Source organism: Myotis nattereri, assembly GCF_964212035.1.
Source record: "Myotis nattereri genome assembly, chromosome: 6".
NCBI lineage: Eukaryota > Metazoa > Chordata > Mammalia > Chiroptera > Vespertilionidae > Myotis > Myotis nattereri.
The window spans coordinates 10915904-11370622 of NC_138081.1; the positions used below are offsets into that span (position 1 = coordinate 10915904).

The following is a 454719-nucleotide window of genomic DNA, read 5'->3' on the forward strand; positions in this document are numbered from 1 at the left end:
TTCTAATCTCAGAAACAGAACAGAAAAAGCACTGAGAATACGGAAAACAAGTGTGTGTAGATGGCTGTGTTACACGACTGCACCTGCTTCGAGCTGGCAGCTTGAACAGCACCTTGACCAGGGGTGCCCCCCCGCCCCCGCCCCAGGCCCTGCCAGGCACAGGCCCCCGGCACAGGCTCCCAGCGTGCTCACTGCTGCCCATGGCCTCAGAGGTGCCTGTGAAGGCTCCCTCCCACAGCCCTGCTGCAAGTGGCCTTTCACTCCCATGGTGCCCGCCCTTGACTGGGGGCGGGGAGAAGGGGGTGGTTACAGAGCTGCTGTTTTCGTTTGTAATTGACAAGGGTCACAGTAACGGGCCAGAGGCCACAAACACCCGTCCACCTCCACTGAGGGCCCAGCCTCACCTGACCTTTACTGAACCCGGACACCACCCAGGGCCGTGTCCTCATAGAGGCGAGGGAGCCGGGTCCCACACCAGCCCTGCCCTGCCACGGCCCGGCCCGGGCTCCTTCCTCGAACCGGGTGTCCAGGAACCCGTCCAGCTGAGTGCTGCCCAGCTTGCACCCGCACCCAGGAGGCTCCCTTGGTCTCTTCCTGTTTGGGGGCCGTTTTGGTCCAGGTGGCCGCAGGGGAGACGTCCCCCGCAGGCTGGAGAAGAGCAGTGGGGCAGGCGTCTGGTGACTCGCCCTCGCCCCCCTGGAGGTGCAGGCCTCGGTCTGGCGTGTGCGCTGTGACAGGCCTCCAGGGGGGTCTCCAGCCCCTGCAGCCCCCTGCTCCCCAGTCAGGAGGCCATCAGGAGGGCAGACCCCTGCCTGGTCCAGGGGGCAGCTGTGCAGCGTTTGCTGAGCTCCTCTGGGCACAGAGCAGTGTCCATGCCCATGAGGCCTCCAGACACGTGTGGGCGAGGCCAGCTGTCTCCCTGCCACCATGTCGTCAGACTGCCTCGGTTTCCCCTTCCTTCCCTTCATCCGATAGTAGGAGCCGCTGAAGTGCCAGAGGCGGGGGACTGATTCCATTATCTCAAGACAGACCTAGAGCAGAAGTCACTCTCCAAGGTGCACACTCCAAGGGGGTCTCCAGGACACAGCAGGGAGGAGGGGGGCCTGGCGGGGAGGGGGGAGGGGGGCCTGGCGGGGAGGGGGGAGGAGGGGGGCCTGGCGGGGAGGGGGCAGGGGGGCCTGGCGGGGAGGGGGGGCAGGGGGGCCTGGCGGGGAGGGGGGGCAGGGGGGCCTGGCGGGGAGGGGGAGGAGGGGGGCCTGGCGGGGAGGGGGAGGGGGGCCTGGCGGGGAGGGGGCAGGGGGGCCTGGCGGGGAGGGGGGAGGAGGGGGGCCTGGCGGGGAGGGGGGGCAGGGGGGCCTGGCGGGGAGGGGGAGGAGGGGGGCCTGGCGGGGAGGGGGGGCAGGGGGGCCTGGCGGGGAGGGGGAGGAGGGGGGCCTGGCGGGGGGGGGCAGGGGGGCCTGGCGGGGAGGGGGAGGAGGGGGGCCTGGTGGGTAGGGAGGCCTGGCGGGGAGGGGGGGGCAGGGGGGCCTGGCGGGGAGGGGGAGGAGGGGGGCCTGGCGGGGAGGGGGGGCAGGGGGGCCTGGCGGGGAGGGGGAGGAGGGGGGCCTGGCGGGGAGGGGGAGGAGGGGGGCCTGGCAGGGGGGGGGCAGGGGGGCCTGGCGGGGAGGGGGGAGGGGGGCCTGGTGGGTAGGGAGGCCTGGCGGGGAGGGGGGCAGGGGGGCCTGGCGGGGAGGGGGAGGAGGGGGGCCTGGCAGGGGGGGGGCAGGGGGGCCTGGCAGGGGGGGGGCAGGGGGGCCTGGCGGGGAGGGGGAGGAGGGGGGCCTGGTGGGTAGGGAGGCCTGGCGGGGAGGGGGGGCAGGGGGGCCTGGCGGGGAGGGGGGAGGGGGGCCTGGCGGGGAGGGACCGCTGAGTCCAAGGCTCTGACACCGTCTGCGCCCCTTCAGGGGGAAGCAGATGGGGCCTGGCTGGGGTGTGCTGTGTGGGCAGCGGGGCCACCCCATGTCCCCGGGTCCTCGCTGTGAGCTTCCTCCCTGGACAGGTGACGTCAGAGTTTACCAAGAGGCCCTTCGACAGGTGAGCCTTTGAAAGCGTCTGCACTCACCTGCTGCCCATGTGTGGGGTGCTGGGTGGGCAGGAATGCGCTCACAGGGCCCGGGGCTGGATGCGAACAGCACCAGCTCACCCCAGGCTGGGGAGGAGGGCAGATAGGAGCGCGAGGAGCAGGGAGACTGGGGGCCGTTCCTCCCGCTCCTCCCAGCGTGCTCCACAGTCCCCCAGCTACCCCACTGTCCCCTCAGTCACTCGGACCTGACCCTGCTCTTTGTACAGCCAAACCACCGTGTCTTTAAGACGCCAGAGAAAGGACCCCTGTAAGCGCCCCCCTGCGGCCACAGGGTGTGCAGGACTCTGCGTGTGGGGGAGCTTCAGGGGAGCGGGCAGCCAGCCAAGGGAGAGCTGCAGAGAGGAAACAGCGACAGGAATCTGATCGAGTTACAAGGGAACCCAATGGAGATGACAGACACAGCAGCCCGGCTGAGCGAGCCGCGAACGGATGGCGCAGTGAGGAGGAAAGTGTCTCGGAACTGGAGGATGGAGGATGACCAGGGCCGCGCCAGCCCCAGGCCTGCATTCCTGCCCGTCCTGCTCGCGGCCCCACTGGCGACTGGCAGACAGGCTCACCCAGCTGGAGGTGCGCAGGCTCCACAGGCATCTGAGCACGTCGTCAGCAGGCGCACAGGATGCTCCTGCCCCTCCCGAGGCAGACGCACCACAGACAGACAGGTCCGTGACCCGGCAGCCCAGTGAGTGCCCGCTGCTCAGTGCCTGTGTTTTGCTGAACTTCCTCGGAGGAGTCCCTGTCAGCCCTGGGGAGGTGGCACGTGCTTCTCGCTGCGCCCCACGCTTAACCGCTCAAAACTAAGGAAGGACAATTAGTGTCAAAGGGGTTAAAACAAGCGCCGTTTGAGCATTTCAAAAAGACCCGAACACCTATGATTCCGCAGACAGGGAGTAACTAAAAGAAATAAAAAGCCATTCAGTTGCCAGGGTGACGTGTTCAGGAGGAGACATGAAGGAAACCCATTTCTCAAAGGGCGCCCCAGGTCCGAGAGGCCGGCCTGCCCCCTGCCCGCCCACTCGCGCCTGCTCTGGGCCTGGTGAGACTGGAGAGGTAGGGTGTGAACGCCGGACTGATGAAGGCTGAAGGCCGTTGTCTCCCCCTGGAGACCAGCCTGATTGGAACGAACTGAGGAGAACAAAGCGGCCCCTTCCCGTCCTGGGAGCAAACCTGCTCCGTGTCTGTCTCTGCAGCCGGGTCTGCTCCCCGCAGGAAGGGGCGGGGCAGTGACAAAGCCCTGCTGGGGACACGGTGCCCGAGTCACTGCCCACCAGAGCCCCGTTACTGGTGCTGCCGGCCGGATGAGCGAGAGGCCGGGCTGGAGGGCAGGGAGCTGCCGCCGGGGGCCTGCAGGGCGCGGGGCTCAAGCGGCTGACTGGCCGGGCTGGTGTCCCCTGTCCCCGGCTCCTCGCTGGTTTCCTCCTTCAGGCTGCTCTGCTGCTCCGGACACTCGAAGTGGACACAGTGGAACACCTGGTGGGAGAAGGCAAACGCCGTGAGTGACGGTCAGTGTCCACCCTGGGGCTGCCACCGGGAGCGGGAGGACGTCCTGCTCGCCTGCCCCGTGCAGACGCCCAGCAGCAGCAGGAAGGCTGGGACGCAGTCAGGCTAAAAGCAGATGAACCATGCAGTTGGGCACCAGGCCTGGATTCCTCTGAAGTTGGTTGCTTTTGTCTCTGGAGCTCTTCTTTTTAACTCATTAATTACTTCCTGCTTTGGGCAGTTGGGTTAAGTCTAGGGGGCAACGTGGACTATGGAGCTGGTGGTGAAGATGCTAAACACTTTCAATAGGTGACTTGTATGGTATGTGAACTATTCAATAAAGTTGCTACTTACAAAAAAGCCACAGGGTATCACCCCAGGGGAGGACTAGGGTGCAAACCAGCCCCTCCCTCTCTAGCCTCCTCTGGGAGCCTAATTATATGCTGGGAGGGGACTTCACCTGCCATGCCTGGGCCAACCTGCAGCCAATGCCTCACCGAAGGAACCCCCCACCCCCCCCCCCCCGCCCCCACCCCAACCAGGTCCAGGGGCAGTTTGCCTACACGTCACCGTGGAAGCAGTTCTGGGCTCTGTGCGAGTCCTGTCTTCCACCTTCTGTTTATTTTTTTCTATCTCATATTAACAAAAATAACTATTTAAACTTAAGAACTATTTTACTTATCAACCTTAGTAAAATGTTCAAAGGATTCCATGTTTTCCCACAGCCCCGTTTCAGGAGATGCACTCGAGGCCTCCAGGCAGGGCCTGAGGGAAGGGCAGTGACAGGCGGGGACCTGGGGAGGAACGGGGCCTGAGCAGATGTGAGCAGCAAACGGAGGGGAGAAGGGCTGTCGGCCAGCGAGGCTTTGGCTCAGGGACCCCCCCTGGCCCGCTCACCCCATGAAGACCAGGGGCCCGGCCTGTGCATCGTCCCCCACGGAGATCGTGCGGCGGGAGTGTATGTGCTGGGACGGGGCCAGGACACTGGGGAGGACACTGCGGAGGGACATCAGCTCCCTCAACCAGTGGTGGGAGCTTCGCGCGCGAGGCCGCAGAGGCCGAGAGGAGGCGCTGTGTTCCGTGACGCGCTTTAGAGAGAAGGGCCACACCTTGGTCACATGTTAGAGGTGAGGTCTAGATGGTGGGACCCACCCGGAAGGTCCTGACCTGCTGAGGGCACTGGCACAGCTCCCTGGGGAGGCCGAGGGGTGAGCAGGGGTGAGGAGAGTCCAGCGGAGGCAGAGGTGAAGGTCAGTGGGGGCAGCAGGGCGCAGACGCAGCCTCGACTGGAATGGGATTGAAGGTGAGTTCCAGCTCCTGAGGGTCCCGAGGGCCCGAGAGCGCCTTAAAGACACTGGCGAGCTGAGCCAGACATGTGACAGGAACTGAGCCTGGGGGGCCGGGGGCAGAGGAAGCTCCAGAACCAAAGCATCTGGACCAACTCCGGGCAGGGCCTGCTCTCCCGCTCCGCACCCTGAGGCTTCCTGCCCTTGGCCCCAGGCTCCTCCCACACGACCAAAGGCCATGGGCAATAAGACGTGCAACCTGTTGTAAAGCTGTCCTTGAACCTGCGAATGCTAGGACCCGATCCTCAGTGAGTGACTGGTTTCTACAGATACGCCTGCAAAGGGCTGGTGGCTGCCTGAAGCCGGTGGGGACAGCAAAGGAGACCCACAGGCTGGCCCTCCCCTGGCCACCCCGTGAGCACAGAGAATGCTGACCTCATGCTTCCTTGGGGAGGGGCCCCCCTTCCCTCCCCAGGGGCCTGCTGGACACCCGCCACTCTCCCCGAGGGAGGACCAGGCAGAGGAGACTGTAGGGGGCTCAGGAGGTAGAGCTGGGGGTCGAGGGACTTCGTCCACAGCTTGAGCAGGGCCACACATGCGCACTGTGCACATCCCCCCCCCCATCTACTGTAGAATCAAGTTCACAGAGAAGACAAATGTAATATCAACTGTGAAATTATATTTAAAATAGAAATCCCGTGCTTTCCTTCCTGCATCACTATTTTTTCCATATTTCCACTTCAATTCATTTATCTACCACTGTTTCACATTTCAAACTCTAATTCTGAGACTAAGTGAGGCATTCATCTCCGGTCTGCTCTCCTCATTTGCACAGACTGTTTCCTCAGAGTGAGCTGATTCTCCCCGAAAGCTCAGGCCTTTGCTGTCCTCGCCATGGCACTTCCTGCGGGCTCCACGTGGCAGCTGCTCGCACTGGCCCGGTCTCTCCTTCCTTTCTTTTCTTGTTCTCTTCCTTCTATATCAAAACTCTCTCTTTGGGCCCAAAGCCTCTGCAGGCTCTGACCTGGCCTTTAACACCATGGGAGCCCTGCGCTCTGACCTGCCTGGCGCAGGTGAACTTGAAAATCTTCTCCTAAGTGGCAACATTCATCTGGTCTCCTCCATCGGCTTCCCCCTCGTGAAGCATTTGGAGGGACAAGACCATCTCTGCCGGGTTATCGACAGTCTCTCTTGCTTTATGAACACTCCTCTTTCCAAGCACGCCACAGGCTGGCCACGGCAACCCTCCAAACACAGCTCTGCTTCTTCATGTACCGGACACTTTCTGCCCCCAGAGCTGCCTGAGAGTGAGCACACGGCCCGCCCTCTGCCCGGGAAGCATGTGCAGTCTCTCTGAACAAGGTCCATCCCCTTCCTGACCCCGCCTCCCTATCCTGCCCCATCTTGCTCTTTACCGGCCACTTGTGTGATCCCCACTCCACCTGTCAGTACTCTCTGAGGATCCTCCCTGCACTGAGTTGCATCTGTCCTCATTGCCTCCCTCGAGCGCTCCCCTCTTGTGTGGAATGGGTTTTCCGTCCTGTGCTCTTGTGAGCTCTTCGGCCTCCAGATTTCCTGGTGAGCTCTGCGCAGCCCTCCTTCCAGGCTCCTGCCCCAGGGCCCGGCCCGCCTGCCTCTGTCTGCTGGTGTGTGGGTGCCCCTCTGACTCAAGGACCACGCATGCCATCCTTTCTCCCGCTCAGGGCCTTGCACAAGAATAAACAAATCAATAAAAATCCAGGATTGAAAAATAAAGCTATAAAAGATCTCAGTGTGGCGAGGCTCTGACTAATGGCTGGTTCACCGAAGAAAGGTCCCCATCAGCGAGGCTGTCCGAGGGGCAGGTGGCTTGCCGCCCCCACCGAGCGGGAAGAAAGCCTGGAAGACACTGTCTGCCCAGAGCACTGAGGAACTGTGTCCACGGCCTGACTCCTGCTGCCTGGTTCCCGCCTCAGACCCACTCCTCCAGCCGGTGATGGCACGCCTTCAGCGCCTGTAACCAACCGTTTTAAAATAATAATCGATAGACTCACCTTTCCCTGGAATGTGATTACTAAACCCACCCGTCCCTGGAATGGCGATGACTGACTGTAAACGTGATATGGCCCCAACCCAGAAGGAACACCCTGTACGGACATATACATGGACTAACCAACCAGCTCTCGCCAAGTACCCCAAGCCTTCGTGCCTTCCTCATTCTCCTTAAAAGAGTTGTAACCGCTGCACGGGCTGCTGCTCTCCCTTGTGAGACAGCCCGGCAGGTCTTTCCTCTAATAAAGCCTGTGTCACCTGGTTTTCGGCCTCCGACTGATCTTTCAATAATGTAAATGGCCGCTTTCCCCAACACACCTAGCAATACCAACGGCAAATCTCGCTGGCTGTTTCGGTTTTCTCCTCTGCATATTTCTCCAGAATCATAACCATTTTTCCGACACTGCCGGGCTCAGGCAGACCTTCCATCTAAGTTGGGGAAACTGGAGGCGCTTGGGAGTCCCACTGCTACCTGCCTGCTGAGCTCCCCGGGCGCTGGGAGGCGCTGTGACCAGAAAGCAAGGCCAGACAGGAGGACCCAGGCGGCTTGGAGCCGCGCTCGGTCAGAGACCCCCTGAGCCCCAAGAGTGTCACTAAAGGCCCAGCTAACTTTCGTGTGGTCCCCTGGCACTTCTGGAGGGCAAGCAGGCTCTGAGATTCAAAGGCAACACGCAGGAAAGCTACCTTTATTAAGTCACACAACTGAGGGGTGAAGATTCTATGTGAGAGAGGGTGCTTGCGAATGGAAAGATGGGTGAGGCCTGGAGTCAGTGGAGAGGTGGGGAGTGTAGTGGGCGTCAGAGTGAGCAGGCTGAGGACAGGCAGCGCCAGGAAAGGGCACAGAGGGCAGGAGAGACTTCCTTTAGAATATTAGGAAAGGAATGCATGCATATGGTGGAAAATAATATGCATCTAAAGAAAGCAGATGACTACAAATACTTAAACCTTGTGTAAAAAAATCATAACATCAGCGGAGCCACTTTAAAATGGAGCAGAGCTGCCATCCAGGAGGCACTGCCTGGCAGTCCTGGGCCACAGATGCTCGGACGTGAAAACGGGGCGAAATAACCTCTGCCCTGCACCTCCCGCCACGCTGTGCCCCAAGACTGTCTGCAAGGATAAGAAGGAAGCAGATACTGTGCCCACCCACTGAGGACTGTGGGGCCGAGCATTTTGAACTGTTTAGCGTTGGCATCACTATGTTCTGTTATCAGCACCAATAGGACACCTTCCTTCCACGGATGTGACTGTCCCCTTCCCTTCCCGTAAGCCCCGGGCCTTTGTCTCCCGATTGGGACATTGCTGGGCTTCGCCTGAAGATGCTTCCTGAGTAGCTATTCTTTGATCTCAAATAAATGCCTGTTGCCTCTCACTGGGAAAGGCCTTTTATTTTCAGGAGAACACTTGAAATCCCAAGGCAGAATTTAACCATTTGGGATAAACGGAAAAGGGTCATTTTTAAATGAAGAATAACAGAACTTGGTAACAGAGCCAGTAAGACTGACAGGAAGAAAAGGGGCCCTGTGATTCCGGGTTCTCTGGGAGGAGACTGGCAGGCGGCAGTGCCACCCTCTGGGGGTGAGAGCAGTGAGGCCCCAGGGGGCTCCAGCTCAGCCAACCACCCAGGACCTGTACTCATCTGAGATCCTTCACTGGTTTTGTTTTTGAAACGTTGACCATCTTATTGAGCAAGAATATTGACTAGGGTGTACACTGCCCAGCCCAGGAGGGGAGAGGGCGGGGCAGAGGCGCCCATGGTCACACCCACGGGGGAGAGGGGAGGATTCAACCTCAAGGCCCAGCAGCTCCAAAGCCTGTGCTCTCTCAGTACCAGGATGCCTGCCTCATACAGAAAACTGTAACAGCACGTGATCGGTGACCAGAAATTAATTTTGCCTGGAAGGGGAGGTCAGGGAAGGTCCGAGAGGAAGAGACGCCTTAAAGAATTGGGAGGCACAGGGAGGGGAGTGGCTTCCCAGAGAGAAGGGACAAAGGGAGAACTTCCAGATGAAGGTCTGGGCCCAGCACCTGGTCACACTGGCAGGCTGCTTGGCCCGCCGCGGAAGTGCGCTGGCTCCGTCCTCTCAGCTGCTCTCCAGCCCAACAGCCTCACACCCAACAGGGCACCAGGACAGAGCCAGCACCTGCCAGGCCCCAGAGTGAGCATCCTGGGGCTTGTGCCTCACCATCACCATTGCACCAGGCTGGGCTCCTGCCCTCTGAGCCGGGCACCTGTGGACACACACCTGTTGCTAATGGGCACCCAGAGAGGCCAGTGGCGGGTCCTGACAATGCTCCCGGGAGCAGAGGTGGGAAGTACGGCTGCCCAGGGGGAGGCTCCTTCGCTGGTGGCCACGTGGTGAGAGGTGCGACCTCTGCTCTTTTCACAGGAAGCTGGAGGAAGGTGTTGGAGGAGTCCTCACTGCCACTGGGGGCGCCATCTGGAAACGTGTGGCCCGTCCCCCCAGGTCCGCTAGCTCCCCTCCCACGCGCACCTGTGGGCCTCCCTGCAGGTGGAACAGGCAAGTCCTGACTTTCTCTTTGCTCAGAAGCTTGTGGGACTCAATTTCTTTCCTCCGAACCTTCCCTGCAGCCCCCCTCGGAAAGGATATGTCCGAGAGGGAATGAGGCGTGCAGGAAAGAGTCGCAGTGCTGATTTATGCAGAACCGCTCCACAGTCCCCCATCGTCTTCCCTCCTCCTTTCCGGCAATCATGTATCCCATTAGCCTGTTTGATTGCAGCTGCTCACAAAGGGGCACCTTCGCTGAACCGGCTTCAATGGCTTCTGGATCTGTCCCCCGGGAGGAGCCTGCTAATTTAGAATGTAGTCCCGGGGATGAATCGCACAGCCCGAGTCACTAGTGTCCTTCCTCGTAGCTGCTGTTTAGTGTCGCTTCGCTGCTCCTCTCCAGGAGCCATGACTTGGACACGGGTGTCTTTCCTCCGTGAGTCCTGGGAAGCGGGTCCACAGCGTGGCGGCCCCTTCTCCGAAGCAGACTGACTCCGCTGCGGTGCCTTTCATTGCAGGGCTCCCCAAGCGCTGTTTGTCCATGTTCCTTCCTGGGCTTTAAAAGCAGAGGCGCCTCTGCTCATTGTCCCAAGTCGGCTTAAGCATCGGCGAACTGCAGCAGAAATTGGGGAAACTTAATAAATGGTGATCAGTGGCTCTACCTGGCTTTTCTGGTTTCTCCTGAGTAACTGTCACAGGCTGCTTTCACTGCAACCAACACAACTAGGATTTCTGACCCAAGCTTTCAACTTCCATTTACTGAGTGGCGTGTTTTTATAGTAGGGACCTAGCGCTAACGATGCCTGCCGGCAAGTCAGATGCGAAGACAGGGCTCCTGAGGTGGCCACCGAGGGCTTCCCGTGTTCCCTCCACACGTGGCGTGGCAGCAGCGCACACCCCTCAGATGCAGGAACTGTCACTGATCCCGAGATGTGATTGAACATCTTTCTTACTCCCCTCTCGGGAGAAGGGTCCCTCTGCAGGATGTTTCATTTTTGTTTCTGTAACACCTTAAGCGCCATGTCAGTCACTGTCCAGACCGGTCAGTCACTGGTGTGCCAGCGTATCGGTGAACTCGGATATCGTGAGCTAAACGGAAAGGAAGACAAGACAGGCTTGGCGCTTAACCTGTTAAAAACGAAGACCAAGCCCTGGCTGGTTTGGCTCACTGGATAGAGCGTCGGCCTGTGGCCTGAAGGGTCCCAGGTTCGATTCCAGTCAAGAGCACATGCCTGGGTTGCGGGCTTGATACCCAGTAGGGGTCGTGCAGGAGGCAGCCGATCAATGATCCTCTGTCATCATTGATGTTTCTCTCTCTCTCTCCCTCTCCCTTCCTCCCTGAAATCAGTAAAAATATATATTTAAAAAAATAAACAAATAAAAACGAAGACCAAATGTTTCCGACAAAACACTCCTTTTTATAAACCAAAGTGTTACAGATGGACTTCTGAACAGCCCTAACCACTGCTTCCCGGGGAGACGTTTCCGGACTGTGAGCCACACTCATCAGAATTGCTCAGGGCGACAGGACACCCAAATAGTTTTGCACAAATATTCATTCCTAGTGGTTTCTTAGTGACACTGCTTATATGTGGCAGCAGTTTCCTAACTCTCCAATGTCACTTCCTCATAGTCACATAGGCCAGGGCACCCACAAATAGCTAGCACGCCACTGCCTGGAAGGTCCTGGAAAAGGAGCCTTTCCCACACCATCCCCTCGGGCTGCCTGGGGAGTCCTGCTTCCCTTTCTCACGTTTGGACGCTCCGGAGTTCCAGGGAGAGCAGTTCGCTCACTCAGCGCATTAGGCCCTGACGTGTAGGAGGTATCCTTTCATTTTGGAAAAACAAAAATACAAAAAAGGGAAATGTTCTCATTTCAGGCAGCATGGGCAGGGGTGGCCTTACTAAGGCCCTTCTCTGAGACGGGCACCACGAGAGCCTGGCTGTGGCCCACGCCCTGGGAGGGCAGGTGGGAAGTTCTTCACTTCCCAGGGGGCATGGGCGGCTTGTCTGCAAGAGCTCCAGCCACAAGGCCATTTCAGGCCCAACTCCTACCTGCTGGCTCAGCACGGGGACACGGGTTGGCTTATCCTCCCAAGTGATGTCTCCATTCCTCTCACTGCTCAGCGGCTCCCGGCGCCCACCTGCTCGGGCTCTGGGCACCTTCTCCCAGCCAGCTGTTTGGTGCAGAATTACTGCTGCTCCAATCCCAGAGGCACAGGACTTGGAGTGTCGGAACAAGGACATATACTCGCTGTTCTGTCATTTCCCTCTTTTCCCAGTAAAATCTTTCATGATAGACATTTAAGTATAAAGATGCCTATAGAGGATCTTTTATAATTATGCTACAAATGAAATATTTTTCTGCCTTTTTTTAGTCTCACTGGGCAAGAACCATTAAGATCTAGTTCACTCTCCTTATTTCAGAGACAAGGGTCCTGAGAGCCAGGGAGGTGAAATGACCTGCTGGGGGGTCACACAGCAGGTTGGGGTGAGGCTGGCCCCAGTGCCGAGGTCTCCACACTCTTCTCCATCACCCTCCACTCCTTCCCCACCTCTCTGCCCCGTTCATATGGCCGTTTCTCAGGCTTACTTAATCTAGACCCTTCTTCTTAGCCTGACTCTTCGAGGCCCCTGACCTTGACCATTATCTGCAGGTGCAGTCCTTACATCCCTATTTTGGTTTGCATGGCTCAACTTTACCCCTCACCCTTTATTTTCTTGCAATAAAGGCGTCCAGACTTCCTCGTAGCCAGCACAGCCCCACTGTTCTCCAAGGTCACGGGGATTGCAGCCTCGGGGCGATCTCCTGTTCTCCCTCATTCCTCAGATCCAGGCCGTCACCAGTGAGCCCTGAGAGCTGATTTCCCTCAGAACCCCGCACCAGAGCTCTGGCCCGTCTGATTTATGGAGGGGCTGCTGGGCGCTGGGGCACGGAGGGGCCACGGCATGGGCTCTGCCCTCAAGAAGTGCAGGTGAGGCCCCTGCTAGGACGGCTATGCACACTCACAGGTGCAGGCCCTGCGGTTCCAGTGCTCACCCTCTCTCTGGCCCACACACAGCCCGGCCCTACAAATGCCACTTCTGTCTCTGGTACACAGCACAGGGCACCCAGGCGCCTCTCAATCCCGGCTGTTTCCGTGACTCCTGTTCCCGAGCAGGTTTTATTTGGGAGCATCCCTTCCGCATCACTGCGGGCTGGGCCCTCTGTCCGGGCAGAAGGGGTTTGAGGCTGGCACTGGCTCTCCGTGGGTCAAGAACACACAGAGGGGGGGCTCCGCATCTTTGGAGGCTGCCACTGGGATGTCTGTGTCGGTTCCGGTGCTGACCCCCTAGGAATTCTGCCTTAGGAGGCAGCACATGGCCAGCTGCGCCTGAAGGTGCTCGGAGAACCTCCTCTAGAGGAAGCTGCGGGGGGGTCCTGGGGAGCCAGAGGGTGTGACAGGACCTGGGGCTGGGAAATGACGATCACCAGGCCAGGACGGAGGTCTGATGGTGGTTGCTTTAAACAGAGTCTGTTTTGCTGTATTTTCTTCACCAGAGCCGCCTGTTGCTATGGGAACGAGGACAGCACTGGAGCCCACAGCCCGCACGGGCCTGACATAAGCGTGTGAATCACGGCCTCACTCAGGCTCTGCTCAGTGGTCTCGGAGGGCAGCTCGGCAGCCGCGCGCAGACATTCTGTCCAGCTGGTGCCTCTGGTTCCTGGGGGGGACCCTGCCGAGGGCCAGCGGGCATCTCCGAGCGGGTGGAGGGTCTGCCGCCCCCCCAGCCCCCCAAACCCTCCCAGCCCCCCCAAACCCTCCCACGCCCTCTCACTCACCTCCACCCAATTCCCACGGGCCTGCTCCCTGGACCCCTTTCTTAGGTGAGCCCCTCCCCTCAGATTTCACATCTGAGGGCTACAGAGTGTAATAAATACAAGGGATTGGAATAGGGCCTGGCACATAATAAGTGCTCAGTAAATAACAGTTGTAACTTATTATTATAATTTATTATTATTATCCTGAATGAGGAGATGCCGAGGTATTTGGCATACGTATTTTTCCACGGACAAAAGTTTCTGGTTTAAGACACTCCACTGACAACAGAAACTCAGCCTTGAATGCCACAGTCTCTCGACAAGCTGAATTACTACGTCTTCCCTTTATTTGGCTGAGTGGTGGGGGTGGGAGAGATGGACGGACAGACAGAGTGATTCACTCACTCACTCAGCCAGCAGGTGCTCTACACACACGCGCGCCAGGCCCATGCGAGGTGCCGGGGATATAAAGATAAATACGACCCGCTTCTCTCCTCAGCCACATAAATTCGGTAAGTACATGGAGCCCTGAGCGCCGCCTGACTGTCAGTACCATCTCCAGTTGTGTTACTGACTCGGCAAAGGCTCTCAGGTGGGTTCTCGTGAGCAGGAACTGTCCACACTGCAGAGTGAGTGTTTCCTACCGTCCCTGTTAGCCCTGGGGCTGCTGTGCCCAGGAGCCCAATGCCCGATATAAAAAATCACACCAAAACCTGCTCTCAAACTCAGGTTTTCATAAGGGCCACAGAAAGAAACAGGCTTCTCTTCTATCTCTTTTGATACAATGATTTTCATGGGTGCAGACCGTCCTTGACTGGGGCCCGCCTGCTCTCTAAGGGGAGCTTTCACTTGCTACGGGAATTCAGGAGATGAAGTGAAGGGGCGTGGCTGCTCCGTGACAGGCACTGCAGCTGAAGCTTCGGGTCCCTTGACATGAGTGGTGTTGTCGACAAAGCCCAGTTTCTAACCTCCTCCGGAAAGGGGAGGGGGGGAGGGATGTCTGCCTCCTGAGCAGCTCAGTCGATCAGCAGTCCAGGCCGGTGGGCCCAGTGACCACACGACTGCGGAGTTGGTGACAGACTTCCATGAGAGCACATGAGGAAACAGCCAAGAAGCACCGTTTTGGCCCAGGTGCTGGGAAGAAGCACTTGAATGAAAACAGCTGAAGGCGACCAGGACGAGGTGGACGCGCTGGAAGACAAACTGACGTGTCTGCCATCTAGTGCTAAGTGTGAGAGGATGACAAAGGAAGCCCTGCGGATGGGCACAGACGATGTGCAAAGAGGCACCCAAGGGTAGAAGAGAGAAACATGAGACGTGAGAAGGATGCCAAGCACAGGGGGAGAGGAGCAGAGCATGACACACACACGTGCGCACACGCACACACACACATGCACACGTACACACACAGAGGAATGAAAGGAAAATGTTCTAAGAAGTTAGGTTTAATGACAAGGATGGCACAGAGCACACGGGGCAGGAGGTCACTGGAGGAAGTGGTGCAGTCTTTGAGAGGTAAGCATTGAGGGACTTATTGACAGAAGTCATAAACGTAGCTAAAACATTAAAGGAATTCATTGCTGCGGTGCTCACAAAGGAAGATGAGGCAGAAGCCCGAAGCAGACATACACTTCCCGGAGGAGAGGGATGAAATGTGCAGGAAATCAGAAGCGTGCCCGAACAGGTGATCGGGAAATCTGAACCTCCGCAGACTGCCCAGGCTGGGCCCCATGGAGAGAAGTGAGGGAAATTAACATGCAGCAGACAGAGGCTGAGCCCTGCTGCAGGAAGGCCTGGCCGACTGGAGCATGACAGACGCACAGCGATATCGGGCATGAAATCCCTATCTGGTTTAGCGCGGGAGGCTCTGCTATCCCAATAGCACCCGGTGTTTGGAGGTCAGAGCAGATTCCATGCCACCGCCGCACAGCTGCCGGCCGCCGTGGCCACGCAGGCACTGTGCAGGCCACTTGTCCACCTTTTGCCAGAACAGCCCAAACCCCATCTCTTCTGAACGCTCTTTAACTCACAGGAGCCTCCACGCTGCACATTCCTCACCATCCCCGACTGGGACCCTGCCTCTCTGGATGGGACAGCACCTGCAGAAACAGCCTTACCTGGGAGACGTGGCAGGTGATACCCCCACATTTCTGTCTGTTACTGCACAGACAAGTTGATCTTTCCATGCGAAAAACCACGCCCACCCATGCTTCTGAAATCTGCACAGAGTCTTCAGACGGGCAGACACTGGGTGTCTACATGGACACGAGCTCGGGCTCTGACGAAACGGAGGCCACTGATGTTGGCTGGCACACAGCAGTGACACACTGAGGACCCTGCCTCCCCTCGACACTGCCCTCCACTGGGCCACGGGGGCCCTTGACCCCATGGGGCATGATGGCATGGTTCTCACTCTCAGCTTTCTGGCCCCCTGATTCTGCCCCAGCCCCCTTTCCCAGCTGTCGTCTGCCAGGAGTCCTTTCAACCAGCCCGAGTCACCCCCTTCCCTTAGTCCCTGTCCCTCATGGCTCTTTGCCACACTTGCACACATTCCTGCTGTGCCTAAGACAGGTGACTGCTTCTTCCGTATGTTGTCCCAGAACCCAGTTATGTGCAGCAAACAACACTCCTCTTTGCGGGTTTGCTATGTGCTTGATGCCCAGTTAAATTCAACGTTTTTATGCCTCTTGTACACTCTGAGAATGACACAATTTATGGATCTTGCCTATGATCCGGTCACTATTTATTTAATGGTTTAAGATGTTTCGTCGTTGGCAATACTACATTGAAGCTCTTTTTCCTGATCAATAACTGACTCAGTGAGGCAGCTGAGTGAGTTGCTCATGGCCAAATGTGACAGATCACAGTGACCTCCCAGCCGACCCATTCACACTGGCTGGTCCAGAGGGGCTGGCTCCATATAGATGGCCCTGGGACACTCCGGGGAGACAGGATCTCGCGCTCCAACTTGAGAGCTGTGTGATGAAGGGATTCTTCATCTGGTGCCGAGGTGAGGGGTTCGGGCCCTGCTCAGACTCTCTCCAGTGCTTCTCAGCCCTCTCCCACTGAAGAATTCCTTTTGTTATAATCCGTAATTGCAGAACCTCAATATTTCATTTTAGCTAACAAATTTCAGTGGTAAGAAAAATTGGGATTTATGCACAAAACTTAAAAAATATGGGGTCATATATGTATTAAAATGTAGCCCTTTATAAACTGACTTTCATTACATGACCAAAAAAGGGCTTTTATGACCTGATGTTTAGAATTCTTTGTTTCGTGGTTTAAAAATTATCCATTGGCTTACTTTTATAATGTTCAAGTTTGTGTTTTGAAATAAAGAGATAAAAGGTGTCTGAGGCCCAGAACTATTTACAAGTTCTCTGTAAGAAACATATTGTGGGTGTGCACCGATTTTATTCTAAATAAATAGTCAAATGAATATAAATCTGCACAATATTTTCACTTTTAAAAATGCTTTTGTGAACCAGAAACACCTGGAAATGCTCTGGAGAATCTGATCTGACAAACACAATGTCCGATCCCAGCCCAGCCACGCACTGTATGGAAACCTCTGCTCAAAAGGCGGGAAAAGCTTTTCCCGGTCTCTCTCTTCACCTGTCACGGGGCACTCTCTTGGCACTGGGGACTCTAGGCCATATGCTCACACTACACACCCATCTGTGCAAGAGTAGGTGGGGGATGGGCAGACTCAGTCCACAGACTCAGTCCATCGGCCACACACGGACCCTCACCCCTGGTGCTTACGCAACGCCCACCCGAAGAACAGAAAGGTCAGCAATTAACTATTATTTTAAACTCAGAATGGAAGCAGATGCCGACACTCAATGCCACTGTGCGTGAACCCTGACGTTCCTGTGCGCCTGAGGACACTCCATACCGTGGAGGGGACACAGCGCAGGCATGCCCGCTCAGCCCCGATGGCACTCGCTCTCCTTCTGCCCTCACCCCAGGTGCCCCAGTACTGCAGTCCCTGTAGGCACTGCCTTCTCTTTCCTGGCCCAGAGGAACCCAGCGCCCTTTCCCCAAGTCACTTCCATTCCAGACAAAACAGCACGATGATGCCTGAGGCCCAGGCACCTCACCCGACTGCCGCCTGACCACGGGTGCCAAAATGGGGAAGAACCCGCCCGCTCTGTCTTCAGTAAATCCCAAGGTGAAGGCACATCCACAGACAGCATGGTCCATGGGAACGAGTGTCTGTCCCCGGGAGCCAGGCCTGGGCCAGGGAGGGGCAGGCCCGGAAGGCGGCTCGGCCATAAACACGGCTATGCAGCCGGCACAGGACCCCGCAGGCAGACAGGAACCCAGCGACTGCGCCACGGCTGCCCCGTGGGGCTGGGTTCCTTCACCACCACGCTCTGAGCCACGGGCCTCTGGGAGGCAGAGGACTCTGCGGGCAGGGCATTGACCTCTCAAGGTCCCTGTGGTTGCGATCCGCAGGGGCTGGAGGAGTAAGCAAAGCCACAGGATTGGCTTTCAGTAGCTGATGGAGAGACACTCAGAAACGGTAACGATACCCCCACTGTGCAGGAGCTGTCGACAACAAGCCATTAGCGGGCCTAACAAACGGTTCCACTCACCTCGGTGTAGCATTACCTGTACATCAGGAACTATCACAGCGTCTTTCAGAAGGAGACCCTTACCTCATTTGCTGTGTTGTGTGTTCCAACGATTCGGATGAAGGAGGCAGGCTGTCTTTCAAAAGTTACCGACTGCCAGGACCTAAAGGAGGAAGCACAACCATCTGCCTGGTTAGACGGCACAGCTGACCGAGCACACGGAGAGGGAAGGCCGCCTGTCTGTTCCCGGGAGACCTGTGCTGGAGGAGGGATGGGACAGGGACAGGGCTGCACGGAACATGTGGCTGAGGAAGGCAACGGTACCCAATGTTCCCATCAGAGCCTATAGTCTCATTGGGGAAGGTGCTCTACCCTTCTGTGAAGGTGACGTGGCTTCTTATAAAGCTCTCCACAAACGAGTGCCAACTGCACACCAAGCTCACATTGTGACAACAGTGTGGCCAAATAGACATGACCCAGGTCAGCGGGAGTTCGTGTAACAGATCTCCGCTGTGAGATGGGCCTGGCTCTGGGGCCACCGGCTGCATGGCCGCATCCGAGTGGGCACAGTGACTTCCCTGGGGGGCTCTGGGAAGAGGAGAATCAGGGCAGGACTGTGGGTGGGGCAAGTTCCTTGTGAAGTCCCAGCACCATGGTTAGAGAAGTGGGGGTCACTCACTGAGGGATGAGCCCAGTTCTCCTGTCTGATGACCCCCCACCATGCAAGTGATGGCACCTGGGGAGGAAGAGGCAATTTCCCACAGGCCTCCACCCTCCCTTTCAGCTTCCAAATGTACCCCCAAAGGTTTATTCTAAGGACTGCCTGGGCTCTGGTGGGCCCCAAAGCAGCCCTGGTAGTCAGAGGCAGCTCCTCACGGAGCAGCAGGGTAAGCCAGCTCATTTGAAGCCCCCAGAGCCAGGCTTGAGCCCTGAGAGGAGGAGCTCCCGCGTGGTTTTCACTCACAGCTCATCAGAAAGCCCGGGAGGAATGCACGGCACCCACGACTGTAAACGCCAATAATATTTTCTGTAATAAATGTGCGGAGTTCACCATTGTTGCCATCCCTCCTCCACTGCACAGTGGAGACGCCAGCTGCTGGGAGCTGCTTCCTGTAATTGTCTAATTACCAAGGAACACACCAAAGAGAATGATGCATTTTCGGCTTGTTTTCCCCTCTGGTTTCAGGTGTTCCATCTTCTCTCTGCTATGGCCTCCCACTGAGACTGATTCACTGCTGCCTGGACACCAGGCCCCTTAAGGTCATTAAAAAGTCGTTATCATCCTGTGTGCAAAGTCTGTGCCTCAGAAAGCAGTTTTCTGGAAACAGCACAAGAAAAATCACTCTCCTCGTACAAACGCTATCATTCATACGTGAAGGTGAGGCCGGCGGACCATCCCAGAGCTGGCGCTCCTGGCCCTTTCTCTACGGGGACTGTTTGGCTCCCAGACCCACCCAGCTCTTGGAGAGTCTGCTGGGCGGGTTGTGGCCTGGGGGCCAGCGGGCCCTGTGGGGCTTCCACCCTGGGCCTGGGCTCTCACAGGTCTGTCTGGCTGTCACTTCCCAGCTAAGCCGTGGAACTCATAACAGACATGTGTCCTTCTGGCAGGCCTGTGGAAGCGGGGGCCCTGCGGGGGCCTGCTTCTCAGACCACCATCCAGGAAAGGGAAACAGGCCCAGGATAAGTGACAACAGCCAGTGACAACTACCAGGCTCAAGTCAGCTTCCCAGAAAGGATTGGGGTGGAGAGGGGTGGGAGTGGGGGAGGTAAAGATTTTGTCCTTAGCTTTCTAGCCCTAGGCCTCTCAAAAAAATCTTCAAGTGCTTCTGGATGTGAAGGTGACACTTGACCCTTGTAGGCTCAGGGTCCCCAGTACACAATCATGGTCCCAAGAGTGCAGGCAGGTCTGAACCAGCCTCCCGTGGCCCAGCCCCTGCTCCTCCACCAGGAAGACTGGAGGCCCAGGGAAGGAACGAGGTCGCGTTGGGGTCACCCTCCTCTCACTGCTGCTGCTCTGACCATCTCCCTCTGCCCTTCTCCCCCAACACCACTGCCCTCGCTTTGCTTGGGGAGGCAGGGCTGGCAGGGCAGCAGCCTGAGCAGGAAGGAGCATTTGTGGAGTAATAAGATCCAAAGGCCTCAATTTAATACCAATCCTCCATGCCATTACATTAATATCTAATCACATTAGAGTTCATTTTCACTAACACAGCCTGAGGTTGAATAGACGATTTCATTTTCAGCAAAACTGGATACACCCTAATACCAAGGTATCAGTAGGAAGGAAGATGGTTAGGATGAGGTAATGAGCATCACTCCCTCCCCAAGTTTCAGATTCCATTTCCCCCCAACTGCTTCCAAACAGCCTTGATGCTGCTGGAAGGGAAGGTGGCATTGGAACAGTCCTCACGGCTGAGCCACATTTGCAATCATATGCAACCTCCACGGAGGCTGCGCAGCCGAGATCCACAGCGCCAGGAAACACCACTGTACTAGTCCACTCAAAAGCTCAACTGCTGTTTTTGTTGAGAGCTGTAGAAATATTCCTACTTGTCAATTACCCTGAATCTCTCTCTCTCTCTTTTTAAATGTATTGACTTGAGAAAAAGAGAAACATCGATTGGTAGTTCCACTTATTTATGCATTCATTTGGTTTCTTGTATGTTTCTTGTATGTGCTCTGACCAGGATGGAACCCGCAATCGTGGCGTATTGGGATAACCCTCGAACCAACTGAGTTGCCTGGCCAGGTCACCATGAGTCTCTTTTCTGGTAGGCAACACTCACAGAAAACAGGGAACAACAGGGGCTTGACACTGATGCAGGTCAGAGGCAGGGCTGAACCTGAGTAACAGGTGTCAAAAAACACACATGGACTTTGCTTTGAGCACATGGACTTACCCCGAAACCACAAAACCCCCTGCACTCGCTGGCTCTCCACTGGACAAGTCCGTCCCCTTCCTGAGCTGCAATCTCCTCATGTGTCCAATGCTGACAGACAGAACACCCCCCACCCCCAACCCCCCCACCTCCCCCTGCTACAGAATGAGGTCCCAATTACATTACACTGTCATTATACTATCTGCACACATATGAATTCAAAGGTGTCTATAACAATGTCTGCCAAAATGCTGATCAAACTTTTAGTTTGGGATAGAAGAATTTCAAGAGACATTTACTATAGTTTGGTAGAGTATATGTAATCATTTTTTAAAAGTACCTATCTTAATCTACTGCCTAAGGCTCTCCTACCGGTCACGTGACATGAAGTCAGCGAAAAGGCCAGCCTGTGTTATGATGCAGGGTACTTCCGTTGAGAGGGTCTCTGGTGGCAGTCCAGACCGCAGGCCTTAATCCTGGTCCTTCATGGACTGGAGGAAGGATGGCCCCAAGGTTGATGGCATGGGTTCTGGAGCCAGGCTACCCGAGTCTGAATTTCACTTTCTTACTCTCATCAGCTGTGACCTTGGGAAAACTGCTCAACCTTGGTGGGCTTCAGTCTCTTCATCTAATCTACATATATCAAAGGCTAATATGCTAAGTGTCTGTCTAGGTAATGACATCACATAGCAATGTCCAGCAGCTTCCCCTCCCTAGTGATTAGCCTCCTTGCAGTTTCTTCAGCCCAGGAACATGACTTGCTTTATAGCCAGGTGGAAACATTTTACACTTTAACCAAATGTCTGTGAAGCATTTTCCTGTGCCTCATCTCATTTGATCCTCACAGAAGTCCTGAGGTAGGTAGATAGACTCGGTGGAATCCTATTTTCTTTTCATTAGCTGGAAAATGGAGATGTAGAAAGCTTAAAAACTTGACCCAACTGAAAAGAAGTAAAAAATGGTGGACCTTGAAAATGACTTCAGGTTTTCTCACTGCACAGAATATAGTCAAATACTGCTGCAGTTAAATATTTTACCCTTTGTTCTCCCTGTGTGATCTACAATAATAATCTGCTTCGTGTTGATATTTACTGCTGTGTTGCTGACAATTACCTGAAAGAGAAGTTGGGGTGCTTCACTGGGCTGGAAAAAGTTTAGCTACATCAGAAAGCAGGTCTAATTAAGCAAGTTTATTCTATATATATAAAAGGCTAAGTTGACTCGCACATGCACTATACATGCAAAGCTCTCACTGGCGCAATGTGTGTTTTGATCGGTCATTGTCGATTGTGAATTTGGTTGACACTTTTATTATAAAGAAAGGGCAAATAGTGATATTAAAACATTTCTTCTAATTAATTTCCTTTCAATGTTTATGAATTTGTGTACTGGGCCACCAGTAATAACAATAACTATCAAAAAATTTTGGTGAATATTAAACTAACAAATGTAAAAGATCTAGAATAGTGCTGGTGTGTACTAGGTGGTAGAAACAACAGCTGACATGGTTATTACTCCTGTAATTACCATGCAGCCCAATGACCCCGGAAGGACACAGTGCCTCCCTGGCCTCATCTGTGAGTCTCCAAGGGGGATAGTGTATGATTCAATGACTACTGCAGAGGATGCCAGGGGACCCACGCACCTCATCAGCATCCATGTCTTGGAGGCAGAGAGGTAGCCAGGCTTTGGAGGAATCAACAAGTGTTTGTTGAATACACTTGTGAGCTTGGCACTTGCTGGTATTATGGGGCATCCACACAAGATGTAGTGGCTGCCCTTAAGAAGTTTATCATCTCTGTGGGGAGATCAGCTATCCCTCTGTGAACTAATTAGAAAACAATGCAAACAGTATAGTAGTCCCAACTCACAAACTGGTGGTGTTCCAAAACTTCCCTTGTAATTAGTTGTTTGATGCTAAGAAGCATTTTTTTCCAGAGAAATAAAGCTATAAATCTTGATTGGCTTCCTAGGCCCACCGATAAAACTTAATTTAACCCACAATGAGGCTGAAATATATGAAGCTAATAAAAAAAGATGTTGTTGCCATAGTAGTAATTAAACAAGCCAAAAAAACAAGAGATTTAAAACAATCTCTCTAGGGCTGCTGCTTGCGGAATGAGGATTAAACACTGGAATGAGTGTAAAATTGTGGGGATGTGGCTGGAGGATGGTGGGCGGGTGCTGATAAGGTCATGGGGCTTCGGCCTGTCCTCCCTCAGCCTCCCCCCTGCAGATCACGGTGAGGTTTCCCAAGTGCTTCTCGATCGTGATCGACCTCATGTGGTTCCCACAGTCTGCTCCACAGGTGGGCAGCCAACTGAGTCCCACCTCAGAGGCAGGCAGCGAGGCAGGGGTTACCTGTCAGTGTCCGAGAGCCACAGGTGCCACTGACCACAGAAGCCGAGTCAATGGCTACTTGCGTGTGCTCAGAGCCAGCAACTTTCCAACAACCAAGAGGCTGGCACTGGCTGCTCACTGTCACCAGAACATGACGAACACCTCGCGTACGTGCTGGTGTCCTGACGCCAGGACAGGACACCACACACACAGGGATTGCAAGCTGACCTCAGGCAAATGAGAGCCCCTAAAGCCTCAGTTTCCCGTGTGAAAATGGGGTAACGGCACTAACCGTTTAGGGGTGTGAGAATTCAAGAGGAAACTGAGTGCCTCGCATGTGGTAAAGGCATCGTACCTGCTGGTTGCTCCTGTTAAATCTTTATATTCACCCACTGGAGACCTGGAGAAGGCAGGGGGCTCCTTCCCTCCACACAGATCACTGTGGAGGGATCCGAAAGATCTGAAGCACAGGCTTGCCACACGCAAGTTAGAGGACGCTACCCAGAGCGTGGGACCACGCACAAAACTGCACAGAGGTTACTCATTAAAACATACATGCTTGTAAAACATTTTCTAAATATTCTGGAAGGACATATGCTGAACCCATGGCAGTGGCTGTCTCTGAGGAGAGGGTAGGGATGGGATTGCTTTGGGGGAACAAAGGAGACTTCAACATTAACTGGAAGATTTTATTTCTTTGATTAAAATAAAAAAGACTTGAGTATATATGAAAAATATTAACTAGTCAATTCTGGGGATAAGTATGTGAGAGAATGTTATATTACTTTTTAATCTCTTCTGTATTTTAAACAGTTCTTTAAATAAATAAAAAGAAAGAGGAAGAAGAAAGGGATTAAACCACATCTGCATTTATGTGAGAGTTTGCCAGAGGTGGAATTAACTAAAGTGCAAATATAAAAACCAGGGAGAAAGGTGGAGCTATTGCCCGGGGGTGGGGGGTGGGGGGAGACTGTCACCATCTGTCAATGAGGGTGTGTGCCAGGACTCTGGGGGCCACAGGAGGAAGGACCGAGGAGAAGGGCTTTCCAGCCTATGCCCTGCCCGCCTTCCCCGGGACCCGAGGGTCCCAAGCCCAGGGTGCCTGGTCTTTCCGCTCTGCAAACACACGACTCTGCTGCCTACACTGGAGAGAGTGTGAATGCCAGAACTTTCTGTAGGAGACCTGCTGAGCAGGGGGACGGGGACAAGAAAGCACCTGGCCAGGGCCAGACTGGCAGTGAGACACCGCAAACTAACCCCCTGGGTCCGTGGCCGGCAAACTGCGGCTCGCGAGCCACATGCGGCTCTTTGGCCCCCCCTTGAGTGTGGCTCTTCCACAAAATACCACAAAATACCACGTGCCGGCGCGCACGTACAGTGCGATTGAAACTTCGTGGCCCATGCGCAGAAGTCGGTATTTTGTGGAAGAGCCACACTCAAGGGGCCAAAGAACCACATGTGGCTTGCGAACTGCAGTTTGCCGACCAATGCCCTGGGTTAATCTTTGCTTCCTCCACTAAAAACACCGCTTGGGAATTTAATAAAGGTTTCATATTTAATATGTGTATTCTCTCTCTCTCTCTCTCTCTCTCTCTCTCTCTCTCTCTCTCTCTCTCTCTCACACACACACACACACACACACAACAGAGAAAGATTAAGGAGATGTTACCATCTCTGTGTCAACACCTCAGAGCGAAGACACTAGGAAGCAGGCGGACTGACCCTGCAGAAGCCTAAAAAGGCTCATGTGCTTGAGTCACCAGTGCCTCTGATGGTGACGGTGTGTAGAGGCCGAACCAAGAGCACTAGTTGAAAGCAGGTAAAGGAGCAGGGGGACACCCCCAACTCTCCTGTCCTCCTCCCTAAACAGTGGGGACGGGCCCCCTCCATCTTGGCAGGAGACGGGGATTTCACTCTGGAGTCCTTGAACATAGAGGGTCTGGACCCTGCGGGCATTGGGCATAGAAGGTGGGGTTCTGCAGGGGCTAAGAGGAAGGGGTCACATGGAAGTGAGTAGCCCAGAAGGAGACTTCTGGGCACTCAGGCCTAACCCCCAGGCAGGAGACTGACCAGCACAAGAGGAAAGACCACAAGATACTGATCTACTTTCCTTGTCTCTGTCCCTCCATGCTTCTCCCCATAAATATTTATCAAGTGCTTTCCCTGGAACAGGCCTTGTTTTAGACTCTGCCCTCAAGAAGCTTCCATTCTAGTGGAAGAGAGAGACAAACAATTTGATCTGAGTAAAAGAAGGGCCATGGGGGAAACAAGCAGTTATGTAGACAGAGCGGGGAGCACCGCTTTGGGTAATGTATTAAGGAAGTTCCCTCTGGCACAGGGACAAATGGCTAAGACTAACACGAAAGGAGGAAAGGCCACGCCGAACTGGGAGAGGGCTCCTGGGTTGGGTCTGTGTGGGGACAGGGTCTCCAGGGAACACCCAATCCCCTCTGCTGGCCTCTAGTGAGGTCCACCAGACAGCCACATGCAGATGCTACGAGACAGCTTTCTCAATGCCAAACTTTTACAAGGAAACAGCCAGCCAAGGATCAAAGACTCTAACATGAAAGATAGAGACCAAAAGCAAACAGAAACGAAAAATAACTCAGAGGATATAGATATAATTCAGCAAGCAGAATAAAACTTCAGAAAAAAACCTATAATCCCTCTAGAAAGGTAAGAGAAAGTATTATTACATGTTTGAAATAGAATAAAATAATATGAAAAGGAATATCTGGAGAACAAGGAAATGCTCTCATAAATTAAACTGAGTTGAAATACATAACTTAACAAAATCGAAACTTAAGTTGAGGAAAGTTTTCAGAATGTCAAATAAAGTGACAGAAGTAGAAAACAGAAGAAAAAGGATAAGAGGAAGAGAGAGAAAAGGGTAAGAGAAGGAGAGAATCAAACTAAGAGGCCCACCACCCAGAGAGCTGATCCAGAGCGCGTGGAGAAGTGGGCTAGAAAATCGCGCAAGTAGCAGGAGACACCTTCCCAGGCCCGAGGACTTGAGTGTCCAAGTTAAAGAGGCCACCACAGTCCATGAGAAAACACCAGCCCCAGCATGTTCCCGAGACACCAGAGGATCTAAAAGCTCTGGAGGAAAGCAGGGCAACAGGAAGAGGTGGGGGCCAGACCAATGAGCTGCTTGAACAGCAGCAACATGGGAGCTGGAGGGTAAGGGAGCCCTTCAGTCCAAACGCTGAGGGAGAACTTAGTTCCCAGCCAGAGGACTGTTTCCAGCCAAACTATCGTCAAGTATTAGATAGAACAAGGAAACTTTCATTTAGGCATCAATCTCAAAAATTTACTTCCAGTGCATTCACAAGAAACTAATGGAAAATGAACTCCACCAAACAAAATGTTAAAGGAAGGCAAAGAAAGTTGTGGAATCCAGGAAACAGGAACAGGGGCCTGGGAATGCCCAGATGGTGGGGGCAACCAGAGGGAGAGGGAAGGTGGGGCTCCCAGGGGACCTTCTCAGGAGAAAAACCCACACTGACTTAACAGAGACGTTAGAGCAGGTTGAGGGAATTTGTATCCCTCTTCAAAAGATAGGGGGAAGAGTTGGTGGTCATAGAAAATTAATGAAATGTGTAAAATACAAAGTAATTTTTAACTCCAGGAAAAACAGACGAATGAAAAAAAGTGATCATAACACGTTACATGGACAGCTCTGAACAACAGTTACATAGTCATGCTAGTGGCGACCATAAATGATACACAAAGAAAAGCAGTAACTGGAGAGGGAGGGGGGGAGAGGAGGTGGGGGAAGGGCAAGAAGGCCTAAACCATTTCCAAAGTAGGAAGACAACAGATAATTTTGATAACAGAATTAAGAAACAGAATAAGCATGTTGTTTAGAAACATGAAGGTATAGACCAAGAGAGAGATCTGAAACAAATGAACGTGTCTGCCCCCAATCTGAGTCTGATGGCATGCTGGGCTGGACAAGTAGAGTCCAGGGGACTCTCACACCGGGAAGAAGTGCAAACTGACACATCCGCAACCAGCAGCATTTGAAATGTCCACAGGCCTGGCGCAACTCCTCCTCTATCGCTGCTTATGGTCTGCTCTATGCTGGCCCCGCTGGGACCGGGACAGCAGCATAGGACAGCCTGGCGGAACGGTGCGGACAGGAGAATAGAAATGACCTAAATGCCCATCCCTGCGGGCTGGCTAAGAAAATGTTGGTACATCTCTCTCCCTACTAGGAAAGACTAGCAGGAAAGAAAAAAAGAAAGACTAGCAGCTGGACAGCTGGATGGAAGTGTGTGTGTGCGAGGTGGGGGGAGTAAGTGGAGAGTCAGCCACGGGTGGGGGCACGACTCTAGAGATCTCCACGGTATAGAAAAACAGGGAAAAGGCACATCTGTTTATGCGTAAACCATCCTCTCTGGAGGAGGGCATGTCACTGTCCCTATAGTTTTTAGCTTTTAAACCATATTAAATGTATTTTCTTTGAATATACAATATTTCCAAAATATTAACTTTTTTTTTTAAGGAAAAAAGGAAAGAAGTTGCCTGTGGGAGAGGAACGTGGGGTGGGAAGGGTAAAGCAAGGGACTGCTGCTCTTTGTTACAGCCTGTGGTTCTACTTGGTTTTTACAACTATGTACATGTGTAACTTTGATAAAAAATGAAAAAATTCAAAAGTTAAATCAAGAAAAGCAGTGAAGAAAGGGAGCAGAGCCGGCGGTGAGGAGGAGCAGAAAGGGTGCGGGGAACAGCTGTGCCCACGCCCTCGGGAGCAGGGCCTGCAGGCTAACAGGAACCTTGTGGGAGATTCCCACGTGGGAGAAAACTAAGACTCTCCCCACCAGCGAGCCCTGGGCCCTGAGACTTGCTGTGTCCCAGGCCTTGAGAGCTCGGCTGGGTGAAGCCGGCTGACAGCCCTTTAGGAGCGCCTCGCCCTCGGCAGCTGACCCGCCGCTGCCTGCCATCCCTCCGAGCAAGCTGTTCTTACTGTCTTCCTCGCCCTTGCGATGGCCAAGGCCACAGCCATCTCTTTCATCATTCCTAAAGGTGCGCCCTGGACTGGGCATGTGAGGAGAGCGTGTCCTCCAGCACTGCGTGAGGGGGCTTCTCCAGCTGTCACCCTCAGACTGGGCCCTGGGGGCCTCTCCCTGGTAGCTCCCAGCCAGCCTGGATGGTCCTGGGGTCCCCTCCTTTGCTCCAGAGAGAGGGTGTCTATGCAGCAGATGTTACAGCTGCCTCACTGGCCTGATTCACAGGGAACTCGGACCTGCTTATTCACCCTGTCCGTCCATCCGTTCCACAGCCATTTGTTGAGAGCCCTGCATGCACCAGGCTCAGGTACACAGGGGCCAAGTCTGCCTAACCTGACTGCAGACCTGATGGCAGGAAAACAGCTCGTTAGGAGCCACCAGGATCATGATCACTTGGTCACATGCTGATCGGCCAAATGCTTCCTGAGAGCAAAGGTCACACATGGGAGGCTCACAGACATATTTTGCTGGTTTGCTGAGTAATTTTTAAAATTGGAGTTAGCTGCCACTTAAAAAATGGGAGATGACAAATAAAAGTACAAATTTTTGGTTTCTCTTGAAAACGAGAAGATCTGGCATCCCTGGGCCCTCTTGGAGCCGAGGTGAACAGGCCAGGCCAGGCCTGAGCTTCTGGCGGTCTCCACCATGCCTGGGTCTGCCCTGGGCTACTGTGCTGGCCTGCATCACCCACCTGGCCAAGCAGGCGGCCAGGTTTCTTTTCCAGCCTTAGACAGAGCTCAGGTGGTGGTGAAATGGAAGGAATTAAATTTCTAATTCTTGTGCAGGACTCCCACCACCTCAAAATTCTTTGGGGATCCAGCACCAGAACTGATACACAAATTATGTTTTAGTTTAAAACCCCACAAACCTATCTTCTGTGCTGTTCTCATCTTAGCCTCAAGACCAGGACAAGGAGGCTCTTGGAAGGAGGAAGCGCTGACAGTCTTCAGTTGCTCCGGTGGAGCTTCTAAAATTCCAACTCCAAGTTGCACCTCAGACCAATTAAAACTCAGAGCCTCTGGGGCGGGCCCTGCCTGAGCTCCTCAGGTGACTTCAATGCACAGCCAAGGGCGCGCCCTTCCTCCTGCACTGACGGAGGGTGCGGAGCAGCCTCCTGGAACAGAACGTGTCATTTTCTGTCCCAATTACAGTGCACCTGGGATTTCTGGGCCTTTACTGCTCTCACTGAGCCGGTCTTAGGTTTTGCCTTCCCTGTTCAAAGCATAATTTTCCTTTTTAGAGTTTCCTCTCAAAGAAAAGGCCCTGACCCTGGCCAGCTCCTTGGGAGTGGAGCTTCTAACCCTGTGGCAGCTACAGGAAGGTCTGTGTCCTGGGGACACTGGGAGTGTTTCAGTGTGGGGGGGGGGTCGTAAAAAGGGGGGGCTGTTTTCATACTCCACATCTCGCTCAGTCCCCATCCCCAAGCTCCAGCGCTCCTCAGTGCCCCTAAGGGGGTGCAGTAATTGATGATTAGCATTCCACAGCTTGGCTTACATCCTGCTAGCCTGTCATATTTAATTACATTTTAACTATATTCGTCTTCAATAATAGCACGAACATAATTTAGATAATTATCTCTCTCTTATTCTCTGAGTCTGTCTCACTTAGAGCTCCTTGCAACGAAGATCGCTTTCTCGGTGCAAACACATAAACAGACTCTGGGCCAAGTGCTTCTCTCTCTTGCAGCAGCTGTGCTACAAACCCAGTGGTTTTGAGTGTCATGCAGACAAAAAGGAAATTCCTGTTTCTTCCTGTCTCTGTATTCATGTTTGTACACAACCAGGGGTGGGAGCTGGTGTGTTTGGGTGTGTGCACACCCCACACCCGCACGCTTCCCAGCACCTGGACAGAGCTCTGCATGGTGTAGCAACAGGGGCGGCCTAGTCAATCAAATTAGCACCTATAATACACCCTCTCAGTCTGGCATTTCTTACCAGGTTTAATGGTTCCCTCGCAAACAAACTGTTGAAACAGTTCTAAATGTCTGGTTAGTCTTCTGAAGAGAAGTTCTTTCTAATAGGGTTTCTGTCACACATGCATCTTATCATTCATGACCTTCAGCTTTGCCTGTCGTTAGCCTCCTCTGAGAGACCGCCAGGCCCGAGAGACCTGGGACCCTTCCCAGAGGGAGTGTCTTCAGCCCACTGCTCCAGGGTCAGGAGTCCCTACACCCCACCCAACACCAGTGAGGTCACAGGCCACCCGAGATCCTCAGCTCCCACCTCGTCCTCACTCAGGGCAAAAGGTTCCTTTCTCAGGAGCCTGTCCACTGGCTTCTCTGGTGAAGCCGGCCAACACAGCGGAGCTTTTTAGTTACCAAGATTTTATGTTGCAAGTTCCCACATCTAAGAAGATTTCTGAACAAAAAAGTGAATAAAAAATGGGTTCCAAAACAGCTACTACCAAAGGCAAACTTGCCCAAAGTTTAGAAATCTGGAGCAAGAAAGAACTTGAACAAATTCACAAGATACAGTATGGATGGGGATAGGAGGTCTTCAGCCCCAAATTATCCAGGTTCTGTCCATTTCCTTGGAATTCCCAAAGGCTCCAATGAATATGGATTTTGTATAAATATTCACTTTCGCTTAACCTTGTCTGATATTGAAGGGATATCTATTTGCTTAAGATCAGTTACTCGTCTTTTCAGACAAATTCACTGCTCATATGGTTCTCCGTCCACATCAGAGCCAAGTACCCCTTTGACCCTCTGAAAACAAATACCAGCAAGTAGTCCCCGCAGGGTTAAGGGGCAGGCAGATAAGGTTACAGGGGTGTCTGTGTAGTTCACCTTGGCAGATTTGGCTCAGTGGTTGGCCCGAAGACCAAAGGGTCTTGGGTTTGATTCCAGGTCAAGGTCATATTCCTTGGTTGCAGGTCTGGTCGGGGTGCGAGTGGGAGGCAACCAATTGATGTGTCTCTCTCACATCGATATTTTCTCTCTCTCCCCCTCCTCCTTCCCTTCCACCCTGTCTAAAGATCAATGGGGGGGGGGGGGGGGAGGAAATATCCTCGGGTGAGGCTAAATAAATAAATACATAAATAAATGGACTCTTGCTGCCACTTGTTTGGGAGGCCAAAATTCATGGCTCTGGAAATAAATATTCACAAAGAATTCAGGAGCCAAAGAGTTGTCTAGACCAACAATGGCCATCACTACGTGGAGTCCACCAAGTGGCCCTTCTGATGTGATCGGACACACTACTAGCTGATGTGCAAGAGGGAAATTAGTAACCTGCTGATTCTGGCAAGTGAGTAGTAACTCTTGGCTCAGAAGAGAAATTCAAAACCACTTACCGTGGTGACCAGGAAGGGTTGTGGAGGCCTGTCCCGGGTGACGTTGGGGGAGTACGGGTACGGCCCTCCCTAGCGGGTGAGGAGAGTGGGAGAGCTCTCTTTCAGAGCCAGGGCTCCCCATCCATGGCACAGATTCTGGGTTTGCTGTTCACCTCCCTCCAATGACAGCTGGGTGAATCCATCCCTGCCTGGCTGTGGTGTCACAGGCTGCGATGTTCCTATAGGTACAGCCTGGGCTACTGTAGGCCAGGCCTGTGGTAGGGGTGAGGGGACTTGAACAGGTGAAAGAAGACTCACTTCTCCTCCCCCATAGCCCTGCAACCACTAAATACCTCGATTTGCTCCGTGTTGTTCATGAGGGATGTTTTGGTCCCTCAGTGGAATTCCCCACTTGGGAATTTTGCTGAAATCTGCCTGAAGGGTAAGAACTACCAAATGAATGGAAGAGCCGGCAGCCTGGCCCACTTTGTGGCAGCAGACAGTTCTAGAGGCTGGTGGGGAGGGCAGATTTGGTCTGCTGTTCCTGAGGATTCCCTGTCCCCGGCAAGCTGCATGCCCAACAGAATGACTGATTTAAGGACGTGAGTGGCTCCTTTCAGCCAGTGAGGACCCACACTGACTCGGAAGAGGCTGCCGCCGCCAAGGGAGCGCCACCTCCTCCTTGGCTCTGCGTGACTGCCCAATGCCATGTCTCCCAGAAGCACACTCTCAACGAAATGCACACTGGAAATATGAGGAGTAGGCATGGGCAGGAGCCAATTTTCAAATGTTAAGAATCTGGCAATTTCATTTCCTAGTGTTTTAAATACCGAATGCATTTAGAACACAATGAGGTCTAAATGCCCCCTGAATTTCAAGTTTAAAAAAAGGACTGCTTTTATAGAAGTTCATGCCAAAAGCCTGTGCAGAACAGCACCTGGCCCCGACCTCAGAGCCACTACAGTGCACAGCCCGGCAAGCAGCTGCCTCAGGAAGGGCAGGCGGGCAGCCTCCGAATCAAACCTGACCAATTTCATACCTAAAAATCACACTGAGTCCCCGCAAGTATTCCAAACCCGATGACATGCCAAAGCCGTTCAGCGCCCAGCACCGGGATAGATTCAGTACAAACTTAAAAATAGACTCTCTCTCTCTCCAGCCATTAAGGGCCTGATATTTGCAGCTGAACGGATAAGAAATTGGGGGCACTGGGGAGAGCTTTAAAAATCTCCCGAGTACAAAAAGAATGTTTCTCTATGATGAAAAGTTTGGCTCTTAGCACGGAGCCCTCGAGATTAGCCTGGAGCCATTCAGTGCAGGAACCTCTGCATGTGAGTTCTGTAATAGAAAGGTGACAAGTGTTCTGACAGCCCCATAAAGGCCTTTTCCAGAATTTGCATAAACTGCCACATTCAACACAATTAAAGCAAGACAGTGAATGGCCTGCTAGCTGATATAAGGCAGTGCTGTGAGGGCAACAACCTTTCTTCTGGGACCTTTCTGACAGAAAGAAAGTTGACTTTTAAAAAATCATTTCTTCCTCGTTTCAAACACTTTCTTAATAATAGTAATAAAAAAATCACCACCCCTCAACTTGGTGTGGTGACTTTCTGGGTCCTCTATTTGTTGGCCTAGCCCTCTGAAGGCTGTGTTCTGTTGTAAGCCCCTGGCTCCCCTAGTGCTGGGTCCAAGCCACCCTCTGGCCCCTCTGCCCCACGTCCAGTCCTCGCTTGCACAGGCCTAGGCTCAGGCAAGAAGAAACTTGACCTGCGACCCTGCTCTGCCCCTCTCCGAACCTTGGGCCAGGCTGCCTCACGGTGTCCTCGTGTAGGCAGCCAGAAGCAGCCTGAGCTCCCTGTGAACGCACAAAGCTTGGTGGACAATGGGACAGGTCAGCTGACAACAGGGCATGTGTTAAGCACATGAATTAAGTTGAATGATTTAGATAACTTATGACATAACCAGAAGCCAAGACAGGTAGGAGGCCGTAGCTGGGCAAGGAGAGAGGCTGGGGGCATGGCAGGCCAGGGCTGTCATCAGATCACTTGAATTAGTCACAGGGAGAAAATCAGGGAGAAAGAAGTTGCACAGGTGGCACCTCACTCTGAGGAATCCTGTTCTCCCCAGGCCAGCAACCTCAGAGATTCCCTGCCCGCATTTCCTGAACCGAGGCCACGAGTGTGCCCATGAGTGTGTGTGTGCCCCATGCCCAAGATTTGAGCCTTGTATTTCTTAACACCTGCTTTGACCTCTGTTCATGCCCCCAAGGCTAAGACACCACACAATGGCTTGTTTACTATGAAGTAGTGAAGTAGTAAACTACGGCTTCCCTTCAGGCAGTGTCTCAACATGCTCTAGTTATTCACAGCCCAGGCCCTGCCTGAGGGTCTGCAGAGTTAAAGGCTGCCTGTCAAGAAGTCAAATTGCATTCAGCAAGGTTAACAGCTATCCTTGGCACATAGAAATCTCTTACAGTAAAGACTGGCTCAGTGGATAGAGCGTCGGCCTGCAAACTGAAAGGTCTTCGGTTCAATTCCGGTCAAGGACACGTGCCCAGGTTGTGGGCTCGATCCTCAGTGGGGGGCTTGCAGGAGGCAGCCAATCAATGATTCTCTCTCATCATTGATGTTTCTATCTCTCTCTCCCTCTTCCTCGCTCTCTGAAATCAATAAAAATATATTTAAAAAAAGAGAGAGAGACTTGCTGAAGCCAAATCTGCTTATTTCTCTGTATTACGTCTTGGGGAGGAAAGTTGCTGGGCAAAGGAAATGGATGGGAAACCTGACCAGTAACTCTTACTTTTTTAAAAATTTAAATTCTTTATTGTTGAAAGTATTACACGTCTCCCTTTCCCCACATTGACCTCTCCCCGGCTGCTCCCACCCCCAGCACAGGCCCTCACCTCCCTATTGTCTGTGTCCATTGGTAGTAACTCTTTCTGATTCCATTGTCAGCCTTTAAAATCAGATAGATAAGCTATTAATCTCAGAAAGCCAGCAGTGAATGTGTGCAATAAATTTGTCATCATTTTATGAATAAGTTCTCGGTCATGAGGCCTTACTGTCTGGCAACTCACCTTTTCCATGATATTTTCTATCACTGGTATTTGGGAGCAGCTTAGAAAGAATATTATTTGTGTTCCTGTAGATCGGAACATAAAAAACCCTCAGAATGATGGAGATGTACGGGCTTCACACCTGCCCCGGGCTCGCTAGACAAACAGCTTACCAAGGCTCAATGGACAGCCCTGGGGGACAGGACTCACTCTTCTGGTCCAGAGGCGCACTCATCCCTCAGAGCTGCTGACAGAGGCCCTGTTACTGCTGGTGACGTTGCAAATGCCCATTGGCTTTCTGTCAGACTGTCAAACAGAGCTGTTGGCAATCCTAACCAGCAAGATGTTCAGTCAATATTTTTGAAAAATTCAACCAAGTGTGTGAAAGTATGAAGTAGATTTCCCTCCAGTTGCTGGATAATTTGCTCATCTCCCTGCTTTGTGGTGGCTCTGTCCTGTAACAATCATGCCAGTATCCTGCTGGGCAGTCCCAAAGGGCTGTGGGTTTGAGATGTAGAAATGGATGAAACTTCAGCTGTTCTGTCATTCAGCTGATTGTTTTCCCCCCATCGAGTCGGCAGCACTCCAGATCTGAAATTCTGTACTGAGGAGCCTTTAAACCAGAGATTAACAACCCAAAACCCTCCTTACACCACTGACCCTAATAACATGGTCTTGCCTAACCACTGCCCCAGGGAGAAGGCCCCTCAGTTCCCATTTGGAGGCTTTGCAGAGCATATATTTCTGCCTTCACGCCTTGAGAAGGGTCACTGCTCGGACCTAAAGATGACACTCCTTTTGGAGTCACTTCTGGATATGACAAAACAGCATGAAAGGGAGCCACACTGTTGGGCTTTGGGGAACAGCAGACTGGTGCAGGTCTGAACACTTCTGAGAGTCCTTGGCCAGGACCCCTTCTGTAGTGAGCAAGTAGTCGGACGCGCAGAGTGCATGCTACAGAAATGCAGCATTTGGGAAACACAGGCTCCCTCTGAGGATCTTAGCTGTTGGGACTCCCAAGCCTGGGTCCCTGGATGAATGGCTTTTCTGCATGCATGGCAGGAAGTGTATGCCCTCCATTCCTCTACTCTGTTATGCCCCCCAGTATTGCTCAGCAGCTCTGACAGCATCTGAAGAATTTGCCTGCAAGTGAATTCCCAATGGTCTTCATAACAGAACCCCTCCACAGTGACCTGTGCTGTAGCTGTCACTCACACCTGCCGTAAGTGAAGACAGCAACTGCCTTTAGAGAACACGACACTGTGGTCCAGGGTTGCCCATGGGTGGGAAGTAGCTGTGCCTGCACTGGGGTTCTGATGTGCATTCTCATGCGCTGGTCCAGGGGCTCTCACATTGGAGCTCACCAGCACAGCTGCAGGGTGTGCTACACACAGACGGGGGTAGGGGGTGGGGTGGGGTGTGGGGTCGGTCCCTGAGATGGAACCTAGAGCTTCTGATGCCATAGGTCTAGGGTGGGACCTGAGGATCCTGCCTTGTGTGCGGGTCTTCAGAAGTGGCTCTCATCTCATTCCTGGCAATTCAACAAGCATGTCAGACCCCTGGTTACAGCAATTATTCTAATTCAAGTCTATGGCTACCCCCAGGGTCAGCAAACGTTACTGTAAAGGGCCAGGTAGTAAATAGTTTAGGCCATACACCCCCATCACATATACTTCTTTATTTTTTACACTTTAAAAACACAAAAACCATTCTAAGCTTAGAGGTCAGACAAAACCAGGCTATGGGACGAATTTGGCCCTGATCCCTGCTCTCCCCAATCCCCTTGACACCCTAAGGTCCTGCCATAACCCGTTTGGCTTCCCTGGGGCTATAGTCTGTTTCTGACCCCGGGTTCCCAGGCTGGGTCCCTGCTGCCCCCTGGACCTGCCAGACTTCCCCGAGGACTGCTTACCCTAACTTTTACCCTCCTACAGAGAAGAACTTCTGAGATATTTTCTCACACAACAGTAGGCAAGACCCATGTCCAGATCCCACCTTCATGGGTCTGGAATGTCCACCGCCAGCTGCCTGTGTTCCCTCAGGCTGAGTGTGGGGGCACAGGCGGAAGCTCCCAAGGACAAACAAACTGGAGCTATGATTAGGCAACTTCACAAAGGAAACACTGTCATCTTAATTTTCTTTATTCTCAAATCCCAATGATCAACAGATTGTATATTTCTCAGACACAAAAATTGAATGACTAGTTAAATGACATTTAATTTCTCTATATAGGAAATTTAATTTCTAATTACAAATGACCTTTTACCCGATGGGAGAAGTAATCCCTGTGTTGAGCGTGACTTTCTGGATATACCCCTCTCCTGCACAGTTCTGCGGTGCCCACCAGGCCTGCACGGGCCTGGGACACTGACAGCTATGATGACTGACTAGCTCTTGGTGCAGGTCGAGTGAGAAGCAACACACACGAGCGCTGCTGTCTGCTCCTGCAGAAGGAGGACGAGGACACTGATCCATCACTTCCTCTTCTGCGGACCAGACATGCTCTCCTCACAAAGTAGCACCTGAACCCAGCTTCTTGACTTTCATCTTTCTGATAAATTCTCTGCTTTGAAACTGCTCCCATTCTGCCATGCAATCTGGGAGCTTGTCACGCATCTCACGTGTGATCTGACCGTGGGACAACATGCCCCTAAAGTTCTGCCACTCTCCAGGAAAGATAAGGCCAGGTCCTCTTGAGAGGGTGAGTGTTCCTATGGTAAAATTAACTCAGCAGCCACCAAAGATAGGAAAGCAAATAATGGTGGCCATTTTTGCCATATTTTTAATATGGTATATCAATGGTATTTAACACTGTTTTAACATGGTAATACAGGATGTCAGATTCAAGAGCTGACATGGCTGTCTGTGCTTACAATACTGAAATAAACAAGCATGGAAGTGAATTTGTTAAACACCAAGATAATGAAGAAGCCATGCACTCCTTAGTGTCTGTCGCTCTGGGCTGGGGGCAGTGGCAGCAGGAGCAGGTGAGCAAGAAGCCCGGCTGGAGTGGTGCGCGAGGTGAGGAAAGTGTCCCAGAGGGTGAGCGTGCCATCGGGTGGCCCCGCCTTCTTCAGAGATGTGGTTCGGGGACACTGACCTTTGCCAGCCCCTGAGGAGCCAGCTGTGCTCTTGCAGCAGAGCTGAGTGGAAAGACCCTTTGATGGGAGTTTCCTCCTGGCTTTCTTTGAACAAGCTACTGTGGCAGTGAGAAAGCTTCTTAACCCCAAAGGAGCTTATACTGGAAACTGCTTGTGGAAAGGGGAACAAGCCGCCAGTGTTCTCCCCGGGATGGATCTGAAGCTGTCCTTTCTGCACGGTGGGACGATATACACTTGTACTGGCCAACAGGGATCTTTTACTCACTCTCTTAAAGGTTTACAGAGTGTGATTCATTTCAGAAATGAGACTTGGTAATGCAGATGTATCACAATGAGAAGCCTGCCTTTAAAATGTGACTTAGTGATGCCTATACTTATTCACTGACACCTTTATAAAACTGTTAGTGTGGAAATGTATTTGTCTTTTCAAAAGTAATTCTTCCTTTTACAAGTGTCAAGCAACACAAGAGCCGTACATTAAAAACACAGCAGGAAGAGTAGCCGTGGTCTAATTACATTATGTGGAGGCACCGTAACACCGAGCTCGTCCTTTTTAGATTCCAGCCACACCACCACTAGGCATGGCCAACGTCTCCTTTCCAGCAACCTCCACCCAAGCCTCTGAGTCCTCCGCTCAGGGCTGCTACTGTAACCAGAGAGCAGAGAAAGGCTCTCCAAGGTCACACAGATGCAACAATGCAGTAAATAAACAGCCAACTGATGATGATTTAATGCTGCTTTTCTTCCTACCTTAACTTGGTTTATGAGCAGATATTGATGATTTAACCTTTTAGCCAATTAGAACAGAAGGTTTGATTGACAGCAAATGAATAAATACCGTTTTAGTGCAGGAGATAGAGTCATCCTCCCCAATTAATCAGCACTCTGCCCCAGTGCAGGAAACATGATATCCATCACGCCGCTCCGTTACAGTCCCTTGGGGTGTCATTTCATGGCCTACCAGTAAAAACTGCACATTTACAGCAACTGCCCCTCGATTACTGTCGATAACATCTAATTGATATGTCAAACCTCCAAGGAATGCAGTAAATTGAAACACTGCCTCCCCAAAGAAAATCAACTGGCAAACAGGTAAATCAGCACCTGCCTTCCTGTAATCCCTTAGCCACCTCTCGACCAAAAGACTCCCCCTAGAAAGCCAATGCCACCATCTTCACTTCAGTCTCAGACATCCACTAAATTCCTGCCCACAGGATGTCACCGTGAACTCTGAGTACAGCCCAAGACAAGCCACCGAGCTTCAATCATTCTGCCAATGAAAGCCTAGCTCAGCCGTGGGTGCCACAAGCATGGCATTACATGGGGTGCAATTCGTTAGAGAACAATAACGACTGGATAATAATACTGCAGGTTGTCTCTGAAGATCAGGCAGTGCTGTCAGAAATACGATCTCATTTACCTTCCAAATATCCCTGCAGTGCAGGGCGGAGCTGGAGTAATTATTCACAGCTCTGAAGATAAAATGAAGCCCAGAGAAGGTAAGAGACTAGCTTAATCACTTATCATGAACTGGATACATTTGACACTGACATAAAAGATTTGTCTTTAAAAAAAACCAAAAAACAAAAAACAGGACTTAGCCCAGCCGGTGAGGCTCAGTGGTTGAGTGTTGACCCATGAACCAGGAGGTCATGGTTCGATCCCCGGGCAGGGCACATGCCCCGGTTTCAGGCTCAATTCCCTGGGGGGGAGGGGGAGGTGCACAGGGGGCAGCAAATCAATGATTCTCTCTCATCATTGATGTTTCTATCTCTCCCTCTTCCTTCCTCTCTCTGAAAGAAAAACATATTTAACAACAATAACAAAAGGATTCTTAGCCATTCAAATACAACACTTAAAAGTATTATTAAAAGTCACATTGATGAAGGGAGAAAGAACTAGAGTAACACTGATAATTCATTCAGTTTATTTACTTAACAAAAGAACCCTGATTTTAATAATGGACAAAAGAGATGTAGCAGATGCGTAAAGATTCTAGTGGAAGAATATATAACATTCATCTGTCTCTAAAAAACAGGAACACCCATATATAGCAAATGTAAAGTAGACAAGACAGACATATAAAATATACATTTATAGTAGGTGTACACACACAGGCAGGTGTGTGGCCACACATGTTCCTTCTGGCATCCCATGCTAGTTTCTCTCCCACTGCTTCCTTTACTTATTCTTTTGCTATTTAAAACAAAACAAAAATATATCTCACTAGAGGTCAGGTGCATGACATTCGTGCACTGGGGGCAGGGGTTCCTCAGCCTGGCCTGTGCTCTCTCACAGTCCGGGACTCCTTGGGGAGTGGGGCTAAGCTGGAGGTCAGACATCCCCTGAGAGGCTCCCGCCACCGCTGATGCACTCACCAGCCATAAGCCTGGTTTCTGGCTGAGTGGTGCTCCTCCTGTATTGAGTGTCTGCCCCCTAGTGGTCAGTGCACATCATAGCGACCAGTTGTTCTGCCATTTGGTATATTTGCATATTAGGGTTTTATTCTATAGGATTGCTTCCTTTGGTTTATTATATAGGACTAGAGGCCCCATGCATGAAATTCGGGGGGTAGGGGGGTGTCCCTCAGCCTGGCCTGCACCCTCTCCAATCTGGGACCCCTCGGGGGATGTCCGACTGCCATTTAGGCCCGATCCCACCTAAACCGACAGTCGGACATCCCTCTCACAATCCAGGACCGCTGGCTCCTAACCACTCGCCTGACTGCCTGCCTGATTGCCCCTAACTGCTTCTGCCTGCCAGCCTGATTGCTCCCTAACCGCTCCCCTGCTGGCCTGATTGATGCCTAACTGCTCCCCTGCCGGCGTGATCGCCCCCAACAGCCCTCCCCTGCTGGTCTGGTCACCTCAGCTGCTCTCCCCTGCAAGGCCGGTTGCCTCTAACTGCCCTCCCCTGTAGGCCTGGTCGCACCCAACTGCCCTCCCCTGCAGGTCTGGTCGCCCCCAACTGCCCTCCCCTGCAGGCCTGGTCGTCCCCAACTGCCCTCCCCTAAGGACCTGGTTGCCCCCAACTGCCCTCCCCTGCCGGTCTGATGGCCCCCAGCCCTCCCCTGCTGGCCTGGTCGCCCCCAACTGCCCTCCCCTGCAGGCCTGGTCGTCCCCAACTGCCCTCCCCTAAGGACCTGGTTGCCCCCAACTGCCCTCCCCTGCCGGTCTGATGGCCCCCAGCCCTCCCCTGCTGGCCTGGTCGCCCCCAACTGCCCTCCCCTGCAGGCCTGTTTGCCCCCAACTGTGCTTCCCTGCCGGCCATCTTGTGGTAGTCATCTTGTGACAGCCATCTTATGGTGGCCATCTTGTGATGGCCATCTTGTCATGACATGAGGGTGGCCAGCTTGTGGCAGCCATCTTGGGGTGGCCATCTTGTGATGATGTCACACGAGGGCGTGCCACCACCTAGGTTTTTATTTTATTCCTTTACTTATTCTTTCATTATTTAAAATAAAATAAAAACCTATCTGATGTGGGCAAGTCAGCAGGAATGAAGTTCCAATCCTGAGTTTTGGGGAAAATTTGTAGATTATCACAACAAATAATTTGAAAACATTCTAACAACTGATCCCACTAAACTATCATGCCAAATAATTACTCTTTAAAACACATAAGGTATTCTTGCACAGGGATTCTTAATTTAGATATTTCATGACCATGATCTTCCTTCCTACCCAATTCCTCCCCCATCCACAGGTTTGCCTGCGTCCTGTCACATTAATCCTGCTCAATTCCATCTAAACATTTGTTTATTCCCTTTGTTCCTGTTATTTTCCTTTCTTTTTAAAAAATTTACATTGGTTACACCCAGCCCTAAATGTCTTCCCCAAACTTTCCCATTTCTCATCTTGCTTTGGAAATTCCTAATTTGGTCTTCTTCCTACAATCTTTTGGAGTGGCTGGGAATTCTGCACAATACTGAGGTACAAATAATTCAGTACCAAGATTTTTTTTGACTCTCCTGGCCTGCACAAAATACTTTTCTATGTTGTCATTCCTCTTCTTAGATTTATCTGTCTGCCTGGCTCAGTTGGCAAGCCCCTGGCCTTCTGAGCAATAGTCCTAATTTTGGATATGGCCATGAGCATAATTCTGGATGAGGGCCATCTCATAATGATAAGAAAGAAAAGGATTGTCAAAATCCAGTGCCACTGCCTGGGGGGATCAGATCCTCAGGGCAAAACCAATGTTGGGCGAAATATACTTAAAAGCCCCACACAAAGGCTTGTATAGATTACCAGCCCCCTTACACACAAGTTAAGCAGGAGTAAGGGAGCGCCATGAAAGAAAGGTAAAAACATAACAGAACAAGCTTGTGCAAGACCAAGATCTGCAGGGGAGAGAAAGAGCTATTACTGAGCCAAAGACCAGTGTAACTGGTTCAAGCACAGAACTGACTTACCCCCAGGGTTTTTATATTTAACCAGAGTTATCCAAATATCACCCATTACAAACTTGCAGCTTAACATGGAGCTTGTTTCAGAGCATGTGTGGCAGGTGGTGCTGAAATTGCTTACAAGTCCTGGTCATTCAGAGTGAAATTCTAATTTCAAGGTAATGATGAAGGGTGATGCTACAATTCCACAACTGAATTAGGGTAAATCCATAAACGTGGGTCCGAAAGTCAGTTGAAGGTAACTAACTTCTGATGGAATTCTTGCTGGTATGTGGTGACTGTATGTCTTTCTGAGCTCCCTACGAGGAGGGCACGTATTGTCACCATGGGCAGGAAGGTCTGAAAGAGCATGCCTTCTCTGAGGGCGCACCCCAGGGTAGCCCCGGCATTCGTCCTATATGCTTGGTCAGAAGTTCACTTACCCCCTCTGAATCTGGAGCCCCAAAGCCTCCCAGCCCTCTTCCTCCTACAACACCCTGGGCAAATGGAACAAGGACAAGTCAACTAAGGCAGCTGCTACCTCTATCCCAGTAATGTGTTCTCGAGGCTCTGAGATTTATTTGAATCAAGTCACCAGCAGTAAAATTTAATGGTAATGGGAAGAGGCGGAATGTTCCAGGTACCTTAGGAACATTCAGGACCTGAAAGTAAAAGCCAAGAATGTCCCCAACTGGTAAGATTCTCTGTCCGTAATGTCCTCTTGGGAACCACTCTTTTAGTACCTCAAAAATATTATCTGGGTACTAGGAATGTAGATAGGAACAAAGCAGACAGGGCCCCTACTTTCATGGAACTTAAAGCCTAATGGAAAAGACATACTTTAATAGGTAAATACCAGATAACATAAAATTATAAATTGTGACAGGTGTCATGAAGGGAAAAACAGTGCTATGAGAGAGCAACAGAGGAGGCCAACTCTAGATTGGCTGCAAATGGTTATTTAACCAGCCAGGCAAAGAGCAAAGAGATTAGGGACCACCTTTGAGAGTGCAAGGAAGCACCCTGGGCAACCCTGGACTTCAAAGAGCTTATGTTTAGTTAAAGAGACCTAATGATACCTTATATTTGTATAGTGTTTTACCACTTAGAGATGACTTCTGTGTACACCAATATATCTGAGGCAGATATGACACCTACATAAAGAGAAGTCTAACAATACTAGTGCTCAATGAGTAAGCACAGTCCATTGGCTTGGATGGAGTCTGAGGCGAAAGGCCAGAGTAGATTAGCTTCTCTATTTCCCAGGCGTCCCAAATCCTAAAGCACACTAGACTGTCTTGCCCTAAAGTACTTAGCTATTCCTGTGCCCACCTATTTCTTTATAAAACACCTGCCCTAACCTGCCCTCTCTGGGTCTCCTTGCTCTATCCATATGTATGTGAATTAGGCTTGTTCAGGTTACTAGGAATAGGTCAGCTCAGGCTTCCGAGTTGGAGTATAAACCCTCTCTCCTGTGGAGAAACGATAAGATACTGATCCCTGCTTATGTGGTTGGACTGCATGAGTCAAAGAACGGCAAGTAGGCATCAGGACATACCTATGGTCACCCAGGCTGGCACTTCCGAGATAAGGGGGGGGGGGCCCTGCTGCTGCCACTACAACCCCACAAAAGGAAAGCCAGAAGTGGGACTTGGTTGGCACACAGCATCCAGTGAGAAGGGGAAGTTCAGAACAGATCTGTGATGGATTAGACGCCGCCTATCACAGTAACTCTGACTGGGCAGCTTCAAATGATCTCAGAACATCACACACAAGAAAAGAGTGTAAGAGGAAAAAGGCTAAGAATCTAGAGGTGATGCCAAGACTTTTGACTTTGGAAAAAGAAGTATTAAAAACTCAAGGCTGAAGCCCAAGTGCCCATCAGTAGATGAGTGGATAAAAAAGCTGTGGTACATTTACACCACAGAATATTATGCAGCGGTGAAAAAAAAAAAGCTCTCTTACCTTTGAGACTGCATGAAGGGACCAGGAGCGTATTATGTTAAGTGAAATGAGCTCGTCAGAGAAAGACAAGTCTCGCATAATCTCACTCATATGTGAAATCCAATGAACAAAATAAACTATTGAACAAAACAGATCCAGAGACATAAAAGCATGGCATAGGTTATGGAATCTCAGAGGAAAGGTGGGGTGGGTGGGTGGGAAGAGATCAACCAAAGAACTTGTATGCACATATGCATACCCATGCACACAGACAATAGGGTGGTGAAGGCCTAGGGTTGGGGGCTGGGGCAGGCAATCAGGGGTCAATGGGAGAAAAAAAGGGGGACATATGTAATACTTTCAACAATAAAGATTTTAAAAATGACAAACAAACAAAACAAAAACAAACTCAAGTCTGAGACCTGGGTTGGGACACATATCTCACGGTGCTTGCTCAGGCATGAGGGCACACGTGTACACGCGCGCACACAGTTACCTCCCCGACACTGGAGGCTTCTAAAGCATCTGCAGTACCACGGGGATCCAATTAACTCCGGTCTCTCACAAACATTAGAAACTAGTTAGACGTGAAAACACTGCTGTGGCCCATCAAAGGCAAGCCCACAGCTGACAGCAGCCCTGAGTAAAGCAAAGACCTAGAGGCGCAGGGTTGCTTTGGAAGCAATCGACTTTATCACCACAACTTGCCCCAGGGTTTTACAGCTGAGCCAGCAGACGTTGGGCGGTGTGCGGGTTACCACTTAACAAGTGTGTCCTGGAGTGGCCCTCTCATCCAGCCTCGTCTCAAGTCTCCCCCAGTGCAAAGTCACTTAACAGCGAAACCAAACTCTCCACTGCAAGGACACATGAAACATCAGCTAGAGAAGTGCCACCTAGTTCCTGTCTTTGAGTTTCCAGAGAATTCAGGGATCCTGATTTCTTTCCAAATGAGATCACTTCTGGGATTTGTGCTTTGAAGCCTTGGCTGTAGTCATTAGTGCTGCCACTGCATGTTGTTTTAAGGGCACACACATTTATTATGTTGTTCGCAGTATTTCCTGGCTTCAAATTCCTCAGATTTCTAATCCAAAGATTCTTGAAGGCCTAAACAATGAGCCTCTCAACAAGGGCTGGAGAATAAAGAGCCACACAATGAGGCTTGGCTGAATGCTGCAGAGCCTCAGACACACAGCCCGTCCCTTGCCCCTCTGGGTGGATGGGTAGGAGGCAAGGCAAGGGGCCCAATGGGCAGGAGGCGGTGGAGACAGCAGGGCTGGCAGCCCAGCGCAGGCTGAGGTAGCTGGTCAGGGGTAGGTCCAAGACTGCTTCAGAAGAGGCCATAAAGCCGTCTGCTGAAGGTCAGCGCCCCATGTCTATGAAAAAACGAGGGATCACTCCTTTGTGCTTAAGCCCTCCTGCGACGGAACTCTGAGAGAGGGTAACGGGAAAAGGCGCCGCCAGCAGCCTCTCCATGCTGATAGGCGGACAGGCTGAGAACAGTGGCTCTATTGCAAGGGCGCTTCTGGAACAGTGTGGGTACTTCCTCAGATGGACTGCAGCCTCTGCCTGGTGTGCCCTCGGCAGTGCAGCTGCTGACTGGTTGCCCAAGTATGCCCCCCCACCACTAGGGCACACAGTTAAAGGGTTTTTCAGGCCTTCCCTAAAGGGGACACCCACTTCAGTTTCTCACCTGGAGAACTTTCTGTCCCAACTGAGAGTTCTCTAGCTTAGCCTGTCATTACCAATCATCTCTAACTGCTGCTCCCCGGTTTTCTTGTCTCCAGGCCCTCTTACCACAAACTCATTTTATTGTTGTAGAACAATGTACCCAATCAAAGGCACAGCTTTCTCACTACCCTCTTCTGCCTAAGAGTAAGTTACTCCCTTGTTACTCCTAGCTCCTTCCTGTTGGCTCTTCAGGGGCTGCCCAGGGCACACTGTAGGAGACATCCTCCTCATCCCCCAGAACAGTCCCTGCACCTCCCACCTGCTCTCTGGTCCTGCCAATCATGCTTAGTCACCTGATATGCACCAAGTCCCTCTGCCCATGCCTCCGCCCGTGCTGCTCCTCCCTCAAGGCTCGGGAGAAGTGGTACCTCCACCGAGACACCTCCCTCAAACCTTCGCAGGTAGAGTGGTCCTTCCTTCCCCTGTGTCCCCACTTACTTGATGCATACCTGTGCCACCTGGAATATTTTATTATTATTATTTTACTTATTAATTTATATATCTATCTCTCTGAATCATAAGTGGGTGCCATAAGTTCAGGGACTTTTTAAAAAAGTAACTGGCACCGAGCAGATGCTCATTAAATGTGTGTTGAGGGTAGGAATAAAAATTTATTTAGTGTCAACCTCTAGGGTTACCAGAATTAGGGTCTCTTTTCCACAAGAGGGCTCTGTACATATTTAAAGATGATCTTCAAGACCCCAGAACTCCTGTGGTCTTGTCTTACCTGAGTCTTCTTTTATCCCTAGTTCCTTCAGTTGATCCCCCATGAAACAGCTTCTGGAACTCACATCATCTGGTCACCTTCACTGCCCCTCTTTAGCAGGCCATCTGTGTCCTGACCAGCAAAGAGCTCAAAAGGAAGGTCGCATGGGCGTGTGGACCCCAGGCAGCCAGTGCTGACTAACACCGCCCAAGGTCTGTTCTATTACCTCACACTGCGTTTGTGGCCAGCTGAAACCACAGCTCTTTTTTCACGTAAACTTCTCTCAAGCTTGACTACCCCTACTGTATTTATAAAATTAATTTTCTGAACCAAAATGGAGGCATAACATTTATCCTTATTAAATCCCATCCTGTGGGGTTGGTCCCACACGAGAGGCTGGAGATTTAGAATTTCATGCTGTCAGGTATCACAGCAGTCACCCCTCCTAGATCCCACCTAGGACACCCAAGAATCATGCCCCTGTCTTCTTTCAGAACACTCATAAAAACCTCGAAATGGTGAAATGTCCAGGACCAAGGACAGAGCCAGAGGTACATCAAGACCTCTTTCTCTCCTGTTCCCCGTCCCAATCTGGGCCTCCGGTACAGTCCATAGCAATAGGTTTTCCACAGCCAACCACTTCTCCCCATTTCCAGTGTCACTACCCTCATCCAAGACCCTGCCATCTCATCTGGGTTATAGCACAGCCTCCTTGCTGGTTTCCCAGTTCAGTATTTACTTTCCCACAATTCATTCTCCACATAGCAACCGGAGTGATTTTTAAAAAGCAGACATCAGTTCATACCACTCCCTTGCTTAAAACCCTCCAATAACTCCCCACTGCTCACAGAATAAAATTCACACCCCTTACCAAGACCGAAAGGTCAAATATGACCTGCGATCTGCTGGCCTTTCCACCTCACCTCGCACCACCCACTCTCCGACTCTGTCCCCAGGCTTCAGCAGCACTAGCTGTCTTTCTGTTCTGCGAACACGCCAAGTTCAGCCCTCTTCATGGCCTTAGCTCTTCCTGAAATTCTCTCTCCCCAAGCTTTTGTAAGGCTGGCTTCTATATCACTTGTCAGCTCAAATGTTACTTCCTCAGACAGGCCTTTCTTAACTCAAGAAACTGCTTCTTGCCCACCACGGCCTTGTAACTAACTACCTTCTACTTTTTTTTCATTTTCTTCACAGCATTTGTCAGTATTTGAGACTTTCTTATTTATCTGTTATTGCCTGTTTTTCCCTAATAAGAAGTAAAGTTAATGAAAACAGGGATCTTGTCAGCCTTGTTCGGTGCCTAACACTTAGTAGGTGCCCAGTTTGTTTATTTCTTGAATGAATGCATAGTGAGAATTACGGAATCAGAAGAGATCAAATAGATTTGCTCTGTCTTCACTTGCATTAATAAAAATGGCTCTTGGTTCCATTCTCATAGCATTATTATTATCAACTTTGTTATCAATATTTTATAATGCCATCAAAGAATCAAATTGAATTACCAGCACTGAGTTAGGTCAGACAATAATTGGTAGTAAAAATGCATTATGTGGGATAACACAGATGTGCTACTAGAAACCATGCCCTATGAGAGCTCAATGGTGTCCGTGCAGAATTACTATCTCGTAAGTAACTGTCAAAGGATAGCACTGCTTTCATATCAAGAGGACTATCACTCAATCAGGTCAAGTTCATGCAAATGTTTCTAACTCCTGCACTTATATGTGCTTATTCCTGTGAGACATTAGGGGAAGAATCATTCTGATTTCAGAATTTGAATTTTACTGACTTAAAGTCCCATTACAATGCCAGGGTAAGACTATTTACAGCAGGAATTCATACTGTTGACTTGTGGACAACACATAAAGCGGGCTGTAAAAGGGACTGCAGTGATCAAGAGCATGGCAGCTTATCAACCCCAAGGCCATTGAGTTAACGCCCCCCCCCCCCCCCCCCCCGAAGATACACTGGCTCCTGGGGCCCAGTCATATGTAATGAAGACAGGACCATTCTGTTTACTATGGCAGCAGGGCCATATGGTCTGTATTTTGCATTCCTCTCCCCGCGAAGCCCCAGAATGAAATCTCTGGGTCTCAATAATAAATTTAAAATGCATTAAAGTGTCAATCCAGGTTCTGCCACACACATGTGGAAAGAGCCGTAAGAAATAAGGAAGAGGTGGGGCAGGGCAGGAAGCAAGAGAGAAGGGAACAGTGAATGTGACCCTCTCTTCTCATCTTCCTTCTCAAGGAACCGCAAGGAAAAGGCAGAGAAAAGCAGTGTTGAGAAAAGGTTTGCGTCTCTGATGCAGTTTTAGTTCAGCCTCCTTCAACAGCAAGAACCCATTAACATGGGGCTTCTGTGAGATGAACACTGCAGGGGGTCTGTGATCTAGACTGTTCACATTAACAAAACTAGACAAACAAGGGCCTTGCTACTGCACAGCGCGGAGGCAGGTCCCCGACCAGGACAGTCCTTATAAGGGTACTTTCAGCCCTGGTCTAGAAATGTCCCACAGACTCTTCTCTTTGTGAAAAAATAACAGCTTTATTGTGATACCAATGGCTCGGTGCATGGGTCTGTGTACATTGAAAGGAAATTAATTAGAAGAAATATTTTAATATCGCTATTTGCCCTTTATAACAGAAATGTCAGAGATGAAAGAAAATTAGTAAAATATATATGAAAGTAATATATAAATTAATAAATAAACAATAACAACATGGTATAACAAGATACATGATATAAAATCAACAAAAACATGATATAAAAACATTGATAAAACAATGACTGATAAATTGATTAAACTTATTCTAATATCTCCCTGTATACCACATTAAGAGTAAAAACACTTTCAGAGTGCCTAATTTCCCTTGTGATGAAGTATTTACAACTTTAACTTTAATGTCACACGCTCTTTGAACTCGAGAGAAAGGAACATATAACGGACCATGTCTGAAAACCGGTTCAGGTAGGAATATTCCTACTCTGTCTAGAGTTTGTCCTTGTGATTTATTAATAGTCATCAAAAATGCTGGCATCACGGGAAACTGTCTTCAAATTAATTTAAATGGGAGGCCAGTGTCAGTCAGGAACAAATCAATTCTTGGAATCAGAACAACCTCTCCTTCCACAGATCCTGTTAATACTTCAGCTTCAAGAAACACACGAGTGCGATTGGTGCCAGCCAGAGCTTTATATGTATCGTGCATCCATGAGTCAAAGTTTATTTTTAAATTGCCAGTGTGCAGCATATGTACTGGCCGGCTGGCCGGTTGGTCGGTCGGCATACGGTCAGTCACTTAACCTTTTATAGGTAATTCACACACTATAAAATTCACCCCTTTAGAATGTACAATTCAATAGTTTTTAGTATATTCACAGAATTGTGTAACCATCACCACAGACAATTTTAGAAAACTTTCTTCCCCCCAAAAGAAGTCCCTTACTAGGTCGTAGTCATTCCTCACTCCCCAACGTAATCAGTCTCTAGAAACCAATAATCAGCTTTCTGTCTCAATGGATGTGCTTGTTCTGGACACTGCACAGACATGGTCATACAATATCTAGTCTTTTGTGACTGGCTTCTTTCACTAAGCTTGTTTCCAAAGTTTATCCACAATGTGGCAGTATCAGCACCATTCACTTTTATTGCCAAATGATATTCCATAGATGTACCACATTTTGTTTATCTATTCATCAGTTAACAGACACTTGAACGGTTTCCAATTCTGAGCTATTGTGACTAATGCTACTGTTAGCACCCATGTACAACTTTTTGTGTGGACATATATTTTAATTTCTCTTGCGTATATACCTGGGAGTAAAGAGTCTGAGTGCCCTGTTTCTCTTTAATTATTATGTTATCCATACGTTCATCAACTTCCAGCAGTAACTTTAAGTCCTAGATTAGTATACAGATCTCCAGGATCATTCAGGCAAATTAACACATGCCGAGCTTCTACCAAATGGCAGGAATATAGCAGTGAACAAACCAGACTCAGTTCCTCCCTCATCACCAGAGGAGGTGTGAACTAAAAGTGGTTTCAGCATTTCATTGGGCCTGAAGTGCTCCCTTCCCTTGCTAAGTCTGTGAGTCCCATTGCAGAACTGATCAAGGACAGCAGAGGTCTTTGCCACATTTCGCCTGAGTTGGGGATTATAGCTATTCCAAGTTTAGACTGGAGGGGTCAGAATTCATAAAGGAGGTGACACTGAGCTGGGCATAAATGATGACCTGGAAATCACCAGCCAGAGAAGGGGACAGGGATGGACTTGCAAGCGCCTTTCATTTGAAGAGGCCTTTTAAAATGAGTGCCTCTGAATCATGGCTTAGTGTCACAGACAGAGGCCAGACTTCTAAAGCCCAGGCTGAGCCCCCCCCCCCCGCCCCCCCCCCTCCCCGCCGGCAAGCCCTTCCTGGAAGGGGCTCTGGGGAACCATCCACTTTCTGAACCCACCCTCTGAGGAGCTGGGCCACCTGGGTTTTTAATTCACATTTTAGACAGGGTGGTCATACTTCCTTGTCGGAAGACCTCTGTAGACCTGTGGGAGGGCTCAAGGTTTTGATCTCCAGGATAAGAGCAAAAAATTGGTTTGAATTAGTTTAAATGTTATTTCCTACTTTTCCATAGTAATAATCTTTATCTAAGTCACTATTAAGTCTGATAAATCTGTTATAATTATTTTTTTAAAAATTGCCCCCCCCCCCCAAATAACTACTTGTTCATTCATAAGTTCACTCATTTTTTTGTTCACAAATCATTTCCAAGCTCCTACCATGTCAGGTTCTGTGCTGAGTTCTGGTGATTCGAAGATAAATAAGACTTAGTCCCTGACCCTCGAGGGGATATCAGACAACCCTATAAATACTTCAGACAGAGTCTTTGCAGCACATATTTAATTTCCCTGACCACAGTCTCCAGATCCTCCACACCAGCTGTCGGGTATTCTGGGAAGAGTACACCCCTCCCCCCACTACCCCATTCTGCTGCATCCAGCCCAAGACTGGGCAGAGAACAAGGGCTCGACAAGGGGGTTCCACAGGCTGCCCGAACACAGCCACTGCACCATTAATGTGGCCTCTCTGTGCCTGCTGGAAGCTTTCAATTCTCACCTTTGGCAGGTAGAGTTTAACATGAACCAATAGCCCTGCTACTAAATGACAGACCCGCACAATCTGAGGGTCGGTGACCTTTGCATTCATTAAACAACTCAACCTTTCTCAAGCAGAACAGTCACCCACCTCCACTCATGAACCCGACTTCGGCTGCCACATTTGCATGCATAATGTATTGAAAAGCCTTCTGTATAATGTTTACTTCTATGTTCCTTCCAAATGAAATCACTGAAGGGCAAATTTGATTTTCAAATCAGTTTAAAAACATCTGCCTTCTAAAAAAGTAAGAGTAAAGAGATAAGGCTTTTAGATTACAGGCAAGGGCTAATTATTTTCACTGATACTGGTGAGTCCATGCTAAAAATACAAATGTGAAGACATTTTTAATGCGCACTCAACATCTAATGGATATTAATATTTCATTAGTAAAAGGCTTCCAGTCATGAGGTATGTACTTAATGATTGTAGAAGAAAAAGGCTAACTTCCTGACCCTTCTTTCAACACAAACTCATCTAACCATGACCTATTTGTGGTTCTATATGACTATATCTTTCAAATATAATTTAACTATATATGTTATAACAGCATGCATCTCCAAGAAGGTCAAGGTATTGAATACATTTTAGATTGCTGTTTTTGTTTTTATTTTTTTCACTTCCCAACAAGAATGACCAAGGTTGGAAGCTTTTCTCTAGAGATGGAGGTTTGCTGTCTGGGCCCAGGGACACGACAGTCAGTCATAGTTTCCAGGGCCCAAGGGATGGAGAGAAGCAGCTGCAGAGGTTGGTTTTACCTCATATGTAAGAGTTAAAAACTTACCCATATGTATTTTGTACATATAGCATACAGGTATGTCAGTGTCTGTCCAGTCAACACAATATCCTAGGACTGCAGAACCATGCTACGTTAGAAGGTACCTTTGAGGTAAATCCATTGTACTTTATATTTTACATAACTACTATACGTTTTTATTGGTAACATAACACTGTACTATTCCAATAAGGCAGCCCCTGGAGTCCAGCTGTGAGCCTCATTTAGGAAGGTTTTTACAGATGTGGGGACAGTACAGGGAGAGGAAAGACTTGCCCAAGGACGCTCAGCCAGTCAGTGGCAGAACCACGACTGAGGCAGGCCTCCTGATTCTAGTCCAGGGACGTTTATTTTGCCTGTTTTCATTCATGTGCAGTTAATGTCATACTGCACACTTTTCTTTCTGGTGGTGAGATATTTATGTTTTTCAAGAACATAATTACTAACATAAAGGCTCAGATTTAAACAATTTTACATTTAACACAAATGTAGATTTTCACTTTCATTCATGCTGACATTATTTCATCCTCTACTCTGTACCTTCCTGGGGGCAGGGCTCTGAACCCTCCACCGGCCACTGTCTGGGACACGCCGAGCATTGGGATGTGCTGCTCACCCACAGGACCCTGCACTCCCAGCAGTCACCTCGGGCAGCCAAGGTGCCAGCTTCAGCCCACTCCCATGGGTTCTTGAATTCTCTGGGCAGGTGGGCTTTTGCCTGGCATAGTACCGATATCATAGCAAGTACTTCATAGAAATGGGCTTCCTGTTGGTAAAGGGGGAGTACTGAGAGAAGTAGGCAGTCAGGAGGGTTAGAGCAAGGGCTAAAGCTCCCCGAGTCCCGATCTTTTAGATCAAACCTCAGGACTGATATGCAAATGCAGCTGCAAAACCAGAAATGATTTTGAGATCTGAGCCTGGAGAGGAGGGCTTGATTTTCACGGTGAACTTCATCTGGCTACCAGCACCACTCATATTTCAAGGCTTAAGGTGGAGAGGTCAGTGATAAAGATGAGCCTGACATGCTCAGCCTAGTGGCAAATGGCCCCAGACCTAGGGAGCGCACCAGATGGACAAGGTCACAGGAGGTCAACTAGAAATGAGGTAAAGGAATACCAGTAACAAAGATGTCAGTAACTGACACTTCCTGTGTTTATCGAAGTGTCTGCTTTATTGAGGGTTCTCATATGACCCTTACGTCTTCCCTCTTTGCGGTGTGGATCTCTCTGGCAGTCCCCTTCTCAGAATGCTTTCAAATGCATGAAACAAAATGTGCAGGGAAACAATGATACAGAAATACAGTGCTGCCACAGATCACTTGGGCAGAAGGACCCTGACAGAGCCCTGGCCACAGACAGAAAGGACAGGCCTCAGCACCCGGCAGAACTGAGCTACATGGAGAAGCTTCAGAGCCAGGAACCTCGTTTCTCAAGGAAGCACGAGTCAGAAGTTCTCATTGCGAGGAAGGAGCACCTCAGTTTAGAAATAATAACGACGATAACAGCTCTCACACTGCTTCCCCACACCCTTTCCCCAGAGCCTCTCTGTATGCTTTTCCTCCTCAGGCTCCCTTTCCAAAGAGAATGGAGACCAGGAACTGGCAACACTGGTACAAATTTTAGGCCCCCTCTTTGAATACAATCCTGAGTTTTCCATGGCTTTCCCCCACCTTCCCTTACTTTTCATTTGTAGTAAAATTTACAAATAATTTGACCTAGATATTTCTAGAGGAGAACACTGGTCTGTGGCATCATTTCAAACAATTTGGAAAGCTCCTCCCAAACCTGAAACCCAAATACACAACAGCCCAACAAAACCTAAACAATAACACCCAGATCAAATGTCGGAAACCACTTCTACTCTCAAGGAACGACCTTCATTTTGATCACAAGTGTCTGCCAACACGCAATGTTCTATATCTGTAGTTGGGGGTGGATATCTTCATGTAAAATTCCTAAGTAAAAGGATCCCAAGAACCATAAATTCTAATTAAGTCGATCTAAATAAACCCCAAAAGATAATATGTTGGGCCAAAAATCAAACCCCAGTAAACAACTAAAAGTGTTGTAGCGGTGAGGCTAGGCCTCCTGAGACTTTGGTAGAAAATGGGTCGTTCTACTGGTGTTTGATTAGAAATCTGCTTTCACCTGGGCCAGTGCATTTCCTGTGAATGCTGTTTGGGTTCCACACTCACAGGAGCCTTTTCCAGCTAGGCGCCTCAGGGGAGAGAAACAATAGCTTCTGAAAGCCCTGCCACTGAGATGTGTGTGTGGGACACAAAGAGGCTATGAAAGTGCCAAATGGATGAGAAGCACTTTCTCCTAGCAACACCGCAGATGTGGGGCCACAGGAAGCACAACTTCTCCCGCACCTCACTCATAAGGAAGCTAACTTTATGAAGGTGGCTCATTTGCTTTTTAGATCTAATAAACTGTCTTCGTAAACTGACCACGGCTTATTCTGGTATTTGGATGAACTTTTAAGCAGACCCAAGAGGTAAACAATCATTCAACTCCAGTTTGTTTTTTAGGTGACACCAGGAAAGAGTCAGCTGATAGGAGAGTCTTTTTTGATGTGTATGCTGCTTTTGAACTAGACTACAGAGAAGTGGTCTATCTTCTCTTTTCTTCATAACCCCATACAGAGCTCTGCACAGGGAGGATCAATCTATCATTCTCATGAACAAATCCAACCTTTTGTGCCAAAAAAGGCACAATCATCTTTTAAATGTGACGTCAGCTCAAGCAACTTCTGCCTCTTAGTTGACACCATTCACTGATATCCTAGTTTTAGAAAATCAGACACATCAAAGTGCCAGGCCAGAAATCTGCAGGAAGGCCAGCCTGTGACAGATAAATGGCAGGGGCCAATGACTGTGGAAGTACCAGGACTCCCATCACCATGATTCATATGACTCCCCAACATGACAAAATCAACAGCTGCTGGGCTTGCTCAAGCCTCTGGAAGGGTAAGTGGTGACCAAGAGGCCCACAGGAAGGCATGAAGAGAGAACGCAAGCCATGTCTCAGAAAAGGAGAAGAGTCTAATGAAAAAGAAATCTTGATTACAGGAAAACACTGAATTTTATGGGTTCTGAATATTTGTCAACATAAAGTCAAGAGATAAATTTAAATAGAGGTTGAGAGGATTAAAGTGTAAAGCTTATGTTTGTTTCTTTTCTAAAAGTATTTTCCAATGATTAAAAAAAAAATCAGAGCAAGAACGCCATCCAATCTTGACAGTGTGAGGCTCAGGGAGAAGAGCACATACACAGTGGCCCTTCCTCTCTCAGGGAAGGGCATCAAGTCATCTGGGCAAGTTCACTGCATACTTAAGATACAATCTCTTACAGAAAATTTAAAACAATAACTCGAGACTTGGCAGTTTTATCATCTAAGCTATTGGGCTAAGCTTCAAGCTACTAATCCCTTGAGGAAAAGCACAGCCAGGAGACAGCTGAAACGAGCGGAAGAATGGATATAGTCATTTTATTACAAATGGCTACTTCAGAACCATTTGATTTGACTTTGACGTTTTAAAGGCAAGATTAGACATTACACATTTTGGACACACTTGGAAAACAACCTGCCGATCTATCTTGTGAAGAAAGATGCCTCTGAAAAATTCATCATCTTGGTGAAAAGCCACCCACATTTTGGCTACCACTAAATGCCAAGCAGAAATCTCCTGTTATCAAGGGTAAGTGGAAAATTACTGATTATTACATGGTATTACACAGTTTACAGAAACTGCAAGTGCTCACTACAAAGTGAGCATCACACTTACTCATTATTAGAGAGGGCAGCAGAGCACAGGCACAGCCTGCCACAAAGCCTGCTCGTCTGCAGGCTGCTGTGGCCAGGCTCTTTGTTCCCAACACAAAGGTAACAAGAAGTGGCCTGGTGAGGGCTGAGGGCCAAGGACGCAGGCTGCACTCCACTCCTGCCGTCTCTGGGAAGGTCTGTGCTCTAAGGCAGTGGTCGCCAACTGCTGCTCTAAGGCACACTTGAGCTTCCCTCCAGCAGGCTGAGGGGGGAAGGAGTGATCTCTATGCATCTACAAGCCCGAACTCTCCCTTCTGCCGTCTGTGCTTCCAGGCTCTGCATGCTGCTTGCTCTCATAAATGTTACCCTACTGATTCTCTCAGAGAAGATCAGGTCTGTCTAGGTGTGTCGGAGCCCACAAGTGCCTCTATTTGCATCTGGGTCAGGGCCTCCCAGTCCCTACTGGCCCTGAGCTGAAGGGAAAGCCCATGAGCCCATGAGCCCATGAGAGGAGGGAAGCCCCAGCACAGGGCCTGACCTAGAGCAGTGGCTCAAAATATGCCTGTTAAGGTCATGGAGGGATACAGCAAGTTTCTGAGTTAACTCGGTCTCGTGCCCCACAAATTGGAGGTTTAGCAGGGGAATCATTCAATATTAGTTGAATACTAGTCTTAGTTAAGGAAGTAACAAAAGGAGAAAACTGACTGAGAAGATCAGCTGTTCCATCCCCAAAGAGGAAGGCTTAGAAGAGTGTGTGCCGTGTTCCCTTCTCATCTCAGAAATGTGTAACAGTAATTGATACTAATGTAAGAATGTGATATTAATGCAATGTGAATGTATAAATTTGAATATCAGATTAGAAATCCAAAAATGAGTGCATTTGTAATTGGAGGCACAATAGATGCCATGTCTTACCAAAAACTTGATTACTACTTAATGTCATGTGGCTCTCCATCCTCAGGGGGCAATGTAATCACATCCTGTGCCTCTGAGGCCTTTACTGGTCTACATGAAGCAGCCACAAACAGGCAGAGCTATGATCGAGGGCTCAATGGTGCTGTGAGAATGTGATCTTAACATTAGATTAGCATAGTTCTGATTCTCATTTTAACTAGGAGAAATGAATTCAGAAGATTCAGAAATGTAAAATAAGTAAATAAGTCCTTCCATGAGCCCTTCCTTCCCCGCCCCCAAAATACCCCAGAGAAAGGACTATACATTACAAAGCTCCAGCAGTCAGAATTTCTATTAAGCCAATACATCCACTGCCAAATTCTAGAGAGAATTCAGCAACTCCCTAGAGAATTAGGAAAGAAAAAAGAACACTATACACAAGTTACTTCCATCTACGAGCAGCAGTACCAACACTGCTTCCTTGCTTCGCCTGAGCATCAGCCCGCTTAAGAAATTTATACTTAAAGGCTCAGAGAGGAGATGAGGAAGCAAGGACTATCACCCAGGCTTTGTCCCTAGAGGAAAATCAGGAGCTCTCAGACAAGTTTAATGTGCAATTCTCCTGAAGGTAGAAGGGTGGGTTTGGTGACTCCTCACCCCTCCCAGGTCAAGACTGCCAAGCCCATTACTTAAGAGTACAAGCATTCTTTTGCTGGGTAAGGTTTATTACGTGGGCTCTGGATTGTTGTATAAATCTGAATAAAGAGGTGAAAAGTGTATGAGCAGAAAACACTTGTTAACTCCCTCCAAAACAGCTGGTTAATGTGTGCAATTCCAGATGATCACCAGTCTGAAACGACACTTTAAAACTTTGCAAGAAATGTTTATTACTGATACTCAGTACATAATTTACAACACCATGGTGAAATTCACTTATATTCCACTTCAAGGGATTGTGAAAAGAAAATGTCAACTGTGGAGAAAATATGCTTTATGGATCTTGGCTTAACACAGGGGAAAAAACACATACGCAAGTCTCTTTTGATAGGAGGAAACACTCTAATAAATGGCCTAATGGACAGAGTGATGACATTTTTTAAAGTAGGCAACAGGAAGGAAAGGGAAGAAAAGCAGAGGCTAATATACTCTACAGCTTGGATAATGAAGCCCTAGGCAATCTGGACTTGACCACTGGTGTAGAGACTATACTTTAAAAACTGATTTTTAAAGTATGAATTACGATATAGTTTGTGGAGCAAGTAGTAGTGACAGCAAGGTAGGAAATCATATGCAAATGTAACAGTAATATATCTATAATCTATGGTCTTCATCAGAACGTTTGGAAGGTGAGTCTATCTGATTTGTTCCTTTATGTGATTTTTAAATCTGAACTTCACAGGTTCCTTTGGCTGGGAAATCACCAGTTTTCCTGCTACAATGTTGGCCAGTAGCAGGTGGCTGGGCTCAAAATGCTTCTTTTCAGAAGAACTATCTAACTCCATGCCATATTCTAATCACGTCCACATTCTCACAGCCCTTACCTGGTTTTATATAGCTCATGCAAAATTCTGGGAGACAGACTCAGAACCAGGACATCTGGGTTCTAATCTGGACCCTCCACCAGGAGAGAACCTGGGAAAGGCACCTGCGGCCTCTCTCAGATTCTCATTTGCACAGTGAGAGGCCTGGACTAGGATTTCCAAGGTACTCTCAGTTACCATATTTTATGCTTATCGGACCCTGGTTTGTATTTTACACTGTGTGTGTATGACATGGTTCCCAAATGTTCAGAATGTGTATATCTTGTTAAGTTTCTTCAGAGGAGAAATGCCTTCCTTCTCAGTATTCTCCCTCATGAGTGGCCTCTACCTACCAGGGTCACTTAACAGATATCAGACTGAATCAGAGTTGGTTGGGCTATGTGCCTGAATATAGCCCGACTTGCTAGAGGCTACTCTGGGGAAATCTGGCCCTGTACTTCCAAGGGGGTCAATCCAGTGCACCTTGAAAGATGGCTGGATCTTTAACAGTCAAACGTCCTTCCAGCCTAGCCCCTTACTCCTTCCTTCTCTGAAAGAGAGCCAAGAAAAAGTGATTACCACCAAGTTATATGCAAACAAATTAAGATGGTCATTCAGCTGACAGAGCAGTTACTTGTGTTTGGAAGAAGGACGATCAAGGAAGATGGCTCTGAGCACTTCTGGCTGGGTTTTGAAGGGAATAGAGGACAAGCAGAGATTTGAAGATCAACAAGTGGAAATAAAGATAATTAGCTGGTCTAAAGTATGGACTTGTTTGGCAATAGTAATTGGGCCAGACTGAAAGGAAAGTTGGATACCTTTCAGGAGAGAATTAAAGAGATAAAGGTTAGAAAGTTTGGTGAGAGAGAGACATGGTAATTTTGTATTTGAAATCTGGACATGAGATCCAACAGTGGGGCAGAATATTGAAAACAAGCTGCTTGGGGAAAGCTGGCGACAGGGAGACAGCGGATGACTCAGGAAGGGTCTGAGGCTTTTCTCAGCAGACCTCCCTGTGCCTGCAGCGGGGAGGAATACCAGCCCAGCAACAGTGTTCCAGACACAAAAACAGCACCAGGTGCACACGGAGTACACACCCAAGGAAATCCGTTAGAGGCTGCAGCAGTCCTCTGGGAGGGAGGTGTGGAGGTCTGAAACACATGCAGGCGAAGTAGAGGGTGAAAGGGCATTAAAGAGATGATGTGCTACCGGACAGGCTGTGAGGGCAAGAAGAGGAGAGTCAGAGAGGGAGAGATGCCCAGGGAAGGGCTACACCAACACAGGCGGGGACACCAAGGAGGAGGAGCTGCTGCATGGGGAACCAACAATGACCTTAGTCTCAGACAAGCTGAGTTTGAGAAGCCATTCTAGAAGGGGCCAAGGTTTAATGGAACTCACGAATGGATGAGATTACACCCGAGTCAAGGAAGAATGCCTTTTCAGCTCTAAACTCCGATTCTATGTGCATGCAGACCCCTAAATTAGAGAAACACGTTTCCCCCTTTTTCTGTTTTTTAACTTAGGAAGGAAACACAAGCCTGTTAGCGCTCTGACATACACTTGAGGCCGCATTAATCCCTGCATGATTACCCAGACAGTGCTTCTTGCTAGGACCCAGAGACAAACTGAGGCAGGTCACTTTAAGACGGTATGATCAAAACTACACTGACCTTTCTAATAGGCTTGACTTTCCTCCTTTGCAGATGTGCAGGCTGAACATTCATTTTTATTTTTATTTTTATTTTTTAATATATATTTTATTGATTTTTTACAGAGAGGAAGGGAGAGCAATAGAGAGTTAGAAACATCGATGAGAGAGAAACATCGATCAGCTGCCTCCTGCACATCTCCCACTGGGGATGTGCCTGCAACCCAGGTACATGCCCTTGACCGGAATTGAACCTGGGACCCTTGAGTCCGCAGGCCGACGCTCTATCCACTGAGCCAAACTGGTTTCGGCAACATTTTTAAAAAGGATTTCTATGACGACTGTTGTTCTGGTGTTTCTATGTGCTCAGTTTGCGTGCCTACAGTAGGGTTCTGTGACAACTACCAGAGGCCCATGGAGGAGCAGACTGCATTGCTCTGTTGGCAGAGCCTATCTTTGGAAAGGGGTTAATCCAGACTTAGTCACGGGACAGTGCTGGGGCTGAAGGGACCCAGAGCCCCAGGACGCCAGAGAGGAGTGTGCTCCGTTGGACAGATTCTACCTACCTGCAGGGCAGGTACCCAGAGTGCCTTGGCATGTGGCTTAGAGTTCCTCACCAGAGATTAAGGCCAGCTTTTTTTTTTTTTTAACCTTTCACTCTGAACATCCAGAGAAGCAATGGAAATATATTAACCTGGCAAACAGTTTTTAAAGCACTTGGCCTCTCCATAAAGAAAAACTTAACTTTCTCTAAAAGTGGTTAAAAATAAAGATAATGGTAACTGATACACAGTTACTGGAGGATCCAAGTCATTAACTTGAGGGGCAAGGACAGACGCGGAGACCAGAGAAAAATGAACCTTTGACAATGATTAAACCTGTGTTATGAATAAGGCTGTAAGTGAATCAGGATGATAGACCAATAATGGATTAATAGATAACTTGGGAAGACACATTCCTAGTCTATAAGGACTACATTATCAGGGCAAAAAGCAACTTTTATTCTCTCACAAACTCTGCCTTGCTCCACGTGCCAGCATGAGAGCTGGGATGGACAGACTTTCTAATTGAGCTCTGTGATGACAACAGTTCTAGTAGCAGGACAAATGAAACCATGTATGCATGACTGGACACCAGAGTGGTAGCACTTACCATTCATTCATTCATTCATTCATTCATTCATTCAATACAAGTGTTAAGGTCCTTGCTAGGCTATCATGGACAAGAATGGGTAAGACAGATCAAATCCCTGCTCTCATGGAGCTTCCAGTCTAGTGGGAAAGAACAACAACAGTCATACAATAACCACACTAAACAAAGGGTCATTGCAAACTGATGTGAGCTGTGAAGGAAAGTAGCTTGGTTCAACGAGAGGGAATAACAAGCGATCAGATTGAGATGGGTGGTCAGCACAGACTTTCCTAAGAAACTGGCCCTTGAGCTGAGAACAGAAGGATAACGGCATTAACCAGACAAAGGGTCGGGGTCAGGGCTCCAGACGGAGGCCATGGTGTGTGCAAAGGCTCTGGGAAGGTGCAGCATGATGTGGAGCAGGAGAGAAGAAGCCAGGCTGGCGTGAACAGGGACAGTGAATCAGGATGAGTATGGGGATACAGGATGGGGCCAGATTGTGCAGGCACTCCAGGCCACCTGAAGAATGCTGGTCTTTATCTAGAGAGCAGCGAGGAGCCAGTGAGGGGTCTTAGCAGGTATAATACAGAGCTGAGCTTGAAAAGCGACACTCTGGCCACAGCGAGCAAACTTGAGCACAGAGATGTGAGGGGCAGTTTACAGAGCGGAATAGAGAGGAGAAAGATGATGGCAGTTGGACTAGTGTGGTCTTGATTTCTTGTCATTGGAATGTAATACTAATATGAAAGCTATTTTCATAATAAAAGAAAAATCTTTCTGACCATGCGCATTTTAAGTGTGCTCACCCCACTCACTGGGAAAGTTTATTGAGGTGTGGTTCATTTTACTTATAACAGGCATCAGAGAATGAGGTGGCTCCTGGATGAAGCAGGAAGGAGAGGGGGAGCTCTGGGCCTCTCCCTCCTGATCACCTGCGCGCTGACAGGACTTCATTTCTTCCCAGCTCCTTCATCTGTCAAATGTTCTGGGTGGGAGGAACCTCTCCACTGGTGGTTGACAGAACCTGCTGATAGCTCTACGTTTACAACTCAGGTCACGTACTTAGCATCAAAATCTACTTTCCACCTGGCTTCCAATATATGGGTAAATTTCTGCATAAAAACTTTCTGCAGGACAGAAGATAAGTCCCTTGTCTAGATGTGTAGGTATGAGTGACTGACTCCCTACTGATGCCTTCTACAGGGCAAGCTCTGACATCTCATCATAACACAAGAGTCTGTCTAGTGTCCTCTGTGTGTGTGTGTGTGTGACTGTGTGTGCACGCATGCACTTTATCTAAATTCTGTTAGTTTCCCATTTTCATTTTTTGCCATTCCTCTTACAGTTACATGCTCTTTTACCGTTCAAGTTCTAAACCTTTTGACAAAATTAACAGCAATGTTTGCCCTTTGAAAATTAAACATAGGAAAGAACATGACTGGCTTTTTTCATTACTGTCAGATGCTATGTAGAAAAATGGAATTAAGTGTGAGAAGAGAAAAATAAAATCTCCCTGAACATTTGAGAAGTGACAATTACACAACCAGAGCCCATTAATTGGCTCACACTTCAAGAAGGAACAAGCTAGTACAGTCCTCCAATCACACAGGGAAGGGGACCTGAGGAGAGCAGCGTCTGTTCCCACAGCAGAGACTTGCAAGAAGCAGTAATATTTCAGTAACAGCCTACGTGACAGTCAAGAGCTCCAGTCCCATCCTGGAAACTGAAACTGACATTAAAAATGAACTTCCTCTCATCAGCAGTCTCAATGGTGAAGACATTTCCTCTTTTAAAAACCACTTTCTTTTCATTGCATCACATTAATGACCCCAAGCCCTCTGCACACAACCCGCAGGCTACACGATTAGCAGTGACCTCCTGGCACCAACCCAAGGTTTTCACTTATTAAGTCTCAGGCTAAGAAACAAAGCTGGCGGAAGAAGAGCTTCCTCAACTTTATCACTAACAATGGCAAAAAAGATGCAGGAAATCGCAGGTAAGGTAAATAGTTTAGATTTAAATGCACTGTTTTTCAATCTTGCTACACTTTGGCAGAGTTTACTGAGGCTGTAAATCTCCACTTTTAATTTATCTCATTGCCCTCAACACTGCCGCACTCAGAAAAAGAAACACAACTCCTTGTTCTAAGATTCCTAGTGAATAAACACAACCAGCTACAGAAACCAGCCCCAGAACAGAACGCTGACCTTCCCCAGGACAAAATGGCAGTAGTCAGCGAGGGGCACGCACTGCTGCTCAGATATGAGTGCCATCATGCTGAAGGCCAGTGAGCAGACGAGCTGCCCCCACAGCAGCCCCTGCAGGTGACACAGACTGTCCAAGCGCTTCTCAGGGAAGGCGCAGGGGAGTATGCTGTAGGAACTGCCTAATCCACAATGATGCTCAAGGTCTCAAGTAGGCCAGGCCCTTTGAGAGGGGGAGCCACATGGAAAGACACTGGTGAATTCCTGGGGAAAGGCGAGCAGAGGAAGCATCAGAGAACCGGCTCTAAGAGGCCCAAGGGAGAAGCACAGGAAAATGTGGCTCAGGTGTCCTTTTCAGGGAAGCACAACTTGTGCTCGGGTAAGTGGCAAGGTTCTGAAAAGCTACTAGGAGATTGCTATGAAGAGCATTTATTTAATTTATTTAATTTATTGCTGACTGTGAATAAACATGCCACTCTGCCACATATGCTGCTCTGGGAAGAACAAGTGTCTACAAAACAATCACGGCTGCAGCAAGAAAAAACTCTCTTTCAAATAAAGTTTTCTTTTTTATTTTAAAAGAAATACATATAAGTTGGCCAAAAATGTAGAAAACTAGAAATAAGTCCCATAACCCCAATACACAGAGGCAATCATTATTAACATTTTAGCCTATTTCATTCTGGTTTTCTTCTTCCATAATTTTATTTCCTACTTATGATAATACTTCCATAATTTTGTACCTTGCTTTAAAAAACCTTATTATGTAAGTATTTTCTTAAGTTATTAAAAACTCTTCACACATCTTTTTAAAAAAATATTTACTCAAGGACATGCTTCCATTGATTTTGGAGAGGAAGGGAGGGAGGGGTGAGAAAGTAAGAACAAGAGAGAGAGCAAGAGCGAGAACGAGAACGAGAGCGAGAGCGAGAGCGAGAGCGAGAGAGAGAGAGAGAGAGAGAGAGGCACAACTGGTTGTCTTCCACACACTTCCTGACCAGGGCTTGACCCTGCCACCTGGGTATGTGTCCTGAAGGGGAATCAAACCCACAACCCTTCGGTGCACGGTATGACACTACAACATATTGAGCCACACCAGACAGGGCCTTACAACATCATTTGTAATGAACACTTAAGAACTTACTTAAAAGGGAATTTGGATACTATGTCTAGCAGGAAGATAGTTTATGAAAAAATTAAGCTAAAAGCTAGAAATAGTAGGCAATTCTAATAATCACAGAATTCTCAAATGGAAAAGAAAAATTTCAGTATTACCCAATTCATTATATCTAATCACTTATATTTCCCAAAATGTTTTCCAAGGTTAGTGCTGGACAGATGATGGCTGAGGTCATTAACACTTTGGCAGACAGAATTATCAGTCAATGGGACCACAACAAAGTGAAGAAATGGTTAAAATAAACACAATGAGATGAATATGCTAAGGAGCACACTCTGGCAGGAAACCAGACAGCTGTATACATGGGAGACATGCAGCCAGACTCACGGAAGGGAAGGGAAGGGCATGGGTCAGGGAGCATCAGCAGCACTTTGGGGAATTCAGTTCAAAATGGCGGACACTGCAGGTGCATTAAACTTTCTCCCTTCCTGGGACCCAGTGAGGTGACATCAAAGAAATACAAAGAGAATACATTCATAAAGGTGTTGCAAACTAGATGGAAGGATATTAGCAAATCAAGGTTTTGGTGAATTTCTAGAAAATGGTAGGTGGATGAACTATTCATAAATCTGAGGGGAACTGGCAGATTTCCATATTGAAGCAAAGTGGGCAGGGTGACAAAAAATTACCCAATACAGCCATATCATTGTGAAATTTAAGAACTCCAAGGATGAAGAGAAGATCCTAAGGGATTCTATCAGGAAATATAAATTACTACAATGAATAAGAATCAGATTACACCAGATTTCTCCTTAGCAACATTTAATGCTAGATGGCAATATATCCAAGCTTTCAAGTTATAAAGGAAATGAATTCTATATGCAAACTATGTTTCAGCCATGTAAAATTCTGAAAATTTGCTTTCCACATACCTTTTCTGGAAAAAAAAATTACCTCCAGATTCACTCTGTTAATACCCATTAGTGGTCTTCTTAACAAAGACCTAAGAAGTCATATTTGGCTTCAGACTCACCCAGGAGAGAGAACAGGAAACACAGCATGCCACTAGAGTAGCAGCAGGCATTGTTCCTTAGGGTGGGGGAATCCCTGTAGTAGTCTACACAACTGTACAGGAGCTATTCCTGCTGGCATGCAGGTGACAGCTCAGGTGAGAATGTATAAGACTCACACTGGGCAGGTGTGGAGCCACTCTGGCTTAGAAGCCTCATATTCCAAACCATTATCTCTAATAGCTCATAAACAGATCCCAGAATTTTCACGAGGGACAAGCCAGCACACTCAGAAAAGTGAGCACACTCAGAAAATCCAAAGCTACGGTTTTTGAGAAGATATTTATAAGTCCTCCCTGGCCAGGTGCAATTTACTAATCAGGGGTAATTTTTTTTTTATCACAAGCAATAATGCCTAATTGCACAGATGACATTCTACATCTCTAAGGTTTCCAGAAGAACAATCTAGAAAGATAACCAACTGGGTCCCAGGTCAATATCTCCTACAGAGAAAAAAGGGGTTTTGCTAACCCTGTATCCACATTCCACAAAAGAAAAAAAAAAATCCGAGAAACAGTGGAACCAACTCAAATACAAAAGAAAAAGAAATTTTAGGATCACAGCTGTAGAGTAGGCTTAGGAAGCAGTCTGTTCAAAAGATTAAACAATGACCAAACAGAAGCTTCTGAAACAGAAAAAAATAAAAAAGGAAACTAGGAACTCCAGAAAAACAAAAATCTGGCTAATAGGAAGCTATTTATTATCTGTGGAATAATTCTGAGCACCTGTAAGAAAATCAACTCTACTTCATCTGAACACAGTGCAATTCTTCCAAGGCAGGTACAAGTTCAGTGACAGAGTATGTCTCTCACCACAGATCTACAGTGGACAATATAAGATCAGAATCTTTTATTGAGTTACTAGGGGCCTGGTGCACGAAATTCGTGCACTGGGTGGGGGTGGGGGGAGTGTCCCTCAGCCCAGCCTGCCCCCTCTCACATACTGGGAGCCCTCAGGCCTTAACCCCCATCACCCTCCAATTGCAGGATTGGCGTCAGGCCTGGGCAGGGGACCCTCATTTCCCCCCATCACTGGTTCTGCCCCCAACCCAGGCCTGAGGCCTCTGGCCCAGGAATCATGCCTGGGCAGGGGACCCCCATCTCCCTCTGATCGCTTGCTCCACCCCCCGCCCAAGCCTGACGCCTCTGACCCAGGCTTCAGGCCTGGGCAAGGGGACCATCATATCCCCCCAATCCCCGGCTCTGCCCCCCACCCAGGCCTGATGCCTCGGCCAGAGGAGTTGACCCTCATCACCCTCCGATCACCAATCACCGGATCGGCCCCTTGACCAGGCCTGAGGCCTCCGGCAGAGGTGTCAGGCCTGGGCAGGGGACCCCCAGCATCCCGCGGTTGCAGGCTCCGCCCCTGCCCAGGCCTAACGCCTCTGGCCTAGGCGTCCGGCCCGGGCAGCGGGGACCCACAGCTGCAGCGGCCCCACGATTGTGGGCTCCGCTTTAGGCCCAGGCAAGGGACCCCTAGCTCCCGGGACTGCCAGCTTCGACCGTGCCCAGCTCCCATCGCTGGCTCCACCCCTACTTCCTGCTATCACTGGCCAGGGAGGCAAAGGTGCCTGATTCTCCGATCATGGCTGTGGGGCAGGGCAAAGACTCACACTGGGCAGGTGTGGAGCCACTCTGCCCCCCAGCTCTTAGCTCCCCCCTGGGTTTCAGATCACTGTCAGTGGCAGGGGGCTTCTTCCTGCTTTCCCTTTCGCCTCCCTGCATTGTGCCTACATATGCAAATTAGCCGCCATCTTGTTGGCAGTTAACTGCCAATCTTAGTTGGCAGTTAACTGCCAATCATAGTTGGCAGTTAATTTGCATATAGCCCTGATTAGCCAATGAAAAGGGTATCGTCGTACGCCAATTACCATTTTTCTCTTTTATTAGTGTAGATTAGTGGTTTTTCCCTTTCAGGATAAATTTATACTTAACACATGGAAGATTTAACTATAAGTTACAGAATATAAAATAAGTGTCAGATATCTTTACTAGTATAATGTCAGGGTGGTGGGACAGCTATCAGAAAAACGGGGAGAGGCAGGAGAAATGAAGGAAAGGTTAATTTCTTTATTAACACAGTAGAGAGTCAAGAAATACTGTCCACAATTGATGGATCAAAAAAATAGAGATTTAAGTATATTGTTTAATTTAAAAAGGTAATAGCAGAACTGAAAAAAATAACTAACAAAAATAAGGAAGGTTAAGTAAGCTAAATTCCTCATTTTTATAAGCAAGATGTTAGTAAAGCTGATAAAGTTAATAAATAAATAAATGTAAAATATTATGTACAATTGAGAAGTTACAAAAACAAAGACAAAAACAGTCAAAGCCGGCTATTTCTGAGGAATGGAACAGAAGATAAAAAGGCAAAATTTAACTTTTCACATATTTTTGTTATTGTCTACACTAATTTTCAATGTGCATGTTTTACATTGATAATAAAAAGACTGATATCTGTATCATATGTACTGTATTGACATAGATTTAGGGTTCAACAATTTAGAGGACAGTAGAGAAAGGAATCAAAAATTGGAAAACGAAGATTTTTGAAATAAGGTTAAAGGGTACAGGATTAGATTATGTAAAAAAAGAGAGGGCAAAAAATAATTTTATAAAATCTGTTAATATATTTAAGACAACACAGATAAATCTTAAGTGCATTATACTAAGTAAAATAAGTCAGAGAGAGAAAAGACAAATACTGAATGATCTCACTTACATGTGTGGAATCTAAAAAAACAAACAAAAATGAACTCAAAGAAACAGGACTGATTGGTGGTTGCCAGAGGCAGTGGGGCGGGGCGGTGGTGAGGAAAATGGGTGAAGGTGGTCAAAGGTACAAACTTCCAGTTTTAAGAGAAGTAAATTCCAGTGGTGTAATGAACAACCTCATGACTACAGTTAACAATAATGATTAGTATTTGAAAGTGCTAAGAGAATAGACCTTTAAAGTTCTCATCACAAGAAAATAATTGTAGCTATGTGAGATAGTAAGATACGTTAACTAAACTTACTGTGGTAATCCTATATAATAAAAGGCTAAAATGCAAACAGACTGAACGGTGGAACAACCGGAACAACTGAACAACCGGTCACTATGACGTATGCTGGCCACCAGGGGCTTGTTCGGAACATGGCGGGCGTTGGCCAGGCGGGATGGCGATGCAGGTAAGCGGGGGCACCAGACCAAGGCAGGGCGCCAATTGCTGCCATCAAGGTGAGCCTCTGGTGGTTACTGAAAATTCTTTGCCCCTGAGTGCCACGGTCCCACTCGGCGCTCGCACCTGCTGCTGGCACCGGTCCCGCTCGCACCCGCTGCTGGCGCTGGAGCCGCCACTTACACCCACTGCTAGTGCCAGCCCAGCTCACACCCACTGCCAGTGCCTGGTGCCAGTCCTGATTGCTCAGTGCCATCAGCTGTGCGAGTGGCAGCTGCCGGCCCTGATTGCCCTTGAGAACTTCTCCACCTCCCCTGCTCCTGAGGGGTGATTGGGGCAGCAGCCGCCACTCACACTCACTGACAGCGCCGGCCCTGCTAGCACCCACTGTAGGCACCGGCCCCAATTGCTCCACGCCTTCAGCGGGTGTGAGCAGGGCCAGCGTCCTCAGCGCATGGGAGTGGCGGCAGTGGGAGCGGGACTGCCGGCAGACAAGGGACTGGGTGGCCGCTGCGGGAGGAGCTGGGCGGGGGCGCAGAGGATGGGCCGAGATATGCCCCTGTGCCTACCACAGCCTCGAGGCTCAAAATTCCTTTCAAGGTGCACGAATTTATGCACTGGGCCCCTAGTCATTTTATAATATACTAGAGGCCCAACGCAAGAAATTTGTGCAAGGGGCTTGGCCCTTGCAGCTGCGGCGGCTGCCTCGGCCTCGGCCCCCGCCTTCACGGCTTTGTCTGGAAGGTCATCTGGTCTAATTAGCATATTATGCTTTTATTATTATAGTTACATATATCAAATTATTATGTTATACATCCTAAACTTACACAATACTGTTTATTAAAAACATCACAATAAAACTGGGGATAAAACAAAAGCACTCAATACACAAACAGGGTTATCCAAGAGAGAAAATGAGCCTTTATCCTAAAAGCAAAGAACTTAAGATATCAATAAAGGAAACACCCACACACACACCCCAACCCCCAGGAGCAGAGAGACTTACAGGAGACACTGGAGAATCTCACTCCCTGGTATTTTTCAGAGGACAGTGAAAATCTACCCTCTGATTACTTTTTCACTAGGCAGAATGCTATTAAGGCAGGATCTAAGGCAGGATGTAAAGATCCTATAGAACTTGATTTATAACATGACTCACATTCTTTATTACAATAAAAAGCAGGCTACAATTCTTGAAGCTAATAGAATCCTCTTTGAGGACTGCTATGGAGTATAGTAGTCAAAAAGGAAAGGCTTTCTTCTTTTATTATCTGCATATCTTCTATTATAGTTAACACCTAACACAAAAATGGAAGACAGTACACTGTGGTTATGCCCATAACATAAAACCACAACCATTGGTTCCAATGATCCCAAGAGGGTTAACAGGCACTTGCCTTCTTGCTACTACTCTTGTTCATCTAACATATTACCTATTTAGTAATTTCTAAAACACTTCCTGCTGTAGCATCTAAGTGCTAATATACAAAGTTAAAAACATATAAATTATTTAAATCCAATAAAGTAATGGAAATGAAAAATAAACAAGAGGAAAGAAAGATGTTGATAACGTTAATACAAAGCTCCTGGGAAAGGTCCTAATAAGTGAATGGGTTTTTGAATCAAGAAAAACCCCATTTAAATAAGTATACAATTATTATGATACATCTCAATCAGTAGTTAATCAGCCAATTCTTATAGAAAACCAACATTGTATAACACCTTCAACAGGGGAACATAGAAGAAAGAGGTGAGACGCCTGGCCCAAGTGGCTCAGTTGAGCATTTGACCTATGAAACAGGAGGTCATGGTTCGATTCCTGGTCAGGGCACATGACTCTCACTGATGTTTTTCTCTCTCTCTCTCTCTCTCTCTCTCTCTCTCTCTCTCTCTCTCTCTCTCTCTCTCTCTCTCTCTCTCTCCCTTCCTCTCTGGAATCAATAAAGATATACCTTAAAATAAGAAAGAAAGAGGTGAAGAATTCAATTTGTAACACATAAAGTGACAGAAGAGATGGGTGATTGTAACCAGTAGATGTGTCAAGCTTTGAGGAAGCAGAGGATATGGCCTGTGAGCTGTACACCCAATAAGCAATGACTATGGAAAGACAAATGGGCAGCTGTTCATGGGCCTTGAAGGCCTCCCTCTTTTTTTTTATGTACTTTTTCTTGACTTCAGGGAGGAAGGGAGGAGAAAGAGAAACATCAGTGATGAGATAGAATCACTGATAGGCTGCCTCCTGCACACCTCCTACTGGAGATCAAGCCCGCAGCAACCCCGGCATATGGAATCGAACCGTGACCTCCTGATTCATAGGTTTATGCTCAACCACTAAGCCACCACTTGTATAAAAAGGCCTTCCTCTTGTATAAAAAGGGTTCTTAGAGCTTGGAAACACTCCATTTACCAGTTTTCATCATCTGTCTTGGTTTAGCTCTCTACTAATGCTAGGAGGCGATGCAGTGCAGCAGAAAGAGCTATGCCACAGGTGCTTTGTAGTCAGGACAAAATGAGATAAAATATGCAAAGTACTGAATACTAGTTATTAAATAATTGTTAGTTTTCTTATGCTATGCCAGAGATGACTTCAAGATTTGTGCTCCACTGAGAAGTCACTGCCCAGCCAGAAAGTGACCATATTTCCCAGTCCTACTAGAGTGACTGTGGCAACTGACTAGTTCTCTCTTGGGCAGGCAAGTGGAAGGGATGTTCACTATGCCCAGGCCCAGTTGTTCAGAACCAGAAATACCTTCTCTCTGTTCTTTCCCCATCTGCCAGCTAGGTGCAGGTGATGCTGACGAGGCCCTAGGTGAGGGCAGAACCACAGAAGGAAGATGGCTGGGTTCCATCATCACCTGTGGAGGCCACTTGACAGCCAGAAACACCCACATCGACGGTTACATGACTGAGAAATAAACTATTGTGTTAAGCCACTGAAATGTTGAAGCCACTATTTGTTACAGTAGCAAGTGTTGCCCTAACCAATATAAATATGCTATAAGATAATACTACAATAATGGTGAGGGTGTCAGAAATTGCATCAAATAACCATCATTAAAACTATTACCAAGTCATGGCCAAAAAGTACATGAAAAGATTTTCCACATTATTAGCCATCAAAAAAACTACAAATCAAAACCACAATGAGATGCCACTTCACTCCCACTAGGATGGCTATGAACAAAAAGACAGACAATAATGAGTACTGGGAAGAATGTGGAGAAACTGGAATCCTCATACATTGCTGGTGGGAATGCAAAATGGTGTAGCTGCTGTGGAAAAGTTGGGTAGTTCCTCAAAAACTTAAACCATATCACCCTGCAATTCTACTCCAGTTCTAGGTATACACCCAAGAGAACTGAAAGCATACATTCACACAAAGACTTATACCAGAATGTTCAAAGCAGCACTATAATAATAGTCTAAAAGTAAAACAATTCAGCCCAGCCAGGTGTGGCTTGGCAGTTGAGCATTGACCCAGGAACCAAGAGGTCACCAGTTTGATTCCCTGTCGGGGCATATGCCCGGATTGTAGGCTCAGTCCCCAGTAGGGGGTGTGAAGGAGGCAGCAGATCAATGATTCTCTCTCATCACTGATGTTTCTATCTCTCTCTCCTTCTCCGTTCCTCTCTGAAATATATATATATATTTTAAAGAGTAAAACAATTCAAATGTTCATAAAATGATGAATGGATAAACAAAATGTGATCTAGATCTCCATATGATGAAATATTATTCAGCCATTAAAAGGAATGAAGTGCTGATACATGCCATAACATGAACAAACCTTGAAAACTATACCTGAAAGAAGCCGGGAACAAAAGATCACTTACTATATGATTCTATTTATATGAACTATCCAAAATATGCAAACCCATAGAAATAGAAAGTAGAATATTAGGTGCTGGGGCTGAGGGAGCTGGAGGGAAATGGGAGTCTACTACTGGGTAGGATTCTTTTGGGTGTGATGAAAATTATCTAAAACATTAAATAGTAGTTATGGCTGCATAGTGAATATACTAAAAACCACTGAATTGTATGATTTAAAAGGGTGAATTTTATGGTATGTGAATTATTATCTCCTCAGATAATTTGGCTCTACACAGAAAAGTACTGAGCTCTTCTCAGGTAATGACTGGTAAAGGGTATGAAGGAACCATCTAGACCAGGGGTTCCCAACCTTTTTTGGACATGCCCCACCTAAGCATCTCTAAAATCCCGATGCCCTCCCCCATGACATATAATTCTTACTATTTCAAAAAGTGAACTGCTATTCAAGTGGAGGAAGCCTAAAAGGCCGTTAACTTGGTCTAAACAAACTTCCAAAGAACATGGCATCCATGAAAGAAAAAAATAAAAGAACACAAGGACAGTGAAGTACTGAGGAAGAAATCACTAAGAAATTGTTAAAATAATAATAATAATAATATGAAGTGATATGAAAAAATAGCAACTAAAGTTTTAAAACATATAATAAAGAACTGAAATGCATAAATATGTCATAATATATATTTATATACTATATATGAGGCCCTTGAACCATAAGAAATGCAAAAAAATCACTGTTAATAACTCATTCTTGAATTGCCTCCCTTAAAAATCAAATTGCCCCCCTGTGGGGTATGTGCCCCACGTTGGAACTACTGCTCTAGGTGCTCATTTCGATCTGAGTGGTAGTTACATGGGTATATACACACGTACATGTTCATTCCAGGCATGAGTCTAGGCTGGTCAGAACTAGCAGAATCCTGACTCCTAGCCTCCCCCACAGCAGGTCAGCTCAAACAGCCCCAATGCCCTATGCATGAAATGCCCCTGTTTGCCTATAAAGAATCTAAGGTACAAACTTTCCTTAGTTTGGGTAACAGCGTAGGGAACACAGAGATGAGATAAGTATTTAAAGCTAACCCTGAGAATGGTATGAGGGTGGGGAACAGGGCAGAGTCCCAGAATAATGACTGAACTGTATTGCATCAGCAAAATTCTCTAGGGAAGAAAAAGTCCTAAAGGGGTAGTGTGGGATGTGGGGGGAGGACACAAGACAGAATTGTATATGGGAAATATATTTCCCCCTGCTTATTAGTACATGCCATTTTCAAAAATCAAGTTCAAATCCCAAAATAAGGAGAGCTTGTTTGGTCATATAAAGTAAATTCTCATCTAAGTACTTAATAATCAAAACTGAAGTAAAGGATCATGAGAATGTTTCAAATTTCAAAATAAGATAATCTAGTGATTCTATGAGTCTTCATTGGAACCTTCTGAATCCACTGGGAAGACTTTTTAAATTGGAACACATCCCTCAAAGGATGTCACTTACTTGCAGGAGACTTTAGTTCTGTCGGCCACCATGGTCCACTGTTGCTGGTTGGTGGAAACCTCAATGTAGTAGCTGTAGCTCCGATCATCACAGTCCCAAAGTAATAACCTGAACAAAGGGAAAACATAAGGATGCTGTGAAGTGTCCTCAGTGGCCTGAGGGAATCCCTATCTACTCTCCCTCCCGCCTGCCTCTTTTGTCCCAATACACTTCCAGGACTGGGGAAAGAAAGGGAATCCCCAACAAAAGTTTGATGAGAGAGGGTGGAGTCAATCTGCAACAAGAGATTTGTCTCTTTAGGACTTCATTTCACTAGTCACCCAATCCCAGGCAGCCTCCGTCCCCAGTGGCAGAGCTCTTCTGCCTGGTTTACCAAGGAGATGTCACCATGTTCTCTTTCCTGTTACAACTCCCACCTCCAGTTAGCTGCACTGACCAAAGGTAATCTCCTGAGACCACTGTGCTTCCTAATTAATTGGGAGTGTTGCAATGACCCAAATTATCACCTTTTAGATTCCTTCTCATTACCAACATTCTTGTTTGCATACCATTGGTAAGATTATCTGATTTGGAGATACAGGCAATCATTCATCAGTAAAACTTTTCTATTATTTAGAAACTAGTGGCCCAATGCATAAAATTTGTGCACATTAAAAGGGAATTAATTAGAGGAAATATTTTAATATTGCTATTTGCCCTTTCTCTATAATAGAAGTGTGAGAGATGAAAGGAAATTAGTAAAATGTATATGAAAATAATATATAAATGTATTAATAAATAAACAGTAACAAAAAGGATATAACAACAACAGAGGCATGATATGAAAACAACAAAAACATGATATGAAAACAAAAACATGATATAAAAACAACAGTGATGCAAACAATGACTGATAAAGTGATTAAACTTATTCTAATATCTCCCTGTACACCACATTAAGAGTGAAAATACTTTCAGAGTGCTTGACTCATTTCCCTTACGATGAAGTATTTAGAACTTTAACGTCACATGCTCTTTGAACTCGAGAGAAAGCAACATATAACTGACCATGTGCAAAAACAGGTTCAGGTAGGAATATTCCTACTCTGTCTAGAGTTTGTCCTTGTGATTTATTAATAGTCATCACAAACGCTGGCATAATGCCAAAGGAGTAATACTATTAAGAAATTCGATGGGAAAATTTTCCTTTTCAGCATCATCTGTTGAGTCAATGGAATCATCACTCAAATATGTGTGAAAATCTCCATCGAATATATCCAAAATTTCTTCATTTAATTCTTGAGCGTGCTCATTTTTTGGACAAAGAATTGCACATTTAGATATACTTTTAATATAATCTATAGATATAGTATTTCCAAAGGTAGCTTCAATAATAGATCCATTACAAATCATTTCACAGGGGATTTCAATAATATCCATTCCTAAATGAAATCTGCTATTAAGTTTGCCATATCCAAGTTTTACAAACCATCCACTATAAGCAGAATCCTCTGATCTCATATTTGTTTAAGAGACAACTTTCTGAAACATCCCCAAACATTACAGTACTTTAAACTCATTTGTACTATGGCCGATCACCTAGCATGCGGCACAATATGGAGACACTGTCGAAAATCCCCTCTAAGAAGGAGAACTTTCCCACCAGATATAACATTCAAATTCATAATTTCTCTCAGTAACCTGTCTATGGCGTTTATAGCATAACTGGATGCCAATGACGCATTCATCAATAATGAGAAGTTGGGCCTTTTTAATAGTTTTAGCAACTTCACTGTTTATATCGAGTCTAGAAATTGAAGTTTCATTTAATGGAATCAGTAACTCATTTAATGGGAATGAAAGGTGCTTCCACTGAGACGCAATTCCTGTAGACCAGGGGTTCTCAACCTGTGGGTCGCAACCCCTTTGGGGGTCGAATGACCCTTTCACAGGGGTTGCCTAAGACCATCGGAAAACACATATATAATTACATACTGTTTTTGTGATTAATCACTATGCTTTAATTATGTTCAATTTGTAACAATGAAATTGGAGGTCACTACAACATGAGGAACTGTATTAAAGGGTCACGGCATTAGGAAAGTTGAGAACCACTGCTGTAGACGCTGCAGGCAAAACAGTACCACCACGACCTCTAATATAATGTATTAAAACTTTATAAAAATATGCTGCTACGCTCCGAGGGCCGGTTCCTGCCTCAAACCTCACCCTCATGGGAATCGGGGGAGGGCGGAGGGCGCATCTGTTGCCAAAGACGACCCCTGCAGGACTGACTGACTTCCTTCCGGTTGGTCGAGCCTTGGACGTGACGGGCGTTATACCCAGGGTTTTTATATAAATAGATTGATTATCTTGGTCCTATTCTTCTTAACCCCTTCTTTAGCCCAGATAAGAACCTGAGCTATATGATTCCATTTACATAAAGCTCAAGAGACAAAATTTGTATATGGTGACAGGGATGAGAATAGTGGTTATCTCTGAGGGTGGCAATGACTGGGAACCTTCTAGAATGCTGGTAATGTACAAATTTTGATCTGAGTGGCAGTTACATGTAAATATTCAGCTATACATAAAATATATGTACACTGTATATGTGTTATTCCTCTATTTAAAAAATAGAATAAAAAAGAACCTAAGTAGCCCTAACCGGTTTGGCTCAGTGGATTGAGCATCAGCCTGTGGACTGAAGGGTCCCAGGTTCGATTCCGGTCAAGGGCATGTACCTTGGTTGCGGGCACATCCCCAATAGGGGTTGTGCAGAAGGCAGCTGATCGATGTTTCTCTCTCATTGATGTTTCTAACTCTCTATTCCTCTCCCTTCCTCTCTGTAAAAAAATCAATAAAATATATTAAAAAAAAAAAAAAAGAACCTAAGTATTACAATATGAGACCAGACTACAGGCCAGCATTCTGCTTGACAGTGCCCCAGTAGAGAGAGATCACTGTTTTCTATCATCTCCTTGCCACACAAAATTTCTTATCTTACTTGTTTTACTACTGGTCATGCACAGCGCCTTCCTCCACCAGCTAGAAAGTTAGATAGTGAACTCCCTGAAGGTAAGACCTATGTCTCATAGGTTTTTCTTATTTATTTATTCATACATTTTTATTGATTCTATTAGGGTAACACTGGTTAATAAAATTATGTAGGTTTCAAGTGTACAATTCTATAATACCTAATCTGTATATTGTATTGCCTTCATCACCAAAAGTCAAGTATTCTTCCATCACCATTTATCCCCCTTTACCCTCTCCTACCTGCCCCCCAGACCTCTTTTCCTCTGATAATCACCATACAGTTGTACCAACCTTGCATTCCCAGAATAAATCTCACTTGATCATGGTGTATGATCTTTTCAATGTACTGCTGAATCCAGTTCACTAATATTTTGTTGGGGATTTTAGCATTTATGTTCACCAAGGGTAATGGCCTATAATTTTATTTCTTTGTAGTGTCTTTATCTGGTTTTGGAATTAGGATAATGCTGGCTTTGTAAAATGAGCTTGGGAATCTTCCCTCCTCTTGAATTTTATGGAACAGATGGACAAGGACAGGTGTTAGTTCTTCTTTGAATGTTTGGTAAAATTCTCCTATGAAGCCATCCAGTACAGGGCTTTTGTTTGTTGGGACTTTTTTGATTACTGCTTCAATTTCACTAGTTGTAATCTGTCTACTCAGATTTTCTGATTTTTCTTGATTTGGTTTTGGTACATTGTATGTTTCTAGAAATTTACCCAATTGGTCCAGACTGTCCAATTTGTTGACATACAGCTGTTCATAATATTTTCTTACAATCTGTTCTATTTCTGTGGTGCCAGTTGTTATTTCTCCTCTTTCATTTTTGCTTTTATTTATTTAGGTTCTCTCTTTTGTTTTCTTGATGAGTCTGGTTAAAGGCTTGTCAATCTTGTTTATCTTTTCAAAGAACCAGTTCTTGGTTTCATTGATCCTTTGTATTGTTTTTTTAGACTCTATTTCATTTATTTCTGTTCTGATCTTTATTATTTCTTTTCTTCTACTCACTTTGGGCTTTGCTTGTTCTTTATCTAGTTCCTTAAGTACAAAGCTAGATTGTTTATTTAAGATTTTTTTTTTCTTGAGGAAGGCCTATAATGCTATGAATTTTCCTCTTTGGACTGCTTTCACTGTATCCCATAGATTTTGGGTTATTGTGTTTTCATTTTCATTTGTTTCGAGGTATCTTTTGATATTTTCTTTGATCTTATTGCTAACCCATTCATCGTTTAATAACTTATTTAGCCTCCATGTCTTTGTGTGATTATCAGGTTTTTCCTTGTGATTGATTTCTAGTTTTATACCATTATGGTCAGAAAAGATGCTTGATATGATTTCAAACTTCTTAAATTTATTGAGACTTGTTTTGTGTCCCAACATAGGGGTCTACCCTAGAAAACATTCCAGTCCATTTGAAAAGCATGTACATTCTGTTGCTGTGTGGTGAAATGCTCTGAAGATCTCAATTAAATCCATCTGATCTAGTGTGTCATTTAAGGCTGCTGTTTCCTTACTGATTTTCTGTCTGGAAGATCTATCATTTGATATGAGTGGGGTGTTAAAATCTACTATGACTATATTAATGCAAATCTCTCCCTTTATGCCCATCAAAATTTACTTTATAAATTTAGGTGCTTCTCACCTGGCTGGTGTGGCTCAGTGGCTGAGTGTCGACCTATGAACCCAGAGGTCATTGTTCAATTCCCAGTCAGGGCACATGTCTGGGTTGTGAGCTCAATCCCAGGTATAGGGCCTTCAGGAGGCAGTCGATTAATGATTCTCTATCATCACTGATGTTTCTATCTCCCACTCCCTCTCCCTTCCTTTCTGAAATTAAAAAAATATAAAAAATAAATAAAATAAATTTAGGTATTCCTATATTGGGTGCATAAATATTTAGAAGGGTTATAGCCTCTTGTTGGATTGATCCCTTTATCATTATATTAGAGACCTGGTGCACAAAATTAGTACACCGGGGGGGGGGGTGCACGGGGCCTCAGCACAGCCTGCACCGTCTCCAGTCCCAGACCCCTTGGGGGATATCCGACTGCCGGTATGTCTAAACTGGCAGTCAGACATCCTCTCACAATCCTGGACCGCTGGCTCCTAATCGCGCACCTGCCTCCCTGCCTGGTCGCCCCTAACTGCACCACCCTGCCAGCCTGATCATCCCTTACTGCCTCTGTGTGCTGGCCAGGTCACCCCAACTGCCCACCACACCAGCCTGGTCGCCCCTACTGCCCCCCCTGCCAGCCTAATCGCCCCCAAATGCCCCCTCCGCCGGCCTGGTCATCCCTTATTGCCCCCTTGCCGGCCTGGTCACCCGCAACTGCCCCCCTCTGCTAGCCTGGTTGCCCCTAACTGCCCACCCCACCAGCCGGGTTGCCCCCAACTGCCCCCCCATGCTGGTCTGGTCACTCCCAACTGCCCCCCCCCCCACCAGCCTGGTTGCCTCTCACGGCCCCGCCGCTGGTGTGGTCGCCTCACGCAGACTGCTGTTCAGTCGTTTGGTCGTCCCTCACTAACCCCCCTGCCTGCCTGGTTGCCCCACGGAGCCTGCTGTTCAGTCGTTTGGTTGACCCTCACTAACCCCACCAGACTGGTTGCCCCACACAGCCTGCTTGTTCAGTCATTTGGTCGTCCCTCACTAACACCCCTGCTGGCCTGGTCGTAGGCAGCCATCTTGTGAGGGTGTGAGGGTTAATTTGCATATTACCTCTTTATTATATAGGACAGTGTCCTTCTTTGACTCTTATTTATTTTAAAGTCAATTTTGTCTGATATAAGTATTGCTATCCTAGCTTTTTTTTTTATTCATTTCCATTTGCCTGAAATATCTTTTTCCATCTCTTTACTTTTAGTCTGTTTGTATCTTTGATTCTGAGGTGGATCTCTTGTAGACAGCATACATACATCTCTTGTTTTCTTATGCGCTCAACTATCCCATGTCTCTTGATTGGATATTAGCAATTTATATTTAAAGAGATTACTGATGGGTACATATTTATTGGCATTTTTTTCTTTAGAACTATGTTCCTATGTTTTATTCTTCTTAAAGAAGACCCTTTAACATAATACCAGTTTGGTAGCAATGAACTCCTTCAGCTTTCTCTTATCTTGGAAGCTCTTTATTTCTCCTGCCATTTTAAATGATAGCCTTGCTGGGTAAAGTAGTCTTGGTTATAAGTCTTTGCTTTTCATCACTTTGAATATTTCATGCCAATCCCTTCCAGCCTGAAATGTTTCTATTGAGAAATAAGCTGACAGTCTTATGGGAGCTCCCTTGTAGGTAATTATCTTTCTCTTGCTACTTTTAAGATTGTCTCTTTGTCTTTAACCTTTGCTGTTTTAATTATGATGTGTTTGGTGTGGGCCTCTTTGGATATACCTTGTTTGGGACTCACTTCGCTTAGTGAACTTTTGTGTCTTTTTCTTTCACCAGGTTAGGAAAGTTTTCAGTCATTATTTGTTTTCTTTTCTTTTTTTGGTTAATTCTCACCTGAGGATATTTTTTTCCATTGATTTTTGGAGAGAGTGAAAGGGAGGGGAAGAGATAGAGAAAGAGAAGCATCGATGTGAGAGAGACATATTGATTGGCTGCCTCCTGCATGCATCCTGACTGGGCCCTGGGATCAAGCCTGCAGCCCAGACATGTGTCCTTGACCGGAATCAAACTTGGAACCCTTCAGTTCATGGGCTAACGTCAAACCAGATCCAAACCAGCTAGGGAAGTCATTATTTCTTCAAATTTGTTCTCAATCCCTTGCTCTCTCTCTTCTGCTTCTAGTATCTTTATGATGCGGATGTTGTTATACTTCATGTTATCCCAAAGGTCTCTTAAACTACCCTCATTTTTCTAAAATTCTTTTTGCTGCTCCAATTGGGTATTTTCTGCTACCTTGTCTTCCAAATTGCTGATTCAAGTCTCTGCTTCATCTAACCTACTGTTTACGCCTTTTAGTGTATTCCTTATTTCAGATATTGTATTATTCATTTCTGACTGGTCTTTTTATGGTTTCTACATCCTTTTCCATGTGGCTGAAGTTTACACTACATTCCTTGAGCATCCTTTAACCATATTTTGAACTCTTAATCTGCTAGATTGCTTGCCTCCATCTCATTTAGCTCTTTTTAAAAAAGATTTATCCTGTTCTTTCATTTGAGCATGTGACTTTATCTCCCCATTTGGCTGCCTCTTTGTGTTTGTTTCTATGTATTAGGTAGATCTACTATGACTCCCAGTCTTTGTAGGGTGGCCTTATGTAGTAGGTGTCCTGTTGGACCCAAGGGTAGTCTCCTTGACTACCTGAGCTGGGTGTTCCAGGAATGTCCCTTGTGTGGGTTATGTGAGCCCTCCTGTTATAAATGAGTCTTGATTGCTATTGGCCCATTTGTATGTGGGGTTGAACCTCAGGATGGCTGACTGTGAGCTTTTGTACAGGTACTGATCACATGAAACGGAATTCGCCTCAGCAGGGTCTGGTGCCTGTAGAGATCTCCCATTTTGGGGAGCTAATGAAGCTAGCTTGTAAAGCTAACTGGATCCTGTTCTGATGTTGCATTAAGCTGGCTACTGGATGAATTGTTTCTGGAGCCTCTTGAGAGGGACTTTGGTGCAGGTCAATGTCAGATGTTGCCTGTGACTGGCCCTGGCCAGTGATCCACAGTTTGTTGCTGCCTCTCCTCGGCCTAGGTGTGCACTGGGAGGATCAAGCTGCACAACAAAGCTGGCTTCCACCAGCACCAAGCCCAGGGGCAGTTCAGCAAAAGGCCCAAGGCACCTCGAGATCTACCTCTGCCTACTGGCTGCCTGTTAGGCTAAAGGAGTCTCTAGTAGTACTCAAGTTGCATGAGGTATGTTCTCAGTGAGTCACCAGGTAATGGTAAATGGTGTTCATCAGATTGATACAGGTTCAAACTCAGTGCCAGTGTTGGGTCTGAGGCCATTCAGCAAATGTCCCAGGGTATACCAAGATTAGCTGCCACCCCACCAGGTGCCCACAGATCTCTGTGGTGGGATGGGGTGTTAGGGAGTCATCAGAGTGAGGCCAGGAGATTTTATCAGGCCCAAACAGACCAAAATTTGTCCATGTGAATGGAGCGCTCTGCACCAGTCCAGTGTCTAAGGGAAAAATGGCCCCCATCATAAATCCACACAACTCAGTCTGTCTCAGATTCTGCCAGGACCTCCAGAAGAGCCCAAGCTCATCAGGGCAGGGCCATAGGGAGGTGGAAGGGTGGAGCTAGTGGATCTCCTGTGAGGGGAAGGTGCAGGTCAGGTTCCCAGGAAGGTGGGGAGAATGGTTCCTGCCCCACAGCCACACAATTCAGTCTGTCCTTGATTCTGTCCACACCTCCTCCTGGGGAGCTGGAGATCGTCAGGGTGGGGCCACCAGGAGTTGGGAGATTAGGGCCCCTGGGAGCCCAGAGGGTGGGGCCAGTGAAACTCCCATAAGGAGGCAGCATTGGTCAGGCTCCTGGGACTGTGGGAGGAATGGTCCTTGCCCCAGAACCACACAACTTAGTCACTGACTGTGGGGAAACATGGGACTTGGTTGGAATGTCTGTACAGAGGATTCTCTGAAAGGTCGGGGCCTCTGACGGGACCTTGCTGAAGGTGGCAGTCCCTACCTTAACTTTTCCAAACAAATCCATTCCCCCGGATGTTTTGCTAAAATCTCTATGTTTAGTCTTTTAGACCCAACCTTGTAGAAGCATGTGCTTTCTCAAGAATACTTACCTTGCTGATTATTATCTAAAGATTAAATTTAGTTCAAGCTGTTGTGACAATAAAAGCCAAAGAAGGAAGGTGAGCAAGGCTACTTGGTGGCAATAGCCAAATAGTGCCTTAGCCCTCTTTCACAAAAACATGTTAAAATAATCTGTTCATCCATCACTCGGGGTCTGCTGGTCAACCCTGGCAACTGACACCCCCTGAGTCTGCCTGGACCTCTACACCCTGGCCCAGGCAGCTGACTCCTGCAGGGTGTGAGCTTCACAGGGTGGGGCAACAGGGAGTCTGGAGAGTAGGGCTATTGCATTCCCCCAGGCTGATGCTGTGAGGAGGAAATTGTTCTACCCAATAAAGATGGCATCTGCTGTATAGGAGAAGAACTCAGCACAGGGACCCTGGCAGCTGCCCCTTCAATTCTCTTCCTAGAGCCACAACCCTAGCTCTCCTGACATGACTCTCGTCAGCTCTGCCCTCCCTCTACTAGAGCCCAGAGTGGGTGGTTCTGAATAAGATTTTGTGTGCTGGCCCTTTAAGAGCAGACTCCTGTCTCTCTCTGGCAGACAAGGTCTCATGATTTTCACAGCTAGGTATTATATGGGTACCTCTTCCTGATTCTGGTGCTCTGGGCTGGGAAATCCAGCATGAGATTGAGATCCCACACTCCTCAGGGGGAATCTTTGCAGTTGAGATATCCCTCCAGATTCTGAGCTGACACCCATAGGAGTGGGCTGACCTTTTTATGTCTCTGCCTTTCCTACCAGTTTTGATGTGGCTTCTTCTGTAAATCCTTGGTTATAAGACTTCTGTTCAGCTCGTTTTCAGTTGATTATTCAGGTTATCCTATATAATAAAAGCCTAATATGCTAAGTGTCCAATCAACCAGTCGGCTGTTAAACCAATCAAAGCGTAATATTCTAATGATATGCTAAGGCCACTCAACCACTCACTATGTCATGCACTGACCACCAGGGGGCAGACAGTTGACCAGTCGCTATGATGTGCACTGACCACCAGGGGGCAGATGCTTCAACCAGTAGGTTAGCTTGCTGCTGGGGTCTGGCCATTTGGGACTGAGCGAGATGGGCCAGACACGCCCTGGAGCCCTCCCACTGTCCCTCACCAGCTGGCCAACCTCCTCTATCCCTCCCTGGCCCTGATTGTGCACCGGTGGGGTCTTTCAGCCTGGACTTCACCCTCTCACAATCTGGGACAACCTTGGGGGATTTCAGAGAGCCAGTTTCAGTCCGATCCTGCAGACCAGGCCGAGGGACCCCACTGGTGCATGGATTCGTGCACTGGGCCTCTAGTTATTCTATAATTTAGTTGTAATTCCAGTTTGGTCCCGCGGGGAGGAGAATGTAACTTCCACCTACTTTGCGGCCATCTTGGATCCTCCCCTCTGGGTTTTCTATGCCCAGTACTTGGCATAGTATCTCACGTAGAGCCCACTCTCAATGAATGTTTGCTGAGCAGATGCATTATTTGTAACAACAGTAAAAGTAATGGTTATTATTATTATCATAACAGCCAAAAATCATGCTTTAATGCTTACTGTGGCCCTGGACCTATGTTAGTGCGCTATATAATGCATCTTATTAAATCCTTTGAAAAGTCCTCTTAGCAAGCATTATTATTCTCATCAAATTACAGATATTGAAAGTGAGGCTTAAAGTTGTAACTTGTCTAAACTCAAACAGTTAATGATGGTGGATACCAGGTTCCAACCTGGTAGCCTGACCAAAGCCTAATCCCTCTGCAAAACGTTTTCTTTACTCCCAGTGTATATCTCTGGGCCATCATTTATAACTAACTGATAACCTATCATTCTATAAAAGTAGTTCATTGCCGAAACCGGTTTGGCTCAGTGGATAGAGCGTCGGCCTGCGGACTGAAGGGTCCCGGGTTCGATTCCGGTCAAGGGCATGTACCTGGGTTGCGGGCACATCCCCAGTGGGAGATGTGCAGGAGGCAGCTGATAGATGTTTCTAACTCTCTATCTCTCTCCCTTCCTCTCTGTAAAAAATCAATAAAATATAAAAAAAAAAAAAAAAAGTAGTTCATTATTATTTCCCCTGAATCTTGCAATGAAAATCCTTTCTACAAGGTTCTGTTTAGTGTCACATGGAGGATTAGAAATGCCACCATGTTTCCTTTTCCCTTTACCCTCTGTTCCTGGTTATATATGTGTTTATATTGCTCTCACTGATTAAGTCCACAATACCTAATACTTTGGAATTCATCTTTTTAAAAAAAAATGTTTCTATTGATTTTTAGAGATAGAGGAAGAGATAGGGAGAGAGAGAGAGAAACATGGATCAGTTGCCTTCTGTACACACCCAGACTGGGGATGGAACCAGTGAACCTTTGGTACATGGGACGATGTTCAACCAACTAAGCTACCAGTATACTGGCTAGGGTGGAATTAATCTTTTAAGTAGAGGAAACTATTGAAAGGTTTTGGAAAGCATAAACAGATTACACCTACTGATTCCCTTTAATTCACCTGAATATTTAATCTCTCAAAGTACTCTAAATGAATGATACAGGATTCCACCCTCTTATTTTTTTTAAAAGTGTCCAATAGTTCTTCTACTCTTAGATTATATCAGCTTGCCTGATAGAAGAGGAAATCATTTCCCTCCATTAGCCATTTCCTCAAATATTATTCTAGTCTCTCAGCACTGTTATGCAGTTAGCCTACGTTAATTTATATTTATGCTGAGTAACTTTTAAAAGTGTAATTTTTGCTTCTATGTTTGTATGTTTCTTAAGATGATTGTAAATCTTTTAGAAAGACCATGATCTTTTTCTTTTAAAAAAAATTCTACTCCAAACATGTGCTCTGCTTATAGTGTATGTTTCATATATATTTTGGGCTGAAATTATTCATAACTCTGCCAGAATACATTAAAACTAGAAAAAAATTTCAAGTTAATTAATCATTCTATTGACTTAATAGTTCTGGTAACAGGTGTTTTGGGAGACAATGTTGAGGCTATTTCCCCAATGGATTGTTTGGATTATTCATAGAGAGCCAGGTTTATCATAATCCCTCTCCTTCTGGATAACAATGAGTTAGTGTTCCTACCAGTGTATCCAAATGAAAATAATCAGTCCCTTTTGGAACAGACTCTAACCAGATCTTGAAATATTTCATAGGAAAAGACTGTCCCAAGAATATAGGATATGAAGAAGATAAAAAGGAAGACCAAGTATGAGCATCATAAATGCTCTTGTACAGATTCTTGGAATGATAGCCTATTAAAATAATTTTTTAAGTTGTGCGCACATTGTGTTCCATAGAAGCTTATTCGATAAACTCTTCCAATTTGTTTCAAAGTAAATTATGTTAAAATAAGGATCATCTGTAATTCCCGTAATTTTGGAAACACATACAGTTCAACTTATTTGTAACTTGTTTGTTTTGCTTTATGATCTATTATGAATACCTTTTCTTATATTATCAAGTATTCTTCTTCATCATATGTACTAACTTCATAGAATTTCACTGTATGGATGATCCATAATTTATTTAATCAATCTCTTATTTTAGGGCACTTAGGTAGTTGATAATATTTCATTGTTATGAAAACTCCATGATGAACATTCTTACAAGCTAAATGTATGATTATTGCCTGTGAAAGTTTCTGTAAGTGAAACTCCTGGAACAGGGCATGTGAGGCCTTGATATGTATTGGAAAATAGCTGCATGTCTCTCCCTCCCCCTCAAACTAAAGTCTGTACCAGTTCCAACTCATACCACCAGCAGTGTCACAACCCTGTCTCTGTGTATCTCTATCAGTATTGTGCATTATCTTTAAAAATACTGCCAATGTTATAGATGGAATGTATCTCATCACGTACTTTCATTTGCAACTTTTTCCTTATCACTGAACTTGAATATTTTACCCATTTTCTATTTCTATTTATTCTTTTGTTAATGACTTATAAGATGACCTCTATATTTTTGGGGTATTAATCCACTGCCTATCATAGTCTGCATGATGAACATATTAATTTTTATTAGCCTAGTCGATCGATCTTTACCTCAATAATTTCTCCTGGCCTAAAGTCTTTTTTCTGAACAGCAGCCAAATGCACATACTGGTTGAGACATCTCCTCTCTATTCCTCTATTAAGAGTCCCTGGGGGCTGGAATTGTGGGGTCATGTGATTCCTGAGTGGAAAAGGGACACTGATGGATTGGAGGTTATGAAGCCTACGGCTCAGACTCACCTATACTTTGGAGTTTTTAAGAGAGATTCTAATTCACGTCCAGGATACGTATTTACTTGGAATTTAGGCTTAGCCAGGAATAAAAATCCCTTTATTGATTCAACTGGAAAAAGGCAAGCACAGCTTAAGAACAGTAAAGGGAAACTGGCTCAATTTATTTTTCCATGCAGAGGAATTTTGTTCTAATAAGGCAAAACAGCAAAGCCCACCAACTTCCTTCATTTATTTCCTGGCCAGCAAAGTCTGCCTGATGTCTTTCTACCTGCAACACAGAGCTACTAATCTGCTGGAATGTTTGCCCAGGGAGCTGACAGACACACTCCCTCTGACTTTAACTGAGAGCAGCTCCTTAAACATATACCCCACATCTCATCTCTCCACCAAAACATCAGAAGCCATTTTCAAATGGGGCTGAAAAAAGGGAGCTGCTGGCTAAGATCTATCCGTGCAGATCGGGTCTGTGTTTAGTTGTTGCCACAAACCCTCCACCTAATGAGCACTGCATGAAATGCCCGGTGATGTGAAACGTCTCTCCAGCCTCCCTATTCTCACTGTGGAGTGTTCCTTAAAAGCAGTAAAATGCTGGGCTTCCTAAAATTGATTAACAGATGTGATTTTGCCTACCTCTTCCATAAATGCTCTGGCTGGTTGCATACCACTCATTGATTACTAGGGTTCAGTTTACAGCAGCTAATTGCTTTCCTCGCTGGTGTTTTGATACAAAATTCAATAGTGAGTATGTTTTCAAAACTCTTGTCTTTGTGGCTTGAGTTAGAAGTGACTTGAGGCAAACCCAGTGGACCGAGTTTTCCCTTCTTTAAAATAATTGCTCTCTCATCAGTCTGTGAAGAAAGTTTCCAAATTGTAGCATTCTAATTGGAAAGTCTGCATTATGCATGCGATGACAAACTATGTTGTGCTGAATGGCGGTTTTTCTTTTTTTTTATCCCTTTCTTAAGGGATTAATTTTGTGCCAGACTGTGAACAATGGCTAAGGTTTAACAGTTGAGATCAACAGCTTTTCCACAGAATGGTGTGTCTTTTAAAACAGGAGCAAGTGTCTGTTTTGCTGTTTCTAACTGTCCACTGTTGGGGGAGATTCCACTAGAAGGCCTGGGGCCCCGACTGCTGCTGTTGCAGTGTTTTCTCATTTGGTTGAAAACACACAAGGAAAGGAAGATCAACTGCCAGGATGTTAATAATAGAATAACTTATCACCAAGTCCATTTCTAATCTCTCAGTCAAAATCAAATATGACCTCAAAAATTTGTACAGGCTATTCTTTGTTAAAGATCTTCAGAAATTAATTTCTTTGAAAATAATTGTCATCATTCAATTCAAAACGTATTTACTGAGTATTGATTAAGTGATATTAGGCAAGTCACTTAACTTCAGTTTTATCCCTTGTGAAATGAAAAGGTTAGATGTGATGGCCTCTAAGCTCTTCCAGTTCCAGCACTTTAAAATTCTCCATAGCAGCACAAACAGCAGAAGTTGCTTTTGTTTTTCTGGCATATCTGTCTATTATATAATAACTTCTTTCTCTGAGACTGTTTATGGTGGTTCATGAATTTGGTTTGTAGACCTGACTGCATTCTAGGAGAAATATGACCCATGCTGGGCCAATCTGATTTCCTCTAATAATTTTAGAATTATGTGAGATTCTAGTTTTTTAGAATTATGTGAGATTCTAGTTTTTTAGAATTATGTGAGATTCTAGTTTAATTGGCCCTGTTCACTTAAAATGAGATGTTAAAAATGCAGGATTTCTGGAGTGATCCTCTTTCATCAGAGGTACAAAAAAAAAGCAAAGGAAGTCATCTACAGTGAGAAGCAAAGCAAGATGGTGTGGCTGAGGGAGGGTCGTCTGGGCTCCTGGCAGGATTCCATCTTATTTTAGTCCCTATGAGGTTTACCAGAGTTTCTGCCCTAGGGTTCCACGAGAAATCTCCCAATCACCATAATAAGGTCACCATTATGGCTTAAGCCATCATTACCTGCTTTCTACAGCTTGGAGCCAAAAGGGGCTAAGATAAGCTCCTAGCAGAGAACATGAGACAGAAAAGACACCCAACAACGTCTAGATGCTCAGATGATGAGGATGATGAGGATGACATGCTGGCTACAGGACCAGAGAGACGGTGACGAGGAGAACAAGGATGGCGAGGAAGCTCATTCTGGATGGCAATCTTTTCATTCTAGTTTGAGAGGAGGTTCTCTGTAGAACTGGGAGTGGGAGGACTGCAGTGGTGGGTGCAAAGGAAAAACAGGCTTTGGAACAGGCTCTGTGGAGCTGCTGAGCTGCAGGGGGCGGGTGGGGGGGGCTTACAGATGAAACCACCAGCATAGTGTAGAACTCCTTCAGCAGTGGCCCCGAGGAAGCAGGAGAGAAGGGACAGGGTCCACAGTGACAAGAAGGATGCAGTGCAGGGTCAGGCAAATGAAGGCCAGTAAAAGTATTTACCAGACTAGGCTGCTGAAGAGTGAAGTGGGATTAGAGGAAGCTCACTAACTTTCAGAATAGGGAGGGGCTGGAGGTCCTGAGGGGAAAGAAGAGATGCAATGGACATGAAGTGAGGGAGAAAGGTAAGAACTTGTGGCCACAAAGGGCAATGTCAATGCTTCACGTCATTCAGAAGAGTGCGAACTGGACTCTTCTGAATAAGGAGCAGAAGGACAATCATGTTAAGGGCTCTGTTCTAATCTCTGCTCTTGAGAGGCAGGAGGGAGCCTGGAACAGCTGCTGTGAGGAACTGAGGAACGACCTGAAACTGGGATTTGCCCAAGATGAGAGGTTTTTCATTGTTGGCCGTGACAGGGTTCGATTACACAGCTTCCTCCTCTGGTAGGGAACACGGTCAAGCTGAGACTAGCTGCTGGAGGTCTGCAAGTCCAAAATGAGATTCTCAGCAGGAGCCTGGGACCAAGTAACAACGCTTTATCAAAAGTGTGCGAAGCGGATGAGGTGGCCGCCCTGCAGATTCCAGACATGAGAACTCCTGAGGAGCCACCACCATGGGGCCCCTGTCTCTATGTGGGCCACCACCTATCAGGGCAAAGTGCATACTAGTCTCCTTCCAATAGCAGGAGGAGGGAACTAAATACAGGCTGCACGCCAGATGGAATGGGATCTTGGGAAACAGGTTAGCCCAAGGACATCAGACAGTGTGCATCCTGTCTGATATCATTTACTCACTCATATCTTGGACACAGAAGGTGATTTCTCTAAGACAGAAAGAAATAATGGCTCTGGTGAAGAACAGTCTTTTGCAACCGGAAAGAGAAAAGACAAGTGCAAGCTCTGTGTGTCCAGCATGTGTAGTTTCTGTGTGTAGTCACTGAAACCCCAGGGTGACAAAGTGAGGAGATGGCAAAGTACACACTTGGGCTCCACTGCATAAGCTGTCTTGTGACAAAGGGGGAATGAAAGGCAGGGCTTTTTCTCCATCAACTCTTACATTCAATAAAGTAGGATCCAGCTAAATTATATGAAAGTAGAGAAATGTTGATGGAGAATATGCCTGCAGAATATGGCTATATGGCAGGGACAATACAACAACTTGTAACAGCTGAGACCTCATTTCACGCCTTGGAGGGGTTAAGGTTTTAATTTCAAGTTTTAGGTGATAACATAAAAGGTAACACCATAGTACTAAATAGTATGGCTGCAGCTGCAACATTCAATAAACACTGCGAGTGGACTAAATCGTGAATGACTAATCATGATCCCACCTCACATTCACACACACCTCACCAGTCTCAAAATGTTTTCGCATACATTATCACACTTGGAAAAAAAACCCAATTTATAATCAGCACATTTCCTGCTTTCAATGCAAATCTATTTTCTAAGTTGCTTCGTTAATTTTCTTACAGGGACTTAACACTGCCCGAGCAATCTTTTACAGATTATTCAATCACTTGCCAAACCCTTTAGTAATAAATAGGGTTTGGCCTAGGATTATAATCTAGATTTCATATTACACAGTCCAATTTAATGAAAATTCTTTCATTTTATGCTTTCATTGTGGATATATGAAGAAATTTTGTCCAGGCCAAACAGCTTTGAGAAAAAAAGCCATTTTCTTCTATTTTTCAAGGTGACTCTTTCCAATGCAGCCCCTTTTTAAGCAAGATGTTGGCATCAAAAATATTGGAAACTATTTCAAATGGTCTTGTTATATTTTAAAAGGTGACGTCTCATTATGTTACAGACCTTTCCGGCAGTGACACACTAAGGAGGTATGCAGCTGTTACAGCTCTTTGCCTGAGTTTAAATTTGGCATTGTCAATTTCCCTCTCTGCAGCAAGGCCATCCTCCTTGATCTCATCATGACGTGATACACAATCAGTGAAACTGGCCCAATTTGGCTCGCCAGCAAGCTTGGCAAAGGATCTGCAAGTGGCAGAAGTGCTGAGAGCCTGCCCAGACCACAGCGCTTAGCTCCCTAGGTATCAAGTCCAGCTCACTTTCAGCTTCATTTGCTGGTCAGGCTATTAGGGACTGTTGTCATTTTAAAAGGCCAGTTTCTTCTGTTAACAGCTGCAGGCAATATGCATTTCTGTTTTTCTGTTTCCTGTCCCCACATCTGTGAAATTATTAGGCTGGTGAGAAGGGACAGGCATGTTAAAGAGCTCAGAGCTCACTCATCTACTAGCTGAGTGTTAGGAATTTTTCTCCTTGGATCTTTACTTATATTTATGACTCCTATGGAGTAAAATGGCCTTCATCCAACAGGTAGAGGAGTAGAATATCACCTGGCTCCAGGTTCCCTGAATAACACCATTCAATGCCCCTTCCCAAGTCCAGTCAAGTGCACAGACTACACATGGCTATGGTCTTGGTATTCCTCATGGTCCCCAGCACATCACAAGCCCTACTGAGGTGAACTGAAAGAGACATGGGAAGCAGGACAAAACCTAGGTAGCTCATCCTGTACAGCATCTTTTAATTATGATTCAATCCACCCCGCCCCCAGCCAGTCCTCTACTCCTACACCACTTTGGAGAGTCTCACTGAGAGGTAAAGTATGTATTATATCAACTCTGACTGCTATTTTTCTCTTAAGCTTATTTTTGTGCCCCTCCTATGACCACATGCTAATATGTGCCCACATGCACAGAGCCTACAAAGCACCGAGAAACAGAGCCAAAGAGAAATTTAATGAGCTCGACAGCTCCTTTCTATTCCCTTGGGTCAAGTTTTCACAGGAATCTGTGTCTGTGGGAAAAGTCACGATTTAGCTATAGGCAGATCTTTTTATTCTTTCAACCTAGTGATAAAGGGAGAGAATGGAAGGGCAAAACAAGGTGGGAAGGCTCAGCTCTGAATATTACAGGTGAGAGGACATTCCAGCAGGATAAACTACAAGGCAAAACTCTTCCTCTTCAGTCATGTCATCTGTCTATTTTTGTTCTCACCAAATCTCTTCCCTGCTCTCTCTTAACATAGTCAGTGCTATTTCCTACATCTCTGTCTTTCTTATCAGTCTGACCTTTCCACCCAAATCAGATCTGGGTTTCAACCTTTGCTCCAGCTTTGAATCGTATTCTTTTCTCCACAGGACACAATCTACAAAGTCCTGAGCTCTTGCTGAAAATGATTTTAAAGTACTTGCCCATCCAATTCAGGCCCTCATCCTCCTTCGGCTGTACCACCTGGACTAGCTGTTGCTCATTTCTCCTCTAATGCTCTCTCTACGAAGTTACTGCCTGACTCCTGTCACATTTCTAAACCTCGCATTTACTCTCTTAGGCCATGTATGCTGACATGCTCGCCTGCACACACTCTCCCCTCATATTTTCCTTGTCTAAATTCTTCCCTTTAAGTCCCTTCTCTCATGAACTTCCTTCACAGAATTTTCCTGTGAAGATTTTCACATGAAAACAACTACTCTCTAAAACAAAAAAAAAATCTATACAATTAAACACACAGGGTAAACAGATGATTCTATTTGAAGTCGGAGGTGTCCAGCCAATCATAACCCTCTATCTGGTACGGGACTTACCATTACAATAAGGGCAAGATTGTTCAGAATAATGGTAAGATCTTCTCTACTAATATATCAAAGTAAGAATGCTAACTATGAAAAATATAAACAAAAGAGAATTAATCAATTTAATATGTAACTGTGTGATAAATCTTTTGAAGAATGGTAAGAAGAAAAAAAGCACAATTTTATGTAATTTTTGGTAACAGCTAGAGGGAAAAATGGCTAATTATGTTTTTCAATGGAATTCTTTTGATCACTGGCCACTCAGTACAGTTTTCTTGATCCAGGTCTTCAAAGCTGGGATCAAAAGTTTTAATTCAAACATTTTCAGCTGAACATTAATAACTCTAACTTTTCTAACTGCTAAACAGTTGTAATTAAATAAAACTGGTGTGGGTTACAGGACCAAAGGCTAAATGGGCAGCTGTCATCTTTTTGCTGGAATCGCCTGTACTACTTTGCCAGAGTGGGAGTCCAGGCGAAGGCTCCGAGTAGGGAGGGGCCGTGGTTCTCCCTGCTGCTCAGAGGATGAGGATGTAGTTTCTGTCTCATAAACACTCGCCAGAATTGCAGAGTAGCTCCCCTCCCTCCTACATTTGTTTGGTTGAAGGATAGGCAGGCAAGAGAAAAACACTCTCTTTAGAATGTATTCTGTGCGAGCTGCCTTTTTAGAAATAACCTTCCCCGGTGCCAACATGAATATTCACCAGAGTGCACTGGGCACAAGGGCCAGTCCCTATGCCATGTACACTAATCCTTCAAAATGTATTCCAGGCAAGCTACCAGGGTAAACTCCTGAACAGAAACTGGGCTCTCTGGTGATGGGCACTGGATGGCTGAAAGGAGAAAACCAGAGTGAAGGAGGCAAGATGAATCAATCCCCAGATCTGTCGGAGGCCCTGCTGCAGCTAGCCCTTGCCACTCTGACTCAAGCACAGCAAGAGGCTTCATTAGAATATTGCACTCTGAATTAAACTTTTTCTTTTGTTTACCTGGCTAATTCTTCCTCACCATGAAGAACAAGCACTTATCTTCCCTGTGTCCCATAACTAACCCTGTCTGTTGGACCTATTTTTACTTTCTTCTTATTTTGGCTAATAGGACCCACAGAGACATCCTGAGAACACAGTCCTGGTACCATGCAGACACACACACACACACACACACACACACACACACACACACACCCCTAATCACTGCCCTGACTCACATTCGGGAAGGCACAGACAGAACAGATGAAGACTACTCACAAGCCAGGGAAGGAATCATGCCCAAGGCAATGAGATCACATTGCTGGGGATCCTCCCCCTCTGGCACTGAATCCCCGAGAGTCAAAATCAAAATTCATGCTGAGGGAAGGGGACCTGGCTAAGGCAGCTTGCCTGCATCACACATGAGACGGTTGTAACTAACACTCCCCAGACAATCAAATTAATGTTCAGCTGTTGGGCAATGGGAGACATCGTGATGTAACCTCCAAGGAGTGGGTCCTGGGACTGTTGGAGCTGTAAGCACAGTTAGCACCCTAATAGCTTGGGGCTTTCAGGAGCTTGGGGGATCCAAGTTGTTGAGAGGAACAAAGAGCCTGAGGCAGGAGGAAGAAAATGGCTTCAATGACATGGATCAAGTTATCTTCTCAACCTATTTGAATCATGACGGGCTCTACTGGTATTCTTTATAAAGTATCTATCATAAAAAGGTATTATAATTATTGCAAAAAACTAAACCAATACTAAAAACATTCTTTAGCAGCAGACCCCCTTTCACAAACATCACTTAGAAGAATCTCAATATTCATAACAGATCAAATTATAGCTGCCAGACTTCCTCTTAGTTCTTCATCCTGGCAGCCCCTAGGGCTGCAGGGGTGGGCAAACTTTTTGACTCGAGGGCCACAATGGGTTCTTAAACAGGACCGGACGGCCGGAACAAAAGCATGGATGGGGTGTTTGTGTGAACTAATATAAATTCAAAGTAAACATCATTACATAAAAGGGTACGGTCTTTTTTTTTTTTTTTTAGTTTTATTCATTTCAAACGGGCCGATTCGGCCCGCGGGCCGTAGTTTGCCCACGGCTGCCCTAGGGCCTAGGCTCACCTCCCACAAAATACAAAAGGAAAAAATACTGGGTCAGTGTTTATCTTGTCCCCCCACCCCAAACTTAATGCTGATATTAATAGTCATATCTTTCAATCACAGGCCTATTAAGCATCATTCCGATTTTTTGAAACCACAAAAGACTGGTCCCTAATTCTTCACTTTTACCTGTATGAACCAGAGCTTTATTGAGGAAAGGAGCTGAACAGATTAAGCACTGCAGTGATAGCTCATGGCTGCCTCTTTTGTAAGTAATTTTATTGGAACATAGCCATGCCCACTTGGCAGAGTTGAGCAGTAGTGACAGAGACTATAGCATACAGTCTACTTGGCCTTTTATGGGAAAAGTTTGCCAATGCCAGGAACAGACAGAAAACTAAAGCTGTTATCATTGAGCAGTAAAGAATCATGGTACCAAGGCAGGAAATAAAAGAACAATTTAAGGTTGGGCTTAGCCTAAAAATGTCTAAAGTCTCTTTCTTCTGTTGAAAGTGTTTCAATAGATTTTCATGCAGCAAATTCCACATGAAATTTTTAAATTCTGCTATAGTACTAGTCCCATTTTTGTTACTGTGACAACACTACTGACAATTCCAAATTTCTGATATTCTCCTAAGAGAATAAGAAAAGAAATGGGATCCCCTCCCCCACCCAAAGGTTCCAAATAAAAATGAAAACCTGGAAACTTTAACACACACTCCCTATTCCCTGAACTGATTAAGTGCCCAGGAGCTACAGTCTCAAATTTAAGAGATGCAAATAGGACAGTCACTGAGCACCACCTCCAGACCCCTATAAACCATATAAAAGTAGTAGGTTAGGGTAAAGAAGTTATAGAGACATTTAAAGTCAATAAACAATCCACAAACAGAAGTTATACAGTCATTGACAAAGCAGTTAATATGACAGCTATAAAACACTGCTGTCTCAGTTATAGAGGAAAATGATTCCATAAGACTAAACCATACCAATTAGGTAGACAGTGCTGAGTTGTTTATTGGTCACCAGGAGAAAATGGATTTGTATGGATCTATCCTCTTGCTATCTCTTCAGCTCTGTCTAGTGTGATTATAAAAGGCAGCTTACAAGATAGCTGACCAGGGCAGTCTGACCACAGAACAATAAAAACCTTATAGTGCTTGGTGTTTTATCAGAACTAGTCATATGGAATCTTTAATGAAACCAACTTTAAGTGGATGACTCTAGCATGTTTTCCCAAATAGTTCCAACTAATTTCCATGAATTCTCTACTTTTTCTCTGAGTTTAACACATACAGCTAATATTTCACTATAGTGAACACAATCATGGCAAAGTCATTTACTAGTCTACCAAGAAGGTTATTATCAATGAGTTATTATTTATTTGGTTACCATCAATTCTCAAAACAGTTCTCTATAGACAATGCTTCAGCTCTCTCTAATTGGGCTCCTGTGAACTTCCTAATAAAGACACTTCAGATACTTTATTATTTTTTTTAACCTCAGGAAAGAAATGAATACAGAAGATTGGATATTAAGAAAAGAATTGACAAGGGTTTGCATTAATCGTCAGGGAATAATTAAATGATTGGTGACAAAGGATCAAGATCAATGTCCTAGACCACAAGTATCCCTCCCCACAAGGCTTTTGAGATAAGTGTATGCGAAGGAAAATCACAAGGGATAAGTAAAGGGACACTTTATTGCTAGTAGAATTTTTGAAAACTATTGCAAAAGGCATAGAACATGGAGCACTCCCTGTTCACAAGTTGGTTATTCCTGAATGGTTTCAACCAAAGCAAGCTAGGAGACCTTCTTCAGCATCGAAAACTCATTCTTGGTTTTTACCACTAAAGTTAAGGAAGGATTAACCCAGTACACATTCTAGTAGCACCAAACAGTTAAGGGAGAGGCCATTGTCTTTTGCTGCCCAGCACTGAGCTATCCCGGAGCTGAGGCAGTAACCTTGCTACCCTAACAGATAAAAGAGGAAGTAAGAATGCCCCAGGAGAGAAAAGGATGGATCTGCTTTGTGTGTGTGTGTGAGAACAGAAGCGAGGAGAGCTGGGAGAGAGGCAGGAACAAAGACTGGAATGCATGGCCTCTTAGTAGCAGCACTAGTCCTGGCCTATGCCATGCAGGCCCTACGGGAGACACAAACAGAAGTGGTTCCACTAAACTGAGGCCTACTACTCTCTGTCCTGCAAATTTACCAACCTGATCAGCACTTCCCTGGGAAAGGAACTAAATACCTTGACCATAACCACTATTTCAGAAAGGGGTGAAAATGGGGGTACGGTAAGGAGTAAAGAAATGATGGGAGGAAAAGCAGAGGGTATTTAAATTTCTTCTCCCAAGATTTAAAATCCTGGAATTGTATTTCTTGTTGAAATGTTCCAAAAACCAGAAACACTCACTGTAATCCTACAAAACAAAACACCACATTCTAAGACAGGGGTGGGCAAACTTTTTGACTCGAGGGCCACAATGGGTTCTTAAACTGGACCAGAGGGCCAGAACAAAAGCATGGATGGAGTGTTTGTGTGAACTAATATAAATTCAAAGTAAACACCATTACATAAAAGGGTACGGTCTTTTTTTTCAATAGTTTTATTCATTTCAAATGGCCGGATCCGGCCCTGGGGCCGTAGTTTGCCCATGGCTGTTCTAAGAACTTAAGGAGGAAAAGACTGAAGATGGTATGATGGTTTTTATAACCTTTGAAAGTCAAAGGTTTTTAATGTATCATTTTATTTTAGGGTGGAAGGGAATGGTTGCTTTAACTCCAAATCTTTAAGACTGATTGCTAATTTTAACAAGAATTCAGATATGTTAAAATATATCTAACTAGAGTAAAACCACACCAAATAAAACTTATTCTCCTTTTGATCAATCGGAAGGTTCTTGGGATCTTGCTTGCCCTGCTTCCCAGATTTCATTAGGTATATCCATTATCACTGTGCAGGTAAAGCAAAAAGACCAGTTACAAAAAATCAGTAAATTAAATGCTAGGTAACATTTTGTAACAAAGTTTCTTTACAAGAGGTAAATTTCATGAATAAGAAATCAAATATATGTAATAAATAATGCTTCTCATTTGGAATCAAAATTACCCAGTAGGCAGATATAGGTTTTTTATTGACAGCAATTTTTAAAACTGAGAATAATATAAAATATAATTATTATTTTTACTGTTTCTGATACATCCAGAAGTTGTGGGCTTAACAAAATAAATGGACAAGATGGCACATAGATAATGTGGTACTTGCCTCCTCCCACAACCATATCAAAATTACAATTAAACTACAGAAAAACCATCATTCAGAACCACCTGTAATCTAACTGAATGGACAACTAGAAATATAAAGAAGAAGCCACATCTGGACTGGTAGGAGAGGAGGAGACACAGAAGGGGCTGGTCCCACACCCATGTGTGATGGATAAAAATCAGTAGGGCTATCTCAGCTGCAGAGGTGCCCCCTGAGGAGCAACGGTTCCTAGCCCCACACCAGGCCTTCACAGCCCAAGGTTCTAGAGCCAGGAAAAGAAGTCCCCATAACTACTGGCTGTAAAAAACAGTGGTGGTTGAGCCTGAGGGAAGTGGAGGGCCGCCAGAGTCCCAGGCAGTTCGTCTTAAAGGGCCTGTGCATGAACTTACTTGGACTCACACTCTTTGGGCTCCAGCACTGGGTTAGCAGCTTGAAAGGAATCAGAGACATACAGAAAGGAACTGTTTTGTCTGGCATCAGAGTGAGCGGGGGGGGGGGGGGGGCAGAGGGAAGAGAGCAGTTTTCTGCCAGATAAAAGTGCTGGCAGAGGCCACTTTTCCTTTTCTGAGAACCTCCCCACTAAACACACAGACACACAGCTGGAAGGCAGCAGGCGAGTGTCATATCCGAGTCTCCATTAACCTGGCTAACACTGTTCGCCCTGCTCTGGTGATTCCCTGAGGCCCTGCCCTACTCAACTTGTAGGCCCACCCAAGCTATTTCCAGTGGCCTTTTCATAAAAATGGCTTCTCTTGCCTAATGCTTTGGACTTTACTAAATCTCTCAAAGAAGCAGCTGGCTTCTACATACCCTGTACCTCTTGTTAAGTGGCCTCAGGTCTGGCACTAATGGCAGCGGCTTTGGTTTGTAGCTTGGCCTCTCCTGGACCACAGCAAGTCCAGCACAAGTGTCATCCATCTGCAAATCACTCTGTATCCCATGCTGGGTGGCCCCAGGTAAGGCATAGGCAGTGGCTGACCTTGCACTACACAGGAGGTCCCAGAGCCAGCACACCTGGTGGACAGCTTCAGGCCATGCTAGATTACAACCTCTATGAGTGACACATTCAAGATGCAGACTAGGTGGGCCCCCAACCAAGGCCCCACTGAAGCAAGTCATGGTCCATAGGTTCAACTCCTACACAGCAGTTCCTCTTCTGTAGTCACAGTCTGGGGGAGTCAATCCCTCCCAGTGACATGCCAACAGCAATCAAGGTTCAACTACTATAGGACAGTGCAAACAGCCTACACTGGGATGTACCTTCGGTGCTCAGCTCAGGTGACTGGGGAGGCTAAGCCACTGGGCCCTTTAGGACACCTACTACACAATGCTACCCTACCAATTCCAGGAAACACAGCAGCTCTACCTAATATATAGAAACACAGGGAAGCAGCGAAAATGCAGAGATAAAGAATCATGTCACAAATGAAAGAACAGAAGGAATCCCCAAAAAAAGAATGAAATGAAATGGAAGCAAGCAAACTACTGGATACAGAGTTCAAAACAATGGTTATAAGGTTTTTCAAGGATCTTAATGAGCTTCAGGAACTTAGTGAGAATTTCAAGGACATTAGTGAGAATATGAAAGACATGAAAAAGACCAGTCAGAAATGAAGCATACACTAATTGAAGTAAAGAGTAATTTACAGGTATTCAACAGTAGAGAATCACAAGAATCAAATCAACGATTTGGAATATGAGGAAGCAAAAAACACCCCATCAAAAGAGCAAAAAGAAAAAAGAATCCAAAAATATGAAGATAGTGTAAGAAGACTCTGGGACAACTTCAAGCATACCAACGTTTACATTATGGGTTGCCAGAAGGAGAAGAGAGAGCACCAAATTGAAAACCTATTTGAAGAAATAATGACAGAAAATTTCTCCTACCTGGTGAAAGAAACAGACTTACAAGTCCAGGAAGCACAGAGAGTCCCAAACAAGAGGAACCCAAAGAGGCCCACACCAAAACACATCATAATTAAAATGCCAAGGGTTAAAGGCAAAGATAGAATCTTAAAAGCAGCAAGAGAAGAGCAGTTAGTTATCTACAAGGGAACACCCATATGACTGTCAGCTAATTTCTCAATAGAAACTTCACAGGCCAAAAGGGAGTGGCAAAAAATATTCAAAGTGATGAATAGAAAGGACCTACAACCAGGATTACTCTACCCAGCAAAGTTATCATTTAGGATTGAAAGTCAGATAAAGACCTTCACAGATAAGAAAAAGCTAAAGGAGCTCATCACCAGCAAACCAGTATTACATGAAATGTTGAAGGGTACTCTTTAAGAAGAGGAAGAGGAAGAAGAAGAAGGAGGAGGAGGAGAAAAAGATAAAATATATGAGCAATAAAATGGCAATAAATACATATCTATCAACAATTGAATCTAAAAATCAAAATAAACAAACAAGGAATCTAATGATCAAAATAAGCTGATGAATAAAATAAAACCAGAAGCATGAAACATGGAACAGTCTGAATCTCAAAGGGAAGAGGAAAGTGGGGGAAGAGATTAACCGAAGATCTTACATGCATATATGCATTGCCTATAAACATAGACAATAGAGTGGTGAAAGCCTGGGGAAGGGCGGGAACTGGTTGGAGGGGAGCAACAGAGGGGAAAATGGGGAGACATCTGTAATATTCTCAACAATAATGATTAAAATAAAAATAAATAAATAAATAAGTGGAAATACCCCTCCCCCATTGAATTTTATACTTTAAATGGGTAAATTGCATGGTGTATGAATTATATCTCAATAAAGCTGTGTTGTTGTTTTTAAAGTAAATTTTTATTGATTTCAAAGAGGAGGGAAGGGAGAGAGAGACAGAAACACCAATGATGAGAGAGAATCATTGATCGGTTGCCTCCTGCATGACCCCCACTAGGGATCAAGTCCACAACTCGGGCATGTGCCCTGACCAGGAATTGAACGGTGATCTACTGGTTCACAGGTCAACACTCAACCATCAAGCCATACCTGCTGTACTCAATAAAGCTGTTTTAAAAAAAAGTGGAATGCATGAAGTATGGAGATTTGTAAAATTCCAAAGTAGATGTGAAGTGTCAAGCAGGACGTAGGGTTTTGTGGCAGAGTTGTTGACTGGATGACCAACCATGCTCTCAGCTTTCTCTCCAATCTTGATGGAGAAGACTGCAAAATACAGTTCTACCTAATAACGAGGTGGAAGTTGGCAAGATGTGGTTTCAAATACAGCTCTGGCTTTGCTTAACAGAAGGAACAGAATTGGCTGGCAGGGTCATTCATCCTTTCACCCCCCCTTGCCCTTCTCCTGCCTAAATGCAGACAAGGTAGTTAAAGCTGTAGCAGCTGCCTTGTTTCTCTGAGGCCATAATACATGAGGAAAAGATGGAGAAAATCGAAGAGCTCACTGAAATGCAGAGCCAATACCAGCAGCCATCCCCTACCTGCAGCCTTTTTGCTGTGTGAGACCAAAGGAAACAAAATAAATTAAAAAACCCAACACTTTAAAAGTTTTTCTTAATTGGTTTCTTTATTTATAGCCAAATGGAACCCAAATGCAAGATCCTTTTGAGCAGATGAGTGCCAGGAATAAAATACAAGTTGTCATGTCTTAGCCACAACACTTAATGAAAGTTTCTGTAACTTCCACCAGAAGCCTTCTCTAATTTTCTTTTTAAGACCATGGGACATTGTGTAGGAACTTGCAACAAATTAGAATCTTCAAGATAGAGTTTTATCACCAGATGTCTCTCCATGTTCACGGTGGAGAGAAAGAGAAGGAATTCAACTGTACTTTGGTTTCATCATCTCACACGGAGACAGTGAAGCCATTAAAGCTCTAGAGCTACTCTAAGACATGGCAACTGAAAGGACCATTAGCCATTTCAAAACATTAGACTGTACAGAACATCTAAACAATTTTGACTGGTTTTCAGTTACAATAAAATGATAATGTGGCAAGGCTGGTAATGTCAGAGTCAATGAGGGACATGATTTCAGACATCAAAAGGTAAGAGGAAGGAAGAGGATCCTTACCGTTAGGACTTAGGGGAGAAACGAAAGACAATCCAGGGAGAAGGAAATGCATAGTCTGCAGTTATCCAGTAACCAACACCCCTTATACTGAATCTGATACACTATTGAAAGAGGCAACACAGCAGGAAAAAATGATTCCTCAGCTGGAGCTAGGCCCGAGTGTCCAGGAAAGTTGCTGAAAGGAGTCTTTGAGGGCACCAACCTGCCTGTCACAATCACTTTTCCCAGGAGGAGGATGTGGAATGGAGACAGATGGAGGTGGAAGAGTCTTCCTTGATCTCAGTGCTTCTCCTTGTTCTTAACTAGAGATATGAGGATGTTTTGGTCAAGTGCCCCTGTGGTTACCAGTTTACAAAGGGCTAAGCTTTAAAATAAAGTGAGATATGCTGACAGCAGGTGCTACCAAGATGCAGCAAAAGCATCTTAACAAGGTGACAAAATTGGGCCCTTGGGGAAAAAATCTCTCTGATTTAAGGATACCCAAGGAATTGAAGGTTTTCAAAGGTAGATTACCTTAAATGACTGTGACCCTTCATCTGTTTTCAGGTTAGCTTTACTTAACATTCAAAAGATATTTTCCAGGGAGGTGATGTATTCAATTTGTAGGAATTCCATTCGGTTTGCTGAGGCCTATGCTACCTTTAGCCCTCCTGAGAGGAGGCACCTTTCTGTGACCCTGTGTGCCCATCTCAGGGCAGCTGGGTGTGAAACACCTGCAACAGTACCAGCACGGAGGGAGCAGGCTGATGCTTCCCATTCATTTGATCTTCCAAGGTGAATCATTCCAGTTTTTAAAATGACTGTTAAGAGCACTACTGGTGAAGTATTTGTTTAGGGGGGATCTTAAATAACAATTCTGCATAATTACTAAACATACATTTGTGCATTAAATACTGGGTTAAAGGGGGCTGATAGACTCTGTAAAAATGTCTTCTTGATGGGTTTACCTCTCAAAGTAAAAGGATTTTTCTTGTCATGTATCCAGCTATATTTTACGATGACTAGTTGTCAAGTTCTCTAATCACTCAAGAGAGATAAATGGTTGACATGTGAGGTAAATCAAACACACACACACACACACACACACACACACACACACACACACACTTTTTTCTTTGGACCTTAACCTTTCCTGCTTTTCCAAACAACATCTGAATTCTAGTGCCCCTCCTGTATTTTTAACATGCAATTTAGTTGCCATAGCAATACTTTCTAGTCTTGAAATACTTGTAGGATGAGACTGGTGGAGGCATATTTACCATGCTCTCAACCTATCTCCTTTAGGCTCCAGGGTTTCTGGTCCCCTAAACAGTCCCACAGTTCAGACTTAAGTGTCTACTGAGAACCACAGATATCATTCGTTTTATTGTTTTTTTGTTAATCCTCACGTGAAGATATTTTTTTCCCCATTGATTTACAGAGAGAGTGGAGGGGGGAGGGAAGAGAGAGAGAGAGAGAGACATGGATGTGAGAGAGACATATTCATTGGTTGCTCCTGCACTTGCCCCCACCAGGGCTGGGGAATGAATCTGCAATCCAGGTACGTGCTCTTGGCTGGGAATCGCACCTGAGACCCTTTGGTGCTGCGGCCGATGCTCCACCACTGAGCCACACTGGCTAGGGCCACATATATTATTTTTTATTCAACAATTTTGGGGGGTGGGGACCAGAATTCTGAGTTCTGAGGGTGGTAACAGAAGACTTCTCCCAGAAGTGCAATGCAGACAGGCTAAGAGAGAAACAACACTTACTTGTTAAATAAATCACAGATCAGCAAGACAAGGAGGAATTCCTTGTTTCAGGGCTGTGACAGACGATGCTCAGCATGACTGATATGAAGCAAATTTTATAAAATATCTTTCCAATTTTGACGAGAATTATAGGCAATCTTAATCCAAGCCAGAGGAGTCATATATTTTGATGTTTGTTGTATTCGTTAGACTATAAAAAGGAAATGTCTAGCTCTCAAGGTTGCACAGGAGGCTGTGCAAATGTAAACAGATGTACTGCTTGCCCGTGCAGCACTCAGCCAGAAGTGGAAGTGGCACCGAACGTGAGGGAAGCTTCCTCACCTGTGCCAATGCCGGTGCCCAACTCCAGAGCTTCATCTCAGTCACTCGCTGGAGATGCCAGATCTTTAGCAGTTTCCTCACATACACTTAGATCAGACACGAGCAAATATGGTGTCCAATTTAGTTGATAGATAGAACTCCCTTTACTGCACGAACATACTATGTTGTCAGTTCAGTCAATGAGTATTTATTGAGTACTCACAGCACAGAGAACTGTACTAGATACTTGGAAATTGCGACAAAGACCCAAGTTCATCTCAATCCTATAAAATCACTATCTTCAACTAGAGATTATCTGTGGTCCTATGAGAGACTGAGGGCAGTACAGTGAAAGATACTCAAATAATCACAAAACATCATTCGAGTCATTAGCTTTGGTTCCTCAACCCCCACCCTTACTGACTAAGCCTTCATGGAGCGATTAAATAGGAAACAAAAGGGAAAGGTGTTTGACTCCTTTCCTTTTTCTTTTCTGAGCTTAGCCTTTGGGCAAGAAGTGGATGAGCAGCAGTTTGGCAGGGAGGTAAGCCTGGGAAGAAGAAAAAACAGTTGTCAAATAGGGGTCTCAGGAATTTGCACACTGAATAATAGCTCATCCTGAGCTGGTTGTAGCCACATCACAGTGAAAGGGCAGCTGAATCTGCACAAGCCTGACAGCTCACAGAGAAAGAAAAATATGCTGGGATGGGCAAGGATCACAGTGGCATATCTAACTTTTTTTAAATGATCAATTTGCTATTGCTTTATTTTATGTTAAATAACTACAAAACATAAACTGATTTGTGGTTCAGACATTCAGTGCCAGATTAACTTTTATAAATAGAACTGGCTTTTCCAACTGCAAAATAAAAAGGGCTTCACCTCCACAGACAAACGAGATTAGGAATGCCCATCAAGAACATACTTTGCGGTAGACCCTTCCGTCCTAACATTTTCCAATGGAGGGACTCAAAATCTTTTTGTGTCACTAACTCCTTAATCCTCAGCACCCAAGACTCCAAGTTTATTTAGTGGCACCTGACTGTACTGCTTTGTCTTTGGGCAGTCTACTTACAATTAGGTTTGTTAGTTAAAGCATTGTAGGTATTTTATTTACGGTATTGCTCATATCAATTACAAAACCATCATTTTCAAGCTAATGCAAAAATTGTTTGTGATTTCTCATACTAGCCTGGAAATACTTAAAAAAATATCAAGATTAGCAAGTGAAAGATAAATCTTAAATTAAGGCGACAGAGGAACTAAGACATTAAGTATATCGGTTAGTTATTATGACTCTACTCTGGTCTTTTCATGTGGCCAGGCCTCTGAGGATTTCCTGTTATTTAAATTTTAATGTTTTTTAAATGGCATGAAAATGATATAATTACCACTCGGTTGCCACTTTTAAGGCCCATTCCAGGCAATTTCTCCCGTTTTCTCTCAAATAAAATGCATAACTTCTGCTGTGCCTGTGAACCTAGCAACAACAAAGACACACTCCTTTATTTCCCAGGTGCCCTGCCAGCTCTGGCTCTTGGAAAGAGAAACACAAGGATGGGGAGAAAGTTTCCAGTTAGACTGCAAGGACTAGGACGCCTCCTGCTGTTCCTTCTCCAGGAGCTGGTTAGATAAAGGGCGACCAGGAGCAAGGAAGGTGCTTCTAAAGGCATGATGGCCCTAGCCTGCCTCTCTTTAGCAAGAAAGCTCCCCTCTAACTGTGCTGCTGAAACCCTGGGACCAGGTTGGTGGCAGGTGAGATGGTCAGGGAGCTGGTGACTGAAAATAGAAACAGCAGCAAAGCAACTTGGGGCTGCCACCTCTCCAGTTAACTCCCTCCATCTGCTCCAACCACAGTGGCCCCCTTGGGGCTCCTGCAGCCAGCCAGGGGTGCTACCTGCAGGTCCCCGACGGGCTTGGTCTTCTAAATCTAAAACTGTACGGTCTCCATCCGCTAGTCCTCCCTAATTGCCTCTGAGCACTTGGGAATATCTGACACCTTACATAAGATGTTTACTATTTATCTCTCCCACAGGATGTCGGTTCCATGAGAGCACCAGTGTTTGATGACCATTTTCTTTGTTCAGTGCTGTACCCCAGTGCTTAGAACAGTGCCTGACACACAGCAGAAGACTCAACACATGCTTGCTGAATGGGTAAAAGAAAACAGGGGGAGGTGGAGATGGTCAGAGACCATATTTCAAGGTCGGCTTCTCCAGACACATTAGTAGGATTATGGTCCTGCTACCTGAGGTTAGGTGTAAGCATTAGCGATCAAGAAACAAGGCTCGCCCTGGCCACTTTTGTCCAGTGCTTAGAGCATCGGCCCTCAGACTGAGGGTCTTGGGTTCAATTCCCAGTCAAGGGCACGTATCTCAGTTGCAGGTCCCCCAGCCCTGGTAAAGGGCGCAATCGGGAGGCAACCAATCAATATGTCTCTCTCACATTGCTGTCTCCCTCTCCCCCTCCTGCCTCCTTTCCACCCTCTCTAGAAATCAATAGAAAACTATCCTCAGGTGAGGGTTAAAAAAAGAAAAGAAACAAGGCTCTGCTTGCCTACCCAGCCACAGGGGAAACCTGGGGAAGGAAGAAATGGATTCTGTGGATAAAATCAGACAAACAGAGATGAAAACAAAGGGTTTTTATCCACAAACAACTATGTCCCCTCGCAGGAATAAAGAATGCAGTGATGGAGATCATTTGTGTTTGAGACTTTGGCCTTACTCATCATCTACAAAGAAATCTGAATTTGAAGCCAGGGTACCGAGTTTCAGGACTGCCAGCCCTGCTTTCAGATGGGAAAGTGTAAGTCCCTCAGCCCTGTAATGTGCGTCCTCAGGAGCTGATTCAGAATCACTGGCCTTCTGCGGATACAGTGACTAGGAAAGCAAGTCAGTCATCACAAGCAACTGTAGAAACTGCAGGTAAAATGTCACTGACTAATCAACTGTCATTGGCCAATTACCCATCCCCATGAAGAGGTGCGTGCCCCTGATCTACTTTGCCACCAATAAACATCTGTCTGGGCACATGAGCTGCTGCTAACCATGGCCTGCCAGGACACCCGGCATCGTCCACGGGCATTGGTGGTTAACAAATCCCTCTCCCTCTCCGCTTAACAATGTCACAGAAGAGGCAAATGCAGCCCCTGACAACATAATGTGAGTTTCACAGAGACGTGTCTCTCTGAGCATTCAGCCAGTTATACAGGCGTCAGCAGCATGGATTTTCTCTCCGCAGAAACAATATCTGGGCTGGAGGAAGTCGGAGGCGTCACACTGTGCTGAGATGCACAACTCTGCCTTTGGTTGTGCTCATGCACATCATCCCTCCTCTGAGTCAGGAAAAGGAAAACTGGGGGAACCATTTTATTCCACATTCAAAGAGAAACAAATGGACACTGTTCTCTCTTGCCTTAAGTCCCAATCACATCTTTTTCTGGAGTCAGATTCAACCTCTCTGACGCTTTGACCTGAGCTAGAGGTCAAGGTGGCCTTGTCACATGAAGAGCCTAATTGTCTCTAAGCTGTCACTTCAGCAAAGACCTCATGAGGCGCCCGTTGGATCTAAGATTCTAGATCTCTTACCGCGCCCACCACAATTTCCCCTCTATCTTGTCAGACTACCTCATCTGCACAAACTGTCGAGGGATGCTCATTCTGAATTGCCACAGGCTTTATGTATCAGCTGAGGCTCAGAGGAAGCAGCAAGGACACAATTCTACAAATAAGACAAATGCTCCGGTAGCAATTTGATCACTGAGATCACTGAGGAGGAATGTTTAAATTAGCCCAGGAGATGGTGAGGTTAAAGAAGCGTGCCCAAAGGAGTGGAGACTTGAAGCGAAAATAATAACCAGGCATACAGGGGTGATGAGAAGGCAGTGAGACACAAGCCATGAGGACAGCGTGTTCAAAGAGTTGAAGATGTGGGGGGAAGAGGGTGACAAGTGTAAAACTGCAAGGAGCAGGAGAGGCTGTGACAGAGTAGGTGCAGGGTGGGTGGAGAAGCAAGAGGCTGTACAGACAGAAGCCAAGTCAGATCACTCTTAGTGCCTTTCTCGGAACTTTCTTCTGAAGGCAAACAGTAGCCATGAATTCTTTTAGGAAGGGGCCTGGCTACATCCGATTTGTGGTAACACGTGGGGGATGGTTGCTGGTGGGGAAGGAAGGGAGAGATGAAAGTCTGGAAGGCCAGGCGGAGAGGAGGAACTACCAAGGTGCAACTGTGGTGACGTGGAAGGAGAAGAGGAAGGATTTGGGAGACCGTGTAGGAGCTGGTATTGGCAGAACTCCACAGCCGACTGGCTGAGGGGAGGCGGGAGGGAGAGGAAGAAATTTAGAAAGATTCCCATGTTTTTGGCTCAGTTGATGGACAGAGGGGTGGTGCCACGGAATGAAATGGGGCAGCAAGGTGTGAGGAACTTGAACATGGGAAGCAAAAGATAATAGAATCCATTTTTGACATTGGTTTGAGATGCACATGGGACATTGTTAGGTGTGTGTGTGTGTGGTGGGGGGAGGTACCAGGTAAGTAGACAGAATACAGGGAACATTAAAAGAGAGCAGGAAGAGCTACTAAGCTGCCAGTTTGCTTACCTGTTCACTGGCAAAACGATTGGTCTTCAAATTAGAAATGGCAGAACAAACATAATAAAGAGAAAATTGAAGCCCCAAATAGGTGAAGTGAAAGAAAGAGGGTATCTAGTCAATTTAAATGATTTCAAGTCTCCTGGCTCAGATGAGTTACACCACACGCCTGCTGAAAGAAATTGCAGATGTAATCTCAGAGACACGATTGGTAATCTTCAAGAAATTGTGAAGACTATAAAGAAAGCCAGTGACAAGAGAAGGACAACTGTTTCCTAGATTTTTAAAGTGAAGAGGGATAGGTTGTAATGAGAAATATTCAGATAAGTTTCACACCACCTATGACAAAAATTCACAAATGGCTTATGAAATAGATGGCTTATGAATACTTTAGTTAATGCATGCAGGTGAGGAAGAGGAAGGAGGGTGCTGTTTGCTCTGTGATGGAGGTTATTTGCACTGGTAGTTTGTTCAGACTGCCTGTGGCTTGTCTCTTCCTCTTCCTAAGCACAATGTGAGCTGTCTGTCTGCAGTATAAACCCCAGGCTTCTCTCTCTGTGATTTGTTGTCTACAGTACTCAGGCTGCACATTGCCCTGTATGAAAAGGGGCTGACAATTTAAATGAAGAAATCCACAGTTTAATTCTCCAAGAAATCTACCATCACTCATCAGGGTACCCAGAAACTGTTGTGAAAAAAATTAATATCTACCTCAAATCATTGAGGCAAGCAGCAATTACCTCTGTGGTTACTAGTCTAAACATCAATTAACTTTTGCCTATTAGACTCCTACTACCTTAATTTGTGCTATTTCTCTCTTTATACATACTGACTTTAAATTGAGAAGTGTGATGGGGGAAAGCAGCCATGTCCTGCCAACATCTCTACTCCTGCAGACTAAGATACAATGTAAAATAGCTCATCTAATGCTAAATATAAATACATATACATACAGATATATATAATATCCTACATAATAAAACCCTAATATGCAAATCGACCGAATGGCAGAAGGACAGGTCGCTATGATGCACACTGACCACCAGAGGGCAGACACTCAACACAGGAGCTGCCCCTGATTGCCGCCCCCTGCAATCTCCCCCCCCCCCCCCCCCCGCCACGAGGGAGGTGACCAGCAGCAGAGATATGGGGGCAGGGCTGACAGTGGTGATGGGGAAGGGGGGGGGGGTCTGGCCATCAGGTGGCGCCAGGCTGCCAGCCAAGGTGGGTGCCAGCGCCTCCCCCCCCCCGCCATCACCCCACCGATGGCCCTGATCGCCGGCCAGGCCTAGGGACTCTACCCTATATATTGGGAACAGTCTCTTAGATTTAAAAATTAAAACCTGGCAAGGCTACTCTAACACTGAAAAAATAGGATGATGTAGTGATGACATGCATGGACCCTGGCTTGCACATTTTGTGGTCAGCCCTGATTCGGACACTTATAACTGTGTGACAAAGCCAATTACTTACTTCTCTCTGCTCCAGTTTTCCACCCATAAGATGGGGAAAATGGCACTACTGCCTCAGAAGGATCATGTTATGTACTACTTTTTGTAATCAGGGTAAAAAAATGTAGCTGCCCATACAACAACAAGATGCCTTTCATCTGTATGAAAAGTACAGTCACTGGTGCATGCAGCATCCTGGATTGTGAGAGGGATTCCGACTGCCAGTTTAGGCCTGACATCCCCCGAGGGGTCCTGGATTGCAAGAAGATGCAGGCCGGGCTGAGTGACACCCACCCCCGCCTCGTGCACGAATTTCGTGCACCCAGGCCTCTAATATATATATAATTTGCCATTATTCTTTGAGAGTCAATCTTAAAACATTAAAAAGAAATAGGTAGCCTATTTAAGACCCAGATGGTTCTCTTGAACTAAAAGTATATTTTCTAGGCCCTAGAGTCTAGGGAATGTCACCAGTCCCTAGCCAGTTTTGCTCAGTGGTTAAATGTCAGCCTGTGGACTGAAAAGTCTCGGGTTTGAGTCTGGTGAAGAGCACGTACCTTGGTTGCAGGCTTGATCCCCAGCCCTGGTCAGAGTGCATGCGGGAGGCAACCAACTGATGTGTCTCTCTTACATCAATGTTTCTCTCTCTCTGTCTCTCCCCCGCACCCTTCCCCTCTCTCTAAAATTCAATGGAAAAAATATCCTCAGGTGAGGATTAACAACAACAACAAAATTATATGATCCTATAAATCAAGTAATATTGGGTTAAAGTTCCTTTCTTAAAGCAAAATGAAAACAACAACTAAAATCCAGACACAAAGATCATTACAAAGACTTTTTAGAAGCAGGTCTCATATACAGTTCTGTCTGCTCCCTATGCAAAGTCATTTATTAAAGCTTCAAATGATTTTTGATTCTGTGTAACTTGTGTTGACATTATCCTGCAAGTTGCTAACCAATACGAACCAGGGAGAGGCCTCTGCTCTGGTTTCCCCAGAAGTCTAACTCTTGTTGCATCTCCCCTTCCCCCGAGAATCCAACAAGCACTGTATCTCTGTGCCCCTTTCTACCCCTCCCTCCCTATCTACAGCAAAGAACAGAATAGTGTCTTCACAAAGTTGCTGGCACAACATTGTACTAAACTATAATTTGTATGTGTCTTCCATTTGAAAAGTAATGAGTGAGAAGTAGTCTTCTTACCGTATTGACCCAATCATGTATGGCTGTGCCAGCTGAACCACAATGGCCCCGCTTCCTAGCTGATGGCATGTGTAGCCAGAATCCCAATCATAATTCTTGGTGTCTCCATTCAGCAAGGCGTTTCGGCTTCGACTGACTCCTTCAATCACACTGGCACAATCAGCAATCGTTGCGACATTCTCCCTGGGAACTGTGAAGCCAACACAAGATTTAGCATCAAGAGAAGCCAAATACATCTCGATAGTGTGTTGTGAAAAAAAATTAATATCTAACTCAAATCACTGACTAAAGGTAAATTAGAACATCTTGATTATCTCAGGATATGAACACATTTTCCATGTCAAATAGCTTAAAAAAACCCACAGTTGTACCTAAGGTTGGAACAAACCAAACTACATGTAACAATTAACCTTACAGAATTTTATGGAAAAGAAACATAATACCCGATAAAATATAAAATGAGCTAACACACTGCAAAATAATACTACAGTGGGAAGCTACACAGTAATTGAGATTAATGAACCATAGCTATATGCAAGTAGATGAATAAAAACTACAATGTTAAGTTAAAAAAAGCAAGACAGAAAAACACAGAGTATGAATTCATTTATACAAAGTTTTAAAAAAGGCAAAACTAAAAATATACTTTGTTTAGGGATATATACATACATGTAAAACTAAAAATGAAGTCCAGGGAATTATTATACAAATTTGAGGATAATTTGCCTAGGAAAAGAGAGATGAAATCTTGGAGGGACCCCCACCAATGGGGTCCAAACATTAATTGACTTCATTTCCAGAATGAAATTTTGGAGGGGTTTCAAAAGTACTGGTCTTGTTCTATTCTTTAGCTAGGTGGTAGGCACATGGCACTTGTATTCTCTAAACTGCACTTATTTATTACATTTAAGAAATTTATTTGAAGAAAGATTACATATGTATATATACCTATATTACCATTTTAAAATTCATAAATAAGAAATATGTCCAGGACATGGCACCAATCCTTTTTCAGAATATACATTGCCCTCAGCCATGATTCATTTCCCTCTTTTGTTTGTTTACTATTCCATGCATTTTAATACACATGCTTTTCTCTTTGTTCACAAACCGCTGTATTTTGAAACACTAGCTTTGTTTTAATTCTGAGTTTCCCTCTATACTTCCAAGCCATATCAACCTGTTCATTTATAAAAATCAAGGGCTTCCACAAAATAATAGCTGTTCGAGGAGGGAAGATGGCGGCAATATAGGCAGACGCGTCCCAGGTCGTGTCCCGGAGCAAACGGAGTCAGCAGCTGAAACTAGTAACACCCACACCGAATTGGCGAAATTGCTCAGCTGGTGAGACGGTTTGCAGCCGGGAAGAGCAGAACTCCCCAGGAAAGAAACACATCAGGCCAGAAAAGAATGGACTGAAATTTACAAAGTGATGCAAAGCAAAGGACTGAATCCAAGAATACTCTATCCAGCAAGGCTATCATTCAAACTTGAAGGGGAAATAAGAAGCTTCACAGACAAAAAAAGGCTAAGGGAGTTTATCACCACCAAGCCAGCAATGCAAGGAATGCTAAAGGGACTGGTATAAAAATAAGAAATAAAAAGCAAAGAAAGAAAACAGCCACACAAAAACAGAAATGGCTACAAACAAGTACCTTTCAATAATAACTTTAAACGTAAACGGACTAAATGCTCCAAACAAAAGACATCGAGTGGCTGAATGGATAAAAAAACATGACCCATACATCTGCTGTCTACAAGAAACCCACCTCATTAGAAGGGACTCACACAGACTGAAAGTGAAAGGATGGAAAAATATCTTTCAGGCAAATGGAAAGGAAAAGAAAGCTGGGGTAGCAATACTTATATCGGACAAAATAGACCTCAAAGTGAAGGCCATAACAAGAGATAAGGAAGGCCACTTCATAATACTAAAGGGATCAATACAACAAGAAGATATAACTCTGGTAAACATATATGCACCCAATGCAGGAGCACCCAAATTCATAAAAAAACTCCTGGAAGATATCAAAGGAGAGATCGACAACAATACAATCATAGTAGGGGACTTTAATACACCACTGACAGCACTGGATAAGCCCTCTAGACAAACAATCAGCAAAGATACAGCAATCCTAAATGACTCACTAGATCAGATGGACTTAATAGACATCTTCAGAACACTCCACCCCAAAGCCAGGGAATATACATTCTACTCAAATGCTCATAAGACATATTCAAAAATAAACCATATATTGGGTCACAAGCAAAGTATCCCCAAATTCAAGAAGATTGAAATCATAAAAAGCATCTTCACAGACCACGATGGCATAATATTAGAAATTAACTACAATAAAAACAACCAAAAATACTCAAACACCTGGAAGCTGAATAGCATGCTATTAAATATTGATTGGGTTACCAATGAGATCAAAGAAGAAATTAAAAACATCCTGGAAACTAATGACAATGAAAACACAACAATCCAAAACCTATGGGACACAATGAAAGCAGTCTTGAGAGGGAAGTTTATAGCTCTACAGGCCTATCTCAAAAAACAAGAAAACATGGTAGTAAATCATCTAACTCTACAACTCAAAGAATTAGAAAGAGAGCAACAAGAAAACCCCAGAGTGAGCAGAAGGAAGGAAATAATAAAGATTAGAGCAGAAATAAATGACATAGAGACCAAAAAAACAATACAGAAAATCAATGAAACCAAGAGCTGGTTCTTTGAAAGGATAAACAAGATTGACAAACCTCTAGCCAGACTCACCAAGAAGCAAAGAGAGAGGACCCAAATAAACAAAATCAGAAACGATAGAGGCGAAATAACAACAGACCCCACAGAAATACAAATGATCGTTAAAAAATACTATGGACAGCTCTACTCCAACAAACTAGACAACCTGGAGGAAATGGACAAATTCCTAGAAAAATACAACATTCCAAAACTCAATCAGGAAGAATCTAAAAATCTCAACAGGCCAATAACTACGGAAGAAATTGAAGCAGTCATCAAAAAGCTTCCATCAAACAAAAGCCCAGGACCAGACGGCTTCACAGGGGAGTTTTACCAAACATTCAAGGAAGAACTAAAACCTATCCTCCTCAGACTACTACAAAAAATTCAAGAGGAAGGAACACTTCCAAGCTCATTCTATGAAGCCAGCATCACCCTAATACCAAAACCAGGTAAAGACAACACAATGAAAGAGAACTACAGGCCAATATCCCTCATGAACATAGATGCCAAAATCCTCAACAAAATCTTAGCAAATCGGATCCAGCAGTACATCAGAAAGATCATACACCATGACCAAGTAGGATTTATCCCAGGGATGCAAGGATGGTACAATATCCGCAAATCAATAAACGTGATACATCACATAAACAAATTGAAAGAAAAAAACCACATGGTCATATCAATTGATGCAGAAAAAGCATTTGACAAAATTCAACACCCATTTTTGATAAAAACTCTCAGCAAGGTGGGAGTAGAAGGATCATACCTCAACATAATAAAAGCCATATATGACAGGCCCACAGCGAACATCATACTCAATGGGCAAAAACTAACACCATTTCCCCTAAGAACAGGAACAAGACAGGGATGCCCCCTCTCACCACTCCTGTTCAACATAGTACTGGAAGTGTTAGCCATTGCAATTCGGCAAGAAGAAGAAATAAAAGGCATCCAAATTGGAAAAGAGGAAGTAAAACTGTCCTTATTTGCAGACGACATGATATTATACATACAAAACCCCAGAGACTCCATCAAAAAGCTACTAGACTTAATACATGAATTTGGCAATGTAGCAGGATACAAAATTAACCCCAAGAAATCTGAGGCATTTCTATACACCAATAGTGAACTTTCAGAAAGAGAGATTATAAAAGCAATCCCGTTTACCATTGCACCAAAAAAATTAAGCTACCTAGGAATCAACTTAACTAAAGAGGTAAAAGACCTCTACTCAGAAAACTACAGGACGTTGAAAAAAGATATAGAGGAAGACATAAACAGATGGAAGAACATACCGTGTTCCTGGATTGGTAGAATCAACATCATTAAAATGTCCATACTACCCAAAGCAATCTATAAATTCAACGCACTTCCCATTAAAATACCAACGGCATACTTCAGAGATCTAGAACGAACTCTCCAAAAATTCATCTGGAATAAAAAAAGACCCCGAATAGCTGCAGCAATCCTGAAAAAGAACAAAGTAGGTGGGATCTCAATACCAGATATCAAGTTGTATTACAAAGCCACTGTTCTCAAAACTGCCTGGTACTGGCACAAGAATAGGCATATAGATCAATGGAATAGAATAGAGAGCCCAGAAATCGGCCCGAACCAATATGCTCAATTAATATTTGACAAAGGAGGCAAGAACATACAATGGAGCCAAGATAGTCTCTTCAATAAATGGTGTTGGGAAAATTGGACAGATATATGCAAGAAAATGAAACTAGACCACCAACTTACACCGTACACAAAAATAAACTCAAAATGGATAAAGGACTTAAATGTACGACAGGAAACCATAAAAATTCTAGAAGAATCCAAAGGCAACGAAATCTCAGACATATGCCGAAGCAATTTCTTCACTGACACAGCTCCTAGGGCACTTGAAACTAAAGAGAAAATAAACAAATGGGACTACATCAAAATAAAAAGCTTCTGCACAGCAAAAGAAACCATCAACAAAACAACAAGAAAACCCACTGTGTGGGAAAACATATTTGCCAATGTCATATCTGATAAGGGCCTAATCTCCAAAATTTATAGGGAACTCATACAACTCAACAAAAGGAAGATAAACAATCCAATCAAAAAGTGGGCAAAGGACCTAAATAGACACCTTTCAAAAGAGGACATTCAGAAAGCCAAGAGACATATGAAAACATGCTCAAAGTCACTAATCATCCGAGAGATGCAAATCAAAACAACAATGAGGTACCATCTCACACCTGTCAGACTGGCTATCATCAGCAAATCAACAAACGACAAGTGCTGGAGAGGATGTGGAGAAAAAGGAACACTTGTGCACTGCTGGTGGGAATGCAGACTGGTGCAGCCACTATGGAAGACAGTATGGAGTTTCCTTAAAAAACTGAAAATGGAACTCCCATTTGACCCTGTGATACCACTTCTAGGAATATATCCCAAGAAACCAGAAACACCAATCAGAAAGGATATATGCACCGCTATGTTCATAGCAGCACAATTCACCATAGCTAAGATCTGGAAACAGTCTAAGTGCCCATCAGTAGATGAATGGATTAGAAAACTGTGGTACATCTACACGATGGAATACTATGCTGCTGTAAAAAGGAAGGAACTCTTACCATTTGCAACGGCATGGATGGAACTGGAGAGCATTATGCTAAGTGAAATAAGCCAGTCAATGAAGGAGAAATACCACATGATCTCACTCATTCATGGATAATAGAGACCATTATAAACTTTTGAACAATAATAGATACAGAGGCAGAGCAGCCTCAAACAGATTGTCAAACTGCAGCGGGAAGGCCGGGGAGGGTTGGGGGGCAGGAGATCAACTAAAGGACTTGTATGCATGCATATAAGCATAACCAATGGACATAAGACACTGGGGGATAGGGGAGGCTAGGGGACTCTCTAGGGCGGGGTGATAAAATGGACACATATGTAATACCCTTTGTAATACTTTAAGCAATAAAAAAAAAAATAAAAAAAAATAATAGCTGTTCAAAATCAATGTAGACTTTCTAAACACTAAGAAGAGAATGATAAAAGGTGAGGGTTCCCCCCCTCCTTCAGCCATTTAAGTTATTTAACCCAAATCTACAATTAACCCTAGCTACGTACATTCAAGATTTGTAACTTACTTTACATAATTTGAAAATAGTTCGGAAAAAAAGATAATTTCTCGTCAGATATATACTGTACTTTTCGGTATAACATTATACTCTGAAAAGAGGGTGAGAGGTACAACCACTGTGCCAAACATTTCTAACTTTATAATGATGCCCAGTAAACAGTGTTACATTTATCTTTATGGAATGTACTTATTTCCCAAAGTTGGGCATGCCTGTACTTGAGCCCTCATCTCACAAACCTTCCCTAATGGCTCTGCCCTTGGCAGATGAGGATAGCCATCCACAGATAAAGAAGGAAGGGAGGGGGGGCGAAGGGAGAGAGAATGGATTTTCTGGTGATGAATCTCTTGCTATGAAGCTTAACTCCAAAGCAAAAACACTGGTGAAATAACCTGCAAGGACAGTTTTCTGACAGAGAAGGGGCTTAGAGAGAAGCTCCCCTGACTTTGAAAAAAGACAGATGAAGCGCTATATTTAGAGGCGATGTTCTGGTACGAGTCTCATGGAAAAGAGGAAGTATTCTGTGATTTGGAAGAGAGAACTTAAGGAAGGGACACAAGATGCACAGTAAATTGAGCTGAGACACAACCTAATACTCTGGGGGCAGTAACAGCCTCAACTCTCCTAGCGGTTCACATAGCATACGTTTATTCTTTGCTCACCCTATGTATTCAGTGACAATCAGCCCAGGGGCTGTGCTCACTGTATCATTCAGGGACCGGGTGACAGAGGTTTTGTTTTAATATGTGCTTCCTCCATCACCGTAGCAGTGAGAAGAGAGAGAGCTGGGTACTGGCTCTTAAAACTCTTCCCCCAAAGTAACACATCAGTTGGCTCACATTTGGTTGACTTGGCAAGTCACAGGGCCTTACCTAAGTTCAAGGAGGTGGGAAAGTGCAACCCTGCTATGTGCCCCGTAGAAGAAAGGGAATGTTTGTTAACAATATGAACATTTACCACAAACACTGAACTAGGATGAAGGAACATTCAATAGATAGATAAATCTAGTTCATTCCTGTAAAGTATATAAAACATTTCAATGTGTAAAGATACAAGCATTTATATATCTAGTCTCTTGCTGAGAGGCATTTAGATTACCATTCTTGTCTTTGTGATTACAAACAAAAGTGTTTCATGGGTGTTTCTTCAAGGAAGCCATAAGATTTACATACGCGCGGAAGTGGAATTACACTAAAGGCTATGAGCTGACCTTCCATCTGCCAAATTACTCACGTAAGTGGTTGTAAGAATTTTTACTCTCAACTCATGCTCCTCCTCACCGTCTCTTGGTAATGTTAGATAGATAAGTGTGACAGGACATCTCAATGTGGTTTTAGTTTTTGTTAGAAAAACATTGTTCTCTTTCTTTCCCCTCTGGAATCATTCTCCACCTCTCTTCTGTAAATTATCTTTATCTTTTGTCTATTTGTCTATTGTCTTTCTAACTGATTTGCAGAATGCTATTTGTTGGTTAATGCACTGAATTGAAATACTTAATATTTTCCTTTATGATTTGTGCTACAGCATCTTTATTTGGCTACTATTTCCTTAATATTAGTCTACTTTGTATTTTTTCTGGCCTCTTATAAATAACATATAACTTAGAATTTTTTAAAGTCAGTATTTTTATAACTGGCAGATTTATATGACTTACATTAATTGTTATTACTCATATCTTTGGATTGACTTTACTTTCTAATTGTAAGTTTTTTCTCTGCTGTTTCCCCAACCTCTCTGTCCACTCTGTTGCTGTTTCCTAATGGACTGACAGTTTTCCTTACTTCCCTCACCAGCTATCTATTGATTTGAACGTTATATATTTCTACTCTTTACTAAATTTTAGATATGCACACCACACTTAACAATGCCTAAAATGAAAAATCACATATGCCCTTTCCCTTAACAGTTTTAATACACACCACTTGCCTTATGGCTTATTTGTCGGTGTTATGTAACATTTTAGTTCAACCTTGCTTTGTATTCTGAACATCAGTAGTCATTATTATCATTTGGCACAGTCAAAACTTACTTATTCACATTCACCAATATGTTTGCCGTTACTTTTTTTATCTAGTCCTTTCTTCTTGGCTCAATTTCCTTCTTTCTAAGGCACACTCATTAGTATTCAGCAGTCTTTGTTCAAAAGTGCATTTTGCCACTACTCTTGAAAAATAGGTTAATTGGGTATAAAACTCTATGTTAAAAGCAGTTTTTTCTCAGCCCTTTGAAGATATTATTCCATTTTTCTGGCTTCTACTGTTATGTCCGCCCAAGTGTGCTATCCCTCTGTTATACTTGTTTTTTTCTCTACAGTTAATATTGGTGTTTCACTTTGATTTTGGTGTTTTGCAATTTTACTATGTTGCACCTAGATGTAAATTAAATTTATCCTGCTCAGGACTGAATATGAACATTTATGGCTTTATTGACTTTGGGAAATTTTGGCCATTATTTGGGTATTGATTCCCCCTTATTTTCTGTTTTCTTCTTCTAGCATTCCCATTAGACCTCTGTTGGAACTTTTCATTCCATCCTCCATGCTTTTTAATCTTCCTTTCAATTTTTCCTCTTTTTTTGAAGCATTCTGGATAATTTCTTAAAATTATTATTTGTGTTCAATAATTCTCTTCAGGTGTGTCTAACCTGCCCACTGAGTTATTAAAGCTCACTACTAAACAAAAACTGCGCGGCACTAAAAATAATGAACTAGTGCTATGTGTATCAACAAAGCTCAATCTCACATAGAAAGCTGGTTTAAGAACAGCAAGTCAGAAAAACACAGAGAGTATGTTTCCATTTCTACTGTTTAGTAATATATACCTATATGGTGACCTTAGAAAGAAAAGCTAGGAAATGCAGAGGAATAGTTACCCTCTGGATAAGACAGTGGGGAAGCGCATGGGGGAGGTACACACCAAAGCTTTAAAGGTTTATCAGTGTTTCATTTCTAAAATTGGGTGGTGAGCATGAGAATGTTCCGTGTCTCCAAACTTTACACATACGTTCCTATGTTCTGTTTCACATACGGAATATTTTTTAACAGTTACACATTTTAACACTGTCTTCATGAAAACTAGAAAGCTGGCAAGCCTCTGAAAGGATACAACCTTTTATGAGGACTGTGAACGCTGATACGCTCTTTAGCACCCCTGGGTCTTACCAGTTGTCTTTGTGAACACTTCCTGAATTTGTTAATTTCCATCTACCCTAGTTACTGCTCCACAATTTTATTCCTAGATAATCTGATTTTAACTAGTGGTCAATTAGTACAGCAGCATCAGGGACTATCACAAAGTCATTCCTAATAACAGTTTCTAAGTCATTGGGAAACAAGTCTAGGGTAAGCACTGGGAACTCCTTTTATATAGACACATTTATAAATGGGTTTATTAAAGAAGGTTCTTTCCATCTCTAACATTTTCTTTAAGCAAAAATACTGTAGTAATATCACCCTCTGACCCTCTGGAATCTTGAGGTGGTCTAACATATATGCTAAATTAAAATATTTTGCCTTCTTAACAAGGAATCCTATATGTATATGCTGGAGAATAACATACCATGGTCTCTACTATGATTCTGACATAATTACTCATTAATGTTTATTAGTCAAAATCTGGATCTACGAAGGGTGGCCAACACATACACATCTCAACATATACATGTAGAGGTGGACTTTATCAGTGAAATCTACCCTAAATCCAAAATTTCCTTTCAAGAAACAGCTTTTGCTAGAACTCTACTAGCAATCTGATAAGCAACTATATCTACTTCATAAAATACAAAATAAAAAGATTACCACTTTTCTTATTTTCATGCCTATTTTTAGATAATGAGTCAAGTTAACAGTAAAATGACCAATGATGCCAGCAAGTGGAAGGGAGAGAAGGACAGGGACTTGTGCACAAACCCAAATGGATAAGGACCTTCTGTAAATAATCAGGATGAAACTATCAGTCTAGTGCTGTACCAACCAATTCTTAATAACCAAATCAGTATCTAACTCTAACTTGACAATCAGAGATTTAGAATGTGAATTTCATAAAGGCAGAAACTTTTATTTTTTTTCACAGCCGTGCTCCTAACTGCCAAAAAATAGTGCCTAGCATACAGTAAGTATTAAATACTTGCTGAATGAATTAACCAGAGCTGGAAAACGAGATGACTATGTAGGTTATGGCACTTAACCTTACTTAACATAGTTCCTTACAAAAGATAAAAAATCTAAAAGCTACTGAATAAAGCAGAAAAAAATTGCTTTCTCAGTGAAAGTTTTCTTAGAAAAGTAAAGTATAATCAATCTTTGGGTCTTGACCTAAACATCAGAACGAAAACAAATATGCCCACTGCAAAAGAGCTGCTATCTAAGCATTACATACGCGTCCGCTCTCTCCACTTAACAGTTTAGCCCACAGACAGAAAGTGTGGACACTCATGGTAGACTAAACTATTTTCTGAGGAAGAAATAATTTTGGGGATTTCAGGAAGGAGCGAAGGAATGTATGCAACACTGTGGCTTTTAATGAACATAAAAGCTCTTTTATGCCTGAGGGAGAGCTATCTGCTTTAGTCACACTAAGGGAGTTCTCACAGAAGAGGTTTGTCCTAAATGTCACTGCTGGGTTTACTGGCACACATAGGCCACTCCCTCCATTTCAGTAGTAAATAATTCTGTTATTAATTTTTCTTTCTAGAAACACAAACCTCAGCCTGCCTAGTTGGACTGCCTAATAATTACTCAATGGTCTGAATAAGTTCTGTGACTCCTTTACTGAGAAAAATTAGGGAGTGATTCTAACTGACTGCCAGGCACAGAAGGTGTCATACTGATTTTCCTCCCATAGGGGCCGGGCCACTCCCCATTTGAATGTTCATTACCGTACTTCATATGTGTCTGATAAATTTATTAAAAACACCATCTGGATGGACTCAGCTTTATATTGCATTTCCAGTCTTTCTGTTTCCTCCCTTGTCCCACTGGAATTTTTGCCCTAATTTGTGTCACTTTGTTTACAAAACCATACTGCCCAAATCCAGCATCTTGTGTCTGTCTCTTTGGTTTGCCTCTCTCTGCCATCCTTCAGTTACACACCTATTACAATAGCCTGTGCTCTGAGCAAAAGGCAAAGGGAAACTGCCTGGGCAGAAATTACTTACCCACCTCTGTGCACATAGCAATTCTGCTCAGACAAAGCAAAAGTTACATGTTAACAAAGTGCATACATTTTGCAGGTGTATGGGTATTGGGATGACTCAGACAGTGGGGAACTGCAAAAAAAGTGACCTAAAAACAATTTCACCATTCTTCCTTCTTAGATAGCACTAGGGTAGCCAAGAGCTTGCCAGTAAATTTAAGTCAGGAGTAATACATTTTTTAAAAGGTAGTATTACTTCACTAGGACATGACCTGAGGGCCACCTGTACCGGATATATCTATAATAATAAAAGTGTAATATGCAAATCGACCGAATGACTAAACAGCAGAATGACCATCTGGACGACCTTACGGACCACCACGCTAAGACACCCCTGGCGCCAGGCCAGCCAAGGCTGGTGCAATGTGATTGGCCAGGGGCCTGGCCATCACCCCATGATCACCCTGCAGAGAGAGGCCCAGGCCACCAGCTGGCAGGGTGTTCGATCAATCGGGGGGCTCCATGATCGCCCCAAAGAGGGAGGCCCAGGCTACCCCACAGCAGTGCTGCGGCGGGTGGACAGGGCCTCCCTCTGTGGGGTGATCCATTGAGGAGCCCTGGCCAGGTGGGTGAGGCCTACCTCTTTGGGGCAATCAATCATGAGGTTCCTGGACTGTGAGAGCACACAGGCCAGGTTGAGGGGACCATCCCACCAGCCCCCAGTGCACGAATTTCATGCACCAGGCCTTTAGTTTAAAGATAAGACTGACATGTTACTTAACTGTCTGCAGCGATCACCTTTGAGAGGAAGGGAAAACAAACCCATCTGACACAAATTTTAAAAAATGAAAGTACTTAGCACTTAACAGAGGACCATCATCTACAAGACTGTGCTCATGGAGAGCTTCAGTCACTGTTTCCCTGCCTGATTTCAGTACAAAATGTTTCTAACAGCACAGTGGTTCATGCCACAAATACGTGCTTAATAGCCTCAGCATAGAATCTTCACTACTGCCAAGACTTTCATAGATACAAAGTATGTCTTTCAAAAAGACAACTAAGGCTCTTAGCTGAAGGTCACACCCATGTATTCACCCCCACAGCTACACTTTTTGTTTTTAAGGGGGACTCACCCTAGGGGCCTATCACCCTAGGGGCATATACAGGTACTTGTTGCTGACAGACAAGCTTCCAACCCAACTGCAATCCACCCTCTGTCTTTAGTTCAAAGGAAAAACTACCTTTGCTAAAAGAACAATAGTGAATTAGAACACACGTTCATCTTTCTTGGAAACTATCAAAAGCAACAGAAATGTATTCCACAACACTGGCACTAAGTTACATTAATTCTTAGTTTTATCTATCAGATTAAAAAAATACCCTTTCAATCATATATTATATCACATTGCTGAAGAAAAACATTTTAAACTTTTCTTTCCTCAAATTTTCCCGGTTCCCAGCTCTGTGAGAAGGCTGCTTCCTAACACAGTTCCTAGGATTCAGTCATGACCCCTCTCCGTATTGGCAGGGGAACATGGGGAGAAAACAGGCTATGCCTTTGAGTGCTAGAGCCCTGTTCAAAGGAAGCCTCTTTTTCTTGTTTGCTTTTCCCTTTTACAATTTCAACTAGTATTCATCCTAGCGTCCAATTCTGACATCACCAAGGTTGCCCAAATCACAGCATATCTTGATATTAATTATAAGGGCTTGGACAACCATGTTGGGCTCTATTTAGCCAGGGATAGGAAGAGGTAACACTTTTCCAAACTTCACATGTGGTCCTCCCTCCATGCCAAATAAACAAACTTTATAACTTCACTAGAGGCCCAGTGCATAAATTCATGCACCAGTGGGGTCCTTTGACCTGGCCTGCAGGATCAGGCCAAAACCAGCTCTCCAACATTCCCCGAGGGGTCCTGGATTGCAAGAGGGCGCAGACCAGGCCGAGGGACCCTACTGGAGCATGCTCAGGGGCGGGGAGGGACGCAGGAGGTTGGCCAGCCGGGAAGGGACCATGGGAGGGCTCCAGGGCATGTCTGGCCTGTCTCCCTCAGTCCTGATCGGCCAGACCCCAGCAGCAAGCTAACATACCAGTTGGAGTGTCTTCCACCTGGTGGTTAGTGCATGTCATAGCGACTGGCCAACCAGTTGATTGTCTGTCCCCTGGTGGTCAGAGCATGTCATAGCAAACAGTTGAGTGACCTTAGCATGTCATTAGCATATTACACTTTGATTTGTTAAATGGCTGGCCAGACACAGCATATTAGGCGTTTATTATATAGGTTAAAGCTACCAGAGGCCCAGTGCATAAAATTTTTGCATGGGTAGGATCCCTAGTAGCTGCCAGCTGGAACCTTCCTTTGTTCCATGCTGCCCCCTGGTGGTCAGCACAAGTCATAGTGAGCAATTGAACTAGTCAGTTGAACTCCCAAGGGGACACTTTGCATATAAGGCTTTTATATATATAGATAGCTCCAAACATTTCAGAAGAAATGGTCTTTTTCTAGAAGATGAAGGTGAGAAATCAGAGGTGGTTATTCCCAGGGGCAAAAGTGAGGTGGAGTGGGGCTGGGTGATCTCAAATGTACAAATTCACCAGGACCAATGAATTCTCTCCACACACTGGGGCCTTTGAAAAAAAGCGCGGCCCAGAACTAACTCTCTTGTTTTTTTAAACCTCATCCAAGGATACATTTTTAATGATTTGAGAGAGAGAGAAAGAGAGAGAGAGAGAGAGAGATATCAGTTGCCTACTGCATTCACCCCAACCAGGAATTGAACCCTCAACCTAGGTATGTGCCCTGACTGGGAACTGAACCTGCATCCTTTTGGTGTACAGGATGACACTTCAACTAACTGAGTCACCCATCCAAAGCCAGAACTAACACTTTAGAGGTCAACTCTCTACTGTGTAGTTTAAATGCTGGAGGTTTTAGCTGTGAGAATCTTTAATTCAAAAAGATCTCACTGAGGTGGAGGTGGGCTATAAGGAATCAATGGGAGAATAAAGGGGACATATGTAATACTTTCAACAATAAAGATCTTAAAAATGAACAAACAGATAATAAAACCCAAGAAGATCTTAAAGCAGTGATTTTCAACTGGTGTACTGCAAGAATTTTTAAAACATGCAATACCTGACTATTTAGTCAGGGGCACTGACCTCTTTCCCCTTAGATTGTCAAATAAAAAAATAATAACAGCAGCTAATACAACAATAACCATATGATGTGAAGGAATCAAAATTATACCTATTTTATCAGATCAGCAAAATCTACACTAATAAAAGAGAAACATGCAAATTAACCACCACTCCGCCACTCCGCTACACCCACCAGGCAATCAGGAGCGATTATGCAAATTAACCCAACTAAGATGGCGGCAGCCACGGAGCTGGAGTGAGCAGGAGGCTTGGGTTGCCCCCCGCGATAGAGGAAGCCAAGCTTCCCGCCTGCCCTGGCCGGCCCTGGGCTCCGCTCAAGGCTACAAAGTTTCAATTATAGAAGATAAATAAATCCCAGATACCTGCTTCAAGCCTGCCCTGGCCTCTGCTCAAGAAGGTACTGAAAAGAAAAGAAAAAAAGGAGAGGCTTGGAGCTTGGGTAGCCGGGGGGGCATGGCCAGCCTAAAAATGGCCATCAGCCCCTCACCCAGGCTGGCCAGGCACCCCAATAGGGACACCCACACTGAAGGGGGTGTGGCCAGACTGAAACAGCCCTCAGCCCCTCACCCAGGCTGGCCAGGCCCCCAGTGGGGACCCCCAGCCTGAAGTGGGTGTGGTCAGCCTGAAAACAGGCCTCAGCCCCTCACCCAGGCTGGCCAGGCACACCAGCAGGACCCCCACCCTGATCTGGGACACCCTTCAGGGCAAACCAGCCGGCTCCCACCCGTGCACCAGGCCTCTATCTATACTAATAAAAGGGTAATATGCTAATTAGACTGGGAGACCTTCCAGGAGACCTTCCAGACGTTCTTCTGGACAAAGCCCTGGTGCCGGGGCCAAGATAGAGGTGGTTAGAGGCCAAGAGGGGAGGGCAGTTGTGGGTGATCAGGCCAGGATGGGACGGCAGTTGTGGGTGATCAGGCTGATGGGGGGTGGGTCCATTGGGGGTAAGCAGATCAGCAGGGGGGCCAGTTGGGGCAAGCAGGCCATCAGTGGGGGTCAGTTGGAGGTGATCAGGAAAAAGGGGGGGGTGCAATTTGGAGTAAGCAGGCCAGCAGTGGGGCAGTTGGGGGCGAGCAGGACAGTGGGAAGATAAGGTGGGGGCAAGCAGGCCAGCAGGGGGGGCAGTTGGGGGCAAGCACATTGGCATGGGGGGCAGTTGGGGGTGATCAGGCTGGCGGAGCGGGGGGGCATTTGGGGGCAAGCAGGCCGGCGGCAGGGGGCAATTGGGGGTGAGCAGGCCGGCAGACAGTGTGATTAGGGGCAATCAGGCAGGCATGCAGGCAGGTGAGTGGTTAGGAGCCAGCAGTCCCAGATTGTGAGAGGGATGTCCAACTACCGGTTTAGGTCCATTCCCTGTAAACCATCAGTAGGACATCCTTTGAAGGGTCCCAGATTGGAGAGGGTGCAGGCCAGGCTGAGGGACACCCCCCTCCCCCCATGCACAAATTTCATGCACCGGGCCACTAGTGTATATATATATTTTGGTGTGTCACAGAATTTCAGTAATTGGTTTATGTGTGCCCTGAGACGAAAAAGATTGGAAATTGCTGCCTTGAAGAATCAAGCATTAGACTTTTAATAGCAGTAATCACTGCAGTTAAACAACGAGGGATTCACTCAGTTGGTGAAGCCTTTAAATTTAGGACAAAGGCATTCCAGGTGTAAAAAAAAAAAAAGATATTCGAAACATCCAACTCTGTTTGAGTGAATAGGCAATATCTCACTGGGGTGGGTTTTTCTTTTTTCCAGATATAAACAGTGAGAAAGAGTCTACATCTGCCCCCACAGAGGGACAAGTTACTCAAGTCAACGGGGATGGGGGTCAATACCCAACATACAAAAAGTTGCTGAAATTGGTTTGCAGGTTTTAAAAACTCTATCTCAAAAAATTTGAAAAGTTACAGTATAAAGGGCATCATTTTCTGTATCATAAGAGTTTTATGTGGGTTTATTTTTTCTTATCTGCTAAAAGATGTTGAAATAACAGTTATTTTTGTTCTGCTACTGGGTGAGAGGTCTTGTCAGGCCACAACAATTTGTGACTCAAGATCAGAGATGTCACCACAGCCTGGGGGAATGTTTCTCATTCTAGTTGAACATAGAAAAAAGATGAGCAAAAGGATTGAAAAGACTCACAAAGGAAGTGATCGTTTGCGTAATATTCTTTTGCAAGGAAGTTTTTTTTTTTTTAAACTATCCCTTTCATAAAGTAGTAGCTTTTCTTTTTTATTTTCTCTTCTCTTTTTCTTTCAGCAGAAGGATGGATATAGTTTAGAAAATTTGAAGTCAGAATGATTCTGGGATAATGGGTGACTCTTCAGTCTTAAGACCTTAAATGGTATTGCTTTAAAATGCATCAGTAGCTCTAAAGTTTGGATTTTTACTAAAAGTAGCATCGGAAGTGAGGTGCTCAAACATTAAGTGGAACCCTGTGCACTGCACAGAAAAGGCCCCCATCGGATCTGTGACAGGCGTGCTCCTACCATTCCTCGTTGGCAGAGCCTTCCTGCCACAGCTTTTGGAGGCAACAAGAAAAAGGCTAGAGATGAAGCCAGATTCTCACATGTCTCAGCTCCCACAAAGCATCCAGGATTGAGGTGTGTGAGAAGGAGAGAATTTCTGAGACTCTCAAGGGAGCAAGACTAGATAAAATTTAGCAGAAACATATTGGGTGAGTCTCAACATCTGAATACTGGGCTCTCAGAACTGACACTCCATAATCAAACCACACAGGATGCTGGAGGGAAATGCTTGCCTCCCGGGCTTTCTTCCAGGGTTAGCCTGAGGGACCAGCCCAGGGCTGTGGAGAGGCTGAGCAGTCCCCTAGGTGACACTGAGGTGATGATACCTTTCTAAAGGGAGAAGTGGGGTCCCTGGGGAAATCTGGCTCCCAGCTTCAAAGACTGACAGTCAGGGTCTTCCAAGTGACCTGGAACAACTCTATTCTTACCTCTAAGTAAAGCAGTTAACAGAAAAAAACAAAACCTCAGCAGAAGCAATTTACACTACCTTCTGGAGGCCAGTTGACCTAGATGGAGGGAATAGAATCATGCTGTTTTCTAGTAGATTTATAGTATGTGACAAAGAAAGTCTTGTGTAGCCCTCTCAGTTGATAGGACATTGTCCCTTGCACCAGGAGGTCGCTGGTTTGATTTGTTCGATTCCTGGTCAGGGCACATACAATAAAAGTTAATTTTTAAAAATTCTTTTGCTACTATTTTCAATTAATTATTCTTCTAATGGCTTAACACAGTGCTTTGGGAAATGAAAAATGGGTATTTTTAAATGGGGTTTTATTACAAATATTTCAAATCTGCTGTTAAGAAGCATCTTACTCTGAGGTCTAGCACCCTCTGCAGCATGTCTACACATTTTAGCTCTGAGAGGGGAAGTGGCTGCTCTCCTGCTTGCCTTCAGCTCTAACATCCGCTGGACAAGCAACAGACTGGGAGGCAGACACCCAAAGAATGAACCTTAGCTCTGTAAACGGATTTCTAGGCAGTCCCGAGGAGGATGTTTAAACACCCTGTGACTCAGTTTCTTTACCTCTAAAGAGAATAACCCCTTCTTCTCTATATATTCCTACGAACATTGACAGAATAAATTAGATGACATTTTAAAAGCATCTTGAGATTTTCAAAGGCAAGACCCAGACTTGGTACTTCCCAGCCCCAAAGAGCCAGGTTTTTCCCCGTGTGGAATGGGCAGGCGGGACGAGTGTTTCAGGAACCTGGGCATTATACAAGTGGGGAGACATCTATTCCCATGAGCCGCCTTGTAGTTGTGAAAGGATAGGGGGCAAGGGAAAGAAGAACCAATAACAATTCTCCTGACCTGCAAAAAAACTATTAGCACCTGCTAGTGTAATATGCAGCTGGCAGCTTCAGAATCACCAAGAAAGCAGTTCCTCCGGGTCGATATTTGCTGGGGACAGCAATTCCTGACCTACTGATCAGACCAAGATGATCCGAGTCATGAGACCGAAGAAGCCTCTCTGTGCTAACAGTATGTGACTACAGGTCTCCTTTCATTAAACAAAGAGGTCTGTCTGTCCACAGCTGCCTTCCAGGACAGTCACTGCTTTGAGGTTTCATAAGCCATCATGAGTGAGAAATCAAAATACATTAAAAAAATCAGAGACACAAATGGGCTTATAATTTATCAGGGAGAGTGACAGTGGTAAATGCCATGTGGCTGCCCCACTCTTCTTAGGGGAAGGCAGGAGGGGGAGCAGGGAGAGAGGGGAAAAAGGGCTCCTTACAATATTTAGATGGTTTCAAATGCCCATAATTTCCTGAGGGTATGCTTGTTGCCAACTTGACAGATGTTGCTGGAAAAACCTGTACTATTCTGAAGAAAGGCTAACCTTTCAAGAGAGGGAGCGGGGGAGGGAGGCAGCCGTCCCTCTGGTGAGGAGATGACATTAGACTGGACAGCACACAGCCCTTCGCAGGCTGCATCTTTGAAAGGCTGTGCAATAACACTGCCAAAGAGAACTGTCCTGGGAAAAACCTCATTTACCATGGTTTTCCTTGCCATGAGTTTAAATTAGTTTTTAAAACTAAATATTAGCAAGCCCTAGACAAAGAAATGATTATTAATTATTACTTTTCTAAACCACCATGACTCTTAGCGATTAGTTGCACAACATTCCCCCAAGAGAAGCCATGGATACGCCCTGTTATGGTCTTTCCTAAGCCTCATCCACTTTCTTTTTCATTCCTTCTTCCTTGTTGTACTTTATACTTTATGCATGAAGAGAAATGGGTTCTTCAAAGCGGACGGCCAATGATCTTATCCCAGCTTCACAACGGGTACAAACTCTCCTGCCTCTTGTGCTTGCCTGGCCCTTGACATTTCCCAAAGAGAGCCTTCCAACAGAGGATTCAGAACACTAAGTGTTCATTTATGGAACAAAATGGTAGTTCTGCAAAGCTTCAGTCCTTTTCCACCAAGAAAAGGAAATAAAGCACAACAGGGCTTCCTTGCTTAAGATCGACAGCCTATACGTCAGTGAGTGCAGCAATATCAGCATTCTAGGTGGTAAGAGCTGGGGCTGGGATGGAGGGTGGAGAGCTGAGAGCAGCCAGATGTCCCTCTCAGCATGCACTCCTTTGTCCTCTTCCGGAGGACTGCATCTCCTGTTATTTCCAAGGCAGTTTTCTTGTATTCCCAACTCTAAACCTCCCTTAAAAATCCACATGCTGTTGCTCATTAATGTGGCCATTAGTCATTTCTTCCAGTGTCCTGGTTACACCCTATGTTTTTGTCAGGTCTGATAAGGAGCAACTCACCTAATGTCTTCTGTGGAAGGCAGATTAACCACCCTACCCATTTAAAGATGAACAGTAATGTGCCATAGGGAAAATTATACTCCAGCATGAAAATCTGCAATTGGGGAACCATTTTACAGGATAGCAATCATTTATATCAATTATCTTGTTTATCAAAGACAATGAAACCCAAACTGGTAGTAAAAAGGTACAGAGTGTACTGTGAGGAATAATTAGGTCTTACCATTCCAGGCCGACAGCCATTTACCACCTCACTATGGGAGGTGATGCTTACAATATCTGCTTTATAACTCTCCTCACATTAACTTTCAAATGTCAAAAGCAGGCGGTTAATTGTTTATCATACAAAATGTCACATATGTAAAATACTGAGACATAAAATTATTATAACCAATCTACCACAAGAAATCCTAGCTTTTGAATTTTATAGCTTGTTTGTCAGTCTCTGGATCGCAGCTTAACTGCCATTACATGGACTGTGTGTGCCAGGTAGTCACTGGCTGACAAACTATGTTCTCTGCGTGCTCTCTGTCCTCAGCCAAATGAGAAATAAAAACAACATGATATGAAAATGACTATTATGTTGAAACTAATATGTACTAAGAAGAATGGGAGATGTCTGAATAGCAATGTCACATGTTCTGATTTCATTTTAGCTCTGACAGTGAGATTCGAGAATCATCAAAGCAGTTTATTAAACTGCCAAGAGTGAGAGTGCGTTGCCCAACACCCTGTGTCTACCCCAGAATCTCTCCATCAGGAAACTAAGCACCAACATAATTTCTTTTGTAAAAGCCTCTGGGTGACCCTGGCAAATCCTCTCCCTCTGTTACCCACTACTCCAATCTTGCCCAAACCACCCCTTTGGGCACTCTCTGTCTTTAGGCTCAATGAACCCGATTCTCTTCTAGAGTCATGAAAATCAGCAGGCAGGAAGGAGAAGAGTGTAGTGGGAAGAAGGGAGCAAGTAGGAGTAAAAACAAGCAGTGTATTACTATGGGGAAGGAGAGTCCAGGAAATCAGCTCAGTGGGAGTGAGGCCCAATAGCCCCTTTACAATCTATTAGGCACAATTTATATACCAAAATTTATGTGGCTAAAATTTAGTAAAACAAATGAGTGGATGGAAATAGCTACCAGCTGACCATGGGACTCCTGCCTACAGCGCTCAGTGGGCTCAGACGGGAAAATACCCTTGCGCCTGTAGTTGGCGACCCTCTCTGACAGCATCAGGCCCTGGATGCGTGTGAATCGGCTTGGCTAAACCACACAGCCAATAAAGCAAAGGAAAGAAACTCACAGCAGCTCATCAAGTCATCAAATTCACTTAGAAACCTTGAGAAACACTTAGTTAAAGGAATAGATAATTTATATCTTATTACAGTGATCCAGGAAACAGAAGAAGAGGGAAGGCTGTTCAAGTCATTTTAATGTAACTTTGGTTGTAAAATGACTCAGCGGTGGGTCAAGAAAAGAAACTTATGGCCCATTTTCTTTAAGAAAACAGGTATAAAAATTATAAAACAAATATTAGCCAATCAAACTATAATTATTTATAAAATACATAATGTCCAATAGGAGTTGTCCTGGGAATGCTAGTATGGGTTACCATCAGAACATGTGTCATTTCAGTGGATTAAAGGGAAAAAAGCCTCTGGGTGATTCTGAATAAAGAAGTGTTTCCATGCGATTGCTCTGGCTGGAGTGTGGAGAACAATGAGAAGGACCAGAGCAGATGCAGGGACACCATGCGGGGACAGGCTATGGCAGCAGTGAGGAGATGGTGGTGGCCTGCACTAGGGTGGCAGCAGCAGCAGTGGAGAAACTCACTACGCATCAGAGAAATGCAAATGACCACACTGAGATACTACTTTATGGCCAAGATGAAAGAGCAGAGGTGTGGGCAAGGGCTCCCGTGCACTCCCGTGGCGGGAGTGTACACCAGCACCGCCATGCAGAAAGGCAATCCGAAGTGTAGAGCAAAATTCAAGTTGTGTGCACTCCAGGACTCAGGGATCACACTTCTGAATAGAGGTCCCAGAGAAATTCTCACACAGGTGGCAAGGAGACAGATACCAGAAAACTCACTGTAGTATTGTTTTTGAGCGCAGAAGACTGGAGGCAACCGAAGTATCCATCATCAGGGAATGAAATGAATAAGACAGATCAAAACAATAACAGTATTTACTTTACAAGACTGTTGGGAGGGTTAAAAGATTTTATGTAAAACATATAGAACACTGTCAAATAGTAAGAACTATATTAACTTTGCTAATAATAAATTTGTAATTATGTGATGGAATACTAAGCAACACTGAGAAGCAATGATGTATAGGTCTTAAAAAGCATAATATTGGATGAGAAAAGTATGAAAAGAATAAGACTTATAGCATAACAACATTGGAAAATTAAAACACATATACAAACACCCAATATTGTAGATTTTACAAATATATGTGCATATTAAGGATATAATTAAATATACCAGAGATGGTGTCATAAGGCAAGGGCAATAGGAGCGGGGTTCAGAGAAGGGAAAATACAAATAAAAAGAAGGTCTTGCTTGGGCCAATGAGGATGATGTATGATGACCTGGGGTACATGATTAACACAGTTATCTACACCCAAGGGATACTTGTTTAAAAGCAAACAAAATACCTCAGATCATTACCTTAGGGTTTTCATTTCATAGTTGAGAAATCTGAGGCTCAGAGAGATTGTATCTTATGTATTACACAGCATAGAGTGGGAATGAGAATCTGAGTTTACCTTCTGGTCCTCAGAATGCAACACATCATTCCATCCACCCATCCATCCAGTAAACTTCTACTGACCATAGGATTACATGTACTTGGAATACAGCAGTAAACAAAGCAGACACAGCCTCTTCTATTATCAAACTGTGTGAATTAATGTATAAGTTGGTTACAAATGAAACTAAGTGCTTCGCTCATATGTGGAATCTGATGAACAAAATAGTAGATCCAGAGACATAGAAGCATGGAACAGACTGTCGAATCTCAGAGGGAAGGCGGGGTGAGTGGGTGAAAGGGAAGAGATTAACTAAAGATCTTGTATGCATATATGCATAACCCATGGACACAGACAACAGTGTTGTGAAGGTCTGGGAAAAAAGTCAATGGGGAAAGAACAGGAGACATGTAATAATTTCAACAATGAAGATTTTTTTAAAAAGAAACTAAGTGCGTTGAAGGAAAATCCCCAGAACTATTAGCATGATACGAAGAAACTTTAACCAAATTTGGGGTAAGGATTAGCAAACTTTTCTTAAGAAGTGACATTTAAGCTAAAATATAGAAGATTAAGAGAAGGTTACCTAGATAAAAAGAGGTGGGTGTGATGAGGTGAGGATAAGAATGAGGACAGAGTAAGGAGCATTCCAGACAGAATGGCAGTGCAAAGGCCCCCTGGTCAGAGAGCACATGAGCATTCTGACAATGGGATGAGGCTTGAGGCCTGAATGTAGGACGTTAGATGGGGATTGGCATAAGATGAAGCAAGTATGCTGGCCAGATTATGCAGGGTCTTGAGTGTCATGGTGAAGATTTTGACCTTTATTCTCAGAGCAACAAAAAGGCCCTGCGAGATTCTGAGCAAAGGAGTGTTCCGATAGGAGTGTGCAGAACAAGAAGGACGGAAAGGGATGCAGGGACACTGCTGAGCAGACAGGCATGACAACAGTGCAGGTGGTAGCAGCAGTGGTGGCATGAGGAAAATGGATCTGACATTTGGAATATGGTATCAGTGTAAAAGTTATTTCTATAATATAAAAATATCTCACGATACATACTTTAGTGTGCTTCCACAGCTCACTGAGGTTTTACTGAGGTGTGCTTCCAATTTTTTATAACAGATGACTACTGAACATTATTTCATCAAAGGATCACTGGAAAAAAGCATGATCATGCTCCTGGGTGGCTGGGTCCTTGGTTTTGAGCAAGAAGGAAGGAAATAGGGCTCTAAGCCCTTTCTTACATTACCATTTGCCAACAAAGACCATTTCTCTGTCGAATAGCTTCTCTGGCCATTAGTAAAATGGGAGCTGCCCAGTCGGACGTGGGGTTCCATCTCCCACAGCCATGAGACCTGCCTGCACAGCTGACAGTTCTGAACTAAGAATTCAGTCAATTCATATTTAATATTTTACAGAATCATTTCCTGCAGATTCTAATTCAAACATTCTAACACCTTCTGCACTTTTACATCTCACTTGAGTCCCTCACTTTTACATTCCACTTTATTACCATTTTAGTTGATTTCATCACAGCTTCATGGAAAACAACTTCACCAACGACCATTTCCTGTCATTATGTGGGCAGAATTGAAGTAATCCCCTGCTTGAATACTAGGTAGTTTTTATGATAATTTTACCACAGGTAATGCTGTGATTTTTAAGTACATTTCTCTCTTGCACAGCACTGTACTGATTCCTATCTTTAAAAAGATAAGTATTGAATGCAGCTATAAAAGAAACATGCCCATCGTCATAATATTAACAAGCCAATAAATTCAAAAAGATTGCTGCTTCCCAGACTTGTTCACCTACCAGGCACCCACTATCATATAATCACTTAATTTTACTCAAATCTGTGACACACCCAAGCCCTGTTACACTGAATAGTGAGGCAGAAAAGGGCTGTCAGGTTCAGAGGCCCCTCCCCAAATACCTTATGCAGCAGTCTGCTCCAGCCATCTCTAAATGCTAAGGTTTCATTTGATTAACAGATGCACAGCTCTCACATCACTATTTTAACAAATACCATATTTTTCTGTGTCTAAGATGCCCCCATGTATAAGACGCCCCCCAGTTTTCTAACCCAAAATAAAGAAATCAATATTTTAAAATAAAACAGAACACATTTTTATTTAGTAATTACTGCAGGTAATGTTTACGTACCAGTACTATGATATTATGCAGCATGTCACTTTATTCGGCCTCTGTTGCATCACTGCTCCCTTCTTCATCACTATTAGTTCCAGACATATCAATTTCTTCAATTTTTATTGTATCAGTGCTGTCTTCTTAGTCACTGTCTATATAAGTGAGATCATCTTCAGTTCCGTCCATGTCCATGGCATTGCAGATCCCACATTTCTTGAAGGACTTCACAATCACCTCTTGTTTGATGCCATACCATGAGTTTAGGACCCAACTGCAGACCTCAGTAATGGTTGTTTTTTTTTTTTTTACTCTTCCTGTCAGTGTCAAGTTATCGCCTGCTTTTTGCATCCATCTACCCCATTCTTCTCTCATCAGGGCTTTAAACAGCTTGTTAATTGAAACATCTAGCGGCTGTAGCTGACCTGTAAGTCCACCAGGAATAACTGCTAGGTGTGTTTGCAAATCTTTTGTTAAACTAGAAATTCATACACCTGGCGAGGGGGTGGGGTGGGGGGGACGGACACACACGTCCCTCAGCCCAGCCTGTGCCCTCTTTCAGTCCAGGAGCCATCAGTTGGACATCCTTAGCGCTGCCGTGGAGGCGGGAGAGGCTCCCGCCATCGCTGCTGCGCTCGCCAGCCATGAGCCGGCTTCTGGCTGAGTAGCGCTCCCCTGTGGAAGCGCACTGACCACCAGGGGGCACCTCCTGCATTGAGTGTCTGCCCCCTGGTGGTCAGTGCACGTCATAGCGACTGGTCGTTCTGCCATTCGGTCGATTTGCATATTAGCCTTTTATTATATAGGATGTACATGGAACTGATCAAAGACAAGTAGAACTTGCTTCTTTAAGAGCCCCCAGGTCTTCTGGACCAAACCTTTGCAAACCAAATGGCCATAATGTCTTCATTCATACATCTTTTCTCTTGAACTTGCACAATAATGCCAGGTGGTATGGTCTCTTTAGGATACGTTTTCCTCTTAAAAATAAGCATAGGAGGCAGTTTAGTACCATCTGCACAGCATGAAAGCACAGCAGTATAGTGTGTCTTTTCATGGCCACTTGTTTTGATCGCCACTGTTTTGATTCCTTTCACATCAATAGTTCTGTTGGAAGGCACATCAAAACTGTGAGGCATCTTATCCATGTTTGCAATCTGACTTGGTTCAAATTCATATTTTTAAAAAAATATATTTTATTGTTTTTTTATAGAGAGGAAGGGAGAGGGATAGAGAGTTAGAAACATCGATGAGGGAGAAACACTGATCAGCTGCCTCCTGCACACCTCGCACTGGAAATGTGCCTGCAACCAAGGTACATGCCCTTGACCAGAATCAAACCTGGAACCTTTCAGTCTGCAGACCGATGCTCTATCCACTGAGCCAAACCAGTTAGGGCCAAAATCATATTTTTTCCGAAGTTGTGTGATATAGGAGTGAAACTGTTGGATTTTATCCTCATAAACTGGTGGCATTTTCTGAGCTAACTTTGTATTCTCATGGCCAACCCTCTCTCCTCATGAAACAAGTACCATTTTGCCTTTCCTGTAAAATCAACAATGTTCATTTCACTTGAAAACATTCTTGCCTGACATTGAATAAGCTTGGTTGACACACATAAGCCACTCTGGTGCTGTCCCATAATCCAAGTCTGAAGCCTCTGCTCCAAGTTTTGCTGATTTTCCTCTTAAGGACTTCTTTTTTGGCATCTTAAGGAGTTGTTCTTCCTGTTTTCTCCACTGTCTGATCTTACACTCAGTAGGAGGAGGTCCAAATTGTCTCTCTGCAGCTCTATTTCCATGCTCTTTTGCATAGCTGATTACATTCAACTGCTTACCAGTATTTATCTTTTTATTTTTTGACATCTTTATGGGCTCAGAAAGCTCTGATTCCTGTTGCATCTGCACATTCTCCACCTCCACCTCCAATTACAGCATCAGCTGATGTCAGTAACAATAAGGAGGAAGCCTGTTTGACAAGGTATAAGCAGCCATGCACCCACGTGGCTCCCTCCTCAGCTGACTTTGTGTATAAGATGCCTCTCGATTTTCAGTCTAACAATTTTAGAAAAATATAGCATCTTATGCATGGAAAGATACAGTAATTAATACTGTAATGCTCAAAAGGCTACTGAGATATTTCCTTCCAGTTCTCTCTTGCCATTTTAAAACATATTTCTTGAGATAAATTGACACAATAAATAGCATGTATTTAAAATGTACAATCCCATGAATTAGACATATGCCCACACCCATGAAACTATTAGCACATCAAGATAAACCTCTCCTCTGCCCTCAAATGTGTTCTCAAGACCTTTGTATGCTTCCTACAGCCCCAGAGAACTATGGGTCTGCTTCCTGTCACTATTGGATTGCATAATCCAGAATCTATATATATAAAAGCCTAAGTGACAGGCCAACTGGCCGGTAGCTATGATGTGCAATGACCACCAGGGGGCAGATGCTCAATGCAGGAGCTACCAAGCTGTGGAGACTTGGCAGCTGCGGTTCTGGGGTGGTACACCTGGAACCAGAGAGGAGGGAGCCTGATTCCAGGGTGTGTCACCCAAGAACCACCCTCTCGCAATATGGGACCACTTGGGGGATGTCGGGGAGCTGGTTTCGGCCCCAATCCCCACAGGCCAGGCCAAGGGCCTCTAGTTATTTATAAATGGAACATACAGTATATACTCTCTTTTGTCTGGCCTCTTTCAAATATATTCTCAAGAACTCTTGGCTTACTCAATAGAATCATCAGGTAAAACACTACACTTTATAAAGAAATTCCCCTACCTAACCCAGAAACAGGATGGTTCTTAATTTAGGGGCTACATGTGGGAGCATGTGGGGAGCTGAGGTGCGTGGAGGACACTAGTGCTGGCCTTGCCTACTCTGCCTTGTCCTTCACTTAAGAGAGGCAATGTGGCGACAGCTTTATTTGAAAAAGAAACATTTTTTTTCTGATTATAAAAGTAATTCATATTCAGTGAAAAAATATGTAAATGTAGAAAATACAATAATAGAATTAATATTACCAATAATCTTACCCAACCAGAAAACCTCTATGAAGATTCTGATGTCCTTCCTTATAATCTTTTTTATATACTGTTATGGACTGAAATCTGTCCCCACCAAGTTCCTATGTTCAAGCAGTAATTCCCAGTACCTTAGGATGTGACTATATTTGGAGATGGGACCTTTAAAGAGGTCATTCAGATTAAATAAGGTCATAAGGAAGGGGCCCTAATCCAATATGACTGGTGTCCTTCTAAGAGGAAGAGACTTCAGGGATGGCAGCCCATGGAGAAAAAGCCCTGTGAGGACAGGGAGAATGTGGCCATTTGCATGCCAAAGAGAAGCCTCAGGAGAAACCAAACCTGCTGACACCTTGATCTTGAACTTTCAACCTCTAGAACTGGGAAAAAATAAATGTCTGTTGTTTAAGCCTCCCAGTCTGAGAGTGTGTGTGTGTGTGTGTGTGTGTGTGTGTGTGTAGTGGGATTATTTTTTTGTTTTCTTTTTTTTTATGGCAGCCCTAGCAAATTAATACCTGCACCTATTAAAAAATACATATTATCTTTAATTTTAAAATATTGGCATCAATCTGGCTGTAAAGATGGTATCCTACTTCTGTTTATATGATATTATGGGCATTTCCCTATGTTATAAATGACTATACAGAAATGTGATGTGTGAATGTGCCATCATTCATTTCATTATGTCCGTATTGTTGGACATTTGTAGTCCTTCTCTTTTGTTGGTTATCATAAATAACACTGTGCTGAACATTCATTAGAAGAAATGCTCTCCATGAATATTTTTTAAGATAAATTATTAAGGCAGATGTAGTAGATCAAGGAATATTTTTATGACTCTTTATACATATTGCCAAATCACCTTCCAGAAAACTTACACCACACATATTTCAGCAGTAAATGACTGCCTTTCAGTGCCTCACCCATACTAAGCATTTTCACTTAAAACATCTTTGCCAACAGGATTTTAAAATGAAACTTGACAGCTGATTTTCAAGTTCACTGGAAAAGAAAATGTGAAAGAATAGCCTAAAAAATTTAGAAAAAAAAATAACTATAAGTTTGGATTTGCAGTACTACACAGCAAAATAGATTACAAAGCTGTAGTTATTTAAATGATGTGACACAATCTAGGATATACAGATCCATGATATATATGATTTTAAATCAATGAGGGAAACATAAAATATCAATAAAGAATTTCAAAACAACTGGTCACATTTTTAAAAAATAAAAGGCCAACTCCTACTCCAGACTAAACACCGAATAAAATTTAAATGGATTAAAGAGCTAATTGCTAAAAACACATACACAACAATAATAAAATAATAATTATCACTGACAACTACTACAGAGAACCTATTTTTATATTTTGGTCTAGGGAGGGAGTTTTAAAACTTTTTTCTAAAAAAAATACATTTTATTGATTTTTTACAGAGAGGAAGGGAGAGGGATAGTTAGAAATATCAATGAGAGAGAAACATCAATCAGCTGCCTCCTGCACACCTCCTATGGGGATGTGCCTGCAACCAAGGTACATGCCCTTGGCCAGAATGGAACCTGGAACCCGTCAGTCCCAGGCTGACGCTCTGTTCACTGAGCCAAACCAGTTCAGGCTGGGGGAGGGAGTTTTAAACAAGTCACAAAATCCAGAAGCAAGAAATGACTGACAGATGTAACTAAGTCAAAATAAAAAGTTTCTATACAACCAAACATAAACAAAGTTAAAAAGTAACTAACAGTCTGTGAGAAGATATTGGCAATATATACAAAAGCAAAGAATGAATATCTATAATCTACAAATTAATAATAAAAATACAAGTGAGAAAAAAAAGTTGACCAAAATTAAGAAGTCGTACGTCATAAAAAAGTAAAAATAGTCAAGAAACATGATACTCAATTTTAGTAATAACTAGGCTAGTGCAAGTTGAAACCGAAATATTTTATTTTAATGTATGTATTTCTGTATTGTTTTCTTTGTGAGAAATGATTATTATGTAAATAAAAAAGTTTTAATTAAAAATATTTACCAATAAGACAAGCCAAAAAACAGTTATCTTGTTTCAATTTGCATTTCTTTGACTATTAGTGAGGCCAAACTCTTTCAAGTTTATTGACTATTCTGTTTCTTTTTCTTTCTTTTTAAATAAATTGCTTTTTGTATACATATCTCCTAACTGGGAATTCATATTTTTTCTTAAGTATTTTATAGTACTTCACATATATTAAAGTAAATAATTCTTTGTCGTGTATGTTGTAATTATTTTTTCCCAGTTTGTCAAACACCTTTGAATTCTGTTTATGGTTTCTGTCTTTGCCTTTATGCTGAGGAAGTAGTTCCTCACCTTGAGATTAGATGAATACTTATTAATAATTCTCTACAGTTCTTTTGAAATAACATTGTAAAATCTAACTCTTAACAGGAAACGATTTTGGTTTATAGTATAAGGAAAGAACTTTATGTTAAGTGTTTTCGATATATTAGCATCATTTGCAATATTACCCTTCAGTTAGCAGCTGATGTGAAATGTCATCTTTATCCTGTGCTATATCCTTACATATCCTGGGATATATTTCAGAGTTTGGATGACTACTTATTTTATCTTCCAGTTTATTCCTGCATTAATGCCATGCTATTTTAGTATGTAGTACTAACTTTAATACATGGTGGTAGTAGACCTCTCATTTCATTAATTTTGCATCCTATTTTGGGGGGAGTTGGATTTCCATTTACGTATTCTCTTGGAAAATTTCTTAAATATCTTAGTCAAAGTTGTTTTATTTTTTTAAAGCACAAGTGAGTGTCTTAGTAAGTCCTACATTAAACTGGTAGATTAAGATGGGAAGAACCAACACATTTTCTATATTAAATTTTCTCATCCAGGAATATGTTTCCATTACTCATTGCTTCTTAAAGATTTATGGTTTCTTTACATTAGAACCTGTGGATTTATTAACTTTATTCCCAGGTAGATATTATTGTTTGTGGGGAGGGAGGAAGGTGGTTAAAAAAATTCTAGCTGACCTCCCTGGCATGCTAGCTTCATATCTACACAATTGATGAGCTCACATCATTCTTCTGCCTCCCACTTCTGACTCTTATCCCAACTCTAATGGCATAAGGTGGTTCAGGGATGGATGACACTTTGGTAATATGGACAGGGATGGTCTAGGTATAAAGAAGTACAGTTCATGGATAGTTACTAGATGTTTTACAGTTTTTATAGCTATGATGAATGAATCCATCCCACTCCCCATTATACTTTCTAACTGGTTATTGTGGGTATGTGAGGAAACCATTGATTTTTGAATATATGATTGTATCTGGCTACAGTCCTTAGAGTTCTTACTAGTAATCATAATTCTTCAGTGCATTCACCTGCAAATAATGATATTTTATCCCTTTTCCCCAATATGTATCATACTTATTTCTTATTCCTCCCTTTTCCCATCCTTGCTTCTCCCTTCCCTCCTCCTCCCCGCTTCCCTAGTCAGGGCTTCCAGACCAGTGTTAAATAGAAGTGGTAATCAGGACCAGCTTCAATGGCACACAGCCTGTGCTTTCAGACAGGCCTTACGTGCAGAAAACACTACACTTAATGTCTCTCTTAAAATTCTTTTATGTATTTATTCATTTGGGGGGTGGGGGGTGGGGGAGAGGCCAGGGGGTGGGGGAGAGGCCAGGGGGTGTAGAAACATTGATTTGTTGTTCCACTTATTTATGCATTCACTGGTTGATTCTTGTATGTGCCCTGATCAGGGACTGAACCCACAACTTAGGTATTTGCCTTAACCAGGAATCAAACTTATGACCTTTTGGTGTACAGGTTATCACTCCAAACAAATGAGCCACACCAGGCAGGGCAAAATAATTAGTTTTAGAGAGAGACTCATAGAGAGTAGGCTGACAGCTCGAGGGGACGGGTGTACTGGGGAAGGGCCATGGAGGGATTGAGCAAAAAAATACAAACTCATGGAGATGGACAATAGTGTGGTGATTGCTGGGGTAGGGAAGGGTGAAGGGTAAGGGGGGATAAATGGTGATGAACTGAGACTTGACATGGGGTGATAAACACATAATATAGTATACAGATGATGTGTCATAGAATTGTACACCTGAAACCTGTACAATACTGTTAATCATTGTCACCCCAACAAAATTCAATAAAAGTAAATAAATAAATAAATACCAAAAAAAACACCCCCACACCCAACAATTAAGGTTTGTGCAGAATTTCCATTGTTTTGGTAAGAACTAAATACACACACATATGAGCTACCAAAAGTGAATTTTGTAATTTGGTGAATCTGCATATAAGATAAAAGCTCCACATTTGCATTTAAAACTTCCACAGCACAATATAAAGATGAATGATAAAACTGTTGCTAATAATTTAAATATATTTTTTCTCTTTACTTAAAAGAAAATTAAACAAGTAAAAACACAATGCCAAATTGAAAAGACTGCAAAATCAAGAAAAAAGCTTTTCTTAAGTACTTAAAAAAACACACCTAATTTTATAGAGGAAAGAAGGGAGGGCAGGAGGGAGGGAGGCAGAGAAACATCCGCACATGTCCCAACTGGGGATCGAATACACCACCGTCTGGTGTATGGGACGATTCTCCAACCAACTGCCCACACCAGTCAGAGCTTTACTTTTAACTGCACTGTTCCCCTGTTCTTGAACAAGGAGGTCCCACATTTTCATTCTGCACTGTGCTTTGTAAATTATATAGCTGTTCCTGGGACTTACAATGGGTATTTTTGTTTGTTTGTTTTAGGCTTTATTGGAACCGTCTCTGGTTAAACCTCACTCTTTACAAAAGGGTCATCACAGAATTGTTATTGTAGAAGACTGGAAACACCTACATGTCAGTCAAAGGGGGCTGGTTAAGTAAATTATAGCACCACCAGTCAATGGACTACTGCACAAATGTAAAAAGGCATGAGAACGCTCCGTAAAAACACTGTTGACTGAAAAAGATATATGTGAATATATGCTATATATATTTTTGTTGTTGTTAATACTCACCTGAGGATATTTTTCCACTGATTTTTTTTAGAGAAAATGGAAGGAAGGGGCAGAGACACAGAGAGAGAAACATCGATGTGAGAAAGACACTGGTTGCCTCTCCCACACACCCAGACCAGGGCAGGGGATCAAGCCTGCAACCGAGGTACGTGCTCTTGACAGGAATTGAATCTGGAACCCTTCAATCCGAGGGCTAACGCTCTATCCAGTGAGCCAAACTGGCTAGGGCTATGCTATATATTTTAATAAAAAAGGGGAAATAAGAATATATATTTGTAATACTTAAAATTTAAATTAAAAATTACCTACCAGATTTTTGGGTGGAGGATTGAGGTAGTAAATTAGGGACTAGGCCCACAAAGTTAGATTTTACACTTCCTTGGCCATTAGATCATTTTTCATAGTCAGTGCCAGAGAAATACCCAGTCCATTAATAACCTGGTTATGCAGAATGTGAATTTGAAGAAGCATAATTGGTAAGAAAGTGATATTGTTGCATAATGTTGGATATATACTCCAAAATACCACATTTAAATACAACTTTGTTGCCCGGCTGGTGTGGCTCAGTGGTTGAGCGTCGACCTATGAACCAGGAGGTCACAGTTCGATTTCCGGTCAGGGTATATGCCTGGATTGCAGGCTCGGTCCCCTGGTGTGGGGTGTGCAGGAGGCAGCCAATCAATGATTCTTTCTCATCACTGATGTTTATATCTCTCTCTCTCCCTCTCCTTTCCTCTCTGAAATCAATACAAATATTTAAAAATAATAATAAAAATATAAAAACAACTGTGTTATTTCCACTTCTGGTTGTTTATCCCAAGAAATCCAAGACACTAATTCAAAAAGATAGTTGCACCTCTATGTTATTTACAATAGCCAAGATATGGAAGTAACCTAAGTGCTCATCAATAAACTAGCGAAGCCGAAACCGGTTTGGCTCAGTGGATAGAGCGTAGGCCTGCAGACTGAAAGGTCCCAGGTTCGATTCCGGTCAAGGGCATGTACCTGGGTTGCGGGCATATCCCCAGTAGGAGATGTGCAGGAGGCAGCTGATCGATGTTTCTCTCTCATCGATGTTTCTAACTCTCTATCTCTCTCCCTTCCTCTCTGTAAAAAATCAATAAAATATATTTAAAAAAAAATAAACTAGTGAATATGGGAGGTGTGGTACATATATACAGTGGAATATTACTTGGCCATAAAAAAGAATGAAATCTTACCATTTTCAACAACATTGGACGGACCTAGAATGTGTTATACAAAGTGAAATATGTCAGACAAAGACAAATACCATATAATTTCACTTATATGTGGAATCTATAAACAAACTAACAAACAAAACAGAAACAGATTCAGATACAGAGAACAAGTGATGGTTGCCAGATGGGAGAGGGGTTGGGTGAAAAAGGTGAAGGGATTCAGAAGTACAAATTGATAGTTACAAAACAGTCATGCATTGTAGAGTACAGCACAGAGAATACAGTCAATAATATTGTAATAACTATATCTGGTGTCAGGTGGGTTTAGACTTCTTAAATTACATAAATATCTAACCACTATGGTGTATACCTGATATTAATCTATAATAATAAAAGCATAATATGCTAATTAGACCAGACGTCCTTCCATCCTTCCAAATGAAGCCAGGGATGCAAGGGAAGCCCAGGTCCCAGGTCCCAGAGGGAAGCCAGTGTTGGCAACTGGGGGAAGGAAGACCTACTCTTGCACGAATTTCATGCATTGGGCCTCTAGTATAAAATAACAATGAATGGCAACTATAACTGAAAAAATTGTGTACATTTACATTTATCTGGACACACATACCCTGCTATATCCCCGCTAGACACGGGAAAATGTAAGTAGGGTCCAAAACATTTAATCCTATAAAATATGTTAATTCTGTAAAAATAAGAGCAATAAAGCCTTTCAGGCAGTCTTTATTCTCAAACAAATAAAAAATAAAAATAAAAATAAAAAACAGGTATGAAGGATAATGAAACTTAAATACACACAAAGGACTATATTAAACCAAGAATCCTAAATGATTATGGGAAATCACTGTCTAATCATCCGCCACCTCTCCCCCATGTAGGAACTGCAGCCCATTTTCATTTGAGATCACGAGTTCCTCAGAGTAACAGGCAAACAAATATATTCTGTACGCATTACTGTGGGGTACTTACTTTACCTACAGTTTTGTAGCACTCTTCAGATCTTGTGAGAAAATAATGCTTAATTTTCTCCAGAGGAAGAGTGAGAGACTACGAATAACTGCCATTCCTACTTGAACCCCCCACCGGATGCAAGATGGTCCACTGGAAGGGGCACTGGCTTTGGAGTGAGTCAGAGGTAAGTATGTCTTTCCACATGCTGACCATTTTGTATGATTCTCCCCTGACCCTCACTTTCTTCCTGTTTATGGACTGGCCCACTCATAACCCTATCATGATAACACCCCCAACTCAGCTTAGGTGCCCCTGTTCCAGTGTTCCTATGGTTTCTCCGTGCTGAAATCTCCCAGTAGATGATTTATTTTGCTATGTTGTCACCTTCTGTTTAAATGTCTTTCTCTCCCATTAGCTCATACGATTCTCCAAGGCAGAAACGACCTGTGTATTTTTCTATCCCCAGTACCTAAAATACACTTGGCAGCCTCTTAATAAATGTCTGCTTAATGCCAAGTAATTTACAGTAGATAAAGAAGTTAAGCTTCACTGACAATTAGAACCAGCCTTGATATCTGGTTAGAGAAACAGACTGGAAAGTCCAGCCTCTTGGTCTGGACCAGTCCAGCCTCAATAGTGCCATTTTAAGAAACGGTCTGCATGGAGGTCTTCAGGGCCGCTCTGCTACTCCAGCAAGCACCCTTCTATGCCACATTCTACCCCTTCAACCTCTGGTGAACTCCCGCAGGCCCAAATCTCTTGTTTCTGCTCCAGAGGACACAGTTTCAAAGACAGCTGCAAAGCACAAAAGTCATATCCCCAATTCAACAGATTTCAAAAGCCCTTCACAGCATAGATTTCCAACTCTGTTTACGTTCCCAGGAACTTTACAGAATTCTAAACACACTGTTACAATTTTAAAATACTTTTAGATGACAGTAGCAACTACAGAACACCTATTTGTTTTCTGCATCCAGCTTTTCCCAGGGGACCCAGTGGTGCCATTTTGTTGCTATATAAATTAGCACTGTGTAATGCTCTGGATTGTTTACTTAATTCTTCAAGGCCCAGCTCAAAATACCATTCTTCACGAAGTTGGGTATTTATTAAATATCAGACAACTAAATATTTAGCCTTTCTCTGCACTCAGCTTGTGCCTGTGCCGGCTGCTCTCAGCTCCACGTATTTCCATGCCTGGTCACCGTGCTTCTCCAGCTCCTTTGAATCAGAAGGCCTGTTTCCTGATGGCTGGAGCCCTTTCACAACCAGTTCTCTGTCTGTCAGCTTCCAGCTCCATTCCCTCCCTTGCTCTTGGAGGCTAAAGCTCTGAAAACAAGTTCCCAGGCTTGCCAGCTTGGTTTTTAGTGAAGTTCTGCCAATGGAAGAAACTGGTGTGAGACTGGGAGATGGGAGGAGGAAAGAAAACATTTCTGTGTGCTCTGGTGCACGGTAGGTAGCACAGTGTGGCTGAGGAATATGGGCTCCGGTTCCTGTTGAGACAGCACAGTTCCATGGTGGCAGCAGTGACTGTCCCCAGGGCTTCGGCAACACAGAGTTCCTGTGCTTAGGCTGCCTATTTTGTTGCCCTACTCAATTACTAACAAGAACCTAGAACATAAAAGCCAATGGTCTTCATGGATGCATGCCGGCAGACACAGAGCTAACACCTAATGGTCTAACTCTGGTAGTGGAAGCTGCTTCTTGTTCGATGAAAGGGTTAAACAGCCCTGAATTTTGAGCCTAGAGCTCCATGCTCTATAGTTGCTATCTCTTAAGCAGAGGTAGAGCCAAGGATAAGGATGGAGAGGGACTTACGAGAGCTTATGTTTTCTAGAAGAACTAGGACACCTAAGAAGGGAAATGAGCTCCATGTAATGCTAAATAGCACAGTCTAATATCAGTGTGAAGTGCTTACTGCTCCCCCAAGTCTTACTAACTGTATATTCTCTATTCATCTACAAGACTCATAAGAAGAGCTATTTAAAAGGAAAAAAAGAAATGCAAATGGCCCTTAAACATATGAAAAGATGTTCAATTTCTCTCATAAGAGAAATGCAGTTAAAAACTTCATGGAGATACAATTTTTCACCTATCAAACTGGCAAAAAATCTGAGGTTTGACAATATGTGCCACATACATTGCCAATGAGAATTTTAAAATGGTACAATCCTTATGGAGGTGAATTTGGAAATATCTAGCAAAATTATCCATGCATTTAACCTTTCATCATGTAATCTTCTTCTCAGGATCACAAAAATATATTAGCAAAAATAGGAAAAGACTTATGCACAAGGCAACAGCACAATTTCTAGTAACAGAAGACTGAAAACAACCCAAATGGTTCATCAATATATAACTGGTTGAATAAACTACAGTGTATATACACTAATGAATACCATGCAGCTATAAAAAGGAATCAATAATATCTTCCTATATAACTAGTGCTAGGGTAAGTGTTAAGTACAAAAAAGCAAGGTGAAGAAAGTATCTATAGCATATAGTATGCTACCAATGTTGGGAGGATAAAAAATATAAACCATATTATTTCCCATTTTTAAAAACAGGACAACCCAAAAAACTAAAGGGAAAAAGAGATTACCTACAGGAGTAGAGGAGACGGGAATATAAGCTTAATTTCTCTAAATATAGCTTTTTTGTGTATCTGATTTAGAGAACACATTTATCTCTATATATAAAAGGCTAATATGCAAAGTGTCCCCTCGGGAGTTCAACTGGGAGACCTGGAGTTCAATTGCTTGCTATGACATGTGCAGACGCCAGGGGGTGGTGCAGAATGAAGGAAGGTCCCGGCCGGCAGCAGGAGGCCCCGATTGGCCCTGATCGCCGGCCAGGCCTAGGGACGCTACCCATACACAAATTTTGTGCACCGGGCCTCTAGTATTTCACATCATTAAAAGACAAAAAGCATTTTGAATGCAATCACTAAATAAGTGAAATGAAACAAATGAATCAAACTGTATACTGAAATAGTGTCATGATCGATCACACAGAGAATTACTTTAAGTGACTTTAAAACACAGTAATTTTACTATACATCTCTAGTTAGATATACCCTAAAGGCCCAAAAGTACTTGTAACTGCAAACATCTTAAACTAATTTCAGTAATCGTATGGTCCATGGTAGTATCAGTACTGTAATTCTGAGACTATTTGGTATGTACTGGGGACAAAGAAAATGAATTATTATGCTGTATCACTGATAACCAAGATTTTCAGTATGAAAAAAAGGATATGAAAGGTCAAAGGTGAAACAGTAACTATGTGTACTGAAGTTTAATTAGAAGTGTTAGCATGCACTCATGATATATTTTACATGTTAAGTAAATATATATGCACATATTTCTGAGTTCAGTCCACGGAAAAGGCCTAGAAATAAAGACCAACCCAATTGCAAGTACTTTGACTAAGGTTTCTAAATGTCATTTCCTACTTAAAGGAACCAGGGCTTCTTACAGAAAAGGCTGATTCCAGATCAGGGGCAGGAGACATACAAGGTGAACCTGGTACATTCTTGCCTGCCAGAAATCAAGGAACTACTAAGGACTACTGAGGTTGTGTCAGAAAGACTGAAGAGCCAATCTGAAGAGGCTAAAAGATAAGGACAATTTGAATACCAATAATGAGTACAAGTGATCAAAAAATATTCAATTTGTTTAATCCCATAAACTCAAAATAATATGCACTCCCCTTCCAAAAGGAAAACCTCACAAAAAACCTCATTGATCAAGTTTGGAGGATGCTAGGTAACCACCTCTTCACTTTGAGAACTGGTAAATAAAAGGAAGCAGGTAACAGTTATCCTTTTCTTCCTGGGCAAATTGCATCTCAGAATTATCAAAAGAGTATTGAGAACATTTCTCTCTTCCTAGCTACTAAATGAAGGAATGACAGAATTAGCTGTAACTATTTTGCAGTTTTAAATAGTTGTGAATGAATATCCAAAAGAAACAACCAACAATTTTCTGTGTTTCTTGATAGACACATATACTACCACCTATAGGATATTCTTATAAAAATACAAAATAAAAATAAAACTTGAATCAGATTAAGCCTCTACCAAGTTACAAGAAACACAAGAGAGGAACATGTTGAATACTACCATGGGGATTTAATCACCAAAATGCAGGCTGTTAGAAACTCTACAAGATAAAAACCTAACTTTTTCAACAAATAAACGGGGGGGGGGGGGGGGGGGGGAGAGAGAGAGAGACTTGTAACAGCTATTTATTGAGTATGGATTTCATCTGAATTCTGATTTAAACAGCCTGTAAAAACACACAGATTCAACTCCAGACTTTCCCCTAACTAGGAACATTTGAACACTGAATATTAAATACGCATAAAGAATTAATGTTCAATTTTGGGATATATAATACTAGAGGCCTGGTGCATGAATTAGTGCAAGGGTGGGGCCCCGCCGGCCAGGGTGATGGGATGCAGGAGGCTGGCTGGCCAGCGCCACCCCCATCGGGTGGGGGACCGATCGGGGTGGGGCCAGATGGAGGGAGGAGCCGAGGGTGGTTAGCCAGCTGGCCTCGCCCCCTAATTAAAGTCCCGGTTGAGGGGACAACTTGCATATTAGCCTTTTATTGTATAGGATTATAATTATAGCTACAAAAAGGAGTCCTTACTTTTAGAGACACATTTTGAAATATTTATGGGTAAGATGAAAAAATGTCTGGGGATTGCCTTAAAAATTATCTGATGGGGAGGAAGTAGGCAGTGTATAAACTAAGTTGTCTGTGAGTTGATAGTTCTTTAAGCTGGGTGGAGAGTACTGGTCTACCTGAATAAGTAATAGGGTATTCAAGAAGTGAATTTAAATATGAGATTAAATGCAAAGAAATCTTGGCAATGATTATGAAAAAGTGGAAGGACTTGGCACAGAAAGTGTAGTGCCAAGGCAAAACAGACACATTCTTTGGGAGGCTGAATGCTTATGAAATAGCAGTCATATCTATTCTAATATTCCTTCCATGCCTCACTAGTAAGACAGGTTCACGCTCCTATATACTACTAGAAGCCCATTACAGTGCACTGGTGAGGTCTCTCGGCCTGGCCTGCAGGGATTGAGCCGAAACCAGCTCTCCGACATCCCCCGAGGGGTCCCGGATTGCGAGAGGGCAGTTCTTGGGTGATGCACCCCAGAATCAAGTGCCCTCCTCTCTGGTTCTGGGTGCACGTCTGCCCCCTGGTGGTCAGTGCACGTCATAGCTACCGGTCAGACTGTCGAACGGTTAGCCGGTTGCTTAGGCTTTTATATATATAGACTAGAGGCCTGGTGCACGACATTCGTGCACTGGGAGGGTCCCCTCAGCCCAGCCTGCACCCTCTTGCAGTCCAGGACCCTGGGGGGAGCGGGCCTACGCCAGCAGGGGGACATCCCCTGAGGGGTCCTTAGTGCTGCCTTGGAGGTGGGAGAGGCTCCTGCCACTGCTGCTGCACTCACCAGCCATAAGCCTGGCTTGGAGCTGAGCAGCACTCCCCCTGTGGGAGCACACTGACCACCAGGGGCCTGCTCCTGCATTGAGCATCTGCCCCCTGGTGGTCAGTGCGCATCATAGCGACCCATTGTTCCACCGTTCGGTCGATTTGCATATTAGCCTTTTATTGTATAGGAGGATACTCCTAATGAAAAGGAGACAGTCATCACAGGCTGACTCCTAGGCAAGAATACCTCCCAGCATGGTCCAGAAGCAGCCACCACATGAAGGAGAGGATGAGGTGGGGGCATGCTGTGAGGGGGTCTGACACTCAGATCTGGTCAGTGTGGTTAAAGCTCCCATGGATACATGAGCCCACACAACTCCCAAGCTTCCCCATGAATCTGTACAAGTGTCGCAGCGTGCAGAATGACATGCTGTCAACAAAAATGGGACAGAAACCCTTTGGTAGGAGAAAACTAAAATCTTACGGAGCTAATGTCATTTATTTTTATTTATGTTTTTCCTGGAATCATCATACATGTTAAGTAATAACATTAAAGTTTGATTTAAAAAAAATGCAAACACTACATTTTTAAAGTAATTTAAGGCGTATAAGGAGAGTACTACTCTAATTAGAGTAGCCTATACTATAATACAATGACCACGAGCTGTGAAAGAAAGAAGTTCTGAATCTTGAAACATCAAAGTAGGGTTTGATACCCTATTCACGAAGACATTATTTTAGTTTTGCTCTTTTTCCCTCATGAAAACCTGGAGCTTGTATCAGTGGTTCTTGAGGTTGGAGTGCACATTTCACAGGACGTGGGAAGGAATAAGCGGTTGTCAGCTATAATTTAAAAGTAACTCTGGGTGGTTCTGACATTCACTTTGTCCCCTTTACAGGGCCACTCCTTTCTCCCAGCCCCCAGTAGAGTGGCTGATGAAACCTGTGTGCTGCCGAAATTTACCTGAAGTTATCACATGGAAGGCTGGCAATTACTATTTCAAACACCCCTTTCAACTAAGCAGAGCTACATGTCAGACAGGTACACCCTCAGGACTCACACACCTCCCTGTCTGCACGGGGCAGCTGTGAGCTATGAAGATAGCAGGAGGAGGCCCAGATGGGATCCCATTGCAGGCCACCTGCCCATATGTGCACCCCACCCCTGCCCACCTGCACCACTGCTCCATCTGGCTGAGGGGAGATGACAGGCAGATGACTGCAGTGTTCTTTGCAGTCAGACTTGTGAGCACCAGAGAAAGGGCTCGACGAAAAGTGTTTGACCAGACACCAAAAACACTTCTTGCATCTCTGTAGTCTTCTCTCACCCCTGACACACCTGAGACTATCATGGCTTCAGACTATGCTGACTACTTCAGTGTAGACAAAACACAGACCAAGAACAGCAACCCTCACTACAAGTAATCCCGAGTTTAATTCCTGTAACAGCCTCTCATGCCAGATCAGCCTGTTTCTTCGATAATTACAGTGTCCACAAACCTGTTCTTTTTCCAATAAAAATGGGGTCCTTTTTAAAGTAGGTGGCACCTTCTATGCAGCACATTCAAAACTGCAGTGCACTGGGTGGAAATGAGTAGACAAATGCTACACATCTTAAGACTATGAAGGTGGTCTTGTTTCTAAGATTCTTCCCAGGGAGGACTGCCATAACCACACACAGTGAGGTCTGAAGTCTATGAAAGAACCTGGAGAGGACCTGAACCCTCCCTATAGCTCCATCACCAATATTCCACACAGCCCACAAAATTAAAAACCTTGATAACATTAGGTAAGACTTCAGCAGTATTAGTTTTCAAATTTCTTAAAAGTTACAAAATTATTAATATTTATATTAAAAATCATATCCATAACAAATTTAAAACCAAATTATTTATTTTAGTTGAGCTCTAAAAGTTCTCTATGTGTTGGGATAATTTCTACTCCTACTGTTTTATTAATGCTACTCTCCTATATTTCCATGATAAAGGATTACATTTAGGGCACAGCAGGTGTTAGGAAAATGTAGACGGATGACCAAAGAACTAGAAAGCATTTGCAGGTTACACTGCCATGATTTTAGGATCTCTGTCACTATGCTGTGTCCCAGCATGGACAGGACTTGAGAAGGGGAGGAGAAGTGAGTCCTTTGTGAAGGCAAAAACTTCTACTTTGCAGGGACATCTCATCCCCCTCCTGAACCCCCAGGATGCATGTTCCATGAGGCTACGGTAAAGGCACAGATTTAAGAATCTAATTAGTCAAACCATGATCCTGGTGAGAGCTGAGTAAAAACCTGTGGGCCTGGGAAAAAGGAACAAAAAGGAAAAGCTACTCGTGACATCTAGAATGCCAAGACCTGGTGGGACTGTACACAATGCCAGACCATACAGTACCTAAAACAAATACAACACACAACAGAAAGCAACCAAACAAATAACCAAAGTTTAAAATATAACTTTTGGAAAGATCAATCAGGAAGTACTTCCCCCAAGGTAACCTGTCTTTCACAATGACAATTCAGTTACTCTGGTCTTATTCAAATCCATAACAAATTTAAAACCACTTTCTTAAGGTGAACTTGGCTAAGCAGGGCAAATATGGACTGAAAAGAACATACATTCATATCGAATCAAAGCCAAAAATACGTGCATAGCCTGTTATACAGACCTCCTCCTTGATCTTACTACCATTAAGTACAGAAAAGCCTTCGGTATGAAAGGCTTTGCCTGGCTGTCATAAGCATTCGCCACATAGCACATCTGAACGAATCACTAGAACATTTTCAATTCTTAACTACTAGAAAAATACTGATATTCTTTTAAGTTTACTAGTATTATTTTGACTTCTTCTAAAAATATAAGCCCTCCCCTGTGTCACTCAGCCTTAAGGCATTCAAACCAACCAAATTTCTTAGTCAAAGCTGATTAAGAGATGAGGCAAGGGAATAAAAGAAATACTTGAAAATAAAATATCTAAGCAGATGTACAAAATGTAGCTGTAATACTTACCTATCAGGCCCTTCTCGAGAGTGAAGGTTTGGTTTGTAAACATGCATTCAAAAGCCACAATGTGAAAAATCTTGTTCACTGTGTTGTGAGTCCCAACTATTCGAATATATCTGGGGGTAAAAAGAAAAGAAAGTTTGTTGAAGAAAATGAGCTTCCGTCACAACCAATCCAAAAATAACAGTAAGACATATTACATAAACATACAGTGTACCAGGGCCTGGACTAAAGGAGATTTTGAACTTGACTTCAGACCCTGTACCTGCTCCTTAGGGCAGGCTCCAACTGAGCCTTAGAAGAATTACAACAAAATTAGGAAGATAGCACTTTCCAGAGAATTAAGCAGGACTTAAGATTTGATTTACCTAGAAAATCAAACCATGTACTATTCAGCTCAAATCCTGAACGTCAGTACAACTATACATCCATGAGACATTTACGCTGGAGAATAACGAACTGCTTCTATCTCTGTCTGTGGTTAGGAATGTGCCCGTACACAGGTGCACAAACACATAGAAAATCAAACACTTTCAAATTCAATGAAAGTTTTCATCCATTGGAGACAAATACATGAAATCAATATTGTTTTCTTGCTTAAAAGAAATATCCACAGAACCACTGGAAAACACTCACAGTTTCTTGTATTTTAGTACAGCTCCCAAATCGTTGTTGGGAAGTTACCCCCCGCCCCCGCACCGCCCTTCCCCCCTCCCCGCCCCCCGCCTTTACTGCTGGGAAGCCTTCTCCTGACCAGAGGAAGTGATCCGCAGAGGTGACCCAGCCTGCTCTGCACCTCCCTCCGGCCCACAGGGATCTGGCATCTGCACACAGTGCAGAGTTTCACAGGGCAGGTCTTGAGCATCTTGGCCTGTTCCCCCTCTGTAGCTCCCTGGAGGCTTCACCTCCAACAAACAAGCATTAACCCTGGAGTGACTTGCTCCTTTCAATCTCCAAAGGGACCTGACAGTTCACAGGTTAATGAACAGACACTCTCATTCTTCTGAGTGCCACAGGGGGAATGTACCACATTCTTACTGGAATTCAAAGGAAGAACCAGGAAAAATAACTAGATTAACTGATGACACTCTCCCAAATTATGAACTATCCACTCTGTAGGACAGGGCATATTAAACGCACAGATTTCAATTAGGAGATGACAGACCAGGCCAGGGTTCAGCAATATCCTCTCTCTACTGTGTAAAGCAACCTTCAACTTAGATGATACAATTTTACTTCTGAGTTAATCGCTGTTCACTAATTCGGTAATTTCCTTATATTGCTCATCACTCCAAGTTAACTGTGTAACATAAATGCCGATTTTAAAAATTCTCATTAAGGAGACTAGATTTGGGGGTTTTACATCATGGGCTATTTTCCCTCCTGTTTCTTCAAGCCTGAATCTCACAGCAATCCCTGTGCACCTCATTTAGCCATCTGTTCCTTGACACGAGCTGGTCACTCATCTTCATAACCAATAGAAATGCCATCTCCTGGACTGGCTGTTTAGCACGCCCACAGCCATTGCGGGAGACACTGTGCTTCCCGTGTGGAGCGCCAGGGCAACTGGTCCGTCACCAGAGCCCTCTGGTGAAGCAAAAAGCTGGTCCTGATCTATTTTCTTTGGCCCTCAAGGCAGACTGAAGGTGCTGAATTCCCTGGGTTTGGGTGCGTTCCTTTAAAAGAGATTCTATGGTGTGGGTAGAACAGATTGCATTGTTCTTTACTGTGAGCGGTGATACTGGGCTTTCTGGAAGGGAAGGGGTGTGTTAAGGCTGGCACCTGGGCCTGAATCTAATTTTGCCCATTTCCTTAAAACCACAGAAACACAACCAGCATAGCATTTTCAGCTGCTCGTGGTCGTGACGGCCTGAGTGCTGCTATCTGCAGCGTGGAGGGGATGGAGGGGATGTGGTTTGGTGCAATTTGATCAGACCACTCTTTTGCTCCATAGGTCAAGCCTCCACCAGAGGAGAGACAGCTCTCCTAATACTGTGCAAGGCAGAGGAGCCTGACAGCAACTAACAGAGCCTTTCTCCTTGGCAGTTCTCAAGGTTAACAGTCCCACTGACAAGGGGATGCGGTAGTGATCCCCCTCCCTCTCCCCTCTTTTTAAAAATGATATGGAACCAAGTTCTCCAAGTTTAAGTAATAGTCATTTCCCAAAATTTACCCTGGTGCAAATGTCAGGAATTGGAGAAAATATGCAACCTTCCTTTCCCTCGTTCCCTAATTATAAGAAACTGAAAATAAAAAACTGTACTGGAATAAATTTCACAGCCTTAATGAAAGTGTTTGTGATAACAAACAAGATAATACTTATGGCTGGAAAAGCACGAGAGATGCCTCCAGATAAAAAGTTCTATATAAATGAAGATAATGTTATCTCTGCTGCACAATCCTGAGGTCAAATTAGCAATTCACCACTGTATATTATACTTCTTGATTAGCCTGTTCTATGTAATGCTCATAACAAGTTTAATTATTCTAGTTCTACAATACTTTGTAAGTTTCCAAAAAATTATAGCATAATTTACAAAAACGGCATACAGTCCCTATTCAAATACACATTTTAAAAAATGGTAACAAAGTCAAGAAATCATGCTCCTTTTCTCCAGCAAGGAGCTGCTGGCATAGGACTCTGTCCTTCACTGAAGATCTCAACTAGAACTAGCAAATAGGCTTCAACTCATCCCCCAACTTCGCAACCGGCAAGGTGGCCTGCAGCTCTACATTGCAAACTTCGAGGTCCTGTGCAGCTCAAGTGGAGGGGGCTCCTGATCCATGAGCAGTGTCTCCAGGGGGAGGGAGGTGGCACAGATTTTCTTAATGGGACTCACAATGGAGCCTCCCGAGGCAGAAGGGAAGTTATTACCTGAGATATTGAAAAGCCAAGGGATGGGGATGAGAAAGAGTCCTCTCTCACTTTTTTATTTTTCTTGAAAAACAAAGCAAAACTTGCTCTGGTTCATAACACTTAAACCAGAGAAGTAACTACCATATTTTTTTCTGTCACAAATTTTTGAATAAGAGGCAAAGTTAATGATTAATTTTTTTCCTTTCAACATCCTCTCTCCAATGCACAGTCAGACTCTGATTTAACCTGGTAATCGGGGCAGTGACAGCTCGTGACGTCATCTGTGTTCAGAGAGAGCGCTGCTGAACAATCTAACAGCTGCCCTTTGTTCTCTCCAGGTCCTCAACAGCAGATCAGACAGTTGAAGATAATTAAACCTGTAACAGTGCTCAGGAAGGCAGATATGCAACAGATTGGCCATTTCTTGTGAGGATGAATGCTGTCCACATGATCCCTGGTGTAACAGTCTGTTTCCAAAATTCTCCTCCCTTCCCTATGTTAGTTGTCTTCTAGTTACTGACAAAGACTGGGTCCTGAACATAGTTTAGAAAAGTGTGTTTCAATGCAGAAGTTTCTAGGAGCTGTAAGAGTGTGGGTGAAAGCAGGTTCTGTCTTTTTTAATCGAATGAAATCTAAAACCTCCAAGGTTGCCACTCTAAAGTTGAAAGGCACTATGGAGTTTTGAAGAATGTGTTTTAGAGTCTAACAGAGCCAGGTTTGTGGCCCAGCCCCATCATTTAATTCGCTGTGTCACTTTGGGGGAAATGCTTTAAACCTTTTTAAGCTTTCGCTTCCCTATAAAGTGAGGTCGGTAACAGAGACCTTATAGGATATTTAAATGAGGTAAGCATGTAACATGTCTAATTCAGGGCTTGCAGAGTAGGATATCTTTAAATAGAAATTTAAAGAGTAGATCATTGGGTACAGAAGGTCTTTGTTTGAACTTTGAGAAAACTGGTTGTCTGGGCAAGAATTCTTAACTGTGGCTGCTAAAATGGTGCATCTGTAAGGAGGCAGGCCCAGGGGCAGACTTCAAGAACACAGGCGGGGTCTTGTCCTTGCTCTAGGGCCGTGGCCAGCAAACTGCAGCTTGCGAGCCACATGCGGCTCTTTGGCCCCTTGAGTGTGGCTCTTCCACAAAATACCACAAAATACCACGTGCGGGTGCGCACATACAGTGCGATTGAAACTTCGTGGCCCATGCGCAGAAGTCGGTATTTTGTAGAAGAGCCATACTCAAGGGGCCAAAGAGCCGCATGTGGCTCGCGAGCCGCAGTTTGCCGAGCCACAGTTTGCCGACCACTGCTCTAGGGCATAACAGCGAAGGCACTGAGGGCCACAGTAAGAAGATGACCTGGCTTCTACAGTATTTCCCACTTCAAGGCCCTAATCTTTAGAAAAGCCTATTTATAATACCCTTGACCTGACTCAGCTATGCATGAGGAGGCAAGGCAAGAATCCTCTGCCCATATTTGGTCCAGCAACCCACACCCACAGAAGAGTTTCCTTTTTGTGGGAACCCTAGAAGTTTAACCCCTAGAGTGCTGGGGAGCGTGATCGCGCTCCTCCTGCAGTGTCACTATTAGAAGCTAGTAGTTCACTCTTTATTGACAGATGGCACCTAAGTGCAGAAAACAAATGTAGTAAAGGTTTCCTTAAGTTTTTGAATATGTAACTTCATTTACTTGCGATTAATAATTTTTTTCCTAAACTGCTGTAAAATCAGCAAAAATGCCTTGGCAATTTTAGCATAGTTCCTAGGATATTGGTTGGCACTCAAAGGGTTAAGGAAAACAGGATTTCCTAACAGTGGGCATCATAATACTGTGGCCTACAAGGCATTTGCTTTGAAGGTTTCACTGCATTCCCTGCTTGCTCTGGGAAGGTACAAATTCCTACTCTTAACTTATCTTTCCATCATTTCTTATCAGGATGCTACCAGGTTTAATTTCTAAGTCATAAACATTAGAACTTTAACATCCTAAAGAAAACAGAAACAAACAGCAACTTGAACATTCCTACACTAAACCCTTGATATTTATTCTCTAGTCTTTGATTCTGGTGGAGCACAAGCCTATGTGTAGCAGTTTCTACAACAAGATCAAATTGAATTCCGTAAGAAATATTTAAATGAGCTCTCATGGGATCAACTAAAGCCAAAATCCATCAGAATTCTATTCTTTGGTAAACAAAGTTTTATTCTCAAAGTGAACTTCATATTCTTGGGTTAAACAAAGACTCTTGAGAAAACTAGAGTTAGCCTAAGACTCGTGCATGAGAAGGGATGCCTAACATTTTGGCTCTCTCTCTGAGGTGGCCACAGAGAACTCTAGGAAGAAAACCTGTTCTTAGCTGTGGCCAGATGCAGTGACGCAACAAAACTTTAGCTATAGCTTTTACTAGGGAGTTGGGACCATGTGGGATTTGGATTCATCATTTCTAAAATTTCCATTGGACTTTTCCTCTCAAGGACATACTAAGAATGTACATAAATAATTCTCTAACCCAAAAGCAGGTAATATCTGTGGGTTTCCCCAGTATGAAATTTTCTTCTAGTTCTGGGTACAATGTTAGTGCTCTTATAATCAAACCACACTGGAGGGGAAGTGAATTCAGGTCTTGTTGCTAAGGCAGCGAGTGGAAAACAGTTTACTGCCAGAATGACAAAAAGCTTCTAGAAAAAGCATGTTGCAACAGGAAAGATTTGTTACTCTTAGAGAGCCTTCCCTCTGGCTGATCTGTGGAGCTATAGATTCTCCTCTACTGACTTCAGCAAAGGCCCCAGCAGCGCTTGCTTATTTGGGAGAGGAAGAATTATTGAAAGGCTAAACACTGCGTCCCGAGTGAGCCTAAGCAGAGGCTACTGTCTCAGGGAGCAGTCCTGACCGTGGGACCGCTAGCCCTGCAGAGGGAGCGATCACCTTTCTCCACCTCTGCTATTCAACCTGAAGGGCAAATCAAATGAGAAGTCATCTTGTGTTTCAGAGAAAACTGATGCTATGCAGAATCAAGTATGCAGAGGGGTAAGATGGGCAAATAATTACTAACACATCAGAACCCAGTGTTTCTATAATAGATAGTCATTTCAACTTTAGAGATAAATATTTAAGTGCTGTTTTTTATTTGGAGGAAATAAATGAATTTTGAACAGTAGTAGGCTTTTTTCCCCACCTCCAAGTACATAAACCTAAAACCTGCCATAAAAATATGCCTTAAACTTATGAAATTATATTTGGAGTTAATATCACAAAAGGATGTAATTATAATATTTACATAAATCATATGAAAATGATATAATATGTAAAATTTATGTAATTCATTCAAATTCTCTGCTTATATATTTAACCTGCAGGTATATTGGGTAAGTCTGCTTTTAATCAAGATTTAATAAACACCTATAAGGTATAAGAAATTGTGTTAATCACTGTGAGGAATGGACCCAAAAGATAGAGGACATAAACCTACATTTAGAGAAGTTTACAATGCAGTTTAGAAGGAAAGACTAAAATACCTTGGTATAGTGATGAGAAAGACAAACCTATTGACACGTGGAGTCTAACCTTAAAACACCGCATTTAGCAACATGAACTTTAAAAGCCCTCCCTGTGTGGAGGGACCTAGAGATGATTATGCTAAGTGAAATAAGCCAGTCAGAGAAAGACAAATATTACATGATCTTATCTATATGTGGAATCTAATGATCACAATAAACTGATGAATAAAATTGAACCAGAGGCATGGGAATATGGAACAGACTGATGAATCTCAGACAGAAAGGGGGAGGGAAGGAGGGTGTGAGGAAAGATTAGCCAAAGAACTTATACGCATACTTGCATTGCCCATGAACACAGACATAGGGTGGTGAAGGCCGGGGGTAGAGTGGGAACTGGGTGTTGGGAGGCAAGGGAGAAATAAAAGGTGGAGGGCGCATCTGTACACTTTCAACAATAAAGATTTTTAAAAATATAAAAAAAGCCCTCCCTGTAAACTATTCTTGCTTCAAAGACCAAACCAAAACAAACGTGGCTAAAAGAGAAATACCGCCCCCCACACACAAATGATCACCGACTCAGCCAGCAAATATTAAATGTTAACTGAGCACTTACTGTGTGCCAGCTACTGTTGCTGGATGTTAGGATATGGGATTGAATAATACAGAGAAAATCTCTTCCCTATGATATTTACCTTTCAGGTCAAGAAATGACAACAAATTAAAAAGCAAATAACTACCCAGTGGATGGTAGGTGATCTGTTTAGCACAGAACTTTATAGACCATCTTGCTAAATTGGAAAGATAAGCAGTTATGAAACTTCTCTCTGCAGGAATAAAAGAGGGTCAAATGGGAGTGCACAACTAGCTGCCTGAGAACGTGGACACAGTGTAAATGAGTCTGAGGTGTAGAGATATTTAACAGGATATAGGCAAAAAGCTAATTAAGTAGGCTTCTTAGGATCTGGAAAGAGGAACTCATTTGAATTTCATGGAAAGAAATATTTATTTAATGGTTTAGTTTTCTTTTTATCTTTGCTTTTTCTCAGATTGTAATTTTCAAGGGATTATAGAGAGACAAAATGGTAAGTGGAAGATATAAAATAAAAAATGAATAGTAGAGAGAGGATGGAGAGAAGGACAGAAAAAGAGGTGCGATAAAGGTAGGGGTGGAGGGGGGAGAGGGAGAGGGAGAGGGAGAGGGAGAGGGAGAGGGAGAGGGAGAGGGAGAGGGAGAGGGAGAGGGAGAGGGAGAGGGAGAGGGAGAGGGAGAGGGAGAGGGAGAGGGAGAGGGAGAGGGAGAGGGAGAGGGAGAGGGAGAGGGAGAGGGAGAGGGAGAGGGAGAGGGAGAGGGAGAGGGAGAGGGAGAGGGAGAGGGAGAGGGAGAGGGAGAGGGAGAGAGAATGAATGGATATGAATAACCCAATCCCTTCCCTATCTCTGTTATGTGCTAATGTGAACAAATCCCCATGTGGGAATACTGTTAACCAATTTTATTACTCAATAAAACATTTTAAATCAACACAAAGTATATTTTAAGAAATAGAACTAAATTACCAAAAGTTCAACATTTGCATTTTTTCATTAACTTTTCCCCTAGCCTTAGATGCTAGGGGAGGGAGAAAAAATTTCACTAGTTTTATCTCTAAAATGGCTGCATTATCTTTTTCAGTTTATCCAATAAGCTGTGCATTTCCACGAATGTAGACAAATAAGCCTAATGGAATTGTGCACTAGAGAAAAAGCAGAAGAAAATTAAATTAGTTTTCCTTTGAATCTGTAAGAACTCATTTGTTGAATATGACCTATAACAAGCCTGTCTTAGGAACATGATGGGTAAGGAAAGTTTCTCTCTCTCTTTCTTTTTTTTTTAACCTAATATTAGGGTGGATATATGGTATTTATTTATTGTAACAAAAATTTAAGAACTTGGAGTAAAAGATTAAACAGAGAAGAAAGGCAAACAGAAGGAGAAAAAATTTGCCTCTTCTCAAAGAAAAATCTAGGAATCCAAGAACGCAAACATTTGACACACTGAGAAATAAGACAGGAATTGCCCGAGACAGTCAGAATAACAGAAGTGAAAACTGAGCACCAAAGTCAAGCGAGCACTAGAGAAGAGTAAGGAAATCACAAATCTTCATTCCAGATCCCGGAGAAACCAGCACTGGAATTAAAATGGACACTATCATCTTCCGAACACATCCCACGTGCTGGCCTTGGCATGCATTCTTTCCTTTCATGGTAACCCATTACCCACACACCCACACAATCAGGCTGCCGACTGATCTCAAAGCTCCAGAGAACAACCAGCCCTGAAAGCTTCTGTATTCTTAACACATTATGTGGTGCGGGCAACAAGAGCTCCTCAGAGAAAAAACTAAAATATATTTGGGGAAAACAAGCCCAACCCATAAAAGTCCCACACTTGCCATCTACTATCCCCAAACTGCTTCAATGCTCACAAAGAAATTCAGAGACCCTTCTTTGCCTTTGGGAAATTCTGGACCTTCACCTACAGAATGGATAAAAAAAAAAAATCTAGAGATTTACTTAGCACATAATTCAAGCATCAGTATAACTATGTACAAAGCAACCAACCAGAGGCAGAGTTGTCAAAGTGAATAGAAATAGTACTACAAAAACTTGAGGGAAGTATTTTTGTCTTGGGTGCCAGACTGGGTAAGCATGACGTACTGTCTCAGGGACTGTGAACGCTGGAAGCCCGTGGCTAATCTCAGTGGAGAAGTCTGTCCTCCAGGTTCCAATAGCATGAAGGATTACTAATTTCAGCATTAGTGCTACAAGAGATTCTGCTGCTAAAATCTGTCAATGTGTTAGAACTTTAACACAAGAAAAACAGAAAAGAAAACACAAGATGCTCCAAGTGGCACTATTAGGTCGTCTGCAGAGTCTGCAGCTTATAAAAGAACTGAGCAGACATGGGACAGTTTCAAACCTCACAGTCTGCCCAAGACACCTCCCATATTCACACCTTCTGTGTTAGGAGTCCTATGCACTGATGAAGTTTAATTTTGAAGCCTCTCCCGATCCATATTTTTGGATTAGCAAGCAGGTTGGGAGATACAGTAGTTGGCAAGAATTTTTTTCCCTTCCCAAAGCTTCTTGAGAGTTCAACCATTCATGACCTAGACTTTACTGGTACAGCATTAGTGCTAAGCCAGTGATCAGAAAGGAAATATCAAGCCTTACACTTGTTTCAGAAATTCAAGGAAAGAAAAACATATGAAATGCACATAAACTGTGGATTTTGTAAGAGAGGATTTATTTTTTAATAAACAAGAAGATTCTATGATATTGCTGATAGTCACTGCTACTGCTGTGGTGTTTGGACTCCTCATTAAAATAAAACAGACTGTGGAACCTCAGAGGGAAGAGAGGGGAGGAGATAAACCAAAAACCTTGTATGCATATATGCATAACCCATGAATACAGACAAGGTGAAGGCCTGGGGCAGGGAGCGGGCCACGGGCTAGAAACAGTCAAGGGGGGGGGGGGTGCGTAGGAGGGGGCATATGTAATATTTTCAACAATAAAGATTTAAAAAAGAAAAATAACTGGCTTGAGGAAACTCCATACTGTTTTCCAAAATGGCTGCATAAGTCTGCATTCCCACCAGCAGTTCACAAGGGTTCCTTTTGCTCCACTTCCTCAATGGTACTTGTCATTTGTTGATTTATTGATGATAACAATTCTGACAGGTGTGAGGTGATACCTCATTGCTGTTTTAGTTTGCATCTCTCTGATGATTAGTTACTTTGAGCATTTTTTCATATGTCTCTTGGCCATCTGTATGTCTACTTTGGAGAAGTGTCTATTTAGATCCTTTGCCCTATATACACCCCTATGTTCATAGCAGCACAATTTACAATGGCTAAGATCTGAAAACAACCCAACTTCCCATTAGTAGATGAGTGGATAGAAAAGCTGTGGTACATTTATACTGGAATACTACATAGCTGTAAAAAAGATGGATCTCTTACCCTTTGAGACAACATGGAGGGACCTGGATAGTATTATGCTAAGTGAAATAAGTCAGTCAGAGAAAGAGGAGTATCATATGATCTCACTCATATGTGGAATCTAAAGAACAAAAGAAACTGATACACAAAACAGATCCAGAGACATGGAAGCATAGGACTGTTGAATCTCAGAGGGAAGGTAGGGATGGGTGGGTGAGTGGGAAGAGATTAACCAAAGAACTTGTATGCATATATGCATAACTCATGGACACAGACAATAGTGTGGTGAAGGCCTGGGGCAGGGGGCAGGTGCAAGCTAGAAGGGGTCAATGGGGGAAAAGGGGAACATCAATACTTTTTATTTCAACAATAAAAGGTAAATAAATAAAACTGGCTTGACTATTTCTTTTTCTTCTTTTACATTTTAAAAGTACAGTTTTACACATACATAGTTTAAAAAGTCAAATAGCCTAGTTTTTCTTCAGAACTTTTAAGGTCTTATTCGATTGCCTGTCAAGCTGCTAGTTTTGCCAGAAGTCATTATGATACATGACCTGGCTTCTCTCTTCTTCCCCTTCTTCCTCTTCCTCCTATTCTTTTTTAAACAAAACATGTCCTGCTCTAGAAGCATATACGTTTTCTTAACATCCCTGGTATTCTGAAATTCCATGATGATGTGCCCTTGTGTGGGTTTATTTTCTCAGTGGGTTGGGCACTCAGAAGACCCTTGCAATCTGGAAACCCAGGTCCTTCAGTTTTGGTAAATTTTCTTGAATTATTGTTATGAACTTCTTCCTCTGGATTTTTCTAATCTCTCCTTATGAAACTCTTAGTTTTGAATTGGTTCTCCTTATCTTCATCTGCACTTTTATAATTTGCCACCTTTTTGTCATTTTGTTCTACTTTCTGAGAGTTACTCCACTTTATCATCTGTGCTACCAAGTTTTTCATTTCTGCTTTAATATTTTTATATTTCCAACTATCTTTCTTGTTCTCCAAATGTTCCTTTTTATGGCATCTTCTTCTTGGTCTAAGATTGCCATATTTACTCTAATCTCTCTGAAGATAGTTATTATTATTATTTCATCTCCCCATGTAGTTTATTTTTTTCCTGTTTGTTTCTTATTCGTTTCTGTAGATGTCTGGTTGTCAAGTTTTCCAGGAAGGAACCTAGATACACCATAGGAAACTGTGAAAATATAGTTGCCTGAATGGGTCAGCTGTCAGAAAAAACCCCACTTTCAGATACTTTAGCTCTTGGCTGGTCAGATTGCCTAGGAAGATGTTCTAATCCCCTGCATGGAAGATACGGGCATGACTACCAGAGTTTCAGAAGTGAAGTGGTGAAACAGGGCAGGGGTATTTGTCTGTGTGTGTATGAGGAGCGGTGAGGAGCGAGGTGTTACTGAGAGGTGGGGGGTCTCAGCACATGATCACTTAATCTTCCTATAGTATAACCTTTCTCAACTGCGCATGGTATCTTTCCAGGTTTAGAGACCCTTGTTTTACCTTCATCAATGAATAAACTTCCAAAGTCAGACAGAGAAAGACAAATACTTTAGAAACCACTACATGTGTTTTCTAAAAAAGCATAACTCATCAAAAGAGAACAGAATGGTGATTGCCAGGAGCTGGGAGGTGGGGTCAGAGAAAAGAGGAGATGTTGCTTAACAGGAACAAACTTTTGAAGACAGAGAAGGAAGTTATAAGATGAATAAGTTCTGGGAATCTGATGTACAGCATGGTGGCTTCAGTTAACAAAGCTGTATTATATACTTAAAACTTACTAAGAAAATAGACCTTAAATGTTCTCACCACACATACATAAAAAAGGTACTATGTGAGATGATAGAAGTGCTAACTAATAATCCTACTATCGTACTCAATTGACAATACAGAGATGTATCAAATCATGTCACACATCATCATGTTAAACTTACACATTATATGTCAGTATATCTCAATAAAGCTGGTGGAAAAATAGAGTAAATTTCCAGTTTTCCATCAGAGTGGGAGAGAAGCAGTCAAAGGTCTGTGAAGTGGGGAAGAGAATCTAGAGCTCTTCGATGTTGCATAAACACAATTACCAATCCTCCTCATTTCAGCCTTTTCCTACCACCTCATGCACTGCAGCTTCTAAGGTGCCTGGCACCTCAAATTCCTAAGCCTTTGCAGACTCAGTGGCTTAGGATTCAGTTTTCTTGAGCCTGTTAAATCACTTACCACTTGTTTATCTGCTTTGCAGCTTCCTCTCTTGAGTTTTTACCTCCTCTTCCCATTTTCTTTATCCTTGTAGGTTAATACCTAAAACAAATCCCTTTACTGTCATTTTAGTGGGGTTTTGTTCTGAAGGGCCTGAGACTCGTGTATTCACTCTGCCATCATTATCTGAAAGCTTAACTATTTTTCACAAGAGTATGTCCATGCCTGTGGTTATTCCTATAGGGATAAAGGTTCGATCAAGGGTCTTTTCTGTACTAACTCAGGAGTCTGAGACCTTAGGTCTTCCAATCTGCTATGGCCACAGTGTATAACCTCTAAAATTGTCTGCTCCTTAGGACAATGACACAGGAGATAATAACAATTCCTCCTCATTTCCTTCACTGCCTTCAGCCTGAGGGATACAACTCTTTATTCCTTCCTGCCTTGAAATAACATTTTCATCGTGATGCTGCTCCTTTATTCTCTTCCTTGTCCCATCCCTTCTACCAGGTCTTCAGTTGTCTCTGATTATTTAGTTATTTAATCTTCTGAACTGGTTTTTCACTAAATGTCCAAACAAGGATATGTTCAGACAGTAAACCATTCATAAATTATCACCATTCTGCAGAAAGATTCAATCATGGAGTGATTTTGTTAGCCATAGTCTCCCTCTCTCTAAAAGAAAGGGATGTCTCTTTGTATGTGTGTGTGATAATTCCCACTGAGTAGAAATGAAATAATTCAGCTCATCCTCACACTGAAACAGCTGCAGACACAGAACTGGCTACTCTGTTTACCTTGATCACTGTAGAAAAACACCATCTCCTCCCCTTCCCACTCTCTCCAGAACAATCACTGTAGCTCCACATGCAGATGCGGTGATTTAGACTCTGGAGCAGAGACAGGCTTGTCTGGTGTTCTTCCTGCACATTTGCACGGCACCCTTCCTTTGCTGCTGTTGGCAGGACCCAGTTGGTTCAGATAACAGCTGTTGCAGGAGACCTAACAGATTCAGCTGGGAGTCGCCTGGAGGCCTCTTAATGCCTTAGCTCAGCCAGCTGTCTCTAAGCAGAGCATGGGAAGCAAGTGCCAAAGCAGGAGAAAGTACATACTGTACATCCTCTGCAATCCTTGGAGCTACTGTAGCAGCAGTAAAGGACGAAGGGAGGATGAGCGTCGAAATACTTCATAGATGTGGGGAGCAGGGCGCCCCAGGGTTCTAAATCAGACAAGTGGAGAGCAAGATGCAGGTGGAATGGGAGAAAACTTTCAACAAGGGTCCATTCAATTTCACTGCTTATTCAGGGAGAAAAAGGAAACTCTCAAGTTGTTTGTTTTCTTCCAGTGAGTCAGACAGGATCTGAAGACAATAGGAAATGATTTCCAACTGATTGTGAACTTTTTGCTAAGCTAAGGAAAGTTATGCACACAGGATGACCAACCATCCAGGTTTGCCAGGGAACGAGCTGGTGTTAGTCAAAGTCTGGCAGCCCAGGAAACTGTTCAGTTTCGGGCAAACCAGGAGAGATGTTTACCCTTCACCACCAACAGCTATTTCTCTTTCTGGGTTCAAGTGAAGCTGGGCTGCATTCACATTCTGCTCAGTACCTTCCTTACTGTCCAGGGCTGCTCCTGCCACACACTCCTCAGCCTGTATCATGCACAGTCTAACAGACAAGGGGATTAAAAAGGCCATTCTGGGCTTGACTCAGTGGGAAACGAACTGTGTCATTGAGAGTTCTCCTAGCTTCCTTTTTGGAGTCCCTGTCAGAAGTACAAGCCTTCCAGCCCACACAGGTGAGTCAAAGTGATCATAGCAGAAACTGAAAACAGGGCTTGTCTCAGTGCCTGGAGAAGCAGTGCATCCCTCAATAACTTTAAAATGCTGAACCCTGAAAAGAAGAAAGCCAAAGAAAACTCAATTACGCACAGGCGGGTAATTCAGTGCGTGGATTACTCAGGCTTTTTTTCTCTGCTCTCTTCTCCCTCTGGCACCAGTCCTTAGGCCCTTTCACTGCTCATTAGCAGGGAGGAGGAGGAAGGAAAGGAGGGGAAAGTCGAATGAGCCGATTTTTCTATTTATGAGCAGATTTCCTAGGGAGGGTGTTCAAACTATTGGCTCAAGAGGTTCTTCAGCGGGGAGAGAGGACTGGGTTGTAGAATACTACCTGTTGATTTTAATCATTTGGTCTCTCTTAATCCCCAAATAAAACGAATTCCTGGTCCTCTATTTTTATTGACAAGCTATAACTATAAATGTTAGACAAAGAATAAAACCACACAAGATCCCATCTTTTAAAAACAGCCCTTTGACACACAGCAGAGACAATTGGTAATGCTGGCAATTTACAAATAAATATAATCGGATAATATATTATGCTTTAGAAATTTTACAGTAAAATTACAGACATCTCTCCAGTTTAGACTAAGTGTGATATACCAATTTGAGAAAGATATCAGAAAGAGCAAGTCAGTTTTGGTTTATTCACTTAATTTCTCAAACCCTCAAATTTCCTCACTGGAGGAAGGGGGGTATTAAATAATACACGTGGTTAAGCAGTCAGTACTTGACCAGGCACATAGAAAGTGCTCAGTAATTGGTAGCTAACATATAATAGGCACTCAAAAATGTTAAATCAATATATTTAACATGATTAATTTGGCAGATTTTTATTGAGTAATTACTATATACTGAGTACTGGTAGGTACTAGGTATGAAAATAAATAGCTAATCAATTCCTAAAAGGTCCATTGTTTTGATGCAGACAGATAATCACAATATCCTATATAATAAAACCCTAATATGCAAATCAACCAAATGGTGGAACAACAGGTCGCCATGACATGCACTGACCACCAGGGGGCAGACGCTCAATGCAGGAGCTGCCCCCTAGTGGTCAGTGCGCTTCCACAGGGGAATGCTGCTCAGCCAGAAGCTGGGCTCATGGCTGTCGAGTGCAGCAATTGTGGCGGGAGCCTCTCCAGCCTCCGTGGCAGTACTAAGGAACCCTCGGGGGATGTCTGCCTGCCAGCATAGGCCCACTCCGGGCAGGTGGACATCCCCTGAGGGGTCCAGAACTGTGAGAGGGCGCAGGCCAGGTGAGGGACACCACCCCCCACCCAGGGCACAAATGTCATGCACCAGGCCTCTAGGATATCAATAAATGTTGTTATACAAATTCTACAAAAAAATAGCACAGTAACACAAAGGAATGGCACCCAATCCAGACTGGAAAGAGCAGAGGGGGCTTCCCCAATATGATCTCTGAGTACTGAAGGATGAGTGTGGGGATATGCCAGAAAAAAGAGTGTGGGGCCCTGGCCTGAGCAGTGGTTACAGTGTCAGCCCGAGCACTGAAGGGTTGCAGGTTAGATCCCCGCCCCAGACAGGGCACATGCAGGAGGCATCCAATCCATGTGTCTCTCTCACAGCGCTCTCTCTCTCTCTCACAGCTCTCTCTCTCTCTCTCTCTCTCTCTCTCTTTCTCTCTCTCTCTCTCCTCCCCCTCCCCCATCTTCTTCCCTCCCTTCCACTCTCTCTAAAAATCAATGGAATAAATGTCCTCGGGTGACAAAAAGTGTGGGTGCAGGGAAAACCCAGATGGAAGAGTGGCATGTACAAAGTCTAGGAATGTGACACGCTCCAAGGCTGGGGAAATGTGGGCAGTGCAGTGGGAAAGGGCTGAGGGAAAATAAAACTGGAAGCACAGGGCAAGGCTATGAAGATAAGAACAGGATGGTGACTAGGGAAACTGTAGACAAGAGAGGGGTCTGGTTTATTCATTAGTAAGTGGATGTGAGCATGTTTCAATGCCGCAGGGGAAAGCTGTATAGAGGTAGATGTTGCTATTTCCTATCAGTGCAAGAGCGAGTAGGCTCTGACTTAAGGTTTCCCTTTTCCGTTATAATGAGTCGGGGTCTCCTTGGTTGTCTCCATTCACCTGTTCAAGTGTTGAGTGGGACTGGACCAGTTTCTCAACCCTGGCTGCCATCAGAATCACCTGGGGAGCTTAAAAAATATGGATTCCAACGTTAGAGATTCTAATTTAATTGGAATGAGGCAGAGATTCTAATGTACAGCTATGGGTGTGAACCAATAGTCTAAATCATAATAAATACCTATAGTCACGCATCAATAAAAACACATATTTCAAAAGCAAAGATTAATTCCTCTGAGGTAATGCTCCTCTAGATTACTGGACTGCTCCTCCTCTATGTCAGTATACTGCCAGTTATTTTTCAGGATCCATGACTAGTTACTTATATCATATGCCCTATGTTTGAATCACAGGTCACTGTTCTATGTACGTCAGGTGTCTATGACTTCCTTGGGTCGTGTCTGCTCCTGGGCATACCTTTCTCTCCTTACTCCCTTACTGAGCCCTTACTTCCCCTGTAAAGCCCAGCTCCAATGGCATGCACTTTATGTAGTCTTCACAAGTACTGATTTATCACAGACGCAGCAATTTCTCCCTCATCAGTGCTCACATCATTTCTGCTATAGGGTACCTCACGCTGCATCACAGTTAAGTGGGCGTATCTGGGCTTCTCCTACTGAACTCTGCTCTTTTGAAAACAAAGACCTTTCCTTGTTCATTTTCCTTTTTCAAAGTCTCCAGAACAGGGCCAGTAAAGTCACCAAATGCTCTCAGATGTTTGCCAAATGAATGAATCAAAGTGGATAAGCAAAAGGTAATCATTATAACAACTGCAGTTAAAAACTGAGAGTTTTAAGATTGTTAAAATTAACCAAAGCAAATCATATTTATATAAAATTACTTCCTAGAGAAGTATAAATTATTTCCAAAGAACAAAGGCCAAAGAACTTTCCATGGTGTTATACAGAATATGAAACTAGATGCCTATGTCTTGATGTGTATACAAGTCCCAGTGAGATAACATTTCTGTTTTCAAACTTCTTTTTAGAAGGCAGTCACAGACTGGTGAAACAGGCACAGTTGCAGGAATGAGGAGTCAGGATTTGAGTACAGCAGGAGAAAGGAAAACCACCAGTAAGATTTCTAAATGACAACCGTCAGCAGAGTTGAGAATTGCTTACAAATACGATAGAATTAAATAACCAGGTATGATGGCAGAGTTGCTCAAATATCATCACAGAGGAGAGATAAAAATTCCTGTCCTGAAAGATGATGATATTGAGATCTATCCTTCACTCACCACGGGAGTGTCAGGAATAGCAGAGAGCAGCCCAGAAATGACAGGACTGAATGAGAAAATGAAAGTAAAATTAAAAACATCAAAACTATCCTGACTATTGCTATGAGAAGGTAGCTATTGCTACTTCTACGACATTCATCAACATCTACTTTTTAAAAAGTTACTCTAATGTTGAAAAATCTGTGTGTAATACACTCTTTCCAATTCTATTGACAGGATTATGCTTATCATTAATACACTGGGAAAATATAAGTGGGAAGACAGAAAAGGAGGAGATAAAATTATTTATGTAATCAGAGAAGCACAAAGAGAAGAATATAAAATGGCCTCAGAGGTATTTTACTAGGAGTAATGGGAAGAAAGGAAGAAAATGGTGACATTAGGTTGCATATCAGACATTCCCTCAGCATGGTTTCTACAGCAGTGTGAAAGCATCTTCTGGGGAAAAAATATGCCAGTTTTAATGCCCTCTTAGTAAAATGACCAGGTTGCTATAAACTATTAGGCAGCAATTAAAACCTCAGGGGCGCTGCCACTCCTTCCTCAGGGCTGCTGCTTGCAGCACAGCTGTCGCCGGGAACCGGCCATGAGCCCTGGCACTCTGGGGTTACACTGGCCAGGTAAAAGATGGAAGGCCCATCACTCAAATCATTTAAAATTGGACACAACATTAGAGAAAATGCAATGGAGCTGAGAAGGATGAACTAGAGAACCTAATGTAGCATTAAAAAAAAGAAGTCACATTCATTGGTGCCAAGGGACATTTGGAGGACACTGTGTTTAAATTTTGGACTCACTTTGCAGGAATGAGTGTTAACTGTCCTTGACTCTGCACAAAGGAACTCCCTCCTAAAAATATTAAGAAAAGCAACAGCAACCTGACAGGGAACAGTTTAAATCTTCAGCTCACAAACTGATTTCCTTTCTTCCTTCTTTGGTTCAGTGATGATGATGTCATCATGCATCTGTGGTTTGTTATTTTTACATGGACACAAAAGCAGACAGAAAATATATTAAAGTGATGTGCAATTTTCCATGCAAATGATTTCAGACTAATAAGAGTTGTGCTTTATGATTAAGTGGAAATTGGTTATTTGCTTTAAATATTTATGATAAGATGTTTAGAATCAACATTGAAGCTATTCGGTCCATGAGATAAAAAAAAAACTTTGCAATATTCCTTGGCTGACCTTGGCAGCTAATGTGATAGGGTACATATGTTACCTTCCCTGTGGAAGGACTTTATGGAATAAACCACATCCACAAATAGCAGTCAGAATGGTTTTGTGCCCAATTCTCCTACCACATCTAGGTAACCTAGAGCAAATCCTTCAACCTTACTCTGTTTCAGTTCTTCTAACAGTATACGATAAAAACACTGAAATACTAATATCATAGACAGAAGAAAATAGGTTGATGAATAAGACAAGGTCCTGTGGATCTTGAGAGGTGATGAATTCTCTCTGCTCTAAGACTTCTGCCTGAGATTCCTCAAAATCATTCAGTAAGGTACCAGTTTTGTGTAAATAAATCAAGCCATAGGAAAATGTAATCCTATGACAACAGAAATTCCAAAGTACCTGAGAGAGACTGAGCAATAGCAATCCAGCCTCCACGGGTATTTGAATGCCTCATAATGCTAACATTATAATTATGGCAAAGAAAAAAATTCAGTTAACATTTATTGAGCACGGAGTCTGTGCCAGACACTATACTAAGCTCTTTACCCATTTTATCTCATCAAATCCTCATAACTTATGAGGTCAATACTATCACTATCCCAATTTTAGAGATGAGTAAACTGAGGCACATTCATAGTGTTCAGCTAACTTGCTCATGCTCACAAGCTGAGAAGTAAAGAGCTATGCTTTGAGTCAGGCTGAACATCAAGGCTATGTTTCAATCCATTATGAGTGCTTTGCCAGGCAGCATAGAATGGCAATGGCTATTGAGTCATAGTTTCCTGTTGTTTTTTAACTTAAACTTGCATTTATTTGCCCCTAAGGTCCTGCCCATGGACCTGGGAGCTAATCGGCATAGCTCTGAGAACTGAACTAAAACATGTAAAATATCCAATACACTTATAATCATGCTATATGTACTAGCAAGAGGAATAGGCTACTACAACTGATAATACAATCCCTAAGGCTAAGTCCATCTGCAAGTAACATTTTTATGTGCTCCTTAGTGAATAATTTGAAGATAAATTATTAAAAAACAATTTCTGCTTTTAAAAATGAAAGGAAAGACTGCTCACAAATTAGACAACTGCTGGTTTCCAGAAACAAGGTTCAACAGAGAACAGATATTTTTGTTTCCATGTTAACTGGATACCACTCACTCCAAAGGAAGAAATTACACATTGAGTTTTGGCTCTCATCTGGTTCTTCAGTGGTTAGGGGGAAACAATACCAGCTTTACTTCTTCAGAATTAAAAGAGAATATGGCCCTAACTGGTTTGGCTCAGTGGATAGAGCATCGGCCTGTGGACTGAAAGGTCCCAGGTTCCATTCCGGTCAAGGGCATGTACCTCGGTAGCGGGCACATCCCCAGTAGGGGGCATGCAGGAGGCAGCTGATCGATGTTTCTCTCTCATCGATGTTTCTAACGCTCTATCCCTCTCCCTTCCTCTCTGTAAAAAATCAATAAAATATATATTTTTTTTAAAAAAAGGAGAACATGGCCTGCTTCATAAGTGAATGGACTTGATTCATCAGATGTAAAGAATTTACAAGTTAAATATTTTTTTAAAACCCACCTAAGTTGATTTTCACTTGCCAAGAAAAGAGGCTCACAATTTCAATTTGCAAAATAAGTGTCCCCCCTTCCTTGCCTTCATCGTGGCAATAGTGTGTCCTTAGCATGATGTGCAGGCGCTGCTTGGCAGTCTCCTCCAGCTCCTTTCAAGGAAAATCTTTTCCTATCCACAGATCAATTCTGACAGCAATCTGGAGTTACCAAGGAACCACTCCATTTCCCCAGCACTGTGGGTGCCAGTCAGCTGACACAAAAAGCAGGGTCTGTAAAGGAAAGCTGTCCCCAAAGCATGTCATATAAAGCATGTCTGTACTGTACCCTTCATTACAGGGCAGACCACAGAGTATATACAAAACAAGGGTCTGGCTTCTCTTCACAAAACAGAATTATTGGCTTATGAATTAAGACCAAAAGATGTATTGCAAATCAAATATCTTGGAAGTTGCTGAACACTGAAATGCTCCTAAATAGTTGTAAGCACAAAATCGTGATTGATTCCATGAAAGAAAGTAGAAAAGAATGATAAATGTAATGGTGATCTATCTTACGGGGTCTTTTGGAAGAATGGGGAAAAAAGGCTTTCAGCCTTATGACCATTCACTAGGAATGGAAAGAAGAATGATATTTCCTTCCAATGACATGTGCTCAGTTTCTTCTAGCATTTCCGTACTGCTGCTGTCGCAAGGTTGCCCCATGTGGTCCTTGGTTAGGTAAGGTAAGCACACATGTGGCATGCTCTCAGTATCCTGACTGTGGAGGCCTGGGAATAGCTCCATTTTTAGAAAAGAATACAGGTTCAAAGGCAGAGTTGTTTTTCTTGAAGTGCACAAAGCATACAGTTACCCTATGAAAACCCACACCCACATATGTTTAAGAAATGGGAATACTTTAGAACAAAAGTCACTGCAGATAAACTATTTCTGATTTAATGAACCACAGTGGCCAGAAACCTGCTGATCTTGCTTTCCCCTTCCAAAACTTGCTGCTCTCAGCTCTGGCCCTAAGGGTGGCCAATAATTTATATTAAAATAAAAGAATGGAAATATTAGGGAAATTTGGTTAATTCGAACATCTTTTTTCATAAGCAATGTATAAAATGATTAAGATCAGACATACATAATATATTGCACAGTGAAGTGGCAGCCTCTAGATACTTAGTGACTTCGGTTTTCTTGAGAAGGGACTTGGAGCATGATTTCTGATGACTACACCGCAGCAACGACTTGCTCTGAAATGAACTGCTGCTTTTGTGGGGAGGCAGGGAGAGATGCTCCTCAAAGAGGGTACTGGATCCTCCCTGAATTCTGTAAAGCTACTCAACATGTAAATCTGATGTCATGCACATAGGAGGGCTCAAAGGACACTCAGTGGAGAAAATTATTAGTTATAGAAGAGGAGATAGAGAAAAGACCCAAGGGAGAATAATTCTTGGAAGCTTCTAGCATCCCCAGACCACAAATGGTGCTCTTTCTCAGTCAGAAGACAGGGTAAGTAGACATATCCATTAATGTAGAGCTGGTTTTAAACTGTCCTCCTAACTCTCTATAGTCGTAACAGTGACTATGTAACTATGTTGCACCAGAAATGGCAAAAAGACCCCTTTCTGAAAATTGCAGTTTCACCTTTTATTCTCTGTACCTTAGTAATCTTAGTTCACTGTAAAAGAACTTTTCAGAAGGTATACACTGGGTAAGTGTGGTGGTGGTGATGTGATTACAGGAAGTAGGCAAAGGTGTGGTCCAGCATTATTGCTGCCAGCAGAAACCATAGATTGTGTCCTCAGCTTTTCAACACTAATAATAAAATAGACCAGAACCCACTGCTCCTCTTACTCCACCACCAGTGTCTTACACCCTTTTTTCCATATCACTCCCCTAAGGAGCCTTTTAAGACATTTTCTTTCTAACTGCCCCCATGAAATTTTAATATCACAGATATATAGTTTATCTGTTTATGTACAGTATGTATATCTGCACTTTATACATGAAAAAATATTGCCCCCTTTCAGAATGCATGCTCTACACCAAAGTCCTTAACCATTTTTTGATTCATAAACCCCTTAGAGATCTGATTAAAACTATGAATCCTTTCCTAACCACCCTCCTCCACCAGTACATCCTATCCAATAAAGAGGGAATATGCTAACTGACCCTCACGCTATAGCAAAGATGGCGGTGCCCACAGCCAATGAAGGAATATGCTAATTGACTGCCCCACCCTCAAAGATGGCAGCACCCACAGCCAATAAAGAGGGAATATGCTAATTGACTGTCACGCCCTCAAAGATGGCATTGCCCACAGCCAATAGGGAGGGCATATGCTAATTGACTGCCATGCCCTCAAAGATGGCGGCGCCCACAGCCACAAGATGGTGGAACCTGTCCCGTCAGCCCTGCTGGGGCAGCAGGCGGGCCTGGCCGCTCCACGTGCCTGCCTCTGGAGACCCCCAGTCCCCTCAGCCCCCCAGACACCCAGGGCCAGCCCGAGGCACAGGTAACCAGGGCCAGCTGAGGCTTGTGCTGCCGGCAGTGGCAGCAGCAGAGGTGTGATGGGGCGTTGCCTTCCCCTGATCGCCAGGTCGCCTCCCACCCCTGAGGGCTCCCAGACTGTGAGAGGGGGCAGGCCGGGCTGAGGAACGCCCCCCCCCCCACTCCAGTGCATGAATTTTCATGCACTGGGCCTCTAGTATGTACATAATTTTATACACAATCAGGGCATTCATAGGAACCTCTGGAGTCCATCCATGGACCCGAGGCTGAGCATTCTGTTCTGCACGCTTTCCTGGGGTGACTGCAATATATTCTCACTAGAGGCCCAGTGCATGAAATTTGTGCACTGGGGTGGGGGTGTCCCTCAGCCCAGCCTGCACCCTCTCCAATCTGGGACCCCTTGGAGGATGTCTGACTGCCATTTTACAGGCCTAAACCTGCAGTCGGACATCCCTCTCACAATTAAGGACTGCTGGCTCCCAATCACTCACCTGCCTGCCTGCCTGCCTGACTGCCCCTAACCCAGGGGTGGGCAAACTTTTTGACTCGAGGGCCACAATGGGTTCTTAAACTGGACCAGAGGGCCGGAACAAAAGCATGGATGGAGTGTTTGTGTGAACTAATATAAATTCAAAGTAAACATCATTACATAAAAGGGTACGGTCTTTTTTTTTTTTTTTTTTTTTTAGTTTTATTCATTTCAAACGGGCCGAATCCGGCCCGCGGGCCGTAGTTTGCCCACAGCTGCCCTAACCGCTTCTGCCTGCCAGCTTGATCACCCCTAACCACTCCCCTGCCAGCCTGATCGACACCTAACTGCTCCCCTGCCAGCCCCCAACTGCCCTTCCCTGCCAGGACAGTCGCCCCCAACTGTCCTCCCTGCTGAACTGGTCGCCCCTAACTGCCCTCCCCTGCTGGCCTGATCGTCCACAACTGCCCTCCCGTGCCAGCCATCTTGTGGCTGTGGGCGCTGCCATCTTTGAGGGTGGGGCAGCCAATTAGCATATTCCCTTCTTATTAGCTGTGGGCACCACCATCTTTGCAACGGCATGAGAGTCAATTAGCATATTCCCTCTTTATTAGATAGAACTCCTCTAACTACCATCTGAGGATTCTTGAATCCCAATTCATACCCCAAGCACTGACCTCCAAGTTTCAGGTTCAGATGCTTAGGCTGCTAGAAATATCCACTTAGATGTTCCACAGATACTTTAAACTCAATTATCCAATTCTGAATTCATCATCGTCCACTCAAACCTGCCTCTGGATCCCAACTCATCCATGCCACCCTCTCTTCCCGGCTTCCTGGGTAGACATTTGGGTCCCTCTGATTCCTTTCTCCTGGCCTACAGCCATTCAATACACACGTCTTGCCCACTCTACCTCTTTCATGTTTCTCAAAGCGTCCCTCCCTTTCACTCCCTGCCTCAGCTCAGACCTTATCTCCCATCTGAGATGTCCACTCAGACAAAGTCTCTGCCTCTACTCTTGCCCTTCTCCATCCAATCCATTCTTCAAACAGCTGCCCAAGTAAGCTTCTGAGAATGCAAAATCTGTCAGGTTTTACTTAAAATTCTTCAACGATCAACTTTTCCCGCTGGGGTGGGGGGAGACAGACAAATGGCTTTCATGATAAGGCCCTAGATTCCAATCAGAGTCTCCAAATCACTTACTCCTCAAGTCTCATTCTCACACCATTCCCATGCTCCACTGGATGCTCAACTCGCGTCAACTTATCAGATCACTTGGCACATTGTGCAGCTTCATGCTCCTGTTGGGTCCTCTGCCTGAAACATCTTCTGTGTCTTTTCTCCCCTGTCTACCTTGTGAAGTAATTGCTCTCAAACTTCACAGAAGAGAGATGTGGAAGGGAGGAGAAATAACAAGAATTGTCTTTAGCCCTCATGCCCTTCTGGTGGGGGACAACCCTGTCCTTTTGGTCACAGCTCTATGGCTCCCAGAGCATGCCAGGCCAATCAGATTCTATTTCCAGGAATTTGGAAATAGGACACAGAGTTCTAGCTGGTTGGTTGGCATTTCTTGAATTGGAAAGTAATACAAATCTGAAATGAAGGCAGCCATGGCTGGCCACATTTTTCTCACTAAAGAAGAGAAAGTCAGTCTGTAGGCAGGAGCAGTGGTGAGAGACAGGACACTGTCCATCTCGGGAGGACAACCAAAATAACCCTAGCTCATGACCACTCCCTGGTTCCTTTTCTGGTCTGCAGTGAGGCCTAACCACATTCCTTCCTTAGTTCCATCAACTATCCTTGTGTCCTGATTGTGACACCCCAGTTAGTTTCAGCCAGTCTGAGTAGGTTTCTTCTCCTTGCAATATAAGGGACTTGATTATGTCAGCATTAGTAGAGAACTGACATCCAGTATGGAATCCAAATCGCCTTCGTTTGTTTCATGGCCAGTACCATTCACTCATCCTGCCTCTTTGAATATAATATATTACTTTCTGTGTAAATGGAAGGGCAATCATATTAAAAGTCATAAATGTACCTGATTTAAATAAACTAGCCAAGCTTCAATGCTCCAAAAAACATAAAACAGAATTGAAAACAAATGAATCTTTGCTTTGGCCTTTAAGGCTTATGAATTAAATCAGCTATTAATCAGACTTGGAAAAACACTGGCTTCTTTCCCATATCGCTACTATAGCATTATTATATAGAATCAATAGAACCCACTAACCTATATGAATTTCTGGTACTTTAACTCCCTAGTTTACTGCAGAACTTACTACTAATTACTATAGGTCTAAGAGAATACACACACAAGGGACAAAAGGCATAAATTATTTACAGGGTTATTCGTCTGCAATGGACATCCCATCAGATTCAACCTTGTAAGTGTCATAGAACCAGTTATTTTAAAATCAGATTGTATTTTATAGGAAATAATAAAGATGCTATAGCAGTACAATAAATTCACACTAACAGCAGATCTGCATTTCATTGCAACAAATGCCTGTACTCTATTAAGCAAGTACTGAAATCTGCCCTTACTGTGCCTCAGAGTCAAGGTTTCCCTCTCACTGTTCTGCAGACTTGTAGGTATCTGAGGTTAGGGACCTAGTGTGGGACATTTTTTAAATACCCTCCTCCCTGCCTGAGTTTCCACATGGGAAATGAGACTGCTGGATCTGACAGGATTTGCTCTAATCTAAAAGGACCTTGCTCCTGGCATTTATTTTCTCATCCGAAACATTTTTTCTTCTCTGCTGTGATCCATTTTGTCTCTGCAACAGAATCGTGTTTATCATCCAGGACGTATCGCATTGCTCTTGCTGACTGACTGAGTGGTCAGCAAAACAAACAAACAAACAAACAAAAAACAATACAAGCTGATGAGTCTGGGATATGAGTACTTGGCAGCCCCCCAACTATTTTAATGGCTCTCAACAGTATTAGTTCACCGAAAGGCGATCCAGTCCGCCTGGGACAATTTACCATTCCGTGTATTGTGCGTCCATGAGACCTTTTATTTTGTTAGAGTTTAACTTCGGTTTTCTCTTCAAAAGACAGAGAAATTTAAACTCTGAAAGAGTTCCAATAATCAGGCAGCAATGAACAAAACAGCCCAGTTGCTTGTGATGGATGCTAACACCACTCAGGATTACCCGATGAGCACTGCCAGGACTGGGGAGACTGTGGGCCCTCCTTCCCAGGATCTCTCCCAGCACGACAGACAGGCTCACTCTGCCCAGAGGTGCTTGTGAAACACAGACCTGTGCAGAAGCACGGAGTGAGATGGATGACTCCTCAAGGTCACGGCCATTGCCATGATTCATTAATGTTGGACAGGCTGCAGCTCTGAGCTGTGTGTTTTCCTAAAGCAATAGACTCTACTGTCCACCTTCTGTAAATAATAAATCTCTCAGCTTCCCAATCTTTCTGTAATCTGCACACCAGCACACTGAAAATAATGTAAACAAGGTTAGCTCACAAAATGCGGCATGCATCCACAGCAAATCCAGTAAGTATGATGTAGTTGATGTCCTTTCCTGTCTCCAAACTGTTACAGTGTCTAAGCTGTGCTTACAATGGGAAAAATTAATAGAAATTTCAAATTCTTATACCTTTTAGAGCCTCATGTTTATTTATAATTTTTATAAACTGAAGGGAAAATTTGTTCAAAGAAAACAAAAGACAATTTTATCCATAGACTATCAACAACAAATCATGACAATTTAATGTAAAAGAAGTAGGTTCCCTTAGATGTCCACCCCACTCTACTCCACCCCCAAAATCTCATGGGAAATGCAATGCACACAGTTCACCATCTCCTGGGCCATCAGTCACGTGTGTCAACAAGGAGACAAGTGTCTCCAGGCCTGGAGTGATGAAATTTTAACCATATCTTCAGCTCACTCACAACCCAAAATCTATAAAGTGATTAAAATTTAAATATACCCCAAATCACTGGGAAATTCTATCTTTGTAAAAACTGCCAGTTTATTCTCTTCCCACGTGGGGTCAGACTCATTATTAAAACACTCTAAACCTAACTACAGTATGATGAGCTACACTAATTTGTCACTTTCTCAGGCGATTTCTGCAATGGTGAGCTGGGGTTTAGTGGGTTGGTGTGGACTGACATAACCCATTTTCTAAAAAATCACACACAGTGCAATAGCAGCGAAAAGAAAATCCTACTTCATCAATCTCCAGATCCTTAAAAAAAAAAACAAAAAAAAACAGAACACTTTAAAGTATGAGGCAGAACAGGTTAAAGCCCCTTTTATTCATATTTTCAGAAAAAAACAAATAGATCATGTTCTGTTTATCTTCCCTTTTTGGAGGATACATTCTTGGCATCTCAACATTGAGCCCGTGGCCCACCCATCTGGTGCTGGGAAGTCTAGAAGGGCTGTTCTGACTCCCTGGCTTTTATTTTCTTTATAAAATTATATTGGCATACAATATTATATTAGTTTCAGATGTACAACATAGTGATTAGATATTACAATGTGATCACTCTGTTAGATAAGTCTGATCAGACTCCCTTGCCTTCCCTCCACCCTCCACTCAGATACATGAGTCTATCTGCAGTCTTCCTTCCAACCATTTTCCCAAATCTGACATGACTTCTCCCACTTTGTACCTGTGATGCATCCAAATGCCTTCCCCTCTATCAAAAGTATCTCACACTTGGCATAAAACAAGTCCATCAGAGGTCTATCAGATCCTTTGAAAACCCTAAGCTGGACTTCATCACCCACTTGTCTCTCCATGTCGCTCTCCAACACCCCCTCTAGGTTTCTGTGAGCCCTGCATATGTGTGTGTATGTGTGTGTTTGTGTGTGCATTGCTTTATCTCTCGGCAAGGGGTAGAATTAGATCCTTCTATGTTTCTGTGAGCCCTGCATGTGTGTGTGTGTGTGCATTGCTTTATCTCTCGGGAAGGGGTAGAATTAGATCCTTCTATGTTTCTGTGAGCCCTGCATGTGTGTGTGTGTGTGTGTGTGCATTGCTTTATCTCTCGGGAAGGGGTAGAATTAAATCCTTCTTTGAGCTTTTTTTTTTTTTTATGAGCTTTAGGGCCACTGGCTGTGAGGTAACTAGCATCACTAATTTAGGAGCTAGCATTGACAAGGACCACAGTGTTGGTCCTTACTGGCTACTTTCCTCAGAAGGCTACACATGCACAAGAGATTAAAGAGTGAAATGTATCATTTTGCTGTTTCCAGAGATTCCCTGGACATCATTGAAAATAATCTAGAATTCAGAACAAATTCTGACTAAGCTTTGGACTTTGCTTAGTAGGTTTTAAGTTCACTGAATACAGGAATCATGATTAAGTCGTATTTATATTTCCCACACCATTACCAAAAGAACAAAAACAAACCATATTGTGTTGCAGGAAACATTGTGATAGTTTCCTTTTTAATGAGATCACAAAATATGTACTTTAGGAAAGCATTCTGCTATATTTAGTGTTGGGAGGTACATACAAACTTGTTAATATTGGTTTAACATTCAGGTTTAAATCAAAAATGGAATAAGAATATATAGATATCAAGGTGACATTTAACTCAGCTTCCAGGCCTCACAGCTTTCTGAAAAGGAAGCTTTTTAGATCTCAACAGCCAAACTGAATAAGGGTAAGAGGGGATAGCATAGAAAAGGTGTAGTCTATAAACTTCAGACCTTCATTTATTGATACTTAGAAATGTCTATATTATTATAAATATTGCTATTTAAAAATCAAATAAATTATTTTGACTTATTGAATCCTAATAAAATAATTGTCTCCCTGAGAGTTCTCATTTTTAGCAAAATTACCAGAATGAACTAATTAATGAAATGTTTTTAAAAAAATTTGTTTTAAAGACAATTTGAAAAGTTATGTGTACATGCAGCTACAACCTCCAATACACACACACACACACACACACACACACGAGACCTACAGAGAGAACCCTACGTAGAAATCAGTATAAAATCAATACCTTTTATGTGGCTTTGAAAGCACTGATAGACCTATGGATACACCTACTGTGTCTCAGAAAAGTGTCATTGACTTTTCCCCTGAAGGTAGTGACAAGGAAAGGGACTTAGAGTTAGCAGCAACCTTTTAGTGATCTTTGGAAAACAAGGTTATAAAAAACTCAGACCATCAGTTTCTAAGAGAGCTGAGATGTGATGGCCTCACTATAGAGATTTGAGGGAAAAGAGGCTTACATAGAAAGATGTTTCTATGCTCTTGTCTTTAAGGCAGGACCACGGACTGAATAACGCCTCAATATTTTTCCCAAGTGTGGAATTCTAAGTCCCTTGATAAAACCTGCACTGAAGGAGCAGTCAGGAGGGGAGAGGTGCCAGGACTAGATGAGTAGCAGGAAAGTTAGTGGAATAAATGCTGTTGTTGAGTTGTCCACCAAGCTCTTTCTCAAAATGCCAAGCACAATCAATCTATAATAATAAAAGCGTAATATGCAAATCAACCAAACAGCTGAACAGTGGAATGACCATGCTATGACACCCACTGGTGCCAGGCCAACCAAGGCAGGTGCAATGCGATTGGTTGGGGGCTGGCCATCACCCCATGATTGCCCTGCAGAGGGAGTCCCAGGCCACCAGCCGGTGGGGCGATAGATCAATCACGGGGCTCCATAACTGCCCCAAAGAGGGAGCCCCAGGCTACCGACTGGTGGGCAGGGCCTCCCTCTTTGAGGGCAATCCATCACGGACCCCGAACAGGTGGGCAGGGCCTACCTCTTTGGGGTGATCGATCGATTGCAAGACTTCTGGACTGTGAGAGGGCACAGGCCAGGCTGAGGGAACGCCCCCCCCCCCCCCCGCGTGCACAAATTTCGTGCACCAGGCCTCTAGTATAATAAAACAAAAATTTAATTAAAATCATGTTCAACAGGAACTGTGAAAAAGGCTTATTTGAACAGAGCTGAATTACCTATCCTGCTTTTTATTAGCATCGAATATTTACTGAGCAATCATAAGATGCATAATATTGTGCCAGGTGTTGGCATTAAAAAGTTTTAGTGTAGCCCTGACTGGTTTGGCTCAGTAGATGGAGCATCGGCAAGGGTCCCAGGTTTGATTCCGGTCAAGGGCATGCACCTTGGTTGCAGGCACATCCCCAGTGGGGAGTGTGCAGGAGGCAGCTGATAGATGTTTCTCTCTCATCGATGTTTCTAACTCTCTATCCCTCTCCCTTCCTCTTTGTAAAAAATCAATAAAATATATTTTTAAAAAAAGTTTTAGTGTAGGTTAGAAAGTCTGTGCCCTGAAAGTGCTTACAATTTTCTAGACAAGTTCTAAGCTAGTCACTACGACCAGTAACTAGAGAGGATGGGAGTCAGCAAGCACCTGAAATCAGAGAGCTAAGGCTTGGAACATTGTCTTCCCGATTGTTGTCTAACTCTGCTAACCACAGCATGGCAGGTTACCAGATATTTGAACTCTGACTACAATATCAAACCTTTTCTTGCTCAGAGGAATTTAACCATTTGAATTATTGAACAGATTTCTTCAAGAAGATAAGGTCTGTGCAAAAGGGCAAGTCAGAATTGAAAAATTCAACCTTGCTTGAGTTGTTAGGATAGACACACAAACAAAAACAATAAGCAGCTCCAGGAAATAAAAGTAGTATGCTTCAAACATCAGTTTATTAGTAAAAGTGTGAATCTGGACTTAGCTGAAATTTTCCCATAGCAATTAACCTTGAGCCTACCAGAAAAACTGTGTAGGGGTAACTATGACAGGAGAATAAAGCCAAGTCTGCAATCGTGTAGGTGTCATTCAATACAACCAGAAAACATACCCACGATTTAGGGGCAGAAAACTAACTCCATATTATCCTTTGCTGCTAAGTGAGCATGGGAGGCCACAAAGGAAAGTTTCTTAAAAAAAAAAGTAAGATGGAGAGGAGTCAAGATGGCGGCCGGCAGGATGGCAGTGAGGGAGAGAGTGTGAGTGAGTAAGGGAGATAAAGGGGAGTGTGTGGATGTGTGTTTTGTGTGTATGTGTGTGTGTATGTGTGTTTCGGGGGCGAGAAGACTGGGCTCTCCGAGATAGGGAGTCCCTGCTACTGCTGCAAGCACACCTGGGATGGCCGGCTCTGGCATAGAAACCATGCCATCTTGAAGGGAGAGCTGCTGTGACTAGGAGCTCAGCCTCAGCACAACCCACACTAGCCTCAGTGTCCACATACTGGACACTACAGCCACTCTGGCCAAAGACCTGCTTACCTCAGCTGCAGACCCATGGACACTGGGGCTCAGCCTCCTTGCCCACAAGCTCTTATGAGTCCTGGAATGTATGACCCCCCCCCCCCCCAACCGCTGACCTGCCACTGTGGCCACGGGCCCCAGACATCCCAGTCCTAGGCACTCCAGTGACTCAGGGTGTGCGATTCTCCTGCCAAACCACTTCTTTGGCCAGGGAACCTGCGTGTCCCAGTGCTTGGTCTTTCCAGTGGCTGTTGGGGTGTGCAACCCTTCCACCAAGCCCTCCGCTTCAGCCACAGGCCTAAGCAACTCAGGGCTTGAACCTTTCTGTGATAGCAAAAATGGGGAGACAAAAAACCCCCAAATGAAACAAAAGGGGGAGGGGATCGCCAGAAAAGGAATTAAGTGAAACAGATGCATGCAATATGTCAGAAAAAGAATTCAGAGTAAGAGTCATACAGTTCCTAAACCATTTGGATGAGAAAATCAACAACTTATGTAAAAATCAAGAGGAAATCAAGAGTTATATAGCTACAATAAAAAACACAATGGAAGGTTTCAACAGTAGACTAGAAGAAGCAGAGGACTGAATAGGTGAATTAGAAGACAGGGCAGACAAACACACCTAATCTGAACAGCAATTGAAGAAAAAATTAGAAAGGAGAAGGAGAGCCTAAGGGAGCTTTGGGACAACATGAAATGAAGTGACATATGTATAATAGGGGTGCCAGAAGGACAAGAAGAAGAACAAGGATTAGAAAACCTATTTGAAGAAATAATGACAGAAAACAACCAAGACACGTCGTAATTACAATGGCAAACGTTAATGATAAAAAGAGAATCTTAAAGGCTGCAAGAGAGACAGAGAGTTACCTACGAAGGATCTCCCATTATATTATCAAATGATTTCTCAATAAAAACACATCAGGCCAGAAGGGAATGGAATAAAGTATACAAAGTGATGCAAAGTAAGGGACTGAATCTAAGAATATTCTATCCAGCAAGGCTATCATTCAAAATTGAAGGGGAGATCAGGAGCTTCACGCGCAAAAAAAGGCTAAGGGAGTTTATCACTACCAAGCCAGCAATGCAAGAAATGCTAAAAAATACTCTTGTAAAAAGAAGAAATAGAAAAAGAAGAAGGAACACAGGCATAAAGAATAAAAATGGCTACAAACAAGTACCTATCAATAATAACCTTAATGTAAATGAAGTAAATGCTCCAATCAAAAGACATAGAGTAGCTAAATGGATAAGCAAACATGAGCCATATATATATTGTCTACAAGATACCCACCTCAGAAAAAAGGACTCACACAGATTGAAAGTGAGGGGATAGAAAAATATTTTTCAGGCAAATGGAAATGGAAAAAAAAAAAAAAAGCTGGGGTAGCAATATTTATGTCTAAAAAATAGACCTTCAAAGTGAAAGCCATAACAAGAGAGAAGGAAGGCCACTTCATAATACTAAAGGGATCAATACAACAAGAGGATATAACTCTGGTAAACATATATGCACCCAATGCAGGAACACCCAAATACATAAAAAAAACTTCTGAAAGATATCAAGGGAGAGATCAATAGAAGCACAATCATAGTAGGGGACTTTAATACCCCATTGACATTGCTGGATAAATCCTCTAGATAAAAAAATTAGCAGAGAAACAGCAATCCTAAACAAATCCCTAGATCAGCTGGACTTAATTGACATCTTCAGAACATTTCACCCCAAAGCTACAGAATATACATTCTTTTCAAGTGCACATGGGACATTTTCAAAGACAGACCACGTATTGGGACACAAGCAAAGTCTCTTCAAATTCAAGAAGAATTAAATCATATCAAGCATCTTCTCAGATCACAATGGCATAATACTAGAAATAAACCACAATAAAAATAAAAAAAATTCAAATACTGGAAGGCTAAATAGCATGTTATTAACAAAATAACTGAGTTACCAAAGCAAAGAAGAAATAAAAAACATTCTGGAAACAAACGACAATGAAGACACAACAATCCAAAATCTATGGAATTTTCCTGAGATGGAAGTTCATAGCATTACAAGGCCTACCTCAAAAAACAAACAAACAAAAAAAAACAAAAGAAAACAACCTGATAATAAATTATCTAACTCTATAACTTAAAGAATTAGAAAGAGAGCAACAAGAAAAGCCCAGAGTGAGGAGAAAGAAGGAAATAATAAATATCAGAGAGGAAATATATGACATAGAGACTAAAAAAATAATATAAAGGATCAATAAAAGCAAGAGCTGGTACTTGAAAAGATAAACAAGATTGATAAACCTCTAGCCAGGCTCACTAAGAAACAAAGAGATAGGACCCAAATAAACAAAATCAAATGAAAGAGGAAAAATAACAACAGATCCCACAGAAATACAAAAGATTGTAAAAAAAAAAAAAATACTATGAACAACTCTATTCCAACAAACTGGTCAACCTAGAAGAAATGGATATATTCCTAGAAAAATATGACCTTCCAAAACTCAATCATGAAAAATCTAAAAATCTGAATATGCTAATAACTGTGGAGGAAATTGAAGTAGTAACCAAAAAACTTCCAGCAAACAAAAGCCCTGGGCCAGACGGCTTCACAGTAGATTTTTACCAAACATTCAAAGAAGAACTAAAACCTATCCTCCTCAGACTATTCCAAAAAAATTCAAGAGGAAGGAACACTTCCAAGCTCTTTCTATGAAGCCAGCATTACCCTAATTCTAAAACCAGATAAAAACAGTACAAAGAAAGAGAATTACAGGCCAATATCTCTGATGAACATAGATGCTAAAATCCTCAACAATATTCTAGGCAATCAGATCCAGAATTATATTAGAAAGATCATACAGCATGACCAAGTGGGATTTATTCCAGTGATGCAAGGATGGTACAATACCCACAAATCAATAGACGTGATAGATTACATAAACAAATTGAGAAATAAAAATCATATAATCATATCAACTGATGCAGAAAAAGCATTTGATAAAATCCAACACCCTTTCTTGATGATAAACTCAGCAAAGTGGGAATAGAGGGATCATACCTCAACATAATAAAAGCCTTATATGACAAACCTACAGCTGACATCATACACAATGGGCAAAAACTAAAACCATTTTCCCTAAGAACAGGAAGAAGACAGGGATGCCCATTCTCACACTCCTGTTCGATAGAGTACTGGAAGTCCTAGCCATATCGATCAGACATGAAGAAGAAATAAAAGGTATCCAAATTGAAAAAGAAGAACTAAAACTGTCATTATTCGCAGATGACCTGATACTGTACATAGAAAACCCTAAAGACTCCATCAAAAAACTACTAGATTTAATAAATGAATTCTGCAATATAGCAGGACACAAAATTAACACCCTGAAATCTATGGCTTTTTTATACAACAATAATGAATGCACAGAAAGAGAAACAAACAAAAAAATCCCGTTTACCATTGCACCAAAAAAATTAAGATCCCTAGGAATAAACTTAACTAAGGAGGTAAAAGACCTGTACTGGGAAAACTATAGGACGTTGAAAAAAGAGGTATAGGAAGACATAAACAAATGGAAGAATATACCGTGTTTATGGATTGGTAGAATCAATATTAAAATGTCCATACTACACAAAGCAATCTATAGATTTAATGCAATCCCCATTAAAATACCAACGTCATATTTCACAGACCTAGAACAAACACTCCAAAAATTCATATGGAATAAAAAAAGACCACGAATAGCCACAGCAATCTTGAGAAAGAAGTTGGAGGGATCACAATACCAGATATCAAGCTATATTACAAAGCCACTGTTCTCAAAACTGCCTGCTACTGGCACAAGAACAGACATATAGACCAATGGAACAGAACAGAGAACCCAGAAATCGACCCAAGTCATTATGCTCAATTAATATTTGACAAAGGAGGCAAGAGCATACAATGGAGTCAAGACAGTCTCTTCAATAAATGATGTTGGGCAAGTGGACAGATACATGCAAAAAAATAAAACTAGACCACCAACTTACACTATACACAAAAATAAACTCAAAATGGATAAAGGATTTAAACTTAAGATGGGAAACCATAAAAATCTTAGAAGAATCTGTAGGCAGCAAAATATCAGACATATGTCATAGCAATATCTTTACCAATACAGCTCTTAGGGCAATGGAAACTAAGGAGAAAGTAAACATATGGGACTACATCATAATAAAAAGCTTCTGCACAGCAAAAGAAACCATCAACAAAACAACAAGAGAGCCCACTGCATGGGAGAACATATTTGCCAATGTTATATCTGATAAGGGCTTAATCTCTAAAATTTATAGGGAACTCATACATCTTAACAAAAGGAAGATAAACAATCCAATCAAAAAATGGGCAAAGAACCTAAATAGACACTTCGAATGTGGACCTACAGAAGGCCAAGAGACATATGAAAACATGCTCAAAGTCACTAATCATCTGAGAGATGCAAATCAAAACAACAATGAAATACCATCTCACACCTGTCAGAATGGCTATCATCAACAAATCAATAAACAACAAGTGCTGGTGAGGATGGGGAGAAAAAGGAACCCTTGTGCACTGTTGGTAGGAATGCAGCCTGGTGCAGCCACTGTGGAAAACAGTATGAAGTTTTTTCAAAAAATTAAAAGTGGAACTCCCATTTGAGCCAATAATCCTAGTTTTAGGAATATATCCCAAGAAATCAGAAACACCAATCAGAAAGGACATATGCACTCCCATGTTCATAGCAGACTTCACCCCTATGTTCACAATTTACAATAGCTAAGATCTGGAAACAGCCTAAGTGCCCATCAGCAGATGAGTGGATTAAAAAACTGTGGTGCATCTACACAATGGAAGACTACGCTGCTGTAAAAAGGAACTCCTAACATTCGCAACAGCATAGATGGACCTGGAGAGCATTATGCTAAGCAAAATAAACCAGTCAGAGAAAGATAAGTATCACATGATCTCACTCATTTGTGGAATATAATGAAAAACATAAACTGATGAACAAAAATAGATCCAGAGACAGAGAAGCAATGAACAGACTGTCATACTTCAGAGGGAAGGCAGGGAGCAGGGAGGGGGGGTAAGAGATTAACCAAAGGAATTGTATGCATGCATATAAGCATATCCAATGGACACAGATACTAGTGGGGGGTGAGGACATGTGCTGGGGGGTGGGGGTGGCAGGGGAGAGGTCAATGGCAGAAAAAGGAGATATACATAATACTATATGAAATACTGTAAAGCAGGGGTCCTCAAACTACGGCCCGCGGGCCACATGCAAATACAAATATTGTATTTGTTCCCATTTTGGTTTTTTTACTTCAAAATAAGATATGTGCAGTGTGCACAGGAATTTGTTCACAGTTTTTTTTAAACTATAGTCTGGCCCTCCAACGGTCTGAGGGACAGTGAACTGGCCCCCTGTTTAAAAAGTTTGAGGACCCCTGCTGTAAAGAATAAAGAATTTAAAAACACTAAGATGAAATACGAAGTAAATAAAATTTAAGGAGAGCAACACATGTGAAGTAAAACTCTGACAGAATGATTCCAGCAAAAAGACTTCAGAAGTTAAATGCATATAGTTTGGCTCAGAGCTGACTAAATAGGAACCTGTCTCTATAAATAATGTTGAAGGGAATTCCAAGGATGAAGAAATTTTTGGTTATATTTATTAATGTGGAATGAAACAGGGGATTGAGGAGAAAAAGGAATGAAATTAAGGGAAGGAAAATTTATCCTCAATGCCAGCACATCCCCACAATCTATGTAATATAAACACCATCATCAGAGATAATAAAATACACACATCTCAAGTGATCAAGGTATATATACAGATAGACATTTAAGTGAAACAGACTGAAGGCTGCAACAAAATGATTCTAAATGCAGAAACCAGAGCTGTGTTAACTCTCTGATAAAAGGGAAATCATTATGCAAATCGCTAGCCACTAAGAAACCTCCTATGTACATCACTCTGCAATGTACATCAAATTTTATTGCAATTGTGTACAAAGAAAATTGAAGACAAGCTGATGTATTCTGATATCATTCATTTTACCTAGTCAATGCACCCTGGGTATCCAATAGCTTTGTATGCTTATTAGCTCATAGTTGTCCTTCTTGGAGTGGTTATAATCATAAAAAGCTATCCAGCATCCTGAATGGACTGGATAATTAGAATTACAATGACTTTCATATGAATATACAGTGTCATAATTTCTTTTAAGTGCATTATCCTACTCAGTGACTACACCCCTCCCACCTTCCCTGTACTAAAGGCTGCTCTCCAAGGCAGAGATAAGTTTCTTGAGCAAAGTTGGGCTTATCTAAACCAATTTCTTCAGTTGATGGATGAGATCTCTAATATTTCATCAGGTTCACTTACCTGAACCTACTATATTTCTTTTATAACCATCTTATTCTGTTCAGAAAGTACATAAATTTTTTGTTGAACTTATTACAAGTCTGATTTGACATGCAGATAAATGAAAAGTAAACATTTTACATAATGATTTCTTACTCCTTTGTCGAAGATGCATTTCAGTATATAACTATATACTGCTGCCTAATACATTCTTCTCAGAAGAAACCATGTCAGGCACTGCAAGAAAACTACTCTGGGGCTAGGACTAGTGTTTCCATGGGAAACAACCACCCAGAAACAGAGTGAAATCATCCTCTCTGTTTAGCAATAAGGAGACAGACATTTATTACAGCACCTTTTAAGAATATCAGAAACCAATGATAGTATACAACTGTTACAACTGAGGTCAAAGCAATCTACTGTCTAAAGATAGGAACAAGGTTAACCTCTATGTTGGGTTTCTGTTTCTCAATTTACTGTGTATTTCTTTTTCCCCCTCCTCATTCTGGAATGTAAAACTCTTTTTAATTAAAGTATAGTTGACATACAATATTATGTTAGTTTCAGGTGTACAACATAGTGATTCAACTTTCATATACCTTAAAAAGCGATCACCACAGAAGTCTGCTAACCATCTGTCATCATGCAAAGTTATTGAGATATTATTGACTGTATTCCCGATGCTGTGCTCAACGTCCCTGTGACTTACTTATGTTAATCCTTCACCTTTTGGTACAAGCCCACCACCACCCAATCCTCTGGCAATTATCAGTGTGTTCTCTGTATCTATGAATCTATTTGTTTTGTTTGTTTAGTTTTTTAGATTCAAATATAAGTGAAATGATACAGTGTTTGTCTTTCTCTGACTTATTTCACTTAGCATAATAGCCTCTAGTTCCATCTCTGTTGTCGCCAATGGCAAGATTTCATTCTTTTTTTTATGGCTGAGTAATATTCAATTATATATATATATATATATATATATATATATATATATATATATACCGATAAACACCCAGGTTGCTTCCATGTCATGGCTATTATAAATAATACTGCAACCACCATAGGATGCATTTACCTTTTTGATTTAGTGTTTTCATTTTCTTTGGATAAATGCCCAGAAGTGGAATTGCTGGGTGCTTTGTTATAGCCTTTGTTTATTTGTTTTAAAAATCCTCACCGGAAGATATTTTTCCACTGCTTTTTATAGAGTGGAAAAGAGGGAGGGAGTTAAAGGGAGGAGAGAACAGAGAGACAGAGAGACAGAGACAGAGACATCGATATGAGAGCGACATTGATTGGCTGCCTCCTACAGGGCCAGGGAACGAACCTGCAACCCTGCTGACACACTAGTGCTGACACACCAACCACTAAGCACACCGGCCAGGGCATAGCTTTGGTTTTAAAGGCTATTTTGTCTGATGTAAGTATTACTGCCCCAGCTTGTTTGTTTGCTTCCATTTTCATTAAATATCTTTTTCCCTCCCTTTACTTTCAGTCTGTGTGTCTTTCAATCTGAACTGAGTCCCTTGTAGGCAGCATATTTAAGAGTTTTGTGGGTTATCTTAATCCGTTAATCCACCACCTTATGTCTTTTGAATGGAGCACTTAGTCCATTTACATTTAAAGTGATAGGCATGTACTTATTGCCATTTTAATTGTTTTCATACTAGCTTTATTCTGTTTGCCTTTACTAGTGAGATTTGTTTTCTTTCATATATTTTTTTATTTCTAATTTTGGCCTTTTCCACTTAAAGAATTCCCTTTAACATTTCTTGTAATGCCAGTTTAGTGGTGATGAATTCCTTTAGCTTTGGCTTGTCTGGAAAACTCTTTATCTCTCGTTCAATTCTGAATGAGCCCTGGCCAGGTAGGTCAGTTGGTTAGAGCATCATCCCGATGTGCCAAAATTGCAGGTTTGATCCCTGGTCAGGGCATACACAAGAATCAACCAATGAATACATAAATAAGTAGAATAACAAATCAATATTTCTCTCTCCCTTCCTCCCTGTCTCTAAAATCAATAAATAAAATATTTTAAAAATTTTGAATAATAATCTTGCCACTCAATGTACTATATATTGATTGCATTATTAGATTCATAAAAATAAAGAGCACACACATGTGCGTGCGCACACATACTCCTATTGGATTTAGCCAGAAAAATCTCTCACTCACTTTCATTATTCTGGACTCTGCTGGGAATTTCCAATAACAATATTTGAGAAGGTTAATTATTAAGTTGTTCTCCCTCTTTTTATAATTATGTTTACCTAAAACATTATTTTTTTATATAGTACATTTTTTCATTATAATAGAATTTTACCAATTTTTGAAATCTATGAAATGTTTTAGGGTGGTGTAAGGAAGGAATATAGTAAGTTCTTTCTAAAATAGAAATCTTTAGATTCTTTCTTGAAAAAGATCTAAAAATTTTTAGATCCTTTTCTAGTAACACAGCTGACTATGTATGTAAAGAAGTTCCTCTAAATGAAGAAGTGAGAGGCAAAAACAAACAAACATAAAAAATGAATTTGGAGGAAACAGAAAATCTTAAGTAACTATTTAAGAACAAAACCGAGCTCTTGAAGTTAAAAACAGGAGAGCAGAAATTTTAAAAGTCAGAAAAAAAAATATCCCAGAATGTATAGCTTAAAGACAGAACAAACGAAAAAAATCCAAAACAACAACAACAACAAAAAAGGTAAATCGTAGCGAAAAGATAAGAAAATTGGAAGATCAGTCCAGGAAAGAAAATATTCAAATAATGTAAGTTTCAGAACAAAACATCTGAGAAAATGGGTAGGAGAAAATTCAAAAAATTAAAGGATGTGAGTTTTCATATTTAAAGGGCTGAGAATGATGATAACATTGGGACCAGCCTAGATACATGATTATGAAATTTGGCACATTACAGACAGAGAAAAGCTTACAAACGTCCAGAGAGAGAATAACAAAACAAAATAAAGCAAAAAATAAAGACACATCATATATAAAAGATCAGTTTCAGATATTTTGTATCAGAATAGTTTCAGATTTCTCAACTGAAGGCAGAAAGCAATAGGAAAATGTCTTTGAATTTCTGAAGGAAAAGAAGTTCCAAACTAGAATTCTATATGTAGCCAAACTGTCAAACAAGTGTGAGAGCAGAATAAAGACATTTTCAGACATCCAAGGTCTCAAACTTTATTTCCCATGAATTTTTCAGAAAACTACTGAAGGGTATCCTCTACAAAAATGAGTGTTTATCCTAAATCATGGAGTACAAGAAATAAAAGATCCAACAAAGAGGAGAATCAAGGGGAATCTCCAGGGTGATGGTGAAGAGCGATGACCACTGTGCTCCAGGCATAGAGGGCAACCAATCTGAACAACTGAAGTAAAGTAACTAAAACAAAACAAAACAAAAGCACATAGGAATATTGATAAGTCTCATCACCATATCCTTGGCCACTGTACTCTTTGTAATCTGACAAAACTTCTGGAGGGTTTGCTCTACTAAAAAATATCACAATAAAATATCACCTCATATCATCAAAAGATAAGGGATAGCAAGTATTAGTGAGGATGTGAAAAAAGGGGAACCCTTGTGCAATGTTGGTAGAACTCTGGAACTATAAACTGTACAGCCACTATGAAAAACAGTATAGAGGATCCTCAAAAAGTTAAAGAGAGCTACCATATGATCCAGCAATTCCACTTCTGAGAATATACCCAGAGAACACAAAAACAATAATTCTAAAAGATATCTGCACCCCCATGTTCATAGCAGCATGATTTACAATAGCCAAGAAATAGAAACAACCTAAGTGTTCATGGACTGATGAATGGATAAAAATTGTTGAGCTATACATACCAGTACACACAAAAAAACCCACAACTCAGACATCAATGGTCACACAGAGCAAAATAATGTATTTTTTTAAAAGTAGTTTTAAAAAGTCACCAAAAAGCAAACAGTAACAACCCAATAACAAGCAGCAACAATAAACTCTGGGAAGAGGAAAGAATTTGATTTTCAGAGTTGTCCCATTATAATAAGAATGTACAGTTTTCAAGAAAAAATTATAAGACATGCAAAGAAATAAGGTAATATGGTCCATTCACAGTAGAAAAAGAAATTTATAAAAACTGTCCAAGAGGAAGGCCAAGCATTGACTTACTAAAGAAAGACTTTAAAAATTGTAGGCTCTAGCCCTAGCTGGTTTGACTTGGTGGATAGAGTGTTGGCCTGCAGACTGAAGAGTCCCGGGTTCGATTCCGGTCAAGGGCACATGCCTGGGTTGCGGGCTCATCCCCAGTGTGGGGGGGAGGGGTGTGTGTGTGTGCAGGAGGTAGCCGATCAGTGATTCTCTCTCATCATTGATGTTTCCATCTCTCTCTCCCTCTCGCTTTCTCTCTGAAATCAATAAAAATATATTTTTTAAAAATTGTAGGCTCTAGCTAATGTGGTCCTTGGAAGTCTATAGTTTAAAATGCTTATACTATCAGAAAATAGAAAAGACTGAAAATTACTAAATAAGACAGTCAATCAATTTGTTGTTATTGTTGTTAAAATTGTTAGAAAGAAAAGCATAGAAAAGAGAAAGAAGAGCCTGCCAGAGTGGCTCAGTAGTTGAGTGTCAACTTATGAACCAAGAGGTCACGGTTCAATTTGCAGGTTGCAGGCTCGATCCCCAATAGGGGGTATGCAGGAGGCAGCCAATCAATGATTCTCTCTCATTGATGTTTCTATCTCTCCCTCTCTCTTCTTCTCTAAAATCAATAAAAATACATTTAGAAAAAAAGAAAATAGAAAGAAGAAATAATAAGGATAAGACCCGAAAATACAGAAACAGAAAACAGTGATACAGAGAAAAACAAATCTTTGAAAAGATTAACTGAGAAAATTCCAACAAGATGGACAAAAAATAACAGAGAAAAGGGACAAATAAATAATATTAGGCATGAGAAAGATAATATAATTACAGCTTCATAAGAGATTAAAGCCCTCGCTGGGTAGCTTAGTTTGTTAGAGCATCATCCCAAGGTTGCGGATTTGATCTCTGGTCAGGGCACATTCAAGAAGCAACCAATGAATGCATAAATAAGTGTAATAACAAATCAATGTTTCTCTCTCTCTCTCCTTTCTTCTATCTATAAAAATCAATAAAAAAGAAATTATGAATAACTTTAAGTCAATAAATTTGAAAACCTATTTGAAATGGTCAAATTTATTTAAAAAATATGAAATACTAAACTGGACTTATCAAGAAACAGAAAACCAGAGTGGCCCTACAAACATTAAAATCTATATATATAAAAGGCTAATACACTAAGTGTGCAACCGTCTGGGTAATGACATCACATAGCAACACCTGGCTTCCTCTCCCTAGTGACTAGTCTCCTTGCAGTTTCTTCAGCCCAGGAACACAACTTGCTTTATAGCCAGGTGGAAACATTTCACATTGTAACCAAATGTCTGTGAAGAGTTTTCCTGCGCTTCATCTCACTTGATCCTCACAGAGGTCTTAGAGTAGGCAGATAGGAGACTTGGTGAAATCCTATTTTCTTTTCATTGGCCGAAAAATGGAGATTTACAAAGCTTAGAAACTTGACCTGACTGAAAAGAAGAAATGGTAGACCTTGAAAATAACTTCAGGTTTTCTCACTGAGCAGAATGTAGTCAAACACTGCTGCATTTAAATATTTTACCCTTTGTTCTCCCTGCATGATCTACAGTAATAACCTGCTTCGTGTTGATATTTACTGCTGTGTTGCTGACAATCACCTGAAAGAGAAGTTGGGGCACTTCACTGGGCTGGAAAAAGTTTAGCTAAATCAGAAAGCAGATCTAATTAAGCAAGTTTATTCTATATATATATAAAAGGCTAAGTTGACTCGTGCATGCACGATACATATAAAGCTCTCGCTGGCGCCAATCGCATGTGTGTGTTTCCATCTGTCATTGTCGATCGTGAATTTGGTTGACACTTCTATTATAGAGAAAGGGCGAAAAGCGATATTAAAAGATTTCTTCTAATTAATTTCCTTTCAATGTGCACAAATTCGTGCATCAGGACAATAGTATTTAATTAATAGCCAATAGGCTTCCCACAAGGCCTAGAAGGTTTTACAGGTGAGTTCTACCAGACATTCAAAAAACAATTTTAAATATTATACAAATTTCTTTCAGGAGAAAGAAAAAGAGGCAATACAACACATTTTATGAGGCTGATAAAACTTGAAAAAATCAGACTAAGAATATACAATAAAATTCTAGTTGACCTGACTCATAAATATAAATGCAAAACTAACCAAAATTTGGCAAAACAAATTCAATATTGCATAAAACAATTCATCATGACCAAATTAAGTTAATTCCAGGAATTCCAGGTATGTGCAACATTAGAAAATCTTACAATATTATCCATCTGATTAACTTTAATTGAGGAAAAACTATGATCATCTCAATATTTCCTGAAAAAGCATTTGATAAAATTCAACCAGTTTTTAAAAAATTTAAAAATTCATAGCAAGTCAGAAATATAAAGCAATTCCCTTTACCTAACAATGGGCCTCTATCAAAATCCTATTACCAAATGCCTTTTTCAATGGTAAAATAGAAGCATGCTCTTAAAAACAAACAAATATGAGAAAAATAACCACCAACGCTCCTTCTGATCAATATTATCCTGAGATCCATGATCAGAGTAAGAGAAAGAAATTGGGGTAAGGGGGCGGGGGCAACAAATGAAATTACTGTCCATGTAAAAAACCCCAAAGAAACTGCTAGCAAGTATGGTAAGAGAGTTTAGCAAAATGAAAAGTCCAAATCCAAGAGTCAATTGCATTTCTACACATTCTGTAATAAATGTGCAGAATATAAGGAATAACGCTAGCAAATAGATATGCAATATGTGGGGAAAATTATAAATTTGTACTGAATGACAATAAAGACCAAAATAAATGGGGAGACACAAATGTTTGTAGATAGGAAGAACCAATACTGTACAGATGCCAAAGTAATGTTCCATCTCTTAAACCTAGTGATGAGGAATGGGTCTTCATTTTATTAATACTCATTATTTAAACAGTATATAAACAAGATATACATTCTTTGTACATAAGGTATAGTTCACAAAAAAATGTTATAGTCCAGGTAATATTGCTTTTAAGAAACATTTTAAAGAAATAGTCTTAAAGAGGTTTGTAAAAAATTTTTACAGGTGTATCAAATGTTTAGCAAAAAACCCCCAACTCACTCTCTCACTCTCTCTCTCTCTCTCTCTCTCTCTCTCTCTCTCTCTCTCTCTCTCTCTCAAACACACACACACACACACACACACACACACATGTGTGCACACATAACACTCAATTAATAATAGAAAAACTGGAATAAAATCAGAAGAGATAATGGAGGCAATGGCAAAGATGTTGGTGTCCAGCTTAAGGCCTGGGTTGATAACTGAGAAGATAAATAGGGCCAGGGACTTGAATGGAATTTTGCCCAAATCCAAGCATGACTAAGTGGGCTGTAGTGGAGATGCTGACCCTTTTGTACTGGTCAACAGGCAAGCTGCACTCGGCACCCCTCCTCAGTCATCCAGTATCCCCTTTTGGCAGGCTGGCTTTTTAGGGCTTAGTAGGAAAACCTTAAGCCTAACTTAAGTGGCTGACTCAGTCGGAAGGTAAGTACAAAATTAGAGTATATTCTGTCCTTAAATTTCACCTTAAAAGTTTCCTTTTCCTTTTAAGCTTGCAATTGATTCTTTCTGTAAAGTATCTTGTGATAGTGTGAATTAGGCTACATAAAAATAAAGTACACTGCATTTTATAAAGTTTTACTGCTTCTCTGCTATAACCTCAATGTGCTTGATTCTCCAAGCCTAATTTGTATATCTTTAGACTCCTGGGTAGTTTCACCTTATGAAGAATTCAATAAAATGGTATTAAAAGAGACAAAGACTGCTGTCAGATATAAAATCCTTTTTATCTCTCATCTGAACCTAGGCCTCTGACAAATGGTTCTTTTGGATATGTAAAATGCATCCCCCACCAGCAAAGGCCTGCTTAGCTAATACAGGAGTTAGATCAGTTAACATTTACAAACTGGAATAACTCATCTTAATGTTTTTAAGAATTAAAGTTGTAAAGGTCTTCACAACTAGTATTTCCTAACAGTCACATAATTGATAAGGAAAATCAGTGTTTTCAGGTCTCCAAAGACAGGGCAACAGTTTGACTGGGGTATATTCAATACCTTCTGAATTACTTCAAATGTCAGAAGAAGACAATGCTTGAATATGATGGCCAATTCAACAGAAAAACATTTCTAGGATAAAAGACCTCCAGGCTTTAAAGGAAATTTTGTCTCATCTTGCATAGCGTATACTGACAAAAATACACTGGCTTCATAGCAAATCTAAATGTTCAGGATTCTTTTAGTTTGGACTCAGCTGGCTGCTATTTGGCTTCAACCTTGCCCTTTGGAAGGGTGTTAAAAGCCCAAGATCTGCTTTAGTGTCATTTCTGGCATCCCTGAATAATGTGACATGAAGGTTCCTATAAAATCTAATTCATATAACAACCAAAGTAATGAGAACAAAGTACGCTGTTAGGATTTCCAGTTAGCATCTGATTACTCACTTTTAAACAGAATTCAGCATGCTAGATGCAACTTGGAATGAAAGTTTCTTCTGTACTTTTGGTATTAAAATTTAATCAGCTGAAGTTTGAATTTGCATTCATTATTATAAAAGTAAAATGCTAATACAGTCATGATCATGGCATTAAAATTATTAATTTTATGTACAAAATTAACTATTAAAACCCAGAATGGTCAAATAAATGAGATTGTTTAATATTGCAAGTATTAAGAAATAATAGATTTACTAGTTATCTTTAGAAAGAACATTGTCTTTTTAAATCAAAATATGCCTATAAGCCCTAGCCGGTTTGGGTCAGTGAAAAGAGTGTCCAACCTCGGTTGCAGGCTCGATCTCCAGCCCTGGTAGGGGCATGTGCGAAGGCAACTAATCGATGTGTCTCTCTCACATCAATGCTTCTCTCTCTCTTCTCTCCCTTCCACTCTCTAAAAATCAATGGAAAAATATCCTCCAGTGAAGATTAACAAAAAACAAAAACAAAAACAAACCTATCAGATTAAAACAAAATACAGGCCAACTACTATTAAATATTAGATAATATCATAATTCTAATCTAATATTATTTAGTAAATTATTATTCATAGCCTTAAGCAAAACCCTCTATTTAATTTTAGTTATTTTATTCCATTTAGAATATGAATTTCAAGAAACAAGTCCATCTGAGAAATCATGTCATGTGAGGATAAATTTAAAGTAGATGTCAACTTTGTCATGTCAAAATTTCACAAGAAGGAAAGATTCCAAAGTAACATATAATATCCATGATAAATTACCTTCAGTTTAAAGGAAGAAAAGACTACAGAATAAGAGAAAAAAGAGCTGCCCCAAAATATCTTGCTCCTCCTCAGACTTTACTTAAAAGAGCCTACAATGACCACAGGATCAATTAAACAGGTGAAGGTACTGAGAATTCTGGTTCCAACATCAGTTGGCCAAATTTTAAAATTCTAACTACTAAAAATGTAATAAAATTATAATAATATTTATATTTGGAATAAATACATTTTCAGATTTATTTTAATTTGCCAAAAGTCTACTCTGTGATATTTTTCATCTCAATTTTCCATTTTTCAAAAGTATGTATTTGAAATACCTTTAACGTGATATTCTGTATTGTGTAAAAAGAAAAGATACTTGAAGCTAGAATTAAAAATGATGTATTTAAAAGAATTTACTCTTGGACATTCACTGTACTCAAGTTAAATAAATCACATTTCTTTTTCAACCACTATTATGTTTCTGGATGAAAATCTTTATATATTTGTTTGCTGTGTGAGATTAAATTAAATTAAATCTAGAATTATAGGACAAAAGCCATAGGAAGGTATCTAATGTGCATTATTCAGAAGTTAATAACTGGTCAGAATGAAAGAAATTATGAGTAATGGCCACAAGATTTAACATATGGATTTGGGAGAAACCTTCCAAAAGTATATAATTTACTTTGTTCCACCTGTGCACAGAGGAGAAATCAGCCAAATACATAAGATATTCCACTAAATTATTGGGAAAGGACTTGCGCATATGCCAAATTCATGCAGAATCATAGAGAAGAGTGAATTCAGAGTGTGTCAGACATTTGTGGCGAAGAGACCTGAAATTCAAGAGAGAAAAATAATGGTCCGTTTCATTAGCATTCCACATTCTCAGACTAGGTGGCATCACCTTGATTTGAAATGCATGTGCTCACCTCACACCAATAGGATATTCTCCCTTCTCAGACACCCTTTCTAATCACAGCCCATAGGGCTGTCGTCTAAAGTGAAATGTAATCTCCAAGTGACAAATATACAATGATGGAAAAAGTATTTTCCTCACTCAAGTGAAATCTAGTTTTATGATGCTCTTGCTCAAGAGACATCTGTTAGCATATTTGGATTTAAATGTTCAGATGTGCACTTTGTGCCAAGAAAACTGCTCTGAAAAGAAATCTGCTTTAGTAAAACAGCTTCAAGGTTAGCAGTTTAATTGGCTGGAGCCAGACTGTGTTGGTAACTAGGGCCCCTCTCCTATTTGCCTTGTACAATGAGAGTGGCATCGGCTCTCCAACATTAAGAGCTGCTTTGTTTGACTTTTTAAGAAAAGAAAAAAGGAAGATGGTATAACTTAGTACCTATATTACTGATTAGGGTTACAGTCTACTTATCTATATACATAAAACCCTAATATGCAAATAGAACGAATGGCGCAACAAACAACCGGTCTCTATGATGTGCATTGACAACCCGGGGTTGTATTGCAGAACATGACAGGCGTCGGCAGCAGGCAGTAGGGTGCGGAACATGGCAGACATTGGCCGTGGTGGGATGGGGAAGCAGGTAAGTGGGGGTGCCAGACCGAGGCAGGGCACTGGTCGCTGTCATCAGGGAGAGCCTCTGGTGGTTACTGAAAATGCTTTGCTCCCACACACTGCGGTCCTGTCGGGTGCTCGCACCTGCTATCAGCGCCCAGTGCTTGGCACTGGCCCCAATTGCCCCTAAGGGCTTCTCCACCTCCCCCTGCTCCTGAGGGGCGATTGGGGCAGCAGCTGCCACTCGTACTGACTGACAGCGCCGGCCCTGCTTGAACCCGCTGCTGGCACCAGCCCCAATCGCTCCACGCCATCAGTGGGTGCAAGCAGCGGCGGCGGCGGGAGTGGGGCTATGGGCAGACAAGGGATGGGGGCTATGGTGGAAGGGGCCCAGCAGGGGTGTGGAGGATGGGCCAAGACCCGCCCCTGTGCCCACCACTGCCTCGCAGCCCACGATTCCTTTCAAGGTGCACCAATTTGTGCACTGGGCCGCTAGTATGTTTATAATGATTTTTTTAAGAGCTTTATGTTTTTCACTGAGGAAAAAAAGAAAAAGATGCTTTGGAATAGTGAGCTATTTGTGTGTTTTTTCTGCACACAGTGTTTTAGCTTTTTCCTATCTCTTCACTGTATTACTAGAGTTCATATTGACTAAAAGAGAATGTATCAACTGAATTTAGTGTGTTTAGAGATTTGATATGGTTCTTTTCAAATGAAGTGTGTTGAAAACAGCAGTACCCATCAATCCTTTGGCCAGTAGGATAATACAGATCCTTTGTATATATAAAAACACCTATTCTATTTCTAAACTTTAACCTTGAAGTGACCCTGTTTCTAATAAATACTAATACCAAAAACCAGAGAATCATTTAAAATGGAACTTAAACTTCATGATTTCTGAAATATTAAAATGCCATCATAAAAGCTACATTTTTAAGGGGTTACATAAATTGTGTTTTATGATGCACTGTCTTACCCTTTCTCAAGAATGAAATCTGAGTTATGTTAGGTCACAGGTTTTATATTAGCAAAAAAGATTTTTAAACAAAGGGAGAAAATGACAATAGTACAACAATAATTTATTTTTAGGACTATGAAATGTACCAAACTCTTCATTTGAATTTGAACTGTCTTTAACAGGCAGGAAACCTGTGATAATTTATAGTATAGAGATTAATAAATAGCGATGAGAATTTAATAATCCTTTAAACTTATTTTTACCACATTTTAAAGATATATATCTAGAGCCAAATTTCTTTCTGCTTACCCTTGTTGGGAAAGTTTCATTTTCTTTATCTCAATACATAAAATCTGCACCTTTGTTCACCAGAGAAATATGCTTAAGATGTGGTCTGTTTCATGGCTTGATACACCACAATATATTGTTAGTGATACATTACTGTACCAAAAAACAAGCAAATGCAATACCATGTTCTTTGTACATTTCAAATAGAGCCAGGAATTTTCAGAATACTCTCCTTTAACCCTTCAATATCAATATCGCCACCAACACACATGTATTAAAATCTGCACTACACATATAGCCCTGTGATGGATATTGCTGGGTGTTCACATTCATTCATAACTGAATGTATGTTAGAGTGACTTTACAGTAGACAGAGATTTTATGAAAAAATGCAGTAATTATTCATCACCTGTTTCAAAAACCAATCACTTGAATACAGCCTAAATTAATTATTGTCAGCTGATGTGATGAAGAAATAGCATAAAAAATCAAGAAGACTAATTCACCTGAAGAAAAAAATGAATAAAAATTAGATGCCTTAATCTATTATATGTTAGCTTTAAAATCCTGGGCACTAAGAATATTAAACTATACCAAAAGGTACATTTTACAGGTTATATTTTTCTCTGGTTCCTGGTGCCTCAAGCTTCATGTTAGTGATTTATGACTTATATTGTCAGTCAAATCTCTTAATAAAAATAGAGCTTTATATCATTCAGTTGGGACTAGAATTTTTTCCTATCTCTCTCTGTAGAGTCTTACATACATATTGAATATATTCTAGTAGTAATTATGAAATAAAAGACTTTAGGGACATCACTGATTGTCATTATATGCCACTCAAACTTCTTTCTGATGGTACAATGTGGTGAATGGAAATAGCTAACTGCTGGGGCTGTCACATATCTGAGTGTGCTGGACTTTACAAACACAGAGGCTTTCATTCTTCCTGTGTGGCAGAGACACTTCCAGACATGTTCACGGTGCCGTCACATCAGGCTCTTTGGACTTGGGAAACCTAGCCTTCCTACACAGGCTGTCTCAAACACATTAATCTCTACCATGCAGTCAAGAGAGGAGTTTCCAAAGTGGGGTGCATGCACTCCAGGGGATTGTAAGATTCTGTTCATTGATTACAAAAAGAAAATACTAGAATTTATATTACCATTACCTTTATTGTATACTTTTAAAATGTCTGTTTTATAATGTGCGTAATAGTAAGGAGTATATATTTAAGATTTATAAATGAGTAAATATACCTGTTATCAGGATTGTCCACTTGAAAATCTTTTTTGTAACAGCCTTATTAAGTTATAATTCACATATCATCAATTCAATGGGTTTCAGTATATTCACAGAGGTGTACAATCATCACCATAATCAATCATCACCTCAGAAAGCAATCCTGAATCTCTCAGCTATCAATCTCCCTACTTCTCCATTTCCCTAGCTCTAAGCAGCCAATAATTTACTTCCTATCTCTATAGATTTGCCTAATCTGGACATTTCATATAAATGGAATCATACAATGTGTGATATTTTGTGACTGAATTATTTCACTTAGGATAATGTTTTTAAGGTTTATCCATGTGTGGTATACATTAGTGCCTCATTCCTTTTAAAGGCTGAGTAATATTCCACTGCATAGCTATACCACATTTTGTTTATCCATTGATCAGTTGATAGACATTGGGTTTTTCTGTCTTTTGGCTATTGTGAATAATTCTGTTATGAACATTCATGTTCAAGTTTTCATGTGGACATATGTTTTCACATCTCTTGGGCATACACTTAAAAGCAATTGCTGGGTCAAATGGTAACTCTATTTTAACTTTTTTAGGAACTGTCAGACTGCTTTCCGAAGAGGCTGTCATTTTTATATTGCCACCAGCAGTTATAAATGTTTTAATTTCTCTACATCCTTGCCAACACCTGTTATCAAACTTTTTGATTCTGACCATCCTGCTGGGTGAGCAGTGGTGTCTCGTAGTTTTAATTGGCATTTCCTCAATGACTAATGATGTTGATGGTTTTTTAACTAATGGTTTGCATGATCAGAAAAGCTGTAAGACCACTGGTACACAGTTCTTTAGCAATTTCAGGGGCAGTTATCCAATGAAAACCCCAGGGAGCATTCCGAAGTAAAAATAATAGTTCATATTTAAGACATTTAGCAACTCGTGGACAAGAAAAAAGGAGCACCCTTAGATGACATATAAATCAAGACAAAAGCATGGGAAACTCGAGGGGGAATCAAAGATCAACCAGGGGTAGACATCTAGACACCACCTTCATATGAAGGCCTTGTACTACTCTGAGGAACATGTAGAGAACCACCTTCACTGTCATCACTTAAGCTGACATATAGCTCCACTCTTATTACAAAGGGCAGGGGCAACAATGACTTGGTTGCTTCCTGGGCACACCATGAGCAGTCCACAAAAGGAAATCTTAGGGACAACTTTGAGGGAGGCACTCTACAAGGACCTAGAAGCCACTGCCTGTGTCTGGGAGAACTCTCCTATAGAACTCAAAGAACTGTGTCAGATTTTTAAAATACAGCAAAATATAAGCAATTTAAAGAACTGCCCTTTAAAAAAATTATATATCCACTCTATATTTTGGTATATGAAACAACAGTGACACTCAGCATTTTTACTTAGCAAAGCTGCTTTTGGAAATTGCACAGGTTGGTGAAATGTGAAAGTCTAGGAACTGCTGCTTCAGTAGATGCCTTCCACTCTGGAAGGGACCTCCCTAACTTACTCCATCCATTCCTGCTGTTTCCCTATCGTCGGGACATCGAGTCTTCAAATGCTACCCATTTTTATGACTCACTTCTTATTCATTCAGTCAGTATGTCAGTCAGTTTACTCAAATATTTTGAGAGCATCTAAGCGGAAGGCACCATGCTTGACTGAAAGAATTAGAAATGTATGCACCAAGATGATCAGCTCATGAACCCTACTCTCAAGGTGTTTATATATTATGCTCTCCATCAAGTCTTCAGTGATAGACTGATTAACAATTTATGAATCATATCGTCTGTTAATGGAATGACGAAGGACCAGAATATTTAAAATCAGAGTTGCTGTGGAAAATCTAGCACATATATAGGTCACAGTACCTACCACCCGGTACAGCCTCAAAGGGAAGGGTTTTTGGAGGAGTCACAACTTTAAATAGGAAAGAGGGCAATAATAAAGGTTTGTACCTTAAGTCAGGTCTGCAAAGCAGAGCTTCCTATCTTCCTAAATCTAAGAACTAATATCAACATCTTCTGATTATTTTACCAAGAAAGAAAATGCTCTAATGATTAATTCTTCTTAAATTAATCCTTTTTATACAGATAACACCAGAGTGGTTGTTTCTGAATAAAAAGTCTCCTTTTTCTTTTTTCAGAACCATTCCCTCTCTAATCCTTACCCTGCTGAATTTAATTGCCTGGCAATGCCAAAACAATGTCTGATCCTAATAGGTCAGCATTGATCGCTCTAAACCAATTGGTTCCTTCATTAGCAAGAAAATGAAGTAAAGAGAAAAGGCAGGTGGCTCAGGAACAGGCAGCTGGGCTTTTGCTCCTCTTGCAGCGCCTCTCTCTCATTACATAGTAGCTGATCGATTGGCAAGTTGTTCAAAATCCACAAAAACTATTCATCATTTTTGACACAGGCCTGTTTTAACAGGCCATTCAACTCAAGATTTGGATACCCCAGACAGTTTATTTGTGGGGCCCATCACATTTCTTTCTAGACAGACCTCTCTGAAGACGACAAAGGAGGCCACATCACCCAAACAACCACACCCTGGCAGTGCCCAAGTAAGGCCCTGAGTGAGAAATCCCAGCTGAGTTCTGGAAGCAAAAGTTTCCCAGGCAGAGGGTCCTTCTCCCAGAGTCTGGATTTTATGGCATTGGAATGGCAGGTGTGGTGAGGAACTAGTCTCTTGGTGATACCAGCAAGTGGAAGTAAGCAGGGATCTAAAAACAGCATCACCAAAGGGAAGGAGAAAACATACACAGAAAATGCACAATACGTTCAGACTGCACCACTGTCGTTGGCAGAAGTAAACTAAGGAAGAGAGCAGACTAAGAGTTTTGTCAGATGGCCTAGGGCAGTGGTCGGCAAACTCATTAGTCAAAAGAGCCAAATATCAACAGTATAACGATTGAAATTTCTTTTGAGAGCCAAATTTCTTAAACTATATAGGTAGGTACACTGTTATTAACTTAATTAGGGTACACCTAAGGCTTAGGAAGAGCCACACTCAAGGGGCCAAAGAGCCGCATGTGGCTCATGAGCCGCAGTTTGCCGACCACGGGTAGGAAACGACCTCTCTGCCAGAATCAATGAGTCACTTACTCCTGAGGCAAGAAGACCTGATCCCCATGACACTGCTAAGCGCTGCTTCAAGCTAGGAAAGCAGACCAGGGGAGGGTGGTATGACCCAGTCTTGACTGAGCATCTACTATTCTAGGATACAACAGACACTTCACGTAGATACATTGCTGAGCCTGATGACAACCTTATGAAGGGGTCATTTCTAGCCTCATCTTCATACTAAAACAATAAAACTCAGAGACATAAAGTAACATTTAACCACACATAGCCAAAAAGAAGTGGCAGTCAGAATTTGAATGTTGTTCTGTTTAATTGCAAAGCCCTTTTAAAAACCTCTAGTAGGGAATTTGAAAACAAAAATAAAAAAAACAAATATAAAATTAATTTATAAAGTATAAAAATAAAGAAAAATATAAAACAAGACAATGATTTTTAAAAGAAACAAAAAGAGGGGAACAGGTTATCACATTCTATATACTGTGTTATTGCTTTATTCCCAGTGAGTTTTGGTAATTGACCCCTGGGTCCTGCACATTCTAAGAGGAGGGACCAGTACTGTTGACAACAAGCCTTCCTTACACTTGCTGCCTTTCTACATAGCCAGCAGGTAGCTGAAGAAAACTGGCCTTAAAAACAATCAAATGTGAAAGTAGTAGGTCAATTTTCTCCTAAATTTCAAATCCAGAAACACAAAGTTTATTTCAACTTACAGATCAGTAATTCCTTGTCTTAGCAGAATCAAGATCTAAGAAAAACTACTCACTTTTCATACAATCTGAAGCTTCACCATAGTTACTCAATAAAAAGCATTTGCCAATATGTTGAATTTATTCACCATTCACAAAACACCTTTCATGCTCAAGATACAGTCAAGCCTGAATGAACATGGCTATAAATACAAATATAAATTATCTGAAATATCATTACAACGTTGACTTAGAGGGGAATACCAGCAATGATTGAAGTAGGAAATAATCAAAAGATGAATTTTTATCAATAATCAAATTTACCACTAATGACAGACCCACTGAAATGCTGAGCTTCTCTAATTCTTTATACCATTAAAAAGAATAGGGGGAAAGATAAGGAGAAAGAAAGAGACATTCTTTTGGGGCCTGTCATCTGTGCTAGGCACTATGTTATACCCTCAGAATATGAAATGAAAAGACCAGGGCACTGCTCTCTAGGAGTTCAGAGTCTGGTAGAAGAGACAAGACATAAATCATTAATCCATCTAGTCACCCATTCTTCCTTCATCTCTCCAACCAACTATTTACTGCAATGTGTTGCCAAGCACTGTGCTGGTATTGGGGAATAAAACAATGAGCCAGAAAGAAAGGGTCTCTGCACCTATGAACTCAGAGTCTAATGGGGGAAACAGCAGCTATAATAAAGTGTGGTAAGTATTATGATAGGAGAAAGACATGGTACTCTGATAGCATGGTATAACAATGCCAATGGCGAAGGGCAAACGAGAGAAAGGCAAACAAGGAGAAGATAAACAGCAGAGAGAATTATTTTGTGGTGAGAATAAATCCAGGCATGCATGTTAGAAGGACTTAAAGAAATTCTATAGATGCACCATTCAGTGGTAGCCAGCCTCCTATATGGCTCCCAATGGTTATCTTCTGTTATTCATGCCCTTCCCTTCCAAACCAACGTATTATGGAAATGATGATGTGTGACTTCTGAGGTTAGGTTAAAAAAATATTATGGCATCTGCTCTGTTCTCTCGTGGATCACTCTGGGGGAAGACAGCCACATGCTGTGAGGTTGCTCCAGCAGCCCTCTGGAATGCAAAACTGGAAAGAAACGAAGGCCTCTGCCAACAGCCTGTGTCAACTCACCAACCATGTAAGTGGACATCTTCAAAAGTGAATCCCTCAAGGTTAGCCTAGTTTTCAGATGACTACAGCACTGACTGACATTCTTGCTACAATCCCATAAGAGACCTCAAGCTAGAACCTTACCCAGCTAAGCTAGTCTCAAATTCCTAATAAAAAACGTGAGATAATAAATGTTTATTGTTTTAGTTATTATGTTTGGGGTAATTTGTTACCCAGCAGTAGCTAAGCAATACACATCACATTTAAGATGGGAAGGAAGTAGCTGAGACCAGAAGCTAGAAGGGGCTAGTGGAACTTTGAACAAAAGGGTGTTAGGCTTGACCCTGAAAACAATGGGGTATATCATGTGTTCCTAACATCATCATCATAAAGATGGTATAAAGGATATGTTTATTCAATGGACTGTGGTTTCATAGGTATATACTTACTTACAAATTCATCAAGTTGAATATGTTAAATGTACACAGCTTTTATATCAATTACTAGAGGCCCAGTGCACGAAATTTGTGCACTGGGGGGGGGGGTTGTCCTCAGCTCAGCCTGCACTCTCTCACAGTCTGGGACCACTTGGGGGATGTCTGCCTGCTGGCTTGGGGGATCAGGCTTAAGCCGGCAGTCAGATATCCCTCTCTCAGTCCGGGACCCCTCACTCCTTACCACCCACTGCAGCAGAGCCTGGCTTCTGGCTGAGTGGCGCTCCCCCTGTGGGAGCTCCTTACCACCCACCTGCGTTCACTAGCTGTGAGTCTGGCTTCTGGCTGAGTGGCTGTGGGAGCTCACTGACCACTATGGGGCAGCTCCTGCATTGAGCATCTGCCCCCTTGTGGTCAGTGTGCGTCATAGCAACCAGTCATTCCGCAGTTTGGTCTATTTGCATATTAGGGTTTTATTATATAAGATACCTAAATAAAGTGGTTTAAAAACATGTAATAAATCATATCAAATACTGACTACATGTTGAAATTATATTTTGGATATCTTGGTTTAAATAAAATATTAATTTCACTTGTTTCTTTTTATCTTTTTTAATGTAGCTACTAGAAAATTAAAAATAACATATTTCTATTGGAAAGCACTGTTCTTCAGGACCTGAAATAATACAGTAAATAATTTAGGCAAGAAAAGGTCAGCTAGTTGTTGCAATGAAGGTATAGAAAAGAGGATGAACTGGAAAAGAGTTTCAGGAGAAAAAAACTGCCAGAGCTGAAATGACTGGATATGGAAGAGGGAGAAATGAAAGACGTGCCCAGCTTTCTGGATGGGGCAACTGGGTGTCCTTCCCTGAGGAGAGAACATGTGGGCGTGTGGCATTAGTAAGCTTGAGAAATTCTGCTGTAAATTTGAGGTGCTCTGTGTTGCTCTAAGGAAGCTACGCGGTGACCATTTCAGTGAACTGAAAGCACAGGAGACAGATCCAGGCAGGAGATGAATACCTTTGGTTGACTAATGTCATATGAGCCCATGAGATTGCCTGGGAAGAGTATACAGCGTGAGAAAAACAGAGAACACAAATAAACAAATACATTAGGGAGATTGTTCTAGCTTGTGAAGGACATTATTTCAGAAACAGAGCAGGATCAAAGGACAGTGAGTGATGGGGTAAGGTTGGGTGACTAGTTAAGTCTGGGAATAACATAGATGGAAGCAAGGAAGGCAGCTGGACAAAGGAGAAAGAGCCTTCTATATAGAAGAAACACCAAGTGCAAAAAGAGTTGTGAAGCAGCCTGACAAGTTCAGAGAAGCAACAAGTCTGGTACTATCTATAATAACAAAAGTGTAATATGCTAATTAGACCAGACATCCTTCCAGAAGTCCTTCCGGACAACCTTCCGGACGAAGCTGCAGCAGCAGGGGCCATGGCCAAGGCAGCCATAGTGGCAGTGGCAGGGGCTGAGGCAGAGGTCCCAGGCCACCGCACTGAGGCAGAAGCAGCCACCACAGCGATGGGGGCTGAGCCCCTTGCATGAATTTTGTGCACTGGGCCTCTAGTTGGAATATAAAGTATGAGGAATGAAACAAGGAGACACCAGGCACCAGGTGGGCACAGACTGGGCAGATCATGAAGGGATTTGTATTTTAAGCTAAGGACCTTGGATTTTATTCCACAGGCAAAGGGGAGTCCTGCAAAGTTTTAAGTAGAGAAGTGACATACCCTAATTTTACCTTTATAACATTCAAGGTACATGGTCCTAACTACAAGGGGCCCCCATTCACTTGACCCTGATATATCACTGGGTTCCATGGAGCTCAATTTGAAAACCACTCGACTAGATGACTTCTCTAGACCTTAAAATCTTCTCTAGACCTTAAAACAGACTATGGTTAAAGGTGAGAGGAGCATAAAAATGTACTTGTGCTAATGTACATGTCTCTCTCTTTCCTCTCTTTCTCCTTCTCTGTTCCTTCCTCTTATTCACTCTCCCTCAGGTAATAATATGCATTGGTAAGCCTGAATATTGGGAATATGTGGGCATACCAAGAGAACAATCCTCACTTTGCAGTAGTTTATCATATATTCAGGCAAAACACTCAGGAAAAAGAAGTAAATACCCTCTTGATGGTTGTCATTTAACAACTTAAATTAAAAACACACAATGAATCAGAAAGAATAATGCATCCCTGTATTCATAACAGCATTATTTACAACTAGAGGCACAGTGCATGAATTCGTGCACCAGTGGGGTCCCTTGGCCTGGCCTGTGTGGGATCAGGCTAAAACTGGCTCTCCGACATCCCCCAAGGTGTCCCAGATTGCAAGAGGGCGCAGGCCAGGCCGAGGAATCCCACCGGTGCACGATCGGGGTTGGGGAGGGATGTGGGAGGTTGGCCAGCAAGGGTGGGACTGCAGGAGGGCTCCTGGGCATGTCCAGTCCATCTTGCTCAGTCCTGATCAGCCAGAACCCAGCAGCAAGCTAACCTACCAGTTGGAGTGTCTGCCCCCTGGTGGTCAGTGCACGTCATAGCAACTGGTCAACGTGGTGATGGTGGCAGGGGCTGAGGCAGAGGTGATCAGTGCACATCATAGAGAGTGGTTGAGCAGCCTTAGCATATCATTAACATATTATGCTTTGATTGGTTGAATGGACAACCGGATGACTGGACACTTAGCATATTAGGCTTTTATTATATAGGACTAGAGGCCCGGTGCACAAAAATTTGTGCACTCGGGGGGGGAGGGGGGGTTCCTCAGCACTGCCTGTGCCCTCTCGCAGTCTGGGACCCCTCAGGAGATAACGACCTGCTGGCTTAGGCCTGCTCCCGGGTGGCAGAGGGCAGGCCCAATCCCTAGGTGCAGCCCCTGGTCAGGCTCAGGGCAGGGCCGATTGGGGAGTTGGGGCGCCGCCCCCTGTCATGCACAGAGCAGGGCGGATCTGGAGGTTGCGATGCCACCCTCAGTCATGCTCAGGGTAGGGCCGATTGGGGGGTTGGGGCACCGCCCCGTCACACTCAAAGCAGGGTCGATGGGGAGGTTGCGGCGCCACCCCGTCACGCACAGAGCAGGGCCAATCAAGGGGTTGGGGCGCTGCCCCCTGTCATGCACAAAGCAGGGCCCATCAGGGGGGTGGGGCTCTGTACCCTGTCACGCACAGAGCAGGGTCGATCAGGGGTTGGGGAGCTCACCCTGTCACGTACAGAGCAGGGCCGATCAGGGGGTTGAGGAGCTCACCCCGTCACTCACAGAGTAGGGCCGATAGGGGAGTTGGGGCACCACCCCCTGTCACACACAGAGCAGGGCGGATCAGGGGGTTGGGGCGCCGCACCCTGTCACACTCAGGGCAGGGCCGATGTGGAGGTTATGGCTCTACCCTGTCGTACACAGAGCAGGGCCCGTGGGGGGTGGTTGGGGCGCCGCCCTCTATCACCCACAGAGCAGGGCCGATCAGGGGGTTAGGGCGCCATCACTGTCACACTCAGGGCAGGGCCGATGGGGAGGTTATGGCTCTACCCCGTCACACACAGAGCAGGGCCCGTGGGGGGGGGGGTGTTGGGGCTTCACACCCTGTCACACACAGAGCCGCAGGGTGATCAGGGGGTTGGGGAGCTCCCCCCTATCAGGCACAGAGCAGGGCTGATCAGGGGGTTGGGGTGCCTTCCCCTGTCACAAACAGAGCAGGGCAGATAGGGAGGCTGTGGCCCCACCCCCTGTCACACACAGAGCCGCAGGGCGATCAGGCGGTTTGGGCGCTGCCCCCTGTCACGCTGATCCTGGTGCCGGGAGGCCTCACGGCTCTGCTGATCCCAGTGCTGGGAGGCATATTACCCTTTTACTATATAGGATAGAGGCCTGGTGCATGGGTGGGGGCAGCTGGTTTGCCCTGAAGGGTGTCCTGGATCAGGGTGGGGGTCCCCACTGGGGTGCCTGGCCAGCTTGGATGAGGGGATGATGGCTGTTTGCAGCTGGTCACACCCTCTTCAGGGTGGGGGTCCCCACTGGGGTGCCTGGCCAGTCTGGGTGAGGGGCTGAGGGCTGTTTTCAGGCTGGCGGGTGACTGAAGCTCCTAACCGCTCCTTTTTTTCTTTTTCTTTTTTATTCTGGGCCAGCTTTAGCTCTGAGGCTTGGCTCCAGCTGAAAGCAGGTATCTGGTTTGTTTGTGTTCTATAATCGAAACACTGTTTCAACTCCAGCTCTGAGATCCCGGCTGGCTGTAAGCACGTTACTGGGGTTTTGTTTAGCTTCGATATTTATAACAATGTTTCAAACTGCAAGCTCAGAGGCCGGCAGCAGCAGGCGGGGAACGTTGGATTACTCCGTCACTGAAGCAAGCAAGCCTCATGTTAGCTTCAAGCTGCCTGGTTGCCGGCCACCATCTTGGCTGGCAGTTAATTTGCATATCACCCTGATTAGCCAATGGGAAGGGTAGCGGAGTTATGGCTAATTACCATGTTTCTCTTTTATTAGATAGGATAGCTAAGATTTGGAAACAGTCATAGTGCCTATCAGTAGATGACTGGATAAAAAAAGCTGTGATACATTTACACACTGGAACACTATGTGGCTGTAAAAAAAGAAGGATCTCTTACCCTATGAGACAGCATGGAAGGACCTGGAAATTATGATGCTAAGTGAAATAAGCTGGTCAGAGAAAGCCAAATATCACATGATCTCACGTATATGTGGAACCTAATGAACAAAATAAACTGACAAATAAAATAGAACCAGAGGCATGGAATAGACTGAAGAAACTCAGAGGGAAGGTGCGGGGAGTGGTGGTGGTGGGGGGGGAGGATTGATTAACCAAAGAACTTATATACATATATGCATAACCCATGGACACAGACAATAGGGTGGTGAAGGCCTGGGGTGAGGTGGGAACTGGGTGGAGTGGGGATTGGGGGGCAGGGATAAAAGGGGAGGCATCTGTAATGCTTTCAACAATAAAGATAAATTTTAAAAAGAAAAAAAAAAAGAAAAAAAAAGATGATGCAATGAAAGTCACAGCTGCTTATCCAGCAAAGGCTTCACCCAAACCTTTCACATTTCTCCACCCACTGCTCTTCAGCACAGTGATTGCTTTGCATACTTCCCCTCCCTTCAGAAGCAAACAGTTCAGGAAAAGAAGGAAATCCCTAAACAGGTAAGTTCTGACAATGAAGAAGAAAATTAGCCGGAACCGGTTTGGCTCAGTGGATAGAGCGTCGGCCTGCGGACTGAAAGGACCCAGGTTCGATTCCGGTCAAGGGCATGTACCTGGGTTGCGGGCACATCCCCAATAGGAGGTGTGCGGGAGGCAGCTGATCGATGTTTCTCTCTCATCAATGTTTCTAACTCTCTATCTCTCTCCCTTCCTCTCTGTAAAAAAATCAATAAAATATATTTTAAAAAAAGAAAGAAAATTAAACTAATAGCTGAAACACAATTTAACATTATCTGTTTATTTCAAATGTATAATTCTAAGTACTTACAATTTTTCTCTCAATTTACTCTCATCTCTTTTCTTTTAAAATTAGTAATTTTATTTTATGGCTAGAAAAAATAACTTGCCCAGAGTCACATACTCCCTGCTCCTCAGTTAAGAACATTTTGTCATCACACTATTTTCATTCCGTCATAGGTCTTCTAAGATGAAAAATATTTCATAGCACTAAGATAGAGAAACATTTGTTTTTTAGTAGGAAAAGGTTTGTTCTTAAATAAATGGTGTTCAGGAATAGCCTTCACCAGTATTCTTTATGATACAATAGCAGGTCTTATGGTGGGATGAATTTGCAAACACTGAGAAATAACTGTGTTTCAAAACCCAAATGAGATTCTGAACAAAAACTAAATCAAATCCATTATAAAAAGCTTTTTAATGGACCACATCTTAATTCCACTGACTTCATAATCTTTCTAGACTTTAATATGATGTATATAATACTAATTAGAGTTAGACTAGATCAGCGGTTCTCAACCTATGGGTCGCGACACCTTTGGGGGTCGAACAACCCTTTCACAGGGGTTGCCTAAGGCCATCGGAAAACACATATATAATTACATATTGTTTTTGTGATTAATCACTATGCTTTAATTATGTTCAATTTGTAACAATGAAATTGGGGGTCACCACAATATGAGGAACTGTATTAAAGGGTCGCGTCATTAGGGAGGTTGAGAACCACTGGACTAGAGAGTATCTGCAACTATAAGCTCTAAATCTTAAACTTATCTATTAGTTGAACTACAAATACTATACACATATAATCACAGGGAAAGCAGTGGGGAAGATAAAATAGTGGGGTTGGGAATATGAAGACTAGTTCATGCTATGCTACCTACTCATTATGTGAATTGAAGCAATGTATTTAACATACCTTCCTGAGAGTTAGTTTACTTGTCAGTAAAATGAGGTGACTGGTGAATTATTAATAACTAGAGGCCTGATGCACGAAATTTGTGCAAGGGCCTTGGCCCTAGCTCCCGCCTGCCACTGCTGCGGTAGGGAGCCTCTGTTGTCTCTGCCCTGGCCCTTTGCAGCTTCGTCTGGAAGGAAGGACATCCGGAAGGACTTCTGGTCTAATTAGCATATTACATTTTTATTATTATAGATTTTAATTCCCTATATATGCTCACTAACCACCTTACATGGATTTGGTTTTCTGTGGCAGAGACTGTGAATTGCGTAACCCAGAATCTATTCTCCTCTTCTTACTTAGTAAAACAACCCTGATTGTTTTGTAAGCTGAGCACATGGCTGCCTGAAGTGAAAACCACACTTCCCAAACTCCTTTGTAACTATCTAGGACTACATCTGACCAAAGAGATGTAAGAAGGAAGGTAGTGGAAAACAACCAGGGAGTCTCCCTAGAGTTGCCAGCCTACTCAGCTGGGAAGTGCACTCTTTGGCACTTCTTCCCCCTTCCCTCCTGAGGACTGGAATTGTCATGATAGCTGCAGTTGCAGCAACTTTGTGGGACAACATGGCTGAGAACAGAAGCTAGGACTCCTGATGGCAGAACAGAAAGATAAAAGGAATCTAGTTCTTTATGTTTTCATGGAGACACCAGATCAGTGCTAGAATGCCTATATTTTACCTTCTTTAACATGAGGTTATACACTTGTATGCTTGAACCATTTTTACTTTGGGTTTTCTGTTCTATGAAACTGAACCTAATTCTAGATGCTACAGTATGCTTCCTATGTGGTCTCATAAAACCATATATTTCCCTCATTTTTAATATTTATCACACTTATATTGTAATTGTTTGTTTACTTGTCTGCTTCCCCAACTAGACTTTAATTTTGGTGAGGGCAGCACTGTGTCCTATGTCGGTTGCTGTTAAATCCACAGTGCCTGGCACAAAGTAAATAATAAATATGTATACAATAACTACTTTCTCTGTAAGAAAAAGGAGAAAGAGAAAAGATGAAGGTGTAGTAATCAATGAACCTAGGCATCTGTCTGTTTTATAGGGTTACTGGAGGACAGAATATGTAAAAGCACTGTGAAAATTATAAAGTCTGTTATCTAAACGTGAAATAATACCATATAAATGAGAAATAAAACATATCACCATACATCTAGCTACACCAGATTTTGCAAAGCCATTAGTGTTGCTCAATTCTTTCCTCCTGTAGGTTTCTCTTCCTTATGCAGACCATTTTAAACTGTACCTCTCTCCCAAAGCACTCTACCCAACCCCTACACCATTCACTCCCAGAGGTGATCCTGCCTCCTAGTCATGCAGAAAATGGAAACCATGAGACATGGTGTCTTCCAACTCTCCTTCTTTTCAGTATGTTCCCCCTTTCCTGTCACTCTTCCTTTTTAACGCACACCTCTCCACTTGTGCTCCTGACCCCACCCTGTCCTGCTTCTTTCACCAACTCCTTCATCCATCTGCCCATCAGTTATTCCTTCTCTCTAGTCTCTTGAGCAGCTCTCCCTCCATTAGTCACTTCCTCTCAGACCAGATCCTTAAACAACGCCTGTTTCACCCTAGTCACTTTGTAAACAATCATCCCTTCTCTACTCCCCTTTGTTATCAAATTTCTTGAACTCAGTCACACTCATTTCACTTCACTTCAGACATAGCTTCACTTCACTTCCTCCCTTGCTTTACCTAAATACTGATCTTAAAGGTCATCCAATGTCCTCCTAAAGGCCCACCCCATAACCTTTTTTCAATCTTTATCTCACATGACAGCCTTAGGAATATCTAGGATGATTAACCATCCTTTCTTCACAAAAGCCTTCCCTCGTCCACCTGTTCTAACACTCTCTCCACTCTTCTGCTGACCAGTCCTTCTCAGGGTCTTTTGCACCCTCATCCTCTTTGACTTACCCCAATGGTATTTCCCTGGATACCATCCCAGATCCACCGTTTCAACAAATACACTCTCCAAGGCTAATTAAGTCTCTTTCAGAGCTTCAACTACTTTTAAACAGTAAGGTTAACTTGGCTTTCTGATAAAAGTATTCATGCTCGTTGTAATCACCTTAAAAAAGGGTATTCTTTTTCTTTTTTAATCATCTACTTTGTGACCAGCCTAGGCTAGGAATTATCATGTGTATTATCTATTTAATCCTCAATAGAATCCTATGAGATAGATATCCACTATCCATTCTGCCTGGATGATCTTTCCCACTTTAGGTCAGGCCAATTCCTACCATCTTCAGGCAGGTTACTTCCTTCCTGACCCCCTTTCCAGATCAGAACCTCATATGATTCTCTCATAGCATCCTGTTCTTTCCCTCCACAGTATGTAAATAGATAAGGGTGTCCCAAAATTCACACAAGTAATTTTGATAGAAAACACAGGTTTATAATTAAAAATTGTAAATTTTTTATAGATTCATTAAGTATACAGTATAGGGTTATGTATGGAATAGCATATCAGGTAAATGGCTTCCATGGCTTTGCTGGCACATACGCACTCTTTTGTTGAAATTTTCCATGACCATTTTGCATAAATGTGGCTGAATTTCATTGATACAGCGCTCAATTTCCTCCTTCAAGGCGTGGGTGGTTGTAGGCTTGTTGGCATAAACCTTAGACTTCAAAAAAACCCAAAGAAAAAAGTCCAACGGCGTTAAATCGCATGATCTGGGAGGCCAATTCTGATCACTAAAACGGAAAACTACACAACCAGGAAATGACTCATGAAGTAATTGAATTGTTTCTCAGGCTGTATGGCATGTGGCACCATCTTGTTGAAACCACATGTTGTCCACATCCATATCTTGCAATTTAGGCACAAAAAACTGGATTATCATGTCGCGATAGCGAGCACCATTAACTGTTATTGCCTGAGCAGCCGCATTTTCGAAGAAGAATGGTCCGATGATGCCTTCAGCCCAAAATCCGCACCAACAGTGACATATTGTGGATATTTTGCCTGATATGCTATTCCATACATAACCCTATACTGTATACTTTATGAATCAATAAAAAATTTACAATTTTTAATTATAAACCTGTGTTTTCTATCAAAATTACTTCTTGAGTTAATTTTGGGACACCCTTTATATACTTTGTATATGCTATCTGACTCTTTCAATAGATTATAAATCCCATGAAGATCGGAAGCATATCTGTTTTATTTACCATTACACAATCAGCAATGTATTTGTTGAATATATAAAATGAATAATTTGTAGTGAGTGATGAAACAGAATATGAATCAGGTTGTCTTTCCACTGTACTATACTCTGGATTCCAAACCTTTACATCACCAACTTCGCTCTATTACCCAATGAACCCACCATCCTCTCTCACCTAACTAATCTACCTTCTAGCAAATCATCATCATTTATTCCGTCATTAAAGCTAAAAACCTCAGTCATCTTCCATTCTTTTTCATTTCCCATATATAACAGGTCTCTTGTTCTATTTTTCAAATGTCTTTCAAAGCCATATGAACATCTCATCTTTTCTACTGATTCTTAATCATCTCCTTCCTACTGAGAGAACTTCCTGACTTCAGGCTCCATAACAGCTCATACATTCTGCTGAAGGATACCTCTAAAATTAAAATTCCCCAAGAGAGAGGGAAAATCACCATTGTACAAAAGCAAAATGATCCACTCTAATAAGAGACAAGAATTAGAGACCTAAAATATATTTACATGCTACTTAATCTATTTCCTGGCTTCCAGGGTAGAACTGTTTTGAATTGTTTCTCAAAGGCAGTATGGTCAAGTAGTTAAGATGAGAGGTCTAGGGGTAAGAGATCTGGGTTCAAGTCTCACCTCTGCCACTTATTTATTAGGACTATGAACAAAGATTTTTCATTGTAAAATGGAGACAGAGGTAACCAAAATGAGAATAATTCAATATAACATATAGCTTAGTGCATAAGTGCCAATGAATGTTAGCTATTCATCATTTCATCTTCAGAAGAATCACAAAGAAAATTACAACTGTCTTTATCAACTGGTTCTGATATATTTGAAATTGTAACAAGACTATATTCTTCTTTTTTTAAATGTTTTTATTGATTCATTTTAGAGAGACAGGAAGTGAGAGGGAGAGAGAGGAAGAGACAGAGAAAAACCAATGTGAGAGAGAAATATTGATAGGCAGGCCCCTGCATGCTCCCCACTGGGTATCGAATCTACAACCAAGGCATGTGCCCTGATCAGGAACTGAACCAGTGACCTTTCCTGTGCACACGATGATGCTCAATCACTGAGCCACACCGGCCACAGCAACAATATATTCTTGAAAGTAGCTAATATAATCAATATACAAAAATTAGTTTTAGCCCTGATCGGTTTGGCTCAGTGGATAGAGCGTTGGCCTGCAGACTGAGAGGTCCCGGGTTCGATTCCGTTCAAGGGCATGTACCTTGGTTGCTGGCACATCCCCAGTGGGAGGTGTGCAGGAGGCAGCTGATCGATGTTTCTCTCTCATCGATGTTTCTAACTCTCTATCCCTCTCCCTTCCTCTCTATAAAAAAACAATAAAATATATCTAAAAAAATTAGTTTTATTTCAATATGCAAGCAATGAACAATATGAAAGCAAAATTAAGAACACAATTCCATTTATAATAGCATCAAAAAGAATAGAATAATTAGGGATAAATTTAACAAAAATGAGTCTTAAAATTCATATGGAAAGGACCTATAATAGCCAAAACAAATATCAGGAAGAAAAAAGTTGGAGGACCCACACTTTCTGATTTTAAAACTTACTACAACCACAGTAAAAAAGATAGTGCAGTACTGGCATAAGCATAGACATATAAGCTAATGGAATAGAATTGAGACTCTAGAAATAAACCCATTCATCTATGGTCAGTTGATTTTTTTACAAGGATGCCAAGACAATTCAACAGAGGAAAGGATAATCTTTTCAACAAATTGTGTTGGGCCCTAGCAGTTTTGGCTCAGTGGATAGAGCATTGGTCTCAGACTGAAGGGTCATGAGTTCAATTCCAGTCAAGGGCGCATGCCTGGATTGTGGGCTCGATTCCCAGTAGGGGGCATGCAGGAGGCAGCCAATCAATGATTCTCATCTCTCTCTCCCTTCCTCTCTAAAATCAATAAAAACATTTTTTTCTTTTAAAAATTGTGTAGGTCAACTAGATATCCACATGCGAAAGTATGAATTTAGACTCCTATATACACATCCTATCTAATAATAGACAAACATGGTAATTGACCGTATCTTCGCTACACCTCCAATTGGCTAATCGGCGTGATATGCAAATTAACCGCCAACAAAGATGGGGCTAATTTGCATACTGCAGGCAGGGTGGGCCAGTTCGAGCCGCCATCGGGGCCTCTGTGTGCTGCCTAAGCCTCGTCCCTAGCCGGGACCCACGTGAGCAGCCCTGGGCAGCAGGGCTTGGTGGCGCGAACGAGCAGCGTAAGCCCCGTGGGACCCCCATGAGCGGCCCTGGGCGGGTGGGGCTTGGCAGAGCGAACGAGACGCCTAAGCCCCGCCCCCAGCTGGGACCCCTGTGAGGGGCCCTGGGCGGGTGGGGTTTGGAGCTGCAATTGGCCCAAGGAAGCCCTATTCTTGCAGGAATCATCCTGCAATGGGCTTCTAGTCATATATAAAAATGAACTCAGAATGGATCAAAGACCTACTCATAGGAGCTATACTACAAACTCTTAGACGAAAACACAGATGTGCACCTTTATGACCTTGAGTTAGGCAATAGTTTCTTAGACATGAAAATTAAAGCACAAGCAACCAAAGAAAAAATAAACTGGACTTCATCAAAATTAAAACTTTTGTGATTCTAAAGACATTATCAAGAAAGTAAAAAGACAACTTATACAATGGGAGAAAAATATTTCTAAGTCATCCTATATAATAAAAGAGAAACATGCAAATTAACTGTCCTTCTGCTATGCTCAAGCCACGCCCACAAGCCACACCCACAAGCCAATCAGGAGCAAGTATGCAAATTAACCCAACTAAGATGGCAGCAGCTATGGAGCTGGAGTGAGCAGGAGGCTTGGGTTGCCCTCAGCGATGGAGGAAGCCAAGCTTCCTGCCTGCCCTGGCCAGACCTGGGCTCTGCTCAAAGCTACAAAGTTTCAATTATAGAAGATAAATAAATCCCAGGAAAAAAAAAGAGAGAGAGAGAAAGGAGATGCTGAAAGCTTGGGTTGCTGGGGGGCATGGCCGGCCTAAAAACGGCCATCAGTCCCTCCCCCAAACTGGCCAGGCACCCTGTAGGGATTCCCACCCTGAAGGGGGTGTGGCCAGCCTGAAAACAGCCCTCAGCCCCTCACCCAGGCTGGCCACACCCCCATGGGGTGAGGGTCCTCACTGGGGGGCTTGACCAGCCTGCAAACAGCCATCAGCCCCTCGCCCAGGCTGGCCAGGCACCCCAGCGGGACCCCCACCCTGATCTGGAACACCCTTCAAGGTAAACCAGCCGGCCCCCACCCATGCACCAGGCCTCTATCCTATATAATAAAAGGGTAATATGCAAATTGACCCTAACAGCAGAATGACTGAGAATGACTGGTCACTATGACACACACTGACCACCAGGTGGCAGACGCTCAGTGCAGGAGCTGCCCCCTGGTGGTCAGTGCACTCCCACAGGGGGAGCTCTGCTCAGCTACAAGCCAGGCTGAAGGCTGCCAACACAGTGGTGGTGGTGGGAGCCTCTCCCACCTCCTCAGCAGCGCTAAGGATGTCCGACTGCAGCTTAGGCCTGCTCCCTGCTGGCAAGTGGATATCCGCCGAGGGCTCCCAGGCTGCCAGAGGGATATCTGACTGCCAGCTTAGGCCCGCTCCCCCCAGGCCTGGACATCCCCCGAGGGGTCCCAGACTGCGAGAGGGCACAGGCCGGGCTGAGGGATGCCCCCGAGTGCACAAATTTTTGTGCACTGGGCCTCTAGTATAACTGATAAGGGTCTAGTATACAGAATATAAAGGCAACTCTTAAAGCACAACAAGAAAAAGACATATAACCCAATTACAATAGACAAATAAACAAAGATCAAATAATCAATTGAAATGGGCAAAGGATCTAATTAAAACATTTCTCCGAAGAAGATATACAATATCCAATAAGCATATGAAAAGATGTTTAACAGCGTTAGTGATCAGGCACATTGTATATCAAACCACAGTGTGATAACAGTTTACACCCACTGGGATGCCTATAATAAAAAATTCTGATAACAAGTTTTGGTTGAAGGTGTTGAAAAATCAGAACCATCACATAAAAATGGTGAGATTGTAAAATGTTGCAGTAGTAAAAACCAGTCTGGAAGTTTCTCAGAAAGTTAAACATAGAGTTAGCATATGACCCAGCAGTTTCACTCAACAGAACTGAAAACATATATCCACACAAAAAGTTGTATATAAATGTTTATAGCAGCTTTATTTATAATAGCCAAAGATGAAAACAACCCAAATATACACAAACTGATGAACAGATAAATAAAATTCTGTGTATCCATACAATGAACATTATTCAGCCACAAAAAAGAATTACTGAAACATGCTACAACATGTATAACCACACAAACATGTTAAGTGAAAGAAGCCACATACATTGTATGATTCCCTTTAATGTCCTACATAGACAAAATGTATAATTCCCTTTAAATGAAATGTCCTTAACAGACAAATCCATAAACATATACAGTAGATTAGTGGTTGTCAGGAGTTGGGGGGGTGAAAAGTAATGGGAGTGACAGCTTAGAGATACAGGGTTTGTTTAGGGGGGGCTGATGGAAATGTTATAATATATACTGTTGATAGTTGCACAACCTATGAATAAAAAACAATTTCACATTTAAATGGTGAATTTTATGGTATGTGAATTATATCTCAATATAAGGTAGCTGATATACCTCTATTCCTTTAGAGCAGCGGTTCTCAACCTGTGGGTCGCGACCCCTTTGGCGGTCAAATGACCCTTTCACAGGGGTCGCCTAAGACCATCCTGCATATCAGATATTTGCATTACGATTCATAACAGTAGCAACATTACAGTTATGAAGTAGCAACAAAAATAATTTTATGGTTGGGTCACAACATGAGGAACTGTATTTAAAGGGCCAGAAGCTTGAGAACCACTGCTTTAGAGCAATAGTCTGTTTTCTCCCCTCCACAGACTTAGAGAACTCTTCATTTACCATGGAACAATTTTTATTAGTCTTTTGTATTTTAAAACAGCAGTAGGCTCAGTTGGGTAAACTCATTAGATCTGTGGTTCTCAACCTTCTGGCCCTTTAAATACAGTTCTTCATGTTGTGACCCAACCATAAAATTATTTTTGTTGCTACTTCATAACTGTAATGTTGCTACTGTTATGAATCGTAATGCAAATATATGATATGCAGGATGGTCTTAGGTGACCCCTGTGAAAGGATTGTTCGACTGCCAAAGGGGTCGCAACCCACAGGTTGAGAACCACTGCACTAAAGGAATAGGATAGAGAAATTTGCATCTTATTCAACACAATTCTCAGAGTAGAGGACACATTCATTACTGACAGCATGGTTAGGACAACAGAAGAGTCAGGCATTTAAAAACTGAAAGCTGCAGCGGAAAGGAAGGAAGGAAGGAAGGGAGGGAGGGAGGGAGGGAGGGAGGGAGGGAGGGAGGGAGGGAGGGAGGGAGGAAGGAAGGAAGGAAGGAAGAGGGAAAGGGGGAGGAACGATGGGAGGGCAGGAGAGAGAGAGGGAGTAAAGGGGGACGGGGGGGAAGAGGAAGGAAGGAAGGAAGGAAGGAGGGGGGAGGGAGGGAGGGAAGGAAGGAAGGAAGGAAGAAAGGAAGGAAGGAAGGAAGGAAGGAAGGAAGGAAGGAAGGAAGGAAGGAAGGAAGGAAGGAAGGAAGGAAAACAAAACCCACACTATGAAACACACATCCCTGAGCCTGCCTGGCATGCATGGGATCTATTTCTACCAAAATCCAAATTGAAAACAAATACCATGATTCCAGGGTGGGCAAAGCTCAAATAAGCAAGAGCATTTATAGTTGTTATCAGCAGGTAAGGGAAAATGAACAGATGTGTTTTATTCTGGCTTTGTTATTATCAAATTGGCTGGTCAGCAAAGTGGGGGATAAAAGTGGGGCTGTTTATCTCCACATGAAAAGATGGAGCTGAGCTCCAAAGTGGCCCTCGCTTGAAGCATTCTCTACCTCAATTAATTCTCTCAGAAAAGAGGCAAATTCAGAAATCTCTTCCAATTATAGGCTGGCCCTTTTCTTTTCAGTTTTAAAAGTCATACTGGGAAGTGGCAAGGCAGGAAATATTGAGGGTTTTAGTGCTTATTGTGAATCTTACCAAGCAATCCTTGTCAGACACATACCTCTAAACCAGCTGTTCTCAACCTTTGGGTCGCGACCCTTTGGGGGTCGAACGACCCTTTCACAGTGGTCGCCTAAGACCATTGGAAAACACATATATAATTACATATTCTTTTTGTGATTAATCACTATGCTTTAATTATGTTCAATTTGTAACAATGAAATTGGGGGTCACCACAACATGAGGAACTGTATTAAAGGGTTGCGGCATTAGGAAGGTTGAGAACCACTGCTCTAAACAATCATAAGAAATCAAAGTCACACCCTAACCAGTCTGGCTTGGCAGATAGAGTGTCAGTCTGCAGACTCAAGGGTCCCAGGTTCGATTCTGGCAAGGGCATGTACCTTGGTAGCGGGCACATCCCCAGTAGGGAGTGTGCAGGAGGCAGCTGATCAATGTTTCACTCTCATCGATGTTTCTAACTCTCTATCCCTCTCCCTTCCTCTCTGTAAAAAATCAATAAAATATATTTAAAAAAAAAGAAATCAAAGTCACAATGTCAGAGTTTCAGGAACAAATACAAAATTGCCTGATGGTTGTGGCTTTGACTTGTACACTCCTAGGAATGTACTATGATCTCTGGCTTCTGTCCAGAGGGTTAAATGGAAAGTCTGTCTGGGAAGGCCTGTCCCCTCACACCTGGCCTGGGTAGGGCTGTCACTACATGTGTATCACCACTTTGAACCTTTTAAAGAAAATAGATGTCCTATAAGTGAAGATAATTTGGAAATTGGCACAACAGTTAAAAAAATAAATCCAACTGGACAGTCATTGTAGGGCTCCTGCCAACTTCTGGTTTCTTGCCATAGAGAGTAAAGATTCCTGTCAGTCACTTAGAAAAAGAAGAGCTTCTAGAAAAGCCAAATCATCTTGACCTAAAAACAGCAACCCTGCATCAGCACATGAAAACTTACAGGAAGTTGGGAGTCTGAATTCAAATTCAGAAAGTTAATCTCTGCTCCAATATTGAAGCTATAATGAGCTATAAGCTCCTACAAAAACACATATTAATCATTTTATTGGTTCAGTTGTAAAAAAGGAAAGAAAGAAAACATAGTGTTGCAGTCCCAGCACAAATGATATATTGCTTTGTGACTGTGCCTTCACATTACTTTATCCAAATTTGTTCTATAACTTCTAAAAACCAAATATCCTCAAATATCAGGGTGGTAAATACACAATACAACATACAGCTGATGTACTGTAAAATTACAAACCTGAAATCTATATAATTTTATTAAGCAACTAGAGGCCCGGTGCACAAAAATTTGTGCACTCAGTGGGGAGGGGGGTCCCTCAGCCCGGCCTGTGCCCTCTCGCAGTCTGGGACCCCTCGGGAGATAACGACCTACTGGCTTAGGCCTGCTCCCGGGTGGCAGAGGGCAGGCCCAATCCCTAGGTGCAGCACCTGGTCGGGCTCAGAGCAGGGCCGATTGAGGAGTTTGGGCGCCGCCCCCTGTCATGCACAGAGCAGGGCGGATCTGGAGGTTGCGATGCCACCCTCAGTCATGCTCAGGGTAGGGCCAATTGGGGGGTTGGGGCACCGCCCCCTGTCACACTCAAGGCAGGGTCAATGGGGAGGTTGCGGTGCCACCTCCTGTCACGCACAGAGAAGGGCAGATCAGGGGGTTGGGGTGCTGCCCCCTGTCACGAACAGAGCAGGGTCGATCAGGGGGTTGGGGAGCTCCCCCCTGTCACACACAGAGCAGGGCCCATCAGGGGGTTGAGGAGCTCCCCCCTGTCACTCACAGAGTAGGGCCGATAGGGGAGTTGGCGCACTGCCCCCGTCACACACAGAGCAGGGCGGATCAGGGGGTTGGGGCGCCACCCTCTATCACCCACAGAGCAGGGCCGATCAGGGGGTTGGGGCGCCGCACCCTGTCACACACAGAGCCACAGGGCAATCGGGGGGTTGGGGAGCTCCTCCCTATCAGGCACAGAGCAGGGCTGATCAGGGGGTTGGGGCGCCTTCTCCTGTCACGAACAGAGCAGGGCGGATAGGGAGGTTGTGGCCCCACCCCCTGTCACACACAGAGCCGCAGGGCGATCAGGCGGTTTGGGCGCTGCCCCCTGTCACGCTGATCCCGGTGCCGGAGGCCTCGCAGCTCTGCTGATCCCGGTGTTGGGAGGCATATTACCCTTTTACTATATAGGATTGAGGCCTGGTGCATGGGTGGGACTGGCTGGTTTGCCCTGGTGTCCTGGATCAGGGTGGGGGGTCCCCACTGGGGTGCCTGGCCAGCCTGGGTGAGGGGCTGACGGCTGTTTGCAGCTGGACACACCCCCTTCAGGGTGGGGGTCCCCACTGGGGTGCCTGGCCAGTCTGGGTGAGGGGCTGAGGGCTGTTTTCAGGCTGGTGGGTGACTGAAGCTCCCAACTGCTCCTTTTTTTCTTTTTTCTTTTTTATTCTGGGCCAGCTTTAGCTCTGGCTCCAGCTCTGAGGCCTCTGCTGCTGAAAGTAGGTATCTGGTTTGTTTGGGTTCTATAATCGAAACACTGTATCAACTCCAGCTCTGAGATCCCGGCTGGCTGAAAGCAGGTTTCTGGGGTTTTGTTTAGCTTCTATATTTGTAACAATGTTTCAAACTGCAAGCTCAGAGGCCAGCAAGGTAGGCGGGGAACGTTGGAGTCCTCCGTCACTGAAGTAAGCAAGCCTCATGTTAGCTTCAAGCTGCCTGGCTGCCGGCCGCCATCTTGGCTGGCAGTTAATTTGCATATCTCGCTGATTAGCCAATGGGAAGGGTAGCGGACATACGCTAATTACCATGTTTCTCTTTTATTAGATAGGATGTCACCCCAATAAATTCAATAATTAAAAAACACACACACACAAATATCCTCAAATAAATGCAAAATGTAATCAAGAGAAGTAGCTATAAAGCCTACTTGAGTTTTCATATTAATCATAAATATTACAGTAGTTTTTTAAGATGCTAAACAATTCAGCATTTAGGCTAATTTCACATGTCACATGTGTACAACAGTTACAAATTAAATTTTTAAAAAGCCTCTGGGGAAATAAGAGCTTGTGAAGATATTAGGGAGTGGTGGTGAAGTGTGGGTGTTTCAGAGCTCAATGATAGTGGTGGGAATGTCAAAGGGCTAGGGAACTCGCAGAGAGATGTATTAGTGAGCTACCCTTCAAGTGAGCTAAATTTTAGGCCTTGTAACCCAGAACCTGCCCTGAGACCCAACAGGCATTTAAACATCCTTAGGAAAAGAGTGGGGGAAGAAGGCAAGGAAACAAGTTCTTTGCAACTCCAAGGGAGGGGGATCTAGCACCTCTTACAGATCACTGGCTACAATATATAAAGGCAAAATTCTTTGCCAAGTTGTAAGTTCTGTTGAAGTTTTGATTTACAGTCTGAGAATTGAGGGTTTTTTTTTAAAAAAAAAAAATCTCCAAATTACAACTATGGGCAAGTTTAAGCAAGTCCCACATCACACTGTATTGGAATATACATACATTACCATCCATTAAATTTGTCAGCAGTGGCACTTGGAGAGGCCTCTTAGATTAGGGAATTAAATTTTCTTACAGTAAGGACTTGGCATTCTCAATTCCAGAGAGTTCAGTGGTAGTAGAAGGATTGGGGAAATAGTGTTCTGATACCCCTACCCTCAAAAACAGTGTCCGGCCAAAACCGGTTTGGCTCAGTGGATAGAGCGTCGGCCTGCGGACTCAAGGGTCCCGGGTTCGATTCCGGTCAAGGGCATGTACCTGGGTTGCGGGCACATCCCCAGTGGGAGATGTGCAGGAGGCAGCTGATCGATGTTTCTCTCTCATCGATGTTTCTAACTCTCTATCTCTCTCCCTTCCTCTCTGTAAAAAATCAATAAAATATAAAAAACAAAAAAACAAAAAAAAAACAGTGTCCGAAGATTAAAGGACTGATCCTGGATGTATGAGCTCATTATGAGAGATGATGCGTGTGTGTGTGTGTGTGTGTGTGTGTGTGTGTGTGTAGGCGGAGGGGAAGGATTAAAGTTTCTAAACCATCTGAAATCAATACTCGCGATGATGAGGGAGGTAGGACAGATAACTTGAGAACTTTGCTCAAGGAGGCTCAGTGACCAGTCTGAGGAGTCACACAAATACCAAGTGACAGAGGCAAGTCCAGAAATGAAGTCTTCAGAGTCCAATTTCTTATTCTGTTCCTGCTACCTGACTGTCTTTTGTAAATAAACAACCCAACATAATCAGGGGGATAGAGATGGGAGTGAACAGGGAAAGAACAGAATAAAAATCTATGTTGCATCTGAATAACTCTCAGATTTTGAATTTATTTTTCTACAGATCTGGAAAATTATTTGGTGACCACACTGTTTAATCTTTTGTTTTAAACTATTTTAAACCGTTTAAACTTTTGTTTTCATTTTGAATCCAACTTATTAACACATTTTTTGGTCACCTAATGAAATTGCCAGACTTTAAGCAATGAGTTTTCACTAACTTTCAATATTTATTTCCTGTCCAATTCAAATGACAGCTTTCAGAGCCCAGATTGAAAGATCATTTCTGAGCATAAAGAGAGGAAGCTCCTTCGGTGGGGGATCAATTTTGAAAGCTGGTTTGTTAAAATTTTATGTTCACGACCAATTAGTTATCAGGTGTGTTTACCCTGCCTGATGCCGTGCACATGCCTGGCTGTGCATGAATCAGGACAAGGAAGGAACCAGCCACAGCTCTTCCTTTGGCTAGGGCTTTGAAAAATTCTGGCCGTGCATTTCAAGTCATTTTCTCAATGTGCTAGACTTCAGTTCTAAATTAGAAAAAGGGAGACAGTTTGGGTAGATAAATGTGGGGAAACATGCAGGATAAAATCAGTTAAGGAACTGTTTTCAACAAAAAGCAAAAGAATATAATCACATGTAGCTTAACAATGAGGATACATTCTGAGAAATGCATCGTTAGGTGATTTCACTTACACAAACCTAGATGGTAGGAGATAACTGATTTTTACTTCAGAGGCAACCTACTACACACCGAGGCTATATGACATAGCCTGTTGTTCCTAGCCTACAAACCTGTATAACATGTTACTGTACTGAATACTGTAGGTAACTGTAACACAATGGTATTTGTGTATCTAAACACAGAAAAGATACAATAAAAATATGGTGCACCTATATAGGACACTTAACATGAATGGAGCTTGCATAACTGGAAGTTGCTCTGGGTGAGTCAGTGAGTGGTTAGTGAACATGAAGGCCTAGGTCATTACTGTAGACTACTATAGACTTTATAAACACTGAACACTCAGGCTGCACTAAATTTATAAAAAATATTTTTCTTTCTTCAAAAATAAATTAATCTTAGTGTACTATAACTTTTTACTTTATAAACTTTTAAATTTTTTACAACTTTTTGATGCTTTTGTAATAATAGTTTACAACACAAGCACGCTACATGGATGTACAAAATATTTTCTTTATATTTCATTTTGTAAGCTTTTTTCTATTTTTAAAATTTTTTAAACACAAACACACACTAACCTCGGCCTACACCAGAGGTCCTCAAACTATGGCCCATGGGCCACATGCGGCTTGCCTAAAACATTTATCCGGCCTGCCGGGCGTTTTTGCCGCCGCTGCCTGTTGCTTAGCAGCGACTAGTTTTTTTTTAAACTATAGTCCGGCCCTCCAACAGTCTAAGGGACAGAGAACTGGCCCCCTGTTTAAAAAGTTGAGGACCCCTGGCCTACACAGTGTCAGGATCATCAATATGGTGTCTTCAGGAGCAACAAGCATGGAGCTCTCATCTCCTATGATAATAAGGTCACCTTCTGGAACACCTCCTGAAGGACCTGCCTGAGGCCCTTCTTGAGGAAGTGCCACTCTTTTCAGAAATATGTCCATAGTGGTTTGCTAGGTTTGTTTCTTCTTTTCATCATAGTTTGCTTATCCTATATAATAAAAACCTAATATGCTAAGTGTCCGGTTGCCCGTTCAACCAATCGAAGCCTAATATGCTAACGATATGCTAAAGCTGCTCAACCACTCGCTATGACATGCACTGACCACCAGGGGACAAACAGTCGACCAGTCAACCACTCACTAAGATGTGTACTGACCACCAGGGGGCAGATGCTCCAACTGGTAGGTTAGCTTGCTGCTGGGGTCTGGCTGATCATGACTGAGCAAGATGGGTCAGACACGCCCTGGAGCCCTCCAGCAGTCCCTCCTCGGCTGGCCAACCTCCCACATCCCTTCCTGGCCCCGATCATGCATCTGTGGGGTCCCTCGGCCTGGCCTGTGCCCTCTCACAATCCAGGACCCCACGGGGGATGTCGGAGAGCAGGTTTTGACTCGATCCCGCAGGCCAGGCCTCTAGTAAGCAGATAATTCACCATGAACATTCTTGTCTATTAACAAAAACCTTTTGGTGTTGGGGGAGGAGGGTCCATATTTTGAAATTTTTAAAGGAGTTGCTGTGGTCTATAAAAAAGCTTCTACTAACCCTTTCCTTGTGAACTCTCTTGGAGGCTCTTCTTTTCTTCTCCTCAGTTTCCCTTTCTCTTGCCTTTTCTTTAGCTATGTGTTCCTGTTCCAGTTCCCAAACTTCCTCCATAGTCAGTTCCTCGGGAACCACCTCTAGGAGCTCCTCAGTGCCATCCTCATCCATACCTAAATTAAAGTTGCTTTCCATCTCAAGCACACCTTGTTGACTTTTGCAACCTTTACACTACTATGTTAAGATGGTTACAATGTCACTAGATAATAGAAAATTTTCATTATGATCTTATGGAACCACCATCATGCATTTGGTCTGCCATTGACTGAAATGTCATTATGCAAAACATGACTTTATTTTCCCTGGATATTTTCACAATGTTTTCCTATGTTCACAGCTATGATGGTAATTAATAGGAAAACTTGAAAAAAAACTATGCAAATGACTATCAAAACTGGATTGACTTAGAAGACTAACAAAATCCATGATTCTTGCCGAAACCGGTTTGGCTCAGTGGATAGAGCGTCGGCCTGCGGACTGAGAGGTCCCAGGTTCGATTCCGGTCAAGGGCATGTACCTGGGTTGCGGGCATATCTCCAGTAGGAGATGTGCAGGAGGCAGCTGATCGATGATTCTCTCTCCTCGATGTTTCTAACTCTCTATCTCTCTCCCTTCCTCTCTGTAAAAAATCAATAAAATATATATTTTTAAAAAATCCATGATTCTTGTCTAACTATTCAGATTGAGTCAAGAATCCTTACATTCAAGAACCCAAATGGGCCCACTCTGATGTATGCTTAGACATAGGATTTTTTAAAAAAGCTTTTTGTTGTTGGTGCTTTCTTTTAGGGAGAAAACTGATTTTTTCACTTATTTGTACTTGAAGGTCATGATTTAAAATCATGGCATCTATGCAGTGAGTGACAATGTTTCTCTGCAGTGGCCCACAGACAGGAGGAACAGCCACCTTCTGCTCTCCAGAGACTGTCCTTGCCACAGAACTCTGCTTAGTTAAAGCAGCTATGCAGTCTGAGAGACAAGACAACATTCTATATAGTCTCCAACTTTTTTTTTTTCCTGTTCTCTTATTCCTTTTGCCTACTTATTCTAATGCCCAAATGTTAACTGCATTGAAGATGAAAGAAAACACACTTTCTCTGGAGAAGCCTGCCAAATTTTGCTTTCCTTCTGGGGAGTAAATAATTGTAAGATTACTTACTACATTCACACCTTAGCCCCGTGTCAAGAGATATAATTGTGAGGGCATTATGTCTGCACTTTAGCTTAACAAAAAAAAATTCCTGAAACACCATATCACTACTCTCTAATTCTTAACTTAATATATAAGATCCCAACAAAAATACCATCAGTTGCCTCCTGGCCCCCATCCCTGGAATTTGACAAGTTGATTAAAAGCTCATTTGAAAGGGCAATCAAGCAAGAACACCAGAAAACCTTGAAAAAGAAAAGCAGATATTAAAATATAAAGCCTTTATAAATAAAATAATGAGATATCGGCATGTGTTGGCACAGCTCAATGGAATGGAGTAGAAAATCCAAAGTATAAAATCAAACTTCATATGAAAATATATGCATATTATACAACAGAGTTAACATCTCAGATCAGGGGTTGGAAAAGACTGAATTTTTAGTAAGTCGTGTTAGCTTTACCCCATATACGAGGATAAATTCCTAATGAATCAGAGATTTAAAGTATTAGGGGGAAAACAGGTAAATTCTTTTATGTTCTGGGGGTGGAGAAAGACTTTCTAAGAAATGACTCAAAAACCAGAAGCATACAGAAAGATAACTAATACATTTAACTACATAAAAAACAAAATTCCACGTGATTAAAAAAACAACACACCTCCATAAGCAAATCAAAAGTACAAATAACAAACAGAAAATATTGTCTGCAACTCTATAACACACAGAGGTGAACATTCCCAATATGGAAAGGACTCCTAAAAATGAAGGATTAAAATTCATGTTGAAAATGGGAGAGAGAACCAAGAGAGTTCACTGAAACAATTGCTAAGCATCCCCAAAGATGAAAATATGTTCAACATCCCTCCTGGCAAGAGAAATACAGATCTCTCATCAACTAGATTTCTAAAAGAAATCTAAAATCTAAAAATACTCTTTTGCAAGGTTGTGGGAAACAGATCCACAGGGATCGGGCCTAAACCGGCAGTCGGACATCCCACGAGGGGTCTCAGATTGGAGAGTGTGCAGGCTGGGCTGAGGGACAGCCCCGCCCCCCGCATGAATTTCATGCACTGGGCCTCTATTCTATATATATAGTGGCCTAAGTGACCATTACGACCAAATGACCGGAACAACTGGTCAACCAGTCACTATGATACGCACTGACCACCAGGGGGCAGACACTCAACTGCCCCCTGGTGATCAGTGCGCTCCCACAGCAAGAGTGCCGCTCTGCCTACAGACCTGTCCCAGCCACCAGTCCAGTGGCAGCCACTCACTCCCTCAGTAGTCCTGCAGGTCCAATCTCCGGAGAGTGGGCCAGGCACCAAAATGGACCAGTGACACCATCATGATCCTGACAGTGCCACCAGCCTCCTGGAAGTCAGCCTTGGGCACCTAGGCCTCTTCCCCTCCCTAGATGCTCCACAAGAAAGAAAGAATATAAAAGTGGCCTCCAGGTGGATCCCAACAACTGGTGTGAATGTCAGCAGGACGGATCCAGATCCCGAGCCAGCAAAAGGGCACCCCACCACCCACCCAAGGGCCAATCGGGTCCCGGACCCCCTCACCTCCCTCGGGACCCCACCCGTGCATGAATTCATGCACCCCACCTCTAGTCCTATCTAATAAAAGAGGAACATGAAAATTGACCATAACCCCAACACCCTTCCTATTGGCTAATCAGCAGGATATGCAAATTAACTGCCAACCAAGATGGCGGCAGGCAGCCACGCAGCTGAAGCGAACAGGAGTCTTGCTTGCTCCAGTGACGGAGGAAGCCAACGTTCCCGGCCTGCCGCTGCCGGCCTCTGAGCTGCACCCTAAGCAACTATGTTGCAATTATAGAAGCTAAACAAGCTACAGAGACCTGCTTTCAGCCAGCTTCGGCCTCAGAGCTTAGAGCTGCTGTGATGGCAACAGAGTTTCAATTATAGAAGCCAAACAGACCCAGAACCTGCTTTCAACCCTCAGAGCTGGAGCCGGCTCTCAGCTCCAGTGACAGCTATAGAAGGTAAATAAATCCCAGAATAAAAAAAAAAGAAAAAAAAAAAAGAGGCTGGGAGCTTAAGTTGCCCTCCAGCCTGAAATGGCTCTCAGGCCCTCACCCAGACTGGCCAGGCACCCCAGTGGGGACCCCCACCCTGAAGGGGGTGTGACCAGCTGCAAACAGCCTTCAGCCCGTCATCCAGGCTGGCCAGGCACCCAAGCAGGACCCCCACCCTGATCCGGGATACCATTCAGGGCAAACCAGCCGGCCCCCACCCATGCACCAGGCCTCTATCCTATACTACAGGCAGGGCGGGACAGCGTGAGCTGCCATCCGGGCCCCATGTGCAGCCCTGGGCAGTGGGGCATAAGCCCCGCCCCCAGCCGGGACCCCTGTGTGCCCCCTGAGCCACCAGCCGGGACCCCTGTGTGCCACCTGAGCCCCCAGCCGGGACCCCCATGCCACCTAAGCCCTGCACTGCTAAGCCTCGCCCCCAGCCCAGACCCTATGACTATTGGAGAGCAAGAACGTGCCGCTGGGCCCTGGGCCGCTGTGGTGATCCGGCCATTGATAAGTAGAAAAGTGCGGCCTGTAGGCAGCCCCCAGCTGCGCCTGATCCGGGAGCAGGAAAGCAAGCCTGGCCTGCGGGCAGCCCCAAACTTTGCCTGATCCCCAGTTGCCATGGTGATCCGGGAGCAAGAAAGCAAGCCCGGCCTGCGGGCAGCCCCCAGCTGCGCCTTCTCCCTGGTCGCCATGACGATCCAGGAGCAGGAAAGCAAGCCTGGCCCTGCGGGCAGCCCCAAACTTTCCCTGCTCCCCGCTTGCCATGGTCATCCGGGAGCAGGAAAGCAAGCCTGGCCTGCGGACAGCCCCAAGCTGGGCCTGATCTGGGAGCAGGAAAGCCCGGCTTGCAAGCAGCACCCCCATCCTGGCCATAGCTCAAGGGAGAGTACAACATGCAGTGGAGGCCAGGAGCCTGAGAGATCAACAAAGAGGAGCTCCTGCTCCAAGCCTCCATGGTGTGACTGGAGGCAGGCCCCCAGCAGACACACACACACACAGACACACAGTGCCTGCTCTGAGCCTCCAATGTGGCTGGGGGCAGACCCCCAGTGGGGACACACACACACACACACACACACACACACACACACACAAGGCAACTGCTTCAAGCCTACGTGGCGCGGCTGGGGGCAGGCCCTAGCAGACACACACACACACACACACACACACACACACACACACGGGACACCTGCTCCAAGCCTCTGCTGCCAGACTATGGCCATCAGTAGGACATCCACTGAGGGCTCCCAGACTGTGAGAGGGGCAGGCTGGGCTGAAGGAACCCCACCCCCCAGTGCACGAATTTTGTGCACCGGGCCTCTAGTCTATATATATATATATATATATATATATATATATATATAAAAGGCTAATATGCTAAGTGTCCCTCCTATCATCTGATCAGTCACATGACGTGCACTGACCACCAGGGGGCAGATGCTCAAAGCAGGAGCTGCCGAGATGCAGTGACTTGGCAGTGGCAGTTCTCAGGTGACACATACTGAAACCAGAGAGGATGGAGCCTGATTTCTCGGGGCGGGGGGGGGGGGGAGGCACATGATTCCACCTTTGGCCATGGGTTAGGTTGTTGCTGGGGTACTGTCGGCCCCAAATCTGGTTTACTTACACACTTGTGTTTGCGTTCCACACCCTGTAAGACAGAAATTTTGTAGAATGCCCTTTTGCCTCCAGGACCTCTCGGGGGATGTTGGAGAGCTGGTTTGGGCCCGATCCCCTCAGGCCAGGCTGAGGGACCATACCTGCCAGAGGGACCCTGCTCACTCCGCAGACGCCAGGGAGAGACCGCAGGAGGTTGGCTCCAAAATATGTCTGGCCCCATCTTGCCCAGTCCCGCCCTGCTGGCCACCTTCTAATTTCCTTTCAAATCCATGCACTGGGTCACTAGTATGCATATAAGCATTGCCCATGGACATAGCCAATAGGCCTTTGGAGGAGCAGGAACCTGGTGGAGAGGGATAATGGCGGGGGCGGGGGGGGGGGGGAGGAGGACATCTGTAATACTCTCAACAATAAAGAGGAAGGAAGGAAGGAAGGAAGGAAGGAAGGAAGGAAGGAAGGAAGGAAGGAAGGAAGGAAGGAAGGAAAGAAAGAAAGAAAGAAAGAAAGAAAGAAAGAAAGAAAGAAAGAAAGAAAGAAAGAAAGAAAGAAAGAAAGAAAGAAAGAGGGAGGGGTCCATTGAAGTTATTCAATGTATGCTTCTACTTTCAACTACCTACCCTTAAAAAATCATTTCTTCCTACCAAACTCTTAAAAATATTTTTAATCCTCACCTGAGGACATGTTTATTTTTTAAAATTGATTTGAGAGAAAGGGCGAAACAGAGAGAGAGTACGTGATGGGAGAAACATCAAACAGTTGCCTCTCCCATACACCCTGACTGGGGATCAAACTGGAAACTTGGGCATGAACCCTGACCAGGAATTGAACCCACCATCTTTTGGGGTACAGGATGATGCTCCAACCGAGCCTCACTAGCCAGGGCCCAAACCCTTAATTTGATTAGAATTAAGTTTCTTCATTCCCTCCTCAACCTTCCCTCTCACTCCTTTCCCTTTTCTTAACCATTCCCTCAGGAAGGACAGCATCCCTTTTTAAAAAGCTTCTTTCTCTAAGTTAGACTCTCCCCAACCACATGGTTTCATCTAGGAATGGCAAATTGAAATATCCACGTGGAAGGCATGGGTGGGGGTCAAAGACATACTTGGTGTAGCCAAGGGGCAAAGGGGAGCGGGTGTTGACAAAGCTTCCTGTTTTTTTAAGCACAGCTGGTAATTTGGATTTTTTAATGGGAAATTCCAAAATTTTTAAAAGCTAACATTCAATTTAGATTTCTTTATACTGTACAGGTCAAGCAAAAATGCCACTGTTTAGACCTTCAGTCTGTAAACTCTAATTTAAACCTTCTTTTCCGGAGGATTTGTTTTTTAACCAATAAATCATCTGGGTTGTTCTTCTCCAGACCAGCCAGTTACTCATCAGTTGTCAAAATACAAAGATCAAAAGGGACATAATGTTTTAAGAATGTGTTGTGATTGGTCCATAGTGTGACATTTTACTTTTACATATCTGTGTCTTTATAAGCACTCTAGGATCTCATTCTTTAAAAAAAAAAAAAAAAAAAAAAGTAGTGCACCATCCTGGGATGCATCTGCCCACCCACAGTTACAAAGCCACATTATTATTATTATTATTATTATTATTATTATTATTCAGAGTTCAGATTAGAAGCCTGCTCCTTTGATGCTTGATTCAGCCCTTCTGTTCCACTGACTTACTGTGTGACCTTTGAGAAATTCCCATCCATAAAATGAGGACAGTAAGATAGTATTTACTTGAGCTGTTGTGCAGACTGAATGATCTGGGATGTATAGTGTTTTGCACAATGCCTGACACAGAGATAAACTTACCAGACAACATGACTAATACTGTCATTACAGCAACTCTGTAGCTATGTGCACATTTAACATTCACACAATACAAAATAGCCCCAAAAGTTTCACCAGAGTTTAGGTGTTACACTTATTATCTCCTCTTTTGTTCGTGGCCTATCAGTGAAGAAGACCTTACCAACTGACAAAATTTGCTACTTGCAAAAGCACTGTCATTGTTCAGTGCTTATTACTGTTTGTCAAGGTGCCTATTTAAAGTGGGTTGTTCGATGACATGGTATAATATCTTTCTTGCTATGTGGAATGGGAAGACATCTGTAATTACTGGGGTCATGTAGGAGCTATTCTTTAGTTTTTTTTTATAGCTGTCTTTTATGCTCTGTGGCATTTTAAAAATAATAGCTAATAGTGGCTCTACCAATGAATTTTACTAATTCTTTGAATAATAGAGGATGTAAGTCACAGGGTCCTGCTAATATGAATTCATTTCCCCCCAGCCATTTACTATTAAACACACACACACACACACACACACACACACACACACAGAAACCAACAAAAACTTTTCTCAAACCTGTATCCTCCCTCTGGCTGCCCTTTCCCTTCTCTCCTTCACATCAATCTCCACTTTCTCACTTCCCATTTACTCCCCCCATGTGCTGCCATAGGTCTTCTGCCCCACCATTCCCCTGGACCCCATCAGATATTTTTCAGTCCTACTGACCACTGAACAGTTTTCTATGACATTCTTTCCTTTTATCCTCTTGCCTCCTCCTATGCTCTTTATCAGCATCTTCCTCTTCTATGCATGGTCCTCTTCCTTTATTTTTGTCCCTTAAACACAGGTGTTAGACAAGAGTCCCACCTGCCCTTCTCTTGTTTTTACTCTATATAACCATCTACAATCCCACTGGCAAACATATCTACAATTATGACTTCAGCTACTATCCTTAAACTAAGACACCCAAATTAATACCTACTAAGCCCCAGACCCACGCTTCCAATTGCCTACGGGGCATTTTCCATAGATGGTTCTACAGACAGTTTAAACCCCAAATATCTAAGATAATAACCACCAATTTAATGCTCCCACCCCAAACTTTTTTCTTTTTCCAACATAACAATGGCACCACTACCTACACAGGGAGAATAATGTCCCTCCTCCCAAAAATGTCCATGTCCTAATTCCTAGAACCTATGGACAGATTAGATTATTGATGAAAAGGGATTAAGCTTGGTAATCAACTGACCTTGAGATGGGAGCTTATTTGGATTATGTGGGTGAGACCAATGCAATCATAAGGGTATTTGAATGTGGAAGAGACTGCAGTATGAGAAAGAACCACCAGCCTTGAAGATGGACGGGGACCATATTCAAGGAATGTGGGCAGCCTTTAGCATCTGGAAAAAGGCAAAAACTTGTCCCCTAGAACCTCCAGAAGGGAATGCAACACTGGTGACACCTGACGTTTAGTCCAGTGAGACCTATTTCAGACTTCCGCCTTCCCGAACTGTACGACAATAATCTGTGCTGGTCTGAGCCACAAAATTCATGGTAACTTGCTACAGCAGCAATAGGAAACTAATCCAGTACCCAAGGCAGAGGCGGGAGAGTTAGTTAGGAGAGTTCCCCTCTGCTTCTAGTCAATTACTCTCTGTATTGCACTTATCATCTACATAACTTGCAAAGCCAATTCCTCTTCTTCATTCCCATTAACACAACCTCATCGAGTTTGGATAGACTATGATCAGGTTCCTACTGGCTATTCTGTCTTTAGTTTGGTATCACTCCTATCCATTAATATTTGTTGCCTGCCTGAGAAGAGAGAGGGGGAGGCAAGAGTTCTAGGGTACATTGTTCAGCTGCTTTCTTTGCCCATGGTAGGTCCCTCCCCTGATCATATTTCTTCAAATGGCTCCTCAATAACTTCAGGAGCAAGTCATTAAGCAAGGATATCAGAAGAGAGATTAGCTATATAGAACATTAAAACATTGTTGGGGACTACACATTGCTAGAATGTAAAGAGATGGAAGAAAACTACACTGAACAGAATTCCAAAGTACCAAACACTGTATGAGGTGGGAAGAAAACACTGAGATGTGGGGAGATAAAAGCCCCAAGGAGCCGTCTTGAATGGCAAAATGGGTGTTGAATTGGCATCTAAGAAAGATCTATGTCTTTAGCTAAGGAGCATGGCTGGGGAGGCCTGTAATCTGGGAACTGTCACTGGAGGGCTTAGCCCTTTTCCTCTATAGCCCTCAGTGTCTCTAGTACTATCAAAGAGTATTTCTAAAAAAGGTTCCAAATAACTGGTCTGTCCAAGACTCGGGAGCTATAGTCTCTCATCCCGTTATTCTGTGTGCACACTCAGGTGCTGCCCATGGGCCAAGCACCTCCATCTATCTAGGGCAGCTCCTGTGAGGCCACGGTTTAGTTAGCCCCACCTGACTCTTACACTGCCTGGTACACTCTACTGTTGTACGTATCTCACTGAGATATAAGGTTTGATTGTCTTTTAAATCTAGTTTCTCTGCCTAGAATGTAATCTCTTTGAGGGAGAGACTTTGTTTTATTCACTTCTGTAGCCCAGTACTAACACAATGTTCACAAATAACTGGTATTTAAACATTTGTTGAATAAATGTATAAGTATACAAATATAAGTTTTAGTTGTCTCTATCATTTTCCCACATTATGAGTAGCATTTGTTTTGGGTAACTGATCATCACAGCTTATTTTTCTCAAAGGGTAAGATGAACAAAAATGAAAAACCTTTTAAAAGCCATTTATCAGCTTCATACCATGGGGAAAGAAAGCAGCTGAACAATGTACCCTAGAACTCTTGCGCCTGCTATAAATGAAGAATGTTTGTTTCTATTATCATTTATGTCTTTGCTTATGGCCCATAAAGAGTCAGATTTAACTGCATTGAAAATTTAAGGGAAAAATATAAAGGATCTTGATGAAACAAAAGTGTCGGTATGAGATGAGCCTTCCAAGGGAAATAAATTATACAAAATCACTCTTTCTGACTCTAAGTATAGAAAGAAATATGTTTAGGGTTGTACAACTACCATGTAAATGTGTTAAGACCCAGTTGCAGAAATTGGCCTAATTGTATATAAGACTGCCCATTTACAAATCAGACAATCTGGACTTATCTATTCAAGTGTATTCTGGTCCTTTTCATTCATTCATTCATTCATTCATTCATCCATCTATTTAGTATGTGTGTTTGTTTCTTGGGTTATTTTGAAATCCTCACCCGAGGATATTTTCCCACTGATTTCTAGAGAGAGACTAAGGGAGGAAACAGGGGAACAGAGAGAGAGAGAGAAAAGGAGAGAGAGAAACATCAACATGAGAGAGACACATGGAATGGTTGCTTCCTACACGTGCTCCTACTGGGGCTGGGGAACCTGCAACTGAGGTATGTCTTAACCGGGAATTACATCTGAGCCAAAACTCTAACACTGAGCCAAACTGGCCAGGGCCTGGTCCTTTTCTTCATCTATACCACTGCCAACACAGACTACCCCACCTCTAAAAAGAGAGGGAGGAGGAAGTGGGGAGCAGAAGAGAGTATATGTGTCTATGAGTGGAGTGAGCGAGCTAGTGAATTTCCTGGTTACTATAGGAGATCCTTATATTTGAAAATCCTCAAATGGAGCCTGAAATTTCCCAGGTCCCTTTTGAGCCGGGATGGGGAACCGTTTTTCTGCCAAGGGCCATTTGGATATTTATAACATCATTCTTGGGCCATACAAAATTATCCGCCTAAAAATTAGCCTACTATATATTTGGTCAAACGTTTAATTAACTCACCCCTAATGCCTTGGGAGGGCCAGACCAAATTATTTCATGGCCAGATGTTCTCCACCCCTGCTCTAAAGTAATAATTTAATTCTTTATGGCAGTAATTCTCAACATGTTTTCCATTATCCTCCCCTCTAAGGAGCTTTTGGATTTGTGTGTGTGTGTGTAATTGTGCCCCGCCCCATTAAATTTTAGCAGCACACAATATATTTTGTATGTACTGTGTATGTGTGTGTGTGTGTGTGTGTGTGTGTGTATTCATGATTTATACATAAAAGAGTAAGATCTTTTTGACCCCCAAGAGCCAATTTTCACCCCTGTGGGGCAACATCCCCCTCAATGAAAATGCATGGGTTAGACTGAGGATATGAATATCATAACCACTATTCTTAAACAAAGTAGGCCAAAGATCACTAAACTCATTCTTATAAAATAGCTATGTGATTACATTTAAGGAAAATACATGAGATGATTTTCAATCATGAAACTTACCTTTACTTAAGAATACTAGTTTATTCTTTTAATTAATTGCGGTGATGGTTGCAAACTATGAATATACATTAAATTGTACACTTTAAATGGGTGAATATATACATTTGGCATATATATATGTGTGTGTGTGTGTGTGTGTGTGTGTATTGATTTTACAGAGAGGAAGGGGAGAGATATAGAGTTAGAAACATAGACTGATCAGTTGCCTCTTGCACGCCCCCTACTGGGGATCAAGCCACAAACAAGGTACATGCCTCTTGACTGGAATCAAACCCGGGACCCCTCAGTTGCCAACCAATGCTCTATCCACTGAGCCAAACCAGTTAGGGCTAGTTTACTCTTTTAACATGAATTGCATAATCTATTTAGGTGGAATTCCTATATCTTAATCTTTACTGAGAGTGTACACAGTTGCGTTCCCATGTGATCAAGTGCCATGTCCTCTATTCCCACTCCTATCATCCTGTTGGCCCAAGGGGGATTCTGTTTGGGGGAGGTTATGTTTCCAAGAGGGACTATAAAAGAGGGACACCCTTTCCATTTGCTGATTATCCTTTCTGGAGGCTGGTTATGAGCAGAACTTCCCATATCAATTCCTATTACCAATTAAGTCCCATCAGTGCTAGGGCTAGAGGTTTCAAGCTCTTGAAAAATCCTACTTTCAAATGTATAAACATAACGTGGCAGACCTATAAAATGGAATATCATGGGCTATAAAAAGAAATGGAGTACTTATCAGTATTATATGTATTAGCCATGTAGCCAACATGGATAAGCTTTGAAAACATTGTGCCAAATGAAAGAAATCAATCACAAAATACCACAATTTTAAGATGCCATTTACATGAAATATTTAGAATAGGCAAATCTAGAAAGATAGAAAGATTAGTGGTTGCCTGAGGCTAGAGGGAATGAAGAAATGGGGGGAGGGTGATAGCTAAAAGACATGGAGTTCATTTTGGGGGCAATAAAAATGTTGTAAAATTAATTGCGGTGATGGTTGCAAACTATGAATATACTTAAAACATCAAATTGTACAATTTAAATGGGTGAATTGTATGGCATTTGAATTACATCTCAGTAAAGCTGTTACAAAGAAAAGGTAGTGTTTATAATTCAGAAATGGTTCGGTATCACATTTGAGACCCTCTGATTAGTCCCTTTTACTTGGTCTGAAATTTTAAATTCATGGTGATTAAAAGAATCAGCATATGATCTAGTTCATAAACAAGAGAAAAATGCTCATTTTTGAGGACTCTAAAATACTGGCTTCGAACATTAAAAGAAAACATTTTAACAAGTTTAATGGTGCTCAAACCAAGCTTCCTCTCTAACAAACTAAATGCCCAACAACAAGGTAATATAAATAAATTACGCCAGAATTTGAAATAGTCAAAACTGATTTATCCCAAGGTACTCATAAATCTGCAGATTCTGAAAAACCGCTGACAATATCTCATTTCCCTGATAAATAAATAAAACTGGAAAAAATTTAATCCTTTTAAGCTTTCAATTATTCTATAAGTAGACGTCTATAACTACTTGTAAGACTAATGCAGCCAATTGTGTCACTAAAATGAACACTGTTCTGCATCATTACTATGGGAACAATACCCAAAACTTCTGTGCCTCTGTGAGAATAGTATTTTTCTTTAATCACTCTGTGCACACAAGGACCAGTAGAAAACAAGATGCCACTCAAAGGCTATGTTGGGCAGGGACTCTGTGCACTCACTAGCTAAGAGGCTAATTTGGCGCCTGCGGGGATAGGCAGCAGTGACCGAGACTTGCGCCTCAGTAAAATTCCTGGGTCACAGGCTTATGACTTGCTAAATCCAAGATTATCAAGAGGTCAGTGGTAGGCATTTACCAAAATGATGAAGTTACCATGCAACTATTAAAAATAGTACCTGTGACAGCTACATGGGAAAGGTTTAAAACATAATGGTACATAAGAAAAAAAGCACAAAATTTTAAATTTACCTTATAACTGCTGAATAAGGTAAAAAAATAAATGTTGCGGTTTTAAGATTGGATGAAACTTTTAAGATTCATATTTTCTTTTATGTCTTAAAAAGCATTTAACAATAAAAATGTTTTAGAAAATACAGTTTTAGAAGGCGAGATTATTTGTATGGCAAGATTGTTTTATTCATTTGAATATATATTTTGGTTTGAAATTCTAGTTTAATTTTTTAACAATTTCCTCTGTACATATATATAGGGTGTCCCAAAAAGTATACACACTTTAACAGTTGCTAGTTCAATTTTGAAAATGAAATGTATTTTAATAAACACTATCTTTATAATTATTCAAAGTATATACATTGGGGGGGGGGCACCCCTTACAGATTAGACAGCTCATCACAAAGATGGCTGCTCCTACAGGTCAGCCTCAGGATAAAGGCACATGGAGCAAAGGACTTCAGTGATCTATAGCAACACGGTCAATTTTAACAATGCTACATGTTTAACATCTGCATCCATGACCAGATAAATAATGAGAAGTAGATACCACTGAATTTTCAGATGACATCAAACAGTAAGGCATTTACTAGACCCTGGAAGTTCTGACTAAAGCTAAACTGTCAACAGAATAATTAGGTTCATTACGACAAGTACAGGGTACGTCCATAAAGCAAAAGAAACAAAGAAAGGAATGGAAATGGGGAGTACAAATATTAAAGGCGTCACCAAAAACATGCACGTTTTCCTCTGAAAATAATGATCAGTTGCTCTCAGTTTCCATTAAAGGATCAGTGATAATGGGCTAGGAAGGCAACATGAGGGACTCAGGATAACTAAGTAAGGAACAACTCTTCAATTGGCTAACCCACAAAACCAGTGCCATCAATACAATTGTAAAGCCTCCCTATCAAGTCACTGTTCTAAATCAGGGGTATTGGGTGGGGGTGGATTAATTCTAGGAGTCATTCTGGAAATCTGTGGGAGTACTTTCATCTTCCAGTCTAACCCTTTCCTTTCTTCTTTAAGCCACAGCTAGAGCATAACAATGATTTATCCAAACCCCTTTTCATTGTAATATAACCAACATACAGAAAAATATGGGTAAAGTGTAAAGGTACACCTTAGCAAATAGTTGTAAAATGAACCCCTACCGGCACCTCAAGCCCCTCATGTGCCCTTCTAGACTAAAAAAGCTAGTCTTCACGCCCTGCTCTTCTCCTTAGGTGAGCTGGTTATTTTTGACCCTTTCTACTTTTTAATAAAAGTTTAGAATCAGCCTATTAAATTCCACTAAAAAACTACTTGAGGTTATATTGATTTTTAAAAATATATTATTTTTGTGAGTAGGTTACATTTCAAGATGGTAAGGGCCTGAAATAAACTTAGGAAAAGGGAATGTTCTCAATGAAATAAGAAAGTGGCACTGTCCCCTGTTGAACAGGGATTTAATATTCTAAGACTAGATCTTCTGTGAAAAGCAAAATTCACTCAAAATGGTCACTGAGAATATCCCCATGTGAAAGCCTTCCCCAGATATCATGACTTGCCAGCTAATTATTTTACACGGGGGTTTTAGGCATAGGTATACCTTGTCCTGTAGAGGTTTAAGTGATTTCATAAAAAAACAAGGACATATACACTAATGGCAAACAGGTCATTATAAATAAACTCCTCATTTTTATTTGGCAATTAAAGCCACAAGTTAAAAAACTTGAAATCCATCAAGTCAAAGGATAAAAGTTAGTACTGGGATTCTGTAGTTAAATCATATAACAAAAAATGATAAATCAGATAACAAAATGGGTTAAAATAATGTTTTTGGAATCTTAAAAATTAATCCAGACCTGTTGGCCTATTTATCCATAATGAATAAATTATTATATTTTTAAATAGTTCATGACAGGGTCCATGCCTTGTTCAGCACTTTTACTTGCTGGCTGAGTGATGCTGGACAAATTACTTGACCTTTCAGAAACTTAGTTTCCTTATCTGTAAAATGGAAATATACTGACATTTCAACTGTTTGTATGACTTACTGGAGAAGAGCATGCAAAGCATGTAGAAGCTAGGCACCTAAAAGGAATTTAAAAAGTGACGCTATTCGTATTATTTTTATTCACTGACTGACTTGTGAATGAGTCCATGAGTTTCAGTGGATCTGTCTCAGAGGCATTTGCTACTGAGGCTTTTACTTCTAATTGGGGAATGAAAATCTTTGTCCTCTTTAAAGGAACTTCAAGCATCAGCAAACAGATGACATAGTCCATTCAAAATTCATCCCACAAGGTTGTACTGTCCATTCAGTTTATAAAGAAGAAATTCTGAAGCAGTTGAGAAATTATCTGTGATACAGAAAGAAATATAATAATGTCCCCAAACTGGCTTGATGACATGGCTCCAGCTCACTATAAATTTTCTGTCAATTATGGACCACAGGTATTAGGTAGATTTCCCACACTACTAGGCCTGAATCTGAATGAGTTATAAAAGTTTCCAAAAGTTAATCTTTCTTCAAGATATAGAGATATATTTTCTACTGGAAATATTCAGAAGAATATACTAGAAGATAGTATGAAGTGCTAGAAAAAGCAATGAACTTACGACCAAGAGAAACGGGTTTTCATTTTAGTTCTAACACTTATACATTGGTGTGACATTAGGCAGCATGTTTAATTTCTACAGGTCTCAATGACCTATAGAAATTAAACATACTGAAAATGAGAAGGGTGACTTATCTTTCAAGCTCTGAGATTCTATGTGAAAGGTATATCCACGGTAGGGGAATGGGAGAGGAAGTTTTAGGTTGCCTCTTGCAATCACATTGTATTTAATGGCAAGCCCAGCCCAAAAGCTAAATCTGATATAATTCTTGGTACCTTATTTAAGAAAGGATCAGCATGGACCTCCAGGAGGAGAGGAAGCACTGTCTAGAGCTGCTACAAGTCTATTCTGATGTGTTGCAAAATAATAAAGAATGCCTGATGTGGTACATCTGGACCAGGAGCTAGAACCGCCCAACCTTCAAACTCCCTTAAATGTCTGAAATGAAGTTTTATTCCTGGTCTCCCAAGATTCCAAGTGAAGTCTTTCTATGCTCTGTATCCTACATCTTATACTGGCATAACCTTTCTGTCCTCTACAGCAGCATCACGGTGCTCCTACTGACCACCCTGGGATACACTGATAAACACTATACCGCTGTCCCTCATGTGCAGTGATGCTCAGCCCTGGCTGCATATTAAAATTACCTGAGGAGCTTTAACACACACAAAAAACAACAACAAGAAACGAATGACAGGCCCAACCCAGACTCATTTAATCAGACTCTCCATGAGATGGGATCTAGGCACTGGAACTTTGTACAAGAACCCAAATAATTCCAATGTCCAGCTGGAGTTGAGAGAAGTCCACATCAAGGGACAAAACACATCCTTCAAGGGTTAACCAAGTGCAGAAAAGACACCTCCCTAGAAGACAGAGGAGGAAACCCTGGCACCTAGAAGTACCAGAGTTTTGTGTTTTTAATCTGTCAAAAGTATCAGTATGGTGTTTACAAGTACACAAAACTATTAAACTATACTAGCATCAAGAAAAATGTCAACAGTAAAGAGAATTATGGGTAACAGAGAACCAGCAAGAAGAAACACACAAGATCTATTCTCACATATAAGAGAAATGTTATTGCAATCTCTAGGACAGTGGTTCTCAACCTGTAGGTCGCGACCCCTTTCGGTGTCGAATGACCCTTTCACAGGGGTCACCTAAGACCATCGGAAAACACATATATTGTTTATAGTAGCAAAATTACAGTTATGAAGTAGCAACGAAAATAATTTTATGGTTGGGGGTCACCACAACATGAGGAACTGTATTAAAGGGTCGCGGCATTAGGAAGGTTGAGAACCACTGCTCTAGGACAACTAATTCTCCACTTAATAATTACAATACAGCACAATAATGGTAAGGCTGATATGGCTTCGCGTTAACTAGAATACGTTTTATTTGATTACAAGATTACACTGTTCCTGTACACTTAACCTTCATAGTTTATTACTCCAGAACAGTGTAATTTTTAAGGGAACATTGCTCCCGAGCACTACGAAGTATTAATGTTCTACATTTGCATAAGTGAAGGTACTCTTCTATATGTGCATAAAAATAGGTAACTGGGTCCCTGCAAAGGTGTGAGGAACAAAGAACAGCTGCTCCCAAGGTGAGAGGCTTTGTTGAGAGTAGTAGGGGTGAAGGTGACACACTCTCAAAAAGAAGACTGAAATACATTCCTGATATTTAAGCATCAAGAAGTGCAACAAAATATTAGCAAATTGCATCCAGCAATAATTAAAAACATCACACACCATAACCAAGTGGGATTTATTCCAGGGATGAAAGGATGGTACAATATCTGCAAATCAATAAACATGATTTAACATCACATAAACAAACTGAAAAACAAAAACCACATGATCATATCAACTGATGCAGAAAAAGCATTTGACAAAATCCAACACTCTTTCTTGATAAAAACTCTCAGCAAAGTGGGAATAAAGGGAACATAACTCAACATAATAAAAAAGCCTTATATGATAAACTTATAGCCAACATCATACTCAAGGGCAAATACTAAAACCATTTCCCCTAAGAACAGGAACAAGACAGGGATGCCCATTTTCAATACTCCTGTTCAACATAGTACTGGAAGTACTAGCCATAGTGATCAGACATGAAGAAGAAATAAAAGGTATCCAAATTGGAAAAGAAGAAGTAAAACTGTCATTATTTGCAGATGACATGATATTGTACATAGAAAACCCTAAAGACTCCATCAAAAAACTACTAGATTTAATAAAATAATTCGGCAATGTAGCAGGATACAAAATTAACACCCAGGAATCTATGGCATTTTTATACAGCAATAATGAACTCACAGAAAGATAAACTAAAGAAACACACAATTCTACTTACCACTGCAACAAAAACAAATTAAGATACCTAGGAAAAAACTTAACTAAGGAGGTAAAAGACCTATACTCAGAAAACTACAGGACATTGAAAAGAGAGAGAAAGATAGAAACAAGTGGAAGAATATAACATGTTCATTGATTGGTAGAATCAACATCATTAAAATGTCCATACCTATCCAAAGCAATCTATAGATTTAATGCAATCCCCATTAAAATACTAATGGCATATTTCACAGACCTAGCACAAACTCTTCAAAAATTTATATGGAATAAAAAGACCACGAATAGCCACAGCAATCCTGAGGAAGAATAACAAAGTTGGAGGGATCACAATACCAGATATCAAGCTATATTACAAAGCCACTGTTCTCAAAACTGCCTGGTACTGTCACAAGAACAGACATATGGACCAATGGAACAGAACAGAGAACCCAGAAATCAACCCAAGCCATTATGCTCAATTAATATTTGACAAAGGAGGCAAAAGCATACAATGGAGTCAAGACAGTCTCTTCAATAAATGGTACTGGGAAAACTGAATGGATACATGCAAAAAAATGAAACCAGACCAATTTACACCATATACAAAAATAAATTCAAAATGGATAAAGGTCTTAAATGTAAGATGGGAAACCATAAAAATCTTAGAAGAATCCATAGGCAGCAAAATATCAGATATATCGCATAGCAATATCTTTACCGACACATCTCTTAGGACAATGGAAACAAAGGAGAAAATAAAAATATGGGACTACATAAAAATAAAAAACTTCTGCACAGCAAAAGAAACCATCAACAAAACAAGAGAGCCCACTGCATAGGAGAACATGTTTGCCAATGTTAAACCTAATAAGGGGTTAATATCCAAAATGTATAGGGAACTCATACAACTTAACAAAAGGAAGATAAACAATCCAATCAAAAAATGAGCAAAGGACCTAAATAGACATTTTTCGAAAGTGGACATACAGGCCATGCTCAAAGTCACTAATCATCCGAGAGATGTAAATCGAAACAACAATGAGGTATCATCTCATACCTGTCAGAATGGCTATCATCAACAAATTAACAAACAAGTGCTGGTGAGGATGGGGAGAAAAAGGAACCCTCGTACACTGCTGGCAGGAATATAGACTGGTGCAGCCATTATGGAAAACAGTATAGAGTTTCCTCAAAAAAATAAATACGAACTGCCATTTGACTCAGTAATCCCATTTCTAGGAATATATCCCAAGAAATCTGAAACACCAATCAGAAAGAATATATGCACCCCTATGTTCATAGCACCACAATTTACAACAGCTAAGATCTGGAAACAACCTAAGTGCCCATCAGCAGATGAGTGGATTAAAAAACAGGTACATTTACACAATGGAATACTACACTGCTGTAAAAAAGAAGTAACTCTTACCATTTGCAACAGCATGGATGGACATGGACACCATTATGCTGAGCAAAATAAGCCAGTCAGAGAAAGGTAAGTATCACATGATCTCACCCTTTTGTGGAATATAATAAACAACATAAACTGATGAATAAAAACAGATCCCAAGACACAGAAGCATCAAACAGACTGTCAAATCTCAGACGGAAGGCAGGAGACGTTGGGAGCGAGGGGAAGGAGGAGGGGGGAAGAGATCAACCGAAGCACTTGTATGCATGCATATAACATAACCAATGGACACAGACAATATGGGGGCGAGGGCATGTACTACGGGGCGGGAGCGGCTGGGGAGAGGTCAATGGGGGGAAAAGAAGACATATGTAAGACTTTCAACAATAAAGAATTTCAATTTTTAAAAAAGTGCATCATAGAGGACTTTTTAAAAGGGGGCAAAGTGAGACTCCTCTGCAGGAGTTGGGTGCTTGGGAGGAAAAGGAGCACAGCCAGGAACAGCACAGGTTAAGATGACTGCTCCCCTCCTTAGGCCCTAAATGCCCTTTGTACACACCTCTATGTTAAAAACTGCCCTATGAAGACATTCTTTTAGCATACTATATGGTGCATGAAGGCAGGGCCATGATTCATTCATCTTTGTTTTCCCTTGTATTCCCAATAACAAGAACAGTATCTGACACAAAACTAATCATAAATATCAATAAATGAGTTAATGAATGGTTCCCAAATGACTGTTAAGTAATACATCTTATCCAGTCATTAAGATAATTTTATTCATTTGACTGTCATCTACTGCATTAGTTCTCTCCCTGTGCCTATTATGTTTTCCTCTAGATTCCTGAAGACCACTGGTCAGGATAGTGCCAAAAACAAAATCCTGTGATACTCCACTAGAAACCTTATTGGGGTCACTGATTCAAGAACCATCATATAATTTCACCATCTTATCAAGTGCCTTGCTCATCCTTATCTGAAGACATCTTGAGAAATTCCATGAGACACTTTGCTGAAATCAAGATACACTATCTGCAGCACTGCCCTGATTTTCCAACAAAACTCTAAAAAAATCCATTTATTTGGGAATGACTTATTTTTAGACAACTCAAATTGGTTACTGGAACAATGCATTTTCCTAAATGCTCATCCATAAGCCATAAGATTAACTGCTAGTTCTAGAATTTTGCCAGGGATAAAAACCAGGCCTATTGTTATTTGTATATAGAATTTCTCAATTTGGGGGAAAAAAAATCACCTGTAGTATTAGCCGTCTAGTTATTTTCTTCTAGAACTCATCATATCAGAAACTGCCATATTTATTTAATTGTTTATTATATTTCTTTCTCCCACCATAAACTATAAGATCCCCAACAACAGAGCCATATATGTTGGGTTCAGTGCTGTAAATCCTCAGTGACTGGAGTAGTGAGTGCTGTGCATTCGATCAATATTTGCTGTATGAGTGCTTCCAAATTCAAAGAGCTTTCTCTTATGCTCCCCCTCCCAATTATAGCCTGCACTTAGAAAGTTTGTGATTACACATTAAATTTTGTTTTTGTTATTCCATGTATGTGTGTACACATATATAGATATAGAGATACACAGATATAGATAACATTTCGATATCCACAGATATCAATATGTCAATAGAGAAAAGGATACAGATATATAGATATAGATAAGGATATAGGGGTAGTATCTATATCTCTCCTCACAGAAACTTTTAGAGAATAGGAAATATGTTTTTATTCAAAATATATTTAATGCTTAATACAGGCTTGATTTGTTTTGTTCCTTTGGCTCACTGTTAGCCATCAGAAACCTACCACCTCACGTTGTACACACAATTTTCCTCTCAGCCTTTTACAAGCACAAGACACAAAAAACTATTAAATATGATCTTAGAGAAAAAAATGATTAAAGATTTGTTCTTTAAAAAAATCTAGAACATACTAAAAAACAAAAACAACTGTCTTTCTACTACTACACTGAGGCACAAGAGTATTCTGGTATAACCACACATCTAAGGGAATACTCAATATTAATATTCTGAATATAAAGTTAACATTTTGGGCAAAATCATTAAATACCATAAATCTCTTAAGTTTCTTGAAACTGAAAGTTGTGCAGAATCTCCACGTAGTACTGATAAGTAGATAACTAGGGCATACCACTTTATTAGAGACTAGAAGCTCAAAGGGTGCACAAATTTCTGTCCCTCAGCCTGGCCTGCACCCTCTCACAGTCTGGGAGCCCTTGGGGGATGTCTGACTGACGGCTTAGGCCCACTGTGGAGGATGTCAGTCAGACATCCTTAGCGCTACCACAGAGGCAGGAGAGGCTCCCACCACCGCTGCTGCACTTGCCAGCCATGGGCCAGCTTCTGGCTGAGTGGTGCTCCCTCTATGGGAGCACACTGACCACCAAGGGGCAGCTCCTGCATTGAGCGTCTTTCCCGTGGTGGTCAGTGCGTGTCATAGCAACTGGTCATTCCACTATTAGATCGATTTGCATATTACCCTTTTATTGTATAGGATAAGAAGTGAGACTCAGAGTGAAAGATGCCTGCCACAGCTAAAGAAGTGGCAGAGTAGGAGCACTCCAATTTCCCATCTTAAATCCCAATCTCCCACTCACTTCCCCTCAACCAATACTTTATTGTCTAACATTGCAAAGAAAGCTCAGAAATCTTCTACAATGAAACTAATGAAGCAATAATAGCCATCTAAACTCTAATTTGGATATATGTTAATACCAGCATTCTTATTTTTTGAATTTTTCATTAAAAATAAAGGAAGTTTGCATGCCTTGCTCCCTCGCCTTGCATTTTTCCTTGGCAAGAGCCAGAATCCCTATCTGTCTGAGTCATCTGTTGGCATGATTCAGTCAGAGTTAGCCCTTCTCAGTATCTGTAAACAGAAGTATTATAAATTACAAGTCTACAATGATGATAGATGTAGTCATAGGACTAGGTATGCGTGTACCACTCTTTGAGCACCCAGCTTTTCCCCTGACTTCCTGTGATACCAAAAGCAAGCCAGTTTCTTCTATCCTCCTAAGGATGCAGAATCAAACATGGTATCAAGAAGGGCTAAGTTGGTATAATGTAAACTAGAACAGAGATTTTCAAATGGTGTGCCAAAAGAACTTTTAAAACACGTAATACCGGACTATTTAGTCAGGGACACCCATCTCTTTTTCCTTAGACTGTTAAATAAAAAATGACAACAGCCAACACAACAACCATATGGGGTGAATGAATCCAAATTATACCTTTTTTTGTCAGATCGGCAAGAACATCTGTTTTTTTGGTGTGCCGCAGAATTTTAGTAATTAGTTTGTGTGCCATGAGATGTCAAAGGTTGAAAATCGCTGTACTATACTAATATACTAATACAAATGATAAGAAATTCAAGGTTTCAGAAGTATGACTATATAAATGCAGAGTGAACCTGCATATACCACCTACCTATGTTTCAAGATTGAAAGGTAAAGGTGACAAAGAGGGAAAACAAGGACAATGATGACAAAGTACCCCTGGATGTGTCCCACTGCCGTAGGGTAGCCCTGGAGGTAATAGCAATATAAGTCCCTACAAGAGAGAAAGGGGTCCTGGTCAGTATGCTGCCCCGTGGCTCTGAGGGTTATCAACAGCAGGATTTGTCGGCTCAAACACCAGGAGGAAGAAGAAATATAGGAAGATGAAAATACTTTTGGATTCAGGTTATTTTGCCATTATCATTAACTTTTACTTCTATTTGCTGAAAAGAATTGTGAAAATAACCTCTACCTTTTTCTGGGCTTATTTCATTTCTTTGAAAAAGAATGGCATCTTGAGAAGAACTGCGAAAACTGTAATATCCTGCCCTGCCGGCGTGGCTCAGTGGTTAAGCATCAACCTATAAACCCGGAAGTCATGGTTAGATTCGCAGTGAGGGCACAGGCCCAGGTTGCGGGTTCGATTCCCAGTGGGGGGCATGCAGGAGGCAGCCGATCAATGATTCTCTTTCATCATTGATGTTTCTATTTCTCTTTCCTTCTCCCTCTGGACCCCAGGGAATCAATAAAAATATATTTTAAAAATGTTAAAAAACCCAAAAACCTGTAATACCCTTTCCATGTTTTCTGATGCAGTACTTTTTAAAATCTCATACCCAAGACATAGCTGTCTTACCTTGCAATGCTCATAAAGAGTCTAGGCTTCCTGCTCAGTACATAGTTCACGTGGAAAAGATGGTTTCATTAATAATAATTAAGGGGGAAAGATCACACTGAAATGTACAAGATTAACCCAGAATATAATTTTGAAGCAAGGGACAGTGTTCACATAGGAGCTCTGAAATTAAGCTTTGGAAAATCCAGCAATCGAGTTTCTTCTGTGGTTGGGAGATAGGAAGAGAAGGGAAAAGGAAGCAGAACCGGTGTTGAAGGGTGACATGTCAGACTCTGTCTCAGATTTTAAGCAACCTTTTCAAAGTCACACAGCAGTATGAGTATTGGAGCTGGAATTCTAATCTCAAATTAGTCCCCCTATTGCCCTCCCTCTCCCACCACACACACCCCCTGGGGTCCAAAGCCCAGTGATCTCTTGGGAGAGAAGGGAATACATCTTCACCTACATCAACAGCACTGACTATCAAGTTCTGAAACATGCATAGAAGGAATAATGCTTTAAATATTACTAATCTTTTACAGTTATATGACAATATAGTACATAAATAGACTGCTAGCACATACCCTGGACCCTCAATAAGCTTGGGTAGCAGAGAAAGAGTTGAAGTGGGGAGATGATGATCACTATTCAAGGTGCACACTGACAGCTAACATCCTTTCAGAACCAAGATGGCAAGTAGATAACTTCATTTCTGGCAGGAATATGGAAGTGAGTGATGGACAGAACTTGAGTTCAGAAGGGAATAAGTAAAAAGCAATACACAAAATATCACCCATGTACTACCAATAAGACAACATTTTCAAATATCAACATCCCTAGGAAATGAACCTTTTGGTCATTCAGCCCTCAATTAGATAAACCATTTCTTTCTTCTGAAAATTACAAAGGAAGAATTGAGAGTTCATCCTTTCAATTTCAAGTATGTTCATTGAGCACCTACTATGTGGCAGGTTTGGTTTTAGATCTTCAGGGGCTTCATTTTACTGGGAATGAGAAACAGTAAACAAATTAAATAAGACAAATTAGTACAATATATGTGGTATGTGGTGATCATAAGTATGGAGAAAATTAAAACAGTGAAGAAGGATAGACATTGGCAGCTTTTAAAATAGGATGGTCAGCAAAGATCTTACTGAGAAGATGACATATGATTGCAGACCCAAAGGTGAGGAAATGAGCCATCTATAATAATAAAAGTGTAATATGCTAATTAGATTGGACAGCCAAATGACCTTCTGGATGAATCCGGGGCTGCTGCGAGGGCCGAGCCTCTTGCATGAATTTCGTGCATCGGGCCTCTAGTATAGAAAAAAGAGAAAAAAGGTTCCAACAGAGGAAATAGCATGTTCAAAGGTCCTGAGGCAAAAGTATGCCTTGTGCGTTCAAGGAAGAGCAAGGTCATTGTGGCTGGAGTGGAGAAAACAAGTAAAAAAAGAAAGTTCAAAAGGTAATGGGGCACCATAATGTGGGGCCTTGGAGCCACTGTAAGGAATGTGACTGTTCAATAGGGTGGGATGGGAAATCACTGGAGACACGGCTAGGAGTGTTATGAGCAGTGACATGACCTGATGTTTTTAAAGGACCAGATCATGACTCTTTGGCTGTCAGGTTGAGAAAAGATTCCAGGAAGCAAGGGTAGAAGCTACTGTCACTAGGCTGCTGTAATAACCCAGCAGGAGACAGACAGCAGGTGTTGAACAGGGGTGGGGGGTGGGGTAGTTGATACAGTCAGAAAAGATGATGTTCTGGAAATATTTGAAGGTAGAACTAATAGGGCTTACTGACAGAGTAGATGATGCCAGGGTTTTTGGCCTGAAAAAAAGGGTGAAGTTGCTATTTATCAAACTATGGAAGACTACAGGATGAAGTGAATTTTAGAGGCCAGTCAGGAGTGTGACTTTATTTTACATTTTACATATCTACTAGACATTCAACTAAATTTATGAGTCTGGAATTCAAGTAAGAATTCTGGGCTGGATATATAAATTTTGGAGTCTTTGGCCTAGAAATGGTTTAAAGCCTTTGAGCCTGAATGAGATAATCAAGTGTGAGTGTGAGTATAAATAGAGAAGAAAAGAGAGTCACGGAGTCCGGGGCATTCACTTTTAGAGGTCAGGGAGACCAGGAGGAGCTGGCCACATACAAAGTGGAAGCAGTCGGTAAGTAAGGAGGAAAGCTGAATCAAGTAAATGGAGTTTTTCGAGGAGAAGGGTCTGATCAACTGAATCCAAGGCTACTGCAGGTGAAGGTGGAGAGGACCTTGACAAGGGCAGGTGAGGGTGTAGTATGAGGACAGGCCTATTTGGAATAGGTTTAAGAGAGACTGGGCCAGTTTCGGCAAACTTTCTTAATATTTCTGGGAAGTATCAAACATTCTCACCCAAGCTATCTAAATTCCTTTCAAGTCCCTTCCAAATTGTGAAAAGGCAAGCAACATTAGTGTTAATGAAATGTTTAGTGTATTATAGCTAACATTACTTTCAGGTTATGTCAAACTTATGGCACTATAGACATATTTTTAGTGTATTTGATGTCTACTTTATAGTGTGCTAGGGTCTTCCATATCAGCCGTCACCAACCAGTGGTCCACTGGTGGTCCGTGAGGTCCAAAAGGTTGGCAACTGCTGTTCTATATCACATATACTAATTAAAGATTTAGACATGTTTTATAAAACTTTTAAAGGAGAAATAATGTGATATCATGGATAGAACATTGATCAATCAGAGAGCCAGGAGATCTGTGTTCCATTGATGATTCTTCCTTTAACTAGCTACATAAATTTTGGAAATTGTTAGCATCTATGGGCCTCATTTATTAACTATAAAATGAGTGGCTTATACTAGATCATCTGTAAGTTCTTTGCAACCTTAAAATCATAGAACTTTAGCAATTTTAAGGGCTTAAATGCTTTTTTGAAGTGTCTTTACTTTTCCAATTTATCACCGGCCAAAATCTAGAATATTTTTATACTGAGTTCTAAGCTAGCAAAGTAACTTACACTTACATTTTGCCTACCAAAAGCTGTAATTCATTTTGTCTAATTTCCAGAAACATCTTGTGGAGAAATAGAGGAGCTGGACGACTGCCTCTGAAGGCAGTAAAGATAATTATAACCCTGAGGGTAAAAACCACTATTCTACACAACTCAAAGCTAAGGCTAAAGTAAAAGAGAAACCTCCTGAGGAGCAGGGAATGCTGGGTGACCCAGTCTCAGGCCCAAAGTGCTATGGGGCTACCACAGCTCAAAGGGGGCGGTGTAGAGGCGAGGTTTCATTTCTCTTGGGTGATATTAGTTCCTCCGGATGTACCAAACCCCTCCCATTTCTTTACTAACTGCCACATTTTTTAGGGAGAAAAGAACTTTTTGAAACAGAATACTATGTTAGACACTATAGAGAGTTATAGATTAAGAAAACCTATCTCCTCTATTCTGGGAGATATAAGGAAGGCAACAATAGCTAACATTCATTGAGCTTTTACTATGTGCCAGGTACTATTGTAAGTACTTTACATATAATACCTCATTATTCCTGACAACAAGCTATGAAGTAGTTGTTACCGTAAAAACAGTCCATTTTTACATATGGCACAAACAAAAGTTAAAGTCACACAGTTACACAGCCTAAACTTACATAGCTAGAATGTGCAGAGCTAGGAAATAACCCAACTCCAGAGTCACTCTCCTAAGTATGAAGCTTTCCTCCCCCAAATTCCTCAGAGAAAACAAAAGTTCCTATTTTAAGGGCTCAGGCAAAATCATGGCAAGAAATAATGGCTCCCAGTACTGGAACATATAGAAGCACATATAACAAAGTCATAGCACCTTCATAATGCTGGTGTTGGGGGACAGGCTTTTGTTAGACTCAACTATTATTCTGTAGGGACAAGATTTATTCTGTAATAAACTTGAATTTATATAGTAACAGAGCCTTGCTCTAACTACATATAAAATAAAAACAGGAGTACTGAGCACCTAGAGAGGAAGAAGACACCCAGGCTAATCTACGCCCTCAGAAGCTTTGCCCTTTCTGCTCTGTTCAGCCACAGATGTCCCTTCCAAGGGAGAAAGAAAGCTGGAGGGAGTAATGTAGAATAGTCTCACTTGTGATAATGAATAGAGAAGTAGCAAGACTTTTTTGGGAAAAAAACAAACACAAAACCCAACACTGTAAGGAACTCAACCTGGACAGAATCATCCTGATTTATACTTTCATGTATCAAGCAAATATTTACTTCACAGGCAAATGGATTATGGTGATATGACCTTGTGTCACCAGTAACAATTTCCCAAACAAGACTGGACAACACTTCTATACTGACTTAATCAGAGAAAAATAGACTTAGGCCTCTGTGAGGAACAGCAACGGAGACGGAAACCCTGATCTTTCAGACAAATGTCCTCTATGAAAGAAAAGTAATAAATACATAGAACATTTAGATTTGTCTATGTGTCCATGTGAAGGGACGCAAATGTGTTTTCTGGGCTGTATCCTTCCATGCCCCAAAATCTAGAGATGCCTCAGCACCCAGCTGGTCCCTCGTTTCTGAAGCATGTTCTCATGTTCTCTTTATGATGCACACCCTGTCCTTGTTACTCTACCTTGGCCTTCCCACTCCGTTTCACACTACAGAGGTGGACAATGCTCCTCACCTGCCCCTCCAAAGACCTCTCCACCACTCTCTGTCATAGCAGGGAAAAGCAAGCACTCAGCTGCTCAAACCAGAAATCAGGAAATTGACCTTAACTTTTATCTTCCCTCTCCCTCTCTCCTGACCTCTCCCCTTTCCACCCTTGATTCCCATACACATCCAGTTAACCACCAAGTCTTAAACAAGCTTCCTTCTAAATCTCTCAGATCTATTTGCATCTCCCACCCCAGCTGTCACTGCCATAGACCCCTAACTAGCACCTCTCACAAGATTTGCTGTAACAGTCTCATTGGTCTCCCTTATCCACTCCTGTTCCCGTCTAATCTACTCTGTACCTCTGCCAAGAGCAGTTTTCACACAGATCTGGTCATGTCATTTCCCTGATTAACAGTTTCCTGCGTCTAAAAGCCTGCATCCCTGGGGCGCTCTGCCTTTGGTCTCTGTGCCTTATTCCTCACTGGCCACCTGCCTCTCAGCACTGGGCCTTCTTTGTGCATCCCTCTATCCTTACTTGTCATCCTCATCTCCAATGGCAAGGAGCCTTCCCTAGCTCTCTGAGAAGATGTTAAACCCTTGGCTACCAGCCACCATGGGACTTTTTGTTTTCCTTCAATGACTGTCCACTGCACAGGAACAAAAACTTCATGACAACAGGGGCATGTTCTTATTCACTATAGTAAATCCCCAGAGCCTAGCCCAGTACCTGGCACACTTAATACTCAATATACATTTAAATTTACTCCAGAATCATAATAGAATCATATGGCTGGAAAAGTATTTCTTGGTCATCTAGTCCACTCCCCTGCCAATACCACAATTCTCCTCTTCTAGCCTTGGGGATCTCCATTATGTCACATAGAATAATTATTTGAGAAATCAATTTTCTGAGGAAAATGATCTGCTATGAAAAATTTTTAAGTACCATATAGCCCATTAATTAAAAGCTTATACTCTGGAGCCAGATTACAAGCTTTTAACTAAATCCTGGCTTTGTTACTTTCTAGTCATACAACTTTGAAAGACTTCTTACTTAACCTCTCTGTGCTTGAAATTAAACATCGATAAAGTGGGGATAAAAAGAGTGCCTTTTTCATCAAGTTATTATGGGATTAAGTGAAGTAAAATGCTCAGAACAGGGTTTTCTACAGAGTAAGTACTATGTTGGTATTAACTGCTGTTATAACTAGATTTTATGTTATGTGTATGCCACAAATAAAATGTTAAAATAGCTTTACTGAAACAGTCTAACTTGTCAAATACAGTGCTAAGAACTAACCTCTCAAGCCCAACATATACACAAAGGTAACTTCATTAAGAGAAGATCCATTAATTTATTCATAATTGGTTGTTATTTTTACTCACTGATAGCTATATCCAGTTCTCCCATCTGGGCAAAGGGAAGACTGAATGTCCTATTCCCCTGTGGCTGGGCGGGGCCACATGCCTGGGTCCTGTCTGAGCGGGAAGGTTTAACTGCTTGGAACTACCTTTTCCTGCCTCGACGATCATGGAAGCACGTGCTGAGATGAAGTCTCCGTTAGTCTGGGTTCCTGACTGACTACCGAGGGCACAGCCCCTGCCACTCTCATTGAGTGTGCTGTCTGAGTGAGAAGCCACTAAAGATTCTGGAGCAGTTTGTTGCTACAGTATAATCTCACCGATTCTGACTGGCACAATGATATCTGCAGACCATTACTTTCTCAAATGATCCATAGGAAAGGAATCCTAGCTGGGATTCTTTGGTCCTAACTCCTTTTCTGTTGACTGTCCCATATCTGACCAGCAGTCAAGCTGAAGAGTCTAATAAAAAAGAGTCAAAGTCTACCAAGAAATAGTGACCGACCAGTAATTATGAACTTAAGATAAATTATGTGAGTCTGATAGTGAGTTAGTGTGTTCTAATAAGGCCCTTCTTCAAGTCATTCTTTCTATCATTATCATTTGATATGCTGAAGTATACATTCAAAGAATACTGGAGAACTACTCTCTATAAAAAAATTCTTAAAATAGACATTTAAAAAATCATTTTTCGGTTATCTGTAACATCACAATTTCTCCATTAAATGCAGACGCCTGAACAAAAAATTTTAAATGTCTGAATTTTAAAATAAATTTGAAATAAACATTTTTATTAAAATAAAAAATATCATCAGCAGATCTTGGAACGAATGTATAAAATTTACAATTCAAAAGACATTGGTGTTGACACTTTTCCCATATAATCTGGTCAGGTGGGCATGTCAGGAAGGACAAGACCATGTGCTTACCTCTTGGATAAGCAAATTTATTGAGAGCCTATGGAATATCATGCTAAGCACTGCTGAAGAGAAAAAAAATTGGAAAACTCAGTTCTAGAAGCACACAATCTAGATGATGTAAATGTAAAAATGCAATGCATCTCCCCACTGACAGAGGTCTTGCCTCCTAGGAAGTTCTCACTGAACCCATGGATAAACATTAGAACAAAACAAAAAGCAAGACATCTAGGTGGTGAGGTCTCCACAGCATGGCTCATGTAAGTGGGACTCGTCTCCTTTCTAGCAGAAATGTAGCTGCCTCGCTGAAGACATGGCACAGTCTTTCAGTGTAAACCATCACAAGGACTGACCACAGAAAAGCAGTCTCTTTAAATGCACCCTGTACTCTGCCCATGCATGTAGGTAACCATAATTAAACAGCTCCTCTTATAAGGATTTATTTATTGTCCTCCCACCAGAGGTAGATGCCTACCATCTCTTGAGTGATAACTCTATGCCAGGCACTGAGTATACTTATGATTTCATTTAATCCTGAACTCACTGAGGTAGAGTCTGGTATTAGCCATAGTTTATAGATAATGAAATCAAGGCTTAGAGAAGTAGCTTACTGATGGTCACACAGTTGTACTTAAACCCAGATCTGTTTGACACCAAAGAAAATGCTCGATACACTAAATAGTTAATTTCTTCAATACATACTGAGAAGTCCTAAGTCAAATCCTGCACACAAATCTAGACAAATTAAACAGGGCAGGCAAAATTCCTCTGCACACCTGGCTAATTAGAAAGCCTAAATGATCCTTAAAAATCATTGGTTAAAAAAACACACAACAATAACTCTTTCCCAGGTAATTCATATTTTCCTTCTTTATTAATGGCAACTTTATAAGTCAACAAAAAAACCTGTCATAGCTTGGGGTTTTTGCCAAGATTACTTAACTACAGTTATTTTTTTTAAAGAAATGAAAAATCTATCAAGCTCCATACAAATTGATTAGTACTGAGACAAAATACTGCAGTGGAGGAAGACTCACAAAAACCCTGCTGCTTTGTCAGTCCTCATGAGAGAGAATTTAGGTCATCCTATATAATAAAAGGGTAATATGCAAATTGACCCTAACAGCAGAACGACCACTCAACCAGTCACTATGAGGCGCACTGACCACCTCTTGGTCCCTTTCCCCAGCCGGCAAGCTCCGATCACCCAATGGCAAATGGGGAACCAGGGGTGGGTGGTGGGGGACACAGGTAGCGCCAGGCCAAGGCCCCCACACCACCAGTCACCCCACAAAGGGTAACCTATGGTGGGGGCGGGGCCAGCAAGTGGGCGGAACAGCAAACCTCTCGGTTCCTCCCCCCAGCCAGCAGGCTCTGATGGCCTGATGGCGAATGGGGAACTGGGGGGGGGGGGGGGGGCCGCGGGGCAGGGCCAGCTGCAGGCAGCCAGGGAGGATGGCCCTGATCGCAGCCCAGGGCTAGGGACCGGACCCATGCACGAATTTCATGTGCTGGGCCTCTAGTAGTTTATAGATACGGAGATAGCAATTTGTTACAATTCAGCTGTCAATTTTGGGATCAGAAAGATAGGGAGAGGGGCTTCTCAATCACCTGGTATAACAAAAAACAAAGAAAAGATGTTGCAAATTATTCAGCAAAGTCAAAAAGAAACTAAAACAGTAATAGTTAGAAACTGATTGACTTTATGTAAAGCTCCCTGGCATCCTTATTCTTGAAGAGAAACATCAGCAGGAGAAGAAATAAGAGCCCTAACAGTCATTAACAAATTTAGTGTGTTGCCAAAGGGCAAGTAAATGAAAAAATTCAAGGATGTTAGAGTACATACTTTGTCCAGTCATACTGAACTTTAACACAAAAGAGCTAATTATTAGACATCTTTTCTGAATAAGATTATAAAACAAATAAACAAACTACTCTCTCTCCCTCTTGTTTTCCCTACCCACCAGCCTGCTTATTAGGAGAAGGCTATTATGAAATAGTTTCCCATGTTGGAAAAGCATCCCATCTTGAAATAATTGATATTTAAGCTTTTCTGAGGGTGAATTCCAAGATGTTGGTGGAATGCAAAAAACTGAGCTAAAATTTAGCCACGGGAGAATGAAGCCTGCAGGAAAATCCCTTAATGTTCTTTGGTCCTGGTTCAATAGCTTTAAAACAGACCTAGAGACATACATTTACATAACTCTCCAAGAGGCAATTTATGTTATAGATTCAGTTTGTTCAGCTGCAGCTCTGGTTAATGTAACCCCAGAGCCCAAGCCTAAGCCCAAGAACTGCCTTATGGCAATCAGGGTGTGTCAAGGGCCAGAGAGGGGAAGACTAGGGATGGCAATGGCTGCCTTGGCTCTGTCCCTCAGCCTCTCTCCCACCACCCTAGTTCTCCAGGACTGTCACCCAAAAGTACCTGGATGACATGAAAGCACTGAAAGCCTCTCTAACGTGACACATGCAAAATTCTTAACACATAAGGAAAGGAAAGGGAAATAACAGAGAAGGGGAGGGGAGAAAGAAAGCTGTAAGAGGGAAGAAGGAGGGGAGAGATACATGTTTTTATAAACCAAGATGTACAGTAAAATTAAGCATGAAGGGAGGGGAGTAGTACAGTATCCTCTCTCGTTCTATTACATTCCAACAACTAAGCACATGAGCCAGTCCCAGGCCCTTTCTTTTCTCGGTGACATATAATCTCTTAATAAAGGTTATTCCCATCAACCCTTTGTCCTCATGTTTCCATTACAATATTTATGAGGACCATATGAGACTATAATTGATAAAACCACATGGCCCATCTGGGTACTATTCACTCACAACTCAGAGACCATGCAGTAATAATGTTTAGTTCTGGGTGTTACACTTTACAAAGGTCACCGAAAAACTGGAATGCATTCAGAGGCAAGCGTCCAGGACAGGAAAAGAACTCAAAAGCAAACCAATGAGGACCTGGATGTGTTCAGCCTACAGAAGAGAGGCTCCTAATACTTGAAGGGCTCTCATATGGAGAAAGGCCTGTTACTGTTTTCTATGACCTCAAGGGGGAAGAGCTAAAAATCAATGAATAGAATAGACAGAAATTTCAGCTCAGTAGGAGGAAAAACTTTCTTAGTACCTCAGAAGACAATCCTATTTCATGCAAAAGGGTAGACAGCCACTTAGCAAAGATGCTTAATAGAGGTTGTTCACGCACTGATTGAGTGCTTGGGACCAGGTCAGTGTTACCCTAAATATAATTAAAAGACAAAGTGAATGAGAACCACCCAATGTGCTTATTAAACAGAAAATAACAGGAATTCAGAAAATAATGAAAGTTCTTGGACCATTCTCCAGGTTTCATGGACCAGAAGGGGGAAGCGCCTGGGAGCCTGCATTGTAACAGGTCTCTGGGCGATTCTCATGCACACTCCACACTGAGACTAGACTAGGTACCTCGGGAGCTTCGCTGATCCTCTAGTCCAGCGATGGCGAACCTTTTGAGCTCAGCGTGTCAGCATTTTGAAAAACCCTAACTTAACTCTGGTGCCGTGTCACATACAGAAATTTTTTGATATTTGCAACCATAGTAAAACAAAGACTTGTATTTTTTATATTTATTTTATATATTTAAATGCCATTTAACAAAGAAAAATCAACCAAAAAAATGAGTTTGCGTGTCACCTCTGACATGTGTGTCATAGGTTCGCCATCACTGCACTTGGGCTGTTTAGTTTCCCTGCTTTGATCATTTCTATTGTTTGTTGCCTCTGTCAGAAAACACCTCACTCAAGTTCCACTAACCCCTTCTTTGTCTACTAGATTTAAAACCTATCCATCCCTTCAATGTACAGCTTAAACGAATGATAAAAGTTTTTTTCTGAATTTCCTACCACTGTGATCCCTGATTAGTCTAAACCAGTGGCTCCCAACGTGGAGCACACGCCCCGCAGGGGGACAATTTGATTTTTAAGGGGGGCAATCTGAGAATGAGTTAACAACAGTGAATTCTAGGGGCCTCATATAAAGTATATAAATATATATTGACAGATTTCTACATTTCAGTTCTCTATTATGTTTTGAAACTTTATTTGGTACTTTTTCCATATCATTTCATATTATTATTATTTTTTAAACAATTTCTTAGTGATTTCTTCCTTAGAACTTCAAATGTCCTTTCATTCTTTTATTTTTCTCTTTCATGGATGATATGTTCTTTTGGAACCTTGTTTAGACCAAGCTAATGGCCTTTTAGGCTTCCTCCACATGAACAGGAGTTCACTTTTTGAATAATAAGAATTATATGTCACGGGGTGGGGGGACATCTGGATTTTAGAGATGCTTAGGTGGGGTATGGCCAAAAAAAGGTTGGGAGCCACTAGTCTAAACTGTATTGCTACGGTGTACCATCCAATGGAGCTTGTTGCTACAGAACTGAGTTAATAATACATACTTAAGCACTAAGAATACTTTGAGGGAAAGGCCTGTCTCCTTCCCATTTTATCCTCATTACTTAGCACAGAAGTTGCACACACTGTGTTATTAACATAAACTTAATATTTACTGAATAAATGTCTCACATTATGGATATTTTGTGCCTTCTTAAGTGTAAGCTCTCTGAAGGAAGGAGCTTACCTCTAGTCATTGTGGTCCCAGCACAGAACTTAAATAGATCAGGTCTGATAAACCTTGATTCGAACTAATGAATAACAGCCATTTTATATCTGGGTTTTTAAGGAATGCAGCATTTTTACAAACAGTTGTCTCATCTAGTGCCTACCGCTACTTCTTATAACTCCCACTAGCCTTAAAGGTGTACCTCAAGCATGTTTGTAAATGGCAAATATTTTGAGATTTCTTAGAATATAATGAGCACAAGTTACAGAAGAGAGGCTCCATTTCTTCTGTGGTACAAGGATAGAGACCACACAATGAAGAATGAAGACAACAACAGTGCCCCAAAGCGGCCCAAGTATCATATAAAAACAGTATCTTTAGTCTTTCCAACTCATGGAGATCCTTGCTTCCACGCCATCCTCAACACTGGTTCCTTCTTGTCTTCTAAATACTGTACATCACCAGCCTATGGTGCAAAAGCCTCCCATATCCCTGTTGACTCCTTCAGGCAGTGCCCCATTTCATTCTCCCTTTACTCCCTAAACTTACTGGGTAAAAGGTCTTCCACTCTCTGCATCCACATTTCTACTACAAATTATTCCTGGCATTTATTGCAAAGTCCTCTTGATTCATCTTTGATAATTTCTCTGATGTCCATCTCTTTTTCATTCCCGTTGGCAGCCCTATTGCTCTATCTGAAACTGTAATATGGAAGGAAAGGTCAGGGAGGGTGGGTGGGTGGGAGGTAATCAACCAAAGACCTAGTATGATATATGCATAACCCATGGACACAAGACAAGACAATAGGGTGGTGAAGGCAGGGGGCGAGGGTGGGCTGAAAGGATTATTTTAAAAAAGAAGAAGAAGAAACTGCAATCTGGAAGCAAGCACCAAGGTCTTAATCACCAAAACCAACCTTTGACCTCTGATCCTTGAGTTTATAAAGAAATCTTAGTTCATGTATCTCAAAAATTACAGTCTATAGCAAGGGTGGGCAAACTTTTTGACTCGAGGGCCACAATGGGTTCTTAAACTGGACCGGAGGGCCGGAACAAAAGCATGGATGGAGTGTTTGTGTGAACTAATATAAATTCAAAGTAAACATCATTACATAAAAGGGTACGGTCTTTTTTTTTTTTTTTTTAGTTTTATTCATTTCAAACGGGCCGGATCTGGCCCGCGGGCTGTAGTTTGCCCACGGCTGGTCTATAGTCTATTTTAAACCCTCATTTTAAAACCCTCATTCTTTTGGAAGCATTTGCCAATACAGAAAGGCTCTTTTCCCTCATGACTTCTAATTGAAGGCATCACCCCTGGTTCCATCTTGTAATCTCTGTTCCCTTTCTCCATTTGTCCTAAAGATAACAATAACAGCAGCAACACCTTTATTAACAACTGTCATTATTAATTGAGCCCACTAAGTTAGATTCTTTACATATTGTGGTTACTCCTTACAATAACCATGATATTATTCAAGGTCAAGTCACAGTCCCTAAGGTCATATCACTACTATGAGATTAATCTGCAATTCCAACTCATATCTATTTGGTTCCAAAGCCAGTATATCACTGTACTATGCTATCTCTTAATAACACTAATAATTCCAATTATTTTTGTAATCACTTCCAAACTTTCCAATTGGTAAGAATAAAAGCCATGTTTTAGTAAGCGAAATATAGTGGTAATATGCAGGATGGATAGGAAAAAGATTAGGAAAGGAATTAAATAGGTTGGGAAACCAATTAAAAAATGTAATATTTAAGCACGAGTCAATAATGGCCTGCACTAGAATGCTGGCAATGAGAATAGAATAAAAGAGATGATATGAGAGAAATTAGGAAAAATGAATCAAAAGAACTTGGCAAATGCTTAAAAATATAAAGAGGAAAAGAATCAAAATTGACTTAAATTATAAGTCTGACCAAGAAACAACATGAACTGAAGTAGGAAAGACAGAAAGGGCAAGATGAGTTTGGGGGGAGAGAGGGGTGAGGGGTGGAGGGGGTGAGTGATAAATTTCTTCTTTTGTTTGTTTTTTAATTTTGTTTTATTGCTTAAAGTATTACAAAGAGTATTACATATGTCTCCCTTTTTTCCCCCCTTGACCTTCCCCTGGCCTTCCCTACCCCCAGTGTCTTGTGTCCACTGGTTATGCTTATATGCATGCATACAAGTCCTTAGGTTGATCTCTTACCACCCCCCCCCCCCAACCCTCCCCGGGCTTTCCGCTGTAGTTTGTGATAAATTTCTTGTTATAATTATTAAAAGTAAGACAATGATGTGACCTATATTTGGACTATACCTATCTTTAAAATAAGAGTAAAAATGCCTTTCTGCTGTTCCTTAATGTGACACACTAACAGAAAGAACATCAATTGTAGTAAATACCCTTGTGTTCTTTGCATGCAATTCCTTTCTTTTCCCAACGTGTAAAAAGTGCAATTCCTGCAGATTCCAAGACCATTCATTCAAGGGAGATGGTTAATAGGTCTCATCTGTTTAGCTGGAAAGCGTATAACAGGTCCTTCATAAGAAGACCATAGACAATCGTTAGAGTGAAAATTTATGCAAAGTAACAGATTAGTAATAGTTTTACACCAGCAGGGCTTCATGTCTCATTATTTTATACTGACTACTAATAGAGTTTAGTATTAGAATTTGAAAAGGAACAAAATGGAAAGCTCTCCCTGTAGAATTTATTGTACTCTTTCAGCCATTATGGGTTTCATTACAGATTTCTACTCCAAGGCGTTATTCTTTGTTTTATTTTCAAAATGTGGCTCATACTTTACAAATGGCTTTCTGGGAAACCTCTACATTTGCATGAATTCAAATGAAACCCTGTTCTCTGTCTGCTGTCATCATTCTGTTCAGCAGCTTGTTACATATTTTATAGGGTTAGGACGTGATTAACAATGGACTCCTCCACAGCATTCCATAAAACAACAAAATCAACAGTAAGGCTCCGCAAAGTAAACACCCAGAGTGCTTTTAAATATCTGGTTTTATAGTTCTTAAATGACAAGTTTTAAGAGAAATGCAATGGTATAGATGAGGATGTAGCTACGGTACCATCCTGCGACTGAGGACAGCCTGATAACTGGATAGATTCTGCATGAAGAATGTTCCTACTTAACTCTTCAACAGTCTCTTATGATATCTCCTGGAACATCAAATGTTTCCCTGCATATTGCATATCATCCCAAATGGAGAGAGATGATGATAGAGGGAATTAAAATGCTAAAACTGCAATAACTGTTACCTAAATAAATCAAGTTGCTTTTTGGAAAGAGAAGACATCAGAAAATGGGATACATTTCAAATGGTGCGGGAATGTTGAAGATGCATTCCAAATTCAACCCTGTATTCTACAGACTCATGAAGACTATAGGTCACACATCAGCAGGACGAAAAGTGGTTTCTTCTGTTGAGGCAAGTAATAGAAAAATACATGCAGATAAGTTTTTCAAAGGTGATCAAAAGGTGCAGTGAATAATGACTCTGATGTACTTTAAAATGGAAATCCTTCAAGCAAATAGGTCTGAGTTTCAAGTAATTAGTCTAACATTTGCACAATGGGTTGTGACAAAATATAATAAAGTTAGCGCACAAAACACTGATGTTAATGCAATGTTCTCATCCTTTGGTGGACACAAATGTTTTGTTAGAGCGCAAAGATAAAAATTGGGTAAACACCATATTATGTACCGTCTTGATTTAATTGTTTTTGAGGTTGAAGAGTTTAAAATTCACATATGGAATGCTGTGTCGTAAAGCACTGAAAATCATCCCATTCTTAGGAAAATTTAAGTTTAAAAATATCTTTCCACAAGTTGTTTCAAAAGCATTAAGTATTGTGGACAAAAGGGGGAAGGAAGGGGGCGCTGTAATAAATCTAACTGAAAATAACCTTACAGACCTAATCACAAAATTCCTAACTGGGTAGGTCATGGTGGACAGTCACATCCTAGGCCTACATCTTCTTTTAATAAAAAAATAAATAAACAAATAAACATATATATATATATGGAGAGAGAGAGAGAGAGAGAGAGAGAGAGAGAGAGAGAGAGAGAGAGGTTTTTATTGATTTCAGAGAGGGAGAGGGAGAGATAGAAACATCAATGATGAGAGAGAATCATTGATTGGCTGCCTCCTGTATGCCCCCTACTGGGGATCGAGCCCGCAACCCAGGCATGTGCCCCTGACTGGAATCAAACCAGGGACCCTTCAGTCCACAGGCCGATGCTCTATCCACTAAGCCAAACCAGCTAGGGTGGCCTATATCTTCTTTAGTGAAAGGTTTATCTTTGCCTTAAGCAAGACCTGTCCACTGTTTTTGAGCATTTAGGTTAATACATCTTTGAAATAAGCATAACCACCCTCAAGAGAGCTTATAATCTTGTTAGCCATCCTGCAATCCAATCCCCGCCTTGCTTTCTCCCACCTTATGCTCCTTCCTTAATTCCAAATGCATAACAGAAACTGCAAATGTCATTTTCTGAAGCATTTGCAATTGCTTCCCAGCAATGGTTGTCAGTTTTAGCTCAAACTCTTATTAAGACTCTCTACAGGTTTGAATATTTCTTACATAGACAGTGTATTTGGGTTATATCCAACTTTTGTAAGTTATTAATAATGTTGCCATAAACACTCTTATTTAAGTTTTTGTGGGGAATGGCTGGGTAGAGTGGCTGAGTCATATGTAGGTATATGTTTAATTTGTAAGATACTGTGGAACTATTTTCCAAAAAGGCTGTACTATTTTTTGCCTTCCTACTAGCAATGAATGAGAACACAAGATGCTCTTATTCTTGCCTAGACTTGGTATTGTCAGGTGTTTGTTTTTATCTCACTGTGGTTTTACTTTGCATGTTCTGAATAACTAATGATACTGAGCATCTTTGCATGTGCTTATCTGCCATCTGGATATCTTCTTCGATGTATTAGCTGTTTACATCTTTGCTTTTTTAAAAAAATTGGTTTGTCTGTTTTCTTACTGTTGAGTTTTGAATGTCCTTTATATATTCTGGGTACAAATCCTAACATGCAAATATTTTCTCCCCCTTGTAGCTTTTTTACATATCTTCTCAAATATCAGCTCTTTTCTTTATCATTCCCCTGGCTCAGTTTACCACAGCCTTTCACAAAAGTATATGGCACAGCATTAAAATAATCACTTTAAAGTAATAAAGTGATATAATAAAGATAGAAGTATCAGGAAAAACTCTCTGAGAGGGTAATATTTGAGAACCAAATTATAAGAAGCTGAAGAGAAGAACAAGACAACTCCCTTTGGAGGGAAAGAACTTGGTAAGTCCAAGGGAAAAAGGTAGGCCATCATGTGGAACTCAGTGAGGGAGGCAGAATAGGCCTGGCATGAAGATAAAGAAGTAGAGGCATGCCGAAACCGGTTTGGCTCAGTGGATAGAGCGTCGGCCTGCGGACTGAGGGGTCCCGGGTTCGATTCCGGTCAAGGGCATGTACCTTGGTTGCGGGCACATCCCCAGTGGGGGATGTGCAGGAGGCAGCTGATCGATGTTTCTCTCTCATCGATGTTTCTAACTATCTCTCTCCCTTCCTCTCTGTAAAAAATCAATAAAATACATTAAAAAAAAAAAAAGAAGTACAGGCAGAGACTACACCATAGAGTCTTATAGGCCTTGGAGGAATCTAAAGGTGAGATAACTCCTGAAAGGTTTTAAACAAAGAAAATAACTCAATCTTCTTTAACTTTAAAATTTAAAGTAATTCGATCTTCTTTAACTTTTGATTTTGTCTGGTTACAACATGAAAAAGTAACTGGAAGGACAAGTAAAGAGACTAGTTAGGAGGCCACAGCAGTCCGGTGAGAAATAATCGGAGTCAACTGGAGTGGTGGCAGCACAGGATGAATCCAAGGTGTGTTTAGAGTTAAAACCAACAGGACTCTCCAGTGGTCTGAAATGTGGAGAACAAGAAAAACGGAAGAATAAAAGACTCCTAGGCACGAGAACCAAGAAAATGGGGTAGATAACTGCCATTTACTGAGGCAGAGAATAATTAATTACAGGAGTGGAAATCAAGGGTGACATTTGGGATGTAAGTTTGAGATGTCTAAGAGATATTCAAATAGAGATTTCAAGTCACTAGCACAAGGGCAAGGCCTTGACCAGAGAGATAAATCTAGAGCTAGAAGCACATACATGTATGAGAAAATAAGGAAGTGCAGGATAAAGCTGCAAGCACTCTAATATTATATTAAAACTAGAGGCTTGGTGCACAAAATTCCTGCATGGGTATGGTTCCTAGGCCTGGCTAGTGGTCAGGGCTGATTGGGGCCTTTCTTGCCCCAGCTGCTGGCCAGGGCCTTTCTTCGTTTCGTGCCACCCCCTGGTGGTCAGTGCACATCATAGTGAGCAGTCAAACTCCTGGTCAGTCGAACTCCTGAGGGACAATTTGCATATTAGCCTTTTATTTTATAGGATATCAATTTACATCTTTCTCCCCCAACTGGCCTATAAATTCTTCAAGTGCACAGATCATGTCTTTTCATATGTGTTTTTAACAGATCCTGGTGCATGACACTTAACGAACACTTAGTAAGAGTGTGCGGAACTCAAGCGGGCATAACACATGAGGGAAGATGACTTCAGATAGCAGGTGGTGAGAGGGTAGAGATGAGCAGCTCTAGGGAGACTGCAGTTCAGAATGGAAGCTTCAAATGCCAGATTTTGCAGTGTCATGAGGACAGCTAGCATCTCAAGCAAAAAGGAGCCCTAAAAATAGAAGATTAACATATTTGCTCGCAAAAATAAATAAATAAATAAAAATATTTGTTCACAAGTAAAAGAAGTTGGTTTTCAACTGGGACTTTTGTGAGGATTGTCTTTTCTAGTATTTTAGTTTTCTACAAGCAAAATAATGATGAGGTCTTTCCCTTTATTGAAGAAGACTAGAGGCCCAGCGCGCCCTCTTGTAGTCCAGGACCCCTCGAGGGATGTCCGCCTACCGGCTTAGGCTCAGGGGGATCCGGCCTAAGCTGGCAGGCGGACATCCCTCCTGCAGTCTGGGGCTCTCGCAGTCCAGGACCCCTTACTCCTTACCACCTGCCTGCAGTGGAGGCGGGAGGAGCTCCCACCACCACCACTGTGCTCACCAACCCTGAGTCTGGCTTCTGGCTGAGCAGCACTCTCCCTGTGGGAGCACACTGACCATCAGGGGGAAGCTCCTGCATTGAGTGTCTGCCCCCTGGTAGTCAGTGCGCATCATAGCGACCAGTCGTTGTAGTGTTTGGTCAATTTGCATATTAGGGTTTTATTATATAGGATTACAAGTTGATAGGTCAAATGACTGGGTTAATTTGAGATGAAATATTCTTGGATTTGATAATGTGAATATAAATCTTCCTAAAATGCAAAGAGACTCTAATAGTCCTAGCCACTGGTATCCTAAATTACTTGGACATTTCATTTGCTCCCCCACCAAAACACTAAGGAAAATGGCCTAAATAAAAACTCAAGGTAATTCTATCATGATATAAGATTCTCCTCTTCAATGGTTTAGCTCAGCAATTCTCAACCAGTGTACCACGGAAGGCACAATGGTGTGCTACAAGAATTTTTAAAACATGCAATACCTGACTATTTAGTCAGGTGCACTGACCTCTTTTCCCTTAGATTGTCAAATTTAAAAAAAAGACAACAGCCAACACAACAATAGCTATCCAGTGTGAATGAATCGAAATTATACTTTTTTTTGTCAGATCAGCAAAAAATATATGTTTTGGTGTGCCGCAGGATTTTAGTAATTAGACTGTGTGTCATGAGGTGAAAAAGGTTGAAAATCGGTAGTTTAGCTTTACTGGGGAGAAAAGCCACATAATTACTCAGAAAAAGTTGAATTGAGACACTCCCAACACGAGAAACCCCTAACCAAAGATACCAGAAATCACTGCAGCTGTTTTCAAAATATATGGCAAGTTTTCATTGTAGCCACATATTTCTATACAAACATACACACAAAATCTCACTTCAGGGTCCGAAGCAAGGTCATTTTGATTATTTGGAAAATGGAAACTGACAACTTACTATTTATATGAATAGTGGTAAACTAAAGAACATATTAATTCTCTTTCCCCTCTCTTTATTAACAAATAAGAATACAAAAAACTTAACTGTGACATAAAAAGGCATTTTTATGTTCATCTTTACCAGTTGGATACTTGAATTATGTAATATTAAATTTTCTATTAAAGTGTCAGGCAAAGTAGACCACCTGCAATATAAAAATCTGACCACCTTTTTATAGCAAAGACATTTACTTATCACTGACCATCCATAGGCTCCCCCACAACTCTCCAGATACCTTGCAGTTACAAGTGGACCCACGTTACTGGTTCTGGCCAACCTTCTGGTTGTTAGTGAAAAAACATGACACTTTCATGCTGTCTGATCCGCCACTCTCCCTTCCCCTTCTACAGTGACCACGGAGGCCCCATATTCTAGATCAGGGGTCCTCAAACTACGGCCCGCGGGCCACATGCAAATACAAATATTGTATTTGTTCCCGTTTTGTTTTTTTACTTCAAAATAAGATATGTGCAGTGTGCATAGGAATTTGTTCATAGTTTTTTTTTAAACTATAGTCCGGCCCTCCACCGGTCTGAGGGACAGTGAACTGGCCCCCCGTTTAAAAAGTTTGAGGACCCCTGTTCTAGATGGTACAGCTATAAACTAGTGGAGCTTCCATTGGCCTCAGTCTCTTGGAGACTGTGTGGAATCTCTGGTGAATGGTAAACGTGTAATGCCAACAAGAATAGATTTTTGTTATGCTGAGTCACTGAGATTTTGTTTTTGTTGTTACTAAACTTATTAATATGCCTTTATAGCTGAATATTACATAATTATGGATAATCTGGAGGAGGTACATTCAGGGACTAGTTTTGGTCAGAGAATCTTTCATAGCACAGAAGTATATTTAATTTACAAGTATAATTTCTTGCAAAGACTAATTCTTTTAAAGTAGAGGTCAGCAGGTAATCTTTGATTTTAAGAGTCATTTTATTTCCTCTTGTTACCTCCAGAACTGGTGTGTATATCTGGTTTTCCCATGGGCAGAATTATAGATTTGTGTTGTCTCGTTTGTTTCATCATCTTTAGGGATCATCTCACACTAGCTTATGGTAAAGATATCAACTAAAAACCCTACCAAAACAGCCTATTTAATACAGAGGGGAGTCGATGCTAATATAATTACTTCAGAGAAATAATGTTTGCTTATACTTTAGCACATAGGCTAACAGGCTTTTCCTTACAACACTAAACTTCCAACGGACTGCATCTAAATTCTATAAAGTAAGAAAACGCAAACGAACTTTTTTCTACGTGAGTTTTTCTGTGTATTTAAGTTTTGTGTTTTCTTCCTTTCCAGCTTAGTAATATCACAGCAATCATCAAACAGTTGGATCTGAGCAATGATGAAGCCAGACTGCCCCTTATGTCATTTCTGCCCAGGAAGCTGACAACACACTGCTATTTGTTTTTTGGTTGGTAACAACATTAGTCTGAACATCATTATGCACACTGCAGTTGCATATTTATTTCTCCTTTCAAGAGAAGAGAAAAAAGAATTTACTAGTGTAATATAACAACAATGGGACACTTTAAACTAATAGCTAGTGAATTTATAATAAAAAGAAATGTTTCTTCGTATACCATATAGACACTCAGCCAAACCTGGAATCTGTTACTAATTATGTCACAGTTGGGGCTTTTATAAAAGCTGTATAGCTTAATAATTGACGAAATCTTTAATTTTTGTCAGCTAACTATAAAAGTAATTAAATTTTGTTCTTCAGAAATTCACCTCCCCAGCCCTGACGAGTACTTTCAATCTTACACTGTTCCCTCTCTGGGGTGAAGGGAATGGCAGTAAGTTTTACAGCCACACACTGTGATATTTCCACTAGGCCTACCTCAGGCAAGTCCTAAAAATCTATTCCAGGTTGGTAAAAACTCTGAGCTCCACAATCCCATTCCCTTCTTAAAGAAATAAAGGTGGTTTTGTTTGTTTTTAACAGCTTTATTAAGGTTTAAGTGAAACGAACTGCATATATTTGAAGTTATAATTTGATAATTTTTGACACTATAACCAAGATATGAACATATATGTCACCTTCCTTGGGCCCTTTGTAATTCTTCCTCCTTCCATATCTCCCCACTTCCCACCCCATTCCCAATGTGTAGCACTTTCTAACATTGTAGATTATTTTGTATTTTCTAAAATATTTCCATAAATGGAATCATACAGTATGTACTCTTTTTGACTGGCTTACTTTACTTGTTAAAGCGATCAAACAAGGAACCCATTACACTCAGGTGGCTCTAATGCCTTGGTAGCCCATGTCAGCAAAACCAAACCTATAAATGCCACATGGTTAAGGAAAAACAGTTACTAGCAGTCAAATAGGCTTTTCCAAATAATGCAACCACTTAAGCTATCACCTAATCAGCTCATTTCCTTGCTGTGGTTCCTGTCTCCTCTAAAAAACCCTGCCCCTAACTCCTACTGGTGAAGTACTCCTAACCACTTCCAGTTGTGCTGCCCAATGGAATTAATATTTGCTCAAATAAACTCTTCAAAAATTTAGTGTAACTCAGTTTATCTTTTAACGCACTCTACATAATTTTGAGGTTCATCCATTTTGTTACATGTATCAGCAGTTCATTCCTTTTTGTTGCTGAGTAGTATCTATAATAATAAAAGCATAATATGTTAATTACTGGTAGGCCAAACATCCTTCCAGATGAAGCTGGGGCTGCAAGGGAAGCTGGTGTCGGCAGCTGGGGAAAGGAAGGCCTATTCTTGGACAATTTTCGTGCATCAGGCCTGTAGTTCTATTATACAAATACATCACAATTTATTCCTCCTTTTATCTGTTGAAGGACATTAGGGTTGTTTCCAATTTTTATATTACAAATGAAGCTGCTGTAAATGTTTGTGTATAAGTCTTTGTATGGATATATGCTTTCATCTTTCTTGGGTAATTACCTAGTTGGGGAATGGCTAAATCATATAGTAGCTGAATGTTTAACATTTTAGGAAATTGCCAATTGAGGAATTATAGACTGTTTTCCAGTACAGTTATGCCATTTTACATTCTCACTAGCAGATTAGCAGATTATGAGTTATAGTTCATTCACATCTTCACCAACACTTGCTATGGTCTGTCTTTTTAATTTGAGCCATTCTAGAAGTGGTATGTCATTTTAGTTTTAATTTGCAATTTCCTAAAGACTAACGATAGTGCGCTTTTTTTTCATATGCTCATTTGCCATTCATATATTATCTTCCGTGAGCTAATCTGTTAAAATATGTTGCCCTTTTACTTTTGGAGATTTTTTAAATTATTAAGTTATAAGCACTCTTTATATATTCTTTTTTTAAAAATATATATATATATATTTTATTGATTTTTTACAGAGAGGAAGGGAGAGGGAGAGTTAGAAACATCAATCAGCTGCCTTCTGCACACCCTCTACTGAGGATGTGCTCACAACCAAGGTACATGCCCTTGACTGGAATTGAACCCAGGACCCTTCAGTCCACAGGCCAATGCTCTAACCACTGAGCCAAACCGGTCAGGGCATCTTTATATATTCTTAATGGAGGTTCTTTATCAGATATAGGATTTGCAAATATTTCCCTCTAATTTGTGGCTCATCTTTCCATTATTTTTAGTGTCTTTAGAGGAGCCAAGGTTTTTATACTGATGATAGTCTAAATCATCAATATTTTTCTTTTATGAATCACACTTTTGGTGCTATATCTAAAAAATCATTGCCTAAGCCAGTGGTCAGCAAACTGCGGCTCGAGAGCCACATGCGGCTCTTTGGCCCCTTGAGTGTGGCTCTTCCTAAGTCTTAGGAGTACCCTAATTAAGTTAATAACAATGTACCTACCTATATAGTTAAAGTTTAAAAAATTTGGCTCTCAAAAGAAATTTCAATTGTCGTACTGTTGATATTTGGCTCTGTTGACAAATGAGTTTTCCGACCACTGGCCTAAGCCAATGTCACAAAAGTTTTACATTTTCTCCTAGAAGTTTTCTAAATTTAGTTTTTACATTTAGATCAATGATCCATTTTGAGTTAATTTTTATGTATTTTACAAGGTATAAATTCAAGTTCTTTGGGAGGTCATATGGATAGCCTTTTATTCGAGCATTGTTTGTAACACATTTTCCCTTTTCCACTGGATTCTCTTTGCACCCCTGTGGAAAATTAGTTGTCCATAATTATGTGGGTCTATTTCTAGAATTTCTCTTCAGTGCCATTTGAAGTATCTGTCAACTTTTACACCAATACCATACTGTCTTAATTTATAATTATTCTTAAAATCAGTTAGTACTAGGTCTCCAATTTTGTTCTTTTTCAAAGCTGTTTTGATTAATCTAGATTCTTCAAATATACATGAGAATTTCTTTAAATGTGACTGCTGGGATTTTAATTGGAATTGTGTTGAATTTATTCATCAATTGGAGAAATGACATCCTAACAATGTTGATATTGCTGACCCATAAACACAGCATATCTCTCCATTTATTTAAGTCTTTCATTTCTTTCAACTTGTTTTATAGTTTTCAGTGACTTGCATATCTTTTGTCAGATTTTCCCTGGGTATTTTGAATTTTTTGAGGCACTGTAAATAGTGCTGCGATTAAAAAATTTTATTGCCAATTGTTTATATATATTATACAAAAATACAATTATTTGTACAATAATCTTATACCCTTGCACCCTTGCTAAACTCATTTATTAGTTTTTTTGTAGATTCCATTGGATTTTCTACATAGATCCATAGGTGATGATGTTGCCTGAGCATAAAAACAGTTTTACTTCTTCCTTTCCAATCTGAATGCCTTTAATTTCTCTTTTTGCCTTACTGTGCCTGCTAGAACATCCAGTACAATACTCCATGAGAGTCATGAGGGAACACCCCTGACTTGTTCCTGTGTTGCAAGAAAGCATTCAGTTTCTGACCATTAAGCATTATGTTAGTTACAGGCTTTTCATAGAAGTCCTTCATCAGTTTGAATATGTTCCCTTCTATTTCTAGGTCATTGAGAGTATTAAGAATGAATGTTAGATTTTATAAAATTTTTGTTCTGCCTCTATTGAAATGATAGCATGATTTTTCCATTTAGTTTGTTGATATGGTGAATTACATTAATTTATTCTTGAATGTTAAACTAGCCTTGCATACCTGGTCTAATGTATTGGCCTTTTTATGAATTGCTGCATTTAATTTGCTAAAATGTTCCTAAATATTTTTATCTGTGTCCCATGAAGGAAAACTAGATAGTATTGTTATGTAGTTTTTGTTATATTTATGTAATATCTTTGTCTCTTTTGGTATTAGGGCCTCACACAATGAATTGGGAGATGCTGCTTTCTGTTCCAATTTTTCTAGAAGAGTTTATATATAATTTGTGGCAGTTCTTCCTTAAATGTGTGGTAGAATCCACTGGTAAAGCCATTTGGGCCTAGTGTTTCTTTGTGGAAAGGCTATAAAATTTAATTTATTTTTTAGATATATGGCTATTCTGGCTACTTATTTCTTCCTGAGTGATTTAGGTAGTTTCAACGAATTTGTCCATTTCAACTAAGCTGTCTAATTTATTAGCGCAAAATTATTCATAATATTCTCTTATTCTTTGGTATCTGTAGAATCTGCAGTGATGTCAACCTCTTCCAAGTTAATTGTAATCCTGAGCTCTATACTTCCTTTTGCTTATTGAAGAAGGCAAAGTGGGTTTTTTGTTTCGTTCTGTTGGTTTGTTTGCGGTCTTGAACTAAACTTTAAAATGCTTCTCTATGGGTACAATTTGGTTACAAAAATGGAAGAAATATTTTCATTGAGGTATGTATTTTATTTGTAAATCATTCAATATTTTCAAAGCATAAAAATTAAGGTAGAAAAGCCAAAGGGACATGGTAGTGCTAAGACCCAAAAGAAAGATCACACTGATAAAGAAAATGTAAGTAGAAAGAAATACCTGCCACTCACTTAAAAATCTGGCATTTTTCAATCCTATTTTAAAGACGCTAGAAAACCCTTGAAATCTGGAACACTTCTCATGCCCTGACAAGCTGCATTATTGACAAATAAAAGCACCAAAATTCAAGAATAACAAGGGTAACAAATCTATGCATAACCAAATATTATATGAAAAATCCAAAAAATTTTAGTCAGTAAATCAGGAAACACGTTAGAATGTACTAATTGAGAGAGTTGATTAAACCAAAATGCAAATGACATATTTTCCTATTTATAGTTCCAAATTTAGGGGGGACAATATTACAGATTAGAAAAAGTTATTAAGATAGTTCCCCAAACTTACACAGACAGAATGCTATGGAAAAGGATCTCATTCTATTTTTGTCCCTCTCAGCTTTAGTTTCTAAAAACTGTCAGGTCCTTCTTTTGCCTCAAAGTTTCTCCCCCTAGACCAGTGATGGCGAACCTACAACACGCGTGTCAGAGGTGACACGCAAACTCATTTTTTTGGTTGCTTTTTCTTTGTTAAATGGCATTTAAATATATAAAATAAATATAAAAAATGCAAGTCTTTGTTTTACTATGGTTGCAAATATCAAAAAATTTCTATATGTGACACGGCACCAGAGTTAAGTTAGGGTTTTTCAAAATGCTGACACGCCGAGCTCAAAAGGTTCGCCATCACTGACCTAGACCTACGGAAGAAAACGCCTGTCATTTCACAAGAACAAACACAAAGGTATTTATCTGTTACTGAATTTATGCAGCTCTAGCAACATCTCTGTATACAAAAAAAAAAAAAAAAAAGAAAGAAAATGACAAGTTATAAATCCAAAGTAGAAATCACAGAAATGATCTCTAACCTACGAACAGAATACCAGGCCATAATACCAACTTAAATATGAGTTAAGAATACTAGGGACAGTTTAACTTAAGTAACGGAAGCAATTTCTTTCATCCACACCCACAGCTTCAGTGTATGCAGTGTCAACTGAAAATCTAACCTACCTTATGCAACACCACCCCACACCTTCACCTGCCTGCTGCGTAAACCACTTTGATATCTTGCTGGCACCTCAGACTCAACATGCCCAAGAGATTCATCGACTCACCAAAAAAGCTTTCTCCTCCATCCTCTGACTTCTCTGTGTTCCAGCTCCACCACTTTTCTAAATAACCCACGCTGAACAACTTGATCATCTTTGCCTCCTACATCTTCACTCTCCACCCTCCTACACTTACAGAGTTACATGGGGGGTGGGAAAGAACATATTTAGGAAAAGGCAAGTATACTGCAGGGACAATCAGGGAAGGTTTACTAAAAAATATTTATTAGGCCTTGAAAAATGCCCAGGATTTTTCTGACAAAAGGGCCTAGAATTTTTTGGGAGCCATCCCTGATTATTCCTGCAGATACTGGTTTCCTTCCTCTACACTTCTACAGCATTTTCTACTTCTGTTATCTCACTTAACACATACTTTTATTGGAGTTATTTTGCACCCATCAAATTACAAGCCCCTTGAAGGCAGAAATCATTTTTTTTATTCTCCTCTGTAACTCTCTAGGTTCCAAGGATAGTATTTTAAAATTCAACTCAAAAAAGGGTGAACCCTCTGCTATGTCCAGTATACCACTGTAGGTCCAGAGAACTGACTCGAACATTTAGAGCAGGGGTCCTCAAACTTTTTAAACAGGGGGCCAGTTCACTGTCCCTCAGACCATTGGAGGGCCAGACTATAGTTTAAAAAAAAACTATGAACAAATTCCTATGCACACAGCAGCAGCAAAAACAACCGGCGGGCCGGATAAATGTTTTCGGCGGGCCGCATGTGGCCCGCGGGCCATAGTTTGAGGACCCCTGATTTAGAGAATGGGCAATGAATGAATAGCACAACCTCATTATATAAAACTTTAATTAAAGGACATTTATAGGTATATAGTTTCCATATTCCTCTTCAAAAGCTTTTGACCACTTCTCTGAGCAAAACTTCTCTTAGCCTTACTTCCTTAATAACCATTCAAAATATTTAATTATGTCTATGAAGGCGAAATCCTGAAGATAGACTTGGGACTCAGAAGATTGTCAAAGCATTAAAAAAAGAAAAAAAGAGTTCCATTCCTCAATAAGAAAATAAAATATCAATATTTCAGGGTCTACTATTTTTGTATTTTTATAAAAATCTCATGTTGTATTTAAAAAAAAAAAGTCTATTCAGAAATGCTGATGAATGACCAACAAGTAAATATGCTGAATGAGGCCCAGGCTCACCAATTCCACTGACTTTCAACAGTGCTTCCTGATCCCTCTCCTCCAAAGAAAAGTTTCTGAGACCTACTTGACCATGTCCCATGAGGAGTATGGAAAAGGAGGATGAGGAACGGTCACAGAGCACACTCTTAAAATACACTGTCTCATTCACGACATCGTAATCTCCTCGTCTTTCAAGAAAAACATTGTTAGAAGATAGTTACATAGGCCACATGATCATTTCATCTAAGTGATTTTAATGTGGATTGTACAAATGATCACTCAATTTTCACCTTGAAATTTATTGCCTGTATTCCACAGCCACATCTTTGCCCTTTCAATAAATTTTCATATCTGCCTGCATTCATTACATGTGATGTATTCTTTCAATCTTCAGGCACTTAAAAGTCACACAAAATATTTTAGTATTTAACTCAGAACTGTCCATATACACCAGTATTTAGAATTATCTGAAAATTTTATTACTGGCAGGAAACACTGAAATATTTCCTTAGAAATCAAAAGACATTAATGTAATATCCTGTAGACCAAATTGTTTTTACCCAATACCCACGATTTCCAGAGAGAAAGAACAGAGGGAAAATTTATCTAGTGAGTGGTAAATTTCAATCCCTTATTAAAGACATAAATATGTTTTGTTGCCAGTAATCTTTAAGGCCCCTGTAGACTGTGTGCTTTGCAGTTGTTAAATGGGCTTCGTTTTCCTTTCTATGAGAACAGAAGAAATAACCAGGGGAGGAAGGAAAATGACAAGTGAAGAAAGAACCTGGCCATGAAACACAGTCTGGTTTTCACATTTATCTTCCTGCCCAGCACAGGCCTAAGCTTAGATGAGAGCCAAGCTTGGATGGGAGGACAACCATGGTCCCGGCCACAGGATTTCCATCCAGCCAAAGGAGGTCTGTCTGGTCTTAAAATGAAAGCATAAGTTCAAGATGGGTGGATTACAGCGCAGGGAATTGCAGGCAATGCCCTGCCCATGGACATAATGCTGGTTCGGGGGTGCTCATTTTACTGTTAAGTCAGGAAAAAGCCTTTTTTGGAAAACCTTTATTACCCAGATACTGTCCCATGACTTAATGGTCAGCTTTTGAAAAATACTGTATCGTTTTTAATGTGAACATTTTTGAAGTTTCTAGGTAAAAGACAACCAACAAGAGAGGAGCTGGTGGAGTCATTGTCTATTTAAGCGGAGTGATGCTACCATGAGCCATCTAGAGGCATGAGGAGCAGCGCACTCCTAATAAAGCACCTCCCACACTTACCTGCCTTTAGGAGAAATGAGCCTTGGAAGACCTCCTGCCTCAGTCCCACAGGCCAAGCAAAATGCCAGTATCAACTGGAAAGTGCCACCTCAGAGGCCTTTAAAATCACATCCAGTTATATGATCCACTGCTTCTTCAACATGCACTGACCAAAGCAGTAAATTAAAAAGAACAGTTTTCCCAAGATTCATTTGCTACATTAAAACTCTTTGGGAGTTGTCTGTAAAAAATCTTCATCACAGATTACGGCTTTGGAGCTCTGAGGAACCATATAAATACAGGATAATAAACTTCTTACCACAGCATCACTATTTAAGGGGCAGAACCAATGGACTTAATTATCTGCAAATGTATTTTAAACAAGTTGTAAGATTTTCCACTTAAGAAACTGGCTATCAAATATTAACCTACCCTTGGAAGGTGATAAAAGCTCATCTCTGGGTGGCTTAATTGGCCACTGATATCAGTCTGTTTTTGAGACACATCATCTTTTCAACTGGGCAGACATGCAGGCTGCCTCAACCAGGGAATCAGACCCATTAGGACATCAGAAACAACGCTAACTTCTGTAGTTAGGGCTTAATCATAATGAATTTACGTTCTTTCCCTCACTTTTACTAGTGGAGGACAGAATTAGAACTCAGAATTGAATACTTATAGGTAACCAGTCTAAATGACTTGTAGTAACTGAAGGTCGGTCAAAATGATCCAAAAAATCTCTTTTAAAATCTTAAACCTTCCATCCCCTAAATCAGTGGTTCTCAACCTTCCTAATGCCGGGACCCTTTAATACAGTTCCTCATGTTGTGGTGATCCCCAATTTCATTGTTACAAATTGAACATAATTAAAGCATAGTGATTAATCACAAAAACAATATGTAATTATATATGTGTTTTCCGATGGTCTTAGGCGACCCCTGTGAAAGGGCAGTTCGACCCCCAAAGGGGTTGCGACCCACAGGTTGAGAACCATTGCCCTAAATCATCTCCTCCACTTCAAGGACACTTAGAGAAAAAAACAAAATGTCATTCCCTGGAATTACTTTTCTTTACTACCAGAAAGAATACCCAACTTACATTATTTCTGATCCATTTAGTAAATAATTTTTGAAGGTGAAAACATGGTCATTAAGAAATAATGACTGCCTCTTCTGAGATGAATATATTTACAGTTCAATCCTTTATTAACCACTTAGAAATATGGAAAATATATGAAATAACAGAGCTTCCCAGAACATTCTGCAAGATTCTACTTTGTCTGTAGAAAATGTAGGTATTGTATAGATTTTCTGCAAAGCACTCTGAAAATTCCATAAATCCCATCCTGCAGGGATTTCACTTTTCTGTAGTCTTTCCACCATACTTGAGTTCCTATCCCCTCTAAATATATGCTGCAATACGAACATTTCCATAGACAAAGCACTGCACACTAATAAAACACAACACTGTTTACATACACTGCAAATATATAACATATTTTTAGCGTAGCTTAGGAGCAATATTTTTAGATGGATGGAGCCTGCAGTGATATTAGTAACAAACTTCTGTAAATTAGTGGCCTAAATAGAAATTTATGTGCCATAAAACCCAGCATGAAACAATAAGTTAGAAATATTTAAATAACATTTCACAGAGCGTTAAGCAGCAAGCACCACTGTGTCAGGCTGAGTCGGGTCGTGGAAAGGAGAGCTGGGCACTGCCACAGAAAGCAGCAAAAGACAATGCCTTGGTTTTTAAAATAACTTTTTAAAAAATATGTATGACCTTTAGATTGCACCTAACATCTCAAGAGTTGCCTCAATCTTGAAGACAAGTAAAAAATGACCCATCAGTCGTGGGATACATTTTATAACTTCTATAGACTCAAGGCCAAAAAGCATCTATAGGAATTGGGGTTTGGGTTCATATTTTCATTCATTTTCTAAAAGTCTGCTAGGTCTATTCTATGTAAACAGATGTACTTGTATCTAGGTTTGGCTTTCTATAATCCTGCTCAAGAAATAATCAAGTCCATTGTTGCATTACTCACATTTCAGAGAGCAAAAAATATTTCTAGGGGAAAATCAGCTTCCAATTTAAATTTATCTTTGCAATTCTGCAAAATACCAAGACTTTAAGCATTATGTTCAAAATGTAATATTACAAGCATGATACTATGGTTGGATCCAGTAAGTACATGAAAACACTATAGAACCTCCCCAACTTTGTAACTGAAATTGAGATATTTTCCCAATGTAATTGAAATGGGAGCTTATGATAGTTTGGGGTAGGGAGGAAGAAAGAAAATGTCAACTTTCTTTCTCCTCCAAATAGAATTGGGGAGGAGTTAGGGCTTCAGTAATGGGGATAGCAGCATGCCACGGGAGACTAAAATGCTAGCTTTATTCTTTCTATTTCCTCATCTGCAATTTAGAAGAATAAATGCGATATTCTGAGGGGAAAAATCTTCTAGGGTGCCAATAAGAAAAAGAGAGAGTTCAGACTCATGAATAATATCCCCAAATTAAAAAATGAACAATTGGTTTGGATTAACGCTTTGCTTTATTAAGGCAAGAGATTGGTGTTGACATGCTGGATTTTTCCAGGGAATCATCCCAATTATCCCACTTTGATCCTTAAATTCCTCGTGCCTAAAACTGGATTCATCATTTTTCTCCTAATTTGACTTAGCCTAACCATGTCTGTCAATGGCATCTTTATCCTACTGACCATCTAAATTAAGGTTCTTGCAGTCATCATTTCTGATTACTCTTCTTCTCTTACCCTCAGAGCCAATGTGGAAGCTCAGTAAGATTATAAACTCTAAGAAGATTGGACTATGTCTGTCTTATTCACCTTTTATTTATTCTTTCAGGTCTGCCATATGACAAGGACAATGACAGGTACTGGGCAAAAGTGAACAAGACAGTCATAGTCCCTGCCCTTATGGAGCTTACAGTCTAGTGGGGGACTCATACATTAAATAGATACACAAATAAAGGAATCATTACAAATTGTGGTATGTGTTGTAAAGAAAAAGACCTGGGTTCAATGAGAGAACTTAATTTTAAAATAAGGGGTAAGACCATAGAGTAAGTCTGAGGTAGCTAGGTGAGATTGGGGGAAGAGTATTCTAGGAAGAAATGCAACATGTGGGAAAAGCCTAGGGCAGAAAAAAACTCAGTATATTTTAGAAAATGCTAAAAAGGTTGGTAAGGTTGGAGGTAATAAATGGGCAGTGCAGCGGCCAAATTAAGGCTTCTGGGGTTTTATCCTGGGTATAACAGGAAACCTAAAGGGTTACATGCATGATCTCATTTATGCCTTAGAAAGAACTGGGTGGACAACAAAGGGGAACAAAGTGTAAACAGGGAAACCAGTGAAGAGTCTGTGCAGTGATTCTCTAGAGTGCTCACTGTGACTAACACTGATCCAAGCCATCCTCATTCCCAGGGCCTGGCACAGCTCCCGGTCCAGATAAATGAATGAATCAATAAATCAGTATCAGTTAGCATCAGTTCTCACAGCCTTCTTTCATGATACTCCTACCTATCCGAGGGTAGAGGCACCCTCCGGTTTCTTTCTAGGATACAATTACATTTATTTTCTAGAGTCAAATTTTAGTCAACATCATGATTTAAAAAAATTTAAATGGTATTTAATGTCTACAATTTAAAGTTCAAACTCCTCAACTGCCACATTAAATTCTATATGAAGGTGAAGAGATTAGCCAATGAAAATATATGCATAGCCCATGGGCACAAACAACAGTGTGGTGAAGTCCAGAGGTGTGTGTGTGGGGGGGGGGGGGGGGGATTGGGTAAAGAGGGGGTGGGGAGTATCTGTTATAGTATCAACAACAACAAAAACAGTCATTCGCAAAAGATTAAAAAATTCTATAGGAAAGTATTATTTTTTGAAATCACATCCTATATAATAAAGCGGTAATATGCCAATTGACCCTCATGCCCTCATGTCACAAGATGGCCACCCCCGTGTCATCACAAGATGGCAGCCACAAAGATGGCCACCCTCATGTCATCACAAGAGGCTGCCTCCATGTTTTCACAAGATGGCCAGCAGGGGAGGGTAGTTGGGGGGGGGGGGGGGGAGGGAGGAGAGGCCTGCATGGGAAGGCAGTTGGGAGCAATTGGGCCGGCAGGGGAGCAGTTAGGTGTCAATCAGGCCAGCAGGGGAGTGGTTAGGGGGCAATCAGGCTGGCAGGCAAAAGCAGTTAGGGGCAATCAGGCAGGAAGGCAGGTGAGTGGTTAGGAGCCAGCAGTCCCAGATTGTGAGAGGGATGTCCCAGATAGAAGAGGGTGCAGGCTGGGCTGAGGGACAAACACCCCCCCCCCGCAGTGCACAAATTTTGTGCACCAGGTCTCTAGTAATTTATATATAAGAATAAGTAAAAATTAATATATAAGAATATTGATCATGGCCTTATTTATAATATCAAAACAGAAACAATCTATATGTATATAAATATAGGAAAAATCAAACCATAATACTTCTATATAATGAAATAATACAGTCTGAAAAATGTTTTAAAAGAATAAATATTTCATAATGTGAAAAAGCACTATAACAGTAAATGAAAAAAGGATATGATATATATATAATGTGATCTAAAGTTCATTTTTTAAAAGAAATGCACATGATCAAAAAATAGATCAAAGTAATGATTTATGGATTGTGAGGCTATGGGTGATTTTTACTTTCTTAATGTATTTTTCTAGTTTCCCAATTTTCTGCAATAGTAATACTTTTAATCTCAGGAAAACCTCCCAGAAAAGGAAAACATTTCAGCCTAGCTCCGGTTTCCCTCCCGATTTGCGATCAGAAGTCTGTGACTGTTTCCCATGACCGCCTTCTACCGTCACCTGCACATGGCACACGACTGCTCTGCAGCCCGATTCTGCAAGGTCTCCCTTAGTACCTCAATCCCTGCTCGCAGCATTACTACACAAAACACTCCTCCAACATAGCACATGCTGTCATGACTCATGCATTTCTTTTCTGTGCCTATAGCTCCCACTTCTATCAAACTGACTTTTTTCCCCCTGCCCCAGAGCACCAAGTGCAATGTCTTCTATAGAGACACAATATCTGCTGATTGTTCAGAATGAAGTTATTCTAACAGGAGCCACTGTTTAGTTCTCAAAAGACTGACATGGCCATGATTTCCTGGATTCCTATTGTTGTTTTTCTGCCAAAAGCTGCTGCCATGCTCCCACTTTGAATCATAGCTGGTTAGGGCAGTGAAGAGACCTGAGACAAGGTCTAGCTCAACCACTGAAATGCGTAAAACAGACACTCAGTTCTCTGCTGGTCCCTGGGAGAGGAGGTGGCAGGGCCAGGCCTAGAAACAAGATGACTCAGGCTCAGCGGTCTTCTCCCCAGTCCTCCTATGGCAGGGAACTCCAAGAGCCCTTCTCCAACTCGCCAAGTAATGTGAACTGGCAAGCAAGTTTGGAAATGCCCACGCAATCTCCTGAAGGTCCATTTGTCAGGCAGAGAAAATTAATCTGGAATTGCCATTGTGGTTTCCACTCTGTATAATCTAATTGTTGAATATCAAAGGTTCATTTAAAGTACATGAAGCAGTTTTTAAGTTTAACCATTGGGCACTTTAGAAATTGTTCTTAAAGCAGCACGACACAAAAGCCAGAATAATTTGATCACGAATTCCTCCCAGGGATATGAAACTAAAAGCACAGTTCAGTGTACCTGTGAGGCCACATCTTCCCTCCCCACGCCCTGCGAAGAATGAGCACAGGCCTGAGGGAGGCAGGGTGTGGTGTGTGCTGTGAACTGGCACAGAAAGGCCACTTTCAATCACTCCAGGAAGGCATAGTAAAGTCACTGACGAGTAATTACTCTGATAAAGTAACAAGATCCTATGAGGTTAGGCTGTGATCTAAGTTGACAGCTTTGCTTATAAACACTGCTTCTAAAAAAATACCAATTAATGATTCATTTGAATCCTACTCTACTCTGATACTGCCCAAGTTCTGGTACTTCATGTCATGCCGACATCTTTTACCACATAAACTTCAGTTTTATCAAGGGAAAGAGAGTAAAAAAATACTTCCAAGTGAACATAATACATATAACAAAGGAACTCTGACAATTTCCTTTGTGCATTAAAAAAGATAAGTGTCAAACCAGTTATTACAACACACAGCAGCTTCAGAATAGAGAGTACAGCCCGCACATTGGAAAAGAGCAAACAGTTTTCCTAACAGATTTCTCTGCCTCAAGGCCAATATGGCAAATAATCATAGAAAATGTCATTATTTTACCTAATTTTCCCTTGGAGCTTTTAAATAGAAACTTAAAAAAAATTTTTTTAAATATGCAGAGGGAGTATGGATGACTATGCAGGGTCCTGCCAAAGACACCCAGGCTTAAGAGAGGTGACACCTGGGATGGGTGGGGTTTTGAAGATGATTAATAAGGCTAGGGAGCAGGGATGCACGACAACAGCAGATGTCTTTCCTAAAATGGAAGGGCTCCTGAAATGGCATGAACTCCGCTGAGCCAGAAGTTGGAGAAAGGACAAGAGAAGCCTTAATCTGTGCTTTCTGTCTCTAATCACTGAGGATGACAGTCAAAATTAGAGGAGAGTACAGCAATTCAGAGGTAAAAGGAACAGAAGCAAAATGAAGTCGCTGAAAGGTGACAACATTTTATTAGAGACTGAGATCGTTTCATTTCAACTAACATGTCTTAGTCAGCCTGGCTGCCATAACAAAGTACCACAGACTGGTGGCTTACACAAGACACTTATTTCTCAGAATTCTGGAGGCTGAAGTCCAAGGAGCTAGCCAATTTGGTTCCTGGTGAGAGCTGTCTTCCTGGCTTATAGATGGTCGACTTCTTGCTTCATCCTCACATGGCAGGAGATAGAGAGAGCACTATGATCTCTCTTCTCTTCTTATTCGGGCATTAATTCCATCATGCCCCACCCCAATGACCTCATCTTAATTTAATTACCTCCAAAGGCTCTGCGTCCTATTACCATCTCACTGTGAGTGATTATCGCTTCAACATAGGAATTTTTAGGTCACAAACATCCAGTCCACACATAACTTTTGCTAGTACATGCTATGGTGTTAGCTATAAGGCCTGATTAAAATTGCATACACGTGGCTTCTTTTATGAGAGCCAATTCTCATCCACAGGACATGATTATAAATAAGATGCTCAGAAGCAAGACTGTTTTCTTTTACACCTAAAAACGCTTGTTTAGCAAACAAAGTTATCTTTATCTGAAATGCTTTTAAAGCCTGTGCTTCGTATTTATGTCCATACTCTTTAGATAAGACCTACCTTGTTGCCAATTCTCACATTTTACTGATCTATTAAGCAGTATCCATATTTGCTGATTTTATTTTCTGTCACCTGTTATCATAACCTAATGTTATCAGGGAGTAAGAAAGAATCAATGCTGACTGTAGTTAAGGAAGTGAGGGGAAAGCAACCCTAACTGGGGATATCTGTTTTTTTGTGAAACCTGGACAGGAGCTCCTCTTATTCTGGAGTCACTTAAGAATCACTACCTTGACTCAAACAGAGTAAAGATACTACAGTAGTTTTCTGTTGAAACAGCAATTTAGTGGGGAGAGAATCCACTCAAAGTCTTTGGCGTCAGGCACACCTGGTTTTGAAATCTGGCTCGGACACTTTTTTGTTGTGGTTAACACTGTGACTCCCCTGGAATTTTCTTCATCTGTAACAAGGAGAACACCCCTGCAGCACAGGGATGCTCTGCAGGACTAGGTGAGACACAAGTGCAGGAACCTAAGAAGCAGCAGCATGTGGTCAATATGCTGTTTCCTCTTTGTTCCCTTAACTGCCTCCTAATAAGGGAGGGCTCAGAGGTTCACAGTCTGCTTGAATGTGTGCCTATGTCAGAGAGGGGCCATGTGCAGAAGAAGGTGATATATTTGTGAGAACTATGCTTTCATGACTCTTGCTGTTTAAAATATTTTTGGTTTTACTTGATTGATTTGAATAGCATATTAATATACCCACATATATCATCACACCTCCACTTACTGGTCTTTAAGGCCTCTCCAGGCATGTGGGTGCTTGATAAACCATCTATTAGTATGCCCTGACTATCTCTATCCTGTCTTCCTTTTTTTTGAGAGAATTACACAGCTGGCAGTGAGGATGGCACCAAACCTCATCCCTCATCTACAACCACATCCTCCCTTTCTGCATCACTAGTTACACTCTGCTTCTTTCCATCTCTCCTCCAAGACCACTTCTGGTCTCTCTGAGAGGAAATGTGGACAGGCAGACAAAGCAGAAGACTAAGGAGGGGAGAATGTAGGTTCCTGGCTTCTTCTCGGGCTTGGACCCACCTCACTTGCCCTCACAACCTATGGGAGGCTATTTCGGCCACAGGGAAGGGCTGAGGAATCTGGTTTTCCTTAAGAAGGGAACGAACAATCACCAGACTAAAAATCAGAGGCTTTGAAAATTACAGGGGCTGTGACTGGAATGACTAAGTTGCCTTGCTATGTCTTGTGGGCTACAATTCCATTTCGTTTTCATCACACACAGAGCCAGCAGTAGAGATCTAGGAAGAGCTGCAAGTAGTGCTCCCTCTGGTCTATCTGAACATCCCAAATAGTATCACACGCTCCCGGAAGAAGCCCCTGAGAGAGACTGACAGTGCTTCAATTATCTTGGCTGTAGGCACACAAAATAGGAGTCTCGGGAGTTCTCAAGAAGCTTGAAAAGTTCTCTCTATAAGCTATGTTATCAGGTGGAAACCAGGAGAACACAACCAAAACTGTAAGAGTAGATTTCCCTGGGCTTTGTGCTCGCTCTAAGATACTTTCCAAATATGCAACGAAGGTGGAGAGAAGCAGGGTAAATAGAAGCCAGAGGCCAAGGAACATCAGTGACCAGACTTCACACACAACCCATTCAGGAACATCATACCGCCCATCCTCCCCACTCACACAGTGTTATCCAAACTCTGCCTAACCCAGCATCCACCTTCCCATTTAAGTTTATCTGATAATCCACAGTATAGAGTTGAGAAAAAAATGGGAACACAGAAAGGAGAAAGCATAAAAAGAATATTGTGCTTAATGCTAGTAAAAACACAAAACTTTGTTACATGGCAAACATGAGGTAGTGATTAGGTTAACAATACAATGGCAACGTTATTGCAATCTTTGTAAGAAAAAAATCCCATTTCTTAAAAAATTCCCAACATTAAGATCCAGGTCCAGGCTTGGGTCACAGCTGTACAAGGTAACACTCCCTTTCTGAACCACATCTGTGTGACTGGGCCCCGGATGCTGCCATTACTGCTCCATCAATGCCGGGAGCCGGTCCATGCTTGCTGTTTCAAGGGACCTGGCATATATGGCATACTGTTCTTAATATGTTTGCTCACCTTCTTGGCACTATGTGTTTTAACCAAGGTCTCTGAGAAAGGTTGTTTCCCCAGGTAGGGATTTTCCCCTGAAGTTAGGGAGGGAATAAAACCTCTTAACTAAGTGCCAGGCGGGTAATTAATCACTTTAACTATGAACAATCATGCTTAAGCTACATAATCTTTACTCCCTGGAATGGAGATAAGAAAGGCCCTAACCTTTGGAATAGAGATTGATAGGATTGGAATCAACTGGTATAAATACAGATGTAAGAAGACAGAACGAAGAGAGACAGAACCTAGGCACAGAACCTACACAGAACGTTCTCTAGAGACAGAAGAACTTCGCTGGAGAGAACATGGCCTCAGAACCTAGAGACAGAACCTAGCGAGAGAACATGGCAAAAGATCCTGGACTGAACCTGACTACAGAAATTGGCAAGAGAACCTGGACAGAACCTGGCTGGAGAACCTAGCGAGGGAACATGGCTACAGAACCTGGCTGGAGAACCTGGAGAACCTAGCAAGAGAACATGGACACAGAACCTGGCTGGAGATCCGAACCAGAACTTCGCTGGAGATCCAGACCAGAACTTGGCTGGAGATCCTGGCTAGGCTGCTAATCAACTGAACACTGTCTCCGTGTTATTCCATCTTCGCCGACTCCGTCCACACCTTTGGGGACCCCTGGACCTGCTGGGATTGGACCCCAGCACATCAAGGCACCCGGAACAAGAATTTCATTTGTGAACCCAAGCCTGTTCAAAAATCCCCCTGGAAAAGCAAGCAGTGTAAAAATTCTCCTAACTTAGAGTAATAACCTTATGTTTAAACTAAAAAATGCCTTTCTACTTGAATTATCTTTTCTCAGGTAAAAGGAAATGAAAACAAGCCCTTCAGGCCCTTGAGTAAAATCCCATTGAATAGGAGGAGGCAAAATAGGAAGGTTTCATTTAAATGGTGTGAGAGGAAAAGAAGAGAGAAGAGGAATGGCACTGAATCTGGAAGGTTTAAGTACATTCACAAAGACACAGTCCGAAGGTGTGCCAGCACCAGCTTTCTTTAAGGAGACAACCACAGCGTCATGTAATTCAAATTCATTCCTTTCTGAGTGAGAGCCGAGTAACAAAGACAGAACTTGGCAAGATGGCACAGCGCAGTGAGGATGAATTGTATTCCCAGCTGATACTTGGTGAGATGTTTGGTTGTCAGCTAATGTAACATAAAATGAGGCCACACATCAGAAAGTGTTTTGAAAAGAAAAACTCCAGAGGAAAGATGAAGGAAGCATTATAATGAATCTGGAGAAAGCAGACTCTGTGTGGTGGGGGCCCTGACTGTGGCCTTTCTTCAGCTGGCGTCCCAAGGGCCTCCGGGAAGGGAAGAGTCATGATGAAGAGGCTGTGCCTGCCTTCTTCCCCCACACGGGATGGATGCAGCACCATTTGCCAGCACCTGGCAGCCGAGAGAGAAAGAACACCTGGTGTGGAGAACTCCCCTCCATTAAAGGCAAGAGAGGGAGAAGAGGGAGAGGAAGCTCTGGATGCAACAGCAGTGACCGGGGTCATGCAAGTAAGGAGTTATAAAAGCATAAAAGCCTCTTTATTCAGATGGTTCCTTTCAGGGCAACTCATTTCGCGATACTTAATGCAGGCGGTTAAGAGAACAGTTGGGTTGGACATAACTTACAGCACGTCACACAAATCTGGAGTGCCCACGGAACATTAATTTCAGGGCACGTGTTGAGATTATGCTCTTAAAACCAGCCTCTTTGCCAGGGGCAGCTTGTAACTCAGAAGTCATGTTTCATTTAGGATGTGCTGTATAATGTTGAAGGGGAAAGTGAACTATTTTGTTTTGTTGTGTTTTTTTCTCCACTCAAGTAGAAAAAAGGATTTGGGAAAGAGCTCTACATGCTAAACTGAAATTTTCTATGAAGCTATTCTCACTCATTTCATCAATCTACTTAGGTCCTATTTCTTTAACATTTACTCTTATTCTGAACACACAACTTCCCCTGCTACACTGAGATTTCACAAGCAAGCTGACCACACTGGGACTTGCTTTTCCTACACACATTTGGGACTCACTTTCCCCTCAACCTAGAACAGTGCTTCCCACACTGCTCCGCAGCACTAACCTACCCACTCACAGGGGCTGCTGAAATCCCACCTTCTTCCAAGTGGTAGTGAAGTGAAGTGCCCCCCCCCGACTTTGACCTACTCCTCAGCTCTGATAATCAGTAATAACTCATTCAACTTTAAAAAATCATATTAATTATTCTAAGTAATATAAACACTTAATTTTATTCATGTTCTCGATTTACTTTCCTTTTCTACTGCATGTCTGTCTGTGCAGCTGTTACATGAATCTTTTGTACTGACATAACTGTCATTCCTTCAACTGCGTTCTTGCCAAACACTGAGCTGTGTCTGGAGACACAAAGATAACCACTCCTGCTGAGGAGATGCCAGGTTAGTGGGAGACAGACATGTAAACAGATCTGTATGTAAGATAGATGGCCTAGAGAAGGAGGAAAAAAAATGTATTGCACAAATAAGTCAACGCAACAGCACAAAATCATCAGGAGGCCATAACATACTAGTACCACAAAGACCCAGCAAAAACAAGGATTGTGAACATGAACATAATGCTTCCATTTCTGCCTCATCAGTCTACCCTCCATACTCTGCCTTTCCTGCTGTTGCGAGGGAAGAAGTAACCTCATCCCTAGCTAAAGCCAGTCTTCTACCTGAGCTTTCTATCAAGGGCTTCTACCCTGCAGACACCCACTCTCCTGCATTATCAACTTTCCCTTCCTGTCTGATCATTCCAATTAGAACACAAACATACCTTAATACCATCCTCCCTTCACCCTCTGCTTCCCTCCCCAGTGAAACGCCTTTCTTCTACTTTTACTGCTATCCTTACTGCCTCACCCTCCATCCCCTCCTCCCACCAATCAACTGAATTGGCTCTAAGCAAGGTCACCAATACGCTCCATCCTGCTAGATCCATTAGTCAATTTTCTGCTCTCATCAGTCTTGGATAGCATCTACTGCCCATTCCCACCTCCCATCTGCCCATATTGAAAGACTGTCTTCTTTAAACTTCCAGGAAAATTCGCTCCTTGTGTTCTTTCTGTATCACTGGCAACTCCTTGCCAGTTTTCTCTATTCACTCTTCCTTGCCTGCCTAACTTCCTGTCTCCCTTATATCCATTCTCATATTGGCTAGAGTGATTTTTCAAAAATATAAAACAAGTTATTTCATTCCCTAACTTAAACCCTCCAATGGCTTCCCACCATCTTTAGAATAAATTCCCCACTACAAGGCTCTGCAGTTTCTGGCTCCTTCCTACCTCTCCGCCCTCATTTCTCACCATACCTTCTCCCAACACCCCACAGGCTACCTCCCACTAGATTTCAGACATACATGGCCTTTTCTCTGTTCCTCAAACACCTCAAGACAGTACCCCATTCCAATTTCTTCAAAACACTGGCAGCAAGTATCATGTTTATTCCTTCACGTTTTGTCTGTCTACCTCTCCTAGAGCGTGAGCTGCGTGAGGGCAGGGCCTTGGTCTCGCTCACTGCGGTATGTGCAGCTACAGACACTGTGTTCAGTACATTCTAGCTGCTCTGTAAATATTTACTGAACGGATGAACAAAATGATGAAATTCTTGTTTAGAATACTGTGCCCAGCCCTTTGCTCTTCAACTGCAGTAAGGGTACCGTGGAAACATAAAAATAACTCAATCACAGGCAAGTCAGACTTATGGCAAAAGGTTAACAGAATTAGAATTATTGAGGAAGTAGTATTTTATTTTCATTCTTTAGAGGGTCATTGCTAATTTTTAAAAAAATGTCTAAGGGTTAAGTAAAAAGAATGGGCTACAGGTTCAGTGGACTGGGTTCAAGCTCTAGAGTGAATGAATAATAAAAACACTTCCTGGGATTGACTACTACCTGAGATTATAATCGGTTCCTAAGGAAGAACACTGACTACCCTTCTAAAACAAAAGGGAACACGCCCTAACTGGTTTGGCTCAGGATAGAGCATTGGCCTGCAGACTGAAAGGTCCCAGGTTCAATTCCGGTCAAGTGCATGTACCTTGGTTTGCGGGTACATCCCCAGTAGGAGGTGTGCAGGAAGCAGCTGATCAATGTTTCTCTCTCATCAATGTTTCTAACTCTCTATCCCTCTCTCTTCCTCTCTGGAAAAAAATCAATTAAAATATATTTTAAAAAATAAATAAAACAAAAGGGAATAATAGTAATCTCATGTCAGCTGAGTGCCTCCTGTGTGCCAAGGGCTGTGCTAAGACTGTGTGGCCAGCCTGGTCTCCTCTGCCACCTGATGCAACCCCGGGAGACAGAGTGCTACTGTTCTCACGGTAGAGACGAGGAGACTGAGGGTTAGCACCGTTACCTAACTTGAAAAGGACACACAGCTGGTAAGTGACCAGCATGGGACCAGACCCCAAGTCCATATGACCATGAACTCTGTGCTCTCAGCCATTCAGTGCTGAGGGAGAGTTCAGAGAACTGCATGCAGTCCTGCTGAAAGCACGAGGGTCAATTCTTTGAGTCTTCACCCAAACCTAGAATTCTAAGTTATTTTCAAGAATAGTATAAACATTTATATAAAAATTGTTTTTAAGTAGTCCTATAATGCAGACTCTACATTGAGCTTTTGGTTATATAGGCATTTGATGAACTGGACAAAATAATGTGCTTTGAGTTACCCATTACATACATTCTCTCTGTCATCCTAAGGCACCCGTGGGCAAACTACGGCCCGCGGGCTGGATCCGGCCCCTTTGAAATGAATAAAACTAAAAAAAAAAAAAAAAAAAAAAAAGACCGTACCCTTTTATGTAATGATGTTTACTTTGAATTTATATTAGTTCACACAGACACTCCATCCATGCTTTTGTTCCGGCCCTCCGGTCCAGTTTAAGAACCCATTGTGGCCCTTGAGTCAAAAAGTTTGCCCACCCCTGTAGGGGTTACTTTATTTATAGTCTGAAGACCTGTCTTAGAAAAACAAAAAAATAAAAGCAAGTTTGCAAGCATCACAAATAATTTCTTGTACCCCTAAGGCAGGGGTGGGGAATGACCAGCCTGCAGGCCGCATAAGGCCTGAGAAATAATTTGGTGTGGCCTGGCTAAGGCATTAGGAATGAGTTCATGAAATGTTTGACAAAATATAGTAGGCTAATTTTTAAGTGGATAATTTTGCATGGCCTGAGAATGATGTTATAAATAAAACATGGCTCTTGGCAGAAAAAAGGTTCCCCACCCCTGCTCTAAGGTTATGAACAGAGGTCAGCAAATTATGACCTGCTTATGGCCTGCAAGCTAAGAATGTTATACCTTTGTAAAGGATTGTTTACAAAGGAAAAAGAAGAACATGTCACAGAGACTTTGTGTGGTACTCAAAGCCTAATCTATTTATTACCTGGTCCTTTACCAAAAAGGTTTCCTGACCCCTGGTCTAGAACTTAAAAATAGATACAAAGGTATAAAATAGCTGTAATAGATAACAAAATACCTGCTTAGAAAAAGTGACTCCCTGAAGGTTTTACAAAGTATCTATGAAGGTTTTTGTTTCTTTTACGTGGACCACAAAACTTCCCAGAGTCCGATTTTAAAATGAGTCTGGCCTCCCAACCTAGGATCAATGAGATGATATAAGGGGACATAAAAGGAAAGGAGTGCGTTGAAGGGCTTGGGGAAGAATCAGAGTGGTCCAATTTTAGAGCTGCATGGGGCCTTACAGAAACCAACACACTCACTCTGTCAGGGAGGAAACCCCCAGGGGACAGGCAGTGACTGCTCTGGGCCACAGTGTGCACACACAGCACAGTGGTGCACCCAGCTCCTAGCCGGGTCTGTTCTCACCGTGCTGCCATGTGGCCTTTACCTTCCTGCAGAGACACGCTCCACAAACCAAGAAGTGGGAGACAGCTTTTTAAAAGGTCAGACAAGAACCAGCAGATCTGCAAAGAATGTGTGATCTGAAGGTGAAGTCCAAAATAAAAAATGTCTGTTTCTTTTTTAAATTTCAAAAGTAATACACTTCATGACAGAAAATGCAAACAAATTTTAAAAGAATAATCATTCATAATCCCTCCATTCAATGATAAACACTTTTAACATTTGGTGTATTTCCTTACAGATTTTAAAAATGTGTATACATATATGTCAATTAAAAATTAGAATATTTTTTTCCACTTATCTTGTTACAAGTTAACTTGTGAGCATTTTTAAAAAAATATATATTTTATTGATTTTTTACAGTGAGGAAGGGAGAGGGATAAAGAGTTAGAAACATCGATGAGAGAGAAGCATCGATCAGCTGCCTCCCGCACACCCCCCACTGGGGATGTGCCTGCAACCAAAGTACATGCCCTTGACTAGAATCGAACCCAGGACTCTTCAGTCCCCAGGCCGACACTCTATCCACTGAGCCAAACCGGCTAGGGCGTAAGGCTCATTCTTATTTGACATGTGAAAGAAGGGAGCTCAGTACTAGATGTTGCCGGCTGACTAGAACCCACACCCCAGACACCTGTCAATGAGAAGAATGAAGGTGAGAGGCGGTAAAAGGGAAAGTCTGACAGGAGAGAGCCCGCGGTCCTTCTGACATGTAGGTTGTAGAAATTCATTTCCAGTAAGTCAGCACGATCTGCAGGGTAGGAGGAGAAGAGGGCCCAGAGCCAGAAGGGCTTGACATTAGTGTGCAGATTTCCCCAGAGAAGGCACCGGGCAATCTTACTGGGGTTTCCTGCGTTGGTTGGGGAAGAGTAAACGTTGAGTATTAGCCTAAAAGCCAGAATAATAAAATAAACAAAAACAAAGGGGGACTTGGATGAGAAAAAGTGGTGGAAGTTTGAGGTGAAGGGGAAAGGCGGGTCATGAGAGTGCTCTTCGAGGGCAGGCATAAATTAGACCCCAGAGACGAAAGGGACTGTTCCAAGACAGTGAAACTCAAGCAAAGACAAGAAATGGCCTCAAGACCAGGCTGGCAGGGTTGTAGTGAGAGATGAAAGTGGTGTCCCCTGCCCTGTGAAGTACCTGCAAATACAATAATGTGAAAAAACAGTACTTGCTCTGAAGTACTATGATGCTGGAAAGAAAGGCAAAGTGTTCATTAAGTAATAGTAGCACCAACCAGTCTCGAGTCCAGGTACACAGATCACAAGAAATTACATTAATGAGCTAAAGCTCTGATCTTTACCTGGTAACTAACTAGTACTTACTTACATGTACCTAACAATTGTGTTTTTTTGGCATAAGATTAAGTAGTAACACCACTTTGTATTCTTCACTTTATTGCTATGTTAGTAATTTATCTTAGCACTGATTAAAACATAAAATGTCTTTAGGAAATGTTATGTCCTAATTTATGGCTTAATTTAATCTCAGCAGTCAAAAACTGATAACACTGCATGCCTTAAGGAAATCAGCATATCTATTATCACACACCAATAAGCACATTATAATAAAAAAAAGATCTCCTTCCCAAGTGAGAAGAAATGGTTAAACTAAGAAGCAATGAAGGGAGAGCCCGAGTCCTCCGCCTGGCCCCACAAGGCTTATTAAGAATTAGGGGGACACTGCCCCATGTTTCAACAACAGAGGCTGCCTTATCCATCTGTTTCCTTCCAGTACTTTTCAGGCTTGTTTATTGTCTTTCACTTAAGAGAAAGAAAAGCCACTTCCCTCTTCCAAAATCAAAGAAGGTAAAAACTACACTGTAAATAGCTTTTATCCCAGGCTCAAAATTCTCAATACATTAAAACTCCATTATTGTTTGTTCTGTCTTGGGTAAAGCTGGCAAACTACTCACTAGATCCATTTCAGAGGTGAGATAACTAACACAGAAACCAAGTCTAGAAAACACAGGGACACAGGCCAGCCTGCCCCACAGAGGGTCTCCTCCAGGGTGCACAGCAGGCCAGCTGTGCACCACGCTACCGCGGTCCTGGGAAAGCAGTTTCAGTATTCCAATACCACTGTTTCCTTCACTATAAAATGGGGATAATATTTACATCTACTTCCTAATATAGTGTTTGTAATTCCCAGATGAAAGGAAGTGCTCTTTATAAAGTACTGGGCATTCTTGTCATTTATGTATTTAAAAGAGAAGAAAGATGACACAAAAATAATGACTTTTAAACTTACATCACTGTCACTCATGAATTTCATAAGCTCATCTCCCAAAAGTGCTATATGGCATATATGTAAGAATAAGCATAATTTCTGTTTCAATTATTTTGTTTTACCTAATGGAGATAACTATTATATGTGTATATACAAGCACACACATGATATTTAAAATGTATATACATACATTTATATAAAATTCACACATTTAAAATTATAAGAAAAAGTATAGTATAGCACAAATATCATATAAATTCTTCCTAAAAACTGTTGATAAATAAACCAGCATCAATGTGCATTTTGCTATGAAATTTTTTTTTTTTATTGCTTAAAGTATTACAAAGGGTATTACATATGTGTCCTTTTTTCTTTTTTTCCTTTTTTTTCCCCTTTCCCCGCCCTTGACAATCCTCTGGCCTCCCCTACCCCCCAGTGTCTTATGTCTATTGGTTATGCTTATATGCATGCGTACAAGTCCTTCAGTTGATCTCTTTATGAAATTAAATAAGATAGCATTTTGCTCATGAAATTAAATTTAAGCTTTCAACTTAAGATTTTATTCACAAAATAAAATAGTGCCAATGAATATAAAGTATTATATGATGGTATAAAATACTGTAAGGAGTTGACAAATTCTGTTTATAGGTTTTTTTAAACCAAGACAGCAATTCTCATCTAGAATTTAATCTAAGAATGATGAGATACTTCTGCATTTTTAATCCTTTAAAAATTATCCAGGTTACAGACAAAATTTCCATAGAGTTAAGAATAATAACAAAGCATGACATAACTTAACAATTACTTTGAATAAAGAATATTTGTCAGCAATTACAATGGGTGAAAATGTTCCTTTCTCGGGCACCCTGGAGGAGCAATGTTTAAGAAGAAAGAATTATTTATGCTACAAACAGAGAACTGTAATGGGCAGCTTTAATATAACACATCGCAGCAGTATAAGCAAGCTGCCAGGAAGGTGTTACCTTGTTTTGACTTATACTCATCTGATTTCCAAGACCAGAGGAAAACTCTGAAAGCAGATGGGGCTTTGGCTTTTTTGTTTTGTTTTGTTTGTTATTACTGAGAGCAGTGGCAACAATACCTGTGCTGATGGGGGTCTTCAGGCAGGAACACGGAGGTTCCACCATTTTCTGCTGAAAATGAGTTCTCCCGACTGCCAGGTCTAGTGATGTCAACACCTACTTCCATCTTTTCTCCTTCTTTTTAAGTGTGGATAGTAATTTAGTGATTCCAATCATTACTACATTCATTTTGAAGTAACAAAATGATGTTAGGAAGCTCCTCTCATAATACATTGCAAAGGCAAGTTTTCAGAGGGAAAACGATCTACAGTTAATCAGTTTTGCTACCAACTGTGGCTGTGGGTATACTGAAATCAAATTAACTACCGAATAGCAGGAAGACGGTAGAAGGTGTGGGGCAGAGAGAGGGCTGAGGGGAGATGCGCACTGAGCTGAGATCGGCCAGGGCCAGAGGAAAACCTCTTTACAGGCTGATCCTTCAGCAAAACAGGAAAATTGGTTTTAGTGTTTTTAACTTCAATTAGTCACATTAATTAATGCTAAAAACAATGTTAACAGTATGTTATTTTCATCTAGTTAAATAAAGGATTATACACATTTGAGTAAATTACATAGCATTAAACATTTAAACAACTTGAAATGAAGCCATTACTGTCATTCAAACAAGTTTCTACAGCTAAAGACTGAATGTTAGGTATGAACTGTTTTGGCATTACAGGAATATAAATCCTTTATCTTTTCAGTGAGAACAAATGAAGAGATTTGATGACTTCTGACTTGAGTAAGCGGTTTGCAGTAGCACATCGCCCTCCAGTGGTAAAAGGCTCAAATGCAATTCCCAAAGGCCAAAGTTCAGTAGCAAATCTTTTCCTTTTGAATGGTGTTGGCTTTTTTTTTTTTTTTTTTTTTTTAATACAATGGTTTGTCTCAGCACATATTTTCAATATCAGATCATCTTCCACTGCCAAATTTATCTCATCAAATTTACAGTTTTTTATTCAAGTCTAACCGGTTCATAAGAAATGTTCTGGAGAGTAAAAACGAAATCAAAGTAAAACAAAACCTTACATGGACAGACACAGTTACAATGATGAGTGGGTTGTTTTCTATAATTCTAATATAGGCTGAGATGTCAGAAATATAGAGGTATTAATTAATTTTTATGTGTTAAAATTTAAACTCTAAAGTGAGATTATAAAAATTATGGAACTCTTTTGCTTGCCATACAATACAATGAGTACATAGAACATGTGCAAAATTACAGAAATTAATTAAAATTACAGAACTGTCTTTTACATATAAAATGTCTTTTACTCATTTTTTCTGTGTAAAAACATTTGTTTTTAAATAACAGTGTAAAAGATTTATTTATGTAAATTATTTTTCATCATTATTTTTGGGTCTATTAAAATGAAACCGAAATTAAGAGCTTTAAAAATTAATCTGAAGAATCAGGAAAGATATTTACCCTTACAGGTTATCAAAAAAAGCTCCCGTAGGCCAATGTATCATATTTATATTCTTGAAAATACTTTGATTTCTCATGTGCAAGGGGATCATAATTTTATTTAAAGTAATAACTAAAATGATTATAATCTTCTTGGTCTTCTACTCTATAAAATGCAAGGTATAAAAGCATTACCCCAGACCCTTCAGCAAACAGTTACTAGGTAGAATGAGGTATTATTTAAAATAATAATGATGATTATCAAATTTTTATTCTTCTGTTGCTTGTGCAAAGAACAAAAAAGTTTAAACATGATTTTGAAAGCATAATTCATTTCATTGGAACCCACGAAGCAGCTCTGTATAATGTAAAGAGAATGGCTTTAGGTTTGGATTTTGACTCCACCAGTGCACAGCAACTTCGGCAAACAACATCTCTGTGCCTCAGTTTCTTCATCTCTGAAATGGAGATAATCCTTCCCATCTCATGGGAACATTGTGAGGATTCGGCGTAATAATGCAAGTAAAATACTTAGCCAAATGCCTGCATTCACTTGGGAGATCCTCAAAGAATGCTAGTTTACTTCTACCCATTCTTACCACGGAAAGAATGCAAAAGACCTCTTCTCCACTCAAGAAGGACTAGAACCAGAGTAGGAGATATGGAGTCACAAGGATGAATCAATAAAACACACTTAGGATTTCATAAATCATGTCCCCCTTTACTATCATACATTAGAAGATACAAAGAAGCAGAAACACTGAATTCTGGGAAGAGGAGGGATGGCAAGGGAAACAGAACTAGCATTTGTTCTGTGTTTCACGTGCTACTCATTGCACCAAGCCTTGTTACACATTATCTTATTACTTATTAAGGCACCAAAGGTCTCTATCCAGCAGAATAATGACGGTGATGGTAATCGGTGACACTGGCTATTCTTGTCCAGGGAAGATTGCAGGATGGGCCTCACTGACTCTGCAGGTAGATCAGGGAGGGAGGGGAGGACAGCAAAGAGGAGGAGCACTGACACAGCCCCTCGGGATGGTGGCTGAGAGACAGGGATGTGCTCATGAATGACAATGTCTTGCTTAAACCATCTTAACTACTTTCATCTATTTTTCTCTTCAGAGTTGAGTATGTAAAGCAGTGAGATGGTGGAGATGGTATGGAGTCATATCATAATGTTGTCTGGGAAAGATAGTGCATGTATAATTTTCAGAATTATAACAAAATAGATTACATTTGCAAAGTAGGCTCTCCGCCTTTTGTAACCATGAAAACAAAGCAGTTAAACAGGCCTGATGTGAAAGTGACCCTGTGATGTGCTCTGTCACTATCAAGAAGGGAAAAACGCTGTAGCAACCAAGCAGACCCCATTTCATTCTGATTTCATGTGACTAAAGTAAAAAAATTCTCCCAAGACTGCCACTGCCTTGATTCTTTTATTACAATTCTTACTTTTTAATGGATATTTTAAGTAATATTAAAGGAGTAAGACTCCCAAGTTTATAAAAAAGGGCAAGAACTTTAAAATATTTAGAAACATGTTTGTTTTAATATGCAAATCAGCTTCAGGAAAATGAAAGGGCAAAAGGGAGGGAGGAAATGCAAATGGTCAGGCTAGAAAGCTTTTGCCAGCTTACCAAGTACCCTGATGACATACGAGTGGCAACAGCCCTTACACCTCTTTCTGTGTCAGTGTCCTAAACAATGCCCTCAACGCTTAAGACCGCTGATGCCAGGTCCCCAAGTGGCAATGCCTGGCAGTGCGTGCGCGCGCACACACACACACACACACACACACACACACACACACACCAAGGTCCACCCTGAGGGTGGAAACTTTCCACCAGGGCAGCAAAGAGCAAAGGTACACGCATGTCCCACCCATCCACATAGAAAACATATTTTTCCCAAAAGGGAAATCTCACATTACAGAGCTAAGACCACCTAACAAGCAAAAGCAGATGGGTCTAGATTCATAAGGTAAAGGACAGAATTGGTTTTGGTGACTCTCTGAATATTCATAGAATCCATAAAAAGTCCAATCCTTTTAAGATGCAGTCTGTTAGAAATGAATATGCAACTGTACCAAATAAAAACATTATCTTTCTCAAAATGTACACATGAGAATTTGTACATGGTAGGAAATGTGCCACCTCCCTTTGCTGTCTGAATCAAGTACTATCTGAACTTTATATTGATTAGTGGTTTGTATTTTCTAATGCAGGCCCAAGAATATGCTTTCCTTTCTTTCTGTTTCTTTAACACTGCATGCCCTCTTTTATCATTTCACCATCACAAAACGTGCGACATGCAGTACAATGTTTCCTAAGTATAGTGTTAGAACTTAGAACTAGCTAGCTCTTCCAAATGATCATGACTCCTGGACCCCCACACATGGCAGCATGGAGTCCTTTCTTCAAGTTTCCCAGGTCATTATATGGGAAGAAAAAGGGAGAGAGCGGGAGGGGAGGAAAGGAGAAAGGAGGGAAGAAGAAAAGAATAAAGTACTGAGTAAGAAAGAACTATTATCACTTCAGATGACTGCTCCTTACAAGTAGACCTATTACAGTGAAAATCACCATATGCATGAGGAGTTCCGACTTGTTACTAAGACTCCAACCAACTAGCTACGCAACCATGATCACAAGCAAAGGTTTCAGCTCTGGCTACTCTTTCAAGTTCCAGGCAGGGCTGGAGGGATGTTTTGCAAGTCTAAATTAAACAAGCTTGGCTAGAGTCAAACTACAAGCAATCAACCAATATAGAAACAGTCAGGTTTATACAAAGGCGTCCAACACAAATAAGGTGTTAGATAGGCTGAAAACAAATGGATTCAAGGCTGGGGCATCCCTTAGTCTCAACACTGCTTTTTTGAATTTTGTTGGCTTTACAGAAACACTAATCATAAAGTTACTTTTATATGAATAAAAATGTATAGTAAGATCAACATTTGAGTGATTCCCAACAAAGTATCAGAGACAGAAATCTCATCATTAATAAAAAGCGGTTTACTGTATGAATCTGGCTACCTAAATCGCCTATCTAAATATCTAAAACTTATCCCAGTTTTTCCCACAGTGAAGTTTTCCTAGGACTCATATGAGGACCAGTCACAACATCAGAACTAGTCTGTCATCCACATTCCATATTCACGGAACAGCAGGTTGTACTAAACAGGTATAAGTATCATAAGCTGAATTTCTGTCATTATTTAGAGGCACATATATCTTTCAAAATGTATGCAGTTCTATTTTGTTCTGTTCTCTAGTACTAAAAATATATACAAAGCAGGAAGTAACACAGAAAGGGTTGGAAGGGGCACACTGGCTTTTAAACGCCTTGGCCAAAAAGTGCCACACACCCCTCTGTTCAGAAGCTGTCTGCTGAGCTAGTCACATAGCCCAAACCTGACAACAGAGCTGGGAGTGGAAGGGGGACCTATTACAGTGAAAAAGGCGACACAGGAATTTGTTGGTGAACGTAACTACTGCTCCTGCATGCCACCCACTTAAAACTGTTCGGTTCTGAAAATCAAGCAGCCCCCACTACTCCTCTTGCATGCTCCGCTCTCCACAATCAGGATTCAAGTGCACCATCTTCTTTGGTGATTCCCCCATCACTAATACTGGGGCAGGGTTCGACTCCATGTTTTCTTACAAAATGACATCCAAAATGGATGGGGCCCTCCGAATATAAATTCCACAGGGCAAAAACCTGTACAATCTTGTTGAATCCCCACACATTTTTCTCTATGACAATTATGTACCATATATTTTTTAAAAACAACACATTAATGAGTGATCTAGCATATTTGGAATTTAAACAATGCCTGGCAGCAACTGCTAGAGGTTTGTCTTTCACACTTGGACTTCTGCCGAGCCTATTTTCTGTCAGCTTTCTTATTTTTTCTTTAATTTTGCTAAGTGAACACTATTTTGACAATGGATTAAGCAATACACAAAAAGTAGAGAAAAAATATTAATAAATTAGGCACTTTTTGTTGTTGTTGTTGTTAACCCTAACCCGAGAATATTTTTCCATTGATTTTTTAGGGAGAATGAAGAGAGAGGGAAAGACGAAAGGAAACATCGATGTGAGAGAAACACATCGACTGTGGGCTGGGGTGGAGCCTGCAACCAAGGTATGTGCCCGTGCCAGGAATCGAACCCAGAGCCCTTTGGTCTGTAGGCCGAAGCTCTTTCCACTGAGCCAACCTGGCTAGGGCCACATTAGGCACTTTGTCTCATGCTCCTCAGAACACTGGCCCATACTGCATACTTCTCACGGCAGCCCCAAGAAACGCTGCGCACAGGGACCACCCACTCCGCCTTCCACTGTGTCTGAGATCACACGTATTTATCTTTATTTTTAAAATCTCCTCATTGTTGCCAATGACACTTGAACATTATTATTAATCCAGCTACTCCTAATAATAGTATTTAAGTAACTTGTCATCTTGGGAACTTAGTAGACAATAGTTAATTAATTGTCAAGCATTAATATAACAGGATTCTAATCTCCAACCTCTGAAGCAGGGTATGTATTTGTTACGATGGTAAACCTTTTGTTTGAATTGCTTATTTATGCAATATACAGTCTCTATCACCTCAATTCTAATTTTTATATCTGCTTTGTGAGTAGAATAATCACATGCCGAAGGACACAGACAGTTCACTTCACAAACAGTAATGAATCTCCTGTGAGCCCTTTTATTCACACCACAATAGATTCTATATTACCAGGCAGAGGAAAACAAAACAACACCATAGATTATTTCCCTTATTTGCAAGATATGCACACAGTATTCTGATAGGAACAAGAACCTGAAGGTGCAGCGAGCTATGTCTTAGGAGTGTGAGTAAATACAATATTCTGCTGACATCTTGTTGTTCCTGCTTTCAGACAACCAGGTATGTTACATATGAACTGTCAGAGCAGCTCAATAAGTTTTCCTGTCTAAATGTGCTCACATTCTTTTCAGAGACCTCATCTTAAGCTAAGTTTCCTATCTTTGTTGAACACCATTGTAACAATTTCTTAACTTGCAATAGTCATTTCAAATCAATATTTAAATGGTATAAACACCACCACTTTTATCCGCTAACCTTCTCTTCAGATATACCATACATACTTTCCATGTGACAATGCAAATGGTCTGCATCCAGCAGGAAACAGAAAGGTGTCAAAGAGAGAAAGATAGAATCCCTTTCTTGGGCCCTTAATGAGGTCTCCAGAGCCAAAGGCAAACCAATAACAAATTGTACTTTCCACATATTGGGTGGAAAAAAAGGAGAAAGGCGGGGGGATGGGGGAGTGGGCTTGTCATCTGAAATTAATTGAACTTAGCCATGCCAAGGAAGCATGGGTAATAAACCCTCCCCATCTAAATTAAGGGTTTTATACCATGAAAAATAAAAATAAAAAATTTATGGCAGTAATTTCATCTGGGTTTTTCAAGAAGTGCTTGCTGATTTTCTTGTACTCAGTAGAAAAATCCCCAAGGAGCAATGCAGACTGCAATAAGGCAGACTTCTAAAAAGATACCATTTAATTTCTCACTCCTCCCCTTGTACTATTACCACATTTCCACTTTTCACTAGCTCAGTATTAACTCTCTCAGTACAGTTCTCTCCCATTAGCTCTCAGCAATATCTTAAGGGGCAGGGAAAACATGCTCAATCTACAAGCGCTCATCCATTGCTCTGAGTCAAAACAACCGGAAGCCCCAGAAGCAGAGGCATTTATTTGCCTTTGGCTTTTCGTCAGGACACCCAGCCATCTTACTCAAAGCCACCAAAAGTCAAAATGGTTTCAAAACAATTCTATCATTCAACATCTTTAACACTGGTGACAAGAACTGGTGACTGACATCTGAAGAAAAAAAAATCTAACACAGAACCATGGCTCCCATCCTGTGGATCGCATGTGGCAGGGCCAAGGCACAGTTATTTGCAAGGGCTCTGCAAATCCCCATGGACACCAAGCACAGCCTGCAGACCAAACTGCTGAACATATAAAAACATAGTCACAGTGTTTGTTTTCCAATGTCCACAGACACTGCTCTGATGACTAAAATGAACATTTATTTAAAAACACAACTAAAGTCACAGTAGCTTTTTCCCATTTTCTCAATTAATGGATGCTATAAGTAAAAGAGCTAATTTACAATCCTGCAATCTTTTCAAGTCAAGGTGAGCCTTCACAATGAAGAAGGAAAATAATTGATAGGATTGTCAGCATTTTCAGTGCTTTATGTTCAGGCATGTGGTAGGCACTCAATACTTGTTGACCACAGGTGTGAGGACATTATTCTTGGCACCATCTGTATCTCTTTTTTTCTTTCATTCGTCCCATCTCTTCATGTACAAGACAGCAGCAAACCTCAAAGTAAGGTCTGGACTCCTGGGATCCCGAGTGCCTTTTAGGAGGTCCATGGGGTCAAAGCTTTTTAATTTTAAGAAGTTATTTGCCTGCCATGTATGGACTGTTGAGTTTTCCAGAGGCTACATCTGTGATATCACAACAGATTGAGAAATAAATATGAGAATCCAGCTGTCTTCTACTGTAATACCAAAAATTAAGGAAGTTTGCAAGGTTACTTTCCTCACTGAATTATTTTTGTTTTAAAAAATACAGTTATTTTCATTAAAAATGTTTTATATTGACATGTAATGGGTTTATTATTGCACTTTAAATTAATTCATAAATATTGATAAGATATACCATGCATTAACAAAAGTTCTTTGGGGTACTTAATAATTTTTAAGAGTACAAAGAGCTCCTGGGAACCAAGTTAGAGAACTGCTGTTAAGAGGTAGCAATGTCCTGGTTTCTGTTCTCAGTATACAAGCAGATGCTGGAACCCACCTGGGGGGGATGCTGAGGAGGGGTTCACAGGTTTCACTGGGTAGCCGACGGGGGCTCTCACGTCCCTTCTAGCATTAAGTCTATGATTCTATCTTAAAGGGAACCAAGGACATCTCCTCCCAAAGTTGTCACTACTGAGGTGGAATATGAATAAATATGAATGTTCCTTCATTTTCCCAACCACAAAACAATATGAGCACCTTAATGGACAAATTAATATTGTCTGTGGTTGTATAGTCTTCATGTCAGTACAACATTTCCAACATTTTGGAAGTAAAGTGACTTTTTAATTTTGCTTATTAGGTTCTTTTTACAGGAAAAGCTCTCTCCTCCAATTGGAGCCTCCCACAAATTTCAAATCACATAGTGCAGTACTATTCACTCGGAAGGGAAAGAATGCTAGCACAGGACCATTCAATCAGAAGAATAGCCATTCACTATATTCTCAAAGGATGTCCTTACGACTAAATGGTAAGGTCAATAACAAGGCAAAGGTTCTGCTGACAGCAATTCCCAAGGCAAATAAATTCATACCAAACCCGTACAGATGAGGAAACATCTTAATCTTCTGCACAGGTCCTGCTCTTGTAAGACATGAAAATAGGATAACTTAGCTTAATGAGCATACTGTGCCCATAGAAACCAGTAAGTTGTTTGTAATGTATAGTTTCAGATCAATAAAGGAAAAGCAGTATTAGAAAAATAAAATGAATATACTTGTGAAATTTAATTCAATTCAATGAACATTAACTGAGTGCCTGCTATGTTCCTGTCATTATTCTAGGTGATCATGAAGAGAAGAGAAGCCTTACTCTCTAGGAACTCACACTCTGAACAGGAAAAACACTGTACCACAATGTGATAAGTGATATAAAAATAGGTTTAATACTACGGAAACACAAAGGAGAAAACAATTAATTTAGAGTCACGGAAATAGGGGGAAAGAGTCATGACATATATAACAGGAAGGGAGGGTAGGGAGAAGTTTGTGCCTAACTCAAAATCTTCAGTCTGAGCTGAGTCCCTACCATCTCCTGATGATTGTTCTATGTGTCACTTCCATTTTTCCATTTTCCAGCTGCTAGTTCAAACCTCCTCCATTCCTCTCACATCTCCCATCCAACTCCCTACAGCCCTACTCCCAACAGCTGTTCTTGTGGCCTTCTTCGAGATGAACCAGCCTTGGGTCACCTATCCCATGGCCAGGCCTGCTGCCCCTACCCCTGCCCTCTTCTAGAAGGCCAAGCCTAATCTCTGCACTAAGACCCTACAGCCCATCCAGTCTCCCTTCTCAGGAACCTCTGCTCTCCAACCTCTACCTCACTCCTGATTCCTTATCACCAACATTTAAACATGCTTCCTCAGCAGCCATCTCAAGAAGTGAATATTTTTTTCCTCTCAATGCCCCATAAATCCCAGAGCCAGGAAGTAGGGGAGGCAACTATACTTGTTCCAGTATACTACTCCCAACTAGCCTCCTCCCATTCTGCCTGCAAATCTTCCTTTTCTTTCAAAGCTCAAGGTCCATCCCCTGCTGTCATCATTATCTACCAACTTCACACTCATTCTACGCAACTGAAAACTTGTATTCCTGGCTCACTTCCCTTCCATTCCAGCTCCTATAATCACTTGCTAACATGAATGTACACCACGCAAACAAAATCTGGGCCGCCCAGGTCCCTGATAGCCTCTTCCAGGGACCCTTCCTCTACATACCTCTGACTCAAATCCATGGGCAATACCTTGACTTGGTCAACAGAAACATATACCCAGGCCAAAATTCTAATATGAAACCAACATTTCATCTCCCCTTCCCATCTTTCCCATTCATTTGCTTTAGTATCCCCATTGCTAAAGATTCTTCCCTCTCGTTAAACTGTCTAATCCACTGATCCTGTCACAATCCTGTCCCCCTTTGTTCCCTCCTTTGATCAGCTTAGATTCTTATGATCTATGTATAATCATTCCCATGCAGAATACCCTATTTCCCTTGTCCCTCTCTCCATTATACTTACCTGGAAAACTCCAACCCTAGTATCTACTTTCTCAGAGCACAAACTCAAGTGACAGTACACAGCTAAAGAAAAACCAAACAATCAGACTTCATTTTAAATTCATCAAATTGATGTTTCTCTCTTTCTGTCTCTCCCTCTCCCTTCCACTCTCTCTCAAAAAATCAATGGGAAAATATCCTCGAGTGAGGATTAACAACAACAACAAAAAAGAACTAGGATCTATTCTCAACAGAGTAGAGGATATGGCTCATAGAGGACCTTTAATGAATGATCACACCAGGAAGGAATGAACAGAATGATCAAATTTCTTCTGTTCAACAATTCTCCAACCCCTCCATTCCCAGTTATCACCCATCCACCTTATCTCTGTTGCCTCAAACTTCTTGAAACTATTGTCTATTCCAGTTTTAGTGATATAATTTACATGTAACACTGTGTTAGTCCAAGGTATACAACATGATTTTTTACTCATGATGACTTTACCTCACCCCCTTCAACCTACTTCTCTCGATGCCATGCAACTGCTCTTCCTCCTGACATAACATCCTTGTCAAAGCAAATGAAAATTTCTTACTGACCTCTTTGTGACATTTAGCCCCCGTGATCACTCCTTCCTCCTTAAAGCATTCTCTTGCTTTATATGGCAATTCACACTCTTAAGGCTCCTCCTACTTTTACCACTCCTTCTCAGGCTCCCTCTAAGGTTCCCCTTTTCTCTTTCCTAAAATATTGGTATTCCTAAGGGTTCTGACCTTGGCCTTCCCCTCTATATGCACTGAATCATCTCATGCACTCATACAGTTCCAGTCACTGTCTATATGCAAATGTCTTCCAGATCTTTATTTTAGCCCAGATCTTTCTCCCTAGCTTCAGACCATCTGCCTAAATGCCCAGTTCAGATCTCTATTTGGATGCCCAACTGTTACCTCAGTATATTTAAAGTGAACTTATCAGCCTGGCTGGGTAGCTCAGTTGGTTAGAGCATCACCCTTATATGCCAAGGTTTCGGGTTCCATCTCTAGTCAGGCCACATTCAAGAAAGCAACCAATGAATGCATAAGTAAATGGAACAACATATAACTCTCTCTCTCTTCTCAACTCATTGCCTTTCCCTGGCAAATCTGCTTCTTCTCCTATATCCCCATCTTAGTGATTGGTATCTCCATCCAACCCATGCACTGATGTCTCTCTCACATACTCCACCCCCAACATATCTACTTTTAAACAAGGTCAAGATATTCCAATAACTATTTCTTTAAATTGCCCACTTCTCTGCATCTCTACTGCTACTTGCTTGATTCAAACCACTGCCATTTCTCGTGCCTAGACTTCAGCAAAAGTTTTCAAATTCTATTCTTATCTCCCTGAAAGTCATTCTCCATACAATAGCAGGAATGATTATATAAAAACATAATAAATCTCATATTAATTACTCCACTACTGAAAACTCATCAATGTCTTTATTTTTTTTAAATGCATTTTATTGATTTTTTACAGAGAGGAAGGGAGAGGGATAGAGAGTTAGAAACATCAATGAGAGAGAAACATCGATCAGCTGCCTCCTGCACATGTCCTACTGGGGATGTGCCCACAACCAAGGTACGTGCCCTTGACCGGAATCGAACCTGGGACCTTTCAGTCCGCAGGCTGACACTCTACCCACTGAGTCAAACCGGTGCTGGCTCTTCAATGTCTTTAATTGTCTTCAGCTAAAATTCAAATTTCTTAAAACCTGGCTGACAAAACCCTGAATGATCTGGACTCTGCTTGTCTCTCCAATCTCCAATCTCATCTCTCACTGCTCCTTGCCTCCTCTTCTATGCTCCAACCACAATAAACTACCACTTTCCCATGCTCTCTCCTCCTGCAGTATACACATGTTATTCCCCAAAGCCCGAGTCAGGCTTTTGCCTTCCACTCTGCACACACGCCCTCCTCATCCAGCCACCAGCCCTGATCTTCCAAGATTAGGCCAGATGATCCCCCCTGGCCTCCAGTATTCACTAACTATCCTGTTGCCCACTTCAGAGAACTGAAATTGCCTATTAACTTGTCAGTAATCATACCTACCCACCTCAAAACTACAGAATCAGAATCTCCAGGGCAGGGACCCCAGCATCTGTACACTTTTAAGGCTTACTCGTATAGCTCATGCGCAGCCAGGGTTGAGAATAACTGTTGTACCTCTATGCAGACAAGGAGCATTACGTTTGCCATTGTAACCCAATACCCAGCAGAGTGTTGACAATGAAGTTACCTACTAAATATGTAGTAAAGAAAAGAAGGGAACAGGGCAGCCCTAGCTGGTTTGGCTCAGTGGATAGAGTGTTGGCCTGTGGACTGAAGGTTCTCAGGTTCAATTCCAGTCAAGGGCACATGGCAGCGGATCAATGATTCTCTCTCATCATTGATGCCTCTCTCTCTCTCTCTCTCTCTCTCTCTCTCTCTCTCTCTCTCTCTCCCTTTCCCTTCCTCCCTGAAATCAATAAAAATATATTATTTTTTAAAAAAGAAAAGAAAAGAAGGGAACAGGGCAGCAAGCAGAGGAAGGGAAGGGATGAATGAAATATAGCCTTCAAGAAAGGTTTGAATGTTCTTCCACACACCTGTAAAAGGACATTACCAGGAGTGCAATCTTTAAGACTCAAGTTTCTATTCTGCTTCCAGTGTTATTTCGTTTTTCTTTGCTACAACTAAACTATATTCTCTTTGCATCAGCTATAAGTAAAGAATGGCAGCTAAAGTATGTTAGGCCGAAAAGGTTGAGTACAAATCAGCTTTCACATCTATAACACTGCATGCCCTGCCTTGCTGACCTTATAAATACTGGCTGGAAAGCACAACATGCAGAAAAACATCAGCCATTTGAGCACTGTACTCTCCTCAAAATGCAGAGTGAGAACTGAAATACAGCAGTGGAGTGGGTTAAATGGTTCTGAACCTTTTAGAGAGAGTAATAAGTGCACAGTGCTTTAGTAGCAAGCATGCATAAAACATAATAAAATGGCATAGAATTAATACTTCTCCAAAGAAAAATCTAATAAAACCCTGAATTTGGGGAAGAGGCATTGCACAAACAGGGCAGAAACATCTTTATATCTCCCTTGTTGCTCTGAGCACAGCAGCCTCGGTATATATTTGTTGAATAAATGCCTGATGAATGAATATGGTTCTTAAAGGATTACTCACATTTTCCTCCCCTGATCAAAGAGCCAGCTACTCTTAGACTCATGGTCCATTAAAAAATATATATATTTATCGCCCTGGCTGCTGTTGCTAAGTGGTTAGAGAGTTGGCCCATGCACCAAAGGGTCATGGGTTTGATTCCTGGTCAAGGGCAGGTACCTGGGTTGCAGATTCAATCCCCAACCCCAGCCCCAGTTGGGGTATGTGTGAGATGCAACCACTCGATGTGGTCTCTCTCACATAGATGTTTCTCCCCGCTTCACCCAACCCGCTTCCTCCATCACTTCCACTTTCTCTAAAAATCAATGGAAAAAATATCCTCAGGTGAGGATTAACAAAAAAATATATATAGGGTGTCCCCCAAAAATGTATAGACACTTTGAATAATTATAAAGGCAGTGTTTTATTAAAATACATTTCATTTTCAAAATGTAATAGTCTACAGACATTGTGTGTATACATTTTTGGGACTCCCTGTATATATGTTTATCAAATGCCTAAACCAGCTTGTAATTTGCTAGTACACAGCATTCTAAAAGAACCTGTTTCTGCCCTGCAGAGCTTACCACACGAATCCTATTGGCAGCATTGCCTCCCGGGCACCAGCACCACCAAATAACAAGCACACCGTGCAGTCCAGCCACGTTCCTTTAAACATGCAACATGCCATGTGCTTTCTTGATGCCATGACTTTTCATATATACTATTCCCTCTGCCCCAAATAATCTACCCACCTGAAAAACTCCTACTCATCCTTAAAGATCTAAATAAATATTATCTTCTTTCTAAAACATTCTCTGAATTCCTCAGAAATAATTAATCATTTCCTCCCCGTGTTCTTCTACCATAGTATTTCCTAAGTATCTTTAGTGTCTTTGAATCCTATTTAAATTAGGATGATTAACTACATATTCATTATGCACAATTCAAAGTATGAAGAGAAACCATTCTCTTTTCTCATAGATCGAGAAGTGATTCACATAGGAAAATAAAGAGTAAAGATTTGCCTGGATAGATGATAGGAAGGTCACAAGGTATAGTCCTGGGAAAGACTTAACCAAATAGAGGAAATATAAATTAAAAGGTCTGGAACTCTCTTTAAAGCTCAGAGGGTGGATTTTGAGCTTAATCCTTTAAGTTTTGAAAGGGATGGTATGGTTCCCATCAACCATTTAATCATGGAATGCCTGTGGAACATGCCCATGCCAAACACCATATGGTGACTATCGATTAGGGACCATCAATTCAGATGACCCATGTAAAATTCACTCTTCCAGTAAAGAGTGAGCTGTTTAAGAATAGGAATGTGGGCTCATTCAACACTGTCTCTCCAGTGCACACAGGTGGGAGCTTGCTTAATGAACTGAAATGAATTCTTCTTTAATAACTTTACATAACATGTTCTGCAAAATCTTTACCAGCTTCTATAACACAGCAGACATGTTGCTGGAAGGTAAATTACTTTACCTGACTCTTTCATAGGAAAACTAAAACCAATAATCCTTTTAGAGTCAGTCATCAATAGCTTAATAAATTTCAAGAAATATCAACACCCTTAAGTTTTTAACTCTCTGAAAGGGTGGATTTAAAACGTGAACCCATTTGACAGATCTCAGAGGGGATAGGAGGTGGGGGGATAAGGGATGAGAAAAGATTAACCAAAGAACTTATATGCATAGCCCATGGACAGAGACAATAGTGTGGTGAAGGCCTAGGGTTAGGCCGGAGCTGGGTGAAGGGAGGGGAATGGGGGGTATCTATAATACTGTCAATAATAAAAAAAAAATTGTTAATGAACCCATTGGCCCTAGCCAAGCAGCTCATTTGATTAGACCATCATCCCAATATACCATGGTTGCGGGTTCAATCCCAGAGCAGGGCATATAATTTACAAGAATCAACCAATGAATGCATGAATATGTGGAACAACAAATTAATGCTTCTCTAAAAATCATAAATATATTTAAAAAATGAACCCATAGCATTCATAGCTATCATTTATATAAATGTTTAACCAACTACTATGCTGACAGAATTTTGTGTTTGAACCTTAAGTATTTCCATATAGCCTAATGCTGCAGTTTAACATTGTGATAATGTAAAAATAACAATGTTTTAAAATATTTTGGTCTAAGAGCACCAAAATTAACAAAAATATAACAAGGATCCAGTCAAAAAGCTATGTTAACAAGCGCAGTGGTTTTTGAAGGGGTTGAGCCATATCTTCAAAGTATAAATTCCAAGGAATTCATGGTGTCCCACCCTTAATCCAATGCCTAACTATGGACCCTGTTAAGAGCCCCGGGAACGCTGGGGTTTATCTGGCTAACAGAATTTTTCTTATAAGGTTGACTTAATAAAAACATGTTTTAAGAAGTGCTCCCGTCTTGGATTCAAAGTCTCATGATGTTTTCCAAAATCCCTGATGTAAATGGAAATGAAGAAATGCTCCGTGGGCTGATGTTAAAATCGAACCAGGAGTACTGTAAATAAAAATGAACCTAAGAAATGATTCTGTTTTGGAGAAAGAAATTAATTTGAAGACATACACACATACATATCCACTTACTGCCACTCTCACAGTCTGCTACTGGTTGTAAAACTGTCAGGAGAGGTGAGGCAGCAGCACCAACAGCATCACCCTAGACACATTCAGGTGGTAGCTGTTTTGTGGCCTAGGGGGTTGTCTGCAGCTCACCAGCACCAGAGCAGTGCTCATTCAGATGATATTTTTATTTCTGAAGCCTTATTAACATACCCCAGGCTCCAAAATGCAGTATATGATCCTTGACTGCAGAAACAAATTGCCAGCTGCCTCATAAAGGACAACCTCATTTAGCAGAAGGCAAATGCTAGCATAGAACAAAAGTAAATAAAGATGGCTACATATGCTCTAGCTTTCAAACTGGAAAGTGACAGTGATAGAAAAGCAGAAGAGAGAAAGGATTAAACATGAAAGAGAACAGCTGCTGACTATCTGACTATTTAAGCGGTCTAATAATACAATGCGACAACAATGCCAATTAAAATGGCTGGTGTGGAGCTTTAGATCTGGAGATCTTAAGGCTAACAAAACCATGAGAGTCCAGCCAATCCACCCCCACTGTCATATAAGGAAGGCTACTATAAACTTGGATGAAGAGTGCTTTGTAAACTGCAGTGCTCTATAGAAATACTGCTGCTATTCCTAATATGAGTCTATCCTTCTTTTATTTATTTTTTTAAACATATTTTATTGATTTTTTACAGAGAGGAAGGGAGAGGGATAGAGAGTTAGGAACATCAATGAGAGAGAAACATCGATCAGCTGCCTCCTGCACACCTCTCACTGGGGATGTGCCCGCAACCAAGGTACATGCCCTTGACCGGAATTGAACCTGGGACCTTTCAGTCCGCAGGCCGACGCTCTATCCACTGAGCCAAACCGGTTAGGGCTATCCTTCTTTTAGACATAAATTTATCAGAAGTCCCAATTCCTTCTGCATTGTTTCATTTCTGATAAGCAGAGTTGTAGTTGTTAATATTACTGATGTTATTTTTATTATTTTACCTTTTATTTCCTTGAGAACCTTCAAACAGTATATGCTGCCCAAACTGAATATCTTAGCAGTATAAAGCATGAATGGAATATGCCGTTTATATGAGAATGAAACCTGAACAAGGCTCACCTCATTTCCACCCATAGAATGTTAGTTGGATCTATCAAAATTCTCAGATGTTCCGGGAACCCCCTATCTTCACAGACCCAACCACTCATTAAAGGTTAGGGCGGGAAGGGAAAAAGGAATGGCTGGCCTTTCTTGTCAAAGAAGGAGGGCTCACTGATGTGCTTTCAGTGAGTGGAATAAAAGAAAAATGTTTTAAAGGGTCAAAGGGAGAGGGCATGAAGAGAAGCTTAAATGTTTGACTTCAGCACCCACCTTAAAAGAACTACTTCATCCAACTGAACTAAAATAGACCACCACTAGCTATTACAAAACCACCTAACGAAGAATCTCCACATGTGACCTCTGGTTACCCTTCAACACTGCAGCCCTCCTAAACAAACTGGCACCAGAGTAAATGCAGCCAAGAAGAACCTAACATTTACATTTTATGATTTCATTTCAATTTTTCATATAATTTTTAGTAGACCTATTTTCTGGGTATAATTTAATTCTAAAGTATTTGGGAATTACATTTAGTCCAGTTGTGCCTGAAAAAAGGAAAGAAAAAGTAATTTTCCACTTTTACAGATGCTTCCAGAATTCTGTCTGAAGACAGATTAATCTACAGTTACTCAGTTGCAGAATATTACTTCTATTCCAAAGACTTTGTATATGAACTATTAAATCCATTATTAGATCGATAGCAGTTCCTCCCACCTACTCTTAAAGAGCTGATTTAATGAGAACACCATTTTCTTAGTCAAGGCTTTCTTTATTAAGGGAACACAGTCCTATGTGAATACAGTCAACATTTCCTCTTATATTATGACAACTTCATACTAGTATAAACAGAGCCTGCGGCAGGGCAATGAGGCAAAATGTTGGGTGGTAAATAAGAGCATTTGTTTTAAAAGACACTATAATGGAGCTTAAAACTGAACTTAACTTACAAAGGTTAAGATAAAAGAAAACCAACATTAACCATTTGCTCAAAAAATATTGAAATAACAGGCACTAGTGGCATCAAAACACAAAAAAGGAAATGTTATTTTCTTAATAAGTGTAGAACTATTCACTATTAAATATTTCAACATCCTCTCTTCACTCCCCTTCTGCAACTGAAATAGTGGAAAGAAATTTACCCTTTTTCTCTCTCTGAACCTGCATATTAATAGAGATGACAATGACATTATGCCCGTTGTTCTCGGTTTAGACAATATAAGCAATCAGTGGGGGCCTCAAGATACAGTCACCAGCTACTAAGCTCTCTCTCTCCTCTGAGCTTTTATACACAAAAAGCACAGAAGAAATTATAAAGTGCTACTAACGCCTCAAAAATTAAAAAAGGAGAAAGAGGGTGGATCAATGTGTATTGTCTCACAAACACAGTTTCAAAGATAATTGGTAATGTTCTCTTTTTCCAAAGAAGTGAGGGTTAAATATAGTCACTCGGTACAGAGACTGATGATCTTCAAGATGTGTAAATTATACATTACAGTTACATAACAGACTAAATCACAGTCATCAACAAAAGAACATTTGGCACGATTCTTGAATTTTTATGATTCCAGTTCATAAACAGAGCCTCAAAAAGGAGGGGGAAAAAATCTCACCTTAAATCAGCCCTATAAGCAGCCTCACACCTCATGACAGGTACCAAGTGCCCAAGGTGAATGGAAGATAAAGGCAATTATCTTCACTGGAGTGCAGAATGGGAGGGGGCTTTATGATTTTCTTAAAATAACAGCCACTCCATTCATTTTTAAAAACAGGAAAAAGAAAGTCAACTACTCAGATACATGTAGAACTGTGTGTTTAAACACCAACAGACCTAACGTGACTTTGTCCTTAGGTCAAATTTAGACGCTGAAGTCTAGTGAAAGAACACAGATCCTTTCAGAACACTTTAAAAAATCTGGGCTGCACAAACCAGACTGGCCAAGAATTCTCATGCTTTTGATGCAGCTAAAAGGGCTACACGGTGTCATGCCAGTACCACCACTGTAGGCAATTCGGAACTGGTCAGGAGCACTCAGCTAGCAACAATGCTGAGAATGTCCAAACATTCTGCTTCGGTTCCTATGACGACACAGAAGCAGGAAGTCGTCTCAGGCTTATTAGATGCACCCAATTAACATTCATCTTTGACAAGCTCATCCTTTAATCTCCCATAAAAAAACAGCTACCATTATTCTGTAATACCAGTTAAGAAGTCATACTGATCTGAGTAAAGTACACTAATGGGGGGGAAAAAAGAGATCTTAACCCAAGAAAATGGAAGAAACCTATGAGGAATGCAAAGACCAAACCAACCCAGAAAGGACATTCTTTCCTTCATTCCATCGGGTTGTGTCTCTTCTGCCACCAATTCAACACAATTTTCTCTCTGCACTCTGAATAAAAAGCAAAAATTGCTCTTTTTGAAAAGAAACTAGCCTTATAAGGATTTTTAGAATTCAAAGCCAATACTCAGAGGATTTCCAAGTGTCGAGAGCTCCAAAGAATCCATCAATCTTGATATACTTGGAATGACCGGACAATCTAAGGGATGCCCAGAGCCACTCCACTCAGCCTCAACCATATTTTAAGATGACTATGAAGAAGTCATGTTGACCTAGATCCAAAACAACCAATATTATTTGTGGGGCCCTGGAACACTGCCAACATTTCTTATCATGGATTCTCAGGCCAGAAAAAAGTAAAACATTTCCTAAGGTGATTAGCATAAACTTTATAGTCTTGGATCAAAAAAGCAGTCTCTGGCTTATTTTCTGAAACTAATATGTTTCCAAGTAATTAAATACCAAAGTAATGCTATGACAAAAAATTAAAACTTCAACTTTCTTATGTGTATTGGGACACAAATCTGTGTGTGTACCTTCTTAGACACAACCATTTCCATGCATATGTGTCCTCTTTTTCTCTCTCAAATGGTGCTTTACCCAAGTCACTTTTGGACTTGAATGAAATACCCAATGCAGGACATGGGATCTAGCTTCCTGAGTAGCTACAGAGGGCCTGGATGAGGCAGCTTGGGAGCGCAGAGGAGTTTGTTCCCAGGGACAAACCTCCATCAACTAGGAACAGGAGAGGAGACTGGAGGACACTAGGCAGATAAATCCCCCCTTTCTTTCTCCTTACAACCCTTTCAGAGAAATCCTGTTGGCAAGTGAGCATGCTTGCTGAGTGACCTGCTATGGCTCTTTCCAGCATGTTATACAACAAGAGCTAGCTCTACAATTCATCAAATCAATTTCTTTGCATCTTTCCTTGCTTCTCTTCCTTCTGCCCTTACCCTTACAGACCTGGACCTCTACCTCTCAAAGAAAGCATTAACATTTTAATCCTTGCCTCTGGCTCTGTTTGCCAGAGAACCCAGGCTTAGACATTAGGCTTAAAGGAATTAATTCCAGAACTAAGAAGAAACCATTAAAAAATGTACATTTTTTTTTTTCAAATACAATAAATCCTATGGAGAAGTAGAAAAATATTAAGTACCTAAAACTTAAAAGGCCAGGGCCGATACAATATCAAATGTCACCAACTGAGAAAGCAGTCAGGTAGCAACGAGTCAAATACAGAATTTCTTCAATGTGCCCCACACCACCAACTTGAAAGGACAAACAAGATCAGGCATTTTCACTGGGGAACAATGCTGTGTAAAAGATGCTACCCATTGCCTACAGAACATTTTTTCTTTCCTACTAGCAAAGTCCTGATAGCATCAGTTTTGTCCAGTCCTCTACAATGGAAAAGGGGTGAATCTAGATCAGAAAGCACATGGTTCCATTATCCTCACCAGGAACTGATTTAGGCTCCTTAGTATCAATTAGTTCTAGTCAATGGCACATGGAGGTCGGTTAAGGGGCCTCTGGGAAAGGTTTCTTAGCTCCTTTGAGGAACAGAAGAGATATTACTACATCTGGTTGTGATGCCTGGATGTAACAGCCATCTAAGACCATGAAAGGATACAATTTGAGGACAAAGTTGACAAAGAAAAATGATAGCAAGGATTTCAGGACCCCAATCCTTCGCCATCCGAACCAGAAGGGTATCAAGTCGACACCTGCAAGGGTCAGACATGTCTGGGGCCAACTGAGACGCCTCCCAGGCACTTCGTCTGTCTCGCTTGGGTTTGCAGTGGGGCCCGAAGAGGATGGCGGGTGAAAAGAAAACTGAGAAGCTGGATACTAAAGAGAAGAGGCCGATGCTCAGGAGAAGAAACCTGAAGCCAAGAAGGCTGATGCTGGCAAGGTTAAGGCGCCTAGGAAGGGGAAGCCCCACTCAGCAGAAACCCCTTCCTCATCAGAGGAATTGGCAGATATTCCTGGTCGGCTGTATTCTGGAAAGGCCACATACAAGAGGAAAGTATTTGGCAGTTAAATCCAGGATTGCTACTGTCACAAAACCAGTTGGAGGCGACAAAACTGGTGGTACCCCAGTGGTTAAACTCCACAAAATGCCTAAATATTATCCTACTGAAGATGTGCCTTGAAAGCTGTTGAGCCATGGCAAGAAACCCTTCAGTCAGCATGTGAGGAAACTGCCTGTGGGCCAGCATCCCTCCTGGGACCATTCTGCTTCCTCACTGGGTGCCACAGAGGCAAGAGGGTGCTTTTCCTGAAGCAGCTGAGCAGTGGCTTGCAACTTGTGACTGGACCTTTGTCCCTCAATCGAGTTCCTCTGTGTAGAACACACCAGAAATGTGTCATCACCACCTCCACCAAAATTGATTATCAGTGGTGTGAAAATCCCCAAACAGCTCACTGATGCTTACTTCAAGAAGCTACGCAAGCCCAGACACCAGGAGGGTGAGACCTTCGACACAATCTTTCTTTTCTAAAAAGACATAAAACATGTGCTATATCAATTAAAGAAAAAGTGGTGAAGCACAGGTACAGAGAGTAAAGAAATCATTACTGTGGGACGGTAGAGGCAGCTTTCTAAAGAAGGTGAAACTAATAAACATGCCTTTTGCACAGCATAAAAGTATGCTGTCTACATTCAATTAGTGTAATTTGACTTCCAGGAAGCTCTCTTCTGCAGACATGAGTTCTGTCTGTCCAGCATCCTCTTACAAGTGGGAAATACGGCTGCTTTCGCTCTCTGAGCTCAGGAGTGCCAGACCAAAGTGGGCTAGTCAGAACCATTCCCTGGGATTTTTTTAAATTTTAAGATTTTTTTAAAAAGTGAGTCCCATAGCATTTGGGTTACAGGTGTGTGGATTTGTCAGAAGTCAGTGAATGAAAATATAAAATTTGTGCATTTTCTTGGATGTCAATTTTACATTACAAAAAAATGTAAACAGTGAACTCTAAGTTAATGATATGCATGCATAGGGGTGTGTGTACTGTCTACAATTTACTTTGAAATGGATTTTTAACAGATGCACTGATAAATAGGAGGATTGATAGATATATGGATATGTGATAAAGAATGTATGGTAACATCCATACGTGGTAAAACTTTTTGTTTGGATAATTTTCAAAATAAATTTTTTTTGGGGGAAAAACAAGGTAAAGTCCCTCTCTGCTAGTAAGCTGTGAGCTCCAGCTCAGGAGCTATCTATGGTCATGTTTTCCAGGGTAGGAGGAAACTGTTTCAGAAAACAATGTAGGAGCCAGGAAATATGGAGTGGAGGGGGTTTTGAGATATCTGAGTTGTCCCTGACTCCAGCGCCCCTTGAGGCCTAGCTGCATGCCTGCCATTTCAGCAGTTACCTAAGTCAAAAAATTTGTTTTCACCTAAGTTAGTTCAAGGTGGGTTCCTTATCACTTACAAAACAAGGAGTCTGGACTAATTCACTAGCTTAAGGTAATAATAAGAACTATAGACAAAGAAAGATGGCCACTGGGGTATTATTTATAAAAAACAAAATATAAAAATGACCTGATCAAACAAAAGAGAAATGGCGAAATTTATGGTATATTTGATGACATAAAATAATACTCTTAATAAAATTTTATATGAAAATCCCACAAAGCTATATAGTTTATATACATATAAACCACATAGTTTATATAGTTATTTATATGAAAATATACAAATTGGTTAACACTGATTATCTCTGGATTTAGAATTATTATGTTCAAATGTATACATTATTTTTTAAGTATTCTTCAATATGTATACATTACTTTTAGAATAACCAAGAAAAATAAGTCATTTTTAAAAAAATTCACTACTATTAAATATTTTTAAAAAATATATCTTATGGCCCAGCCAGCATGACTCAGTGGTTGAACATCGACCTATGAACCAGGAGGTCATGGTTCGATTCCCAGTCAGGGCACATGCCCAGGTTGTGGGCTTCATCCCCAGTGGGGGCAAGCAGGAGGCAGCCAATCGATGATTATTTCTCATCATTTATGTTTCTAATTCTCTCTCCCTCTCCCTTCCTCTATGAAATCAATAAAAAAAAAGTTAAAATCCTATATAATAAAAGCCTAATATGCTAACTGTCCAGTCATCCGTTCAACCAAAGTGTAATATACTAATGATATGCTAAGGCTGCTCAACTGTTCGCTATGATGTGCACTGACCACCAGGTGACAGACAGCTTACCAGTCACTATGACTTCAATGACCACCAGGGGGCAGATGCTCCGACTGGTAGGTTAGCTTGCTGCTGGGGTCTGGCCTATTGGGACTGAGCGAGATGGGCCAGACATGCCCTGAACCCTCCCACGGTCCCGTGGGACCGTGCCTGTGACCTCTCGCAATCCGGGACCCCTTAGGGAATGTCAGAGAGCCAGTTTCAGCCCGATCCCACAGGACAGGCCAAGAGACCCAACTGGTGCATGAATTTGTGCACACTGAAAGGAAATTAATTGGAAGGTGGCCAGTGGGGTGGGACTGGGCAAGATGGTCTGGACACACCCTGGAGCCAACCTCCCATGGTCCCTCCTCAGCCAGTGCACCTGGGGCAGTGTCTGCGAAGTGAGCGGAGTCCCTCTAGCAGGTGGGTTCCCTCAGCCTGGCCTGCAGGAATTGGCCGAAACTGGCAGTCTGACATCCCCCGAGGGGTCCCAGAGTGCAAGAGGACACTCTTCAAAGTTGCTGTTGCTCGGCAGCTCCTGCATTGATCGTCTGCCCCCTGGTGGTAAGTGCATGTCATAGCTACCAGCCAGTCAGCCGGCTGCTTAGGCTTTTATATATATAGATGGCTTGCTTCCTGAGCACCATTCCTACAATAAATGTTCTAAATGTTCATGAATGTTTGAACTCTTCCATTCATTCCCCAAGGCCTGAGAAGCAATGGCCCAATGGTTAAGATCATGATCCATGAAGCCAGACTATTTCAGTTCAAATCCCCATCATGCCCTTATTTTTGGCAGCAAAACAAAATGTATGGTGTAGGGCAAATTATTTAAACTTTCTTGCCTTAATTTGTCCATGTATTAAGTGGAGAGAGAGTACTTACAAGTTTGAGAAATAAATGAGATAATACGTGTAAAACACTTAGAATGGTCATGATCACCTTCAGGAACAGCTTGTCTGATGATCTTGTTTCCAACTTTAATAACAGAATTTAACTCATTGAGTATTATTAACTTACTAGAGGCCCAGTGCATGAAATTCATGCACGGGTAGGGTCTCTAGGCCTGGATGGTGATCAGGGCCAATTGGGGCCTTCCAGCTGCCAGCTGAGGCCTTCCTTCCCCGCTGCTGGCCAGGGCCTTCCTTCATTCTGCGCTGCCCCCTTGTGATAAGCACACATCATAGTGAGCGATCAAACTCCCAGTCTCCTGGTCAAACTCCCAAGGGGACACTTTGCATATTAGCCTTTTATGTATATACTAGAGTACCGGTGCACAAAAATTTGTGCTCTCGGCCGGGGGGGAAGGGGGGGCGCGGGGGGGAGGGGTCCCTCAGCCCAGCCCGTGCCCGTGCCCCCTCGCAGTCTGGGACCCCTCGGGGGATGTCCACCTGCAGGCTTAGGCCGGCTCCCTGGGGGATCAGGCTTAAGCTGGCAGCCAGACATCCCTCTGGCAGCCCGGGAGCCCTTGGGGGATGTCCACTTGTCAGCGGGGAGCAGGCCTAAGCTGCAGTCAGACAACCTTAGTGCTGCTGTGCTGGCAGCCGTCAGCCTTCTTTAATATGGGCTGAGCAGAGCTCCCCCTGTGGGAGTGCACTGACCACAAGGGGGCAGCTCCTGCATTGAGCATCTGCCCCCTGATGGTCAGTGTGTGTCATAGTGACCAGTCGTTCCCAGTTGTTCTGCTGCTAGGGTCAATTTGCATATTACCCTTTTATTATATAGGATAAAGGCCTGGTGCACGAGTGGTGGCCGGCTGGTTTGCCCTGAGGGTGTCCCGGATCAGAGTGGGGGTCCCGCTGGGGTTCCTGGCAAGCCTGGGTGAGGGGCTGATGGCTGTTTTCAGGCTGGCCATGCCCACCGGCGACCCAAGCTCCCAGCCTCTCCTTTTTTTCTTTTCTTTTTTTTCTGGGATTTATTTTCTTCTATAATTGAAATTTTGTAGCCTTGAGTGGAGGCCAGGTACGACTGGAAGCCTGGGTTGCCCCTGGAAACTCAGGCTCCTAGCCCCTCCTTGAGCAGAGGCCACGGCAGGCTGGAAGCAGGTATCTGGGATTCATTTATCTTGTATAATTGAAACTTTGTAGCCTTGAGCAGAGCTGAGGGCTGGCCAGGGCAGGAAGGAAGCTTGGCTTCCTCCATCACCGGGGGCAACCCGAGCCTCCTGCTCACTCCAGCTCTGTGGCTGCTGCCATCTTAGTTGGGTTAATTTGCATACTTGCTCCTGATTGGCTTGTGGGCATGGCTTGTGGGCGTGGTTTGAGCATAGCAGAGGGACAGTTAATTTGCATGTTTCTCTTTTATTATATAGGATAGATTATTTTTCACTTCCTATTTATAAGTATCTGTTTTATACCTAGTCTACCTTCGTTCTTTCATTCACACTTTTGTTTCCAAATACTGCTGAAAGTCCAGGGCTGTCCCAGGCAAAAGATGCCACTGCCCTAGAGTATGGGTCTCCTCCTCTCTAAAGCTAAGCCCATGGGTTCCACCTTATACTCGACATCTAGCTTCTTGCCAGTTCGTTCCACCTCCTTCTTCAAATCCTCCTCTCTATGTGTCTAAAAATGTACACATCTATCATTATTTTGAAAAAAATTTCATTTGAATCTACTAGAACCTTCTTCCTTCTTCACCCAAACTTCTCAAATAAAAGCCCTCAAATGTGGTTTATTATAGGCTATTGGAACTTCACTTAGCAAGATTACTTATGGGCTCCTTAATGCCAGGTCTAATAATTAGTTTAGACCTCATTCTGTTTGTTCTATGGCCTCTAATACTCACTATGTACTTCTTTAATATAAGTAGTTAACAGCATCTTGGTTTTCTCTCAATTCGCTGGCTGCTTTGTCACATTGCCTTCAACCAGACCCTCAAAGAATAGGCCTAACTCTTTTTATTCTCTCTCAAAGATCTTGATTCCTCCATAGTTCAAATATTAGATCTAAGAAGATGACTGCCATACCTGTACTTCAAACTTCAGCCCTGACTTCTTCCTGAGTTCTAGTCCTTCATTCCAACTGCCTGTCAGGCATTTTCGATCTTATAAGCATGTCTGAAAAATCTGATAATTCCATCCACAGTCTGTTCCCTATTCTGATTTTCCCTCTGTAGTTAAAGATACCAAATGATGGGGGAGAACTACAAGTCTATCAATTTCTGCTGATTCTGCAAATCTAATGTATCAGGTTAATCTTCCATTTTAACACAAGAGCAAGCATATATCTTTTGTTTTCTCTATATGAACAAAGAAAACATTAGATATAAGATGACATGGCAGACCTCCAAAATTTTTCTCCTCTCTTCAGCAAACTTTAGCTGGCACATGTCTACTGAGACTATATTTCCCAGCCTCCCTTGCCAATAGGTGTAACCAGTACTAAGTTCTAATCAAAAGAATTTGATTGAAGGTGATGAATAACATTTCCAAGCCTCGGTCTTAATACATTAGGCATACACTTCTCTGTTACCATGGAATCCACCAGAGGAATCATGGAAGTCATGTCTAAAGGATGGCAAAGCCACCTTGTCAACCTAAGCCCCATGAGGTCGTGAGGGAGAGCCTGCTTATCAGCCCCAGACTCATAAGTGAGGAAAATACCTTCTATTTTTCTCAAAGTCATTGGGCCTTACTAATACAAACATGGATAAAATTAAACATCACAACTGCATATTAGAACCTACAACCACTCTGCAAGTTCATAGTACTGAGGCACCAATTTAGAAGAAAAAAGTCACCCAGAGTGAATCTATTCCTACATACTTGATGCCTAGGAATTCATTAGTTTCTTAAGATAAAAAAGAAACTGGTTGAGTCCATAATATTAAACCCAAGAGACGAGAAAATTACAAATTACTTTGGGGAAATTAAGGGGTTTCTGAGGAGCACATGCATTGTCAACACTAGCAATAAAAAGGAAATGAGAGTGGGAGGAGTGGGAGAAACAAAAGTATTCATTGTGATTTTAATTCTGAAATCCATGTACATTTAAGGAGTGACAGGTGTTATCTACATAACATTCTTTTAACATTTCTTATATATAAGTAGGAGTAATTTGGCATCTAAAATTATCTTCATCAGTTTTTTCATCCAAGTCTATAGCCGTTTTTTTTTTAAATTTTATTTTATTGTTTAAAGTATTACAAATAGTAGTACATATGTCTCCTTCTTTTTCCCCATTGACCTTCCCCTGGCTTCCTCTACCCCTCCACCCGCCCCCCCCCCCGGCTCATTCCCTCACCCCCCCCCCCACTAGTGTCTTGTGTCCATTGGTTATGCTTATATGCATGCATACAAGTCCTTCGGTTGATCTCTTACCGTCCCCCCCCCCCCCGCCAACACTCCCCAGCCTTCCCGCTGTAGTAATAGCCTTTTATTTAACAAATCTTAATCACTTGTACCACATTTAACTAATATCAACAATTAATGTCAACGACTAATGTGTATATATAATAGTTCAACCAAATATTACCAACATCAGCCTTATTTATTTATCTATCTATTTATTTTCAGCCTTATTTAAATGTATTTATTCCTCTAACCAAATGAACTCAGGGTTAACACCAATTTCCAAGATGGGCAGAAGTTAAGTAAAGAATCAGACTCTGGTGCCTGAATTCCTTTAGGACAGATGGCTGGTCTTAAAGTATTTATAACCAGAGGACTACTATTCTATTCAAGAATGATACTGTGTCACTGCCAACTTTTGATTATGTATGCTAACTGAAGGCAGAAGCACAGATAATCAAAACAATCCGCAAATCAATTTTAGTTGGCTTTGAAATATCTATTAATTTTTTCAAAGAGATTTATTTTACTTTTTCTCAGGATAATACAAAAAATGACTTGCGTTCCCTGGGTACAAGCCAAATGGTGGGAGCATAATTGGCAGTTGAACAATTTCAACGTGGGTATAAAAATTCACCACAGAAAAATGGAAAGCAGACCAATTATAAGAGATAAATGAGACTTGATGACAGGTATTAAAAAAATAAAATATTTTAAAACACGACTCTGTATTAAGCTAAATATAGAATTAGACTCACAGAGACGCAAGCAGAGAAAAATTCTGTGCTATATTTGAGTTCACAAGCTCAGGGAAATAAATGTTTCTAGAAGCCCCTTGGTGGCTGGACTACCAGTCTTAAGGTATCTCAAAAAATGATGGCAGGGCCCTAACCGGTTTGGCTCAGTGGATAGAGCGCCGGCCTGCGGACAGAAGGGTCCCAGGTTCGATTCCGGTCAGGGGCATGTACCTTGGTTGCAGGCACATCACCAGTAGGGGTTGTGCAGGAGGCAGCTGATCGATGTTTCTCTCTCATCGATGTTTCTAACTCTCTATCCCTCTCCCTTCCTCTCTGTAAAAAAATCAATAAAATATATATAATTTTTTAAATGATGGCAGGGATGCTAATGTTGTTAGTGCTTTCCTCTTACAGTTTAGGTTCTTTATTAATGAGCAGGACACATGATCCTGAGCACTGCTACATGTACTCCAAATGTGAAAATGGGGCTGCAATCGTTTAGGAATTAATGGTATAGTAGGGGCACAGGCACAAAAACATGAGGCACACAGAAAAGTAGGACCTTCCTTCCTCCCACGTCAGTGTGTCAAACAACTTTCAGTCCCATCTTCTGATTTTGCTCAGTGCCTAAGAAATTTTTGGCATTTAATAAGTATTAAGTAATAATAACATAGTGGAGTTATAATAAATTAGTAAGTTCCACAGTGGGGCTCATTTTATGGATTAGTCTAGTAATCCATGAGCCATATTGCTGATAAATTGGTTATATTACAATAAAATTTATTGTATTACAACAGATTCACTGACTTACAGTGTTATACACTTGCAAACCCCAAACCTATAAAGCATTTATTTTTTTATTTAAGATTTATAAAATCATGTCCATTTTAAGATGCCTCCTGGTGCTTTTATGATATGAAGCAGATATAAACTTCTAACAAAAAGAAAAGCCAGGCTCTGTTCAGATTTACTTTTTGTCCTTTTTTAAGCACTAAACAAAAGTAGTATGTCTTATACCTAAGGTCAACCCAAAGGGCCAACTTTATAAAGATTTATAAAGTAAAAAGTCTATCTCAAGAAAATACTTCTTTCTCTGGACACCAAAGGCTTGGGCTGACTAGCAGGACAGCTTTGGCAGTGCCTCACCGGAAGTCAGTGTTAAGACACACAAAGGTTTAAGTATAAATTTAAAAAATAAAATAAAATCACTATTCTGAATTTAACTCCAAAGCAAAGCAGAGCTGTGATGTATGTCCTGCTGTGTCCTAAGAGACCAAATGCTACAGTGCCATAATCTGCACACAGCATCACCTCACGTAGTCTATATACTGAGCAGGGTCCTTTTCTTTCACACACATGCACAGCTTGATCCAAAGGACAGAAAGTCAAGAAAACACAATAGCTGTTGTATTGCTGATCAAAGGTGAAATGGTAAATATAAACTTAATGGCAATGTTTTTGGTAGTCTCAGGTGAAAAACCCCTAAAGTGAAATGCATATTATTCATATTAATTCTGATTTTTCATTTTCAGGCCTCCCACACTACCCCTTCCCATATAAAAAGCATGAAAAATCACAAAGTGGATGTCAGAATAATAGAATGTTTGAACAGATATTATTACTTAAAATAGATAGTAAGTTTCATGGGTGTTTTTCTTTTCACTCTTATGATACCTATGCTTATACAATGACTTGGTGTTCAAATGTTTGAGGAAGATAGGAGGAAAGACATTAAGGAAGGAAAAAATTTAAACGGGGGAATTTTATAAGTGGAACATGAACTTATAAAAGTACCTAAAAAATTTTCATTCTGGGATTGACCTGCACCTTGAAATCTTTATTCCTAATTAGTCAAAGCCCTTCTTTCTTCCTCTGTTTCTAGCATGTTTACTATAAAGCCAGCCATTTCTTCTAGTTATATATGAATAACTCTTTAGAATTCCTGAGGTTCCTAGGATCACTGTCACACTTACTAAAAAGACAAAAGAACATATAAATTTATCTACATGTTTAACCCATAAATTTATATAGAGAGGCATATAGAAAAGGAGAGCAGAGATGGTTGTTAAAAGACTACAGTTAAGATTCTCAGGTTGGACACATACCCTCTCCTCTACTCTCTCAACCCTTTACCCTAGTTGAGCTCATCTACTCCCACAGCTTCAACTCAACTATGTGTCAGTAACTCCCGATTTGTATTTCTAATCAAGACCCATTTTCTACGCCCAGTCCTTTACAGCCAACACTCTCTGGAAATCTCCATTGGATGACTCATAAGCACCTCAAACCTAAAAGCCTCAATACTAAATACTTGGTCTTAGTGCACCCATATGCCTTTGCCCAAATGTCCCTATCTCAGTAAATGGACCACTGTTTACACAGTTGTTCATGCCAGAAATCCAGTGTCAATGACTAGGCCTTCCTTTCATCCCCTCTCCTGCATCTTCCACATCCATGCTATCATCACACTTGTCATTATTACCTTCAAAACATATCTCAATCCCATCTGCTTTTCTGCATCTCCACTGCAATCACCCTAACCTAGAGATTGTGAAGTGTCATTTATGGGACCCCTTAGCACTTGCAAGTCTGGTCCGTTTGGCCCACAGTATTTTCATAAACTACTTGGATTAGTTGCTCACTTTTAACCATATAAGTTGAATAGTTTAACAAAACAAATTAGATCCCTGGCTTCTCTTGGAAAATTAAAAGACCTGGCAATACTGAGCATATAATTCTATTTGGCTTAAAATTAGTGCAACTCAGGAGAGGCTAAACCTCTTAACGCAGGGCCTATGCCCTCTGATTTGCTTGCCAGCCACCTCTCCATTGTCTTCCAACACAGGCCAAAGGAAAGTTGCCATTTATCAATGCAGTTTCAATATTTTCTTAATATTTTTACACTACATAACCACTGAAAGCAAATGAGTATGTGAACCTAGTCCAGTACAAGTTCCCATTTAAAATGTGAATCAGTCTTTTCACTTCTCTGGTCAAACTTTCTAATGACTTACCATTGAATTAAAATAAAAAATCTAAATTCTTGCCATGGCCTAAAAGGCACTGCGTGATCTAATGTGTCCAATTCCATGTCCTGCCACTCCCCTCACTTACCACGCATCATCTACTATCTTTCTTTCTCTTCATTGCCCCCAAGTTTGGAAGGATCTTGTCATAGATATCCACATGGCTGGTTCCTCCTTGTCATCCATAAAAAAAAGTCTTCTCTGCCCATAGAATATAAAGCAGTGCTGCCCCACCTCTCCTCAACCTACCTTCATTTTCATTCACCTTGTCTTATTTTCTTCAGGGAATTCATTGCTATTTAACATTATCTAGCTTATTTACTTACCTATTATACATATCACCCTTCTAGACTGTAAACTCTACTACAGCAGGAACCACAAATGCCTTATTTGCCATTGTAAGTCCCCTGCTTAGCACTTAGTAAATATCTGTCAAATGAATAATGTATGACCATAACAGTTCTGGCAACTTTAAATGGGCTCAGTCAAGACTCACCCCCACTCCTTTCTCATTTCTACTCCACTAGAAGCTAGCCTCTTTTTGCCGCTTGGGATGCCATATAACACGCTCAGTCATTCAACAAACATATATTACAATTGTTCAAGGTGCTAGGATCAAACAGCCAAAAAACCCTGCCCTCAAGGAGTTTATAACCTACCAGAGAGAGAGAGAGACAATAAACAAGATAACTTAGTAAATAATATACTGTATTAGCAGGTGATGAAGATTTTAAAATAGTGAAAAGGGACACTTAGTTACCTCTGGTTCATTATCCTGTTCCTGTGTAACATATCTACAAGTACACTACTCTCTAGAAACACATCAAAAACATTTATATGTTTTATTTTCAATAAGCAGTAATAGAATTATTTCAATTGCACTCATTTTCACCCCACCAAAACGGTATAGATTTAGCAGGCTGAAACAATTCATTTCCCTTTCATTCACACACTTATCTGTGAAGGCAGCATGAAGTATGCCACCGGAATCATCTCTCTTCTAAGCCTATTACGTATGCTTTGTAATTTACTGGAAATTCAAGTCATCAGTAATCATTTCTTCCTGTTCTCTTGTCAGGCCACAGTCCTTTCTTTAGAGCTTTCTTTTCAGGTTTTGCCAACACATTTTTAAAAGTCATTTTCCCTCTTCTTTTAAAATGAAAATGTGCCTACAAAGTTCAAAATTTTTAAATAGTTTATTCCTAGATGGCACAAATCAAAAAAAAAAGAGCAATTTCAAAGCAAAATTTCTTTTTTGCCCAATTCAGCACTTATCATTCCCTAGAGACATGTAAATGAGTAAAGAAGAGTGGTTCATACAGTAAAAAAGGGGAAAAAAAGCACAGTATACTAAGATGTTTAGCTGAAAACCACACTATAATTCAAATACTGGTAAGGGTCACTGTCAACATGTTTAGTCCAGGAGCACAATCTACCTTTAAATTATTGTAAGCTGATGAAAGGAATAAAATTTGACATATATTTCTCTAAAGAGAGCAGGGTAAAAAGATGAGCAATAAATCCATGAGAAAGTGGATATGGCCAGGCCAGTGTTATAGGAAAGGCACCAGGAAAAATCTATCTGCAGAAAAAAACAGCAGAACCTGTGGTTAAAAGGGACCTCTAAAGTCTACGTATTTAGGATCTTTTGGATAAGTTTCAGTGGATTGTGGTGTTCTTCCAAAATTCGAGCCTCTGGGTTAAAGAAAATAAAAAGAATTCTCTTCTTAACCATAAGTTCATAATATTTTTTAAAAGTAATCCACAATGAAAGTCCTTTAAATGCCTCCATGTCCAGTTCTGTAAATGTGCCTGGCACTTCACAGTTACTCATAAAACTTCCCTGGACATTTCAATGAGCTACCAAAGTTGGTAAGATAAAACACAATGCTGAGAGGGTGGTCACAAATCCTAGCTATTTACCTGTAAGACTTTCTTTATGAAGCTCTATCACCCCAAGTAGCTATCATGGTTAAATGGATAATGATGTAAAACACCCAGACTGTGCTGGCACAGAGGAAGCACTCGATAAATATTAGCTATTCTTCTTTGTGCACATGGCATTGCCCCAAGTCTTAGGAAATGTTGTGTCTCCAAACTGACACTCCTGTTAACCTGCTTTGGAGGACAGTATCTTTGCCCCCAAAGGAAGGCTGGTTCAGCGTTTTTCAGTATTTTTGCTCCTATTTGAAGATCAGGAAAAAAAAGCACGATTCCAGCAGGTCCTAACTTAGGCATTGTCAGTGAGAAAAGCAACCCAAAATGACAGCTGTAAGGAGGGGGGAAAAGCTTAATGTTAATAACTAGGTTTCTGCAAAAGTAACTTTTCCCAGATAGCTAATACTAAAAGTGATTGTGTAGCTAAGCCTCCAGAAAGTAGGGAACTACTGCCCTACTTCTTTCTTTCACAGTTAAGCTTCTCAAAAATGTTGACTATATATGCTGTCCAGATCTTTTCTTTTCTGAACTATTCCAATTAGGCTTTCATCCACCTCATCTAAAACTACTTTATAAGGGCATTCAGGATCCAATCATCAATCATCAGTCCTCATCTACCATGATCTCTCGGAAGCACAACACAACTGGTCACTCCATTCCACCTCAAGCAGCTCCTCTGGCTCTTGTATGCTGGATTCGTCTTCTGTCCTCAACCTCTTTTTCTTTCCTTTTTTATAACTTATTGATTTTAGAGAAGAGGGGAGAGAAACAGAAACACTGATTTGTTGGTCCTCTTCTTAATGCATTCATTGGCTGATTCTTATATGTGCCCTGACCAGGGATGGAACCCACAACCTTGGTGTATCAGGATGATGCTCTAACCAACTGAGCTATTTGATGAGGGCTGTCATCAACCTCTTAACACTGGTGATCTCATTCAGTCTCACAGATTTAAGAAGCATCTATGCTGGTAACTCCTACATTGATATATGCAGCCAGACTTCTCCCTTGGTCTTTAGATATATGTTCAACTGCATCTTCAACATTTCCAGTTGGACATCTAAAATGCATCTCAAGCCTAAAACATTCAAACTGAACTACCCTAAAACCTACTCTACTGTCCTCCTTACTCAGAGAGTTACAGTTCCATCCTTTCACTTGTGCAGGCAAACAAACACTGTGGTGTCATCCTTGATTCCTTTCTTACCCCATATCATATCTATTGGCCAATGCCACTAGCTTTACCTTCAAATATAACAGAATCTAAATCATTTCCCCTACCTTCGCTACTTCTAAGCCACTACCATCTTTTGCCTAAATTATTCTTGCTATCCTTGTCTCTCCCCGCCCCCACCCCACCCCCAACCCATCCACCACCCAGCAATTAGCTGGTACAGATCCCACAATTCCTCTGCTCACCACCCTCCACTCACTTCTCATCTCACTCAACCAAGCCACACACAATCTGGCCCCATTTCCTCTCTGACACTATCTGTCTTACACTCCTTTCCCTTCCACTCCAGAGACCCCTTTACCATGTGTAGAACACACCAGGCATGTTCCCACATCAGAGCCAGCTGCTATTCCTTCAGCCTGGAATACTATTTGACCAAACTGACTTGTTCCTTAATCTTCTGTAGGCCATTACTCAGATGTCACCTTTATAATGAGATCTTGCCTATTTGAAATTGCAAATATCACCCCATAAATATCCTTCCCTGCTTTACTTATCTCTTGTTTATTGTCTGTGTCTGCCCATTAGAGCATAATCTTCTTTAAAACAGGCATTTTGAGCAATCTGTACTTTGTTGAATCTTAAATGACTGCAGTACTCAGGTTGTTCATACTAGCCTGGGACGTTTTCATAAAGGGGGTAATGCTCAGGCACCAGGTATAGTGAGTTTCATTCAGGGCAAAGGCTATATCATGTTTAAAGACACACAATAAACTAGTATCATATGCATTTGGAATTGATAAGTAGTTTGGTTTGCTTGGCTTAAGGTTTAAGCAGAAATTAAGACCACAAAAGTAAGCAGAGGTCTAACACTTACTAAGTATTTACTATGTGACAAGCATTGTTTTAATTCCTTTACTCTTTTTGAACATTTTAACCATCACAGCCATCCTTCTCCTATAAAGAAGGCGCTATTGTTATCCCCATTTTACAGGGGTGCAAACTGAGGACAGAAAGGGTAAATGAGCGGGCCAAAGTCACTCAGTTAGTAAATGAAAGTCAAATATAAAGTCAGGCAAACTTAACTGTTACCCTACACTGACTTTGTGCTAAGGATCTTGGGTTTCATGGTTTAGACAAGAAGGAATGACTAAAAGGTTTTATGCAGGGGAATAATATGATCAGTTTGCATTTCAGGAAGATGACCCTGATAGCAGTGTGGAAAATGTACTAGCGAAGGACAAAGAGAACAGAAAGACCCAGGATGGAGATGTTGAAGGCAGGACTCAGAGTAGGGAGTAGGAAGGAGAAAGTTAAGATTTTAGAAACATCCAGAATGTAGAAATTATTAGGAGTTTTTATAGTATTGTGGCTGAAGACAGGAATTCCTGCTCTTCCATTTACCGTTCTCTCAATATATATTTACATTTTTAAAAAAGAAAAGATATCAAGAACTGAATGCAAATCAAAGTATCACTCTATCAGCAGTTACTTTAGCATCCAAATACCACAAAGCAGGAATCCAGTAATGCTGGACTAAAGCATTTGGTTTAAGATGAAGATGCAATCAAGGACCTATATCTTTCCTTAAATCCAACTCTATATCTTGGGATTTTCCCATTTTCAGACAAACCACAAGTACAGAAACCTGACTAGTCTGTGTTCAGCACAATGAGATGATCACAAGATGAATGCCTGGATTACATGAAGTGTTCTGGTTCAACTTACTACACTGACTATATGGAAAGAGGAAGTGTAAAAGCAGTCCAGAAGGAGGAAATGATGCAGAATGCCTCATGGAATCAGGAATCCCTCAAGAAGGAGAACGGGAGGGCAAGGGCAGCCCAATCCCAAAGATAAGGAAATGAAAGACAGAAGACTATGGCTGTGTGATTACTTATATTCACCAACCTTACTCACTAGTAAACACAGCCAAGGTCCTAGACCCTGATCACTAGATTAGAAAAAACCACCAGACACAAAGTGCAATGAAGAAGGGGCAAAAACCCAACAGGATCATCATACCATGGTCTGTCAATCAAAAGTCAAATTAATTCCAAGATAGTGAAGAGGGGACTGAAATTTTCACTCAATATTGAATAGATTTGGAGGAAGCAGGCACCTCTGCAATTTCACCTGAAATCAGGCTGACATTCTGAGTGTTAGAGAAGAAAAAGCTGGAGAGACCTCATACCTCAGTCCCTAATATTAGATGAGGGGTGGGACACATAACCTCTCTAGAAAATCAAGGGCAAAAAGTTTTTTAAAAAGTATTCTAGACAATGGAAGATATTGTCTAGCATAAGAACCAAGAGATAATAATCCTTCCATCCTTAAAAAAACACAGAGATAATGGCAAGACTTTCCATTAGCAATCTAGCTGAATGATAGACCTTAAAATATCTAAGACTGATTCCTAAGCGCTTGGGAAGAGGAATTCTGGTCCAATAGATTTCTAGACTGTCCTTAATACTGGGCACATGGAAAAGATTCAACAAAATATATCGCTTACTCATTTAGTCTTCTTAGGGTCAATTTTTCTGCTAAAGAGGCTTACCTCTCCTCACCAGTCAGACCTAATGATCCTTCTGAAAAAGCTCATTAGTCTTACTGAGAAGCATGTCTTTTGATTACAGAAAGCTAAGGATTTTTAACACAGCCTGTCTGTCTTTAAAAATATATAATGCCAAATAAAATGAGAATTTACTAACATACAGACCATAGAAAACAGGAATGTAAAAAACTTTCAATTATGACAAAATCACCACATATCTGATGTTATTGCTTTTAGAATCCAATAGGGCAGAAATGATGAAATAATAATACCAACAACAGGCAAGACTGCTTTGAGAGAATTATGTTTATACATAAATTTTAAAAAGATTTAATTGTATGTACTCAATTTGATGATTTAATAGTATGGAAAATAAGCCATATGCAACTTTCAAATTTTATTTCAGGTTGAAAGTCACTTTTTTATGTGTTTCATTCTGATGCATCCATAATATACATCTGTAACTACCTCATATATCACAAAAGAAATTTTTGCTTTTCATAAACCCAACTGTCTTGTAAGGAGTTTTAATTGAGCGCTCTCCCAACTGGACTGTAAAATCCGTGGGGATTATATCCCTAGCTCCTAGGAGGCAAATTACAGAGAACAAGTGCCCAATAAATATTTGTTGAATGAATGAATAAAAAAATGAATAAATCATGTTGCCAATGTGTGGTTTAAAAAAGTTTTCTTAATCTGGGGAGTGAAATCTTGGCAGGAACATGATGTGTCTTACAAAAATTAATTTTTGGATAGGACCTGGAGATTAGCAGAAGTGCTCTGCCTAATAGAGGAAAAAGAGTTTGGAAGCTCGAAGGTGAAATCCTGGAGGGAAAGAGAGCCAACAGGATTGGGCACTGAGAGATGGAAGTGTAAATGAAAAACAACAACAACAAAGAAGGCAGCATTATGGAGAAGACATCCTAGAAACCTGCTTTGCCTCCTGCCTCTTACTCCTCCACCCCCATACCCTCCTTGGCCAGACAATTCCTTTTAATCTTCACCCACCCACATCCCCAGTAAGGTCAAACCTCTCCATTAAATGTTCTCAAGTACCATGTACCTCTTCTTCACAGCACTTATCACAGTTAGAATTTTACATCAATCTGTGTTCCTGCTTGATTACCTGGCTCCCCTACTGATCTATAAGCTCTATGAAAATGGGGAACTGTCTACTTTTTGCTCATCCTTGACTGCCCAGTGCCAAGATCAATGCTGGACTCATCAAATATATTTTGCTGAATAAATAAAAAATTATGTCTAATACAGTTTAAAAGATTTTTAACATTCATTCCATTATTAATGGAATGAATATTAAATCTTTCCTCCCCTCTTCCAATGAAAGCCTCAAAAAAGTCTACCTCTGTCGCTAATGCTTCTGTTGGAGAGGACTCTTCTGAAGGAACTAGAAGCTGTGCTGAGTTTCACATCTGGGACAACATGATGCAGCACAAATTTAGCACAAAGGATAAAGAAAGTCAGAATCAGGGCAGCTGTAAAGAAGTACATTCTGGGACCTCTCAGATATCTCTGGAGACTTCCCAAGACCATGGAATTGGGGGGCAGAGGCTCTCTTACCTAGATTGCATGGACTGGAAGACCCCAAGGGACCCCTGGGTTATACATATATAAACTGGACTCTTAAAGGCTCATTTAAAACAGAGATCTAGCCCTAGCTGGTTTGGCTCAGTGGATAGAGTGTTGGCCTGCAGACTGAGGACTGAGGGGTCCCAGGTTCGATTCCAGTCGGGGGCACATGCCTGGGTTGCGGGCTCGATCCCTGGTGAGGGACATGCAGGAGGCGGCCAATCAATGATTCTCTCTCATCATTGATGTTTCTCTCTCTCCATCTCTTTTCCTCTCTAAAATCAATAAAAATATATATTTTTTAAAAACACACAAAAAAACAGTTCTAGGCAGAAAGAATACTTCCTATGAGTTTCAATGGAAAGGATAACAAATAAAGCAAAACTCGACAAAAGTTTACTAGTAAATAGTAAATATAAGAAAAAATAGTGTTTTTGAGACTATATCATACCCTTTTAAATACTGTAAACTTACTACCAAGAAAACTTTTTCCAAGTTCTGTTCTTGAAGGGTTATTAAAATACCTTATAATAAAGGTTACATGACTATTCTAAACCTCATTTTGTCCTCAGACTAAATTCTCACAAAAATCAATCAATTAATTAATTAGCTAAGTGAAGAAACAGTCATTGAATGCCAACTCCAGGCCAGGCACTAGACCAGGAATGAGAAACCATCAATTATTCAGTCTCTAAATGTAATTCCAATCTGATAATATATGTCTGTAGTTTCAAAATGTAAAATACCATTCTTAGACAGTTTCAACACATTTTCTGAAATTTTACTCTATATGTGACATAATGCAAGGTACACACTGGCCAAAAGATGGCTAAAATCTTCCCTGAAGGAGCTATTGCTTCAATGCATACATTTAAATTTTTTTCTAAAGTATTTTCTAAATAATGCAACCTAAGAGATTTCTACTTATTAGCTAACTGGATGGAGATTTAAAAAACGAATATATCAATGTACAGTAGTCCCCGCATTATCTGTAATTTCGCTTCCAATTTCAGTTACCTGCAGTCAACTGTGGTCCAAAAATATTAAATGGACCCTGAATCAATGGGCTCCCTTGCTCTCTAGCTTCTGTTTGGCCAATAGGAGGCACTAGCAGGAAACTGGAGGGCAGGGGGGAGGGGAGAAGAAGGTGGGCCCAGAGGCCACATCTCCTATCAGACAGCCTTCTCTATACAGTTGCTCTCCCCTTGATGACGTCAGTGGTTGGGGCCAGATATCTGCGTTATTGGATTCCTCCCTACATCTTTGTAAATAGCCTCTTTATTAAAATCCCTTCCAATTATTTTTTTAAAAACTAAAAATATTAAATGAAAAATTCCAGAAACAATTTATGTTTTTTTTTTATTTATTTTTGATTCCAGAGAGGAAGGGAAGGGGAGAGATGGAAACAATGCTGAGAGAGAATCATTGATCGGCTGCCTCCTCTATGCCCCACACTGGGGATCAAGCCTACAACCCAGGCATGTGCCCAGATCAGAAATCAAACTGTGACCTTCTGGTTCATAGGTCAATGCTTAACCACTGAGCAACACTGGCCAGGCATCATAAGTTTTAAATCGTGTGCCATTCTGAATACCATCATAAAATCTTACACTGATCCCTGCGTCCCCTGACGAGACTCATCTCTTTGTCCATCTTATTCATGCTATATACAATACTCACCATTAGTCACTTAATAGTCATCTGGGTTATCAGAATGACTGCCATGGTACTGCAGTGCTTATATTCAAGTAACTTATTTTATAAAATAAGTATCCCTTTGGATGGGATGTAGCATTAAAGTCACCGATATGATCACTAAAGGATTACAAGCAGCAACACTTTGATGAGTTAAAAAAGAAAGAGACAACAATGTCCAATTACAACATTCTTCCAAAAGATTTCAGAAAAGATGAAAAAAAACTATTAAGCATCCCCAACCATAGATATCTGCTGCTGACATCCAACTGTCAACATCATCATGGCTGGATATCTAGGACCACCTGAAGCACATGATCCTACTCTGACATATTGTCAGAAAGTCCATGGTAGCCTGCAATGCCTGCATCATTCACCTCCCTATAGGATTCTTTCCATCCCGTAGACACTGTGTTACCTCACATCATCACAAGAGGAAGGATGAGTGCCAATACAATAAGATATTCTCAAAGAGGGAGATCACATTCATATAACTTTTATCACAATATATTATGACTGTTCTATTTTATTAGTGATTGTTGTTCATCTCTTACTGTCCCTAATTCATAAATTAAAATTTATCATGGGTATATATGTATAAAAAATAGAATATATAGGGTTTGGTATTATCCATGGTTTCAGGCATCCATCAGGGATCTTGGAATGTATCCCCTGTAGATAAAGGAGAATTACTGTATTTACCTATTTTCTTCTTATAACAAACAGATGGCACAGTTTAATGAAAATACATTCTTAATCATACTAATAAAAATAAACCATATGGCACTGAACCTTTTCAGCTCTAAGAAGGTGAATCTGAGAGTAAAATCCTTGGGTAAATATAAATTAAGATTTATAGTTAGCGAGATATATGAGCTGCATGATTGGCCATAAAATAGAGGAGAAGGAGCCAGCCACACGTCATACTTTTCAGTGAAAAGCAATCTCACAACTATTAAGAGATTCAGGACATGTCCCTTATACAGGTACTACAGACAACTCCAAATCCTGCAATGTTCTGTCCCCAGATCAAGGGACTTATCTAAACCACACAATGACTAATTCAACCCCTCTCAAAGGGAAAAACCTTTCTAATAAAAGAAAGATAAATTGAAATGCCAGCTACTTTAAATCAAGCACTTAACTAACGTGTTGCAACTTAAACTGCACAGATAAATATTCTGGCCTAAGTTCAAGGGAAGCATGAATGTAAATTGGGGTCATAATGAATGAGCTCCATTTGGAAAATGGCTTTAAGGTATATATTACTTTGCAGGTCTCAAAAAAAACCAATCTTCTGCTTTTGCTTTGAACAGGGCTTGCATGTTGTTGGAAGTTACAAAAAATCAACTATGCACTGCATTTTCAACTAATATATGTTCTTTACATATATTTTAAAACCCAGGAATTACTGAATTCTCTGAAACTGGCACTACCACAGGATATTCCACAGACTCCACAACTTTAAAAACAATCTGAAAAGGAACATCCTCTGCAGAAATAATGGGCATCCAGACCTGGCTGTAGTGAGAGCAGCCAGCAGAGCCCATTAGGCTCCACTCTTGCTGCTGCTGCTGAGCCTGCCAAGTCCACCAGTGGGCCAAATTAAGGCTGGTGAAGTTACAAACACATTTTTCCTTTCAAATGGATTAGGGAAGCTCCAAAATATATTCATCTAGGAATCTGAGTAACATGAAAGCTCAGGTAATGCTACTGGAGAAACAAAGGCTTCAAAAACAAAAAACTACTGCATTCCCCTCAACCACCCCCAACATGGAAATCTCTCTTTATGTAATGCCTTTTGATTTAACGAGTGACCTGAAATCCTTTCTCTAAGATAGACGCCTAATCTGCTGGGCAGCTGTTCTAGAAGAGACTATGGCTCATTGAGGTTCTGTTTCTTTGCTTCACTGGTTAAAAGAGTTTGACTCAGGATGAGGCACCCTATCTCTAACTGGCCATGCCAGTGTTTGCTGCTGTTGCTCATTACTGACATAACTGGAGAGGAACAACATGCAGATACATAAAGACTAGTATATACACATCACAGGAGGTTCTCATTACTCCAGGACAACAGTCATCTGAAAAAGGACATTAAAAGTCAATTCACTTAAAATAGGGACCAAAACTTCATAGTGAATGTGGGGAGGAAAGGTTTCATTAAATTAAAAAATTGAGAAATCAAATATATTTTATCTACTATTTAACAAAATGTAAATAATAAATGCAATCATGTGCTAACCAAAATAATAGTAATAGCAGCAGTAGTAAATAATTGTTAGATACCTTTTGGTATATATTTTCTAACATTTCCTGATTAGCTTTCTGAGCACAATTATAATGACAGAGATTCTTCCAAAAATACTTGAACACCACCAACTTTCCCTTCTCTTGAAATGCCTAACACGAATTTCCTCCTCTTCACTCACGAGTCTAATACTACCAGAATTTCACTTGCCAATGACTTTGTGTGCAAGTCTGGCATTTCTTCCACATCACCTTTCTTGATTTTATTAAACGTTTATGTCCTACTAGAGGCCCGGTGCACAAAATTCTTGCACAGGCAGGGTTCCTAGGTGTGGCTGGCGATCAGGGCCAATCTGTGGGGTGACTGGCAGGGCGATCAGGGGGCCTCCAATGGCACCCACCTTGGCTGGCTGGGACCTGTGGGCAGCTCCTGCGTTGAGCGTCTGCCCCCAGGGGGTCAGTGGGTGTCATAGCAACTGGTGGTTCAACTGGTTGTTCTGCTGTTCAGTCGATTTGCATATTAGGCTTTTATTACATAGGATATTTTTGCAAAATCTGCCATTTGACTTGCAATCAAGTACAGTGATTTTGACATATTCCCAACAATCAGTGAAACACTGTGAATAACAGGATGGGCAGGGATGGTATTTATCAGGAATAAATGATTGAATGGGAACTAACTGTACACATGGACAGTTTATCAGTGAATGTTTTTATATTACGATGACTTCTGTTTCCCTACTCGACCTTTGTGACTACAAGGCAAGAGACAATGAATATTCAGAAAACTTGAGCGCCCATAAATGAAAGGCCACAGACATCATATAAATGTTTCTGTCTTCAGGAATGAGAAGAGCTTCTCAGGGGACTAGAAGCACATTTCAGAAGCACAACCTAACATTCTACATTTATATTGCCTATCTGCATGTCCTAGCATCACAGTATAAATAGACTGAATAAAATGATACCTAGTATGCATCTCACTCTTTAATAATGGAAATGATTTTAATCTGGCACCATTCACTAACCATAGCAACGAAATTAAAATCTTGACTTATTTAAGTATCCAAATGTACATCTGACAGCTGCCAGAATCTGGATCTACTGAGGGAACTAAGTACTTATAGAAGATTAAAAAATATGTAGCATATGGATATTATCCTTGTCCTATAAGGTGTGTGTGTGTGTGTGTGTGTGTGTGTGTGTGTGTGTGTTAATTACCCTACAGTAAAAGCTATTACTTCAGAATCCTGAAGTCCAGAATAAAACTTTTTTTTTTATCCTTGAAGCCTCACAGAAAAACAAAGACAATGCCAAAAAACGATAAATAGAGATGGAAAACACAGCATGGTGCGTTAGAAAGACCTTTAGGGTCAGGCAGACCTGGGCTTCCATCCCAGATGTTGTGTCTAGCTGTGTGATTATAAGTTCATTACACTAAGTCTCACGTTTCTCATTTGTGAAATACAGTATTTGGACAATAATGTGTGGCTCCCAGGAAAGACCAAATGAAATATTTAAAGTTCCTGGGAAAGTGTGGGCATTACCTGTGCTATAAACCATATTTAGCTAATAAACAGTAACTTTGTCCTTCTCTCGGGCATTATGACAGTATGTAAGCCTCCGAAGGTCACTGAGGAGGCTCTGCCTGTCTATAAAAACAAGGTGTTAGGATATCATTTGAGGACTTTGTCAGAATCCCTTGATAAAGCCAATATTATAAAAAAAGCTCCCCCAAAACAGTGAGATCCCAGACCCAAGCACATATCTGCTAAGCCTTACAAATAAAAGGAAAGAAGTTATTTAACTGTGTGAAAGGGTTCTTTCTCAATGACACTGTATCCTATAACTGTCTTTGAAGCTAGCCATATCTGAGTTAAAAATCCTAGACCTGCCGAAACCGGTTTGGCTCAGTGAATAGAGCGTCGGCTTGCGGACTGAAGGGTCCCAGGTTCGATTCCGGTCAAGGGCATGTACCTGGGTTGCGGGCACATCCCCAGTGGGGGATGTGCGGGAGGCAGCTGATCGATGTTTCTCTCTCACCAATGTTTCTAACTCTCTATCCCTCTCCCTTCCTCTCTGTACAAAATCAATAAAATATATAAAAAAAAATCCTAGACCTTTCTGGTTTTGAGATCTTAGGCAAAGTACTTAACCTTTCTGAGGTTCTATAAAATGAGAATAATCAAACCAGTCTCCAAGAGTTGTAAGAATTGGAAAAAAATTATGTAAAAGCACCTAGTACTCAGAAGGCATCCATTCTTATTACGAACACTCCATAAATAATTCCATTTTTAAAATAAGGTATTAATTTATATTTAAAAAGCACACACATACACACAATCCTTCCAAAGATCATATGTGAGTGTTTTTCAGAACCAAATTCTGTAGGGTGTATTTTAAAACACATTCTGACAGCAATAAAACATATTCCTAAGGTCTGTTCCAAAGATGTCATATCTGTTGGTTTGTCTTTTCTAAGATGACAACACAAATAACAAACTGACAAAACCAATGGGGTAACAGTCAAATAATGAGTACTGTTTACTTACAATGTTTAAAGTAATCTCTCAATTAACCAAGCAATTGAAAAGTTCACCAACAAGGCACCATCCTCTAAGTAAAACATGGGCAATGGCAATAGCACCGTCTGGGCCATATTCTGTTTCAATTAAACCTACTACTTTTTCTTAGTTTGCTTTCTGGGCACACACATAGGTTTATGTAAGTTTTATATTTAAAGATAAGCCCCAGGACCTATTTTTAAGAGATATAAGAAAGCCAGAAAATAGCTACATCTTGTTCATAGTTAATAGTCACGTCAACGAGCTGTTCTTTGTATTCATTTAAAATTGGTAGTGGTGGTCGAGACAGTGGTGTCAACATAAAACAAAAAAAGGAAACAGCACTCAGATGTGAACAATTATTATTATTATCCCATCAGTAATGATCTCTAGATTTTTCTTTTGGGTCTTAGCAAATACTCTCACTTTCTTGCCCCTCTCACCTTCTATTACACTGGACTAACTCCCACCAGAGCCCTCAACCACTTACTTCTCTGAACATTAACCTGAGTAACCTGAATTTCACTAGAAAAAACACACACAATGCTGATGGAATTACTATTGGAAGATCCTGCCTCCCAATCACATGAACAATGAACCCTGCCTGGCAATAAACCCTGCCTGGCATGCCACCGAGTTTCCCCAGTTAGCTTACGCTCCCTCTGTCTGCAACAACTATGTCCTCCCTTTCTTCACTCTACTCAGACCTCCAGCTACCCCTCCCTCTCAGCTGAGGATTTTGTTCCATACATCCTAAAGGAAGGAGAAGCCATCACTCTGGCGCTAGCAGTCTGGAACTCATTCCATGGGCTGTCTTTCTTGCTCCCTCTTTTTTTTTTTTTTTCTCTCTCTCTCTGTCTCTCCCTTTCATCAGCATTAAACATGTTAGTACCTCTCATCCCTAATAAGCACATCCACTTCCAGCTTCCATCCTATATCTTTACTCACCTTTACAGCAAAGTTTCTCAAAAGAGTTATCAATTCTTTCTCCATTTCCTCACCTCCCAGAGCTTCTTTAAAGTTCAACTCCCTTTTTACTTTTTTTTTTTTTTTAATATATATTTTATTGATTTTTTACAGAGAGGAAGGGAGAGGGATAGAGAGTCAGAAACATCGATGAGAGAGAAACATCGATTCAGCTGCCTCCTGCATACCCCCTGCTGGGGATGTGCCCGCAACCAAGGTACATGCCCTTGACCGGAATCGAACCTGGGACCCTTCAGTCCGCAAGCCGACGCTCTATCCACTGAGCCAAACCGGTTAGGGCTCAACTCCCTTTTTAATTTAAAAAATGATGTTATAGCAAATAAATAAAAGACAAATAAACATCAAATACTACCTTTCTACTTTCCTTCCCCATCTTCATTTTCCTGAAGTAATTAATCTTAAGGTTTAATGTGTATTCTTCCACACCATCCTCTATGCTTATAAAGGGTGTCCCAAAATTCACGCAAGAAGTAATTTTGATAGAAAACACAGGTTTATAATTAAAAATTGTAAATTTTTTATTGATTCATAAAGTATACAGTATAAGGTTATGTATGGAATAGTAAATTTGGTAAACTGGATTATCATGTCGCGATAGCGAGCACCATTAACTGTTATTGCCTGAGCAGCCACATTTTCGAAGAAGAATGGTCCGATGATGCCTCCAGCCCAAACTCCACACCAAACAGTGACACGTTGTGGATGCATTTGTTTCTCAACAATCACTCATGGATTTTCTGAACCCCAAATGTGACAATTTTGTCAATTAACCAAGCCATCAAGATGAAAATGAGCCTCATCGAAATTCAGCCACATTTATGCAAAACGGTCATGGAAAATTTCAACAAAAGAGTGCATATGAGCCAGCAAAGCCGTGGAGGCCATTTACCCGATATGCTATTCCATACATAACCCTATACTGTATATTTTATGAATCAATAAAAAAATTACAATTTTTAATTATAAACCTGTGTTATCTATCAAGATTACTTCTTGCGTGAATTTTGGGACACCCTTTATAAGTCCATACAAACATTTATATACATATTTAAAGTAGTTTGTTGACAAGAGGAATGTCATAACACCGTATCTACATCATGTGTTTTTCATATAACGATATTTATGGAAAGCCTTCTCAGTCAGTTCATATGGATACAATTTATTCTTTTTAATTTTAATGAATTCCCATATTGATGAGCACTGGGTACTTTCACAGTTTTTTATTCTATTAACAGTGCTGCAATAGCATTCTTACATACATATTTGCTTTGAATGAATTTTAGCAGAAGTTTAAAAGGGTAAGATTGCTGAGCCAATGGGTATATGCATTTTTTATTTTATTATAAACTAGAGGCCCGGTGCATGCAATTTGTGCACTGGGGGGGGGGGGGGGGCGCGCGCGGTGTCCCTCAGCCCAGCCTGCACCCTCTCCTATCTGGGACCCCTCAAGGGATGTCCAACTGCCGATTTAGACCCGTGTGGGATTGGGCCTAAACCAGCAGTCGGACATCCCTCTCACAATCCGGGACTGCTGGCTCCCAAACAAGTGCCTGCCTGCCTGCCTGATTGCCCCTAACCGCTCCCCTGCTAGCATGATCACCCCCTAACCACTCCCCTGCCAGCCTGATCAACGCCTAACTGCTCCCCTGCTGGCCCGATTGCCCCCAACTGCCCTCCCCTGCTGGCCCAGTCGCCCCTAATTGGCCTCCCCTGCCGGCCCGATTGCCCCCAACTGTCCTCTCCTGCCGGTCTGGTCACCCCCAACTGCCCTCCCCTGCAGGCTTGGTCCCCCCCAACTGCCCTCCCTTGCTGGCCTGGTCGCCCCCAAATGCCCTCCCCTGCTGGCCTGATTGCCCCTAACTGCCCTCCCCTGCTGCCCTCCACCATCTTTGAGGGCGAGGCAGTCAATTGGCATATTCCCTCTTTATTAGATAAGACTAGAGGCCCACTGCACAAAAATTTGTGCACCAGGGGCGGGGGGGTCCCTCAGCAGGGCCTGTGCCCTCTAGCAGTCTGGGACCCCTTGGGGGATGACCACCTGCTGGCTTAGGCCTGCTCCCGGGGGATTGGACCTAAGCTGGCAATCAGACATCCCTCTGGCAGCCCGGCAGCCCTTGGGGGATGTCCACTTGCCAGCAGGGAGAACACCTAAGCTGCAGTCAGACATCCTTAGCGCTGCTGAGGAGGCAGGAGAGGCTCCCACCACCACCGCTGTACTGGCAGCCATCAGCCTGGCTTGTGGCTGAGCAGAGCTCCCCCATGTGGGAGCACACTGACCACCAGACGGCAGCTCCTGCATTGATCGTCTGCCCCCTGGTGGTCAGTGTGTGTCATAGTGACCAGTCATTCCCAGTTTTTCTGCTGTTAGGGTCAGTTTGCATATTACCCTTTTACTATATAGGATAGAGGCCTGGTGCACGGGTGGGGGCCGGCTGGTTTGCCCTGAAGGGTGTCCTGGATCGGGGTGGGGGGGTCCCGCTTGGGTGCCTGGCCAGCCTGGGTGAGGGGCTAATGGCTGTTTGCAGCTGGTCACACCCCCTTCAGGGTGGGGGTCCCCACTGGGGTGCCTGGCCAGCCTGGGTGAGGGACTGAGGGCCGTTTTCAGGCTGGCCTGCGACTGAAGCTCCCAGCCTCTCCTTTTTTTATTTTTTTTTTATTTTGGGATTTATTTACCTCCTATAATTGAAACTCTGTTGCCTTCACTGGAGCTCCTAGCTCTGAGGCCCCAGCTGGCTGAAAGCAGGTATCTGGGGTTTGTTTAGCCTCTATAATTGAAACTTCGTTGCTTTTGGAGCTGTTGCTTTCGGAGCTTAGAGCAGGCCGGGGCAGGCAGGGAACCCTGGCTTCCTCCATCACTGGAGCAAGCAAACCTCCTGCTCATTCCAGCTCAGTGGCTGCCGGCCGCCATCTTTGGCAGTTAATTTGCATATCTTGCTGATTAGCCAATGGGAAGCGTAGCAGAGGTTAATTACCCTTTTTGTCTTTTATTAGATAGGATTACACATTTAATGTACTAACCAACTGTAATCTGGCTTCCACTCCACCATGTCAGTAAAAATGCTACTGCCAAGGTGAACTGTGCCCTCTGTGTTGCCAATGCAAAGCCAATGGATATTTCTCATTCCTCACCTACTTGATCTTGCAGCAACCACACTTTCCTGCTTGTCCTCACTTCCTTTATTGGCTGCTCCTTCCCTGCTTCCTTTGTTGGCTTCTTCTCTTCTACCTGATCAACTTCTACAGCACCTCAGACTCAGCTCTAACCACCCCTTTTTTCCTCTTTCTATGCTCTACTACATTCTACCTCTTTTGAGTCTAATTAATTCCTCTGGCTTCAAATACCTTCCTCCAATTCAGCCCAGACTTCCTTTATCTGCTCCAAGCCTGTATATACAGCAACATTCCTTACAAGTCTCACAAGCTGAAGAACGTACCTCAAATCCACTTCCCCTGCTATCATTACCCATTACAGGAGAATCTCATTATACCCAGCTACCATCCTTGCACAAGCAACCAACATATTCCTCCTGAACTATGTATATAGCAAGGCCTCCCAACTGGTCTCCCTGCTTCCACTCTCACCCACCTAATCTATCCCCCACAAAGGAAACAGGTCTTTAAACTTCAAGTCAGATCATGTCACATCCTAGTGTAACACCCTTCCCAGGGACTGCACTTTTGAAGGGCTACCCTCTCTTTAATAGGTTCTGCCAATCCTAAACAACCTACCTCCCCACTCTCTCACCACCACTCTCCAACCACACTAATTTCCTTTCATTTCCTTGAACAGGCCAAGTTCTTTTCTCCCTCCAGGTTTTCCTTTCTATCTGCTCCAAATGCTTTCTCCTTTCTTCTTTGCCTCCTTAACTCCTAATCATCACTTAGGTCTCCACTTAAATATCACTTCCCTAAAAACTTCTCTGGCTTGCCCAGTTGAAACTGTACTCTTCTTTATACCACTAATGCTCACTTGTGTTTTTCTTTCTCTGCATTTACCATAGCCTATAATTCTTCCTTTACATGTAGTTATTTTGTTCAATATCTGACTCTCCTACTGAGCTGTAAACTCCACAAGGCAGGGGATGTGTGTTTAAAAGCTCGCCACCATAGCTCTAGTACCTAGCACAGGGCCCATCCTGTAACAGGAGTTTGATAGTATTTGTTTACTAAATGAAAAACAAAAGCAGTTTTATTTCATTTGGGGAGATCAATGAAGATTTCCCAGAGAAAATAGCATTTCATCTTTCTAAATAAATATACATGATTTCTGTAGTAGAGATAAAGAAGAACATTTCAGAAAGAGGAAATTGAGATCAAATAAAGGTTTGGTACCAGTTAGAGATTTTGTAATCCAAAATCCAACACATCCTGGCACCAAGTGTAAAATTAAAACCTCAGTATATAAAAACAAAGCAAATGAAACAGCAAAGAGTGTCACTATGTACTTCTAAGTAATAATTCTCCAACTAGTTCAAACTGGCTCCCACACAACTTCTGTCCACTCATGTCATCCCATTTCCCAGCCACCTGGGTTCCAAACTTGGAAGTTCTTAAGACTCAATTCTTTTTTCCCTCCATATTCAATCAGTCACCAAGCCTGGCTTGTTTTTCCTTTTCAATGTCTTTCTCAGCTATTCTTTTCTCTATTTCAAGCAAAGACATCCTAATTCAAGCCCCCTTCACCTATGGAATAACTGCAACCTGCCCCTAAATCAAGGTTTCTCAACTTTGGCATTATTGGCACTTGGTCTGGATAATTCTTTGTCGTGGGAGGCTGTCTTATACATTGTAGGATGTTTAGCAGCATCTTTGGCTTCTCCTCCCTAGATGCCGGTACCACCCTGCCCCTCACCTGTGACTACAAAAATGTCTCCAGCCAGGGCTAAATGTCCCTGCGGTGGCAAAATCACCCCCAACTGAGAACCACTTTCCCAGATGACCTCATTGGAAAAACCCTCTAAAATCACCCAGTCAAAATTCAACCATTCCTTTCAGGTTAACTCAAATTTCATCTTTTCTATGAAAATATGGATGCTTATCAACAAGCAGATACTCACTTACCTTTACAAGGAATAAAAAAAAAATCTGCACAATAAAACAAATGAGAAATTATGGCTTGCCTGTCAGTTTGACAAAAGATTAAAAATGGTAATACCCATTGTTGATAAGGATGTGGGGAAATAGGTAGTATCATATACTGCTGGTAAAAGGAAGCTGGTACAATGATTTTGCATGGCTTTTATAGCTACAATTCATACTTTAAGATGACCATATCCTTTCACTCTGCTTATGTGATGAGATCATCAGGAAAGTGTGCAAAGACTACACTGTTCTATAGCAAAACTGGAAACATCCTAAAAGTTCCTCAATAGGAAACTAGTGAGGTAAACAATAGTACATTAGAATATTTTGCTATTGTTAAAAAAAGATAAAGCAGATATATATGTACTGACATGGGAAACATCCACATGAATATAAAAGTGTGTGTGTGTGTGTTTGTGTGTGTGTGTGTTTGTGTGTGTGTGTGTATGCAAGCTTTCAATATAGTATGTGCCATATAATACCTTTCTTGTAAATAAAATGTTTATGTATACTTACACAGAAGACTAGATGAGTCTATGTCAAAATATTAACAACTTCTGTAGTCAAATCATATTTTAAATATATTAGAGAAGCTATTAAATCACCTTTTAAAATATCTTGGAAAAGTCCGATTTATGAATCTATACTTTAAATTTTTCAGTTTATTTAAAGCAGGCTTATATGTTTATTTACTACCTTTGTTTCAGGCAAATATCTTGAGTTGGAATATTCTGTGCTGAGCCATATTTTTGCCCTAGAGAAATCAATGGTAAAAAGGAAGTTTACAGAGAAAAATATATTTTTGTGCATGACAGCTTACCGGTGTGATGCACCATGAATCATACTGAAAATATGTCCCTTGAAATCAAAGAAAACACTACGTTTATACAAAGAATATGCCCCAAAGTTCCCCAATAAAGACAAGTGTTTAATCAAAATATTTGTTGACAGCTGGTTATTGCTGATTCTAAAGTAGAAAAGAAAATGAGTGTCATTGTAGTCTTTTGTGTGCAAGAGCTGAATATGCAAATTAGCCAGAAATGGAGACTCAATATCTGTTTTGCACTTCAAGTGTGATTTTAAGCACTGTAGGTATATATACACACACACATCCAGAATATACATATATCTCAACAAACCATGCACATCATCTGTTCAGAACTGGGAAGCGCAGGCATGCTTCTACAACATTAAGCGGAAGGCAGATGGCAAGCACTGATCAACAGAAATAAAATAAAATCCTTCTAGATCCTACTCCTTCTAACAGGCCTTATAATTTTTTTTCTTTAGAAAAATATCAAGCACTTCTTCATATCTGTTGATTTGCAACTTCAAAATTACAATAGGCAATGCAAACGAGGACTTCAAAGAGAGAAAATGTCTTTTGGCACAGATTCTCTTTCTTAGTCTTAGGCAGAAGATAACACTAACTTTGAAACTCATAGCATCCTGTATTTTATCAGTATCTAATGTGTAAATTAGCACTTTCTATAACTGGCGGTTTAGCTTTCAAAATACATAATTACTGATCATTTTAGTCTATATCACATTTCTTTTGCAGGGTGAAATGAACTAAAACAGCTGTTACATCCTAATAGCTTCATAATGTGCATAGAATTTCTATGACTATTAGAAATTAAACCTACAGCTTCCTATCAGGCAGAACATATTCATGTGTATATATGACCCACATTAATTGAAAGAACAATTATTAACTTATGAAATTATAATTTGAAATATAATGAAGTAAGCTGCTAAAGAAAATATTACAACTCTTAAATGAGGTCAAAGCCACTGGTCCACAGTAATCTGTTCCCCGCCTTTCCTTGCATCAATAAAGCACTTCAGGCCTAAGGAAGTCCAAGAGCTCATGCTACTACCACTCCTTGCAAAGATCGAGCCCTCTATTTTCATTCTGGGAGATGAATTTTTAGAAGGTGAACCAAGCCTGGCACTCTGCCCAGAATTTCTGGCAGCTGCCAGGCAATCTGGCTTCATTTCTGGTCCACTCTCCTCTGAGCTAACCTTGTATCCACAGAAGGAACACTGATCTAGGGAACTTGTACTATTTATATGATCATGTGATCACTGAGAAAGCTCTAATGATTTTATTAACCACAGGACTTGTACATACAGTTCTCTTTAAGCATATTTTCTGTGGAAAGATATATTATAAAATCTTCTTATTTCCTGGTATCTCCTTCTAACACTGGGGAAAAAAATAGCAGTGTCAAAAGGATTTTTCCGGAAAAATCAATTATTATCCAGGCACCTGCACTGAGAGATAGTAGAGGGCTAAAGGGATTCAACAAGCTACCTTATGTGCAACTACTATCAAAAAAAAGGTCCAGGAACCACAAAATAATTAGAGAGGTGTACAAGATATAGTATGTAATTGATGGCTAAAGTGGATGATTCAAGCTAAAAATGCTATGAAAGGTCAAAGCAATCACTGCTAGGCAGTGTGGGATACAATTTAAGTATATTAAGGTCTAACTCTTCACTAAGAGAATATCAACTACTTAACCAATACCTTCTTTAGATTACCATTTCCAAAGTAAACAGGACTGGAAAATAACTATGCAATTCACAAATAAATCTGTGTCCAAGTCTGTTTGTATTTTTGATCTCCAGGATTTAGCTGTCATTCCCTCTTCTCAATCTTCCAAAGTGAAAAGTCGGGGAAGCTTTACTCCACTAACACGTTCTTGCTCTCTCCGCAGCCGTACTGAAGGTCCAGGAAAGTCTTTCCAACCATTTCCATTAACTCCCAGGTTCCTACTCCCAGCCCCATAGCTCACCTTTGTTTCTGTCCCCTCTGCTGAAGGCCCCTGGCTCTTATCAAGGAGCCTAGCGCCCCAGGTGGCTTTGTATTCTATTGCCCAGGAGTTTAGTACCTGGCTTCCTGGTTCAGGATTTCCTAAGTTCCATAATCAAGAGGTAGGAGAGCTGAAGTCTCAAAACAAGATTCCAAAAGGAGATCGCCAACAGGAAAACTGTATCAGTAGTTATACACTACTGTTAAATTCCTTACACACAGCATGTACCCATCCAATAATGAAGTGCCTATACAAATGCATTATTTTTCTAAGCAAAAGACACACGGACTCAAATCCTGGTTCTAAAAGAGGAACTTTTTCTTCACTTCTTAGGAATTTTTACTATTTTCTGAATAACATTTGTGCAAATTAACCTAATTTATACCTCTTCACAGGGAATCTTCTAATCTTGTCAAAGGTTTACAAAAAAAACATAGCTTTAACTAAAACCAAATCCCAGATACCCAGAAACAATTGTACAAGATCACATAAAGAGGGAAGGACTATCATTTATGTAGAGTCTCTGAGCTTAGGGACATAGGCAGGAGGTATGAGCAAGTAAATAGATGTGATTGACTAGTGAGACAAAACAGGGCTTTTAAGTAAGAATCAAAGATGAGCTAGAGAAGCAAAAAGACCTGTTGGTGGAGAGCTTTGAGCGAAGTTTAGATTTGGTCAAATCCAGTGCAAATTCTGCCTCCAGCAAATGTCCTGCACATACCGCACATCCTTTCTCTTTTATTTTGCCTGCTCAATCCCTTGGTCCTTTAAGACTCGGCTCAAAACCTCTCTTCAATAGGGTCCCCCATAACTATGCTGCTCCTAGGTACGTGTTCTCTCTCTCTCTCTCTCTCTCTCTCTCTCTCTCTCTCTCTCTCTCCACTTATTATTACACCTATCATATTTTACTTTATCAATCTTTAGAAGGTTATCACTACTATTGTATCATGAGAGCAGCAACTGTCTTGTTCATCCTTTTATGCCTGGCAACTAAACTAAGTGCCTACAATATAGCAGGTGTTAATAAATGCTTATTGAACAAATGTCTAAATGAATAAATCCTATAAATAACTGAGTAATATTTAGGAAAGGAAAGGCATGAGAAAAAGGATGTTTGATGGTCAACTAGGGAGGCAGTATCAGAACTTAATCCTGGATATAACTGTTTAGGAAGCAACTGTTAGCAACACCAAATACAGTTCTTGCTCTTCCAGAATGAAAAACAAACAGTTATCTGTGGTAATAATAACTGATCATTAGTGTTACTAACCTCATCTCATGCAGTCGGCTTATTGAAAGACACTAATTTACGTTCTAAAACTATAAAATAAAAAGCAAAAGGGCAAACCTGTTCTATTTTCTCATGTTCTAATTCTTCCACTACACACAAAAGAATCTCAACATGTTATTCTTTTTTTTTTTTTTGGTAAATATGTTTTTATTGATTTCAAAGAAGGGAGAGGGAGAAAGAGAGATAGAAACATCAATGATGAGAGAGAACCATCGACCAGCTACCTCCTACAAGCCCACCACAAGGGGTCAAGCCCACAACCCAGGCATGTGCCCTGACCAGGAATCCAACTGTGACCTCATGGTTCATGGGTCGATGCTCAACCACTAAACCACACCAGCTGGGCTATTATTATCCTTTAAACAAAATATAATAAAACAAAAACCCTGGATTTGACTGAATAACTTAAGCACAAACCCATGTTTCAAAGGTCTTACTGAATACAAAACACAGTGGATTTTTTTGGGGGGGGGAGGAGGACTTAATAAGAGGATTCTAGGTGAAAATAATAAATAGAAAATTCCTCTAAAGAAGCAGGCCCTGGCTGGGCAGCTCAGTTGATTAGGGTATCATCCCTATATTCCAAAGTTGTGGTTCGATCCCCAGACAGGGCACATACAAGACTGAACGAATGAATGCACAAATAAGTGGAACAACAAATTGATGTTTCTGCTTCTCTCTCTTTCTCAAATCAATAAATTTTAAAAAAGCAATTCAAGATTAAGAGATCTTGTGAAGAGAAATTTTATAATAATATGAAATTTCTTTCTCAACACAGCTGAAGCAAAACCAGGAGTTAAGAAGATTAGGTTCATTGTAATGATAAAATCTAAAAATGATCTTATGGGAAACTAGGGGCAAGAAAATTCTAAGTTTCACTGACAAAACAGACCTAGACAAAAGATGGCTACACTCCCTTTGGGGCATTTTAAAGAGAAAAACTTCCTCAATTGTTCACCATCACCCTCATCATCCTCAGCATTAGTATCCTGGTCTTCTGGGCAGCTGCAACCAGCATCAGCAGAGGATGGCCACACAGGCCTTCTCTCAGCATTCCTGGAAACTGCTCCTGCCAAAGAGGCAGTGGGGGCTTCTTCGGAGCTCTGAGTTTCCTCCTACTCCAAAGCAGAGCTATTTTTTTAATCTCATATCCTGCACAGGCAATGGAGGACTGTGGTGTTAACTGTGTATTCAGACAGACCTGCAAATTTAGCTTCTCTAGAACTCAGTGTCCTCATTTGTAAAAATAAGGTAGTTAGTGGTATTTTTCTCCTAGAGCTATAATAAGAATTATATAAGGTAACAATATGTGTCCGGCCCATAGCAGATGCCAGTAAGTGTTACACTGTTTCCTCCCTGTCTCTCTCCTGAGTTCCAATAGCCCTCTCTCTCTTCCTCATTCCTCCTTTCTTTTGCTTTCCAATTCCTTAAAAATATTTAATGGATCTATCTCCTTTGAGTTACTCTTATGTTTATTTCAAAATTCTGAAGTAAGATTTTTTTAAAGTATTTGCATGAAACTGAATAACTGTATTACAGCAGCCACATATCCGCTATACAGTACACATGGCAAGTCAAGAGCGGGCTGGCACTGAATGTACACCTACGGACTTCGGGCATAATTAATGCTCCATGAGTAGAAAGGTTTGAATGGTACAAACAGTGTCACGTGTTATTTCACAAACCACAGACTTCAGAACAATTTATATTTAAATACGGTTTTATAAAAAAGGCAATTTCAGCCTCTCTTTGGCCTCAAGTAAAAGTGTAATGATATAGTGACACCATGTGGCTACATTCTGCTTTTCATTTTCTGTACCAGTTCAATTATGGTATCAAAGTTGTAGGTACAAAGACAATTCAAACTAAGTATAAGCTAAAATGGTTACTTTTTAAAACTGTTTTTTTACTTACACCTGAATAAGCTATTTCTTTAATTCTGAAGATGTCAATCATATAAAGAAAGTAAAGGCTCAGCATAATTCTAGCTGTGATTCTAAAGCTAAAGCATCCTAGTAAACCACTGAGTAATGTAAAAATGCCTGCCTTTTAAAGAAAACGAACATATCAGTGCCCAGTTATGGGGGGGGGGGGGGGGGACATGCTTTTGTACAATGTTAATATGGTAGAGAAAGAATGTTGCCATCAATAGCAATGTTTATTTTTCTCATTTATTTTATGTCTTGTAGATCTATAGCACTGTGTAGGTACTATAATTTAATGAAGATAGGTAAAAAAAAAAAAATATATTATGCTGCATTTAATGATGGCAGGAATGAGGAGGGACCTGAAATATATGGTAGCAATAAAAGAGATTAAAGTGCCCAATACCAAAAACAGTACAGTTTTAGTATTCATCTAATGAGGCCTCCTACAGTACACCAGATTTCCCTGAAAAATATTAAAGGTACACCAAAGAAAACCTAAATATCTAAAATAATGACCAGGGAATATCACTCACTTCATCTCGGCTTAAAACAACCACTTCTCGCCCTGGCCAGGTGGCTCGGTTGGTTGGAGTGTCGTCCTGCGCAAATTTGGTGCGGGGTTTGATTCCTGCTCAGGGCACATACCTGTGTGTTCTCTCTCTCTCTCTCTCTCTCTCTCTCTCTCTCTCTCTCTCCCTCTCCCTCTCCCTCTCCCTCTCCCTCTCCCTCTCCCTCTCTCTCCCTCCCTCCCTCCCTTCCTCTCTCTAAACATATCCCCAGGTGAGCAAAACCACCTCTCCTTTTGGGGTTTCCATGAACACCTATTTAAAATAACCACCCTGTACCCCTTGACCCTGGTTACTATCACAATACCATCTTCACAACACTCATAATTATGTGATGTGTTCTTACTATTAGTTTATCTGTTTCTTCCAAATTCCCTGAGAGCAGAAACCTCGGTAGTCCTCTTCAGTGCCATGGCCTCAATATCAAATATAATGCAAATACAAACTAGGAGCTTATTTGTGAAATGAGTGGTGAATAAATGAACAGATGTATAAATGAAGAAAAATATAGTTCCTTAGCTGGTGAATCACACCTAAATTTCTTCTTATAAATGAGAGCAGAACCATTCTAGTGAGATGTTTATCATCATTTATGTCCTCTAATGTGACCACTGAGACCAGAAGACAGGCGGACAGATGCTCTATAACACCCTTTCTTTTTTCCATGACACATTTGTCACATTATAATTTCTAATTGTAAGAAAAGAAAAAAAAAGAAGGGAAACTACAATAATTAAAACACTTTGAGCAACAGTCAACAAAATCAATGGAACAGAGCAGAATACATGCTAGAACTTAGTACATGATGAATATGGCTACTCACATTAGTGTGGTAAGGAATGATTAATAAATAGTCTTAGCCAACTGACTGTTTCTGCCCAAAAATATACACAAAAAAATATTCTAGCTGGATTAAATATTTACATATAAAAATAACAAGCAGTAGAAAAATATTTATAAAAATACTAGGGGCCCGGTGCACGAAATTAGTGCACTGGGTGGGGGGGGGGGGGAGAGTGTCCCTCAGCCCAGCCTGCCCCCTCTCACATACTGGGAGCCCTCAGGCGTTGACCCCCATCACCCTCCGATCGCCTGATCGGCCCCTTGCCCAGGCCTGACGCCTCCGCCAGAGGTGTCAGGCTTGGACAGGGGACCCCCATCTCCCCCCGATCACTGGCACTGGCCCCCGCCCAGGCCTGAGGCCTCTGGCCCAGGAATCATGCCTGGGCAGGGGACCCCCATCTCCCTCTGATCGCTTGCTCCACCCCCAGCCCAAGCCTGATGCCTCTGACCCAGGCTTCAGGCCTGGGCAAGGGGACCATCATATCCCCCCAACCCCCGGCTCCGCCCCCCACCCAGGCCTGATGCCTCGGCCAGAGGAGTTGACCCTCATCACCCTCCGATCACCAATCACCGGATCGGCCCCTTGACCAGGCCTGAGGCCTCCGGCAGAGGTGTCAGGCCTGGGCAGGGGACCCCCAGCTCCCCGCGGTTGCAGGCTCCACCCCAGCCCAGGCCTAACGCCTCTGGCCTAGGCGTCCGGCCCGGGCAGCGGGGACCTGCAGTGGCAGTGGGGGGCGCCGCGATCGTGGGCTTCGCTTTAGGCCCAGGCAAGGGACCCCTAGCTCCTGGGACTGCCAGCTTCGACCGTGCCCAGCTCCCATCGCTGGCTCCACCCCTACTTCCTGCTATCACTGGCCAGGGCCGCAAAGGCGCCTGATTCTCCGGTCATGGCTGGGGGGCAGGGCAAAGGCGACCCCGGGGCCGCCTTGGCCCTGCCCCCCAGCTCTTAGCTCCCCCCTGGGTTTCCGATCACTGTCAGTGGTAGGGGGCTTCTTCCTGCTTTCCCTTTCGCCTCCCTGCATTGTGCCTACATATGCAAATTAGCCGCCATCTTGTTGGCAGTTAACTGCCAATCTTAGTTGGCAGTTAATGTGCATATAGCCCTGATTAGCCAATGAAAACGGTATCGCCGTACGCCAATTACCATTTTTCTCTTTTATTAGTGTAGATAGAATTCTTTAATGTTGGAAGTGAGAAACAACTTTCTAAACATGATATCAGACCAATGAAAATCATAAAAATGACTGACAGATTTGATGACCCTTTGTTTTTGGTTAATCCTTACCAGAGGATATTTTTCCATTGATTTTTTTTTTAAAGAGAGTGAAAAGGAGTGACGGAGGGAAGGAGGGAGGGAAGGAGGGAGGGAAGGAGGGAGACACATAGATGCAAGTGAGAGATATCCATTGGTTGCCTCCCCCATATGCCCCAGCCAGGGCCAGGAATGAACCTGCAACCCAGGTACATGCCCTTGACTGGAATTTGAACTTGAGACCCTTTGGTGCATGGGCCGACTCTCCAACCATTGAGCAGCACCAGCCACTTTTTTTAAAAAGTAAAATTCTATATGGCAAAGGGTACCAATAAAACACAAAAAAACCTAATAAACTGTAAAACATGACAGGCAAGAGGATAATATCACACATACATATACATATATGTGTATATATGTATAGACATATATGACCTTATACATAACATATATCTATATACCAATATTAAGTTCTCACCAGCCAAAAAAAAGATAATTACCCGAGAAGTAAAATATGCAGAAGATTAGACTTTTCATAAATGAGAACTAACAAATAGCCAGTAATAAAAGATATTCCACTTCACCAATAAAAGAAATCCAAATTAAAGTAAGACCTTTTTTGACAAATCATAAATCATATTGGCAAAACGTTGATGATGCCTGCACTGGTGCAGTTTCGGAGCAGAGGCGTTTTTATGTGCTATTGGTGGAAACTGGGTATGGCCTTATCAGATAGCAAGCTTTATCAATTTTTAAAATATGTACTACATTTTAATTTTATAATTAAAATGTCATAGAAAAGACACTTCCACTTTGAGAATTAAAAACAGAAGGAAAGAAAGAAGAAAGCCCAGTTTTGTGTTCCCTGGGCGTCCCCCCTGTGCCATGTTCTAATTATGAACCTGCATCTTCTCGACACCCTGCTGGCCTTGTCTTCAGTAAGCTGTGCTCGTCCTGGCTCTCCTCTAACCTGCAGCCCTGCAGCAAAAGTGTCTGCCATCTACTCTTTTCTTCCCTCTCTCAACAGGTATATCCTTGAGGACCTTGCTTTTAGGCCTGCTGTTCCTCTCCCTCAACTCCCAGATTTTATACCAAGATCACTTTTTTTGTAATTCCACCTACCAGCCATATACAGGCTCTGAAATCTATCTCTACCCTTCACACCTATGTTTCGAGTCTTCTCATATTTCAGCAACATTATACGGCTGCCAAATTACCAGTGTCATGTTGAGAGACAGCCAGAAAAAAATTTAAGACCCCCCAGGGTACTCAATATTTGCCATTCCTTATTAGTGTTTTTGTTTGGTCCTAGACTCCATCATCTAAGAAAGCTATGGGAGTACTTGATGAGAGCTTACTAGATAGCCAAGAAGACAATTTGAAGGTTAGAGAATTTATGGGTAAAGCAGAAATTGCCTTTTCCTGAGAAAGAGAAAGCTGATAAGACATTACATGGTTCTGAGTATATATGAAAAATTCTAACGAAACTGACAAGTCACTTTTCTGCACCTCCAATTGGGGGTCGGTGGGGTGGGTAGTTATTAGTTTAAGTTTTTGGCTACATACAGCAGTGCATAGCCAAATGAGTACCTAAAAAACACCAAGAAAGACAGAGCAGTTAATTTCCCTCCATTCACTGTTATGGTTGGCACCATAACTCTGGCTCTGTCACTAGATAATGTCTACTACCTTGGTGAGGTGAAATACAGACTGAATTACATTCCACAAAATATATGGATAGAAAATTTTATGTTATATATATTTTATCAGAATAAGAAATGCTTTACCAAAACCAAAATATTTGAAAACTGCTGGAAACATACAAATGGGCAGGTTATTAAGTTAAAAACCCGCCCTGGCCAATGTGGCTCAGTTGGTTAGAGCATTGTCCTGTACACTGAAAAGTCATAGGTTTGATTCCTGGTTAGGGTACATACCCAAGCTGCAGGCTCAAACCCCTGTTGGGGTGCATATGGAAGGCAATTGATCAATGTTACTCTTTCACGTCAATGTTTCTCTCTCTCTGCCTCCTTCTCTCCTCTCTCTCTCTGAAACCAATAAAAACATGTCCTCGAGTGAGGATTAAAAAAAAAAAAAGATTCATATAATTTTTTAAAACAGATAAAGAGACGCATTTAATATATGTTTTGGATTACTAAACATGGACTGGCAATAGAAAAGTGCTGAACCAACTAGGCTCCTGAGGTAAGGAAAAATTTCCTTGCAGTGAGAGCCACCATGGCCAAAGAGGATGGTAGGGATGGTTCCTTTACCTGAAGGTCAAACACCAGTTGAGAGTCTTAGAAATGAGAAAAATAATTTTTTAAAAATTAGTATTAAAAACAACTATTTACTGAGCCTATTTTGGGCCAGACACTGTGCCCAGTACTCATATATGTGCTATGCCATCTAACCCTCCACAACAGACCCCATAAAGGGTGTGGCTATTCCTGGTGGGTGTGTGTGTGTGTGTGTGTGTGTGTGTGTGTGTGTGTTTTGTTCTTAATCCTCACCTGAGGATATTTTTTCCATTGATTTTTATTTTAGGGAGAGTGGAATGGATGGAGGAGAGAGGGAAGGAGGAGGGGGGAGAGAGAGAGAGAGAGAGAGGGAGAGAAACACTGATGTGAGAGACACATGATTGGTTACCTCCCGAATGTGCCCCAACCAGGGCTGGGGATCAAACCTGAAACCCAGGTACATGCCCTTGACAGGAAATCAAACCTGAGACACTTAAGTGCACAGGCTGACACTCTAACCACTGAGAATCACTGACCAGGGCTATTCCTGATTTTTTTTTTTTTTTTTTACTGGTATAGAAAAACGAGTGCTCAGAAAGGCACAACTTTTCTAAGATCACAATGCCAGTATTAGATGAAACCAGGATTTGAGAAGAGCTCTCTAACTCCATAGCCCATGGTTTTTCTACTACAAAATGCTAATTTGCATGCAGTCCAGCCTGGATTCAGAGAGGGCTGGGTAATCTCACACTCCCCAGTTCACAGAGCACCTCTCCTTTTGTGAATATATTTGATGTACTCTTTCATCAATACATGACACTCATAGCTTCTAGAATTAAACTCAAAATTCAGTTTTCTAAAGAAAAAAACAGAAAGTAGCCTTTGCAAACAGTACAAAACCACTTACCACTCCAGAGAGTTTTCCAGCCGTGATGTGCATTTTAACAAACACATGGATTAAAAGTACCAATGAAAATATATACATATCAACGTTAAAGCAGTCTCTCTTCATTACCCAGTCAGTGCCCTGACCCCATAAATCCTGTGGTAACATTTATAGAGTACCTACTGCACACAAGGTCATAACCTGAGTACTGTGTAAGAATACTAAAAGATTAGAATGTATACTCGATTCCAAAAGCTTGTCATTTTAGTATCAGAGGCAGGACAAACATATGAAGGCCACTGAAGAATGAAAGTGACATGCAAATGTTATAATGCAAACAGAATACTGGTATGCTAAAGAAATAAAGAATTTATATGTGCCTAGTGAAGCTAGAAGAAGTGTATTTAGCACATTGTTTAGGTAGTCAATAAATGACTGTGAAGATAAGAAGCACCAAGTATAAGACATCCTTGAATAATCAACAGGGACTTATTCTTAGGTTCATTTTTAAATACTACCAAAATTCCAAACATTACAAAAGGCAGAGTTTATCACTGAACTCAGTAATTAGCATAATATGTTAAAGTAATTATAAATATATTTAAATTTTTTAAACAAATATATCAAGGTTTCTTCCTTTTCTTGTTAACACTTTCTCTAAACCACTTTGTCTCAGTTTTTCTTGACCAGAGTTGGGAGCCAGCTATACGAAGACAAAAACTAGCATCACGAATATGGCCAGGCTCTACACGTATAAAAGCTATACCAACAAAGGCAAGGCCACCCAGGAGAGACAAAGTAAGGAAAGGGGAGCATAAATAATACACATTGATAAATAAAGAAAAGTATATTTTCTAAAAGCCAGAGACCATAACTGAGGGCATGTTTTAAGATGGGTAAAGTACACAGACTCTGTCATGACTGGTTTTATATTCACTATGATTTGTTCTGGGAATCATGTTCCTACGATTTCAAATTAAATACAAGCACACGGTCCTTCGGTGCACATCAGACGCTTTGGCTGTTATACTGCTTATTTTTCAATCCAATACAATAGTAATAAACTGAGTCAATGCAGACTCGATCATGTCCCCCACGTCAGGGCCCCTCTGTCACTCTCGAAGTATCCCTAGGCAGCTCTGAGATATAGAATCTTCACTCAATTTCTTGTCCTTCTCATTTTAACCCATTCAAAACTCCTCTGATAAAAGAGCAACTGCCAGATCTTAGACACTTTAGTCCCTTCGGGGAAATGAAATTGATTTTCTTCATTTTCACACAAGAGGATCCCAGGATAACAATATTGTGTCTGGTCATACCATAATAAAAAAATGTAGGCAACATTCTTTACTATACCAGAGGCTGAAAGGTTTTGTGAGTTCCTGTGGTGGAAGTGAGAATTCAGCCTGATTTTGACAGGTCATGAGTTTAGTAAGTATAAGAGTGTCTTCAGAACAAGAGAGTAAGTGCTGTGGGGCATCCACCTGCTCTGAATGAGCCACAATGGAAGGTCAATCGAGGTTACAGGTGAGAGTGAGGAGGGAATTGGGTAAGGGGTCAGCTCCACATTCTCCCTAGTTTACACCTTTGATGTCCCTTCCCTTCTCTTGCCTCACCACACCAAATGAACCTGCCTTTGATCCTTTGACTCTAAGGTAAAGAATATCTGCAGGCAATTTCCAAGGGGAAAATTATAACAGAAACTACACAATTTGGGGAACCTTTAACTACTTTTCTCAACTCCCAATTTCATTATTTGTTTAGGTTTTACAGAATTTCATTTTAAAAAGTTTAAAATATGGCTTATACCTAAAGAAAGAATATGAAATATTGGGACAATACTTTATCAGTACTTTTTAAGACAAACTAACATGGACTGCAACACATCACAACAATAGAAGCTAAGGTGCTCTGAGGAAGGGAGGTTGTGAGCCTGGAGCCCCACCTGCTGAGCCTCCCTTGCCCCAAGCCCACTAGAAACACTGACTGTCAAATGCCATGGATATTCACTGACCTAGAAAAAGAACACAGATATTCAGAATATGCACAATGGCATCAAAAAATCTCCTTGTGCCCTGAGGACTGCCGGAGAAGTCTCCAGAAACACTCTCATGGCTTCTGTGGGAAGAATGTACCGCCTGACAATAACTGCTTTCACGGTAAAGCATGCAGTTCAGAAAGTATTTCCACTCCTCAGTGATCCTGTCCCTTCAAATTCCTTTATCTGTCTACTACATAAAAACAGCACAAAATACTTTGGCTAAACAGTTCCACAGCACACTCTAAATATTAAATGCCTAATTTTCCATAGTTTCTCTAAGGTTATGTTGGAATGTATTTGTTAGCTGATACTCTAAAAAACTCTTCTATAAGACCAAAAATGTAATCTGTTTCTTGTCAAAGCCCAAATCTCCTTGAATAAACAACAAAATCATTTATTATACATGAGAACTAACCTGCAGACACGGGCTGGAAAATATAACTTTTGCCAAGAACGACACAGATACTGTGAATGATCAATCACTCTGATCCAATCAAGTTCATCCATGGACACTTCAATGAAGTATGAATAAGACCTATGAGTCAAAAGGAAAAAGGCAGAAAAAAGGACCATATTAAAATAACAATACAAAGGGCAAGAGCAGGATGGAGAGGTCAATGGGGGGAAAGGGAGATGTCTATAATACTTTCAACAATAAAGATAAAATTTTTAAAAATTAAATTAAAAATTAAACAATAAATAAAATAACAATACCAAGTTATCTATATATATATATATAAAAGCCTAAGTGACCATTCCACTGGTAGCTATGATGCGCATTGACCACCGTCAGCAGATGCTCAACACACAGGCATGGAACATGGAACAGACTAATGAATCTCAGAGGAAAAGGGGGAGGGGGAAGGGGAGAGAGCAGGAAGAGATTAACAAAATATTTTCTATGCATACTAGAGGCCTGGTGCATGGACTCGTGCACCAGTGGGGTCCCTCGGCCTGGCTTACGCCCTCTCGCAACCCGGGACCCCTCGGGGGATGTCAGACTGATTGCTGCAGGCCAGGCCAAGGGACCCCACAGGTGCACGAATCTGTGCACCAGGCCTCTAGTACTTTAATAAAACATTAACAGTCACACAAAAAACACAATCTTCACAAATTACATTTTCTACATAATAATCAAATGTGGATAATGATGAAATCTATATAGATCCCCTATTATAGCATTCACCACAATGTACTAAAATTTTCTCTCGGCATGTATGTCTACTTTAGTAGATCACAAGCTGCTTAAGAACAAAGATCATGCCATATGTATTTCCATATACCCAGGCTCTAGCACAGTGCTTGACACATAGGCATGGAAGACATTTGTTCCTTTTCAAACAGAGCCAGGATGGCCTGCTCACACCATATCTGCAGATTAATAAGGCCATGACAAAGACAGGACAGAATATAGAATTTAGGTGTGCCTTCTCCTTCTACCTTCCCAGCCTGGGAGCTCAGTCCTGCACTCTCAGGAGGAAAGCCAACTGGAGTGTTTCTCCACAGAGGCCAGCTGATCGCCTCCTCCCTCCCAGCCTCCTACCATCCCACACATACGTGCAGCCAGCAGAAAAATAAATGACCTGGGTGAAGAGATAATACATGTTTCTTTTGGGTACAACTTAAAATTTGGCAGCTAATAACCTGGTAGTAATGAAAATAGCCTATCACCCTCCCTTAGTCAGCTACACCGAACCACTGCATGCTAGTCCCAGATTGAACAAATCTATATTCCCCTGTCATGAGCCAAATTTAAATTTGAGATGCAGTTATTACTTGTTCTGTAATATCAACAGGAACAATCTGAGAAGATTTAGGTGACCATAAATGTCAGCCTGCAACCAACAGTTGTGACCAGAAAAGGTCAGCTTATTTTGTCATCCCTCATTTTCTGCTGTCCTCTCCCTCCCATTCATTTTATCGCTCAGTCTCAAACTGGTTATAACCTTTTATTGAACCTCTCTGGGTTATCAGAAATGCAGGATATAATTTTACAACACATGTCAGAATCATTTTTGGTTAAGATTCTGAATTTTTCACCTTTGCTTAGAATGATAACAACTTCTGTGAGAAAAGAATGGCTATGTGGTAAACTTAAGTCCCCCGTGAATGTAACGCAAATAGTAAAACCAAGTGGCCTATAAATACTTAATATCATGGAAACAATGATAGCTACTTTCAGTTTCAGCATACTCATGTTTTATTATTTTTATACTAATTTCACTACTAATGAGAATATGTAAAGCTTTTATAACAGTGCATACTACATAACAGTAATGAAAGTGCTATATGTTATTATTATTATACTATTATTAATCACTCTTAGAAATGACATGTGAATTACCTCCATTTTGCCAACTAAACACCATGTTATATCCAACAAGATATGTATCAGAAATATTCTTAATTTAAAAAAACAGACAGCGATAACTTCGGGACCTCAAAGACCCATGTATGGGAGATGCTGACTCCCACTTCATAGAGCTTCCCTCATTCTTGGCTCAAATGGCCTAAAAGGCCAGGATGGTGGCCAATGGTGCTAACGAGAGAAATGAACTAACCTGCAAGATTTGCAGGGTAGCCCAGCCGGGATGGCTCAGTGGTTGAGCGTTGACCTATGAGCCAGAAGGTGACGGTTCAATTCCCAATCAGGGCACATGCCAGGTTGGCGAGCTCAATCCCCAGTGCGGGACATGCAGGAGGCAGCTAATCAATGATTCTCTCTCATTATTAATGTTTCCATCTTTCTCACTCTCTCTCTCCCTTCCTCTCTAAAATCAATAAAAAATATATTTAAAAAGTTAAAAAGATTTGCAGGGTATCATCACCATTACTATTAAGCCCTTCATGCCCAGACTCAAAGAGGCATGAGTAGGGCCTAAGAGACTCTCTGCACATCAGTTTTCTGGAATGTAGGGTTTAGGTTAATGATAAGCAGCAATGAGAGAGACAGTTCAGGTCTTGGTCACCCATACTGCTCTGGAACTTTGGCCATCATGGCTGAACCCTAGAAACCACAGTGGGTAAAGGTATCAGAAAGGCTAGAAGGAAGACAGAACCTTGAAGCTATTGCCAAACTGGGTGGATTCTACCAAATTTTCTTCACAAATTTCTTTTCTTTTGAAGATGATATTTATCGACACCCTAAAAAACATTTTTTTCATCTATACGATAAAATGCATTTATTGTTATAACATCCGAAAGTACAGAATCAAGTAAATAAGTAATGAGAAACGCATAGGGTAGAATACCAGATAACCATATAAAGCAGGGGTCCTCAAACTATGGCCCGCGGGCCACATGCAAATACAAATATTGTATTTGTTCCCGTTTTGTTTTTTTACTTCAAAATAAGATATGTTCAGTGTGCATAGGAATTTGTTCATAGTTTTTTTTTAAACTATAGTCCAGCCCTCCAACGGTCTGAGGAACAGTGAACCGGCCCCCTGTTTAGAAAGTTTGAGGACCCCTGATATAAAGTAACATTTTAGGGGAATATTTTTAAAGGAGAGGATATTCACAATGTGTTCATTAAAAAGTGAAGTTAACCCAGCCAGTGTGGTTCAGTGGCTGAATGTTGACCTATGAACCAGGAGTTCACAGTTCGATTCCCAGTCAGGGCACATGCCCGGGATTGGAGGCTCGATTCCCAGTAGGGAGCAAGCAGGAGGTAGCCGATCCATGATTCTCTCATCATTGATGTTTCTCTCTCTCCCTCTAACTTCCTCTCTGAAATCAATAAAATTATATCTAATCTAATAATAGACAAACAGGGTAATTGACCGTACTTTTGCTACGCCTCCCATTGGCTAATCAGCATATGTAGGCTCCAACTGGCAGAGCGAAGACTGAAGGTGAGCCGGAGCCGCGAAGACGGAAGATGGAAGGCGGCTCCACCCGGGGCCGCGAAGACAGAGGACGGAAGGCGGCTCCGGCCGGAGCGAAGGCCTGGGTCCTGGGGGCCGGAGGAAAACCAGTGCCGGCAGCCAGGAGAAGGGAAGGCCTATTGCACGAATCTCTTCATGCAACAGGCCTCTAACATATATATATATATAATATATATATTATATTATATATATAAAATATATATATATATTATATATATATTTTAAGTGAAGTTAGCTTTTTACACATCTAATCTATATTTTGTAAAACTATATGGTTTCACTGGTTTCTGTTTTGTGTATGTGTGAGAGATACTATGCATAACAAAAACACTAATTAGATATATACAGATTAATAATGGGTGGTGAGATCACTAGCAATTTTTATTTCTTTGTGATTTTCTATGGTCTATGTTTTCCACACAAAAACCATATTCATTACTTTGATAAGCAGAAAAAGCAAAAAAAAAGGGGGGGGGATTAAAGGAATAAACCCTTTAACTCTTTCCTCAGAACAAAACTTTAAGAGAAATAGCCAAGTGATCACAAAGAAATAAATCATCAAATCGGTAAAACCAAAGCAGACGACCACACAGTTAAGTCATCTTACTCAAACACAACATTCGTTTCTCTCCAAGTCAGACTCACCGGCTATCTCGGTCCCACAGGAGTATCCGTATGTGATTGATAATGGATGGCTGACCTAGCTTAATCTCAATGCCAGAACGGCAGTCATCATCAATTGGATGCCTGGAAAATCCATGGTCCAAATCATAATTTTGAGTATCACCATCTAGTAAGGCAGATTTCAGCTCCCCCTTTACAACCTGGGCTCCATACTTCATAGTTGCAATGTTTTCTTCTGGTACTAAAGTTAAAAATACAAAAAAGCAAGGTTAATGGTTAGTTATGAAATTACTCTGTAACTTGGGGGGAAAAGCAAATTCTAGGATTCTAGTATGTATATTTAATTTAAAATGGCAGAGACAAGCTTATGAAAATAGAAGATATGCAATGTCTATGAGGATTGAATTTAATGGCACCATCACAGCCACAAACTACTTGGAACTAATGTTATTAAGAAAAAGTTGATAATACTAGAAAAAACACATGTCCTAGCACCAACAATCAGCTCTGCTCAGTTCCTTCTATTAGCAGATTCAATTTAATATGTACTAGACAAAAACAGCATGTTAGACAAGCATGTCAAACTCAAGGCCCACAAACAATACTTTTTGTGGCCCAGCCAATATAAAGGTATCTAAGAAACGTTTTAATAAAAATTTCCTAACTTAATTTTTACAATGTCCTGTTATACATAATTATTAACAACAAACTACAACGTTCGCTAATGACTGATGACTATAATCGTGTTGCATTCATTTCCCGTATGCGCCTTACGCGCAGGCGCACCATTTCTCTCCACTAATAGTAGCAGCAAATATTTTAGCAGCGATTGCCATGCCATTAGTTTTGTACTGACTTGTTTGGTGTGCGCAACAAGAAATATTTCGCTTTTGGAGAACAAGAAAAATAGGTTTACTTGTGTTACGCTTATTAATTTGTGCAGTTATTTAGTATCTGGTAAGTTAATGTTCAAGAAAAAATATTAATTTTTATTAAAATGTTCTATTATTTTGTTAATGATTACTCATTAATTTCAGCCCTTTGTATTCAGCATGTCTCTATCGAAATAAACCTATTTTTCTATGAAAACTGAAGCTTTTGTTTGTTTGCAGCCCACATAAACTTAAACCTGTTTATTTAGCCCGTGTTAGCCTTTGAGTTTGAAATGCTTGATCTAAGATGACCTATACCTGCCACCTGGACTGAGCACAATGTATAAAGTAGAGCAGACAAATCAGACATCTCAATAAATGACAGAAAAAGAGAGGTTCCAATACAACAGAGCTATTGGTCATACATGGATGAGCTAAATCAATCAATCTAGCTGAAAAACAAAAATATATCTAAAACAAGATATATTTTTTTCACTTGAGTATTTTTAAAAATGAAAATTCAGATAGTCTGTCATCAAAGTCAGTATTGTGGTTATAATTAAACACTCTCCCTTTTCCAACAGTAGATTTATTAAGTGTCCACTGTCCTTGAGACTCTGAAGTCCTCTATGCACACTTTGCTTCACAGATCTGGAACCCATACTCCAGGAACTAACATTCTAAAACCGACACTCTCCATGGAGAGACCTGAGGCAGCATAGAGTAGACATCAAGAGCTTGAGCTTCAAAGTCAGAGTTTAAATAGTGGGGCTCCACCTTTAACCAAGTGTATCACTTTGGGAAAGTTACCTTCTCTGAACTTAAATTTCTCCATAGGGCAGTATCTATCCCCCAGGTGTTTCCATTTTTTGTTTTTGTTTCAAGGATTAAATGAGATGGTGTTTGCAAAGCACATAGTCAACTCTAAGAAAAGACTGCTATTGTTATTATGAGCCATAATTTTTAAAGCAACAATAAGAGAACTAAGCAAGTTTACACACAGTAAATACTAGTAAATAGTGAAGCCTCATAGTATGTATACATCTGGGCTATGTGATTTGAATAGACTCAAGTATGAGCCATAATTAGGTTCTTAGGGAAAGGGAGTAATTCATTATTGCAGCTCACTTGGAAAATGCGGAGTTTAAAAAATTTTTCAAATGAAGACAGGTACGAGAATGACTCTGGGAGACACTAAGTGCAACTGGAATGCAATTGGGATGGGTTTAGTTAAGTTGCAAAGACTAAGGCAACTCAGACACAAAACAAACAAAACCTAGTCCCGCTCAACTTCTTACCACCAGAAGTTTAAGTGCCTCAGATTTATAACTTCTTAAATTCTATTAGCTCATGGTAATCATACATATTCTTCATATTTATTTTTCATAGACTTTAGGACCAGCTCAGTGAACTAGACAGAAAGGCCTGCATTCTGACGCCTCCAATCTAGAGATGAAGCACTTTATAAAGCAAGCAAACAAACAAAAGTTTCAAATTTGTGCTTTTCAAATATCAATGATGTGCAACTAGTTGGTAAGAAGAAACCTGAATAATCCCTTATTGCTGGGCATGAGAGGTGGGTCCAAAGTCTGCTGCTACCGACCACTGAAACCACCTCCTCCAGTTCTGACACCACTAGTCAGGGCTAAGACAACAAAAGGGGGAACTCAAGCTTTCAGATTCAGAAACTGCATTACCCTTTGATTTTCTCTAAACATAAGTTTCTTCACTTATCAAGCTAGGAATAACATACTAGGCACAAGAGTTTCAAGGGACTGTGACAAAAGGTCTAAAATTGAAATGAAACTTCTACCAGAAGTCTAAGTTGTCTTTTAAAGTTTATTTCAAGAGTGCTTGAGAACTTTTCTAACTGTTTTTGATATAGATTCCCCAAAAGTATCTTTCATTTCAAAACAGGCAACATTTACAGTGGCAATTCTCTCATGGTAACTATAATCAGAGTAACTCACAGGATAAAAATACAAAACCTATGGCTAAATGATAAATTTAACACAAAAGGTAAACATGACAAAATCCAAATCATAATAAAATAATTCAAACCATAAATATTCTTATTATTTATATTTGTCTATCAGTAGAGAAAAAAAGCTCTCAAAAATACAGGGTAAGAGATTAAAGGAGCTGGTAGATAACAATAATAGCTTTCTTTATATTTGTCATTTTTTATGCATTTTATAAGCATTTAGGGGAAAAGTTAAGTTTTGAAGTTTCACAGCTAGGCAGAAACAAGCCAATTACTAGAACAGGGGTGGGCAAACTTTTTGACTCGAGGGCCACAATGGGTTCTTAAACTGGACCGGAGGGCCGGAACAAAAGCATGGATGGAGTGTTTGTGTGAACTAATATAAATTCAAAGTAAACATCATTACATAAAAGGGTACGGTCTTTTATTTCAATAGTTTTAGTAGTTTGCCCACGGCTGTATTAGAAAGAAAAACTAAGGAGAAATGGAGCAGGACCTGCCCCTAGCTACATAATGCCAAAATCTGAGTGGTGCTGGGTTAGTTGACTTTGTTTTTCTTTCCCTCCTTACATTCTTAGCCATCCTTTATTGAACTCTCTGTTACATTTAGGCTGAGGCCATTGCTCACCCCTGATGGATCATTTGAATTCACACTCAGCTCTCTGCAGACTGCAATCTCTTTTCCAGATTCTGTCCCCTAAATCATCTTCTACTCCCTGAAGAATGATGGACCCTCCCTCCCAACAAGTATATCATCACATATGACTTTCTTGACAACTCCTGTCTCATCTTAACTTTTCCGTTATCTCCACTCTCTGTAGGCCTCCTCCTTTCCACAAGGCACAACACTGGTCCTTAAACATCACAAAACAGAAACAGAAAATAATCCAGGCTGGAGACTCTATTGAAGAACACTGGCCTCACAAGTCAGATCAGCACTTTGGTTCCAGCTTGTGCATCAATTTCACTCAGTAACTTTACATATCAAGATCAAAGAATGGAAACAGACAGCTCTAGCTGGTTTGCCTCAGTGGATAGAGTGTAGGCCTGTGCACTGAAGGGTCCCCAGTTGGATTCCAGTCAAGGGCACATGCATGGGTTATGGGCTAAATCCCCACTAGGGGGCGTTTAGGAGGCAGCCAATCAATGATTCTCTCTCATCATTGATGTTTCTATCTTTCTCTCCCTTCTCTTCCTCTCTGAAATCAATAAATATATGTATTTTTTAAAAACTGAAGTGTTTTTTTTTAAAAAAAGAATCTATATACATAAAAGGCTAATATGCTAAGTGTCCCCTCAGGAGTTCAACCGGGAGACCAGGATTTCAATTGCTCACTATGATATGCACTGACCACCAGGGGGCAGCGCGGAATGAAGGGAGGCCCCGGCAGGCGGCGGGAAGGCCCAGATTGGCCCTGATCGCTGGCCAGGCCTAGGGACCCTACCCCATGCATGAATTTCGTGTACCGGGCCTCTAGTGGAAACATATAAGAGCTGAAAAGGACCTTCATCCTATTAATTTAAAGAAAAAAAATTCCTAAGCAGCCTTCTATGTGCTGGTCATTGTGCTAGACTCAGCCCTCTAGCAACTCACCACTTAACAGAGATAAGAGTTCCTATCAGATATGAACTGCCACACAGAGGAATACTCAGTAAAAATGACTTGTGAACTCCCTAGTTTACAGATGAAAATACTGTAAACTATAGTTCGGAAGATACAATAATAACAGAAGTCAAAGAGTTTCAAAAGTATTAATGACTCATTTTTGTTATTGCTGTCTTTATGTGATAGGTGAGACAAGTTTTAAATTCTAGTTTAAAAGGAAGGGATGAATTCATTGTCATTTTATTCAGCACTATGCTAGGTGCTGGAATAACAAGTGAAAAGATATAATTCCAGTCCTCAAGAAGCTCAGTCTAGTAGGAGTCTAGGCCAAAAAGCAACAACTAAAATATTACAGTGACAAACTCATTAGTCTGAGTTACTGGAAACTGTGGGAATAGGTACATGTTACCATGTACCTACAGCACAGATTTAAACACACACACATTTATATATTAATCAATAACTTAGCGGTCCTATGAACAGAGTGACTTTTACTCAATAAAAAAATCCTGAGGATGGAAGTTGTAATATAAATCCTGCTATAAACATAAAGAAACAAGAATTTACTGTTCTCTTTCCCAACGTCTAAAACCTGAAATAAGCAAAACAAAGTATAACTTAGTCTGAATAGAAAAAGCACTAACTTTCAAGGCAGAAATAAGTATCTCTACAGCTAAGACAAAACTAAACATTAAGAGAATGGTCTGAGTACAAGTAGCTTAAATACCCTAAAGGAAAAAATATTATCATTAAAAGTTAATTCCCTTTCCCCCAGATGCTCATCATTATATATGTACAAAATTAGTCTAAACCAGCTTCCCTGAAAGATTAACCATCACTGGTGAGTTAAAACATCCTTTGGGTCCTCTTTTTTTTTTTTTAAGAGGGTAAATAGTGCTATAATTTGGTAAAAAACCCTCCAAGATATGCAGCTCTAAGAATTAAACCCCTCAGCAACCAATATTCATGAACTAAAAAAAAAAAGAGAAAAATGATATTAATCCCTAGTCTCAAGATAAGAACCTCTCTACAATTCATGAAAAGTCCCCAAAGACAAAGAACCCAAACCCAAGAAAGAACAAAAAAACAAACAAGTTGTCCAATGATTTCAAAATAAGCAGAACTATTGTTCCAGAACAATCATCTCAGGAACAGTTCTGAAACTTTAGACCCTTTTTTTCCTAACAATAAAGAAATCTATTGAAAGAATTAATGATATAAATGTTTGGATAACATTACTTAGAAAATAACTTATTTTTTACAATCTGATGGGAAACTGATATGCTTCCTTAGTAGTTATACTATTGATTTTACTATTCATGTAATTTAAAAGTCAGAAAAACAGACCGCTACTTAATCATTTCTCAAGTTTAGAAGTTAGATAACATATTCCCAAACATTTGTATAATCTCTTCCTTGAGTTCCCACTGAATTATTCCAAAATAAATAGCTTAAAATTAAAGAGGAATAATTGCATATGTCATTCCAGAACCAAGTATCCCTCAACTGGTTGAATTACTCCCTTTCATGGTAATTTCATGAGTTTATTACAACCCAGGTCTGACAACTATATGAGCAGCTGATCAATTCCAAGCTACCAGTAACTATGTGAAACGTCCTAAGCACTTCCATATTCCTGCAGCAATGTCTGAGGCCTAGCCCTATAACGAACCCAGATACCAGGCTCTATCAGCACCTCAAATCAAAACTAGGGCAAGAAGGAGGAAAAAGGAGTTTATGTAAGAGGATCCAACAATGAGAATTCAGAAAGTCTAAAATTAGGCCCTGGCCAGGTAGCTCAGTTGGTTAGAGCATCATCCCAATACACCAAGGTTGCAGGTTCCAATCAGAGCACATACAGTAAATCACCCAGTGAATGTATAAATAAGTAGAACAACAAATCTCTCTCTTTCTCTCTCTCCTCTCTCTCTCTCTCTCTCTCTCTCTCTCTCTCTCTCTCTCTCTCTCTCTCTCTCCCCCCTCCCTCCTTTGCTCACTTCTTCCTCCTTTCCTCTTTCTAAATCAATAAAATTACTTATCTTGTTACCCTCTGCCTCCCATTCTCCCACACCTTACCTAGTACTATTCTCTAGCACCTCCGAATCCCTTCCTGGACCTCTCCAAACCTGTTCCCTGCAGCTACCATACTATTTCTCAACTACCTTTCACTCCAATTCACACAGCAGTCAATATATTGTTTTTATTTATTAAGAAAAAGCACCACATAAGTATTGGAAATGCTACATACATGTTTAGCTATTATTATTGTTATTTAGAATCTCTATGTTCATGCTGCCTAAAATAATAAGTACATAGCATGTAGTTACCATTGACTTGTTAGAGAAAGAAGAAAAAGTTTTGAGGAAAATATCTATTTCTTACACTCTAGGGAACAGCTGGAGAAATTTGTCCAAGGATGGCAAGAAATACCTATTTGGGAATCTATAATGGCTATGCAATCTCAGGAGGACGACAGGGAAAGGCATTCCATAGGGAGCATATATACCTGTGCTATAGTTTCATAGCTGAGACTGTCACACGATGCAAACAAAACTTTTGCTGAGATTAAAACGAACAGGTACTTACTGAGCATGCCTCTGTAATTGAGGTCCATATCCCGGCTCTCTGATCGAACTTTAATAGCATCCAGAATGGCATCAGGAGACAGCAGTCCCGAAGGCCTCACAACATTGAGCAGTTCGGTGAGGCTCATCAGAGGCAAACGCACAGCCTGCATGATTTCTGCATGATTCTCCTTTAAATTGTGCTTACACCAGTTGAACAAGGCTAGAAAAATATCTTTTTCGGGAGCTGCAAATGAATCTCTTAATACGATGTTTAAAAGTGCTGTCTGAAAAGGATAACAAGAACAAATTCCAGTTATTATGGAGCTCAACCATGTGCAGTATCCAACAGAACTGCAAGCATCAGTTATATATAAACAATTAATTCTCTTTGACCATCTTCTGTCCATATTCTATGCCATGTACTTTCTTGCACATGGCTGGGTGAATACCTATAGGCATACTGTACCACTACCTCAAACATCCAGTCTTTCCTACACATCTGCATCGACCCTATATAATAAAAGACAAAAAGGGTAATTAACTGTACCTTCGCTATGCTTCCCATTGGCTAATCAGGGCGATATGCAAATTAACTGCCAACAAAGATGGCGGCCGCCGCACAGCTGAAGCGAACATGAGGTTTGCTTGCTCCAGTGATGGAAGAAGCCAAGGCACCCACCTGCCAAGGCCCGGCTCTGAGCTCCAGAAGCAACAATGTTTCAATTATAGAAGCCAAACAAACCCCAGATACCTGCTTTCAGCTAGCCGCAGCTTCAGAGCTGGGAGCGCCAGTGACGGCAACAATGTTTCAATTATAAAAGGTAAATAAATCCCAGAATAAAAAAAAAAAGAAAAGAAAAAAAGGAGAGGCTGGGCACTTCAGTCGCCCGCCAGCCTGAAAACGGCCCTCAGGCCCTCACCCAGACTGGCCAGGCACCCCAGTGGGAACACCCACCCTAAAGGGGGTGTGGCCAGCCTGAAAACAGCCATCAGCCCCTCACCCAGACTGGGCAGGCACCCCAGTGAGGACCCCCACCCTGAAGGGGGTGTGACCAGCTGCAAACAGCCATCAGCTCCTCACCCAGGCTGGTCAGGCACCCAAGCGGGACCCCCACCCTGATCCGGGACAACCTTCAAGGCCGGGTTTGGCTGTGCACCAGGCCTCTATCCTATATAGTAAAAGGGTAATATGCAAACTGACCCTAACAGCAGAAAGACTGGGAATGACTGGTCACTATGACACACACTGACCACCAGGGGGCAGACGATCAATGCAGGAGCTGCCCTCTGGTTGTCAGTGCGCTCTCACATGGGGAGCTCCGCTCAGCCACAAGCCAGGCTGATGGCTGCCAGTACAGCGGTGGTGGTGGGAGCCTCTCCTGCCTCCTCAGCAGCGCTAAGGATGTCTGACTGCAGCTTAGGTCTTCTCCCTGCTGGCAAGTGGACATCCCCCGAGGGCTGCTGAGCTGCCAGAGGGATGTCTGATTGCCAGCTTAGGCCCAATCCCCCGGGAGCAGGCCTAAGCCAGCAAGTGGTCATCCCCCGAGGGGTCCCAGACCACGAGAGGGCACAGGCCGGGCTGAGGGACGCCTCCCCCCACCCAGTGCACAAATTTTTGTGCACCGGGCCTCTAGTCTTTTAATAAAACAAGAAGAAAAACATCAATGTGAGGAGCTGTCTTTCCATACATGTTTTTCAAGAGATACATCTAGCATTTAAAATTCAAAATCTTTTCTTTCACAGTATTACTGCGCTATCATTATTTTTGGTCCTCAGATTTTCAGACTGACCCCCAGCAACACTGGTGCAGCCCTCAAAGACCTTATCTCTAAAAATAAAGTAGGGTAATAAAAATCATAGTTTAAACTCAAAACAAGATGTGTAACTTTCCAAATACTAGTAAGTGTTCTCATTCAAAATATTCAAGTCCTAAGAGGAACACCAAAAGGGAAAAGAGAGACAACGACCAAGGTTCAGAGAAAGATTTGAGCAAAAAGTTTTACTCTGGCTATTATTCAGTGTAAAACACCATTAATAGTGAATTTTGAACCAGGAAAAAAAACAAAACTGATTTAGAGACATACAGCAACACATCTGATCTCCCTTATGAATTTTCCCTCTCATAATGGAATTATTCTCTTTATCAAAGAAATACAAATTCAAAAAGCAGTATGCAAGACCCCATTGAAAACAACTACCTAGCATCACAGTGTCTTTTGTACTTGGAATTTACCAAAAGAACCTAAAAGAAAACAGAAGCAATCTGTTCTTCTCGTATATGATCTAGAGCAGGGGTGGGCAAACTTTCTGAGTCGAGGGCCACAATGGGTTCTTAAACTGGACCGGAGGGCCGGAACAAAAGCATGGATGGAGTGTTTGTGTGAACTAATATAAATTCAAAGTAAACATCATTACATAAAAGGGTACGGTCTTTTTTGTTTTTTAGTTTTATTCATTTCAAACGGGCCGAATCCGGCCCGTGGGCCATAGTTTGCCCACGGCTGATCTAGAGTCTCAGTAGCCACAGGCAGGTGGCTAGACAACCTCTTCCACACCTTTGACTTTTAATTTTTCTTAGTCCATTGCTGCATTTCTACTGGACAGATATAAACAAGACCATGCATGCCTGTAAGTTACTTGCAGACAATGACACACCTTAGAAAGAGAGAGGAAGCCTTCGCTTGAGAGCACCTCCTGAGCATTTCTGTCCATAAACATGCAGCACATGCAAGTTAACTTGGGCAGTGAGTAGAGACTGGCAACATCAAAAGTCATACAGACATTCTGAATGTTGAGTATGGTGCAGAGATACTCAGAGGTAGAATCCTCCAGCTCTGGAAATCCATATTTATGAGCCAGGCTCAGAAAGTCCAGCAGCACCTCCTCCTTCTCATCCGTCAGTGTCGCCCGCCCAGTGTAGATGTACTTGAGTAGCATCGTGAACGCTTCCGCAGTGGTGTCCTGGAGGGGGATTTCTGCTTCTGGCTGAGATTCTCGCATTCCACCGTATAGCAATGCTCTGCACGTCAGAGAAAAAATGCACGAGAAAAACCTCAAGTAAGATTTGCTACAAAATCATGAAGTCAAAAGTATAAACATTATACAAACATAAATTTGTTTAATGACATAAAGATTCAGGTAAAGAAGTGCATAGTAATCATTTGAAGTTCTCTAACGAAACTAAGAGAAATATCTTTAAAACTATTTTGAATTAATTTTATAAACAAGTGAACTAATGAAATATCCTGAAAGCTCAGACAGTCATTAAATAGACAGATAAAAATGCTCTTTTTGACCTGGCTGGTTTGGCTCTGTGGATAGGACGTCAGCCTGTGGACTGAAGGTTCCCAGGTTCGATTCCAGTCAAGGGCACATGCCTAGGTTGCGGGCTCAATCCCCAGTAGGGGATGTGCAGGAGGCAGCCAATCAATGATTCTCTCTAATTGTTGATGTTTCTCTCTCTCTCTCCCTTTCTCTGAAATCAATAAAAATACATTTTTTTAAAAATGCTTTTTTGAGAGGAACAGTGAAATCAATATAAACATGTCAATAAAACAGTTTAAAAAGTAAAACTCTATAGTGGTTAGAATGTTGGTCCTAGACCTAAATGTCACAGGCTCCAGTCCAGGTCAAGGGCACATACCTGGATTGCAGGTTCAATTCCTGGTCCCGGTCGTGCCCATGCAGGAGGCAACCAATCAATGTGTCTCTCTCACATCGATTTTTCTCTCTCTTCTCTCTCTCTCTTTTTCCCCCTCCTCCTTCCCTCCCTTCCATTCTCTCTAAAAATCAATGGGAAAAAATATCCTCAGGTGAGGATTAAAACAAAAAAGTTAAAACTCCTAAGATTTGGAAACAGCCCAAGTGCCCATCAGTAGATGAATGGGTAAAAAAGCTGTGGGACATTTACACAATGGAATATTTTGCAGCTGTAAAAAAGAGGGATCTCTTACCCTTTGGGACAGCATGGATGGACCTGGAAAATGTTATGCTAAGTGAAATAAACTGAGAAAGATAAATATCACATGACTCACTTATTTGTGGAATCTAATAAACAAAATGAATTGACCAACAAAATAAGACCCGAAGCATGGAGGTACATACCTCAATGTAGGGGTGGGGGGACAAGGAGAGATCAACCAAAGAACTTATATACTGTGGAGAGCAGCTACAGCGTTTGGACAGGTTCAAGCCTGGGACTAATGAGAGAGCACGATCCTCTCGTGGCAAAGCCACGTGCAAGGCCCAGCACAATTATAGCCAAAGGCCATATAGTTGTAAGCTTGGCCTTATGATCTGAACCTGTGGTCCCACGTGGCTGAGTGATATGGGCTGCGGGAGGTGCAGCAAGTAAACAAAGCTTGATCAGGTGCATATAATTGAGTAGATTTGAAACCTTCGAGAATGTTGTAACCACGCCCTTACTTTGCCTGGTGGAATCTGGCTATAAAATAAAGACTCACCTTGCAGGCCATGGCGCTGCCTCTCCATCAGAGAGGGCAGCATCCCACCTAGCGCCCAGCTTTATTCTCTTTTCTAAATCCTTTACCGCCCCCTCTCAGGTTCACCCACGGCTGTGCCGGCTTGGCACAATATACTTATACTAGGGGCCCGGTGCACGAAATTCATGCACTGGGTGTGTGTGGGGGGGGGGGGGGGGAGTGTCCCTCAGCCCAGCCTGCCCCCTCTCACATACTGGGAGCCCTCAGGCGTTGACCCCCATCACCCTCCAATCGTAGGATCGGCCCCTTGCCCAGGCCTGATGCCTCTGACAGAGGTGTCAGGCCTGGGCAGAGGACCCTCATTTCTCCCCATCACTGGTTCTGGCCCCAGCCCAGGCCTGATGCCTCTGGCCCAGGCGTCAGGCCTGGGCAGGGGACCCCCAGACCCCTCCGATTGCTGGCTCTGCCCCTTGCCCAGGCCTGATGCCTCGGCCAGAGGCGTAGACCCCCATCACCCTCCGATCGCCTGAACGGCCCCTTGCCCAGGCCTGACGCCTCCGCCAGAGGTGTCAGGCTTGGACAGGGGACCCCCATCTCCCCCCCATCACTGGCTCTGACCCCCGCCCAGGCCTGAGGCCTCTGACCCAGGATACAGGCCTGGGCAAGGAGACCATCATATCCCTCCAACCCCCCCCCCGCCCAGGCCTGATGCCTCGGCCAGAGGAGTTGATCCTCATAACCCTCCGATCACCAATCACCGGATCGGCCCCTTGACCAGGCCTGAGGCCTCCGGCAGAGGTGTCAGGCCTGGGCAGGGGACCCCCAGCTCCCCGCGGTTGCAGGCTCCACCCCTGCCCAGGCCTAATGCCTCTGGCCAAGGCGTCCGGCCCGGGCAGCAGGGACCCGAAGTGGCAGCGGGGGGCGCCGCGATGGCGCGGGCTCCGCCCCTGCCCCTGCAGGACTCCTCTGGCTGAGGTGTCCGGCTCGGGCAGCGGGGACCCGCAGCTGCAGCGGCCCCACGATCACTGGCTCCACTTTAGGCCCAGGCAAGGGACCCCTAGCTCCCGGGACTGCCAGCTTCGACTGTGCCCAGCTCCCATCGCTGGCTCCACCCCTACTTCCTGCTATCACTGGCCAGGGCCGCAAAGGCGCCTGATTCTCCGATCATGGCTGGGGGGCAGGGCAAAGGCGGCCCCAGGGCCGCCTTTGCCCTGCCCCCCAGCTCTTAGCTCCCCCCTGGGTTTCCGATCACTGTCAGTGGTAGGGGGCTTCTTCCTGCTTTCCCTTTCGCCTCCCTGCATTGTGCCTACATATGCAAATTAGCCACCATCTTTGTTGGCAGTTAACTGCCATCTCTGTTGGCAGTTAATTTGCATATAGCCCTGATTAGCCAATGAAAAGGGTAGCGCCGTACGCCAATTACCATTTTTCTCTTTTATTAGTGTAGATGCATAGCCCATGGACACAGGCAATAGAGTGGTGAAGACCTTGGGGGGGGGGGTAGGGGCTGAGGTGAGGGGGTAAAGGGGGAAAAATGGGACACATCTGTAATACTGTCAACAATATATATACACACACATATATATATATACTTACACAATTATATATATGTGTGTGTGTGTGTGTGTGTATATATATATATATATACTTTTTTTAAAATCTCCCTAGTAGAAAAGTTGAAGAAAACAAAAAAGTAAAACTCTATAGAAAAAATATAATCAGTTAAAAACAACTAAACACAACCAGGTGCCATTCTTCCCTGTTAGACTGACAAATTAAAAAACCTGTTAATATTCAGTGCTGCAAAAGCAATGGAAAAACAGGTTCTCCCATGCACTGCTTTGAGTATAAATGGGCACCCCTTTTTGGAAAGTAATTTAAGTACTATCATTTCAAATCTAAAAGATGCATACCCTCAACTCAGTAATCTCACTTATAGGATTCAGCTCTAGAGATATAATACAGCATGATCGTAAAGAGAAACTTATAAGAATACATACTGAAACAACGGAGATACTGAAAAAAAAACTTAAAATGTCCATCTATAGGAATGTGATTAAAAAGTTGTGATATATACATTCTATGCAGCCATTAGAAAGATCAAGGAAGGGCAATATATCCTGTTTGTAAAGATGTCCAGGAGATAGCAGTTATGTTGCAGATCAGATCCACGTGTTGAGTAAAAAAGTGTACAGCACATACTTGTATGTGTATGTACATAGGTGTATATATAGATACTAGATGCCTGGTGCACGAAATTCGTGCACTTGGGGGGAGGGATCCCCTCAGCCCAGCCTGTGCCCTCTTGTGGTCCAGGAGCCCCTGGGGAATGTTGAGCGTCTGCCCCCTGGTGGTCATTGCGCATCATAGCCGTTCGGTCAATTTGCATTTTAGCCTTTTATTATATAGGACACCTATTTATATTGAGAAAAATCAGGGAAAATTCATATTAAACTGTTAACAGTGGTTGTCTCTGGGGAATGGGATTAAGGTGGCTTGGAGGAAAGGGCTTTCATTGTTACTTTATAAATTAAAAATGAAATTGAAGTTGGTGATGGAATTATGGATGATTTGATTTTTTTTGGTCTTTCAGTATTTGTCAGATTTTTAAAAATCCCCACATTATTGCTTATCTGATCATCTAAAAAATGAAAATTAGAAAATTCCATAATGTACTGAATTTTAATTTCTACCTCTATTACTCTGGAGAAATAATAAGAACCAATTAAATTTTCACTCTATCATAAAAGAAAGGGCAGCCGGATGATGACAAAGGAGGAACGCAGAAAAGGAAGAGTACAGAGTGAGACAGAAAACATGTAAAAGTGAGAGCAAGAGAATAGGGGGCAAAAAGAGATTCCCCTGCTCCTAACACTCTCAGAGCAGGACTAGCATTTCAAGGGTTCTCTCCACACCTGCCAGGAACTCTTCTCACCCTCCCCCAGGATCCAACATTATTGATTGGCTCAGGAAAATAGCTGAAACCATCCAGCAAAAAAGTCATGAATAGTCTGAGCATAAACCTCATTGGGTTATGCTCTTCCTACAAACACTCTTAAATGTTTTCATTAATCTAGAGAACATTCAATCTCAACTTTAAAATTGCTAGATTAAAAATGCCTTCCTCAGAAGATCTCATGGAGGAAGACTTACTCCAGCGTGACCCATGATATTCACATGGATTCTCAATGCTCTAAAAGTGGCTTTGATGAAGCTCCTTGGAATCCTAAATATGAGCTCCAACTTATGGAACTCAAGTTCCCTCCTGTACAGTCAGTTTGTACTTATTTGGGAATTGACAGGTTCTATGACAACACTTAGTAAAGCCTCTCCTGACTACTGACAGCTAGTTGACCTACCTTAGCACAGGAATGGTGTCTGCAATGAGAATTTAAGGCATCACTGGTAATGACTTTGAGTTTAGCCTTGTGAGACACCAGACATTAAGGTTCAATATCCATAGACATTAAGAACAAGGTCAATAAGTAAGGAGAGTACACTCCATTCATTCAATATGATCTTTAATTTTTTTAAAGTATTTGAGTTTCTTTTAAGAATATACTGATTACTTAAAATATACCCACATATAGTTGTCTCAAATTATTTTTGAAAAAGGATAAGGTATAAACTATTGACAAATATTAAACATAAAGCTGAAAAGTTCTGACTTAATAAAGAATGAATTCTTCAGCCCTGCCGTGTGGCTCAGAAGTTTAAGGTCAAACAATAAACCAGGAGTTCAGAGCTCAATTCTAGTCAGGGCACATGCCCGGACTCCAGGCTCAATCCCCAGCAGGGGGTGTGCAGGAGACAGCTAATCACTGATGCTCTCTCATCACTGATGTTTCTATCCCTCTTTCCTTCTCCTTTCCTCTCTCTGAAATCAATAAAAACATATTTAAGAAATAAAAGAATGGACTCTTCAAAAAACACTAATAGTGAGTGAACCAAAAGTAAGAAATGGGAAAGAAACACAAAAAGTGTGCAGAGGACAGAGGTTGGTAACAAATAATGACTAGAGCAAGGCCATTAGCAAGAGGAATCGGAGAGTGTTAGCAAGAACTCTTAATAGAATCCTCTTTTCTAGGCTCCTCGCTTCATCTACAGTGGCACTTTATATGTAAGATGGAATGCTCTACAAATTGTTATCAGTTCTATAAAATTCTCATCCAGAAGTAAATATTTATAAGATATACACTTTCCTGTGTGACTCTAGGTGTTGCTATTTCGTTGTCTTAGTTATTTCTGATTATAAAATTTAGACTGCAGTTTTCACTAGAGGGTAACTTGAATTTTTTTCTTAGCCATCAGCATCTCAACTTTAGATATCAAGTTTCCCATGCAAATCAATGACTTTAAGGCTATAGACCAATGGATTTATCAAAGATACATTATCATTCAGTGATGACTCCCTTTTAACTAACATTAGGTATAACTCAGAGTAATTAGAGCTCACTTTAACATTTATCACCCTGGAAATTAAGGGGTTGAGTAATAAACAATGGCTTCATATTAAGTACAATTTTTACATTAATTAAATGCATAAATATTTTGTCTAGTTTTAGTTCTAGTATAACTATGAAACAGTATCAGTAAATAGCTGTTTTATTTAGCCCTAGTCAATTTGGCTCAGTGGATAGAGCATTGGCCCATGGACTGAAGGGTCAAGGATTAAATTCTGGTAAAGGGCATACCTTGGTTGTAGGTTCAATCCCTGGCCCTGATCAGGGCACGTGCGGGAGGCAACCAATCAATGTGTCTCTCTCACATTGCTGTTTCTCGCTCTCGGTCTCTCCCCATCCCTCGCACACTCTCTAAAAATCAATGGAAAATACGCTCGGGTAAGGGTTAACAACAACAACAAAAACTTGTTTCTAATTTGGGGCTATCAAATGCTTGTCTTAGAGATCTGTTGAGTACCTACAGGTCCTGGAACTAAGAGGTATTCAAGTTCATTAGAAAGTCCAGAGGACCGTCTGTCTGTACCATGAGAAGCCTATCTGCCAATGTATCAATTAAACTTCCATTAGTAATCAATGGTGAGAAGAAGGTGAAGGCAACAAAGACTCAGCCTAAGATATATATTCTTGAGATCTTGAAAATTGGTGGATTGGGTCCAGCCTAGCCCCGTGGTCGGCAAACTGCGGCTCGAGAGCCACATGCGGCTGGCTCTTTGGCCCCTTGAGTGTGGCTCTTCCTAAGCCTTAGGAGTACCCTAATTAAGATAGTAACAATGTACCTACCTATATAGTTTAAGTTTAAAAAATTTGGCTCTCAAAAGAAATTTCAGTCGTTGTACTGTTGATATTTGGCTCTGTTGACTAATGAGTTTGCCGACCACTGGCCTAGCCTGAGGAGCCTTCTAACCCTATAGTTCTAAAATGGTTTCTAAAGAAAACAGTGATTTTCAAAAAATAACAAAAAGTCTACAAAGATGAAATTCTTATAGATGTCAAATGGAAGGATTGCTAATATTTATTGTTATGCTATGTTACATATTTTTTGTTGTGTTACATATTTTATAGAGTGAAAAATACCAATGTTTCTACAAGTTAACTTGAATCTTCAGGAAGTATTACAGACTTACCGAAAATATTGGCACCTCGCTGCTAAAATTACCCGGTGGGCAGGAAAACGTTTCTTTTCCACAACAAATGTGACGTCACCATATTCTTCCCCAATCAACAAGGCACCGATATGTTCAGACAAAATGTGCACATGATCAATTTCCCCCACTGCAGTAAAGGGGCGAAGTGGGTGGCTGTTACTCATCTTGTAGAAGAGATAATAGTCGCTGATCTAACATGAAAAAGGGATGAAAGTTAGTGTGGGCGAGGGGGGTGGGGGGAGAATACACGTAAAAAAATCAAGTACCATAAACATAGCTAAATAAAAAATTAAACTACATACTTTAAAACACTCACATGAGAGAGGTTTCATCATTGTTGATATCTTCATTAACCCATTTACTGTGGGAAGCAATTCAGCCTGCTTCCATTAACACACTACCTTCACTGCCTTTTCACACTAGGAAAGCAAAAATAAATGCCAGGGTCCTCAAATACTAGCAGCACATAGAAATATCACAATCTAGAACTCTGTGCCAAATACAGGTCCCTTCACAGTATCTAAGGAAAAAGAAAATCAACCACCAGAAGAACTCTTTTAGCACAGAGAGATTTAATAAGGTGGGTATAACTAAATAACCTCAGCAGAAATGCATTCAGGCATAGATCTAGACCTAAATCACAAGAAGAATAAACTAAGTCATCATATTTCAAATATTTTCAGAGGTTTGAGTCTAAAATCATCTTAAATATTTTCTAAAAAATACCAATCTTCTGTATTCACAAAAATAACGACATTTATTAAAGAAAATTTATAGCAAGCATCTTAATCCCCCTCAAAAAAAGGAATAACCCCAAATATTTTTCTCAAGACTAACTTCTAGCCCAAACCTCCAGCTCTAATGATCACATCACCTAGGGGCTACCAGGCCATCATTATATTTAATCTCATTTACAGGCACTTCCTGTAATGCCTTTCAACATGTTAACTGAAAATCAAAAAGCCAAAACTTAATGAACATCTTCATGTTAGAAAAGGAAGTTACGTGCTTTGAAGTTAAAAATGTTTATATTCTTAAATCTCTAATGTATTTGCAGGTATTGCTTTTCAGTTACAAGTAACCTAGGAAGTGGATGAGAGCCTTCACCAGCAACCAGGGGCCGAGGTGGAGATGTGGTCCATAGCTCGGAGGTGAGTCAACTACCCTCTGCTGCACCAGAGACTAGGGGAATTGAGCCAGATATACTCTCTCCACTAGCCCTCCACACCTTCCAGAACTTTCCACATGGACCAGGAAGGATTGAAGGTTAAGCCACTCCTAATCTTTAAACGTTCACATCCAAACCCATTATTAGCAAAGTGTATTAAAAATGGTATTTATCCCCAGAGACTGCAGTGGGAGAGCCTCCTGATCCAAGTTCCCCAGTTACCTGCTACTCCGTGATCATCCCCAACAGAGGGAGCAACAGCGAGGACTTGATGTAGGGGAACATGGAGGATGTGAGTTAGGCAAACAGACACCCACCCCACGTAAGTAAACAAATATGGTCCCCCATATTAGGAACATCAGAGGGTTAGCAGCATACACCTCAATGCCAAGGCAAATCCCTTTCCCCCAAGTGCAACCTCCACTGGAAAGCCCTAAAAACAGAATCACCTCCAGTCACCTGTGCATGAAAGGCCAAATTCAGCTTAAGAGGATCAACTTAAGGAGTGTCAGTAAATCATGTGTGACACAACAGTCTACCACAGGAGTTGGCAAACTTTCTGCAGAGTCAGAGAGTAAGTATTTTGGGGCTCTACAAGCTATAAAGTCTCTGTCACAATACTATTCAACTAAAAGCAGCCACCGATAGTAAGTAAATAAATGAGCATGGCTATGTTCCAATAATCCAGCCAGGAGAAAGCTGGATTTAACCTTCAGGCCATAGTTTGCCAATCCCTGCTCTAACATATGATCAAGGGTTGACTGTAAACTAGACAAAGGTTCAAACTGCTTTAGTTTTTGTTTTGGTTTCTGGCTAGATTACACAACCAATGTTCAAAATAACATGGTCATTTCCTATATCAGACATAAAATTCTGAAAGTGACTCGGACCTGATTTTAAAATCCCATTCCTCTTCAACACAAACTCTCACATCACTATCTAATAAAGGGTATCCAAAAAAAAACTTTATACACACACTTTGAATAATTATAAAAGCAGTGTTTATTAAAATACATTTTATTTTCAAAACTGAGCCATCAGCTGTTCAAGTGTGTATACATTTTTTTGGTACACCCTGTATTTCCCTCAATGAAGGTGCATGACTCTGAACAAAACTGACACTCTTCTGGATGAAAAGTTGCAATGCATACACAGACATACCTCAGTTGCAGACCACCACAACAAAGTGAGTACTGCAATAAAACAAATTGTAATCTTTTTGCTGGTGGAAGTTCTTGCCTTTAACTTGTAAAAAATGCAACATATATGAAGCACAATAAAGAGAATTGTAATAAAATGAGGTGTGCCTGTACCCAGTAAATATATTCTCTATTTTAACATTCTCTTACATCATGAGTAAGATTCAAAGGATTAACTAAATGACTCTTGATGCACAATAATTAGTTTTTGGTTAACTAGCTCAAAAGTAAATGTATATTTCTTCAGTTGATACATAATAAACATTAATACTACATATGTAAATATCATAGGTTCTCTAGATCTGTACTTCTTAGTCATAGAATTTCATTTTGCTAAATTTACATTTTTATTATGCTTTTCCAACTAAAGACATAAAGCTAATATTGCCGGATACAGAAAACAGCCATTTAGTATGGAATAAACACAATTTTTATTGGCATATAGAAAGAATTTTAATTAGACAAGATTCTCAATGAGCTTGCCACATATTGGATTCACATGGGGAGCTTAAGAAGCAAAGAAAAAGATGATTGAGTCCCACCCATCAGAGATTCTGACTTAATTGGTCAAGTCACTTTTCTGACTTGATTCTAATGAGCAACCTGGAAAAGAGCCACTGAGCAACTCTGTTGTAGATTCACAACCCTCACTCAGGTGATAAATATACAAGTAAAATACCAGCTGAGAAAGTTCATTTTTAGGATATGATTCCATTTTGAGGTGTGTTTTTTTTAATATATTTTTATTAATTTCAGAGAGGAAGGAAGAGGGAAAGAGAGAAACATCAATGATGAGAGCGAATCATTGACTGGCTGCCTCCTGCACGCTCCCCACTGGGGATCGAGCCCACATGCCCATGACCAGAATCGAACTCGGACCCTTTAGTCCGCAGGTCAACGCTGTCCACTGAGCCAAACCAACTAGGGCTCCATTTTGGGTTTTATTGCAAAGAGGCAAATGGTGCTAACAAGTTACCAGTGTGACAGCTTGTATGCAGAAAATACTTTCACCTAATGCTGTAGCTTATCTACAAAGTCACAGTTTGTGTCCACAGCTTGCTTTTTTTTTAAAAAAAGCATGTTTTAGAAACAACACACCAATAAACTTAATTTTTTAAATGATCTATTTTAATTAGCTGGATAATATTAGAAAAATTTTAACTTTTCAAAACTGTTTATTGATTTGTTTCTTAAGCTTTGAAACTTATTCTGTCACTAATGACTTGGTGATCTTTGACAAATTTTCTAGCTTCCGTGAGATTGTTTCCACACCTGTAATGACATGGTTATATTAGGGGTTTTTTAAGTATTATTTTTTAACTCTGCCACTACTTCTTATTATCACTGTTTTGGGCTTGTCATATAAGAAATGGACTCTCATGACTCAGCATATGGCCATGCCCATGGCTGTTATTTATTAAAGCAAAAGAATACAGAGCAAAATAAAAAAGCACGTAGGGCGAAGGCCCTCAGACGTGAGGGTCCTCTCCCAATGGAGTAACACTGGATGTGCTTAATTCCCCCACAAAGCGGTGACAGCACTAGTTAAATGTTGCTAACCAGGAAGCTTGCTAGAGATTCAATACCCAGGGTGTTTAACAGGAGGCTGTTAGTGTAGGTAGCCCTTGCCTTGCCTGTATCTAAATTCCAGACTCCAAGAAGGAAAGCAGCATTCAACATAAACCACACTGCTTTTACAGTTTAAATGAGCCACTCTTATCAATTAATGGCAGGAACCCTTCTAAAATCCAAGTTTCCAGATACCAAGTAAGGGACAACTTTGCAAGCAGGCCTTTCTAAGGATAAAAGTTCAATCCTGCTATGTTAACTTTTTTTGTACAGCTCCAGAAACCAGAAGATCTAACAATGTGTGCAAAAGCACTGAAAACAAGAGTCTAAGAACCTATCTGATACACTTACTAGTACTTACTCTTAGATTTGGATAGGAGAATTATACTAAGAAAATAACCTACCCCACCTACCCAAATGTATTCCTGGTCCCTGACTTGGCAATATGCCAGATCCAAACAGTTTGAAGGACAGATTTCTTCAAAACTTTAAAGATCACATAATTTCAACTATTCCTGTGCATTAGAGAAAAAAATAGTTTTCTGCTTCTTCTTATGAAGCCAATGTAACACAAAGATATGACCACAACCACACAATCAAAAATCAGTATAAATGAAAAAAAAAAACCTATGTAAAATATTGGAAAATAGAATTAATCAGGATTCATGACAAAGTGGGTCAATTCCAAAAGGATGAAGAATATTAGGAAAAAGAATTAAGTCATCAAATTACAAGGTCAAAGGTGAAAAGTAATATAAATAGCTCAAGAAAGGTTAAAATAACTTTTTATACAATCTAATCTAATAAAAGAGAAACATGTAAATTGACCATACTTCCACTATACCTACAAGCCACGCCCACCAGCCAATCAGGAGCAAATATACAAATTAACCCAACTAAGATGGCGCTGGCCATGGAGCTGGAGTGACTAGGAGGTTTAGGTTGCCCCTGGCAATGGAGGAAGCCAAGTTTCCCACCTGCCCTGCTAGCCCTGAGCTCCGCCCAAGGCTACAAAGTTTCAATTATAAAAGATAAATAAGCCCCAGATACCTGCTTCCAGCCGGCGTGGCCCCCGCTCAAGGAGGGGCTGGGAGCCTCCATTGCCAGGGACAACCCAGGCTTTCAGGACCTGGGCTCTGCTCAAGGCTACAAAGTTTCAATTATAGACGATAAATAAATCCCAGATACCTGCTTCCAGCCGGGGCCATAGCCAGCCTGAAAACGGCCATCAGCCCCTCACCCAGGTTGGCCAGGCACCCCAGTAGGGACCCCCAACCTGATGGGGGTGTGACCAGCCTGAAAACGGCCCTCAGTCCCTCACCCAGGCTGACCAGGCACACCAGCGGGACCTCGCCCGACCCTGAAGTGGCTGTGGCTAGCCTGAAAACAGCCCTCAGCCCCTCACCCAGGCTGGCCAGGCACCCCAGCAGGACACCCACCCTGATCCAGGACACCCTTCAGGGCAAACCAGCCGGCCCCCACCCATGCACCAGGCCCCTATCCTATATAATAAAAGGGTAATATGCAAACTGACCCTAACAGCAGAAAGACTGGGAATGACTAGTCACTATGACACACACTAACCACCAGGGGGCAGATGCTCAATGCAGGAGCTGCCCCCTAGTGGTCAGTGCGCTCCCACAGGGGGAGCTCTGCTCAGCCACAAGCCAGGCTGATGGCTGCCAGTACAGCGGTGGTGGTGGGAGCCTCTCCCGCCTCCTGAGCAGCACTAAGGATGTCCGACTGCAGCTTAGGTCTGCTCCCCTCTGGCAAGTGGACATCCCCCGAGGGCTCCCGGGCTGCCAGAGGGATGTCTGACTGACAGCTTAGGCCCAATCCCCTCGGGAGCGGGCCTAAGCCAGCAGGTGGACATCCCCCAAGGGGTCCCAGACTGCAAGAGGGCACAGGCCAGGCTGAGGGACCCCGCCCTTGCGTGCACAAATTTTTGTGCACCAGGCCTCTAGTCATTAGTAAGTTTATTACCTACATACACAGTCTATCTGTAACAGATGTAAGTATCTGATTAATAATAAAACACTAGAAACATTCCTATAAAGTTCAGAAATAAGATAAGGATGTCTACTCTTATCACTATATAATTTTCAGGAACAAAACACAATGCAATTAAGAAAACCAAGTTGAAGCTAAATTGATGAGGAAACAAAGAGGCAAAATAATCACTATTGCTGATAATCTGCCCACATGAAATATACATGAAAATCAACTAAAAAGATATGAGAGAAAATAAGGAAGGTTCACTAAGGTGACCACATAAAATTATTACATGATTATAGTACCTTTCTAGGTCAAAACAACCATCTATAAAATTAGAAAAAAATTACAATTTATAATTTCAAAACACATGCAATAGCCATAAATAAACTCGTAGAACATGTACAGAAAATTATAACACTCGATTGAGGAATTTAAGAAAAATAAATGAAGAGACATACATTGTTTGGAGACAGAAAGATACAATATGGTAAAGAGACCAATGATCCCTAAATCACCACACATATTTAATATTTTATTGTACTTTATATTGTGAACAAAAACAATCCTTTAGTAACAGAAATCAAAATTCAACCAAACATTCTTTGTAGAGATACACAGTTAGAAACCAACAATTTGACAAATGGGAACACGTATTAGAAAAGTGAGAATGAGAAGTCATTATTTTATATTTATCAAGAGGTTTTGCTAAACTGGCACAGTTCTAATTAATAGAGGATTAAAAGTAATCCTTATCAGAACTACAATAGAGTTTTTAAAGCAAATTGGGTTAAATGAGTTCATCTGGAAGAATAATTATGTAATTTCGGTATATATTCGGGGGGAAAAAAGCAATAAGAGGGACCAGCTTACTAAATGAGAAAGCAAATCACATATTAAGCAATTAAAACAATGTCCTGTTAGAGACACAGGTCACTGGAACATATTAATCCAGAAATATACACAAGTATTATCCTAATTTTCAGACAGGAAATTGAAACACAGACAGTATTAGGCAACTTGTCCAAGGCCACAGACAATAAATAGTAGATTCAAACCAGGCTGGTCAGGGTCCTGAACTTACAAGAGTTAAGTTGTCATGACATGGAAGTAATCAGAAATGATTCTAACTCAGACTCCTAGACCTGCCAACTAGCTCCTCAGACCAGCAATTCTCAAACTCTTTTTGATACACCTTATTTAAACCAGGGAAAATATGTTGTGGGGGATATGAATAAAGTGTCATTTTTCAAGCCAACTTTTGGAGAATAGATATACATCTGCTTCTATAATATGGGAGGGATAATTCATATTTTAACTGCAATTTAAACTCTAGTAACTGAAAAATTACAGACCAAGAATATTGTTAGTACAAACATGCATCAATAAACATTGCAGGGTTAACTGAACAACCTACAACAAATTAAATTGATAATAAGTCTAAATAGTAATTTATAATAAAAAAAATAGAAACAACAAAAAGCACAACCAACTCAATACACAATGATGATATGTATCTTTCTAAAAATGCAAAATAATTCTATCTTATGCATTTTCACATGTGGAATTGGAGCTTTGCAACATTGCTACAGACTGCATAGTAGTAGCCAGACTTCTTAGAACACTAAATCAGAATCCTTTATAATTCTAGCATTATACTGATGTGAATTTATAAATGCTACATTTTGCATACCCTTAATACTTCACTTGATTGGTTATTAGTAAGATGCCAAAGGTTGGAGATATATATATATACTAGAGGCCCGGTGCATGAAATATGTATATAGTATATACATATATATATATACTAGAGGCCCGGTGCATGAAATGCGTGCATGCGTGTGTGTGTGTGTGTCTCAGCCCAGCCTGCACCCTCTCCAATCTGGGACATCCCTTTCACAATCCAGGACTGCTGGCTCCCAAACGCTTGTCTGCCTGCCTGCCTGATCACCCCATAACCACTCCCCTGCGAGCCTGATCGATGCCTAACTGCTTCCCTGCCAGCCCAATCGCCCCCAACTGCCCTCCCCTGCAGGCCTGGTCCCTCCCAACTGCCCTCCCCTGATGGCCATCTTGTGTCCACATGGGGGCGGCCAACTTGTGTGTTGGAGTGATGGTCAATTTGCATATTACCTCTTTATTATATAGGATATATATATATATATATGAAATACTATGAGATCACCTGACATTTGCCAATATTTGTTTTAGCAGGCCCCACCAGTGACATTAAGCTATCTTTAGAATCATGTTCACCTAGACAAGGCAATGCCCCTGGCTCAGTTTGGCAATAATATCTAATTCTGTGGTAGTTGGGATAAGCTACTCTATTATTATTCAATCACAAAATATCTAAGACTCCCAAAGCAAAAACAGCCCAAAATATAATTTGCAGTATAATTTTTATCTTCTTTTAAATTTAAGCCTTCTTCAATTTCTCTGAATCCAATCTCTAATTAAAACAATTTTCCACCCAGCTGGTGTGGCTCAGTGGCTGAGCATCAACCTATAAACCAGGAGGTCATATTTCGATTCCCGGTCAGGGCACATGCCCCAGTTGTGGGCTCAATCCCCCAGTAGGGAGCGTGTGGGAGGCAACCAATCAATAATTCCCTCTCATCATTGATGTTTCTATCTCTATCTCCCTATCCCTTCTCTCTGAAATCAATAAAAAATATATTTTAAACAAAAAAACAATTTCCTCAAATGCCTGCAAAGAAAGCCAAAAGCATTCAAATCAGAATACAATAAATATCAAATTACCCAAGTGGGTTTTATTGTATTACTAGAGGCCCTGTGCATGAAAATGCATGCACTGAAGAGGGGCCCCGCAGCCCGGCCTGCCCCCTCTCACAGTCCAGGAGCCCTCAAGGGCGGGAGGTGACCTGGCAATCAGGGGAAGGCAATGCCCCATCACACCTCTGCTGCTGCTACTGCCGACAGCACAAGCCTCGGCCGGCCCTGGGCTGCTGGGGGGCTGAGGGGACTGGGCACCGCCATCTTGTGGCTATGGGCGCCACCATCTTTGAGAGCGGGGCAGCAATTAGCATATTCCCTCCTTATTGGCTGTGGGCACTGCCATTTTGTGATGGTGTGAGGGCCAATTAGCATATTCCCTCTTTGTTAGATAGGATGTTTTAAAGTTTCCCAAAAAAGTTGATTGCTGCTGCTTCTTCCATCCCTACAAAGTATAAGGTGTATGCTTCAGAAAGAGATAAGGAACAAAAATATTATCACCAGAATTTATTAACCTAAGTTCTGAATGTCTACCAAAGACCTGGGTTGTCTAGCCATCAACCTTCTCTAAGTCTCTCAGCTCCTGTTAGTTCCACTGTGTAACTCTCTAAAGGCCATCTTCTATAAGATGGGCGACTTTTGTGAATAACAAGTCACAGATTACAACTCTAAGAAGTGCCTATCATTTAATAGACCTCAGAGTTTATATAACTAGCCTTTTTCAGGTTCCCAGCCTTTTAGGTCCCAAGCCATTTAAAACTATATGAACAACCCTAGCTGGTTGCTTAGTGGTTAGAGCTTGGGCCTGCACACCCAAGGGTTAGGGGTTGGATTCCTGGTCAAGGGCATAGACCTAGGTTGCACTTCACTCCCCGCCTCGGCGCCAGTGGGAAGCAACCAGCCAATCTCTCTCTCTCTCTCACTTAGATATTACTTTCTCTTTTTCTTTTTCCCTCTCTCTCTCTCTCTCTCTGTGTGTGTGTGTGTGTGTGTGTGTGTGTCTCCCACTCCCTCCCCCACTTCTACCATCTCTGAAAAGCAATAAAAAATATCTTCAGGTGAGAATTAAAATAAAAACTACAAGAACTGACTCTCCCTCCTGGAAGCATGCCCTTGCCTTTCTCCTTCCCCCTCCCATTCTCCCCACTCACATTACCATTACCTTCCTCACTCCCAAGCTCCAAGGGCCCTTCCTTTACCTCTATAACTTGTTTCCTAATCCTATTTCTCCTTCCAAATTACTTCTTCTTCCAAATAAATATTCTTTTGAAAATAATAATACCTACATAAACTGTATTCTGGGAACAGAAAAATATATATATGTACCTAGACCCAAAAACAATAAAAAAGTCATAAGTATAGAGGTTATTAGCTGTAATAATATTTGAAAATACAGGACAAGTCATTTCTGTTTACTTTCTTCAGTGGCAACTTGTGGGTCTGTAATATCATTGTCTAGATTTAAATTATGTTATTTTCCTAATTAGTAAAGGTTATTATAGCATGAACTCCTATTAAAGCAATGGAATTATCAGTTGCAATAATTTAACTTCTTTGTAGCAAAGCTACTGTGAACATTTGCATTATTGTCTCTGTAAGGAAATTGGCTTTTCATTTGTAGATGTTATAAAAATGTTCTACTGCGCATACTTTGATGTAGTTTGTTAAACCCCTATATTTTGCTACTTCTATGAAATTAAAAACAAATATCAAATCTGAGAAATTAGTCCACCTAAAATCTTGATTTATAAGTTTATCTGTTGCCATTCTAGAACATAATCTAAAGGAAATGTTATATTAGTCTTCCTTTTGTTCCCTTTTTTCCTTTATAATTTCTTTCCTTTAGTTTTATGAGCATTGTCTTTATTCCTCCAACACAGTATTTTCTTCTCTAATGGGAAGAAAAAAGAAAAGAACAAAACTCATAGAGATAATTACCCTCATGTACTATAGGAGTTACTGTCCAAACGACAGTCAATGATTCAAATCTGTAGGAAAAGCCAAGACTACAGCCAAATTCTAATCTACAGTGTATACTTAAGAATAAGCGAATGAAAGAAAACAGTGGCCTTAAATGACCAGGAAACCAGATGGATTTAATTGGTATCTTCACAGCATTTCACCCCAAAGTAGCAGAATATATATTCTTGTTAAGTGTACATGGAACATTTTGTCAGAACAAAAAGCAAGTCTCAATAAACTTAAAAAGACTGAAAATATATCAAGCATTTCTGTGACCATAATGGTATGAAACTAGAAAAGAAAAAACTGAAAAATTACACAAGGCCATGGAGGCTAAATAACATGTTACTAAACAATGAAGGAGTTGAGATCAAGGAAGAAATCAAAACATACCTTGAAATAAATGAAAACATAACTCAAAACAATTGAACACAGCAAAAGCAGTCTTAAGAGGGAAATTCATTGCATAACAAGAAAAATATCAAAGGAATTTAAAGAAACTAGAAAAAGAACAACAAAGCTCAAAGTGAGTAGAAAAAGGGAATAATAAAAATCAGAGCAAAAGTAAAAGAAATAGAGTATAAGAAAACAATACAAAAGATCAATAAAACCAAGAGCTGGCAAACCTTTTTAACCAGACTCATCAAGAAAAAAAGAGAGATGATCCAAATAAATAAAATCAGAAATGAAAGAGGAGAACAACTGACACCAAAGAAATACAAAGGATTGTAAGAAAATATTACAAACATCAAAGTGCCAACAAATTGAACAATCTGTTTGAAGTGGATAAATTCCTAGAAACATACAATCTTCCAAAACTGAACAGGAAGAATCAGAATATCTAAACAGACCAATTACAACTAATGAAATTGAAGCAATAATAAAATTTTTAAAACTCCCAACAAACAAAAGTCCTGGACCAGATGGCGTCACAGGTAGATTTTATAAAACATTCAAAGAAAAACTAACACCTACCTTTCTCAAACAATTCCAAAAAATTCAAGAGGAGAGATGAAGGTTCACAAGCTCAGCTTACGAGGCCAGCATTATCCTAATTTCCAAACCAGATAAAGGCACGGCAAAGAAATAAAATTACAGGTCAATAGCCCTGATGAACATAGATGCTAAAATCCTCAACAAAATATTAGCAAACTGGATCCAGCAATACAGCAAAAAGATCATACACTATGATCAAGTGGGATTTATTCTTGGGATGCAAGGTTGGTACAATACCTGCAAATCAATAAGCATGCTACATGATCATCATATCAATAGGTGCAGAAAAAGCATTTGATAAAATTCATCATCCATTTACGATAAAAACTCTCAGGTAAGTGGAAATAGAGGGAGCATACCTCCACATAATAAAGGCCATGTATAACAATCCCTCAGCCAACATCATACTTAATGGGCAAAAACAAGTGTTTCCATTAAGATCAGGAACAAGACAAGGATGTTTGCTCTCACAATTCTTATTCAACATAGTACTAGAAGTCCTAGCCACCGCAATCAGACAAGAAGAAATAAATGGCATCCAAATTAGAAAGGAAGAATTAAAATTGTTATTATTTGCCAATGACATGTATAGAGAAAACCCTAAAGATTCCACAAAAAGACTACTAAAACTGATAAATGAATTTGGTCAAGTAGTAGGATACAAAATAAGTATACAGAAATCCGTTACATTTCTATACACCATTAATGAACTATCATAAAGGGAAACTAAGAAAACAATCCCGTTTTACTATTGCACTAAGGATGTAAAAGACCTATACCAAGAACATTATAACTGAACAAAGAAACAGAAGATACCAATAAGTGGACACATATACCACGTTCATGGATAATAGGAATTAACATCATTAAAATGTCCATACTACCCAAAGCAATCTATAGAATCAAGCAAATTCTTATCAAGATACCAAATGGCATATTTCACAAAACTAGAACTAATATTCCAAAACTATATATGGAGTCCTAAACAGTTTGGCTCAGTGGTAAAGCAATGGCCCACACACCAAAGGGTCATGAGTCCGATTCCCACCAGGTCAAGGGCACATACCTATGTTGCAGGTCCATCACAGGCCCTGGTTGGGGACCATGCAGGAGACAACCAATCAGTGTGTCTCTCATATCTATGTTTTTCTTTCTCTCTTTCTCTTTCTCCCTCTCTCCCCACCCCCTCACTCCTTCCCTCCCTTCCTTTGTCTCTCCCCCTCCTTCCCTCCCTTCTACTCTCTCTAAAAATCAATGAAAAAAAATATCCTTGGGCAAGGATTAACAAACAAACAAAAAATATGGAACTACAAAAGACCCTGAATAGCCATAGCAATCTTGAGAAAGGACGAAGTTGGAGGAATCATGTTACCTGATATCAAACTATACTGCAAGGCCATAGTAATCAAAACAGCATGATACTGGCATAAAAACAGACATATAGATCAATGGAATAGACCAGAAAGCCTAGAAATAAACCCACATCTTTATGATCAATTAATATTTGACAAAGGAGGCAAGAATATACAATGGGGTAAACACAGACTATTCAATAGATGGTGTTGGGAAAACTGGGCAGATACATGCAAAAAAAGAAATAAACTAGACCACCTTTTTACACCATACACAAGAATACATTCAAAGTGGATTAAAGACTTGAATGTAAGACTAGAAACCATAAAATTCCTAGGAGAAAACATAGGCAATAAAATCTTGGACATTTCTCACAGCAACATTGTTCTGATATATCTCTTCGGGAAAAGGAAACAAAAGAAAAAATAAACAAATGGTACTACATCAAAATAAAAAATTTTTGCATAGCAAAGAAAACCATTAACAAACTGAAAGACAACCCACTGAATGAGAGAACATATTTTCCAATGATACATCTGATAAGAGGTTATATCTAAAATTTATAAAGAACTCAGACAACACCAAAAAACAAACAAACAATCCACTTAAAAAATGGGCAAAGGGTTCATAGCAGCATAATTTACAATAGCTAAGATTTGGAAACAGCCTAAGTGCCCATCAGCAGATGAGTGGATTAAAACAACTGTGGTACATTTATACAATGGAATACTATGCTGCTATAAAAAAAGAAAGAACTCTTACCATTTGCAACAGCATGGATGGGCCTGGAGAGCATTATGCTAAGCGAAATAAGCCAGTCAGAGAAAGGTAAATATCACATGATCTCACTCACTTGTGGACTATAATGAACAATATAACTAATGAACAAAAATAGATCCAGAGACACAGAATCATCAAATAGATGGTCAAACCTCAACAGGTAGGCATGGGAGGGGTGGTAGAGGAGGAAGGGGATAAGAGATCAATCAAAGAACTTGTATACATATAAGCATAACCAGTGGACACAGACAATGGGGGGCGGGGCGTGAAGACTGGGGCTAGGGGTTGGGGGCAGGCTGGGAGAGGGCAATGGGGGGAAAGGAGACATATGTAATACTTTCAACAATAAAGAATTGTTTAGAAAATGGGCAAAGGACCTGCATAGATAATTCTCCAAAGAGGACATACAGATGGCCACAAGACATGAAAAGATGCTCAACCTCACTAACCATCAGAGAAATGCAAATTAAAACCACAATGAAATATCACCTCACACCTGTCAGAATGGCTATCATCAATAAATCAACAAACAGCCCTAGCCAGTTTGGCTCAGTGGATAGAGCGTCCACACACAGAATGAAGAGTCTTGGATTCAATTTCGGACAAGGGTGCATACCTCGGTTGTAGGCTTAATCCCCAGCCCCAGGTCAGGGCTCATGCAGGAGGCAACCAGTCGATGTGTTTCTCTCACATCCATATTTCTGTCTCTCCCTCTCCTTTCTATTCTTCCTAAAAATCAATGGGAAAATATCCTTGGTGAGGAAGGAGGGAGGGAGGGAGGGAGAGAGGGAAGGGTCAACAAGTGTTGGTGAGGATGAGCACTGTTGGTGGGAATGCAGACTGGTACAGCCACTGTGGAAAACAGTATGGAGTTTCCTCAAAAAATTAAAAATAAAACTGCCTTATGACCCAGTGATTCCACTTCTGGGAATATAACCAAAGAAATCCAAAGTACTGATTCAAAAGAATATGTGCATGCCTATGTTCATTTCAGTGTTATTTACAACTAGAGGCTCAATGCACGAAAGTTGTGCAAGAGTAGGCCTTTCTTCCCCTTGCTGCCAGCACCGGCTTCCCTCTGGCACCTGGGACTCGGGCTTCCCGCTGGCCACTGGCACTCAGGACCTGGGCTTCCCTCGCAGCCCTGGTTTCATCCAGAAGGTCATCAGGAAGGATGACCTGTCTGATTAGCATATTACACTTTTATTATTATAGATAGCCAAAATTTGGAAGCCCAAGTGTCCATCAGTTAGATAAGTGGATAAAAAGCTGTGATACATTTACACAATGGAACACTACTCAGCCATTAAAAAAAAAATCTGACCCTTTGTCACAGCATGGATGGACCTGGAGAGTATTATGCTGAGTGAGAGCATAAGCTAATCAGCGGGCCTCTAGTCCTATATAATAAAGGCCTAATATGCAAATCAACCAAATGGCGGAATGACTGGAAGAACAACTGGTTGCTATGATGCACACTAACCACTAGGGGGCAGATGCTCAATGCAGGAACTGCCCCCAGCCCACAAGCCCAGGCCAGCTAAGGCAGGTGCCAGCGTGGCCCCCCCAATCGCCCGCCAGTCACCCCACAGAGGGAGGCGACCGGCAGCAGCAGCAGCAGGGGGGCAGGCCCAGAAAGCAGGCTGTGCCAGACCAGGCCAAGGTGGGTGCCAGCGGGGACCCCCCGATCTCCCTTCCAGCCCCGCAGATTGGCCCTGATCGCCAGCCAGGCCTAGGGACCCTATCCGTGCACGAATTTCATGCACTGGGCCTCTAGTTATCATATAAAAAAAAAAATCAGCATTTGAACGGCACATGTTAAGCAAATAACTTTCATTAAGGAACAGAAAAACTTAGACAAAAAGCTCTAGAAGCCCAGATACCTTCAGATTAAGAAAATGGGCTTTTCCTGTAAAAACTGTCACACTTTCATGTTCCAAACTTAATCTTATCCCAAATCTTCCACTAACCTCCATGAATAAGCAAATATTTGGTCTACCTTTCACCCTCTTCTGGGACACATATAAACTTCACTTATACTGAATGAGAATAAACCCCATTAAAAAAGAGAGAGAGAATAATGTCTTTTTTTTTACTTCTGTTTTAGAACAAAAACTCTAAAGGGTAGTTAGTGGATAGGTCTTCTGTATTCTCTGCGCTCATACCCCTGGGATGCTACTGAATAATTGATTAGCTTATGATTAGACTGCTATCCTCTGTTTTGAATAACATTCATGGGCCAAATTTAATTCACATCTAATATTGAATTCTATCTCTTTAATCATGGATCACAATATGTATCAAGGCTGATCTCTGTTCCTCAGAATTGCATTAGTTGATTCCTTACCTAAAGTCATAATCTTGGTATGTGACCAGCTCAGATGCAGCATCAACTTGGGATATTACTGACACAAATTAGAATAGCTCATCAAGAAAAGATACTAGACTGTCTTTATAAGAGAAGCAAGCCAACAATACAGACACCTGAGGAATATATATACTGGCACAGAGGAGGAACTCTGTTCATACTTTATAAGCAGAATACTTCCTCATTTCTAAGAGGAAAAGTAAATTATTATTAATAAATTTTTAATGTTATTAATGTTGGATTTCATTTAGTTGAAATGCCATCACATTACTTGACAAATATAAAATCATCAAATGTAGCAGAAATGCTATAATAAACAAAGGTCTGCAGTCCTTTCCCAAGTTTATAAATGAAGAAGCTTATGTTTTACTTGGCCAACAGGGTGGGGTCAGCTGCTGATGAGGAAACGAGATTCAGAAAACACTTCCTTTGCTGTGCTACACCCATGGGTAAATCTGAAGTAACGCATACACCCTGTGGGTGAGGTAGGTTTTAAATAATGGAAGAAGGTAGCTTTTTAAGGATATTAAATGAAAGATGTTCCATGCAGACAAGATGGCAAGGGCAGAGTCTCTTGGTATTATGGGAAAAAATGTGAGACCGAAAAAGAAGCATGTTTTGAATACCAGAGAAGGGAAGACAATAATAAACAGTTTGGTGTAGTCTTGCAGTATGAAATGTGTCTAAAGTAAGATGATGCCTCCACCCGACCGGTGTCGTTCAGTAGTTGAGCATCAACCTATGAACCAGGAGATCACAGTTTGATGCCTGGTCAGGGCACGTGCCCAGGGCATGCACAAGAGGCAGCTGATCAATGATTCATCATTGATGTTTCTATCTCTTTCTCCCTCCCCCTTTCTCTCTGAAATCAATAAAAATTATTTTTAAAAATAAATAAATAATAAAATAAGTAAGATGCCTCCAAGGGACTGGGAAGTACTCACAGTTCTGGATAAGATCTAGATAATCATTTCAAGTCCCTGACACTCAAGCTTCTACACTGGAAAAGGGATGGGAGGGGTTAAGCTATATCCTGTGGTCCCTTCAAGTTCTAAAACTCTGTAACTAAATCATATCTGTAGAAAACAATGATCTCATATACTGCTGAAGTATAAACTGGTTCTGCTTTTTGAAGGTTTGGCAGAAGCTGTCAAATTTTTAAACATTCATTTCCTAAAACCCAGCAATTGTGCTTCTAGGAATACATAAGGTTATTAATTCAACATTGCTTATAATAGGAAAAAGCTGGGGGAACTAAATGTCCATCGATATGGCAAGTGGAAAATAAATTATAATGCCTCCATACAGCACAGCCATTAAGAAGAAGGGAATATAAATGTTCTGACCTGAGCTCTAAAACACAGTAAGTGAAAAAAGCAGGCTGTGATTGGATGTATATATTTAAGGGGGCACTTAAATATCTACAGAACTAATTAAGTAAATATATACCTGAAAAAAAGGACTGCAAGGACACACACTGCACTGTTAGCAGCAGTAAGCTCCAGGGAGAGGGGTGGACTGAGGGGACAAAAGGGAATGAATGGAAAGTTTTATGTTTAAACTCAATGTATTTCTGCAATGTTTCCTTCTTTTAAAACAAGAATTTATTTATCTTTTATATAAATGACATTTCAAAAACTTTTAAGAAGTGGAAACTTTAAAAAGTGCTGAGATATTTATGTTACTAAAAAGACTTTTTAAAAACCAAAGGATGAAAACACTGATATACATCATCATTCATTTGTTGCACTTTACTGAGAAGCAACATGAGCAGAAATCAGTGAACACTGACAAATAAATTTTTAGTAAATAACAGGTTTTTAGGAATTAGCAAAGAAAAATAAGCTAAAACACAAATTCCTGGAAAAAGCAGTAACTAGTTCTTTCTCACTGGTGTCCCACAAAAACAGCATTCAGTGAACAAATATTACATTGAAATAAAATGATCCAAGCGTAGATTGTAGACACAAATGTTGGTTCCATGCTGTTCTCAGGAACTGATTATAAAAATATATGTGCTCATCTTAAAACTATCTTTCAATGATTTATAATCAAATGTTTTCATTAAAAAGTTCTCCTTCCCTTTAATATTCAGCAGGTATTTGGTTTCCTGACTTCCATTTTACTAACCAAGGTTATACTCCTGTATCACACTTTGTGTGTTTCTCCTATTTTTCAAATATTTTCAAACTTATAAAACTACTTAATTATTATGCAGCACCTTTCTTGTTTTTTTCAAGTCTCTAGTGATTTATGGGTTTTTTTCAATATAAATTCTATAAATACTTCAGTGGTATGTAAGCAAACATTAACAGTATAATCCTGGAGAGTCAACATTCCCATAAAAATCTTTGATATATCACTAGTCTACTTGTCCATTCGTAAAAATATAAACGTCATGCTGATGTGCTTTTAGAGAGTGCAGAGATTTACATTATCAGAACAGAGGAAGGACAGGGCTGTCTGTCCTTTCTACACTTCTATGTTATTTAATTAGGATAAGCCTGTGTTGCTCTTTATTAGGGTTAGGACCCATGGGAAGTAAATGTTTAAGAATGGAAGTTCATGAAGGAAACAATTCAAATAGCTTAGTTCTGGGTATATTTGCTTTTCAGCTAATATTCAACTCAACAAACAATTGGCAAAGGCTTACTATGAGCCTACCTCCAGAAAAAATAAAGTAATAGATCAGTGATGGTGAACCTTTTGAGCTTGGCGTGTCAGCATTTTGAAAAACCCTAACTTAATTCTGGTGCCGTGTCACATATAGAAATTTTTTGATATTTGCAACCATAGTAAAACAAAGACTTATATTTTTGATGTTTATTTTATATACTTAAATGCCATTTAACAAAGAAAAATCAACCAAAAAAAATGAGTTTGCGTGTCACCTCTGACACGCATGTCATAGGTTCGCCATCACTGTAATAGATAATGAGCATTATCCATAAATGCAAACTAAAAAAGTTAACTACTCGTCTCCTTGTGCCATAACACCTGTAATTTAAGAGCATCAAGCAATGATCACTACGATTTTCTCTCCAATCTCACCACCTCCACAATTAACAAGTGATGGCATTCCAAAATCATATTATTTATAAGCCTTAGGTTACTTAACTCTTTTCCACAGAAACAATGTTACAGTATCTGTTAACCAGCCACCATGGAAACTAACCACTACAGGTAAAACTACCAATATGGGAAAATGCTCAGAGTCTCAATTTGGGAAGAAACAAAGATACCCTGACTAACTCCAGAGCAATAAGAGAGAAATCTCTTCTCCACTAATCCCTGCTCACTGGGTCAGACCCAGGAATTACCTCTGCCTTCTCATTCGATTTGCTTCATCTGCAGACTTTTGGCGGGGGGGGGGTGTGTGTGTGTGTGTGTGTGTGTGTGTGTGTGTGTGTGTTTTCTCTCTCTCTCTCCTCTCTCTGGCTCCCTTAGCTGTAGAACAGAGAACTTTCCATCCACTTTCCTATCCCTTTGGAGCTGCACTGGCCAAAATAGTAGCTACTCACCATGTTTGGATATTGAGCACTTAACCAGCCATGGGCAAACTACGGCCCGCGGGCCGAACCGGCCCGTTTGAAATGAATAAAACTAAAAAAAAACCAAAAAGGCCATACCCTTTTATGTAATGTTTACTTTGAATTTATATTAGTTCACACAAACACTCCATCCATGCTTTTGTTCCGGCCCTCCGGTCCAGTTTAAGAACCCATTGTGGCCCTCGAGTCAAAAAGTTTGCCCACCCATGACTTAGCTCCTAACTGACCTCCCTGTTTCCACTCCAAACTGTCGTCCAACCAGCACCCAGACTGAATCTGTCAAATTATAAAACTGATTATGGACAGTTTCCCTCAACCCCTCCCTCTATAACTCTCAACCCCTGGAATGACTTCCTAAGGCTCTTAATATCCTATCTAATAAAGAGGGAATATGCTAATCGACCCTCAAGCCATCACAAAGATGGCAGTGCCCACAGCCAATAAGGAGGGAACATGCTAATTGACTGCCCTGCCCTCAAAGATGGCGGCGCCCACAGCCAATAAGGAGTTAATATGCTAATTGACTTCCCCGCCCTCAAAGATGGCAGTGCCCACAGTCAATAAGGAGGGAACATGCTAATTGACTGTCACGCCCTCAAAGATGGCGGCACCCACAACCACAAGATGGCGGCGCTCAGTCCCCTTAGCCCCACCGGGGCGCCTGCCTCCAGATCTCCCAGTCCCCTCAGCCCCCCAGCCGCCCAGGGATGCCCGAGGCGCAGGTAACTAGGGCTGACCGAGGCTTGAGCTGCCGGCAATGGCAGCAGCAGAGGTGTGATGGGGGCGTCGCCTTCCCCTGATCGCCAGGTCGCCTCCCGCCCCTAAGGGCTCCTGGACTGTGAGAAGGGGCAGGCTGGGCTGAAGGACACCCCCTCCAGTGCATGAATTTTCATGCACCAGGCCTCTAGTCTATATATAAAAGGCTAACCATCTGACCAGTCACTATGATGCTCACTGACCACCAGGGGGGAAGAGTCTTCCCAGAAGATGCTCAATGCAGGAGCTGCCATGACATACACAGAGAAACAGCACCACGTACCTGGCACCCACAAAGCAACACTCGGCTTCCCCCAAGTGGGACACAGGCCCTGCCACCACCCCAGAGTGACAGCCCTCCAAATCGCAGCCAACACTGCCAAGACCCCCTGGCGCAAAATGGAGCTCACAGCCTAGCCCAGCCCTGAAACAGTGGCTGTGGGCACCGGGTAATGACGTCACATAGCAATGCCTGGCTTCCTCTCCCTAGCAACTAGCCTCCTTGAGTTTCTTCCGACCAGGTGCAAACATTTTACACTTTAACCAAATGTCTGTGAATTGTTTTCCCTCATCTCATTTGATCCTCACCAAAGTTCTGGAGTAGGTAGATAGGAGATTCGGTGGAATCCTATTTTCTTTTCATTAGCCGGAAAACAAGATTTAGAAAGCTTAGAAACTTGACCCAACTGAAAAGAAGTAAATGGTGGACCTTGAAAATGACTTCAGGTTTTCTCGCTGCACAGAATATAGTCAAACACCGCTGCACTTAAATATTTTACCCTTTGTCCTCCCTGTGTGATCTACGATAATAATCTGCTTCATGTTGATATTTACTGCTATGTTGCTGACAATTACCTGAAAGACAAGTTGGGGTGCTTCACTGGGCTGGAAAAAGTTCAGCTACACCAGAAAGCAGGTCTAATTAAGCAAGTTTATTCTATATATATATATATAAAAGGCTAAGTTGACTCGCGCATGTATGATACATATAAAGCTCTCACTGGCACCAATAGCACACATGTGTTTCGATCTGTCATTGTCAATCATGAATTTGATTGACACTTCTATTATAGAGAAAGGATGAACAGTGATATTAAAATATTTCTTCTAATTAATTTCCTTTCATTGTGCACAAATTTGTGCACCAGGCCACTAGTAAAAGAATAACAGGAAAAACATTTCACTAGGCCTTCAAGGCTTGATGAATCTGGCTCCTGACTCCACAGTCATTTTCCCTAATGTTCTCTGGCACTTAACAAGCTCCCTTGTGCCACTTAGCCTTGGCATGAGTTGTTCCCCTTGCTGGGACCACCCTTCCTCTTTTCACTTTCCATCCTCCAGGTGCAACTTATGTGCCATATCCTCAGGCAGTCGTCCTTGACCTCAGTCTAGCCAGGATCCCTTGTTGTCTACACTCATATGGCTGACTGCTGTATTCATTTCCTTCATAGAGTTCATCTCTTTGCATTTATACATTTTCCCATCTGAGAGGCCATTCCTCAACACAAATATTTTGAAAATGTAAATCAGATCCGTCACTCCATTGCTTAAAACCCTTCAGTGCCTTCCTATCTCACTTTAAATAAAAATCATACTCTTACCAAGGCTTACAGAACTCTGCATGAGTGGTCACCCAATCACCTCCTTAAACTCATCCCCTACCTCTCTCCTGCACATTCTGCTCCAGCCACATTGGCCTTTCTGTTCCTTAACACAGACAAGCATATCCCTGAACTCAGGATCCTTATAACTGCCTTCTCTCTGCCAGATGTTTTGTTCTCAAGAGTCTACAGTACTAGCTACCCACCATTCAAGTCTCTGCTCCCTGATCACCCTACCTAAAAGAACTCCCACCCCACCCCACTTCTAACCCTCTACTTTTTTTATTTTCTTCACTGCACTTATCACTAGAAAATAACCTCTGGAAGGTAATCTACCCTGTTTATCTCAATACCTAGAAAACTACCTGGCACACAATAGGTACTGATACCTGTATGAATGCGTAAAGTAGGTAGTGAGGTCCTATTTCCAAAAACTGCAATGTACTGACATACATAAGAGATACGGGTATGAAGATTTCATAGTAGTGGCTGCAGTGGGCACAATTCCAAGACAGTCCCATGATTTCCACCTCTGGTATAAACATCCTGTATAACCCCCTCCTCTTTAGTGTGGGCAGTACCTGTTAATATGGGAAAGTCACTCATATGATGTAGGCTTGTATTTATAGCTCACATTATGTTTCCACTGGACAGCTGATAGAGAGATTTTTCTACTGGCTTTGAATGAGTTACCATGTTGTGAGAGGGCCACGTGGTTAGGATCTGAAAGCAGCCTCTAGCAACTAAGAGTAACCCCCAGCTGATAGCCAGCAAGAAAATGAGGACCTTAGTCATATCATCGCAAGGAAAAGAATTTTGCCAACCACCAATGATCTTGATGGATGACCCTGAGCCTCAGATGAGATCATAGCTCCTGCAGACACCTTGATTTCAGCCTGGTGAGACCCTCAGCAAACAATATAGCTACACCATCCGTGGACTTCTGACCTATAGAAACTGTGATATAATATATGACTACAGTTTCAAGCTGTACATTTATAGTACACTGTTAGACAGTAATAGAAAACTAATACACTGGCCATCAACCCTATCATATCCAAAGCTCACTTTTTATAACAAGTATCTTGTCCCCTGACCCCCTTACTATTCTGCAATAAAATTCATAGATTGAGAACCTACAGCCTATTTTTAAAATACACTGGCTATAGCCCTGGTTGGTGGTTCAGCTGGCTGAACTGTCATCCCATGCACCAAAGGGTTGTGGGCTGGATTCCAGGTCAGGGCACAACTAAGGTTGCGAGTTCAATCCCTGGTTGGGGAGTGAACAGGAGGCAACCAACGGAGATCTATGTTTCTCTCTCACATCAATGTTTCTCTCTCTCACTCTCTCCCTTCCACTCTCTCTAAAACAATCAATAAGAACATATCTTTGGGTGAGGACTAACAAAAAAAAATATTTTTTATAAAATACATTGGCCTTGACCGGTTTGGCGCTATGGATAGAGCATCAGCCTGCAGACTGAAGGGTTCTGCGTTCCATTCCCAGTCAGGGCACATGCCCAGGTTGCGGGCTCGATCCCCAGTGGGGGGCATGCAGGAGGCAGCCAATCAATGATTCTCTCTCATCACTGATGTTTCTCTCTCTCTCTCCCTCTTCCTTTCTTGCTGAAATCAATAAAAATATTAAAAATATATATATTGGCTATAAGGGAGAAATCAAAAGAAAATAATTAATAAAATAATATATAACTCAAACACCTTAGAAAACAAAAATGTCTCTATAAATTTCCAAAATGCCCTCTGAGGGAAGACTGCATTCATTGAAAATCTCTGCTTGCCACAATCAATGTATCTAGAATACAGTGGCTCCAAATCACGAGAAACTTTATCTTGTACTAACCTAGTATTTGCTAATTTTGTTTCTTTTTATATCATTGTTGTAAAGCATGTATTTCAAACTCACATTAGCATGATATTTTTATCCTAACCTTTTCCAAAATGGACTTAAGGTTTGAAGCCTCATAATTTCCTTTTTCCCTCCTCCTCAATTATTAAGTACTCACTGGGCACATAATACGGTTCCTTGAAATTAATTTTCACAATCAAATAGAGCTTTAAAGCTTCTATTCCATTTCCCAACTCTCGTTTTTCAGATGTGCACAGAGAATCGCCATCATCTAGTGGCTCATTATACACACTATAAAATATTTCATCCCAGCTGTGAAGTTGGCCATTATAAATACATTTTGTTGCTTTAATCAAGATTTATGATAATATAATAATGTAATTTTTAAAGGCCACATGCCAAAGTACTTCTTAAATTAATAAAAATACTTAGCACTTAATCCATAACACACTTTAAAATCATCTCACAATCTTGCAGGTAGCTATTTGCCCACGTGCCCAGGGCTAGTAACAACTGATGGAGAGCCTGTCACCGAACCTATTTTCTTGATTTATTTTACAGAAGCCTTCTAAGCCCACATACATAATGAGTACTCACTTTGTGATGGGAAAATAAATTATTTAGCCTGGACAATTTGACAGTGTTGCTATGAAGTTATTAATTCACTAGATGGGTAGGGGTGAGGGGGTTTAAATAGTCTTTTTCTCACGGCCAAAAAAAATCCCCACTATTAACAATCACAGATTCCTAGAACCCTAGAGCTGGACAGGACTTAAGGATCATACCACAGCTTTTTACAGATGAGGAAACTGAAGTCCAAGGTCACAGTCATCAGTGGTATATAGAACTTGAGATAAGGAAAGATAAGGCTAGAGAATCTGAATTTCCTTACTTAGAAAATGGGGAAAACCTCACCCCCAATAGGGCTGCTATAAGGATGAGATAAAATATATAATAAAACACATGAAAGGACATTTAACAATGCCTGATACTTAACTGCCATTGCATAACTATCATTTCCCTTCTCAGGGTTTCCCCACCCCCAATAATTCCCATCACTCTTTCTTTCTTCCTTCCCTTCCTTCCCTCCCTCCCTCCCTCCCTCCCTCCTTCCTTCCTTTCTTTCTTTCTTTCTTTCTTTCTTTCTTTCTTTCTTTCTTTTCTTCCTTCCTTCCTTCCTTCCTTCCTTCCTTCCTTCCTTCCTTTCTTTTTCTTCCAAAATATCACTTGGGATGATGCACTTTGATGATGATTTCCCGACATATATATTGCATAGACAACAAATTAGAACAATTTGGGAATAGAAAGGCTCAGTGGGACACTACTGAGGAAGCAGCTGACCCCAACTCTCAAGAATTGAGTCTACACTCCCCAAAGTTTTCAAAGTTTTTACACTTGTTGGGTGAGTCCAAACCAGCTTCCCCAAGATTGAGAGTCTGCAGAGTATACTCTGCATACCTTGTGCTTCACACATCGTAACTGGAATACCCAAGATTCATTTTCCATCCTTACCTTCTTGGATCTCTCTGTACCATGTGACACTCGTGAACACGCCCATCATGAAACTTTACGCCCCTAGCCTCTGTGATACTCTCCTCTCCTGGTTCTCCTTTTACCTCTATGAGTCTCTTCTTTCTCTGTTACTGTCTCTTTTAAGAGTTGGGTTTCCCAGGGCTACGCCTTCCTGGTGAGTTTATTTCTCCATACTCCTGGTTTCAACTACCACCTACTAACTTCCAAATCTTTTCGTAGGCCAGACCTCTCCTATGAATTTCAGATTTATATACCTACAATTTGATCCCACTGCCATGTCCCCACTGGCACCTCAAATCAACATAACACCAAACTAATCTTATCTGAATATATACCCTCTTCCTATGTCCTTGCTTTTAAAATGTGGTCATCACTATACAGTAACCCATACTGAAAACCTGTTAAGTCTCCCTTGAATCTTTCCTTTCCCCGATCCCGCCTTATCTACTCAATTACTTAAATCTTCCAATTTCACCTCCTAAATATTCTTCTAATTCAGTGGTTCTCAACCTTCTGGCCCTTTAAATACAGTTCCTCATGTTGTGACCCAACCATAAAACTATTTTCGTTGCTACTTCATAACTGTAATGTTGCTACTGTTAGGAATTGTAATGTAAATATCTGATATGCAGGATGGTCTTAGGCGACCCCTGTGAAAGGGTCGTTTGACCGCCAAAGGGGTCGCGACCCACAGGTTGAGAACTGCTGTAATTCAATCCTCCTATGCCTAATAACTTCTATTCTACTTCAGGTTTTAAATCTCTCTCCCAGACTACTTCAACAGCTTCCCAACTATCTTCCTGCCTCCCATTTTGTCCCCCTCAATTCCATCTCCATTGAGCTTGCAAAATAATCAATCTAAACTGAAGATATAATCATGCTACTCCCTGTTTTACACTTTTTCAATGATGCCCCAGTTAAAAGGTTCTGGAGTGAGACCTCTCTGCACTTTGGAATTCCTCTCCGCACTCATTAGACATAGCCTTGAAAAGTTACTCAACTTCTCTGTACCTCCCTATTTTCACTTGTGAATGTCCCAGATTATTAAATGAGGTAATAATTATAAAGCACTTAATACAGTTCCTGGCATTTTAGTAAGTGCTTAACAAATGGTAGTTATTAATAATATTAATATAAATACAATTATAGTAATGGTATTTTGGTCGCTGGACTGGTATACAAGTTCAAGGACAGCATGCACAGCCCTCCTTGAATTGACCCTCGCCTCCTCTCTAAGATACCCTGCCACTCGTTTTATGCTTCAGCAACACCAAACTTAGTAACTACTTACTCTGATACACTTTATCATTTTTCCACCAGAAATACATATTCCTTTCACCCCCTGCATAGGTAAGACCTTTTGCTTTAGGCCTAATGAGGTGTCACCGTTACCAGAAACCCTTCTCTGAACATCAGTTTATTAAGATGTCCCCTCAGAAATATTGATAAGAATTCATGGCATATAAGTTCTCAGCTAACAGTCTTCTGGATATATGTCTGCCACAGCACTTACCACTTAATATTATAAATATCTACTTTTAAATCTACCTCCCCCCACTAGATTACAAGTTCTTAGTGGGCAGGGAAGAGAAGTGCTGTTAAGTACTTTGTACTCACAGTACTTAACATAACCTAGCAGGAGGTCAACACATCTTTTCATGGGTGAAAGACAAGCTGTCTAGGAATCTCCTCCCCAATTCCACCTGAACTAGGTCAATTCTTACCATAAAGGAGTCACATCATACTCAAATTGAACTTATGTGAATTCAACTATTTATATGGAAGGAGGAAGGAGAAATATTGAGAGCTACCCCCACTGCACTAGATGCTCCTTGCTGTAAACAAGCCTAAGACAAAAGACATGAGTGGTTTTAGAAATTTCTCAATCATTAATAAATAAGTGGAGACAGTGAAGAATTTTAAAGGCTCTAGAAAAACACTGACAACAGAAAGGCAGAGAACTGGTAGACCAGAGTATCTCTCCTTAGGAGAATTAACCCTTCCTGTAAAAGGGTGATTTCTCCATTTCTAAAGAATTTAATAAATGGTACACACCACTCAGCCAGAAGCCAGGCTCATAGCTGGCGAGCGCAGCGGCAGGCAGGAGCCTCTCCCTCCTCCACTGCAGGCAGGTGGTAAGGAGCAAGAGGTCCCAGAGTGCAAGAGGGCACAGGATGGGCTGAGGGACAACCCCCCCCCCAAGTGCACAGATTTCATGCACCGGGCCTCTAGTTATTTGATAATTGCTAAAGTTATGTGATAGATACATGGAGTTCATTATAATGCTCTGTTCTGCCTATGTATGTATGTATGTATGTATGAACTTTTCCAAAATAAAAAAAATTACAAGTTTAAAAAATAATAATAAATAAAAAATAATAATAAATGGTACACAACTGCTTCAGTAGTTAACAAAGTGTACCTATGTTAATGTCTAGGTAACCAAACCCTTAAAGAAGGGATGACAGAACAGTAAAAAGGGCAAAGAAATTAATGAAAACAATTTTAGTAGTAGTAAAATGAAACCAATTTAGTAGTAGATTATTACTACTACACAGTAGCAAACTAAGTACTACCTGAGAGAACTTTACCAAACCACCCATTGCATAACTGCAAACAGAGCTCACTGTGGGGCTTCTGAGGCAGGCCAAGAAATGCCTGGCAATGGAGGCACTCATGAAGCAAGGCGGTAAGCCAAATTTGGGGTTGACAAATAAAACTTTTAGTAAAATTAAATTCTTACAATTCGGAGAAACCAAGATGGCATCATAGGTAAACACCGGAAATTGCTGCCTTGCACAACAACTTCAAAAATACAACTAAAAGACAAAACGGACATCATCCAGAACCACAGGAAGGCTGGATGAGTGGAAATTTTACAACTAGAAGGAAAGAGAAAAGCACATTGAGACGCAGAGGAGGTGTGGAAGTAAAGTGCAGAGGTACGGAGGCGCATGTGGAAAAGGCTGGCAACTGAGGACACAGTTATCTTTTCCAATTGGGAGGGAGTCTCAAGCTCCCGACTGCTCTGAACTCCAGTTCCAGACAAGTCTCTGGGGACATACCGGAGAAACTGGACTGTCTGGCATAGGTCAGAACTCGAGGGTGGCTTTCTCTCAGAGGTGCTTGCAGCGATTACCATGGGACACTGAGACCCGGGGCCTCTTAGGGTAGGACTGAGGATCAGACATAGCTGTTTGCTCCACCCTGTTGATTCCCTGAGACCCTGCCCCACCCAAGCTGTGTGCAGAGGCTTTTGCATATGAAGGGCCTGGCCCTTTGCAATCTGAAAATTATTAACATACTGCAGCTGGGTCAGAGAGACCCAGAACTTCCAAAAGAAGGCCCAAGGCCCCACAGCACCTTGGATTGCTTCACAGCTGGGCCTCATCTGGGCACCTCCAAACCCCAAACAAAGAAGAGGAATCTGCAGATATCTCCATAGCTCCTGCTGGGTAGCCTTAGGCAGAGGCTAAATTAGCACCACCTTAGAGACCCAAGAGTCAGTGTACCCAGTGGTCAGAGTGGGACCATCTAGATTACAACTCCTCAGATCCATAAGGGACACACTCAGGGGGCAGACTCAGTGAGCACCAAAGCCGCACTGAAGCAAGTCTTGCCCCAAAAGGGTGTCTCCAGCACAGAAGTTCTCCCACTGTAGACACAGCTGATTCTCACAGCCAACTGGCCTGGAGGTCAATTCCTCCCAGTGATACCTACAACAATCAAGGCTTAACTACAAGACTGTGCACACAGCCCACAAAGGGGTGCACCAAGAGTGTCCACCTCAGGTAATTGGGGAAGCTGAGCCACTGAGCCCTATAGGACACCTAGCACAGAAAGCCACTCTATCAACACAGGAAAGCATAAAAAAAAAATGTGGAGACAAAGAAACAGGTCACAAATGACAGAAATGGAGGAAAGAAAACTACTGGATATAGAGTTCAAAACCACACTTATAAGGTTTTTCAAGAATTTTCTAGAAACCGCCGATAAATTTAGTGAGACCCTCAAGAAATCTAGTGAGACCCTCGAGGATATGAAAAAGGAGCAACTAGAAATTAAGCATACACTGACTGAAATAAAGAATATTATACAGAGTTACAACAGCAGACTAGAGGATCGCAAGAATCAAGTCAAAGATGTGAAATACGCAGAAGCAAAAAAAACCCAATGGGGAAAAAAAAAAGAAAAAAGAATCCAAAAATATGAAGATAGTGTAAGGAGCCTCTGGGACAACTTCAAGCGTACCAACATCTGAATTATAGGGGTGCCAGAAGAGAGAGAGCAAGATATTAAAAACCTATTTGAAGAAATAATAACAGAAAACTTCCCCTACCTGGTGAAAGAAATAGACTTACAAGTCCGGGAAGCGCAGAAAACCCCAAACAAAAGGAATCCAAAGAGGACCACACCAAGACACATCATATTTAAAATGCCAAGAGCAAAAGACAAAGAGAGAATCTTAAAAGCAACAAGAGAAAAAAAGTCAGTTACCTACAAGGGAGTACCTATACGACTGTCAGCTGATTTCTCAACAGAAACTATGCAGGCCAAAAGGGAGTGGCAAGAAATATTCAAAGTGATGAACAGCAAGAACCTACAAGAAAGATTACTTTACCAAGCAAAGCTATCATTCAGAATTGAAGGTCAGATAAAGAGCTTCACAGATAAGAAAAAGCTAAAGGAGTTCATCACCACCAAACCAGTATTATATGAAATGCTGAAAGGTATCCTTTAAGAAGAGGAAGAAGAAGAAAAAGGTAAAGATACAAATTATGAACAACAAATACACATCTATCAACAAGTGAATCTAAAAATCAAGTGAATAAATAATCTGATGAACAGAATAAACTGGTGAATATAATAGAATCAGGGGCATAGAAAGGAAGTGGACTGACTATTCTCGTGGGGGAAAGGGGTGTAGGGGGTGCAGGAAGAGACTGGACAAAAATCGTGCACCTATGGATGAGGACAGTGGGGTGGGGGGGGGGGTAAGGGCAGAGGGTGGGGTGGGAACCAGGTGGAGGGGAGCTATGAGGGGAAAAAAGAGGAACAACTGTAATAATGTGAACACTAAAGATTTAATTTAAAAAAATTCTCACAATTAAAATTAGCTTATTTGTGACATGCCTATATTAAGAAGATCACAACATGATACTTTAAAGGCATTAAAGGATCTTGCAAAGATAATGTTGACAGTACTTGATTTTACATTTTGTCAAATGACTTCTGAATATAACCACTAACCTCACTCCCACCTCAACGATGTGACTCCACTAGATTCTCTTGCTAATACCACCATCTGTAAGAACAGATAAACCACTCTGCTGTTAACGGAAGCCATGGGATTTCATTTGAATTTCTAAGACTTGACTAGTTCCACAGCCAGCATCAAAAACAAGAACAGTGGTACCCAGTGTCCCAAGAAGAGGGATATCCAGTTCTGCTTCAGCTAGCACCAACCAAGAGCCTATGAGAAAAGGTAGATGCTATGAGGAAAGCAAGTTCATGCAGTTCTCTCTCACCCTAAGGAAACTAAACTTAGCTCTCTTAGTAGATTACTCAATATCCCTGCTACTCTTCATCTGATATCATTTCTACTCCTCCTCCACTAGACTATAAACTCCTTGAGGGCAGAAACTCGGACATAATGGAAAAATTATCAAAACTGTCTCATCCATTAATTTCCTTGGCAAAGAATCCCATAGTACTACTTCATGACAGCACAGATTTTCTTAGTGATCAAAACAGATATTAGCTGCTTTATAAAAAAATTAAATGTCCATCAAAAAGGGACTTACTATAGCGCTGGTGGGTGGCTCAGCTGATTGGAGCGTTGTCCCTTACACTAAAAGGTTGTGGGTTCGCTTCCCAGTCAGGACACATACCTAGGTTGCGGGTTCAATTCCTCATCAGGGTACATACAGGAGGCAACTGATTGATGTTTCTCTTTCACTTCCATCTCTCTCTCTCTTTCCATCTCTCTCTCTTTCTCCTCCTTCCCCTCTCTCTAAAATCAGTAAAATACAGCACCGGGTAAGGATTTTTTAAAAATAGACTTATATCTATTAAAAGGTTAAATTTGATAAAATAAAAATCATGACACATACAAATACTATAACACATGTCAAAGATTTTATTTAACTCACTAATTAATGAAGTATCCAATAAGATGTTATAATCAGTTCAAAAAAGATATCAAACATGTATATGGGCTATCTGGAATGCTGCAACTGCTTTACAAATACATGTCACTATCCTTAGGAAACATTCAATTGCATCCCACTGGGCAAAATCTACTCGTGTTTCTATGGTCAAAAATTATCTGCAATACCATCAATTTTCTATAACTTAGGGAGTTATAAAATAACTCAAAGACAATGAAAGGTACAGATAACCTGGAAAAGCACACTAGATAAGACAATCAGTAATCTTTTGTGCCCACTGCATACTCACAATTTTTCCTGACAACACCCATACAATAGAATATTATGCAGCTGCTAAAGAAAAGGAGGCAGCCTTTTCATATACTGATATAGAGTAGCCTCCAATATATAATGAGAAAAAAGCAAGGTGCAGTACAGTAATATGGTAGGTGGCATTTATGTTTAATAAACGTGTGTTATATACACACAAAATATTTCGGGAAAGATACATAGGAATCTTTATTACTTTTAATCACCTTGGTAGATTAGAAGCCTCCATGAATGGGAGTATTTTGTTCACCCCTCTATTCCCACTTTTATTGAGTGCCTGGTATTTAAGTAGCACTCAATAAAAATTTGTTGAAAAAATTAATTAATCAATGAGAACAGTGGCTGCTTCCAAGAGGAGTAAACGGATATTTGTGGGGTAAGAATGAATGGAAGGCTTGCTCACCACTGTATACCTCTTTGTATTTTTGAATTTTATACAATGCCCATATATTACCACCTTAAAAAGGTAATGAGTTGAGCCCTAGAAATTTTTTGGTCATCCCATACACCAAAAAGGTGGCAGGCTCAATTCCTGGTCAGGACACATACCTAAATTTCGGGTTCAATTCCCAGTCAGGGCATGTACAGGAGGCAACCGATTGGCATTTCTCTCTCACATCAGTGTTTTTTACCTTCTCTCTCTCTCTCTCTGCCTTTCTCTCTGAAAAAATCAATTAAAACATATCCTTAGGTGAGAATTTTTTTAAAAAAGATAATGAGTTGATGTTAGCTAACATGTTATAGGGAATTTCTTCATTAAGCTGCCTTCTACTTCTAGGACTTCAGCAAGGTACTAAAACTACAGTATGAGTATCAGATGGCATGATATAAGTGATGTGCAGTGTTAATATGAAGGCCCCAAAATACAAAGAAATATTTCATTGATCTAACCACTTCACCTTGATCAGGGCCTGCATTCATCTCTTGCAAAAGTTTGATGTTATCTACCAAAATTGAAGATGTGCCTATTATATGACTTATTAAATCTTCCCTAAGGTAGGATGTATTCATGAGCATGAGCAACAATGTCATAGCTGAAATACAAAACAAAAGACCCTAGAAACAACCCAAATGTCCATCAGCAACAGAAAGGGTGAATAGTTATCTATATATATAAAACTCTAATATGCAAATAGATCAAACAGCGGAACAACCTGACAACTGAACAACCGTTCGCTATGACATGCATTGACCACCAGAGGGCTCGTGTGGAACATGGCAGGCATTGGCAGCAGGCGGCAGAGCATGGAACATGGCGGGCATAGGCTATGGCAAGATAGTGGAGCACGTGAGTGGGGGTGCCAGACCAAGGCGGGGCGCCGGTCGCTGTCATCGGGGCAAGCCTCTGGTGGTTACTAAAAATTCTTTGCTCCCGCTCGCCACGGTTCCGCCAGGTGCTCGCACCGGCTGCTAGCACCGCCCTGACCGCTTGCCGCCATCAGTGAGTGTGAATGGTGGCTGCTGCCCTAATCACCCCTCAGGGCTTCTCCACCTCCCCCTGCTCCTGAGGGGCGATCAGGGCCTGCATTCACTTCTTGCACCCGCTGCTGGCGCCGGCCCCATTCACTCCACCCCATCAGTTGTATAATATAATAAAGCCAGTTGTAATCTTTTTGCTGGTAGAGGACCTTGCCTTCAATTTGTAAAAAATGCAACATCTGTGAAGCACAATAAAGCCAGTGCAATAAAAAGAGGTATGCCTGTATATAAAGTTCAAAAATAGACAAAGTACCCTACAAGTGTTTAAAGCAGCTGTGGGCAAACTACGGCCCGCGGGCCGGATCCAGCCCGTTTGAAATGAATAAAACTAAAAAAAAAAAGACCGTACCCTTTTATGTAATGATGTTTACTTTGAATTTATATTAGTTCACACAAACACTCCATCCATGCTTTTGTTCCGGCCCTCCGGTCCAGTTTAAGAACCCATTGTGGCCCTCGAGTCAAAAAGTTTGCCCACCCCTGGTTTAAAGTATATACTTAGGGGATAAAAGGTTTTTTTTTAACAAAAGCAAGGAAATAATACTATGTAAGTCAGGATAGTGATTCCTTTTAGGAGAGCTGTTGTGATTGGGAAGAAGCAGCTGATGGGCTTCCAGGTACTGGCAGTGTTTCATTTCTTTACCTGAAAGGCAAGAAATTGGATGCTACATACTTTAAAATAATTCATTAAGCTGAACATTTGTATTCCATGTACTTTTCTATATGTGCATTTTATTGGACAACAGAAACAAAAGTTTAAAGATATATAAACATTCTCTATGTAAGCTGGAACACAGGAAGGAGAAAGTACCAGAGTGAGTCCTGGGCCAAAAACTATGTGCCCTACAGGACAAAAAAGGAAAATCAGGAGGGAAACAAATGACTTTCCCACCATTTCTGAGGCTTGATTAAAGTGTTCCTGCTTTTCACAGCTTATTCACTTCTTTCTCCATTTTGGTACCTATTTATTTAAAAGCTATTTTTAAAAAAAGCTCCTTCTCTAATATTACAAACTCTATGTCCGTGTTTCTCAAACTTCAGATGTATCAGAACCACCCAGAGGGAATGGTTAGAACACAGATTGCTAGGCTCCATCTCCAGTTTCTGATTCAGGAGGTCGAGAATTTACATTTACAACAAAACCCAGGTGACTCAAATACTGTCCTAGGACACTGTTAAGAATTCTAATGCAATAATCCAGGCCAGAAATTATGGGGATTTCAACAAAGATAAAAGCAATAGGAATGGAGAGGAGAAAATGGACATGAATGATGAACAGATAGAATGTGAGGTGCAAGGGAGGTTTCCAGCTTAGATGAATAATATACCATTCATCAGGACAAGGAATTGGGAAGGGGGCGGGAAAACTTAAGTTCCATCTGATAAATTAATCTATGGCTTGGAGAGTTTGAACAAGGAAGCCTAAGAAAGGCACCTAACCTGAAATGGGAAAGGTAGAGGAAAACATAAGTGGAATGAGGCAACAAGAGGAAAGTGCTCTAAAAGTACAGTGTCAATATAAGAAACCCCATCAAAGTAAGCAGGTGACCTCCTCACAGTAGAATTTTAGGCAGCTGTTTTAAAAAAAGGATCTCTATGAAGTGAGGTGGGTGGTTTCTAGGACATATTGTTAAGTGTAAGAAACAAAATGCAAAAGAATATCCATAGCACCTTTTGTGTAAGAAAGAAAGGGGTGTAAGAAAATATACATATATCTGGTTATTTGTACAAAAAAAGCACAGGAAGGGTAAAGCAGAGACAATTAATAGTTTATCTACAGGGGGTGGGGGTAGAAACAGAGAAGAACAAAAGGAATGAGGGTTACATTTCTCTGAGAATGCCTTTTTGACTTTTACAACCATGTTAATATTTCACACATCCAAAAAAGGACAGTGAATAAAATCAACAAAGATTGGGAAACTAAGGAGAAAATAAACAAATGGGGCTACATCAAAATAAAAAGCTTCTGCAAAGCAAAAGAAACCACCATCAAAATGAAAAGGGAACCCACTGTATGCGAGAACATATTTGCCAATGATAAATCTGATAAGGGGTTAATATCCAAAATATATAATTTATGAATGTTTTAAAATATGTCTACAAATTCTTTGAAAAAACCCCTCTCTCTACCCCCAAAAAAGATGGAGCCTAGTTGCCTTCCCTTGAGTATGGGCTGGACTTAGTGACTCATTTAAAACAGAATATATAGAAGGGGCAGTGTGTGTACTCAAGATAGGACATATAGGGCCTGTGGCTTCCTCCCTGCTCTCTCTTGTATCACTTGCTCTGGGTAAAGCCAGCTGAGTAAAGACAGGTTGTGAGTACACTCCAACAGTCCTTGGAAAGACCTAAGGCTTCATGCCAACAGCCATGTGAGAGAGCCACCTTAGAGGCAGATCCTCCAGCCCTAGTCAAGCCTTCAGATGACTGCTGCAGTGCTGGTCAACAGCTTAACTCATCAGAAACTCTGAGCAGAACCACCCAGCTAAGCCACAACTGAACTCCTGACCCAGAGAAATGGTTAGATGTTTGTTGTTTTAAGCTGCTAAATTTGGGGTAATTTGTTACACAGCAATGACAACTAATACAGGGCTTAATACTTATCCATTTGTATAATTATAATTATACTAGAGGCCCTATGCACAAAAATTCGTGCAAGAATAGGCCTTCCTTCCACCAGCTGCCAGCACTGGCTCCCCTCCTCCAGGACCCTGGCTGGCTTCCCTCCAGCCCCAGCTTCGTCAGAAAGGACGTCTGGAATGACATCCAGAAGACATCAGGTCTAATTAGCATATTACCCTTTTATTATTATAGACTAGAGGTAGGGTCCCTCAGCCTGGCCTGCGCCCTCTCATAATCCTGGACTGGGCCAAAACCGGCAGTCAGACATCCCCTGAGGGACCTTGCAGTGCGCGAAGGGGCAGGCGGCTGGGGAGGAGCCGCTCCCATTCAATCTGGCCTGATGCACCTGCTGCTGCTGCCACCCTTGCTCGGTAGCGCTGCTGCGGAGGCGGGAGAAGCTCCTGCCGCCACAGCTGCACTCACCAGCCATGAGCCCGGCTTCTGGCTGAGTGGCGCTCCCGCTGTGGGAGCACACTGACCACCAGGGGGCAGCTCCTGCATTGAGCATCTGCCCCCTAGTGGTCAGTGTGCGTCATAGCGACTGGTCGACTGGTCTTTCCGTCACTTAGGCTTTTATATATATAGAAGATAAAAATATATATTGTGAAATTAGCTGAAAAAGATTATGCTTTACAAAGATAATTATAGTTGACCCTTGAATAACGAAGAGGTTAGGGGCACCAACCCCCTCAGCACAGTCGAAATTCCACATACAACTTCTGACTCTCCCAAAACTTAACCACAGTCTCTTGGAATCCATGGGGGATTAGCTCTAGGACCCCTGTGGATACAAAAATCCATAGATGTTTAAGTCCCTGATATAACAGAGTGTACAACAATGCATACAGTCAGTCCTCCGCATCCACAGACTCCCAACTGCAGATCAAAAATACTGTTTTTTATCCATCGCTGGTTGAACCTGTGGATGCAAAACCTGGGGGTACGGAGAACTAATTGTATTATTTATTGAAAAATATCTGTGAATAAGTGGGCCCACAAGGGTCAACTGTAGAGTCAATACTTCCAGGAATGTATAAAATAAGACCCAAAAGAGATAAATCAAATCATAATAAAAACATTATACCACAAATAGAATTTACAAACAAGTATTTAACTCATAAATAGATTAAAAAATAGACAGTTGAGTGGGTGGAAGGAGTAAATTCTGTGGAGAGAAGGGAGATTAGCTGGGAAATCTAAAGTACACATTATTTGGGGTGAAAAGCAAGATATTTTTCAGTAAATTACTAAAAAGGAGTGCTGGATAAGCCAGTCAGAGAAAGACAAGTACCATATGATTTCACTCACATGTGGAATCTAATAAATAAAATCAACTAACAAGCAAATAAAGACAAATTCATAGAGAGCAGGCTGACAACTGTGTGGGGGTGTTTCAGAGAGCTGGGGAGGGCAATAGAGGGATTGAGGGAGGAAAAAAGAGGAAAAACTCTTGGACACAGACAACAATATGGTGATTGCCAGGTTGGGGGGTGAGGATGGGGTATAAGGGAGATAAATTTTAATGGAAGGAGATCTAACTTGGGGTGGTGAACACACAATAAAGTGTATACCTGAAATCTGTATAATGTTGTTAACCAGTTTAATTCAATAAAAAGAAAGAAGCTCTGAATTTATTTTAAATGTCATTAGCTTGGAAAAGTACAGTTCCTCCTCTAGAATACTTTGCACCTATACATAGAGAAGTGTGAAATCTGAACATTTATGCAAAATCTCTTGTCAAGTACAGCATGTCTTCACAGGACAATCAGCATTTTAATGTCCTCCTCCATATCCCCTCATCCCTAACAATATTATCAAATTGTCTTTGATCCATTTTATTAAAATTCTAACTTCCTCCATAACTTTCCCAAGTCAGCGGAAACAAGACTGGAGTGCTTCCTGGGACACTGGCCTGCTAAGGCCCCAACACTTGGAATGGACATGAAGAGCACTGGCTCTGGAGTCCAAGCCTGGAACTAAAGTCCTGTCCCATCTCACTGGCCACAAACTGCAGGCAAACCATTCTCCCATTCAGAATTTCAGTTGTCTTATTAGCAAAATGGGTATAATAACCATTTTATAAGGTTATTATTATAAAGACAAAATGACATATAGAAAAGGCATAGCAGAATGCACCTACTCGATAAACAGTAGCTAGTTATAAATGACCTTTTTGTTTGCATGTATTATAAACTAGAGGCACGATGCACGGATTTGTGCACATTGAAAGTAAATTAATTAGAAGGTGGCCAGCAGAGCAGGACTGGGCGAGTGGGGCTGGACACACCCTGGAGCCAAGCTCCCATGATCCCTCCCCAGCCAGCCTAACCTGGGGCGGCGCTGGGGCTCAAAGGGTGTCTGCGGAGTGAGCGGGGGTCCCTCTGGCAGGTGGGGTCCCTCGGCCTGGCCTGCAGGGATCAGGCCAAAACCGGCAGTCTGACATCCCCCAAGGGGTCCTGGAGTGTGAGAGGGTACTCTGCAAAGTTGCTGTCACTCTGCAGCTCCTGCACTGAGCTTCTGCCCCTGGTGGTTAGTGCGTGTCATAGCTACCGGCAGGTCGGCTGGTGGGCCGGTTGCTTAGGCTTTTATATATATAGATACATTTCCAAAATCAAGAAAATAAAGGCACAGATTGCTGGAATATTTTTTTTGTATGATACAAAGATGCAAAAGACTGCCTAGGACCGTGGTCGGCAAACTGCGGCTCGCGAGCCACATGCAGCTTTTTGGCCCCTTGAGTGTGGCTCTTCCTAAGCCTTAGGACAGTGATGGCAAACCTTTTGAGCTCAGCGTGTCAGCATTTTAAAAAACCCTAATTTAACTCTGGTGCCGTGTCACATATAGAAATTTTTTGATATTTGCAACCATAGTAAAACAAAGACTTATATTTTTGATATTTATTTTATATATTTAAATACCATTTAACAAAGAAAAATCAACCCAAAAAAATGAGCTCGCGTGTCACCTCTGACATGCGTGTCATAGGTTCGCCATCACTGCCTTAGGAGTACCCTAATTAACTTAATAACAATGTACTTACCTATATAGTTTAAGTTTAAAAAATTTGGCTCTCAAAAGAAATTTCAATCGTTGTACTGTTGATATTTGGCTCTGTTGACTAATGAGTTTGCGGAGCACTGGCCTAGGAGATTAATGTGGATTTATGTCATTTAGTTTCTGGAACATTACAGCAGCTTATGAGTTAAAAATCAAACCTGAACACTCAGGCACTCAACAAGCATTGGCAAACCTAGTCTGTGATTAATGTTTACATAGCACTTAGCATATTCCATACAGTACTGTAAATATGTTTTTTACTCCTCTACCACATTATATATTCTTTGATTGCTTAAAACATTTTGTTTATCTCTATTTTTTTTCATGGCTCCTTGCATACATAGGCTAAATTTAACTTTAAGTCGTTGATGTCTGCTCATACCAATATATTCTTGAGATTATAAAATTCAGGCATCAGATATTCCCCCTGACAATGTGTGTGCTCACTCATGCAGACAGTATCATACCCCCTAACCAAAGCTAGTATTAGATGCCCAAAGCAACAATCATTTCTCAATCCCCAGCACTGTGCACAGCTTCTGGCACATAGTAAATACTTAATGAGTGTTAGAAGAAAGAATAAATGTGAGAGAACAAGAGGCCAAGAACAAGAAGCATGGTGAGTTGCTAATTTTAACTCCTAAAATCTCTTTACAGTACGCTTATCTTTGTACAACTATTGTTTGATTTCCTATACAGACTTCCTTATAGCTCCCTATCAGAGATTAGGACTAACATTTGTGCTCCATGCAAAAGTCCTAAGATCCAAAGCATACCAGCAAATACATCTATACATCAACTATTTGAAAGAAATTTGCTGTACACATGTGTAAAATTAGAAACCATGCCTTTTCTGTGACTCAGCAGAAATATGAGGATGAATAAAATCTATGTGAAGTACATGCAATCACACACAAGAACAGTATTAAGAAACTTCAAAGGTTCATTCAAACTAATACTGCATGCCAAGCATTATGCCAAATTCCGCAGAAGAGAGAAGTAAGATCAGATGAGGTTTATGGACTTGGAAAGCAGACTGGTGGATCTGGAGAGTCTGCAGGCTGTTACTTCCTTATCCGTCTCTAAACTCTCTTCTGGTTCTCTATCAACCCCAGCCTCTTTTGTTAGTCTCGATGCTGGTTTTTCTTCTTTCACGCATACTCTAAGTCAGTATTTCTCAATGTGTGGTCCTGAAAATAGCATCATCATCACCTAGAAGTTGTTCAAAATATAAATTCTTGAGCCCCACTCAGACCTACTGAATCAGAAACTATCAGGGCAGGGCCCAGAAATCTGTTTTATCGAGGCCTCTAGGTATTTCTGATGCATGCTCGAATTTAAGAACCAATCTAAGTTTGATCTACATGTTGATTTCTAAAAGTTCCAGTCCTTGTTCTTTCCAGTTCTCCATCTTCTCTACAACTATAATATTACTACTACTACTAGCAACAGCTGTCATTTATTAAGCATTTATAAGCTAGGCGCTGTGCTAATCATTGTGCACATGCTATCTTACTTAATCTGTACAACAATTTAAGTATCAGCCCCACATTTCAAAAGAAATTTAGGCTTAGAGATGTTAAGTAACTTGCCCAAGGTCACCCACTCCAACCAAATAAGTGGCATAACTGAGATATGGCCTTGGTTTTCCTGACTCCAAAGTCCACAGCATTAACCACTATGCTCTTACTTAGTGGTACTACTTCCACAGCCTCAAAGGCTCTCATTGACATTACAATTATTCCTAAACTGTATCTAGAGTAGTATTTCCAATTATGTAGTAGATCTCTCTAAACTCCAAACAGGGACCTTAAAATTTTGGCATGCCATCATTTCTTCTCTCCACTGCAAGTCTGTTCCTCCTCCTGTATTTTCTAATTTAATGTCATCATAATCGCCAGGTACTCAAGCTACACAAGTCTTCTTTAACTTCTCACTTCTGGCTGGTCATTACTCACTTCTGGCTGGAGATTGTAGTATCAAAAATTTCTCTACAATTCATCAATGGCAAAAATTACAAGCATTTCCTGTAAGATGAGGAACAAGATAGGGATGTCTGCTTTCATCACTCTTATTCAACACTAGAAGCCCACGTGCACTTGGGGGGGAGCGGTCCCTCAGCCCAGCCTGCACCCTCTCGCAGTCCAGGAGCCCTCAGGGGATGTCTGAACCATCAGTTGGACACCCTTAGCACTGCCGCAGAAGTGGGAAAGGCTCCTGCCACCCCATTGCGCTCGCCAGCCGTGAGCCCAGCTTCTGGCGGAGCGGCACTCCCCTTGTGGGAGCACACTGACTACCAGCTCCTGCACGGAGTGTCTGCCCCCTGGGGGTCAGTGTGTGTCATAGCGACCAGTCATTCTGCCATTTGGTCGATTTGCATATTAGCCTTTTATTATATAGGACTAGAGGACCAGTACACGAATTCATGGACCTTGAAAGGAACTGGGGGCCGCAAGGCTGCAGTGGGCACAAGAGCGGGTCTCGGCCCATCCTCTGCGCCCCTGCCTGGCCCCTCCTGCCATGGCCCCCTGTCCTGTCTACCAGCAGCCCAGCTCCCACCGCTGCTGCTCCCACGCTGTGACGATAAAGGCCTCGCTCGCACCCCGACGGCACAGAGTGATTGGGGCCAGAGCCAGCAGTGGGTGCTAGCAGCACTGGCACTGTCAGCGGGTGCAAGCAGTGGCTGCTGCCCTGATCGCCCCTCAGGAGCAGGGGGAGGTGGAGAAGCCTCAGGGGCGATCAGGGCCGGCAGCCGCCACTCGCACCTGCTGACAGCGCCAAGCGATCTGGACCAGCACTGGGTGCCAGCAGTGGGTGTGAGCAGGGCCAGCGCCAGCAGCAGGTACAGGTGCCAGCAGCAGGTGCAAGCACCCGGCAGGACCACGGTGCGCAGGAGCAAAAAATTTTCAGTGACCACCAGAGGCTTGCCCCAATGACAGCAACCGGCACCCCACCTTGATCTGGCGCCCCCACTCACCTGCTCCACCATCCCGCCATGGCCAATGCCCGCCATGTTCCTCTGTCTGCTGCCTGATGCCGACACCCACCATGTTCTGTGTGCTCTACCTGGTGGTCAGTGCACGTCACAGCAACCAACTGTTCAGTTGTTCGGTTGTTCCGCCATTTTGTCTATTTGCATATTCGGGTTTTATATAGAGATAGATAGATAGATAATATTGGAAGAACTAGCCACAATCAGACAAGAAGAAGAAATAAAAAGCATCCAAATTGGAAAGTAAGAAGTAAAACTGTCATTGCAGATGACATGACACTGTATACAAAGAACCCTAAAGATTCCATTCAAAAGAAAAAGTATAAGAACTGATAAATTCAGTAAAGTAGCAGAACACAAAATAAATATACAGAAATCAACTGCATTTCAATACACCAATAGTGAACTGTCACAAAAGGAAGCTAAGAAAACAATCCCATTTACAATTGCATCAAAAAATAATAAAATAACTGGGAATAAATTTAACCAAGGATGCAAAAGACCTGTGCTCAGAAAATTATAAGACACTGAACAAAGAAAAAGAAGATACAAATAAGTGGAAGCATATACCATGGTCATGGATAGGAAGAATTAACATCATTAAAATGTCAATACTACCCAAAGCAACCTATAGATTCAACACAATTTCTATCAAGATACCAATGGCATATTTCACAGAATTAGAACAAATATTTCAAAATGCATATGACCCCAAAAGACCCCTAATAGCCACAACAATCAAAGTTGGAGGAATCACTCTACTGGATATCAAACTCTACTACACGGCCCTAATAATCAAAACAGCATGGTGCTGGCATACTAAAATCAGACATATAGATCAATGGAACAGAATAGAGAGCCCAGAAATAAACCCATATCTTTATGGTCAATTAATATTTGACAAAGGAGGCAAGAACATATAATTGGATAAAGATAGTCTATTCAATAAATGTTGGGAAAATTGGACGAAAAAATGAAACTAGACCACCTTTTTACACCATACACAAAAATACATTCAAAGTGGATTAAAGACTTGAATGTAAGACTCAAAACCAGGGGTCCTCAAACTTTATAAACAGGGGGCCAGTTCACTGTCCCTCAGACCGGTGGAGGGCCAGACAATAGTTTAAAAAAACACTATGAACAAATTCCTATGCACACTGCACATATCTTATTTTGAAGTAAAAAAACAGAACGGGAACAAATACAATATTTGTATTTGCATGTGGCCCGCGGGCCGTAGTTTGAGGACCCCTTCTCAAAACCATAAAGGTCCTAGAAGAAAACACAGGCAGTAAAATCTTGTATGTTTCTCAAAGCAACATTTTTTTTCTGATATATCTCCTTGGGCAAGGGAAACAAAAGAAAAAATAAACAAATGAGACATCAAACTAAAAAATTTTTGCACAGCAAAAGTAAACCATCAACAAACTGAAAAGACAACCCATTGAATGAGAGAACACATTTGCCAATGATATATCTAATAAGAGTTTATATCCAAAATTTATAAAGAACTCAGATAACTCAACATCAAAAATAACAAGCAATCCAATTTTAAAATGGGCAAAGGACCAGAATAGACACGTCTCCAAAGAGGACATACAGATGTCAGTAGACATATGAAAAGATGCTCAACCTCACTAATCATTAGAGAAATGCAAATTAAGTCAGAATGGTTATTAATAAACTAGAGGCCCGGTGCACGAAATTCGTGCACTTGTGGGGGGGTCCCTTAACCCCACCTGCACCCTCTCACAGTCCAGGAGCCCTTGGGGGATGTCCAACTGCCGGCTTAGACTCGCTCTCCAGCACATCCTTAGTGCTGCCATGGAGGCAGGAGAGGCTCCCACCTCCACCGCTGCGCTCGCCAGCCATGAGCCCAGCTTCTAGCTGAGCAGCGCTCCCCCTGTGGGAGCACACTGACCACCATGGGGCAGCTCCTGCGTTGAGCGTCTGCCCCCTGGTGGTCAGTGCATGTCATAGCAACCGGTAATTCTGCCATTCAGTCGATTTGCATATTAGTCTTTTATTATATAGAATCAACAAACAATAAGTGTTGGCAAGGTTGTGGAGAAAAGGAAACCTTCATGTATTGCTGGTGGGAATACAGATTGATGCAGCCACTTTGGAAAGCAGTGTGGAGTTACCTAAAAAAATTAAAAGCAGAACTGCCTTAGGATCCAGGGATTCCACTTTGGGGAGTATATCTGAAGAAACCTGAAATACTAATTCAAAAGAATATATCCACCCTAATAAATGCTGTTCATTTCAGCATTATTTACAATAGGCAAGACTTGAAAACAACCCAAGTGCCCATCACCAGATGAGTGGATAAAAAAACTGTAGTACATTACACAATGGAATATTACTCAGCCATAAAAAGAAGGAAATCTGACCTTTTGAGACAGCATGGATGGACCTGGAGAGCATTATGCTAAGTGAAATAAGCCAGTCAGAGAAAGACAAATACCATATGATTTCACTTATATGTAGAATTTAACAAACAAAATAAACAAACAAAATAGAAACAGACTCACAGATACAGAGGACAGACTCACAGCTGTCAGAGTCCAGTGGATGGGGGGACTGGGTGAAAAAGGTGAAGGGACTAAGCAAAAAAAAAAAAAAAATCATAGACACAGATAACAGTGTAGTGATTACCAGGGGGGAATGTAAGGGGGAGGAGTAGGTAGAAGAGGGCAAAGGGGGGATAAACGGTATTGGAAGGAGACCAGACTTGGGGTGGTAAACACAACAATGCAATATATAGATGACATATTATAGAAATTGTACACCTAAAACCTATTTAATTTTATTAATGTCACACCAATAAATTCAACTTTAAAAAATGAATGGAATGGAAGACCCCTTCATAATTGGGTCCCAACCATACCTTTCCTGTCTCAACACTCCTGCCATATAACAAGCCTACAATAAACAACTCAAGATTTTCCAAAACCCTATTCAATTTTAATCTTTGGCAACTGGCTTATGCTGTCCCCTCTGCCTGGAATGCTTATTTTCCCTTTTACTTGTGGCAAAATTGTACTCAACCTTCGGGACCAAGTTCATTCCTCTTATCTTTAAAGCTTTCCTGACTCTATCAATTTTTTCCTAGCCAAAGTAATCTACTCCCTCTGCATTTTATTCATTCCAAAAGTAATTAACTCTTATCATAACATAACATGGTTAGTGGTTTGTCTCCTCAGACAAATGCTTAGTATCTCAGGAATACACTGTGTCTCGTTCTTTGTCTTTGCAGCACCCAACAGAGTGCTTAGCCACAGCCAGCACCCAATAAATATTTGCTGAGTTGTTAAATAATGCAACATTTAGTGTTGCAACTTTATACATCTTCGGTTAGCAATTCAACTTCAGGTTTACACCATTCAAAAGAATTTTAACATAACCACAACAAAAGATACTGTAAAGACCAACAATTCAATATTTAACAGCAGCATATTTAATTTGCTCAAATCTTTTTGTCAATATTTTTCTTAATTTTTATTGATGAAAGAGAAAACAAAACATCAATTTGTTGTTTCACCCACCCATGCATTCAGTGGTCGATTCCACAGCTAACATTACTGTTTTTGTTTTTGTTTTTGTTTTTACAGGATCAGCAGTAACTGATAACCTCACAGGACACTATGAGAGAGAATCCCACTCAAAACTGTATCACCGGGAATGAGAGTGGCGAAATCATTGCTTTGAGTACACCATTTCAATAAATTGCCAATGGAATGGACCTAGCACAGTGGTCGGCAAACCGCGGCTCGCAAGCCACATGCGGCTCTTTGGCCCCTTGAGTATGGCTCTTCCACAAAATACCATGTGAGAAGTTGACTTAAAACTTTAAGTAAAGTTTATTAAGTTAATTTTAGGGAACGCTGTGTAGTGAAAGAAGATGTAGTGTCGAGAACTGAAAAAGGTATGTTGAGATGGTTTGGACATATAGAGAGGATGAACGAAAGGAGATCGACGAAACAAGTACACAAGACAAGTGTGGATGGGAGAGTTGGAAGGGGTCGACCTCAGCGAACGTACCTCAATCAGATTGAGGACGTTTTTAGCAAAGGCCAGCTTAGGAGTACCCTAATTAAGTTAATAACAATGTACCTACCTATATAGTTTAAGTTTAAAAAATTTGGCTCTCAAAAGAAATTTCAGTCATTGTACTGTTGATATTTGGCTCTGTTGACTGATGAGTTTGCCGACCACTGACCTAGCACATCAGGTAGATTTTAGAAATGGGGACATGCACTGCTAACTAAACACATAAGATAATGCACATTAGTGAGGCATTTATTCGAGTAAGTAATAGAAATCAGAAGTGCACAACAACCTGTTGTCAAGTGTAATATCCCTTCAACGTGTTAAGACTCTACTTGAGTAGCTCAACGTCCATGCCACCCAGCAAGAGGACTTTACCTTGTTATCAGTGGGATGCTGATAAAGCCTGCCTGAGCCTAAACACTTTCCCCTCCCAATCTGCTAAACCTTCTATCGCCAACATTCCCCTATCAGAGACCTTCTGCTCCGCTCATCCGACAAGTGTCTCCTCAATATATCCCCCCGACAGCCAAATTTACACTATTTTCTCAACATCTGATTTCTTATCTCTTCTCTAATTCAAAGTTTACTCTTCTTTCAAAGACCAGCTCAAATCTTACCTCCTCCAAAATGTTCGTTAACTCAGCACACCACAGTCTGTCATCTTTTCTAAATTTCTAGTGCACTTACTAGTAAAGTGCAGCAGCTCACATAGCACTTGTTCGCATACTACCCCATTTGGTTTCATGATTACCTTTATACATATACTTTATTTTCCTAACCAGGCTGTTTGCTCTTCAAGGGGAAAAAAAGCCAGGTCTTCCATGTCATTTGAAATCCCAACAATCGCCCTGGCTGGTTTGGCTCAGGGGGTAGAGCGCCAGCCTGTGGACTGAAAGGTCATGAGTTCAATTCCCGTCAAGGGCACATGCCTGGGTTTCGGGCTCAACCCCAATGAGGGGTGTGCAGGAGGCAGCCGATCAATTATTTTCTCTCATAATTGATGTTTCTATCTCTCTCTCTCCCTCTCCCTTTCTCTCTAAAAAATCAATAAAAAATATATATTAGGCATGAGTGGGGGGGATAGGGGGGTAATGTGGGGATAAGGACATATATGTAATAACTTAATCAATAAAGAAATTTATATATATATATATATATATATATATATATATATATGAAATCCCAACAATCCTCTTCCCACGTGTCCCATAATACTGGGGAGAGGGGCACGTGTATTAACTACTTGAAGGGCTGAACTAAATGCTTGCTATACACCACTGACACGGCGTGATATATAACAAATATCTACGGCTTGCCTATTCTGTGGCAAGCGCTTTTGTAAGTACCGAAGACATACAGCCATGATGGAAACCACCCGTGCTTCCTGTGCTAAAACGCTATTGCACTCCGGAGAGGAAGAGACACTGAAGTTCGAGCACTCCAAGTATTACAGGGCAGGGTTTTCTACTGGCTCCCGGATGTAAGAACTTCAGGCAGCATACTTTACAGATCCTCCGTTACGAAACTGAATCACAGAATTTTACAGCCGAGGGGTAACTGACAAGTAACTTTCTTGCACGGATCACGATTAAACTTCAGAACAGTTCATCTTGCTACAGATTCCAGGCATCTCTGCCTCCGACGCTTCCTCCCAGGGACGGTAACGGCAGCCGGCACACGGGTACCCAGGAGAAGCCCAGCGCACCGTCTCCCTCGGGCCCGTCTGGCCACCAGCTCTCCCCAACCCGCACGCCGGACAGGATCTGTACTTTCTACTTAGTAAACGGCAAGTCTGTCCTGCGTTTGAGAAAAAACGAAAAGCACTGCCTCCCTCCTGGGAAAAGAAAACAGCTGATGTGAATCTCCGAGGAAGGACTGAACGCAGACTCCCGCCCGCTTGGCCACAAATCTGTCCCAACCACGTGATAAGAATGCCCAGAACCAAGCGTTAGGTGCGAATGACGCCTAACGTGCACATACATGTGAAGTCGGGAGCTCTGGGGAGCGGGCTGGCCCCCTATCTCCTCTGACAGCTCGCCTTCCCCCGGCCGTGGGTGTGTCCGACGCCGCGCGCAGGCACTGATTCACAATTCGGTACTTAACGACCGGCTCCTCGTCCCAGGGCAGCGGCGCTGAAGGCCCCGGCAGCGCCCAACTTTCCGAACCCCAACCCCGGCGTCCCTGGTGGTGCCGCCTCCTCTCGTCTCGGCAGCCTCGTCTCTGGGAGGATGAGGCGCCGTTCTGGGAGCCCGGGCTCCGCCGGGCTTGACTCATTCCGGGAGCCTGGCGGAGCCACCCCGACGCCCCCAGACACCTACTTCTCACTAAACCTTTCAAAACAACAGTCTCCGCCGGCCCCTCGCAGCCGCTTCCCAGAGCGCCCGCGTCCCGAAACTGACCCTCGTCAGCCCCCGTCCGCAGAGGAAGCGGCGGAGGGGCGTGGAGCGGCGCGCGCAGGTGCGGTGGGGGCGTGCGTCCCCGCGCCCCGGCCCGCGCAGCAGGTGCGGCCAGGCCCCACCTCCCCTGCGAGGCCCGGGCTACTCACCCCGACCAAGTTCTGCGACCCAGCCGCCGGCTCAGAGGCCACTTCCGCCGGCTCCGCAGCCCCCTCGAAGCCACCGCCCCCTGGGCCCCTGCCGTCGCCGCCGTCCTCGCCGCCGCCGCCGCCGCGGCGCGCGTCCGCTCGCACGCACACCGCCGTGGCCGCGCACGCGCTTCGGCGCGCTGGCGTCACTTAGCAACCGCTGGGCGGCCGGCGGGCGGGGTCCCAGTGTTTCAGGCCCGGAGGTCGCCTCGGGCGGGTTGTGCTGGTTTTCCGCACCCGCCCGACCCCTTGCCCTTCGGAGCTGGGGCCCAGGGTGTGGCTGCCTTTCGGCACCTGGCTCCGGGTAAGTGACGTCACCATACGTCACTGTGTGGCGTCACCGAGCTCATCACTGCGGATGGGAAGGTCCCCGGCTTGTTCGCGGCCCGCGAGTCTACGGGGCGCCTATGGTGCAGAGAGCAGTGGCCTCGTGCAGACGGGCGCGGGAGCCATAGACGACTTCTGCGAAGGGCGGATGGTTCTCAAAGGGGGAGAGCCAACCAGGCTGACTGCGCGCTGAAGGTGGAAGGCGGCGAGGGACCGTCGCTGACTCGGAGGAGGCGGCAGTGGGCCCAGCCTTGAATTCCCCTGACTCTCGGTTTCCTCATCCTATAAGTAGGGACTGATAACCGTGCCCATCCAGCCTGCATCGGAGAGTGGTGAGGCTGAAGGAAAGGTGCTCTGTAAAGCTTTACCGTAAGAGAAGGCAGTCAAACAAAAGCAATCAAGAATGGACTTGGGGCCCTCGCCGGTTTGGCTCGGGGGGAGCGCAGGCCCGCGGGCTGAAGGGTTGTGGGTTGGAGTCTGGTCAAGGGCATGTCCCTGGGTTGCAGGCTCCACCCCTGGCCTGGGTGGGGGCAGGCAGCCAACTGATGAATCTCTCTCACATCCCCCTTCCTTCCTCTCTCTCTCTCTCTCAGAAAATCAATGGAGAAAATACCCTCCTGTGAGGATTAACAAAAACAAAAAAAAAAAAAAAAAAAACGGCCTTCCAGTCAGATTCCAGTGTGGGGTTTGGAGAGAGTAACCGGAGAGGACATAATTCCAGGCAAAAGAAGCTTCCCGCGTGAAGGTGGGAAAGTGAAAATGGACAGGAAGAATAAGGCTTGGGGCAGGGAGATTAGTTTTGAGGCCATTGCTGAACTCCAGGTAAGAAGCAAGGAGCAGAACCAACTCATTGGCGATGATAATCATTGGCAACGGGCAGGGGTAGATGTGAGCGTGGTTAAGGTGGTAGAATGGGCAGCGCTGAGGGGGATAAATGTGTAGGCCACATTTATGATGTGGGTGCTGCTGGGGTGGATGGTGGAAACATTTAGCAAGATGCAAAGAAAACAGTCTCCCGGCTGTCCAAAGGTTTCTGATCTAAGCTACGAGTAGTGGCAGTCCTAGGGTGATGACTAGACTTGTGGGCTATGATGATGAGTTCAAATATAAATATGTTTATTGGGGAAACACTTATTCTTCACTCATGATGTCTCCTTCCATATGGAGTGACATCCATTAATATTCGTGGCCTCCTGCTGCGCCTGCCTCCAGCTCACTCCTCCCTGATTGGTGAATTTAGAAAAAAAGAATGTGTACCCAAAGGAAGCTGCCTTCACACAGCTGTCCTGGTGTTCTTCTCTCCTCCAGGAGCAGGGCCTTGGGGTGGGGTTGAGGGTGCCTGGTCCAGGGCTACAGAGTTAGTAAACCTATTTAATTCCAGAGTTTGGCATTAGGAAGCTCTCTGTCTACAGATAATACCCAGTACTTTTTCAGTTGTAGTATCCTATATAATAAAACCCTAATATGCAAATTGTCCTCTTGGGCAGGAATTCAACCCAACAGGAGTTTGACTGCTCACTATGACATGTGCTGACCACCAGGGGGCGGCACGGAACATGGTGGGCATTGGTGACGTGGCAATAGAAACTGCTGGCCCCAATGGGCCCATCGGGAGCCAGACCACGGCAGGATGGTGGAGCAGGTGAACGGGTGGCAGGCCAAGGTGGGTGTGAGCGAGGGCCCGGTCACCCTGTAGACAGCGACCAGTAGCTGAGGGAGCCGAGCAGGGGACCCAGCCCCAAATGATCACCCCGCAGACGGTGACCAGTGGCTACAGCGGGGGGCGGGGCCGGCAAGCGGGCAGCACCAGGCCAAGGCAGATGCAAGCGGGGGCCCTGATCACCTGCCGGTCACCCGGCACACAGTGACCAGAGGTGGGGGGGCGGGCTGGCAAACGGGCAGCGCTAAGCCCAGTCAGGGTACCAGGTGGGGCTGCAGGGCTGTGAGGTTGGGGGGTGCAAGCTAGGGCCCGATCTCCGCAGGCCACCCTAAGGGACCCCACCTGTGCACGAATTTTGTGCACTGGGCCTCTAGTACAGAATAATGCCCCAAAGATGTTCATGTCCTACTCTTCTAGAACCTGTGAATATGTTAACCTTACATGGTAAAAGGGACTTTGCATCTGTGATTTAATTAAGGATTTTGAAATGGAGAGATTATCTTGGAATCAGGCTGGGCTGGAGACAGGAGAGCCATAGTCAGAAAAGGAAATAGGATGATGGAAGCAGAGATCAGAGAGATTTGGACAGTCTGTACCGCTGGCTTTGAAGATGGAGCCAGGAATGCAGGCATCCTCTAGAAGCTGGAAAAGGCAAGGAAATAATTTCTCCTAGAACCCCCAGAAAGAACACAGCCCAGTCAATGCCTTGATTTCAAGATTACTGATCTCCAAAACTGTAAGATAATAAATTTGTGTTTTAAGCCCCTACGCTTGTGGTAATTTTTTTACAATAGGAAACTAATACAGTCAGTGGTGAAGATGATAGTTTGTCGCTGGCTGCACTCTCCTTTATCTGGAAAAGAAGAGTGCAATTAATTAGGTTTCCTCCAAGATTACTGCCATGTGACTGTGACTTGATGGAGGAAACCTCCACATCTAGAGGGAACTATCTAATGGGCAGTAGAATTACACAGGTCTGTGAATGGTGAGACAGTGAGTTAAAATAAAATAGTTGTACCAACTACTATTGGTAATGTAAGACATTAACTACTAGGCATAGATCAGGGAGAAAATATAGAAGAAACAATAAAGAGAACCAGCAATAGAGCCCAGGAAACACTTAAAAAGGATGGCAAATGAACAGAAGCCCAAGAAAAGTCTGAGGAAGAATTGCCAGAGAGAGAAAAGAAGTAGGTGGGAAATGCCTCTGAAGCCACGGTAGGAAAGAATTGCAAGATGGAGATGGTCTGCAGGGCAGAGACCACAAATAGGTCAAGTATTTCAAGGGCGAAAAGCAGTGACTGGATTTAGTAACACAAAAGTGTTTGATAACTAACAATAGCAGCTGTAGTGAGGCAGTAGAGATAGACACCAAATTACTGGGTTCTGAAAAGCAGGTCGATATGGTGGATTGGCCTCTGGACCGGTTGATGCAAGTTTCAGAGTCTGGCTAGATAACCTCCGGCAAATCACTTAACTATTCTATTCCCAGGCTTTGGTTTTTCTCATCTGCCAACGGGAAGAATCAGGCTGAGTCTGATTTTCACATAAATTCCTAGATAATCCCCTCAACGTTATATTAGACTCATTTGCTTATAACAGCACATTTGAAACCCTACTCAGATCACCTCACCAAACAGTGAGAGTAGTATATGGATATGACACAGTTATTCAAGAAACTCTCCTTTTGGGGAAGAAGATAAACACATAAGTATGTAACTAATTGCCACAGCTCTTTTTTAAACAAAGCAAGGCATAAATTCAACAAACTATAACTAACAATGTATATATGCTATATTATAAGTCTGTATGAAATGAAATGAAGGATGTATAAAGATTTACAGGTGAGGGAGTGATCAGTTTTGCCTAATTGATACCAAGATATTGTATTTACCAACTCTCTCAGGTAGACACTGCACCTCAAAAATGGAATAGCTATACCCAGGCATTCCCATGATGATAAAAAACAGCGGGAGTTGTCCTAAGCCAGTGCTGATCATTTAACATTCTTTCTAAGTGGTTTTGTTGTGATCTCAATGAATATTTATGTACAACTACTTCCAAACAGTGTACTTAGTTTGGGAGGAAAGGGGAACACGTGAAAAATTGAATGCAAGACTAATTTACTTTCCCACCAGATCCAAGGGGAAACCTTTATTTGTTATACATGCCATGGTCTGTTACATTTGCTCATCTAATCCTCATATATTATTGTTAGTACATACAGACTAGGGAAAAGCCCCAAGTCTGAAAGCCTACCTCTGTAAGCAAAGGGCAGGGAACGACTGAAGAAAGAGGCTGGCCACTCCATCTGGTAATCAATAGAGTTTATTAAGGGAAGTTTACATACATTGGATGTCTTGGGAGGCCGCAAGACAAAGTGGATCCCAGCAGCACTGGGAATTGTCACAGGTACTCGTACCTGAGTGCTGTCAGATTTGGGAAAGTACATCCTTGACCAGGTCAGGACAACAACCTGTTCCAGGAACCAGCACAAAGCAGGAGGCAAGGAGGGGTGGTGATTTATTTCAAAAGTCTTTGCCGAAACCGGTTTGGCTCAGTGGATAGAGCGTCGGCCTGCGGACTGAAGGGTCCCAGGTTCGATTCCAGTCAAGGGCATGTACCTGGGTTGCGGGCATATCCCCAGTGGGAGATGTGCAGGAGGCACCTGATCAATGTTTCTCTCTCATTGATGTTTCTAACTCTCTATCTCTCTCCCTTCCTCTCTGTAGAAAATCAATAAAATATATTAAAAAAAAAAAGTCTTTAAGGGGGAGTTTGCAGAAAGCAACTCTGTTCTGGCCCTGATCCAGCACATGGGAGGGTAACTGCTCTACAGCCCAGCAGATTGCTTTCATGTGGTAGTATGAGCATCTGGGGTTGCCAGATTTGAAAATTTATCACGTTAGTTATCTCTAAATCAGTGGTTCTCAACCTTGGCTGCACATTAGAATCACCTGGGAATCTTTTTAGAATCCTCATTTCTGGGCCTCATCCTCCAGAAATTCTGTTTCTTTGTTAGTGTTGTCAAAGAAACAGAATTTCCGGAGGATGAGGCCCAGAAATCAGGATTTTAAAAAGATTCCCAGGTGATTCTAATGTGCAGCCAAGGTTGAGAACCACTGCTCTAAATGTAGGTAACTAACATGAACTTTGTAAAAAAAAATTAATAAATGATGTGTCTGTGAGTTTGCAGACCCTCTGCTCTGTTGGATAGAACTTTACGGACTTGAAAACCTAATTTTTTTAATTTATTTTTAAAAATTGTTTTTTAAGGAAAATCATGGATGGCCTGCAGGTTGCTCCCTCTGTCCACCATCATGTGGTATATATATATACAATGGAATATTATTTAGCCATAAAAAGAATGGAATCTTGACATCTGCAACAACCTGGATGGACCTTGATGGCTTTATGCTAAGTGAAATAAGTCAGACCGAAAAAAAAAACAAAAAAAAACCACACAAATATCATGGGATCTTATTATATGTGGAATCTAAAAAAATAAAATAGTAAAGTAGTCTCATTTTCCCTCTTCCACCTGTCCTGGCTTACGAGGCTCTCTCAGGGAGGATGAAGAGAGTAAAGGTGGTCAGATGTATGGTGATGGAAGGAGACTATAATTCTTCAATTATAGCACATAATAGAGTATATTTAGGTGTCAAATGATAAGGTTGTACATCTGAAATTTGTATAATGTTATAAATCAAAGTTACTCCAATAAACTTTAAAAAATAAAAAATAAAGTAAATCTCATAGGTACAGAACACAGAGTGATGATTGCCAGAGTTGGGTGGTGGGTGAACTATACAAACTTACCTAGTTATAAAATAAATAAGTCATGGGGACGTAACATACAAAATGGTGACTATCCTATATAATAAAAAGCTAATATGCAAATCGACCCAGCTGCGGAACCACTGGTCGCTATGACGCGCACTGAGCACCAGGGGGAAGACGCTCAATGCAGGAGCTGCCCCCTGGTGGACAGTTTCGGAGGAGTGGGCTCATGGCTGGTGAGCACATCGGCAGTGGTGGGAGCCTTTCCCGCCTCCACTGCAGGCGGACAGTAAGTAACGAGGGGTCATAAAGTGATTTGGGGGCATATTGAGTCCTACTTCCAGAGGTTCTGATTTGTGAGTCTGTTTTCAATATATACTCTTTGTAACTGTGATACAAAAGGTATGCAAAAAATCAAAGTAGGCTATGGGGGAAACGCGCAGTAGATTTATTCTGAATTTCCATCTAAATGGCATCTGGATGCTTGAGCTAATTTAAATGTGACTTAGAAAGATAAGAGTGCTGGGACTATCTGTCCCTTAAATGTTATGGAGCATTGTCTACCCATTGCGTTTAAAGACATATCAAAGATTATTATGTGTCTGAGTCATGTATTTTAAATACCTGAAAAGGGATGATAGTTTTAGTCAACATAGTCTAGACTGTGCAACAATTAATATAATCCTAAAATATGGATGGCTTTTTCGAGAGGAAAAGAACATCTCACAGTAGCACATTCTCAAGCCAACAGTGACAAACATCAGCTCTACTCACAATTCATGTCAAACTACCACAGAACCAGCCTCAGGGGAGCCAGGAAGTGCATCCTATCAGGCTTCCAGAAAGAGAAGAGAACCAGGTATCAGTGAGCAGCACTAATGATTACCACAGTGATGGTGAATAAAACTTGGTGATCACGTCACAAGAGAGATGAGACCTCCAGACACATATAGGGGGATGGTCGGTGGCAAAGATGTGAAGAACTTAGGACAGTGATGGCGAACCTATGACACGCGTGTCAGAGGTGACACGCGAACTCATTTTTTTGGTTGATTTTTCTTTGTTAAATGGCATTTAAATATATAAAATAAATATCAAAAATCTTTGTTTTACTATGGTTGCAAATATCAAAAACTTTCTATATGTGACGTGGCACCAGAGTTAAGTTAGGGTTTTTCAAAATGCTGACACGCCGAGCTCAAAAGGTTCGCCATCACTGACTTAGGATGAGCTTTTAGAAAACTTCTTAAGTTAGAGAAAGAAGCCAAAATGAAATGACCAAGGACAAAATGTTAAGTTAGAGTGTTTTCTGGACAAACATCCTTGACTACTTCTCTTTTCTAAAGAGAGGCCTGATCCTGAAAGGGATCTCATCTGAGGCTTCAGGTTCTTGAGAGGATGATGTGGGGCATTGTGATTCAGGCACAGGGACACATCTGTGCACTGATGTACTATGCCAGAGAAAGACTGGGGAGCCAGCAGCCTCCAGAGTCTCTATCTGAACTTAGGGAAAAGATCAGTCCAGGGGCTGCCTGAAGTGCCCCAGGAAGTTGACCCTTGTGTACCTCTCAGTAGAAGAATAAAAGCAGCACTGGGACAAGCCATTTGATTCCACTGACACTGGGAGTCGCCTGTTCTGTTTCTTCCTTTTTGTTTTGGTTTACTTCCTTCAAGTAAATGCCTCTATATGACTTGTGATATGACCTTTCCATTGCCTGCACACATCTGTGTGTGTATAGTAGACTGATAACTCTTCATAGGTATTCAGTGATTTGCCTTGTAGATAGATTTCATTTGTTTGCTGTAGTGAACTTAAGCATGGCTATGTGACTAATTTTGGTCAGTGAAATGTGAGCAAAACTAATGTGTCAGTTACAGCTGAAGCTTTTATGCTCTCTGTCCCTTTGCCTAGATGACCAACAATATTCCAGATAAAGACTGTGTCAATAGCTGTAACTGAAAAAAATCAGTGGACATATTGTAAGGCAAGAATAAAACTTTGTTGTAAGTCACTGAGATTTGAGGGATCATTTGTTACTGCTGCATAATCTAACCTATACTAACTGATAGATTAAGCCATTGAGACCCATCAGGCAGGCAATGATGGATTTAGAATGAGCAATAAGAGAGAAATATCTGTTTCAAAATACTATATTAGAGGAACTGACAGGTGGGATTTCTTGATTAAGGCATAGAGAAGGGTATTTTTAGATTAAGTGGGCAAGAATTGGAAGGAGAATAAAATCAAAGGCTAACTGAAAGACTAGAGAAATGTTTCTAAAATCCACAACAGAAAAAATATCAAGGCAAATAATTTAAAGAAAAAATGAGAAAATGAACTAAATAAGTGTTAAATAAAATAGAAAATGCAAATTGCCAAAAACGTATGAAAAGATGTTCAACTTCACCTGTACTGAGGGAAAATCAGATCAGATGGGAGTGTGAATTGTTGCAACGTTCCTGGAAAGTAATCTGACAGCATCTACAAAAATTTAAAATGTACTTACCCATGGATCCTCATAAGAGTCTATATTCCCCTTAAAAAAAAAAAAATCCCTACAGCCTTGGTCAGTTGCTCAGTGGTTAGAGCATTTGCCCATGGACCGAAGGGTCATGGGTTTGAGTCCCAGTCAAGGTCATGTACTTCAGTTTCAGTTCCCCAGCCTGGGTAGGGGTATGTATGAGAGGCAACTGATCGATATCTCTCTCTCACATCAATGTTTCTTTCTCTGTCTCTCCCACTCCTCCCTCCCTTCTACTCTCTCTAGAAATCAATGGAAAAAAGATCATCAGGTGAGGATATTTTTAAAATCCATATAAAACACACATACATGCATGCACACACATAGCAGATGTTTACTTCAGTACTGTTTTCAATAAGAAACTGGAAACATCTACAATTTCCATGTATAGAGGAATGGTTAAATGAATTATATACATACTGTGGATAATACTGGGTTATTAAAAAGAATGGGACCTAGCCCTGGCCAAGTAGCTCAGTTGTTAGAGTGTCATCCTGTTACACAAAGGTTGGGGGTTTGATCTCTGATCGGGGCACATACAAGAATCAACCAGTAAATGCATAAATAAGTAGAACAACAACTCTCTCTCTCTCTCTCTCTCTCTCTCTCTCTCTCTCTCTTTCTCTCCTCTCTCTCAAATCAATCAATAAATTTTTTTTCAAAGAATAGGATATATAGATATTGACCTGTTAAGATGTAATTGATACACTATTAGGAGTAAAAAGGTTAGTTGAAGAACGCTGTAAGAATATGATGTTATATTTGTAAAATATTTTAAAGGGGGAAAATTTTGACTTACACTTATGTATGAATTTCCTATTGCTATTGTAACAAATTACAGCAGCAGAAATTTGGTGGCTTAAAACAACACACATTATTTTCTTAGACTCTCTGGAGGTCAAAAGTAAAAAAATCTGTGTCACTGAACTGAAATCAAGGTGTAGGTGAGCCATGCTCTCTCCAGCTTCTTGTGGCTGCCAGTATTCTTAGCTTGTGGCCATCTCATTCCAGTCTTTACTGTCATTGTTATGTTTTCCTCTTCTGTGTCAAATCTATCTCTGTCTCCTTCAAAGGATACTTAATATTGCATTTAGGATCCACCCAGATAATCAAGGATAAAGCATCTCCTTTTCTCAATATACTTAACTTAATCACATGTCCAAAGACCATTAGAACCTGGATATTTTGGGAGCCATTATTCAGCCCACCACAACATGTTTATATTTATTTGTGAATTTAAGGATAGATATATACACCAATTTTTAATACATTACTTCAAGATGGGTGTGTTTGGGGAATGAGAGGGAAGCTATTAATTTCGTTTCTATATACTTTGGCTAAAAATCATAAAGTAGGACTTTTTTTAAAAAAAAGATAAGAGCAAAAATTTCATTAAATGCAAACAAAAAGAAAGCAGAGGTGGTAATATTAATTTCAGACAGTGGAATTTAAGGTCAATGGCATTACACAGAAAAAAATTGATTTTTTTATGTGATAAAATCCCAGTAAATGAAGATATGTTATAAACCTTTATATATAAAATACTATAGGAGCAAATTATGCCAGGCAAACCTTTTTCTAAAATTTAAGATTTTCATAAAACTACAACTTTATAAGAGGACTTTAATATATGTGGGGGGTTTTAGAATTTTTGCATCAAGTAGACGACGATGATGATAGGAGAAGGAAGAGCAAAAGAAAAAGAGGAAGAAGGAGGAGGAAAAGCTGAAGAAGAGTGAGGGGAATGGGGATAGTAGCAGTTGTGGAAGATTTTAATTAAATTCTCAGTGACTTTGATGTAACAGTTTTATTTATTTTTTTTATGATGTACTAGTTTTAAATAGAACTTAGTATCCCATAACAGAAGATACTTATTGTTCTTTCCAAAGAACACCCACAAAAATCAAGCATATATTTCTTCACAAAGAAAGAAAAAAATGACACAGTTTACATTCTCCAGCCACAATGCAACAAACTACAATTAACATCAAGAGGATACCAAAATAGGATTTATCTTCTTGAGTTAAAGAGAAAAGCAAATCAGAAATTACAAAAATTATAAAAGAATAACAGTGAGAGTCTACATATGAAAAGCTGTGGTATGTGACCAAAACAGTTCTGAGGGGAAAAAAAAACATTTTTAAATGTACTTTTTAAAAATCAATTTTTTTATTTTTCAATTACAGTTGACATACATTATTATTATATCAGTTTCAGGTGTGCACCTCAGTGATTAGACATTACATAATTTACTAAGTGATCATCCAGATAAATTTCACACCCATCTGACACCAACATAGTAATTAGAATATTATTGACTATGTTCCCAATGCTATACTTTACATCCCTATGACTATTCTGTGACAACCAATTTGTACTTCTTAAACCTTTCACCTTTTTCAACCATTCCCCCAAAACCCTCCCATCTGGCAACTGTCAAAATGTTCTCTGTATTTATGAGTTTGTTTCTATTCTGCTTCTTCCTTTTTTAAAGATTCATTTGTTAATAAATATATTTTTGACCATTTTATTGTTTTTTATTTCTTCTTCTTCTTCTTCTTCTTCTTCTTCTTCTTCTTCTTCTTCTTCTCCTCCTCCTCCTCCTCCTCCTCCTCCTCCTCCTCCTCCTCCTCCTTCGAAGCCCCTTTAACATTTTATATAATACTAGTTTGGTGGTGGTGAATTCCTTTGGCATTTTCTTGTCTGGGAAGTTCTTTCTCTGTCCTTCAATTTTAAATGATAGCTTTGCTAGGTAGAGTAATCTTGGTTCTAGGTCCTTGCTTTTTGTCACTTTGAATATCTCTTGCCACTCTCTTTTGGCCTGCAAAGTTTCTGTTGAGAAATCATCTGACAAGTCTTAATGGAGCTCCCTTGTAGATAACTAATTGCTATTCTCTTACTGCTTTTAAGAATCTCTCTTTGTCTTTAACCTTTTACATTTTAATGATGATACCTCTTGTTGGCCTCTTTGGGTTCATCTTGTTTGGGACTCTCTGTGCTTCCTGGACTTATAAGTCTATTTCCTTCACCAAGTTAGGGAAGTTTTCTGTCAATATTTTTTCAACTAAGTTTTCAATTTCTTGTTCTCTCTTCTCCTTCTGGCAACCCCATAATATGAATATTGGTACACTTGAAGTTGTCCCAGGGCTCCTTACACTATCCTCATTTTTTTTTCTTGTTCTCATTTGGTGTTTTTTTGCTTCTTTATATTCTAAGTCGCTGCTTTGATTCTCAGCTTCATCTACTCTACTATCAATTTCCTGAAATATATCCTTCGTTTCAGTTAATGTGTTCTTTATTTCTGACTGGTTCTTTTTTATGTGTTCTATCTCCATTTTTATGTTTTCTTTCTCTTTATTGAAGTTCTCACTAAGTTTATATACTCTTCCCCTAAGTTCATTGAGCATCTTTATAACCATTGTTTTGAACTTTGCACCTGGGAGATTGCTTGTCTCCATTTCGTTAGTGCTTTTTCTAGAGTTTTTTGTTCTGTTCTTTCATCTGGGCGGTGTTCCTTTGTCTCCTCATTTTGGCAGCCTGCTTGTGTTTATTTCTATGTATTAGATAGAGCTGCTATGTCTCATGGGGTTGGTAAAGTGACCTAATGTAGTAGGTGTTGTTTAGGGTCCAGTGGCACAGCCTTCCCAATCACCCAAGCTGGGCACTTGAGGTGTGCCCTCCCTGTGTGGGCTGTGCACCCCCTCTTGTAGTTGAGCCTTGATTGCTATTATCACATCAATGGGAGGGATTTACCCCCCAGGTCTATCATCTGCAAGGACTGGCTATGATCACTGACCAAACTCTGATCTGTGGAGGATCAGCTGTTCAGGGGCCCACCCCACAGAACAGGCACCCACTGAGTCTGCCCCTTGAGTGTGTTGTTTGTGGAGGTGGTTGGGTAGTGGTGATTCATCATGGTCTGAAGCAGTCCACCAGGTGCTCTGACTCTGGGACCTCCCATGAAGTTCAGGTCAAGGTCAGCTGCCACCTGTGTTCTGCTGGGGCCAACTGGCATGAGCTACAAATCAAACTTCAGATGGGCTTGTGCTGAGCTTGGAAGTGCCAGGCCAGGCTAAGCTGCTAACCAAGACTGGATGCTGCTAATGCCTGGCCTGGGGCCACTTAATGAAATGTCTAGGCCACACTGAGGCCAGATACTGCTTGTTTGAAAGATTTTAGGAAAATCAGAAGCATGGGCCAAGACAGGCCATTTGTATGAAAGACCACTGGAGAAACCGCTTGTTTGGCCTCAAATTTGGGTGGGGTGGGACTTCAGGGAATCACCAGGGCGGGGCAAACAGTGTGAGCCAGGTTGATGGAGTCTCAGATGTAGTACCTACCTGCAGACTGGGACCCTTCTGTCCTCAGTGGGGCCTCCTGTAGCTGAGATATTCCTCCTGATTTTTATCTGACACAGATGGGTGTGGGACCAGCCCATTATGCATCTCCTACCAGTTTCTACATGGCTTCTTCTTTAATTCCCTTCTTTAAATCTGTTGTAGGACTTTCATTCAGCCAGATTTCAGGCAGTTCTGCATAATGGTTGTTCTGTAGTTTAGTTGTAATTTTGATGGGGTCATGAGAGGATGGGAGTACCACGTTTACGTACACCACCCTCTTGACCAAAAGTATCCTGAGATTTAAAAATATTGTCAATAAGGAATCATTCCACTTAATGGAGGCGCAGAAATAAGTTAAGAAATTGGCAAGCAGGGAGATATAGAAGTGTACCAATCAGTTATTGCCATGAAATATTGTGTAACAAATAGCCACAAAAATGTCATTGGCATACAATTAGCATTTATGTTTTACTCATTCACATCAGCTAAGATCATCTGCTTCAGGCCGTGGGACACCTGGGGTGTCTCTGCTTCATGTGTCCCATTCTGGGATTCAGGCCAGAAGGGCAGTAGCTCCCTGAAGTATATTCTTCTCTTGGTGATAGACGCCCAAGGGGCCCACTCTTCAGAAAAGGAGGTTCAGCAGTGAGCACAGGACAATGGAACCCTCTGGACCCATCACACACTGCACAAACCAGAAGTTGCTGCTCTGAGTGATGAAATGGTCCTTGAAGGTGCAGCTGAGGTGCCAGCTTGGAGATGATTCCCTGCAATGATGAGGTGCCATCCACCAGACACATTATATCCCCTAAATCAATTATCATCATTCTTGCAGTACTCCCAATAGGTGTTATATGGTTTCAGAAACCAAGGGTTGGAGGTGGAAATATAAGCAGCCCCTCTGACTACCATTGCCCCAATTATCCATTGGGAACTTTGTGTTTCCTGTTGCCACAACTCTAGGTTCTGCTTGCCTAGAGGCCCTTCTTCCCCAAGGGGAACGCTTTTACCAGGCGACAGGATGAGTCCCATTGATTTCTTTTATTGTGGTAAAATACACAAAAGATAAAATTTACTATGTTAATCATTTTAAAGTATACAGTTCAGTGGCCTTAAATACATTTACATTGTTGTAAAATGACCACCACCATCCTTCTCCAGAACTTTTTCATCTTTCAGACTGAAATTCTGTACTTATTAAGCAATAATTCCCCATTTCCCCCTCCCTCTAGCCTTTGGAAACCACCATTGTGTCCCTATGAATTTGTCTGTTTTAGGTATCTCATGTAATATAAGTGGAATCACACAATATTTATCCTTTTTTTTAAAATATATATATTTTATTGATTTTTTACAGAGAGGAAGGTAGAGGGATAGAGAGTTAGAAACACTGATGAGAGGGAAACATCGATCAGCTGCCTCCTGCACAT

The 454719-nt window shown here is 42.1% G+C and overlaps 1 protein-coding gene, 1 long non-coding RNA gene and 1 pseudogene across 5 annotated transcripts; 2 read left to right on the forward strand and 1 right to left on the reverse strand.

Moving 5' to 3' along the window:
* Positions 1-2937: 2937 nt before the first annotated feature.
* BTBD9 (BTB domain containing 9) lies at positions 2938-440738 on the reverse strand. 2 transcript variants are annotated; one of them, XM_081093921.1, is made up of 11 exons: positions 440622-440738; positions 391940-392151; positions 384566-384929; positions 381930-382194; positions 374903-375122; positions 370786-370905; positions 154682-154791; positions 111632-111821; positions 73993-74100; positions 17895-17973; positions 2938-3589 (listed from the first exon to the last, which is right to left on the reverse strand). In XM_081093921.1, the coding sequence occupies exons 2-11, from the start codon at positions 392122-392124 to the stop codon at positions 3398-3400; spliced, it is 1833 nt and encodes a 610-aa protein (XP_080950047.1). In that variant the 5' UTR covers positions 392125-392151; positions 440622-440738; the 3' UTR covers positions 2938-3397. The 2 variants fall into 2 exon arrangements, with proteins under 2 accessions (XP_080950047.1, XP_080950046.1); XM_081093920.1 differs by lacking the exon at positions 440622-440738 and adding an exon at positions 440057-440396.
* LOC308521492 (large ribosomal subunit protein eL6-like) lies at positions 326245-326931 on the forward strand (annotated as a pseudogene). Its single transcript has one exon. The product of its transcript is annotated as a large ribosomal subunit protein eL6-like (transcript).
* Positions 440547-443414, forward strand: LOC308521088. Of its 2 annotated transcripts, none has more exons than XR_013996135.1 (4): positions 440547-441319; positions 441581-441732; positions 442475-442650; positions 443126-443413. It is a non-coding gene; the product is annotated as an uncharacterized lncRNA (long non-coding RNA). The 2 variants fall into 2 exon arrangements; XR_013996136.1 differs by having other exon boundaries at positions 440838-441356; positions 443126-443414.
* Positions 443415-454719: the final 11305 nt, after the last annotated feature.

Bases quoted from the DNA above. Each gene is read 5' to 3' on its own strand.
- BTBD9 (XM_081093920.1), bottom strand. From the start codon at position 440,350: ATGAGTCAAGCCCGGCGGAGCCCGGGCTCCCAGAACGGCGCCTCATCC. The intron at 392,152-440,056 runs GTATGTGCACGT...TTTTCATGTTAG, and splicing joins CAGAGCTCCCGACTTCACAT to ATCAGCGACTATTATCTCTT. The intron at 375,123-381,929 runs GTAAGTACCTGT...TTTTAACTTTAG, and splicing joins CAATTACAGAGGCATGCTCA to TACCAGAAGAAAACATTGCA.